The 484,655-nt window shown below is 34.0% G+C and overlaps 15 protein-coding genes, 1 long non-coding RNA gene, 1 other non-coding gene and 1 pseudogene across 42 annotated transcripts; 7 read left to right on the top strand and 11 right to left on the bottom strand.

Annotated features, from left to right (window-relative positions):
* The first annotated feature begins 812 nt into the window (after positions 1-812).
* LOC105218379 (protein takeout) lies at positions 813-7,298 on the top strand. Its single transcript, XM_011193928.3, has 5 exons — positions 813-1,165; positions 4,617-4,726; positions 6,121-6,385; positions 6,489-6,638; positions 6,702-7,298. The coding sequence occupies exons 1-5, from the start codon at positions 1,102-1,104 to the stop codon at positions 6,851-6,853; spliced, it is 741 nt and encodes a 246-aa protein (XP_011192230.1). The 5' UTR covers positions 813-1,101; the 3' UTR covers positions 6,854-7,298.
* Positions 7,299-13,173: 5,875 nt separating this feature from the next.
* Positions 13,174-347,988, bottom strand: LOC105214146 (maternal protein pumilio). 17 transcript variants are annotated; one of them, XM_054229091.1, is made up of 16 exons: positions 347,184-347,988; positions 340,696-341,859; positions 338,251-339,162; positions 317,457-317,692; positions 317,205-317,340; positions 316,945-317,063; positions 306,473-306,713; positions 306,317-306,409; positions 162,899-162,910; positions 98,594-98,641; positions 73,527-73,568; positions 36,735-37,118; positions 35,709-35,925; positions 23,968-25,218; positions 23,727-23,895; positions 13,174-23,598 (listed from the first exon to the last, which is right to left on the bottom strand). In XM_054229091.1, the coding sequence occupies exons 2-16, from the start codon at positions 340,885-340,887 to the stop codon at positions 23,094-23,096; spliced, it is 4,557 nt and encodes a 1,518-aa protein (XP_054085066.1). In that variant the 5' UTR covers positions 340,888-341,859; positions 347,184-347,988; the 3' UTR covers positions 13,174-23,093. The 17 variants fall into 17 exon arrangements, with proteins under 17 accessions (XP_054085066.1, XP_054085068.1, XP_054085072.1 ...); XM_054229093.1 differs by lacking the exon at positions 162,899-162,910; XM_054229097.1 differs by lacking the exon at positions 98,594-98,641.
* On the bottom strand, positions 65,042-248,182 carry LOC128921430 (tigger transposable element-derived protein 6-like). Its single transcript, XM_054229146.1, has 3 exons — positions 244,798-248,182; positions 244,131-244,744; positions 65,042-65,653 (listed from the first exon to the last, which is right to left on the bottom strand). Exons 1-2 carry the CDS (start codon positions 245,875-245,877, stop codon positions 244,352-244,354), a joined length of 1,473 nt encoding a protein of 490 aa, XP_054085121.1. The 5' UTR covers positions 245,878-248,182; the 3' UTR covers positions 65,042-65,653; positions 244,131-244,351.
* On the top strand, positions 70,343-70,556 carry LOC114804718 (small nucleolar RNA U3). The gene has a single exon (XR_003752851.2). It is a non-coding gene; the product is annotated as a small nucleolar RNA U3 (small nucleolar RNA).
* On the top strand, positions 114,881-124,544 carry LOC105218378 (uncharacterized). Its single transcript, XR_852061.3, has 4 exons — positions 114,881-114,914; positions 118,468-118,676; positions 119,577-120,432; positions 120,494-124,544. It is a non-coding gene; the product is annotated as an uncharacterized LOC105218378 (long non-coding RNA).
* LOC128921441 (tigger transposable element-derived protein 6-like) lies at positions 133,446-136,895 on the top strand (annotated as a pseudogene).
* A 341-nt stretch (positions 347,989-348,329) lies between the features above and the next one.
* Positions 348,330-349,392, bottom strand: LOC105214147 (chromosomal protein D1-like). The gene is made up of 2 exons (XM_011187393.3): positions 348,884-349,392; positions 348,330-348,820 (listed from the first exon to the last, which is right to left on the bottom strand). Exons 1-2 carry the CDS (start codon positions 349,203-349,205, stop codon positions 348,477-348,479), a joined length of 666 nt encoding a protein of 221 aa, XP_011185695.1. The 5' UTR covers positions 349,206-349,392; the 3' UTR covers positions 348,330-348,476.
* A 349-nt stretch (positions 349,393-349,741) lies between these two features.
* Positions 349,742-351,379, bottom strand: LOC105214149 (nucleolin-like). The gene is made up of 2 exons (XM_011187394.3): positions 350,586-351,379; positions 349,742-350,508 (listed from the first exon to the last, which is right to left on the bottom strand). The coding sequence occupies exons 1-2, from the start codon at positions 351,058-351,060 to the stop codon at positions 350,165-350,167; spliced, it is 819 nt and encodes a 272-aa protein (XP_011185696.1). The 5' UTR covers positions 351,061-351,379; the 3' UTR covers positions 349,742-350,164.
* A 4,310-nt stretch (positions 351,380-355,689) lies between these two features.
* LOC105214150 (transcription factor E2f1) lies at positions 355,690-360,869 on the bottom strand. Its single transcript, XM_054229151.1, has 4 exons — positions 360,705-360,869; positions 360,356-360,578; positions 359,394-360,287; positions 355,690-356,179 (listed from the first exon to the last, which is right to left on the bottom strand). Exons 1-4 carry the CDS (start codon positions 360,852-360,854, stop codon positions 356,067-356,069), a joined length of 1,380 nt encoding a protein of 459 aa, XP_054085126.1. The 5' UTR covers positions 360,855-360,869; the 3' UTR covers positions 355,690-356,066.
* A 1,358-nt stretch (positions 360,870-362,227) lies between these two features.
* Positions 362,228-363,732, bottom strand: LOC128919828 (transcription factor E2f1-like). The gene is made up of 3 exons (XM_054225240.1): positions 363,238-363,732; positions 362,331-363,131; positions 362,228-362,260 (listed from the first exon to the last, which is right to left on the bottom strand). The coding sequence occupies exons 1-3, from the start codon at positions 363,730-363,732 to the stop codon at positions 362,228-362,230; spliced, it is 1,329 nt and encodes a 442-aa protein (XP_054081215.1).
* A 739-nt stretch (positions 363,733-364,471) lies between these two features.
* On the bottom strand, positions 364,472-423,503 carry LOC105214145 (protein archease-like). Its single transcript, XM_011187391.3, has 6 exons — positions 423,293-423,503; positions 423,189-423,213; positions 421,213-423,119; positions 418,086-418,380; positions 402,505-402,527; positions 364,472-364,550 (listed from the first exon to the last, which is right to left on the bottom strand). Exons 1-3 carry the CDS (start codon positions 423,345-423,347, stop codon positions 422,729-422,731), a joined length of 471 nt encoding a protein of 156 aa, XP_011185693.1. The 5' UTR covers positions 423,348-423,503; the 3' UTR covers positions 364,472-364,550; positions 402,505-402,527; positions 418,086-418,380; positions 421,213-422,728.
* Positions 423,504-425,946: 2,443 nt separating this feature from the next.
* On the top strand, positions 425,947-429,687 carry LOC105214144 (uncharacterized). Its single transcript, XM_011187388.3, has 3 exons — positions 425,947-426,056; positions 428,516-428,955; positions 429,014-429,687. The coding sequence occupies exons 2-3, from the start codon at positions 428,622-428,624 to the stop codon at positions 429,586-429,588; spliced, it is 909 nt and encodes a 302-aa protein (XP_011185690.1). The 5' UTR covers positions 425,947-426,056; positions 428,516-428,621; the 3' UTR covers positions 429,589-429,687.
* Positions 429,688-429,742: 55 nt separating this feature from the next.
* Positions 429,743-435,109, bottom strand: LOC105214143 (DNA polymerase alpha catalytic subunit). The gene is made up of 9 exons (XM_011187386.3): positions 434,950-435,109; positions 434,697-434,891; positions 433,535-434,625; positions 433,288-433,473; positions 432,377-433,226; positions 431,350-432,318; positions 430,717-431,275; positions 430,187-430,659; positions 429,743-430,110 (listed from the first exon to the last, which is right to left on the bottom strand). Exons 1-9 carry the CDS (start codon positions 434,963-434,965, stop codon positions 429,899-429,901), a joined length of 4,551 nt encoding a protein of 1,516 aa, XP_011185688.1. The 5' UTR covers positions 434,966-435,109; the 3' UTR covers positions 429,743-429,898.
* Positions 435,110-435,266: 157 nt separating this feature from the next.
* On the bottom strand, positions 435,267-436,833 carry LOC105214142 (uncharacterized). The gene is made up of 2 exons (XM_011187384.3): positions 436,687-436,833; positions 435,267-436,623 (listed from the first exon to the last, which is right to left on the bottom strand). The coding sequence occupies exons 1-2, from the start codon at positions 436,712-436,714 to the stop codon at positions 435,506-435,508; spliced, it is 1,146 nt and encodes a 381-aa protein (XP_011185686.1). The 5' UTR covers positions 436,715-436,833; the 3' UTR covers positions 435,267-435,505.
* LOC105214141 (transmembrane protein 216) lies at positions 436,687-441,567 on the bottom strand. The gene is made up of 2 exons (XM_011187383.3): positions 440,908-441,567; positions 436,687-440,257 (listed from the first exon to the last, which is right to left on the bottom strand). The coding sequence occupies exons 1-2, from the start codon at positions 441,164-441,166 to the stop codon at positions 440,064-440,066; spliced, it is 453 nt and encodes a 150-aa protein (XP_011185685.1). The 5' UTR covers positions 441,167-441,567; the 3' UTR covers positions 436,687-440,063.
* On the bottom strand, positions 440,111-448,634 carry LOC105214140 (uncharacterized). Of its 9 annotated transcripts, XM_054225343.1 has the most exons (5): positions 447,803-447,943; positions 447,068-447,287; positions 445,347-446,015; positions 442,842-443,587; positions 440,111-440,257 (listed from the first exon to the last, which is right to left on the bottom strand). In XM_054225343.1, the coding sequence occupies exons 3-4, from the start codon at positions 445,561-445,563 to the stop codon at positions 443,394-443,396; spliced, it is 411 nt and encodes a 136-aa protein (XP_054081318.1). In that variant the 5' UTR covers positions 445,564-446,015; positions 447,068-447,287; positions 447,803-447,943; the 3' UTR covers positions 440,111-440,257; positions 442,842-443,393. The 9 variants fall into 9 exon arrangements, with proteins under 9 accessions (XP_054081318.1, XP_011185684.1, XP_011185675.1 ...); XM_011187382.3 differs by lacking the exons at positions 447,068-447,287; positions 447,803-447,943 and adding an exon at positions 448,249-448,634; XM_011187373.3 differs by lacking the exons at positions 447,068-447,287; positions 447,803-447,943 and adding an exon at positions 447,959-448,184.
* A 343-nt stretch (positions 448,635-448,977) lies between these two features.
* LOC105214139 (cyclin-dependent kinases regulatory subunit) lies at positions 448,978-450,029 on the top strand. The gene is made up of 2 exons (XM_011187371.3): positions 448,978-449,251; positions 449,351-450,029. Exons 1-2 carry the CDS (start codon positions 449,193-449,195, stop codon positions 449,640-449,642), a joined length of 351 nt encoding a protein of 116 aa, XP_011185673.1. The 5' UTR covers positions 448,978-449,192; the 3' UTR covers positions 449,643-450,029.
* Positions 450,030-450,397: 368 nt separating this feature from the next.
* LOC105214137 (cyclin G) lies at positions 450,398-475,040 on the top strand. 2 transcript variants are annotated; one of them, XM_011187369.3, is made up of 6 exons: positions 450,398-450,554; positions 469,676-470,640; positions 470,735-470,974; positions 471,143-471,517; positions 471,608-471,822; positions 473,179-475,040. In XM_011187369.3, exons 2-6 carry the CDS (start codon positions 469,696-469,698, stop codon positions 473,252-473,254), a joined length of 1,851 nt encoding a protein of 616 aa, XP_011185671.1. In that variant the 5' UTR covers positions 450,398-450,554; positions 469,676-469,695; the 3' UTR covers positions 473,255-475,040. The 2 variants fall into 2 exon arrangements, with proteins under 2 accessions (XP_011185671.1, XP_011185672.1); XM_011187370.3 differs by lacking the exon at positions 450,398-450,554 and adding an exon at positions 453,801-455,627.
* The last annotated feature ends 9,615 nt before the right edge of the window (positions 475,041-484,655 follow it).

The following is a 484,655-nucleotide window of genomic DNA, read 5'->3' on the forward strand; positions in this document are numbered from 1 at the left end:
CTTAAATTGAAGCTTAAACTGTCAACTATAAGAATCAAATCGAAAAAGTTCTGAATTAGTCAAACATTTTCATATAGCACAACTTTTTCATGTGGGCACTCTTACATATTAATGGAAAAGTTGTGCTATATGAAAATTTTTGACTGATTCAGAACTTTTTCGATTTGATTCTTATAGTTGACAGTTTAAGCTTCAATTTAAGCCTAATTAGAGACTTCTAGTACAGCATCACACAGCTTCAGCATAATTCTCTACACGTGATCAAAAAATGTCAAAAACAGGGTTTTTTGAGTCTTTGAGTCCATTTTGCTCAGCGATGAAAATCCTATAAGAATATCATTGTCTGATCTTTGTATCATTTTTTGTGTCGATCAGTGTTATTATTATTTATTTTTTACTCAGTACATTGCAATTAGCAAAACCATTTTAAAGAACATTTCTATGGGAACATAAAGTTAATATTTATGTATCTAAGTAATACAACAAAAAAATAAAATTTTACAAGCATACAATAAAAATACTCTCCAATCTCAATCTCTTATTGCCAACCATCCTGATTTGATGTGGGCTTTGTGCGTTCTTTTTGTAGTGTTTGATTTTTTCATCATTTTTGTTCTTTTATCAACCAGTTCGTTTACTTCGTACGCACTCGTTGTACTCGTACTCGAGTGAATACCGCTATTGTTGTTGATTCACCAAATGTACGCATGAATGTTGTGTAGCATGTGCCAACCAGGTTTGGTGGCTAGATCTAACCAAGCGAAGCGCCGCAAATCGAGTCATTGAGATCGCTGCGAAGTTTTAAATCTCGTGTCGTTTACAAGTCAACCATCAGATGAAATTCTCATCTCGCCGTGCGTTGACGTCTTCAGTTGTTGTCTTGCGAAAATTAAGTAGTAATAAAAGTAAAAAAAATATTTCTTACGAAATCTCGAAAATAACTCTGCATTAAAAAAATCGTGTTAGTTGTGTAATTTGCGCGGTGGCCTCGTAAATAACAAGTCAACTACAGATAAAACACCAAAAAGGAAGCTCAAGTTGAAGTTGAAAGGAATAATAAATATTTATTGCTGCGATATTCCCGTTATTAAACAAGTGAAGATGTGGAAATTAGTAATTTTCTTTGCTGCCATTCAATTAATTTGCGCACAAAAAAGTGAAATACGTAAGTTGTAATGTTTTTATGCAGAATACATAGTTATTTTGACCAGTTTAAGTGATTTACTAGAGGATGTTATGAGAACATGACGTACAGGTCATTTGCACTGAAGTTTTAATTATAATTATAATGTAACCTAAAAGTAAAACTAGAATGTATTCGAAATATGTGAACGATTTGAATCTTCTTCGAACTAATAATAAAAGATATATAAAAAGTGTGTCAAAAATTCTAAATTCCAAGAAGAGTTCTATCCAATTATTAAGAACCCAGTTTTGACTAAATTTTTCCCCATTCTTTAAGGCTGATATAAAAAAATTATTAATTGAAATTATTATTCCACTTTACATGTATATACTTTACATTTCTTTAAATGTATATTGAGTATAATCTGTATGTATGTGTGAGTATATATAAACACTTTTGTTTCAAGAAATAAGTACATATGTAGGTATCTACGTATTAGTGCAAAACTAGAAAATTTAGAACTGACAACTTCGAAGCGTTTTTATAAGCACATACCGAGAGCGTGCGCAGCCAAAATTGGCTATAATTCATTTGCAAGTATGTGTTAAATGTAACATTGATAAAATGGGTTTTGGAAAAATATATGTACATATACATACACATACATTAACAAAGCATATGTAAGTACATAAGTGCATGTGTTAGAGAAATACTACTTTTTATAAAAATTAAACTGAAGCAGTTTTGGGTCAACTCTTTTTGTATACTTTGGAAGCAGTATTTATCTATTAAAACGACAATTGACGTATGAAATTATTTTTAATTACTAATTGTTAATCTGTGAATATTCTTATTTTTATTTATACAAAAAGTAACTTGAATTTTCTCACCATAATTGTGGCGGTTAAAACAAAATATAATAGAAAAATATACAAGGTTACTTTTTCAAGAAACCACTGCTTGAGTCATTACAACAATAATAATTAGCCAATTATTCAATTGAATTCACTTAGCAGATACAATAAAAGATTTATTAATTTTAATTCACTTAGCAGATACAATTTTAAGAGATAAGGTGTCTTATTGTTGTATGCAATTATAAAATAAAAATAGCTAACTAGCCAGCTAATTAATAATATGACTAAATATTGATTACCATTTACTAGCGATTACTTAAAACCAAATCAATTAAGATTGGCACGAAGGACATACTATTCGAATGCAATCGCATTAAACTAACCACACTTTACTTGACCTAAACTAACCACACTTGGATCTTATTGAAAATAATACCATATTATAAATTGAAATTCGCCATAAATGAGAAAAATAATTATGGTTTCGAATACAACAACAACACAGCTTATATTCATTTCAAAGTTCATCTTAATTGAATCAAGCGAAACGGTGTAGACAAATACACAAATATAAACAAAACAAAATTTCAAGTTGAAGGTCTTTTAACGGTGACTGCTACAAAACGCCGCTAGATAAATAGGTAAACAAGGAAAAAGACACCAAAACTTAATTTATGTATTTGTACCGAAATCTACATTTATGCGGTAACACTTGAAGACCGGAAATGAAATGAATAATATATAAATTTTCGATACAATGCCGTTAAGTGATTTGTTTACCAGACGGTCGGCAACAAGCGGCTAAATGCATATATAGTATATATGCACAATTGTATATATCAAAAACACCTTAGGGAAATAGTTTCAATGCTAGTTTCATCTTGTGAGTTGAGCATGCCTCAACGCTTAGCAGCAGGCGAAGCGTTGCAAATAGTAATTAGCATAATGAATGAACAACATGGACAGATTCATAATTAGTAGACGCATTTTTGTATATACACACATACATACAATATAATTAAATACATTTGGTGGGTTACCAGCTGATTGTCTATTAACAAATACAGGCATAGTCGCATTGGACTTCAACATCTTTGATTTAGATTTGCATAATAGTACAACGAACCTTATAAATGTTGCCTATTAAGCTGGAAACTTTTATTAACGAAGTTTTATTGCGAAAAGTTCTGTCATTATTTGATCAACTTTTGGCCCACCTCTGATTATTAAATGCCTATTTACTCTACCATATACCATATAGATTACTGGCATATTTTACTCGCTGATATTCTACGAATTAAGAGACTTCCGTCAATAACCTGGAAGTCTAATACTACTTCAAAACAAGTAAGGAAGGGCTAAGTTCGGGTGTAACCAAACATTTTATACTCTCGAAATTTATTTATTTAACTTTATTTATATTATATAATACACAATTTGACCCACATATTAGTCATATATATTGCATAAAGTCCATTGAAAGTTGGAAAACATAATATTAGGTTGGAAGCACCGAGGTCCACGTGTTCGATATATGGGGCCTTAAAAACCTATGGTCCGATTTCGGTGATTTTTAGAATGGGGCTGCCACACTATAAACATAGTATTTGTGCAAAGTTCTGCACCGATATCTCCACTAGTGCTTACTTTATACATTGTAATGTAAACGATTCAGATCGTCTTCAATGTTCTGGTATATAGGAAGCAGGCGTGGTTGTGAAGCGATTTGGCCTATTTTCACAACATATCATTGGGATGTAAGGAAACTATTACGAACCAAGTTTCATTGAAATCGGTCGAGTAGTTCCTGAGATATGGTTTTTGACCCATAAGTGGGCGACGCCACGCCCATTTTCCATTTTGTAAAAAAATCTGAGTGCAGCGTCCATCTGCCATTCCTTATGTGAAATTTAGTGTTTCTGACGTTTTTCGTTAGTGAGTTAACCCACTTTTAGTAATTTTCAACCTAACCTTTGTATGGGAGGTGGGCGTGGTTATTATCCAATTTCTTTAATTTTTGGACTATATTAAGAAGTGGCTAAAAAAACGACTGCAGAAAGTTTGGTTTATATAGCTCTATTGGTTTCCAGATATGTACAAAAAATCTATTTGGGGGCGAGGCCACGCCCACTTCCCCAAAAAAATTACATCCAAATATGCCCCTTCATAATGCGATCCTTCATACCAAATTTTATGGCTTAGTTATGGCACTTTACGTGTTTTCGGTTTTCGCCATTTTGTGGGCGTGGCAGTGGTCCGATTTTGCTCATTTTCGAAATCAACCTTCCTATGGTGCCAAGAAATAAGTGTGCCAAGTTTAATCAAGATATCTTCATTTTTACTCAAGTTACAGCTTGCACGGACGGACAGACGGACAAACAGACATCCGGATTTGAACTTTACTCATCACCCTGATCACTTTGGTATATATAACCCTATATCTAACTCGTTTAGTTTTGGGTGTTACAAACAACCGTTATGTGAACACCTTTGTTGCGAGAGTATATTGAATTAAAAAGAAACAAGTCATACTGTGATTCATGCTATGTTTAATTTTAAGGTGTTTTAAATTAATTGTTGCTTTTATTAAAGTAATATAATTTAAAATTAATCGTTTTATCTTTCATTCAAAGCCGAGTATATCAAACAATGTCGTCGTGGTGATCCGCAATTACTGGAGTGCTTTAAGGGTTCTTTGGAGCATCTGAGACCGTATTTATCGCGCGGCATTCCTGAGATTGAGGTGCGTAATATGATTTTAATTTTTTGTAAAAAATATATATTTTTAATATTTGAAGTATTATATTACATTAAAGAACAAAATAATTAAGTGATAAAAATAGGTCGAGATTTAGAAATAATAAACTTCAATGCAGTGAATCCAATATTAAATTTTTGATTTTTGGACACATGTATTGTAGTTTCTGATATTTATTAGTAAAATTCCTAGAATTTTTTCGTAATTTTATTGAACTTTTCGGAAATCAATAATTCATCACTTTTGTGTCCCATTAGTTGTCAACTCAATGCGCATAAATAAATACATTCCCAGTTCCAAGTAGACATTTGGCCATTTGTATTATTGACATACAAACACAAACAACTTATTCCGCTCACCCAGTGAGGCGGAAAGGAAATTATGCAACTCTCTTGTGTGCGGAGGGAGAAATGCAACAAAAAATTACAAAATATTGTACAAACAAAGTGACTCAATAATTGTTGAATGTGGGCTAAAGCCAACAATTGTCGCCGCCTGCTCGACTGATGCACAGACGACTGCACATGGTTGCTCGGTGTTTATGGTGGCGCCGTCATCGCACTTTGATGCCTCGCTTATTTACTTTGATGTCATATTTTTGTATTTTCCACACTAAATCATCGAATTCGCACACTGCACCTTTTTTCCAGAAATCGACAAGTATTTTTGTTTGCTTTCATAATACTGGTTTTTCCAGTAACACCATTCGCGGCTGTGCAATTTTCAAGCTGCCACACTGCTGCAAGCGATACTGCTTTTGCAACATTTTTTTGCGGCATTACAGCTTTTTTTGAACACCGCAATCGGTAATGAAAATGAATTGGCACTCTAGTGGTCGAACAGGAAAATGGAAATGTACTGTGTACTTGCATATTTGTAACGGTAAATTTGTTGTTAATTAACATTTGCATTGTTTACACATGTGACGGTACCGGCATATAATTGCACATGTGCATCGGTATAAGCTGACGACTTGCGTAATATAAAAATATGAGTATGGAGTAGAGCGCAAAAGCCGGCAAAAAATTACATTTTCAATCTTTTTGAAGAAATGTGTGTATCAGATAAGTTACATAAGAATGTGGCTTGCAATTGTATTTCTTAATTTTTTTTTGCTACGAAATAATTTAAAAACTTAGAGAAGAGAACTGAACAGACAATTTAGCGTTGTCAATCATTAAATGACAGAGGAATGATTATGGATATCCTTAACTACGATTAAGTTTTCATAAGCTAAGTTCTAGTGATCACTGTTTGAGATCTGAAACGTAATCCAAAATGTTTAGATGGTTAGAATTTGTTTTTTGTTTTTGTATTGCAGTCAATCCTTTGTAGTCAAATTATAAAAATAAAGTGTCTACTTTGCTTCTCCCGTGTAGCTACCCTCCGTGGAACCCTTCAAAATGGATGCGCTTGCACTACAACTGACCGATGGACCGCAAGGCTATAAAATTACCTTGAAGAATCTCGAAGTATTGGGCGCTAGCAACTTCCAGGTGAAATCAATGAAACTGAGTGAGGGCGATGAACCGTTCAAAGCGCGCATTGCAATGCCCAAACTGAATATCGAAGCGAAATACACCAGCTCCGGTGTGCTGCTCATCATACCAGCCTCAGGTGGTGGAGACTTCCATGCCACTTTTGGTGAGAAAACGTTTTTGCATTAAAGAATTATTTAAATAATTAAAAAAAAAAAAAAACAAAAATTAATTATTTAAAATGTTCAAACAATTTATTTAATTTCCAGAGGGCGTCATCGCTGATATCACTGGCAAAGTGTCGTCTAATGAGAAGTCTGGACGTTCTTATCTGCATGTGGACTCACTCAGTTTGGTGCTAAATGTTAAGGATGTGAATATGAATATTTCGGGCGCCTTCAATAACAATCGAATTTTGCGTATGTTTTCATCAGCTGCTTTAAAATCTAGTTGAACTAATTTTTATAATTTTTTTAATACAGTTGAGGCCACAAATTTGTTCCTGCGCGAGAATTCGCGTGTCGTCTTGGAGGCCATGCAAACGCAGCTGCAAAAGAAATTGGCGCAAGAGTTTGGTAAACTCGCTAATCAACTGTTGAAGAATGTACCCAAGGATTTATTCTATGTGGATTAAAGTGTGTGTGTGATTACGTACTACGAGTATACTTGCAGTGAAATACGAAATTCAAACTAAAATTTACACCAGTTTAACAGATGTTTTACGTAAAACATCTAGTATTAGCCATTATTCGGCCTCTACATAGCACTAGCATTAAGGTGATGCTGCTCAAATTCATAATTTAGCGAAAAGCTATACAAATTATTCTCAAATTACTCACAAATTCGCATTATGCTTCCATTCTATAACTTCATATTTGCACATAATTATGGAATCGGTGATTACTATATTTTTACTGCAATTTTCTCACCTTATAACCTTCGCATCTTTTATATGTAAATAGCTTGTTTTTAAGTTGAAATATTTATAAGTTTCACGAATTTAATTTAGGTTTTTTGTAAGAAACTAAATTACATCAATATGCATTTTGAATAAACTTTTTAAAATATTTAAAATAAAACTGTGTTTCAAATATTAAATTTCCCAAATAATATACATATAAAATAAAAGTAATACTGTGAAGAGTATCATATGTAAATGTGAAATTCTGAGATTTCATACATAGGTAAGTGAACTACTGGAAATTGTTGTAGCAGTGCAGAATTGTATCTCTGTAGTGCTTAGAGGCTATTAAAAAAAAAAAACAAGAAAAAACGTTAATATACCCTTCACAGGTGCATTTCTTCTAGTAACTATGTGTTTAAGCAAATCGAAAGACGTAAGAAAAAGTAAGAAAAAAGAAGAAGACATTTTACTAATTCCTTTTAGCATGGTTGTTTGCTAGAAACATTAAGGTTATATAGTTAACCGATCTGAACAATTTCTTCAGAGATTATATTTTTACCTTTTACGTCAAATGCGAAAATTTTCCATACAAGCCATTGATGCCGATCGTTCGGTTTGTATGGCAGCTATATGCTATAGTGAACTGATCTGAACAATTTTTTCGGAGATTAAATTATTTCTATGAACAATTACTCACACCAAATTTCGTGAAGATATGTAGTAAAATGCGGAAGTTTTCCATACAAGCCCTTGATTCTGATCGTTCAGTTTGTATGGCAGCTATAAGCTATAGTGAATCGATCTGAACAATTTTTTTGGAAATTAAATTATTTCTATGAGCAATAACTCACACTAAATTTCGTGTAGTAAAATGCGGAAGTTTTCCATACCAGCCCTTGATTCTGATCGTTCAGTTCGTATGGCAGCTATATGCTATAATGAACCGATCTGAACAATTTTTTTGGAAATTAAATTATTTCTATGTGCAATAACTCACACTAAATTTCGTGAAGATATGTAGTAAAATGCGGAAGTTTTCCATACAAGCCCTTGATTCTGATCGTTCAGTTTGTATGGCAGCTATAAGCTATAGTGAATCGATCTGAACAATTTTTTTGGAAATTAAATTATTTCTATGAGCAATAACTCACACTAAATTTCGTGTAGTAAAATGCGGAAGTTTTCCATACCAGCCCTTGATTCTGATCGTTCAGTTCGTATGGCAGCTATATGCTATAATGAACCGATCTGAACAATTTTTTTGGAAATTAAATTATTTCTATGAGCAATAACTCACACTAAATTTCGTGTAGTAAAATGCGGAAGTTTTCCATACCAGCCCTTGATTCTGATCGTTCAGTTTGTATGGCAGCTATAAGCTATAGTGAATCGATCTGAACAATTTTTTTGGAAATTAAATTATTTCTATGAGCAATAACTCACACTAAATTTCGTGTAGTAAAATGCGGAAGTTTTCCATACAAGCCCTTGATGCCGATCGTTCGGTTTGTATGGCAGCTATATGCTATAGTGAACTGATCTGAACAATTTTTTCGGAGATTAAATTATTTCTATGAACAATTACTCACACCAACTTTCGTGAAGATATGTACGTATTAAAATGCGGAAGTTTTCCATACAAGCCATTGATGCCGATCGTTCGGTTTGTATGGCAGCTATATGATATAGTGGTTCCGACAAATGAGCAGCTTCTTGAAGAATAACATCTGCAAAATTTCAAAATGATATCTTAAAAACTGAAGGACTAGTTCGTATATATACAGACAGACGGACATGGCTAAATCGACTCAGTTCAACATACTGATCATTTATATATATACTTTATAGGGACTCCGACACTTCCTTCTGGGTGTTATAAACTTCGTGACAAACTTATACCCTGTTCAGGGTATAATAATTATACTAAGTTTTAGGTTTTCCAATGAAGAGTTTAATTCCTGGTGAATAACATTAAACAGTGTGTCCTTTACGGGGTGTCTTCAAAAAATAACGGGAATTTTAAAATATCAAATTGTCCAAATTTTTATTTTATTATGTATTAATTTCTTACTGTGTCTATAGTCACTATGTTAAGTCGTGTTTTTACTAGTTTTGCGATTTTCATTTATTAAAATCTAACAATTCGTTGCTTGTTCGTAAATTTTTGTCCAAAAACAATACTGTAGCAATACCTAATGCCTCCATATTCGCCAAACATGGCCGCGTGTGGTTTTTTCCTATTTCCAAAAATAAAGAGAACCTTAAAGAATCGTCGTTTTACATGCATACCAAAAATCGCTGAAAGAAGCAAAGGCTATACCAATAATTGGGTTTAGGAAGTGTTTCGACGATTGGGAAAGGCGCTGGCATAAGTGCATTATATTGAATGTGGGCTATTTTCAAGGTGATAACATTAAAGCAGACGAATGAATAATATTTTTTTTTTTTTCGAAAAATGTTTTGAATGTTTTTCGATATGTTTTGAACACATATATGTATGTATATATCTTTTAAGTGGGGGAATACGCCTTGCATTCCTAAAATGAAAAACCAGTTCAATTTCTTTTCTAATAATTTATTTTATTTTTATTAAATATTGAAATAGTTAGTTACACAAGTCATTTTGTATTCAGTTTACTTCATTTTAGTTTTTCTTTTATTTCTCCTTTTTCGGATTTTTACTGTATTTGAATTCCAAAGCGATCTACATACGTTCAAATTGAACTGATCGCCACGAACATTGCACTCGCAATTTATTTTATTTTTTAATTTCATTTTTTATTGATCGAGTATAATTTTACTTGTAGGGTATATAAATTTAGCTCTACTGTTTCACGCTTACATTTCTGTTTATCTCTGGGTTTATTTCATATTTTTAACTACCGAGTTACATACATACAATTAGTTTATGCGCATTAATTTCGCATGTTTATATATTTATATATAGGTATGTGTATATGTATGTATGTATGTATATAAGAGAGCATTAATAAGCTTATTTATTTATATATATTATATATATTTACGAGTGACTTTATTTCAGCACAAATGAGATACATACATCAGTCGAAATGTTTACCGATTGCTAGCTTGTGAAAATTATTGGAATTTATGCAATTTACTTAATTTCGCAACAATCGCAAAGTGTTTGCAATCAGTAATTACTATTCATAATTTTTGTGAAATTATTAATTTGGCTAACGTAATACTAAAATGGCATTACTAACAACATCATTGGAGATGGCGAAATAATCTAAATTAATGTTACAAATTTAAATTAAATGTGTTTTAAATTACAATATACATAAATACAATGATACAATGATACAATGATACATATGTACACACTTACGGCGGAAGTAAGTAAGCATGTTTTCACCACTACAAAATATACAATACATAATTCGTTGATGCTCTATCAACAGTTTAGGGCGTGGTTAATAAGTATGTAATTACAAAAGTTATTACGGTCTTTATCTATTTTAGTATTATTTTTTGCCCGTTTAAAATATTTTTTTAGTTAGTTTGCTTTTATTTACTTGTATTTAATATTGTATTTATTTCTGTATGAGTGTGTAGGTGTTGCAATTTAGCTTTTAATTTTTACGGAGTTTTTTTTATAATTTATTTTATATACTCTTTTTTTATTAGTGTTCTTTTATATTTCGTCATATATTTTTAATTTTCCATATAACGTAGTTTCTACTTATCGATTTTTGTTAAAAATTTACCATTTATGTAATTAAGATATTACTGTTTGCACTCCATGATGTACATGCGATATATTATTTGAAAACCTGACAACGACAGACCCCACATGGAAATTGTTAAAAACATAAACTTGTTTTCCCTATTTTTTTTTTATAAAAATTACGATAAAATGCGTACAGCTGTAACTCCCAGTGCAAAATCCATGAAATTACTATTGGAATTACAGTGATCCCCGCTTAAGTGACACCCACCACGTTTAGGTGCCTTTCCCGCTTAAGTGACTGTAATATTTAGGCCACAAATACAAAATTTTGCAAATTTTCTCCTTTAAGTGTCTTTTAATTTTTTTTTTTTGACATTGAATGCACTGAGAATTGTCAAATGGAAAACACATACACAGTTTTGTAATTTTTTATACTCTCGCAACAAATGTTGCTAAAGAGAGTATTATAGTTTTGTTCACATAACGGTTGTTTGTAACACCCAAAACTAAACGAGTTAGGTATAGGGTTATATATACCAAAGTGATCAGGGTGAAGAGTGGAGTTCAAATCCGAATGTCTGTCTGTCTGTCCGTCCGTCCGTCCGTCCGTCTGTGCAAGCTGTAACTTGAGTAAAAATTGAGATATCTTGATGAAACTTGGCACACTTATTTCTTGGCACCATAGGAAGGTTGCTTTCGAAAATTAGCAAAATCGGACCACTGCCACGCCCACAAAATGGCGAAAACCGAAAACACATAAAGTGCCATAATTAAGCCATAAATAAAGCTATGGAAATAAAATTTGGTATGAAGGATTGCACTATGAAGGGGCATATTTGGATGTAATTTTTTTGGAGAAGTGGGCGAGGTCCCGCTCCCTACTAAGTTTTTTGTACATATCTCGCAAACCAATAGAGCTATATAAACAAAACTTTCCGCAGCCGTTTTCTTTTGCCACTTTCTAATGCAGTTCAAAAATGATAGAAATCGGGTAATAACCACGCCCACCTCCCATACAAAAGTTAGGTTGAAAATTACTAAAAGTGAGTTAACTCACTAACGAAAAACGTCAGAAACACTAAATTTCACATAAGAAATGGCAGATGAAAGCTGCACTCAGATTTTTTTACAGAATGGAAAATGGGCGTGGCGTCGCCCACTTATGGGTCAAAAACCATATCTCAGGAACTACTCCACCGATTTCAATGAAACTTGGTTTGTAATAGTTTCCTTACATCCCAATGATATGTTGTGAAAATAGGCCAAATCGCTTCACAACCACGCCTACTTCCTATATACCTGAACTTTGAAGACAATCTGAATAGTTTACTTTACAATATATAAAGTAAGTACTAGTGAAGATATCGGTGCAGAACTTTGCACAAATACTATGTTAATAGTGTGGCAGCCGCATTCTAAAAATCGCCGAAATCGGACCATAGGTTTTTAAGGCCCCATATATCGAACACGAGGACCTCGGTGCTTCTAACCTAATATTATGGTTTCCAACTTTCAATGGACTTTATACAATATTTATGACGAATATGTGGGTCAAATTGTGTATTATATAATATAAATAAAGTTAAATAAATAAATTGCGAGAGTATAAAATGTTCGGTTACACCCGAACTTAGCCCTTCCTTACTTGTGACTTTCATTCTAAAGAAAAAATATTAGATCGAAGTATTTGAAAAAAGAAGCTTGAAGCTTGGTAAATAAAAATCTTGCATGTTAAGAAGGGCCACTTAAGCGGGGATTACTGTTTGTTCATTTGGAACGCTCTAATTAAGAGAAATTAAGAATTACGATAATGACTCGGCTTTAACCGAAACTAGTGGCTAGTTAATATTTGATAATCCGTAAGACATTGAAAACGCGATAATTCGCAATGAATATTGCACTTTTTTGTCTGCAGTTCTTTTAAATAGAAATAATTTTTTTGAAGTATTTACAATGCAGCCTTAATTACAAAGAAAAAAACGTTATGTGGTTGGGTATTAAAGACCTCAAAGAACAACCATTTAAAGTTTCGAATAATATATTTTTATGATCAGGACATTGATACAGTGGAACTTCTCTAACTCGAATCACCATAATGCACAAAAAAACTTCGAGTTAGAGAGACTCCGAGTTATAGAAATGTTCATTAATTTCCATTAATTTTTCAAAAAGCTGGGAAATATATATGTATTTCTACACAGTTTTATTTATTTACTTCGCATAAAGTTTTATGTACACGCGTTAAAACATGTATTTTGTAATTTTGCTTCTTCCAGTTTGCTCTTGTTTGGCTCTTGACGTCTGTATCCCATCCCTTTGTTATATGATTTATGCAATCCATAAGTGTAATACCATATTTTTAGTTCGCCTCCATACGATATAGAGGGACTCTTTTAAGGGGCACACCTAGTGTGAAATTTCAAAAAAATCGATTTTCTTTTCATATTTCGGAAGATTACACCTTTAAAAATAACATATTAAAATTCAAACTCAAATCGATATCTCAAATAGTTTTTGAGTTATAGCAATTTAAAGAGCAGCCGCGTTTTTCGCGAAACAGCATTTTCCGAATTTGCTGCAGTGATTACTCAAAAACAAATGATCCGATCACTAAAATTAAATTTTGTGTAAAATTCTACTATTTTTTTTTAAATGCTGCCATATTGTCAATTTTTGATTTTTTTTGATCGTAGGTTATTGTACAGACAATATTATTCAGTTTAACGAAATTTTTTTTTTTTTTATATTTCATCCACAGAGAAGGCCGGAATCACTGCAGTAGTGAAGGACCTTTTTTTTTGTTCTTAAAATTTTGAAATAATTGATAAAGTATTTTTTTGAATAAAAATTCCCAAAAATCACCTTTTTTTAGGCCATTACACTAGGTGTGCCACTTAAAATTCTGTCTCGATAGTAAAATTTTAAATTTTGTATTATGCCCTGGTCGAAAAGTTCAATTTATGTAAGGAAATTTGTATGAAATTTCACTTCTATTGCCAATTTAAGAGTTCGAGTTATGGAGTACTTCGAGTTATAGAAGTTCAAGTTATGGAAGGAAATTTGATTTCTAAACGCTATCGCCAATTCAAAAGTTCGAGTTATGGCGATCTTGGACTTATAGAAGTTCGAATTAAGGAAGTTCCACTGTATTTTTAAATGTTAATGAAAAAAAAAATAAATGCCCTATTGTTTTAAACGCTTTAAAGATCAAGGATTAAGAAAAAAAGCTGGCAAACATTTAGCAGTAAAATCAAATTGAATTAATGTGCCACGAGCCTCGCTAGCTGCTGTGAAAGGTCCTTTTCGTCTCTTTTTTTTTTGAGTTCACCGTCTGCTGTCAGTTGGGGATATATTTTTATTTCTTGTGTATTGTATCCATGTGGTTATTTATTTCAGTATATATAATGCCTTTATGCTAATATGTATGTATATATGTGTGTACGTTGCTTTTACGTTGTAGTTACTTATGACAAATCTTACTTATTTTTCTGCCTTACTTGTCAATGTTTTAAAAAACTGCTTTAAAATGCTTCACTTCTCTACCACGTAATGCATGCATATACCATATGCATGTACCATATATGCAGCACGCACTCTCTTTGCTCCTATGACCTTTTGCCTTCCCGTCAGGAAGCACTGAATTTGACAATTTTTACACTAAAACCTGTTTGCCATTTTTATTGTGATTTATTTCATTCAGTTTATTTGATTTATTATTTGTTTTTTTTTTTTTGTTTCTTTATTTTATTTAAGTTTCACTTATTTATGTATGTATGCATGTATGCGTCTTCAACTGTTGGGCAGTTACTCGATTACTGTAAATTTTACTTTTATATTTAATAAGTACTGATTTGTTTTAAAACCTGCGCCACTTCCCCAACTACATGTCGTTTTGAAAAATGTTGCACATTCCATAAAATCTACGAGTACAAAGTACCGTTACCACCTGGTTGCTGGTGTTTTATAAAAAATAGCTCTTCACTAACTTTGACTTTGTAGAAAAAATCGAAATGTCCTTTATGTGATATTATTATGTAAATTTACTTACTGATTATTATGTTTTCATTTTCAGCTAGACCGTTATTTATTATCATTGTTATCTATCATTTCGTCATTGTATGTACTCACATGTATGTATGTATGTTATGTATATGTATTCAGTTTGTATAATACAATTTACAAAAAGTTCGCGATTTAGTCGCGTTTGCATACAAAATATTTATGTACTCTGTATGTACATTATTGTGCACGCCTATGTACATACATATACATGATTCACATACGTTCTATATTGTATGTATGTGTAGATATACTACAATTGTAACTGGTATTGTGTTGAAACTCAGTTATATATATATCATACAACTCGCATTTTAGCTACTTCTTACAATTTATATTACATTTTATATAAAATAAATCATTGAATATACAATACATAAGTCCTGTATGTGCTCAGACAACTCTATTTTCTTCTACTTTTTTTACTCTTTTATAATGTCTTTAATAGTTTAATTTTGATTTTCCATTTGTATTTAAGTTGATTTCTTACGATTATGAAATTTATCTAAATTAATTCAATTATTTTACTGAAATGCAAAACTCGAATTCATTATTCGTATTATTTGAAAGCGATTAAATAAAATTGCATGATAAATGAACATAAAAAATATATAAAAATTTCTAAGCAATTTTGAGATCCTTAATTCAATTCGCTTCTTTTGAGGTTATGTTTTCATGTTATGAGCTACGAAAACGCTATTTTTTATAAAATGTGTATTTTTAATTTCAAATTGTTTATGTCAAAATCCGCCACGTGAATCTGATCTTATTATGTTACGTAGTATTCAACGCTGCGCCTTTCTAACTTCTCACCTCGTAATTCAAATATTTAACTGTGTTCTATGAAACGTACAGGCATCACGCGTATATATTATGGGTTATTTATACTTCAACTGATTTTAAGTTTGTAACAAAAAAAAAAAAAATAACAAAAACGTACAACGCATATCTCAAATATGGGGTGGACCCTTCATTTCAGTAAATTTAAGTTCACTCGATGAGGAGGTCAGTTTTAAATATTTTTTCCATGTGAAGCAAAAAGCACAGGGAATTTTATCAAATTTGTCGATTTGCCGATAAAGGTCTATAAAACGGTTTTACGTTCTCACTTTGTGGTAAAGCAGTTTATCGATTATTTATTTCACTTAATTAATCTTCTTAAATACATGTTGCCTAAAAAATGAACCCAAGTTAGTCATAGCGTTAATAATTAAAGCATAAGAATGTTCAATTCTGGTAAACTAACCGACAACATTGAAAAGCACGACTGCTGAAAATTGTTTCGATTCCAATTCTTAAGAGAATTCAGGAAATAAGATCGATTAGTACGAAGCACCACTCAGATCTTATGTGGCCCTGTAAATGTTTCAACATCGATCACTAGTACTGCCTAAACACAATTCCGCGAACAGCGTCTAGAAGAACTTTGCGCACCACACGAGAGAGTAACGCCAATCTATAATAAAGCAGACGTTAGATTTGGGTTACATCGTACATAACAACGATTCCTATAGTTATAGTAAAAGCTGAAAAAATCATAAAAGCTAAATCACCAATACGAAAAATACGATCCAATGGGAAACAATAAAAATTTGCAAGTTTTTTTTTTCTTTTTCTCAAATTTCTTTTAAATATATTTGTGTTTTACATAAAATTACAATTACAATTTCTTTGTTTGTATGTATGTATGTTGAAAAAAATTATAATTAATATGTATGCATGTGTAAGAATGAACAAGTTTCATGTATGTATGTATGACATTTGTAGATAGGTAATTAGGTTGTAGATTTGGTAGGTAGACGTGCGTATATGCCACACAACTAACTTATACACATAAACATAATAGTAATTTTAATAGTAATAATAATATTAATTTAATAATCATTAAAATATTTAGAAACATGAAATGCGTAAAATTAGAAATACCTACAAAAGAGGCATGGTGGTTGCATTGATTGGTTGGTTCACATAAAAGTCAAATGTTTGCTTGTTGCTTGTATCCTTAGCTAAATAAAGTTACATTAGAAGTAGTACTACAAAGTAATGACATAGTTTACATGCAAATATCTAAATGATATTTTGCTTTATACGATTGAATATTTTTTTGTAGGTGTTGTCGTGTTTATAAATATATATAAGTATATGTATGTATGTAAATAAAAAAATTGAATTAAACAGCAATGATAATCATAATGAATTGACCTTTTGTTGCTCTTAATATATTGTATGCGCATGTGTATGTACATATTGATACATAGCTAAATACATATATGTATATGCTGTTTTACACGCATTTAAAACCGCTGCATTTCGTTTTAATTTATATTTATTGATGAAAAAATCGCATTTGTATGCGTGCAGTTCTGCAGTATACAGTGTTTGTATATATATATGTACTATATAGGCGTCTAACATAATGTGTAGTTATAAACAAGCTCATTAGCTGAATGAATTCCATGAGTGTGGATAGTGGGAGAGTGGTGGTAGTGTGGATTGTGGGAGTTGTTGTTTTTTTTTTTACATTTTGCTTTTTACAAATAACACAATTTTCGCTGCCTTCGCTACAGCTTCAGTACAGCTTAAAATACAAATTTTTACAAATTTACTTGTTTACACAATTTTTCGTTTTTGTATTTTTTTTATTTTTCCATTTATTTTGGCTTTGATCATTTCGATGCAAATCAATATGAGACACAAATTACAATTTCATTTTAATTACAAAAATATGTTACAGATACAGTTAGTAAGTGAATTAGGATTGGTAGATATACATTACATTACATACAATACATTACAGTTTAGTACATTGTGGGTACTTGTTGTTGTCCTTTGTTACAAAATAGTACATTTACAAATAATTTTTAACTTCATTGTTATTTAAATATCTAAAAAATTGCATTAAAACTACTAGAAACATTAAAGAATTATTACATAAAAATGTACATACACATTTTAGAGATATCCTATTGAGTAGTTGAACCAAAAGTTGTGAAGAGTCTGCGGTCTGTTGGTTAATGTGAAATGTGAAAAATCACCACAGCGCAATTAAACACACACACTAATACAGATATTTGCAATAATTAAGTGTATAAAAATATCATTAAAAAAAATTAGAAAATATATACTTATATTAAAGAAAATTAAATACATGTTTGTGTTTAACTTTAAAAATATGAATCACACAGTGAATACGTGCCTTTATAGAATCATATGATTCGCTAAAGCAACATCTTTGCTAGATTCAGTATTCATTTTGGATATATATATAAAATATTGTAAACTTAAAATCTGTATTTATTTCATGTGCCACTGTTTGCAATGATTTTTTGTAACTTATTAATTTCGGAACGGCGCTTTCGCATTTCACTTATAACAGTAAATTAGCGCAGAAATTACATAATGCAGGTGTCATGCGTGATAATTGTTAAATGATTTTCGCAATGGATTACGCTATTGGTAATTAAAAAAAAAAAAAACAAATAAAATTAAAATTAAAAATAATTATGATTAAAAATATTGAATTTAACTGAATTGCCGCTTAGGCATTTGAATTTATTATTTTTTTTTTATTGAAAAATATGTTTATTTTCTATATTTTGCTGTTATCTACACAAAGCAAACTTTTTTATATAATTTCTGCACCTTATGCACCTTTCGTCTCTAAAAAGCTTGCTATCTGCCAGTTGTAGCTACTTGCCTAAATGTGTAACCATTTTATATACTTTGTGTGTATATAATTAAAGACTTCCGTTAAAATACAGCGTTTTGCTTGCTCGCTTGCTTGTTGGTCTACTTAAATGTGCTCAGCATTTATTTGCTGTTCTTTTTTTGTTTTTGTTTTTGTTTAATTTTCAAAGAGATTACGTTTTCTACAACTTTACTTCTTACTGTACATATTCAGCAAGTGTGTTTTCTGCTTTACATATTTTTTACAGGCTACATATGTATGTAAGTAAATACTTTATTATTTTTATTTCATATTTTGTATTTATATATACGAATTGTATAAACATATGTATGCACTACAGTTAAATATTTAAATTCTTTTACAAATACTACATATGTATACGATTTTATTTGCAATCCTTTATATAAATAAATACACACTATTATATACTCGTAATAATAACTATATGTTTAGTAGTAAGTATATTATTTATAGGTTTATAAAGTGAAAAGTATGTTTGTATGCATATTTATAAGAGAGTCACATATGTATGTGTGTGGTAAAATGTTAATGCATTAATTTTCTTTGCATTTAGTTTAAGTATTTCATATTTTAAGTTTTCATCATTTTTTTATCTTACTAATTTATAAATGTGTGTTTAGTAGTTGCTTACTACAATATGAAATCTAATCAGACATGTTGTTGCTGCAAGTTATTTTCATCTTCATTTTATTCTGATTTTAACTTTTACGCTGCTCTACTTCCATTTCGTTCGCTTTTATAACTGGTAATACTCATTTCTTGGCAAAATATTTGTATTCGGTTACCTCATTTACCGAATAAATTCAGATATAACATCTATGCTGTGTGAGGCAATTATTCGCCTACTTTTCAAAGTGCATCTCTGTAGGAATTTACGCAAATCATTTGCAACTTCGACTCATCGGACAAATTATGTCAGTACTATCGTCTGGAAATTCGGTTATTGTGCAATATAAATGATTTTAAGAAAATAAAATTTTAATTTTTGCTCATTGAATATATATAACTACTCTAAGGTGTGTCTTTTTTGAACAAATACAAAAAAAAATTCACTACTACAAAATTTCCGTTTTATGTATGTGAGCCAAGTAAGCACAAAATACAAATATTGCCTGGTGAGTAAGCGTCAAAAGCGGATTCTTTTAACCACTAAAAACATTTTTTCGTCCCTCTGCAAGTTTGATGACTCTAAATATATTTTCCATACAACACATGTTGTTTGTTTTTCAACTGTCTTCAGCCTTAAATATTAATTTGCTCAAACATTCGCTTGTTTTATGCATTGATGTTTGTATATTTTGAATTTTTTGCAATTTTGTTGTTCTTTTTTTTACAAATTTTTACATTGAACATTTTATTGTACATTTACATACAGATGTTCCATTGAGTACGCACATACAAATGTATAAACGAATTAGTCGCCAACCACGAGCACTGTCTACCGCTGCTGTGATTCTGCAATTCTTCGTATGATAAATTTGACTTACACTGTTTACAATACAATACAGTTACAGTTTTGTGTTTCACTTTAAATCAATATTTTAGCTTTTATATTGTTTTTGTTTGTTACTTCTCAACTATACATTTTATATATATTCCACGTTGCATGTGTTTTTAATTGAATATTTTGCTTTTACATTCACATTTTTGTATAATACATATTTACTTATAGGTTGGTTTTCAATACATAAATTTCATTAGTTTTATAATTTAAAAATCAACACATAATTTTTACGAGTCACTTTTGAGGAGATGTGTCGAAAAAAGAGCTTCTTGAGTTATTTATATGGTTGTTTACAATGAAAATAACGCAAACACTCTTTATTTTTTTTACAAATATTACAGAACAAAAATTTAATTATAAATTGGTTTTCAATTCGAAAAAATTTCAACTGTCTTTCGCTTCTTTAGCAACATTCTCTTTTTTCGCTTACAATTACTGCAAAAGTTTACAATTTCTTCTTTGCAATACTATCAGCAGAAACATATTTTTATTATTATTATAATACATGCATATAGACCCTCTATATGTGGGGTAAACTATGCTTGGTTTCTTCCTTTTGGCTAAAAAAAAAAATTCTTGTTTGCGTCTCGTATTAGCTGTTGCTTCACACTAAAAACTAATAATGTTACTCTTACATTTACAGTGCTTACTTACGTATTATGTACTTTATATGTATGTATTTATGTATATTAACGAACGAATACAAATTACTAAATATGTTTGTAATCATTTACGCTCAACTGCGGCAAAATGATTACGATTTTGCGCACAAAATGGTTCCGAACGTTGCAGCGGACGAACGTATACGCATATTGTGTGTATGACGATGACGATTTTCTCTGTGAACTTTGAATGTCGAAACTCGTAACACACACGAGCCAAAGCGTAAATATAGTTTGTACAAGTTTTAGTTTTCGTGTCTGTTAATACTAAAGGGCGCATTTACAAATTATTTATACTTTTTATACAAATTATTAAAATTTTTACACAATATTACATTTTTTTTTTACAAAATATTACATATTTTACAAATAATTTCAATTCAATTTAATTTTAATATGGAAACGAACTTTCAACGTATTTAGAGAAATTATGTACTTTTGTCTCTTTTAACGAAGATGTTATTTACATGCAATGATTTGTTTTGTAGACTTTTATGTTTCCTGCCATAAAAGTGCTGCCATTGATTTTTTGAAGTCTGTTGTGAAAATTAATCGTAAAAAATTGAGAATACGGTTTTTTTACTTCAACTGCTATTGAAAAATCAACATGAGCGGTTTTCTTTAGTAAACGCTATAAATGAATTTCTCATTTACATATGTATATATAGAGAATTAAGACGAATTCAATATAATATATACTAGCCGTTAACTACTTTTTTTTAACATTGAAGTAACATTTAACATCAATAAGATCTTTAAAAAGTTACGAAATCAATGATATTGACCACTTGTTGTAAATTCATCTTAATTTTGTTTCCATAAAAATTTTTGTATGAAATATTCTTTACACTACTATTTTTTGTTATGAAATTTTTACATGAATTTTTATGAACATTTTTACATGCATTTTTATACAATACATTCGAACTGCTCAGGAGAAATAACGCGCACAATATGCCTTCGAACATTTAAACTCTCGCTACTTCAACGAAGTACCCCAAATTGTGCGCAACAAGTCCTTAATGAGTTTAGTTTGGTTATTTTAATTAATTTATTATTTATATATATAAAAGTCCTTTGTTTCAAGCGCTGCTGGGAAATTATTTGTTCTTGCACAAAATGCTAGCGTTGCATGTGTTACTTTTGTTGCATTTCTTATGTGTTATGTGTTGGGTGTTTGTGTTTATGTGCTTGCATTTGCTTGCAGTTGCAAATGAACAGCTTCTAAAAAATCTACTTTTTTTAAATTTTAGCTGAAACACTAGTAATAAATTAAAGCAACGTTTTTCACTCATACATGCGCTGTCACTAACTCTACTACGTTGGCTCTTTTATGCCAGCGAGCAGTGCATGCATTGCATTGCACTTGTGACATACACACTGTATGCAATGGGACGAAACGCTGCTAGAAATTACTTTTACAAATACATAGTAGACACTTTTCTTTTTAAACTAAACTGTTTTGCATGTTATTTTTTGTGTGTGTCTTCTACAAAATTCTCAGCTTCCTTATATAGTGATTTCTTGTATATATTTGTTATGCCTTCTTTGTTTTGATTCAATTATGTGTGTGTTCTCTTATGTGATTACATTCTTTGTTTATCTCATAGCGATATCCATTTGAATGGATCTGGCATATAAGAAAGGATGTGGGCGCGTAAGCCTTAAACGAATGCGCTATTCAAGCGACAATTTTCTTTATATTCATTAAATGTTTTTTTACAAAACTTCTACTTTCTCAGTTTTTCTTAAAACATTATTGAATGTCCATTAATCATTTGCAAAACAATTTTTCTTTGCTTTTTCACTCGAGTTTTAATTACTTCAAAGCGATTTTATTACCAACTCCGTAAGGATTTTGCTTACTGCCTTTGGATAGCGGTGTGCCCGCACCTTAAATCGAGTGCCGTTTGTTTATATGTTTATTTTGTTTTCTTTTCGCATCGCTTAGGACATAAAAATTCGAGATGTCTAAACAATCGTGTTTCTCTATGCAACTGAGATTCTTGTAATTAATCTTCCTGGCTCTTTTGCAAATTTCTTTTTTCCCCGTGTTGGTTTTTAACACGGAATACTATCTCATTTCTTTTCAATATTTTTACACTTAAATTATGTGCTTTTTTGGAAAATCTACAATCTAAATAAAATCGAGAAAAATACAGCATCTTAAACCTAAGTTACACATTGAAATTATAATAAATTTCTGCTTTATACTATATAATGCTGCTACTTACTACTATAAACTAATAAAATTGTGTCCCTTCACTTCAGTATGACTCTCTATCATATTTGTTTCTTGCAAAAGCATACATTTAATTGCTTTATTTACACCATCACGCTCTTTACAACGCTACACCATTAGCGGTGGGTGGGCCAATGGGTCCCAGACCACTATTGACGGCGGTCACCACAGAGGTAGCACTGCTGCTGTTAGTCGAAACGGTGCATGACGATGCTGCTGGCGATGTCTGACCCACCGATGTGACATTAATGCCATTCTCTTGTATCATTATTGGTGTGCCGACTGTGAGACCGCTGGTCACACTGCATGTAGGCGTGGTAATAGTTAGGCCAGACGCGGTGCTGCAAGCCGATGTTGTTAAGGTGGCAATGCTGGTGGAGACGATTGTCGAGCTTGCTGCTGTTGTTGTTATTGGATTGGCTGTCTTCATGAAATACTTCTCCAGCTTGGCATTGATGTGCTTGCCATAAGTGTACTTGCGCAATGCAGCCATATGTGGGCGTATCTTATTCATGAGTTTCTTCAGTTGTGTCGGCTCCGAGACGTCGATCATTTTCTGTACCACATAGTTGGCATATTGATCCTTCATCATGACGTGCAAAGCACTAAAGGTAGCGAAAGAAAAGAAATATTTAGTATATGAAAGCATGAAGAGTATCAAATCACTTTGACAATATGACAAACCAAATTTGACGAAATAATTATAATATTAATACGAAACTTCGGCCCTTACTTGTCATTGAATGTGCAGACCTCATCGATGAGTCCAGTGCGCTCACCGCGTGTGGCATGTGTGACACACTTCTCCACCACATTCGAGGCGAATTTATGCTGTGACAATACCAAAACCTTGCCACGCACGCTGGCAATCAGTATTGACTTGTCTTCGGGCTTGCCGTGTTCTACAGAGATAAAGAAATGTGTATTTAGTATAAAATTCTAAACAATTTGAAAGCTGGAAACACCGCACTCACCCAATACATGTTGTATAACATAGTTGCCATATTGATCCTGTATGAGGTGCTCAGTGTGTTCATGCAATTCATCGAGTATAGGTTGCGTCTGCTCGGCGGTGCAATGTTCCAAAATGCGTTGTATGACCCGACAGCCATATGGGTGTGTGCTTAGCGTATATACCTGTCCCTTGAAGGCGTTTATTACGAACTGTAGCGCCGACGGATCAACGCATTCGATACACTTTTGAACCACATGATTGCCATTTTGGTCCTTGACACACTTCAATATATTGCCATCCAATTCGCGTACAATCTCTTGTTGCTGCTCTGGTGAGATGCTCTCCAGCGCTTTCTGTATGACACGACAACCATACATTTGCAAAGCCAGTTGCAAAACATGACCCTTCACCTGCATGCCCAAGGTATTCTTCTGCTCAGGTGTGCCGAATTCGAAGAACTTCTGTATGACATAGTTACCAAAAACATCGGTCATCAAGCTAAAGGCCGAACCCAAAATCTCGCTGAACACCAGCTGTTTCTCAGCAGCAGTGGCGCGTTCCAGTTTCTGCTGTATAAAGCGTGAGCCATGCTGATCCTGTGAGAACTCGACAATGTGATTGGCCAAATCGCGCAACTGCAAATTCGGATAGCGTTGATTACGGAAGTCCTCAAGTAGACGTGAACGTCCGGGTTGCGGAGCACCAGCCGCAGCGGCAGCGGCGGCGGCTGCAGCAGCAGCTGCTGCAGTTGCATTTAGGCCAACGGCAGCGGCTGCTGCATGACGTGTGGAAGCAGCGGCGGCGGCAGCAGCAGCAGCTGCAGCAGCACCACCGGGGATAGCCAATTTCGAGAAGAGTGAATTACTTGAACCGAACATATTACCGGCGGCAGCAGCGGCGGCTTGTGCTGCAGCAGCGGCTGGCGGTAGACCAACAGCACCAACTGCCATTTGCTGGCGATACTTGGTTTCAGCGCCAGGTGCACGATTTGTAACAAGACATGATTGCGGCGGTGGCGGTGTAATGGCTGTGCCAATCGGACTAGCCGAAGCTGTGGCACCCAAGGCACCATAACTGTTGGTGACAGCGCCAGGCCATTTACCGCGAGCAGCAGCAGCAGCAGCAGCAGCGGCGGCGGCAGCAGCTGCAGCGGCCTGTAGTGTGCTGCTGCTGCTATTGTTGTAATCAACTGCCGAGGGACTGAAGGCGGATGTATTGCGATCAAATGAATCGCGGCGACCAGTCAATGAGTTGGTGTTCAAGGCGAGTCCTGCGTATATGAGAGAAGGAGAGAAATGGAGAGAACAATTTAATGGTTTGTTGATTGTAAATATTGTTATATAGAAGAAATAGTATAAACTTAGTGTAATATTATATGGTATATAGTTTATATATGGCATATCCTTTGTTTATCACACATATCTGTATAAGTAGTTATTCTAAATGCAAATCGATTAGTTGGAATTGTAAAGCCAAAAATTAATTTTACATAAATACACTTAATTGCCAAACCATTAGACCGGAAAGTCGATAACTAATAATATATTTATTTGAAGGGATTGTGCGTTTCGGCACGGATATTAAGTGACATGAGTGCTTTTGTGGGTTAATTACAAATTATATGTAAATAATTATGTGTTTGCTGCGGTCTCTCTCAAAGGACTGAATTATGAATTTGAATATAATAAAGGGAGTGACTACATATGACCAGTGAGTTAAATTAAATATATATATATAATATATATATTATATTATATAATACAACGGTATCATGATGAGTGTGAAAAACTACAACATCTATAGTGGCAAAGATTAATTTAGCAATTACTTCGCACTTAAAGTAGGAAAAAACGTAAAGCGTTTTAATTGACAGCTCAAGTGACGCAAAAATGTCAATGACAGACGTGTATTATTTTCTGGAAAGTGTGTTTCAGTAGTAAAAAGTAAGGAACTATCTTCATATTACGCAAAAGTAAAAGAGGAGAACATAGTACACGCATATATAACTGAATATGTATTCTTAGTGAAATTGTAGCGTGTCTTTAAATATGCAACGATGCATTTTATGACGGCAACTGACAAGAAGTCATCAAGTCTACACTCTATGGAGGGCGAAAACAGAGCCTCCAAAGCAGTAGAATGGAGTGTCATTGCACACAAATGAATGCGCACAATTTTAAAGGGAATTATTCATGCAATTTGCGATACGGGCAATTCCGGTAGCATCAGTCTAGCGAGAGGCTGATACTGAGACAACTCCAACGTGCATACAAGAGTAGTCAAAGAGACTAATGTCGCACAGTTTGTATACATGCATGTGTAAAGGTAAACGAGAGAAAGTGAAGGTTACCAACCGTGCTCAAAGTGGTGTATGTGTCACAACAATTAAAGGCAAGTGCGCAACGGTATACATATGTAGGTGTGGGCATAGCAGGATTGTGCACTCAGAAGTATAGCAGCAGTAGTTGAGGGCAGGCAACAGGCTGCTCTGAGGATTCCAGGCTTACGTTCAAGCATAAGACGCACGTTCTGGGTTTAACATTGCATTGCTTGGGAGTTGCAATTGTTGCCTGCTGTTATGGCAATTGCCAATGCAACTCTGGGTGTCATTGTTGTTGCTACTGTTGTGTACTTTGGTTGCAATGCATTTGACACGTGTTGGTAGTAGACTTATAGCAACTGCAATTGTGAATTACAACAACAAAGATAAAGTGAAAATAGCATGTGAATGGAGAAAATAATTGAAGGAAATGCTGGTCCGTGTGATTCAAGATAAGATAGTTGTAACTGCAAAAATGAGTTCTCGCAGTAGATGAATGTGTTTTTCAGTTCAAAATATTTGAAGCATCCAGCATTTATTCACACAAGCTACACACTTAAACCGACAGGTTAATATTTTTCTCTTGATTTCGATAATATTGTCATGCTTGTATGTGCATTTGCTTATCTGTAACAAAATCTGTCTCAAAACCTATTAATACAATAAATAAAACTACAATGGTAGTTCAAATACATATTAAATATATATTAGTGACTTGTAAAGAATTCTTCCACCACCCATTCTAAGTATAACTGAACAAGAATAATGACAAATTTTACAGGTATTATTGGAACTAATTCAAACATTACCTCTAACTGCAGGCTCAAAATGGTACAAAAGTTAAAAAAAAGAAGCTACGATCAACGGTAAATGCTATGAGCAACAATGTAAATGTGTAATTCTTGAACCGTTAACATTTTTTGGCAATTATATACAACATACAAAATACATATATTAAAAAACACAGATACCAACCAACATTGAACGTAAACTGGCGTGAGACAATAACAAAAACGTGGCAGATATGATGTTGCCATGTCAAGGTTATACCGTTTAATACTGTTAAGTAGGTGTCACAATGACACCACTGCTATTTACACACACACACACAACCAATTGCATCCTCGTCTATGCGAGGTGGGAATAGTAACTGGATGAGAGGGTTTCGCAGAATATTGCGCCATTACAATACAGTGACAAGAGCTCTGTAGGGATGCAAGCGCATACATATTAAGGAAAACACCTCTACACTGGCATCATCCATTATGAAAGCAAAGACAAACAAAGAGCCAAACAACACCCTTTTGGACAACAAGTCACAAGGCATTGTCAAAAAGCACTTTATACACAGTTAATAACCGGCATACATATGTACAAGTCGCACGAAGGTATGCTTAGTCTGTTGCCATCAAGGCGCATCTAGAGGTTTAAAAATGTATATATGTTAGTTAGTCAACCATTGTTTGCATTTCACTTACATAACTACGCATGTATATAAGTGCATATACATATGTATGAAAGGAATATAGAGAAGTAGATTGCTTTGTTGAACACATTAATTTGCTGTGCATTGTCGCCGGTGTAACACTGGCAACCACCACTACAACATTTTAAAAGCGCTAGCTTGTGCGCATCAAAAAGTAAGTATAGCACGTGTTGTTTATCTTATAGTGGCATACAGGTATACCTTACGTATATTTACAGCATTGTATTTGTTATTTTTGTAAAAAGCAGCAATTACATTTGTTCATATACTTGGAAGAGACATGTGCTCGCAAACATGGCTCATTGTCAAGTGAATGCAGCACAGCGACATGCCAACGATGGGGTTGTGGATGGAAAATCGATGCAATATTGAAATGTCACGTATACGCCCCGTCCTACGTGTTCGCGTGTGTGTGTGTGTGTGTGTGTGTGTGTGTGTGTGTGTGTGTGTGTGTCTGGTGTGGTGCTTGCAGGTGTATTCATGCTCGTTGCAACAACAAGTTGATTTAAATAATAGCCAACAACTGGGGACACCATAACAAATGAGTTGCAACAACAACAGCAACAACAACAGTGAACGCTTAAAAGGGTTTATATTTGACACGATACTAAGTATACAAAAGCACACAATTGATGAGCCTTTTGTGTCGCATGTCCTTGTACTGTTTTGTGTATACCACATACATGTATGTGTATATACATACACACGTAAATATGTTTAGTATGGCACTTTAACTGTTTGTATTGTTTTAACTAACGCCTTTGTCAGCCTTTGTTAATCAATAGAGGTCGATTGTTGTTCTATTGCAATGCATTTGGTTCATTTAGTTGAATATTGAACAGAAACTTAACGAATAATATTTTTTTTAACGGCACAATTCAGTCATACTTGGTTTATGAATTACATTAAGATAATATTTCTGTTGTTGTAGTATCTTTTTATCTTTTTTTTTTTACAAATCTTATCTTTTCTCTAGTACAAATCGTTTATACTCGGCATATTATTAGTTGAATGACATTCAAAATTAGAATTTATCCGCCTTTATACCAAAACAAAATTTTTTTTGCTAAGCAAACTTTAATCAAATTCAAAAAAAGAACCTATCCTCCTTACACCAAAAGAAAAAAATTGTATTAGGTCTACAACTTTGCTTCCGTCGTTTTTTTTTTGTAAATTTAAGGATTTTTTTTATAAAAACGGTTACAAATGTCGATGTTCAAATGTCGATACGTCTCAGCCGCACTTTTCTTGGAGTTAAAAAGAAAAGCAAAATTTCCCGCAAATGTCGAGAATTCGGCTCAAAAAGTGACATTTTCAGTTGAGAATAAGTTTGGGATGCAAACAGATCTCCACAAAATTTTGTTGGTTTAATTGTTTGACACAAATGTCCAAGATCGATATAAAACGATTTAATCGATTTAATCGAACAGTGCTCGACCCTAGAGACATCTATTGGAAAACGGCGGAAGCAAAGTTGTAGACCTAATATATAACAAGCAAACTTTAAATAGATTTAAACAAAAAACTCAAAGATTTCCATCAAAAAATTCAATTGTAGTTTCTTCGTTTCTAATTATAATTTGTGTATACCGAAAGTGAATAATTTGTTGAAAAAAATTAAATTTAACTAATAATGATTTCAATTCTATACGAAGATTTCACTTATGACGACCTTAATTCTGAGTTAAGAGTTCGTTTAATACAATTTGTGGTAAAAATATAAACGAACAATCTACTTCGTTTCGCAACCATTTCAGGGCTACAATTAATTCTAATGGGTTTTTTTCGCGCCAAGTTTTATGCAAGCGCTTCACAAACCAAATTTAAAATGCAAAAAAATTAACCGTAGAAATAAATTGAAAGTAAATTATTGAAGGTTGTGCTCAATACATAAGTCAGGCATGACAAAAAGTCACGAGTTTAACCATATTACTACATAAAACCTTATTGATTTTGAGTTTTAATATTTTCTTTTATTATGAACAGTATTTGTGAAATCGCTACAAAGCGGAAGACTATAAAGTAAAAACGCATCAGCCAGCACATGTAACAGTAATGCAATGCAAGAACAGAGTATGTGTGGGTGATTGCATGTGAGGCCACCAATCCAATTAAAAGCCAAATATTGGCTTGCGCACAACGCACTGATTTATTCCGCATGGATATCAAATGCATAACGGCTTTTTCAAGCAGCGCAGGTATTCATGACTTTCGGATTGCGTAAAGCATTTTTTCATCTTTAATTATGCAAGTTAATATATTTGTTACGGTAAATAAGCAAGCAATATCTGATGATGCGCTTCATATGATGGGCATAAAAAATTTACGTTTCGCATACATAAGAAATACAATATTTATAGTGCTCGCTTATAAAATCATGCTTGTATGTAAATTTATAATTTTTTCACCAAAGAAACCTTCATGCACATGAGTGATTGAGCGAGTACTTTTCAATTTTGATTTTTTATTTTTAATTGTTTCTTCTTTTCAATTAACTTCCTGCAATGGATTTTTGAACAAACAAGCACATCACTGTGATGCTGTTATTATACGAGTGTATGCAAGCTATGTATTTATGTAAATATCCATGCATATATGTATATAACTGCAACCACGTTTTGGCCACGTTGAGCTTATTAATTTTCCATTATTATATCATGGAATTGCATTTTCCTTGTTGTTTGAGCACACTCGCTGCAGCCCTTTTTACTGTTTTATGTATGCATGCAACAGCAACAAATGTTGTATATATTTTTTTTGGTATTATCTCCACTGATGGCTATCATGTGCTCTCATATATGTTTGAAGTGTAAAAATACACACATACTCCTACTTATATATCATATATATTTATGTGCATATATTCAGGCATAAATCACACAAGGTAAATATTTGATAACAACCTCATTACTGATTACGAGTTCACCTTGTTAATGGGCTCTGCAAAAGTCATAAATTGTTATGGTTCATTACAATAAGGGATGCTTGCCAAATCCGGAGAACTTATAAAATTGGAGTTCATCATATATCTGATACATATTTGTGCTTTTAATGCTTACATACATATGTGGAGAATTAAATATACACCAAAAGTTGTAAATCAGAAAATTATATTTTCATAATCTCCACCAAGTTACATTCAGAAGCATTAAATCGAGTTTAATTACAAACTGAATACACAGCATTTAGTAGGAAGCAATTATTGAGAAATTCATATAATACTTGCCTCTGAGAATTTAATAAAAGAAAAATTAAATGGAAATCAAAGCAATACTTTCTTTATATACTTTCAGCATACGCGGTATGCAACAACAGCAACTGAAGTTTATCGTGAATTGAGTACTGATCGAACATTCCTCGTAAAAATGTTTGATTAACTGTTAATACGCTACTTTTCGCCGTAATTTTTTTAATTAATTATGCAATTGCGCAAGTCTCCACTCTTAGCAGACGATGCAACATTGTTGCATGTGCAGGAGAGTAGCACACTCATATGCACACCTGCGCGCATTATATTGAAATATTTTAAAAATAAAAATAAAAAAATAATGTATCAAAAGCGCAGCAGACCACTCGTTTCAGCTTTCATCATACCATGTGTGCGTAAATACTTGAAGTTGGAATTTCTGTCCAAAAGCGCATTAAAATTTGTTAATTAATTAATTCGCTTTTATTAATACCCCTTTACATTTATTGCATATTCTTGCCACGTTAATTGCATATGAGAGTTGCTGAGCTAGAGAAAGTATACTCTATACATGCTTCATTGCCGAGTTTATTGTTTGATAAGAAAAGAAAAATATTTTGGATTTTATGTTGGTTTTCATTTTTTTTTATATAACCAAAAATATTTATTATACAAAAAATATTATTAGGTCTACAACTTTGCTTCCGCCGTTTTCCAATAGATGTCTCTAGGGTCAAGCACTGGTCGATTAAATCGATTAAATCGTTTTATATCGATCTTGGAAATTTGTGTCAACATTAACCCAACAAAATATTTGTAGAGATCTGTTTGCATCCCAAACTTATTCTCAACTGAAAATGTCACTTTTTGAGCCGAATTCTCGACATTTGAGGGAATGTCTCTAGGGTCAAGCACTGGTCGATTAAATCGATTAAATCGTTTTATATCGATCTTGGACATTTGTGTCAACATTAACCCAACAAAATATTTGTAGAGATCTGTTTGCATCCCAAACTTATTCTCAACTGAAAATGCCACTTTTTGAGCCGAATTCTCGACATTTGCGGGAAATTTTGCTTTTCTTTTTTAATTCCAAGAAAAGAGCGGCTGAGGCTCATCGAATGCTTTCGGATACGTACGGTGGGGTTGTCCTAAGTGAAAAAAGCCTTCAATTTACAAAAAAAAAAACGGCGGAAGCAAAGTTGTAGACCTAATATATAATTATTGCTTATGTATATATGGTATTAGCCGTTAATATTCCACTCCACAGTTGCTTGGGCTTAAAACTTTTGTTTTCAAATTTATGCTACTTTTAATATTAATTTTAATTATTTTATATGCATTCATTTTTTCCTGCGTATTTCAAAATCCATGCAGAGTAAAACCAACACATTTTTCGTTCTTGCGTAAAATTGTTCAATTAAGTTTAAGTGAAAATTCAAACATTTAAAATAACTAAATTAAAACTATATGTTGCATATAAATACATATATTTTATATATCATATAAATATTTCATATAAAAAATAGAGTTGTAAATTTAAAGGTTTTGCGCTATTTTATTGAGTACCATTAATTGAATTCATCGCTTGAATTGGCATTCAAATGCCAATTAATAAACATAAAAAACTACAATTGTACACGTACATATATGCAGAAAAAAAATATATAAATTGCATTAAGTGCCACTTCAAATTATACAAATCAGTTTTGGCTGTAGTATTTTTAGTTAGTACAAAAGTTAATTTAACTTTTCAATTTAATTGTTATGCAGTAAAAATATAAGCTTCTGAGTGAAAAAGCGAAAATCGCAATAACATACATATATATACATACATACAAACAAATATACATATGTGTACATTTAGAAAATTTACAATTTATAAAAAAATATTTTTAAAATTTTTTTTTTATTTACAAAATTTTTATAACGACTTTTATATTGGAATTCTATTAGCTATCACCGCTTAGACTGTCAATTAGGCTCAACAATGTAGCCACAATTTCAAGTTATACGCATACATAGGCAGAATGCAATGCAATGTACCACCACTTATTGCACATAGTTGCAGTTTACCGCAATACCAACAGTGATTAATTAATTTTGTGTTACCTCGCAATTCAATAGGCGTATATTTGGGTTTATGCATGAACATATACATACATATATTTAATCAGTGTATTTGTGTCGATTTGATTGTGGTTTATAACTCAAATCAAAGTGCATTTTCGCTTCAAATATTAATGCGGTATTAAAGTAGCGCTTAGTTTTGGTAAAATACAATATTTTACCATTTATGCACTAAAAATAAAGCACTACATTTTATAGAATAATAAAAAATAATAATTAATATTCTATAGATTATATAGAATATATATATATATACAGCATATATATGTACAATCACGTAATATACACAAAATTTCATTAGCTGCTCAACAGAAAAGCTCTCAAATTTGAAAGCATTTCGTCCATTTTCCGCAGCACATAATAGATTTTCGAAATTTAATTGTTAATTGAATTTCAGTAGTAAATGTGGCATAATCAACAATTTATTTAGGTACTGACATGCCATTTATTAAGTGATGGCTGATATAAGTTCATGCCGGTGCTGCTACTGACAGTGGCAGTATTGATTTGGCGGCAACTTCATGATTGTAGGTAGCATAGATAAAATATATATAGATATATATGTGTGCGTGTTTTTGTAGGTATTATTTCAAGGAAATTACACTAGCAATAAATATATATTTGCTATATGTTTATAAATATTTTTGGTTCACTCTTCATTTGCATGTGTACACCTATGCTTATAGCTTTAGCTGATGAATAATTGTACAAATTTCTCATATGAAACCTAATAACTATTCTAACTGCTTTATTGCTTTTCGACATGCAGGCAATTTAGTGCAATGTCTAATAAAATACAACAACAAATATATATAAAATACACTCAGGCTAATAAATATGCAAGAAAAATAAATAATATTTGTTTAATTCTAAGCATACTGAGCACACTCAATTGATAATTCAAGAAGTATTTCTTATAAATTCTGTTACAATATAATTGAATTAAGTTTGAAGTTCGTAGGCAACTAAAGAATAAGTGGCCCTATTTAATCAATAGTTAAAGCAACATTAACTGTGCTATAATTAATAATAATTTTGCAATTATTTTCTTAATTGCCAATTAATGGCTCCATATGAAAGAAAAAGTTAAAAAAAATGATATTAAGATACCACAATATACAGTGGAACTTCCATAACTCGAACTTCTATAACTCGAAGATCTCCATAACTCGAACTTTTGAATTGGCAATAGCGTTTAGGAAACAAATTCCATACAAATTTCCTTCCATAAATCGTACTTTTCGACCAGGGCATAATACAAAATTTAAAATTGTACTATCGAGGCCAGATTTTAAACGAGTACCTCTATATTGTATAGAGGCGAACAAAAAATATGGCATTACACTTATAGATTTCATAACTCGAGTAACAAAGGCATGGCATACAGACGTTAAGAGAAAATAGCAAAGTGCAATAAACAAAATTACAAAATTCATGTTTTAATGTATGTATTTAAATAAAACATTTTGCGAAGTAAATAACTAAACCTGTGAGCAAACCTATATTTTACAGCTTTTTGAAACATTTATGATTTAAAGAAAATTTCTATAACTCGAAGGACTTTTTTGTGGATTATGGTGATTCGAGTTAGAGAATTTCCACTGTATCTATTTAAAAATATGGTTAAATAATATCAAACTGTACTTTAAAATATTATCCATATATTCTATAAATATAAGTGAGTTACAAATAGTAGAAACCATCACTTTGACTGTAAGTGTATAATTTCATAAATTTGTTGTGAACTAACTTTTCTTTTATTTAAACGATATCCGTACAAATGCATTTCTGTACATAAAATCACAATACACAAGTATTTATTTATATATAAGTACATGCAAATAACTGCATGAGTATGGTATTTGAGTTGCTAATGGTATCAGCCATATAGTTTTGCAGTTTGCTAACTGTTGTTGCATTGCAAACTGTTTCACCTTCAGCAATGTTTGCGTGCAAACAAACCATTGTAATTGTAATGTATTTATAATTTTAAACTATAAACTAGTAATAATAACTGCATATGAGGTGGTAAAATCGTTCGGATATGAGTTATAAGCACATACAACCATGTAAGTATGTATGTATGTATGCATAGAAGACTGGTGCACAACAAAATGGTGAAAGCGATGCCAATTAAATTGCTACAACAATACTAACTGCAGTTGAACACATTTAATTGAGTATTTGCAGAGGCAAATAGCATATCTTTCAATGATCTTTCATTAGACAGGTGAACTTTAGAATGTGTAATTAAAAATATAATATAATTCTGCCATTTTCAGGAAAATGTGATTGAAAGATTAATGATGCAAGCGCAAATACAATGATACATTACATTGTTCGCAATAAATGAATGCACGTAACATATTTATTAAATTTTGTAATAATATTAGAGTATCATCAAATAGGTTATAGCATAATATTAGAGTATTATCGAGTAGGTTATAGCAGTAACGAAATACGCATATGATTAGATAATTATATATATATACTTATATGTAGTTATGTGATGAAAGTATTAACAATTAACAACTATGTACATAATTACAAATTATTATTTGTTATTTTTAATTAAATATTACCAGAAACACTCAACAAAATTTAGTTAGACACATAAAAAAAAACAATTTCACTTACCTCCAACACTTGAACCATTTTGTTGTGAATACAAATTCTGTTGTGCCGTCTGCGGTTGTGGCGGATATAGTTGCGGTGGACCCTGTGGTGGTGGTGGGCCGGCGCGTGTCGCTCCCGGTGGCACCAACACCGGTGCCGGGCTAACCAGACGCATTGGTGTGCCTGTACGTGGTCCCATCACCAGCGAACCACTCTGATCGAAAAATGCCGGTATGACCTGGGTAGGCGTCGACGTCGAAGTGAATAAAAATTTTGTTGCATTTATGTTTGTTTATTGACAGCGCGTTGATGAGACGATTTTTTGGTGATGTTGTTTGTGGTGGTGTGCATTCATTCAATTATACAGTTTGTTTTTTGGTATTATTTTTGTACAAGGTTAGAATAGAATTATTTGCATTTGTTTTTTTGTTTGGTTTTCGTTGTTGTTTATGTAGGTTATGCGTTTATAGAAAATAGAAGAAAAAATATATATACTCATTTAATTCAATTCATATTATGTACAAACTCATTATGTAATAATGATATATACAAATGCTTTGCTTATATATACACATACATTTGTATTAATTGCGGTTGGTTTGGTTAAACAAAAAAATTTAGTTTCGATAATTACAGCTCGTTTGGATTTTTGTGAAATTTTACATGTAAAAGTACATTCGTTGCGATTTACAAAATAATTATGTGCAATTTGATGTCGTTAATTTTCGGTCGCGCTAACTTTACAAACAATATTTTACAATAACAAATGTACATTGTAAAATTACACAATTTAATTTTTTTTTTATTTTTTAACTTTACAATTGTACTTTACAAAGGCAAGTGTATAATTGTAAAATGACAAAAATTATGATTATAATTATTTTTTGCTTTAAGCGCGCTCTTAAATTACAGCTTTTTTAGTAAATGTTTAATTTTTTATTTATTTTATTAATACAAACACTCTGCTTTGCTGCAATAAATCTATACAACAACTACAAGCTTGTAAATATTATATAATATTCCATAATATCATATCTGGCCACTCACCTGATAGGACTGATTCTCAGCGCCCTGTTGCGATGGCGTCAACGGCCGTCGTGGCTGTGTGCCCTGCTGTGGTATCAGATTGCTCGGGTACATGCCCCACTGTACACCGTAATACTGTGGCATTTGTGCCGTTATCAAGCCCATATAGGGTGCAGCATCTTGTCCGGGATTGATGACGTAGGGCGCTGCCTGTTGCGCAGCATAGGCGGCATTCTGTTGTGCGGCCAAAAACTGCTGTGAAGCGGCCATTTGTGCCATCTGCTGTGGCTGCATTGTGCCATTGGGTGCACCGGGTGGCGCAGCCGATGTGGCAGCTGCCGCAGCAGCAGCGGCGGCCGCAGCATTTGTGGCAGCGAGTCCAGGATTCTGTGAACGGAAAAGTTGCTGCAAGGAGAGAGAGAAGAATGTTGGTGTCAGTTAAGTGCATGATACGGATATTATTCTCTATTAACCGATATAACTTTTATTTAATTGATAAAGTGTTATGCTCTAAAGTTAGTCTTATGTCGCTAATTCACGCATATAACAGTGATTTGGAGCGCATTTTTGTATTTCGAGTGTATATAAGTTGATAAACTACAATATTTATGATGTGTCTGAATTGAATACTTGATCGCCAACAGTTGGTTCGTAAATCGCGCCGCGAAGAAAATGCACGAAAGATAATTAACAAGTGTAATAGCGGCATATTGCATTTTACTTCTAGTACTGCTACTTCCAATTTTTAGTAGCGTATTTCTCAATGGCAGCGCAATATTAAATTTTCTTGCTAACTATTAAAAAAAAAAAATTATTTACAACAAACACATAATAAAAAGGCACGCATCATTGCAATTGCAAAGCAGTCGAGCAAATTTTACAAACAAATTTCATTAGCATATATGCATGAATAGCATTTCCTTAATATTTTACCATTTCGCCTACACGAAAGTAACGGGTACGGAAAGCGCGAAATTGTGAAATCGCAAAAGAAATCATATAAAGTATGCAATATGGAATTTTCAATGAAACGCAAGAAATTACTGTGAATTATTGATGATTACAAGGCGGAAGACATGAGAAACTATAGAAATATGTATGTGCGCAAAGAGACTTAATGTGAGTTGTAAGCAATCATTGGCATGAACATGCACACATACACATATTAACACATTCACATTCACAACTTAGTCTGCGAATGAATAACTATATGGAACATAAATGACAAACTTCGTCGACGTCAAGGACACGCACATGCAACATGTATACAGTTATACACTGGCAGGCAAACACTGCAATCGTATTGCTGGCATATAATCGCTTGGGTAGCATTATTCAAAGTGAATGTGGCATAAAATAACAATCAAAACCAAAAGTGAAATTGAGCGCACACTTTACACACACATACAAAACATACCACTTGGGTGTGGTATATTAAAAAGAAATCGAAAGTAACACCACAGCACTCGGGCAAATTACATAATTTTGCGCCTTGAAGTATGCCTGTGCGCGAATATAATAACCATAACAATTTATTAGCAACAGGCCAACATAAGGCGATAAAAAACATACATACCAACCGGCAAATGAAATGAACTGCGTTATGAAATTATTGAAATATGTGCCGTTGGTGTTAGGTGTGGGGAAATATGAAGCACGCTTTTGTGTTGGTACATGAAAGTACACTAAAGGGGGCACACTGAGCATGCATATTTGAAGTTTATTTTAATTAAAAATTGGAAATAATTTAAAATTATTATTTTAATAACTGTAATATTATTTTGCTATTCAATTAAAGAAATCTTAGAAAAAAATCCAGCTTGATAGGTGTTAGCCAAAAATAAGCCTACTCAACATACATATATACAGAGGTAGTCAAAATTATTTACACATCGGCGGTTTTTTTTACATGTTTCACAGAAAAAGCTTTCGCTTGTTGTTGTTGTTGTCGCAGGGTAACAAAATGCGATGTTGTTGTAAACCTTGATCTGTTCCCGAGAGAATGAAGTCGGTTTGGCTAAAATAGCTAGAAATATGGCGGAGAAATAAGCAAATGAACTGAAGACTCGGAGTAGCCAAAAGTATTTACACACAACATGAACTCTATTATCCTGTTCTTATTTAATGAACATCCGTTTGGAGGCGAGCTAAAGTGAGAAGGCGAAGCCCGCTTGTGCGGTTGTGCGTAGGGCTTGGGACCCACCACATAAAAAAAAAATCTCCCCAATGAAAACAAACACCGAGCCTCGGATGAGAAACCCCCCTTTTGATGACGACCCCTGCAAACGTACTAAGGATCATGATTTGAGGGCATGCACCTGGAATGTCCGGACTCTTAATTGGGAAGGTGCCTCTGCCCAGCTGGTTGATGTCCTCATACAACTAAAGGCTGACATCACCGCCGTCCAAGAAGTGCGATGGACGGGACAAGGACGGAAGAAGGTGGGTCCTTGTGACATCTACTACAGCGGCCATATAAAGGAGCGCAAATTTGGTGTTGGATTTGTGGTGGGAGAGAGACTCCGTCGCCGAGTCCTGGCATTCACCCCGGTGGATGAACGTCTAGCCACAATCCGCATAAAAGCGAGGTTCTTCAACATATCCCTGATTTGCGCCCACGCCCCAACGGAAGAGAAGGACGATGTGACCAAAGACGCTTTCTATGAGCGCCTAGAACGCACCTATGAGCGCTGCCCCCGCCACGATGTCAAAATCGTGCTTGGCGATTTTAACGCCAGGGTGGGTAAAGAAGGTGTCTTTGGCACAACAGTCGGAAAATTCAGCCTCCATGACGAAACATCGCCAAACGGCCTGAGGCTGATCGACTTCGCTGGGGCCCGAAATATGGTTGTCTGTAGTACCAGATTCCAGCATAAAAAAATTCATCAAGCAACGTGGCTGTCCCCTGATCGAAACACGCGCAACCAAATCGATCACGTTGTGATAGACGGAAGACATGTCTCCAGTGTTTTAGACGTGCGTACGCTCCGAGGACCAAACATTGACTCGGACCATTATCTAGTAGCAGCAAAGATACGCACTCGCCTCTGTGCAGCAAAGAACGCCCGTCAACAAACACAAGGAAGGTTCGCCGTCGAAAAGCTGCAATCACAACCGACAGCCGAACGATTTTCTACTCGACTTGCACTCCTGCTCTCTGAGAGCACTCATCAGCATCTCGATATAAGGGAGCTGTGGAACGGCATCTCAAACTCATTGCATACCGCTGCAGCCGAAACAATTGGTCTACGGCAACGCCAAAAAACCAGTTGGTACGATGAGAATTGTCGTTCCGCAGTGGAGAGAAAACAGACTGCCTACCTCGCAACGTTGCGATCGACCACAACACGTTCGGGGTGGGATAGATATCGAGAACTGAAGAGGGAAGCGAGACGCATTTGCAGACGTAAAAAGAAAGAGGCCGAAATGCGTGAGTATGAAAAGCTTGAAAAGCTGGCCGACATGGGTAATGCTCGAAAATTTTATGAAAAGATGAGGCGATTAACAGAAGGTTTCAAGACCGGAGCATTATCATGTAGGGACCGAGAAGGTAATCTGGTAGCGGATGTCCAGAGCACACTGGGATTATGGAGGGAACACTTCTCCGACCTGCTCAATGGCAGTGAAAGTACAACACCAGGAGATGGCGAACCCGATTCCCCAATCGATGACGATGGAATAGATGTTCCATTACCCGACCATGAAGAAATTCGAATAGCAATTACCCGCTTGAAGAACAACAAAGCGGCGGGGGCCGATGGATTACCGGCCGAGCTATTCAAATACGGCGGCGAAGAACTGATAAGGTGCATGCATCAGCTTCTTTGTAGAATATGGTCGGAAGAAAGCATGCCTGACGATTGGAATCTTAGTGTGCTCTGCCCAATCCATAAGAAGGGAGACCCCACAATCTGCGCCAACTACCGTGGTATAAGTCTCCTCAATATCGCATATAAGGTTTTGTCGAGCGTATTGTGTGAAAGACTAAAGCCCACCGTCAACGAACTGATTGGACCTTATCAGTGTGGCTTTAGACCTGGAAAATCCACAATGGACCAGATATTCACCATGCGCCAAATCTTGGAAAAGACCCGAGAGAGAAGAATCGATACTCACCATCTTTTTATCGATTTTAAAGCTGCCTTCGATAGCACGAAAAGGAGCTGCCTTTATGCCGCGATGTCTGAATTTGGTATCCCTGCAAAACTAATACGGCTATGTAAGCTGACGTTGAGCAACACCAAAAGCTCCGTCAGGATCGGGAAGGACCTCTCCGAGCCGTTCGATACCAAACGAGGCTTCAGACAGGGTGACTCACTATCGTGCGACTTCTTCAATCTATTGCTGGAAAAAATAATACGAGCTGCAGAACTAAATAGAGAGGGTACAATCTTCTACAAGAGTGTACAGCTCCTGGCGTATGCCGATGATATTGATATCATCGGAAGCAACAACCGCGCCGTTTGTTCTGCGTTTTCCAGACTGGATAAGGAAGCGAAGCGTATGGGTCTGGTGGTGAATGAGGACAAGACGAAATATCTCCTGTCATCAAACAAACAGTCGGCGCACTCGCGTCTTGGCTCCCACGTCACTGTTGACAGTCATAACTTTGAAGTTGTAGATAATTTCGTTTATCTGGGAACCAGCATTAACAACACCAACAATGTCAGCCTTGAAATCCAACGCAGAATCACTCTTGCCAACAGGTGCTACTTTGGACTGAGTAGGCAATTGAAAAGTAAAGTCCTCTCTCGACGAACCAAAATCAAACTCTATAAGTCGCTCATTATTCCCGTCCTGATGTATGGCGCTGAAGCGTGGACGATGACAACATCCGATGAGACGACTCTTGGGGTTTTCGAGAGAAAGGTTTTGCGCAAGATTTTTGGTCCTCTAAACATTGGCAACGGCGAATACCGCAGGCGATGGAACGATGAGCTGTACGATTTATACGACGACATTGACATAGTTCAGCGAATAAAAAGACAGCGGCTACGCTGGCTAGGTCATGTTGTACGGATGGAAGAAAACACTCCAGCTCTGAAAGTATTCGATGCAGTACCCGCTGGAGGAAGCCGCGGAAGAGGACGACCTCCACTCCGGTGGAAAGACCAAGTGCAAAGTGACCTGGCTTCACTTGGTGTTTCCAATTGGCGCCAAAAAGCAAAAAGGAGGAAAGAGTGGCGCGCTCTGGTGGATTCGGCTATAATCGCTTAAAGCGGTTCCTACGCCAAATATATATATATATATATTTAATGATAACTATAACATTTTAATGTTCAATATAAATTCCTATTCTAAGGCGATAAATTCATAATGGGTTACATTACCATTGGCGTCAATACCAGCCTGCTTTATGGTCCGAATTGATTCAACACAATTGTGCGCTAAGTTAACAGTTAATTTAGACCAAATGTCGGTAATTTCGGCGTTTTCGATTATTATATCAATTGTCCTCTGATATTTATTGAAAGACCAATCATTTTGACTAAAGTTTTTGTCAGGGCTGTGCGGAGGTCAACTTGATTTGCTTCATTTAAAACTTTTGAAGGTAAAGATCCTTCATGAAATGGAGCATTATCCTGTTGTAAAATGTAGTCAATAGTTGGAAAAGGCCGACGGACCACTACAATGGCATGGTCATGTGAATTCTGATATATCCGGATGATTTAGGGTCACTAAATTAGTACCAAATCTCCAAAACAGAAGTAAGGAAAATTTCCCCAAAGAATAAAAAAAATCAAAAATCATCACTCCCGTGCATAAAGCGTTTACTAAAGAAGCACTGGAACCAAAAATCAGCCTTATCTGTCCACGACACGCTTTAGGATGCATTTTAAAGCAAATGAGAGGCATATCGTTTTTTTGGTTTCGGAAATAAAGCTTTTTTGGTTTTGGAAGTGGTCAACTTTATGCACAACGTAAGTATTTATGTTACTATTTTTAAATGTCCTTAACAGTGTAGCATCATTGACTGTTCATGCAATATGCTCATTCGATACTGCTGCAATATTAACAGGACTAATTTTGGAATTTTGTATGATAGTTCCTACTAATCTTCCGCATTCTCTTTGAGTTATCACAGGTTTCCGCCCAATTATCTTTAAATTGTCCTTGCAATATTTCGGGTCCTCTTTTTTAATAACATTATAAACAGTATTCCATCAAATTCTATAAATTTTAACTAACTCCGAAGCCGAAACCCGAGTCTTAAACTTAGTAACAGTCTCCAATCTAGTTATAATCGATAATTCCTTTGTTTTCGACATTTTATTTACCAATTTTTATATTTTAAGGCTGAGTTAGGTAGTTAAGAATGCAATAGAATCAAATTACTACTTTTGCTCAAATCAAATCCAAGGATAAAGGCCAAATCACCGTGTGTAAATACTTTTGACTACTGCGAGTCATCGGTTAATTTGCCCATTTCCCTGTTATATGTCCAGCTATTCTCACCTCACTGGCATCATTCGCTTAGGAATAGATCAAGGTTTCCAACAACATAGCATTTTGTTACCCTGCGACAACAACAACAACAGGCGAAAGCTTTTTCTGTGAAACTTGTAAAAAAACGTCCGATGTGTAAATAATTTTGACTACCTCTGTATATTCATAATGACGAAAAATTAAATAAATAAAGTACAGTTATGAAAGTTCGCAAAATTATAATTGAATTGATATTTCATTGCTAATGATTAACAAATGTTGCCAAAGAACGTAGAAACAAGAATTTAAACTAAACTTACAGTAAGCAAAGCAAGCGCTTAGGGTGAAACAAGTAATTTCGTAGCAAAATGGAAATTGAATTTGCGAATTCACAAAAGAATTGCTACTGCCACTGGCATGCTAGCTAAGGTCATTTAGTTACATTTCAGCAACAGATGTTATAAAAGTCATGACCCAAATACAATCGTAAGTTAAGCAAAATAAAGAAATGCCAGCTTTTAAGATGAAAAATGTTTGCAGCCAGCTGTAATAGTAAGACAATGTGAAAGAAAGCGGAAACAAAATGAAGTAAAAAATAATTAGAATTTCTTGCTAACGCAAAATACTTGCAGAAATGAACAAATTTACTTTGCATACATACACACTTGGTAGCAAACTTGCAGCATTTTCAATGTAGAGTAAACAGCAAAGAAACGAAAAACTATAAAGCCGACGAAATAGCGAGGGAATTTCGCTTTTAACGCATTTGCCTGCACATAAGATGTAGAGAAACTGAAACAGACGGTTGCTTATATGTTGAATCTCGTATGGATGTGCTGTGGGTGGCATGTCACTGCATGTTGCAAGCACTTCACAGTTTACATGTTAAGTATGCTTATCTTTGAAGTATTTTTCATTTCTATACTGTAAATGTGAAGTTGTGACTAATAAGTAGCTAGTGTGACGATAAGCTATAGCTTTTGCACTAAAGTATTCCACAATTCGATTGTATATTCGCAGCTTATAACACATTGGCAAATTACGGTAACGGTGACTTTAATACGCGAAATAGTTAATAAGCTGAAGACATTACCAGCGTAAATGACACTACGTTGACACTTGAGACTCAAGCTTACAAACTAAAAATCACATTTAAACGTGTAAGCGGCGTGTATATTTTGTAAGCACTATGCTCACTTACACCATTTATAGTATAACATTTAGTTGGCATAAGTGCTTACAAAGTGTGCGCGTGCTTTCGGCGACAAAGCGCAGTCTAAATGCACACTTGCGAGAGCGCTTTCATGCACACAAGTTTAAGGACATTTTAATTGCCACATACGCGAACAAGTTTAAATAGCTCTAAACGAGCGTTTTAAAGTGCACTTAATCCGCAGCACTCATGCGCACACTTTGTGCAACTTGCAATGCAACAACGACACATGCCGCAACAGCGACTAGCGGTATAGCAGTCATATGTGAATATGCGTGTGTTGAATTAGCTCAACGTGTGGCAGGTTGCTGCCATGTGGCAATGTGAGAAATGAAGTAAAATGACACTTTTAAATGTTTGCAACAGCACTTTGCTACACCTACATATATATGTACATGCGCATGCATAAATGAAAATCTAAGTAATTGCAATTAACTGCATTTACAAAGTTCTCTTAAATGACATTTGTTGCTTACTGTCTTGAAGGCAATGTCAATGTGATGTGTTCGGCAGCTATGGTAACCAGCTGTCATTAGTCAACTATTGTTTGTTCATTCCAAGCCTACACACTCTTACCACTACTGATTGCAATGACAAGCAAAAATATCGCAAAAAAAAAGTTGATCGCAAAATGGCCAGCAGTCTAGTTAGTAGGCCAATAGATCCGTTTGACTAGTTGGAAAAATGTCAATCATAAGCCAAAACATTGCATGTAGCATTACAACATGAAAATGCTCAGCGTTTATAGCCAGAGCTTGCTATTGCCTGCATTCAAAGTCAATTTCATTATGAGTGCGTAGCAGGCAACTGTATCTCGTAGTATGAAAAGCTGCAATTCACAAGCGTTTTTTTTTTTTATCCACAACCACTTCGCAATTGCTGCCACTGTTGGTGGCCAATAACAACACAATTGTCACAATTTGCAACACAATTGCCATAGTTTGTAGAACTGATGGATGAAAAGGCAATTGTGAGTATTGGAGAAAACTTGTTTATCGAGTTTGATTTTAATTTTTTGTTGTTTCGAAATCTCTTGCTTTCTTTCAGAGGAAATTTGCCGCTTAACACACACTTTTATAAGTCACTTTTATATACAGAAAAAGTAAAAACAAAAATCAAATGCAGCAAAACCAATTATTTCTAGCACCAAAGTAAGGCAATCGAATTTGGACGTGCCATGGCAAGGCACAATTTCCAAGCAAGCATTGCACTGTAGACCATATTTGTGTAGCGTTTTGCGAATTGGAAAGCGAAGAAAAGAAAAATATGCATTTTATTGAGCAAATAATTGCAATGAAACTTGGCCAATTGCAAGCATATGGCACATGAGCAATAATAGACAAAGACAAATGTGATTATTGTAAGAGTTTGCTTCCATATAAAATAGAGAAATCGAGAGATTGGAATTTCAATATTTCATTTTTTAACAATTATTTTTAACGAAAATAATTTTTATAATTTCTCTAAAATTGAATTAAATACATATATTAAAGAGAACATGAGCTACGAATGTAGAACTGAGAAACCTGATATGTTCAATTTAATCTAATATTCTATTTGGTTTAAAAATAATTTACTAAAAATAACTAAATAAGTTAATAAAGGTAAACGATATATCAAAAAGATGTCAGAGCGCATGTATGTATATTATTAATGATGAAATAATATTAAAAATATTATATAAAATAGATAGACGCTTAATATGACACTAACTAATCAATTTAAGACTGTCTAAAAATGCCAGAAGAAATTGAGAATTTGCCTATTCATCTTACTTACTAAACTCCACGCCGTAGAAATAATATCAAAAATGATTAATAACATCAATTTATATCAAAATATATGATTAATCAAAATTGTGCACGCATTCAAAAGCATAATTTTAGATGGCATCTTTTTCATAAAAGAAAAATTACCAATTATGCGAACAAAACTGTAATTTGAGAAACATGGAAAATTCTATATCTTTTTATTAATAAAATTGCCCAATGAAATAATAATAACTAAGCATTCTCTCACTTTCTGCATTCATATATACACACACACACACAGAAAGAAACGCGCACACAAGCTATCCTGCTAAGCTCACATTACATCATCCATTGATGTGGCTAACGCCTTGTGCAACGCCCACTCCTTTATGTTACATTACTACTCATATTCCAAGCTCGAACATCTACTCATTTTCCAACTATGACGTCAGCAAGTATTCTTATTTACATTATTTCACTTTTGTTTTTGTAATGTCACAGGCAGCCAAGTTCTGTATAAGTACTGCCACCACTACCAATTAGTAGGCAAAGAGGGGCGTGCACAGCGCACAACAACGCATCAAATTGTACACTTGGGAGCTTATTAAAAATAATGAAAGTGTGGCGCGTCGTGCAATTCAAATGAAACACGGTCGCTTGGTCGCTTGAGTGGGGAAATACATACATATAGTCGCGTTGGAAGGCAAAAACGCGAGATTACGTAATGCACAGGACTAAGTGTATGAAGCCATTTCTTTGAGTGCACAAGGGAATACCAAAGCGCAACAGTTTGCTATATGAAACTGAAGGGAAGTGTGTGAAGGAGGGGAAATGTGGCACCGCAGTTTTATTGCTGTGTAGCTTCACTGTTTTGTAGTTTTGCTTTATTATTTTTTTTTGCTTTGAAAAACACTCAAACGTGTTGCTGTGTTACATTGAAGGGCAGAACTCCTCCCGCTGTGCGCACTAAATTAACTACGACGCTCGTTGGCTTTCCCCCCCTCACCGCTTAAGCATGATTTTGCCAGTAGTCTGCTGTTTGCATACTTTTTTGTAAACTTTTGCAACATTTGCATTCAGTTTGTTGTAATTTTTTTTGCTGTAATCGCATGCATGAAAATATTTATAATATAGATCACACTGTATAAACCTAAACCTAGTAAAATAGTAACCCAACATAATACATACAAAAGTAGAGCTTTTTCTCAATCAGATCCTGAGTATGACGCTTAAGAAGTCAGAAAATGATAAACATATTGAGTTTTTGTATTTGGTTACACCCTCGACGCATATTTTATCAGCATTATAAATTTCATATAAAATATATGTAATCTTGTAGTTATTTGAGTCAACATTTCTAAGTAACACCCTTTCCATTTCCTTTAAAGCGTTACATATTCAATCAAGCTCCTTAATATGAGTGATATATCGATTTATGTGCGTGAAAAATGTTGGCTATGCTTATATTTGCCTATTAAAATTTTTTTTACATTGCCTTAACAGTATCTTTACTAACGATTTCAGTGTCAAGTGACCTTGCTTTACGATATGATTGGCTTTCAGTGGGGCATATATTGTATTATTAATTACTTTTTACTAAGATTATCAAGTTTTTTTTTATAAATCGTTTGCAACAGTGACTGGTTCTTTGACTGATCTAAAGTGCAATTAAGAATTAAGAAGATAGAAAAACAATAACTAGTGTATTTAATAATGAATATATCTCAGGATTTTCATAAATACTCAAATATGTATGTCTGCTTCTTACAATGAGCAACCTTTATAGCCATAAGCCATAAAAATGTGACAGACAAAGTACAACAGTTCGCAAAACAACAAAAAAATCTTGGCGCCAATGAAAATGGTTTCCATATGGAGCACTTACAGCATATGTGATACATGGAAAAACGGCAAAAGAACAATTTAATGGAATAATTTCGAACTCAAATGACTGCGTTTGTTTCTAGCTGCACAAGGCAAGGAAAATTTCCAACAACAAAACAAAAAAAAAGGAAAACAAACACAACAAATAAACAGCCCAAAATAAACATTGTTAGCCCAGGGGGAGGCTTGCGTCGAAGAGGCGAAGTAATAGTATCGACATACATATGTATGTGTGCTAGTAGAAATTCAATTGTTAACGCAGTCGCAGTCTAATGGCCGCACATGCGGCACGTGTGTGCATATGTTGCAACAACGAAAACACAAACACAATAAAGTGCTCGTAACAACAATATTAAACAGTAAACATTTTGTGGTAAGCAAAATTAATTTAATGACACACACGCACACACATGTCTCTCTATTTGCTTGTTGTACGATACACATGTGTATGTAGGTGAGTGGTGTGTATGTGATAAACAGGGATGATGAGAAAAATGTGCTGCAAAAGTGAGGAATACTCGTGCATGCGGGCAAATCTATTTATTTATATCATACTATTGTTTACATTAAATGCAAACAAGCATGCCCGTCATGATTGATGAGCAATATTTTGGGCGATATTTGGGCTAAAGATTGACGGAGATAAGATGGTATGTGGATGGTACACAAGTTGCGAACGTATGACTAAAGTGAATTGAAAAATGTATGCAAAAAACTAAAGTCAATTCGTTATAAGTGAAACACATTTAGTCATAATCGTTGCGGAAAAATATTAATATATTTAGTGATATAATAATAACAACACACTGCACTCCCATAATAAACAAAGCAGTTATAAGGTGACCTCATTTCACTAAATGCGCCATTTTGTTATATTTAGCCCAGCTACACGCAGCTGTATGTGTATATGTGTCTATATGAAAAACAAATACATATGTGGGTAAAAGAAATTAATCGAAAGACCAGAGAGATGATCAATGGACGAAAAGTTTCCATCCGCCTTGGCACTAACAAGTAAAATAAAATATTTGCTAGTTGCCACCTCAAAAAGCGTTGTTTTGAGCAGTGTGTGCTTGAATTCGCAGTGCTGCTAGCTACCCATGAAATATGAGTAAAAGTGCAAAGTAATAGGAAACCCGTAATTGCTAGCGCCTAAAAGCAGGCAATATATTTAATTATACTCTATGGATGGATATACAAACCTACTATATAACAAATGTAAAGGCAATTTAGAAATGAATATAATATAGACAAGATACTGATATAGAACGTACGCCGAATTTAGCAATGTTTCAACACTAATTAAGAATATCAATGTTCGTCATGGCGTATGAGTAACGTTAAATATTTACAATATTCATACTGTTCTCTTTATTATTATAATATAATACATAAGCACAAACAACCGAATATTTCTTGAAGCAAAGTAATTTAAATATAGAAACTAAACAACTACTTCGTTTGGAAGTTTCCACTGCCTAATCACCAGCACAAACAATATACTTTAAAAACACTATGCCCCTCGACCCTCTAGACATACATACATATGCAACAAACGCTGCTAAACGAAAGTGAAATCAACTATTTAGTAACAAACAACAAAATAAACTTTGCTGAAACTCGAGCAGCCAAAGCAAACACCTGAAAACGTATTGACCCCATTTCTTGAGTGGACTTCTTTTGTAGAGAGCGGAAAGGAAAATCACTTTGTCATACAAATACTAACAATGCACACACATACCAACACATATATATGCACCGGCAGCGTTTCCTTCCACCATTTGCTCGGAAATCGTAGCGCCGGGTATTTACTTTAACAGTTAAGCATTACATTTAGAGGCGCATTTATTCTTAATTAAAAGCAAATTTTATTATGCCAACAAACTTGAAAGTGCTCTTGGGCATGTGAAAGGACATATTAAGTAAATATCAGATGATTTCTTTGTTTTTGTTTTCTGTGTTTTTTTTGTTTTTTTTTTTTGTTTTTGGATATAATAAAACTCGTTATAAAGAAAAACAAGAACAATAATTAAATAAAATTGCGCCCATTAACTAACCGACAAACGGCTTTGATGACCAACGCCACGAATGCGTGTCGGTATTTAATTAGAACGTATTTGATTTGGGACGCGGCGAATTGTTATGCACGCATTTTGAGGTTAAGTGTGTGAGGGAACGCCTGCGACTGTTTGGCGTTGTCATTACACTGCGTAATAAAATATTTACGTTTGTGATTAAGCCGGATAACACGGCGCATGGAATTACGTGGAATTAAAATAATGCACGAAATGATTTCAGTTTGTGGGTCGGACACAATTTTTTTTTTTTTGTTTTTGCAAATAACTTAAGTGGATAGGAAATTTACGTTTTACTTAAAATATGCCTCAACTTTTGCTCAACTCCAACATATTTCATGTTCGCGCTTCATCGAGCAAATAAAACATATTTACTTCCATTTAAACTTCATTTTTTTGCGAAAACTTACTTAAAGATACAGCCATCTTACAACTTTGGCTTTGACACGCTTGAATACCACGCTGAAATGAATTGATAGCCGAGAAAATACTTTTACACCAGAGTTGCACAAAAACTCTTGGTATTCATTGGCAACCGTCGCAGCAACTGAGACAAAAGTTGAACGGAAAAGTTTGCTAATTATTTCAATTTGTCGTAGATGTCAAAAGTGTCTCTAAGGAAACGGAAAAACTGAGAAGGCTTACGCGAAATAAAAACCTCTGCTGAAATATTGTGAAATTAGACTCAATGGAAGTCTACAAAAAAGAAAGTAGAGCTGAATTAATTGAACTTGAAAATTTGATGGCATGAATCAAAACAAGCATTTGCGCCTCAAAAGAAGAACTTACTAAGTAAAGAGATTAGACAAAAAACAAAAAATGTACATATGTAGGAAAGTTTAGTATAATTTCCATTAACAAAGCAAGCACTACAGCTAACGTTCGTTGGCCGAAAAGAGAAATAGAAACGAGACCGAAAGACGACGGATTGGCCATTCAACATTATCAGACCAAATTAACAAATATTATAAGGAAAACTGATATTTGAAGCTTAAATCATAAAGTCGGCAACTTATGGAGAGAATGCGACATGGTCAGACAACCCTCAACGGTGGCTTCAATTAAAGAGCAGAGTAGAACAAAGAATTAAGAAATCAATGAAAGCCATCAAGCCGACACAAATGTAGGCGGGTTCATTGAAATACATGAGCAGCCAACGAGGACAATAAGCCACTATGTACGAACGGACATTAAAAAGCCGAAAGCTAAATGTATGTACGCATAAAAGCCACAAAAATGTGAAACATGAAACCATAAAAATGCAATCACAAAGAATTTATGTGTGTGCGTGTATCGCATTAATTCAGAGCTACAGTAGCGTTTACAAGCATACACTTGATTATTAATGCGATATTTTTTTTTTTAGAGTAGTACAACAAATTCAGTACAGTTAGTCCTTAAGGGTCTATACAAGTGTGACATTTTCAAAAAAATCGATTTTTTTATTTTTTGCTTATTCGATGGTTTATGCTTTCAAAAATATCCTTTGACAACGGGATAACCAGCTATAGTCGAAACTTTAAATGCGTTTTTCTCGAAACGACATTTTTCAAAATTACTGAAATCATTACTCAACGATACATTGACCGATCGACTTAAATGAAACTGAGTATTCTTGAATATATTTACTATACAATGACCTACGATCTTTTTGATTGGTTGAAAATTGTCAAAATTGGCATTAAAAGAAAGACCATTTTTTTCCTATAAAACGAATGTTTTTTATTTCAGAACTACGCCATTTTGTCAATTTCTGATATTTTTCAAAAATCATAGGTCATTGTATAGGATATATATTTAACTTTAATAACCTTTTTGAATATTTTTGTTTCAGCAACTCATTCGGCCAGAATCATGTCAGCAGTTTGGGAACTTTTTTTTTGGCACCTCCTAAGACAGCATATAACTCCGTTGTTTTTCAATATTTTTGTAAAGAAAAAATTTTGAAAGGTAGCTAAAAACCATACCTTTTTATGTGCAAACAACTTCAGAACAATCGATCGAGTACTTTCTTTAAAAAAAAAATCACGAAAATCGCCTAATTTTTCATGGGTTACACTGGTGTAGCCTCTTAACAACAAGGATAACCAGGCAAGCAGCGGCACTATATTAGAAATTCTTATGGGCCATACCTTACACAGTGCACGCTTTAGTAATTATTTATCAATTTTTATTATTTCACGAATACTGAACTAAATAAAGCATTACAATCAAATCAATTATATTATTTTTATACTCTCGCAACAAAGTTGCTAAAGAGAGTATTATAGTTTTGTTCACATAACGGTTGTTTGTAACACTCAAAACTAAACGTGTTAGATATAGGGTTATATATACCAAAGTGATCAGGGTGAAGAGTGGAGTTCAAATCCGAATGTCGAAACCAAACTTTTTGCAGTCGTTTTTTTAGCTACTTCTTGATATAGACCAAAAATGAAAGAAATCGGATAATAACCATGCCCACCTCCCATACGAAGGCTAGGTTAAAGTACTAAAAGTGGGTTAACTCAATAACGAAAAACGTCAGAAACACTAAACACTTCACATAAGAAATGATGAAAGCTGCACTCAGATTTTTTTACAAAATGGAAAATGGGCGTGGCGTCGCCCACTTATGGGTCAAAAACCATACCTCAGGAACTACTCGACCGATTTCAATGAAACTTGGTTTGTAATAGTTTCCTTACATCCCAATGATATGTTGTGAAAATAGGCCAAATCGCTTCACAACCTCGCCTACTTCCTACATACCAGAACTTTGAAGGCGATCTGAATCGTTTACTTTACAATATATAAAGTAAGCACTAGTGAAGATATCGATGCAGAACTTTGCACAAATACTATGTTTATAGTGTTGCAGCCCCATTCTAAAAATCGCCGAAATCGGACCATAGGTTTTTAAGGTCCCATATATCGAACAAGAGGACCTCGGTGCTTCTAACCTAATATTAGGGTTTCCAACTTTCAATTGACTTTATACAATATATATGACGAATATGTGGGTCAAATTGTGTATTATATTATATAAATAAAGTTAAATAAATAAATTGCGAGAGTATAAAATGTTCGGTTACACCCGAACTTAGCCTTTCCTTACTTGTTTTAATTTGTTTTCTAATTATTATACGCATTTTTTTTTATAGAAAAAATTGCTAAACACACAACTACTATTGCAAACTAAAGAATCAAGAATTAGGAACTGCACGAGCAATAAGAAATTATTAAAACTAAATTTTATTTTAAAAGTTATAAAAGAGTTCGATTTCATATGAATTTATTTAATTCATGCCCATAATTCCAGCTTTTGTATATTTGATGTTATAATTGCTCATGTTTGCGCAAAGACACAAAGCGAAGGCAACAATGCTAATGACAATATTTAAAACAAAAAGAGAAATATAACCGTAATTGAACTAAATTTGTACTTGTAGTAGTGCGAAATGGCTAAAGTAGCAGTGTCACAAGGGCCTCTTCTAGGATTTCAATACCTACTAATTGAATTTGCAACCAACACAAAGTCACAAGGCACATAATGCAAATGTGTAAGCCTATATATGCTACACTAGTATACACCTGGGTGGGTGTACAAGAGAATGAAAATCAATTATTAAATAGAACGTGCACGAACAATCAACATCGAAAGACAATAAGTGCTGCATAATAATCACGGAGGACTACAGTACGCTATCCTTAAACTGGACAGCTCAATACAAATTTATATAATATTACAGAAGCATGTTGTATTTATATTTGGGTATTCTTAATTTTTATTGTTATTATTAAGAAAATGTGTAAAACTTTCTTTAATTCTATTTTACATAGTGTCAAATATAGAGTCTTTTGTTCGCTTTGCTGGCATTGTATGAAATTCAATAATGTTTTGTACTTGTTTAGAGTGGTAAAAGCACAAACAAGGCGGGCAAAGTGCAAGGAAACAAAAATACAAAGACAGCTAACAAAATATCAATATAGTTTATTGAAAAGTAAATGGTGCGCATGCACATGTACCGTTATTAAATTGTGCAGACACTATTAAGGACATGCTAGGTGCGGAGCAGCAAAGAGGTTCTTATTGAAGTGCTGCACAATATGCAGGTGAAAGGCTTGAAAACTGAATACGGTCTTGAGCATGTGTGGGTGAACTCAATTACAGATGTATGCGTGTATAAGCTAACATTACATTGCTAGCTATTTAAACACACACACATATATATATATATACGAGTATATATCTCCATATGCAATTACGGCATACGGCACTTGAAAGCGCTGTAACTTGCTGCACAATTAGTTTAGCTTCTTTGTATTTATTGTCGAACTTTGTCAGTATCTAAGGTAAACTTGCAACAGATTTCATTTAGTTTTTCTTGAATAACACATTGTGTCTGATAGAAAAGTAGTGAAATGAAGTGTGAGAAAAAAATTAAATATAAATACAAAGGGCTATTTTGTTGCGAAATTCGTTTGAACTTTTCTGTGTCAATGCACAGTACACAGTGCACGTAAAAGGACGAGCTGGACGCGCACTACATACTACACACCACGTTCGACTGTTGCAATGAGCTGTGCTTGAAGTTTTCTATATATGTATATGTAAAAGCAACAGATGTGCATGTATGCAAATGCGAAAGTGCACAAGTACACTTCATCACACAGCAACAAACAAAAGCGAAACCTTTTTGAACTTTATGCCGTATTTTTGTTTGTTTGTTGCCACTGTATCCTTTCATGCCAGCCAACCAGCCACTCATGTCGACCGCCTTCAACACTTTGGCAATGTGTCTGTGTTGCCTTATTTTTGTGCCTTTTCTGTCGCGCTGCAACTTTTTCATTGCACGCAAATATCTTTTCTATGCGAAATTGTGCAAAAACGTCATGTCCTTGTTGTTGTTGTCTAGCAGCACACATCATGCAGGCATTCACTTGCACGCCCACACAGTTGCATGCATACATACATAGATAACAGCTTTCAATATCAATGCTATCATATGCATGCATGTATGTGTGTCTACTTTGCGCTTAACCGGTCTTATATTGCTGCATTGTTGCATAACAACAGGCGCTATGGCATGAGAGAGAGAAAGCTAGAGAAATGCTGGTTTATTGTGTTGCATACTTCGTCTGTTATACATACTCGTACGTGTTGTAAAAAGAGCCAATAACGGAAAAAGTTTCCAACACATCTTTGTAGTTTGCAAAGTGTTTTTGTAAAGCCATATGTACATATATAAACGTTGTGGCTGGCTGCTGTATACACACCAACAGACAAATTGTATGTGTACGGTAATTTGTGGCGTAGAAGAATTTTCACACTATTAGAAAGTCAATTAGTTTCGGCACAAATTGCTGATGGAAGTAAAGTGTGTAATACTTAAAGCATTGGCATTGGGGCAGGTGTGGCAACTGTATGCAGCGCAAGGTAACAGTCAATTAAAAATGGTGAGCAGCAATATATGGTATGCTCAATAGATGGTAAGTGTTTCAGCAAATAATAAGGTACAGTTTTTGTCGAATTTTTAATTGGAGAAAATTGATTCTCAAGGCTGCATTCGATTTCATGCAATTAAAATTTCATTTGTTGATACGGAATGAAGTCAAGCAAAAATTGTTCTATATTGTATTGGTGTTCAAATTAATACCAAGCATTTAAGCATTCAGTACACCGATATCATATAGACAGAGTACATATAAATTTGAATAGAAAGAATATTCAGTTTTTAACATTTTTTTTGACAATTCCAATTTAAGTTTTTAAGGTGCTGCGCTGCAGAATTTTAAATAAACATTTCGTACAATTTAACGCAAATTGTAATTTCAAGCGCTATTATTTCGTTACGCTACAAAGTAGAAGTGGTGACAGGGTTATAAACACATAAAATACTAAATTATATATACTTTTATATTTTTATTTGCTTCACACTTACTTTGAAACAAACTCACAGCAACTTGTATTACAAATGCCACTCACTACAATCAAGCGCACTTGCTTATTATTACCACGTCAACCGAACAGTTGCTACCCTCACCACGAATAGTAACACAATTACAAATTGAATTCAAGTGCAAAGTAATATTGCGAACAATTTCAGCATTTCGATCAATTACGAAAGGCGACCCCACTCCAACTTGTTGTTGTTGTTGCTGTGAGTGTGTTTGACATACACAAGGACTATCAAATGGAATGCCACTTTTACACGTTGCGCTACTAGTATACACTTATGTACATTACTTTCCGAAACAGCTGACAAACATGCAATAAAAGAATTGTCGTACGGGGCGTATGAGTAATGTCAAAAGCAGGCAATGTGGCAGGTTACCGCATGAGCGTCTATCACGTCAACTTGCCTTTACCTTTACCTTTTGCGGTGCAAATACATACAGACACATACATACACCCAGTTAAATATATTATTACAATTGTACTGGTGTTGCTTTCTGCTACCTTGGTGCCTTCTGCAAAAAAATTTTATTTAATTTTTAATCTATTTGTGCGCTTGCTTAAGTGCTTTTTGTAATTGAGTTTTTAATTGGAAATATTCGATTAAAGCCTGGCGGTACAATAATACACTGGCAATTACATTATTGACATTACAAATTTGCGCGTTCGCACACACATTCATACATTTATATTAAATTTGAACTAAAAAGTGAGTGCCTTTCTTAGTGTTGCTGTTTGTTGTTTAATAGAAAAGTTAAATTGTAAGCTTAAGTCTATTTTTCGGCCATTGCTAAAATGTTTCCTTTTTGTATATAAATACACACTGAGATTCCTATTATACAAGGAGAATGTCATGCGCTTGAAGTCAAGCTAAGTAGTTGACTAATTTAATTGCCATTAGTTGGCGTTTTTTATTCATTTTCTTGTGCCATGAGCAGAAATAGCGCCTTTAACTATGCTACGGTTGCACAAACTTTATGGCAAACAATAAAAATATAATTTGGTAAATGAGTAAAATGCCACAAAATGCAGAAATAGCACTTCACAAGAAACAAAAAAATTAATAAAATAAAAATAAAACACAACAACAATGACAACAATTCAAATGTGGGTATGCTAGATCTTTTGTTGACAAGCGCAGCAGTAAAAGTGAAAATAAATAAAGTGGCAAAAATATGGCAAAGTATTAGCATAAATCAGCGACACTTTCGGTGACAACAAAACACTTCTTCTTCAGCAGGCAGCTGACAGGCTAACGCCACGGTGCGCACGCTATGCCGACGAGCGACCAAAGCAGCCAGCGAAAAGACTCGCGTGACAAAATCAACTATTTTTAAAACCGAAAAAGGAAACGAATCGTGGTTTTGTGTAATGACAAATTATGCAAGGTGCAAGGCGGAAAATAATAAAAAAAGAAAGCAATAAAAAAATCAATAAAAATATAACAAAAACCTCAAAACTAAGCGCCGCAAGATTGTAAGCACGTCAGTAAACTAGGACAACTGGCGAGCACACACACAAACAAAGCTGGTGTTACTGACAAATCAAGCGATATGCGCTGGGTGTCGTAAATTGAAGTTGACAACCGCACCGCAGTGACAAAAACAAATGCAAATGTTCTAGTACTAGCTCTCTACTGCGGTGCTTGTAAGTGCGATAAGCTAGCAACAAAGTGGCAGGAGTGGCGTTGTTGCACACTTATAAGCTACTTGCAACAAGCTGCTACACGCACGACGGTGTTTCTTTTTTTGACTGTCTTTTGCGCTATATACATAAGTAAGTATAAGTTGACACATAACGTTAGGTGAGTAATATGCAACTTAATATATGCAAAGCCGCAATCGGCACGGTGCAGGTGGGCGATAGTATCCCCACTAAGTAGAGTGGAGTTGTTGTGTTTGTGAGTCTCTTAGCTAGTTGCTGTGAGTAGAACAGGCGCGTCACAAGCAAATGACGATATAAAGTGTTTATGCCTTCGGTTCTTTAGCTTTCAAATGATTTAATGAAGAAAACAATTTGTTTTGCTTTTCTAGCATATTGTATATAAACTTTAAAATGTAAAATTTTCAATAAAATTTTAATGAAAATATAATTAAAATGAAAAAATAATAATAGCATAAAAATTCCTGAGTAGAAAAAATACAAAGAGAATATTCTTATCCTGTCATAGTATCCTCCCTCTTGTTAAGCACACCTCGCTTATTGGCCCACTGAAGTGGTTGCATGCCACAACTCTATTTGTTTTAAAGTTGTCGCGAAACTGAGTAGCAGAAAATAAAGACATAGACACGAAAACTGAAGTGTGTTGTTTATTAAATCAGACAGTTTAAAAGAGCAAGGTGCCGCACTTAACATTGTCACCAAAAGTTGGATATCTGCAAGGCCAGAGCGGCGCTCAGACTTACCTAAGTGCATAAGTATTTGTGAAGATAACAATAGGACAGCTTAATGTTATGACAATTTGGGCGTCAGTCAACAACAACAACAACAATGTCAGAAAGTATAAATGTCAAAAGGCAGTACAAGTGGTAGTCTCGCTTCGCACTGTGGCTGTGGCGAAATTTGGCCTAGGCAGCTGCCAGCCGCTTGCATGCTTTTTTCTCTATTTCACTTTAGATTTTATTCCTTTATTTTTTTTTTTTGCAAATTCACGCTTTTACAAATTGTTACCAGCATGTTAAGTGAATCAAGCGAGTTGAAAACTTTGAAACGCACTTTGGCACTTTCAGTACAAGCAGTTGTGGGCGATGCGAGGTGACAAGAGTTCAACAGCGAAAATTTCACCAGTTTCATATGATTTTTTTATGCCGCCCAATTTTAAGTTGGCCGCCATAGCATATATTTGCTTTTTTGTTTTTGTACTGTTATATATGCACCGCGCAATGTGAGAGTTGATATTCGGCACAAAAGCCGGCGCCAAAACTGTTAAAAACTTGTAAATTTTTATTGTTGTATTTTTCATTGTTCTCTCTTGTCCATTGCAGTGATTTTTTTTTTTTTTTGCTATTGTACTCTAGTAAAATGGCCTAAAGTGCAGTTTTACACCCAAAGTGTGAGCTAGACAATAGAGGAAAATGTACAAAATGTGTTGTTAAAAACTGTAGCGAATATTTTGAATGAAAAAATAAAAATATTTCGTGACTTCATGCATCAAGATCTCGGCTCACATGCGACTTTGACGACAAAACAAAAATTAAAAAGCCAAAAAAAAACTTCTAACCAAATATAGAAAATATTAACTTTGAACATTACAATTAATTTCATCAACAATTTTAGCCAAAAAAAAAATTATTTTCTAACTAACTTACAGTTTCAATGCAAATTAATGGCTACAAAAGTCAGTAAAGCTATTGAAAGAGGGACTATACACAAAACTTTACTATTAATGCATACTTTTAGGCGTCTCGATCAATGCTTTATTGCTGGAGAACATGCAGCTTACTAAGTTTTGAGCTAAAACAAAATTCATTGGAACAAAAAACGATTACAATACAACAATAACATAACTCAAAACTCAAAAGGCCTCAAGTTTTGGCATAAAACGCAAAATCACCGGAAATGCTTTTAGAGCGCACAAAATTACAAAGAGAAAAACTGACTGATTCCCAAAAATTATATGGAATAAAATGTAACGCAAAATGCTTCACGGAATTTACAAATGCCTGTCTGCTGCACGTGCGTGTGTTTGCTTGCGTGCTTCGTGTAACGGTCACGAATAAAACATGTACAGTAATGCCGCACAAAACAACTGGGAATGACCAATGAAATACGATATAGGAAATGGCATTTTCATGTTGCGGCGTCGCTTGAGTTCAGTCTAACTAGGTACATGTACGAATGTAGAATGAAATGCGTGACCAACAGCAGAAAACCAAATACTAAAAATAAATTAAAACCACCTGAAAATAAACGGTCATACCTTTAAATGGCGCGGGAATTTTAGTTTAAAGCTTTCTCTTCACATTTGTCCAAATAAATTGCAAATATATTTTATTGACATAAAAAAAAAAAACGAAAAATAAATTTTCAATTTGAATTAGTGTTAAGTAATTTCGTTGGCTGCAAAGCTTTTAACTGGTCTCTCACATACAAAAGTGCGAATATTTGCTATACGAAACACACAAACGGAAATACCATGTCACAACGCTGTTGCGGACATTTTAATTATGGCCAACACAGCTAGCTTTCATGCATAGAGGTTAGCCTCACAAAATGGCGCCGTGAATTGTTTCATAGTGTGTATGCATTGAAGTCTGCTTTTCGGCGCTGAATGTCAAGCAGCGAAAATTTCGCTTATTTAATTTTACATTTAATTTAACTTTTTCCCGTTTCTTACTTCTTTTTGAGAATATTCGAGTTTATCAGTGGCACCAAGCGCTTCAGAACCATTTCATTACAGTTACTTACAGTTTAATTGTTTACAGATAATATTTAACAGTTGTTTACGGCTGATTGAGAACACTTACCTGAAAGCAGAAAATGAGAAAAATAAAAAAAATAGTGAAAATTCATTTGAAAACGCTATTTAAATGTTATGCAGTTTTAATTTCAATGAATAAAAGCAATTTCGCACTAAAAAACTAAAGAGCGCAGGCATTCAATCAAAGATGTTTCACTTCAGTGTTCAAGAATATTAAATATGACTAGTTTAAAGCATTAGCACAGCACACTTTCATGTGATTTGTATTGTTATTTTAATTCATATATAAACATTTTCTGACAGAGTTTTATCTTTCTACATACTTATATGTTGTTGTTTCAAAAAAAAAATAAAAATTTGTAGAAAATATTATATTCCTTGACTTGGCAGTGTTTCAGGGTCGCCAGTAAAAATGCCAGTACATCATAAATGTTAGCGCAACGCCACTTTGTGGGCGTCTATTTACTGTGTATTATTAACGACGCAACGACTTCTTGGCACAACTGAAGGTCAACTATGTTTCTGTTATGCCAAAGAATAACTTTAATGCAAACTAAAAAATAAAATAAAAAATAACTTTTTCCTTGCAGTGCTTTTGCTCAAGATTACGGATAATTATAATATAAGTAATTAATTTACAAATTGTATTTTTAAATTAAAAACTGCAAAGCGTTGCATACTTCAGGGCGTTTAAAAACTTTTATTTGTGTTTTTTTCTGTAATACCGCCTTTTTATAAAACATTTAATAACAGTTTCATTTCCCTTTTGTTATTTTTTTTTTTCAGAAAATACGTGCCTTACAGCAATGCTGTCAGTTGCAGCGCGTAAATTGCTTCCAGCTCAATTTCGCCCTATCTGCTTTATCTGCTTGTTCCCAGAATGCTAAACTAGAATTATGTTCTGAGAAGTAGATAAATATGCGTTTGAATATTATGATCGTGATGACCTTCAACAACAACTGAGACAGTTGACAGCGCTTTGTGGCGCACGGCGACGCAATTTTTGCTGTCAACTTTTCGTGCAACAACGCAAATATTTCTGCCATCGCTATCGTGCGCAGCTGTTGTTTTCTTATAAATATCGCTTCGATGACTTTGATATACTTTATGCTAAAGTTTTACATTTCCCTTGAATTTTCTTTGAAATTCTTTACATTGCTGAACTATTATATTTTAAGCATTTTATTTGCCTGCTATCCTCCTTCGTGTTTACTAAACAATTCAGAAGATTTACGATTAAATCTGCTTTCAAACATATTTGGAACTCTGTAGGAATAAATGACTTTCCACAAATATAAGAAAAACTGTATTTAAAACTAGTTTATATACCACTTAGAGAAAAGCAAGCCAAATGCACTACCGCTTGTAAATACTGGTAACCATTGTTGAATATGAAATTGAGCGCTTTTGTTGGAGAGGTGATGGGGTGTGGGGGAGTGTTGCACAGTGCCACTTCAACATTTATTATTAAGTGCTATTCATGTTGCCATCGTTAAGCACGACTCCACATACACGTGCGAAAAAATCGAATTTACTTTTGAGTGCGCACAATTTTCCGATTAATAAATCTTGTATTTTTTTTTACTTTTTTCCATTTTTCTTTCTAGAAATTTTTAGTTCAACATACATATAGCATTTACTTTTACGTGACAAAGTTTGTATAAAGAGTTCTATTTATCAAAAAAAAAAAAAAAAAAAAAACAATATAGAAGCGTTGTTGCCAAAAAGAAGTCAATCCAAAAACAATTTTAGTGAAATATGCTTCAACCTACCCATTTGCAACATTTTGTACTCAACGAACATAATAAAAACAAAATTTATGATCAAGCAATCGAAAAGACAAAAACTCCACAAACGAATAGATTAACAAAACGGTAACAACAACAAAGAGAAACGTGTGCAACGGATAGAGCATAAAAGTCGACTTTTGCATATTCATAATTACAAATAACGAGAGGTAAACGGTAAAAATGCAGATGAAAGAGACTAAAGACACTAACGAGACTGTCATGCTCTTTCTTTCCACTACTTCAAGCTGCATAATTTCGGATTTATAAATATGCAACGACTACTACACGCTTACATTTTTTGTAAGAGCGTTAGTGAATTGAGAGCGAAAACAAAGGAAGGTCAAAGTGGAATGTTGAGTGAAAAAAACGGAAAGTGATTTTTTCTGGCGCTAACTAAAAGTGAAAATTAGAAAACGAGATAAAAAAGGATTGAAGAATAAAATTACGTAGAGCAAAACGATGAAAATTTTTTATATTTGCATTGAGAGTAAGGTGGGTGATAGGCTTTCAAATAAACTTTAACATGTGTAACATTATTGATTTAGAACAAGTAAGAAAAGGCTAAGTTCGGGTGCAACGGAACATTTTATACTCTCGCAATTTATTGAAGAAGTTTTAATAAGATAACACCCAAATTTACCTATAAATTCGGCACAAAGTTTAATAGAATAACGAAAATCGTCCTATATAGTGTATGAGGGCTGAGGTAATTCCTGAACCGATTTCATTCATTTTCACCAGCTAGGTACACTATATCCAAAACTATACACGCACTTAATTTCGCAAAGATATAGTATCTCACATATTAACCAATACATTTATGTAGATTAAAGCCCACCGTATTTTTGAAAAACCTATAATTAGGTACATGGGAGCTAGGAGATATTATTATCCCATTTTAATAATTTTTGGAACAGAGACACACTATTAGAAGAAAACAATTTCCTCTGAATTACATTAAATTATCTAAGAGATTTACCAATATTTTCAGTTAAAATTTACCCTTAGACGCTGAGTTCAACATGTCCGATATCTAGGGTCTTGAAAAGTTATAGTCCGTTTTCGACAATTTTTTCTCAAGTGAAGCCAGAGATGATATGTACTATTTGTGTAAAGTTTTATTCCGCTATTTTCATTGGTTCCTTATGTATACATTATAAAGTGAAGGAATCAGATGGAATTCAAAATTGAGTTATACGGGAAGTAGACGTAGTTGTGAACCGATTTCGCCCATATTCCACCCGTGTCATCAGGGTGTCAGGAAAGTATTATATACCGAATTTCATTGAAATCGGTCGAGTAGTTCCTTAGATATGGTTTTTGACCCATAAGTGGGCGATGCAACGACCATTTTCCATTCTGTAAAAAAAACTCAGTGCAGCTTCTTTCTGCTATTATTTATGTGAAATTTAGTGTTTCTGACGCTTTTCGTTAGTGAGTTAACACACTTTTAGTCATTTTCAACCTAACCTTTGTATGGGAGGTGGGCGTGGTTATTATCCGATTTCTTTCGTTTTTGGAGTGTACAAGGAAACGGCTGAAAGACACGACTGCAGAAAGTTTGGTTTATATAGCTTTATTGGTTTGCGAGTTATATACAAAAAACCTATTTGAGGGCGGGGTCACGCCCACTTTTCCAAAAAAATTACATCCAAATGTGCCCCTCCCTAATACGATCCTATGCTCCAAATTCTATTTTCATAACTTTATTTATGGCTTATTTATGACACTTTATAAGTTTTTGGTTTTCGCCATTTTGTTGGCGTGGCAATGGTCCGATCTTGCCCATTTTCGAAAGCAACCTCCTCAGGGTGCCAAGGAATACGTGTTCCAAGTTTCGTTAAGATATCTCAATTTTTACTCAAGTTATCCGTTGCACGGACAGACGGACGGACTGACGGATGGACGGACAGACAGACATCCGGATTTCATCTCGTCTCGTCATCCTGATCATTTTGATATATATAACCCTATATCTAACTCGTTTAGTTTTATGACTTACAAACAACCGTTAGGCGAACAAAACTATAATACTCTCTTTAGCAACTTTTGTTGCGAGAGTATAAAAATGTTTCATAAAAAACCATAGAGCTCAAGCGCATAAAGAAACGAGTACGCGCTTTCATTTTAGGGTAGCCTTTACAGCTGAAGCAGATTTTTAATTTCCACACTGAAGTAATTACTCTAAAAAAATGGTTAAAGATAAAATTTAGAATCATGTATTATTTAATTAATTTATTCATTTTTGCTGCTTATCACAGAGCACTTTTATTGTAACAATTACTTTTACCATAGACAACTTGTCTAACCACATTTCAGAGTACAATTGTTCTATATACATATGACACTAAATGAATTCTCAATTAAGATTTCAACAGCAATCAACAGTCACTTCAGGCCATAAAACCAAACAGTGTTGCAATGTTAAACCCACACAAAAAAAAATATATAAAATTCAAGATCGTTATTTATGCCTGAAAACACCGTACAGTTAGAGTTTATAATGGAAATATAAATAATTAAAATTTATCAGTTCGACAAAAACGATTGCATACAAATTAAAAGTAAATCAATAAATTCAAATAATAGTTGCTACAAACAAAAATTACTTTCAAATATATGTGGAAATAAATTTTAGAACAAAACAAAATTTTAGAAAAAATGTAAAATATCCACACTTACCACACATGCATGCGGTTAACATGTCGAGAGCATTGTTTTAAATTAATATGTATTTATTGTAATTAAATTCAAATGTGGAAATTTCCAATTTCATTATTTGTATTTATTTAATAAAATTTATTTAGCAACACACACACCCATACAAGCGCATTTTCGTGATTACATTTATATAATATAATATATATAGATATTGTGTTCATGTAAGGCCATCGAAAATATGGTATTGGTATGTACATATGTATGTGTGTGCTGAGCTTGTAACTAGTTGACCGTTAAATAATGACCAGTAGTCATTTTTGGTTGCTATTTGCAACAAACATTTATGCAACGCATACTAATGTAGATAACAAATGTTGTACAACAATAAAAATTCAAGAGAAAAGTCAGCACTCCCATGCTTCAGTAATTAGTTATTACCTAGTTCGATCATAATTATTACCTAGTTCTATCCATATAAAAAAAATATTTTAAATTTCACCGTTTGACACTTTCGATTTTCTATTAATCGAATACTATCCGTCATCTATTACACTATTTTACAATATTTTCCGTTCCCTAGAAACCTAACGTACAATACGAGGGCTGCTATATATATTTCTGGCCTAGGCAACACTAAGTGTTGCCAGGTGCAATCTGACATTTCCATTGGAAAGTTTGACATTTTTTAGCATAACATCACTCAGAACGTTTTGTCATTTAATCGTGAATTGTTTTATTTACAGGGAATTAAAAAATTCATCTCGGCCAAAAAATGGAATTAACTCGTGAACATTTTCGTGCGCTCATTTTTCCCAACTTTAGACGTGGATTATCGCGACAAGAGTGCATCGATGAACGAACGAATTCAATCGTGGAAGACGCTCGCTCAAAGACGAATTCTGTGAAGGTCGTCCAAAAACAGCCGTTGTGCCCGAAAACATCGATGCCGTACGTGAACTGATAATGCAAGACCGTCATGTAACATACGTTCAGATAGAGGCATGCCTATGCATTTCTCCCACCAGCATACATTCGATATTGCATGAACACCTGGACGTAAAAAAGGTTTGTTCCCGTTGGATCCCGCACAATTTGACAATCGCTCAAAAGAAGGCTCAAAAAAAGTGCTTCGAAAATTGGTTTGAGCGCATGCAAAAGTGTATAAATCTTGATGGAGAATATTTTGAAAAACAATAAAACCATTTTCGTTGATAAATATTCCTATTTTCATTATTAGGCCAGAAATATATATATAATATTCCTCAAGCTCCACGTTGACGTGCATGTCACACAACAACGAAAATTACTTGATGCCTATGAAATTGATTACTTACATTGTTATTGTAGGCGGCCAATTATAACGGGTCTATGCTCTGACCTCAATCTAACGGTGAACGTTATCGCCAAATACAAATGAACGCAATGGTCATTACAAAAATAACAATAGCAAACATGCGATTAGCAACAAATAGAGCAACTAATGCTCTCAATGCGACTGTCACCTGTGAACTGAAACAGAGCGGGCTGTACATATGCCGTCAAACTGTAATATGCACGAGCGACGTATTGCACAACTCACCGACATATAGACGATACATTGACATTTAGTCAAGTGCATGTACTAATTATCAACGAAGAGGTGTGGCACTCTATATATGTATATACATATCTAGTCGTTGTGGCTTTGTATTAAATTATAGTGGACGGTCAGGAATGGCCACAACTGATAATTCTATTATATAGTGCATACGAGCATAACCAAAACACATATTGACTACTGCATTTAGCTTTACCAAATGTAAACTCGTATTTGCATGTGTATGAGTGTGTGTGTGAGCAGCTTTCACGCTCCCACGCTCCCTTGTTCCCTTCGCGCGTTTCCATGTAATTGTGTGTAGTGTTGCAAGCAATTACATGTCATTGTCACTGTTGCTGTTGCTACAGCTGTTGCTGCTGGCATTGTTGTTGTTGTAGTTTCATTGCAAATGATGTTTAACAACAATAGCGACAACAACAAAAACAAACAACAGTACACAAAACAAGCGTGTTTGCATGATATATATTACAACAGTAACAATTGGTTGGCGAAAAAGGTCAAGTGTAATTGTAATGCCAACTCACATACAGGCTGAATAATGCATACTTTCAGGCGCATGTACGCATTTTGGAATGTCAAATAAAATATGAAATGTTAAATATTTCTTTCTTTAATACAACTTTTTGCTACAATATTTATTATTACTTTTTTGCTGTCTGTGTTGTAGTTGTTAAGCTTAAATGCTTGCAACTTGTGCTGTACACAATTTTCAAATGTCACAAACATGCATGGCATCAGAGCCATCATATTTACACATTTGTGGGTGTGTGTGTGCGTTGGTATTTCCACAGCAAATTACACAAAAATAAATAATTTGTGTATTTACTAAAATTAAATTAATTAAATAATAACCATTTAAGACAACTTATGACATTGACAAGTGTAAAACACACAGCAGGACAATTTTGAAATCAATTAATTTAAATTCCTGCAAATGATTTGAGCTTTCCAAGTGCTTTTATTTGGTAAACGTTAACTATTCTGTGAATAATTGCTAAAATATATGTATTATTTGGAAAAATATTTTCAATATTTCAAGAGCATAACATTACTAGAGTTGCAACAATAGACTTGCAATAAAATTGTGAAATATTTCAATTAAAATAATGGCTTAATTGGCTAAATTGCAGATAATTTCCAAGTATTTAATTCGAAATGGCATTTAGGATAAAATTAAAATTTGCAACAAAGTAAACTCATTTAAGGCATTTACCTAATTTAAGACAAATATTTATAAATGGAATGTATTGAAAATATAGACAATAAAATAAAAAACAGCGAGTTATAAATGCATAATTAATTTACTTTAATAGCATGAAATAGTTTTCGCCACAATATATAGAATTTAATACTGATTACAAAATTACCATTTCAATTGTCGAAAGCGTCATTTAACACATACAATTCATTAAGTATTAAGTTAAACCATGTTAATTGCATGTGTATTTCACTATCGAATTTTCTACTCAAATAACCGTCAAATAAAAAATGAGATATTAGCGTGATCCATTAGAGAGGCAAACACCAGACCATATTATGCGTTAATCGCATCAGCGATAAAAACAGCAATAACAGCATGCAATTACCAACTCATAGCAACGTTAGAACTAAAGCCAACGTCAACGGCAACTCAACAGCAAGCAAAATACATCAGCAACAGCAAAACAATCAAGCGAATTGCATGGCTGTAGCATACTTTTCAGGGCACACTCAGCTGTTACCCACCGCCTACGGAGTTACTAGCATCGTGTCGGCTGTAGAAATAGGAGACGACTTTGCATATTTTATCAGCATGATGAAAAATTGCCATATATACATGCATAGAAGCAAATGCATCAACAACAACAACAACAACAATAAAAGCTAAAAGTGATGATACGCAGTGTTCCATCATATATTGGCTGTGATGGCGTTGCCGGTGGAGTGGAGTGGCTGAAGTTTAAAAAGCAGAACAAAATTGGTTTGATGCGATAATGCAAATGAGTTGCAGATTATGCAGCTATGTACAGTTATAGACTTTGCAACAGCAGCTGGCTAACTGTGTGCGACATGCAACATATGAGTAAAGTGGTTGTACTATAAATATATGCATATATGCGAGTGTGTGTGTGTTGATGTTGAGCCGCGCCGCGTGCATCTCTCATAGCTGTTGTCGGTATTAGTTGCCACATTGCTAACGGATGTGTTGCTAACTCTGCCGCAGTTGCTATTGCTGCTGACGCATTGCTGTTGACCATAAGCCTAGCCTAGTGTGCATATAAATTTCCAACGATGCAAACAACTCATTTGCATATGCGCCAGTGGATAGTATGCGAGGCGTACGCATGATGCATCTAATATGTGCCGTACAGCATGTTGACACAAACACACACAAACACAAACAAAATGGCATGGCATGAAATGCTGTGGGAACTAAGCACAATCGTTGCGAATGAACCGAGTTTTTTGTTGTTGTTGTTGTTGCTACTGCTGCCCACTTACCAACACATATATCAACAGTCATTTTTAACCTTTCAAAGCAGATTTCAACACTACGACCATACATTATAAGCCGATCATGAAATCGGAAAATACGCTCACTGCACACACAGACACACACACATACAAACATTTAACACAACTCATTTGCGTCGTCGTGGCGGAAATGTCCGCTAATGGCGCGTAGACTATGTGCCACATATGTAAAAGTACATATAGTAAAAGTGATGAAAGGACTACACTAAGTGACTGTAAAATTGGTGGTTATAAAATCGCGGAGAAGTTCTATGCAACCCATGCATTTGTGGTTTATGTCACGAGGCAAATATTTGCGCAGAGTTGCCAGATAGAAGCATGTCTTCTATTACATTTGATAGGATTGCGGAAAACGAAAATAATTTTTTTTTACAAGTTTGTGCAAACTAATCCTTCAATCCTAATTTTTAAATCTCTTAAAAATAAATTTGAAATATTTTTGAGACTTTGTGCAAGCGCATCAATCAGCAAATTTGCGCAAACCACAAATAAATTTAAATAAATGCAAATAGCCGAACGCCACACATCCTAATTAAGGAGGACGTAACATCGTGACAACGCATTTCATTTGGCCATCACCAGTACAACGGCGGCGCTTTAAATTATCACCGTCTGTACAAGCCATTAATAGTCGTCATTGTCGTCGCTTGACACATTCTAATGTAATCTCATGAAACATCACATGGCACAGCACTCTTCACGCACAGCGAACTGCAGCTAATGCGCAAGAGCGACATCTGGCTGTTGCATGTTTTATCTACTTTGTCTCCACACACTGCAATGCACGCATATTTTATCGCACAGAATGTGTAAATTAGATACACCAATGGAGAAGGCTAAAATGTAGCCAATGTCAGTGTTGAAAATTCTAGTTTTGAACTCTTCAATAGAGAGGTACATATATTTATAGGGTGGTGAATACTAGCAAGGCATTATGTGGGAGTGTGTGCAATTAAAGTACGATAACCAGTGAATTATTATACTTCTTATATACTGAGTTATACTTCTTATAAGACTTCGGAAAATGTTGCGATAATTGTTTAACGCTTCAGTGGAGAGGGAGTAGCGTTGAACAATTAACGCGCGAGAGAGAGAGAGAGAGAGAGAGAGAGTGAATGAGAGTAAATGAGAGTAAATCAGAGAACTTAAAGCACTTGCCATGCTTATGCTATTTGAGCAATTCTTGTTTTTGTAGAACAATGTTTAAATTTTTGGTTGGTGACATTCTCACATGTGTACGCATATGTATGATTGTATGCTTGCGCATTATTTTTCTTTCGTTTCTGTTTTATTTCTTCGAATTCTCAACTATTTTGTGTGACTTTTGGTTGAAATACTCTGCGTTTTCCGTTGAAAAGTTAAGACTATACTTAACAGGATCATTTCTGTAGTCAGTCTTCATTTACTTTCTTTGCAAATCGAAAGTATTAGCACCCTTGAGGAGGAGGTATATCGGTTTATCTGACAGCGTGAGGTTTATGAACTTCATTTCTAATTTGGTCTTGTGGCATATTAGAAATGATGTTTCTTCGATGATCGCTCGGTTACAACGGATAACACGACTTCTGAGTGGTGATTTTAATGAATAAATTTGAAGGTTTTTTACAAATAATTATATATAATAATGCAGTCAATAAGTACAGTAGAGCAATTTACAATCTGGTGCAATTGGTCTTGTATATTTGCAATTGCAAATTCGCTGTATACCGGTGTAACCGGTACTCCTTGCGGGAGATTTCAATGTAAATTTCTCATTGCCAGAAGCTGAACCATTACTGGCATTCCTCAGAGAGAAATTTTCATTAGAAATTATCAATGGAAGAAATGATCCTACGACAAAAGGAGGTACGACTATTGATGCGCTATTCGCGAGAAATATATATAAAATAGATGTAAGACATTTCATATTGTATTTTAGTTATCATAATCCAATTGTAAATATTATAGATATCAATCCGTCAGAACCCAGAAATGATAATTGATTTGGACTTTGCTTTATAAAATGTACATAATAAATTTATAAAATGTGAATTTAAGAAAGTGTTAGTCACTCCACCATATTTTTGTCCTTTCCCTCTCGCTAGTTTTCTTTCTTACAAAATGATATGCATTTCTTGGAATATCACTAAGAAGTATAACTCCTTCCGCGCGTAGGGACTCCACGCACCTTTTTTTTTATTTTACATTTCAACGCATAAAAACAATAATGTCACTTTATTTACTTGGAACTTATAAAACTAATTGTATGCATGCGCATCACATACTATAATTATGCTATTTTAGTATTATTTCGTATTATTTAAGTCAATGAAATTATGGATGTTGGCTAACAAGGCTAAAATTATTTGAAAACAAAATGCGAAACGCTGTAAAATAGTGACACTTGCAGTGTTGTTGGTTTTATCTGTGCTATAACAAATTGTGTTTATATTTTAAATAATTATAATGCTAAGCACGTTAGAACAAACGAATAAATAAATACAACAAATAGTTTAATTTTATGCAAATAATTACATGACCACTCTGTGCATAGGCAATAAGTTATTGCACATTTCGAAACACATACGTTTGTTCGTTTGTTTATTCAAATTACTGACTGCCACTAAAAATTAAACGTAGTAAATTTTCGAAAATACAAACAAATATTGATTTTCGTGCAAATTTTCACTCCAGCAGTTTAGTGAATTAATAAATAATCTGTTTTACATAAAATATTTGTGCAACGTTAGTAATATTAATTGAGCTGCGTGTGGTTGTCAATGTATGCTAATGTTTTTGATTGACGGACAACATGTAGGGCGTGCCCATTGTCGGGCGAAATTAAATGCAAATTGGGAATATTGATACATGCATTTACAGCATGTTGAACCTACAGCATATAAATAGAATTTAATATTTATACGTTTTACCACTTTAATTACCAGCAATAACAAATTCCAAATAACTGCGCACACATGAGCATTAGGCAAACAAATTTTGTTATAATTCTCATTAATTTGGATTTTTGTTTTCATTAGTGGCTTTAAGCTGCAACGCAATATTTGAGTGGTTAATTTAGAAACGAGCAACTGCATTGATTTGTATACAAATTGTGTATTTATTAAATTCCTGTACTTAATTTCATTTCACTATAGTGACTATGAGTGTTTTAGGATTATTTATAATAATAAATAGTAGGTAAAAAATGTATTGAATTTTATGCAAATTTCTACATTAATATTTTCGTTTGAATATCTCTCAACAATTCTCATAAAATAAAAATAATTAAAAAACAAGTAAGGAAGGGCTAAGTTCGGGTGTAACCGAACATTTTATACTCTCGCAATTTATTTATTTAACTGCATTTATATTATATAATACACAATTTGACCTACATATTCGTCATATATATTGTATAAAGTCCATTGAAAGTTGGAAACCGTAATATTAGGTTAGAAGCACCGAGGTCGTCTTGTTCGATATATGGGGCCTTAAAAACCTATGGTCCGATTTCAGCGATTTTTAGAATGGGGCTGCAACACTATAAATGCAGTATTTATGCAAAGTTCTGCACCGATATCTTCATTAGAGCTTACTTTATATATTGTAAAGTAAACGATTCAGAACGTCTTCAAAGTTCTGGTATATAGGAAGTAGGCGTGGTTGTGAACCGATTTGACCTATTTCCACAACATATCATTGGGATGTAAGGAAACTATTACAAACCAAGTTTCATTGAAATCGGTCGAGTAGTTCCTGAGATATGGGTTTTGAACCATATGTGGGCGATGCCACGCCCATTTTTCATTTTGTAAAAAAATCTTAGTGCAGCTTCTATCTGTCATTGCTTATATGAAATTTAGTGTTTCTGACGTTTTTCCTTAGCGAGTTAACCCACTTTTAGTGATTTTCAACCTAACCTTTGTATGGGAGGTGGGCGTGGTTATTATCCGATTTCTTTCATTTTTTGACTGTATAAGGAAATGGCTAAAAGAAGCGACTGCAGAAAGTTTGGTTTATATAGCTTTATTGGTTTTCGAGTTATATATAAAAAACCAATTTGGGGGCGGGGTCACGCCCACTTTTCAAAAACAATTACATCCAAATGTGCCCCTCCCTAGTGCGATCCTGTGTTCCAAATTTTATTTTAATAACTTTATTTCTGGCTTAGTTATGACACTGTATAGGTTTTCAGTTTCCGCCATTTTATGGGCGTGGAAGTGGATCGATTTTGCCCATTTTCGAAAGCAACCTCCTCAGGGTGCCAAGGAATATGTGTTTCAAGTTTCATTAAGATATCTTAATTTTTACTCAAGTTGTCGCTTGCACGGACAGACGGACAGGCGGACAGACGGACAGACAGACAGACGGACGGACAGACATCCGGATTTCAAATCCACTTGTCATCCTGATCATTTATATATATATAACCCCATATCTAACTCTTTTATTTCTTGGTGACACAAACAACCGTTATGTGAACAAAACTATGATACTCTGTGCAACATGTTGCGAGAGTATAATAAAGTTGATAATATCATAAATAGCAAAAAGAAAAGGCTTACTTGATTCTGATTCAAAGCTAGCGTTAGCACGTCATCACTTACCTAAAGAGAAAAATAAGAAATCACAAAAAGTTAGTGTCTTGTGTCGAATATATGTATATGTTCAAAAGATTTACTAATTTAAAATATTTTGTTAAATTTAATTATTTTTACTATTTGCTATAAATTTAATTGCATAAAATATACGATTTCTATAAATTATATGTAAAAAATTATAAAAAATATCTACATTACAATTAGGAACTAAAATGGACATGCTAATTATCCTATTTGTAGTGTGAAAACGAAGACAAAACCATAGTATATTATTTCAAAAGAAAAGTAACGTAAATATGTAAGAAGAGATCCTTTCATACAACGGAAAAAACATAAAAACCAACGAAGAAGGCAGTAACACACGCACTTGAGAAAGTATGCCAGTTACTAAGAGCAAAGGACGGAAATGGTGAAAGTGAGTCCATTAAAAAGCAAAGAAAACTAAGAAGAAAGAAATTTACTTTTTCACTGTACATATGCTGCATAACCTTTCGTATTCAAAATATATTTTTATTTTCATATCTACCGCTTACTTGCTTGACGCCTTTTCAGCTAACATTTTTATTATATTATTTAACTTACATAATTTATTTATACGCGAGCATTGTTTGACCAACCCTATGACCTTGTCTTGAAGTGCAAAATTTACTACTTCCACCATTGACATGTGTCGGAAAATTATGAAAGGCTTAAAATGTTTGTGAGAGTGTAAATTACACGAAGGCGCCAGCAAGAGCACATAGCAGTTATAATGCGTCAGAAGAACTTACAAAAGTAGGAAATGCACGAGTAAAGTGCAAAGCACAGTGCGCTGTGGGGGTCTATATGAGTACTGCTGGCAGCTGCAACAAAATATAACACAAGTGCCGAACAAAACATTGCTTATTGCCACTATAGTTGCTGACATTTTCATGGTTACATAAACGTCTACAAGTGAATGTGTGCTAAATTTCTTAGCACATATTGTTGTTATATTACATATGTACATAACCTTCTTGAGTCCAGCAGTCCGGAGTAGACAGCAGCAGCTGCATAAACATCATCCACATACAATACATGGGATTTCTCTTGGCGCACTGGCCTACCATATAAACTTGTTTATTTACTATTTTTGTTGCACAAAACCCTTTCGTTAAACAACACTCCTAGCAACACTTACACCAAGTGAGGACTTCAGGAAGTGAGTATCCCAGCTAAGCCCATTTATAAGTAAAGGCTTAAGTTAGTATTCCGTACGTCGGTCGCTCGGTCGGTTGGCTACTGAGCCACTGGACTGTTGGCGCACCAAAGTTATTCGTGCGTTCTTAATATTGTGGTAATCAACAGCTTATGCAAGGCTGAGCAATAATAAGTGGCACTTTATTTTATTTGCCGCTTTTTGCAGCATGATGAGCGTAGAAGGATACGTGGAGATTTTGGGCTACTTTGTAACCAAGCAACAAACTTTTAGGCAGAGTACGAAGTACATTCGTTACTAAGATACAAATATGAGAAGCCGGAGCGGAGATCATATCAGAGGAAGCGGCAAAGAGGCGGGGAATGTAAGTGAAAAGAGAGAGAGTCGCACTTACGCTACTTGAAGCGCATGAAGGCAACAAGTAGGCAACAAATAATGCAACACATCGACAAGTAGGACTTTATATAGGTGTTGCGATATATAGATATACATGCACTTGTCGAACACTAGAAAGACAAACTTAAGAGAAGTAAAAAATTGGTAGATATACATTTAAGTTAATAAAAATGTGGTTACTGTACTAAAATGCCTGTAAAGCCGGTTTAAAGTGAAACTGGGTTACAGTGGCAGAAATATCAGACCCCCACACGCCCACAAAATCCAACTATTAAAAGCTAATGCCACCAGATGCTAACCAATCAACCTTTTTGGCACACCTTTTATGCATGTCTTCATTCAAATTCTCCAAAGACCGATATATTGGTAATCATTGTATGCTCTTGTGACAGTTTAAGAAATGGGTTAGTGCCTTCCAATGTCGCCTTCCAATGTCACTTTGGCAATTGGAGCGACCACTCAGTTAAGAAAATACCACGAGTGCCATATACATCTGCACATCATGTCCCTGCGGCCGGTTTGGGGGTTTGACGCGGGGGTTTGACCATTTTGTAAATAGGAAAACATTTTTTATTTGCATTTTTATATTTATTTTCTACGTTACAGTTCATTTTATTCACATTCAAAGTTATCGAGCATTTGTGCGATTATATTGAAGCTTTTAAAGAAATTGCACACAAAAGTGCCGTCAAACGCACAAACCGTTGCCAGCGCCAACTGTAGTGGGCGTAAAGCATTTTTTGTCAATAAGTAACGAGACAGTGTATTCTTATGCTCTACCTGTTATACAAAGTGTGGACAACCCTCATTCGCATATACACCCACCAACCAACAACACAGTGGAATGCATATGTGTGCGTTTGCACGAAAATTTCTTCTTTTATTGCACAATGTTTTGAGCTGTCAACATGACAGCTGTGCTCATATTTTATCATTGTGCGTAGTTGACAAGGGATTTTCATTCATTTGTGGCATGTCATTTGGAAAGTAAATATTGGTAATTTTCATAAGGATTTCGCCTTAGTACAGTTAGTTGATTTTGAAGAGGATTATTATAACTAAACGTATGAACAAAATAAGCAAGCAAACAAAACTGTGGAGTGGACACAACTGGCAGCTACGTTGAACGTAGTTTCACAGTCAAGGGCAGTGTGGTCTTAAGATATGAGTGTGGAGTGTAGGGATGTAGGAACAGGAAGGACAAAAATTTCAAAACAAAACAAAAACTTATATGTATGAGTGCTTTATATGAGACCCATTGATCGAAGGACAATATATACATTTCAGAGAGTATCAACATTGAGTAGTTTGGAAATTTTAGCAATTAAAAATTTAGTTAGTAGTTTTGCTAGTTAGTTTTGAATATCTTAAAAAATATATTTTAAAATTTTTTTTTTAATATTTAATTATTTTTCTACAAATATTTTTTCGTAAAAAAATTCTCAATATTCTTAATTCAACTAAATATTATTTTTAAAGTGTCAATAAGTTGTCAACTTTACTTATGCAACAACAATACCGCAAAGTAGGGGAAATATTGTAATTATATTTGTTAAGGGAAGTAAGGACAAACAACCATTAGTAGCGTGAAACCTAATAGTTGCTCAAGGCAAATATTCCGCATTGAATTAAACGCAGCAGACCGTAAGAGACCTAGATAACTGTGTATGTGTACACAACAACAACACACAGATACATACATATACCAATTTGAGTAAAAGAAAATGAAGTGTCAGGAAAATTGTAGAAAGCGGGGTGGTAGATGGTGAAACAGCAATGTGGAGTATGGAGTTAAGCCAGCAAAGTGCTGAAAACTCAAAAACATCAAAATAAGGCAGCAGTACAAAAAGCACGCCCACACCCACTCGACAATTGAGATGATGGCTTAATGCCGTTGCCGGATGCAAATAACAGAGCGTCAAAAATTACAGACAGCTCCGTTAGTAATTCAAAAATTAGCGTGTAATACTCAACTCCTTTCAACAATATCCTGCAATGTGGTCACTGTTGTTGCAAGTGCGTGAAAGTCAAGTGTATCCGACTTAAATGCTATTGGTTTGGCTTAACCGATTTTCTACAGTCACTTGGTCTAACACGAATTATGGATTATGGTGGGCTGATACCTATATTTGCGACGCTTCAGTGATGTTAATTAGTGCCTAATGAGCGTCAATTACATGAAGTGTTAATTGAGTTCAAGTTGCACAATGGTTTGAACGATATGTGGGCGCGTGTGTAAGTGCTAGATAAAGTACGGCTGCACTTATAGTTGCATACAAATGCAATTGCAGGTTAGAGGCCATACAAGTGTTGTAAATTATAATGATTGTTGTTTGTGGTGATGTTGGCAAATTTTAATGAGTTTACGCGTATGTAAGCAGTTTACTACAGTTGGACGCTTGTATGTACGTGGTTGCCATGGCAGACGTTGAGTTGGCAATGTAATTTCAACTAATTAGCGAAAAATCAGTGTATTTTAAGGTGGAGTAACGACGGCAGAAACAGCAGAAGAAATGCAAATTATATAGTCAAGAAAAGACAGTAAAGAATACTAAAGCACCACAATTCTAAAGAATACTTTTAGAGAGTGAAATAATAGTTTTGTGCATTTTATGCTGCATAGAGGTGCTCAGATATTCATTTAATATTCATTTCATATTTATTTAAAATTAAAAACTTTATTGCGCACAAAAATCGCAAGTAAACGCAACGCCAGTAACCAAGCGCACCTCTTTAGCAGACACATAGCATGAGAGCCATATGCGTAACAACGTAATGAAAGGTAAATACGTACAATTTCATTATTTAAGCTTATATATTTATTTAAATTAAATTTCCACAACTTTACAAGCTTTTCTTAGCATAACAGCAGCCAGCCAGCGCGCGTCACCGCATTCCTTTCAATCTCACCGCCGTGCCGTGAACTTTTTATTTGAAGTCCTTGCGCATACTACGCAATATATTAAATTTTTATTAAGCGCGCACTGAAGTAGCGGAAAATATTTTGTAAGTGGCTGACGGGTGCCGCCACCGCAACAAGCTAGTACAACAGCTGCAAAAGGCAGCCACCCAAGCAACATCTTGTACGTCGCCACAAGGCGAATATGCCACAACAACCACACCTGCGCCTGCGGGCACTCCCTCCCTCCTGCTTTCACACGAATTTCGTACTTTGCACAGTGCTCAGCCGCCACTCCTTGACAAGCAGGAAAAAACCACCAAAACCGCATTTCAAATTAGTTTACAGTGTACTAGAACGGGCAAAGGCAACTAAGAAAATAAAAATATAGCATGATAAAAAACAACATCAAGAAAATAAGATAACTAGAGTGAAGACAGCGTAATGAAAAGACAACGCGCAGTCGGCGGTGTGTCGTGGCAAAGCAAAATATTCAAAAGATATACAGAGGAAAGTGAAATTACTTAAAAATTCACAACGGGATTTTCTTATGTATTACAAATGTACGGCAGTAGAAGGCAAAACAGCACAAGTAAACGCAAACATATGCAGACGAATGGCTCATCAAAGTTTGGTTGATGCATACATTTAGGCGCAGCAGCATACTAGATAAAACTACGCGACTTTATGTTTTATGCAAAGGTGCTGTTTTATGCAGTACTCGTGTAAATGCAAACTACTGAACGAAGTTAGGAAGGGATAGACTGAGAGTTATGGCAGTTAGTTTATATAAATATACTCGTACATATTGGATGTTAGTTCTTGAGGTGATATAGCAGAGTTAGGTGGGAGCTTGTAGCTTAGATATAATTTTAATTTAAGCTGAATGGTCCCTAACAAATAATCACCGATTTGTCAGGAGATAGCAGGGGTTGTTTAAAATCCGTTCTATTTATAATAGAAATTTCAACAAAAAGAAATCAGTTTTAATTGCTGAATTGTTGCCATCGTAGAAAGTAAATTTTTTCTAAAATTTGACAAAAAATATATACAAAATTATTTTAAATTTTTCAAGACGCGAATGTGCCGAAGTAGCCATACATATAGCAACTGGGCTTATGAAGGAAGCGAGAAATAGCAATGTAAACCTCGAAACTGCGCCGGACAGCACAAAGCCGTTCACAACACTGCAGCAGGATTGATAAAAGCGACAGCCTTACAAAGAATAAGGAATGCCGGCAGCATATCCGCAGACACACAGAACAACTGCAACGGACAGGCGAGTATTATCAGTAGGCGGATCGCCATGAAAGCCAGCAGCAGCAGTTGCATTCCAGTTGACGAAAAACTGCAAATGCCTGAAAGCGGAAGCGGATTTTTGAGTTGCGAACCAACCAGTATTTTCGTTGTTGTTGTTTTTTTTTTTTTTTTTTTGTTTTCAAAGTTGACGTTACGCTGTTGTCTTCCGTTGTGACATCCTACTCGTAATCGTTTAGCGGTTGGTTTGTCGGTTGCCAGGATGAGCAGCTATAATTGCGCACATAATACTCCCGCACAGAGCGAATGCTGGCTGGAGCTGCGGCCGGAAGGGGAGAATAAGCGATAGACAACAAGCAGCCAAACAACAGCCTACAAGGATGCCATAAGTGGCATGAGCCGGTGTATAAAGTACAAAGTACGAAATACAAAAGGAAACGCTGTTTGGTTGTAAAAGGAAACAGGAAACAAGCGCTTGGTAAACGCGCATACATAAATCAACGAATGACAATCGCGTTACCCGCGGAATGAAGCGCCAAAAGACAAGTGTGAGTGAAAGAAATGTTGTCTACGAGACAAAGGAGTTTTACTGAATTAAAGCCTTAAGCGGTCAGAGTAATACGAAAATGCAAAAACAGTTTGAGTGAAAATATGAAACTGCGTAATGTCCACAAATTAATAAAGAAGGAAAGCATTAAGAATTATGTTTTTGTTCAGCAAAGGTTATTTAAAATGATCCAAATACTCCAATATATTATTTCAAGCAGATCTAATAATAAATAATTTCTCTTTATTTGTTTTAAATTTTTTTCTTTTTTCAAAAAAATTTTCAAAAACTAAATTTTTCGCTCACTATTGCGGTCTTGTCTACAAAACATACTTTTTCATTTAAATCTTTCCCTTGTTACGCCTTTTACAAAGTTTTTCTACCAATAAACTGGGAGAAGCTGGTAAAGAAATGAATATGAAATTCAATTTTTTTATAAAAAAAAAAAAAAACAAAACTGTAAATATCAAGCTTTATAAAAATGAAAATATAGAAAACCGCAGCGAATTGAAAAGAGAGAGGCAAGGCAATAAATCTGGCAATGAAAATGCAGACAAGGCGAGATAATTTTCTTTTTATGCCACGGACTATCCATTTTTGCAAAGTATGACAACAACAAGTTGTCTCAATAGCAGCGCAATAAGCAGGGCGTGGGCCAAACGGATAATAAGAGCAACATTTTGCGGATCTTGAGTAGCAGAAAATGACATAAATCATTAAATGAACAGCAGATGGCCGTCGCTATAATAGAGCACCACCTTCTCATGTAGCACTTGGAGTGCCCGACATTTGGACGAAGGATAGAGCCACATTGTAAATTATGGTGACGATGATTACGCGAATGCAAGTGGATGGAGCTAATGATTACGCGAACCGCAAAGCAAGCGTACAAAAGCGACAAACGACAGCAGTCAGCTGGGTAAAGGGAGTAAAGGAGCCAAGCGCTTAGCACTTGGCATACACTGTGGCGTTGGCATTGAATTGGCTGACAAGTGCTTCGACATGGCTTAACTTGCTCGCTCGCCAAAAATAAGTAGCCAGATTGGGTGGGTTAGGAATATGCGATAATAATGTGTGTTGGTGCGGGGTGTGGGGGAGTGGGAGATTATTGTCACACCAGCGACACTGTAATCATTATGCATGCTTCGATAGGCTGCTCAAGTGGAAGATTAACGCTCTTAACGGCATTGTAAGTATGAGACGACCAAAGTGGGCTTAAAATGTATTATATATTTTTATTTAATAAAAAGCTGTTGTAGATAGAGCAGTTGTTAGCGTTTTTGTATTATATATGTATAGAGTTATTAATTAAATTGAAAATATATAAATAATAATATTATTCAATGTAAGTGAAATTGTGTATTTATTATTCTATTTAAATATAAAGACACTCATCTTCAAAAATTTCAAGCTTTTCTTTGAGTAAAATGAATTTTAAGTTTTTTTTTCATAAGCTTAGCGTAACATTTTATCACAGAAAATCATAAAAAAAAAAGTTGAAAACAGAAGTCTAACCTAAAAAGTTTCTAGAAACTTAGCAGGAATTTAATTATTTACACATTAACTACATACGTATGTATAGATGTTCTTATAAATGTTGTTTACATTTATACATAAGCTGTTTTTCCATACGTTACGGCTCAATAAATACTGATTACATGGGCACAACTGAAATTTCACACAAAGCATAACTTTCTTCATATATTTCTGTACAATATATACACAGCAAACTTTAAATGTTGGAAACATATCAAATTAGGTATGGCTAACCCAAAAGTTCCGTACATCAAACAGATTATTTATCAGAAAGAAAGCATATTTTCCAAATAAAAAACTGTTAGGGTGTGTTCTTTTAATAAGGGTGCATATTTATATGTATATACGGTATAACAAGAAACTTTTCTTTAATGTTCCCTCATACCTCGCAGCAGCGGTTCAGTGTCCGCAGTGTTTTATTGACAACATACGAGATCTTATCTGCGCTTTTCTTTTTATTAAATGGCATAAAAATCAAAATGCTACAGGCGAATCCATATGCATGTAAACACATACACACAAATCGAACGGAAGAAGGTAGAGCAATGCTTTTCATGCATCGTCCACAAATTCAGCTAAGGGTTAAGAGATACGAGTAGCAGCCTACAAAAGCAGGCACAACTTAACAATACGAACAAATAACCAAACCAAGATAATAACAGTAAACAACGCAATTTCAGCAGACCTCAAGCAGTTCAGTGGTGGCAGCAAAATATGTGCATGAAAAAGAATTTCAGTTTTGTAGAGCTCACATCGCATCGCAGGCACATGAAATCTGCGCGCAACAACTGCAATCATTTGTCTACCAAAATGAAATGAAATGGTGGTTAAGCGTATTGCTTTTGTTGTGCTCCGTTGCCTAGCTGCGGGCAACTTTTAATCTAGCGGAGCGTGTAATTTTTTTACTTTTTCATTTCCATCTTCGTGTTTCTTACTCCTGTTGCTTCACAACAAATCCCCACCGCTGCTGTTAGCAACCCAAAAGGGACAGCCGCTGCTTCTTCTTCTACATTTCGCATGTTGGCAAGACGAAGCATCATTCTTAAGTTATTCGCATTTATTCGTTTCATGCTTCATTTTTGTATTTAGACGACAGTTAGATATATTTATTTGCCCACCAAAACACAGACTACACACCACTTTACGTTGCCAAAGCACCAGAGTGTGCTCATTCATGCTGTCACTTGCAGGCATTAAATGCGTAATAAGTTGTATTGTTATCAACATATACGTAGTATAAAGAAAGCAAGCAAGCCAAATCAGTTGCAATCATCTGCCGTCTGTGCTGTGATAATATTTCTGCTGTTGAATATAGTTTATCGGTGTTGTATAGCACAAGAAGCTATTAGCATTTAGGGGAATTTATGCGGAAAATACAAGTGAAATTGAACGCTGTAGAGTTGTATTATTCTAAAGCCAAGGAGAGTTCGAACGGCTCCAGTAACAGTTTAAAAGCATATTTAACATATTAAGTATTATGTAATTGTAGTTCAAAATAGTCTGAGCATCAGTAGGACGGAACGATTTAAAAATATAACAAAGAAATACAAAAGTTAGGTATGCAACTGACAGCATTGAATATGAAACTGAAATTTCTTGCAATAAAAATAAATATACTCCCACCCTGCCTCACATGATGACGCACAGTTGGCGCAACGCAGCCAAGCCGAAGTCAAGTCAGCGAAGCATAAGAAACAATCTTATGAATAATAGATTATGAATGAAATGAGGTGAAATGCTGACGTGAGTGAAAACCCTAACACACTCTTGCCGCCATTGTTTTCTATATGACACACACACACATATAGACAGACTCAAGCGTAAACAGAAACAGATACCAGAATTTACATGAATATTTATGAGCAAAAATGGCGTGGAGATTCGAGCTGCTGTTGTAAGCAGCACAAAAGGATAACACAACGGGTTGCATATTTTTATGAGGCCAAAGCGACAAGTGAACGATTTGTTCGCAATCAGCCACGACAAGACGGGGACCATAGATACGCATATAAGGTAGCAAATGAAATGAAGCTGTGCGAAAAAAGACAGGGTGTGTGTATGTGTGTGTGGCGAGGACTGCATAAAAAAGTAGATAAATAAATAAGCAGGCAAAAAGGATATGCATTAATAATAAATAAGCGCACACAAACAACTATAAAAATGCGCAGTATATGCCAAATATATATATATATATATATAACAGAATGTGAAATAACTGTGCTCATTTATGCGACTTCAGCTGTGCGTCGAGTTTAATGATCTGCAAGCGAATTTATTGAGTTTGCTAGTCTCATGTGGATTGCAGATAAAAAGCTACAAAGGTTAGGAAACATAGCATTTTGATTAATAACTCGAGATTTTCGAAGATGACCACGAAGAGTGAGAACAGTAGCTGCACAGCGACAAATTTATGAACATAATATGGGTACAAGTCAATTTTTATGTTACGTCAACGCTAGAGTGACGTCACACAATCAATATTTCTGCCAACCGTAAGAGGTATACAAACCTACATGCTTTCAAATATTCTGTATAAACAAAGTTAAGAATACTTTTGATTTCTTTTTCTTTTAATTTTCGCTTTTTTCCTTTTAAATAGAAATAATTATCTGCGCGATTCACAGTGCAAAACAAACTCATATCAATGGAGGCGAATGGTATTGTCTTAAACCCCCAGCACCACATATAATCCTTGCGGCTTACAATGGCGTATTTGCTTACGTAAGTATATGGAATGAGTGTATAAAAGAGATGTAAATATATAATATTTGCATGTAAAAATAAATATGGCAAATGTCACTTAACGTGACAGCTTTTGATAATCATAAAAAAGCGAGCACACAAACGTTGAGAGACAATAAAACCGGCACACAATAAAGATGAAAATACTCAGGATATAAGAGAGCACAATAGAAACCAAATGAGATGGGTTAGGTTGGGGAGAAAAAATTATAAGACATACAAATGGCTTGGCAACCACAACAAAGACCACATAAACCGCACAGTTAGAGGAAATGAGGAGCAAAAGGCAAATGTGGATGAAATAAAATAGATAAAAACGGCATATGTGAAAAGTCATTAAAGCATATATGGGAGAGAGAAAGGAAGGTGTTGAAAAGATAAACGTAGAAAAAAGCATAAGCATGATTTATTTATATCTCTTTTATATTTCTCATTGTGTTGAAGAAGTCTCAGAGCATACACCAAACGCTTTTTCTAAGAATTTATGCAAAAAATAGAAACTTCAAGTAGCTTAAAATACATAAACCTTACATAGACAAGTGCTTAGTTGAATGCTTTGTGCAAATACTGGCACAGCAATAAGGCTAATAACAGTTAACGGCGCTATTACGCATTTGTCTACACGCAGTTTTGAAAACGACAATTTGCCACATAACCTCAAACTCGAAAATACGCACACAAACAAGTCTGTGCAGGCATGTGTAGCCAGCAAATAACTCGTGTGGGCACCTAAGTGGAACCCCAAAACTAACCAAAAACACGTTTTCCATCAAATGAGCAACAGCCATGGTAATTTGGTGGTTGTCATTTTCAATTTACAAAAGGAATGTAGGATGATTGTAGCATACAACAAGGCGTAAAGGCGTTTACTGCAAATGCGCAGTCGAAAATTATAAATAGAAAACCACAAAATTGCGAAACGATGTCGATAATGATGACGACGACGATGATGATGTTGATGAAGTGACCACTGTGCGTGAGTGGCCACCTGCATGTTGCAATACAGAGAGAGCGAGTAAGAGTATAGATGAAGGTTGAATTTGAAACATTTCATATTAAAACAACAACACTGCAAAGCTGAATTTATGGTTGTACGATTACAAAATGACCACAATGATGCACCATTTAGTAGCCGTTAAGCTAAAAAATTCTTGGAAACGTAATTTTCAAGTCAAACATGTTGCACCCGAGGCAAAAATTCCACAAAATTGCCTACACTCTTACTACTTTCTGCCAAATGCTTGCACAGAATTACATTTACTAAAATTGATAGCAAATTTCATCTGAAGTAGTTAGCCCATCGTCATTCACTTTATTCAGCTGCAGCATAGCAGAAATGCACCAGCGGGCTCTTACCAATGAAATCAGACTAAAATGCTGATTAATGGGCTGAGAGTAAATGAGAGTAAAGCCCCATCAAGCATCATACAGTAAATTGAGTAAACTAAATATGCACAATGGTTGATGGATACGCAGGCGTTTTCTGGAATTACAATCTTACATCAAAAGCAATTCTGTGAAATTTAAACCCGCGAATGACAACGGGTCGATGCGACCTGATTGCAAGAACCTATGTTGAATTTCTGAAACTGTCACTATAGAACAACATAATTTTCAATTATTTAAATTCAATTACAATTTGCGCTGGAATTAAAATTGACACCAAAAAAGACAAACGAAGGGATGTCGTTAAGTAAAAAAAAAAAAATAAAACATTAAAACAAATGAGATGGCAAAAAAAAATCAAACTTTAGAGAGCACAAACAGCAATCAGTCCACGTTGGTGATATAGTAGTATAAAACAGTGAAAAAAAAAACAAACCACAGTTGGACACATAGCTGTTGTCATGGTGGCGAATGTGGAATGTAGCGACTGAAATTGAACGGAATTGTTGAAGCCCAAGAGTGAGGATGATTGTGAGCTATTGTTTGCTTTGTAACCATTGAACCTTATTGACTGTTAGTTGATCCTGTCTACACCAAACAACCATTCGCAGGCGCACACATACATATAGAACAGAGAAACTACGATAGATGAAGTTCTAAGGAAGAGCGAAAAGGACGGTATGCTGCAACACATGGCACAACCGCATGTGCATAAGCTTCAGCCAGGCCTGGTGACATATGCGTGGTGAAGGCAGTAAAAAATGTGTTGGAGAAGAGACCAGTCACTGCTATGCGCCTGTGAGTTTGTGTGTCTGTCGGGCGGACATGTGAACCAACATCCGGTGCAACAATGACCGCAATGAAAATGCTGCTGGAAATCGTGCATAATGAAACAAGCATTCGGAAATCATCACTTGCGGCTGGTAGGCGAAACGCTTGAACGCTCGACAGGATGTGGTAGCTGCAACGAGCACTAATGGTTTAATGGGTGAATCGTTGATGTTGAACGTGTACATAATTGTGTTGGAGGTGTTGCAGAAAACCTTGAACCGTTTGAGGTCGCTAGCTGGCGAACCAATACAGTTGGTTATTATAAAATATGGTCAATACAGCATCTACATACACAATAAGGAAACAAGTGCAAACAAGGTGTTCGTAGTAAAGGAAAAAATCAAATAAAATCAGTTCCTATGACGTAATGCTAACGGAAATAATGAGTTGACCGTGAACTTTGCTGATATTATTATGTGCAAGTTTGCCGGAAGCACTGCACTGCAATAGTGTAGCCGAGGAAATTGTAGTTTGTTACGTCCTGTGAACGCCGACGACCGGATGGTGACATTTGAAAAGTTTAAAGTTGTTTTTCTGTTATTGTATATTTACATAGAGGCGTGTTCTATGCGCCTGTCGTAGTTCAAGGTTGAAAGTAAAATTGTGGTTTCCTTATTGAAATACAAGTTTCAAAATTTAAATCCGCCTTAAAACAAAATCATGCACAAAATCGTCAAGGTGCTCAAGGAACCTCAGAAAGCCAACTGTGATTGGAACATTGTTTCTTGCTGGTCTGATAACGAATAAACACTACGAAAATATTCAAACTCTTTTAAATCTGGGTATCAAAACTTATTCGGAGAGAGCAATCAAGTACAAGTTTGTCAGTGATTCGTTAATTTTAAGTCCCTAAATAATAACAGACGTTAAGGGATCAAGATAATTCCTAACTAATTTCATAATAATATTATAATATTATGATATTATGACATAATAAGTCAAAACTATGCAAAAATGTTCCAAAAGACCACAAATGAACCTCAAAGCTTTAATACCATTTACTAAACAATATTTCCAACAGCTCAGCCGAAAAGTACTACAACTACCACCAAAACCACCGGAGGACAGTGGCAGAAGGGTTATGGTTAGTAGCTGGAAAAGGACAACGCCTCGTGCAACTAACACTAATCAAAATTGAAGTGGATGCCAGGCAAAAGTAAAACAATGCTAAACACAAAAACAAAAAAGAGGAGCACAGCGACAACCAACAGGAAGTTGTAAGCAATAAATGCCAAACAAAATGCAAGCGCAATGGGTGGGCTGACAGCACAGGACCAAACAGCTTGACAGCGCTAGCTACGCGACAGGATATACTGCAAATGCAACCATATTTATGCTACCACAATGAGAACGGATCACTCCGCACGAAATGGGTGAATGATGAGGCGAAAGGGCAAAATGATGTAAAACAAACAAACAACAATAAAAACATAAAGCTAAAACAAACAACTACAGCAGCCGAGTATTTAAAATTTCCGCCTTGCTGATGGAGACCGACATGAGCTTAGCCGACTACAACGGATATTGTCTAAGCCAAAAGCACTTGCTGCGTACCATAATGGTATGGCCGGTAGGCGAGCGGCCAAACAACACACACAAATGTACCATTTCGTATTATTTTTTTTCTATTTCTACTAACATTCAGCAATGACATGGTGTATCGAGTGATTTGGGTAATGCAAGTTTGACAATCATTCGAGCATTTAATCGCATTTTCAGAGCGCATTTGCGTCAGAACCCGATGGGGTTTGTATAAAGCGGAAGTATTTATTGCAAATACCACATACGTACACAAACACAAAAACAATGCATAGTACAACAATAGCAAATGACATGTACACTACCACAAACACATAGAGGCTTATATGCTTATATATTCCTACATATATGTACATCTATGAGTGCAGCAGGACGTATGAGAATATTTAGAGTGTACGAAGCAATAGTACTCCGCAATTATATTTAATGCCAGTTTAAATTGTTGATGAGGTTAAGGATTAAAGGGATAGAGTAAGCATCTAGAGAGAGGAAGAGTGAGACAAAGGAAAATTACAGGCTAAAAGCCGAACTTTAGAGCTAGTGAGAAAGGATACAAATGAGATAATGCATTTTGATATGACTCTGTGGTCGCTTATTAATGCTTGCGTTATTGCAATGAAGGAACAAAATGAGATGAGCAACTGAAAATGATAATGTACTCACACACATATATATATATGTACATGTGTTCACCGCATTTGGTAGGATAATGAAGTAATGCATGCAATCTAAGGCCACAACCACATAGACGTTTGTTGGACCGCATTCGGTATGCTTTCGTGAATCATATAACATTCCATACATTACAATCCTGCGCATTGAAACTTAATTCAGTTGAGTTGCGGTTAACCATGAAATACACAAACGCAACACAAGCATTGCACGGAAACGGATGTGCGGGGAATGCAAGGATGCTTGCGCTTTTAGGAACAGCATTTATATACATACACACATATTTACACTGTATACATGTATATATGTATATACGAATGGCTGCAAGCAAAAATGCCGGCAGCCATGCCTGAAACGAGACAACATACTCACCCAAACATTGTGTAGGCAAGTGATTAAAAACTATTAAACTGCAGCAGCAACAACAACAAGGTTGCAAGGCAACAGTTTATAGCGGCTAATATGCTACACTAAGGGCGCTTAGGTTAAAACTATGTACAAATATATATTTATTTTGGCATACTGCATCTCATATGTACACACAAGCAACACATGCAACTTGCTTGGTATGGCTGTACTAATCCTAATCCATTCCTGAAAATCTGTGCATACTAACCATGCCCATTGTTTGCATTGCATCATTGTTGCATGAAGCACAATTGCTACTCGAACACGCCAAACCAACTGCACTCCACTCCACTATACACTAGTTGCCAAATTATTGGAGTTTTAGCAGAAGTTGGTCCGCGCGCACAACAGCGTATACATGTTGCTATCGCATTCCATTACAGCATAACAAACTTAATGAGCACTAAAAGCGCTCACGCTGCGCGGAAGTTTGTTGAGCAAAGGTCATGCAGTTTTGTGTAGGAGATGGGTGGGAGGTGAGTACAATGAATGTGGTTGCCAAATTGTCGTTGGCATGCAACGCAACAACAAATAAACGCTTTTGCATTTAGCAGTTATTAAAATTATTACCAACAGTTAGAATGTGGTAAATTGAATTAAGTTGCCCACAGGCCATTCGGCGAATTGTGGAAATTATAATCCAATGAAGTTGAAGTGAATTTGGTTGGCAAAATTTATGAAACAACATTTTCCATTTAATGCACTTACATATGTGGCATTGTATTAATTAATAACGAAAGTTTTGTGCATTTTTACAACATTCACATTAGAATTATTAAAAACAGTTACAAGTGCTTCATGGAATGATTCCGAGTATTTTAAATGAATTTTGTAAAAAAATCTGAGTGCAGCTTCCTTCTGCTATGATTTCTGTGGAATTTAGTGTTTCTGACTTATTTCGCTAGTTAGTTAATCCAATTTAAGTAATTTTCAACCTAACCTTTGTATGGGAGGTGGGCGTGGTTATTATCCGATTTCAACTATGTATTTTCATAGTGTGTAGCACGTAGGAGAACCGACTGCAGTATGATTTATATAGCTTTATTGGTTTTCGAGATATATACAAATAAACTATTTGGGGGCGGGGCCACGCCCAACTTCCCTAAACGAATTACATCCAAATATGCCCCTTCCTAGTGCGATCCTTTATTCCAAATTTTACTTTCATAACTTTATTTATGGCTTAGTTATGACATTTTAAAGGTTTTTGGTTTTTGCCATTTTGTGGGCGTGGTAATGATCCGATTTTGCCCATTTTCGAAAGCAACCTCCTCAGAGTGCCAAGGAATACGTGTTCCAAGTTTCGTTAAGATATCTCAAGTTTTAGTCAAGTTATCCGTTGCAAGGACGGATGGACGGACAGACATACATTCGGATTTTGATTCGTCTCGTCATCCTGATCATTTCCTGATCATTGATATCTATAACCCTATATCTAACTCGTTTAGTTTTATGACTTACAAACAACCGTTATGCGAACAAAACTATAATAATCTCTTAGCAACTTTTGTTGCGAGAGTATAAAAAAGCAATTCTCGGAATGCCAATTTATTAAAATTTAGTTATTTTTCAAATTTGTATTTTTAATTTAATATCAAAAACTCATAATTTTCCTAAACATTGAACAACAACTTTAATTTAGCGCTCTCTTGTCCACTCATGCGCTATTTATTAGTTTCTAGTTTTTATTACAAAAAAAAAAGAAAGAAAAATTCTAACTAACCTTTGGCAACCACAAATTGTTTACAACAAAATAGCATACATATATGAATAAAATAGTGAAGCATCACAACTAAAAAATGCTGCCGAAATTACATTTTAACAACGCGCTAACAGAAATTACCAACACATACATACTCGTACAACCAACGAGTGTGTATAGCCGAGCCAAGGTTGTATAAAATATATACAAAACAAAAGGTCAACGCTAGTTAAAAGCGCACACAAAGTTCAAAGGGTATTTTTAGTGAGTTCGGCGAACCCCTGTAAAACAAACAACAACAACACGAACAACTGCTACAACATCAAAGTGCCTGCAGCATTACTAAAACAACGTAATGTTGTACGAAATATAGAATGACAGCTTTCACAAGGACTATGGACTGGAGTAGATGCATGTGTGTGGGGTAATGTTGTACGAAAGGCGCTGATGCGCTGTACTCCTACGTGTACTTTAAGCAGACGTGCAACGTTGCCATACTGAGTGTTGAAAGAACAAAACGCTTAGAGGGCTGAGCAAACAAAAGCGTTTGCAACAAAATACTCAACTCAACCAAACCAAACTAACGTGCAAACAATTTACAGGCAAATAACCCGAAAAACAAATCATCATTATTATCACTGAAACGGCGAGTGAATAGTGAGTGGGGGCGAGCGAAAAGCAGAGCTACTAAATGCAGAAGCGTTTATATTGTCTCACTAAAACTAAAAGCTAATGAGTGGCGCATTGTCTAACGGTTTTAAGCTTATGTGTATACAATGACACATACATACAGTGGCGACACCATGGCGTATGAGTAACATTATTTGCAAGTTGCGAATAACTTGACTTGTGCATTGTAAATTATAATTGTTGTTGTTATTTTGTTCACATGCAGCTGCTATGCTCAATGAGTGACTAAAACGTGAGGCAGGCAACTGTATGTTTGCCCGTTGCACAATTGTACATACAGGCAGAACATACAGCAATTGTTTGCGGGTGTATATTTACATGCAGCAAGAACAACAACAATTAATATGTTTTATTAAAAAAGTTATGTTGCTGCCGCTGCTTTAAAGTGCATAACAAATAAAAACGAGTAAAAAAAATACAATGAAAAGTATGAAGGCAAAGCGCTGACTAGCCACTAGAAACGGGGGTGAAAGCTTGTACATATGTAGGTATTATGTATAGACACACACATACGCACTTGCGTGCAATGTAATGCGTAAATTCTTGTATATACCATCAAGTTATATAACAATATGTTGTGAAGCAAACATAAAAGTAAAGTAAAAGCGAAGTTTGTGCGAAAATGCAGATTTAAATGAAATTTAATGAAAAATGTTTCGAAAGTGAAAGTTTGTGGGTGAGGAAGGTTGCTGAGAAGATAAGTATTTAAGTGTTCTGTTCTGAAATATGGCAGCAATAAAATGATTAAAGAGTTCAAACTGCTAAAAAAGTTTTTTGTTTTGCGTGCTTTTGATTTATAATATCTTAAAGTGAAAAAAGTTGATAGTTATTATGAAAATGATTTGTTTTTTTGTAATGAGTTTTTTTCACGCCTGTACAGTTGCCACACACTTTTTACAAAATGGAAATATTTATATGCACTTTTTTGACATAAAGTATAGGTCTTTCAGAAAAATGCCTGTTTACAAGATGCTTTACAAAATATGATATGTACGAGTATAAGTAGCTAAACATACTTCAATTTTGATACAACTCAAAATTCAAATATACCTTTTGAAGGGTAGCTATAGCGTTTTTAGGGTGAAGCAAATTGCGCATATGAAATTTCTACCTACGTGGAATGTGAAGAAATTGCTGTTGCTTTGTGCTTTTTGTTGTTACATGAAATTTTGTTTTTGGTAGCTTTATTACTACAAAGGCATGCCAGTGCAAATAGCTAGGCAAATATTTGCGTTTGAAGTAAATGAAAGTGGTGTGCCCAACACACATGTACACACACACACATACATACATACACATAAGCCGTAATTATATAAGTATACTCAAGAGTGAAGGGGCTATATAACAAGTTGCTAAAGATATTATTAAATTTTAAGTATTTTTGAGACAATTTCACATTTTAATTAAATCAAAAATCAAGTAGTAAACAACAAATTTTGAAAAAATTGTTAAACAGAGTTTCTCACTACTTTATTAAGGGGTTATATACAGTTAGAATTTTCAAAAAATCGATTTTTTTTTATTTCATTTTCTTAATGTACATATATTTAAGAATACACACAGAAAACTTCATATCGTTCCGGTGAATATTTTCAAAGTTACAAGCAAATTTGAAAAGGCGTTTCAGAGTGCTTGGAAGTACAAGGTCCGAGCGGCAGCGCGTTTTTCTCAAAATGGTGTTTTCAAAGTCGGTGACCAACATTACTCGAAAACGGCTAGACCGATTAGTCTCAAATTTTAACACGACCTTCTTAAATATATTTTTTAGTAATTAATCGAAGATTTTTTCTCTCCGATAAATATATTTTTTTTATAAACAATTTAAGGCCGAAATTTCGGTGAAGAATCGATTTTTTTTTTTAGAAACCGCCATTTTGTCAAAAAATTTTATTTTGCTTATTCCTTCGATTAATTACTAGATTTAACATCATTTTAACGAAATCTGTTTGGTTTTTTAATTTCAAATGATCCAGTTCTGAGATATAGTGGTCACCGCAAAACGTCTTTTTTGAGAGGAGCTCGTGGAGATCAGCTGTAGCTCTTTTTCAAATAAATATTTTTACTAGTACTAAGTCTTAAAATACAGTTAAAAGATCGATTTTGGATCAATAAATTAAAAAGTTTTCTCAAAAGAAATTCTGGAAAATTCACTTTTTTTCTGCCGTCTAACTGTATATAACCCCTTAAACCCGTTATACTCATTATTCAGCAAAGTAAATACTCAAATGTCAACTGTGTATGATTAACGAGCTTGAGACACCATCAAAAATAGAAATGCCTGTAACTAAAAAACAATGCAACAGCTTTACGAAGCGATGCAACACTGTTTTGCGCACAGTAGATTAAAGACACTGAAATACAATAATATTCGCAGTTTTTACTTGATTTATAACAGACATGAAGAGCGCACTCAATACTTGTCTTTTACTCTTTAGACTATAAGCAAATGCGCTGAGAAAGATGCAAATTGACGCAAAGAAACAAAGCTTAGCTCGCTCGCTAGCTCGTGACAGTACAGATGCGAAATGCAGTGACAGCAATTGAAGTGTCATACACAGTCGACGAGTGGGGGCGGAAGTGCAGTTTGTGCATGTGACATGCTAAGCGCTAGATAAGTTAGTGAGTTCTGCAATTGGCTGCTTTGCTAAAGGACGCATTTTGTGACAGACAGGAAGCTTGATTAGCTTTGCGTGGAGACATGCGCTAGACACTCATAGCGCGACGACAGAAAAATATTCCGCTGAAATACGTACAGATAGCAACGACGTTGAAGTTGCGCACACCATACACAGCCTGGTATACTTGGTGGAAGAGTGTCAGTAGTTTTGTTGTGACGGCGATACTCGTAGCTCTTTGCTTTGTCTAGCTGGCATGGTGTCAGTCAATGTCAGTCGCACTAAACGTTTAGACTGCTAACGTAATACAAAAAAAATTACTACAAATGCTAGAACTGCAAGCAGCAGCGACAGGCCAGTTTGGCTTTAAAGTATTTTCTGTTAAGCTTTTAAAGAGCTTCACAGCGCAGACAGTAGTTGTATGAAAGAGATTTGCCAGAATAGTTCAGATTGTGCACTTGTAACTCTACACTTCAGCAACGCCTCAGCGCGGCTAGTTGAAAACTAACTTGACTTGTTATCTACGGCCAACGGCAAGAGAGAGTTGGCCTTAACTGAATACTGCAGTGTTTGCGTGCAAACTTGTGTAAAAGTTAATTTAGAACAGGAAGCTTACGAAGGAAATTAAGTTTATGCGCAGCAATTGCATCTATGCATATAAATATGTATGTAGCCATTTATTTCTTATTGACTTTTACGAGTATTTTATAGTAATTATATAATAAACTATTACTTTCATATTCCTCTACATAGTGGTAAGCTAATGCACGAAAAGGTAGATATCAGATAATAAAATTGCTATTTAATTGGTTTGATAGGTGAAATTATTTAATATTAAAAAATAATAATAATTTTTGCATAATTTTAGGCGCATACACATTTTCGAAAATTACATAAAGATTTGAAACATAAAAAATATTGCTGACTTTACAGCGCAGATTCTTATAGAATCACATTTAATCTAAAAGACAATGCTGCTGTAGTGAAAAAAAAATCATAGTATACCTTAAGGCGTGTAACCATTTTTCAAAATTGCATAAAGATTTGAAACATTAAAAAATTTTGCTGACTTTACAGCGCAGACTGTTATAGAATCACATTTAATCTAAAAGATAATGCTGATGTAGTGAAAAAAAAAAAATCATTGCATACCTTAAGGCGTGTAACCAATAATTATAAAATACTATATATAGTATTGTGATTTCTCACAAAGATAATAGTTATACCAGCATTAAATTCAATTAGCGCAGCTACAAACAGATGTACGCGCGTATATTTCTATAAATAACAACAGCAACAACATACAATAGCATATTGGAAGCTTTATAGCAGCAAAGCAACATAACTTTCAATTAAATTGTGGTTTCTACCCCAACGCAACGCAACGCTAATATCCTTTAACACTTAAGCGCCGACTATGTCTGGTTAGTTTAACTGACCACCACCACCAGTATAGCGTGTACCTTGACTATACGATGCCATACCTAAACAATTATGCGCGCTCGCACCAATTAAATCCTTGAATTTATTAGCCACAGGACAATAGCAGTTACGTTCGCTTATATAGATGGGGGTGTGTAGGGTCAAAGCGTAAAATCTGGATAGTAACTAGCGAAGCTGCTGTTTTCTATTAAATAAGTACACAGACAAATATAAGAGTAACACGAAAGCAGACGCAACACACAAATTCATAGCAGCATTTTAGGGTCGTCAGCGCGGTTTAGTAAAAGGGCTGCGTAATGTTAAGTGGAAATTATGGCGGCAGACAAAGGATGCGCATAAAAACACAAAAAAAAAAAAGGAATGTGACAAAACCAGCCACACAAACACACAGCGACTAGCAACGACTGTAGCGAAAAATATCTCTACAAAGTGTAGAGAAGTGCGAGCAAAATAAGAAAAATAAGCAATGAGCAAGCGTCTACTTGTTTTGGGGTTTATGAGTAAACGTAAAAGGAAAACGGCATGTAAACAAAAGAAAGACGCAAAAACAAGACAGGGTGATCAAATGGCATTTCTGTTTTCTTTTAATTTCGTTAATGGATTAAAAGCGTCGGGCATGTTTGCGGAGGATGAGTGAGCAGAAAGTGAGGAAGCGGACGCTACACATTGTTGTTGGGTAGGAAATTTTTATAAAAAACTGAAACCAAAATAGAAAAAATTAGAGAATGTGTTAGCAAATAATTGCTTAGCAAAGAATATGCTCATATATACAAAGCGAAAAGGATATATGACAAGTGTTAAAAAGCTTCAGCACAACTGGGAAGGACTATAATTTTCAAAATTTTTTATTGTTATTCTATAAGTGATTCTGTGAATTCCAATGTTAGACGACTGAACATATTCTACGGAAGTATACATTATCGACTTACGAATCAGTACACGAGTTGATTTCTCAAAGAATTTTTTGTTTCACTGTCGTGCGTGCACTCTTCTTTCGCTGCTTCGCTTAAACCAAAATCATGCTCATTAAATACTTCACACTTTATTACGAAATAAAACAGTAGGAAAACCAATTAATACCACAATTACTGGAGTCGTAAAAGCAAGAATGGCAGAAATAAATATAAAAACCAACGCACAAAACAACAATACGAAACGCATAGAAAGAGAGAGAGAGAGAGAGGGAGTGTGGATGTGAGTAAGAGAACAAAAGCGCAATCTAACGGATATAAGCAGGAAGTATAGGAAGTAGATGGGCAGTCTGAGCAAACGGCAAAACAATGAAAGACGGAAGGAAACAAGCAGGAAAAGCCAGCGAAATAAGATAAATCTAAGACAAAGGAAATAGCCATTAGATAGGCAGTCTAGAAGAAAGTCGGCAATGAGCAGTGAAAGAAATCGGAAATATTTGACTACATACAACTAGTAAATCAATTTGCCGCTTTTGCTGTTTAAATGGCTGAAATTGAGGTGATGCGCTTTGTTGTCTTATTCGCAAAGTGATTGACTAACGATAGGGCCCCTCATGGCTTGAATATAAATTACTAAATTGCACGCGATGGAGAGCATAAAAGCAGTTAGTACACGCTGCCAAAGGAAAATAGAGAAACTGTGAGTACAGGCCTCCTTAACGGTCAGACACTGTTTGAATGGAGCAGAAAAGCATTATTTAAGGTGGGCATTTAGTCTCTTAAAAGCAAACACCCACTCACACACCAGACTACTATACTATATTTATATACTAAACTGAGCTGCATGCCATGTAAATGCCCACTTTATTTCACTTAATTTCGCACAACGCCAGTTAAACGCCTAAAAGCATTTCGCCGCACAGCCTAAAGGTAGGCAACAAAAGGTAGACTAAACAATTTCTGCCTTGCTGGCGTAATGACGCATGGAGAGCCCAACCTAGTCGAAGCATTTTTTTTTAAACAAAAACGACAACAAAACGAGTTTCTGTGCGCCCACTCTATTTATACTAAGGCCGCAAACACAGACTTTTTTCAACTGACATTCACGATGTAGTCAGCTAACCTGCCATTTGGAGCTTCATTAAATTACTAAAAAAAAAGAACAATAAAAAGAATTAGATGCGGTCGTTATGTGGGCGCGCATGACCGAGACAGCAAAAGTAGATAACCGTGTAAAGAGTGGAATGAGTAACTGCATAATATGCCGACAGTTCATAGCCAGAGCAAAAACTGTGAAAACAAGCTAGGACAGCTAGAACATAGAAGTGGCAAAAACGGGTAGGAGCACAAGAATTTAGTTGAAAGGACACGAATTTACATGCAGTATATATATGTATAAATAATGGCCAAACGTAGGCTCTAAAACAATGTTGAAAAATTTAACATTTCCGCTTTGTGAGCAACAGTGTTTTACAAGAGAAAAAAAAAGAACACTGTTTGTGTCTGCATGCCTCCTGACTTGTGAATGCCTGCGAGAAAATTGACCGTTAAAACGCAATGAAGCACCCCTTGGCATGATGACAGCAGGTAGTAGAGAATTGCAGAGTTAGCTGACGGCAATTGACAGAGCGATGAAAACAAATTTAATACGTGCAGTCCTTACCAGAAATTAATAGCTCCCTAAAGAGAAATTTTCTGGGATTAGTTGTACTTTATTATAAGTAAAAAGGAGCCATGTAAACAAAATTTATAAATGAATTTAATTAAATTTAGATGAAACAAAAATTATATAATAAATAATTAGAAAGCTTGATCGGAAGTGACATGCTGCAAGTTAATTAGTAGCAAAATAATTGGAAAAGGACTAACTCAGTGGCCACGGAGTATCTACTAGAATCTTTTTAAGTGAAGCTTTTCGAAAGCTTTCATTGGTGGAGATAATATATCAAAGAGCTTTCATTTTAAAATTACTATTATAGAAAATAAACAGTGGACTTTTTTACGTTGATTATTGTGTAAAAAGAAACTTTCCCTTTCAAAGCTAACTACTAAAAAGAGCTTTCACTGCTTTAAAGCTTAAAAGAAACTTTCGCCTTCAAAGCTATCTACCCAAAAGAGCTTTCATTAGTTTCAATGCTAAAAAATTCAACAAAAAAATTATGAAACCTTTTGACTTCACAACTTGTGTTGCAAAAATTATTAGTAATATTAAAAAACTAATAAATTAAACAACTAAATAAACATAAATAATAAATAATAAGAAATCAAAAGCATTCTTACAGCAGCATTTCCATAATCCAGACCAAGGGCAGAGCTGGTTGAACTTACCTAAAAGAAACAAAAAATACAAAATATTAGTACACATTTGCTTAAAATAAAGAACAACTTAAATTACTTAAGATAACGGTGTATAAAGTTAAAATATGTTTTATATGAAAAATTAATATGTAAAGCTAAAGGCTGCATAGTTCATGTTTATATTAATAAATGTGACGTTATTATTATATTATTATATGGGTAAGGGAACGAAAAGGTAATGGGAGATGGTAGCTAACGGTTATGTAAATTAGATTTGCTACATTTCAAGCCTACTTAAAAATCCATTAAAAATTTGCATAAATCTAAAATGTGCCAAAGAACCCCCTGCAAAAAAATAACGGTAAAATAACAATAGGAAAAATGAAGCATAGAATGTGTAGAACACGAAATCCAATCATATGCATTATGTAAATATTCCCAAATGGTGAAAGGGAGACGCAGAGTGGAAGACAGACTCGACAAAATCGAACATGTTTACATTGAATAGGTGACACCTGAAGAAAGGCGAACACGTAGCACAAATGGTGAATAGAAAAATGAAATTGCTAGTGAACAGATGGCTGCGAAAGTCTACTTACTACCGAAGATGGAAATGAAATGCATACACATGTAAGCAGAAATAATACGGATGAATGACGAAATGAAGAAATTGACAAAAGCTGTTTTTAATTTGCATCAAATCAATTTTCATAAAGTCAAATGTGGGACAACGTTATAGACAAACATGTATCCCCGTACAGCAGTAAGAGAAGGAATGCACGTATTTAAGCCTTGAAAGACAAGTTACATTTGATGCCTCAGGCCGACATATACGTCAACGAGGGAGCGTTAAGGCAAATAATGTTACATATAGAGGTGTTCAGCATATAGAAGTCGAAATGTATTTATCTGTGTGCGTATGAGTTTGGTGTTAAAATTGTTGCCTGCACTGTCATGTTGTTCGTGTTGTTTTTCCGCACGCCCTGTCACTGCTGCCGTAATATACACTTGCTCCACTCCTCACACACACACACTACTTGACAGTTAGACATGTTGCTCACAGCAATATTTGTCGACTTTTAGGCGCACCAATACACACACACAAGAAAATGAAACTCATATTCAAATCTATATCGATTTGGCGCTGCTGTTACACATATTGTTATTGATATTGCCAAGGGAGTGAGTGGGTGTGGGTGTTCGTGTATAAATGCAGTAGGTACAATAGACTCACTAAGGACATGAAGCCAGTAAGGTGTAGGGAAATGAATGGCAGCGATATAGAGACACACAGCGCAAATGTCTTTGCTGCAAGTGTATTTAGATGGCAGTCAGGCAGCCGTATCGTTGCCAATTCTATTAAATTTGTTGACGCCAATGTAGCTGAACGTTTTTCAAATATCTCATATACCTAAATGTATGAATGTTTTTGAATGAGTGACACATATGCTTACAGCTTGTTGGCGGAAGCGTGAGGCAGATATTCGAAAGTGTATGAATAGAAGAAGAATGTGCACGTATTGAGATACCTAATGATATGAGTAATTTTGCCACTGATCACATGGAAAACACTTCAACTTTTTTCTTTATAAATTAAAACAAAAAAATTAATTATGGAATTAAATACTAGAATATCATAAATATAATAAAAAAAAATATATGTATGATTAAAAAATATATAAATAAATATTTAAAAAATTAAGAAAAAAAATAAAAAAACAATAAAAAAAAATAAAGAAAAATTAAAAAAAAATATAATAAAAAATAAGTTAAAAAATGTATAAAAAATATATTAAAAAAATTTAATAAATTTTGTAAGCTCAAAAGCTGCCCTTCTGTAAAACTTAATAACTTCAACTGAATCTAAATAATAATATAATAGTATTATTTATACCAGCCACAAAAAGAAAGTGTTTGAGCTTAGATAAAATTTAGCAAGAGGAGGGACGAAGACAAACCAAAATATGATCTCTGTCTGGGGGCTAATACACATAACTTCCATTGTACTTTTGTGCAGCACTTGTCCACACTTTTCACAATTGCAACATGACTAGGCATATTTTACAAGAATTTTAGATCATTTTCAGTGTTGTTGGCATGCCAAGAACTAATACGCACTTCAAATATTTATAAGTTTATGTTTATATGTACTAAGCCTTTATGTAAGTAAATATGTATATGTACGAGTGTTTAGTAGAAAACACCGAATCACAGTGGGCTAACTTCCAAACTACACTCTACACACACTTTCGAAAAATTTTAGAGAAAAAAAATAACACGAAAATACACAAAGGACGAACACTAAAATCTTTTATGAGTACATTTTTAGTTCTCATATTTTTGCATTTTTTCTTGTACTCTCTTTTGATATTCTCTATAATATTCTGCTTGTCACATACATTTACACCACACGCGCTCTCATATGCAGCTTGTTTTGACAAGTTAGTGCGAGCACATACATACATATTATATTCACATGCATGCACGTGTGTGTGGGTGCATATTGGAATACCACCGACAATCTGAATAGTTGTCTGACAACATTGCCATTACGAAATATGACACACACAACTCTCACGCCGAGGTTATGTACGACATGCCACACAACGTCTGCGTTGGAACCTTTATTGTCATACTTGATTTGTGCTTCCATTCGTGCCACTCTATGCACGTGTGGGTGTTCAATCAAAGTATGTGGCGCGCTGCCATTATCCTGGTATGAGTAACAAGAAAATAATAAAAACAAATATAATAAAAAAACAGGTGAAAAACTAGCGCCAAACCGGTATGAAAGCATAGTAACAATACGGGCCACACCATTGTTGTTGTTGTTGTCTAACCATTTGGCAAGCGTACGCTGTCCACAAATCTTTTATGAACGAATGTCTATTTTCATATTTTAACCGTGTTCACCTGTCCCTTTTACATACACTCCACTCCACACACATACGCTCTTTTCCACTTTTGCACACAATTTGTTTGTTTGCCTCACTGGTTATGTTTCCGTTTGTTCGTGTTGCAAGAAATCCTTGCAATAACTCATACGCCACGCTGCCTTGGCTCTAGCGCAAGTGAAAGCATTGAGGTCGGCTACATATATTGCATTGCTGAGTGTTTTGCTATAACATTTTTCAACGCTTGTCTTCTCGTATATGTCGCACTCCTTTTTGCGCACCGTTAAATTCAGTTAGCGTTGCAGGTGTTGAGTTTATGGGTGTATGCCAGAGTGGTGCATTAGCCTTTTTGCGCAATAAAAATCAAAATTTTCATTTGTTATTGGCGCTTTTTGGGGGTTCTACGAACTTTGTTTTCAATTTCCTTGCATTTTTAGTGATTGCAGCTAAAAGCTATTGTTGGCTCAAGCGTAGAACCAATTTCACCATTTGCTACACCACGTATGTTGTATGAAAGTAAATTTGAAATATTTTTTCTAGTATTTTAGTGGAAATTTCATTTAAATGTGTATGGTACAGTTATCGAACTATTCCAGTACATTGTAAGCCATTGATGGATGAAATATATGAAGGGGTTTGAGCTAGTCAGGATTTTCAAAAAATCATACTTTTATTTTTTACATTTTCGTTAAGTGTAATATCTTAAAAATATTCTCTGAAAATTTGAAGTTTATCCGATAGTTATTCGATTTAGAGTTATTCGATAAATAACAAAGACTGCTTGGGCACTATAAAACGCTAGTGTGAAACTTTAAATACGTTTATCTCAAAACTATGTTTTTTAAACTGGTGACAAGTGAAACGATAACCGCTCAGTAGATTTTAATAAAATTCATACAGCTTTTAGAATACATAATAAACTCAGGCCTGATCGAAGGATTTTTTTTTTCAAAAATTTCGATTTTTTAAGAACAATTAACTGTTGATTTTTCCCGAAAATATAGAAAAAAATTTCCTAAGGCCGCCATTTTGTTAATTTTTTTATCCGATTGATTTTAGATGAATCTCCAAGGACTTATGCTTGTTACCGCAAGGACCTTGTTTTTGGAAACTGGGTCAACACAGACAGCTATAACTTTGGTACTTATACATTTCTTTTTCTTCAAATTTTCGTGACTTCAAGTCAAAACATTGTATAATATGCAATATTATTATTTTTTAAAATAACATCATTTAATAGCAAAAAAAAAGTTACTGAAAATTCTAATTTTTTCGTGTCTCTGACTACCCCTAACCACTTAATTAAGCGTAGTTCATTGGAAAACAACAAAAAAATTTTAGGTCAATTCTTATAAAATATTTACTCTTCTTAAGGAATACTAATTTATGCTGTCATATTTTTTGCCATTATCCGACACTGTTCCGTGAGAATACGTGCACATACATATATCCTATATATGCATATTTATATTTCCAACATTGCTACAGCCATAATTTTCTGTAGCCAATTAGCAAGAAGCTGCTATATACGAGCAATACAACTGCCCTTCAATAAATATTAGCGAAATGAAGAAGCTTTGTATAGTACATCAAAAATGTATTTGTTAAATTTTAATTGAACAGTTTTTAATAAGAAAAGCGAAAAATATATCACGAAATCACGAGGGACACTCATTATAAAATCAACACGAGTATTCATATTTTTGCGCGCAACTGGGTCAAGCTATAAAACACAATTCGAGCGAAATTTCGGCAGATTGCAATAATGAAAGCATACAGCGTATTATTTACGCTGTTTCAATAAGAAATATTGAGAAATATTGAATATATGTATGATTTGGGCAACACAGCTTGTGAGTGGCGGTGACAAAAATTCAAATTAATGAGGACACCAAGTCGCAAGCAATAGACAAGGCAGTTGGTCAGAGAGCACCTGCTGGTCGCTGGTCAGCGGTTGATGCACAAATATTTCGCGTTTTTTGGGTTTTAGATTTTGTTTTTTTTCTGAATATCTATTTATTATTTTTTATTTTTTTTTTTATTTCATTTTTTTCATTAATTTTGTCTACCGATCATTTGGCGGACTGACAGTTTTCCAATTAACGCGTCGTTGCCACATAAATTATTAAAGATAGACGCAATTCTATTTGGCTATTTACATGAGCAGGTATTGAAATGCAATTATTTGTGTTGGACATAGGTATATTATGTATGTATGTATGTATTAATGAAGTACGTAATTACAACAAATGTGAAATGTTGCGTTTAATTAAATATCAATTTTAATCGAACGGAAGTGGCGTGAAGTGGCAGCATCTCATTGATGGTTGTCCGTATGACTAATTTGCCAATTGAACTTGTTCACATTAATTGCACGCAAATGTGCAGAAAATAATTTATTTTTTTTTTTTTCGAAGAGAGAAACCAAATTGCGATATTATTATGTAACTGCATATAATATATATGTAAAAACAAAAATACTTATATTGTAATAAAAATTTTATAGCATAACTCAGCAACGGTTGCTGCTTGAAAATAAGCAAAAAGCAATCAAGAAGTGAAAACTTATTTTATAAATGACATTTGCCATTCTCCATTTGACGTTTGTTTAACCAGCAAAAATTGTATATTTTGCTCTTCATTTCCTTTTCATAAAATCGCAATTTCCGTTTTGCAGCAAATCAGTTTTCTTATTTTCTCAACGTTAAACCATTTTGCCGCAAACTTTTGTCTATGTGACATACAAGCACTTACAAACAGCTAGAATTGCAACGAGTACATTTGTTGTCTGTGCTGTTGTTGTTGTAGGTGTGAAATATACAGTGATGGGCATTGAAATGGCATCAGTTCTGCTTAAGGTTTGTTTCGTCGAAAAACGACCTTTTTCATGAATTTTTTTAGAAAAAATTATTGCTGTAGGTTTATTTTACTTATTATTATATGAAAGTACAGCATTTGAAGGATACTTAAAAAAAAAGTTTTATCGTCGATCTCTGCAGGTACCTCGAAAAAAAGTTGTTGTGCGGTGACCAGCCTACAGCATCACTGAATCATCCGAAACCAAAAAATCAAAATGATGTCTTTAGTTTATTAGTTTATCTTTCAATTGACGTCGAGTTTTTTTTTTTTTTTTTTTGAATTTTTAAATTTTTCAATTTTTGTTACCATTTTCAAGCCAAAATGACGATTTTAGACGAAAAAATCGACCTATTTGTTATTGTAAAATTGTTAGTAATTAAATTTGATTTTTGGAAAAACTCGACGTCATTCGAGAGCTATATATATGTAGAATATTTGTTCAAAATTTCAAAACGATCGATGCAGTAGTTTTTTCTGTAGGCTGGTCACCGACTTTAAAAATGAGATATTTGGGAAAATCGATTCAAAGTTTTGTAGCTGGAGGTACCGTTATTCAATCTGGTGTAACTTCGTTAGTTTTTCTCCGAATGACCTAAAACTTTCTTGAGATGTTGATGATTCAGAAAAAAAAAAATGAAAAACAAAAGTTGTCAAGACTTACCATCCCCTTAAAATCAATAAAACTTTTGAAATGATATATTTTCTATGTAATGTGTATTTGTGAAAGTTATACAACGATAAGCGCTTACAAATTATAATCATCACAAATTGATTACCTCGTAAATCTAAAGTACCAGGAAATTTAAAGTATCAGAATTGAGTTCTCAGAAGATTTGTATCAACTGATGGCGCATTCAGTTGTGAAGCAATTCAAACGAAATATATTATTATTACCGTTATTATTTTATGCATTTCAACTGTAACCCATAAACAATTGAAATAAATTAACAACAAACGGATGTCCTTTAATTAATTACAATACAAACAATGTAATTGTGTAAAAGTAACATTTAATACAGGAATACTGCATTCGAAGCTGACATTAATAATGGGTCACTTGAAATAAATACATATATATGTAACATTTAAGTATGCATTTGCCTTTACTGGCAATGCACAATAAATTCCAACAAATTAATTAACGCATATTGAATACAATGCAAGCGACGACAAGCAGTCATCAACACAACCGACCTGCCAAAGAGGCCGGCTAATGATTTGGCAAAAGGGTTGATAAATGCAAACAATTACAAATTTGTTGACGCCATATAAATAATAAAATGTCGCCTATCGGTTTTCAGCTGATAAATAGCGGAATTGCTGCTCAACATTTTTCAATTTGACAAATGCTGCGTTTTTATTTAATTTCTGCTGCGCATATCTATCTTGCCAATAAATATTTGAAAATATGTACAGTAAAACAATGCAACTGAAATATTTCATCATTCAGTGTTGCCAATGACAATAATGACAGATTTAATTGTGATGGATATGACAATAATTTTTTTTTAACAAAATGAAATTTTAATGAAATTATGCGATTGCATCAATAATACAATAATATGTTAAAAATATATCATAAAATTAAATACAAAGTTTTTTGTTTTTTTTTCTACAAAGAACCTATTCTAAAATTTTAAAAAATATAATATATCCACAAAACAGCAAAGCAGTAATTATTTTTAGAAGCCGCTAAACTGCGCTATCCGCATTGTCATACAATAGTTATAAAAAAGATTTGTGGTTTATAAAAAATCTGTTAAATTTTATATTTTTTATATTTTTTTCCTGATGTAAATACCACAAAAATTTGCAGACAAATGCTCATAAATTCAAAATAACACACGCTAGACACCAAAGAAAAAAATTGCGCACATTCATTCCTATTAACTAAACATTTGTAACGTAGCGCGCTTTTAGGCGCTGTCTGCCTGTCTACACGTTTATAAAGCTTAACGCTTGAGCGCTCGAAATTTATTTTATTACAAACGTTTATTTGCTGCTTTAATTTTATTAGTTTATAAGCCGACAATATACCCACTCAGCGTATTGTAGCGTTAATGGAGAATCTATATAGGATATAAGCTACGAACCATAGCATATATATGGGCGTGCGGGCATGAGAAGAGCGGTGGTACTATTCTAACAAGGTAAAAGTGTGGAGGCGCTTGTTTACATAAATGTATTTATTTTAGATTTTTCACAATTTATATGCAGCCTGTTTATGTGCTGGTCAAAAATTGATTTGAGAGCGGGAAATTGTTTTGGGAATATTGGGTTGGTTGGCTTGTGTTGTTGCTTTGTTGTTTTACATACACACATTTATGTTTTTATGTCTGCTTTTATTTACTATTGCTATTTCAAATAGGATTATCATATTAACTTTTGTTGTTTGTTAGTCTTTGCCAATAATTACAAAATACAAATTTATTTTCTATCGAAAGATTATAAAAATTGTTGATTAATATTTAACATATGTTATGAGGTGAAAATACTGCATGCCCGAGCGCATTAACACGTACATTAAATAAGATGAACCCTAAAAAATTTAATAAAATATTTGCTTTCAATACAATCGTAAATTATTTATTAGTGAAGGCAGACAAGTGAGTACAAAATAAACAACTCTGTTTTTAACTGAATTTTAACATCAGTTTTTCTATTAAGCTTTTCTTATTTTAGACAGCATTAAATATTAGAGTGCCAGAATATTGCTATTGACCTTTGATAAATAAATATTCATATACGTTGGTTTATTTATATAGTTATAAATGTACGTTGAAATTAGTTGAAATTTATTTTTACTAAAATACACTAAAGTAAAAGCTCTCACTCAAAAGTACGCAGATTTAAAAATAAGCAGATCACAATACCAAAATAGACTAAGAAATTTTAAGCTTTTAGCTACTTTTGGCCATTTTTATGTCAACACAACTGCACAGTTACCACAACTACAAGTGCCGTTGAAAAACTGAAACTACAAAATGGCACCACAGCAAAAAATTGGTGACAAATAAGGCGATGTTGCAAGAAAAATGCATAGCTGCCATAACTAAAACTGTCGTACAAACGAGTACTAGGCAACAACACATCATTTCGCCACACGCTATGCAACAATTCACACTTCATTCTGTCGCAAAAGTGCTGCCATTGTACTGGTGTGTGCTTCAATTTCTTGCCACACAATGCCGCATACCACAACTCTAACGGCAAGGCAACGCTGCACTGCCTCTTCAGTCGGTTCAACAAAAAGGTTAATTATATGCTAGTAAATGTTCATGAACACTTGCAAAGAAATTTCGACGCCCCTTCTTAGTTGTTGCTTCACGCTACGTGCACTTTACTTCATCACAATTTGTGTTGCAGGAAATTATTATATTTTACGAAATTTGTTTTTACTTTTAGTTTTTCAACGGCGACAGTTACTTTTTTTCTGTGCAGCGTAGACCTTGACGACAGTGCAAAAGCTAAAAAAAATATAAAGTGAAATGCTTTGGAGAATTAGGCGTGTTCAACGAGGCACGCAATATTTGTCATTATCGTCATGTTAAAGTTAGGTCAACTTTCACGTGCAAATTTCGTAATTTTCTTCTTGTATTTTCTGAAAGCACTTTTTGCAACGCCTCACACTAATTGGTGTGAATTCGAAAAGTTTAGCACATTTTTAGGTGCATGCATTAAATTGCAACTGCATAATTTTAGGCGCAGTAAAGCTAAAGCGACAGCACGGAAATGTGTCGGCAATTATTCCTGAGTTGTTAAACTTAATACCACCTGTTATTATAGTTTTTCATATTTATGTTGAAATTACAGACATTTTTATGATTTAAAGAATTTTTCGCAAGCACAGTTTCAGGCTTTTAACTGCAGTTGAGTTTGGCAAAAGCAAATTAGAAATGCAAACAAAAAATTGTCAGAAATGCAGGTGTAAAAATAATTCCAACAACAGTCTACACAAACACAAAATGCTAATGGTATTTGCGAAAGCTGTTTTCACCAGCGACTGATAACACACGTCCAGCAAATAAACAAACCTACGCACAAATAGCCGAAAAACAACATGAAAACCGATAGCGCAAAGGATGTTGGATCAAAATTATCCAAGCTTTGATAGCAAACAAAAAATGAGATATGAGTAAAAACGATGTTGCGAAAGCAAGCGAATCTGAAAGCAAACAAAGAATGGTCGAAGATAACGAACATTATAAAATGGAAAAAGGCAGCATGGAAAAAAATTCAAACTATATTAACAGTATATTTTGTTCCAGAAATAGCACGAAAGCACTTTAGACAGAAAATTTAAACCAAAATTTAAATAAAAATTAGAACTAATAAAAGCTGATAACTGTTCCATAAAGAAAATAAGCAAAAATCAAGTAATAATTTTGAAAAGTGGCTTCTTCGAGACGAGAAAAATATTGTAATTCACCAATTGAATTTGTTCCATTGCTTAATTCACTTTGAAAGAAAATGACAGAAAACACCGCAAATATGGATAAAGTAAATAAAAAGTAAGGAATTTTGGGCAATAAAACAATCTAAAGCTAGGGAAGTGAAACAAAAAATGGTAATTCAAACCATCCAACACTTGTATAAAAACAAATGAGTACAAACTGAATTAGCGTGAATGATGGTTGACAAAGAGAAATGCGAGTGCAGTGTAGAGAGTCATCTAAAAAGCTGTTACTTAAGTCAAATCTGGTGTAATAGATTTATGATAACAGATCGGATTGGATCAGATCGATCATTCCATCAAACAAATCAAAAATCAATAGATAAAGAAAAGCAATTTCCCTAACCATTAGTGAGAACAGCTAGTATCGCAAGCACTCTCGTTGAATAATGAACTGAAAAAAGTTCAATTTCCAACATGGCCAGCACATTTTCAATATAAACTTCTACGCAACTGTAATTATGGGGCGCCACCAAGCGTTTGCGGTAAATATATATTATAGTGACTACATAAGTATACTCGCATTACTCATGCGGACCACTTACGGTGCGCCAAAGTCATGGTAAATTGACTAGAAGCTTAATTCAATTAAAATTTGCTGTTATTGTTGGGCGAAAGCGCACTAAATAAATAATGAAGCCAGCACAAGCGCAACACAACAAAAAGAAAGAATACAAATAAAGACAAAACAAAAAAAAAAAAATCACACTACAACCAGAGCAAAAATAGCGGAACTCAATAAAAATAAGTTCAATGAAGTTAAACAGAAATAACCATTGAGCTTCATTAGGGTTAAACGAAAGCAAAGTAAGTAGAACAACAAAGTTAAAAAAAATCGCGGAGAACCGCTGTGCAAGTGTAATTGAAATAAATGTGGAAAAGAAAAAATGTGCAAAGAAATTGGAAAGGTTTGCAACAACGTTTCAGACTAAATCTTAAATAAATCAAATAAATTCTGTGCTCAGCTAACGGCAACTCCTATGTTTATTAAAAAAAAGTACAATAAGTTAGAACATTAGAAAATATGAAAAATAATAATAGCAGTAGGTGTAATAATACCTGGTGCACAGTACTTCTTTGTAGCATTAGCTCTTTCAAATAAATAGAAGAACAATCAAGCCGTTGTCTTATACAAAGCTTAAGGCATATGTGAAATGACTCGAACTGCAAATCACTGTCCGAGAAATCACTGCCTGTCCGTACTATTACAACTACAAACATGAAACACACCACAATGAATGAAAAAACAGTCTAATTGCATAATGGAACTTCATGTGTTACGGTCAACGACCAAAGACCAATGGACATACTACAGTATGTCCAGTGAATCCTCTAGTGATGTATGTTGGGCCACTGGGGAATAAAATATTGCCACATTGTGGTGTACTGTAGCGCATATGTAATGTGTAGCAAATGTGTAAACTGAAGCAAAAGGAGCAGTAGAAAGTAGAAACTTCACTCTAAGGACGCGCAAAAAAAAACATTAGAAATGGTGGAGGAGTAGTGAAACGCCAAAAATAGTATATGCTTGAATCAATACCAGAGCTAAGTAAAATGAAAATAAAGACTCATAAAAAATGCAAGTGAAAATGAAAAAGAAACGCGTTGTAGTGGCAGGAAGTAGCATAGTGATAGAAGGAAGGAAGAGCATGCTGACACACACATACATACGTACATAAATATATGACATAAGTATATATATTTTGCTGTGATTTCGTGTATACAACACCCCAAATGACCACGAACTTAAAATATTTGTTGGTGAGTTGTTATGCGCTTAAAAGCGTCGACTTGCATGTGTGTGCGTGTGTGTGCTTAGCTGTGCTTTGTTGCGGTTTCGTTTGTTCGACAAGCATTTGCGGTTTTTCGGCGGTCTGAGCATCCGTTGAGTGGCTTCCTGCTAATGACTTATATATGCGTAGTAAATGTTGTTTATACATAGAATTGTTCTGCTGATTTTGAATAATGGAAGTGTTTTATAAAGTGAAGAGTGGCCAAGATATAGATTTCTAGCAGTGTTCTTTAAACTTTGTAGCCAACACAGCAGAGTTTCATATAAAAATATATTTGTATGCAATCTACGTGATATTATTTTTATTTTTCTTAATTTGTTTTTTAGCTAGCATTGTAAACTATGAATCCCAACATAGTTAATTTAATAATTATTTACGTTTTATCATAATTATATTGCTATAATATTGAGTAATCAATTTAACATGTTGTTTTGTTGTTTTATTGTGCTACAGTATACATAAAAATTCCTATAACTGATATTTAAATTTTATTTAATATATTAAAATTCATGGAAATAAGATTGCGGTCCTCAATTCGTAAGAAACTTGTTATTGTGCTCATATTAAACTTTTCAGTGATTTTGTGCCAATTTGTTACTATTTATTGATTTTCTAAATACACCAACAGAAAATTTTTCAGAAATTTTATTTGAGAAAAAAATATTTTTTTTTTTTTGTATCTCTAACCTAATTTGAACAGTTTCATTTATAAACACAAAGTTTTCACTTGTGTCTGAATACATATCTACGTACGTATCCTCACTTATCATGGTTACAATATTTATCTAATTTTTTGAGATATTTGTATTGCCAATTGCAATATATTGCATATTAAAAACTTAATGTCAAATTGATTGCATTGAAACGTAACCTCACAAATAATAAATACATACGAATTGTTTTGCCAAAATATACATTTATTTCACATTCATAACAAATGAAGTTATCTGTGCAAGAGAGAGACAGAGAAAAGTTGCAGCAATATAAATCTATAAAATATTCAAATAAATTTCGCTTCACTCATGCACATTGCAAATGCATATTTATTTCGATATATTTTTGGGAAAATTTTAAAAACGCAATTTCCGCAACACCACACAAACACACATGCATATTTATACAAATATAGTACTTTTTCAATTTGCTTTCACTCAAACCAGCTAGAACACAAAACAGTTACCCAACAGCCGTAAAAAGCGAGGTAGAAGAAGAAATCGCTGCAATAATAAAAATCAAATCAAATGCGAAATCAATTGTATTTACATTGGGAATCGATTGAAAAACGATTCGTCGGGGCAACCGCCGAGGCAAACAAACGTTGCACAGCAAGCCTGCAACCCGCCTGCCACCACCGGCGCACAGCACTCATGGCCATGCCTAAAACTAGCTAAAGCTGTTGGCTTAGCAGCACATGGACGCGACGCGACATTGGTAGCGTTGGCACGGCGTTGACAGTTTTCGCCGTTCGTTGAGCAGCACGCGTTCACCGCTCACCGCGGGATGTGACGTTGGACTTGCTGCTGGAATAAGAGAAGAGACGGGTGTCACAGCAACGTCGCCTGAAAGGTGCAAGCCTTTTGATTTGATATCACGCGGCGCTGTGCTGTAAAAAAAAACTGATTTTTTCCTCAGCACAAAATAAAAGCTTGGTAAAAGCGCCCAACAGTGGAAAGGAGAAAGTGCGGCGTTACGCTGAAATATATTTTTTTGCCACCGTCGCTATGCAAAAATCAAAAAAAAAAATCGAAAACAAGCCAAATGCTGAATAGCCAAACACGCCAGCACCGGGTTTCTTATTGTCACAGCCGGGATTTTTTGCCTGCAAAAGAAATTCTACAACAGCGCATTGTAGAGTATTGGAAAACACTCTAGGTAACGTTAGCTGCACAATAGTCAGCGAACGCATCTCAGTTACCAAAGGCGCACTGCTTCCAAACATTTCAAATGTATTTTGCGATTTTTTGCGGAAGTTAGAGAAAAAACTACGTGCAACACTTTTCCCTATGTCACTCTTCAACAAATTTGTTTTTAATTTCCAAGTCGTTCGACACTAACATGACCAAAGTACACACGAAAAATGCTTGCAAAAAAAACCGAAATATTCGTGCTCAGCACGGTTGGTATTCACCATTTTTGCGCACAGCAAAAACAAAGACTTCTCTGCTTTCTGTCAATAAATGCTAGACCAAATAAGACAAAACAACAGAGATAGTCGACTGGCTATTAGTCCATCAACTCAACAGCCACACCGTCTGACGCCTATATATAAGCTTTAAAGTGATGGATTACAGTGTATATACAGTACATTCAAGTCAACACACATATATTCTATGTATGTATTTTACTTAGATACCAGTATATACATACGTATGTATGTATAGTCAGTGCGTCAACGTGTCATTCAGTGCGTTAACTGCCACTCTTTTGCACCGTCTCGCTGTTTTAGCGCGCAGATATCTCATAGCAAATGTTAATTCATCACAATTTCAGTGACAAGGGTTGCCACCATTGGGAGTTGCTGCACGCTTTTTTGCTGCTTTTACCCTTTTCTAAGCGCATTTTGACGATTTTTTTCGATCCCACAAAACAACAACTTAAACTCACGCCTCAACGGTTGTGCGCACAAATCTACAGCAGCATATATGGTACGTGTGTTTGTTAGCCAACAAATTTTGCCAAATTTGTCACATTTTTGAATTTTTTCCTTGTATTTCATTCGCAAATTTAATTTCAAAAATTTAAAACTTCAAAATGGAAAATTTTGGATTTTTTCGTGTTTAGTTTTAAATTTGTTGCAATGCCAGTTTTCGTACCGCTGCTTACTCCCTTTGTGCCAATAACAGGAAATTCAATTTTCTTTCGTATATATTGTCGGTTTTTTTTTGTCTTGCGTAAGGCAAAGCAAATGTCGTCGCCCAAAGCACTAATACATTGCTAGAAGTTAAAACACACATGAGCCATAGTTCCGTACATCCGGTTGAATACTTTATTAGTTGATTGAAGTAACCCAGTGAGCAAAATTCAAGGAAATTTTGAACAAGAAATAGAAAGAAAGAACAAAAAAATTAAATTATTTGCAGATCCGATCTACCAATATGGTTTTGATAAGAGTATTTTCAACAAACTTATAATATTTTTTAAATTTAAAACTAACTTCTCTTACGATTCTTGCCACTTGGCATTTTCTGGCACAGGTACACATTTCTCCAAGGAATCCTTGAATCCTTCTTGATAGTAAACAATTTTTATACCGAAAACAACTTGATGTGTGGTGCCTGCCTTTGCATATGTGTGAAAATATCGACAACAAATGATGGCGTGTTGCCGAAGTAATGTGCGCTGAGTGTTGTAGCAATGCAGTCAGCAAAGTTCCGGTTGGACATACATAAAATTGAATTTGTACAAGAGAAAAGTAAAACTTTTGGGACAAACTAAAATTACGCCTGAGTAACTGTAGAATATGTAAAGAATACGCCTACTTCAATTTGTTGTACTTTACACTTGACCCGAGCACACGATGACTACAAAAGAAATACCAAGAATTTTAAGAAATAAAATAAGTTAGATTATATGCTCAAGTGTGGGCTAAGAGCGAGCCACAGCGGGAAGAAATGTAAGGGATTTTTAACAGTTAGGTGGTTGGCAGGCATATAAGTTTTTATAATAAAAAAGAGAGTAATAAAAAATGTTTTAAATAATATGCAACTCATTTGCTGTCCAAGCCAGAAAAATACACTCAAATAATACTCAATTAAAATTCATTAGCTTGAGCACCTCATGAATTATACACACGTGTACTTAAGTACATACTTATCTGTATATAAAAATGTAAGTTCATACACATACATATATGTCTGTATGATTGAATACAGTTTGCGGCTTGAAAACATGTCTCTGTACACAAATGAATTGTTTTTATCAGCGAAATGGAAATTGCCACTTGTTCATGACTTATTTACACAATAATTTTTACCCGTTATCTACATTGCATTTATGAGCCTGTATTTGTTCGTTACTGTTTTTCGCCTCTGTAGTGCCGTCCACAATCAGTGCCACAGCGGAAATGTTACAATCCAAGTTGTTGGCCTTTATCGGCAAATGAGTGAACAAAAAAACATATTCAATTAAAAGTAACATATACATATATGTGTTTGTAAAAGGGAAAACAATAAGTTTTATCATAATTGAATTCGTCAGAATAACAAAGAGATTGCAGAAAACACAATGAGTACATGGTAAAGAATGAAAATAAGAAATAATTTAGTTGTAAAATATCTCTGAATAAAACGCATTATATTTCGAACGTAAGTTCTCATTGAAAAAGGTGTATAAATGTGTATCCTAATAATTTTCGAAATCGAAAAATCATAAATGAGGCTTGAAATATATAAAATATAATATGCTGAGCAATAATATTGATATGCTAGTGAAGACTACTGATTTTTTTATATTAGTGCTCTTGTGGAGACTTTACTGCGGCATTTATGGACCAACCACATTTTCGAAATTGTTTTTAAAACATTATAATAATAGTTTCTAAAATTGATAATCGTTGATTTAATCGTTACGTTTATTGATCAATAAAATCTAATTCGGCTTTCGAATACATAGAAAATAAGATGAACGATATTGTACTTTAGAAACATTTAACTAAAGAGCAATAATCCAATATAAGATTGGTCTAACAACCCGTTAGAATTGAAAGTTATGAAGACATAGAACCGTCTTTCAAGTGAACTGGTATATTTAGCACACTTACCGTTATATTACATCAATATTTGCGAGTAAAAACAAAGCTTGCAGTGTTAAAAAACTTACCTAAAAAGAGAAAGAAAAATGCATTGATTAGTAATTTTAAAATTATTTGTGGAAAAAACTTCTTACAAAATACCTTAAAGAACTAGGTGATCCACATTGATACTCTATTAGATCATTCATGTTTTGAAAGAAACCATATATGAAAATTAGACGAGGTTCAAAAATGATAAAAAAACAGGAACATCTTTCATCACCCAACCTTAACGCACATATTTCATATGAAATTGTGAAATAAGAACACCTTATCAGCACTGTCATCAAAAGCCATATACATATATAGCAAAACTTCATAGACTAATGGACCCACAATGTATGTAGGTGCATAACATATGGTTGGTAATGAGTGTGGTGACGAAAAATTAATTAAAAACTTGACACGTACAAACACCCATATGTGCACATTCAGATGTAGAACAAAGTGATGGTGGAACAATCATGCGGAAGGCTTGAGAATGATGAAAGAACTTACTAACTGCACTGCTGTACATGCCAAACACATTGGTGAAGGAATGGAAAAGCTAATTTGGGGGTTTGGGAATGCTTGTCATACAAACATATCGCTTTACAACAACAACAACAACAACAACAACAACGACAATAACCATTCAACAGTTGATCGAAAGCTTTTGTCAGCTATGAAATGAGCAGATAAGGAAATTACTAGAAGTGTGGACATGCCGACAAGTTAGCTGCGTGAATATAGACCGGAAAAGAGCATAAACAATGTACGTGCGGCAATGTAGGCGTGCCAGCACGTCGCCCACATTTCAATTTTCGCATAAAAATGTCTTTCACTGTGGCGTTGTCATGAAATTTGCATGAATGGTTTTAGGAATGTGATGCTGCACGCACTCCCGCTGACCGTAGTGGAGTTGAGGGGCTTCCACTTGGCTGCGGGAATCACTTAGTTTGTCACCGCAGTGGACATTTGCTGTGTACGCTGCTGTAATAAAATTAGGAATGTCGTGACAAATAACAGAACGGTTGAGTTGAGTTGGGTTGACGAGACATATAACAGAGTAAAAGCGACAGAGAGGGACAAAAAAAAAGAGAAGGATGAAACTAGGAATGTTTGTGCAAGAATGCAAGATAATAGCCGTAGGATGCTGAAAAATGAGAAACGAAGTTGAAGAAATTGTAATTTCTGTCAGCAAATGATGGAGTTACGACGTTGAAACGTGGCATGAGTATGTGAGTCTATATAATATGCATGACTTGGTAATGACAGCACGATGGAGTTGTGGACTAAATTCTTGTCAAAAAGGCATGTAAAGTGCCGTTGCGGTTGTAGTTGTAGCGCATTTTACAACTTTTCACTGAACTCGCTTGGACGGCCTAGTAAAATGCGAAGGTCTTCTTGTCGCTGCAAAGTGTGGAGAAATGCTGTAAATGACAAACTTTGAGGAATTCCGTACACAAATGACAGAGCTCTGAGAGACCAATAAGTACCAACAGGAATTCAAGGGGTATACAAACGTGCAACCCACTCCAGCACCAAATTTTAGCAGAAATGGATATGTAGAGCCAAAGACAATACATAGCTTTAATTTCTCACAAGTCGAGCCTGCAAAATACTCATATAACTGCTTTGAACATTAAATGTGCAAGCACAAACCGAGTTATAGCGTTGGGAATACGCTTGTGTGAGTAGACAATGAAGTAGCCGAAATAACTACGTTTTCTCTGCTGTCTTCCTAACTACGCCTCCCCCGCCAAAGCGTCTCAAGTATATTAAGTCATGAAATTAGAATAAGCAACGAAAACGTGCTCGGAATTTTCTGTTGATTTTTGCTGCAGCTCGAGTCAAGCTCAAGGCTGTAGACGGCAATATGGCGAGGAAGGCACGTCTTATGCGGCGTGGAGTAATGACCGAACGTACATAACTCTTAGTGGAATTAATATGAGTAAATTTGCTAATATTTGCTGTTACATCGTTTATTTGTATTCCTTTTATGATAAAATGACGAATATTTACAAGCTCTAAAGACCTAGATTCAGAATACAAAAATAAAAGTAATATTCTAGCTGCAACAACAACTCTACGGGAAATGCTTTTAACGAAGTTTAACCCGTGCAGCAGTCAGTGGGGTATGAGTGACCGAAACTGAGTCAATTTAAACGCATCCATGATTGTACTGAACTGAAGCTTATAAAAATGATGCTTACTCTAGCTTTCCACAGCTTCAATTTAATAAATATCTGCAAAAAAATTTAACAAAATTATTTTTGCCAAATTTTTATAATTATTTATGCAATTTTCTTGCTTCAAATAATTTGTAAAATAATTAATAGCATTTTAATAAATATGTATTAATCAACCATTATTTATTGCATTTGACAACATTTTTGTTGCCCCATATTAAAGCCATAATAATTATATTATTTAACATATTAATTAGACTTACATTCCAAGCAATTTCTTAACATTATCGACCGAGGTAATGCAATCTGTAATTTTTTATAGTTTCGCTTAAAATCTTTATGAAATTATTATTGGAGTTATTGGCAATATATTTTATGATTATTTGTTTGAGCTAACTTTTCGCTTTGTAAAAATATGAAATCACGTGCGCTGAATATTAAAAAATACATTTTCACGGATAATACACTTTTATAATTATAATAAAAAAATATTTTTTTTTTTTATAATTTACAAGAAAGACCATAGTGCTGCTATTCGCCTCTGCTGAGCTGCAATTTATGTTAATTTTTTTATTTTGCATGTGACATAACATAATTTTCAATATTTATGTTCGTGTTTATGTTTACAAACAGAAATTCAATAATTCAAATTCAGACAATGACACCATACATGATTAAAATTTTGCAATTACGCTGGAACACGTACTATAATCCCTAGGATAAAGCGCAAAATAGCGGAAGGAGTAGGAGAAAAAATAATAAAAATTTGAAAAAAAGAGAAACATTCGAAACATGTATAAACTCACATAAAAAAGTACCAATTTCATCAAAATTGATTTACAAAGTACTTGGCATGCGAAATTCATACGAATTTAATGAGATCTGCTTAATCTGCAGGCAGCGGGATACATTACTTACGTAATTGACATGTTCCAACTGAAAAGGAAGGTTGAGAGGTTGAACAAGAGGTGTCTATGACGATTGGAGCGTAACAAATAAAATTGGAGCGATGTAAGCAGGCAGCATATTCAGGGTGGTCCATTGTACTGAGAAAACATGTGGATGAGAATTACATAGCGTGTGTTACACGACTGCGAAATCCACAGGTATTTATACTCTGCAAAAGCTCTGTTGTGTATTGAAAACTCATTTTCGCATTGTGTGGCTACAGTTCATTTAATTCTATGCCTCAATTTCATCTACTAACACGTTGAAAACGTATCACTCACTCAGCGATTCATTAGTGCCTTAGAGACCTTTAAACGAATCAAGGCATGCATGCATAATTAATTTTTAATTTTATTGCTTTTATTTTAATTTTTTTACGATTTGAAACATATATTTGTATGCTCTGTCAGACTATCTGAAATGTACACGTGCATGATGTTTGTTTGTCTTGTCATCATTACCATTTGGCAAATTATCACAGCGACATCACATTATGCAAATTTTCGAATTGACAATCATGGCGGCCTAGGCCGACGGCAAAATTTTGAAATTGAATAATTTTTTGTGTTGCTTTTTTCGCTTAACGTACGTCGTTCGACATTTTAAGCCAATTTATTAAAATGGCAAAAAATTAATAAAAAAAAAAAAAAAATGGTTTAGCTAACGCGGCTGCGGCACTTGTGGGACCAGACAATATTGCCGTTAGGTCGTTAAAAAGTCTTTAATCATACGCTAGATGGCCGCATAAAACTACAAGTATGCCTTACATTCGTCTTCATCAGCGGCAATAAAGACAAAGCCTGTTATACAAATGAATAAACCAGTTTGGGCGCGCAATCGTACATTATTTCTACAATTTGAACTTGTTTCACAATAAATTAAAGCAAAATTGTAGCAAATGTTTAAGTATTTAAATATTTTGTATTCAAAAAAATTTTTGTATTGAAAATTTTAAATAATTTATATAAAAAAATATTTTAAAACTTGAAAAATTGATTATCGTTACTAATCTACAAACTCAATGGAAAATTTTATTTGAAAATCTTTCATAATTTCAGGTGATGATTTTCCGTTTCAACACAAGAGATTCACTAAAACTTAATGATTCATGATTACTCACAGAAAATTTAATTAAAATATCTCGAAGTTGATAAAAATTTTCTTCCGTTTAAAAGAAAATTTCTTGAGATTGACTCATCTCTTTTGAGATTGCGCTGAAGATCGCCAAATTTTGTTATTTCTACAATTCGATTTTCGCTTATTTTGGCAGAATTTAATGCGGTTTCCGTGGAAAGGTGTTTGGATAATGAAATTATTCATATTTTCGCGCTAAATTCATTATTTGAATACTATAAATCCGTTATACTTGAAAATCTTACACAAATATTTTGAGAAAAAATTAATAAAATAAAAAAATATTCCATAATTAATAATATTTTAATATACACATGCCTGCCAATTAATTGTATTACTTGGTGTTGTTGTTTTTTTTTTTTTTTTAATTTTGAGAGCTGCGCCAATTTCAGCGCCGCAAGAGTTCAGTGAAATTCCGTTAGGTCATCCACTTCTTTATGGACGCAGCACTTTTGAAACATTAATGAAATAAAAAAAATTTGCGCACAACTCCATACACTTGCGCTGTACCAAACTAACGTTATTGTTGTTGCGTGGGCAAATTGCCAAATGATTCCTCAATAACATTAAAAAATTATAAATAAATTCAATCGCATATCGTTGGCGGCAACGTCTATGAATCGACCGACTGGCTGCATGACAAATATTACAACAAAACGCAGGCAAGTATTTAACACAAGTGGCAGAGCACCGCACATTGATTGTGAAGAGGAGAGGCGCAAAGAGGACCGTAGTATAAACACACTTAACGAAATTGGTCGTACGCGTCCGACACTTAAGGTTAGCCAAATAGCACATTTATTAGAAAATTGTGGAATTTTAATTAAATTTATTTATGTAGTGTACAAAAGTGAATTGGGCGCAGCTAAGAGTAGTTTCGATTTTATACAGCAAATGCTAGTGAATTGCGTAAGCGCTGGTGTGAATGATGGGTGTTCAATGATAATTGGCGTCAGAGGTGAGAATTTAGGCAATCATATGTAGAAAGTTCTTGGAATAATACAAAATTGCAATAATTGTAATTATTTTTTAATGAAACTACGAATTTTATGGTTCTTCATAGTTTATATTTGCTTAATGCAAGCTGCGCCTGAATGTAGGCAACAGTTCAGATGTTTTTCTCTTTTTTTTACAAATCCATGATTTATTTTTGCAATTTCAAATTTATAAAGATATATTTAAATTATATTCGTGCTTGATATTGTTTTAAATTTAGTTTTGAAATATACTGCAAAAGCTTGTTTGTGAAGTAATACATTTTTCGACTGATTTTTGAAGATTTTTCTTAGATATTAACTGAAATAAACATTTCAATTTTTAATTTATTTATTTATAAGCGAAAAGCTATTTTTTTTATACTCTCGCAACAAATGTTGCTAAAGAGAGTATTATAGTTTTGTTCACATAACGGTTGTTTGTAACACCCAAAACTAAACGAGTTAGATATAGGGTTATATATACCAAAGTGATCAGGGTGAAGAGTGGAGTTCAAATCCGAATGTCTGTCTGTCCGTCCGTCCGTCTGTGCAAGCTGTAACTTGAGTAAAAATTAAGATATCTTGATGAAACTTGGCACACTTATTTCTTGGCACCATAGGAAGGTTGCTTTCGAAAATGAGCAAAATCGGACCACTGCCACGCCCACAAAATGGCGAAAACCGAAAACACATAAAGGGCCATAACTAAGCCATAAATAAAGCTATTGAAATAAAATTTGATATGAAGGATCGCACTATGAAGGGGCATATTGGGATGTAATTTTTTTGGGGAAGGGGCGTGGCCCCGCCCACTACTAAGTTTTTTGTATATATCTCGCAAACCAATAGAGCTATATAAACCAAACATTCTGCAGTCGTTTTTTTTAGACACGTCCTCATACAGTCCAAAAATTAAAGAAATCGGATCATAACCACGCCCACCTCCCATACAAAAGTTAGGTTGAAAATTACTAAAAGTGGGTTAACTCACTAAAGGAAAACGTCAGAAACACTAAATTTCACATAAGATTTGGCAGATGAAAGCTGCACTCAGATTTTTTTACAAAATGGAAAATGGGCGTGGCGTCGCCCACTTATGGGTCAAAAACCATATCTCAGGAACTACTCGACCGATTTCAATGAAACTTGGTTTGTAATAGTTTCCTTACATCCCAATGAAATGTTGTGAAAATAGGCCAAATCGCTTCACAACCACGCCTACATCCTATATACCAGAACTTTGAAGACAATCTGAATCGTTTACTTTACAATATATAAAGTAAGTACTAGTGAAGATATCGGTGCAGAACTTTGCACAAATACTACGTTTATAGTGTGGCAGCCCCATTCTAAAAATCGCCGAAATCGGACCATAGGTTTTTAAGGCCCCATATAGCGAACACGAGGACCTCGGTGCTTCTAACCTAATATTATGGTTTCCAACTTTCAATGGACTTTATACAATATATATGACGAATATGTGGGTCAAATTGTGTATTATATAATGTAAATAAAGTTAAATAAATAAATTGCGAGAGTATAAAATGTTCGGTTACACCCGAACTTAGCCCTTCCTTACTTGTTAAATATGCTTTTGTTTGAAATTTTGAGCAAATTGCATTTGCACTTAATAAATTAACTATTAATTGCCAGCAATATTTCGATAATAACAGCATTATTATGAAGGTGTTAATGTTAAATAAATATTATATTTTGAACAAAAAAAAAACGATTTAATTTCTAAACAAAAACAAAATCATAAAATATACTAAACTTATAGCGCGAATTATTCAATGTGAGCGAACGCAAAGACTTTCAAAAGATTTTCCAGCCACTGCTCACTATCGAAAACTAAGCGTGAAAACACATACAAACACATTTTTATTAATATTGCTATTGGTAAGAGAGGTAGAAATAGGTTGGCGTTGAAATATATATTAGCGCAATGGAATGTGCCCCTAGGCAACACTGGTGGCTATGGAAGTGGCAAAATGAAGTGGAGGGTTGATATAGAATGACGTACTGTGAAATTGCTCACAAAAATATATATATTACAAACTCACATGTGTGTTGCTGGTTTAAGACACATCAGTCAAACTAAGAATACATAATAATATCTGAGTTGGCAGCACTGGCTGTGCACATTCGAGTATATCTATAGCATAGTATAGGAGAGTAGTTTCTGAGCATACTATTTATTCGACACTTTCAAGTTTACTATAAAATTATCTCAATTCCTCTGATTTCATTGAATTTGAAAATAATTAGAAACCGCCCAGTGCCGCCTCACCCAACGCCCATTGTGACAGCTCTTATTATGTGATTGCCATCTGGTGTGAATAATAAATGTTGCCAACACACACACATACTCATAAATAATGATGCGCCTCTGCTAGAACGCCACATATGCCCCACATATTTTACGCACAAGCACTTGCCGCAGAAGCTGCTGGCACGAAGAGTGAGGGAGAGAGGCACGATGTCCTTACGTTGGCGGTGTTTATGCGAAATTGATGAAGATGGTATTAAGTGTCTGCGCAGAGGCAGGGTGCATGCCCGCTATGGGCTGGTGAATTGACAATGTTTGCACTTGTGAGTGGTATTATGGTCATGACTTGCATAGGCTGCAAGTGTTTTTTGGCATTGTTTTTGTTGTTAAATTACATTGCATATTGTTGCCGACGCCGCCAAAAATGCGCGCACACATTTGTGAGCAATCATAATTATCATAAATTATGACAGCTGCTAAAGAGTGGTGCTGTTGTTGTTGTTGCCAGCTTGCAGTTGGCAACGCAAGGTGCCTATGGCGGAATTCCAACGCTACACAAATATATATAGCAACAAGAGAAATACTTGCATTTGTTCGAATATTTTTCAAGCTGAATATTTGCTTTATTTCTCTTTTCTTTTTTGTACTCATGAATTCGCCTATTTTCGCCAGAAACTCTACTTGCGGCGCCGCGAATGCGTTTTGTGGCGGCAAGAATTTGTGCCATATATTTCGTTTCTAATTTAAAATTTACATTAAATGGCTAAGGAGCATGTGGAAGACGGACAAGAAAACAAATATGAAAGTTTATTTTCTGAAAAGGCACAAACACTTCACCTGCCTACGGGTCTTGTTGTTGTCAGTGCGAATTTCATATTCTTCACATCAAAACTCATTATCTATTTATTTGGATTTTAGCTAATTACATATTTTTCCTCCTTAGTCAGTTGCAACGTTTGTTTGAAAATGCATTGCATTGTTAATTTGCGGTTATATTTGATTTGATATGCAATCGCCACCACAGCTACCACTGACATTGGGGTTTGCGGTGATTAATAACAAATTGAAAGCGCTGCAACAAATAATCGGAACTGCAAATTTATACATTTTGCATGCGTGTGTGTGCGTAAGTCTTACCGCAAGTAGCAGCATATGCGTGCGTTGCGGCTACTAGAGCGATTTTCAGCTTATATTTGAGGTTTTAGTCGTTGCATTGTGTGGCAAATCTAATTGGCGACGTTCCACGTAAACCCTGAAGGCGGGATTACGTTAATTGGCTGGGAGGTGTTGTTTGGCACGGTTTGTGGTTTGAGCTTGTTATGACATTATCATTAAGCCGCTGATTAGTTAAGTGATTTATATTGTTGAAAAAACGAAACTAGTATGAGAACATACATTATTTCATAATATTGAATGCTATTTAATAGTGGTTTATTGCAGTTTAATTAAGTGTTTAATTAGCACATTATATGTAGTTAAGCGGAAATGAGTTTACACATTATAGAATTATGAAATAATAATGAAATTTAATTAGTTAAAAGAACAAAAACGGAGATAAGAACGATAAATACCATTTAGATGAAAGCATTTATATTATTATTATTTATAATTTAATTATTTTTTATTAATTGTTCTATTCAGTTTGATTCTTCTTCTTTACTGAAGGTATGCATCACTCTAGGTATGCAGTTCAATTTAACTAATTCAGTTAAAATTCTAAACAAAAAAAAAACAGTTTTACTATTTATGTTATTTCGCCGCTTAAAAATAATTGAATTTTATTTATAATGCACCATTAAATTTGTATGAAATGTATTTTGCGCGCTAATGTTGTTCTACTGAATGGAATTAATTAGGAATTTGTACTTGTAGAAAAAAAATTATAAGCATTTTAAATTGTGTAAAAATACTTTTTTAGTGTCCTACATAATTAATCACTATTAGCAAAAGAAAAAAAAAATTGTTTAAATACTATTTAAATTTAGTCTTCATGCTCAATCAACATTCATTAATACATTATTTATTAATGAACAAATTTTCATACTCATGCGTTTACTAATTTTATTAATCAATGCACGCACAGAATTTAAAATATTAAATTAAGTATTACTTAGGCATATATGTACATATGTATATCGAAATGGGACAAACAGAATTTGAAAACTAAATAAATGTGTCAGTTAGAACAAAATATGAAAAAATGCCAATTAAAAATTATTTCTCCCTTACAACTTTGCGCTCACTTGTGAAAATGCAAAACACAAAATAAAAATAAAAAAAAAGAATTAAATAAAAAAAAATTAAATTAAAAAAATATAAAAAAAAATAAAAAAAAAATAATATAAAAAATATAAAAAATTAAAAAAAAAAATAAAAAAATATAAAAAAAAAATATAAAAAAAAAAATAAAAAATAAAATTAAAAATATTTTAAAAAAAAAAATAAAAAAAAAAAAATAAAAATTAAAACTCAATAAATAATAAAATAAATGTTCCATTTCTCATTGCAAACATATCGTATTTGTAAAAGCTGCCGAATTTAGGTGCATTTAAGAAGCATGCCGCCACCGCCACCCATGGCGTCGTTGCCGAAATATGTACACCAAAAGTGTAATAAAACTTTTCTACACAAAAAAAAAAAATAAATTAAATTAAATTATGAAGACACTATATTGTCTTTACAATCAACTAAATTAGCGCCAAACCGCCGACAGACGATGCAAACGTCAGTGCACGACTCAACCATGCACCTGTCCCACATGCTTACACTTGCGCAGCAGCGCGGCCAATTGCACACTTTGACTATTTATTAAGAACTGAATGCAGACTGCCCAGTGTAAGTGTGAGTGTAAAAAATACACAAATATATGTAGCAGCTGCTATTTGTGCGCCCAGTCAGGGCTACGCTAAGGCAAGGCGTAATTCTTGCCAATTCGCGCTGCTTCGTTAGATGTGTTGAAACTCAGGTGTGACGCGTCGCCGATTGGGCGTATACACATACATACATATATATTTATTAAAATAATATTTCGTTTAAAGCACATATTTTCCAAGCCATTTTATTTATAAATATGAGGTGATCAATCAGCGAAATCATAAGTGGTGTAGTGAGACATTTTGTTTTAATCTTTTTAGCGGATTTCTTAAGCTACTAATGAGCAGTTCTGCGCAATGCCACCATGAGACAACGGAATTTGCTTGAAAATAATGCAGATGATTTTAAAATTATGATAAAAATATGCTTTATTATATTATACATTTTAAAAGCTGCAAAATTCTCTAAAGATTGGTAAATAAAATTTTTTTCGATTTAATTGACAATAATATATTTTTTTAATGAACATTTTTTTCGATTTAATTGACAATAATATATATATATTTTTTTTCAATCATCATTTTAAGCTAATTAAAAATGCTAAATTTGAATTTTCAATTTTAATTTTGCTAAATTAATTAATTACCAATTAATTTTATAATTCAATGGCTATGCACATTTCTGCAATATTTGTTTGATTTCTCCATTTCTATTACAAGTATTACCCATGCTTATTCATAGTATATATATAGTATTCTGTCAAGATATTTAATTACTTGCAAACGATAATAGAAATGCGATTTATCAAAAACAAAAACAAAAAAATCACATGCGCATCAAAAATAAGTAATTATTTAATTAGCTACAACATTGAAGACTAATCACTAGTCACTAGTCAGAAGAGATGCTGCGCGTGCTAGCATCCAAGCAGCATGTATCAACTACAACTAAAGCAAAGGGCGCAACACACAGTCACTATACATACAACAAATACATACATATTTAAGCAACTATGACTATGTTTGCGCTCGTGTGATTGGCGTATGACTATGCGGCATGAGCAAATATTAGTCGACAGCTAATAACATACAGTTACAGTTAGCTGCTGCAGTGAAGCGCGTGCGGCACACTCACTCATCCATTCATTAGTTTGCAGATAAGTACATGTACATATGTGCATAGAGAAATAAAAATAAAAAAGTTTAGCGCGCAAAGTGAGTATGATTAATTATAAACGTTCAGTTGATTTTGTTGTGCCACTTTTTCATTCCGCATACGCCCTGGCCGACCGACAGTGTGGCTGCCTGCCTGTCAACTTGCCATTGTTTCCCAGCGTTGACTGCTGCTGCATTGTGTTGTGTGCTTGTCTAATTTTTTCTGTATTTATTTGGTTTTGTATTTTTTGTGTGTAATTTTTTTATTTAATTTTTTTTTCTAAATTGTACTGAAAATGTTGAAACAATTGTTAAGACATTTTAGCAAGTTGTTAAACGTTGCACTCAATTAGGCGTGAAATTTGTGGCTATGACACATGCACTCATGTAAGTGCAATTGTTGTTGCGTGGCATTTAAACGCAGCATTTAACATTTTGGGTGGGCATAAATGTGGGAAAAATTTCAAGTATGTACTTGTATAATTGTTGTGTTACCAAATGGCTATTATTACAGGCTTAGGCAGCCATCACACAACCAAGCCAAATAAATACAATAAAAACGCTTGAAATATTTATATCTCATAAACTGCTGCAACATCAAAGTAATTATGCAGACTTGACGCCTAAAAGCATGCTGTAGAACATCAAATATTAACTTAAATTATATAATTGTACAACACCAGTAAAATAAGCTAAGCTCAGCATATTTACTATCTATAACTTGTTAAATTTTTAAAATTGCGTTTAATAGTTAGCTACCGGTCTGTGTAGACCAAATTCAACGTTTTTTATGCTTTCTGTTTATACACATGCCTTTTTGCAATTATTTTTTAGCAAACAATCTTTTCAAGCATTTTCAAACTTTTTCCTTTATTGACTTGTACGCTCATGATAAAACAGTAGCTGCATAAATCTGTTGAAAGATTTTTTAGTGCAAAAACTCGGCGTGTGAAAATGCAGAAAGTGTTAACAGCATGCTCATATACATATACTATGCAATAAGAAATATGCAACCAACTATGCTTGGCCAGGCTACTGGGAGCTCGAAAGCACAGCGCAATATGTGCATCACATACGAGTATGAAAAGAGCACTCCTTGTATATATGTATGTATGTACACAGTTCGACAAACAAGGAATAAGTTGATAAGCTCGTTGAAAAATCAGGTGAAGGTAAAGAAAAGTTTGCTGCGCAAATAATTTCTGAACAACACTGCTCTACATATGTATATATACATTTTTTTCAACATACACTGCTATTTACACTTGCAGAGATAGGATGGCTTTGCTTGTACGTAGAGAAATTTGTTTGCCTTATAAACTGTAGTAGCCCAACAGACAGCTAACTGACGTTTGAACATCAGCGCGGGGTGCGTTTGCTAAGAGCGTGTGTGTTGCTCATACCAACGACTGCATTCTGCTTTCGTTTGATGTGAGAAACGTTAGCTGATAACTTATTAAACGCATTACTGCAGCGCAAATAATAAATTAAGCATAAACCAGTCAACCAGCCAGTCTATCGCCCTTGAGCGGTAGCGCGCACAAAGTTTCACGTCACTAACTGAAGCCATTGTTAAATATTCATGCGAAAAAAATGTCGTCAAACAACGATAAGGCTTTGTTGCTGATGCGACAAATGACAAAAAAATATTTATGAAGTAAAAAATTTAGTGGATTTACCCAAAGCTACAGCACAATATTTATTTGGTAAATAAAGGTTCACCACACAACACGACAATTTTTAAGCATACACGAGCACAGTTAGCGACTGTCTGCTTGTGCTTATACAATTGAAAAGTAAATACATATATTTTAGGAAGTAAATGTGTATATGAGATTGTCGCACATAAACACACCCACAAAACTCAAAACACTGTTGTCAAATGCATATGCAAACAGCATAAAATAATAAAATTTAATTGTTATCTGTGTGAGAGCTAAGCGATAGAGCGGCAGCGTTTCATGGTCTACACGGCGTATGAGTGCCGCAACAAAATTTATGAAGAATGACGTTTGACTAAAACTAATATTGGATTGGACAATGTTGAAATGTAATAAAATAAAATAAAATATTAAATTAAATAAAATAAAATAAATTAAAATATAAAAAAATTAAATTAAATTAAATTAAATTAATTAAATAAAGTGAATAAAATACAATAAATAAAATAAATAAAATAAATAAAATAAAATAAAATAAATAAAATAAAATAAAATAAAATAAAATAAAAAAAATATAAAAAAATTAAATTAAATTAAATTAAGTTAAAACAAATTAAATTAAATTAAACTAAATTAAATTAAATTAAATTAAATTAAATTAAATATAATTAAATGAAATAAAATAAATAAAATAAAATTAAATTAAATTAAATTACAAAAATAAAATACAAAATATATAATATTAAAATAAATTAAAGAAAACTGAATTAAATTAAATTAAACTGAATTAAATTAAATTAAATAAATTAAATTAAATTAAATAAAGTAAATAAAATAAATTAAAATTAAATTAAATTAAATGAAATAAAGTAAATAAAATAAAATTAAATTAAATAAAATTAAATAAAATGAAATGAAATGAAATGAAATGAAATTAAATTAAATTAAATAAAAATTTTATAGCGGTATATTTCGTAAATTTAATTACATTAATTAATACACACGATTGCAGTGATGAAAATATGAAAAATTATTTCGAAAGCACTTGTCGAAAAACCAACGCCTACAAATTACAATAAAAAAAAAAAATGTGTACAATTTTCTTTTGAAGTCGTTGAACAATGCCGCCACTTGTGCATAAGTGCTTGACTAAATCACACTTCAGTGTTTTTTTTTTATTTCCACATTCGACATGTTTTCATTACTAAAATGCTTTTTTTTTTTTTGTTGGTGAACATTTCGAGTTTATTTGCACTTCTTTCTTTTATTTGTTGTGTTCCCGGCATACGATTTCTGCTAATTGAAGTGTTTTTTCGCACCTCAAACACATATGTTGATTATTTTTTTTTTAACTGTACATGCACGATAAGTGAAGAGTTATTATTGTGACAAACTGATACACTCATATATGTATGTATGTGTAGAGACAAATGTATGAAGTGTTCGTTTCAAAGCCGTTTATTTACTACTTAGTTAAATAAAGAATATTTGTTCAAGCATTTTAAATAAAACTATTAACACTATAGATACAGTGGGAAAATAGTTGTTTTACATAGTAAGTCGTGGGACAACGTAGAAAACAATAAAATCGGGTGTAAATCTAGACAATGTACTCATTTAGCTTTTGTGCTTAAAGCTGCGAATGTGAGAAACATAAGAGTAGAGTTGTGAATTTTTAGTTTTGAGCGACAGTTGTTTGACAAGGTTCGCCATTTAACCTACAGATATGAGTATTCCTATTTTTATTAACATTTTATGTATGTATTTTTGATACAAAGAATATCGCTCAATATTAATAGCGAAAAACATAATAAATATTTAAATTTTTTGCGTACCAAAGCAAATATAAATCGAATATCGGCACAAATATTTCAACGGAAATTTAATATAATTTCCTTTTCGTGTGTATTACTGTATACCCAATACAAACACACCCACGCACTACTCGCTTCCGTTAGATTTCACTATAAATAATTCAATTTAACAATATTGCAGGGAGTGCAAACTTGAATTTATACACACACTGACGAACTGACACCGCCATATGCGCAGCAGCATAGACGTCAAAACAGTCAGTGAAAATAGAGCGAAACGCAGTATTGTGCGTCAAATGGTAAAAAGAAAATGGGGCTTAAGGCGGCACGCATATCACATTTCCGGCTCATATCAAATTTCACTCAAATGCAAACACACACACAGTCATGTTATTGCGCGCCAGCAAACAGTCCTCAAACATTTATTAAAAAATCGCAGTGCAATATGCATTCGCTGCCAGGATATGCGAGTTCATCTACGCACACACAAACAACTTTGAATGCATTCGGGCATATTTGAGTGCAAAAGTGAGCACATATTTGCAACGAAATGTGTGTGATTTTCTACTTGTGTATGTATGTATGTGTTGACATATGCGCGCCTTCATTTCGGCACGTACAATCAAATCTGACATATGAGCATGCAACGGATTGTCAAATATTTTCCATATATGAAACGCATATTACAACAATGCGGCAAATGTAGTGACAGTGCAGCAAAGCTAGGCGGAAATCGCATAAAGTTCATAACTGTTTACACATATGTACAGTACATATGCCAGAAAGCGCATTGATAACTGCGGAAATCGCAAAAATTCTCGAAAATACTGTACGACTGTGTACATACATATGTACCATACATAACAGTCAACTCCCCAAGGCTACTAAAAGTGCCAAAACACAGAAATATGTCAGAAAAGTTCTGGAAAAACAAGTGATTAGAATTGGATTGCACATATGATGTAAATCTATATGTTTGTCGCTAACAAATGTATGGGTAATAACGGTACTGTCTCACGTCTGCGCCTGATGGCTGGCTGAGTGACAGATTGAAGCCGCAAAACAACTCGATATAAAGAAGCAATAAAGAACCGGCGGCGCAAGCCTGCAGTCAACCACATGTTTATGACGAGAAGCTACGTATGCAATCAATGCAAGCAAATTCATACAATCCAGCCACAAGCATAGCGAATACAAGTGAAGCTTGAAAGCACAGGAAATCAGTTGTCACACAATCCAGATACAAATGCAGATACAGATACAGTGACACCGCCAACGGGAGTAACAAAAACCGTGGGGCTGCTGTGAACGCAATCAAATACAATTTTGTTGCCGAATTTCAGAGCTACTGCTCTGTCTATTTATGCCGCCAGCCGACAGACGTCAGCATATCACAAACATAGCTAACCCCTCATGGGAAATCAAAAGAGATCAAAATGTCATCTTTAAGCGCCTAATGGGGGTTGGTGGTTAGTGTTGGCAGCAGCGTAGTGGGAAAGCGCATAAAAGTAGCGATTTAAATCTAATATTAGCTACTAATGTAATAAGTTAGGCTGACAAAGTAGGAAATGAGAAATATTCTACCACGTTTGCTTACTTTTCTAAAAATTTCACTGAGGAAAAATATATTTAATTGCCCATAAATTAGATCTATTCAGTTTCATTTCAATATTTTGTTAATTTTCTAAATAGAATAACTTAACAAGACAATTAGTGCAAGTGGCAATGAAATAAATTCACTATTAGTGGCATTAAAACATGCTTTTGGGTATAAATATGTACCTCATAGTAAAAAAAATAATTTTGAAATAACCATAATTCTCTCGAAAACCGCAAGAAATTACATTCGTTTAATTTAAAGTCTAAATACGCACACATGCAAGTGAGTAAGGGCATTTACATGGAATGAATTAAGTAAACCAGAACTGAACTTGTAAAGCAGCTGGAGCTCACTTTGTACGGCAATGAATGGGAATTTACGCACAGCGGCTCACCAAATGGCGGTCAGTTAAATGGGCGCGGAAATATTATTAAATTAAACATATATGTACATACATATAATATCATATCAGCAGCAAATAGTATGTAAATAACTGTAGTATGTCTGCCAAGCAGCTTACTGTGAGCATCACAAAAACACAACCATTATAAAGAGTATAAGTGCAGCAGCAACCAGTAATCACCCCGACTGGCCTCAATCTAAATGAAATTTGATTGGGTTTAATTGACTTTTATTAGGTTTTGTCACCCGCACTTATATGCTGTGCCAAGTAGAAAGATGCTTCGATGTGTGTGTTGATTTAACTAATTTCATTTGTTTTTTTTGGGTTGACCGTTGGGAACAAAGTGCAGCCAGCGCAATGGTTCAATGAAAGACGCAAATACGCGACATATGTGCATAATAATATGTAATAATCAATTTGAATGAGATACTCATGAGTAAGTGAGCAAAATGTCAACAGACACATATGCACAAGTGTATATGTACACACGTACAGTTGTATTTTTATTAAATTTCCTACGTGTCTCGCATTTCACATTAGTTGTAGTTACCCAGTGAACCACAATGGTTGGACTCGTGTCGTGACATTTCCAAAACTTAACTTTATCCAAGCTTTTCCGTTCTAAATATCTTAAGTTATCTGACATAGCCGACTGGAAGTTTGAAAATCAAATATAAGGTATATGAGAGATAGAGGAAGTATTGACCCGATTTTGCCTCTTTTTGCACAGAGCCACACTATTATAAGCATAACATCTACTCTGAATTTTTTGAGAATATGTGTTACTTTTATTTCTATATCTGGGGTCTTGAAAAGTTATAGTCCAATTTCTTATAAAAAGAATTCAGCCATGCAAAATTTTTGTATTCTCCGCAGAAATTCACACTGTAGTGAGACGATTTTGCATCTCCATTAATTAATAAGAAATGAATCACAGCATGCTTTGAATTATTCAAAACGCATACAGAGAATACACAGCTAGAACTCGAAGCTGGAGTGTTCTCAAATTAACTATTAAAGCCAAACATTACTCTTTCACACACACACACACCCTCACATGTGTTGTCATAAATTGCAATTTCAGACTGATTGCACTGTTGTTGCTCTTGACTCGACAGCGTCGTCTAGCATGCAAATGATTGATGCGCGCTTTCTTGCTGCTACGTTAAGGCAGTGATAAAAACAGCAGTGACTTAATTAAAAATTATCATAGCATCAACTGTTGTTGTGAGAAAGATAAGCAAACAAGTGCATATGAAAGAAGCGTATTTAATGAACATTAGGGTGGTAATTAAGCAGATGAATAGGAAAAAAAAAATACCGAAAAATTAAAAATTATTGACAAAAGCAAATTGAACATTGTACATTATTATTGTTTTTTTTATTTTATTTAATAAAAAAAAAATCAATACAATATGGTGTGAACTTTTCTTCGCACAACAGCGAACCAACCTATTGTACGAAGACTTGTACTATATACTGTAGATTAAGAGGTCTGTAGCAATGCCGGCATTATTAATTTTTCCCGTATGTACAAGTAGTTGTTGCTCTTCAGTTTATTGCTTTGCGAATTCAACTTGTTGTTAAGTTATGAAAAGACAACAAAAACATAAACTGAAAAGCAAATATAATTAATTTATCATCAAAATTAAAATGCAAATGTCACGTCTGCTTTATAAGATGTATAACACAATGTCTAGGCTAAATGAAATTATTTCTATATACAGTCGACTCTCGTTAATTCAAACCTGCGATAATTCGAACCTCTCTATGATTCAAAGTTTTCACGAGTTCCCTACTAAATCTCTTTATATTTCGAACTAAATCAATACATTTTCATACACTTGGTAATTCGAACGAAAAAATCATTGCTATTTAACAAAACGACGCGTTAATTCGAACTCATCAGCGTCCAACACTCGACAATTCAAAGTTGCAGCGAGAATAGGCGGAAAGATTGTAAATACATTTTGCGACAAGTTCAAACTTGTATCAAGATACACAAGCCTTTGTTTTTGAATTGGTTTGTTCAGTTATTCAGTTACTATTACTCTTTCGTTGGTATGCAGATTAAAAGTTTTAGTTATGAGTCCTAGAAAGTATAAATGTTTGACGATTGCTGAAAAGAAAAAGCTAATCGAAAAAGTAGAAGAAGGTGAGAAGAAGAGTGATGTTGCAAAAGAATTTAAGATTCCTCTGAGTACTCTCTGTGCTTTATTATTGTTGAAGACCTTGATTAAAAATTATGATGCCCGAGACATTTTTAATACTGATGAAACTGGCCTATTTTTTAAATGTTTACCGGACAAGACGCTTACTTTTAAAGATGAAAAATGTCACGGAGGAAAACATAGTAAAGAGAGGTTGACAGTTTTACTTGCAGTAAATATGGATGGATCGGAAAAACTGAAACCCTTAGTGATAGGAAAAGCAATGAAACTGCGATGTTTCAAAGGAGTGAAATCGTTTCCAACTGATTATCGTGCTAACAAAAAAGCTTGGATGACGACAGAACTGTTTAACAATTGGCTGTTAACAGTTAATGGGGACATGAAACGACAAATGCGGAAAATTTTACTATTTTTAGACAACTGCACTGTCCACAACAGTCCTCCTACATTGTCTAACGTGGAACTCTACTTCTTTCCGCCAAATACAACTTCCAAATTGTAACCATTGGACCAAGGGATTATCCATCATTTTAAGGCGTTCTATAGCAAAGAAATTGTTAAGATCGTTTTAGAATATCTCGACAAACAGCTAACTGCAAATATCACGGTTCTGACAGCTATTTTACTAATTGACAAAGCATGGAGAGCTGTAACACCCCTAACGATTCTCAACTGCTTCAAAAAATCAGGTTTCTTAAAAGAAAATCAAGAAAATCTTCCCATACTTATAGATGATGAAGAACCAACAATAGAACCATTAGTTGACATCAGCGGTGTGAGTTTTTCTGATTTTGTTCAAGTGGATGAAAATGTTGCTGTCTCAGGTTCACTAACGGATGGCGAAATTTTATCTGCGACAGACACGCAAAGTAACGATGAAGATCAGGACGATACATCGGAACCTTAGGCAGAGGTGTCAGTAAAGGAAGCAAGATCCTCATTTGATACCTTACAAAGCTTCTGTCTACAAAACGAAAGTGATGGCACTTTTTCTCTTAAAAAAAGTTATTGAGCAGTGTGAGCAGCAGAATTGTGCTTTAAAGCAAACCAGTATAACAAAATTCTTTCGAAAGAATAATTAATTCACATTACGAATACATGTATGTACATGAATGTACCTCGTAATTCTTGTCATTTTTATATTAATAAATAAAAATTAACCAACACTTAATAATTCGAAGTTTTATTATTTTCTCTCACAAATTTCGAACCATTTGATATTTCAAACACTCGATAATTCGTAATATTTCAAGAGTCCCCTCAGTTTCGAATTAACGAGAGTCGACTGTATTGTTTAATTTAATTAAATATAAAGTATTAACTTTTTGCTTAATTGAGTAGCCAAAACTTAAATGTTTAATTCACAGGTGAGACACTGTTTTAATGTTGCAAATGTGCTTAACTTTAGTAGCTCTACACTATTATAATTAACTAAGCCAGTAATTCTGAAGTTTGTTTGCAATTCAAAGCAAATTATGAACCAAATAAGAAGCAGCATGTTACTACAAACTATTATACTATATATTCAGCGCTATTATTATTTCTTACTTTATTTAAAATTTTTTATTCATAATTTCTTTATTTATTTTCATTGATATACAATTTATACGTGATTTTCTCCACTACAAAAGCTGCAGTTAGTTGCTCATCAGCACCGCATATCAACTCCATAGCTGTTACCTAAGCATGTGTTGGCATTGTTGTTGTGCACTTTGTCAGCAAATAAAGCTAATATTTACTAAACTGTACAAATGTTTACAACGATGTGCACTGATAAAATTGTACTTTTTTTTGTAAAATAAAAGAGAATTTTACAAGCAATATGTTATGACCAGTCAACTTGAAAATATTTTGCCAGTTTTATTTCATAACGAACTGTATTACATACGAGTATATGCAAACATTTCAAACAGCTGAAAAAATTGCTCATATATTCACATAGGTGGCAACTCTACGCTAAGCTGATGCATTTGTGAATTCGTGTCCGCCCATGTTTGTACACATTGTCCTCGGCATTTTTTATTGCCAGCGAGTTTAGTGCAACTGACTCCCATTCGAGCGCAATAAATTGCCGCCACAATACCCGAAACTAGCATTTATGAAATGAAGTGTGTGGAAAAAAAGCGTTAAAAAAGAATATGGCAGGGGAAAATAAAAAAAACGAGGAAGTTCAAAGCAAAAAAAAAAAGTTGCAAAAATTAAAAAAGGAGAGGCAAACAGAAAAAATAATCATGGCAATAATCCATTTAAAAGCATTTATGCTGATTGCTTTCGCGCCATTTCAGTTATTCAGAGTATTTTGTACCTACATATATATTTTTTTTTGTTTCTCATACATACATACATACACACATACGCACATGCCCATATATACTCGTATACAGCTTAAATGCCGTTTTATTAATATGTTCAATTGCGGTTGTTTGTCTGTGCACTGAGCATTGACAAATAAATTGACCTTTACAATGCGCCCTCCACCCGTCACCGAATGACTCTCGTTGATGGGCACCAATCGTTTTAATTAAATTAAGCGCGCACCAACACAGAGAAGCTGCCTTGGCAGGGATTCTAAAACGGTTGTTATAGCAAAGTATGTAGTATACAAATGATGTCATATTGGCACCCACGGAGACAGACTACAATGGATGAATTGAAAGTTATTTTTGTGTATATTTAAATCTCCCTCATAGATAAGAGGAAAGCATTTAGTTTTGGAAATGTAAATGACATGATTAGTTGATTTATTAGAACTAGGCATTAACTAAATAATCATAATAAAACTCTGAAATATTAATGTAGTAATTAGTAAGTAGGCTATACTTGTACTTAACAAGACCTCTTGTCAATATCATCAATCATTTTTTGAATATCATTTTACTAAATTAAAATGTACAACCGTTCTAGCCTTTCGCACATCCAAATTAATTCAATACATTAAGCTTATAATTGAGAAATCTGTTTTTGTCTTTCACGCAGCCAGTTACTCAATTAACGATCAGCTCGTATACACTTTTGTTTTTGCTATTCATAAGAAGTTGACAAGTTTCATCAGCTGATTGCTATTTTATCACAGCAAAATTTAAAGCCTGGACAATAACTCGCAGAATTCCATTCAACTCGATTTGTATTCGATTAATGTAGGAAAATATGATTTTTCTTGTATATGGTAAATCGATCTAAAAGACGATTTAATCGAGCAAAGGCCGGTTGAGTGATCAATTAACTTCTCTGCGAAAATGCTATTACTGAAGCCCAATGCAGTCTCTCTCTGACTTGCGCTCAATTATAATTTCTAACTGGCTACCCATTTTAATTGCTCACACAGTATTATTAGGATTTTAAAAACAGATGTTTTCTTATATTTAAGCTTTTTTGAAGTTTTCGAGAAAGTAATCGGCGCTGTTAATAAAGAATTTCATGACAATTTAGCAACTGAAACATTATTATTGAATTAACAAGTATTAAGCATGTGTTTGTTGGAACTTTGTTCAATTAAAATTAAATGAATTAACTCTGATTGCCAAGTTTTAAGATCATTATTTTTCAATATGAAAAAAAATTTTTTTTTTGTTTTGTAATGAATTGTAACTAAAACTATAAATCTCGTAGGAAAGCCTAGAAAGGGCATATGAGAACCCATCATGAAATCATTAATTTATACAAAAACAATAGTAACTGCCTGCAAGTAATTTCTATAAATTGAAATATTGAAATTAAAATCAATTTCCACTGCGTATTTGTGAATTATTTCCCCCCCCCCCCCACTAAATAACAACGCAAAACAAACAGAAAACAACAACACCTTTTGCCGCCGCGGCGTATGTGTCTATGCATAAATCGCTGAATAATCAACACCTTGATCTATTTATAAATATTATTCGCTTTTGAGAGCATTTTCATCGCTTTTATACACGTATGAAAGTATTTACGAAAGCTGAAAATTTTATTTTTAATATTTTACGTGTGCGACTTAGCACATTGTTGCTGCTGGCATTGTTGTTGTTGTTGTTGCGCTGCTTTGTTGCACCATACGTTATAATTTTTTGCGTGAAAATTTTTCATAAATTTCATTTAAACAACTGCGCTTGTTGAAATAGTACATTGCACATTTGTGTGTACATATGAACGTGTATATATGCATGTATTTATTATTTTCAGGTGTGTTTTGTTATAATTACTTTTTGTTTTTATTTGTATTATACTGCGCTGTTTTTGTTTTTATTTTTGTATGCATTTAAAAATAATCTGCCACACCTGTATATTTTCACAAGCACGAAAATTAATCCACCAGCGGCTGAATGTGCAGACAAATAGAATACTATATAACGGACTAGCAGAATAGCGTGGCAGCTAATCAAGCGGCTAATAGAGAGTGAAGTGGTCCACCGATCATCAATGACCAAATTTAAATTTGAGGTTAGAATTTGCCATCTGAAGCTTTGAATAAAATCCGCTTTAAGCGCAAAACTTTACACTATTCCTATAATTTCGTAAAAATACATAATTTCCCTGAAATTCCTTAAAAAAAAACAAAACAGAGCCAAAATTTTAGTTGGCGATTTTCAGCGAAATATTTGCATAATTTTTGTGTATATTCGCGGCGAAAATAATTATTATGAACATAAACACATACTCGGTTTTTAGAAAATGTCAGCCCTTATTCACACTATGTTGTTGGAAAATGTTGTTGATAAGCTCACTCGACACTTCGTGAACAATTTGCTTTTAGTTATATGCATTTGTTGTTTGTTCAGCAGGTGTAAAATGCAATATTTTCACACGTGCTGCACTTGAGTTTATTATATTTGCTGTTGGAATTTTGCATAATGGAGTTTCGGAAAATGCATTGAATTCTAAATAATATAGTTAGTTAGCATTTAAATGGAAAAGTGAATGATGCAGAAAGCAGATGATGTGGAAATTAATTAAAATAAATTTTATTTAATATTCGATATAATTTGAATTGATGGATTATTTCGAAGATAGATTATGGTTTTCCGAAAATATATTTTTGCTATTTTAATATTTTTCAAATAAATGCCATGTTTACGAATTAACTGATTTTTCGCAAATTTTCACTTTTTTAATTTGACCAGAAAGCGGTCTGACAATGAAATTCTCGTATGTCAGAACAGAAATTTTGCTATAGATAGTATAATTTAATTGATGCGAACTTCTTCTTTAATTTAGCGTGAGTCAGTCATATAAAAGTAAAATGTTTAATTAAATATTTGATAAATTCAGATAAATTATATATGTTCATAGTTACGATGTTGCATATATATTTTTTGCCTTCAAAGGACTTCGACCATTTCGTATTTGAGATATTCAGAACTGTGAACTTACCTGGAAAGAAAAAAATAAATTAAACATTTTAATATTGGAATTTTAGATTTCTAAATATATTTTACAATAAATAATTAATTAAATTAATAAAGTAAATATGTTTAAACATAAAAAAAAAAAAAAATTCTGCAAATTGACGCGAAAAACTATGAAGTATCGGATTGAACAGAAAAATGTGCAAAAACTGCGACAATCGATGACACTGGCATTTTGAGTTAAAAAACGAACGAAAATTTCGGTGATTTTCCATAATCTATAAGAAAAATTAGATCCCGCAGCACCGCTATAATTGTTGTAGTCGTTTAATGGTGACGTTTAATTATTTATGACAGCAGCGACTGTGACAGAAACACGACGGCAATATTCATAATTTACACGTGATCGAGGTTTCGAGGGAATTACTAACTGACAGCGGTCATAAAATCAAATGCAACAACAAAAACACGAAAAAGAAAGTGTATTATGAGTTGTCTTATAAGCGGAAAAGTGACAGTTAAAGCAATGAAGGCAAACAACAAAAAGAGGCTGCGATGGCAGCATGTCGCCAGTGGAGACGACGCGAACAGACTGCTTAGCATTAGATTATGCTTTGAGCATAGCAAATCCACAAAGTTGACATCTTTCAACTTCAATGTGTGCTTGGCTGACAGCTGACAAACAGAGCAGAGACTGCGAAAGGCGATAGAGTTTTCAAATTAACAGCGAAACGAGTAGGAAAACGAAGTGTTTGAATGATGATAAAGGAACAGCTAGCATCAGACAAGGAGCAGAGTTTTGAAATGGGTTGCATGGATTTTGCATAGATTATCTTACGAGACATTTTCATAATATTATTCATCTAACTGAAGGTAGTCAAAAAAGAGCGGACGCAGAGCAGACAGCCAATGTGCTAATATGACTGGGGTGTTGTTTATAAGTTATGCAAAACTGAATTTTCTTTTAGTACGGCTGCGGAGTTATAAAAATGTTAATGATGCATGGATGAATTTTCGATGAATATTTAATTTATAAAGAAAAATCGTGACTTCCCGGCACAGCAGCATATTTGAAATATTTGAATAGCAGCCAGCAGCAAAGTGTCAAATTATATTATGAAAATGTCAAATCAAATCAAAGGCGTTTAAACTTTGGCATAATTCTAATATTTAATGAGGAAACATAAGGCAGTGTTGTACAAAAAAAGTATTTCTAATTTGTAATAGAGAGAGAGAGAGAGAGAAATTTCTCCCAAAAATTTGTGCACACGAAGCACCAAGCACACGTTGGAATAAACAGAAATATGTACAACATTGTCGTCAGCAACATTAAAGGACCTTCCGTGCATTCAAATATAAATAACTAAAGAGGTCGCTGTATGAATAATGAAATACACATATTAAAATAGCGAGCAGTATTCTGCGAAAGTCCAAAAACGTCGGCTTTGAATCGTCAAAAGCGGTCAACTGCCAAAATGTGTACGAAAAGCCAACAATTCAGTCAGTCGGTCAGTCTGTCTGTCGCGCCATGTGACGTCGAGAGTTATGCTGGCAGCCTTTGACACCAAAAACTTGAACTCATATATATTCAGACCCCTATAGACATATGTACATGTATTTATGTATGTATGTATATGTTTGTGTATAGAATCCGTACACATATATATTTTTTAATCAAAATTCTCTTAAATAATTAATATGCAAATTACTTGACAGCAAATAACTCTTTGCCACACAGAGTCCTCAAACACATACACTGCCACACAAGCAGGAGTAAGATTGGCGATGGTGCATAGTTGTTGGTGCATACGATAGCTTGCTCTTTACATAACAAATATGGAGTAAGAGGACGCTGCGAGTGCGTTAAGTCAACACACACACACACACAAGGCAAACACGACGCGCTATGGCAAAGCAAATCCATTTTCGCGAAAGCCATTTCGACGCACGTATCCTGTCGATGATGGCGCATGGCATGACAGATAGCTTGGGTGTTACGTAAACAAGTAACTTGTTGACACAAACCAGCTGATAGCCGGAGTATTAGTGTAAACTTAAAATTAATAATACCGCTACACATGAAAGAATATTTGTATAAATAAAGAAACTTTTTGGATAACGTGTGAAGATTAAGGGGAGAAGTCTATGACTTAACTTAAAAAAAGTATTTTTTTAAATAATGTGAAAGGTGATAAAATAATTTCATTATTTTTGAAATTTAACGCAATTTTATTGAATTTTTCTAGAAAAAAATTTTTTTTTTTATTTTTCCTTTCAAAATTGCGGCTCAGCATAATTTTTTGTCTGCTGCCTTCGACGCGAGATTCCAAACTGCTCTATCTATGACTTCTCAACAATTGATAAGGAAAAAAATAAAGTGTTTTTTAAAGTGCATATTAACGGAAAGAATAAAGCTATACGATTAAAAATATATAAATTCAAAATTCGTAAAATAAGCCTTTGAAAAAAGTTAGAATTTAGAGCTTTTTTTTAATTTTTCACCACAAAACAGTATTGGGCATAATCATTGAATCCGCAGCGAATTCGATTTCGATACGATACAGATTTTCGATCGAAAATATGCATGCAATCATTGATTAAGTCGATAAACTGCTTTACCACAAAGTGAGAACGTAAAACTGTTTTATCGACCTTTATCGACAAATTTGATAAAGTGTCTGTGCTTTTTGCTTTGTTCAAAAAAAAATTAAAACTAACAATTAACTATTGTGAAATTTCTTCCATAAAAATATTTAATTCTCCTGAGGCGCTTTGAGAAAATTCTTTCGCTATCTTGAGTGGGCAACTTTATATCGCTTTTAAACATTTTTAATTTATTTTTGTTAGTCCCTTTTTGTCTCTAGTCTCTAAAATACCCATTTAAAACATGATTTAGTCCGTCATCATTAATTATTTAGATAAAAACTTCCAAAATTGTTTATTTCTTTTACATTTCCGCAACTCATTCACCAACGTATAGATGCCGACCAAAATTTTCGATTTTGCGGATTCAATAATTTCGTAATTAGCGACATCTATTAGCCGCGGAATGCATTTTTGAGTCGGTAAGTGAGTTCAATGTGTAAATTTTATTTTCGATACGGATTCAATGATTCCGACGTAAAATTTTTCGACCGAATCGAACCTTTTTTCGATCGAAACGGATTCAATGATTAGGCCCATTATATATATATGATATTTTAGGTTTATACACCCGATAAGAAATTCCTCACCAAATATCATACAAATCAAAAAATCAATTTTTTGGAAATTTTACATGGACATCCCCACTAAAGTGAAGTTCAGAGTAATAAATGAAAGAAAAAAATTAAATTTAAATTAATTAACCACAAATTTGTTCAAGTAAATTTAGTAATATGTCAATATACAGTATTTTTTAATTGCTTGAATTGCCAGCTGTTTACGCTCACATTTCACCGATCAAAAATACGCACCTAGAGGCAGCAGGCAATATTATGTAAATTGAAACACTATTGTGCATAGAATTTTGCGACGCAATTCCTAATTTGCATACGCATATAAACATACATACATTTGTATATATACATGGTCTGTCAGTGCAAAAACGTGCATGAATATTTTATTAGACTCTTAGTATATGGCATTAGTGAGCTATATATGTACATACATATGTCGCATAAAAACAGATAATAAACATGCCTATATGTATGCATAATTATTGACATGCCAATACATACATATATATATACAAAAGACATAATGAGCGATCACAAACTCGATACGGATTTGAGAGTAATGTGTTTTTAAAGGTGAATTTGTTTGTGTATGCGTGTATGCGCATAAGTAGCTTGATAGCATCCCTTTTTCGCAAGCGCATAACATAAATTCATGGAATCATTCACCTTACATATGCCTGTGCGCTTGGCTGTGTACTAAGCTGGCTTAGATAAATACACGTGTATATCAAGCACACCTGCGTGCAGACACACTAACACACACACACTGATATTACTTGTATGCTGGCTTAAAACTTTTTATGCGCTTTAACTCGTTGCCGCTAATGTTCTCGGTTTTATTGTTGTTGTTTACAAGGGTTGTGTATGCGCTGCGTATGTTACGGAGATTTGTTAGCTGGCTATCTGCATGTGTGTGTGTGTAAGGGTAAATTTGAATTTTATGAGCTGCCACTGAAAGTAGCAAGGGGGCTTCATGTTTATGCTTTAAATAATTTATAAGCTGAATTCCATAAATACATAAATAGCAGGATTTAAGGGAGTATGGTACCTCGAAACGCACGGGTATTAGAGAGGATGTCGCAGTAATCCAGCTGAATGGTGTAGAGTACGTCGTAAAATATATTCAAAACTTATTTATAGAAGATTTATATGCATATACTCGCTTATACGAGGTGTGTTCAAAAAATAACGGGAATTTTCGAAAACTAAAAAATAATTTAATTTATCCTAATTAACACTGTCGCCCTTCTTCCAATCGTTGAAACACTTCTTGAACACAATTTCTGGGAAGGCCCTATTTCAACGGTTACTCGACGTGTCTTTAAAAGACACTTTATTTTTTGGAAATATGAAAAAGAGTGAACTGATGTTATGGTTTTCGAGTGTGTTTGGATGGAATTGGATAACTCTCTATTCACTAACTTTAGACACAGTATATATAATGAAATGATATTGAATTTTTTTTTTTTTTTGTTTTTTAAATTAAAGACACCGTTAGAGCTATTATACAATATTTGGAAAAAAATCTCTTTAAACGAAATTTTAAGCCAATGCTAGTTTCGGTTTTAATTTTTTTATATTTTTATACACAGCTCTCTACTTGTCTCTAATTAAGACTACATAAGAAATCAACTCACAGAAAACAAAATGTAATTTAATTGAGAACAGCACAAATGACACAATTGAAATGAGCAAAATCCAATTTTCAACACAACAAATTGCGCTTGTTGATAATTGATTTTGTGATACTCAAGTTCCGTGGTTTACAAACATACAAACTGTTGGATATGCTCAAGAAGCGCACTGAAAGATGACATCCACAGCTGAGCCAGCCAGATAAATTAATTATACGCTTCAAGCAAAAGCAAGCAAAGAGAGCCATAATGAAATCAACATTCAAAAATTAATTGCGAAAGCGAAACGAAAAATAAGTAGTCCAGGCGAAGGACAACGTTAAATAACGACCACGTTGAATGACGAAATTCGCTAAATGGGAGAATTAATTAAGTGAAGCAGCGAAAATACCAAAATTTCATACATACATACGTACAGGCGAATGCAAGTGATTGATAGAATGCACGCATTATTAACAGGGAACATCTTCAAGTCACAGGATAACGATGCAATATCCTAAAGGATATACCATATATATACGAAACAAACGAGTAAAGCAGACCAGATTGCACTCAAATGGACGGCACTGTACACTCGCTACTGCGAGTAGAGTAAGCAGTAGTGGGCGCAATTTGATGAAGAATATGCTTGGTTCTTACGATAACGGCAGTGTGGGTGGCATGCTTTTGACAAACGAGTGACAAGATGGACGACAACAAACGAATCGAAGCTGTTGAGCTGATGGATGGATGGATGGATGGATTGGTGTGTTGTGATGATGTCCACTTGTACGGCAGATGGATAGTTGTGGAATATGTGATAAATATGCCAACGAAATGGGGTGTTTATATGCAGCGACCACAATTTTACATGGAAATAAAAGTTTAAGTGCGAAAGCAAAATCAAAAGTTGCATCTAAAAGTGGTTGATGCGAGGAGTATGCTGCATGTGGCTTAGCTTTTACCTGGCAATCATATGACAGAGTGGTCATTATTATGCCGTTGATGACAGCTGTGTGCACATATTGCTTATAAGTGGGGTTGGTTAAGCAGTTATTATCTGCGGCGGAGATGAGGGCTTGAGCATGATGAGTCAAAGTCACTTATCAAAGCGGAACTTATGATGGTGAATATGGGGTTTTCGAAATTTAAAAAAGAGTAAAGACAATAAATAATTTGTTGCCAAAACAGAGTATTATTTCCAATATTATCGATTTTATATCCGAAACATAATCAAGAAATGCCATAGAAACTCGAGTGACAACCACAGCAAGATTTACCAAACCAAACAAAAACATTCACAGTTTGGCGCTTATCTACATATTAAGAGATATTAATAACTTGAAGGAGTGCACATAGATAACAGTAGACTAAGCTACAACAAAAGTAACAGTGAACCAGTTACTCAGTCGTTAAAACTTTCCGTCAGTCAACCACCCAACGCTGCTTTTACATACCCTCAACCCCACAACCCAGTTGTCTCAAGCATGAAAGCGTCTAAAACTCATTTGCGCAGTGTTTATGATGTTAATGTGCGCTCATGCGTACTCAAGCGCCACATTGCCAGCAGGGAAGCATGGAAATAGGAAAATATTTGCAAGGATACGAAGAGGACATGCTACATGTAGCGATATTGGTGATAATTATTATTACGTTGTTGTCGCCATTAATGGGAACAACAAGTGCCAGCAGTTTATGTGGGATAACGATTTAAAATTTTTATAATAAATTGTTGTTATTGTTGTTTGGCTTCACACATATTAAAAAAAAAAAATAAATTTCAGTAACTTTGGCGTTTAATATGAAAAATATGAGCAATTTTATTTCAATCTATTTTACCGTTATTACCGCAAAGTATGCGACTAAGTGACAGGTGAAACAAAGTGTTGCACGAGAACACAACAAACACACACACACAGAAGATGACAATGGTAATATGAGCATTGAAAGACAACGTGAACAGCTTCACAAGTATACATACATACATATATACTGCACATATTTATGAAAAGGCAAAGTGCTCGCGAAAAATTGCCATGCAAAATGGCAAACACGATTTATCAAGAGGTAATAAATATTTTGAAAAATGAATTTTCAATCAACACTTTACCACAAAGAACTTTTCAATAACCAACATATTATGGCATATTGTATATACAAATGTATGTATGAGTGTGTGTACGTGCGCATAGCATAAAGTTTAAAAGCGCAATGTAAGCGTGAAAATGAAACCGCAAATTCATGCCATCCTGTACATATATGACGAAAAAGGAAGTGAGACTATGCACTGGCCACATTGTGTGGATGCCACTGCTTATATATATGTATGTGTGTGCTATTATTGTTGTTAACTGCGTGATGTGACAAGCGACAGAAATAAAAAGCAATAAAAATACACTGTAACATTATTAATCATCATCAATCAATGTCAACATGGTTGGCAACATCTTTTCGCTTGATGTCGTTAATGCAGTTATTGTCGTATTATTATTGTTGTTGCCATTGTTGTTAGGTGCACACACGTTGTTGTAGTTGTCATCAACGACGCATTTTTCATACCTTTATATGTATGTATATGCGATACAAATGGCATTAAATTGCATAAAAGTTATGGCAATATGGGCAGGAGGAAATGAAGAGACGCAAACAACCACAGTCATCAATTTAAGGAAATCTGTTTCAGTTAAAAGACATATTGATTACAGTTGCAGACAATAGTTAGATAGATAGTTATAAAAGAAAAGCAGGAGTAATAAGGCATCCCACACAGATCAAGTGAAAAATTACAATTTGTGTACCAAAAAAAATACAACATTCATGACAATTCAGCACACAGCCATAGGCGTATTGTTATAAAAAAAAAAATTAAAAAAAAAAAAATTAAAAAATTAAAATAAAAAATTAATAAAATATAAACAAGTTTTGTGTCTTTACGACTTCCCCAAATTGTTGTTTTTTACACCAGTTATTTTTGCAATTTCATTATAACAGCATGAGCAAGGGAATTAAGGTCAAGCCGAGACAGCCTATTAAACAGCTAAAAATCTGCACAGCAAAAAAAAAAAAAAAATAGAAAAAAACCTAGGCAACCGGTGGGAGATAAAAATGCCATGATGACCAAAAGATTCCAATGGATAGTGTTGGCATTGTCAACACTCTGTATGGCAAATGGTGAATGCTTCTGGTTGCTCTGCTAGTTTTATTACACTAGTTCACTACTGTTGTGAAGTGACTTTTTATACCCTGAACAGACAGGGTATATTAAGTTTGTCACGAAGTTTGTAACACCCAGAAGGAAGCGTCGGAGACCCTATAAAGTATATATAAAAATGATCAGTATGTTGAGCTGAGTCGATTTAGCCATGTCCATCTGTCTGTCCGTCTATATATATACGAACTAGTCCTTCAGTTTTTAAGATATCGTTTTGAAATTTTACAGATGTTATTTTCTCTTCAAGAAGCTGCTCATTTGTCGGAACTGCCGATATCGGACCACTATATCATATAGCTGCCATACAAACTGAACGATCGGAATCAAGGGCTTGTATGGAAAACTTCCGCATTTTACTACATATCTTCACGGTATTTGGTGTGAGTTATTGCTCATAGAAATAATTTAATCTCCGAAAAAAATTTTCAGATCGGTTTACTATAGCATATAGCTGCCATACAAACTGAACGATCGGAATCAAGGGCTTGTATGGAAAATTTTCGCATTTGACGTGGTATCTTCACGAAATTTGACATGGATTACTGCTTAAGGTAATAATATAATCTCCGAAAAAATTGTTCAGATCGGTTAACTATATAACCTTAATGTTTCTAGCAAACAACCCGGCTAAAAAGAATTAGTAAAATGTTTTCTTTAATTTACTTACTGTTTCTTTAGATTTGCTTAAACACATAGTTACTAAAAGAAATGCACCTGTGAAGGGTATATTAGCTTCGGTACAGCCGAAGTTAACGTTTTTTCTTGTTTTTAACTATCATCAGTTTACCATTCGTTTCATTATCATATCTGGCTTGGAAATGTAAAGCATGCAAGAAATAACGAAGAGAAAGCTAGGAATTCAATGTTTAGACAGCATAAAAAACTTCTTCCCATGAGATATTACAAGAAAATAATAATAAAGAAAGGAAGTTTCTGTCAAAAAGTGTTCTCGAGAGCTACTTATTACTAAATGAGAAAATAGCGGCAATAAAAATATAAATTTCTTTGGGATAAATGTGCCTAAATATTACTTTACTACCCAGACTCTCTTCTATATAATGAATATATATGCAACTCATCAATATTTTCATATCAATATTTCTGTATATATATATATTATTTATATACTAACATCTTGATATACATAATAAACAATTGAACAACCGTATTGGCCTCTTTTCTCAGATTTGCTTCTCTTCACTGCATTCTACAATCTTAAAGCGTTTTTTTATTTTTTTTCATGCTCACTACCAATACAAAAGTCAATGTTCTCCACTTACAACTTGACTTCATTCGGCTTTGTTGGCCTTTCTCTACCAACACATTCGCCAAGAACGGCGGCAAGCACAACACAGCAACAATCGACGTTGTCATTGCTGTCCATGGAAATATGTATGTATGTCACGGTTAATGGCAGCGAAAATACCGCGAATCAATGCTGCTAAGCTCACTCACCCTCTTACACTTCCCGCCTATGACCGACCCACTATATGCTATGTATTGGAGTTGGTATTGTGAGCATTTCTTTTATTGAAACTCTTTTGTGTGTTGCTGTTGCATTTTATTTGTAAATAACTTTCGTAGGTACCGTTATGTTGACCGATTATATAACGGTTTATGTACTTACATACTTTTCACAATACAAACACCGGAAGAAAGGCAACAATAATGTGAGAAGTTCGTACTGCTTATTTATGTATGTATGTATACAGACTGAAACTGGAAAAGTCAGTTGCCTGCTGCAGCGCCAAGTTAGCATAACGCCAACCAATACAACCGTTATTTTGTTATGTTGCACACAGTACTACTTGGGCAAGTTAAAGTGCGACGCGCTGCAACATGAAGTGCAAGCGTGAAATGCAAAAACTAAAAAACTACAACAACAATAAGCATATTGAAGAAAATTAATGATAATACTTGGTGCACGCCGAACCTTTTAGCGTCTGACTGTAACTGTTCGTGGCACAATTTTGGCAGCGTTTTTCGCGCAGTGCCAGTTTGTGCCGCTTTTTTTGCAATCTTATACACTGGAGTGCACTGTGTGTGTATGTATGTATTCTGTTTTCATTTCCCATTGTGCAAATTTGTGCCTTGTTGCCTTTCTACTTACCGAAGTATATTGTACTTGTTGACCGTCGCGCGTTCCCATTACGCACATTCGCGGTTCCACAGCGCTCTTTTAAGCGACTGTGCTCTGTGCGCGCTTTAAGAGCTCCACTTGCATGCACCAAGCTTTTATAAGTCGCGTCGCGTCGCTGTCACGTAATGCAAAAAGCGCAACAAAAGAGGAGATTCTGAAATTTAATTTGCATTTTGCCGCTGCGTCGACTTTCACAGCGTCTACACTACAGTTGCTGCCATTGTTTGTTGCATTTTTTTCGATTTTTTTTTAATGCAATTTAATGTTTTGTATGCGCTTGTGTTGAGAAACTAGAACACGCTGGCACTGGCGTATACTTGACTTTCAAGCGCTGCGTCTGTTTCTAGCAGCTGCTGCTGCTGCTGCTTCTTCTTCTGCTTTATCCGTGGAATTGTGCCACCGGCAATTCAAGTGGCCAAGTGGGAGAAAAAGTGCAAACTTGCACAGCAAAGTACTGTAAGGTATTACTTTTTGCACCGCTTCCAAATTAATTAATGCAATCATGTCGCGCCAGCGGTACACAAGCGGTAAGCGGATTGGTTATTAAGTAATGAAATAATTAAAAAAGGCGATTAATGCAAAAATGGAAGAAAAATAAAAGAAAACTGGATTCTCAAAAATATTCTAATCAAGTAAATTGTATAATTCAATTTAAACGAAAGCAGTCAATATTAAACGAGTTTTCACGGCGTTCGCGAGCCGGAGCAATCAGCGTTTTGGACAAAAAGTAAAGCAATAATTACCAATATTTTTGCTGAAAGCTCTTAATCAATTAGTGAAAAAAATATTAAAAAATATAAAAATAAAAAAAATAAAAAAAAATTAAAATAAAAAATAGGTCTAAAAAGCAAGCATAAACACTGCAACATCTTTTGCCGCTAATGAAGTTTTACTGTCGTGACGTCTTCGCATCCATTTAAACGGTGTTAAAAATCCATAAATTAATTATGTAAATATAAATGCGATAGTCTAAACAAATAGACACACACCCAACCAAATTTAAAAAAAAAACTCAGCCATTTGTTCATCTACTTGTTAGTGGAGCACTTACTCGAGTTTGTCAATTTTTTTATTTTTATTTTTTTTGGTATTTTTTGCGGAAGTATACCAATTTATGATTTATTTATGACTTTGCCTAAAATTGTTGTTCAGCTTTTGTGTCACATTCGCATTGCAACTGGCAGCTGACAGCGCATATTTAAATGAAGCTAAGGTTGGGCAAAGCGAAGCGCGTGGGACGACCTTGACCTAGAGTCCAGCTCGATGAAAAGCTTGTTTTGGAGGCGCGTTTAATGATTTATGCATTGCAGCAACTGTTGTTTGTTTTGTGTTTTTGCTTTGCGTATTTTCCGCAATATTTATGCCAATATGATAAAAAACTGTGAGTGATAGCAAAAAATAACGCTGGATTTTAAAAAGAATCAGAAGAAAGCTATAAATTTTTATTTTCCTGGACCAAGATAGGTATAGCTCTTTAAAGGAAAATTCCTCCGAAGGCACTGGAATAAAGCAGTTTATGAAAATAACAAGAAACAAGAAAAAACGTTAACTTCGGCTGTACCGAAGATAATATGCCCTTCACAGGTGCATTTCTTTTAGTAACTATGTGTTTAAGCAAATCTAAAGAAACAGTAAGTAAATGAAAAGAAAACATTTTACTAATTCTTTTTAGCCGGGTTGTTTGCTAGAAACATTAAGGTTATATAATTAACCGATCTGAACAATTTCTTCAGAGATTATATTATTACCTTAAGCAGATATCCATGTCAAATTTCGTGGAAATACCACGTCAAATGCGAAAATTTTCCATACAAGCCATTGATTCCGATCGTTCGGTTTGTATGGCAGCTATATGCTATAGTGAACCGATCTGAACAATTTTTTCGGAGATGAAATTATTTCTATGAACAATAACTCACACAAAATTTCGTGAAGATATGTAGTAAAATGCGGAAGTTTTCCATACAAGCCCTTGATACCGATCGTTCAGTTTGTATGGCAGTTATATGCTATAGTGAACCGATCTGAACAATTTTTTCGGAGATTTAATTATTTCTATGAGCAGCAACTCACACCAAATTTCGTGAAGATATGTAGTAAAATGCGGAAGTTTTCCATACAAGCCCTTGATACCGATCGTTCAGTTTGTATGGCAGCTATATGCTATAGTGAACCGATCTGAACAATTTTTTCGGAGATGAAATTATTTCTATGAACAATAAGTCACACCAAATTTCGTGAAGGTATGTAATAAAATGCGGAAGTTTTCCATACAAGCCATTGATTCCGATCGTTCAGTTTGTATGGCAGTTATATGCTATAGTGATCCGATCTGAACAATTTTTTTCGGAGATTTAATTATTTCTATAAGCAGCACCTCACACCAAATTTCGTGAAGATATGTAGTAAAATGCGGAAGTTTTCCATACAAGCCCTTGATTCCGATCGTTCAGTTTGTATGGCAGCTATATGAACGAACAGAGTTTCCATACTTAGTTTTCGGAGTTTTATATTATTTTTATTTATTTCCTTGGCTATTTTGCTAAATTCTTAGACTTATTAAGTCTAAGGAGTGCCATCTCGCAGCGGAGAGAAAACAGACTGCCTACCTCGCAACATTGCAAACGACCACAACACGTGCGGGATGGGATAGATACCGAGAGCTGAAGAGGGAAGCGAGACGCATTTGCAGACAAAAAAAGAAAGAGGCCGAAATGCGTGAGTACGAAGAGCTTGAGAAGCTGGCAGACAGAGGGAATGCTCGAAAATTTTATGAAAAAATGAAGCGACTTAACGAAGGTTTCAAGACCGGAGCATCCTCATGTAGAGACCAAGGTGGTAATCTGGTAACCGATGTCCAGGGCATACTGGGATTATGGAGGGAACACTTCTCCGACCTGCTGAATGGCAGTGAGAGTACAACACCAGGAGATGGCGAACCCGATCCCCCAATCGATGACGATGGAACAGATGTTCCATTACCCGACCATGAAGAAATTCGAATAGCAATTACCCGCTTGAAGAACAACAAAGCAGCGGGGGCCGATAGATTACCGGCAGAACTATTCAAATACGGCGGCGAAGAACTGATAAGGTGCATGCATCAGCTTCTTTGCAGAATATGGTCGGAAGAAAGCATGCCTGACGATTGGAATCTCAGTGTGCTCTGCCCAATCCATAAAAAGGGAGATCCCACAATCTGCGTCAATTACCGTGGGATCAGCCTCCTAAATATCGCATACAAGGTTCTATCGAGCGTATTGTGTGAAAGACTAAAGCCCACCGTCAACAAACTGATTGGACCTTATCAGTGTGGCTTTAGACCTGGAAAATCGACAATTGACCAGATATTCACCATGCGCCAAATCTTGGAAAAGACCCGAGAAAAGAGGATCGACACACACCACCTTTTTGTCGATTTTAAAGCTGCTTTCGACAGCACGAAAAAGAGTTGCCTTTACGCCGCGATGTCTGAATTTGGTATCCCCGCAAAACTAATACGGCTGTGTAAATTGACGTTGAGCAACACCAAAAGCTCCGTCATGATTGGGAAGGACCTCTCCGAGCCGTTCGATACCAAACGAGGTTTCAGACAAGGTGACTCACTATCGTGCGACTTCTTTAACCTGATGCTGGAAAAAATTATAAGAGCTGCAGAGCTAAACCGAGAAGGTACAATCTTCTACAAGAGTGTACAGCTCCTGGCGTACGCCGATGATATTGATATCATCGGTAGCAACAACCGCGCCGTTTGTTCTGCTTTTTCCCGCATGAATAAGGAGGCGAAGCGAATGGGTCTGGAGGGGAATGAGGACAAGACGAAATATCTCCTATCATCAAACAAACAGTCGGCGCATTCGCGTCTTGGCTCCCACGTCACTGTTGACAGTCATAACTTCGAGGTCGTAGATAATTTCGTATACCTGGGAACCAGCATCAACAACACGAACAATGTCAGCCTCGAAATCCAGCGCAGAATAACTCTTGCCAACAGGTGCTACTTTGGACTGAGTAGGCAATTGAACAGTAAAGTCCTCTCTCGACGAACCAAAATCAAGCTCTACAAGTCGCTTATCATTCCCGTCCTGCTTTACGTTGCAGAAGCTTGGACGATGTCAACATCAGATGAGACGACACTAGGAGTTTTCGAGAGGAAAATTTTGCGCAAGATTTATGGTCCTCAGAACATTGGCAACGGCGAATACCGCAGACGATGGAACGATGAGCTGTACGAGTTATACGACGACATTGACATACATAGTTCAGCGAATAAAAAGACAGCGGCTACGCTGGCTAGGTCATGTTGTCCGAATGGACGAAAACACTCCAGCCCTGAAAGTGTTCGATGCAGTACCCGCCGGAGGAAGCCGAGGAAGGGGAAGGCCTCCACTCCGTTGGAGGGACCAGGTGGAGAGTGACCTGGTTACACTTGGGATCTCCAACTGGCGCCGAACTGCGAAGGAGAGAGACAGGTGGCGCACTATCGTCGATTCGGCTATAACCGGCTAAACGGTTGCAACGCCAATCACATACATACATACATTAAAATACTTAAAATGCCTACGAAAGCATACAAATACTATGGTTAAAGCTCACATGTATCTTTCGAACCATTAACTAGTTTTCACTTTTTCCGAATAAAAAATGCAATAAAATTGCTTTATAACTTTTTTCGTTGTTGAAAAAAGCAATTTATTCATTCATGGTTTTTTCTACAATCGTTTCCGATTGTCATTTCACCCGCAATTGAGCGCCAATCAAGCGTATAATTACAAATCAATTAACGCATCTCGACAAAGCATTGCAACTCAATTACCTTTTAGTAACACGCTATTTTTTTATTACTTTATTTATAGTGGTTGTTGTAATTTAATTGTCGCACTTGCAAAACGATAGCTCACTTTGTAATTAATACAACAGTACACGCCCACCCACCCTATGCTATACATACATACACATTAGTACATGAATAAGTACGCACATACAAGCATACTATTTGTTTACGTCAATTTATGTAAATCGTTGAATTTAATTGTTTTTTCGCTTTTAATTGCATTTTTATTTTTATTTTTTTACTTTAACAACAACAAACAACAAATGCTGCACATACTTGTATTTACTACCGGCTTCAGGTGTCAATGATCTAACACATTGACTGACACAAATAACTATGTTTTAACGAAGTACTCGTAGACGTCAAGTGGAAGAACTTTTCAAAGCTTACAAAGCGAGCGTGTAGAAGTTGAACACTCCCACTGCCGTTGAGCGTTGTGCTCAATGAAGCGTTACACGTAAGCACTCACTCGCGTTTGTCTGTCTGTCGATGGGTTAAAGTATGCAAGTCGGTGTAATTTAACTTTAATTGTCTGCTTTCTGTCAATTATTTACATACCTACACTCGCAATGAATAATTTACTCCACAGACTGACAACAACGGCACGCTAGTCTATTGAACGCTTAAACTCGCAGTGTAATTAACTGTCAATCCAAGTGTTATGGAGTAATTAGTAATAACAGTTTACAGTTTTACAACTATTTTTAGTTTTTTTTTTTTAATAGAACGCTTAGAATTTATGCTTTAACCAGTTCATATAAAATGTATTCTTTACTGCAGCTCTTCTTTAATCGATTTCAAAATATATACTATATTATAACTTCGATTATGATAATATCAAAGCATAGAAGTCATTTCCAAAGTTATCTCCCACCTGTAAGAACACACAGTGCAGTACATTTCTCAATTCTTAATCTTAAGAACAATCTTAGACCACAAAACAAGTTAATGTCACAGTGTTTCATGAAAGCAAAGCAACAAACAATTGGATTCAGCGAAACATGACTACCAAAAAGAGGATTAATAAGAAATTCATCAGATATTTTGCTCACGAAAGTAGGTCATCTAGAAAGACCGAAAACAGTTATATCATCTCACGCTGAATCACAATGAGCAGCGTAAGAACCAATGGGTGTCAAGAAGCAAACAAGAAAGCGAGCCACGTCAAAAACGCGTTCAAATGTTAAATCTTTACGCGAACGACGATAACTGGGAAAAAACACGTTCGATAACTGTAAAGTGTAAAGTGCTGACAAATAGCGGTATTTGGTTGTAAAGAGTTGATAAATCAGAGCGTGCGTGGAATTATGTATGAATAACGGTTGAAATGCTATACATAACTGGAGATTGAATAATAATGAAACAATCCAAAGTACAAAATGAAAACAAGTCAAGAAAGAATAAAACAAAAAAGAAGAAAAAAAGAAAACAAAAAAACAAAAAAAACGAAATGTAATAATGAACATATAGTTTACTTGAAACTATAAAAACAATAAAAAGTACTTTGAGCAGCATAAATCAAACAGAAGACTACTCAAGCGCTTCTGCTTCAAGTAGGCAAATTGAGGTGCGCGCATATCGCCACCATTCATACGTATAACTGTAGTAACGGTATTATAATGTTTATTTTTAATTAACAAACCAAAGGAGGTGCGAAGCAGCAGCATAAACAAAACCAAAAGTATAAATTACGTAAGCGCTGCGCCCAAAATGTTGCTAATTAATTTGAAGTCATGATGTAATACATTGGCCGGCCGCTGTGCACTTGCTGCCACCACAACTTTTCATACTCCAAATCGCTTGATTTCATTATACCACATTAAACGCTCGAACTGCTGGAAAATATACTTTTGAAAATTACGCAAATTGTTAGCAAATTTCGTGGCAAAAGCAAATCAATATTTAATAATAACGTGGAAATTGCTCGCAACAAAAATAAGTGTTGTTGTTGAAATTATCCATTTTACAATTTTTTTATTTGTGCTTTGCAACTCTAAGTTAATACGCTTATTTCTGGCACTTCCTTTATGGTCTTCTATAGCTGTGCGCATATAATTATTATGCTTTGATTGCTACTGTTATTTACTTTTTCGGCTTCATATACTTTAGTTAGACAAAGGTTAACGCACTTGCTTACCGTAAACTCACCGCTTTTCTTTGTTATACAAATTTATATTTTTATTCGTTCTCTTTTCTATTCATTTTTTCTTTTGCTTACACTTTGAAGGCGTTTCTTGCTTTATATTGTAGGGGAGATGATATTTTTCCTTTTGTAATTTTTATTTCTTTCACTTGATATGCTTTTGTAGTTTGCTTATTGTTGTTGCCAGTTGTTTTAAAACATTTTTTATTAGTTTGTTAGCACATTTCTCCATCTCTTCAATCCCTTCACACATTTACTTTTCCTCTTTGCTCTATGCCTACAAAATCTCTGGTATAAAATATTTTATTAAAATCAAGTTAATAACCAACTTCTGCAAACTTTTTGTTGTTGTTAGCATATATTATTCTTTAGTTCCTTGACCTTTTGTTTGTAGATACATAAGCATATTTATGTGAATATATCCCACAATTTCATGGTTCTAAGCTTTACATTGTGTCTGTGCTGCTCTGAGCTCAGATATACATATGTACATACATATATGAAATTAACACTCAAAATTAAATCAAAAATTTTAAAATTAGTGATTTTGAACTATTATCGATTTCTCTGTACTCTTTTCAAACTAATTTGACTTTAATTTCTTAATAAAAATTGTATTACGTCTGTGGAATATGTTAGCCCATGCCCATATGACATTTAAATAATATTTATATATAATTTATTACTAATTTAACTAAATATACAAGATTTAGTGCTTGCACAATTATTTTACAAATTTGAGTTTTTGAAAAAAAGAATTTCAAATAAAAATTAGACAATAGAAATACAAAGAGTTTTACATATGTACGTGACAATGCATGCAATTATGACCCAATATTTCATTCGTCACTGTTAAACACATTATGTTGACAGATTTCATAGTCAAATATATTTATTTGCATGCACTTTGCTGCCTGCAGTTGTCACCCATCTCTGTCTCTCTCTCTCTCTCTGCTTCAGTTGTATTCCACAACTCAGCAATCACTTTTACAGTTAATTTTTGAACATTTGCCAAATCGTTAGTAATTTGTATGTCAATTTTTAGCGAATTTTCAACACTGCAGCAGACAACAAAACAAAAGTGGCCAAAAAATTAGCAAAAAAAAAAATAAAAATAAATAACGCTTATGACAGCACAACAGGTAAGCATAACAAAAATAAACGCTTTCTAAAAATAATACATAAATAATAATACAAAGAAAATACTTAGCTGATAGCTGACAGAAAAGCACAAAGCCAAGTATTATGCGCTTTGTGTGTTGTGACTTTGGAAAAAAACATAAAAAATAGAAAAGAAAAAAACATGAAAAATAGCAAAGAAATTAACATTATCAGCAGCATCATAATTATCGTCAATTGTGACTAATACAACATTTGTCGAACTCTCACCGTTAGTGTGTCATGTTTTTTTTTTCTTCTCTCCACAATATCACTCAACTGTTCTACATTGACATTTTCCCAATGACACGGTGCCACATGATTACTTGACACTTTCCGCCTGACAGCTAAGGTGTTTAAAGCGCATTAAGTTTGCATGAACAACACAGAGATTTGGTGGTGAAACAGCAAGATGATTATCTCGACATGTTTTTATCTATGCGCGTGAAAAACTGTGAGCATTTTACGCTTGAAACCGGTTAGAAAATGGTGACAGAAAGTTAAGCACCTACAAGTGTTGGTGCTTTCACGTATGTACATGTGAGGGGGGTGTGCGCTTTCGTTGAAAAGTGGGTTAAGCTGTGCGCCATAAAATTTATATTTACTTGGAAAACTTCAACGGTTATTAGTGATGGCAGTCGATATACCCCACTATACATACATATATATATGGTATGTGTGTGCATTTTCTTTTTACAGTCATGCGGTAAGAGTTTCATTGGTTTTTCCTTTTTTTTGGAAACTTAATTTTTATGTGCATGTGTGTGGTAAAAGTGTAAATATTGGCACTAAATTTTTAATGCTTTTGCAGAAAATATTTGAATTTAATGGCGCAGCAGTTGTGAGTGGAGATTTTATGGATATTCGCATGGTGAGCGGGAAGAGTGCTGAATTTGAATTTTTCATAAAAAAATTATGAAAGTTTCATATGTAAAACAGATGGCGGATTTTGGTTTTAAAACTTTTGAAATTTTCGAAAATAGGTTTTGTTGGTACATATGAAAGTGAGGTTGCAATTTTATGCTGTTCGAAATATACCTCAAAATATTGCTACATAAATCTAATACACACTATTCTGAATATTGTTTTATACTAAATATTTTTTCCTATAACTATTGAGATTTCTGATTGCAATCACTATATAAATATACATTTTCATACAGAAATATAGAAATAAATATCAATATTTGTGTATCTTTCGAAACGCTCTTATGGAGACTAGTTTTATTTAAATAACACTATTTTTGCGCCATTAATATTCTATTTCTGTCAATAGAGTGAACACGAAAACATGCAAGTCTCATGACATTACACTCTCCGAGGCATTCATGCCGTTGTGATTAAAAGAAACCAAATGTTTATTTGTAGAAAAATATTTTCGTAGTATACCTGTGCTGTGTATATGTGCTACGCTTTCGAAAATAGTGCTGTGAGTAATGTGGGTAAAAATGAATTTCTCGCAATTTGAATTTATGAGCTAATAAAACGGATAATATGCCGTACACCCACACAAACTTAGCATTCAAGGTAAGTAGCGTTAATATATATATTTGTATATATGTATGCTTCAACTTCATTCGCTCATAAATATGTCTGCGGGTGCAGAAGGCTTTTATAATTAGCGTTTTATTTCCACTTTAGAAAAACTTAGCAAGATCTCTGCATTGAATACCCAATGCTTGATGACATTAGTGGGATTACTAACACTATGTCAGTTGAAGCAATAAATGACGCAGTTTACTGTGTGTCAAAGTTGAGCGAGGAAACTGGATTTTACGCCGAGCCAATTTTGTTAATTCGACATAGTTGTAGTTATGGGCACCCTCAGACATAAATAAATATAATTTAAGCAAATTGTATAACTACGCACAGAGGAATATAAGATAGACGCTTTTCTCACTGGAGACAAGCGCAATATGTTAATATAAATATATCTGGTAATAAATTTGAATAAATAAATTGAGTCATAAATTCCATTAACACTCAACAGTTTGCGTAAAAGTGTTTGTGCGCTGAGATGTGTTTTAGTTTTTGATGAAATTCTGTGTCTAATAGTAGCCGAGGTCAGAGAAGAAATCACTCATAATCTAGAGACATCTTATAATCTAGAGATAACTCATAATCTAGAGATAACTCATAATCTAGAGTTCACTCATAATCTAGAGATCACATAAATATCAAAGAAGAGAGAAGAAGATCACTCATAATCTTAAAAACATGTTTCACTCGTGATCACATTTTAAATATTGGTGTAATGAATTACACCAATTTCAATGACTAAAACATTTAGTTGCCAAATATTCCTACAAGTATGAGTATTCCTTTTCTTAAATATTTGTTTTTTTTTTTTTAAATAATAGCTAATTTAAAACAACTGTCACCAGACACAATGAAGTATAATCAACATTACAAAAAACTTGTATTTGTCACAGGTAAGGCCGCACACCTTACAAAAAACGCGATCAAACGAATGGTTGTCAAGAACAACGTGACATAGTCAGCGATATAGACCAATAACAATACGAAAACCTCAACACTATTTGGAAGAACGCCTAATGAGCGGCAGAAGTACTAAAACTACAACGCAAATCTTAACATGAGCGCGACACATTCCAATGAGAAATGTCATTAAGTGACGAGCGGTGGTCGACAGAAACGAGGTGAAAACGAAGAGAAAAAAACAAAAAAAAAAAGTTAAAAAAGAACAAAAAAAACATAAAAATGGTAAAAAAAAGAAACCAAAAAAGTTGTACAAAAAAAACTTGAAAACATAAAAGAACATTGAATTTCCAAATTTCTTGTTTTCAACGCTTGTACTACAACTATTTAAGTTGGACAAACGACATGAACTGATCGGCAAGATCTAAAATGATCGCTACGCCAGATTGCGCATTTTGAAATTATAAAATTTTTCATTTTTTTCCACCGCTGTTGATGAGTCTTAAAAATACGAAGGTGAATAATTCACTTTGTTTACTTTTATCGAATACACTATTGGCGTGTTTTTCTTTTTAGTGCTGCACCATTATTAATTTGCTGCTAATTTTTCATTGTGGCCAAACGAAAAATTAGGTATTTGGTCATTTCTCAGTTGCCACGAAATGCTTGAGAAATGCATTAATCTGCGCTAAGCAATTAATAAAGTATACTGCAGTAAGTAATGTACGCAGGAAGTTTATTTTTTATATTTTTTTTTAAATCGTTTGTATACGTTTTTTGTACACTTAAGCGCTGCGGATTATCTTGTCATTCGATCTAAATACTTTTTTGTTTTTGTGTATTTCAATATATTTCTAAGCTGATTCTTTAATAGTTTCGCGTGATCTGGCTCTTGTTACCGTACAAACCAAAAGCGAGTTTTATTGAATTAGTCAAGTCGTTAAAACTCGTGGCAATTGGTAATTATGTATAGTAGAATTGTTGGAATATTCATTTGTGTGAGCATTTGAAATTTATATAAGCAAACACATTTGTATATTATTTATATATTTCGGTGCATAAATTTAAATTAGCAAAACGTTAAAGATATGCAATTAACTTAGTTCGACAGGTTTGAAAGCGAAACATTTAAATTTCCAAATAACTATTAAAAATTATTGGCTAAAAGGTCGAAGAATCACAAATAGCTTGAAGACTTTTTCAACGCTTTGTTTCTACCAGCTGCTTGTAGAAAAAAAAAATTAAAAAAAAAAGTTTAATTGGTTATTCGTTGTTTACTGCAATGTGGTACTTATATTATTCATAGATATATATAAATACTAGAAATAATAAAAAAAATAAGTTTAGAGGTATTTACTACACAGAAGAAGTTGAGTTGTTTCCGAGAAATTGTTCTGCATTTATATATTATATTTTAAGTCTGCTAGATAATTAACCGTAATATTAAAAAAAAAATATTTTCGAAACATTAATTCACATTATTCCAAAGCGCATATGTATCCTACATACCAAACTTAATAGAGCATGAAACATTGCGAAATTCTCAACGTTCTTCACACTTCATTGCCAGAAGAATATATAAATTTTCATAATTATAAACATTGCGAGAGGAAATGAAAAATAATTGGTAAACAAGAATACTTCAAAACTCACTTTACAATAGCCGATACTTCAAAACAATTATTTGCAAATATAAAACAAATTCCTGCCAAGGTATGGAAATTACGTGAATTTCAACATAAACAAATAGCAATTAGTAGCAAGAAATGTATTATATTATATAAGTATTTTCATATTAACCTGAAGTAATTGGCGCTGGGTCAGATCGACCCGAAAAGCGATAATTACGTTAGCTAAGATTTTAAGATTTAATTTTTTTAAATTTTAATATTATTTTTTTATAAATATTTGAGAGCAAATAAATACATTTCTACTTTTAGATATATATATATATATAATTATTATAAACACACATAATTAATATACTTTTTGGCAAATAACAATGAAATAATTATGTACAAAGTATATTCCATGATTTTTTGTTGTTTCAACTAATTTTTTTAAATAAATATAAATTTTGTTTTTTTTTTTTTTGTTATTTGGCAGCTCAGTGGGTTTTTTAGGGTAATTAGTGAGCTGTAGTTAATTAGTTTAGGCGATAAGTAGCAGCACGAGTACAAAAGCAACAAAATTATATTATACATTTCGCGCTCGAAAATGAGTTTGGCATGAGTGTATAAGTAATTTGAAATTTTGCTTACGATTTAGAAGTGGCATATTCAATTTTCTAATGGTTGTATACATACATTGTCACCTACCTGTAAAGATAAAGAACAAAGAAAGAAATGTGATTAGAATGAGTTACAAAAATATAATAAATTTATTAAAAAAAATAAATAAATAAAAATAATAATAATTTTATATAATAATTATAAAAAAATAATAATTTTATATAATAATTATAAAAAAATAATAATTTTATATAATAAATATAAAAAAATATATTTTTTTTATATAATAATTATTATAGAATTAAATAATAAATATAAAAAAATATGTTTTATATAATAAATATAAAAAAATATTATATACTAAACATGTGCATATAAAATATAAAAAATGTGATTTTATAATATTTGCAATTCCCCTTATTTTTTGAACAGACCTCTAAAGAGTAGTAGTAAAGTACTAAAGATAGTAATTATTTTATTGTTGTTTTTTATAAGTATTTTTTACCAAGAGCAATAAAATAATAAATCCTGCAATCAACATTCATATAAGTATATTACACAAAAATATATAATTAAATGCAATTAACTATATACATATATGAAACATAAACCAACAAACACCTTGTGTTAACAACTGCGCAACAACAAGAAAAATTTATTGTATTTAAAAAATTCAAAATCAATTAAAATTCAGTGTATACAGTGTGTATTTTTCGGCAAAGAGCAAATACAAATTTATTTTTAGTTTATGTGTATAAATCAATACAGAAATTAACCAATGCGCGCCCCCTGTTTGTTTGAACAGCACCCAAGGCGAAAAATCTCAATTTAACCCACGTATGTATATTTATAATTAATATATAAACAACATATATTTTGGTGTATGCATTCCCATACAAGCCAAATAAAATAAAACAAACAAATCAATGTAATATTGAAACATTGCGTAGTGAGTGCTCACAGCGCCGCTAAGTAAACAGTAAATTCGATTGGATTGCCAGACGAACGCATTAAAACTGCAACTGAAGGGCAGCGAAAAAAGCATGATGAGGGCACAGCAAATGTTAAAAGTTACCACAGATTATTTTTGATCTGCTGCGGATTTTATATGGAAAGTAAGGGAATTAAATAAAAATTGGACAACCGACACTCAAAGGGTTAAAGGGTCACAAGCTAACTGATTCAGGGGATTTTTTTGACAATTTTTTTTTTAATGATTGAATGAAGCAATAGCTCAAAATAAAGACTAACAAGCGAAAGTAAAAATAAAAAAGTAAAAACAGTATTAATTCACATGGATATGAAAAACACTGACTACCAAATGAAAACAGAAAAAAGGTTAACTATATAAAAGGTCAACTATATAAAAAGCAAACATAAAATGCAGAATAATGTCAGTGTACACGTCACATAGCAACCGATAATGAAAGCTCGAAATGAAAAAAAACACGATAATGATGGTTGAGGATTTCACAAAATAAAAAAGGAGAACTTTTCAAATTGAATTAAATTTCAATCAAAGAGTCATGTTGCTGAAATATTCATACAATAAATACAATTATACAACTATATAAAACATATTTTCACTCAAACGAACGACCGAACTGTTGATGCTGCACGGTTCAACAGTGCGTATACGTAATATTCGCAAAACAATTAAATTGTACACAATCACAGTGAACAGCACTATTAACAGCGAATCGTTGTCTATATTTAAAGCATGCTGCTGCAAAACACTTGAACTTCAAATACTTGACAAGGCAGCACTTCAATATACATTTGTCGCGAAAAACACGTTGATTTATTATCAGCATGTTGACTAAGACTCTCTAATGATACCACCAAAAAGATAACATAGACATACATATGTACGCTCAACAGTAACAACACACTCCATCAACAAATTGAAAATCATATTGAAGCTACAACCTGACAGAACTGAATGTCGTAAAACCGTAATACTTCCCCTGCTTCAATGTGCACGCGCGCAACCATTATGGCGTTACGTGAGTTGCTCGAGTGTTACATGGGTCTATGGTTACCCAGCTGGCGGTTTGGAAAATTGTATAGGCGCATACATAAATATATATGTATATATATATATATGTATATGCAAGTGCGCGTTTGGCATCCTGTTTTTAATGTGGAAATTTCACGTTCACGTCGCTATAAAAAATTTAAAACCCTTTTACGCATTCTCGAGCACGCACTGCTACACATGATGCGACATCGAGTGTCGAGTCGCGCTTGAAAATCGACAACGGTGTAAGGCGCTGACGTTTATAATGTTACTTCCACATACATCCCTGCCAACCAAAGGTGGTGAAAAAGCTGGTTAAACCGAAGTTTTTTAAACCCACAAAAGTGGTAAAAAAGTGGTGAGTTTGCCATAGGCCAGCATAGCTGCTTGTGAGTTTTTTAACCACTATTCCCCTCACACGTACGAATACAAAAACAAAACAACCCAAACGTGTGCGTTGGTGTTAGTAATTGAAGAAACATGAGGGGAAAGTGGTTAGGCCTGGCTGGCAGGGATAGTATATAAAAATATATTTATATAATTACTGTTGTGTACAGTAAATATGTGAAGAACAATGGCGGCGAAAGCGGGCAGTAGAGTACTATTGTAGATACATAAGTGAGTTTATGAGTGCCGAGTTTCACATCATTTAATAAGCTTCCGTTGGCGCGAAATTTAAGTATTATCGCAAGATTCTTAAAATCGTAAATACAAAACTAACAATTTTCAAAATCTGTTCAATAATTGTGATTGAAGAAAAGTATAGATAAAGTCACGCGATTATTCAAATTAAATAAAATAGTAAAATGATTGATATAATCGCAAATAAAATACAAAATATTTAACAGTTTTGTACAATTGGAAACTTTTCAGATTTTTGAAAATTCCCGTTATTTTTTGAACACACCTCATATATGCTACAGAGATATAGAGATATCTTCGACGCCATATCCAATTTGCTGAGAAGCTTGTGTTCTATGGACTTTATCTTATTATTAGAGAGATACCTTCGACGCCATATCCAATTTACTCCGCAACTTGCGTTCTGTAGGCTTTATCTGATTTTATAAGAATCTTTTTTTCTTCTACACACCATATATGACCGAATGAGCAAGTGTAACCTGTGTGTATGAAATATTGCGGCAACCACTTGACCTGTAAACGTGTCAAACGCTGGTGATTGCATACAATTTTTTTACATATTTGCTTGTGCATGAACAGTTTGACACTATTTCTAGACACAGAGTTGATTTTGTAGGCAGCTGTAAGCAGCTGTTGCAGCTCGCTATCTCTCTCTATAATTTATTTCCTTTGCTGCTGGCAATCTTTTTGATAAAATAAATAGGTTTATATATATAAAGCAGTCAACTGTAAATTTGCATTAATGAAGTTCCTTGGCCCTAAAACCATTTTTGACAGCAAAAACAAGACAGGTGCATTTTTCATTTTTTTTTTTTAATAAAATAAATGCCTAAAAACATAACAAAATTTACATAAAATAATTAAAGTGCAAAAAGCACAGCTAAAGGGTAGTTTATTTACAGCTTATGCTGAAGTGCTTGAAACATGCGAATTTTCACATATTTTCATTTGCAACTCTGTTGCTACAATTGAATTTTATTATTTCAGTTTTTTATGCTTTTTGTTTTTGGACACAAATCTGCCTTACACGTTGACAGGCGGTGGCCACAAACCATCAGATGTGGTGATTTTACATGGGCGCTGTAATCGAAAAGGAACCACACACACACACACACACATGTGCATACATACACACACGCAAAGCTATCTGCCTGCGTAAAACCACAACAAACGGTAGTTACAATGTTGTATAAATCGGTGCGCGCTGCAGTATATAAGCTGTGGAATGCGCGCACAACTCAGCTACAACAACAAGAAAGACAAAGACACATACATACATATGAGTTGAGTTGTACCTTTTTCAGGCAATTGTTGGGTTCTCTTTCCTTTTATTTTATTTTTTTTTTACTACGTTGAACTCCAACCACAACAACGCACACGCTTGCCACAACCAAAAGCAGAAAAAAACGCAATAAAAATGTAGCAGCACGCAGCGCAATGAAATTTGCATTGATGTTGCTGACAGCCTGAAACACACACACACACACATCCACAGACAGCCACACAGCTGATGTACACTGTCAAGTGACAAATATTCAAAAGAATTGCGCTAAGGGTCCTACGGTGGGCCTCCTAACGGGTGGCCGGCGGTAGTCAGTAAAATGTTGCTGTGTATGTACATATGTATTCAGCGCTTTTGTTTGCAGGACTCTATGATTTATTAATCTGCGTATGCATAAATTCTTTATTGTTCGGTACGGAGAGCAGCGCAAAGCGCCACAAATAAAATATCAGCAAAAAAAAAAAATATGTGACAAAGGCGATAAAATTGATGTCCTTTTCACTGCTTGCCGCATTGACGAATTTCCAGCGCGTTTGCTGTGCCACACAAATACTTGCATATATACGCGCTGGGAATGCGGCAGGAAACTCATTTTGATTTTTTATTTGGCCTTTTTTACAAACATACATAGTTGCTCCTTGCTCCTTGTATACTGCTGTGCAAATATGTGGCAACAGCGAATGGCATTTGAAAGCGCACACCAAAGGCCGATATCGACATGCCTGAGCTGCTGAGCAACAACAAAAAATTTTAGTCCGAGAATCACTTGCATTGGGCACTGTTGTTGCAAATGTATTATGCTATAAAAGTATGCCGGTATGTGGCACGGTTAGCGCAATTAGCGTTGGCCTGTGGGTCAAAACGCAGCGGCAGGTTTTCACGCCTTTTTTGTGCCGCATTGAACTGCTGTTGTTTTCGATCATTACGAATAAGCTACCATAGCGAATGCTTTGACTAATTAGAGCAGTTATTGTTGTTGCCGCAATGGCGACACTTCGAATGTGGCACAGTGAAGTTTTTCGTCATCACTTATTAATAGTTCACTTAAAAGCTTTATGTAAATACATTCGGGGGAAAATGTAGATTTCCATGGTAGCACAACTGTGTCTAATAGTAGATAACGCGATTTGTCGCATGTTTCACATCTAATTAGCGCATTAGTTAAAGAATTATGTAAACAGCAGTGACAGATGACAAGTGACAGGTGACAGTGAGTTGAGTCAGTAGTACTCGGTTCACGATTTGGTCCAATTATGGAATCTAACATATATTTATTTATTTCTATTAACCTTTTTAATAACTATCACCTCTCTATAAATAATAATGATGATTTTAATAAGCAGAATTTTCGAAATTCGAAAGTGAATATTGAAATTTTTGACAACTTACTTCGAAAAAAATTATTTTTACTTTTTTATTTTTGACAACTAACTTCGAAAAATTTTTTTTTTACTAATTGATTCAATAGAAATTGGATTTTTTTAAAACTCATTAATATACGATTAATATAGTATTATAACACCTTTCCTTTAAAACATATTTAGTACTCATTAGGTCCAAATTTCATTAGAAAGCTGTGTGATTGCATTTTCCTAATGACTTGAAAGGCAAACCCAAACTTTCTACAAAGGAATTCAACACTTAAATATGCAGCTAATTAACTTTTATGTTTTATTTCAAAAAGTTTTACTAAGTCGCACTACAGGACGTTAGTTGTAAGTGTATGAGTATTGGATTATTCTGGCGAAAGTTTGGATTAGTTATAGAATCCACAAAAGACATGAATTTAATACAAGAGGGTCTGTAGAGATTGGCAAGCAGCAAATTACAGTTTAAAGCGGCAGCAAATCACAATTTAAAGCCAAAACAAAAACGCCGAAAACTTTAATGCCACCACTCATTACACTGCTTCAACTGCCAACTCAAAGTACGCATACAAAGCACAGAGTGTAGTGCATAATAATGGCACATATTAAGTATTCAACATGCATAATTAATAAAGTCAATGTAATCCGTGAAGATTGCTGCCACTCATTGGGCACACAATTTGTAGTTATTTAACCTTAGAGAAGTTTCAACACTCAATATTCATGCGAACAGCATATTTCAAATGGCACATTCATACATACCAAACGCGGAGGCATAGCGGCAAGACCCTGAACGGAAAACGGCAAATGCTTGTTCATGCAAAATTTACAAACAGCACTTTCATGGGTAATGAAGTCTCAAACACAAAATTGCTTCCTTGTAAGCTTGTTCCAGCCTTACAGCTTGTGGGTAACATGCTGACACGCCTACAACAACTAACGCACACACAAATGATAGAAACATACATATGGTTGATGGGCGAACACAAGGCAGCCACCCGCTAACCGAAACTGAAACCGAAAATGATATCGGGAATTACAAGCGCATAAATTTTACAAAGCGGAAAATATGGAAAAATGATTGTAAAGTAGTTGTATGTGAGGCAAGCAAGCGAGCGAGCAGCAGCCATTCATTTATGTAGCTTTAGAATCACATTTTTGGGCGAGCAACAAAAGGGTGCTTGCGCAGCGCAGGATAGACACGATGTGGTTATGAGAATGAAGATGAAACTAACAGCACAACGATTGTAGCTGCAGGATAAAATATGTTAAAGAGACTGTCTGCCTTTGCTTCTGGCTGGATGTGGCATGCGGTGAAGCATTTAAATTTGTTCCTCAACCAACGCTGGCGCGATCCCGTACTTGCTCATTTTTGTGGGCGTGCGTGTCATATTTAAGACGACTGCACAAAGGCTTGGATTTGAACAAAGAAGCAACAGCGTTGAAGACAATGTTGGCAGTTCGACTCGTATATAATCATTGAGCGCTTGGAATTGTAGTTGATTATATTTCTTGTTGGAAATTGTTCAGTTGAAATAATTGCTTCTATGACCAATTATATCGGCTAAATCGATAATATGACTGTCTTTTTGAGAAAATTTCGAAGTAGCATTTTGAACAATTTTTTTAATTTCATCATCTATATGTATTAACGAATAAACAAAAATATTCTTATTATCTACATTCCTCAGGCATGATTTCGTGTAACTTTTTTCTATTTACAAAAATAAAGAGCACCTTTAAAGGTCATAGTTTTACAATAATACGAGAAATCGCTGAAAGAGCCAAAGATTATACCAAAAATCGAGTTTGAGAAGTGTTTCGAGGATTGGAAGACTAATAAAGAAAGACGACATCAATATTATAAAATAATTAATAAAGATTTTTTTTCAAAACCGACAATTTCCGTTATTTTCTGAACACACCTCACCGTATATCTATATTTTATTCCCATTATACCCTCATTATTTATTAAGCATCGCCATGACAGCAAATACTGTTCTCGACAGACCTTTATACAACGGTATAATTTCCCAAACCCGCATAATCAATTCTAATGTCAATTTAATTTCTTGTGTCAACAACACTATGACACGCCCTTCCTGCACCCCTGTCACTATCGACTGTATTTCACATTCAGTCACACATTTTAAGACACTTGTATAAAAATGTGCTTAACAAACCACTTCATGGGGAATCCCGCTAAATCAATCCTTTCGCTTAATTATCTACATATGCACACACTTTCCTAGGTTAAGCTATCAGGGATGAATGTGTGTGTGTGAAAAAACTAAGAGTAGCGTGAATGCAACTGCTCAGGGAGAACAGAGTGGAAAGTAATCACGTGCGACTGGCAACACGTGTCAAACACATATAACCACCAAGTGACAGGCGCATAGGGTGTTGAATGCACAGCGGAGAAAACGCGTGAGCAGCATGAAAGTTGCGGAACGATAAGAAGTGTTTGAAAAGAAATAAAAAAAAAACCCCAAAAAGGGTTCAACTTGAATGACTGCTGGATTAGTGCAACTAATTGAAAGAGTCTTACATACACAGCGCAAATAAAAACTGTGAAATAAAATAGAGGCGAATAAGATAAAACTGGATTTCTCTAAGCGTAGATTGATGAAAAAATCGGCGTATTGTAAGGAAAAAAAGGGAATATCACATTTCAAACTAACTGTCAAAGTGTATTTATGTATTTGGTAGAGTGAAAATATGTAAACCACAAATAAGAACACGGCTGCTGCATTTCTTGATTTCATGAAGATAAGTGGCAGTTTTTAGAGAAGCCATGCTAAAATAAAGGAAACAACAAACTGTCAGTGTGTGCACACATTGACAGTGACGGAGAACGCGCTAACAAGCTGAGTAGAAATTGACCATACAAAAAGACTCGAACGCTTGTCTAAGCCTGAGAAATTGATAAACTATCTGGTGGTTGACTTGCAAGATTAGCTGCTGCAGCGTATGCTTGTGTGTAGTTTCAATTTTTCAAATACACTATTGATTCACTTTATCGCTTGTCAGCGCAGTGTGCACGCTCGCCCTACCCTGCCCTTCCTGTACAAACACCCACACATCTCATGACGATTTTCTTTTGCAGTTGCTAACTTATCGCTACAATCCAACGCCATTTCAGCGGTATCGCACAAGCGAACGACGGTATATGTAGCCCCGCCCACACTTATGCAGTCTCTGATATGCTTGTTTTGCCATTTCCAGGCGGCATTACCATGTGTTGTCAACGATAGGTAATCTTTTTTTGCGGTTTACTTATAGTCATGGGTCACATGCAAGCTTTCAAATGTGGGATTTTCCTTCCGCTTGTGGCAGAGTGCTGTAGATTGTGAGTTACAAGCACAACACATAAACATATTGATTCCGATTGATATAAAAAATGTTAGAAGAAAATGGAAATATCTAAAAACGCGATATAAATATAGTTATAAATCTAAAACTCAATAGTAACACTATCCAACTTAGTGCCGTTGAAGAAATGAAGGTGTTTTTGTAGTCCTGTAGCACAACCGCATGCCAACAATGGCACATCTAACGATCAGATAACAATATTGATATGTTTCAGTTGATCCTTCAGATGTGCACAAGTTCTTATCCCCGTAGGTAAGCGCCTTTCAGCGTTGTTCAGCATATGCGACATGTTGCAATTTATCTAATGATGTTGCAGTTCTTGCGGCAGCACTTTATCTGCGCGCTGACGTCGTATTGTTCCTGTCACTCTCGAGTGATGCACATTGCTGCCCAGTGGAGATTTTAATTTTACCCTTTAATGCTGTAAAATCTTTGAAATTGTGAAACATAATAGTGAAAGCATGTGTGGGGCCGACCAAAGCATTGTTTGTAGCAACTAAACCACAATGCGCAGTGTTGTGCCTGATTTGTGTTGCCGCTGCCGACACGCCTTGCACCCGACGACCATTTGCCTACTGCAAAATGCAATTTTATTGCTGTCAAGGGAATTTAACGCTTTCATGCTTATCCGAATTGACTAAGAACAATAGCCAGCCACACAGCGCACATATGGTCGCGTCGCAGAAGCAAGTAGATATGCGCTTGTGAGCGAACCAATGTTAGTGGCTATGGCTAGTAGCATGAGTTAGCGATTTTCAGCAGCGTTATACAACAACAAGGCACAAACACGCCATGGCATGGTAAACCATTTTTTTGGTCTGAGAACTTTTATTTGTATTCTTATGTGCGCTATTTTATTTTTTTTTTTTATTTTCTAACGCTGAAGTGTCAGAAATTTACGCTCTGCTTTTCAGTGGCTTCTTTGTTTCGACATTTTTCATTTGTTTTCTTTATTCTTTTGCTTTCTGCAGCTGCATTTAACGTCTTTTGCTGTTTCACAGCGCTTTTGCTGCTTTCGTTCTGGTAATAAAACTTGAAAATTGATGGTTTTTAAGCGAATATTGACAGCGAGTGAAACGAAAGCGTAAAAGAAAACGGAATGCAAAGACAAATAAAATAAAAATGAAGTAATACACTTAAATAAATATACATAAATATACAACAGCAAAATGTGCAAGCAAAATATATGCGCTGTGTCTGCACTGCAACACAATTTGTCTTGGCGTTATGGTCAAGCTTAATGCGCTAGCGAACTAGTGTTGAAAAACTATGCTGACTTGATAGAAGTTAAAATTCAGGTTTATAAATATCTTTGGAAAATTAAAATGAATAGACAAATAAATAAATTTGTTTGTGGTAAAATGAAAATAGAAATTTATTGTTGTTGTTATTGTTGTAGTGACAAAAAAAATTTCAAAAAATTAAAGTGAAGCACAATATTTTCAAGTTGGCAAGTTCTGATGGAATGTTCCAGAACCACTCAACGTCAACTTGTTAGAATCGACTGTCGAGAGAACGCTGATAAATAGTATTTAGAACAGTTGATCAAAATGTTTACAGAAATGTTTAGTAAATATAAAATTCTAAATCATACATATGATCTCAAATCATATAATACTTTCTGATATATCAAAAACCAGTTCCAGGAATTAGCGTTAATTATTTAACTAATTAAACTGCCAGGAATGACACGGGGTCTCTCTAGATCCTACATTTTGAAGTTGGTAAGTTTCGTCAGTTCACTAATATTTTTATCAGTGACATCTACCCTAGCATTTTTATCAAAAAATTCAACCAATCGCAGACAAAGAACGTATATCGTACGTCTTTGTCGCAAAGTTGCATTTCATTTTCAAGTCGATTAAAATTCAATGGGCCTAATCATTGAATCCGTTTCGATCGAAAAATTTTACGTCGGAATCATTGAATCCGTATCGAAAATAAAATTTACGATCACATTGAACTCACTTACCGACTCGAAAAAATACATTCCGCTGCTAATAGATGTCACTAAGTACGAAATCATTGAATCCACAAAATCGAATCGATTTTGCTCGAAATCTATCCGTTGGTGAATGAGTTGCGGAAATGTAAAAGAAATAAACCATTTTGGAAGTTTTTATGTAAACAATTACTGATGACGGACTAAATCATGTTTTAAATGGGTATTTTACAGACGAGAGACAACAACGGACTAACAAAAATAAATTAAAAAAGTTTAAAAGCGATATAAAGTTACCCACTCGAAATAGCGAAAGAATTTTCTCAAAGCGCCTCAGGAGAATTAAATATTTTTATGGAAGAAATTTCTCAACAGTTAAATGTCAGTTTTAATTTTTTTTTTAATAAAGCGAAAAGCACAGACACTTTTTCAAATTTGTCGCATTTGTCGCATTTGTCGATAAAACAGTCTCGTTCTCACTTTATGGTAAGTAAAGCAGTTTATCGACGGAATCAATGATTGCATGAACATTTTCCATCGAAAATCTTTATCGTATCGAAATCGATTTCGCTGCGGATTCAATGATTAGGACCAATAACAAATGGTAAATCGATCTTAATAAGCGTTTTTATTGAGCAGAGGACGGTTAAGTGATCAATTAGCTCCTGTCTAAAAACGCTATAACATGGAACATTATTCTTTCTCTATATTCTCACAACCTTTGCTTTATCGCAGCATATCTAGCAAAGAACTCTGGAGAAACAAATATTTCATTTACTTACCCTTTATATCACATAAAACACTCTAAATTCATATCGTTATTGTCGCAATGTTAATTTCTATTTCGAATTGTGCATATTATTCTCGCTTAAGGATTTACAGAAAATTGCTTTTTATGTTTGTGACAACTGTTAATTGAATGTCTGCAAGTTGCAATTTTCAAACGGTAAGCTTTCACTGGCACAGGAAAAGCGCAAGCAATAATGGTCAGTAGTAATTAAGGGTATAGCTAGAAGCTTTATATTTCAAATAAATTAATGAAAAAACACGTACCAGTTGAGAGCACACTTCAAGCATAGCGGAGACACGGCTAACGAGCCGTGAATGTACATAAAATGTACCAGTTGACACCCTATTTTAATTGATTTTTGCAATTTCAACTTTTCCAACTCTTTTTTCTTAAAGAACGCGTTAAATTAGATTGTACGGGCTGGCAACACATTATCTTTAATTGTTTGCAAGCAGAAAGAAATCACAGAATTTTGTCAAAATATTACTAAATTCATGTTGTTATTATTATTAATGTAGTGACTAGCGCTCGCATGGCACATTGAGAGGCACTCACCGCATTAGAGTGCTGCCTACAAATTGCAATAAAACTGGAAGTATGTGCAGTGAATACCCCGAGCGCATGATAAATTTACAAGCATATGAAGGCAATGTATGCCAGCTTTTGATGTCGAGTTACTAGTTGCCGCATACTATTTCATAGTTATGTGCTTAGCGCTTATAGAATCTTGCTGTTGCGATTTGAGAACAAATTTTACTAAATAAATGTGGCATGGCTGTCAAAGTGAATTACGGCGCCTGTGTAACATAATACCCGTTATACTACATAGTACATATGTTTGCACGGCTTGCCGCTGTGGCTGTGGCTGCGGCAGTGGCGTTGGCATAAATGCAGTGGGGAAAATTCCCACGACGAGCATTCTTGCGTTGGAGCTTTTGAATAAAAACGCTACACACACGCTTATAGACATATTTAAGCTTATGAAAGCAAATAAAATTTAATAAAAATAATAAAAGCATATAAAACAACAAAAATATATGTATTAGAGAAGGAAGAAAGAAGAAATAAGAAAAAGGATAATAAAAAATCAGACAGACAGCTCAGTAATGGCAAATAAACGTAAGTATGCGAATGCCACGTACGCATGTTACGTAGTTATGTACTATGTTGTTAGTGGAACCCACTGGTTTAGAGATAAGAGATTTGCTGCAACATATGTAAAATGGATTTTCGTTATTGTTGGAAGGCATAACGTAGTATAAATATGCAGTATGTAAGCTGCCGGATTTCTGAATATGCAGCAACAATGTTGGGAGCAACGCTAAAATCCATAAGTACATACATAGTTCGGCTGGTGCAGAGAGCGTAAGAAATATTTGAATGGATGGCTTTCGATAATATAATTTGTTGAGAGCGTATTTAAGTACACATGCGGGGTTTAAAATACATATGTAGTGATAGTTACATTACTATGTTTAAAGTAAATCAATTTAAATATTTGAGGTGTGATAAAGAGGTACTATTCGAAAGACTAATAACTGTGACTCGTTTTCGTAAGCTTAATTTTTGTTATAATATAGCTACGTAATGCTATGTTATGTTATGTTACGTTAAGTAAATTTGTGTTACGGTAAGTAAATTTATGTTACGTTAAGTAAAGTTATGTATATTTTTAAATTGTTTACATTAAACTTATTTTTTTTTGCAATTTATTTTTCAAATTTTTTTCAACAAAATTTTATTTTATTTTATATAATTTCAATTAACGATTTTTTACTACGTTACGTAATGTGCTATTTGATTTTAATTATGTGATTGTATTGCATATTACACTAGCTGATATTGCCTAATTTAATATTATAATTTTTTTACAATTATTTAAATAAAATTATGACTTGATTACTACTTTTTTGCGTCAATATTTCTTATATAACGTATTTTTTTCATTCCAGTTCGTTACAAAAAAATATGTATTTCACTCATACAAAGTACAAGAAATCTCCTAAAACAATAGAGAATTCAACTGCTAACAAAACCATTAACACAATGCGCACGAACGAGTTCTAATGACTACGTGCGGTCACACACCAGCAGGAAGAAGGTTAGCCGCAGATGGTCTAACGTAAGTAACCGGCATGCGATGGCAAGGGAAAACTGCGAATATTACAAAAGCGGATTTGCTGCGGTGAGTGGTTTGTCACTGGCATCGATGACCAAAGCATAAAGCCACACACGTATGTATACGCGAATCGCAATAACACCATTGTTTCTGGCAAATGGAGGAGGAAACTAGACGAAATTTTAGTGAAATTGGCAAACTAAATGCTTGTGAATTTTTCCTTGTTACATCCTTGCCTCTCCCACCTACTTAGATGCTGCCACACTCGATTTGGCGACAGTAACAAACGTGTGCTTGCGACCACCACCATTTGGGAAGGCATAATAGTAAATTGAATCACGTGACTGACCTAGCCAAAAGTCAGAGATTATAGTAATTATCTTGCCACAGTTAAGATAAAGTTACAAACTAGCCACTGTGCACTCAGCAAGATACATAATTTAGCAGTTGCTTCCGTTGGACGGCATTTATAGCATAGGTGTAGCATAGTTTTTGGCGTCTACCCTCATGGTTGTGTAGCAATTGCAGCCAAATTTTTACACAAAGCCAGCAAAAATTAATTAAGTTGGAAGTGTGACAATAAACGACATACAACTTATGGTGGGCGAGCGTAAATAAGAGAACATTTACCGAGATATTGGCAATTTTGTAGCTAACAGATGAGTTGGCTCTATTGCCTGTTGAAGTCATCAGCAGATATTGCCAATAATGAAAGTGTGCGCATTAGATGAGCGCTTCGGTTTGATATTAATACAATGTTTTTTCGAGGAAAGTTTGGATTTCTATAAATTTTTACAAAAGGGTTTTAATTTATTAGGTCTACAACTTTGCTTCCGGCGTTTTCCAATAGATGTCTCTAGGGTCAAGCACTGGTCGATTAAATCGATTAAATCGTTTTATATCGTTCTTGGACATTTGTGGCAACATTAACACAACAAAATATTTGTAGAGATCTGTTTGCATCCCAAACTTATTTTCAACTGAAAATGTCACTTTTTGAGCAGAATTCTCGACAATTGCGGGAATGTCTCTAGGGTCAAGCACTGGTCGATTAAATCGTTTTATATCGTTTTTAAACAAAAAAGCCTTAAATTTACAAAACAAAAAAAAACGGTGGAAGCAAAGTTGTAGACCTAATATTTCTCGATTTTATTTTCCAAATGAACCACTCGAAAGTTTTCAGCGTGAAAATTCATAAGAAACACACAATGAGTGTTGAAAAATTCCAAAAATTTCCATGTTTATGTTTTTATTATTATTTTTGTTTTTTTTTCGATATTTTCCCACTTTAATTAAAGCAAAGTTGAGTGTAAAATGATGCCAGCGCGTATATATGTTTGTACAGTACAATATAAGCCATAACGCTATAGCAGCCATGCGTGCATTCAACACATGAGGGGCGCGCATTCCAAATATTTATGTATTTCATACATCAAGGCAAGTAGCTGTGTGATGCTTTGCATCGGCTTAAGGGTGGGTCATGTCGTTCGTGGTGGCAAGGTTAATAGCCACTTGACTGGCGTAGCGCTATTGATGTGTGCCACTTCTTAGCGCTAGTCGTTGACTTTGTTTGCTTACTGCGTAGGGTTCTTGTTTATTTTTTATTTTCTCTTTACAGAACAAGCTGACATACTTATATATGTATGTACTTGTGAAAATCAAATAAAGAATTTTGTAATTCGAGCGAATTTAATTTTTCTTTACGCCTTAATTCTAATTCAAATTACGAAGTATTTCTAGAAATCAAAAAATGTACGTTTTTTTCACACGACAGTGTCGCTTGAATAATGCTTCACTTTTCTTAGTCAGTCCTTTACATATATAAAATTAAATCTATCTAAGACGGCATTTGTAAAAAGTACCAAAATCTTCTATATTCTTAGTGTTCTCTGTATGTCCTACGTACAATCATTCTTATGCCTTCTCTGCTATAAATAACTTCCTGCTTTAAGTTCACTTAATGAATTACTTCTATAAGCCAAATTTGCCATGGAAACTGTGTTGGCATATAATTATGTAATAATAGAAGAAGGTAATAACAAAAACATCAAAGGGCTATCAAAATAGTGCAGCGAAGAAAAGGTGAAACGGAAGTAGTATAGGCAGAAGAGTAATAAAAAAAATAAAAAAAAATTATATGGTTCTACAATTGAGTATACCAGGAAGTACACTTTTGTGAATTAGTCTGGAGAATTTCTTTTGTAATATATACAACCTTGTCTTCAAAAACTTATTATATAATATAAAAAAAATACAACTAACTATGGATCCCCATTTTTAAGCAAAAAAAAGTTGTTTCTACATACATGTAAGCCTAGAGCATGACTTTTTATTTTAATTATGAATTTCCCAAATAATATTCTTTTCCAACGCATATCTCCACTTTATGCAACTGTTACTTGTTTATGTATTGTACTTGACTCAATGTTGAACTATTTATTTTTATACAAATAAAAAAAAAATTGTTTTAAGCCGGAACTGTATACGCAGCTGTTGTGAAGGTACGTAGCTTTTCCACCGGAACAGCTGAGCCAGCCAGTAACCAACTAACGAAGGCATTGTTAAGCCACTCAACGGTGGAAAAGTGGAATTCTTTACAATGCTACTTGCATGTTGCTTTCACCAACTTATTTGGTACACGGATTTTAGGTTTTTCCTTCGCTTTTTCTGCCTTCTTACGATACATGCCTGTTATGTCCTTAGTATAATAATGACTTTACTCAGTGAAGATATGCATATGCATGTATACGTGAGATTATTTTATTCACTTATATGATGCTAGCATATCACCTCCCCCCACTACACAGCAAGCATATGTTCTACAAATATGTATGTGGTCCACATACCACAAGTACGTGTAACTGTCACACAGCAGCCGCAGACGAGTAATGAGGAAATGACATCTGCTTTTTTATTTTTTTTCCCCCCACACCCTGCTGGGAATTGCAATAAATGACATGCGACGAAATGCACATTTGATTGTGTGCTATAAACCCACATACAACGCGTACATCAGCAGCATAGATCTACATTAGTGTGGTTATGTGACTAGATATGTTCATCTATGCATAGGTTTGCATACGGTTAATATAACTGCTCACTTGCTCATGTACAGATATATATCTTATGTGAATGCTCATATAATGCAAGAATTCTAGATATTAACAATTTTACATACATAGACAAGTACAAAGAGAGCTGCCTCTCCATGTATGCACCTAGCCTAACTTTTTTACACAACTATGAAATCTGACAATTGCAAATGAAAATACACTCACATATGCTTTTTATGTATGTCAGTAAGTATGCCATTATTGGAAAAAAAAGTTCCTTTCTGTCTTTGCTTTGCATTGAAAAGTAGGTTAAATATACTTGCAGAGCTGTCGGTGCCATTTTGATGACTTGCCGCTGCAGCGTGAGCAGCGAGTGATTGTCAGTCAAGCATTTGGTCGTCGCTGATTTCCACATTGTTGTCGTATGATATTAGAAACCATCGAATGTATGTACATAAAACACTAATATGCATTCTAATGCATTCCTTTCTCTAACACACATAGGCAATCACTTACATACACATAAGTTAATGCATACAACTACTAGCTATTTGCCGCTAATGTCATGGCTAGTTTCACCAATGCGCTCGTCTGTTTGTCAATTGCAAGCGAGCATACGCTTTTGTTGATCCTCTTTTGGTGGTATATAAGTAGTTTGTTGCAATTTTGTAGTGATTTGTACATATTTGCTACTGTAAACAGCCTTTCTTTTTTTTTATTTATACATTGAGAAAGGTAAGAGTAGCTTTGCTTGCTACTTCTGACGAGCATTTGGCAAATCCATTGTTGGCGCCATAAACTGGGGTGAAAAATTTGGTGAAAGCTTTCGAAATTTAGAATTGAGTGAGACCTTGTCAATCATTTTGAGTGAATTAATAGGAAATTTAGAAAGGAATTCGTAGAAGTAGCATGCGATGTGATTGCCATGTGTCTTCTTCCTGTGTGGCAAAGCAAAACTGTTTTACAGATAAAATTGTATAAAAAGATGAAAACGGTACGCTAAAAATTAGATATGTCTCTCTATTTTAAATTTACTAAAAATTGATCACATCTCCAACCGAAGTACGACTTAAGTTTTTGTATTATAACACAATATGTATAGCATGATGTGATATCATTCTCAGAAATCGTCAGTCACATGTCATGGATAATAAATTTTCGAAGGCAAACACTTTAAATTGAATATATTATATTATATTTATCAGTTATCGACAGTTTTTTTCAATCAATATTACGAAATCGATAACTTTAACATCACATGTGATCAGAAGTCACATGATGACAGATCACATGATTAAAAAATAATATAAAAAATACCAAAACAGTTGCAAACATTGATTTTTAAACTATTTAACTCTAATAAGCTTGAGTTTTGCTAGAAATAACCGTCCTAAAATAACTTATTGGCATGTGATATGTCAACAAGTGATGTCACAACATGTAATCATATGGTATGTAGCGTCGACAAAATTTTTTGCATACAAACGATTGCTTTTAAATATAAATTACTAAGCATTTTTTCATTGGCATAACATCACGTAATACATATAAACCTAATTTCTAACGAGCAGTTACAAAAATACCAATAAATAAATAATGAATAAAAATATTTAATAAAAATTAAAAATAAAAATTTTTGAACTTTCATTTGTGAAGCACTCTTCTAAAAGCAGTACAACATTTTTGGACTCTCCAACAACAAAAACGCATTCTAATTAAGTAAGTATGAGCAATTATTGTGAGGTTAAGAAACTCACGTAAAGACAGTAGAGAGGAAACGTCGGCACAACAAAAGGTGTGGGTAGGCAAAGGTGATTGTACTGTCGGTTTGAAATTATTCAAATTAAATTAAAATATGTATTTGTAATGCAATAACAAAAACAAACATACAAAGCGGTTTAAACAAAAAAGTAATAATATTAGCAAAACACAAAGCTTTCGTTACGTATAATGAATTGAAATGAGCTGCGGAATGGGGGTATAGATAGGCGAAAGAATGTCTACATTCAAAAATGTGTTCGAAATTGCTTTCTAATAGCTATGCTTTTAAAATGATACTGAAAATTTTAATTTAGATTTAGAATAGCACTAACTGTATGCGTTGATTTCGGCTAACATACATTTTAGTGTGTTCATATGTATTACTTAAGGGAATAGTCTCACAATTTGCCAGCAGCTGTGTGATTGTCAGTCAATTCATATGCAAATACGGAAAGTTTTGCGAGACATTTTTTGAATTTTAAATCACACAAGAAGAATGGGACAGCTTTAATTTAACAAAATTCTTTCATATATTCTAACCACTTTGACTTAAAGCTTTCACTGTTTTTGTTGCCTTTTTACATATATTTCAATATAACTAATAAATTCTCCTCCATATTTATTAGCGTCTATTGTGTGCATTGTTCTGTATTTCAGTCATACCTACCAACTGTTGAATAACGATTTTCATATTAAGAAAGAAAACAACAACAACACCACCAAAGCTATCATTAGAAATTATGGTGAGTGGTGAGCGGCAGGAACTGTATTTTCATCGCCTCTTTGATGTTGTGTTTCCGAAAATTATTACGCATACAAAAATGTAATTTGTATAATTGTATTGTATTATTCTATGTAAGCGAAAATAATTTGTTATTTTCTTCTTTCTTTCATTTCATTTCATTTTTCCCTCTATCTAGAAGCCACAGAACGTACGAAGGTTGTTGGCGAAACTTGGCTTTTACGTTGTTTGTATACCGGTGTTTGTATGTGTTGAGACACACTTAGCGTACAACAAGTTTTCAAATAAAAAATCAGGTCATTGACATTGGTAAATTGTATGTATGTTTATTGTTAGTTGGGCTGTAAGAATCGTAAAATAGTAATGGTGGAAGTATATTATAGCCGTGAGATTGGTTTTACGTTGGAGATACATATGAACTAAGTTTGTTTTTTTAATGTCTCGCTTAGAATTAAATTTCTAAGGCTATCAAAATTTTCGTCTCGAAACTTTTTATTAAGCTTCTCTTTCTTTTCCAAATACTTATGACAAAGTTTATCGAAATATGAGCGACTTTAAATCTATGAAATTAACCAATCTCTTTGCAAAAAACTGCGCTTTGAAATAGAAGTAGAAATAACAAACAATCCAATAAGTGACTTACAACATTAGTAATAATAATACCCAATTTTGGTGCGAAGAAAAGTAAATTCCAGCTAAGCGACTGAAGTAAGAACAAGGCTATCATATAGAACAAACAACCAATGCGAAAAGTCAAAAAGAAGACGAATAAAAAATGAAAAAAAAACTGTTTAAGCAAAAAAGTAAGCGCTGAAAAATCTAACAGATATTATATTAGTACTAAAACCAAACTTTTTGTAAGAAAACACTAAAAATAAAATTTTTGAAGACAAGCGCAGACGGAGCAACCAACAAGAAGTAGCACCTAACTATAAGCAAAATATCAACGCGTACGTCAATCGAAAAAAAAAGAAACGTGCTAAATTGCAAAAGAAAAACCTTTCAAACTACAGCAGTAAACTAATAGTGAGCTAAACTAAAAAGTGGAAGAAAAGTGTCGCGAAAAGCGCATTAAATGCGAGCGAAAGGATACCAAGAAAAAACTGTGTAAGAACAAGACACTCGAGCGTGAGTAAGCGCCGGCATCCGCACAGTAAGTATTTTAGTGCGCCTTTTCACGCCCGCAAATAGACTCTACACAAATTAAAGCACTCAACTCATGCACCACGTCGCTGGCTAGACAACTACGCTCCTACTGCACTCAACACCCCGAGCATACCTAATAAATAGCAAGTAGAGCGAACTGTAACTGGAAATCATTGATTTCTCGATTATTTTTTTCTTCCTTGTTTTTTCAAAAGAAGTTCGAAAGTGAAGTGCTATCCTAAGCTAATGCAGTTCTGACGACCGTGTTGACAGGCATTACAAGCAGCACTCAATACATTAGTGCGACAGGGCAAAAGAGCAGTTGGCGAAAAAAGATATACGAAACTGAGGTGATGTCACTAAGGTGAAAGAGGAGCGTTAACTAGAAAAAAAATTGTGGGCGACTGGTTGACAACAGTTGAAGGCTTTAATGGGTTTACTCGTTGGCTAGGTAACAAACAGGTAAGGCTTGAAGGCGCTTACGAAGGAGAAAATAAATTGCTAGAACATAGAGGTTTTAAAAAGATTTTAAAAATTTAAAACATTATTTTTGTATATCTGACTTTCTTGTCAAATAAGTGGATGACAGCAGCAATAGCCAATTCATTGACAGATACTGAACAGTATAAATATATATATAGTATTATAAAGAATAATAAAAGAAGACACAGACCAAACAAAGAGGCTTAACAAGTAACGGAAGAATTACTGATGACTAACAATACATTTTCGCCGCAAACGGTTAAAGACAAATTGAATGAAGCAGATCATATTATGTAAATGGATATTGAGGAATTGCATTGAAATCGAACAACTCGTTGTATTTATATATATATGTATAGTTGAAGAAAATTTCAAAGAAAAAATGGAAAATTGCATAAAAAGTAGTGCCATGTAATATGAATCAACTTTGTACTGCTTGAAGCTGAAGCACGGTAACTGCCGACCAAGTTTCAACAACTGTGGTCTGCTTGTAATAAAAAGAAATAAAGCAAAAATAACAAAAGTGCGCTAAAGTTGAGAGAGAATACAGAAAATCAATCAGTTCGAATTCAATTGAAACCGGAAAAGTTAATGAAGACAAACTGAAGACAAGCACGGCGACAAACCCCGATAGCGGAAAAATGGAGCAGTAAAATGAGCAGCACAGTTGAAGAGCTATTGAGTGACCAAACCACTTTAACACGAATGTAAATGAAATTGCAGAAGAACGAATTCAACAGAACGAGTAAGTCAAATGTCAGCTAAAAATGATAAAGCAATTGAAAAGCGAAAAAAGCATATTTGATGACGTTATACAAACATAATTTTAAAGACTTTTAAGCAAGAAACAAAGCAATTATAAAGAAAATGATACTGATATATTTCAAGAGAAGACTCTCGCACTAAGCTAAATTAATTTTCATAAAAAATACACAAAAACCTTTAGATTTAAGCTCATTAGCACTGCAACAAAGGTGAAGTTCAAAGGCGTTAAGTAAATTTAGTACGTGGCAACTGAGGCACAGAGAAAAGTACAAAAAAAAAACTTTATTGAAAATTCCTCAAAAGAAATTGGGTCAATTAAAATTTAACCTCCGCTATGCATAATGGTCATACGCCATTGACTTTATTCTCTCCCGCCTAGGCCCCTAAATATATGCAACATACTATAGTAACTAACTGACTGTCAAGTTATTAGCAGAAAAATGCGCCACTGAGGTGCAACAAAACACAGCAACCACGAAATTGGCTTGGAAAAGGTGTTCAAAACTTTTTCAATTAAACTTTTTTCGCTACTACGAACCGTTAGATGACTAGCTGATTGGTTGGACGACGCTGTAGAAAATTGGCAGACAACAGCCAGACCAACTGAGCTGCTGTAGCATGCATGAATAGGAGCAGCAACAATGTCTGTTATAGAAAAAAGAAAAGTGAACAAATTGAATTTTGATCGATAAGGAAATTTGCACGTCACACAAAGTGCCAACGCCCAGCATGGCTGCTGACTAATTTGAGACACACGAGAGGTTAGCATGTCTAGCTACGGTTGCTAAGTTTTGTAGAATGTACACAGCAGGCGGCAAATTTAGCTCATTAAAAGCGCATAAAAGTTAAGAAATTGGTTGACAGAGCAGACGTTCCAGTATAGAGAGTAAAATGAGGTGTTTAATGGAGTTGAGAATATATATGTACGTTTTTGGGTTGAGTTTAAAATATTGATTTTTTAAGTCTTTGAAGTTAACCAGCAGTTAACTCGAGTTTATGCGTGGTGTTTAAGCCACTCTCGAGTTTGATAGACAATTTTAATGCGTATAATTGCATCAATTTTCAGTTATATACAATTTCACTTAATATATGTCTCTCAGCGGTCACAGAGCGCATAAATTCGACCGTATTTCCTTAATGAAAGCGTGTGCTTTGCACAAGCAAATACATATGCTGCATTCGCATTAAGTTTCACCAACTTATTACAGAAATTACGCGACTCATACTAACCGCTGTGTGGCAGCTAGAGACGAGGACACGCCCCAACCACCGACCCACGACTCTGCAATGCACCAGTGCACCAATGCGTCGTTCCACAACAATTGCATGCAATTTAACGCAGTGGGTTGACTCATTTGTGGCAAATTACCGTATTGTATGCTACCGGCAAGCTTGCAACGTCAACTTCAAATGAAGCGAACGCGACCACGCGACCACGCGCACAATGCCAACAACAACAACAGCGAAAAATTAAGACAGCATATTGCAGTTGCCATTGAAGATGCAAATAAATGGAAGACAAGCTAAGAAAGAAGAAAAGCAAAAAGAAATTAAAATTGAAATTAAAAGATAATAATTCCATATGAATGAGCAATCAGTGCCACACATACGATATGTACATACGTCACTCATGTGTGCTGCAGCAATAATGCAACAATAACACCGATGTATGCAACGTCTTCAACGAAATGCTTGACTGCGCATTGCAACAACAACAACATCAGTAGCAACTGCAACAACACACCAATAGCAGGTCGAAGAAAAATAGAAACGCCGCAGAAATCAACGGAGCGAAGTAGCTGCTGCGGCAATAAAAACATGCAACATAATTGAATTCATGTTTGAAAATTACAATTTGCAAATGGCAAAGCAAACACAAAGAGTCAGAGTCAGCGGCAGCGGCAGCGTCAAGCAAGCAAGCGAGTAGCAAGGAAACGGCGGTGCACACGGGCACCCAACAGCTGCATGCTGAGTGTGCTGTTTATGAGCCAACTTGCCACAACATGGCAGCAGCAACAAGTGTAGCGCGGCGCACGTGCGCGCAAGACGCTGCATTTTGTTACACTTTTCAGATGCACATATACATGCGTGTGTGTGTGTGTAACTTGAAAAAAAAAAAATACAGCAGGAAATCAGTGCCACAGCACAGAAAAAAAAACAACAAAAACATAAAATGACTGCTGCAACAAATGTGAATTGTGCGCCTTTTACATTGAAAGCTTGCTGCCAATTTGCAACGCAGCAGCAGTGAAGCCACGCAATGACGATGAAGCTGAATAATGCACACGCAACGGTATATGTATGTAAGTGTGTGGATAAGTTAATGCTGCAACTCTACGCCTTGCCAATGGTACACGCCGAATTACAAATAAAAAAATTCCCGTAATTTTTTATTGCCACTCAATGATGCTGCGGCTGCTGGCTGCTGCTTTTGTTGTTGTTGGTGGTAGTGTTATTGTTGCTCTTGACTACACGGTTGCAGTGTTGCCACATTGTGGTAGCACACATATTTGATGCACGCATTCACATACATATATACAAGTATGTCAGCTATTATGCCTGTACATATGTAGATTTTCTTATTTTTGTGGCTTGTGAGTAATGCTTGTTTGTATAAGGTAAATGCTTTGCATCCCACAGTGAAGTTGCATGTACAACTGGCATCTCGCTGACATGCAAAAGCGAGTTTAGCTTATTTTTCTTTTCTACTCATTCACTAAAGTAATTAGGAAGCGAGCACACTATCTATTTGGTTAATTCATACACATTGGTATAAATGCATATACATTTTGTAATTGAGTGATAGAAGGCGTTTTTTAGAGCGAAACAAGTTCAGCAGTTCAGTTGTATTCTAGATACAGAGGCCTTCAAGCCACGACAATAATTATATAATACAGATAAATGACATTAATTGCTATATCAAACCCTTTTATCGGTCTTCTTCAAACCCTGAGAAAAATTATGTGCACAACGAACTTACCTGAAAAGAGAGGAAAAATTAAAAATATTAAATTAAATAATTCTCGAAAATTAAAATCTTTATTGTATAATTAAAATATGAAAATTTATTCGTTACTCCGTTTTTAAGGCAGTAGTTTGCTTTACAGGCTTCAAAAAATCGATTTTTTTGTTCTGTTTTAAATCTCTTACAAAACTATCCTAGAATATGTCTTTAAAATTCCACAGTCCAATTCGACATATTTTCGAAACTAGAGCCGTTTTAGTGGCCGCGCATCCAGCAGGTGCGAATGCTCAGGCAGACCTTTAAAGCACGTTTTCTCGAGTTTTCATTTTTACAAGAGTTAGTAAACGGTGCCGGCGATAGAAAAAGAATATATGTCCGATCGAAAAAAACCAAAGTGATCTAGCTCCAGTTTTAAATTATCTTCTATTTGAACTAGACAAAAGTAGTTGAAGTTGGACAAAAGTATTATTTAAACTACATGTTTTGCAAGTTAAAGTCAATTTTTTTTCTTAAAAAAGTGATTTTTTTCTAAAATTCGAAAAAAAAATTTTATAAGTTATAATAATAATTATAAAAAATTTGGTTCGACTGTTTCAGATGCATCGCACGACCTCCATCACCGGCACAGATTTACAAGTGCAGACTTCAGGCGTTCCAGAAAAATACTTACAACTTTGAAAAAATTTCAATATTTTTTAATAATAAATATTGTTTTTTAAGTCTTACAGCCGGTTTCATGAAATTTTTAATTGAAAATTAAGTTCCATTTAATTTTAATTTTAACTTTTATTTAACTTCGCACTTAAATTTCCTTCGTTTCACCATTACTAACATTTGGCATCCAAAAAATTAAAAGACAGGGATGTTAGTAAGAATAACAGCTGATTTATGTAAACAAATAAATTGTATTTCTTTGTCAAAATGGTAAACAAATGAAAATTCAGCTGATAGAAAAGCGTAACCATGGTTACATATGACACTATTTAAATAATATTTAAATGGCTAAGCGTGAGCGTATAAATAAAAATTAAATCAAATGGTGAAACTGAAATTAATTATTTTTCACTTAAATTTGTTTCGTGAAACCGGCTGTTAATATAGTACTACACTATCGTCTTAAAATTAGGTTTACCGCAATCATTTCCTTCCCTCTCAAAAAAAATTGCTTAAAAACGCTTTTTTCGGCTGCTAAAGCAGACTACTGCCTTAATAAATTTTTTGTTTTTTATATTATTTCACAATTTATATTTTATTACTTGAATTTATTTTCAATTATCAGACTCTCTATTTTTACTATTTTTTCTTTAGGAAAATTCGCTAATCTTAGTGACTTTTCACACAGAAGCTAATTGATTAATTAACCGGCCTCTGCTCGATTAAAACGCTGATTAAGTTCGATTTAGCATACAAATAAAATTCTAATTTTTCTACATTAATTTTTAATTGAATTTTAATCGACTCGAAAGGGAAATGCAACTCTCTGACAAAGACCGTATTTGTAATTTCCTTGTCTGCGAGTTGTTGTTTACGATACACTACGGTAGATGTCGCTGTTAAAAATAGCATTCAACTGATGAAACTTGCCAACTTCTTATGAAAAGCAAAAACGAAAATGTATAACAGCTGATCTGTTATCCAGTAGCCGGCAGTGCGAAGGGCAAAAACTGGTTTCTCAATTAAAATTATAATTGATCAATTAATTCGGCTGTGTGAAAAGACTATAACAGCCTTCAAAAACGACAACCGGTTTTACGCACCCAGTCAAGTCTAAGAGCTGTTGCATATGGATGTACAAAATAAATATTAAATCACATTTGACAAGCGCTTATTGAAAGCTAGGCTAATTTGTATTTTTTTTGTATGATATATTATAAATACTTCATACAAGAAGAAATTAGATTAAACGAGAAAAATCAATTTTGGGAAACAGACAGAGAGGCAGAAGTTGCTGCTGTCGATATTGACGTAGAAGTATTATGATCTTGCCAATTAAAAATAGTTATTTGATATACCCTCTCGAAAATGTGTTGTCGGGAGATTAAAGCAAAGAAACAAGAAGAAAGTAAGTAAAAAGTACAAGCAAAACTTCGAACACATTGGGTAAGTGAGTGTGAGCGCTTTTTTTAAACGTTTTGCATTTAGTGTTTGCATTGCAAACATTGTTGCAAGCAGTGCAGCTGCAACAAGTTCATAAATTATTTTTTCACTCATTCTATCAATTTTTTTTTTTTTATTTTATGATAGAATGATGAGTGCATAATAAAAACGATGAAATATGAATTACAACAGACTGTGTTCCAGTGTAAGAGAGTAGTTGGAGCGACGAGAGTAGACAAGTTTCGCAAGTCAATATATATATACCACAAGAACTGGCAGAAATCTGCGTTCAAAGTGAACACACGCACATGCAATGCAAATGAATAGCAGCCCAAAAGGCAAGTTAAGTAACTAAGTAAGCAGAAGCAAACAAGAGCAACAACTTAACAAACTCAAAGACGAAGTTAGAGCGGCGGGTCGAGTCATGGTTGGTAGTGTAGGAAGTGCACATTGAAGTCTCAAAGTCAAAGTCAATAACAAATGCAGCGCATGATTGTTGTTGTAGTGCAACAATATAACTTGCTGCAAGTAAAGGGTGTGTGCTGAGGAAGTGATTGTTCAAAATTTAAAATTTTTATTTTTCATTTTTGTAAAACTGATTTTTAGTAATCAACTCGGTACTTTGGCAACATTTATATGCTAAAATTGGAATTTTTTCAATTGAACTATATCAATATGCAACACCCTGTATGGCTAATTTCTATTGCAACTTATGTAAAGTTCATTGTCTACATGTGTTGTAATTGTTGTTATTCTGTATAAATTCATTCAAAAACTCCCGCAGCTAAACTGCAACACAATCAGCACAAAGATGATCAACATGCGCCGCAACAAATTTGCACAAATTCACATACGAAGTGCATGGTGTGGCATTCACTCATGCTTATTTCATATGTAAGTATGTACATTCCCGTTTGGAAACTAACATTGCAGATGTGTGGCAAATGCTTACAATTTTAATGATACTGAGTCTTGCCACAGTGCAAGAAACCGAATGTGACACGCTGAGTCGCAGTGTTTACACAACTATGAGACACTGCTTACCACAAGATGTTGCAATAGTTTAATTTATATTCAAATTTGATATTATATTTAATTTTCATAAGAGAGTTTAAGCGACAAAATTACGAATGTCAAAATGTATGTGTGTATTAGTGCTTCATACCTTGGTATTTGAAAAATAATAGCAGAAAAAAAGCAACTCAAAATACCGCAAATATGCGAAAATTATAGCAGAACCATCTTTCAATATTTTTCTTTCACGCAACAAAATCGCTGCTCCGCACACTCGGGCATAACAAAATGCGTTTTCGTGCGCTTTATGCACACACTCTCATGTAAATGCATTTGCCATGCGAATGCGTTTGCCACAACGCATGTTGCACAAGCAAGCAGCAAATACAACTCACTCAGTTATATTAAAAAAATATATTTATATATTAAAAATATATATATAAAATACGATGTGGCAACACTGCCGCGCGTTTGCGTGCAATAACGCATTGCAACGCTCTAGAAAGCAATTTCAAGTAGCGCAAAATTGTTGTAGCGTGCGTGTTGCATGCAGTCATAGCATTGTTGCATTAGAAACGCTATACAAACAACAGTGGCGAGCAAATAAAAATTATGAAGAAATACTTTTTGAATTTTCTTTGCATCGAATAAGGGTGGTTATAAAAAAGCATAAACCCAAACGAAACAACCACAAAAACACAAATCAAGTGAAGAATTATAAAATAACAAATATTTGCAATTTATTGCGGTGAGCGTAATAAACTACAGAAATGGCATACGAAAGGGAAATAAATAAGAAAGAAATGTGTGAAGCTAAGAAGCCGCATAATTACAACTTTTTACATGCATATTTCTTTGTTATGTAGGCATTTCTGTTTACTAATGCACCTTTGCTACTTTTTTTTTACTCTTTTTTTCAAATATTAGTTACAATTGCATTGTCTGTCTAGCAGATATATATTTATTATTTTTACAGCAAGTGACTTAGTGTGTACAGCCGAAGTTGCACTTATTGACACCAGACAGTATGCAATTTACCGACCACGCTTTGTGGTGGCGCAACCGTGTTTGTTGCAAGCAACTGTTGCACAGTGTACCCTTTAGCTATTATACAGAGGGGAACATATATCTTTATTGAGACATAAGCAGGCAAATGTTAACAGCACACCTGTTAGCAACGACTACAGACCATCAATGGACGCTTTGTCGAATCACAAAGCTCAAGAAGTTATTAAAAATTGTAATACAGTGCATGGAATATGAAATATATGATATTATAAAAGCAATTATAATCATATTATAAGAAAAATTGTGAGCGGCATGGTTTAGGACTATATGTGGAATAAAAAAATATATTATTTTTTTCTTGAAACTAAAGTGTTGCATGATGAAGCGAATAATTAGGAGCTCATAAATCGATTCGAAATTTTAATTTTATCACTTAACGGTACTGCTAACATAGAAGATTTATTGTTGTTTCGTTCATATGAAACTAAAATATAACACAAATGATATTGTTTGGCTGGTTGAAAATATTTTTTCCAATATACTTATATACAGTAGCGAACAGTGAGATCCGGACAACCATTTTATTTGTATTTAACGGGCGATTGTGATCGAACAGTGTATTTTACTGCCGAAAGGCTTATTCTTTCACATAAATACGTGTTCGGTACACGTTTTAAGGCAACTTTTAGTTTATTTTTTAAGAGTTTAATAATTTATTTTGTGCTTGTGATTCGCTGAACATTAAATATGCCGAATTTCAAAAAAAAAAATGTCCGAAATGCAAAAAAGTAACTGACAATTCGTGAAATAAGTAATAGAGTTGGCTTCAGCAAGGCCTCCGTCGGAAAATTCCTTAAAAAAATCGATAGAACCAGATCTCTTAAGAAAAAACTGGCTCTGGGGCAAAGATGAAGACAAATTCAAAGGAAAATCGAGTGATGGAACGTATTTGTTTGAGGAATCGCTTCAAAACTGCTGAGGATGTTAAAGTGAAGTTATTTCAAGATGTCGGTACAGAAATTTGCGCAAGAACCGATCGTTGAAGGCTTCAAGATGTTGATTTGAACGCTGTTCGTCCCGCCAAAAAACGACTTTGGACCTCAAAACTGCCTGGTTCAAGAACGAATGTCTTCTATGAATCGTTAAGCAGGGAGGCAGCCGAATGGTCTTGGAATGCTTTTTTTACCATAGCCTTCCACAACTAGTCCTAATAGATGGAACCGTCATCGGGTTTAAGTACCAGGAGATACTTGAGACGAATTTAATACCCTCAATAGAGGACCATTTTTCATAAGCGGATGTCCTTATTTTTTAGGATGACTCTGCGCCATGCTAGCGTGCCAATATTGTAAGTATGCATTTTTTTGTACATCTAGAGGTTATTGCTATAATTTAAATTACAAATTTTATAATTGTCCTTTCATTTTTCTTTCATGTGAAGAATTATTTATCAAAACTCGAGGTTTCGACTTTATAGTGTTCATGTAATAGTCCGGATTTCAATCAAATTGAGACATTTTCGTTTATAATGAAAACTCAGATATCATAGAAGAGACCAAAAACTTTAGCAAAATTGCATAGAATACTCTATAATGTGTAGTATAACTGTATAGCAGCAGGAACATTACAAAATCTGATAAATTCAATGGAAAAGCGGATAAAATCCGTTATAAAAAACAAAAGGAGGTTCGACAAAATACTAATTATAATGTTTTTGTAACAATTAATGTTCCCTTTAAATAATACTAAAAAAATATTTCTTTAGTGCAAAGAACAAAAAAGATATCACTGTTTATAATGTTAGCTACCAAAATGATAAAATATCTAAAATGAATTAAAATAAATGGAAGAATACGTGCAATCAACAACACTGACTTTGTTTACACTGAATACTCAATTATTCTACATATATTATTGTTTTAAAGTAAAAAGTTTAAACATTTGACTAAAATAATATGAAATAACTATTATTTTTTAGTTTTCCGGAATTCACTGTCCGCTACTGTATATTAAATTATTATTTATATCATATATTTTTAATCACAGAAATTTGTTAAAATTAAATTATATAGATTTGTTTTTTTTTAGCTTAACGGCAAGAAGACAGATATTGATTTCCAAATTTCGTTCCGCATTTATATTTGAAACCTCTCCTACTTGACATAAAATTAGCATGTGCCAATTCTAGAAAATACAAAAACAAAATCTGAAAATTCAACACAACTTCGTATCAAATATTATGTTTCATATGTGCATAATGTTATGCAACTGTCAGATAACTATTTTCAGCAGAGAAGTCATTAAAATGCGCAAAAATTAAAATCAAAAATAAATAAAATGCGATTTCGTGCATATGACGTCTAAATAATGGAATTAAGTTAAATAAAATATAACAAAAACTAAGAGTGAACAAACAAAAAAACAACGGTCGGCATATTTCTATGACCACACAACACATTCATGAATTAATTAATACATAACTGTGTAGATATGCATGATTTTATATATTTTGTAGCTATAAAAAGTTGCAACGAACTTTAGGCGATATTTCCGCATTCATGAGCAGACAATGCAAATCAGAGTAACGCGTGAATATGGCAAAAAAAAAATTAAAATAAAAAATAAATAAAAGAAAACAAAAATAAATAAAAGAAAACATAAATAAATAAAACAAATCACAACATATGAATATGTATGCATAAACAGACATATGGAAAATATTAATGAAGAGTAGCTGAAAAATATAGCAAATGCAGAAAATTAAAAAAAAAAAATAAATAAATAAAAATTAAAAAAACAAAAAAATAAATATTAAAAAAAAAAATTAAAAAAATATAAAAAATTATATAAAAAAGTATATAGAAAAAATGTATTAAAAAAAATATGCAACAATAAAAAGTGTATTATTTTATTTCATTTGCCGCTACACAAAATATTCGCTGCATGCAAATGACACACAGAGCTGTATATATAAAATTATATTTTTCTCACATGAGTGTGCCTGTGTCAAAAAAGCCGCGTAAAGTTTAAACAACAGCTGTTTGACAGCGAAAAAAAAACAGTCAAAACAATGCAAGTGAAATATTTTTACATTCCAATTGGCGAAAAATTGTCAAACTAGTTGTCAATCCGTGCTACTGATGCGTTGCTTGATATCACATAATTTTTTGTAAACTTTTTTTTAGTTTTCCAACAGCTTTCATTAGCAGCCGTTGCCTGGCGTGAAACACAAGCAGTTAACGCAAAAACGTAGAAAAATCAAATGCGAAAGTTGAAAGGTATGAAAACATTCAACAAAAAGCAGGAAAAAACTGCGCAAAATTTTTGTGGCTGGGAATTGATATGCGTTTGTATGGAATATAGTGTATTTTTGTTGATTTAAAAACTTAAATTAAGCTGTACAAGAAATAACCAATGTTGTTTCAATACAATTTTTTTTTACTTTTTTTTTTTTAATTTTGCCTTAAACCTGCACACGACACATATAATCAAAATCAGTAAGAAAGCGTTCTCAAAGCATTAAACCACAGAATTAGCGACTCAATATGACTCTCGATTAAAGTACAATTTTATATAATAAAAAAATTTACAAAAAATATTTTTTAATATTTGTATTTGGAAAAACTTATGTCTGAAGTAGTTGTGTATGTATTTAATCTTATCAAATAGGTCTGAATTCCTTCGACATGACACCTGCACAAGCCACTCAGTTAATAAATTGTGTTAGAAACACATTAAAAATCAAAGCAAACACATAAAGTTCGTAAAATAAAAGCCTACAATACAAAATGCGCGCTCATTAACATGCTGCCAATCGATAAATAAATATATCAATCGATCACTACTCCCGCCATATCAACAATAAATGCAACATGTAAGCTACTGAATGATAAGCAGCAAGTGGCGACTAGCAAACAAATATATATGAATATGTAAGCACAAAAAATACTGAAAACAAGTGAAAAAAGTAACACAAAACAATCGAAAAGAAAATCCTACCACTTAAATCTAAACAATAAAACTAGCGCACTTAAAAAGTAGTCAACAGTTATATTATGACAACTGTCCCACGCGCACACCCACCCCAGAGAGCAGGTGGTGACTAACTAGTAGCCACTCAAAAACACACAAACACAACAACAACTTATAAGGCAAATGCAAGCGTTCAGTCATTTACATAATGAAAATCACCTACAAGCTGTCAATCAACAGTGTCGGCGTTGCTACAAAACACCCACCGAACACCCATAAGAAAAAAGTAACAAAACATAAAATAAAACAAAAACAAACTTTAACAACTAAAGTTAAGTATGGCATTTGTGTGCGCCAAAACAACAACACATTAATCAACAACTCATAAATATTAACCAGAAAATGTCAAAAAGTATTGAGCGCATAAAATATGTACGAGCGAGCGAAAGAACGAACGAATTCAGCAAAACAAAGTGCTAAAAGGGAAAAATATAACAACACTTGTTGTTGTTGTACACTGTGCGAAATAAGTTTTTGCAAATTGAATTTGCACTGAAAGTGGCTGTCAACAAGCGACCACAAGCGATTTGCAAACAATTATGTTGCAGCCACAGCGTAAAGCTTTCACTGCACAAAGGTGAGTATATTATGTATGCTGAGTGCATGAGACAGCTCGTTCTCAAAATCATTTGTATGTCTGTTGGCAATACTGTAAAAAGTCATAAGGACCCTTGATTTGTTGAATAGCTCTGTCAAAACTTATTATACACTCCCAGAGAGCTATTATAAATTTTTAATACAAAAAAATTTGGAATTTTTGTAACTGTAGTATACAATAAATGAAATTTAGTCAATTTCATTAATAAAAGAATTTTGAATTCTGCTTAGGCCTTACTAGAATTATTTTAAAGCAAACACTCGCAACTGTAGCACACGAAAACGCAATTTTTGAAAGCAGAAACCTAACTCAAAAATCTATAATGTAAAAATGAAATCGCAAAACGAGAACAGCTGAAGCGATTTCGCTAATTCTTCTTCTTAAAGTGCAAGGATGGTTCTTACGGAGAGAAAAATTAAAAAATTCCTTAAAAAGTCTAAAATCCACGCTTTTCTAATCTCCCATACAAACTACTCTACAAACATAAAAATGAATTGCTGTTCGTTAGTCTCGCAAAAAGTTGAGAACGGTCACACCGATCTGGCTAATTTTAGTCTTGAAAAATTCTAGCAAGCCCAAGAAAGGTTTAGAAAGTATGAAAATATGGAAAAATTGCGAGGAAGATAATAATAAGAGAATTATATTTGAATTGACAACAAAAATACAAAATAAAAGAAAACAAAAAATAATAATATTTTGAAGGTTGTCATTCATTGTTGCTTTGTTAAAATATTTTTCTCATTTCTCAAATGTGCCGATATCCCAAAACAATTTGTAACCAATAAAGAATGGCTAAGTTCGGGTGCAATCGAACATTTCATACTCTTGCAATTTATTGCTATATTTTTTTTAAGATAACACACAATCTGACCTATATATTCGGCATCCAGTAGAAAATCATCATGGTTAAATTGCATATTCGGCCTTGAAATTACTCATTAATTGCAAATCAATGATAAACCAGTCTGCGAAGATTTTCCAGATATTCAAGAAGTCGGTGGAAGCACTGCACAGGACTTTAAAGGATTTACGCGACAACTAAAACGTTTTTGTTAGAGACATGATTCTGTTGGCAGGTGATTTACGCCAGACCCTTCCAATTATTCCTGGATCAACTGTTGCTGACGAACTAATCGCATGCCTAAATCTAATTTGTGGCGACACATAAAGAATCGCCAATTAACAACTAATATACGAGTGATTTCGAAACAATATCAAATTGCGATTGTGGAAGCAGTTGGAAATGGTAGCGTCCCAGTTGACACCTCAATGGATTAATAACATTTCAAACAGATTTCTGTCACTTCATTGATTCGAAGGAGAAGCTTATTCATCGACTTTTTTCTGACATGAAACCACAATATGATAACCATAAATGACTATTTGTGGTAAAAAAACAAAGAGCTCGGTGATCTTAATGCTACAATTTAGAATTTCCTTCCAGGAGAGTTGACAAAGCTACAAACCACTATATCCCACAGACTATTTAAAATTGCCTGGACTATCCCCACTCACTTGCAATTAAAAGAAGTGTGCGTTGACTTCAATATTTCTCGACTTTTTAATATAACAAGACTGGCTGTGAAGAAGATAATCAGTATAGTCATCGAAGCCAAATTTGAGCCAACTTTGAAATATCCTCATTTGTTACATACTTCAACATACGATTACAATTCAAATTATAACAAATTATGATGATTTACGATTAATACAGATCTACAATAATATATATTAAGAATTTTCAAATTTACCGGTTATAACTTTTTCGTCTCTATGCGTAAGAATCTTTTCTCTGTATTGAAAAATTTACTAATTTAATGTATACCTTAGCCACAAAAACGTGTGGCTGGGTCTGCTAGTATTCAATAAATAAACTCTTAAAAAAATAAATCGAACTGTTGGACTCGTGATTTTCATAAAAAAATATTTTTTTTTTTTATATAATAGACATGTAAATTTTTTTTCTGCTCTTAAAACAGCATACACCAAACCACAATTATTCAATAAAATATTTAATTTTCAATTTAATTAACACCCAAAAAAATAACAAATAAATTGAAAAAAAAACCAAAAACTTCCCACTCAACGCTACTTACAATTGTCTCCTTGAGCTCTTTGCCGCGTAGCGGTCCCAGCCATTGATGTAATCCAATATAACGTTTCTGTACCATTTTCAATGCGGGTGCACCCTGTGCATAGGGGCCGCCCAGCAGCGCTGTTGCAGTCTCCAACACGACCATATTGTTGTTGTGATTTGTCTTTTCCGTTTAGTTTTTTTTTACTGAAATTTTTATTTATTAGCACTGTTTGTGTAGTCACTAGTTGGGGGGATCTAGCGCTAATTTAGTGCTTTTGAGCTGCGCAATTTCCCAATTTCTTTCCTTTTTGTGTTGTTGTTTTTTTAGTTGTGTGCTCAAATCTATTGGAAGCGATTAGTTTATTTTTTTTTGTGTCGTATATGAATCACTGCGCTTCAGTTTGAATAAAATATATTTTTATTGGTTGATTTAAATGTTGCTGATTGCCGCTATTCGGTGTTGGCTTAACTGTATTTTACTGTATTTCATTTGTTTGATATTTTGTGTGTTAGTGTGTGTTTGCTTTTTGGTTTTGCTGCTTATCAGCCGGAAATTTATTTATGTTTGTATGCGTTTTAAATTAAAACATCCGGTTTTTGTTGCTATAGACGGTTGTTTTTGTACACAACACACTCAACACACACGCACACGCAAACGGGCAATTCAGATAAAATTGCAGTGGAATCACAATTTATTTACACTTTGGCGTGCGCAGCGGGTGGATTAAGTGGGTTTAAATTTGTTTTTTTTATTTATTTCTTTGAATTTGTCAATGCAAATACTTTTGTTGCAATTTCCAGTTTTTTTTTTTTGGTTGGGATTTTGTTTTATTAACAATGAAATTTTTAGTTTTTATCTAATGATTTATATAGTTTTGTCAAAGTTTCTTTGTTATCAACAATTTTATGCAAAATTGCGTTTAGTTCTGGATTAAAAGGTAAATTATTTTTTTTTTATTGCACTTAAGTTATGTGTATATTTTTACTGTTTACATTTATGTAATATTTTCGATCACATATAGTACATCAATATATATTTAAGTTGTTGTAATTTTTGTGATTTGTACAATTTTTTGGCAAATACTTTACATTTAAATATTTATTTTTTTTCACAATTTAATAAAATTGTAATATACATGTATATTTTTATTTGCAGTTTTTAGTGAGTAAAAAGTAAGAATTTCATTAATTATTTTTTAGTTGTTTTTTATTTAATTATTTGCTCGTGCACTTTTGCTCGACAATTTCAATTAAATTTAATCCGTTATTACACTGTGGAAAGCAAATAACGGTATTGTTATTGTTGTACGTTGACTGCCACGCGACACAGTGTCCCTTACTTCACCGTTGCTTGTCAGTTGCTATTTGCAGCAGTAATCTGCGTAAAATCCTTTTTTAATCCGCAACAAAACGCACACACATACACAACAATGAGCAAAACAATGTTTTATTGTTGCGAAACCGTTTTGCGCTGCTTCGATGGTATTTGTGCAACAAACAAATGCGACCGACACGTTTACAACAAAACTTATTTATGAATTTGCGCACGGAAAGTTATTATTGTAACAGTATTGTGTTATGTTTTTGTTGTTGTTTTCATATGCACACAATCCAATTATGAAATCCTTAAAACCAATGTAAAAGCACGTTTCGCTGTTGCAATGATTTATTGAAGTATTGTCTGATTGCACAATTCTAAAGCATACCACAAGGCGCTCAACACCTGTTCACATGACCAACAAGTGGAATTGGCATTTAAGTAGCGTTAGAGTAAAATCAAATTACCGCTATTTTTTTTTTTTTGAATATTTTCGTAGGCACTTTTATTAGTTCCCATGTGACAATAGAAAATGTAAATTTTCAATTATTCATACCACGACGTGTATATTATATGCCTGCATGGAACGGAAACCGTTTGAGTCGCCAACGTAGCACATCCGCCTTTTACCGTTATAAAGGCATAAATGTAAGCAGTTAAGCTTAGTTGCATTAATATTTATAATGAAGGTATATCTAGTAGAAAGAAAGCGTTTTACGTTTCTATATTTCGCTACTATATTTTCCTTCTATTTGGTATTAGACTTTGTAAGTATTTTTTTAAGTGCTTTTGTGACAAAGAGTTGAACTTTTTTTTTAAACATTCACCGCACAATAGAAATTTATTAACACATTACACTCACTTCAAATAAATATGATAAATCACGAATTATACTGTCGAAACAATTCTCCTCACTTCTTGTATATAATTATTTATGAAATAAATATTTTCACCAACGCTTGTTAAACAAATAAAAACACATTTGTTACTACTAATTTGAAATATTTCAACATTCACGTCAATAAAACAACGACCAATAAGCTACTACGACAGCGGCGTTGACGACAAGACGAGATGAAACGAGTTGAGACGTTAAACGTGACGATAACACTTGCTTCATACAATTGGGAAAATACGATCCACAATGTTCAAAGTTCCATCGCGAACTGAATTGAAGTCGCAAAGTCTGCGATGAAAATTGCGGCAGCCAAAAGCAGCAGCTCCTCATCGGGCATTGATTGAGTCAGTGTGTTGGGCAGGCGAAAGCCGACAATCGGTAAAAGGCAGCAACAAAAAGACAAGAACAAAACACAAATAAAACGAACGAACGACAACTAACGAACGAAACACATCGTACAGTCGAGTAATAGCAGAAGGTAAGTAGAACCATAACCGAACTCCGTATATGCAATGTTGCCACCGCGTTGAATTTAATTAAAGAGCGCAAAGCACGTTAAGAGCACAGAGTATTCAAAATAAAGAGTGAAAAAAAGAGACGAACAAGCTCGTGGTGGTAGCTAAAGCCAAAGAGTATTTAGTTTCTTTTTATAAAATATATATATATAATAATATATAATAAACCGATGTGTTTAGAACCTTTTCCGTTCGACAAGATACACCATTATTTTTTGAGTTCTAAATTCAGAGTTGTGAGTTCTAACTCTTCTCGACACACCCTCATGGCGTAAAACGAGTGTCGAAGCTCTGGCACACAATATACAGGTATATAAATGTAAACATCGCCCGTTTTCTCTACGCCGGCAAATATCTCATAGATACAATAAGACTGATTGTACTGTTAGTTTGCTCGTATAGCTCGTTTTTTTTTTGCATATATATTTCGCTTGTTGCATGTGTCCACAAGGCGGAAGCACGTTATTGCTCGAAACACAACTGCGCTCTCTCTCTCTGTTTCTCTCTCTCTGGGGTGTTCGATATTTTTGCACTCTTACATTCTGTAGCTATTTTAGGCATTGCCATTTATGATTTTTATTATCTGTGTTAACTTTTAACGCACTCTCTTAGTTATATTTGCTTGTAAACTATTACATTGTATTTCAAGCATTTTCTTTTCTTATTAGATAAAAAGTAATGGAACCACGCAAATTGAATTTATCTGAATTAACAGGTTGGTGGCGAAAGCTGTGTTGCACATGCCTTTATAGAGGACAACTGACGAATGCTTATAGTGTATACGCTACAAGATGACATTAAGATGTTAGAAATGTGTCAGTTGTTTTAGAAAACATCACGAAGAAGAACTCTATGTTATACTAGAAAAGGTAAAGTTGAATATTACTTCAGTTTTTGTTAACCCGGAAATCGATTTTTAATTTCTTTATACTAAATTTATTATCATATTATGCCTGATAAACCTTCAACAAAACCTTATTTAAGCCACACGTAAGCCTAGCACAATTGTTGCTACAATTCTTTATTCCTTTGTTGAATAAAAGCTCTTAAATGGCATAGCTACATATGTAGGACGACGGTGTACAAGTTTAAAGCCATACAAAGGACAATACGTTTCTATTGGAACTATAAATAGCTTCCTTTTCCTTCAATAAAAATCAATCCGACGAACATAAAATGACTTTCATTTAACAAAAGGCATAAAAGTGGAATCTGAGAACGTGGTCTGTACTGAAATGAAGACGGATGAAGGGAAGTAAGTGGATACGAAAATAGTGAGGCAAAAGCTAAAAGAAAAGCTTAAAGAAAACTTTAAAATATTCACAAGTTTAAAAATAATTTAAATACATTAAAGAGATATGGCATGAATCAAGCCAAAAAATTTTAAATTAAAAAAAAATATATATATTTATTGAAAGAGTAACAGAAATCAAAAAATAGCACAGAATAAGAAAATGTTACGCATTTAATTTAATTCCAAAGTTTTAATAAGTTCAAAGATGATAATTACCAATAACCAATCACATGAAATCAAGAATCTATTACACCGAGAAAAAATAGAACAAAATGAGTAACAATCAGATCATAACCCAAAAATAAGCCCTTCGAGGCATAATTTTCAACTCACAAAAATAAAAAATGAAAAAATAATTAACAGCAAATTTTATAGAAAACAACAAGAAACGGCTTGGCAGTAATGAACTTTAGCAGTATTAGACCAAAGTAAAGCCATTTCCAGAATACTGCTAGAGAGTTCAGGTTTATAAGCAACTGAGCTCAACACTTTGCGCAAAGCCAACACGTTAACCAACAGGCAACAGTTTGCCGCAAGCTGCAGAAAATTTGAAGCAAAAAGAAAAAAAGAATAAAGCAAAGAATAGAAGATTTAGAAAAGAATTTCCCAGCAATGCTATGATTTATGACCTGAAACACTAGAAAACAAGCAACAATATGTGGCACGTATAACATGCCAAGTATGGCAAACCGAGAAATGTGAAAAGCGCGAGACTGACTAGTGCTGATGAACTTCAGCATAAATAATAATATCATTACACCACAGGAAGGCATAAAGCATAAGACTAACTAGCTAGCAGAGAGAGGGAATAAAGGTGCTATACGTGTAAAGAGGCAGGCGGGAAACCAACTGGCAACCGCCGTAGCGGCCAATGTCAGTGCCACTGGAACTGGTTACAACAGCGTTCGCGCAGATAACTGTAAACGCCAGCTCGTTTTACTAGTTCCAATTAAACGGCCACGGTCAGAAAAGCGAAGAGCAATTGGTATGCACAATGCAAGTATAGTAAGATCACTAAAAGTCTATATACATATGTATACATCTCTTGCGTCCATATTTGTGCATATTTGAATGCGGAAAAACGTACAACTGGTAATGTTGCACGCTCATATAGGAGTCGTAGTGGTTGGTTGCAAGCAACATGATGACATTCACATCTTGTGTTAGCTCTGCGATTTACTATGTTTGGGCCAGTTTTGGTATGCACGTTGCAACATACTCCAAGCATGTGTTTGGTATGGCCTATCAAGCAGAAATTCTTGCAGTGACCGCATGCGGAATGTTTCTAAATTTGGTTGCAAATCCAAGACTCAACCCAAAAAAGGCAGACAAACATGCTTCGCTTGGTCTTAATAACAAAGCTAAAATGGCTTTATATGACCGACCGACCACAGTGCTAAGATGGAGTATGAGTTTTGTGAAAGACGAAGGTGGTTAGGCGGTTTTATATAAAAAATTGCTGTTGTAGATGGCGGTCAAACTTTTTAATTTAACTGTTAATCTTATTAAAAATTATACAAGTTACATAAATGGGAAGGAAAATACAGTGGAACTTCCATAACTCGTAGATCTCCATAACACGAACTTTTGTACGAGAAACGCTATTGTGTTTAGAAATCAAATATCATACAAATTTCCTTCCATAACTCAAACTTCCTTAACTCGATATTCTCCATAACTCGAACTAACGAATTGGCAATAGAAGGCAAATCTCATACAAATTTCCTTCCTAACATCGAACTTTTCGACCATGGCATAATACAAAATTTACAATTTTACTATTTGAAAGAGTCTTTCTATATAGCACTGAGGCGAACAAAAAGTATGATATTACACTTATGAATTGCATACATCATGTAATAAAAGCATGGGATACAGACGTCAAGAGCCAAACAATAGCAAAGTGCAACAAACAAAATGACATAATACATGTTTAAACGCATTTAAGGGACGGGTCTGGGTTTTCACTTTCGAAAAATCGATTTTTTTTGTTTTATCTTATTGTTTAACATTTCAAGAATGTGTTCTCAAAATTTTAATCCGATCTAAGCAATATTCTTAGTCTCGGGTCCTTTAACGCTCTAACACTAACAGCTACGGCTTTAAACGCGTTTTTCTCAAAACTACTTTTTTGAAGTCCGTGTTCACTGCCATTTGAAAACTACGATTTGTTTAAAATTTAACTAAATTTTATGGTTTTTCATTTTCGGATAATTTCCGGCCGAGTTACAGTGAACACCGCAAATTGTTTTTTTTTTTTTTTTTTTTTTTTTGTAAGACGTCCTAGGGGAAGCTCTGTCACGGGCTAATGGTTTAATATTTTTGCATGAAAAATTTACAGAACATAGTCAAAACAATGCTCAATAATGTATAGAAGGTTTGAATAAAATTGCTTAATCGATATTTGAGATAAAAAATCACAAAAAAAGTGTTTTTTGCGCTGAAACCCAGACCCCTCCCCTTAATAAAACGTTATGCGAAGTAAATAATTAAAACTGTGTATAAATCTATATTTTACAGCTTTTTGAAAAATTTGATTTATTGAAAATTTCTATAACTCGAAGCCTCTCCAACTCGAAGTTTTTTTGTGGATTATGGTGATTCGAGTTAGAGAAGTGCCACTGTAACTCCATTTCAAATAAAGACTTATACCCTGGACTACACCAAAAATTTTCACACAACCACCAGCTGTTTCTACTGTCAGCTAGGCTTAGCAGAAGTTTGCAGAATTCAGCAGAATGGCAAGCATTTCCAATAGCATTGCAGCAGATGAGATTTAAAAAGTAGAAAACATACAAGACACATAGTAGCATGCCTTAAACAGTGTAGTGCAACAAATGGTGCAACAGTTCGCATACTGAGAACTTTAAGGTTAAACGATTTCTAACGAAGTGCAACTGGCCATTACATGGAAACCATATCATGTTGGCTTATTTAGCAATATGCTAGATTTATTGCATACCACAGGCGGCAATGGTATCTAAATAAATGCATAATTGCAAGAATTTTCATTAATACGTAAAATTATAATAATTCCGAGCAGACTCAAATTGAAATTGTCATGAGAAAAATAATGAAATGCATGCAAAGAATAAATATTTATTCTGTTTGGTATATGGGTATATGTTGACAAATAAGTGCAATAAAATGAGAAAAGTTGAACAGCAATACTATTTAGCTACCTTTTGGTTCAATTATTTCGTATTTCTCCGTATTTGATACGGTTAAAAAAAAAACTATTTTTCAGGAAAATATATTATTATTTATTTAATAGAATACAAGCTTTAGGTAAATATGCAAAACGAGTTGAATTTATTTTAGTTTTCTTGTTTAATTTGGATTTTATTTATTAAAAAACTATTCATACTTGCAACAATATTGCAGTTATTGCTTTCAGTACATCAGAAATTTATTACAGAATATAGAAAATAATGAAATACTAAAAAGCTGGAGTTGAATTATATACAGTTTTCGTACCATTTTCTCAGAATATTTGCTATACAAGATAAGTCAAAATAAATAAAAAATAAATTACTAGGCCTACCACAATAAAAAAAATTGTTCTAGCATATTGTTGCTGTTATTGCAATTTTCTAATAAAATCATAGCATAGCATCAAGCACACTCTAGTTTGGATCATACATGCAGAACTTCTCCAATTACTTGGCTTAAACCAACTCTCTCACTTTAAGCAGATGTATTCCCATTTCAGCTAATACCCTTCAACACACCAATTCGGCTTTCACACCAACACCACACAACTCAGTGTGTCTTTCGACCAACACAATATACACCAGTAAGCCAGTAGAATTCCAGTCAAGCTCGCGTGTTGTTGCTGCCACTTTCCAGTCAGACTACTTTAAGTTCGTTCACATTGAAACCTCAATTCGGTCAGTTGAATAAGTTGTTAGCTGTTTCTGGTTGCATTGTTGTTGTTATTTATTTTTTGATTTTTTGCTTTTTAATGTAATCACCACATTTCGAACATAAACAGAGGTAAATGGCTTGGCCGAAACACACACACACGCAAGGCGCCCAGTTTTACTTACACATATGTGTATGTATGTAACAGCAAGATCGCGCATACGAGTGATCATCACAACAATGTACACAACCTTTCTCTCTTGCGGCTCTCTTCATTCTACCACACGCGCTCTTATGACAGTTCAAGTTCGCTCGCACGATCACCTATGAACACTATAATTAACACACTCTTCACTATCGCAGTCAGTATTTCACTTCCTCTTTGGCCGAAGTGTTTGCAGCGCTGCTTGCCGAGCCATCTGCGTTCATCTTAGCCAGATTTTTGCCGTTTTGCTAAGAGTTAGTGAACTTACCTCGGTTAACTCGCCAAGTATAGGGAAATATATATACATGGGTGTGTGAGTTCTCGTTTATTCGTGACGTTTATGTTCACAACAAGAATAACGTTCCTCGTACTTTTTATGGTTGCAGGTAATGAAATTGGCATATATAGCCTATAATCAGTTGGCGATATGGCGTGTTAAATGCTCGTATACTAACATGAAGAAGATTTAGCCATAATCTACGTTACTGCAACGGTTGTGATGTGATGGGTCAGTGATGATGGTGGTGCAGAGGCATAAAAGAATAGACGAAGAACAGCAGTGCGACAATCTCTTGATAACATTTGATTTGATTACAGTAATTTATATGGTTGCGATCATATATCGCATAAAAGGAGTATGCTTTTAAGTGTGGCTTGAAGGTAGAGATACAGATAAGAAACTGTAAATTCCTATCTGATTTTTTTTTAAATGTAGCCATAACTGAAAAAGGATACTGCAAGTTCCGTTATAAACTTCACAAATATTATCAAAAAGTATTCTTATTTCGAATTTTAACAATTTTTAAAATAATCGATATGTACGAGTAGTACCGATATTTGATCTTGATAAATAAGTTATCGATAATTTTTAATATATTTAAAGGTATTCTGTACGTGTCCCGATAACACAAGCTACGTGATAATGGGTTTAGAAATTCTTAATAAACACGAATTTAAAGTTTCTAAAAGCTATAGAAACAAGATTTAAATCTTAATATCGATAAGTTGCGTCATCTCATAAAGTTATCGATGTCGATATATTTTCGATATTCCACGGATTTCGTAATTGACAAAATTGAAATTTTTGTATACCTTTTTCAGCCATTTTTCCACCGCCTATTAAGAGCAAGACCGACGAATCGTTGTTAGAGAATAAGAAATTTAAGCCATTAAAGCGTATTACATATTTTTACATTTCTAACCAAAGATTTATCTGCTTGTCGATACAATCAAAAGCTTATTCGTGGTCATTCATCACAATTATGAAATTAGGAGTCAATCAACTTTGTCCATTAGATATTCAATAATTTGTCATTTGTGTGTGCGCTAATAACGCGCAAATGATTCTTAACGGTAAATAAATACTTAAGCAGCTTAAGTGATTAATCTTGCGGGCTATTCTAAATATGTTTTCATTAACAATGAGCGCATTTCGCGCAGACACACAGACACACATGATATTACACCACTTCAAGCATACTTTGAACATCTGCAGAAGAGCGTTTCGTTGAAATCAAAATCAAAAACAAGAATCTCTGCACGATCTCGCCACGATCATTAAGCTGTCAAGCCGTGCGCAGACGCTTTCAACCAGCCTGGCTAGTCGCTAGTTGCTGCCAGCTGGCGTAAAACGTGCGATGTCACTGACCTTTAAGACTATTCTATGCTTTGCTTTGCAAGCTGTTGGCTTTTATGCGCTCCGTGTTTTTTGCCATCTTTCTACTATTTCATATTTAGTAATTTCTTTTGCTTTCCAGCTGTTTTATTTTTAGATAGTTAAGTTCTTTCGCAGCATTAATGAAGAATCGTAAAAAGTTTAAATTTTATACGAGACTGATTCTGTAGAAATTAGTAAGTTTCTTGACACTGCTGCTTATACTAATGCCGATATTGCATGATACTTCTGGACTTACAAAAAATGAGGTGTCTAACTGTATAAAAAATTGTTTAAGGCACTACATAAACTTCACTAATAACAACTTACTAGAAATTCATTAAACACTTTATACTTGCAGCAGAATAACAGAACAAGCTTTTTCCAACACTTGCCACACAACTGTAAGCAAATCGTATCGAGCGCTTATGATCAATTGAGCGACAACCCAGCCGCATTGCGTGTGTGTGTGTGTGCAGCAGCAAATGTCAAAAATATACATACAAATGTCAATTAACTTCATTTTTCTTTCAATTAAAATGATTTTTTAATTAAATTTTGCACATTGAATGACTGAGCAATGCAAAGCGGCGACACAGCAATGGCACAATTGACAATACACTGGCTTGGTTAGCTGGCTACATGGCTGCATTGGTGGTCAGCAAAAAGGCAGTTTATAAGCATCTGTTAATGGAATTCTTTATTCGATTTGTAAAATGTGTTGCTCTTATTTTGTTTTGCCACATGCTAGACTGCGCTGCGCGGCGCACAATCAATAAATAAAACAAATGTAAAACGAAGCAAAAAAAATAAAATTCAATTGCAATGAACACAAATTGAAATGGTGTAATAAAAAATTCAATGAGAAATTCTGCTGTGGCTATCTATGGCATATGTAAATGTGCATCAGTATTGTTAAGTTCTTGTATTGATTTTCTACAACTACAAAACAGTAATAAAAAAATCGCATTGGTATTGATATAGCAATAATAGCATTAACGTATTATAAATTAATTCTGTTTTCTAATTAAATCAATTTAAAATAGCTTATTATGATAGAAAGCACCAATAGTTATATTTTAATACTTCCTCTCTCACCTTTACGGTTACTTTAATATTTGAGTACTAAATTTCCATTACATAGCGAATAGCAAAGTATAGATTTCTAAATCCGTTTGTAGTAGCAACATTTCGAACATCAACTTGCTTTGTTTCTATGAAGTTTTATGAGTCTATTATATTTCACAACAGATAGTCTCATCAGTCACTCTCATCTTAATGTAAAAGTTGTATGTTTTATTCACCTCCTCAAGTCACCGACTGTATTAAATTTCGATTGGCCAATCGCGAAACCTCATTCAAATACATTTAAGATAACCGCATCCCACATATGACATTAACTTGCGAATATCTACCGGCCATAAACAGTGAATGTCCGTCAATATGACTTCACAAAATAAATTTCTGCCTAATTTATTAATACTCAATTAATTGTTTACGATCAACATTTGTTTTTAGTAATTTATGTGATGCAAAAATAATGTATACTCCAACTTTCCTGTTTAATATTGTTTTCATATTAAAAATGAATTTACTTAAATGCCAAAATATGGAGAAAGGCAGTGTAATTTTTAATAATTTTTATTTTTTGGATTCGACTTTCAACTTCAGCTGTCATCTCATCTGAGTCATGCGATGCACGATTACGTCATTTAGTAAACGCTTTGACTAAATTTCGCATTTCAAGTATTATAATTTGAACAAGAATATTGCATGATTTCGAGCGAGAGCAATGAACGTCTACGCTAAAAGGGTCAAACCGGGCGATTACATACCGTCGAAAACAATTCGCAAAATATTGACCCACATTTTTATTACTAATACATATATTTTTTATTGCTGACAGCACTTATTAAAAATGTGTTAATCGACACATTTATCTTTTTCAACAGTAATAAATTCTCAAAATATGCACAAAAACAAAACGAACATCATTTTGAATCTGATATTTGAGAACAAGTCAAGCACCCGACTAACCGGTTCAATTCAGTTTAAGAAGGTACATTTACGAGTATATATAATGAACAATATTTGATCTTACATAGTTCTATAATGATGTCAAAATAACTTACATATATTTATATCATACAGTTTTTACTTACACAAAAGTATGGAAATTAAATTTATTATTGAAAAATTTCTTCAGTGGAGCTTACCTGCAAGGAAAATTTAAAAATATTTTAAAATTAAAAATAAAATTTACATAATTTTGGCGTAGAAATTTGTTAGTATATTTTTTACAAAAATTCTTGAAAAACTATTAAGAATGAAAGCTCACATATGAGCTTTCGATATAATTTCGTTTATGTAAAATAATACCATATTATACTTTACAAAGTGAAATAATAACCTCATTATCTATGATGTCAGAATCATATATCGAATAACACTAAGTTAAAAATAATTTACTACCAAAATGATGTAAACGAGTTCTCAGCAGTGAAAGCTCTCATTATTTTATATTTTTTTTTCAAATTTCTTTATAAAATATGGAAGTTGCTTCTGCTGTCGCTGAGGTCATAAACACTTAAATACCAATACCAATCTGTCGTAGTGAAAGCGTTTCAGAAATTTTCTTAACTATCAAAAACTTGTAACACTTTATGAAGGATTTGCCAATTACGAAGTTTTCTGCTGACACTTAATATAATAATGTACATGTGCCAAATTACAAAATGGTTTACAAATTTATTATAAATTATTAATAGTTAATCCACTGACAAGTGCAAAAATACACAAGCCCCAACAATTTCACACAATTAAGAATGCAAAAGGTTTCGAGACACATACACAATTATGCCTTGCAAAGCCATATTATACGGTACATTCAGGCAATATTAAATGTAAAAAAATTTACAATTTGTATTGGAGAGCAACGCTAAGGGAAGCCAGAGTACTCGAAACGAGCAATTACGATAAACACACATACACAGATACAATATATACAAAGTTCAGTTTAAAATATGTAGTGTGTGTATGAAAATTGTGCAATAAACGCACAAAAGTATGCTTCATTAAGAATTACCAAATATAAGCCGCACTACACGATGTTGACTGCGTGAACACTCAGAACTCACACGCAGGCCATAAAAAGGATATTAAGAATTTGTGAGGAACTGACACCCTAATCATCTGTATGATTTGACGATTATGATGGCAATAGAGATAAAGTGACATTATTTTAATATGCCTATAATATGGCGTGTGCGAAAATGGAACTTTGCATAATTTGACGACTAAAAACTCAAATGAGTCAGCGCACAAAACTTTTCACATACTATGGCAACAATGGGGCAATATTAGACATGGTTATTTAAAAAATATTAAATTGTCATTAAATATAAAAGCATTTGCTTGGTTTTTATGACAATACTTGACTACAGTATTGCATACTTTTCGGCGTTAATGAACGTAAAACTTATATTTTCGAACACCTTCATGAAAATAAAGCCTACACCAAGGCGCTCATACCGGATAGTCAATAATATAACCATTTCACATTTATTTTCCATTGGCACCCAACTTCAACACATAAAAACTTAGCGTAGCTTTTATATTTACGAGTTCCATAATTTCTTGAACCATTAAAGTAATAAAAGTGCAATATTGAAGAAGTAGAACTTTTTTGGCGGCTTTTGACAAATTGCCAACAAAACGGAAAATAACTCGAGCGCCCAATTACAAGCAACAGCTCCTAGTATACTGTTGAACGCTAGATAAATAAGTGAGTGTGAAAAATAATTTTATTTCGTCTGGCAATTTACCAGCAATAAATGTGTCATTTTCATTAGTTGCGATGACGCAAGCTGATGTCATGAAAGAAAACAGAGAGAAATGGCAATAGAGCCAGAAAAAAGGACTTGCTTTCTACAGAACACAAACATATTAATGTATAATTGTAATTTATCAACGAAATATAATTAAAACGCAGAAGTAAACGCAGAAGCGAGCTTTTGAGTTAGTATGTGTTGAAATTTGGTTAGCTTTCCAAGCATTTTCAGTTGAATTAGAAATATGTTAAATATAATTAAAACGCAGAAGTAAACGCAGAAGCGAGCTTTTGAGTTAGTATGTGTTGAAATTTGGTTAGCTTTCCAAGCATTTTCAGTTGAATTAGAAATATGTTATACACCTTTATAAGTTTTTTTTTTTAAATTAACCTCCTTTTTTATGACACCAAATGTATGCAACGCCTAACAGTATGCAATAAAAAAATATATATTCATCACATTTTACACTGATGTCCAGCATATACTTCGTTCTCTGATCGCAAACGCTCGAATGCCTTTGAATATATCATGCTTCATTAACACTTAAAAGTTTAACATGGCAAACATGAGCCCTTCGAGCGTAATAAACCTACAGTGAAAGAAATATTAAGCATTCACACTAGAGTAGTAACAGTACTGATCCAGTAGTAGTCGGATTTACTTTCACTTTATTGTGAGACTTTGCCATGAACGCAAATACTAAAACTCAATGCAAATTATTTGCAAAAATAACTTGTTGTTTCTAGTTACAGAACTGGTCCGTTAAAATATGGTTCAATAAAAGATATTTTATAATAAACTTCCTCATACTATACAAACAAATAGCTGCCAAAAAACTTTGGCAAATTTGTCAACAAATAATTTCATTTGCGCACGTTTTCTATTTCGTACTTTCTACATTTTTCGTGAGTGAGAATATTGGAATCCTCTTCAACAGACACAAACAATATTTTTAATTTTATTTTTTTATTACTCACACTAATGCGCATTTATTTATGTAGTAAGGTGACTCCTGTGCCATACGTATGTACGCCTCTCGTAGGCAAATGTGCAAAAAGTACAACCCTCTTCAGTAGGACAACCATCGTTCATCATTAATTTTCTAATAGCTGCAAGTTTGTTTGTGACTCACAGTGCAAATATTTGCACAGGCATGAGCAGAGTTGCCAAATATTTAAAATAAAAGAGACTATAATTCAAATTTATTTTTAGAAATATTTCCATGTGCTGATCGAGAATGTCACCCGTATATCGTTGTCCAGAAATTCGAGGTGTGTTCAAAAAAAACGGGAATTTTTAGATATAAAATTTGAAGTGTTTGGGGACTCAATTGTAATTTTTTTTTTATTATGTTAAGATATATGCCTTTGAAGTACTGTGTCTTCAGGACCTGCTAAGGTTGGGTGCATTTGTATGACCTTGGCGTTTGTTAGAAGCTCACACTTTGTTGCTGGTTCGAGAATTCTTGGTCAAAAACAATACGCCGGCCTCTATATTCGCCAGACATGGCTCACATTGATTTTTTCGTATTTCCAATAATAACAAGTAAGGAAGGGCTAAGTTCGGGTGTAACCGAACATTTTATACTCTCGCAATTTATTTATTTAACTTTATTTATATTATATAATACACAATTTGACCCACATATTCGTCATTTATATTGTATAAAGTCCATTGAAAGTTGGAAACCATAATATTAGGTTAGAGGCACCGAGATCCTCGTGTTCGATATATGGGGCCTTAAAAACCTACGGTCCGATTTCGGCGATTTTTAGAATGGGGCTGCCACACCATTAACATAGTATTTGTGCAAAGTTCTGCATCGATATCTTCACTAGTGCTTACTTTATATATTGTAAAGTAAACGATTCAGATCGTCTTCAAAGTTCTGGGATATAGGAAGTAGGCGTGGTTGTGAAGCGATTTGGCCGATTTTCACAACACATCATTGGGATGTAAAAAACTATTACAAACCAAGTTTTCTTGAAATCGGTCGATTAGTTCCTGAGGTATGGTTTTTGACCCATAAGTGGGCGACGCCACGCCCATTTTCCATTTTGTAAAAAAATCTGAGTGCAAAATCATCTGCCATTTCTTATGTGAAATTTAGTGTTTTTGACGTTTTTCGTTAGTGAGTTAACCCACTTTTAATAATTGTTAACCTAACTTTTGTATGGGAGGTGGGCGTGGTTATGATCCGATTTCTTTCATGTGGCTAAAAAAAAACGACTGCAGAAAGTTTGGTTTATATAGCTCTATTGGTTTGCGAGATATGTACAAAAAACTTAGTAGGGGGCGGGGCCACGCCCACTTTCCCAAAAAAATTACATCCAAAAATGCCCCTTCATAGTGCGATCCTTCATACCAAATTCTATTTCCATAGCTTTATTTATGGCTTAGTAATGGCACTTTATGTGTTTTCGGTTTTCGCCATTTTGTGGGCGTGGCAGTGGTCCGATTTTGCTCATTTTCGAAAGCAACCTTCCTATGGTGCCAGAAATAAGTGTGCCAAGTTTCATCAAGATATCTTAATTTTTACTCAAGTTACAGCTTGCACAGACGGACGGACGGACGGACAGACAGACATTCGGATTTGGAGTTCTCTTCACCCTGATCACTTTGGTATATATAACCCTATATCTAACTCGTTTAGTTTTGGGTGTTACAAACAACCGTTATGTGAACAAAACTATAATACTCTCTTTAGCAACTTTTTTTGCGAGAGTATAAAAAGAAACTTAAAGGTGGGCCTTCTTTTATAAGCATACGAGAAATCGCTGGAAGATCCAAAGGCTATTTCAAAAATCGAGTTTGAAAAGTGTTTCGACGATTGGAAGAATGGTTTTTAGGGCGACAACTTTAAAGTATACTCGTATGAAAGAATAGTGTGTTTCAAAAAATGAAAATTCTCGTTATTTTTTGAACACATCTCGTATAGTTCTTTTGAGAAATATACCAAATATTTGCTGAGTTTATGCAACAACAAACTATTTACCAAGGATAGAACTGGGTTACCAATGTAAGTAGCAGTAGATCTCAACCGGAGAAGATGCTTCTGGGAGTATTCATGCTATCTGGGAAGATGTTAAGAATCTCTACATTATCCAATTTGAATTATGCCTTAAAACTGTATTTAAATTTTAAAGAGAAATTCCAACGAAAGATATTAGTAGTACTTCGAACTATTGGCATTCCTAAAACAATGGCATTTCTTGGGCACAAGAATTTGAAAAGGCACGAAGACACAAGCGAATATTGTACAATGTACATGTTCCTGCATGTAAACAGCATTTCCTTTTGGAAAGCCACATAGCTTTAATCGCACTTGCAGAGAGTGATGTGTTTTCATATACGAGTAGTTTAACACTTTCGGCACGTAGGCATGATCATATACGTTACGTTGCCTCGCCAATGTGCGCTCGTGCGCTAAACTTGTCACATATGTACTATATACATAAGTGAGTAAACATGTGAGTGGTCGAGAGAAAAAAAAAACGACGTATAAACCAGTCAATAAGCAACAACCACAACACTTGTTACACACACCGCCGTTTAATGCCTCAAACACATATCCTTTAAAACTTAATAGCTCTTTGGTTAGTAAGAAGGACTGCTTTATTGCTTGCTTGCTTTGCTTTTGTTTTCGTCTTCTTCCATCGTATTTGGTCAATATGAAGTGTTTTCTTTGTTGTTATTGTGCTTTATAAGAATTACTGGCAAGGCGTTGCATATTGCCAATGGTTATCCTGCACTCTCGGTCAATTTAATTTCGTATAATTTGTGCGCCACAGCGATGGAGCACGTCTTCTGGGCGACATGACGTTCTGAACGCTAGCACTCAAAGGATGCGCCAGCATATGACTGAAGGTAGATATATGCATGTGAGAGCATAAACTCTTCAACATTGAATGCTGGGCGCGTGGCTGCTCGGCCAAAAAGAAATATGCTAACGTCCTTCATCACTAAAGTGAATGTACGAGTTTGTGAAGGAGCACTTTTCTTTCTTCAGGATTATCATCCCCATGTATGCTCGTTGTCGTACAGTGTCGATACTTTTATAGCCAATGGGAATTTAATATTATTTTATTGAAAAAGGATAATGGCACAACAAGCCACACAAACACCCACTACTTTATAGTGTATGGAAAAATAGTAAACTATATAGCTGACCAGCGCATAGCCGACGGACATAGCACAAAAAATGAAGAGGTGGAGTGTGTAAATAGAGAGTAAATATAAGGGTCCAGCATATGAGTGGCACATGAAGCGTATGTGATGTTTGTTGGGTGGTGTGAGCATAGAAAAGTTGATTATAAAATGATGACTTCACACTTCGTGTTGAAGTATGTGTGTGTGTATCCGTGTTGTGTAAATAATTTTGCTATCCTTTTAAGACTTAAGTATCTACATATGTATGTCTCCACTCATTTGCGCTGTCACTTGTCGCTTGCGGCAAAACGAGGCGGTTTTTGTTTTGGCAGCACAAATATTAAATGGATATACCAAGGCAAGCAAGCCAAAGAATCTACAAGTAGTGTCAAACACACACACATAGACTTAACTAAATTTTCACACATACTCTTGTATATGAAATGAGTGTGAGTGAGTGTGTGTGTGTTTATGACAAGTGTGGCGACGCCGTCGATGACAGCATAATGGCAGACAGCAGGCAGCAGGCAACAGGCGTAGGCGACGACCATGAGTATATACAATATATCTGTATGGTATGTCTCTGTGCGAACTATGCCAAATCGAGCAATGCCATTGCTCCACACTTGCTTGTCTATTACATCATGCATTTTCGTCCTTGTGCACTTGTGGCTCTTTATCCCTTTTTTATTTTATTTGTATGTGTAATTTAATACTCTCAGTATATTAAATTTTGCCACTTCATTATGTACACAGCCCCGAAGGAGTGTGATCGCCGTCTCTGAAGCATAATAAAAAGGTTCAGCTATGGAAGTGTATGTGTTGAGAAGCCAACACGCCTAAAAGTAGGCAGCTAAAATTATACTTTATTAATTGTTATGTGTAAGCGTACAACTAAGTAACGGCGTTGTAAGGAAAATTTCTTGCGGCAAATTGCTAGTCAATAATGGCAAATTGATTTGCGATGGGCCAAGGAATTTTGCAAACACTCTGATTGGATTAGTCTCGAAATTGTTTGTCAACGAATGTCTTTCTGGAGCCCTTGCCTTGAAGCTATGTTTTCATTCTGACATTCAGTAGGGTTGACTTTAAAATACTAAACTAATGGCGTGTTTTACTTAAATTTAACCAAATATGTATATGCTGTACTTGGATCTACAATTCAGATCTCGAGAAATGTAAAGCTCATAACCATACCATTTTAATATATATATAGTGACATTTATATATTTATCAATTTTCTGCGAATTCTCAACTGCAATAAATGAAGATTAAAAAATACTCAAACCATTTCGATTTAGCCACGCGTGCCAAGTGTTATGCCTAAAAATATGCTTTCTTTATTACTTCGCTCAACAGCTCAATCATGTTGATAGCTAAGCAAAAGAGATTATTAAATAAAACGAAAGCAGAAAACAAGCAAAAAGCCATAGAGAAAACCATGCACCACAAATATTACCACAGCTCAATTTGCAGGCAGAGTCGCGAGGCTGCAAATAACTTAAAGAGCGAGAAAAATTAAAACATTAAAATACCAATGTTTCAGAGAAATTTAGTCGCCAGCAACGCAACGTGACGCTTTAGCGTTATTAGAAAAAGCCAACACAAAGCGCACAAAAAACGCCATCGTGTAAGGTTGTCTAACGGACACACTTACGGCTGGCAAAACAATTTCCACTCGCCCTTTTGGTTGTATGGCCATCAACACCTCATCACGCCCGGTGGTTGCGAGCGATGGCACTCAACACCAAACAAGCCACACTCGACGCCTGACGCTCGATGCCTGATGCTGTAATGCGCACGTGACGCCATGCGCCGCCGGCGTTGAGCGCATAGCTGTCGACATTCGACATATTGGCATATGTGAGTGCCAACAAGCAGCGCTGCCAGCGAGTGTTAGCTACACTTCGGAGCCGGCTTTGAACCACCACTCGAGTGGTGATGGCGACCGAGCAAGGAAAATTGCATACGTGTTGTTGGCAGCGACGTGTGGTCCTTAGATACTCCAGCGTAAAATTAACGGTTGCGCGTTTATGCTTACCAGCTTTTGCCGATCTTTGCCCGAGGCTATGCACGCTTGTATTCGTTGCCTAGTGCAGCAGCTAAAGTGATTGGTTGGTTGTGCATGGGGCATAATTTCGTCGATGTAGTGTCTACTCATTTCGGTGCGTGCCTACTCATTACGTTTCTTTTGAAGTATTTTTGTTGCCCGTTTCTCTAATTCCGAATGATCAGTTGCTCTAATAACATAGGAATTTGAATTTGATTGTGCATGGTTAGATGACTGAGGGCAAATAAAGGCGCCACGAAGGATTTCATTTCATTTACATATACATATGTATATATTCGATCGATTTTTAAGGCCTCTATTGCGATTTCAAAGCTATGTGTTATTTATAGTAATAGAAAATATGGAGCTCTAAACCATGTCTGAACGTGAGATGGGATTTTTGTAAAGCTTCTTTCTGACGGAAATACACCGAGGAAATTGCTTGTCAGAGATAGTGGCAAAGAAGAGCTCTTCAAAATGTGAAAGCTTAATGTGGTAACGTAAAAATAAAGTTTCCTTAAAATTTTTGGGACGACCAATCCAATCAATCTAATTCAAATTAGTTCCAAAAATAGTCAGTTATTTTCAATCATACAATCTATTAAACCCCTAATCGAGACTAGACAGGAAACCTTTGTCAGAAACAACAAAAAAGCTCTAAATAAATATGAAAGCTCTATGCATATATATGAAAGCTCTATATATATGAAAGCTCTATATTTATATGAAAACTGTGTTTCACCTGATACTATGGTAGCACCAGCAAGTGATTATGAAGTATAAGATTTAAGGGTTTTTAATTCTTTAAAGCATAATTTTCAACTTCAATTCATATTTAAATCGAATATATATTTGTGTAGATATGCTTGCGGTCATAAAGCTTTTAAGCACATTTTCAGACATAATAGCATACTTTCCGGAGCGTTTATCTAACACTTTTACTAGCGAGAGCAGGCAACAAGGTAAAATAATGACGAGTTTTTGAACATTTCCCAAACAAACTCCATATCCGGCGTAAAAGCACGCAAATACCAACTTATATATGGTATGTGTGTCTCTACAGACACATACTAAAGCAAAGCTACCTTATCTTTGCAAATAATGAGTAGAGCAGCGTAAATGGAAAAAAGCTATAAAAAAGCAAAAAAAATACTATAACACATATTTACGCTAAGCATACATATATAACAGCTATAGTACACATTTTATTAGTCCGTCGATTTTACATTTTAGAAAATAGCACTTTTACCCACCATATGGCAGCGTAATGATAATAAACTCCTCAAAATAGACCACAAGCACGCATACACTTTAACAAATTGTTCTTATATCGAATGGCAACCAACACACACACTGGACCATTGCAAAGTGAAAGGAAAAAGTAAAGAACGCGCTGCGCTGTGTCTGTGTATAACTGTCAACGTATCAACAGTTTGTTCGTTCGCCTGTTGTAGTGTGAATGCACGCCAGACAGGCGACAATGAATAGATATGGGGGGCAAATCGTGGAGTTACAGACGCGTAAAAGCTCCAGTCGTCGGCGCCGTACTGGCGATAAAATGTGTTAGCGTAGGAAGGGGTGGGGCGGGACGCAAACAAGCGCATATATATGTATGTATATATGTCAATGAGGGTAGGGTAGAAATGAAAACGGAGGAGGAATAGAAAAAATATGTATGCACGCGCTCAGCGGAAGCATGTAGCAAAAGGGTATGGGAAAAAGATTGCTACGGAGGTGTTGCTGTCATAACAACAATAGCAACAGGGTCGCTTATGTGATCAGCATAACTGTCATCATTGTCAATCGACTACAACAAGAGGTAAGTGTATTGAATTGTGCATGCAATGTAAGTAGACATAACAAAACATTTGCAACAAAATAATAATATCAACTATGAGAGTCTCAAAGGTCTTACTATGACATTCATATTTCACAAAAACAGAAAAAACCAGACTTTACTAAATATTAAATCCTCCAAATCAGCTAATCTTACAACGCACAAATTGAATAAAAAATGTTAAAAAAATATTCTCCACTGATTAATTTCCCTATAGGGATGTTGGCTGAGTGCGCTGGATGTTGCGAAACGGAAACGGAAGCTCTCAACACATGCGCGGGCTCTTGGTAAGGGATGCGTAACACAGCCAGCTCCGAGAAGGACAATATTTTTGCAACATTATTTTTTATTGTACACCGCTTATCTGAAGCGGTGACGCGTGTAAGTCGTTGTCGTTGCCGTTTCGCGTTATACGGTCATTGGATCTGTACACATGTGAGCACATATAAAAAAAACCGTTTTAAAGTGAAATGCGTTATATGTATTTACAAACATGTATGAAGCATTAATTTCAGCTGCTTTAAAGCCAGACAGCATATTAAACACGCTTGACATCCTTTATGATTTGCGAAAAGTCCTAAAGCGACAGCGCCCAAAACTATGCTAAACATTTAAAAAAAATCTGTCTTGTTAAATTTTGCCCCCGACCGCAGAGCGAGGAAGACTCGTTGTGTTTGAAATTCATTGCAATTGTTTAACATAAAAAAAAATTGTCACTACAGTCGCACCAAGAGCCCCAACTTAGTATTTTTGAAACCATCAAATAAAAAAAGTAATATTTTTTTACCAAATTTTTCTCCCTTCGAGCAATTATCGTTAATTTTCGACGAATTTAATTTGATTTTCTCTTGAATTTTTCTCCCTCATACTTCACCAACTGTGCTGTGGCAATTTCGTTGCACAGCCAACCCCTCGGTTGCATATTGAATTTTAAAAGCAATTTGCTCGCAGTAATAAACTTTGCGCCACAGTGGCTTGTCATGACATGCAACAACTAGTTGTTTCGGTGAATCGTTGTAGTGGTCGCGAAATAGTGGTGGATCTGTGCTATGGCGCACTGTCACTTGGGACGCATGGCGACATAAACAGTTTTGTATGATATAAGTTGTTGCATATGTTGCTGGTGCATATATATTGTTTAAACAGAGGGGCGCGCATCTCCTCCATACTTTTTCTGCGTTTATTTTGTGTATTAAAATATGGAGTTGAGTTATTTATTTAGAGCGTAAATTAAAAAATTGGTATGCGTGTGTTTCGACGAGATAATTTTATAAAGCCGAATATTTGTGGGGAATGTCAAGCAAGTGAAACAGAAGTTCTTTAATCTAGGAGATATTTGAGTTCTTCTGCATAACAGCGGTGAATGTGCTGCTAATAGTAAAGTTTTTTGATTCACTATCTTTTAAGAATATATGCTATAAGACCTCTCCCAAGATAATGACCAAGACTATACCTAGGTAAAACACTTCTTATCTTCTCTTATCTTACAGACTTACAGGAGATGATATTTATATATACAGTGGAACTTCTCTAACTCGAATCCTCATAATAAACAAAAAAACTTCCGAGTTATAGAAATTTCATTAAAACATAAAAAAAAAAAATTTACAAAAAATTTGCAAAAAGCTGTAATATATAGATTTATGTACTGTTTTATTTATTTACTTCGCAAAATTTTTTATGAAAGAAGAAAAAAATAAATTTTTTGTAATTTTGGCCCTTGACGTCTATATCCCAAGCCTTTGTTAGATGATTTATGCAATCCATAACTGTAATATTATATTTTTTGTTCGCCTCAGTACAATATAGAGGGACTCTTTTAAAATTCTGCCTCGATAGTAAAATTTTAAATTTTGTATTATGACCATGTCGAAAAGTTCGATTTATGGAAGAAAATTTGTATGAAGTTACCTTCTATTGTCACTTCAAGAGTTCGAGTTATGGAGAACTGCGAGTTATAGAAATTCGAGTTAGGGAAGGAAATTTGTATGAAATTTAGCTTCGAAACGCCAATTCAAGTGTTCGAGTTATGGAGATCTTCGAGTTATAGAAGTTCGAGTTATGGAAGTTCCACTGTACTTATATATATATATATTTTTTTTTTTTTTGGTATTTGTATATATTTATCTACATACTGCTTATCGACATAAATGGCAGAATCAATGTGGTTTACCTGAAAATAAAAGAAAATAAATGTTTTATAAATTCATGTATTTATTTAATATTTTAAATTTTAGAAAAGAAATTCGAAAACTAACGTTGGCTAGCTTTATTACAGCCATTCTTATACATATATATAATTAACAAAGGGTTTTTATATAGCCAAATCATACAAATTATATTTTTTTTTTTCAACTTTTCAGCTATTTCACAGTTTCTTTTCTCTTCAATAGCACTACTAACTAGTTCTTACGAAACAATCAACTAAATGTCATCTCTAACAAGCCAAATGATCTGCTAATTTACACCAAGAATACTAAGTAGCTAGTAAATCTAGAAGAAGCACTTGAAGTGACAATTTCACAAGTACAATGAACTTTATAATATGGTTGATATACAGAACAATGGTGGGAAAATCAGGCGAAGCAGTTGGAAAGAAGTTAAGTAGACTTTAAGCTAGAACTGAGCACTAATACAACAGCAGAAAATAAAGCATGTGTATGAGTAACAAAGGAACCGCTTATGATGTATTAAAACCTGTCACATAAAATCATAAAAAAATAATAAAAAATAAATATTTATTGTGCCGATTTCTTTTGATTTCAATGGCGAGTAAAAGCGCAAAGGAAATGTTATAAGTCAGAAAATCATACAATTTTCCAAGCTGACATTACACACACTCAACGTAAAACAACAAAACGTGTGAGAAAGTAAAGGTGTGAGAAAAATGGATTGCGTTGAAGAAAAATTATGTGAAATACTATAAACACCTTATATGAGAAAAAAATATAAAAATTATATTTCTAGAAATAATAAAAAGCTGTTTGTATCTACCAAAGCCTCAGCAAAAACAACAACGTTATACGAACGACAATGTGAAAAGCAGTGAAGTGAAGTGTAGAAAGAAATAAGAAAATCATAAACACTTAAAGAACACTTCTTGTCACAAGTGCTCGACAATTTGTAATAAAAACAACACTTAAACTTAAACAGTAGCCAAGACGAAAGAGGAGTGAAGTGAAGAGTGTGTGTGTGTTTGGTGTGCCTGAGCAATGAGTGGATAATGCGGTTGAGAAATAAACTTGTTATTGGTAACAAACAGTGTTGATCGGCAACAAGCCACTGAGGCCGGCAGGCAAACCGAGCTGGCAAATTGACATTTATAAGTAATTCGGCAACTTGTCACTTGGCAAGGAGCCGTCGCACAAAAGGTAACACACAAACTGGTATGTGTATGTGTAGCAAGAAACTTTTGAGCCGAATGAGCAACACGCGAATGTACAACAATAAGTACAACAAGCAAAAGCCGACTGACTGACAACGGGAAAGACAAATAGAAATTCTAATAAAAATATTAACACAAAAATGCGAGCAATCAAAGCAATGACAGACGCCGACAAGCTGAAGAGACTGAATTGAAAAAAAGAAAAAATAAATACATAAATAAATACACAATACCAACAATGTAATGGAAGTATAAATATTAAATAGAAATGGTGTAAAAGAGCCCGCCAGTAAAGAAATTATATATGTGTGGGTGTGTGTAAGAGTTCATTTGTTGGTGAAAATAAGCTAAATAAAAAGCAGAAACAGCACACACCCACATATAACAAACAAAGGCTGAGTTGTAGATGGGAGCATGGCAGATAACAGGCTGTGAGCCAAAAAGTGCAGTGCGACTCTTTCACATAAGATATATTTACGTCTGATTGACGCTCACTTATGATTGTGTGACACAAATGTGACACAAAGAAAACATTTAAAGAAATAGAAAAAAAAACAAAAACAACAAAAAAACTGTGGTGACCACATCCAGTTACAAATAGTGACAAATATTGATCAACACGTTGAAGTCGAAGAGCATGAGTTTGAGAACTCTAACTTCTTCGCGCTTAACTGACGCTTGCTAGTGGGTGTTGCGCATGCACGTAGCAACAAAAAATTAAATAATAGAAATTTAAACAAAACAAAAAAAAAACGTTAACTTCGGCTGTACCGAAGCTAATATACTCTTCACATGTGCATTTCTTTTAGTAACTATGTGTTTAAGCAAATCTAAAGAAACAGTAAGTAAATTAAAGAAAACATTTTACTAATTCTTTTTAGCCGGGTTGTTTGCTAGAAACATTAAGGTTATATAGTTAACCGATCTGAACAATTTTTTCGGAGATTATATTATTACCTTAAGCAGTAATCCATGTCAAATTTCGTGAAGATACCACGTCAAATGCGAAAATTTTCCATACAAGCCATTGATTTCGATCATTCGGTTTGTATGGCAGCTATATGCTATAGTGAACCGATCTAAACATTTTTTTCGGAGATTAAATTATTTCTATAAGCAATAACTCACACCAAATTTCGTGAAGATACCACGTCAAATGCGAAAATTTTCCATACAAGCCCTTGATTCCGATAGTTCAGTTTGTATGGCAGCTATATGATATAGTGGTCCGATCTAAACATTTTCTTCGGAGATTAAATTATTTCTATGAACAATAACTCACACCAAATTTCGTGAAGATATGTAGTAAAATGCGGAAGTTTTCCATACAAGCCCTTGATTCCGATCGTTCAGTTTGTATGGCAGCTATATGATATAGTGGTCCGATATCGGTAGTTCCAACAAATGAGCCGCTTCTTGAAGAGAAAATAACATCTGCAGAATTTCAAAACGAGATCTTAAAAACTGAAGGACTAGTTCGTATATATACAGACAGACAGACAGACGGACATGGCTAAATCGATTCAGTTCAACATACTGATCATTTATATATATACTTTATAGTAGGGCTCTTAAAATTATTCGATTAACATGAAAACCAATTATTCGAATATCCGGTTTGTAACCGTTCGTACGAATATTAACCGGTTAGCACTATTTGGTTACTGTCACTATTCGAATAAATGAAAATTGTTTGCAATCCAAAAGCCTTCGATTTTCCGTATTTCAGCCACTTTATCAGAATCAGAGAAGACGTTCTCCATTGTTGGAAACATTGTGACACCACATAGAAGCTGCTTGCAAGCAACAAATGTTAACCTTTTAACATTCTTATATCAAAATAGACGTTTTATGAGAAATAATGATTTAATACATTCTCGTCCAGTTGAAATGGTTAAAAACTAGTTTGTCATTACTTAATGGTTCCCGTGAAATCATTGCTATTTTTTTTGTATTTTAAAGCGAGTTGTTTGTTAGTTTTAATGTTTCACTTTTTTCAATAAAAATAAGAAAATTAATGAACTTGCACTCCTCGAATATTGGACAACGAACGGTTAACCGAATAGTCGAAAAGGAGCGGTTAATCGAATAGTCGATGACTGACGACTATCCGAATAGTGCAAACCGAATATTATTATTCGAATAATGCCCTAGTCGATTAGTCGAATACCAAGAGCTCTACTTAAGAGCCTCCGTCGCTTCCTTCTGGGTGTTACAAACTTCGTGCCAAACTTAATATACCCTCTTCAGGGTATAAAAATTAAAATAAAAAATTAAAAAAAAAAAATAAATAAAGGAAAAACAATAAAAGGGAAAAAGAGACTGCTCAACAAAATAGTTTAAGCTTTAAAAACTAGTAGAAGTGGGAGCTCCCCAACTTAAATATAGCATATTTTTGCTGAACCAAACCAATATTGAATTACTTATATTCTTGCATTATAGCTCACTCACATAAATCTTCAAATAAAATAATATCATAAAAACCAGTTTTAATTCAAATAGAGTGACGATAATTTATGCTGAAATCAGTTTGATTGAAAGTAAATGCAATTAAATAATAATTCAGTTCAGCTAACTTCAAAAAGTTAAAAGTCTACGCCTTAATGCTCATTAGTCTGCAACTTAATACAAAAGGGACATTTGTCACACGTCTCAACTCATAGAAGAATTTATAAAACATATACTTCAAGATAGTTGTGAGCCAAACATAGCACACATGTCTGCCTTTCAAAACAATAGTAAATATTAACAAATAAAAGAAACTAAAATTATAAAAGAAAACAAACAAGAATTAGCATAACGCATATTAACAAAGTGTCTTCCAACAACATTTGTATGAGCGCTAATTTCTTTGGCACACACTTTGTCGACTATTCTTGGCGGCAGTTATGTCAGCGACTTGGATTTCTATGACACCATTGAAAATATTATTATGATTATTATTATTTCAAGTTATTTCTTGGTTATTAGTGTTATGGTAACGACTTGAGCGGCACATTAACTGCTCACTGATTCATTTGGTTCGATGTGTCAGTGTGTGTGTGAGCTTTTGCCCTTTAGCTATACGCACATTTTCTGGTCTGCTACACTTTATGTCCGCAATTTGCTGAATTTTTCTCAATGTTTATTTGAGTGTTAGTTGCTTTTGTGAAATAATTTTGTAATTTTTATTTTTGTTACATATTGCTTGAAGGCCTTAATGATATAATTATGGTAAATGTAATGCATAATTTGCTTCAGTTCTTGTTGTCTTTCATATTTTCATATTATTAAGGTTTTATAGAGGTAGAATGTTATTATTTAAGGCATGCAGGCGGAACTTTGTGCTGTAAAGAATTTTATTAATAAAAATATTTTTTTTTTAATTTAACTGAAAATTTCAATTTCTATTTTCAATTAAATACTTTAATTTGTTTGACGTCTAATTACATTAAATTTTGAGATTCCTTCCTTATCATAATTCAATTTAAAAAATTGAACACCGCGCCATCTAGCGGCAGCTTATAGCAAGCTTCGAAACTTGGCGAAAGCTCTAAGAGATGACAATACAACATTTTTTATTCCTTACTTTTACCACACTCCCGAAATTGCAATTTGATAGGTTTAGTTATTCCTTTCACGACGTGACACCAGCAATGTGCTGTCTCACTGTGAATGAGTTGCAAATGTCCACCATCGTCTATTCGACCATAAGCCGAATACAGCTTTGCATGCGACAAAAGGAAAAAAAGCGAAAGAGTTTTCGGAAGCCAATTGCTTAATGGCAGATGTGTCACTGATACCACATAGTTGGCGACTCACTGCTCAGAACGTTGAACCTCGCGGTTTGACTAGCCAACCGAGCGAGCAATTGCAGTTGGCAAACAACTTTTCAAGTTTACTAAAAGCCTAGGCATATCACGAGCTGTGGCGTTTTTGTTGTTGCCACCTTTTTTAGTTTTTTTTTTCGTACTAGAATATCACAGTGTCAAATAACTCGCTACTTTTTAGTAGAATTAGTACAAAAAAATAGTAAAATAAAATAAAATAAATAATGAAACTAAAGTAGAGATAGACGTGACATGGAGAAATGAGCCTAGAAACCTGATCTATAAGTTACACGTTCTTACCACAACTTTTTAGTTGACAAAAGGCGTTCGCAAAGTAGCTTCACAACTTTTTGAGTAGTTTATACGATTGTGTATTAATAGAATATGCAACAAGTTCTCTATTTCTACAAAGCAGCATGAGAGACGATGCTAACATGCACCATGCAGGCAAACTTGAATACCTAACTTTGCCGTCCAACTTTTAACAATTCTTCGGGATCAACAAAATGTGGGCTTATTTTTGCTGCAATGCTGTGGAACGCTATCTGTGCTCGCACACAAACTGCACTTTAGAACAAAAAGGGGTGAAAGTGGCAGTAGACAAACCAAAGCACATTAATTTGTAAAATATACAAAGTCATTGGTTTGCTTGAAAGCAAAATTCTATAATTGGCTTCACATCACCACATCCTGTAGCTCCAATTTTCCATTTTTAGTTCGATCTCACGAAAACCTTGAACGTCAATAGTCAAAAAACAAAGTTTCAAACCTGAGGTTAAAGGTTTTCCAGTTCTACAAGACTTACAACATGACATTACAAGCAGAAAGACGCTAGAGAACACCCTGTACACACATATGAATAAATCTCAGTCCCGGAAGACATGCAGGGTTTGATAGTACATCAATTATTCTCTTCTCCCACTTGTTAAGCACACATCCAATAAGGTATGCACAGTCGAAAATACTATTACTGATATTTTTATGTGAGACGACGCAAAGCAAACACCTCGCCAAACTATTTACCCTGGACGAGGTGTGAAATCACATGTAATTAATAAACCAATAACACGCAATGTAGCCATCGCTAAGGATGACCCATGGTCATCATTAAGAATACGCAGACACTGTTTCGCGAAAAGTGTGAAGAAAAGTATGAATTCTTAGCAGATCGGGTTCTGGGCATAGCATAGCATAGAAGACACGCACAAACCGGCTAAAAACCTTTGCACAATTTATTAAAAGTTCAAACAAAGTTCACTCAACTCGTGTCAATTTAATGGATACTTCAACAAAGCATAGCTTAAAAATAACCAGAAAATTTCACGGCATAGACGAACGTTAAATGGCTAAGAAGTGTGCGTGGTATTATTATTTTTTTTTTTTTGTTTTTGTTGTATGAGAAAGCAGCGGAAGCACTGAAACGGGAAGGAGGCGTGTGTTGTAGGCGAAGTGGAGCTGTTGTGTTGTTAGCCGAGCGAATGGAACTAGACACGCCACAGCACGGCGATGCTCAAGGAACGCAAACACAGCCGCCTATTTACGTACTTACGTTACCGGCAGTTTCGTGTTAATGTGTTAGAATCCGAAACTGACCACTACACAATGGGCATTCAATAATTTTGTAAGCATTTTGTTGTTGATTTTTCTAAGCGATAGCGATTTTTTTTCGGCTTGCGTGGCTTGGCGTTTAATGTGAAATTGATTAATTGAATTATTAATTTTGATAGTTCCAACATTTTCGTGGTTTCGACATGTTATTTTTACGTCAGCTTTCTTCTACTCTAATTGGTTTTTTTTTCGTTTTTTATGTCGTCGTTTGTGGGCGTTCGCAACGATTTGTCCGGTTTCGAGCCGTCCGTCAACACATTAAGTTTGCGCTTTAACATAATGGTAATCTAATTGAAACGACAGAAGGCAAGCAATCAACACAAAATGAAATCGATTATTGTTATAGTTGAAAGTGATTTGAGGTAGGCACAATATCGTTTACGCTTCGACTGAATATTTGATGGAAACACTATTGGTGCCGACTATCAATGGTTGTGTAGTACTACAACAAATACCATTGTTCTTTCAATGGATAAAAATTGATGTGTCGAAATATTTCATTTTTCTGGGAACATTGAAAACAACCTTCAACCATCAGTATTACGAAATCGAAAATCTTTGCGTACAAATATGTATATTACTTGTTTTATTGAAAAAATAATAATTACACGATTCACTGAAGATTCTTATACGGAACATATGTAATGAAGAAAGATGGAAGTTCTTTTCCTAAACAAAAAAAAAAAAAAAAAAAAACGGTATTATACTCTCTATTGGTGGGACGCAACTCAAAGGCACTGCTCTGCGTTATAATTACTGTAGTAATTATATTTCCCCAGTCTTCCCATGTGCAGAAAAAACCTGTAATTTACGCACAGTTAAGCAAAGCAGTTCAAATGTATAAAAGAAACGCCAGAAAAAGATAAAAAATGAAATTCAGCACGTACAATGACCGCAGTGGCGTAAGCTCTTACTGGAAAGAACATAGTGTTGGAAAAATTGATGATGATGATGTGCTTTATAAGCTCATTGTGTGCTTTGTTGCTTTGAAAAGCTTTTAAGGTAAATCAGAACTGTCTACATTAAACGAAAGTAATCAATCGTTTGGAAATAAATAAATGTAAAATATATAACATCCTTAAAAAAAAATATTTATAACGGAGATCTCAACACCGGGGCAGTGCGTAAAACTTGCACGCCAACTCATTACATTGCATTAGCGATTGCAGTGAAGCGTCAGTAGATAAAAGCTATCAATGAATGGTAGTACAAACAGCCTAGATATCAGTTGTCAATGTAAGTAATTACGAACATTAAGTGAGCAACAGTATAAGTAAATGAAGCATGGAAAATGCTTGAATCAAATTTTACAGAGTAAGCAAAACTTTTTACTGCTGCCAACTGTGTGCGGCATACCCCATGTAAGCGTTCATGAACTTGACATTCACTGCAACGCCTTGAACAATAATGGCTAGGATGGCTAGTAGCATGAACGCCAAGCCGAAGCAGCGAACCAGTACAAATAATAAACCAAAGAAGATCACCTGCAGCTGGAAAACAAGCAATCTGAGAAAAAAAAACAAAGCGCACCTGACAGTCGAGAGACAATGGCAAGGCAGCAAGCGCAACGTAAACTTACTCAAATGCAACGGTGACTGCCAGAGTGGGTATTCGATTGCAATGAAATCTTCACATCATACTAAACAGCGGCAACTTACGCATTCGCAGGTTAGACCGAGCTCAAATTGCTAGCATGTCATGTCGCTGTTGTTGTTGCTTACTAATAATATTACACATTCGTGACGTCTATGGCTATTGTGGACGGACACATAAGCATTGCATGAGCGAACAGACGCTTTGAGGTCATGGTGGTGAGGCAGCGGCAGCAATAGCAAAGCATTAACCGTAGTTGCAGTTTTCACTTCATATTATCTTGCACCTACTCTTTCAATGACAGTGCTTGCACACGAGGGGTGCATCATCATCATACTAAGTACATATAAAGTAGAATACAGCAGAGTGGTGAATAAGAATGGTTTGGAAAGCAATAAAATGTAATTTGCGGAAGACGATTCTGTACTTTCGTACCGTCTTCTATCATTAAGAGGAAGCGCTAGCAAGCATTTAAAAGCATTCCCTATCCATACGTGTCGCACATTTCTAGCCGAAGACGCTTTAGGGGAACAAACTATTCGTTTTGTAGAGACACCAATTCGTATAAACCAATCATTTCGAGGTTCGTTAATATCGGTACACAAATACATACATATATTAATAATCATGACTTGTTGATCTTCACGCCTGTTACATTTTCTAATAGGTTTAAATCTTTTTTTGGACTTGCTTTTGTCGTTGCTTCGCGAGCATTTCTAAATGAGCCTATAATAATTGTAATTCCGCAGACAGTTCACTTTATGAGCATTAAACATAAGAGAAGAGTGCAATGCACTCCCATAGTGATAAATGAGGCTTGTAAAAAATACGCGACTAAGAAAAACTATTACAAAACCAAGACGCATGTGTTTAAACATTGGGGAAACTAAAATTGCCAGTAAGGACTAGTCTAAAATCATCTCTACTTATTGAAAGTGTTGGCGAAAAGAAACCATAAAAACTGCAGGAAAATCAGCGAAAGTGTGAAAATTAGGCAAAATAACAATAAAATGAGGACATAACTTCACTGAAAATCCAGACAATACAGCATATTTTGAAACTAAAAGCACAATTGTGCTCACATGGAGGGCTTCTTTTATGCTCTCAATTTTCTTGTGTGCTCTCTTACTTTTACTTAGGCATATGAAGAGGCTGTGATTTGTTTTAAAAAAATTTCATTAGTTTAACCATGATTTATGGTTTTGTTAATCGCCGATTTCTTAAAGGGAATCCATTTAGTATACATTTGACACGACACTTAAAGCATGCTATCTGATTTCAGTTGGTCTGTGGTTACACAATCACTAGAGCATGAGATTGTCGCAGAAAAAACTGGCATAAGGGTATTAAAATCATAATTCACAATACTATTTATGCAACACGGTTTTTTGTGTTGTCTGCGTCAGAGTTCACCGCTGACATCCGTTTCCGTAAAAAATAGCATAAAATGTTTTTGTTAACATTTTACGTAGGTTGCATTAAACGGTTTCTGATTACAACTACATACATCTATTTGTTTCGTAATGTTTTTTCAAATGTTGTCAAGTGCGAAAAAATCGTTTGTAATTTTATAATACAACAACAAATTTTAGTTAATTGTAATGTTTGTAAATTAAAACATGTAAGGAAGGGCTAAGTTCGGGTGTAACTGAACATTTTATACTCTCGCAATTTATTTATTTAACTTTATTTATATTATATAATACACAATTTGACCCACATATTCGTCATATATATTGTATAAAGTCCATTGAAAGATGGAAACCCTAATATTAGGTTAGAAGCACCGAGGTCCTCATGTTCGATATATGGGGCCTTGAAAACCTATGGTCCAATTTCAGCGATTTTTATAAATGGGCTGCCACACTATAAATACAGTATTTGTGCAAAGTTTTGCACCGATATCTTCACTAGTGCTTACTTTATATATTGTAAAGTAAACGATTCAGATCATCTTCTAAGTTCTGGTATATAGGAAGTAGGCGTGGTTGTGAAGCGATTTGGCCTATTTTCACAACATATTATTAGGAGGTAAGGAAACTATTACAAACCAAGTTTCATTGAAATCGGTCGAGTAGTTCCTGAGGTATGGTTTTTGACCCATAAGTGGGCGACGCCACGGCCATTTTCCATTTTGTAAAAAAAATCTGAGTGCAGCTTTCATCTGCCATTTCTTATGTGAAATTTAGTGTTTCTGACGTTTTTCGTTAGTGAAATATGCCACTTCATAGTACGATCCTTCATACCAAATTTTATTTCCATGTCTTTATTTATGGCTTAGTTATGGCACTTTATGTGTTTTCGGTTTTCGCCATTTTGTGGGCGTGGCAGTGGTCCGATTTTGCTCATTTTCGAAAGCAACCTTCCTATGGTGCCAAGAAATAAGTGTGCCAAGTTTCATCAAGATATCTTAATTTTTACTCAAGTTACAGCTTGCACAGACGGACGGACGGACATTCGAATTTGAACTCCACTCTTCACCCTGATCACTTTGGTATATATAACCCTATATCTAACTCGTTTAGTTTTGGGTGTTACAAACAACCGTTATGTGAACAAAACTATAATACTCTCTTTAGCAACTTTGTTGCGAGAGTATAATTATCTTATTTCGAATTCGAAACATTTCTTACAAATTCCAAAAATCACAATGAAATAATTTTAAACAATTAAACTTGTCGCATTCCTATGAAATATTTATAGGAAGCGACTTCGATTAAGGAAGCAAATGAAGATGTGTCCTGGTCTCCATTCTATGATATTAAAATCTCTCATTCTATGAATCCATAAACATTGTGTTAATCCAAATAATTTAAACGCCAAACACATTTGTTGCAACAACGAGTCATATAAAAGTGATAAACTTCATTCTTAGATTTCATAAATCTTTTCTTCAACATAATCGAAAACTTTAAATGGCGAAATGTAATCAGTGGTTACCACTTCAAACGCTAGTATCTAGAACATACAGGTACAGCACGTAAAGGCTTGAGTAATACATCTTCTTATTCTCTTCTCTATGAAAGCACTTTGCTTTCATAATACTTAACTGTAGAGTAAATACCTTACAGCGACTTATTTTCTTAAGTTCTTATGGATTAATGGAAGAGAAGAAAGGCGGACAACAGCTGAGAGCAAGTGAGGTTAAAATGTGCAGCTTATGAAAGCTCATTGAAAGCGTTTAGTTTAACCTTTACGCTTAAGTTTATGATGACCTTCGGCGAAAAACGAAAAACTGAGGGATTTATATGATTTTTGATTATAAATGATGCTACGCCATTAAAAACCAGATAAGTAATAAGCGATTATAACACAGAATCTCACTTTTTAACTTTCTTTTTGTCTCGCACATGTTTATATATTTTTCAAAATAATAATAATGTCAATCACATTGTTAGCATTGTTTGGCCTTCATCTGAATACCAATATCTAGCTGCATACATATATAATTGCGCATTGGCATCATCGCTGAACTCGAAAGTGAATTTGAACGTGTGTACGAATAGTGGAATAAATCGATTGAACAGATTTATGTAAACCGAAGTAAGCTTGATGGCTGCTTCAATATATTATATTTATGAATGCAATCAATTTGCGTAAAACAGTATTTGCATGCTACACAGAGAAATATGAGCTAACGAAAACGCAGACAATATTTGCCAAAGACAACGGATGGTGGAATATGAAAAGCAAATTTTTATAAAAAAAATTACACTGAGACAATTTTATATTTAATTTTTAGAGAACTATAAAATAGTAATTGAACTTATGGAACACATAGTTGTGAACTCAAAAAGGGAACTTGCGATATAAGTACATATGTAAAGGCTCATCAAGAAGATTTCACCTTCCAATCATGAAAACCATTTTTATGAATAATCTTATTTCTTGCATTTCGTTGGAAAGATTTCATCGTTACTATTTATTGAAATAATTTCACAAAATTATTCAAATTTTTCGCATTGTATCACTGTGGCTACTTGAACCGCCAGTGTGTGCATTCACTTTGGAGTCAAACAGCAAACAAAGCTCCGTGAGCAATGAACGAAATTTGATCTTGTGAAATAGAGCAATACAACACAACCAACTCTAGGACAACAACAACAACAAAAAGGCATGCACATTCGTACCACAACAACAACAACAACGATATCGGTAATATTAGACGATGGACGATGATTGGCAAAGATGAACCGCTAAAGAAAGTGCTGCAAGATCATGTGGAAGGGAGCATGTAGCCGACGTTGGAGAAATGCACACAAATAAAAGTAACCGCTAGCGTTGCGAAAATGCCATTAGTAATAAACGCAAGTACAAATGCAGACGTAAGGATATCAAACGGGCGCACTAGAGCAAGTAAAAATCGCAATTTAAAGTGTGAAGGATTAAATAAATAAAAATTACAAAGGATAACAACAACATCTATAGTTGTGAGTGAGGATTTTTGGCCACAAGTGTGTGTGTGTGTGTTGTGTAATATTAGTCGTGGATCAGCAGTGTCGTATCGTAGCATGCCCGAGCGTTACGCGTGGCTGACGTTGGTGTGTGTTTTGTGCGTGCTGAAGGTGGGCTGGTGCCGCGCAGCCGATGATGATGAACAGTGAGTATAATTCAAGAAAAGTACAATCATAGATAATTTATTGCTTGCATTTTGTTCTCCTTTGCTGCCTGTAGTGTACACATCAAGGTGCGAATGCCGGAGGTGGCGCGAAAGCATAAATCACACAAACCCTCACAGCAGCACAGCCATCACAAGTACCACCACTTGCACCATCAGTATTACCATAACCTACACAAGCCGTATCACCAGCAGCAACTACACGCCCAGTATCCAAATCAGGCAGCAAAACAAGGCCGCAGAGCCGTGAGACCCACACCACTGAATCCACCAATGATGTCATACAATCACCAGGAGATGGGTGTCTACGGCGATGAGTTGACTGGTAATGGCATGTCCGAGCACCTGTTGCATTCGCCCACAGCTGCACAGCCAATACCTATCGATTTGGCGCCCAACTATGGACCGGCGCTATTTGGCAGCAGCGGTGAGGGAAGCAAAAACGAAAACATTCGACAACAGAGCAAACCCGCATCGAGCAGCATGTTGACCATGCCGGGCGGCAGCCAACAGCTCGTGCAACAGATGGAACTAATGGGTGCTTTGGCAGCCGCTGCAGCGGCGGCAGCTGGAGGCGCAAGTGTTGAAGAAGAAGATGCAAACAGCGGTGGCGGTGGTGTTAGTGAAACAAACACACTGTTGGCTGATGACTTTTTAGCCGATCTGCAAAGTACTTACGCGAACGGTAAATATCCGGCAGCCAGCTTACGGCGCAAGAAGAAATATCGTGGACCGGGACTGGCAGAAATAGGAGATGCTGCTGTAACATTCGCCTTAAACTCACCACAACACCAACAACAAAGCGTACAGCTACATCAACAACAGTTACACTTACAGCTAATGAGAGAGCAATATCAACAACAACAGCAACAGAGGCAACGCCAAAAACACCAGCAACAGTTCTATGGTGGAAATTACTTTATGCAACAGGCAAAGCCACAAGCGCAAATGTTACGGGCAACGCCAGTAATCAGTAACAACAATAACAACTACCATAATTATCATCAACATATGCATTACAAAAACAAGCAACACTACAACAATAATGACATTTATACGACCGCCACATCCGATGAAGACAACGATACCGACGCTGACGAAGTTGAAGATACCAATGAGGACGGCGAGGGTGGTATTGACGACCACCACGACGCCGACGACGACAACTTCGATGACGAGGTATCGTTGTTCTTTTCACGTCGCCCCACATTCACCAGCGCTTCATCTCCCGCCACAACACCCCACAACAGTGCTAATGACTATGACGATGACGTGCAACAGCAATTCGGTTACAATGGTCATATGAACAGCTACTTTGACGACGTTGAAGGTGACGCAAATGTAGGTGTTAATCCGGTTAGTTATCAGCCGACTACAGCCTATGGCGCATATGCGGTCCTTCCATCGACACCCGCTACAGCAACACAGCACAAAGTGCGACCGTATCGACAGTTGCAACAACAAAAACACCGTTACTCCACTACACAGTCATTTGGCATTTCAGGTCATCAGCAGTTGCAGCCTCAGCAACAACACATCACCACAGCACAACCAATTAACGTCGTCGGTCCCACTGCAAGTGACTTTGATGACCAGCAGACGCCACCGACGCAGCCGCAGCCGCAGCAACAGCATCACAAGTATCCGGTGTCACCGCGCTACAAGAAACGCAAAAACCGCATCAAAGCCAAGCTAAATCGAAATCGCATTCTGACGCAATAATTGCTTTTGCATCGGTGGCTAGCCGCTCGGAGACGACATGCATTCACACTGGTCAGTTGCATAACTTCATTTGCTACCAGTTTGCTGACTAACTACACCCCCACACAGAAATCTTCACAACTACACCTATACACAGACTGTCTTTAGCAGCTCGATCTTGTAGGCGAATTGTACTGTTAGTTATTATCAGTGTTGTGCTTTGGTAATTGCTACTGCGCACGACTATTCCCATTGACCCAATCCAATGACTATTCCCTTGCTGCACAGCTGCATATGCATATTAGTGTTGGGATGAGTAGCAGCGACAGCAATATACATTTTTAGATTGGCCAGCGTACCATAAAGCAGGTTAAGTGGATTTACGGCCAGTCGGAGTGCAATCACATTTACGGTTAAGTTAATTTATTGGCATTCCCCTTTAAAATGCAAGCAATAATAATGCCTTGGATATTTAGGTTTGAAAATAAAGTGATACCTAAACGACTGAAAAGTTCATTTTGCGGTTTTATTGATTATTGTTTTAATGACTCTGTGTTTCATGTCGGTGGAAGGACTTAAATAATATGTTTCTTCTATAGAGCAGGCGATTGACTAATAACCCTTTCGCACAATCAAATTAATTAATCAATTAAACTTTTAATTGAGAAACCAGTTTCTGCGCTTCGCACTGCCGGCTACTTGATAATCGATCAGCTGTTACAGATTTTTCTTTATGCTTTTCATAAGAAGTTAGCAAGTTTTATCAGCTAATTGCTATTTTATTATTTAAATCAAGCAAGCAGCGGTTTCCACCGTCGTGTAGCGTGAAGAACAACAATTTTGTGTTGTAAATCGATCTAAATGAGCGCTTTAATCGAACACAGCCATTTAATTGAGCTATTAGCTCCTATGCGGAAAGGTTACAAGCCCTGCTTCTCAAGTTACGAATATGTTGAAAATTTTTATTTATAAAATATTTCATTTCGTTATCAAAACAGTTAGGCATATCACAAAAAATGCCTACAAACGACTTATTTTAGAGAATTTTACTTACAGATTTTACTTGAACAGAATAGTTGTTTTTTGGACTTACCTGAAAACAAAAGAAAAAAATATTATTTTATAGAAACAACAACATTACAACTTAAAATAATAGTTTAAATTGCAAAAATAGCTAGTTATATGTAATTCGAAACAAAAATAATTAAAAAATACTGGAAGTGTGAAATTTAAAAAAAAATTGCAGTGAATTCATAGCCTTCTGCTACCTAGTGATATAATCACTTAATTAAAACATTAAACTGTTAATTGCACCCCATGGTTTTATTAGGTAACAATACGTGTGTGTATATAATGATTTTGTCACAAAAATTCAATTAAGCTCGCATTGACACAAAGATTGCAGAGAGTAGACCGCCTGTGGAGCACACCCGAGTAAAAACACGTGTATGTATAGCAAGCAAGCCAAACATATGGTTCGAGAACACATTGTAGCGGCGTCACGGGGGATCCCAGGAACAAGGATATACATTTTAATCTAACGATACATTTCAATTAATACCGTTTAGATTATGAACAAGCAATCCCATAATACACAGAACTACATATTCCTGAGAAGGCAAGGTTTAGGTTAGGTTAAGTTAAGTGGCTGTCAAATGAAGCACCTAGGCATTTGGGAGGCCCATTGTGATACCACTGGGACTGAGATCCCTCACACTATCGAGTCATCATTGAACCACCCTGTGGTCCTGATAACGTGAAAAAGTTCACACAATTTGACATGAGCAATTTCGCCCACATCCTCGAGAAAACCGCGTCCAATAGTTGCGATTCTTTTTATGTACAGAGCCTTGCATCCACAAAGAAGGGTGTAATCGTTTATTCTACTTCGTCTTCTTGGCAGCTCCAGCAGTAATCATTAGAAGGTAGCCCCAGTCTGCTGGCGTGTCTCCCAATCAGACAGTGTACCGTTAACTCCCCAACAAAGGGTTCTTGTTTCATTCCTTTTAAATTTCAATAAGCGACAAGTACGGCTCTTATTCCACTCTGGCCACGTTTGTCTGCTTACAGAGCAAGTCGTTACTTGTTTTCATTGTGATTCAGCCCTATCTACTGCAAGTTTATCGATTAAGTATTTGCAGGTTGCCAGAGGTATATAGATTCCCTCTTTAGCAGCCTCCAACTGCAGTGTGGTGCCTAATCTGGCTAGTTCATTTGCCACACAGTTCCCAGGGATGTCACGAAGGGAAGGTTTAAATAAATTAAAAATAGCTGTGCACTGTGAATCCACTTTAATATATTTAAAAAAAATAAATTATCAAAATATTTCATTTCTACAAATGTGAGTTCCAAAACAAAAAATCTGAAAATAATATCATGGAACAATGAGATAATTGACAGCAAAACAGAAAAGTTTAGCACTACTGTGAGCTGTGCAGAGAGAATTACAAAAACGAATAGATAAAAATTAACGCGTCGTACCGTCAATGTGACAGGCGTCGAAAGCTGCGAGCACTGTAACTTCTGCACTGTTGAAACAGCTGCTAATTGTATGATATGAACAACATTAAAAAAAATATTTTCCACACTGGCATGCGAAATTTTATGTCATAACATTAAGCAAGCATAATGAAAGCAATGAAAATATAGTTGTCGCGTCAAAAGTTATGCTGCGGTCTGTCGTAAAGTGCAGGCATTGTGTAGAGTCAAAGTGTGACAGTAAAATTTAGAATATTTGAGCGAAAAAAGTTTTTAATTGTAAGAAAAACATTTAAGCAAATTATAGTAAAACGCGACTAGATAGCATTTAATAATAGTACAGCAGCGAGAATATATTTAGATGGCATAAAAACTAAAGCATACTTTTGCGCGCGTAAATTTAAACTTTTTTAAATTGAATTAATTAACAACGCGCGGGTGCTGCATTATATTAGCAAAATTAATTATGCAACATGTAACTATTTAAATATGGCTTTGATATTTTTAGAATGTATGTCACTAGTACAGCACCAACTTCCAATTTTTTTATAAAGCCTACTAGTTTTTCATCTTCACCACACAACTTTAAGTAGAAGGAAAAAAAAAAAAGCTAGCAATTCTTTTTAATTAAATTCATTACAGAAAATGCAAATAAAAAAAGTAACATTATTATGCAACAAAGTCCATGCATTACGTAAACCTCTCCTTCCTTAACTGGGTTACTGGCTATGACCACGATTGACAGCGAAGACCAGCCGTTTATCACAATGCGCTCATCATTTGCACTCTTGTTTGCTGCCACACAACAGAGACCACTGCCAACTTTGGTGAAACGCACTCTCTGGAGAGTAGATACAGAATACACAGCGTAGAGCTACGAGTTTTGTGGCAAAATGGTGGGTTTGCGTGCTAATATTGGGTTGGTCAACTACTTAATAACGCTAATTAATTAAATTAATGAATTGTTTGCTCGGGCATTTTTATACGCACTCGCACAACAATTGTCATTAATCTTCGTAGGGGTGTGCGTAGTGATATTTTTACCTTTCACCGTTTCTTTTTTTTTTTTTTTGTTTTACAAACAACTTGTCCAACCAACGCACTTGCAACTCTTATATAAGTAGACCCTAAAGGGCGTTGGTATTTTTATCTATACTACACTTTAGACCAAAGTGTGGGGCAAGGAGTGTAAGGTAGCTGGTGGGCGTGGCAATAACGGTGTCAAATTAGCTACTCAGCTGTCCATTTACAATGCGGCAAACCGAAAAGGAAATATATATGTATACGAAACCCGATGGCAGGAAGCGAAGAGCTGTCACAGCAAAGCCCAAAAACAACAAATGCAGTGATGGCAATGAAAAGTATCCACAACGTTTGGCAGCAACAAATTGCAAACGGCGACAAATTATGCCAACACAGCATGACAAATTATTTTGACTGCCTGGCTCACTCAGCACAAGCGCCACCACTAACCAAAATATATGTATATACAAGAGAGTGAAGTGCGTTGTAAGCGACAACAGGATGCTGCTGTTGCAGCAGCTGTTAGTCAAGCCAAATACGCTGGCGTTGATGATGACGATGACGATGATACGGCCAATGTAAACGCGTTAATGGCAACGCAAGCCGCAGGAAGTTTTTATTAGAGCCACACATCGCGCTTGTTATTGTTATTGTGTTTGTACAAATATGCAATGCCATCATGCTGGTGCTATTGCTGACACCATTATCATGTTGCTGTATGCCACAAACACTGTGTGGTTATGTTGTCATCATCCACTATATTATGCACAACAAAAACAAAAAAAAAAAAAAAACAATTTTCACTAAAATGTCTGTGTGTGCGGCTTTTATGGTTGAGACTATGGTGTGGCGACAGCGCATTAATTTCATAAGAAAAATTAATTTCGTTACATAAACATGTATGTATGTATGTATGTATATACGCACACACACCCTCCCTCTGCGCATGTAAAATCAAAATTAAAATTCTCTACACTGCTACACTGCTGTTTTATTTTCGCAATTTCACTGGCTTACGATGTGAGGACAAAATTAATTTCCGGTTTGCAGCCAGCCAGACATTGAAAGGAGCTGTGATGCAGCCTGGAATCGCCGCTAATAGTATCGTGATGAATCCTGACGATACGTATCGAATGGCAAGCAACAGTTATCCAGCTGTTTCAAACTACAGGGTGCTGATATTAAGAGATCTAATTCAGAATTATTATCTTATTGAGAAGTAAACAATTATTGATTTTTGATGTCCTAGTAGTGGTCTAAAATACTCTTGTAGATGTATGCATTATCTGCAGTATTCAAACGATACATTGAAAACCGATCACTTTCAGCTATTGGTAGGAATGTGGTATAGTATTGCTCAGTTAACATACCTTTGCTCGAAACGTGCTGATTTAGATGGATTTACCATACAAATGAAAAATCAAATTTTTCTACGTCAATTTTTAATTGAATACAAATCGAGTTGAAACTGGAATGCAACTCTGTAAATTTGGCTTTGTTAAGTGATAAAATAGCAATCAGCTGATGAAACTTACAAACTTTTTAAGGACAGTAAAAACAACAAGTAAGGAAGGGCTAAGTTCGGGTGTAACCGAACATTTTATACTCTCGCAATTTATTGATGTAATTTTAATAAGATAACACCCAAATTTACCTATAAATTCTGCACAAAGTTTAATAGAATAACGAAAATCGTCCTATATAGTGTATGAGGGCTGAGGTAATTCCTGAACCGATTTCACTCATTTTCACCAGCTAGGTACGCTATATCCAAAACTACACACGCACTTAATTTCGCAAAGATATAGTATCTCATATATTAACCAATACATATATGTAGATTAAAGCCCACCGTATTTTTGAAAAGCCTATAATTAGGCATATGGGACCTAGGAGATGTTATTATCCGATTTTAATAATTTTTGGAACAGAGACACACTATTACATTAAATTATCTAGAGATTTACCAATATTTTCGGTTAAAATTTACCCTTAGGCGCTGAGTACAACATGTCCGATATCTGGGGTCTTGAAAAGTTATAGTCCGTTTTCGAAAATTTTTTCTCAAGTGAAGCTAGAGATGATATGTACTATTTGTGTAAAGTTTTATTCCGCCATCTTCATTGGTTCCTTATGAATACATTATAAAGTGAACGAATCAGATGGAATTCAAAATTGAGTTATATGGGAAGTAGACGTAGTTGTGAACCGATTTCGTCCATTTTTCACACGTGTCATCAGGGTGTCAAGAAAATATTATATACCGAATTTCATTGAAATCTGTTGAGTAGTTCTTGAGATATGGTTTTTGACCCATAAGTGGGCGACGCCACGCCCATTTTCCATTTTGTAAAAAAATCTCAGTGCAGCATCCTTCTGCCATTTCTTATGTAAAATTTGGTGTTTTTCGTTAGTGAGTTAACCCACTTTTAGTAATTTTCAACCTATCCTTTGTATGGGAGGTGGGCGTGGTTATTATCCGATTTCTTTCATTTTTGGACTGTATGAGGAAATGGCTAAAACAAACGACTGCTGAACGTTTGGTTTATATAGCTTTATTGGTTTGCGAGTTATATACAAAAAACCTATTTGGGGGCGGGGTCACGCCCACTTTTCCAAAAAAATTACATCCAAATGTGCCCCTCCCTAAAGGGATCCTATGTTCCAAATTTCATTTTCATAACTTTATTTATGGCTTAGTTATGACACTGTATAGGTTTTCGGTTTCCACCATTTTGTGGGCGTGGCAGTGGACCGATTTTGCCCATTTTCGAAAGCAACCTCCTCAGGGTGCCAAGGAACATGTGTTCCACGTTTCATTAAGATATCTTAATTTTTACTCAAGTCGGACAGACGGACAGGCGGACGGACAGACATCCGGATTTCAAATCCACTCGTCATCCTGATCATTTATGTATATATAACCCCATATCTAACTCTTATATTTCTTGGTGACACAAACAACGGTTATGCGAACAAAACTATTATACTCTGTGCAACAGGTTACGAGAGTATAAAAATGTATAACAGTCGTTCATTAATCGAATAGCCGGCTGTGCGAAAGGCAAAAACTGGTTTCTGAATTATAAACTTATTGTATTCAATTAATTTTGCTGTGTGAAAGACAAAAATTGGTGTCTCAATTATGTGCTTAATGTATTTTAATTAATTTGCCTGTGCGAAAGGCAAAAAATAGTTTCTCAATTATAATCTTAATGAATTAAATTAATTTGACTGTGCGAAAAGGCTATCGGGCTTAACTAGATTTTTTTTCACAGTTACGAAAATCAATTAATGCTTTCTGTACACTAGTAATACTTTTACCATTTCTTGACAAAATGTTCTCTGGTGACGTGTAATAAAAATAAATTATATAAATCAATTCCTACTTATTGGCACTTTTCATTAAGTTTAAATGCATAAGAAAAGTAGAAATTTTACTTTAACTGCTGTCAGTCCATTATCTCTTAGCGGCTTATTATTTATTTGTATGTTGGTATATTATCGAAAGCACTTAAGTTCACTCAACTGCATGTACACGTTGTGTTGCATTTGGCTTTTATGCGCAACCATAAATCCAGACGGTTTTGTTATTATTTATGCTGTTACTTTTAATTACCCACATAAATTTCAAAATCAAATTCAGCAGATAACACCCGCAAACCAATTATTTACTGCAAAATGTATTTACATTTACATATTTATTAACACAAATTTATTATGTTGCCACAACAACAGCTGCAGCTGATGTGGCAGTGGCAGTAATATTTAACCGGTACATATTTACTTTTACATATACATACAAACAAGTATATTTGTGTGCAATGCAAGTGTCACAACTGTTGCAACAACTTATGTACTGCGTAACAATCATTGCTATTGTTATCGACGTTGTGCTTGTTTTTGCTGCTGCTGTTGTTGCACAAACAAATATTATATGTATACATGGATGTTGGAGTTGTTGTTACTTTCTTATTGTATATTTTCATTTTGCTTTTAGCAATATTTTTTATGCGTAAACTTCTTAAATACCTTCACCAATAAGTTGAACAACCAAACAAATGTGTTGCAGTGTTTTTGCACTGCTGTTGCAGACATTCAATTCTATTTCGTTTTATTGTTTTCTCTCCTTTTTATTTCGTTTATTATTATTTGCATTGGTGTTGCCGATTCTAACTTTAGCATGGTTGCGCATTTATATACAGTAGATATCGGTTATATGCAATTGTTATAATGCAAAAAAAAATTTGCATACAGGCGGTAATTGCAAACAAGCGGTATTCGCTTATATGCAAAATATATGCATATACACAATCAATTCGATGTAAACAAAAAATAGCACACAAGAAATAGAATATATAAACTTATTCAGTTTTAATAAAAATTATATTTCACTTCAGTCAATTCATTTAATTTGAAAATTGTTAAGATTTACTTAAAAAATCTGTTATTTTCTTCTGGCATTTCTGTTTTTCAGAACTCTCTAGGATTAAATTTTCAATATCTTCAAAAGCCTCTAAGGGATCTATATTGTTATGACAAAAATAGTCACGCAGCGAATCTAAGCTTAGCAAGGCATTTTTCGTTGAGGGGTGTTTAATACAAGCCTCAGATTGCGCGAACACTTCCTCATCTTCAGTAGAATTTTGATTGACGGCCAATACGTCCGCAACAATATCCTCGTCCGACATGGTTCCAAAGCAGACAAGTTCATTATCGCATTGAATGTATTCATTATCGAGTGTGCACCATTCATAGTTTTCGCCTTCTGTGGCTGCAATCTCATCTGTAATGAATTGAATGTTGTCAATGCCTGCCTGAAATGAACAATTTTATTTTAAATTTGTACCATCTTTAACACGAAATTTACCTTTTTGAAACAATTACTAATTGTTTGCTGCTTAACAAGGTTCCAAGCGCGATTTGCATAATTGATACCATCCAAAATAGTGAGCGATTTCAGGAATTCAACTATAGATAAGCCCTTCTCCAACGCACAAATTTGTTTTTTTATTAGTATTTGTCGATATTCCATTTTAAAGGAGTGGATGATACCTTGATCAAGTGGCTGTATAAGGGCAGTTGTATTTGGTGGCAAAAATTCAATCGTAATGTTTGAGAATTTCTCATCTGTATTGTGGCAAGGAGCATTATCAACAATCAAACATATCTGCTTGTTATCTTTTTCAAGATTTTGATTGAGATCTATTAGAATCTTTTTCCAAATAACACTCGTCATCCAAGCACTTCTATTATTATAATATGGCAGCGGTAGCTGTTTTCCTTTAAAAGACCGTGGTTTAGCCGACTTTCCAATGCAATATGCACGTTTATACGTGCCGGTTGCATTGCATAGAAACAGAAATGTGAGGCGTTGCTTTTGAGTTTTGAATCCCTTTGGATTCTCATACTTGCCTTTGTAACTTCCATTTGGCAACGCCTTGTAGTACAGCCCGGTTTCATCGGCATTAAATATACAATCCGGCGAAAATTTTTCAATAATATGAGGCAAACGGTTAGTAGTGAAAACTTCTGCACTTGTTGCGTTATTTTCGCCAGCTTCTCCGTAAATCTTGGAGAAGTTAAGGGCATTTCGCCCGCACCAACGCTGCAACCAACTACGGTCTGGCACATAACTTTCGTTTAATTTTAACGCAAATTCCTGTGCTTTAGAAAGCAAGACAGGTCCGGTAACAATTCCATTTTGGGACCGGATTTGGTTAAACCAGGACAACAAGGTTCTGTCCAAATTCACGTGTGCGCCTTTCCTATCCCGTTTCCTATTGGGATTTGTTATGGCGCGGATTTTGTTCTCTTGGATTTGAATGCGCGATATAGTGCTTAAGCTAACTTTATATTTAGCAGCAATGGTTTTTCGGTCTTTGGAAGTCTTTAAATCGTTTAAAACCGCAATTTTTTGTTTCGCTGTTAGCACAACACGACGCGACATTGTAACAAGTGTAACACAAAATCATATGTTTGACAATCGATAAATCGATAGAATAAATTTAGTGTTTCAGTGTTGGAAAATTTGCTTAAAACAGATTAAAATTTGTACGTAACGATTCAATTTTGCTGAAATTTTTTTGCATAAATGCGATATTTGCTTATAAACGATTTGCATTCAAACAACCAAATTCATATAATAAAACGTTCTATAATGCGTTGAAATATGAAAATTTTGCATATAACCAAAATTTGCATACAAGCGGTTCGTCATATAACCGATATCTACTGTATTATATAATTTGTGTATTTATGTGCTTTTGAGAACCACTTTTGACCTCGTTGAAAACATTTGTTTAGGTTACGTATACGCCATGGTGCACACAAATGAAATTACATGCAAAATTACACAAATATTTATTTTTGTTTTAACAACTGTTTTATTATGTTACATAACTTATAAGTGCAGTTTCCAAAATTTTTTAAAGGGTTAGGGGATTTTCAAAAAATCTATTTTTTTGTTTTTGCATTTTCGTTAAGTGTAATATCTTAAAAATAGGTTCTGGAAATTTGAAGTTGATTCGATAATTACTTTTCGAGTTATTCGACAAATAACAAAAAGCGCTCGTGCACTCCAAAACGCTAGTGTGAAACTTTAAATGCGTTTATCTCAAAACTATGTTTTTTGAAATGGTGACAACTGTAACTCGATAACCGCTCAGTAGATTCATGAAATTCATACAGCTTTTAGAATACATAATAAACTCAGGCTTGCATCAAAGATTTTTTTTTTTCAAAATTTCGATTACATAAGACCAATTAACTGTTGATTTTTTCCCGAGAATCTAGAAAAAAAAATTCCAAAGGCCGCCATTTTGTTAATTTTTGAAAAAAAAAGTTTGGTTCAGAAACAGGATTATCTGTTTATAAAACTAATTTTTTTTATCGATTGATCTTAGATGAATCTCCAGGGACTTATGATTGTCACCGCAAGGACCTTTTTTGAAACTGGGTCAACACAGACAGCTATAACTTTGGAAATTAATTTTTTTTTTAATTTTCGTGACTTTAAGTCAAAAAATTGTATAATAATGCCATATTATTACATTAAAAAATTACTGAAAATTCTCAGTTTTTCGTGTCTCTGACTACCCCTAACCCCGTAACAAATATAACATTTACAAACCAATTTTTTTTATATCTAAAATATGAAATAAAATAAACAAATCAGCAGGTTCCACTAGTTTTTGAGAAGCATGTCGTATTTTTCTACAAAATATTGGTTTAGCAATCAAGTTTAGAAAAATGTAATAATTAGTCATCATTTTTTTGACAGCTGCATAGCATAACCACAACAACAGTCTAGTATGACAACACAACTTACAACCGACATCTAGTGGTGAATATGTTGCCATTATTCTTATATGGCAGACATGTGAACTTCGTATAATTAAAATTGTAAAAAATATGTATAATATGAAACCAAATCGAAGTAGCTGCCAGACAGACTTCCTCCAGACAAACAAATTGAGTGTACTGTCAGTCACTGGAGTGTTGATGAAATTGTATACGTTTTCAATTTGCATAAATTCAAAAACAAATTAAATGAAGACAAGGCATAATTGATGAAATAGAACGTGCAAAATGCAACATATTCGTTAAATATATGCTGGAGATGGTGTGCATATGTAAATATGGCCACACTGCTACATATACTACTGTACTGGACTAACAGCAGGAAACTAGAAACGACAAGCCAAAATTTTGCATTTATGTATGTATATGTAACGCTGTAGAACAATATGTGCTGTGGAAAAAGCAAACTTATTTGGAGCAAACGCGCAAATACTTCTAGGGTTCTATATATTTTGGAGTAGTGGAGTGAAGCTATGAATGTGAGAAGCTCTTTACATAGGAATACTCGTGCACTGCTATTTGTAAATCAAACTGTATGTTGTAATCTACACTTTTCAGTAAATATTGCACAGCTACAAGTAGACGAATAGAACAATTTCTTTACACATAAACATATTAATTGAATTGAGAATTGAGTTAGGTTGCTGTTATGGCTGCCAAAAGATCTATCATCGTGAGTGCGTTGGGAAGCAGGCAAAGTGTGTAAACAATTCAATTTAATTAATAGACTGACTACAGTTACATATGTACATATGTGTGTACAACTAGAAGTTTGTGCAACGAAAAGTAAAACCAGCTTTTTAGCTGTAACGCTACAAGTGCTTTGAAGTTTGCCACAATTATTAGGCAAGTTAAAGTTTTCCGGTAGTTTCACTTTGCTATTAGTATACAATTTGTGTAAAAATATATATATATATATGTATATATGTACATACATGTATGTATGTAAGCAAATAATAACGATTTCACAAATCTTTACTTAAACAATTTTTAAAGCAAAATTCACTAGTTTCACTTTGCTATTAGTATACAATTTGTGTAAAAATATATATATATGTATATATGTGCATACATGTATGTATGTAAGCAAATAATAACGATTTCACAAATCTTTACTTAAACAATTTTTAAAGCAAAATTCCATATTTTTAATCACATACATTTTAATAAATAATTCTTTTAAAGCTTTTGCAAGGGCCTTAGCATATACGTAAGGATTACAAATTCAAGTGTTGAAATCGATTTTATTGAAAATAATTACACATGAAGAAATACCGTAAAAGCTTTCAATAAGCACTCAATTCAACTTTGAAGAAAGCTATTAGAAAAGCTTAAATAAAATAATTTGTTGTGCATGAAAACAAGTATTATATGCAGGTGTTGAAGTGCATGTAATAAGAGGAATGTTAATTGATATGTGTAACTATAGAAGTGAAGCACCTAAAACAATATGTGTTAGCATACAGACAAAAATAAGCTTAATTGAATGGAGTAGCAAAATATTAAGGTTGCCAAAGATGGATTTCGAATCAAGCTGTAACTATAATTGGTTAGTATACGCAAAAATACATACAAAACAAGTAAGGAAGGGCCGAGTTCAGTTGTGACCGCATATTTTATACTCTCGCAATTTATTTATTTAATTTTATTAATATAACAAACAATTTGACTCCATATTCTGCATATATATGGTATAAAGTCCATTGAAAGTTTGATAACCATAATATTAAGTATATGGGTGATAGATGAAGTTATGACCCGAATTCACTCATTGTTGGCACGTAGACATATTATTAGAAGAAACATATTCCCTCAAAATTTCTTTAAAATATCTGAGAGACTTAACTATAATTTCGGTAAAAAATTTGTTAGTACTGAGGTCCTTATATTCGATATCTTGAAAACTTATGGACCGATTTTGACGATTTTTAGATGGGCGATGCCACTCTTTAAATACAGTATTTTTGCAAAGTTCTGTTCCGATATCTTCACTAGTACTCACTTTATATATTGTAAAGTAAACTATTCAGACCGACATCTGGTATATGGGAAGTAGGCGTGGTTGTGAACCGATTTGGTCTATTTTCACAACATATCATTGGGAAGCTAGGAAGATATTATGAACCGATATTTCATTTAAATTGGTTGAGCAGTTTCGGAGATATGGTTTTGACCCATAAGTGGGCGGAACGACGCCCATTTAAAATTTTGTATCCAATTTTGAGTGCAGTATTTCTGTACCATCTTTATAATGAAATTTAATGCTACTGATGGTTTTCCTTACTGAATTAAAGAATTTTTAATAGTTTTCAACATAACCCTTGTATGGGAGGTGGGCGCGGTTTTAAGCCGATTTTCTCCATTTTTGGACTGTACAAGGTAGTACCTAAAAGAAGCGACTCTAAAAAGTTTCCTTGATATAGCTTTAGTAGTTTGCGAGATATGTACAAAAAACTTAGTAGGGGAGCGGGGCCACGCCCAAATCCCCAAAAAAATTACATCCACATATGCTTCATAGTGCGATCCTTCATACCAAATTTTACTTCAGTAGCTTAATTTATGGCTGAGTTATAGCTTTTTATATGTTTTTGGTTTGGTGTTCTTGCTTTCATTGCGTTCAGTGCGCAAAACTTTTTATCAGTTTTATTGTTTAACTTTAAATTGTGTGATATTTAATATGTGGGTCATACTTGCAGCAAATATTTTACTCTTATTATTATTACTTTTTTGTTGTACGCTGGATGGCGTTGAGCGCTGCTGTCGTCATCATATCACAATGCAATGCAATTCATCACAACAACAATAAATAACAACAACTATAGCGCAAAATCAGCGATGATATATGTATAAAGCACATATACATATATGTATGTATGTATGTATGTATGTTTTTAGGTACATACACTGGTGGTCACATAATTAAGGACACTCCGTTTTCTTTTAAAACATTGGTTTATTTTATAATTTAAAAGCGACATATTTTTTTAAACTTAAGTTACCATATTTATTATCTTCTAAGGTATAGATTTATTGAAAATTTAACGAAAAAAATGTTTTCAATTCAACGTGCGACAAAAAAAATAATCATATATATCTATTTTGACTTGGTCAGCTAATTAAGGACACTTCAGATTTTTGGTTAGTATATTAAAAATAATACTAAAAAAATTAAAATTTGATTATAAATTAATGTTTTCAGTTAGTATTTTGTCGGATAGCCTTTTGCTTCAAGCACAGCTTTACATCTTCTAGGTACACTACCGACCAAACGATGACATCGCTCAGTTGATATGCTCTGCCATATTTATTTGATATTTTGAAATAATTCGTCAGCATTTTTGCTTGATTTTTTCCCCAAGCCTCTTTTGACATCTCCGCAGAGGTTTTCGATTGGATTTAAGTCCGGACTCTGCGCAGGCCAATCCAAAACCTTAATGTTTTCGGACGAAAGACAAGTTTTAACACTCCTAGCGGTGTGCTTCGGGTCGCTATCCTGCATAAAAACTCGACAATATATCTTTATATAAACATTGGTCCATTCTTTGAGTTATCCGTCGAATAGGACCAACACCGTACCACGAAAATGCAGCCCAAACCATACTACTGCTCCACCATGCTTAAGCGTTTTTAAAGTGTATCGAGGGTGAAATTCCTTGTTTGGCGGGCGTCGAACAAATTGTTTCCCATCTCAACCAAATAAATTAAACTTGGATTCATCGCTCCTCAGTATTTGTTTCCAAAAATCTAAGGGTTTTCCGATATGCTCCTTTGCAAATTTAATACGACTCTTTAAGTTTTTGTTTGATACGTGCGGTTTTTTTCTTGCGATACAACCACGTAGCCCATTTTCAAGAAGACGACGTCTGATGGTTCGTGTTGATACATCGTTGGTCAGTTGATCTTTTACCGTGCCAAGAATTTGCCTGGAAGTTAAAAAAGGATTCGCCTTGCAAACTCTACAAATTACACGATCGTCCTTTGAAGTAGTTTTTCTGGGCCGTTTTTTCCTTATTTTATTCGCTGTACTCCCTGTACTTCCGTAATGAATCAAAGCATTGTAAACATTGATTTTGAGCACAAAAGTTCCTTCGCTACGGCTCTAATGGACATTTTTTCCTTCACGTACTTGTAAATAATCATTTTCCTCAATTCTGGAGTACAACTCTTTTTTAGACCCACATCTAACAATTATTTTATTTGAAATTCAATATTTAGTTAATATACAAATGATTTGCACAACTTACCGCAAGTTTTTGTGTTAAAATAATAAAAATCCAATAAAAAAAATTGGTATCCTTAATTATGCGACCAAGCACCAGCACACTCAAAATACAATAAATTCATCAAACCGCCGAATTTTAGTAATAGTGTCTAAATTTGTCACTCAAACAGGTGCTACATTTTTGTGCACAGTTATAATATACCGTTGCAATTTACAGTGGGTCTCTAGGCGAAAATTTAGTGCTAAAAGCATTGAACTGAAACGCGTGCTTTACTCAACTTTATTTTGTCCCTAATTATGTGGCCACCAGTGTATATGTATATAAATCTATGTGGTCAGTGTGATTATTGCAAAAAACGCTGTGTGAAAAATACTGCAGCTTCTGACGTTGATGAGAGTGATTAAATATGATTGCTATGATAGTGATAGCGTTGCGTTTTGCAATTTTTTTCTGTTACACATACATTGTAATAATTATGAAGAACCCATTATGGTGGCATAATCGTCGTGATTGTTCACTTTTAAGCTTTAATTCCACCACAGTGACGGGTATAAAATGTGGATGATGTGTAAATAGTCTCTGCTGCGACAGTTTTCAAGGATTGAGGAAAAATATGTTTCAACTCTTCAAATTGCATGTGTTTGTATTTACTTGTTATATTACATACAATAAATTACTATATAAATAATTTAAAGTAAAATAACAACACATTTAGAGCATTCAGCTCAGGGTTTTAATTGAAAGATTTGCATTTTGAAAATATCTTTTTTTAATAATTTTTCGATTTATTTCTACGCTTAATGTTTTATGTTTCACTTTATTTTTATTTTTTTTCATTTAATCATGTAAAATTTAATGTTATTATTTCAATTAATTTTTTTATTCACTCTTTTATTTTTTATATATATTTTTTTTTAATAATTTTTATTTTATTTTTATTAAAATACTATTTTTATATATTTTTTTATACACTTTTCTAATATTTTATATTTATTAAATCATTTCTTAGCAACTTATATATATATTATAATATTACATAATAATTATGTCATATTTTATTTTATTTTTTAATTCAATAATAATATATTTTAAGATCTTAAGCATATTTCAATCGCACAAGACTCACAACCGCCGCAGCTTGACAGTTCAAGGTGTCCACAGTCTGCCCCACCTACTGTCCAACAAACACCTCTGTCCCTGCCAACTGTAACGCATATGGATTTTGATTGTGATAATCACTTGCCACAATGCCCGCAGCATGACAACTGATTACAAATTTATGCCATGTGCCATAAATATTTGTAACACATAATCATTTTACATACACACTAAAATACACATACATATGTATGTATAAGTGTCCTGTAATGTATGTAGTACATCAATGTTGCCACAGCAATTATACTGTCATTTGTTACACAAATATATTATACAACGCACGAGTATATGCTTGTAGGTCCATGGAGGGCGATATTTGCATTTATGATCACAGCAACTTGGAATATCTTAATTTTTATTATTTATGAGATGTCACTGTGGTTGAACCTAACCTATGGATTTGTACGCAACAAAGCAGTATAGCAACAGCGACGCACAAGCAACACAAACAACATAAACTAATTAGCACAAATAATTGCATATGACAAGTGTTTAGCATACTCTGGGGAGTAGAGCAATAATTGTAGTTACATACATATGTCTATATAGATATATATATATATTCAAATATGTTGTACAAACGGTATGTCATAGGCGCTTATAAAGTTAAATATTTGATAGCTTAGTGAATATTAAATAAACACTTGTATATAACAGCCAACTAGGAAGTGTATATTACGTTTAAATGAAATAGAGTGGGGAATGTTGCAAGGGATTAGCGTGGAAAACTAATTTAATGTGCCATTTTGTTGGAGCAGTCGAATAAATTTGAAATGTGGCCGAAACCGTTAAACAAATCCGTTTTCTACTTCAAACGACTTCACTTTACATCTTTGTGAAAATTTTAAATTTTATAAAATGCTCAACCGTTAGCTTTTCACTAAAACATTCAAGCAATTAACTCTTTGGCCACAGAAAATTACAGCAACACACATCCCAATAGGTCGCACAAAATGTTGCAGCTAACGCACACACGAGTCAGAGGCGGGCAAACAAAAGGCAATTTCGTGCTGATGAGATCAGACAAGACAGAAAGTAAAACCGCAATTCCACTAGTTGGGTGGACAACTTCAAGGCGCCTAGTGGCCACATATACCACCAAATACGAAGGAATCGCCGACATCTACACAAGCGCACTTTACATTCTGTGGTCTCGGCATGTCTCGCAGCTACAGATATTACAACCGCAACGGAAACGACAAACGAACTGCCTTTGTTCGCATCACGCACACACATCCAGAAAGCTAAAAGCAACAAAAATTCACACTCTATCTAGATTTGTCAAAGTGTCCTTTTCGCGGGCGTTTAACCGCAAATTCGCCGAATGCTATTTTCAAGCGCCAACAGCTGTTGCCTACCAACCAGCCAACTGTTTGCTGACTAACATCTATTGTCGACAGTTATGCTGCTGCTGTGGGGGAAATTTGAAATTTTGTCTTAAAGCAAATCGCAAATCGCTAGTGAGAACTGTCAGCGCCACACGCCAGCCGACCGCGACTTGTAACGCGGGTCCGTATTTGTGCAGGATATGCGGCTTTAGCTGTTGCTGACTGCCAGCAGTCTGGCAATCTGGCAATCTGGCCAACCAACGGTCGCATAGGCAGGCAATTTCAGACCGTGTCATCGCATAAATTAGCGCCACTTTAATCTGATTCAAATACTGTTTTGCTGAAATTTATTTCTAAAGGCTTCTGGAAAGTACATGACAAAGGGTTAAATTCGCAGATAAGACTTTAAAGCAGAGTTTAATTTTAGATTAATAAATGTGAGAGCAGGAAAAACGAAGAGAATTAAACAAAACGTGAAGTTTAAGAAATAATTTTCTTACAATTTTATACATGTATCTGACAACAAGATACCAGTATACATATGTGATATATGGCTGCTAGGGAAGAGCATAGACTCAATTTTATATGCCATTATAGTGGTAATTGTTGTTGTTGTTTAGCGTTTACCTAAACACAGCCTGAACAGGAAAGCGTAAGTTTGGCTATCGAGAGGTCTTTAGTGTGATAGTCCGCCTTCATTAGTTTCGAACAATACCGTTATAGACGTCTTTCACAACCTACACAACAAATAGTAGTGAAGTGTATTCCAGCAAAAATTCTTAGAATGTCTTCATATGTACATATTTTCAACCAAAATAATCACATAACTGTACAGAATTTCCAAAAATAATTGACATTTCAAATATCTTCTGTGCAACGGTAAATAGTTTTCATTGGAAAATATTACGAAAACCAAAACCAAATCTAAAATTGATTAAATTACCAACTAACAATTCCTTTTCCGGATGACTACAAAAATAAAGAGCCCACATACACTTCTTTATGCAGCAGCAACAACTTTCAATGAGAATTTCGTTATCAGAATAAAATTGCTCAATTGTAAATTGTTTCACTCGAAATGCTGAAAATAGCTTTAAATCCACAGAAAATTCTCAGCAACAAGCAAAGAAACCGAGCCAAGTTAAATGGGATCACTGTAAGAGACTGCTTGTGACAGAAACAATGAAGCGAATAAACTGATTCATAAGAGAATATGGTATAAACTGCAATCGGCACTAGTAACTGACCAAAAACCGATTTCTGCTGAACAGTAACGCATACTTGCGTCCTACCACAGTTGGTAGGGAAACAGAAACATTTTTCACAAATTCTACAAAATAAACGAGTGCCAGTTGCAAGCGTTTCGAGTATGCAACGATCAAGATGGGTATACTGGTGTGCGCCTTACCCACTTCCTCGAAAGCAAATGGTTTGGAATTATACAGAAACAGAAGGATTTTGCAAAGCGTACAACTTACATATTTCTGGAGAAAACAGGTTTGCAGAAATCTCCACTGTTTACAGCAAGCATTTCAAGCGAACACATATCCATTTTGTCATACCCGGAATTATATACTAATGTGCAACAGAAATTCATTGGAATGAGCATGGCTGAGAAGTTAGAACCAAAGAACTTTATCTACTACTACTATAGACATTTCAAAATAAACGTACGCTGTTAATACTTTTATAAGTAAACAGCAATATGTATGGCTTTAAAATTTGCAAAATTCCAAAAATTATGCATTTTATAGCAAAAGTTGCTCGAAAGTATTTACAGTGCTGAAGCAAGAACTTCAACATTAAGCCGTTTCTATTTCTCAAAAGACACTTTATGCGAAAGTAAAATGAGTGCTGAGCGTTTTATAATTAACGGAAAACATAAAAAGTGGCATAACAAAGATATAAATAAGGTTATAAAAAATAACTAATTTGGTACAAAGGATCGCACTAGGAAGGGGCTTATTCAGACGTAATTTTTTTGGGAAAGTGGACGTGGCCCCGCCTCTACTAAGGTTCTCGTAAACTACTAGAGCTATATCAACCAAACTTTCCAGCGTCGTTTCCTTTAGGCTCTTCCTTATACTGTCCAAAAATCGAGGAAATCGGCTTAAAACCACGCCCACCTCCCATACACATGTTATGTTTCAAACTACTAAAAACTATTTAATGCACTAAGGAAAACCACCAGAAACCTTAAGTTTCATTACAAAGATATTACAGAAGGGCTGCACTCAAATTGGAATACAAAGTTTGAAATGGGGGCGGCTCCTCCCACTTGTGGGTCAAAAACCATATTTCCGAAACTACTCGACCAATTTCAATGATATTCGGTTCGTAATATTTTCCTGGCATCCCAATCATATCTTTTGAAAGTGGACCAAATCGGTTAACAACCACGCCTTTTTTCCATATACCAAAACTTTGAAGCCAATCTGAATCGTTTACTTTATAATATATACTATTTATAGTGTGGGGTCGCCTTTTCTAAAACTCGTCGAAATTAGATAATAAGATTTCAAGGCCCCATATATACAAATTGAGGACCTCAGTACTTCTAATAATTTTTTTTACCGAAAATACAGGTAAGTCTCTCTTATATTTTGAAGAAAGTCAAAAGGCATATTATTCTTCCAATAATATGTCTCCGTACTAAAAATTTGTGAAATCGAGTCATAACTTCTCCTAGCTCCCATATACCTAATATTAGAGTTTCCAACTTTCAATCGACTTCATACCATATATAAGTATGTATAACGAATATGTGGGTCAAATTGTGTGTAACATTCATAAAATTAAATAAACAAATTGTGAGAGTATACAATTTTGGGTAACAACCGAACTTAGCCCTTTTTTACTTGTTACATTACTTTTAGTTTCTAACATCTTGCAACCCTATGAATTACTTTTTTTTTTTTTTTTGATTTTGCTAAAAGAAAGTGTGAAGGCGCATTGGTAAGGCGATTGTAACAAAGTAAATTATACATATACACATTTATATGCATATGTATATTCTCTGTTGTTATAACAAATCAAATACACATGTTCGCTGAACCTTTGAATAATATTTCGCTAACCGTTGTACGCTTTTTAGGTCAAGGCTTTTAAGCGAGTACGCAATATACAGCAAATGCAAATACATAGGCGCCATATTATTATAGATATATTTGTATATGCTTAACCCAGCATATTTAAAAGCGAGATCTCCTGAAAGGAGGAATGAATGAGTCCTCCTATTCACCTCTTTTAGGAGCAGTAAGGGAGATTTTTTAATTTTGTTCTTATATTGTGTTTTTTAAATATTTTATTTTAGTGTTGACCTCCTTTTGTCCTCTTTTAGGAGCAATAAAGGAGATTTTTTAATTTTTCGTAGCTTAAAAATCGTACTTTTGATTCAAAAATTACAATTTAACGGGAAATAATAACTGTTAATTTTTGTCTTCAAGCAATTGTTCATTTCAACTGTGTTTTTTAAAGCGTGCAGACGTAAGTGTTTTATATCTATTGAGTATTAAATATTTTAAATTGATAATTAAATGTACTCTAAAAGTCATTTAAAACGCCTAGTGAATAAAAAATTAATTAATTTATATAAAAAACGGAATAATAATACACAAAGTGAAAATGATGTGGAAAGTGTTAATGAAATTGAAAGTGATACAGGCTCTAAAGAAGTTTTTGAAGAAGTTGAAAGTGATACAGGCTCTAAAGAAGTTTTTGAAGAACATATTGCAACCGAAGAAGATTGAATTAATGATATTTCCTATTAAAAACATGAATGATTTAGCATCTACAGAGTCCTTGCTTTTGAATAAGCCTGAGGAAGAAATTGTGAGTATGATAAAATACATTTGATAAGATGTTACTAAACAGTTTGAGTTTATTATAGGTGGCGTATCTGAACCAAAAATTTTCAAAGAGACCCCTTCAAAAATTTTGCATGAAGTGATTGCGGAGTCCCTGCTCTTAAAAGTGAATTGGGATGGAGCCAAAAAAAAAAGTTGCATTGAAGAATTATGCACTTTTCAATAAATTTCTTTACGGTAATACTAATTTCAATTCATGTCATCTATTTTTTTAACAAATTTAATTTTTAGAGGCCTTAAAAGATGATTACTCATACCCTGACTTTGAGGCAAAGATCAAAAAAGCGTTTCTCAAATGTAAGGCTCAGTTCTACAGAAACACTTATAATATAAAAAAATAATAGATTTCTTGTACATTCATTTAATTAAAAAACTTTAATAAAAAATAAAATTATAAAAATTTGTTTTTGTTAAAGTAATTGCAGGTTGAAAATAATATAGGATTTATCATAGAGATCTCCTTTAGGATTAATCATAGAGATCTCCTATAGTAGTAATCATAGAGATCTCCTTTAGGATTAATCATAGAGATATCCTATAATAGTAATCATAGAGATCTCCTATAGCAATAATCATAGAGATCTCCATTAGAAGGTTAAAAGGAGTATTCGCGTTCCAATGACATGCAATGTTAAAAACGAGTATACAATTTTACGTGTATTTACACACGAGTATTAGGAGTAATAGAGTGTATAGGATATCTCCTAAAGGATTAATCAAGGAGGTCTCAAACGATCATCCTAAAATCTGTTGGGAAGTTATAGCATGCAAGATAAGTAAATAAAGTTAAGCGAAGAAAGTTGCAAGAACTCAAAAAAGAAAAAGAAAAAGAAAACTGAGTAGCAAACCCAGCTCAGCGGCGAGTTCAAGGATAAGCTGTAAAAATCGCGAGTACAACATACATTAAAATTAAACAGAATTTATATAAAATATGTGATTTGAAAAATTTTTATTTAAAATTTCGATTGAAACACCATAGATTAATTTTAAAATTTTCCAACTCGTCAGTGGTTACGAACGTTAAAACACAAGAAATAGATAGACTGGCCTAAAGACATGAGTTGGACCACAACTGTATAACAGACAGTTTTTTTTGCATCTACTGCAGAGACGTACAAATGCGCCACAGGATGCAACAATATTTTTATGTGTCAAATGTTCGCATAACGCAGAGGATGAAACGCATGAAGTATGTTGGCTGGCAATTCGTACACTATTAGTGCACTACTCATCGCTTAAGTAGCTCTTCTACTTATAACGCGACTTATCTCTCCCCCACCCCTTCTCCTTTGGCCGCTTTTAACAAACCGTAGTGCTTTTTGCTTGTAGCAATTTTAACTAGCAAATGAATTCTCGCTACAAGTTAAAAAACAAAACAGCAACTACAAGAACTAATGCAACAAAAAAAGTTAAAAACTTGTACCCCACCATCAACACACCACCCCTTACCATTAATCAACAACAACTTTCTACTTTTTTATTACACATATGAGTGGCACTTTTGCACGCCTCGAATATTATGTGGGTGTGAGTATTTGCATTTGTGTTTATGTTTGTATCCTTAGAAGTTAACTGTTTGAAGTGTTAATTTCAGCCAGTTACAAGTGTTGATGTTGAAAAAATAAAACATGAAAATGAAAGTAAAAACTTACTCAGCGGACGGAAATAGCAATTGCCAGCACTTATAGGGAATGTTAACTTCTAATTGTGGTTGGACCAAAAAAGGCATGGAAATTTTCATGAGAAAACAATACAACAAAGGAAAGAAACAAATGTAATAGGCTTTTCACACAGCCAAATTAATTTAATACATTAAAAGTATAATTGAGAAACCAGTTTTTGTCTTTCGCACAGCCGGTTACTCGATTAACGATTAGCAGTTATACATTTTTGTTTTTGCTGTTCATAAGAAGTAGGTAAATTTCATCAGCTGATTGCTATTTTATCAATAAATACAGCCAAATCCACAGTGTCGACAACAACCCGCAGAGTTGCATTCCAATTCCAACTCGATTAATCAATTAACTGTTGTGCGAAAAGGCGATTACGTGTCTACAATTAGCTAATTGACTAAATTTAGTGACCATTTGCAGATTTATTTATCCTAATCGAACCAATACGTTGTGTTTCTTCGTTCTTTGTACATATAGAAACTTTTAATTCATAAACAATAATTAACTTACGAAATTTTTCAAGTATGAGAATCTAAACAGCGCAAAAAACATACCTGTAAAGAGAGAAAGCAAAAAAAAAGATAATTAGGATATGTTACAAAGATCAAAAAATGCTGAAATTTTTTTTTTTCGTAAATGTAATGAAATCAATAACAAGGTGTTTAAATTTAAAATATGGGGCTCCTAAAATCGAATTCTGCTATTCTTCAGCAAATACGAATATATTAAACAATAACACTTGTACTCGGTCACCACGTAAAGTAGTATAATATCACATATTGTATTTTAGATTTTTTGCGCTGATCATTAATTACGAACCATTGTGTGGTAGAGTCCAATGACGGGTCAATAGCATCATTACATTTCGCAAGTAATTAACCGAAAATTTTCAGAACCTTTTTTGTCAATGCAAAAATACACATTTACACAGACATAAAAATGAAACAAAACTAAAATTCTTTTGTCAGCTTAATTAATTTAACATTGAAACTTTTTTGTTTTTGTTTTTTTTTTATTTACGCTTGTAATTAAATAGCAATATGCGGTTTCATATAAATATATGTCCAGTGTTATTATCACCGCTGCAAGGGCAAGTTGAAGGTGTGTTTGTCAGTTTTGAAGCTCGTATTGCTACATGTCATTAACGATGTGTCACAATTTTCGTTAATGTAATTTACAAAATATCATGTAATTATTGATAATTGTGTTTCACCAATATACACACACAATGCGAAATATGCGAAAGTGACAAAAATAATATAATCGAATAAACTTTATTTTCATTTTCGCGTATTAGAAATAATATTGGTACTCAAATACATATGTATCTATATATGTTTTTAGATTTTTTTTTAGACTACACAAACCTAATATGAGCACCTTACTTCTGCTGAGTTTGACATACAGTTACTCTCATCAAATTCTATAAATTGCCAGTTTCAAATACATGTCAATTTTTATACTCTCGCAACGCTATACTCTTGCTACGAGAGTATTATAGTTTTGTTCACATAACGGTTGGTTGCAAGTCATAAAACTAAACGAGTAAGATATAGGGTTATATATATCAAAATGATCAGGGTGACGAGAAAAGTTCAAATCCGGATGTCTGTCCGTCCGTCCGTGCAAGCTGTAACTTGAGTAAAAATTGAGATATCTTAATGAAACTTGGAACAAGTGGGCGTGGCCCCTCCCCCTACTAAGTTTTTTGTACATATCTCGCAAACTACTAAAGGTATATCAAGGAAACTTTCTAGAGTCGTTACTTTTAGGTACTACCTTATACAGTCAAAAATGGAGAAAATCGTATGTAACCACGCCCAACCCCCAAACAAAGGTTATGTTGAAAATTACAAAAAGTGGGTTAACTCACTAACGAAAAACGCCAGAAACACTAAATTTCACATAAGAAATGGCAGATGAAAGCTGCACTCAGATTTTTTTACAAAATGGAGAATGGGCGTGACGTCGCCCACTTATGGGTCAAAAACCATATCTCAGGAACTACTCGACCGATTTCAATGAAACTTGGTTTATAATAGTTTCCTTACATCACAATGATATGTTGTGAAAATAGGCCAAATCGCTTCACAACCACGCCTACTTCCTATATACTAGAACTTTGAAGACGATCTGAATCGTTTACTTTACAATATATAAAGTAAGTACTAGTGAAGATATCGATGCAGAACTTTGCACAAATACTACGTTTATAGTGTGGCAGCCCCATTCTAAAAATCACTGAAATCGGACCATAGGTTTTCAAGGCCCCATATATCGAACATGAGGACCTCGGTACTTCTAACCTAATATTAGGGTTTCCAACTTTCAATCGACTTTATACAATATATATGACGAATATGTGGGTCAAATTGTGTATTATATAATATTTATAAAGTTAAATAAATAAATTGCGAGAGTATAAAATGTTCGGTTACACCCGAACTTAGCCCTTCCTTACTTGTTCAATGTGTTAATATATTCAATTCCTTTATAACAGGACATGTATTTTTGTACGTTAGTATATTGTTAAGGATTCTATAACATCAATTTAGAATTTATCAACGTTTGTTGAACATATGTACGTTTCACTCCCACTAACCCTCAAAAGCCCAGCTTGATTTTAAATTGCCGTTGTGTAATCTGGCATGTACCGTATGTATACATTTCGCATTTCTTTGAATAATAAATGAATTCGAATTTAATTGCCTTTTTGAATTAAAACATGAATCGATCGAAAATTCTACTCCTGCCTGACACAAGCTACTCTCACACTTTCGAGTGGCGGAATGCATTATATAACATGCCAATATTCTTCAGTTTTCTTGAAAAAAAATTGTGTATCTTCTTTTTATATAAAATATACGGTGTTCGTGGCAGCAGGCCACCAACTCACAGCTGAGCGTATTTTTTGTCAAGCCACCGTAGTTGTTTTTTCATTACATATTGGATGCCTTTTTTGTTCCTCCTTCATTCTTCTTATTAAGTAGTATATTAGATATATTTCACAGTAATTTCCTTTCAACTTTCAACTGTGAAATTTTAAAGCTTCTTTCATGATTTGCCAGCGTTTTGTTCTCCGCACTAATTTTCATTATAAGACTGCGTTTGCTGTCAAACCCTGCTACTTCTTAAGTCGTCTGGGGTACGTCGATAGGCCAAGCAAGACAGCTGACACTGATTGATTGATTGATATTTGCATAGACATGAGTATGAATTTAATAGCAATTATGTTAGCGACAGTAATCTGAGTCCCAGAGTGCATAAGAATTCTATTTCCCTTTTATACTCGTAATTGTCTTTGTAACTTCTCATTAACATGCGATTTGAACATTTGTATTCATAATTTTCAGTCTAAATTTGAAAATGAAGACGGATTAAGATTACTTAATATAGCTAGATGGATAGTATAATCATATATTTTCTGAAAATATGTAGTTTAATTACGACACAAATCACTATAAATCATTAAGCAATATGCGGTTCCATCCACAATACAGCCAAGGCATACGTATAAGGAAGATATTTGTACTGTATTTTAATAAAATATTGACCTAAAATAAAATTTTCAATTCATAACCGCAAAAATCAGGCAATAACAATGGCGCGTTAATAAATATAAATAAAACTCATGTTAAATCGAAATATCCTTGGTATAAGCACTTAACAATATATTTTCAGTCACTATTGAAGCTCTGAATGGGTACTCGAACAATCAGAATAATCATTAAAAATGTCAAAACCAAAAATATTCGTTGCCTCAATTGATTCTTCAGTGCTGGCCATTGAAGTTTTTATAGCCTATTGGCCATGAGTAACGCAGTGAAACAATAAAGTGAGGCTATAAATATAAATATGCAGGTATATATAGTATGGTATATTTATATGTGCATTAGGGTGGGATTTAAAAAATTAAAAAATGATGTTTCAGTTTCTTTACAGACAGAAAATATTCTCCGTACGAGTAACGATATTCGGTATTAAATAAAATAAAAAAACGAATATCAAAAAAAAATTTTGATCGTAACTAAGTGTTTTGAAAACGGTTCTTATGGAAACATACGAGAGCGAGATATTTACATAATTACAATATCGCTTTTGGAATTTAAATTAAAAATTTATTAATTTTTTTAAGTCTAAATGAAGCATGTGCAACACCACTTAAGCATCTATTTAATATAAAAATGTTCTCCATGCATTCAAGAGCCAACCTAATACAGCAGTAAATTCCATGCATATTCATATAAATATATGTTCATAAATAAATCGCAATTTGTTAGCGGACTTTCTACATTCTTTTACGCTCCCACATGGAATAAATCGAATTGCTTTGTTTTTATTTTTCAGATTTCTACTGACAATCGGCCACCAACCATATTTCGAAATATGCCCACTTGAGTCACTTGAGTGCCCAAAACTATGCTATGCCAATTGCAATGAAGTGAAAACGACAAAAGCTGCAGGCCAGCCCCTGCAGCCCGCCTAACCGATATGAAGGCCAGGCTGTGTGAAAAAGCAATAGGCATTTCTATTTATTGTGGACGGAAGTGTGTATGGGTATGTGATTGTGCCAGCCTGGGTCATAACTATATATACGATTTTATTGTTGTGTTCTTGGCATTTCAACTCTCGATGATGCCAAATTCAAAGTTTGACAGCGAAGCTTAATGAAACACAATGGGATCAATTATTTTTGATTTCTGCGTGGGTAATATTTCGGCACGAAGCCAGTTAGTATATACTCTAGTGAATCGATGTTGTAGTGGGATGTTGCGTCACCCTTTTCATATTGCTTTGCCTACATTTCGGCTAAAAGACATTTATTGACCAACAAATGTGGGGACTGTTGTGGAACTCTCTCTCTCTCTCTCTCTCTCTGTCATATTGTTTACTATTTTGTGTAAGGCCTGATGTAGCGCAATGTTCGCTTTCCCTTTTTTAATAGGCATACTCGTACAATAAAAAATTTGTAACCCATTTCTACTCGGTAATTGGAAATTCACGATTATTTGTATACAGTTTGTCAATTAAATTAAACCTTATAACTAAACGTTTGACAAATCTACAATTGTTTTGAAAACTACTGAAAAAAGAACAAAAAACAAAGATTTTTTGTAGCGGTGGAGGGAAAGTGAGTTGTAGGAACAGAAATACAAAATATTTCAACAGCAAAACAGTGCATTTGATATTGATTGATGGCACTCGTGACGTTTATTTGACGTTCGACGATTTTCATACAAACACATACATGGTACATATGTATTATTTGCTTTATTTGAACTCTTACTACCTAAATGTCGAATTAATCTCAAAGGGCTCAAATTACCATTCAGTACTGAGTGTGTAGCTTTTATGCGCTTCGCTCATATTCTTATTAAAGAAATTGTGAATGACTTGTAAAATTTAATTTAAATTCTTCAAAATTAGTAAAAACAAAAAACAAAAAAAAAAAACAAAAACAAAAACAAAACAAAAAATAAAACATAAAAAAATTAATAAAAAATAATAATAAATAAAAATATTAATAAAAACCAAAAAAAAAAATATTTCCTTCATTTTTCATTTATTTAGCATTATTTCAAAGTTATTATTTCACCATCACAAAAATAATAATAATTCTCCTCGATATTTCAAAAACATAAATTTCGCCCGACGCATGGCCTCCAGCTGTCAGAAAAATTTCAAACGTTTATAAACGTATGAATTGACATGAAGCAAAATTAAAGTAATTAATGAAACAACAAAAACAATTCCATAAATACGTTTAGAAGCGAAAAAAACAACAATAAGCTGTTATACTAAAAACATTTTAAATCGCTGACAAATGACAAATGCAAATGTTGTGTATGACATAAAATAATAAAATCAATAAAAAAATGAAAAAAATACAAATTATTAATTAGTAAAATATTTAAAAACGAAGCGATTGCGTAAAAAATTTTAAATACACATTCTATCAAGCTTAAGCGAAATACCGAAATACTGAAATAAATAATAAACAAAGCGTATTTTTTCACAATGAAATAGATAAAAAAAAACAAATGTCATAGCTACACAAAGCCATTATTATTATTTCCCACACATAAAACAGCACGAAATATGGACTTTTTGCCCCTTAAATGTACAATTAAAAATTTTTATTTAAAAGTCTAATGCAACAAAGCTGCAGCAGGTGCTGAAATTCGTTTACTCACGAGTGTACTATGTATATGCAATTAAAACGCTACACAAAACAAAACAAAAACACAATTCAGAAGAGCAAAGAACAATAACAAAAATAAAGTAGAATGCTGCCAACTTATTTCCAAAAACAAAAAAAAAAAAGAATATAATTGTGGTTAAAAATGAATGACATGGTTGAATAGAAATTTTGTATAAAATTGGCATTAGTCACTAAATGAGTTGTATCGTTACAACAACAAGAGTGTATAATTAGGTTGGCAAGCTAAATGTGGTCGACCAATTATGAGCGGCATGAAAGAGGTGCCAATTCGATTATATTAAGAGATGAGTAATTTTCTCGCTAAAAATAATAAAAGCGCAATGATTTCTAATTAAAAATTTAATATTTACTAGTCGAAGTTCTTTTGGCATTTGAATCAAATAAGAGTTTGGCGGTGCAAAGCTGCAAATCCAGAATATGAACATGAATATGTTGGGTTGGATCGATTCATTGGTGATTTATAATTCAGAAAAGGTTCAGTACCCTAATGGTTCCAATTTTACAAAATGACATTTATTACAAAAATATTGTCAAAACAAGTAAGGAAGGGCTAAGTTCGGTTGTAACCGAACATTTTATACTCTCGCAATTTATTGATGTAATTTTATAAAGATAACACATTCGAACCATATATTCGGTATAAAGTTCAATAGAATAACGAAAATCATCATAAATAGTATATGGGGACTGAGGTAATTCCTATAACGATTTCACTCGTTTTCACCACCAAGATACAATGTATCGAAGACTATACGCTCACTTAATTTAATATTACTTATAATTAGATATATGGGATCTGGGGGAAGTTATGACCCGATTTTTACCATTTCAGGTACAGAGAGAAACTGTTATAAGAAAAAAATTCAGAGGGAATGAATTACCTAAAAATATCTAAGGGATTTACCTATATTTTCGGTGAAAAATTACCCACTTAGGCATTGAGTTCTTCATGTTCGATATCAGGGGCCTTGAAAAGTCATGGTTCGATTTTGACAATTTTTCCACAAGTGATGTCACTGCTTAAATACAGTATTTGTGTAATGTTTTATTCCGCTATCTTCATTTGTTCCTAATGTATATAATATGTATTATAAAGTGAACGAATCAGAAGGATTCAAAATTGAGTTATATGGGAAGTAGGCGTAGTTGTGAACCTATTTCGCCCATATTCCCCCAGTGTCATCAGGGTGTCAAGAAAATATTATGTACCGAATTTCATTGAAATCTGTCGAGTAGTTCTTGAGATATGGTTTTTGACCCATAAGTGGGCGACGCCGCGCCCATTTTCCATTTTGTAAAAAAATCTCAGTGCAGCTTCCTTCTGTCATTTCTTATGTAAAATATGGTGTTTCTGACGTTTCTCGTTAGTGAGTTAACTCACTTTTAGTCATTTTCTACCTAACCATTGTAAGGGAGGTGGGCGTGGTTATTATCCGATTTCTTTCATTTTTGGACTGTATAAGGAAACGGCTTAAAGAAACGACTGCAGAAAGCTTGCTTTATATAGCTTTATTGGTTTGCAAGATATATACAAAAAACCTTTTCCAAAAAAAATTACATTCAAATGTACCCCTCCCTAATGCGATCCTATGTTCCAAATTTTATTTTCATAACTTTATTTATGGCTTAGTTATAGCTCTTTATGTGTTTTTGGTTATCGCCATTTTGTGGACGTGGCAGTGGTTCGATTCCGCCCATCTTCGAACTTAACCTTCTTATGATGACAAGGAACACGTGTTCCAAGTTTCATTAAGATATCTCAATTTTTACTCAAGTTACAGTTTGCACGGACGGACAGACGGACAGACGGACAGACAGAAGGACGGACAGACAGACATCCGGATTTGAACTTTACTCGTCACCCCGATCACTTTGGTATATATAACCCTATATCTAACTCGTTTAGTTTTAGGAATTACAAACAACCGTTATGTGGACAAAACTATAATACTCTCTTAGCAACTTTTGTTGCGAGAGTATAAAAACAATACGTAGTGTGTTCAAAAAATAACGGGAATTGTAAAATATAAAATTTCATGATTTCGGTGAGTCCAATATCAAATTTTTTTTGTTGCTTATTATACTAATATAAATGACGTCGAAGAACGATAAAATTTTCACCTGCATTCATAACTTACAGCCTCCATATGCGCCAGACAAGACTCCGTTTAATTTTTTACTATTTCCTAAAATAAAGCATACGATAAATCGCTGAAAAAGCCAAAGGCTATCCTCAAAATTGGGTTTGGGAAGGGTTTCGACGATTGGACGAATATTTTATATGCGACAAAATTAATATAGACGAATGTATAAATATTTTTTTCAGAAAAAGAAAAATTCCCGTAATTTTTTGTACAAAGCGCATATACGAGACTTTTTCGAAACATTTCAAATATATAGGAGATCTTTAATATTTCCATGATTTACAAAAGATCGTAGCGAAATGTGCGAAAAAACCGCACAACCAAGGAAGTATGAAAAATTGTTCGCTGTTAAATTGTTGCCACCTACACACTGTCACTCCTCTCCTCTACTATATACGATACTCTGCACTCATATAGTACGCCCTATCACAGACACACATTTTCAATTTTTACGCATTGATCAACAACACAACCGTAAGGTGTGCACTCCACACAACCATGGACAGCAGCAATCAAAATACGTTTATGTGCGAAAATATAAATCATTTTACTCCACTGCAACCCTACACTACAGTTGCACCCACACACTATTATTACTCTACTGGCGGTTGCACTCGTATGCTTCGGAAATTCAAGTGGAAATGATGAAGTGCAACAACTGTCTGTCAGCACCAGTAGCCAACGCCGCACTCGTTTTCGAGTGGTCTGCACTAGCAGTCATCAATTGGATTACAGTTATGAGTATGTGTCGGATTTTTTTTTCCAAATGAAGCATTTTTACTCGTACATACACCTCTGTGGAGTTATGTGTGGCTGCCACAGGCAACAATAACATCATTGCATACACTCGCGCGGTTGCCAAATGAAAATTGCTTGCATATGCAACACATTTATCGAACGAGTAATTTGGTAGAAGTTGTCACACAACTAATTGCTTTAGAACACGTACTACGTGTGAGATACTAGACCACAACTTTAGATTACTGCGGAAATGAAGATGTTTCTGTGATTCTTCAAATTCTAAACACCATTCATATACATATGTAATGAAATTATTAATATTGAAGATAAAAAGATTTTGAGCAAGAGCATTCGCAGTTTAATAATTACTTAAGAATTTTCAGGATAAACCGTATGAGTCTTGTTTCTACTTCGAAATTATGAAGAATATATTTGTTCGAAAAAATTTGTTTGTAGCCTTTTCATACAGCCAAATTAATTGATCAATTAAAATTTTGATTGAGAAACCAGATTTTGCCCTTCACACTCGATAATCGATCAGCTGTTTTTGTATTTTGCTTTTCATAACAAGTTGATAAGTTTCATCAGTTAAATGGTATTTTTATCAGCGACATCTACCGTCGTGTAGCGTGAACAACAACTCGCAAACAAAGAACATACATATATGTGATTACAAATACGGTCTTTGTCTAGAGTTGCTTTTCATTTTCAATTCTATTAAAATTCAATAAAAAAATAATTTAATTTTGTATGGTAAATCGATCTTAATCAGCATTTTAAACGAGCAGAGGCCGGTTAATTGATCAATTAGCTCCTGTGTGAAAAGACTATTGGACCGGATACCAAACAATGACCATTTATCTTTGGCACAAACTGACGATTTTAGGAATACTACTCCATGTTAATGTCTCCAATAAGTTGTTCTGCATCTAACCTACTTTAGAACCTAACCTCGAAACTACAAATGAACTTCAGTAACTCACACATTACATATTGTACAAAGTGAAAACTTTCAAAACTAGTTTAGAAATATATATATGTATATGTATGGTAATTTATTTAAAAACAAAAACAACTAAGTAAAATATGAAAGAGACATTCAATGTTCAACCGTAAATATGACAACCGCTATTTAATAGTTATGCAGCAAGTTACAGGTGAAAGGGTTACTCGCATAAGATGAATGCCAAAAGCGTACAAAATAAACAAACAAACCAGTTAAATGCCAGAACTTCGGTGTAGAAGACTAATAAAAACCCGCACGAAAACAAATACAAAGTTCACAGCAAGTAGAGAGTGCGTCGCAGTGGCAAAAAGGTACACGTGCAACAACCAAGTGGCTATGGTAGCAAGAAAAGTTTCTGCCACCAGGTGGCAAACCAAAAGGAAGACGCGCAACGACGAAGAAACGAAGCAACGCAGGAAGGACGAGAACTTGAGACTATGAATTGCCGAGGACATTGCAGGCAGACGGTGAAAGTTAACTTGCCGAACACGTACACGACTAAACGTGTTGTTTCAGCTACCGAGAAGGCTACTAACAAGACAGGTGCTGGCACTGCCGCATGGCTGACGGACAAGAAAGGTACGAATGTACTAGATGTGTTGGCACTTTACGAAAGTAAAACAGTAAATAAAGCAATGGGTGTTAGCTGGTTAATATATTTGGGTGTGTGCGTAAGAAGTTAGCGCTTCATAAATGCGAAACGGATGTTTATTTGATGAGTGGAGTGTACACAAACAAATGTACGAAGTATGTGGACGTCATGCTATGAAGCTGCAGACACGAGCATCTTCACTTGCCCAAGTCTGCATATATTTAGTTACTACTGTTTGCCTTCAGGTGGGCGTCTGCACACACACATGCACGCATAAATCGCTTAGTTACTGCTACGTGCGCCACACAGTCATTTGCTATGTTAGGCATCTATGTGTGGAACATTGCTGCTTTGCGTGCCACTGCGTGTTCTTGTGGTTAGTTACCTGTAATAAAAAGAGTAATAAACTAATTTTCTATTATGTTAGCAGTTGGTATGTGGAAGTTTCGGCATAACGCATGCACGACTTTTTAATGGCTTGAATTACGCACACAAATATATTTGCATTTCGTAAACGTCATAGATTTGAATTTGTATAGTTTAATGGGAAGTATTGAAAAATATTTCTTCAATAGAGATTTTAGTACTCGGTTTCTTTAAATGTAACATTCGGTACAATATAATAATTTGTTTCCTATTTGCCATGATCGAAATGTTTACTTCCGACTTCGATTCCAAATAATCAAAAAAGAGGATCCCATCAAAACTATTTCAATCAAGTAGTCTGTGTTAACAGGAAACTGTCCGTTAAACAAGTAATTCACTTTCACTCCATTAAAACAGATAAATTTCTTTGGTTTCTTTAAATACATTCATTCATTTCAATTTCCACTAATAAAATTCTGTCATTTGCACCTGACACCTTGCGCGTGGTCATGCTATTGTAAGGATGATTACTTCAACACTCAATTCAATAACGTGCTAGAAATCCGCAAAGAAAGAAAGCAAAATAAATGAAGAGACGAAAAAATTGAGCTGGCCACCCGCAACCACTTCATTAAATGAAGGAGCGCTTAAGAGACTGAAAAGATAGACAGCATGATTCTTAATTGAATTTCTATTATACGCGGCGGGTAAGTAATTGTATTGTAATAGTAAATACACTAACAGTCGCTTTCACGAAACAAATTTAAGTGAAAAATAATTAATTTCAGTTCCACCATTTAAAAATTTAATTTAATAAAAAAAAATAATTTATCTAATAAAAAGAAATTTAATTAAAAAAATTGATGCGGAAAGATAGTGTAAGGATGGAACGTATGCATATTTCGACTTTTCAAATTGAAAGCAATTATTAGAAAATTACCTTATACCCCTTTCGCACAGAAGTTAATTGAACAATTAAACGGCCTTTGCTCGTTTAAATCGCTGATTTAGATCGATTTACTATACAAAATAAAAATCTGATTGACCTATATTAATTTTTAGTCAAATTTTAAAAGAGCTGAAAATGAAATGCAACTCTGCGACATAAAACGATAATAAAAAAAAACGATAAAATAAAAAAATAAATAAAAACAAAACTCAAATCATTAAATAAAAGATAAGTAATTGCTAAGTACCAAAGAGTTCAAACAAAACCAAAAACCAAAAACCAAAACATTAGAGAAAACTGAAGTCAGCATTGGTGATTTAAGAATATCTTTCAACAACACACTCAAGATTTAAATTGCTTATATACAAAGGATATAAAATTGCGAACCAAAGAGCAATTGTATGAGAACAATTTTGGTGACAAAAAGAGGTTTCATAATAAAGAAGACAAAACAAAACACAGACAAGGAGAAAGTAACTAGTTGCATGAGAATTTAAGCAATCCTAATAAAGGACGAAAATCATATTTCTCCCTTTGAGAAGGATATGCGTAAAAAATGTAAACAGTTGATTGAGAAATAGAGAATACACCGAGAGAAACAAATTTTCAAATCTCAATATTGAAGAGAAAAATTTATTGTGAATAAAGCGCTTGACTACAAATATCTTAATACTTAAGAGAGTATTATATTTGAAAAATGGTAGAAGAGTACTAAAATTGTTAAGAAATAATTATTGGAGACTTTCAACTGTTGAATCAGCGTAAAATTGTAGGATTCTAGAAGTTTTTCAAATGCATATGAAACATGCATACTTTTTAGCTTGTTACCTGAATGGAATGCTAAAACAAATTTAGTAGACAAACTTGCTGCTGAATGTGGCACATACAACACAATTAGATACTACTTGATATACCTACTATTGAAATATAGGTTACGTCATCCTTGTGTAGACTTCGTCGACGTCAACGAACGTCTTTACCGAAAAACACACCCGGCTTTTGAGCACAAGGCATACGCATGCGCGCTCTTAGTTTAATACTATCTTCTTAATACGAACGCCTTTCGTCGTATGTTCTCTTTGAGTCTTATACACGATGCATCGTTTATGGAATTTTTTTTTTTTAAACGAAAGCAAGTTCGTATAAAGCACACACCGCAGAACAAAGGACAAAGAAAACTGCTTCAACAAGTTGTTGATTGCAGCAACAAAGGATTGTTAGTGCTCCGACGCCGAATTGCTAAATATAAACACATACAACAACTACTTACTTCTATGTATACTCTAAAAAATACTCATACTTATAGAATAATACTTAGTATAAAGCAGAATTCTTATAATAGAAGAAGCCATAAAAGTTGTGGTTATTCAACGGAGTTTTCACCAAAATTGCCAAATTGTTTGTGCGGCAAACATACACATTTCTGCTGCGTGTATCCTTTCATACACCCGAATACGAACACTACTATAAGACCCACACGAACCAACAACAATTGGAATTAAAAACATTAAACATTGAGCGGATTATTTTATATTCAATTAACCCAATTTCGAGCTTGGTCGGTTGTTCGGTTAGTATGGTTGGTTTGGTGAGAGCAAAGTGGCGCAGTTGAGTGTACACACACATACACAGACTGTGATTTACAGTTCACAGCAACGTCAAGTATTCATTATTCAGTGGCTTGACCCAAGTGTCACTGTGTTACTTATTGTTTTTGTTATTGTGGTTGTGTACTGCAAAAATGTAATTGTAATTAAATGCATGCGGAATAGTCACCAATGGCCAAAGAAGAGAAAAGCTGAACTAAAGTAGAGTGCAAAACTGGGAAGCGAATACGCTTTGGTCCCTCACAGCGTGATTTTAATAGCTTTATTGCAGCAGTAGCATTTTTGTGTCTTCCATTTATTTTTAATAAATATTAAATGTTACAGTGTGTGCCTAAAAGCTTTGTATAATTACAGCAGATGCTGCAGTAGTTGATTTATCTTATATTTTTAGGCATTTTTTGAGGTGTTAAATTTTATATTTTTTCCTACTTGCAGTAATGGGCAAAATTCATACACCAAAATAAAGATTAAACTTTAATGTAGAATCTTTAATAGAAAACAGAACAGCAATTATATATCAGTTTGGCAGTTTTGCACCACTGCATAAGTACACGGACTGGTTTTAAAATTCGCCCTATGGCAACCGTCATTTTGAATTTTGAAAAAACCGACACCGGATTCGGGATCAGGGACCCCAAAAACTCCGTGCAACGAGTTTCAAGCGATTCCGATGAAATTTTCAAAAAATTCTACGCCATATTGGATCCGCCATTTTGAATTTTGATAAACCGTCACCAGATTCGGCATCAGGGACCCCAAACAACCCCGAGCAATGAGTTTCAAGCGCTTCCGATGGATTTTTCAAAAAATCCTACGTCTTATTGGACCCCCATATTGAATTTTGAAAAAAATCGACACCGGATTCGGCATCAGGGACCCCAAACAACCCCGAGCAATGAGTTTCAAGCGCTTCCGATGGATTTTTCAAAAAATCCTACGTCTTATTGGACCCCCATATTGAATTTTGGAAAAAATCGACACCGGATTCGGCATCAGGGACCCCAAACAACCCCGAGCAATGAGTTTCAAGCGCTTCCGATGGATTTTTCAAAAAATCCTACGCCATATTGGAGCCGCCATTTTGAATTTTGAAACACCGTCAGCGGATTCGTAATGCTCGACACCGAAACCACCCGAGTAGCGAGTTTCAAGCGATTCCGATGAATTTTCAAAAACGCTATCGCTTAATTGTTTTTTTGGGGTTATGTCAAACACCTGATCTAATGAGGTTAAATTGACCTCCGATTTAGATTATGCAACGCCAAAAAACCACAAAAAAATAGTGTACACATAGTAAGACCTCCAGGTCATAACTAACAAATATTTTTGTCTGTGGCTGTATATTTAATACATACTATATGGTTAAAATTTGCTAGTTTTCCACATTTCCACTCTAACAAGCTCAGAGCATCTTTGAATCTCATATGCAGACACATTTGCAAAACTAAACAGTTGAATTAGTTTCCAATTATGGTTTCTTATGCCAACAGGCAATCACTGCAGACCAATGAAGAGCACACACACCACTTAATTACAAGCTCAAACAATTATTAAGTGCAAATTTAAAGGAATGTATTATAGTACATGCATATAACAGTAAAAGGCAATAACAAGCATTTATAACAATATTAATAGCATCAAGAAAAGCAAACAGTGGCAAGTGGTGTATTGAATAAACAACAAAATGTTGCACAACAATTGTTTACCTACTTAATTAAATAATTGCGCAGTGAGATGGAAAATTATAAAGCAATAGCAGACAATAGCCACTAGCCAATACAAAGCAAATGGCAGGAATAAGAGCATTATATGCATGTTTGTGTATGGAAAATTTTGCAATACCACAAGAAAGTGTAGTTGTAGCCCGCACTGGGGACGATAACTAGTAGTGCAAGCAATGTATTTGGTCTGGACATAACACTATAGTGCAACAAGAATGGCACAACAACAACAACACTAAATACTATTTTGTATTATGCAACGCTAGCAGTTCTAGTTGGCCTTTGTTTGCTATAAATATGATTATAATTCTAATGCAAATTAAGGCACATGGAGGAGCGTTGCACAAAGGAAAGGCAGTAACCTACGACAAGTAAGGAATTTGTCAGTTAACTGAAAAGGCAACCACTATGAACGTAGGCGTTTCAGTAAAGTTATGAAGCACTTAAGCCTCAAGCGGCTAAAAATTGAATAATTACCAAGCGTGTAAACAAGTGTGCGAAATAGTAAAATTAGGCTTTGGACTAAGGAAATATAATAGTTCTATGCATGAGTGTCAAATTATAGCTAGATTATATAGATTTCAACGAGTTCACTTATGTAAGATGTATGTATATTTGTGGTTGTTTGCCAAATTTAGGTAGGCTGATTGTTGTATTATCTAATTAGGGTCATCGTTCCCTTGTTAAGCTTAGAAATTTCTCCTAATAGCCTTTTCAAACAGCCAAATTAATTGATCAATTAAAATTTTAATTGAGAAACCAGTTTTTGCCCTTCACACTGCCGGCTACTCATTTTTGTATTAGGTTTTCATAAGAAATTGGTAAGTTTCATCAGCTGATTGCTATTTTTTATTTATTTTCAGCAGCGACATCTACCGTCGTGTAGCGGCGCCGACAAAGAATGTATATATAATAAGTCTTTGTCACAGTTGCATTTCATTTTCAAGTCGATTAAGGGGTTATATACAGTTAGACGGCCGAAAAAAGTGAATTTTCCAGATTTTTTTCTGAGAAAACTTTTTAATTTATTGATCCAAAAATTTATACACATATTATGGTATCTTTTAACTGTATTTTAAGACTTAGTACTAGTAAAAATATTTATTTGAAAAAGAGCTACAGCTGATCTCCAGGAGCTCCTCTCAAAAAAGACGTTTTGCGGTGACCACTATATCTCGGAACTGGATCATCCGAAATTAAAAAACCAAACAGATTTCGTTAAAATAATGTTAAATCTAGTAATTAATCGAAGGAATAAGCAAAATAAAATTTATTGACAAAATGGCGGGTTCTCAAAAAAAATAGATTTTTCACCGAAATTTCGGCCTTAAATTGTTTATAAAAAAAAATATTTATCGGGAGAAAAAATCTACGATTAATTACTAAAAAATATATTTAAGAAGGTCGTGTTAAAATTTGAGACTAATCGGTCTAGCCGTTTTCGAGTAATGTTGGTCACCGAATTTGAAAACACCATTTTGAGAAAAACGCGTTTAAAGTTTGGACCTTGTACTTAAAAGCACTCTGAAACGCCTTTTCAAATTTTTCATTTGCTTGTAACTTTGAAAATATTCACCGGAATTTTCTGTGTGTATTCTTAAATATATGTACATTAAGAAAATGAAATAAAAAAAATAGATTTTTTGAAAATTCTAACTGTATATAACCCCTTAAAATTCAATTAAAAAATAGTGTATATTTTTATTGTGTATGGTAAATCGATCTTAAACAGCGCTTTAATCGAGCAAAAGCCAGTTAATTGATCAATTAGCGCCTGTGTGAAAAGGCTATAGAAGCCTATTGATGATTGAACTCAATTTTTACGATTTGAAGGTAAATCTGAATAGAGAAAATCTAAAAAAAAATATCAGAAAATTTCTTTAAATATATTTGTTTCAATATTTTCATTATTACTAATTAAATTAGTCTTTATATTTCACATAAAATGTCCCGTCATCTCATGTATTATTAAATGTTCGGCAAACTCTACTTAATGACAATGTAAACACGTCACTTCGGTTAGACCGCTGTCATTAGTAGTATACCCAACCGAAAGGCGACAACAAACACCAACAACTTGCAGCTTAAGATAAATCAGTTGGCCATTCAGCCATTAACTCTGATATCTAATACATGAAGTACACGCATACATAGGCATATACATAGTATATATGTACGTAAGCATATCATTTGCAGAATTCTACGCTATTAACCTGAGTGCAAACGGATCGTAATCTATTTAGCAGCTACTTAATGCACGCACTGTTTTCGACCTCAGAGATGAGAGGCAAATGAACAGCAACAACAAGTAAGCAAGTGTACAATTTCACATGCATTCTGGCATTTAATCATCGCATATCATGAAAAGAAATTAATATCAAATGAAGCGATGCAGTTTAGTGGAAAGCTTGAAGGCCAAAGGTTAAAGGTTAAAGTCTAAAGTGAAAACAATAGTTGCGGTAGGATTAATTGAGGTCGATAACTATAAAAATTGTATTTAAACTACAATATCGTGAACGCATTTCATATACTACAAAAAATATTGTATTAATTAGCAACTGTTTCGTGCGGGTGCAGTAATGGTATACTTGTTAACCAATTTCCTATGGGGTGCATATACAGTTGCTGTCATGAATTCAACCAACTCGAGCCAAATTGAATTGTATTAAGGACGTGGAGTGAACGGAAATTATATCAATTTGGTGTTTTAGGTGAATAAACACCATGTATATGTATACATATGTACATATATATATATGTGTATGTATAACTAAATATTTAGTTTAGACTGACGCCAAGTTCATTGAATGGCAACGTTAATTAGAATTGATTTATTTTGTCACATGCACTGTTGATAGGAGTCTACTGCAATAACAGTAGACAGCGCACTTATGCAGCTACACCAGCAAACCACCACACCACACATCACTTTCAGCAGCTGCCGAACACGCCGCCAATGTCAAATGCAGTTGTGAGGTGTTTTTTATGTATATGTACGTAAATACATACATATGTATATATGCATATACGAGTATCTGTGCTGAGATTGCGTTAATTTGACAACAGTTACATACATACATGGGTGGTGGTTGCGCTGTAAGGTTGCAGCTCAGCGAATTCGCATTTGATTGGCAACGACTATAAACACCAAATAGCTGTAAATGAGGCGCAAATTACAGGACCGCTATACGGCGTTGCACGAGATGAGATTAATCAAATGCGCTGCAAGGTTGCAAAGTATTGATTTTAGGTGTGAAGTAATTAGAAACAATAATAATAGCGTATGAGGCAAGTTAATTTGTAGGAAGACGACGTGAAATTTAAGAATTAATTTGAATTCTCAATAAAAAAACAAGTAAGGAAGGGCTAAGTTCGGGTGTAACCGAACATTTTATACTCTCGCAATTTATTTATTTAACTTTATTTATATTATATAATACACAATTTGACCCACATATTCGTCATATATATTGTATAAAGTCAATTGAAAGTTGGAAACCCTAATATTATGTTAGAAGCACCGAGGTTCTCATGTTCGATTAATGGGGTCTTGAAAACCTATGGTCCGATTTCGGCGATTTTTAGAATGGGGCTGCCACACTATAAAGGTAGTATTTGTGCAAAGTTCTGCATCGATATCTTCACTAGTGCTTACTTTATATATTGTAATGTAAACGATTCAGATCGTCTTCAAAGTTCTGATATATAGGAAGTAGGCGTGGTTGTGAAGCGATTTAACCTATTTTCACAACATATCATTGGGATGTAAGGAAACTATTACAAACCAAGTTTCATTGAAATCGGACGAGTAGTTCCTGAGATATGGTTTTTGACCCATAAGTGGGCGATGCCACGCCCATTTTTCATTTTGTAAAAAAATCTGAGTGCAGCTTCTATCTGCCATTTCTTATGTGAAATTTAGTGTTTCTGGCGTTTTTCGTTACTGACTTAACTCACTTTTAGTAATTTTCAACCTAACCTTTGTATGGGAGGTGGGCGTGGTTATTATCCGATTTAAACTAATTTCATGGTGTGTGGTGGGGTACGTAAGAGAACTGACTGCAGAAAGTTTGGTTTATATGACTTTATTGGTTTGCGAGATATATACAAATAACTGATTTGGAGGCGGGGCCAGGCCCACTTTCCCAAAAAAATTACATCCAAATATGCCCCTTCCTAGTGCGATCCTCTGTTCCAAATTTTACTTTTATAACTATATTTATGGCTTAGTTATGACACTTTTTGCGTTTTCGGTTATCGCCATTTTGTGGGCGTGGCAGTGGTCCGATTTTGCCCATTTTCGAAAGCAACCCGCTCCTGTCCTAAGGAACATGTGTTCCAAGTTTCATTAAGATATCTCAATTTTTACTCAAGTTATTCGTTGCACGGACGGACAGACGGACAGACAGACATTCAGATTTTAACTCGTCTCGTCACCCTGATCATTTTGATATATATAACCCTATATCTAACTCGTTTAGTTTTATGACTTACAAACAACCGTTATGTGAACAAAACTATAATACTCTCTTAGCAACTTTTGTTGCGAGAGTATAAATATCAGAACATTATCATTTTACCAAAAGTTGAATTACATTAGAGATGGTTAGGTTAGGTTAGGTTAAGGTATAGATCCCCGCAGCTGCAGAGAGTCTCACTTAGTCAGATTCGACTGTGCTTTGTAACACACGGAAAACTACTATTCCAGCCACTTCGCTGGTTCGCCCAAGATGTGCCTAACCTAAGACTGGCGAATGCTGGACATTGAAGGAGGAAGTGCTTGAATGATTCTTCTTCACTTCCCTCCAAACAACTTTGGCAACTTGCCTCTGACTTGATTTCTAGCCTCACCGCGTATGTGCTTATTGGGCAATGACCAGTAAGCACACCAATGATTGGAAAGGACCAATAAACTGCGAGCCAGAAGGTGGTGGTTGTTCTGCTGCGTTTGGCAAGCTCATTCGAAGTCAGTGTGTCCAACGCTCTAGCGTAAGTGGAACATGGACTACCCTCACGTTTCCACTCCGGCGTCAATGTTGCTAGAGTATCCTCTTTTGCAAGCTAATCCGCTTTGCAGTTTCCAGCGATTCCGAGGTGATCGGGTGCCCACACTAGTCGGATCGTGTAGTTCGAAGCTACTTATAATGATGTTAGACACTCCCTTACTATTAGAGATGGTACATCATTAATATTTTATTTCATATACATAAGACCCACAGAGAACAGTTAATTCTCTAACCTTAATTTTTTATTTACTTTAACCCATTCAACAGAAATTATATTTTATGTGTAACATAATGCTTTAACGGAAGACTCACCTAAAATTATAATTAAAAATCTGTTATAATTAATATGCAAAATTCGCGCTGAACAAAATAATTAATTAGGGATCTTAACAAAAGGCACGCACAGGGATTTCATTAATAACACACAAGCACACACGATCCAAACAGACACTCATACAGAATCAGGCAAGGGAATATTACGCAGCTGTGTACAGTGTAGCCGAAGCAGAAAGAATCGGTAATGAAAGTAAATTATGGGCGAACGCGTTCCATGTGAACTTAAGCAGAGTGCGCTGCTGCCTGTGTGGTGTGTTGGAGCGGAAACAAAAAATCACTGCAACAAATTGCGCAATAAATACAATAACAATAGAAAACGGTGTTAAAAGGGAGCACACAAAAAAAACAGAAAACAGAAAACAACAAAAACAAAAAACTAAAGGTGCACCAATGAATATGCGAAAACAACGGAACAGCGCCAAGAATTTTGCATAAAAAAGGTAAAAGCGCCAAACCAACCGGAATGAAAATATGCCCAAATAAATACAAAAACACACATAAAACAACACAAAGTTAAAATAATGAAAACAGAAACGCAAACCAGACACACAAAGGAGATCGCTGCGGGAAGTGAAGGTAGAAGGCTGAATGAAACAAGCGTAAGTGCGCCAAAGCATAATAATATAAACAATACAAGTGATATCAAAATGGAAATAAGAATAAAATATAGCAACAACAAGTAAGTGAGCAAATGCTTTCACTACAACAAATTATACAAGGTTAAACGATGCTACGCAAAGGATCAAAAACAGCAACAAACTTCGAAAATGAGAACATGCAGCCAACAAACAACAACAACAGACAACCTAAATGGAGCAGAATGGCAAAGAGTAGTGCACGAACGCAAAAAAAAATAAAAACAACAAAATATTTACACAAATTCTCGTGTAAGCACACGATTTGGGCGGTTACGTACAAACACACAACAATGGCAATAACACCAACGAATTGTAATATGAAACTGTATCGGGTAGGATGACGCTACAGAGCTACAGAGCACATATTGAGGCATCCACAATTAACAGTAAAGAATTGAATAAAAAAAGACAAGAGAGGTAGAACAGGCTGACAACAAGAGTGGCAACAATTTATACCCAACAGAAAGACACAAAGTAGCCACGACCCGGTCAGGACACAGCCACAGTTGGTGAGCAATGAGGCGAACGCAAAAACACAAAAAGAAACTTACAAACTGGTGGGGAAGTAGTGTACTTCTCCGACGTTCGAAGGAGTCCAAAGCATGCCCAAAACAGCAACAATGACAATAGCAAAAAATTGGCGATTGTGTGGGCGACTGCCAAGCCTTGCCAACAATGTTATTTTCCAAATGACTGAGAATTATTAAAGCAAATTATTGCAGCTTCATGTAACACTAACAACAGCAACAACAAGTAAGTAAAAGGAAAGCATAGTAACTACCTAGCGGTTGAAATGTTGCTTTGAGCATATTGAACAAAATACAAGCGTGTCAACAACAATTTACGTTTAACTACATGTAATGTGCAAAACGCTTACAATAACAACAAAGACAGAACATACAACAACAACAAAGACAGAACATACAGAATGTACAGTTGGAGCATAGTCAATGTAGCAACAACTTGAACAAGAGGCATGCATAAAGTTAAGGTCAAGAAAGGCAAATGGCTGCAAGAAGAAAAGCACAATGTAGCAACAAAATTTTAGTCAAACCATGAGGTTACTGGAATAGCATCAGAACAAAGCTACTTTCAAGAAAGGTATGACATTGTGTAAGGGACACTATACAAATATCTGCTTTTTCGAATTCTACACATTTAATAAAAACTGGAATGAACTTTAAACTTAAAGTTACTGTACATTTCTCTGCAAATAGTTACTTACATTTATGAATACGTCTACTAATGTTATGAAACTAAAATGTAAACTAATAAAACTTTGTTATTTCGTATGAACATAGACGATATGTGAAATAAATGTCGACGCCGCTTGACTGATTGTGACGTACACATCAACCAGCAATTATACGTCAACGAGCTATTCAGCATAAATTTATGTTGTTTTTAACATCAAAGTAGCTATACACTCTAGATATATTCATGAATGTACACAAAGAGCACACGCACAAAGCACTGTACATGGAGAAGTTGCAGTCGGTGTGTGCTAAGCGGCAAGAGTGAGAGCATAACAGACACAGGCAGACAGACACACAACCAGTCCAAACGGAAGTAGCTAGCAGGTTTTTAAGTCGGTGATGAAGCTGTAGAATGCAACAGCTGACAGACGGAGGTAGCACTCATATATGACATATAGAATATACAATGAGTCAGAAGTTAAAGTGACGCCGTTATATAGCTGTTGTTACAATACAAATAGCATTACAATAACAATAAGCAGTCCAAACAGTGGGTGGAAAACAAACGGGTGAGTGCCTGTGGCAATACAATGCAATGCATATGCAGCACGCCTTAGAGTATGCAGTAAGTTCATATGAATAAAACATCACTTGGAAACGATAAAGTTTTTAAGTCAAAACTACAATTTAATTTAACTTTGATATTCCGTTGCGGAGAAATATGTACAACACAACATGCTTGAAACTTAAGCATTCAAAGTGTTCTGTGCAACATGACGTATAGATTTGACAACTAGCGCGTTGACATTGGCACTGTCTATGGCGTCAAGTGTTATGAAATAAATTTGAAATTTTGCGTGCGTTTTTAATGGTATACACAATCAGATATGTGCATATGTTAAAGGTGTATGCGCCACTGAATATAGAATTTGTTGGCAAGAGAAATAGAAATTACATCAACAGCTGCGCTGCACATAGGTTTCTGCTAGAGCATACTGCGGCTAAAAATATAAGGAGTTGTCGCAGGACAATGACATTTGGTACATCATTGTTTTGGATTCCAATCAAGAAAAAAAAAATGAAAAAATCAAAATCACACCCCCTATTTTACGCCCACCTCCCATATAAGGTGAAACTTAATTTTTGACCTACAGCTCTGATTGTTGGTACATAGCATTTTTATGACATTATATATGTTGGTGTTAAATTTCAATAATATCCGCCCACCTCCCATATAACTAAATTCTCTTTTATCAAGTCTCTTTTAGCAACTTTTTTACATCTTCGTGACATTCTAATTTTTTTAATTTTATTTTGTACTGTATGGTGCAGTCTACAGGAGATAGACCTATTTGACCGCAATTTTCAGTCACTTGCACATTTTCGGGATAACATTTTTTTTTTCATCCAAGACAATATAATAAGGCGGGAAAATATCACTACCAATTTCCTTAGCGGAGCTGCGCAAAACCTCATATTGGTACTTAGATAATGAAGCATCGAGAATCAACGCCAGGGCCTTTTCTGGAGTGAAAGCCTTATTCATATCTGCGCTACCATGTTTTTTTGCGGCATACAAAACCATTTCTTCCGAGGTGTTTTCATAAAATTCATGCAGTTTTGTTCTCTTTGTTCGCGGCTTACTGTTTTCGAAGGCAATAGTTGGTCGTCTGCGTTTAACCATGATAGGACAGCTCGGTGCTTCTGTCTCGTTAGTAACTTCCACTACATAATCACTTGTACGCCACTGTTCATTCATTTCAAGAAATCTTGTTCTCGTACGTCTGGCTCTTTGCCATCTCTCTTTAAATTTTGTCACAAAAAATTTTTTTTTTAAATGTTTCAAATTTCGCAACATCCAGTGGTGTCATGTTTCTATTATTAGTCGCAATAATTTCAACAACTATGTCAATATCACTATTGGTATCCATTAAAAGTTCACATATTCCTAAATAAGAACCTCTAATCACTTTCACACTTCGCAAATTAATGTAATTTGATCAATATTGTTGTTCAACAATATTCAATATTACGGTAAAAATATCAAAAAAATGTTAAGAAATCAGTGCCAAAAACAATTGCATTCAAAGGCAAACGTTTATAAAGTATCGTTTAGCTGAGACTTCAGGCTTTAATTCGGTATATGTATGTCGACAGCGGTAGACAGCGCTAAAAAGATGCACCACTTTGAATTTGTAGAACATTGAAATTTTGACGTCCAAATTATGTTGTTCCACAAAATTGTTTATGCATTATTTTTTTCAATGGATTTTGATGCAAATTTTTTCTTTGATACATATTATAAATGAAAAATAATAATAAAGTTGAATTTCAATAGTTGTTTTATTGTATCAATGATTTGACTTTTGAGTAAATTTTTTGCTAATTTTGATGTTCTCCACATTTACCAACTTTGGGCAATTCTGGACAAAAAACTAATGCAGATAGAAACCTAATACTTTGGGAAAATAATGTATAGATAGTTGGTAACAAACTGTGAAATTTTCATTCAAATCAGACAACATGCCATTTTTGAATTTCAGCCACGAAAATCCCTATGTGCGCTGTGTGGCTTGTTGCAAATGTACTGAGGACACACATATTTTACAACAATAGAATAAATATATTTGTTTTCTTTTACTAACGCATTGCTCTGTGATATAACAAACCGATATCGGTATACTACAAGTAACTCTACAGGTGGTTGAAAAAAGCGAAATTTTTAAAACCTAGTAGATATGCTATCAAGCAAAGAAAATACATGGAAACAGAACACAATGAGTTAATAATAGTGAAAAATATAATTAAGCTATTTTTTCCTGACAATTTCCACAGTACATAACCTCTGCTGTCATATGCAATTTCAAGTGAAAGCATTTCGCTTACACTTTCTATGAACAAATGTATTGTTCCATTTAAGCATTTAATTAATTTAATACAATTTCAGCGTTGTTTAGCGATAAGATAACGTACACGCACAGCAAGCTAAATGAAATAGGCAAGTGATGTGTTTGTGTCTCGCAAAGGACACATTATCGTGACACAAAAGGTAAAAAGATAATAATAGAAATGGAAAAAGACATGACACGCGCAATGTTGAGTGGTTGACTTGCATACGTGTATTTTAGCCGCACCCTACGCAAGGCGCTGGAGCTCAGCACAGTGACAAAAACGCATTTTTATAAAAAAAACGTATTACAGTTTATTTGTTTAATTGCTTTTAACTAAATATTTCAATTAGCAAAAACAAATTAGCTGATAAACGCACATTTATATGCAGTACCATACATATAAGTTGCGTATACGCCATGTAGGCATGCAAGAAAATTATACAGGTTGCTCATACGACACGCTGCACAGGCTGCATAAGTAAAGGGTGATTTTTTAAGAGCTTGATAACTTTTTAAAAAAAAAAAACGCATAAAATTTGCTTTTTGAAGATAATTTCATTTAAATGTTGACCGCGGCTGCGTCTTAGGTGGTCCATTCGGAAAGTCCAATTTTGGGCAACTTTTTCGAGCATTTCGGCCGGAATAGCCCGAATTTCTTCGGAAATGTTGTCTTCCAAAGCTGGAATAGTTGCTGGCTTATTTCTGTAGACTTTAGACTTGACGTAGCCCCACAAAAAATAGTCTAAAGGCGTTAAATCGCATGATCTTGGTGGCCAACTTACGGGTCCATTTCTTGAGATGAATTGTTCTCCGAAGTTTTCCCTCAAAATGGCCATAGAATCGCGAGCCGTGTGGCATGTAGCGCCATCTTGTTGAAACCACATGTCAACCAAGTTCAGTTCTTCCATTTTTGGCAACAAAAAGTTTGTTAGCATCGAACGGTAGCGATCGCCATTCACCGTAACGTTGCGTCCAACAGCATCTTTGAAAAAATACGGTCCAATGATTCCACCAGCGTACAAACCACACCAAACAGTGCATTTTTCGGGATGCATGGGCAGTTCTTGAACGGCTTCTGGTTGCTCTTCACCCCAAATGCGGCAATTTTGCTTATTTACGTAGCCATTCAACCAGAAATGAGCCTCATCGCTGAACAAAATTTGTCGATAAAAAAGCGGATTTTCTGCCAACTTTTCTAGGGCCCATTCACTGAAAATTCGACGTTGTGGCAGATCGTTCGGCTTCAGTTCTTGCACGAGCTGTATTTTATACGGTTTTACACCAAGATCTTTGCGTAAAATCTTCCATGTGGTCGAATAACACAAACCCAATTGCTGCGAACGGCGACGAATCGACATTTCACGGTCTTCAGCCACACTCTCAGAAACAGACGCAATATTCTCTTCTGTACGCACTGTACGCATTCGTGTGGTTGGTTTAATGTCCAATAAAGTAAACTGAGTGCGAAACTTGGTCACAATCGCATTAATTGTTTGCTCACTTGGTCGATTATGTAGACCATAAATCGGACGTAAAGCGCGAAACACATTTCGAACCGAACACTGATTTTGGTAATAAAATTCAATGATTTGCAAGCGTTGCTCGTTAGTAAGTCTATTCATGATGAAATGTCAAAGCATACTGAGCATCTTTCTCTTTGACACCATGTCTGAAATCCCACGTGATCTGTCAAATACTAATGCATGAAAATCCTAACCTCAAAAAAATCACCCGTTATATCTATATAAATTTTTATATTAAAACATATTTATAATGAGCTAAAGTCATTTTCTGTAATATTTCCTCCAACGCCTTAGAGTATGCAACAGTGTTTTCATTTTATTATTTAATTAAGCGACACGACGCCGGTGACACACTACGGCCAGCACTACCAATGAAATGCATGTAGTATTGCTATTACATTAAAAGCAGGGGACAGAGTAGAGTGCACATAACTTCGAACAACAACAACAACAAAAGAAAGAAACAAACAAACACACACACTATATTTAATTTTACGTTACACGACACACAACACAAGTGCTAACGGTAAGTAAGTGTAGGAGAAACTATGAACAAAGTTGTGTGTGTGTACGCTGGACTATGTTCGCCTGTGGGCGTTGTTTTGTGTTTACGGTTAATGATGTCAGAATGTTAATTAAAGGCAAATTATTTACAAATCCCTTGTGCATTTACCTTGGACGGAGCTATGAAGCGACAGCGTGCCGGTAGTATATAGAGTGGCATTTACGTGTGGTTTTTGTGAATTTCGCGCACACAATTTTCATATACAAAAATACAGACATACATGGCTCTAACAACAACAAAAGCAATCACAAAATACATAGTGAGTGATACTCGTGAAAGCATAAAAAATAATAGTAAAACGTAGCACAAAAAGAAATTGCGAAAAAATTTCATGGGAAAATTTCCTGAAAAAGTAAAACACAAAAAAAAACTGTTTCAGCGTAGTAGATATGCTAAGTGCAACTGGGCGCTCAGCGCTCAGTATGAAAAAGGCAACAAGTGAACTGTTGCGCCGATATTGAGTGAACTCGCCAGTGCTAGTGAATATTGTATATTTATATGAACGATTATATATGTAGCGCAGTTTTTCACCATTGTCGGTATTTTTTAATTCACACAAATAGTTACCGTAGCCCATGTACGAAGAATATGTGTGAATATCCATACTTCCCGACCGACTGCTTAATTACTTCGCATATGACGACAGGGCTTATTGATTAATAAGATAAATACAGAAAAGAGTAGAAAAATTGCAGACACTTTGCATTTTAATATTTTTGATTTTATATATTTCGTTAGAAGTAGTGTTAGTCCTTTTTGTATGTAACACTTGCAGGCATTAAGATGTTTATTTTCCATTATTTGAGGTCCTTATTCAACACATTTTTAATGAATCTACATATTTTTGCAAAATACTTTTCCCCAACACTATGCATTAATTAAAACTACCACACACACACACGCACACCTATACCAACTTATCCATAACCTAACAAAGTTACTACCAAAACATATAACAACCAACTACACTCAGTTGTAACGCTCACAAGCTCCCGTATAATCTTTTGTTGTTGTTTCTCTTACGCTGTTATCGTCGCGTTACTCGCTCCCGACTGAAGAGTTGAATGCGGGCGAGAAAAATCGGCGTAATGAAAATAGCATAAAACGGCAAGCGAGAAGAGAGCGCAACGAACAATTTTTTTCTCGCAAAAAACAAAAAAAACAACAACAACAACAGAACAGCCAGTGTATCTACAAACTCAACGGAACAAGTGAGTGGCGAATATGAAAGCGTCGTCATCAACGCCGCCAACATTACCATACCAACAACAATTGATAAGGTATACACTTCGTGTTGCTATTTCTTTCGCCTGTTGCACTTGCTGCTGGCATCCACTGCCGCCTTGCTCAACCGGTTAGCGGTGCCATGCTGTTGCTGCTGCTTGTCACCTGCCTTGCGTTTATCAATGCACGGAGAGTTGCTGCTGCTTGCTGTCGTTTTTGGTCGCCTGTTACTGCTGTTAATCACGAGGTTGGTTAAAAGCTGTTGCTCATCAGCCGCACGGTTAACCGAGTTTAATGACGTTTTTTTTGAACAAGTCAATGTAGAGGTAACGAAAGGTGAGGCAACAGATATGAAGTATTTGAGCTAATGAAACGGCAATGATTAACAGCACTTAATTGTAAAGATTCGCTGGCTTCATTTCACTCTCATAACTAGGCACATACAAACATATGCATGTATGTAAGAAATTCACTCTATCGCGATTAACAACTCGCCTACCGATGAAATCCCACAATTCACTACCGTACTCCTCACTTATATCCCTACTTAACTACAATAGCAACAAAATAAAATAATCACCCAGCTTAATGCTTGCAGCATTTGAATCAGTTGAGTTGAGTTGAGTAGCTGTCTTTTGCAGTGATTCATTTATAAGTCAGCAATTTCGGACATTTTTTTCGTTCGTTTTTCTTTCTTTTTACCACCTAAAACTTTGTTCTTAACGCTCAGCTACATAAAATTCTTTTAAGAACAATTACTAACTTTCTTTATTTGCTTCAGCAAAAACTGCGTCAAAACTTTTATTTTCACAAAGTTTTTGATAGTTCCCCATCTCTCACTCTCTCTTTCTCTCTCGAAGCTAAGCAGCCAGGTGCATACATACATATAAACCCAAATAGTTAATTATATTATTACTCTTTAATATTGTATTTAATCCAAAATCTCAGCAAAAAATTTTATTTGCTTCTATCAATGTAGGAAGTCTTATAAAAAATCATATTTCATCTCTAGTCAATTGATACTAATTATAAAGGAAGATATGATTTTTCGAGAAACATATACAGTTATTCAGATCTGAAAATGTTTGTATGCTGTTCTCAATTAAGCATATAAGCACACAACACAAGTAATAGCCTTTTAGCACCGGATTTAATTGATCAATTAACCGGTCTTTGCTCGATTAAAGCCCAGAATGTAGTGAGAGAGATAGATCGATTTACAATACAAAAGAAATTACTATATTAATTTTTAATCGAATACAAATCGAGTTGAAACTGGAATAGAACTCCGCGCAATAAATTTGATTGAGGTTATTGATAAAATAGCTATCAGCTGATGAAACTAATGAACAATAAAAAAAATTTATAACAGCTTATCGTTAATTGAGTAGCCGGCTGTGCGAAAAATCAGAGCAAAACTGGCTTCTCAATTATAAACTTAATGTACTAAATTTATTTGACGGTGCGAAAAGGCTAATAAGAAGGTAAGTAAGTTCACAGTGTAAAATATCAAATAATTAAAAACTTACATGAATTTATAATTGTATAAACATGAATAGAGAACATAATATAGACAATCGGATTGCAAATGCATTAAGTTTACCTGAAAAAGAAAATAAATGCCATTAATATTATGTAGTAAATGGAATAGGAAGTAAAACGATATGAAAATGATAATCATGTGATTTACAATAGACACAATTTGATGAAATTACAAATATTAATAATTTATAAATTAAACTCGCTGCAAATGAGAGTAAACTCACAATATGAGAGCATAGAACGTACTATTTCAATCAATTATTAATTATACAATTTATAAGGCTCAATAATCATTTGTCAAACTTATATATATCTATCTATAATTATGCTTATGTTATAATATTAAAACATATCAAATATTGAAATTTCTATTTCAAATAAATAATGAAAATGAAGCGGATTTTGGTTGCAAATCTAATTTCCCATTGCAATGATAAAACTTTCAGCAAAATCGAATTATTGCCGACATTTATGAAAAATTTATGGCAGTGCATAGATAAAATTGCAACAGCGTGAAATATGAAAATATGACGTATTGGGCGCAATTGAGATTGCTGGGTGTGTGGGGGACACACGACGTAGAACGCAGCTATTGACTGTGGCCATTTAATGCATTTGCTGCACATTAATCGCTTTTGACCAAAAGTAATCGCGTCAAATTTATAGCTGTTTCTGGCTAAAATATAAATTTTGGCTTTTTCACTCAGCCAATGTACAATTGCACAGGTGCCATCCATACGCGTACCGACGATCGGGTATGTGCTGGGTATTTATTCATTACGAGGCATGTATATATATATTTTAAGTTGACATGCAGTTTATATGCTTCAATGGTTTATGGCATGTCCGAAATATGACTAATTAACGCTAATAACATGCTAAATTTGATGGCGTGTAATTGAGGGGGTTGAGTGAATGAAAATTTGTGTATGTGTGTGATTTTCTATTTCCGTAATTTGTTCGACACATTATGCAAGTGACGAAATTAATGATTTTCGGCCAGCAACAAAGTGCTTGACATACAGACAACCACAATTCGGAAGTTGTGTTCAAAATGTATCAGATTCCTATGTTGAATTATACATTGAGGTATTTAAATTTTTTTTTTCATTCCACAATATTTTTATTAAAAAAAAAAAACTAAATATAAAATTGTTGATTTTTATTTAATTAACTAGCTGAATCCGCAGTCGTTGCACTGCGTGAAATTATTTGTTTTGAAAACAAAGTTGAATTTGTATAGTGTTGGAAAACATTTATTTGCGATTTTTCTAATTTTTTTTTTTTTTCAATGTAACGCAGCATAATAAACAACATTTTTTGTTTTCTGTTCCGGTGCGTAAATGTACAGAGAAGATGATTTTTCAACTCGTGAATGGAATTTATGCCACACACCTCCAGCGACTGTATTTGAGACCCGTTGATTGTCATCCCAAATGCAGGTAGGTAGGTAGGAGTGCTGCCCTGTTTTAGTTCGGGCTCAATTAGCACTATCTGTGCCATTTTGATGCACTAGTCGTTGACCTTTTATTTTATTTTTATTTGCTATCTTCTTTAAGCTTCTCGTTCAAACCACTTTGTGGTTTCGATGAAGCTACTTATATCCATTATGCTTTTTGTAGACATCCATTCGAGGTTTGATGCTTGATGGATTCCCAGTGTTCTGTGACGGATCTGCGATAGGGCTGGGCATTCACAGAGGAAGTGGAAAATTGTTTCTTTATGTAGGGCATACCCATGTGCATGTTATTGTAGGGCATACCCATTTTCGACGCATGTTCTCCAAATGGCCAGTGCCCTGTAATGGTAGCAGTTAGTCTGAAAATATTGTTTCTTGACTTATTTAATAAGTCGTTGGTTCTCTTCATGTCATATTTTGGCCATATCTGTTTGGTTATTTTGCATTTTGTTGTATTTTCCCATCTGTTATTTGCTAATTGTTGAAATTCTAAATTAAGCTCTCTTCTGATCGAGCCTAGCGGGCTTGGTATTAATTCGGCTTCCGATTCGTTCAGACAAGCCCCTGTCTTTGCCAGCTCGTCTGCTTTTTCGTTGCCGAAAATGTTCCTGTGGCCGGGAACCCATACCAAGTCTAGGATGAGCAAATACAAGTCTCATTGGAAACTAAATACGTTTGAACTGAAATGGCAAATCGTTGGAACTCAAAGAAATGCGTTGAATCAAGCATTCTGCCCCCTTGTAAGTCCCTTTAAACAATGCTTGCAACTATTACATTATTCGATAGCTGCTTGAAGATTGCGAAGCATAATAAATGACAAAGCATTATAATGACAGAGAATTTAGAAATTTCACTGGATAATTCACAGCTTCGTCTTCATTTTCAACATGATCGATCGATGTGTATGAACACAAATATCCCGGAAGTTGACTTTAAGTCGTATAGATTATGTCATCGACATCGGTATTTTTGGCTGTTAAAAATCTGCGTGCACTCAACCAATCGTAGTTACGATAAATTGGGCTAATGTTCAGATGGATATCAAACCATCAGAAGTATTAACCGGAATTTGCCCAGTTCTTTGCAGATCTTCTGCGGTACTATCCTGTTGCAGGAACACACGCATATCCATGGTCAATCATATGGTTTTCATGCGTTCAATTCCACCGCCGCTGTTGATTTCAAAATAACAGAATGTGTTTGTCAATAACAGTACCATTACGCCACCAAAGCGACGATTATTTATCCATAGATCTTTCATTGTTCTGTCAAGTGCTTCTAGAAAATTGCGCTCATCTCATAGATGTTTCATAGATTTGCATATTTAACTGAAGCTACAGTGTCGAATGTGCCGTTCTTCCAACTTCAAGTAGAGTTGCTGCAATTCCAGTAGATGCGAGAGCCAACGTAATGCCATTTTGAGTATTGTTGCCAAAATCCCGTTTTTTACACATTTACCACTGTTTCTTCGCTCCTATTGGTCTATGATGCTATATAGCCTATAGCCTTCCTCGATAAATGGACTATCCAACACAAAAAGAATTATTCAATTCGAACCAGTAGTTTTGGAGATTAGCGCGTTCAAACAAACAAACAAACAAACTCTTCAGCTTTATAATATTAGTATAGATTTTCTCTAAAAATACATATTTCATTTGCTGTAAAATTTAAAAAATTTTAATGCGATTTTTCTTTGCCATTTCTGTTTAGCCAAGCTTCATTTGAGTTATTCTAAAGTATTATACAATACATTGTACCAAATAGAGGCCAAGTTTTCTGAAACCATTTATACACTTTTGCTGAAGTTTTGTGTTATTTTTATACAATAGTTTAATAAGCTAATAAGCTAATAAAAAGTATAATTTCATAAAGAATTTAATATCCTTAACATTCCCTGCCGTGCAACCCCCAAAATAATATCGCAATTCGTGCTGCACACATGCAATTCACTTGTCACGCCTAAAAGCATACGTGAGTAGGCACATGCAGTCAAGTAGCTGACAAAGTTAATAGCATTCACGATACTCTATTAGCGCTACACATACAAAAAATTTACAAAAAATATACCAAAAAAATTGGAGAAGAGAACACTTGGCTCCCTTTTTGCAATATCAAAAAGCTTTTATCGCCAACTAATAGTCTTTGGTAATGCAATTAAGTAATTCTCCAACGCCCTCTATGGTGTTAATGCCATCAAGCAGAGCCAATATCCAACGAATACATACATATATAATGTACGAAAAATAGACATAGCAAAAAATTTGAAATTTGAAACTATGGAAAGCAATCACAACATGTCACTTGTCGAAGGCGACTATTGAGGATTACTACTGATGTAGTGAAGCAATCAGCGCCTGTGGAAGATGACATTATAGGACAATATAGTGCCAATAGATAAAGACGCTGCCATTTACAATACAACATGCGTTACACTAAGTAATCTTATAATCTATTTATAAAGTAATTTACCATTCACGCAAGCCACTAACATAGTGTAGAACATCGAGAAGCCAAAATGGCATATATTAATATTTAAAAATTAGACGCGTATATATTTCAAACTACACAAATTAAACAAAAAAAAAAAAACAAAACTTAGCTTCTCAATAGCACAGCTTTCAACACGCCAAACTTTGACTTTCCAAACAACTTAAACTTTCAACGCCCGAAGCCAAGCAAGCCAAGCGTTGTGCGAGTTGTTTGAGGCTAACTAACAAAGAAAAGAAATGGCTAGCAAGTGCAAAACTCGACAGGATGCAACTGCAATCAGCATGTGTGTGTGTAAACATAACATGAAGTTTTTGAAACTCCTTTGTTGTTGTTGTTTAGCTATGAGACGCAAGTAGCCGGTTGAAGTTTTCACACAATTTCCAAATTAAATGTGGATGAAGAGTGGGTGAGTATGTTAAACGCATTTTACCACAAATACATCCTTTTTTTTATAAGCCACCAAGAATAACAGAGGAAAATCAGAATCAAGTTGGCGAAACGGCACACACAGTAATTGAGGCAACGAAGCAACAAAAGAACAGGCAGCAATTCGATATGAAAACTGTGGTTGTCTGGTTTGTGCAAAAAATAAAAGGATACTAAATTAAATGAAATAAGCAAAGTTACATGCTTTCCGCACAGCCAAAAAAATTTAGTACAATAAGATTATAATTGAGGAACAGGTTTTTGGCTTTCGCACAGCCGACGCCGCGATTAACGATCAACTGTGATACATTCTTGTTTTTTCTGTGTATAAGAGGCTAAGTTTCTTCAGCTGGACAACAACACGCAGAGTTGCATTCCAATTCCAACTCGATTTGTATTCGATTAAGAATTAATGTAGTTAATTAAGATTTATTTCGTATGGAAAATCACTCTAAATCAGTGCTTTAATCGAGCAAAAGTCGGTTAATTATTAATTAACTTCTTTGTGGAAAGGCTATTAATTTTAAAAGAGATCTAGAAAATTCAACAAATCGCTTTGTGACTATATAAAATAATGAAGTGTAACTTATCTAGGGAATAATTTAGAAATATGGGTTCTGTGAAAGCTTTCGGAAAAACATTGGGCCTAATCATTGAATCCGTTTCGATCGAAAAATGGTTCGATTCGATCGAACAATTTTACGTCGGAATCATTGAATCCGTATCGAAAATAAAATTTACGATCACATTGAACTCACTTACCGACTCGTAAAAATACACTCCGCGACTAATAGATGTCGCTAAGTACGAAATCATTGAATCCACAAAATCGAATCGATTTTGCTCGAAATCTATCCGTTGGTGAATGAGTTGCGGAAATGTAAAAGAAATAAACCATTTGGAAGTTTTTATGTAAACAATTACACATTACGGACTAATTTATATTTTATATGGGTATTTTAGGGACAAGAGATAAAAACAGACTAGCAAAAATAAATTAAAGATGTTTTAAAGCGATATAAAGTTGCCCTCTCGAAATAGCGAAAGAATTTTCTCAAAGAGCCTCAAGCGAATTAAATATTTTTTTGGAAGAAATTTCACAGTAGTTAAAGGTCAGTTTAAATTTTTTTGAACAAAGCAAAAAGCACAGACACTTTATCAAATTTGTCGCATTTGTCGATAAAGGTCGATAAAACAGTTCTACGCTCTTATCGACGACGGATTCAATGATTGCACGCACATTTTCGATCGAAAATCTGTATCGTATCGAAATCGAATTCGCTGCGGATTCAATGATTAGGCCCATTTAGTTGCAAAAATAAAATAAAATCTCTGCCGACAAATACCTGCATGGATTTTAACAAACCTAATCATGATCATGAGTCAGGTTTGGTAAGCAATGATAGTTAGCTACTGGGCTATGCGGGTAATCAGCAATTCCTTCGAGCACCTCAATTCATTTTATATGTAAGTCTTCTAGATTATTAAACCACAACGCTTATTTAATAAATATTCAACTTTATTTGCACTTGATGCACTCTATACATATGTTTGTAAGTGCATAAAGCACTTCAGATAAAAATTCACATTTTATGCTTTCATACGAGCGCATTTATCCTCATGGAAAATGTAGTAGGTGGTAAGCTTTTAAGCGGCAAAAACTTATTAAACTTTATTGCAGCACTTCTTAAAATGGATTATTTCAAGAATGCGAATGAAGATGAAAGAAACGTGATCAATTAAGGAGAGATTAGGTGATTGTTGCGGTGAGCGCCAGGTGTATACTTGCAGACACCGAAGAAATAATGGATCACAGTTTGATATTTAAGAGGTGGTTTCAGGAAATTTTAATGGATTGATTTAAAATAATAAGAATTGTTTAAAAAAAATTAATTTACTGGGAAAATTTTATTTTTTTTATTAAATATTCATTAAGACTTCTCTCTTCGTGAACTAACAGCGATTCCGTTGATTAAAAATATAGTAGACGGTATTAAGACTGCAAGCTAATGAAAAATTAAAACAAAAGCCGAGTGTAATGCGTCCTTTTAAGCCTAAATACTCATAATTGAAAGCAGACCTACTGAGAACAATAGCAGCTTATGACTTGTGAATGAATATTGAGTAATAGCAACACCTTAGGCAAGCGTATGCTTCCAACGTATAAAAGGACTTATTAGAGATAATGTCACCAAAAAAGAATAAAAATCATTAAACAAACGAGAAAAGTCTGAAGCGTTGAAATCTAACACAATATTAAAGAAAGAAAAAAAAGACAAAGAGTATAATATGCGCATAAACGTGTAAAGCATAATGCAGAATAAGCACCGCCTTATGAATTCCATATTTTTCTTATTTCAGCAAGTGTCACATTTTGTGAAAGTCCCAACGTTTTTTGATGGAAAACCACAAACAACAGTTGAGGTAAAGAATTATCGCGAATATGTCACTTGTCACATTCAAGTCAAATATCAGGCAGCATAATGACTACGCTAACGATGACAACAATAACAATAGTTGGCAGCGAGAACAAAAAGTAGATAAACGCACAAGGACAATGGGCGCAAGCGCAAGCGAAAGGCAACTGGGCATATAGAGCCAAATGACGCCATTGTGCGGTAGCTTATACAAAATGGGGCTCATGAAAAGCGTACTCCACCAATATTTGATAAGCAAATAATGGCACACTTTCCTTTTTTTTTGTATTTTCAGAGTAGCCAAAGGCAAGTGAAATACGTTAGCGCTTCGGTGGTATTAATTTACGTTTGAAAAGAAATTTTAGTACGAATGCAAATGAAAAGAGCAATAAGCACCTCTAATGATTCACATTTGTTTCCAAACGCAGCCACCTACTTAGTACTGCTATATAGACTAGAGTGCACGTGTTGTCTGTGTTATACTGACTAAGCGTTTGTGAGATTAGCTACAAATTAGCATGTATTTCATGGATTTTTTTTTCTTTTAATTCAAGTGATTACTTAGGTGCTCATAATCGGTAGACTAAGATATAATGTGTTGCTTAGATTGATGAAAGCAATGTGGAATAGTATGAATGTAGAAAGTAAACATTTTAAAAATAAATCCGGTACCTAAACTAAAATGCATAAAAACACATACAAATCATATTTTTGTTCTTTGTACTAGTTTCACTTTGTCTATAGTGATTTCATATGATCCATGTTTCTAAATTTACTAGTCGAAACTGCTATAAACAAGCCATGGTAAAAAGAAAAATATATATCGTCCTCTTAAATGGTAGTTGTCATTTCTACCAAACATTGCACTTCAATTTAACACGCCCCAGCAACTCAACCCAACCAACTATCAGCACGTCATTCTATAGCATTGTAGCGTTATTTTAATAAAAAATTTGCATGTGACACGCAAACTAAAACACTACCTTTATATTAAAAATAAAATTAAAACTTTTTTCATGTCTATATGTCTAGAATGAAACAAATCTGTGCGCTAAAATTGTGTTGTTTTCGCTACATTTAGCGTTGAACGAACGGACACGAAATTTCACTTGCCATAACACATCCTCGCACATAAAAACATACCGGCTAAGAAAATTGAGACAGTACAAAAATTAAATAATTTCAAAATATTTTTTTAAATATATATATTTTTTTATTTTAAAAATATTCCTAAAAAATATATATATATATTTAATTTTAAAAATGTAGAATAGAATTTTAATTTTAAAAATATATATATATTTTTTTAATGTTTAAAATATATTTTTTAAATTTTAATTATATAATTTTTTTTTTCAATTTTAAAAATATTTTTTTTTAATATTTCAAATTTTTTTTTAATATTTCTATTTCTATATTTAAATATTATTTTTTTAATGTTTAAAATGTATTTTTTTTTTAGTTTTAAATATATAATTTTTTTTTTTAATTTTAAAAATATTTTTTTTTTTAATATTTCAAAAAACTATTTTTTTAATATTTTAATTTTTTTTAATATTTTAATTTTTTTTTAATATTTTAATTTTTTTTTCTATATTTAAAATTTTATTTTTTTAATGTTTAAAATATATTTTTTTAATTTTAATTATATATTTTTTTTTTCAATTTTAAAAATATTTTTTTTAATATTTCAAAAAACTATTTTTTTTAATATTTTAATTTTATTTTTAATATTTTAATTTTTTTTAATATTTTAATTTTTTTTTAATTTTAATTTAATTACAAAAATTTCCTACTAATAATAGTGTGCTTGCGAAAAATAAAAGTTAAAATTTTTCTATTTCATGACAAAATTTCCTACAGGATATTACACATAGCAGTAAAGCTAATAAAATGTGGCTACATGCAATCCCTGAAGGATACTGTTGCAATGTTACGAGTATATGTTAGCCTGCTAGTTGTGTGTCAGCGAAAGTTTCAATGCCATTTTGACACTTAAACAATTTGTTGGTCTACAATATTTAAACGGATATTTAATTTTATTTTCAGGCTGCATTTCATTTTATACATTCGTTCTGTTAAAGCGCTCGTTTTAGTACAATTGATATTACTAGGTTGAAGTTTCAAACGTGATTTTATGTCAAAAAAGTATAGTATGGTATAGTCAACTATAGTAGTCTTATATAGTAGAGTAGTCTAGTATAATATAGTAGGCTAGTATAGGATAGTAGTCTAGTATAATATAGTAGGCTAGTATAGTAAGAAGTCTAATATAGTAGAGTAGTCTAGTATAATATAGTAGGCTAGTATAGTATAAAAAGTCTAGTATAGTATAAAAGGAATATTTTCTTTATGAATTAGTTTTTGGGTGGTTGTTGCGCTATATTTTTCTTACAATATTAATATTCGAGGGAAATTTATTTAACCCTTCTGCTATGTTTGGGTCAATTTGACCCAATTTTCAGTAAAACTCGTCGAAATTCGCGTGTTAGTCTAGTCGTATTGTATTGATTCTTCTTCTATTTGTTAACTGCAGTAAAAGGAATAGATAAATATGAAAATTAAAATAATATCTGTTTTTTATGTTGCTGGAGGATGCCAAATGTAATTTCATTACACTTATTACGTTGTTGGGTCAATTTGACCCACCTAGTATTTTGAAACATTTTGCCGTTTATTATTACATCACTCGATCAAAAACGCCGACAAAGAAAACTAGTTATCGGAAATCGAGTATATTTTGCACAGTTCTATGCTCTGCCAGAAATGAATCCACCAAAAAACGACAGCGATGTTTATTCTGTCATCATACAAAAAATTCCAACAAATATTCAGCTGTTTGTAGTACGTGCTAAAAATTTGTTTGCAAGGAACACAGCAGCTTAGTTTGTGAAAAGTGCCGTTCAAACATATGTACATATCTCAAATATTTTCTACAATTAACATACACTTAACTTGATTCAAATAAAAAAATATGAACTCTTTCAATAAAATAGTGTTATTAGTGGAGTTTTTACAAGTGGGTCAAATTGACCCAAAACACTATATGTGTAATTTATTCCTAACATAGCAGAAGGGTTAAGAAATCTAAACGAAGTTCACAATTCATACATAATACCCGATTTCCACCATTCAGCACAAAATTTACATGTAAATTACTGAAACGAAATGTTCAACTATTTGGTCTGTCATTTGCAGGTGTTTATAGCTTCATTATACCGAGTCACAGCCGCTAAAATATTTTAATTAATTTGAATTTGAATTGTCTGTGACATCAGCTGATTCATTTGACTACCGCGCGACACCGTTCGCCTCAATCCCTCAAGTACTTCGCGACTCTTCTGTTAGTTTTCGGTTACAATTTACCCATTTTCTTTTGTTTATTTACACACAAATTTCTGCACTAAAAACTTTTTAATGAAGCAATTATTGGTGCCGCTGGCAGCTTGACAGGTAGCAGCTCTTTCAGCCAACAGTGGGAAGCTGGAAGATAGCGACGGATAGGTGGCTGGAGCTTTGTACTCTGTGCTTAACCCGATTCCAAGTAAATACAAATTAAAATACTTTTCGAGAAAATGCAAAATGACGCTTTTTGTCAGCAAACTGCAAATTAATGGGTGCAGTTCGCAACTTGTCTATTGTATATACATGTGTAGATATGTCTGTATGTAATTACTATAAATAACAGAAAACTATTAAATGCAGCATCGTTTTGTTTGACTTTTTAATTTTCAACTTAATATAAATATGACATATTTGCATAACGAAATAATGAAAATATGCAAAATTGTAATGCAATACCCAATTACAAGAGTTAATCCCGTGATGATTCCATTTTCAACTATTTTTTGGGCCACGTGCATTTGCCAATTTTATGGATTAATGTTTTTATAAGCCAATTTATGCTCTGTTAAACAAAAATCATAAAAATCCGTTCATTCTGTGTTAACTGTGGCAGCACAAGTACCGTTGTACTTGACGAAAAATAAAAGTGCACCGCAATCCAAAACAAAAGCAAAAGCAATGCAACTCGAATGAGTTGCAACAAACAACAGCAACATTGACTGGATTTTGTAATAACAGTAGTGTTTTTGTGTCAATAATTTTTTTCCAATGCATTTTTTATAATTCGGACGAAATGTTGTTGCAATGTTTGGTGTTAATGTAACAACGATTCAATACGCGCAAGCGCGTCCAATTACAAGCTTGACTCCATGCCGCGGTGACTGGAGTAGAAAAATTTTATATTTTTTATAAACTAGAATTTCTACATTATGTACGTATGTACAATTATATAATAAAGCGAAACTTATAATTAAAACAGTCATTACATTTCAACAAATAAATGTACAAATAATGCGCTTAGTTTGTAATCACAAAATTTTTGACAGAAATTTGTTGGATTTCAAAATAGAATATATGTATGTACTAGCAGACCCTGCCACACGTTTTTGTGGCTAAGGTATACATTAAATTAGGAAAGCTTACAATACAGAGAAAAAATTCTTACGCATAAAGACGAAAACGTTATAGGCGATAAATTTTAAAATGATTGATAGACATTATTGTAGATCTGTATTAAGCGTAAATTATCATAATTTGTAAAACATTGATTTTTTCTTTATGTTTAGAAAGTAACAAATGACCAAATTTCATAGTTGGCTTTATCTTGGCTTTGGTGACGATATTGATTACCTTCTTCACAGCCAGTCTTGTTCTTTTGCAAAGTTTGATGTTGATTTATGTTACGCAGCATGATGACAACTCACACTACTTTTAATTGCAAGTGAGAGGGGATAGTCCAGCAATTTAAAATAGTCTGTGGGATAATTGAATACGTCATCCTGGTTTGTAGCTGTGTCAACTCTCCTTTAACGAAATTCTAATTGTCGCATTAAGATCAAAGAGATCCTTGTTTTTTTACCATCAATATAGGTCATTCAATCAGCCATTTATGTTTATTATATTAAGGTTTCATGTCAGGGAAAACACGATGAATAAGCTCCTCTTTCGAGGCCATGAAGTGACAGAAACCCGTTAAAAATGTTATTAATCCATCGAGGTGTCAACTGTGTCGCTACCATTTTCAACTATTTCTACAATCGCAGTATGACATTGTTGGAAAAACACTCGTATGTTTTTCGTTAATTGGCGATTATTTATGTGTCGCCACAAATTAGATGATTTTAGGAATGTGATTAGTTCATCAGCAACAGTTGATCCAGGAATAGTCTGGCGAAAATCACCTGCCAACAGAATCATGGCTTCACCAAAAATATTTTCGTTGTCGCGTAAATCTTTTAAATTCCTGTGCAGTACCTCCAGCGACTTGAATATCTGGCAAATCTTCTTTATAGCTCTGTTTTTTGGCGATTTTGCAGACTGGTGTTTCGTTGATTTGCAATTTAGGAGTAATTTCAAGGCCGAATTGCTGTTTGTCTGCCTACTAACAGGTGCCAAGTTGCCCCTATTCCCATTATAACTGGGCGTAGAAAATGAGTGAAATCGGTATAAAATGTTCGGTTGCCTTTCCCTACTTGTTACAAATTGTTTTGGGCTATCGACACAGCCTTATACAATTGAACAATGAAAAAAATATTTTAACAAAGCAACAATGACAACTTTCAAAATACAGTATACTCTCGAAAAGTAAATCGATTGGTATTTTGGGTAATTCACTTTTTCGAATAATTTACTTTTCCAAATATATACATAAATTATCTGTTTTTATAATATTAAATGCATTTTTAAACTTAAAAAATTCATTCATTTATTTGCTTCAAACATATGGATTTACATGAAAAACATATTTACATTTACATACATACATATGTATTTACTATGAAGAGAAAAAATCTTGAATATTCTTTTGTTTTTTTTTTTTTTTGCAATATATTTTCTGACCATTTTTGTACGACAATTCAAAAAGTCAGACACCTGATTTGCATCGTTTTCATTTTTAAACCAGTGGATCAAGTAGGAGAGTTTATTTACTAAAAAGACGCGATAAACAAGAGAGTAGTGTTTTTGCAACATCGTAAAAAACGCTGCTTGCTTCGTTTCGAATTTTTTATCACACTCTCTGAAAAGTAAATTAAAAAATTAAAAAAATTTACTTTTTCGAGGTGCATGTGTAATCTTAAAGGTGATTAACTTTTCCGCGATTATTTACTTTCTGAGAATTTACTTTTCGAGAGAATACTGTATTATTATTATTTTTTTTTTATAATTTTGTTGACAATTCAAATAAAATCATCTTCTTGTTATCTTCCTCACAATTTTTCGATATATACTTACTTTCTAATCCTTTCCTGGCCTTCCATAAATATTTCAAAACTAAAATTAGCCAGATCGGTTTGGCCCTTCTCGACTTTTTTCGAGACTAACGACACAAATTGTTTGTATGGGTGTTTAGAAAATTGTTGATTTAAGACTTTCAGACAATTTTTCTAAATTTTCTCTCCGTAAGAACCATCCCGGTACCTCTAAAAACATTCTAAACAAAGAATTTGCGAAATCGGTTCAGCGGTTCTCGAGTTATGCGCTTAGCAACACATTTGCGATTCATTTTTATATTATAGAAGATATATATGTATATGGTGTTGAGCATTACAATGGATATACTGGTATGGAAAGTGCTAATATTTGTATTAACGCTATTTTTCTGCATAACTAACTACGATTACAAAGAGCTTCGAGTACAAAAAGAACAAACAAAAGTTTTTGAGAATTTCAGATGTTCATAAAATTCTGCCATAATAACTACTAAACCTGAAGAAATTGTATGCAATATTAAATATATTGATTCTGTTATAGTAATATCAAATACCAGTTTCAGATTCGGAAGACACATTTTTTTTTTTTTTTTTTTTTGATAACCTTCAATTTTTTCATTTTCATTTGTCTCTTCTTGTTATATTACAAGCTCTTTATTGTTCGTGAACAATAACAGCACAATATTATTGACTGCCGATTCCAATATGAAAGGCAATGCATTTACTATGCGATATATGAGAAGTTTTCTTGTAAGCAAATATGGAGTTGCCTTGAAAATCACGGTTACAACTTATCTTATGACTACTGTATGCTATAAAAATATATAAGTAGACAGTTGTGTGTGGAAAATATTCTTGAAATAAATGTAAGAAATTTAACCTAAAATCAAACGCCACAAATATTGCTGATGCATACATAAGCTTTGTAACAAAGACTAGAAAATAGCATCACTATGCAGGGAATGAAAAATATTTTAAAATGAAAAACAAAAAGTGAAGAAATCTAAATAATATTGGGATTATTATTTATGAAAAACCTAACAGAGAGAAATTCGGTTCGGTTTGGTTATAAAAGGTTTGAGAGTTGTCAACATTTTATATGAAAAATGTTAATTAATGGAAAATGAATGGTCATGGCAGAAAGCTAGACGACGGAAATATGAATTAATATAAAAAAAATATTTATTTAAAAAAAAAATATATTTATTTTCAAAAAAAAAAATATTTATTTTCAAAAAAAAATATTTATATTAAAAAAAAAATATTTATTTTCAAAACAAAAAAATATTTATTTTCAAAAAAAAATATTTATTTTCAAAAAAAATATTTATTTTCAAAAAAAAATATTTATTTTCAAAAAAAATATTTATTTTCAAAAAAAAAAAATTTATTTTCAAACAAAAAATATTTATTTTCAAAAAAAATTTATTTTCAAAAAAAAATATTTATTTTCAAAAAAAAAAATATTTATTTTCAAACAAAAAATATTTATTTTCAAAAAAAATTTATTTTCAAAAAAAAATATTTATTTTCAAAAAAAAAATATTTATTTTCAAACAAAAAATATTTATTTTCAAAAAAAAAAATATTAAAAAATTAGAAAATATAAAAAAGAAAAAACCAATTAAATAAAAAAAGACATTTTAAAAAAAGATGAAACTATAAAAAAGAAAAAAAACAATTAAAAGAAAAGAAAATATTAAAAAAATACTATGTCACCCTATCATTTGAGCATTTTCACACTGCCTTTCCTGAAACCACTTAAATGTGTTTAGTAAGAAAATAAAAAGCTGTTTACAAGCATTCTATAAATTTGCACAAAATACATTTTTGGCTAAAATACTTTCCAGCACTTATTCTTACTTTCATTCACTTTTACTGAGCATTTTACACTACTCTAACCGCAGTGTACACATATTTTCATTTAACAAACCAAAGAGCTCAACTTAAATTGCCAACTAATCCTAAAACCTTTTGGTTTGCATTGCTTGCATATGTGCGAGGTGATATACATACATAGATAAACATATATATTACGAACACTTTACAGTTGCTGTGAAATGTGTGAAATCACAGACGTAGCTAGTTCGGTAGTTTCTTTTGGGGTATAACACTAATACTAACATAGACGTACCCGCATGTAAATGTTAGCAGTAAAATGCGGTCAGCACTGCTTTAAAATACTTCTACTAACACTTAAACACTACGTTGTTTACACATTTATACATACATATGTAACTATGAAGCCTGTGAAACTGGATAAACTTTTGCCAGAGCACGTGGCTTCTGTAAGCATCGGTTCTCTTCACAAATGTGTATTTTTATCGTAGTAATTGAGGTTAAATTTGGTAATCAATAAAAAAAAATAAAGTTATATGATTTTTGAACTATTTCAAGAATCAGAATCAAAATTTCTGAGCCTTCCTAATATAATACAAACATATATATATGCGAAAAATCGTATAAAGAACATTTTATTGTCACTTCAGCAAATCGCAACCGACTATCATCCACCATTTATTAAACTAAATTTATGAGTGTCTGGAAGTGAAAGCGGCAAACTGTTGCATACTATAAGGCGCCAGACGTTCATGTGTGTGTGTGTGTGTGTGCGTGTAGTGGCATAACTGTTGGTGAGCAGGCCCAAACACTTTCACGCTTGCTGCTTCGATAAATTGGCATAAAAGAGAAAATATTGCCAACCATACAAGCATTTGGGAGTCAAAACCGAACAAATGTGGCAAGCAACAGTCGGGAATACACTGCCAAGATCACAATGAAGCGATAGCAACGAAAACTGCCTGAGGCAGAAGAGCAGCAGACAGCAGAGTAGAATGGTGATGCATGGATACTCAATGCAAAATATTGATTTTCAATTTGTACCAATGAAAAAGTAGCTAACAAGCCTTGGCAGACGGCGCAAAACGATGCAATTTGGTACTGTATGCAGCAAATGCAAGCTGAAATTTGGCAAATGAACAACAATGCAGTGCCCAAAAGCCATAAAAATGGCAGATCAGTATAGAGATGAAACTAGAAAACAATACCAAGCTAATGTTGTACGCCATATGCATACATACACATATATGAGCTGTGTATTCGTCCAATGTCCGGAAATGTTACATATTTCAAACGTAGGTATTGATTAAGAAGCATTGAAGTGCAATTTTGCGGCTAATAAATACGATTTGCTTTGACAATAAATTGGACGCAACAACAAGGCAAAAAAAAAAATTGAGAGAGCGATTCGTCGGTAGTAAAGGAGTGTGGGAGTGGGACATTAATGCATAAACTAAACTTTGCTAATGCGAATGGGGCACCGGCAAATATGAAGTCCACCTACTAAAACTACAGTGAAATAGTGCTTTCATTACATATGTAAATCACCAATACAAAATATAACAGCACACATGTATGTATTATATATTGTAGAACCGCTCACCTGTACATCAAAATTTGGTGGTTGTTGCTGCAATAGATTTCCAGAAGATTCCATTTGATTTGGTCCTTGTGCCTGATGGTTCATCATGGGGCTCTGAAACATGTCAAATAAAATTAAATACACTAATTAGAGATATTGTATTATAATAGTTCATACCTGTGCCATTTGCATGCCACCGACGCCGTTCATTACAGGCGGTTGTAATTGACCCATTTGCATTTGATGTGGCGGATATGAGTTCATTTGTGTACCCGGTCCACCTTGATGATCCATCGAATTGAGCATGTGATTGAATGGATGTGTGGGGAAGCCACCATGTTGTGTGGGATCGAGTAGTGTGGGTGGGCGTGGCAGCGTTTCTTCAGCTGGCGAGGGCTGACGGGAGCCAGGCGTGCGACTGTAAAATAAATAAAAAAACACATATATATTAAATACATATACAAATAAATATATAACATCTTAAATAATTGATTTTGGAAATTGTTACTTATTTTTATGTCTCTGTAGGTATGTCAATATTAAATTTTTAATATTTATTAGTTTTCAAAAATCGTATACACTAGTATAATAGTAAACAAAATTCAATATTAACTAATGAAATAAGAGAGTGGACTGCAATAGTTTGTAAGCCACTGCACTTCACTACTGCTAATAACAGTTTGAGTGCTTTCGAATCAGCATACCGAAAAACATATAGCATTGTCACACACCACATTTGCTACATTGGTGACTTTGCTTAGCGGAAGTACTAAAATATGTGGAACCATCAAATTTGGGACAATCCACTTTTTGTTCGTTGGAACAAAATTACCAAACTGTGCTGTGGAATGCAAATATTGGTTGATAGCTAGCTAGCTATACATAGTAGGGTCACGCACCATTTTCTTTAGTAATGTTTGGTTCGACGGAGTGTAACTCAAACTGTGCGGTGTTGGTTGTATGTTGGATATTGCTCAATAAAATCAAATTCAATATATAAAAAAAATAATAAAAATTATAAAAAAATAATAAAAATTATAAAAAAAATAATAAAAATTATAAAAAAAATAATAAAAATTATAAAGAAATAATAGAAATTATAAAAAAAATAATAAAAATTATAAAAAAAATAATAAAAATTATAAAAAAAAAATAAAAAATAAAATTTCATTAAAAAAATGAAATAAAAATTAAAAAAAGAAATTATATAAAAGTGCACATGCATATCACTTACACACCTACTAATTTGTTGCAATCAAGAAAATAATTAACTCAATTATGTCAATTGAAACGCATTCTGCATGATATTTCAAATAATTGTGCACCCAATTAACTCGATACGACATCATTAAACGGCTTTTAATATTGAGCAAATAAAACAAGTGATGAAAATGAATGTCACTGTGTCAACAACAAAATTGCAGCAAAGCACGCGTTAGATCACTGAATTAAATGAATGAACTGCCAAGTAATCGTGCAATGACTATGCACACATACAACAACACCAACAAAAACAAATCGGGGAATATCATTAATAAATTTTATAAAACGCTAGGTCAGTTACTGCAGTGTAAATTTATACATATGTACATATATAGTAGAGAATTTAGAAGCAATTTAGTAGAAGCAATTAAAAGCAATATGAAATAATAGATTTGTTAAATTTTTTGATAGAGAAAAATGAAATGATAAGATTTGATTGATAATTTATTTAAAAGTCCAGTGAGCAAACGAGTCTATAGAAAATATATAAAAATTAATTTTCTGCCGAAAAACAGCGTCAGGAATAAAAACAAGAATACTTGCTGCTTATGGTTATGACTGTTGGAACTCAATATGTGTTCATATAGTGACAGTTTAGTAGGTTTAAGTCACAATGAAGACACAATTTTCTTTTAAAATGTTGCTAAAACAAAATTTCATACAAGAGATAGCACAAGCAGAAAAATTACTTAATTTTAGATAGAGACTAGAGGACTCGCTCTTTAAACATCATATAGACTTTACCAAAGGCAAACGAGCGCGAGACATTCGAGTTACACGAGCCAGAAAATGTCTTCTTATAACAATGGGCTTTAGAAAAATTCCTTTCAGCAGTTTTTCAATACGATTTTTTTGGCAGCTTAAACAAACAATGTCATGAAAAAACTAACTGTAACAAAATCAAACATTTACGATAGACAGTGTTTCCAAGCGCATGTGCACCAACTTAGTAGCTGCGCACAAACGAAAGACTTAAGAAACAAACTTGCTTCAGCTTCAAAATGATTTTGATCATAAAACTTAGTTTAAATACAAAAAAGTGCGTTGCCAGTTGTTGCATATTTTCATATGCCTCATAAAAAATAATAAAAATACACAAACTCAAAAGCTGTCTAAGTAAGCACATTTGCTGTGACTAAGCGCACAAAGTTCATGAAATACGTTCGTTGCTGTCTGTCACATTCGTTCTTTTGCGCCATTGCCATTTATTTTGGCCAAAGCCAAATTACATATACCAGAAATAAGCTTAATTGGTATATATACACATGTGCTTATACATACATACAAACATATGTATGTATATGTGCGCACATGGCAAATATCTCGGCTTCAGCCGCCGCATTGCGTTCGCTTCGGCGCTTCTATTGTTCGTGCGCCTTCCTTCGTTTTCTACTACTTCTGCTCCAGCTGCGCTCGTTCGGTCAACTTCCCGCCTTTTTTTTGCTCTCAAGTTGAACACGTTTTCCGCTGCGGCCGCCGAACGCCTCTCGTACGTAATTTTCTACCTTCCCTAGTACTGGTGTTGCTTTTGCATTTACTTTGCTTTGTCTTTCAACTGTGGCTTTGCCTTCGCTCGGCAATGTTTTCGTTGTTAGGTCATTAACACACAAAAGCTGCAGCGCCAACTACTAAAAGCTTGAAACAGCTGCTGTTGCTGTGGCGGCTGCTCGTGTGTGCGGGGAGTCGTGTGTGCGGGGAGTCGTGTATGCGGGGAGTCGTGTGTGTGTGTGTTAGTGTGTTATGTGGCCAGCAGCCGGCAAAATACAAAAACGTGTTGTTGGCGGGGCGTGAGTCAGTCAGTGACACAACATCATCAACTCGCTGGCAGCTGCCTGCTGTTGACTGCGTACATAAATAGATACATACATACACATGTGAATAGCGTTATATACATATGCGACAATTAAATTATTTGCATTTTTCTTATTGTTATTATTGTTGTTGTATGCATTGTAATTGATTACGACGCGTGATTTGCACGGTTGTGCACTTAAAGTATTATGCACATTTACCGTTAATGTAATCGTTTTTGTTGTTTCAATGTGTTATAATACGTACGCCATTGTATATTAATATCTTCAATTGATCTACTTTTTAATTGATATTGATTGAAGATAATCAGCATTTGTAACAGTACTATGAGCGCATAAAGTACTTGCATTAATTAACTGTTATTAACGGATGTAATGCTTTATCACTAAAGCTTAAGTGTAGTTAAATATAAATTTTTAAATGTGGCATCACCATATTATGCAATAATATTTCAAAATGTACAATGTGATAAAAAAAAATATAAAATTAAAAAATATATATATAAAAATTAAAAGAAATGAAAAAATATTAAAATATGTAACAAATACCCCAGCCAAATAATAATATGTGCATTTCTGCTTTTGTTTATATTTCTTATTCACTGTTATTTTTTGGATTTCGGTAAATGTGGAATAAAAGGTTGATATCTTACCGTTACTATGCAACGAAAATTGTTTCATACTTCACTCGTTCGTTGTACAGTTACATTAAGAATGTGCTTGTGAATTGGGTATTGCATAGTAAATATTTATACATATGTGCAAAATCAGTTTAGCGGATCTTTTTTACTTTTTTTAGTGTCGCAGCAAAAACTTTTTTTGCTAAAATTTGTTTTCAAAATTATTGTAGGTGCATTAACTTAATGGATTATTAAAAATTTGATTACATTTATTTAACTGTAAGCCTAAAATGCCTCGTGGTACTAGTTTATCAGCCGAGGAACAAGTAATAATCATAGGAATGCATGAAAGCGGTTCCAAAATGGCTCTAGACCAAAGCGACATCGGAACTGTATCTCAAAATTTCTTAAAAACCCCACTAATTATGGTATAGTGCGACGCAGCGGACGAAAAACAACATTGATGAGCGGTGCGAAAGGATGATTCGACGGCTAGTAGTTGCGGACTTGATACGCAGCGATCAAATATGGACCTAATTAAGACAGAAAATCACAATAAATATAATTTTTTTAAATATACATAAAAATCAGTTTCTGAAACACACCCCCATGGCACCTAAACCAACGCTAAAGAAAGACACAATAAAGCACATTTGAGGTTTACAAATAAATACCAATTCTGTGCCGATGAGTGATAGAATACAGTCTTTAGTGACGAAAAAAAATTAAATTTTGTCGGCCCAGGTGCAAGAAATATTGGGGAGATTCGCACTAGGAACGACGGTCCTACTTCAAGCGATGTTTTGGAAGCGGTACCTTGATTTCATGGGCTGCTGTGGAAAGCTATCTACATGTTTTATATTCACTCAAATGAATGCTAATATCAATGTAGATCTTTTGGACAGCGAGTTAATAAAATTTGCTGGCAATATTTATGGCATATAACTGGACATATCGAAAGAATAATGCTTCAATCCACACGAAGAACATCTTTAACGACCGGAAAATTCCGGTATTACAATGTGCAGTATTGAGTTCGAACCTAAATCCTATTGAGGATCTCTGGGGGAACCTCTCTGCTCCTGTTTTCCAAAACGGAAAGCAGTTTGAGACACTACGTCACCTTAAATTAGCCATAAAGCAATTTGCACATATTTACATAACTATTCCACAGTCAGTCAGTAGTTAATTCTCTGATTAAGCGGCTTAATTTAGTTTTAAAATATAAGGACAATTCTACTGACTATTAAAATAAACATTTCTTTCAGTTAAACTCAAATGTATAGTCTTTACTGGTAAAAATAGTAAAGTGCACATATAAATATTTACTATTAGGCTAAACTTCAATTCTGTTTTATAGTTTAAAAAATATTTTTAAATTTGTTAATTTTTTGTTTTTTATATCGTATACATTAATAATAACAAACCTGCATACTCAGAAATATTTGCAAATTTTGTAATTTTTAATTTTTTTTGCAAAAGTTCATGCACATATAATTATTTGAATGAGGTATAAAAAATTCAAATAAATACAAAAAAATATAAAAATATAAACAATGTAAACGAGTTATTACATTACAGACTACTCGTATTATCGTGTTCCAACTGTAATTTCATTTATTTCTTTTTGACTTTTTCCTTATTGTTATTTATCTTATTGGATACTGAAAAGTAAACAGCTGCAAATATGAACAGTTACTTTTTTAACTTTCATTGCGTGGGTATCGACGGCACATTAATTGAGATTTTGATGGGAATCATTAAAAATGTGACACTTAAACAATTATTGGAAATAATTTTAAGCACTTCGCTGATTGTTTATATGAGTCCAAATTTAGAGTGCACAAATTTTAGAGTGTTTGTAAAAGCTCCAACACAGCGAAAAGGCTCATAACATAAGTCCTGGAAGAGAACCAGGTGAAATCATCTCATCACTTTCTTTTGGAATGTGACGCCTTTGCGAGATAAAGACAATGATTTCTTGGATCTCACTTTTTTTTGAACAACCGCGCGAACTAGCGGATATAAAAGTGAAAAATTCCCGGTGATTCGTAGTAGGTTCAGCGCGCTTTGTCAAATCTTAATATTTAATCAAGGTGGTCACAAAGGACTGTCTCTCATGGTGTGTGTCCTTCCTTCTGGGGAGCAGTCAACAAACTAAAATATTAGTTTTGGTTTTGTCGACCTTCACTTTGCCAATTGTTTGACAAAACTTCATATCAAACACTTCTTAAGGTCAGGTGAACTCTACTTGACTTATAGATTTGTCTGAGAACCACATTCCGACCTTGGAAGCTTTCTCACCACTACAATTTAATGTCACATGTGAACAGACTGTTTTTAGCTTAAACAAAAATAGTTATTAGTAGATTTTATGTCTTCCAAAACAGATTCAGCAGACTTTTGCTGGTATTTCACACACTCTTTCAACTTGAAGTGATTAATCGAAGATAGTTCAATGACTAAATGCCACATTTTGTATTTAATCTTGGTAATTATAATAATAATGAGTCAATTAACTCGTAAAACCTTCGCTCATAACCAAATCTGTTCTTCCAAACTGCAAATATAAAAACATACCCTCGTATAGCAATTAAAGGTTTGAAAGCAAAGCGTTAATGGAATGCGTAAAAAACTCGTATTTATGAATTTTTATGATTTAAAAGTTATTCACCTAAAAAACTGCCAAAAAGTAAAATAAAAATTTTAAAACAAACAAAGCTTCCTTCACATTCCTCTTTCTTCATAACAGAAGAACCAACAAATTTAAATGACTACTCATAGCAATGAAGAGATTTGTTTTAGTGTGTAAGCACTGAACTAAAATCAAGGTTTTGCGAAGTTAGACGCACCGCAGAAAAAAAAACAGCAACAGCAATCAAGTAATCAAATGTGGTCGGGTAAACGAAATATTAACCTTCAAAAAAATTCAAAGTAGACAAACGAAATAAATATAAACAAACATACATACAAAATAAAATTAAAACAACGCTTAGGATATGATGAGGCACCTACAACAGACGCAAAACAACAATGCGCCCTACAATTGTAGCTTATGAAAGCGCCCAACGAAATTAGCTTGTAAGCAGCTGTATTCAATGCAAGAAAATAAAAGTTTCCAAAATATTACAACAAAGGAGTGCTGGTTTCACTTTTTCTTGGTAAGCCATTACCAACGCAACGAGAAAAAGCAGCGGCGTGTATATCGAGAAAAAAATTAGTGAAAGAGCTCTGATCTTCGGTGGCTTACTTTAGTTGCAGCAACTATTGAGGCACAAATGTTATATATACAAGCACACACACTGCCTACTGTTGTGGAAAGGCGGCCGGCACAAGGCGTACTGGCCCATAAAGTAATACGCATACACCTACTTTATGAACAAGCTTACAAAGTGAGGAGATAAAAAATTCAAGTAAATTTGAAGTCGAAATTCAAAAGGAGGGCAAATGAATAATTCAAAAAGGGTCCTTACAAATTTGCATTAGGGTGGTACTCAAAAAATTTAAATAAAATTTTAATTTTTCGTTTGGAGAAAAGTGATCTCTGTGACTACTTTTATAATCAGGTGTTTGTACTACATTTAAGAATTTTAATATTCAATATAAAAATCAAAAATAAAAAAAAAATAAAATAAAAAAAAAATTTAAAAGTTTTTTTTTTAATTAAAAAAGTTATATTAAAATAAAAATTATTGAATTAAAAATCGATTAGCAAATGATTTTTAAATTATATCGAATAAATATATTTACATATACAAAGCAATTATATAAAATAAATATGTAATTAAAAAGGTTGTGCCGCTTATGTAGTCACACCGTTAACCATTAATACGACAACTGTGAGTGAGCGCAGCATGACCAACTGCATATTTGAGTTGTGGAAGCGGCGAACCGGCTCCGAAATTACATTTTTGGCATTGAATTGTGCAGACAACAATAAAGTAGCGGGGTGTTTAACTGGATGGATAGCCCACTCGGCTGGCAACATTAAGCTTGTGACAATTAGTATGCCGACTTTAGTGTTAAAACTCGTTTGTCGGCCAAGTGCATATGTAACTGTGGCAAAGTACAAATTATTGCGTAAATAATAAAATATAGAGATTGTATAATGCGAACAATTTGCATATAAATAGAGTAAATTAAATTTCATATTTTGTATTATTTTGCATACAAAAGCCGCACTTATTATTTATAGACTCGACTCTGTGATGTGTTTGCAACATATTTTGTTATGCGCACATCACAACAACACACTGCATGCTGCTGAGCTGACTATGTAATTGCAAACTAGCATGTTGCATGCAACGTGAAATTCTTATTTCAGTGTGTTTAGTACTATATATGCAACACAGTTCTCTAGAGCTTCGCAGCGCGTCTCTAAAGTAATGCAGCAAAATGGCGCTACTGTGGCATAAGCCGACTGGAAAATACTTATACAACAAATACTTATACTTTAAACTGCTTGCTGCACAGCTCCACATCTTCGCTACAACTGAAATTACTTAACGTAACTCTTCTGTAGGGAATAAATACTCTTTTATGCACTTGTAGAATATAGAATGCCCATTGTAATAGTGTTCTACAAGAACAGGTTACAATTACACCTGAAGAAATAAATGCGCACACGCAACTGCAACGCATGAACGTTGAATAAACATGATATATATGTGCTATAACCGGATATGGGAACATGGACCTGGCAGTATTCCTCATAATAATTTATGAAATACTTATGACGCTACAACAACAACAACGCTCTGAGAATATTTTAAAACGGCTTTACAATAGTCACCTGAAATTAAGGTACTTCGGTTTCCTTTTTAAGCAAATTGTGCAAACGCTTAACGTTACCTTGAAATAAATGACCTCATGAACTCGGCTGCTGATTTGAAAGTTTCATAATTTTGGTTGCCATAATGACTTCTTGGATGTTCTAACGATCAGATCAAGAATGATCTTGGTCAAAACATTTTTCCATGCTAATTGAATGAATTTCCCAAAAGCTTATGCTTTTATATAGTAATGATTATGTTTGAACGATTTCATTAAACGAACTATGCGAACTTGCTGGATTTGACATTAGCCGCATAATAAAATTTGTGATAGCCTCAAAGCTTTTCGGCGATACGTAAGAGTCTTCTTTGCGATCCATACCTAGGAATCTTCTGACATCACAACAGACTGGCAATTTTAGCCGTCCAAATGGGATCGCCTTTTTACCCTAACCTATGATTCCATAAAATTTTACATCATGACCGGCAAGTTCCGAGCACAATCACGCCATGTCAGACCAAGATCAGTCAAGTTTGCAGATATCTATAATTATTGGCATTTTTATGCATATAAAAAGACATGGCAATGAGAAACTGACTAATTAAATTAGTATGTGTAGCATTCACGTTGAAAAACTGCTGGAAAAATAATGTAATATGTATGGCAAAACAAAATAGCACAAAAGCAACAAAGAATGCGCAACAAACCAGCAAAAAACATGGCATTTAAATCACAAGCAATAACAAGAGTTATACGCAACAAACAGGCCGACGCCGTCGCTCCGTTCAGCTTCTAGCCCGGTTGCAGCACTTACTTTGCACTTGCAACGTTACTAAAAATCTTTTACTCTCGTCGTTACTTCATTGTTTCTGCAGTAAAACATTAGCCGAGGGTAAATGTACGCGGTGGCTTCAGTTGGGCGCTGCAACCTCTGGTAAAACTGGTTCGTTGCATGACCGCTTGTCTGACTGACTCAATCACGAAATGCGCTAGTTGGTGGCGCATGCGGTGGGCTGTGGCATTGAACAACAGTAAGACGGCCGTCTGCTGCTTTGACTCAACAAATGCCAGGAGAGAACGTGTCTGAAGTTGTCTTTGAAGTTGTTGCAAAATGTGGTTCGCTATCTGTCTAGTGTCTGGTGGCGAGAGGCAGTGCCAAGAACCTTGAAGAAACCAGTTGGCAATTCTAATGTCAATGCCATTGCAATACGCTGCGGTGTTCCGGTCGACCGAGCAGCAGCTAGGCAATGTGCAATTCTAGTAGAGTAGGCAGTGCCAAGCTGTGTAAGAAGTCAGGCAGACAAGACCGCCGCTTTGAAGACGCTGCTGCAGCTGCCATGACTGCAACAACAGCATTTACCATGAAAAATATAACAACAATTAACTGTACAAGAAAATACTCCACAACGTAAACAATGACGTTGAGGGAAATCTGGCCGTAGCCAACTCATTGTCTCTGCGGTTTAAAACTCCGATAGTAAGGTTGACAGACAACAGACTGTTTGTCAGTTGAGCAGAGTGAGAGACTACTTCAATGAAGCATATGTAGCATGTGTTGTTGTAATTGCTGATATATACAAAAAAATGGAAATTTATTCTCTTGAAAGTATTTAAAGTCCCGTTGCAGTTTATTTGTTAAAAGCCAACTTATTATTAAATTCTGCTTCCACTATAAATTGGAGTTTATTATACTCCTGTATTTATTGGTATTACAGTATAACTAAAATACGATGGCAACCGAAATGCTTATAACCAACCATTAATTTATCAGACAGCATGTAAATTGTATTACTAAATAATATGTATGCAAGTTCATATTGCATTACTTCCTGACGCTCTTAAGTGGCTCACGTGTATAGGAAACCGCAGAAACAAACAAAGGTAACCGCAGAAACTAGTATTTATTGTCGGTTGTCTGATAAATGTGAGCTGTTGTGGCCTTGGTGGCTTTTATTTGCCAATACGGATGATCTTGATAAATGAAATGGAGTATTGATAAATTCGGAAATATTATTGTTACAAGAAAACTGCTGAAGTAACAACAAACACAAATATTCGTCTGAATATGAATATTATTTACGATTTTATCGTTGACTTTATTATAATTTTTTTTTCAAAAATACTGCCTATTCCTATGTAAAATTTATATATTATATATATGTAAATAAGTCTCAGTACTCACTTAAATCCTTTGTCATCATCGATGCCATTGGCTACGCCATTAGTATTTGTTACTTGGTCGTCTTTCTTTAGGCCGTTTGTGTCAAACGGAGAATTGGCCTTTTCTTTGTCATCGTGAGACTAAAAAAAGTACACAAAAAGATTAAAAGATTAGTTCGAGTGAAAAAATATGATATTAAATGAAGCTATCCAAAAATATTATAATGAAAAAATATTATTATTATCATAGTGATACTCAATAATAATTTTCCCAAAACTCACCTTATCATTATCATCAAATTTCAGACTTCGCAAACGTGGTTCGAGGCTGGATAGTGGACTTTCCTTATTTGTCGGTGAACCGCCCAGCACATATTCGACCATTTTAACACCCAAACCGCTTGTGGAGTCACGTGGACTGCAAAAGTTAGATTTAATAAATATTTGTAGGTTATTCATTAAATAATGGAATAAAATCTAAAGAAATAATATTCTATATGCCAAATAATTTCAATTTTTTTTCACTTCGCTTACCTCAAAATGCCTGCATTGCTGTTCGCATTCGTTTCTGGTGCTTGCGGAAAAGTGCGTGGCCGCGGTGGTGCCAATATATTTTCGCCCTGTGTGGACCATGTTGAGTCTTTCCAAACTGGATGATCGCCAACACCAGGGATGTGTAGTGGATTTAGTGGACCACCAGTTACGCCACCTGAAGTGTTGCCTCTGCCATCGGATTTTTCCCATAATTTTTTGGCAGTGGATGTGGTGATCTGCAATAAAAAATTAAAATAAGTTTAATTTAATTTTTTTATTTTTTTTAACATATGTATGGAATAAACCGAAATAATAAATATACATGTATCAATTTAAAAAAGTAATAGCTAAATACTATCCCTAGCATCAATTTTATTAAAATCCTTTAACATGAAGAAGACAAATTGCGGTTTATATTTGCGTTAAAAATAAATAATAAATGTTTGATCAAACACTCCAAACCTCATTTTAAGTTAGAAAGAAAAATATTAGTCGCTTTTGCGGACTTTTATTTCGATAATTCGTTATTGTAATACGGATATCGCGAAAGTCTCCATAAAGTCGTAGACTTTGGAAGCACCAATTTATATTATTAATCATCAAACGTAAATACAAAAATATATATGTATGAATTGTTTTTATACACTGAATAATAATAAGAGTGAGCTTCCATGTTTGTTTAAAGCCACTTTTGTGGTGCATTGCAACCGGTAGTGTTATCAAGAGCAATAAATTGTAAGTCAAATAAGGAAAACGAGAGAAATAAACACAAACAAAAAACATAAAGAAATTCTGCGCATGCGCGAGAAAACCTAACCGACTGTCTAGCACTGAGTGTGACAGTCGAGACGAAATTCTGTTTAGTTTTTAAACACTCCTCCGAAGCAACTAAGAAGTTGAGGTTGAACAAAAGCAAAACAGCGGTCAGTCACTTATTTGCGGTTACACCAGTCTAGTGATTGTTGGAATAAACAAATGTTTCAAGATTGCAACGACACATTTTAAGAATCAAGGTAATTGCTACGAAAGTATTTTTAATAAAATTTATATTAAAAACACTTTAGAGTTTTAAATATTTCTTTTGTACCAGAAATGCTTCATCAATGCAACTCAGCGCATGAATGTTAGACATGCACGCGACCTAGTCGTGGAAGACAACCGCTAAATATAATGAATGTACATACATAAGTAAGCGTATAAGTACAACACAAACGACGAGTCTCATGTGTCATATACTAAGTCGATTCACTTTGATAAATTCTCTAATTGCAATTAATGTCAATAAAACCATCAACACATCAACACATCAAAACAACAGCAATAACAATGTAACACATAGTTGGAGCAAAAGTGAACATGCGCACAAACAAACATACAGATATTCGTAAGTATGTATATGAGTATGAGAAAGCAGCAGTTAGATAACAAGAGGACTTGTATGAATTGTGACGGATTTGCCAATCAATGAATGAGTAGAAATATTTTTTAATCAATATTAATCATTAATTTTGGCAATACATATTTAATATTGACAATAATAGCATTGAACAAACATAAACAATAAATGCAAATCAATATATTTTAATGGATTCTTCTCTTAAATAAATAAAATATATACCCATGTACATATTAGAAAAATATAATAATAAATTTACGAATTTTATAAATAAGTTAAGCTTTATGAGCCACTGATCCAACAATAATACGAACAACCAGAATTGTAACAAAAGCTGATACATCATAGAACATGCCTGCAGTCAGCTGCTAAAATATTTAGTAAGTAAGAATAGTGACAGCAAAAGGGAAGCGATCCAAAGGCAAGCACTGCAACGTTGAAAGGTTTCAATTGAAGTTGACTGATGTAAGAAAAATAGAAATAAAATATCTCGTGGACGTGAAAATGCAAGAATGTTAGCAAGTACCACTGGGAGATTCTCGCAGAATGAGACTAAACATGTTAGTCGAGAGAAAGAAAAATGGACAACAAAAAAATATTGCTGAGAATTCAGCGGGGATTAAGATAGGAAATAAAACAGGAAAATGGAAGATATATAGATAGAATAAGAGAACAGCAAAACCATATTTGAACATTTTTATAATGCTTGTTTCATTGTTTTATTGTATTACATTCATAATTCATGTAGCAGACAATACAAAACGGAATGTCAAGTAAACTTCTAGCAGAGCAGCAGCAGAGACAGGTGTACTGGGAAATGTACAAAATTATACAACTGAGCAAACGAAAATCGAGAGATTGATTATAAGGCAAAATGTTGCTAGTCGATTTATAAACCAACAAATGTTCAAGTGAACACTAAATGCTTTCTTATAAAAATCGAGCTTGCCGAAATAACTTGGTGTTTCTACGTCATCATGAATCTGTGTCAAGTTTAACGCTATGCTCCTTAAAAGTCGCACTCAATTAAAACACTATAAATCGCTGATCCGAAAAAGACGAAACAGGCAAGACACACAAAAAAACAACAAAAATGCCGCACCCAATTTGGCAACAAGAAACTGCTGAATTGGCGAATAGACGAAAGCAGCTGTAAGCGTGACTAGTAAAAGCTGGGGAACTGCATGCTATTTGGAGGAAATATGTGATGGTTGTGTTCAAAAAGTTTGAAGTTTAAAGTCAATTAAATAAATAAAAAATATGATGCATACGAGCTGTATTCAAAAAATAAAGGGAATTTTAAAATTTAAAACAATGGGGTTATAGAATTCAATTGTCAAAAAAAAAATTGTATTATTATATGTTGATAAACATGCCCCTGAAGTATGATAACATTTTCAGCTGTTTTCATTGCTCACTTTGTCTGTAGCAACCGCTACGGTTAGACATTTGTTTATGAGCTTGGCGGCTTCGTTGCTTGTTCGTCAATTCTTAGTCAAAAACAATATGGGAACAATGCCCCATGCCCCAGCCTTTATATTCTTGACTTTTTCCTATTTCCAAGAATAAAGAAAACCTTAAAGTGTCGTCCTTATACAAGCAAACGAGAAATCGCTGATTCAACCAAGGGAAATCCCAAAAATTTAGTTTGAAAAGTGTTTCGACAATTCGAAGAAGCGCTGACCGAAGTGCATAGTATCATATGGGAATTATTTTAAAATAACCGTTATTTTTTGAACACATCTCATTCATTATTCGTGAGAAAAGCATTGTGATAGAAGTATAGAGAATTTTTCACACATCGAATTGTGCATTATGTAATATCACAAATGGTTTTACACTTCCCAAATGAAAGTTTGAAAAAATAGCAACACACACAAGGCGTGCCACTAAATCGACAAGTGTAATTTTGAAATACTTATTTTCCAATAATATTTGAATGCCTCAAACAGTTGATTCATTATTGATGAGGCTGTAGAACAGCTGACCTAATTTTGAACATGCTATCCTAGGCTGCAACGGTAAACGTTATTGAACAGAGAAGAAAAAGAATTTTCTCATTTCTACGTGGATAACAATTAAAAAAATCAAATTTCAACTGTCAATGAGCGCCATTTGCTGTTTAACTATTCATAACGAAAGCGCGTCGGTAATATCAGTGTGCGCGGGTCGCAAGGAAATAATAAAAATCTGCAGTGATACGCTTCTGAGCAAATCTTATATGAATGTAATCGAAGCGCATTCGTGCAGAAGTGGAGCAAACGTTGCACTTAATTTGGCTAATGGCATAGTGAATGCAGTTAAGTCCATTTAGTTTAATCAAATTAGTTGAATCGATCTCGAAAAATGTTACTCAGATTTATTTACTTTTTCACTTTGGAAAGCCCAAAAGTCAAGAAGCCTCCAGTCGACTCCAACCTGCCTATAAGAGCCTTGGGCGGAAACTGGGCACGAAGTGACGAGGATAAGGCAAATTGTTTTGCAAATCACCTAGAAAAGGTATTTCAACCTAATTGCCCAAAGAACAGCTTTAAGCTGCCATTCATCTCCAATAGCGCTAACGAGTCGCTTGGGTCTATTCAAACGTCATCTTCTGAAATTATTAAAATCATAAAAGAGCTGAATCCAAAAATGCTAATTGAGTTACCAAATATTGCTTTAATAGTGCTCTCCTTGCTCTTTAACGCTATTTTCAGTTTCGGGTACTATCCAATTTCATGGAAAAAGTCGGAGATCATCATGATAGAGAAACCAGGTAAAGACTTGACACAGCCGTCTTCATAGAGACCAATCAGTCTTCTACCCTGTCTTTCTAAAACATTTGAAAAAGTGTTACTATCAAAGATGTCTCCTTTCCTCCATGAAAATAATGTAATACCAACGCACCAATTCGGTTTTTGTGCAAAACATGGCACTGTAGAACAAGTAAATAGAATTACTAACGAAATCAGAGGGGCGTTCGAGTATAGAAAGTACTGTTCTGCTATATTTCTAGATGTGGCTCAGGCGTTCGATAAAGTGTGGCATGACGGGCTTTTATATAAGATTAAAAAAAGCTTACCTCTCGAAATGCATAAAACCTTGGAGTCTTATTTAAAAATAAAAAGTTTACTGTCAAAGTAGGAGACTTCATATCTGAAGAACGACCAATAAGAGCTGGTGTACCTCAGGGCAGGGTTTTAGGGCCAACTCTATACATAATATATACAGCAGACCTTCCAACAGCTAGTAATGTTTCGACATCAACTTTTGCGGATGACACAGCATTAGTGAGCCGAAACAAATGCCCAATTATAGCATCAAAAGTATTAGGAGAGCATTTGATTTTTGTCGTAGAATGGCTGGCGTATCAATGTAAATGAACAAAAGTGCAAGCATTTTACATTTTCCCTAAGACCAAAAACGTGCCCGGCAGTTAAAATGAACAATATTTTATTACCCCAAACGACTGAAGTAACATATCTTGGTATTCACTTGGATAGAAGGCTCACGTGGAGAGAACACATATCGAGCAAAATAACCTGCATGAAGATAAGAACAGCAAATTTAAATTGGCTTTTAAATAAAAATTTAAAACTTAGTCTAGACAGCAAAGTTCTATTATATAACGCGGTCATAAAGCCGATTTGGATGTACGGCATCCAACTATGGGGTACGACCTGTGCAACCAATATCGATATAATTCAGAGATTCCAATCAAAAATGCTTAGAACAATCACGTGCTCATCATGGTAAAGAAAGAAGTAGAGAACAGCAGAAATAAATATTTATCCAAACTCCGAGATCACCCAAACCCATTGGCTAATCCTTTATAACATTCTTGTAATCAATCTCGTCTAAAAAGAAGAGATATGCCAGCACACTGAGTAGCAACGTTTCACCAAAACAACTCAATCAATTGGTTGAGCTTGTTTAGTTTTAATTAGAATTAAGATTTTATAACTTATTGTTGCTTCAAAGAGCAGATTCAATAAATAAAGAAATATATGAAAAAAAGATTTATTTAGGTTAATTTCATTGACGAAAAGTGACAGCTGATTTTTTTAATTAGTAATATTCAATTCCATTCTGTAACAGAGAACGATTTATTTTTTATTAAACATCTAATGAGTACATTTACTCGAAATATGTTCAAACTTGACTACAGTCGAATTCATTAAAAATAAAATTTTAATATCATCGAAAAATCAAAAGAGCATATCCTATTATATCACTCACACGTTTTTTTTTCTTTTTCTTTTTAATGGACTGGTAATTTCATAACGTTTGATTTAATTACACATGTCAGTACTGTCTATTATAATATAATTATTATAGATTTATAGTTATTGCCTCAGTAATTTTCTTTATAAAGTCATAAAGAAATAAATTTAAACTATTGATAAATATATAATAGTTTTATTATAAACAATAATGAAAATTTATCATATTTTTACAGTATTGAAACAAAAATGAAAAATTTATATTTTATATGAATGTATTACATAAGAGGAGTATAACTTTCAAATGCAAACAATAAGATAAAATATATACAAACATATGAAATTCAATAAATTATCCTTCAGGTATACTCAACCCACTCAACAATAGTGACTGAATAAAATAATGTTCTCATTTCGAAAACATTTGTTATACTCTGAAAAGACAGGGTATATTAAGTTTGTCACGATGTTTGTAATACCCAGAAGGAAGCGTCGGAAACCCTATAAAGTATATACACTGGTGGCCACAAAATAAAGTTGAGTAAAGCACGCGTTTCAGTTCAATGTTTTTAGCACTAAATTTTCGCCTAGAGACCCACTGTAAATTGCAACGGTATATTATAACTGTGCTCAAAAATGTAGCACGTGTTTGAGTGACAAATTTAGACACTTTTACTAAAATTCGGCGGTTTGATGAATTTATTGTATTTTGAGTGTGCTGGTGCTTGGTCACATAATTAAGGACACCAATTTTTTTATTGGATTTTTATTTTTTAACACAAAAACTTGCGGTAAGTTGTGTAAATCATTTGTATATTAACTAAATATTCAATTTCAAATAAAATAATTGTTAGATATGGGTCGAAAAAAGAGTTGTACTCCAGAATTGAGGAAAATGATTATTTACAAGTACGTGAAGGAAAAAATGTCCATTAGAGCCGTAGCGAAGGAACTTTTGTGCTCAAAATCAATGGTTTACAATGCTTTGATTCATTTGGGAAGTACAGGAAGTACAGCGAATAAAATAAGGAAAAAACGGCCCAGAAAAACTACTTCAAAGGACGATCGTGTAATTTGTAGAGTTTGCAAGGCGAATCCTTTTTTAACTTCCAGGCAAATTCTTGGCACGGTAAAGGATCAACTGACCAACGATGTATCAACACGAACCATCAGACGTCGTCTTCTTGAAAATGGGCTACGTGGTTGTATCGCAAGAAAAAAACCGCACGTATCAAACAAAAACTTAAAGAGTCGTATTAAATTTGCAAAAGAGCATATCGGAAAACCCTTAGATTTTTGGAAACAAATACTGTGGAGCGATGAATTTTATTTAATTTATTTGGTTCAGATGGGAAACAATTTGTTCGACGCCCGCCAAGCAAGGAATTTCACCCTCGATACACTTTAAAAACGGTTAAGCATGGTGGAGGCAGTATTATGGTTTGGGCTGCATTTTCGTGGTACGGTGTAGGTCCTATTCGACGGATAACTCAAAGAATGGACCAATATTTATATAAAGATATATTGTCGAGTACAATGAAGCCATTTGTAGAGGAATACATGCCTGAACCATACATTTTTATGCAGGATAACGACCCCAAGCACACTGCTAGGAGTGTTAAAACTTGGCTTTCGTCCGAGAACATTAAGGTTTTGGATTGGCCTGCCCAGAGTCCGGACTTAAATCCAATCGAAAACCTCTGCGGAGATGTCAAAAGAGGCTTGGGGAAAAAATCAAGCAAAAATGCTGACGAATTATTTCAAAATTTCAAAGAAATATGGCAGAGCATATCAACTGAGCGATGTCAGCGTTTGGTCGGTAGTCTACCTAGAAGGTGTAAAGCTGTGCTTGAAGCAAAAGGCTATCCGACAAAATACTAACTGAAAACATTAATTTATAATCAAATTTTACTTTTTTTAGTATTATTTTTAATATACTAACCAAAAATCTGAAGTGTCCTTAATTAGTTGACCAAGTCAAAATAGATATATTAGATTATTTTTTTGTCGCATGTTGAATTGAAAACATTTTTTTCGTTAAATTTTCAATAAATCTATACCTTAGAAGATAATAAATATGGTAACTTAAGTTTAAAAAAATATGTCGCTTTTAAATTATAAAATAAACCAATGTTTTAAAAGAAAACGGAGTGTCCTTAATTATGTGACCACCAGTGTATATAAATGATCAGTATGTTGAGCTGAGTCGATTTAGCCAAGTCCGTCTGTCTGTCCGTTAAGATATCGTTTTGAAATTTTGCAAATGTTATTTTCTCTTCAAGAAGCTGCTCATTTGTCGGAACTGCCGATATCGGACCACTATATCATATAGCTGTCATACAAACTGAACGAACGGAATCAAGGGCTTGTATGGATAACTTCCGCAATTTACTACATATCTTCACGAAAGTTGGTGTGAGTTATTGTTCATAGAAATAATTTAATCTCCGAAAAAATTGTTCAGATCGGTTCACTATAGCATATAGCTGCCAGTAGAGTAAGTTTTTTACTTACTGTTTCTTACGTCTTTAGATTTGCTTAAACACATAATTACTAAAAGAAATGCACCTGTGAAGGGTATATTAGCTTCGGTACAGCCATACCTCTCGACAAGATAGTTCTTGCAACATTTTGTTCAAATTTAAAAAAAAAACTTCGTGTATATTTGACAAGCGACTTCTGTTGAATTTTTAAAATGGTAATTTCAGTTGATAAAGCAATTTCGAAAACTCAAGTAGCTAGCGACGAATCGATTAAAACCACACAGCCAAAATGGTAACAAAGCAAAATGGTGGTATGAACGCCGGTGGCATAACCAGCCAATTTACATTGTGAGCATTCCTTAGCGCACATTCCGGATTAAGCTGGTATAAGTTTTATACGATATATATATATATATGTACATACTAAGTAAGTATCATTGTGGTTATGAACTTTACGTATTTTGTGTCTTTCTTTGTTGAACAGCTACCAACCTTATGCGCTAACTTTTGGTGCATATAAATTTTTAATGTCTTATCGGTTGAAAAACTGTCGACTCAGCTGAGTTGACGCGACATCGTGCTGAGCACGGCATGCAGAGCGGGCAAAGGAGGACAGAAGTATATGAGGGCGGGAAAGTCATGCAGACTGCCGAATTAAGGATACACAAAATTTCTTTATGCCTTTTAGTTTAAGGTACTAATACTCAAACGGTGCCTTTAGTAATTTTGCTTTAAAAATGCTGAACATTTATATTTCGAAAGGTGTGGTGTCATAGATCTGTATTGAAAACTGCATAGCAACAACAATATATCGTAAAATATATGAACTATCTGCCGTGTATGTGAATTGATAGTACAAAGTGTAGTGCATTTAAAAACCAAATAAACGAAGCGTATATTGCCACCAAATATCTACTAGCTATTTACCAGTTGTCCCACAGCCGTGTGAAAAATATACCACATTCAAGTCCATACCCATTGTAGTATGTACTCATAAACCAGTAACCAGTAAAAATAATTTGGGTGGTAAGTTGTGTTTCGTGTGGGTTTGAAAATCAAAATGAAAAATGTGGTGTGTGAATATGAAAATGAGGTGATAATAAAAAATAAAAAAAAATTAATAAAAATTAAAAAATAATAATAAATTAAAAAAAAAATATATAAAAAATATAAAAAATACAAAGAAAACATAAAAATAAAATTAAAAAAAAATTTAAAATAATAAAAAACAAAAAAAATATAAAAAAATATAAAAAAAATACAAAGAAGACATAAAAATAAAATTAAAAAAATGTTAAAATAAAAAAATTTAAAAAATATGGAAAATAAAAAATAATTAAAAAAATATGAAAAATTAAATACAATCATAAAAAATTAAATTAAAAAAAAAATTTAAAAAAAAAATTTAAAAAAAATAGAAAAAAATTAAATTAAAATTAAATTAAATTAAAAATTAGTCTATTAAGTTAATAATTATTACTGTAAGTAGTAATCGTCTCTCATTTATTTCAGATTCGATGATACAAAATGGTTGGCCAACAAGAGTAATGAATGTTAATTCAATAAGAATTAAATAAACTAATCATTCCCATATAAATATTTTCGATGGTTTTAAGTGCGTATGCAGTAGATAATTTATAAATTGGCGTAAGTCAACTTATTTATAGCGATTTTGTGTTTTGTATGCTGTGTCGAATAAATTAAGAACAAAAACAATTGTGTTTCGCTTAAAACCAGTTTAATGTAAAACAAAAAAAATACACATGTATATGAGAAATAAAATTAATTTCAGTCCAAATGTATATCCATGCCAAAAAAAAATAAAAAAAAAACAGCGTAAACCTGTTCAAACAAGCAAATCGACGACGTCATAGATTGCCGCCAGCTCCAATGCGCCGCCAACAAATGAACCCGTTTGTCAGCCGTATCGCTAGACGTCGGACGACTTGGCTAGGCTGGGCCGTCCCGCCAATCGACAATTTGTGCGTTGTGACTATGCTATCGCGCTGCTGTCCTTGACTGAGACACAGAAAAATTCGCAGCTATTGTCAGTGAGAGTAGGCCCGAATAAATGTGTTTGTATATCTATATAAATACACACATATATATATATAAATATATATGTATGTATGCTAATAGTTTATTTTATTTGATTATTTATTGCTTTGTCGTCTTTATTTCTTTTATTTTTTTATCAACGCAGTGTAGTTGGGTGTGCGGTTGATTTGGTTGCCGCAACTCTCACGGCCGCTGTGGCGTATGATGAATGCAGCCGAATAGCGTTGAGATCGGTGAGTAGCGGCGGGTATTGTACTCGCACGCACAAAACTCGCACGACGCGCACACATACATACACGCATATGCAATGAATAGCGTAATAAGCTGACTGTTGACTAACTAAAAAAAACATTGTTCGTTAAAAAAAAAAAGAAAAGAAAAAACTTAAAAAAAATGTGGTAATTGCGAAAATACTCGCACGCTAAGTAAATGACAACAACGCAAAATCGTGCGTGTCTCGCACTTCACTTTGGTATTGTAAAAATTTCAACGATTTCATCGCTAAATACTTTCCGATGTTTTAGTTTGCCAATTTTGTGATTTTCTCTAATTCTTCTGTTTTGTTCAATTGCTTTTGCTGTTGTGACACAACGGATGTACAATATATTGGAGTGTAGAAAATTACGCATGTAAATATTATTCTATGATCTTTTAGCTTTTTCACTGCCAAAACCAAATTTAATTGTATTATTTGTTGCTGCTCACATATAAATTGTTCAATTTACTCTTTCCCATGTTATAGATGGTATTATGATTTTTTTCTGAGAATATTGAGAATATTGTCAAAACCTCAGCTTAAGACTCATTTTTCAATGATATGATAACCAACGCCTCAATCTCAATACAATATCTCAATCTACTACTGTACGAGAATTTAACTGAATGTAAATCACCACGACTCTGAAGAATTCTATAAAACTTGCGTCAATACGCAACCTTTTCTAAACCAAGAAATTGTAAAGTTCAAGCAGTGGTCGTACTTCTTCTCATTTTCTTTAAGCTTTTAGCCTTAACTTTTCGAAATGCGATTGTAAATTGATAAGCCGCATGTCGTCGCCTTGCTATTGACAGCAGTGAAGACAGCAAGCAAAAGTGAGTTTGGTAACTTTTGGCTTCCGAACAGAAATAAAACTCAGTCGAAAACGAATATAGTATAGTAGTACATATGTATAGTAGTACATATGTATAGAAGTACATATGTATAGTAGTACATATGTATAGTAGTACATATGTATAGTAGTACATATGTATGTATGTAAATCCATATTTATGGCATTTGATATAAAAAGTTCGCCAACTGTCAGCGCGCTCTGTCGTGAGTTGAGTTGAGTTGGCTGGGCGTTATTGCCGGCTGTTGAACGTGTTTATTGCATATTGGAATTGGAATATATGGATATGAATTACTTTTATTGCTTTTCAATAGCTTGTAACACTGTCATATACTATATAAAGGGAAACATTACGTTTCGAAATATTTCTTAATACTAGCATTCACATTTTTTTCAATTCAAATTTTAGAAAATATTTACAAACTCGTAGCGTTCGTTATAGAAAATATTGAATGATATATGTATATAAATCTGTGTCTGAGCACACAAGAAAAAAATATGGCAATCAATTATTTATATATTCAGCAAACGTTAAAATACATATTGTTAAATCGTGGCTTCCATGTCTCTATAGTCTCAATGACATCGATATATACTCCACATAGGACTTATAGAGAGTGTTGAAGAAGTTAGTAGGCGAACATAAATAAAAATTAAAGAACATATATAAAATGTATAAAAAAATCCAACAAAAAATTCTGGTCAACCACAACTGTTAACCTCATCTATTAATAGGTACAAAAATATATCAACAGTGCATAATAATATATACTGTTATACAATATCCGATAGAAATGGAAGGTAAACGCTTTAAAAACAAATGTTCACAAATTTTTTGTGAGTCATTTAAGTCGTTGCAAATTAAGGTGCTTAGGAAGAAGGCAATAAGATAAAATAGTAATGTTCGTTATGTGCAATGTTGGCATTCTTGAAATTAACTGGACACAGCCACGCAAATAATTCATGTGAAGAGAAAAGTGTTTGTAGAGAAATCATGTACATACATATGTCCAAGCCCCTACCATTGCGAGGTTCCATTGGAACATTATTGGAAGAGTGTCTGTGTGTCACACATTTGTTCACTTAATCCATCAACAACAATGTATTGCAAAACGAGAGTTGTATTGATTTCGAAAATAGAAATGAACGAAAGAAATGAAAAGACAAGAGGAAATTTACAGTGAATAGGTGCAAAGACCCCGCTTAGGGAAGTTCTAATGACCCAGCAAAGATGGGGTGGTGGTGGTGCAGCAAAGGAAGCCGGCATTCAACCAATCACTATAAATTACTAAGCTAACACAAGAATTGAGGTGTGCACCACACGCTCACAGTCGTTGGTAAAGTCATGTGCATAGCGCAACATCAGTCTGCTTCCATTGAGAGGGAACAAAGTTATATGTAGTATGAGTGGCAAACTCATGGAAAAGTACGAACAAGTGCATGTGCTTTTAAATTTGTACTAGGTATTCTTTCCTTATGTCTGATTGTATGCATATCTACGGGTATGCAGTATGTGTGTGTTAGTTCTACACGCAAACGTGACATGTATGCGATAGAACTCAAGCTTACTTTCTAACATTCACACAACATACGCAAGCATTCTTACGCAGTCTATGCCTGACGTGTAGGAAAGCTGATATCACTCGGGAATATTACTTATAAATTTGTAAATGTATGTTTGACAATTGGACGCTCCAAATTCAGGGAATTTTAAATTTTGCAATTCCTGTTATTTTTTAAACACATAAAATATAGAAAAAATTCTTTAAGTTCCGAATAAAAGTTGTCAATAGTTGGTGGCTCTTGAACCGTATCATTGAATTTTCCTACCGAGCATATCCAAGTCGGTTATATTTGTATGTATTAAGTATGCCGGTGCTGATGTTAGTTAAACTGTTGAGGTGGGTAATGGTGACATGTTATTACTTTGTTTAATGCTTAGTTAAACTGTAGCCATTTCGAGCTGGCGTACAATACAAGTCCTACAAAAGGGTTGCCCGCGCTGTTCACATGTCTAGCTACAAAGTATATATACATATATGTACATATGTACGTATGATGATATGAAGACATTGCATCTTATACATAATAGATCCATGCGTGCCTACAAGTATGCACATTGCTGTTGCTTACTACTTTTTAACAAACATAGAAATCGATATTCTTTTAATTATACAAAAGCATGAGAAAATGATGGTAAATGTGTCCAATCGGTACATAGATTTATATTTGATATTTTCGCCAATGGTAGTATCGGCATTTAAGGCCTTAGAAGAAAATATATAAAAATAATAAATCGACAGCACATTACAAATAAAAAAAACTTCAACGTCAAGCATCACAATGCTCGAAATAAAGTTTAAATTCGCATAGGGATGTTAAAGTAAAGTTGACAAACCGGTTACCAAAAACAATTGAGTTGTGCGCAGCTTATTGTGCGAAACATAATGTAAATATACATACATACATACATACACATAGTATATAATCTTCTGAATTATGTTCGCTATATAAATATTATTTAGTTGGTTCACTGACTGACCAACATTCTGGTACGCTTGATTAGCTCACTATTTTCTGGTTGGAAGCTAAATATGAATGAATAGTGTAACTCTTGATTTGCCTATCCCTAAAATATGTTAAATTTCCCCTTTGCACAGGCATCAGAAAAAGGCTGTTTAACAACCCTATATTATTTCACAGCCGCTTCACTTTTACCACCGGCATTCTACACAAACAGTATGGACAATTTTAAATTAAAATAAATACTTTCCGGTTTCAATTAGACGAAATGGGGGAACAATGGATGTTTGACAGTTATAAACACAGATACATATGTATAGATGTTATGAGTATATAATCATATATAAACATGTGAACAAATTCTACGCTAAAGTGGTGAACTTAATTCGAACCCACTCTTCAATCCATTTTTCAGCGCATATTTCAATCTGATGCAATAAGTTAATTAAGAAAAGTTTAGTCGCATATCTCAATATTTTTTTCGAACAAAACATTATGATCTGTAACGATTCCCTAGCCTCCATATTCGCGAGACATGACTCCGTATAACTTTTTTCTTAAAAAAAAAAAGTTAATAGAACCTTAGAGGGCCCTAGTTTTACAAGCAAACAAGAAATCGCTGAAATAGCCAAAGGCTATCACAAAATTGAGTTTGAGAAATGATTTAACGATCGGAAGAAGCGCTGTCATATCGAACGGGGACTATTTTAAAAACAACAACAATAATGTCGACTAATAAAATATTTTTTTAAAGGAAAAATCTCCTTATTTTTTCAACAGACCACGTATGTCCAAAACACTTTAAATATTACTTTCTTCAAAGATGTTCTCTTCAGAAAAATCATGAAACTATAATATTACTTCAATTTTAAGAAATTTTGATAATGTTAAGATCGTCGACAGGAAACATATTCGAATCAATTCAAGGTATCATAGTCTTCATGCGAATCGAATTAATGCTGAACGTTTTACAAAATTATCTTTTTAATTCCTAATATCACACACTTGATTTTCATCAAAAATTCCATAAACACATTATTTACCATCTCTTGTGAGAGCGCAACATCCTCGGCGTTGCGAGCGTCGAACATAAATTCATGAAGTAATTTCATCATGGGTAACGAGTTTGGTTAGCGCCTTAAAATTATTAAATTTCGTTGATAATTTTTTATTTAAACACTTTTATGTACAATTTTAATTTTCAAGATTAGATTGAAAATATTTTAATTTAACTTCACTTTGGTGACAGTGGGTGGCAGATGAAATATTCATGTAAACCGCACTGAACTCGACGTGGTTGATAAATTCACATTCAACTAAAATAATAAATGAAAATATTAAAATGTTAACTAAAATTCTAAGATATTTTCATTGGACACAAATTATTTATTGTTAAGCATTTCACTAATTTATTAATACATTTTTTGCATCACTAATCACAATTTACTAATTCACTTTTATTCAATATTATTTATGCCACCATGCATATGTATATTGAATTTAATAAAAACCACGCTCAGCTGATTCAACTTAGGTGAACACTTGAGAGTTAATTTTTTCACTTTTCACACTTGTTTTGGAACTGTGGCACAGCAGCTGATTTAGAAACAGATTTTACCAATCGGTAAACAAACTAAATCACATGGCACAATTGCAGGGGGAAAATAACGAAATTTTACAACTGAAGAACACGCACTCCCTACACACTACACATATGCACACACAATCGAAGTAGTAACCAACAGTTACTAAGGAATCGGCAAGTATCAATACTTCACAGAGATACAAGAGTCCTGCAGCAGGCTGATTTGCTGATTGAACTCATTTGTGCGTGTGTGATGGAAAGCATTTTTTAGTGAGCCTTTTCTGATTTTTTTTTGTTAGTGTTACATGTAGAGAATAAACAAAAAGTAACACAAAATATATTTTCACATATCAACACTTGGTTATTTTCTTTTTCATAATATTTTCACACTCTATTTTTCATTTTCCAAAAAGGCTTAAACGTTCTCTTTCACACACACACGCGCAAAATTCGTTTTTTTTTCAACACATTGAACCCTCGCAAGTAAATTCAGGAAAAAAAAAAATACCGATCTGTTCGAGTCATTCAAATCGGCAACAAAACTACGCCAAAGACTAAGTTGATGCGAAAATTTAGCGGAATTATGATTGCAGGCAGACGCTAACAAAACAAGACTGAGACCAGCTGGCGAACTGCCAAATCGCCGGTATGCGTTTCCACATGTACAAGTGAGTGTGGTGAGCAGAAAGCCGGATTCGTTGAGTCAAAGAGTGCGGGTAGAGAGTGTATCTGAATAATACAATAGAAAACATACAATAATAATAAGTGTGAGCATTAGAAAAATACACAAGCAGACGGAAACGAGTAATGTGCGTAACAAAATCGCGAGCATCTACTATACAGCTATTCACAGTGTGAGAGACGGATCCACAGCGAAAAACTTGTTTATTGTAATTTCGATAAATCAACCGCTAAATCAAACACGTGTGGAAATAAGTTTACGTATAGGTATGATTCCAACGGAGTGAGCGAACAAAACAAACGAGAAATTAAAATAAAAAATAAAATAAAAGCTAATGATTAAGTAATATAAACGATAAAACATTTATACATTTAATAATAGTTGCAATAACAGCTATCTAAAGCGCACTGCAATCAGAGAAGTGTTTGAAGAGATCTAAGTAGGCTTGTAAGCTGCGACCCACAGATCTTTAAAGACAGTAGAAGTAACATTATTCGGGGAAAATTGTATCTGAGTTGCGCATTATTTTGGAACACTTTCGATTATTTGAAAACTTTTAACAAAAGACTTATTTTTTTTTCTCAGTTGAATTGCTTTTTTTTCATATTTTGAGTTGTGCTAACGATCACTTGAAGCCTAAAGCATAAATAAATAGCCAACAGTACTACCAACATTGAAAACTAGCTATACAACCACTGCAAAAAAACGGAATAGATATACTACAACAAATATAATAATTGAAATGAAGAACTGCCTACTCCATACAAAACGCGCTTTCGCAACGGCTGTATATTGGAACATCGCTTAAACGTGTATAACAAGTTTAGAAAACGTAAGAAGAATGAGCAATATAAACGGCAGCAATAAATAAGAATCATCAGAGTTCGTTGTACCGATTGGCGTGACGTCTTTCAATAAATGAAGCTGTCAAGTAATTATTTCTACCAACAAATGCCGCCAACTAAAATTGCTTTGCTGTGAAAATTAGTAGAAACGAAGCGTAAGTTTCACGAGTACTGTCGTTTAAATACAAATTCAAGTAGTCAGTATTCACCTTTTTTATCGTAGCATGACGATAACCTTGAAATAATTCTGTGAATTATTTTTTGTACGCCATGAACTTGAAAATTTTGGTGAAATCTTTTTTTAGGCTATTGTTGAAAACTTTGTTTTGTATTTCGTATGCTCGAACATTTGTATGAACACATAATGTTCAAATGGAGAGCAATTTAATAAATAGAATATTGTTGACAGCCTGAAACCATACATATGCAAGGCGTATTTTCAGAAAGCCAATAAGTTTAGTTTTTGTATATAATTATATATAAGCGGGATATACACGCTTTATTCCGGGTTAGACGGGAATGTGTTACATAAGCGATCAGGGGGACAATGAAGTGCTGGGTTTTTGAATAATTTCCATTTTTTATCACTGTAAATTTTTATTCAGGAGATACAAAGAAAGAATGGAATTTAATATAGGTTTTATATATGTATTTATATGTATACATATATATATTTATTATTAAGTCTTGACAGCTATAGGTTAGCCTAATTTCCAATTTCGGTCGGAATCGATCGGCAGGATCGTGAAGTACTAAAGGTATTTTTTCTACAAGCGTTACAATTTTTATAAAAGGTAAAACAGATACTCAAAATATTATAATAACTGGCAAAGCTATCATTTTAGCCAAAATAGAGGTTCAATTAATGGTCAATTTAAAATAGAATGAAACTCACAAATTATAAATGGAGGCTACCATATTGGAGTTGCAGCAGATAATAATATAATACAATTTTTTTTATACAAATGTTTAGAATAACAAAATGACCGATTCATAAACGATCTATCAACATAATGATATAATCACTAAGCATTTACCCTTATTTAATGTTACAAATAATTTGCAGAGCAATTAACTGACAATTTAATTGAAGTAATTGCCGGCAATGCTGGATTGGCAACTAGAAAAAAAAGATATAGAAATATAAAACAAATAGCAAAACACGAAGTTGAAAATGTAAAAAGCAACAGAGCAAGAGTCAACAGGGGGTCGGCTACGAGCATAACGTAACGATGAGAGAGAGAGAGAGAGTTAAATATTTTTCCTTTACTTTTTGGATATGCGAATTGTGTGGAGCCAGCTATCCATAGTATGAAAAAAGGGGGGTAGCAGCACAGAGGCGACTGGTTAGCAAGATATTAATGAGGCGCGATCGTGATTTTCTCACAGATCGGCCGCGCCGAGGCATAAACGAACGAGTAACGAATATATTTGAATAAAATGCAAATATCAGCGCTAATACAAAGTTTGAGTGCTGCGCTGGGACCTAGGGCACTAAATATATTTGTATAAAGTCCCAGAGAAAATGAGCATATTGATTTTTGTTTACTACCTTTGCGCTCTGAGTGGGAAACATGTACACATGCATACGAATGTATTTTGAAAATAATAAATAATAGCATGAAATCAGCAATAGCAACAACACAAAGTCAATGAAATACACAGCAAAGTGCAAAAATGGATATCTTGACAGCGCAAATACATACAAAAGATGGAAATAATCGAACACAGAACACGTGCCAATACTATTAATTTATGATTTTTTTTTCAGATTAATTGAAGAAAATATAGACATGAAAAAGGCATGATAAATAAGTACACGAAGATTGAAGAAACCAAGTTAGAAGAAGACATATTAATTTAAAAAATGTTTGCACATTTGAAATTTCAACTTTACATAACTCTCAGCTGTTTATCGAACAGAAATAATGCGAGAAGTGCATGCTAACTATTAATCAGCGTCATATAAAATGTAAATAAATAAACAATTAAACGTGTTGTTTTGCAGTAAATGCCGGCCGGCATAACCCGATCTCTTCAAATGATTACTTACCGGCGAAATGCCGGCCAAACATCGTGCACTCGCACAAAACATGTGAATAAGCATGCAGGCGGCTACAAGTGCATTTGAACGAATGTGGTTTAAGCAAGCATGGTCAGATTTTCTACGTGTAAAAATACATGCATACATACATATGTATAAGCATATTGCGTTTACAAAGACTCAAATTTCAGAAGCTAATAACCAACCATATTGCAGCGCTCACTTAAGTATAAGTAAGTTTCATAAAATATACAAAAAATCGACCAATATATTTATAATATTCACTTTAAATAATAGTTTTTACGAATTAACTCTCGGTTTTGAACAGTTCTAATTTAATAACCTTTCCCTCATCTGATATCTTCGGACAATAGATTCGGCAGAATAAGCAATATAGTAGTATTTTCTAATTTAATGAGTATATATAATATAGAAAAAGAACCAGCTAGCGTAGGGTAAAAACTATAAACACGCACATCACTTGGTACAAACTCTTTTTGTACCTTCTATAGCCAGCAACAAAAGTGCAGCGGAAGACATTGGAATATTTCAGTTGCAGTATATGAACACTAGCTCATTGAAATACCTGCATACATATGTATATACTCGTATATATCCATCGTCTATAGAAGGCTTTAAAATGCGAAATTACAACTGGAATGTGAATTAAGCAAATATGGGCATATGCTGATGTGGATGACAGTGGCAAAAAGAACAAACTTGACGCTAAAAAGCATGTGGCAGAATGTCGTGTAGGGACGAACATCGACACTACAAAGAAACGTGACCAGAAAAGAATAACGAAAAGATGGAATGACTTTAACTCACAGAAGGAGAGGAACAGGTTCAAATAGCAGAAAGTTACTTGAAGAATTCTACAATGCAACAACAACAACAACAACACATGTTAGACTGATATGTTCATATTCGTTTCTATATTTATGTGAGGCAAAAGCAAATGTTTCATCTGTATGTTTGCAACATACATATGTATGTGCCATGTAGAAAGCGTGTACTGGTGTGTTGTTTCAGTTGTTATTGCTGCTGCTGCCGATGTTTCTGCCAATTCATATGTGGCTCATATTGCAAATGTAACACCACAACAACACTACTTAAATGGAAAATAGTTACACCTAATCGTACAGTGGAATTGGTTGAAGTCGGTGTTGTCTTATCGTATCCATCTGAATGTAACAAGAATGTAAATCTAATACCAAATTATAGAAGACCAAGACACCATAAATGAATTTAAAATCAATCAATAATGAATGTTTAATATGATATTTTGTTATTCTTTCAATAAATCGAGATTGTTAGATTCATAACTAAGGTTAATTATAACGATAAACAAGCGAATAACTATTTCACAAGAATTATTCAGCTATAATATCAATTTTATTTTCTAATTCATTAAGTAAAGTTGTTACTTGAAGTTTAAAAACGGAAATACGATTAAATTCAATATAATCCAATATCAGTATATCCAATATTTTAGATATGAGATATGAAAGCATATTGAACTTGACTTATGACTACGATTAAAAGCAGCAGAAGCTTCTGAAAATCAATTGCAGTACTTTCGTCGCTCATAAATTTTCTTATCGGCTATCGTGAATATAATAGTGTAGATAGGCCCACATGTGCGCACACTAAAATTATATAACGGGAGCACTTAAGCTATAGATATCACCATATATTCACCGTTTGTTTATACACACATATATGGTGATGATTAATTCTATCTCTGGTTCTATATTATAACTTTACAATAATTAGTTGAATGCAATGTAAATGTGAATGATAAAATGCAATATGTTAAACTAAACTAAAAATCAAAGTCAATAATAAAAAATGTTTAATAACTCACCGCTGCTGCATTACGATTTGCGGCAGCAGCAGCCGCGGCAGCATTATTCATAAAAGGATTTTGAGGTAACATGCCCATGGCGGCGGCAGCAGCGGCCGCAGCAGCATTTGGTGGCTGACCACCGAAGTACACTAACTCGCCAGGTCCGCCCGGTGGACCGGGTGGTCCCGGTGGCTTTGGCACACCATTCATGCCCACACCTGGGTGTACTCCTGGATCGTACATATTGCAGTTCCCTGCTTGCATGCCGGCTGCCATTTGCATGTGCGGTGGCTGCATGCTTGCTGCAATAGCGGCTGCTGCTGCAGCAGCTGCAGGATTATTCATGGCATGATTGAGTAAATTTGAACCGAATTGTTGATGGGATGCCATTTGAGAGGGATGTGGCGGCCCATGTTGCTGTTGATGCGGATGCTGCTGTTGCTGTTGTTGATGTTGTTGCTGCTGTTGTTGTTGTTGTGAGTGGGAGAGGGGCATATGTTGGCCACCGTTACCACCATGTTGCTGATGCTGTTGCTGCGCATTTTGTTGATGTGCTGGGTGTGGCGGTTGTTGTTGTTGCTGGTGCTGCTGCTGCTGTTGTTGCTGTTGCTGCTGGTGTTGATGTTGCTGTTGTGCGGCAACAACCTGTGACATCATATGATTGTGCTTGGCCACAGCAGCAGTGTGCATTGCCGCCATACCAGCGGCGGCTGCAGCTGCACTGCCACCACCCACGCCCATCTGACCAACGCCCATCTGAGATGGTCCACCCATCGATGGATGCATACCACCATTCGTACCGATACCACCGATGTTGGCGCCCATGCCGATGGGACCAATGGTGCCCGGTCCGCCGCCTGGCAGTGCACCAGGTGTCACATTGCCCGGATTCATTTGCGGCGGTGGATTATACTTCCATTTATCGGGGTTCTACAATAGAAACATATAAAAAAATATTATTAACAAGACTATGCTGTTGCAGAAAGAACTACTAACATAATTCTTAAAAAAAAAAAATCGACTCACCACCTCCAACAGACTCTACAAGGAACAAGTTTTTACAACACAAAATCACTAATTTTCATTGAGAAGTAATTGTTGTTAGCGATTGTGAAAAGGATGAAGTCACTGACAAGGATTCTTTAGTAAACGCAATGAACAAGGATTAAAATAGGACCAAGTTTATTCTTAAATAAATCGTGGAAACTGCAAAGTGCGTATAAAGCATTTCAAAAGTATTTCATAATTAAAAAATGTTTTCTAAAGTCCGATGACTCCTTATGACCACAATAACTTTAACAAAGTTGAAAACAAAATCTGTGGCCAACAAAAGAGGGAAAGACGCCAACTTACACGAATACATATATGAAAGAATGAAATGTATATTGGAAGTGCAGAACTAAATAAGAGAATAAGGTGGACGTTTTTACTTCATTTGGCGCCATTGTGCCTTAGGTGCTGTGAATCAAAGCAGCAGAGTTGCTTTCGTATATTACTATTTGTCGAGACGGCGACGAACATGCAAACAACATATATATGTACGTATGTATTTCGCTGCTCTCATCGGAGCTCCAACGAATGGGTGATTATAGTCAGGCTGATTTAGTTTTGATGTCGTGTTCTTTGGATATCTTCTCACCAAGATGCATTGTTGCATAAAGCACCAGCAGAGACGGCTCATTGCTCATTTGCGAAGAAAATTATAAAAGTGAATAAGCATAATAAGTATGTAGCTCACTCCCTACGAAGTAGCCCCCAACACAATTAAATCCCGAATGGCGTCAAATAAGGGAAAAAGTAAAACTGTCTATATTGCAGGTTGCTTAATCGTAAATACCGGCACAGAACATATGCACGTACATATATAGATATTTAAGCATTTTTATAAGTATACACATAAATGATCATTACGTACTAATATAATTCTAGAAGTATGTAAATATGGTTATCAAAAAAAATACTTTTTTACATATTTTATTTTTAAGCCCATTTCTGGTACTCTAAGTTATATGAATTTCCTTTTGTTTTTATTTAATTTTTTGCATATATTTTCTGGCACCTTTCCAGGCGTTGCGATATGTTGTGAGAATAGATAACAAAAATACACGCATTTGCTTTTGTGACCGATTTTTTATCTTTCATGTCTAAATTATTGACTACTCTCGCTTTCTACTTATTTAGTCACAATTGTGTTCAGTCTTTCTGTGATAATTACAAAAAACAATTTGTCCGCTCCTTTATGGTAGAAACATTTCTAAAAAATATGCATAAGTAATCCAATACATTTATAGACTACGCGAAGTTTTATGTGAACTACCGTTTGAAATTTAAAGGTTAATCAATACTTCTTTTGGTAAATGGAACTTAAGGATCTTAAGTAGATACATAAAGAAACATATTTTTTTAAAGAGCAAATAATAAAAAAAAAAATAAAAATTAATGAATTTTGTTCAATATACTCACGTCAATGGGATGTTCATCACCGCAAGCCCAGCGTTTCTGCGCAAATTGTACAGCATATTCAGCAGCAGCCATGTCATGCATCGATGTTCCGGGCGGTTGAAATATAAAGCCGCCAGCTGCCTCTTCCTGCACGCGCGGTATACTTTGATCGCCGCGCCCATTACGATCATCGTTGCCACCCAATAACTTCATATGTTGTTGCTGGTGATGAGATTGCTGTTGTTGTTGTTGCAGTTGTGATTGCGGCGTTGCCGGCAGTGGCGGTGTTAGCAGAAAATTAGGTTGCGATTGCGTTTGCTGTTGTTGCTGCTGGTGATGCGGCAATAGTGGCGGGAAAGGATGATGAAAGCCACCACCGAATGGTGTATGCAGATTAGGATGATGATGTTGTTGTTGCTGCGGTGGTTGTTGTTGCTGTTGAAAGGATTGTTGCAGTAGATGATGCTGATGGTGCGGATGATGATGGGGCGATAGCGTTGGCGGTGCAACCGTGGATATAGAAATCGTGGGCGTTGGTAACAGCTCTATTTTGACGGCTTTTACTTAACACAAACACAAAAGCAATATCAAAATATGTGCAAAGGTGTTGATTTGCGATAGACGACTAGAATATTTGGTTATTTTATTTTTGATTTGCTCTTTACAAAGTGGCTTCTTTAACAGATTTTTTTTACACGGAATCAAAAAATTTAAATGCTGTTATACTTGTATAACTGATGCTAACGACCTTATACACTATTTTTTACACTTTCTCCACACATTTAATTGAAACGAAAATATTTATATTAAACGTTAGGGATACACTCTTTTATATCCGTGAAATTGCAACGTATACTTAAAGTTGATTCTTGAATTCTCCTTGTGAAATTACAGCACACCGTTAAAATACTTTGATATTGAGATTTATAATTTACAAATGCTTGAAAAGCTTTTATACACCACTTATTTAAATTTCACTTTTACTTTGCTTTATACAGAAGCGGATGCTAAAATTGCCAATAACACTACACTTAATATATGTTTACAAGTGATCCGATTATATATATATATATATATATATTTACACACAAATATTTTACAAATACTTTTTCACGATTTATACACAATTGAGATCCCTTTTTTATGTGACCGTAGACAATAACAAATAGCGACAAGACATGTACACTGCAATGAGAAGATAATAAGGAAGTTATATTAGTATTTTAATATATCATGTTATAAAAACCAAACTGTAATACAAATTGGCAAATATGAATATTTGTTATGGATACAATTCACTAAGCAAATATATAATTTATTGCAATTATAATTGATATTTAAAACACCGGAAACAGTTTCTCACGGTTATTTTTAAAAACCTTCATTCCATTTCCACTCATAATTAAATTCTGTTACAAAACTCCTAATCTAACCCACGGCTAATTATACATAGAAATGTATTTAACTAATATAAGTATATGTTTGTCCTTTGAAATAAAAACTTAGATTTTTTAATGAAATGGGTAAGGCTATATATTAAGATTTTCAGAATAAATATTGATACCGTGCTATGAATTGAATTTAAAAAAAATTTTTCAAATAATGTGAGAAAATTATTCGATTAATCACTGTATAGTTAGAAATTGCAAACCAAAAATATTAATATTTCATTTAAATTTAGAACACAACACAGGAAAACTTCATGGAATAATAAAACGGCAAAGAAGGCGATTAATAAAGCTAAATGAACGTATCCTACCATTGATGCATTAGAATAAAGAACATTCAGAATATGTTATAGACAACAGTAATATGTATTATATGTTTATATGTATGCAAGTATAATATGTATAAAGAAGTATGCACATTTATTCACTTATGTAGATATGGGCACATGTTCAAATGTATATTCGCAAACACAGCCGTTTAGAAGACTATAGAAAAGTGCATATCTTCTCACAAAAACAAAAAAAACATTTAAATCGTAAAAATATATTTAAAAAAATAGTTCTTATTAATTAAATAGAGTTAAGTTCATTCATTAAATAGGCTTATTCCACAAAATATTCCCTATACGACGAATTTGCATTGTAATTGTAGAAAAATTGAAACCAAAAGAAATGTACAGTCAGAGTCATTAATATTCGGTTTTAGTTTTGTTTTAAGCTAATGCCCCCTATATTTTTAAATAAAAGTACTAAATGCGTTAATTTTTTTTAGAAAATTAAAGAATGATGAATGTACTTATTATTTACTACTTTTTTGGGGTATTTGAATCACGTTGTAAAACACAACGATGTAATTTTTACAGCTACCTAAAAATACGACGTGTCATTATTATTCGGTTTTTCCCCGCGATTGGAATTCACAATTGTAAAAACTAAGCTGAAAGTGGTTTTATGGAAAAATTTGTTTGAGGTATTATAAATAAACATTAATTATGCACTAGAAAGGTTTCAAATAGTTTGATTTCGAACAGAAAATTGCAATGGGACGGAAAGGAAAAAATTCTACTTTGGAGCAAATCAAGTTGGTAATTTTTCATCATAAGAATGGAGAAACCTATAAAAAAATTGCAGAAATGACCAATATGAAAGTCAATACAGTAGGAGACATTGTTCGGCGTTACAAAAATGAAGGAAGAGAATATTTGTTGAAACAAACTGGTAAGCCAAAGAAGCTCAGTGAGAGATAGTTTAAGGCAGTGGTGCGAAAAATTAAGATTAATCCATGTTTAAGTGCACCAAAAATTGCCACTGAGATTGCGGAAGAATTTGGTAAAGAGGTTTCGTCGTCTACCATTCGAAGAACTCTTAATGCCAGGGGGTATAATGGCCGCGTTGCTCGACGTAAGCCTTTGGTCCAGCTAAAAAACAGACAAGCACGTATAAAATTCGCCAAAGACCATATTTCTAAACCAACGATTTGGTGGAATGACGTTATATTTGCTGATGAGAGTAAATTCAACGTATTTGGCTCGGATGGACGTGTAAAAGTATGGCGAAAACCTAACGAAGAGCTACAACCGCAAAATTTGAGGCCTACCGTAAAGCATGGCAATGGTCACGTTATGGTGTGGGGGTGTATGGGAGTAAACGGGGTCGGGAAACTAGTTTTTATAGATGGGATAATGAACAAAGAGTCGTATCTTAATATCCTAAAAAACAATTTAAAAAGTAGCGCAGAAAAACTCGGTATTTTAGAGTCATTCAAATTTTATCAAGATAACGACCCGAAACATAAATCTCGGTTAGTACAAGAGTGGCTACTTTATAATTGCCCCAAAGTACTCCATCCCCCCCCCCAATCACCGTACATTAATCCCATCGAAAATATGTGGGATGAATTGGATCGTCAAATTCGCAAACATACGATTTCGTCAGTCACCGACCTGAAGATTAGGCTGCAACAGGAATGGGATAAAATTTCGCCGGCTTACACTGCTAAAATTGTTGAAAATATGCCAAATCGTTTGAATGAGGTGCTGAAACAAAAGGGATATCCCACCAAATACTAATGTTTTTTGGTTTTAATTTTTCGAATAATTTTGTGCCTTAAATACCAAAAAACCGAATATTAATGAAGGCTCGTTTTATGTGTACCTGAAGTTATTTGCTTTTTTTCTTCTTAAGAATGGAATTCTGTATTATTTTTTTTATGTATATTATTTACTGTTGATTTGATCTACATAATAAAAAAAAAACAAAACCAAATTTTAATTTTTTTTTTTTAATTTTTGGAATAGTTTGAATAGACGAGTATGACAACACTGAATATTAATGACTCTGACTGTACATTATATAAATATATTTATGAATGAGACGTATGGTGGGTGTAGCTTTTGTTTGCCCTTGATAACAAGAACATATTTCCATTATATTTTATGTACAAAATGATTCCATTCCAGTTGCTTAGTTTCCAAGCTTCTAAGGAATCTGAATTTAAATAAATTACCATAAATCAAAATAGACATAACATAAGTACGTTATAAAGATTCTCTCATTATTATTTCAATAAAACTTTTTACTATTTGCAACTATTATTTTCCTTTATATAAAACGCCTTTCCTAATTTACAGTTCATTTACATAGAAAGCGAATTGATTAAAGCACCGTAAATTTTAAGAACGAAATGTGAAATGAAAGAAGTCAATGTACAAAAATAAAGAACTAGCTTGCATTATAAAAGGGCGAAAAGTACACGTACATGAAACATAGAAGAAACAAATTCAGAGAAAAACATGAAACATGGAAAAGATTCCAACAAAATCTTATATACCAATATGCGTATACAAAGCCAAAAGCAAAAACGCGAAGAATAGAGTAAAATAACAGAAGGCTATTTGTTGAAAGGGCGAAAATACTCCTGCAGCAGCCGGCTTTAACACTGACATTACAGCGCTCGGTGAGCGCCACTAAAAATCAATCGAAGAAACTAAATTCTACCAATACAGTTCCTACAACAGAAACGCTAATAATATGTATTGCTTCTCGGTGCTGAGGCGGTTTCCTATCTTTTGTTATTGTATGCTTTTACCGTAGAGATGGAAAACGAGAGCTTCTGACCAAGGAAACAACGATTTAATACATGTATGTAGAAATCGAAGAAGCACAAAAGTGTAGTTATGTACGTATGAACAAAACACAGATGGGATAACGCTCCCTTTAAGCAGTGGAGAGGTGAAAGAATATAAAACGTTTGTATAACTTTGTAGAGCACTTATTCATTAATTTTAGTTCCTTTACATTATTTTTTACTTATTCAATATTTAGTCGATATTTACATATGCCGCTTATATTGAATTTTTACCTTATTTTTTCACATGCACGGCTCAACGCTCTTATTTGTTTGGTCAAAGGATTTCGGAAGGCATATGTATGAGTCTTTGCGAGTGTGTAGGTACATTTAAAATCATCCACTTCATAGGTAATCGGCCGTGTATTTCTGATGCTCGGTTCAACCGCGTGTTGTTTGCTCGTTATTTCGCAACTTGTAGTTACAAATATATACCCTTCAAATTTTTAAAATTCACACACAAAACTTTACACCACAAACGTACATATAATTATATTTATATATATTTGTGTTTATTTTGATTTTTCATTTTTCGATACACAATTCATAACTCACAAGAAACACATTTGTTTGTTGATAAATTTTGCACTTGTAAAAACTACACAAAATTACTGACGCTCGTTATTTTGGTTGCAGTCCGGGTACGACAATGGCAAACAAGAACGAACGACTGACAATGCAGCAAAGCGGCGTTTTTTTATCGGTTTAGTTTTTTTTTATTACTATTATACCCTTTATTTATTTACACGTTTTCTATCATATTCACACACGACACATAATAATACAATAAAATCTGATGTAAAAAACTATTGCGTTTATTCTTGATTTTTAGGCGTTTTTGCATTAATTACAAATTATTTACACAGGATGAAATTGAACTCGTCGCGAGAACACACACAAATTGTTTCTGTTTCACTCTGTCTTTGGAAGTGCGTTTCGTTGCGACAGCAGAAAAGCAATGTTGAGGTCGTGTTTCACTCATTCGTTGTTTTGTTCGCTCGTTTTTCCATTAACTAGCTTCGGCAATGATAATCCATTTCTCACTTTTATTGAAATTCCTTTTTGTGTGCTCAATTCTCTCTTTATTTTTGCATACACTTTCCGCATTATCCTCTACTCGCTCGAAACTACCCAACACTGGCATACATTAAAATCAATTCTAGTCATTAGTTGAAAGACTTACTTATTTTAGCTGGCCCATAAAACACTCAGCATTAAAAAAAATGAAATTTATATATATATATATATCTATCTTTTGGGATAGGTAGGAATAGTTTAAGAATTTTAATATACTCGCCCATTTCAATGCGGACTGCTAGCGTCTTCTTCTATGTCATTCTTCTTTGCTCAATTTATTCTTTGGTTATAGAAATACACTCAATCTTCTCTTTAGCCCTTTCTTGAATACTTCGCTTTTACTATTTATTTTTGTTGTTGCAAAGCGTACACAACACTAATAAATGAGCGCACATGAGACAGGCATAACAAACACAAACTTTGCCAAACACCGACAAAATTGAAAACAAATAACAAAAATATATGCACAAGAAAGAGGCACACAGAAAGAGGAAGTTATAAAATGTTAGCGTTTAAAAATAAAAAAAATAATTTTTTTTACAAATAAAATTGCAGTTTCATAAAAATAATAAAGAATATGTACAAATCTGTATATACATAATAGTGAAAGATATACTTATGTACTGTACATTTTTTGTACATTTTACAGAATCTTATCATTTTTATATTGTTACATTTATTTTTGCTGAATTCACCTCAAAATATTTATTTACATAATATCTATATACTGTATATATACTTATCTTCATACATATAATTTAGAGGATTAAAGTATAACTTTATTTGAAAATAAATTTTAGTTCAAATATATTTTGTTTTATATTGGCATGCCTATGAAGGCTTGCAACTATACTTACCATTTAGTTCAGTTCTCCTTCCAATTCATGTGTTTTTCATTGATGTTTATTGCTTGATAGAACTATGGCTGGAACATACAGGTGACACTAGATAACACTGATTGAATTAGTTACATACTTGTTTGAAGTTTTATTTGTTTTGAATATTTGAAACACACACTTTTTTGACTTTACTCCACAGGAGGGTTTTTAAACTAATCCTCTTTAACTTTATACTGTATTATACGATCATATATGTAGATATGTACACAGATTTTGTGGATGTGAACGAAAATGTCCAGTTTTGCTCCTGATAATCGCTTTGACTTGTATTTAACTTTTCACTTACTTCGTTTTTAGAAGTTCTGGCTATTATAACTTTGTAAATATTCTTGTAGAACTTGTAACAAACCACTTCAGCACACTTCTCAAAATCAATTTCAATATATTACATTGCCTTTAAATATAATTATGTTCGGCGTTATGGATATGGTCTTTTCTTATAATTTAGTTCTTATTGATATTTGCAAAGAAACGCGACAGCGAGAGCGACAGCAACAACACATTGCTTGCTGCTAGCACTGAGTATACAACACACAACACTCAAGACGTACAGAAAATTACAAATTACAAATTCACAATTTTTGTGTACAGAATCATATATAATTTGTACAAAATATTTAATTACTTTATCAGTGAATAGTGAAATATTTGCAAGAATACACAAATGTTAATACTCTACTATACAAGAATACAAGAATTTTCCGCAGCGGCGTGAAAAGTTCTACTCGTGTTGCGAAAATTCTTTATTACTCAAATTGCAAACACTCTGTGTTTCTTTGTTTGGTAAAGCTGCTACCTATTTGCAATTCATATAATGTTAATATTAAGCACTGTAAATATTGCCAGATTTGTAAAGTCATTTGGTAGTGAAATATTCTTAAATAAATTTGAAAGTGCTCAAGGGTTTATTTTAATAGTCCATATTTTTTAATGTTGCGGTCAAAACTTTATTTATTAAAAAACTATATATGTAGATACATTCTTACATAAGACTAAGTTTTGATGAAGAAATTTTAATATATGTACAAACTTGTCAGACTTGAAAAAGATCAAATCTCAAACTTAAATAATTCTCCTCAAAATTTAATAACAACTTTACACAAATCGTAGGAAAATAAAAATTCAAAGATATTTTAATAACAGCATTTGGCTTATTAATTTTTTTTTCACAAATTAGCACGCATATATGGAAAAATCGAATGGTAGTTTATGAAAAGTATTTCTATAAAAAAAGTCTATACAGAAGTTTCTTTATACTATATGTTTATCATTTACATCTACATCCCCATTCCCACGTTGATATTCTTCTGAAGTATCTTCTATTTTCTGCGTAGTTTTATTTTCGCTCTTAGGACGTCCTCTTGGTTTTCCCGTTGGTTTGTAGGGAATTCCACCTTTGCTTGGTCGTCCACGTTTCTTCATTGGTTGATTATCGTTACTTTGATTTACTTTTACTGTAGCGTTTGTTCTTGATTCTAATTTCTTTGGGCGCCCTTGACCTCGACCAGTCCGCACAATATTTAAATTTACAGCACCTGTAGAAGGTCTTCCAACTGGCCGACGTTCCTCAAATTCTGGTTTTTCATCACAATATGCTGCAAAAAGAGAAATAAATTACTTTATATACGAATATATTGGGGTTTAATATCAGTTCTTACAATTCTCACTGTCGCTACATGGTTTCTCCTTTCTCGGACGACCACGTCGTTCAACTCTACCGACTGACTTTAATTGGTGACTTTGAAAAGGTTTTTTTACAACTTTGCTACTCGCGACAATACCATGCAATTCTGTTGACAGATTTGGCACTTTCGGCCGCCCACGTCCTTTCCCAGTTGCAACGATTGGATGTGTAATTTTCAGTTTACCAAGTTTACGCGGTCTTCCTCGACGTGGCGCCATCTTGTCAATAAGACTGCCCGTATTATTGTCGAAATTTAACAAGTTGTTTTGTTGATTTTTGGCAGAACTCCTTTGCATATTGTTTGACTGAACCAAATGTATTGAAGAATAATTGCAAACTTAAAGTAGTTAAACACGTTTCAAATAAACATTTTGTTTATTTTAAAGTGAATAAATATTAAGAAACGTAAATCTTATTTTATGTGAAACACAATTATTTTGTCGGTTATTTATCAATCATATGCTCACACTTTGGATAGTGATGCCACGGTTTAAAGAAACGTTTTCTAAAAAAAGTCGTTTACAAAATTCGTTCGTGACCAAAGTTAATACAGTTTGTAACTATTTTTTACTTTTAATAAAAATATTGAAAAATTTCATCTAAATTTTGGTTGCACATTCAAAGTTTATTTAAAAACGTTTACATCACACAATCAAAAACCAATGTATTTTGTTTATTGAAATATGGAAGTATAATTAGTTACACACAAAGTTTTAAGTGTACCGGGATTAAACAATATGAATAAATTTAAAAACGCGTTAATACAGATAAGGATCAGTCTCTTGTTTCTAAATAATGCTTTATATTGGTGATGTATCCAACTACAATGTACAATTTATATTAATGTAAAATAATGCAAAATTGCATTTTATATATATTTAGTTTTATAATGGTTATACATTAATGCATTTTCTCAAGTAAACTAACCCATATAAACCATACATAATTTTGTCAAAATGATTGTGTGCTAAACTAACCCCAAAAACCATTAATGTTTCACAAATTCCCACTATACTGATTTAGAAGAATTTGTTTAATACAATTTTTCCCAACGACTAACATGTAAAAATACTTGCCGATAACTGTACTCAAAAAATTACAAATCAAACTTATTTCTATTGTTATTCTTGTTTAATAAATGCATATGAAGAGATGTATATTATTTTTGTTTGTATGTGTGTAATGATCTGCTTAATATAACTACCGAAACATTTGCGTTTCCTGCAATTTTAATCTATAATTCGCCGTACCGGCTTTAAGCGGCAGATTCTTCACCGTCTGCTAAATCATCCTCTTCGTTGCTATTTGCACCCGTGTCTTCTTCAGTATCATCTTTGTTTTTGGATTTCTTGTGATCATCTTCTGACGACTCCATATCATCATCGTCATCTTTGTCTTGTGAATCATCCGCGGAATCAACTTCTTTAGCTGGTTTACGACCCGGTCTTCCTGGAGTGGATTTTTTAGAGCCTGCAGGTCGACCACGTTTTTTCGGCACTCCCCCATTAGCGGCAGCCGTTGCTGGCCGTTTTGCAGCAACTGCTGCTACCTTTTTCCCACGACCTCGTCCAGTAACAACGCGTTTATCATCTCCAGATTCTATTTATGAAAATGTTTAAATAGCAAATATCATAAAAAACATTTTGATATTTTTATTTTTATAGTAAACCACATACCATCATCCTCATCCTCACTCACGGCCTTTTTTGGTCTACCAACTTTCTTTGGTGACTTTGGCTTACGACCGGGTTTTTTTCCACTGCGTTTGTAGTCACTCTGCTCATCCTCTTCATCGTCTTCTTCGGCAACATCTTCATCTTCTTCCTCTGAAGCTTGTGGTTGCTTCTTTGGACGACCACGACCTTTTCCTGGTGCACTTCCCACAGACTTCGGTGGACGACCTCGACCGCCATTAGCGGCTACCGGCGCTTCATCTTCGGAAACCGGTTCAGCGACGCTCTTTTTGCCGCTCGAATTTTTAGCCGGTCTACCACGGCCGCGACCAGTTGGCGCCTTCTTCACCTTATCTGGATTGGAGGGACGACCGCGTTTCTTCGGAATGGTAGTACTGCTATTATTTCCAGTTGAAACAATTGCACCTTCATCTTCACTTTCAACTTCATCGTGGACGCGCTTCTTTACATCTTCCATTTTTTCGATATAATTTGCGTTCTCTCCTTTTGTTCTATTCGCCTTACAACCGCCGCCGTTCAAATGTGTATGTATGCGTGCGTGACTGATTTTTCAATGCAAATACTTGCTCTCAAAAATGTTTGATTAAGCCAACTATATAACATATAATTAAATAATTGCACAAAACTACCGATAATTGTTAATTTACACAAGCCAGTATACAATTTAAATTTGCTCTTTTTGTGTTTCGGGCAATTTTCGATTAATTAATAGATCACACGAAGCTTGGCGTCGGTTCTATTTGTTACCTTTTTCAAAATGAGCACAGAAAGAAAACTACAAAGAAAAAGGGATGGCGTCAGGGTTCACTAAGTAATGCGCAAAAACGAGAACGGAGCAGAAAAAGGTTTTTGCTGAAAATGTTTGCAAATAAAACTTTTATTTAAAAAAAATTGTAATTTTTCCAATTTATGTTCCGTAGATATTTTTAAAGATTTTAAAATTAATTATATTTCTAAAGAGTAAAACAATGGAAAATATATATTTTTGGTTGCAACACTTTTATATATTGGTACTCGTGTTGCAATTTTTTGCATGGCGAGGAATACGGTTAGTTTGAAAATATTAGCAAAGTGCTGCCCATCTAAGCTTGGCTTGCTTAACTCTTGTGTCGCATATGAATTTTGTTTGTAGAATAACAAATATTAGATTAAAATGTATGAAATTCTTTACTGGCATATTGCAAAAGTACATGAGTTAAATTAACAACATGTTTAACTTAGAATTCTAACTTTTACTAATTTTTGGAGTTCAGATATAGATGGCGCTGTTAACAGGTATGTGGGGTATTTTTGATTATCGTGGTTTTCTTTGAAATGTTTTTTGTATTTTTTTATAAATGAATGTAAACTATTGAAAGTGGATATGTGGCTATTAGAAAAAGTTTTAATATTTAAGTTGAAAGTTGGTATGGAAATGAGATTCTGCGAAGAAGTAGTTACCGAATACAATATGGCGGCTTCACCTTGTGCACAGACGGAAAGAAATAATGGTTAATTTCAATCTATTTTTTTGTCTGTTTTTTTTTTAACCAAAATATTTCTAGAAATATTCTTCATTATCTTTACTTTAATATCCTAAAGCGAGTAATTAAATACACATTCTTTGTTTTTATTATATATGTACGATTTATTTTTTCGACATTGCGTTTTATATTATTTTTTACTAGTTTTCTAGATTTCTTGGAAAGAAAATTACATTTACATATATGCATTTATTTTTAATTTAAGTTTGTATTTGTCGTTTGCTTTTTATAGACTTTAAAAGTGTTACTTTACTAAAAAAATAATAAGAATGATATTTATAATACACATATGTTTGTAGTGATAAGAGCATAACAAATTATTAATTTATATTTATAAGTTTTTTTTATACAAATATGTATTTAGGTTTATATTTCCCCAGGTTTATTGGTGTAGTATTATAATATTTTCGCTTTTTATTTTTTTGCCTATAATTCGTTCTTTTCTTCTAATTCTATATCTTCGTACATGCGTTTTTCGTACCAACGGCAAATCAGTCAGAAATACATATATTTATATACATTTATGCGAGTTCTAATATTTGTGGTGATTTTAAATTAGCATTAATGTTTCTAACATTTGTAATTTGTGTAATTTTTATCTAACATATTTTATAAAGCATAAATAAAATGGAAAATTAAGGCATTAAAAAAAAAGAAATTATGTGAAGATTTGTAAGTAGATAACATGGAAATCGCACTTTGGAAACAAAAATTGCATGAAGATTGTTTGAACTAAGTTCTAAGAAAAGGCGATTAAAAATATTATGGCGAAATAAAAAATTTTACATATATATATACATACAAAATATAGATAAAAAGTATTTATTGAAGTAAAGGCTATGAAAAAGATATAAACACTTCTTTCGATATTTACCAGCCTAACTTCATGAAGAATATCTCGTTAAGGATACTATCGGAGCACGTATGCACCAAAGGAACCAAGTATGCAAAATACTTGTGAAGTAAAAATTTATTTCCACCAAAATTTTAGAATAACAAACGACAATAAAGTGCCAAAAGTATGAATAATTGAAAAATATAAACCGATGAAGGTGAAACAAGCTTCTGAAACGGTTGGATTCAATACTGGGTTTGCGTTATCTCCCTGCTTTTTTACTTCGTTTATAGTACAAATTTTCATTACAAAACATTTAAAGAGAAGCTTCCAATAAAAAAAAAAATATATAACGGGTGATTTTTTTGAGGTTAGGATTTTCATGCATTAGTATTTGACAGATCACGTGGGATTTCAGACATGGTGTCAAAGAGAAAGATGCTCAGTATGCTTTGACATTTCATCATGAATAGACTTACTAACGAGCAACGCTTGCAAATCATTGAATTTTATTACCAAAATCAGTGTTCGGTGTTCCGCTTTTTTATCGACAAATTTTGTTCAGCGATGAGGCTCATTTCTGGTTGAATGGCTACGTAAATAAGCAAAATTGCCGCATTTGGGGTGAAGAGCAACCAGAAGCCGTTCAAGAACTGCCCATGCATCCCGAAAAATGCACTGTTTGGTGTGGTTTGTACGCTGGTGGAATCATTGGACCGTATTTTTTCAAAGATGCTGTTGGACGCAACGTTACGGTGAATGGCGATCGCTATCGTTCGATGCTAACAAACTTTTTGTTGCCAAAAATGGAAGAACTGAACTTGGTTGACATGTGGTTTCAACAAGATGGCGCTACATGCCACACAGCTCGCGATTCTATGGCCATTTTGAGGGAAAACTTCGGAGAACAATTCATCTCAAGAAATGGACCCGTAAGTTGGCCACCAAGATCATGCGATTTAACGCCTTTAGACTATTTTTTGTGGGGCTACGTCAAGTCTAAAGTCTACAGAAATAAGCCAGCAACTATTCCAGCTTTGGAAGACAACATTTCCGAAGAAATTCGGGCTATTCCGGCCGAAATGCTCGAAAAAGTTGCCCAAAATTGGACTTTCCGAATGGACCACCTAAGACGCAGCCGCGGTCAACATTTAAATGAAATTATCTTCAAAAAGTAAATGTCATGAACCAATCTAACGTTTCAAATAAAGAACCGATGAGATTTTGCAAATTTTATGCGTTTTTTTTTTAAAAAAAGTTATCAAGCTCTTAAAAAATCACCCTTTATATATTAAAAATATGTAATATTTTGTTTAACCGAAGTTGTCAGTTTTGAGTGTCGAATTTGAAATGAAATAAACAAAATTGGAATATCAAACAGTTAATGCAGAATGATAAAGTAAAGTGAAAAAATATAATTTTGTAGATTCTATGTTTAGGAGTATAAATGTTAATATTAATCAATAGTTTAAGAAAATGGCTCAAGAACTAGCTTTTCAAAATGAAATTTACAAATTTTGTTATATTAAATTATTTTGAGTGAAACTGAATAGAAGCCAAAACAAAATACAAGTTTTATAAAAACAAAAATATGAATATATAACATTTTTAATATTTTCACATTCTTTCTTTCTTTATGAAATATTTTATTTTTCTTTAAACAATTTCACATTCAACAGAAATTTAATAATGAGTAAAATAATATGTAAATATAATTGTCTTTGCATTAGTTTGACACAACTGCGTTTAGTTCATACAGTTGTACCAATTTTTTTTTAGTGTACTTCAGATGACAAGCGTAAGTAAACATTTTCTTATCCATATTGTTAACATAGCAGTAGGTTTTCAACTTATAAACGACCACTCTTTGTATTAATTGGAATCATTGAACGAATTTATAATGAGTTTTTATTAACGTTAAGTATGCAATGCCAAAAACGTAAACCCGTAGAAGGAAGCGTATTAATTATATTGTTGTATGCAGTTGAAGCTCGTACTTTTAAAGTGGCTTGGATATGCTTGCTTAACGATAACTTTTTCAGATCTCACCTATTTTTCACAAACATATTCAGCTTTATAAAAGTCACATAAATTAATTTTTTGCGTTACCAGCGTACAATTTGTATAAATTCCTTTACATTTAGACTGAATTTTAGAATTTAAATGAAATGATTTTTAATAGAAAATACGCAGTTACAATATTGGAGAGAACCAAATAAAGTGTACAAAAATTGCATATAAATTTACACATTTGCTAGATAAATGTTAATTTGCCCTCCCTGGTTTCCTGAATTATAATTTATCTGCTGTTCTGTTGATTTTATTTTATAGGCTTTCTTTTCTATTTTTTATTACTTGAATTTATTAATTGATTTCTTTATTAGCTCTGCACACTGTTTTCCATTTATATATTCTTGTTTTTTGGTTTTCAGGGCTATAAAAGTGGTATTATGTGCTGCTGTTGTATGTGTGCGCGAATTGTGTACTTGTTACATACATTATTCATTGATAATCGAAATCATTAATAACTGTTGCAATATGTATGAATATTAAAGTATATATGTATGTACTCGCATATAATAAATTAATAATTTCAAACAAAATTAATTAATTGTCTAAGTTTTGTATGCGCTCCGCATTTTCACTCAAACAATCTTAAAACCCTTTTTTGTTTGATTTCATTGATTTCAAACGCTAATTTATTTTACACATATTAAATTCTGAGGTGTGAGTTTTCGCATTTGTTTTTGTTTTACTGCAGTTTTCTGTATGTATGTATTAACAATTCTTATTAACTATATATGTATATATAAAGTATGTATGTATTTATATAAAGAATATATTTATAAAATTAAATTAATAATAATAATAATTAATAATAATAATAATAATAATAGTAGTAATAATAATATTACTTCAATTTCCATTCAATAGCATACAGAAGTTGTTAATATAATTTATTAATTTTTTTTTGCAGTTTTTATTGGTGGTTGTGATTACACATATACATACATTGATTTTATTTTAACTTGCTTAAACAACTATTTATGTATTAATATATATATATATTTTTTTAATTTCTTCAATTTATTTATATTTAAAATTTTAGGCAAAGTCATTAAATAACTCGATAAGACCCTCCGTTTGGTCCAGTGAGAAGTTGTAGTCGACATCGAGCGGTGGTTCGATGGGTAGGAACGGTGGCAGATCATCAAAGTCTATATGGTGTTTGTGATTGCACAGGCACACAGGCAGAAAATGATATGAAAGTACGAAAAAGAAGAAAATGTTCTTTAATAAGCTGCACAAAATTTTTATTTCTAGGTGAATTAATTGCAACAGTTAAATTATTAAACAATTAATTAAATAATTATGTATTTTTTAAATATATAAAAATAATAAAATGAAAATATAAAATTTAGTTTGTTAGAAGTTTAGTAAAATTATTATAATTACAATTTTTAAATTTTTTATACGTATTAGGTTACTTTATAAATAATGTGACCGATTGTTAAAGTTTCCTACATATTTACTTTTATGTTATTAGGTCTACAACTTTGCTTCCGCCGTTTTCCAATTGATGTCTCTACGGTCAAGCACTGATCGATTAAATCGTTTTATATCGATCTTGGACATTTGTGTCAACATTAACCCAACAAAATTTTGTAGAGATCTGTTTGCATCAGGGACCGTAACTCTTATGACTTTTATCAAAAAAATCAAAAAATAAGAGTTATTTTTGATTTTTATATAATTAGATCAAAAATAAAAATTATTTTTGATTTTTATATATTTAGATAAAAAATAAAAGTTATTTTTGATTTTTATTTTTTTAGATCAAAAATAAAAGTTATTTTTGATTTTTATTTTTTTAGATCCAAAAATAAGAATTATTTTTGATTTTTATATTTTTAAATCAATAATAAAAATCAATTTAAAATTTTTATTTATCTATTTATGCCGTATGTATTACAATATGCTGCATTATTCCAATTTTTATATGTCACAAATTTTGAATTGATTTTTATTATGGATTTAAAAATAGAAAAATTAAAAATAATTCTTATTTTTTGATCTAAAAAAATTAAAATCAAAAATAACTTTTATTTTTGATCTAAAAAAATAAAAATCAAAAATAACTTTTATTTGTGATCTAAATATATAAAAATCAAAATTTAAAAATCATACAATATTTCGCATATAGTTCACCCAAAAATCATGATGGTGTAATCAAAACTTTTCTACGATGTTCCTTTATGTATGATTTTTTTTATTAAAAATTGTAAAATAACTCTTATTTCCGGTCCCTGGTTTGCATCCCAAACTTATGCTCAACTGAAAATGTCACTTTTTGAGCCGAATTCTCGACATTTGGGGGACATTTTGCTTATATTTTTTAATTCCAAGAAAAGTACGGCTGAGGCTCATCGAATGCTTTCGGATACGTACGGTGAGACTGTCCTAAGTGAAAAAACCTTAAATTTACAAAAAAAGCGGCGAAAGTTGTAGACCTAATAATGATGTATAACGCTTACGAATAAATAAAACAAAAAACGATTTCCTTTGAAATGAAAAAAAAAGAAATAATTGAGGTTAAAAATTAGTGGATTTCATAAATTACTATACTAAGCACCAGCTGTGCCTGCTTATCATTTATATTTAATAATATATTCATATTTCTTAATTAATGCATATAATTGTTTTGAAATTCACGCCAGAGCTGAATCTCATGGTGCTACAAAATTTCAAATACAATACGTTTACCTTGTCATGGTATGCAATGCAGAACCACGAGAATTCAGTTCCAAAATGAATTTTTTTACGAATATTTTGCAAATATTGGGTAACTTGAACTCGATGTTTTGAAAAATAATTGCATTGATGATTTATCACTTATTTTATAGAATATACAGTTTTCTATGTTTTATTATGCTTTACTTTTTTATTGTTTGTAATAAATAATTTTATAGTAAAAAATATGTATTTCAAAGTTCTAAAATAATTGAACATAAGAGTGTAGATTTTTAAGAACTGAAGAAGTTAAAACAATAACACCTACTTTCTTAAAAATCAAACAAAGGCAAATATACATATACAGAAATTTAAATATTACTTTTCATACGAAAAAAGGAAAATTCATCAAAATAAAATAGTTATAAATTTGAGATGCTAGGCAGACTTTAATCAAATGAAAGATGCAGAGATGGTCTTTAGCCAAAATTATTAGTTTTATACACACTTTGAAAACGGTTGCTTTAATTTATTTTTTCTAGACCTTATTTATTAGCAATTTATCTAATACACATGCTAACGGACGCGTATGTTAAATATTTGTTGATTTTGAAGATATTTCGCTTGTAATTTTTTGGAATCATTGTTAACTATAGAATTGTATACTTCAAATTGAGGACTGAATTCTCGTTCTGTGCTTTTAAAATAAATAAAAAATAAAAAATAAAAAAATTTAATAAAAAGTAAAGCTATAGTAAATAACAAAATATAACGAAAAATAATTCACTGAATATGACACCAAATTAATCACTTTTATTTTACATATATATATTTATGTTTTATATTCCAAATTTATTAATGTGTTTATGTATGTATGTAGGATGTATGAAAAAAAAAATATTTTGAATGCTAATATTTTCTATGAGCTTTTGTTGTAAGTGTACGCAAGTTTTGTGTAGCTTAAAATGTTATTATCTAGTACAACCGAAGCAGGAAATTTTCCGCTACAATGTATTATCGTTGTATTAATTTTTTGTTTTCGTTATATTTACAGTTGTATTTTTAGTTAATTTTATTATTAATTTATTATATAAAATGTAGGTAAATTTTGCTTGTTTTTACATTGGTTGCTGTCAATCGTAGCAAATCCTTATATTTTTGTATTTCAATCGATGGAACGTAAATTTCAGGCTCGTTGTTGAACTTTGAAAAGCGCTCAGCAAGAACTCAGACTGTGATGCGAAATGATATCTGATGGTGAAACGCAAATCACAGCCAGAGCTCCCGTCAAGAGTTTTTCTCGTTAAATGATGAATGACGCTGACTATATGTATGCAGGCGAAGTTTATGTAGTGCAGTTAAAGAGCGGTAAGAAACTCATATTTTCGATAAATAGAGATTATTTATGTACCACATTTATAAATTTTGCGTTTGTTATTATTATTGCAGTAAATAGAGCGTGTTAGTATGTATGTGTGAGAGACAATAAAATTTAAGGATTAAATTAAATACTAAATAGAAGCCAACCAAATTTAAATCTACATTTGAATGTTTTGAAAACCTCCCGCAAATTCATTTGTTATTTATAAATATTGCAAACAATAGAAAAACTACAGCCACAACTTAAAAAATAAAAGCAAACAACAATTACAACAACTACATGATAATTTAAGGCTATGAAAAAGTGAAATCTTTGCTTACAGTTCTGCACGCCTGACAATGGCGGTGGACTCAATAGGTTCAACGAATTCGAAATGAGTGCGTTCCGGACGCCTGCTCCGCCATTCGAATCGACCATGTGCGCCAAATGTGAGTCCAAGCGGCCGATATCGCCACCATCGCTAGAGGAATGCCGACTGTTGTTTATCGCGCTACCGGCACCAAACATAGAGGGCGTATGCGTAATTGATGACGACACAGCAGACGATGTAATTGCAGCGGTTTCATCGGCACCTCCACGTCTATTCACTGATGATGGTACCGTTTCTGAAGAGCGCATAACCGTGTTTGCTGTCGCTGCGGCCGTAGCCGTCGCCGCTACAGCCACTGCTGCTTCCGCTGCTGTTTTATGCTCTTCAATTGCACTATTCACCATGGATACATCGGTTTTAAGACCTGCCTTCCTATTGTTACTACAACTATTAAGCGTATGGTTTGTTGAATCACTACTCTGTTGCTGTTGCTGTTGCCTTTGACTACCGGCACCACCGTACGCGGTGGCCACCTTACGTTTGCCAAACATCTCACAATCGAAATCTTGCTCGTAAATGCGTTCAGCTTCGGCTTGCGTCAACACGGGCCGCGTTAGAGTCGGTTGCATATTGTAGTCGTTGCCATCATGCGCAACCGCATGGCTGCTGGACTGTTGCTGCGGCTGTTGTGTATGATAGTTGCCAACGATATCACAATTATAATCGGTTGCTCCATCGACACCAGCACCATTGGCCGGACCAGCAGCGTTTTGACGTGCGGCATCCTCAATCGATTTATTGAGATTTCGTTGTGCTGAACGTACGACGGGTGCGGCACTGTCCGGATATGTATTGCCCGTGGACGTGGATGTTGAAACGTTGGACGCAGAGAGCGGTGGTAGACCTGTGCAAAATTAACACGGTATTTAGAAATACAAACAATTAGAGTACGTATAATGGTGATTTAGTTACCTAGGCGCATTCGTTTGTCGTCATCGAGACTTTGTGTCAACCGGCTGATATCATTAAATAGGGGATCGTTGAATTGATGCGGCTGTTGACGGTATGGCGGGGCGGCAGGTGATGAGAATGTTGGCGAATTTTCGGGTGAATTGTCGTGACATAGGAATACGTTAATCTCGCCATTATTCTCGGCCTTAACGTAGATCTCACGTGGGCAAAGTGTGTCAGGTAACTGTAAAAAGAGAGAATTATCGATAAATATATTAACAAAAGACGATAATTTTGTAATCAAATTTGAAATAAGCTTAAATATTTTTATTGAAACAGGCAGCAATTTCCAGTGATTTATTTCCCATACCACAGTTCGCAACAAAGTGACGGCTACGAAAATAGTCGGCGCTATTTCAAGTCTACACGCGCGAATTTTAGCACGCTGCAAACGACTACTTGAATGCGGACATTTGCTGCGCTGCTTTCCTAAGAATACATTGACTGTCTGGTTCAGCATATATATATACACATTTCTATATGTCTATAATTTTAGACGAATGAACGGCCGATCGACGCTCTACGTTCGACAAGCGACGTGCATCTACAGTGGCGTAGTATGTCTAATTGAAATTAGAGGGGGTTATGCTATGATTTAGATTCAAAAATTTAAATAGAGAAATTGATAAATATCAGAAATTTCCATTTCATAAAAATGAGAAACAAAGTGATATTTCTGTATTATGCACCCGATATATTTGTATTAAACAGACAAAATGACCCATGTTGAAATACGCTTTTTAGCCAAATTCATACAATTGGAACATTTATGTATATACATACATAGACTGTTATGTGTGGGTACCAACGTGTTGGTATATTTTTAGAAATGATTGCTGTTTTTTCATTGCGCTAAAGCAACTAATTCTCGCTACCGGCAAGAGACGCTGTCCGTTCGCGTTGATTTTATTTAATTTCATTTGTGGTACGATTTGTACTTTTGGCCGCCATTTCTTTATATCTCTGACTATGTTGCAATAACTCGTGTGCCACACGAGTTTCCCACACTAGTACACTAGTGGCTGAGATTGTATTTTTTTGTAGTATGTCTGCGCGCTGTGAAGCAACTTAATCGAGGAAAACTTTTACTTCGAATTCGACAACAACTTTTAATTTCTTTTAATATTCATATGTATGTATATAGTAAGACACACAATTGAATGTTTTGCCATCAGAAAATCACGCCGCTAATGAAATTCAAATTGATTTTGTTTCAGGCGTTCGTATCGTTTCAGACGTATTTGAATATTAAAACTCCTATAAATAGCACAAGCGAATCAACGAAAGGTATGCAGACAATAATGTCGTGCAGCAAAATGTGTCGCTCTCACTTTTTAAACAAATAAATAAATTAACTAAATATATGTAGGTGTATGTATGAGCGACAATTGGAACACAATTTGGCAAAAATATTGAAATCTACATTTTCATTTCAGTATCAATTAAATTTATATGGTTTAATTTTCAGAAGGATTTAAAAAATTTGAGTATTTAAAAAAATAAATTTATAAAATTAGAAAAAAATTAAACTTTTTAAGAAAAAAATAAAACGTGAACGCCAGTGCGTATGAGTAACTAATAGAGTTTATAAATATATTCTATAATTTGCCCATTAACGTCAATAAAAAGTAGTAACAAAGTTTAAAATATAAATTCTCGCCGACTGCATTAAATTCGCTTTGAAAGTTAAGCAAAATCAAATAGGTTATAGTAGATATTATTAATATCTTAAAAAAAATAATTTTATCTGGCGTACCGGGCGTATAAGTAACTTTTAATTATAGTTAATTAAATTAACTTCATTATTACCACAATATTTTTAAATAATTTTCCTCACGGTATTAGAGTTATTTGTGTTCTTTGTATCTCGGGAATATGTTTTTACAATTTATTATTTTTATAACATTTTAACGCCTCTACTATTGCAAACACTTACCACAAGTTTGGCTTCTGGTGGCGCTTTAATGACAATTATTATCTGATCTTTAAACAGATCGACACTCTTCAAATCGGTATGCGTCACATAGGCCAATTGATTGTTATTCGAAATCTCACTACTCAGTTCTTCGCGTATCTGATCAATCAGCGTATTCAACTGATTCTCCTTTTGCTCGAGTCTTTCATTCTCCAATTGCATGTCACGCGTACGATCCGAACTCACCAGCGAGTTGCCACACTTCCATTGTATGTTATTTTTCGACTTCTTCTCCAGTATGCCAATACCCTCTAGCACATTCGTAATGTCGTAGATGCGTCGCTTTTGTACCAACAATTTGGCTGACGCATCATTGAGGTCAACAACGCCATCGGGTGAGCCTTGCAGTAAATCGACGAATTTTTTCGTTAATATACCCAGAGAGGTGTCAGCACGATTGCCTTCAGGTGTGCGCTTCGAGGCGGGTAATGAAGAGGCGGATGAGGGTGTGCCCGATTTGTATGCAATTGACGATGAGGTCGACGAGGCAGACGATGGCGGGCGTTGTGGTTGCGGTGAGGGCGCAGCGAATTGTAACGTTGAACCTGTCCCCGACAGTGCAACACGTTGCGTTTGCGAGTTGGTGCGCACCAACACTTGTTGTTTGGTGGATTTATGTTGGAATTGTTGTGAGCGCGGCGGTTGCTGTTGCACCACCACCACATTGCTGGAAAACTCATCGGACGCGTATTGATGTTTGGCTTGTTTCTTGGGATGGCTGCTTTGTTCGGAAATAGGTGTGGGATTACGTCGTTTCACTTGCTACACACGCAACGGAAAAAATAAAATACATGCATAAGTAAATTAATATAACTATATACTATATGTATGTATGTATGTATGTGGACCGTATGAGGCACACACTCACTTTGTAGTACTCCGTTATGTGTGGCGTGGAATCAGATGGATTCCTGCTCGCCACCGTGGACGTGTATTTGCCGGTGAAATGAGTTGTCGCCGTTGTTGCTGATGACGAGGCTGACGACGATGTCGACGGTGTCTGCTTAATCGTCACACCATAGCCATGATCCAGCAGATGCGTTGCAGTATGCGCTGACGCTGCACTGCTAATCACTTGTGTCTTTTGTTGCCGCTGATGTTGTTCACCGCCCTGCATCATAATGGATACAGGTGATGATGAGCCGGAGGATGAGGACGCCACAAATGACGTATTGGAATTTCGTTTCGTGTTGCCACTTTTGCCACTGGTGCTGACCATGTCGTAGGAGAGTTGCCGCACGGCCGATTTAATAACCATTTGCGATGTACCATTATTGTTGTTGGTACTGCCGCTGTTATTACTGTTGTAGGCCGTACTCGCTGCTGATGTTGTGGGCGCTGAAGCTATAAAATATTTGGGCATTTTTGCGCGCTTTGTTTGTGAGCTTGTTTGTCTCACTGTTGCTCGGCTATTAAGTAAGCACAAATGTTAGAGTGTATGTGTTTGGCGTTCGAAACGTTACGACACCTTGATTACTGGATTACGTGTTGATTGTGGAACTTGGTTGCGGGGTCTCTGCGACTGTGGTGCGCTTACGCCTGCAACTATGCATTAACTTTAAACTAAAATTTTACTTTGCTCTTTTCATGTAAAATCGCTGCTTTATTTTGCTTAGTTTTAGAAACTCTTTACTTATAAAAATATATATCTGTAGACTATATATAGGTTTTTTAAACGTGTTATTCACTTTTCCCAAGTTGTGTGCTCTCCTCTTCCCTTTCTTTTTTTTCTTCTTCACTAATTTTGGCTTTGTTGGCTTATTGTACGTACTTTTCGACGTTTAGCTTTCTACTTTTTTTCATTCGCTCAGTGCTCAATTCAGTTTGTAGTTGTAGTTGTATTGCTGTACAATGCGCATTTCTCTGGTAGCTTATTTACTTAGTCTTACTATTTCCGTTTGCTTCACAATCACCGTTTGTTTTTCACTACTTCGATTCTCGTATCGAAAAAAGAGAGCTTTGCATTTATTTGATTACTAATTAAAAACTTGTTTCTTTTTGTTTTTTTTTTTGTTGTTTTTGATTTAGTACTTTCTGGTTCCGTGGTTTCTTGCTATTCCTTTGAGTTCTTTTAGTTATACTAGTTGTTTTGTGGTTGTTGCTGTTGTTGCAGTTGATAACTTTTTTATTGTACTTAAAATTTTCTTATTCTCTAAATTAGCACCTAAGGATTCTTTTCATCTGAAATGAAAGAAATGAAAAATGTGAGCATTAGTAAAGATTTAAAATGAAATAGAAAGATATAGTGGTTTTGTACGTAATGTTCAGAGAAGATAAATGACACAAACATATACTTCATAACAAATATCAGTAATAAATTTCGAGAACCCTTACATTGCGTATTTAAAATTAGTGAAATGAATTCCAGCAGTTATCATACCCAATATAATCTTACGTCTTTTACGCATGTAGTTACATCTATACACACATTACCCGCTCGTTTTTAATTATTTGTGAATATATATACATTATTCCAATTTCCAATTTTATTTCCATGTCGAAATCTGCAATATTTGTTTATGATTTTGCAATGAAACACAAGAAAGACGCCATAATATGGTATATAAAAAATATAGTAGTGAATGTGTTGAAACAACAACAACGTTAATTTAACGATGTGAACTACCAAAAGCAAGCTGTGCTCATAAAATCAAAAGGCAAGAGGAAGTGGAGACAAATAACAAAAACAAAAATCAAATAACAAACACAAGAGAAGGTAGAGAACGCAAAAGTCACTAGACTACGACTCGAAGTCAGCAGTTATTGGTTTTAAAATATTACACTACTACTCCACTTTATGTGTAGCAGAGGTCAGCCAACTCGGGCAGTCAGTTAGTTAAGACAATGGGGAGTGAGTAATGCATGAGCACATATGAGTGTATGTATGTACCTATGTATATGTATATAGAATCGCAGGCTTGTACCATTAGATTGGTGAGTCGCTAGGCGAAGGTGGAGTTGGCGGGCGACAGCTAAGCGCTATCGTTCGCATGTTAATTAACAGGAAGGAAAGTATGAAATTTAGTCTTCGTTATGCCCTTTGTAGAAATAAAGAATATGCAGAAATTGCTAATTTAAAAATAAAAAAAAAATTAAATAAATAAAAAATAAAAAAGTAAAAAAAATATTTAAATAAAATTTATGTGGACATTTGATTTGTATACAGTTTGCGGCGTGGAAGCAACCAACAGTTGGTTGAATGCTTTGGGCGGGAAATCATGAAAAAATATCACTGTATAATTGAAAACCAGTTGGATGGAAAAAACTGCTTTTCGCATTAAGTTGATTAATTAATAGCTGTGTTTAACTATCTAGCAGCAAACTAGAGCTAGAGTTGAAAAGTTTAGAAAAAATCCCAAAATATATTGTGTTCTAGTTTTTTTGCGCGCCTTTTTGTTAGTTTAACCTTAATATTATGCTATGTTCTATGAAAGCAAACCAGCTTGTTGCTTAGAGAACAGCAATCATTTAAACACAACTTTAAATATATATAAATTTGTTTATATCACAAAATATGAAATAAAATTAAAAATGTGTGTCGACAAAGTCAGCGCACATAAAACACAAGCATACAACTCTTCAAACAAAGCAGCAAAAACGCCTGCGACCTCATTCCCAAAGCACAAATGTCTTACTTTTCTACAACTCACCAATTTCCTATTTTTTTATTTTTTTTTTATTAATTTATGTTTGATTTCAGTTTTTATACAATTCCCAGCTGCTCTTCAATTCCCAATGCACGGTATGTTTCTACGATTGTGTGTACACCTAGGCATATTTATTTACGCGCATTTGTCACTTCAGCTTGACTTTGAATATAACGTTACTTTTTTATAAAACGCTAGTTTTTGTTGTACATACTTTTTTCCTATTTTTGCTCTTATTGTCTTTCATATTTTTCATGCTCCTCGCCAACTATTTATTAGCATATTTTTCTAGAATTCGAGTTTATTGACATCTTGCTGAGCAAACAAGAAGTAGAAGAAGAAGCATAAATGCCGAAGTGATAGGAACAAAAAAATAGTTGTTGGTTTGAAAACAAGCGTCGCTTAAGCTTAATGGCATTGGTTAGACACAAAAAAATGCTGAACTCAGTAAATTAGTAATGCTCAAGCTTTAACCAAAAAAAAAAAGTTTAAATTTAATAAATATTTAGTGTATAGTGTGTGACAGGAAGAACGTTGAAAAATAGTCGTAACGTTAGCGTAGAATGACGCGAATATTATATTGTTCGTTGTATATACATATGTACATATATGCGTGAGCACCTTTAGAAATGTGCATGTATGCGTCAAGTAACTGTCAAGTGCTTTTGAGGCACCAATAATTTCTTAATATGGTTTTAAACTGTTCAAAAAAGACTACTTTGGTGAATACCGTCCAGGCTTAAATGACAATAAGCAAAACGTCTTTCTCTCTTCCGGTTATTTTTGAACACACCTCTTATATGAAAATATCCAACATATGAACAACAAACTATTTAAATTTATTTCTTCTCTTAATAATTAATGTCTAAATAAGTAATAAATTTATAAGAAGTAAAAAAAAAACAAAAAGCAAAAGGTCTAAGCAAAGTTATTAACACATATTAGTTTTGTATATATCAATAACTAGGGAAGCAGTTTATTAGATTCTCAAAATATATGCGAAAGTTGTATATAATGAAGAAATTACGTCATATTCTGTGCCTATACTGTGCACCTATTTTTTTTTATCTTAGAGTAATCCTTGTAGAGAAACTATATGAAGAGCTGTGAGATTAAATTAAATATTAACGGATTTTAGCCTTGACTGAAACTTATGAATCATCAAACAGTTCTTTATAAATACAAAAAATGCTGATAGTTCTTTATAAATACAAAAAATGCTGATAATTCCTCTCAACAACATTAATAAGCCATAAATATGCAAAAAATAATGACCAAAAACGCTGGGAGCGCTAAACGAAGCAATGTGATAAGTCTAATCAGTATACATACTTACATACAAACAAACAGAATTGCTCGACCACCCGTCGTCACTGAATAAGTGCAACTGAATTTGTATGTACCATACTCGCATATGCCAAAGAACTGACAACTTGCGAGCAAAGTTAAATAGAAACGGCAAACATTCTTTTACCAATTAGCAAAAGTAGTAACGAACGAAGTCAGAAATTAGCGAATTACAAAAGCTATGTACACCAAAGTGCATTACATTCTGAGTCGTCTGGGTTATATGTGTGTATGTGGCTTAAATCAAACACCAAAAACAATTATTAGCTGCCAAACAAGAACTTGAAAACAGCTGATGTGCAAGCCACAAGACATACATACATATGTATGTTTGCACATAAGCATATTAAGTAACTGTAAGAAGTATTTTGGAAAAGAATTCGCTGACGCTGGCGAAATTAAAACGGCTTTAGCAGACGGGAAAGCACACATTCTACATAAGACTAAATGAGCCGCTCTGCTCCGATTCCACACGGCAATGGTTGGATGAAGCGATCGCGTAAACTTCGCTTGGTTGCGTATGCGCTTGCAGCCATAAGCCATAAGGGAGCGGATGAGCCAACGGTAACTGCTTTCGCATGAATGAAATATTAGGCAAAAGCATGCTGAAATCCGATACGAGAGCCAAACATACAATACACTGGTACACTGGTGCTCAGTGATTTGGGATTCCTCCGTTTAGGCGGCGATCAGCAATGACACACATACATACATACATATATAGTAAAAATATTTTAATATGAGGGCTTTTCGGTACAGCAGTAAACCAAAACCTTTTTCCAAGCATCATATTCAATTTAGTGAAGTCGCATACCAGAGTTGTGTGGTCACAACAGCACTCGTTAAATAACGAAAACCACAAGCAGAATGTATACTAAAATAAAACATGTTTTTTGCTTTTTCTTAAGCTTAACTGGTTGAAATATGTTGGTTTTTCATTTCACTGTTGTTGTTTTTCAACATTGTGTATAGAATTTCACGTAAGGTTTTTAATTTCATATGATACGCTTGTTATTGCCTGATATAGTATAGTTATGCACTTTCTCAATTAACGGGTGATTTTTTTGAGGTTAGGATTTTCATGCATTAGTATTTGACAGATCACGTGGGATTTCAGACATTGTGTCAAAGAGAAAGATGCTCAGTATGCTTTGACATTTCATCATGAATAGACTTACTAACGAGCAACGCTTGCAAATCATTGAATTTTATTACCAAAATCAGTGTTCGGTGTTCCGCTTTTTTATCGACAAATTTTGTTCAGCGATGAGGCTCATTTCTGGTTGAATGGCTACGTAAATAAGCAAAATTGCCGCATTTGGGGTGAAGAGCAACCAGAAGCCGTTCAAGAACTGCCCATGCATCCCGAAAAATGCACTGTTTGGTGTGGTTTGTACGCTGGTGGAATCATTGGACCGTATTTTTTCAAAGATGCTGTTGGACGCAACGTTACGGTGAATGGCGATCGCTATCGTTCGATGCTAACAAACTTTTTGTTGCCAAAAATGGAAGAACTGAACTTGGTTGACATGTGGTTTCAACAAGATGGCGCTACATGCCACACAGCTCGCGATTCTATGGCCATTTTGAGGGAAAACTTCGGAGAACAATTCATCTCAAGAAATGGACCCGTAAGTTGGCCACCAAGATCATGCGATTTAACGCCTTTAGACTATTTTTTGTGGGGCTACGTCAAGTCTAAAGTCTACAGAAATAAGCCAGCAACTATTCCAGCTTTGGAAGACAACATTTCCGAAGAAATTCGGGCTATTCCGGCCGAAATGCTCGAAAAAGTTGCCCAAAATTGGACTTTCCGAATGGACCACCTAAGACGCAGCCGCGGTCAACATTTAAATGAAATTATCTTCAAAAAGTAAATGTCATGAACAAATCTAACGTTTCAAATAAAGAACCGATGAGATTTTGCAAATTTTATGCGTTTTTTTTTTTTTAAAAAGTTATCAAGCTCTTAAAAAATCACCCTTTATAAGAGCAACAAAGAAATTAATAAAATTAAAAAAATGCCTGCAGTTTTTATTTTGCTTCATAGTAATTGTGAAGAGGTAAACAACAGAATATATACAGTGATGTGCGATGAAATAGAGCTAGCACTATAATAATTTGAAATCAATGAATTTCAATAATTTTTTTTTTTTTGGAGAAATTCGGTATTGGGCGCTTGCCTTGATCAGAATTGCATAAATTAACTTTGGTTTCATTTGACCAAAGAATGTTTCGCCACTTACTAGCAGACCAATCCACACGATCTCTGGCACATTTTAGCAGTGTTTTACATTCACTTTGGTCAGAAACTGCACTTTCCGAAACTTTAGTTTTCAACTTCTTTTTGATCGAACGGTTGAAGCATACACGCCCAACTGCTGCTTCTTAAGGGCAGATGAGTTAACAAAGGGATATTTTTTCACCTCACACAGGATTTTGGATTTTTTACACCTATTTTCGAATTTTTGTTACAATACGATCAATTTCCCTTTGCTTTTTAATTTGTATACTCAAATTTTTATCAGTTTTCGGCATACAGGACTGTGCTTGGATCTTCCCATTTTTATATCTAATTTTTATGAAACATCAAATGTATAAAATTAAAACCATTTACGCACGTTTTGTTGCAAATTTTATCCGATTAAAGTTTTTCGCTTCGCACTATGTATAATTTTATCATTTGGCTATATTTATATATAATATTATTATATAAAGCACACGTCGTTGCACAGTCAAGAGCACACCTTCACTGATTTGCAAAAACCGAAGGCGCAATTGAATTCAGAATTATATGTAAACTATTCATAGATGATGTGATTATGGAGCTACAGTTTGTTTATAGAATATTGGGTTCACAAAAAATTTTGAAATGAAGTAACATCATCAGCGTTTGAGTGGCTTTATTTTATCGGACAACACCGTATATGCATATATACACATAAATATTAATTTTGCAGTAAAGTGGCAGAACTCTTAAACAAATTTTATTTTTATTGTATTTAAAGGCACTAAAATACTGAGCCATACGATTAGATTGCTTTTCGTAGTTAGGGCGATTTGTAATTACAGTTTATGTAATATTATCGCTTTTTATTTTATGAAATGAAAATATTATTTTTTCAATTTGATAATTTATGTTTCATAATTTGAAAAACAAACACATTAGGGCAAAATATGTGGCGACACGGTTTATCTAGAGTAAACACATACAAACATACTCGTATATACGAACAGTATATGCATGTATGTATGTATGTACATAATGTAATCTAAATGTATGTGCGTGTATGAGTAAGACAAATAGGGGTAAATGGCGGCCAATTGTAATGCGGTGATTTACTTACATTTACAAAAATAACACACACACACAGCTTGCATACATACAAAAAAGCTTAACAAATGTAATTCGTATGAACTAGAGTGCTATAAAATGGCAGCGTTGGCTAAAGAAAATGCAAAGTGTTCAAGTGAAAAAAGCGTTGAAGACACGCAAGGCAAAGTGTAGATCGTAAGCAAGGCTAAGCAGTTACATACATACATACGTATGTATGTATATGTATACAACAGCCTTAATAAGCCGTTAATAAGCTAATTACTCTATATAATTCTGAAGGGTGCATAATCAATTAAATAATTTTATTCTTCTATAAAAACCACTTAAAAAAACGCAAAAAAAAAAGAATTACTACATTTTAATAAAGAACATGAGAAAATGCAATTGCTGAACGTTGAACTTGATTGGCACAAAACCCTATGCATATGTACTCAAACATAAAACATCGCATGTAGCAAATACATACATACATTTTAAGCGATTAAACCGTTTTAAATTATTGAAGCACGACCTGCTGGTAGAGTGAGTAAACGGAGTTTATAGTAAAACGAAGTTAGTGATTTAGCCGGAAGTGTTTATATTTGAACTGGAAAAAGAAACGGAATAAAATGGAACACATTCTTACAGAAAGGGAATAATAATGCACTCACAGGATATTTGTTGCTGAGAAATTCACAATATCTGAGATTCACTAAATTTCAATTAATTTTGGAATTTTGTGTTCAAATAATAACAGCTATTTTTGATGTCATGTCTGATTTTGAAATTCCCGTTATTTTTAGAACACACCTCATATATGCAATTTATTCAAAATATGAACCACAAACTATTTAAATTTATGTTCTTTCTCATAATAATTGATGGGTGAGTAAGTAACAAATTTATAAGATGTTACAAAATATATAATTTATAAATAAGTGGTTAGAAACATTTAAAATCATTTTATTTCTTTATTTTGCGGTGAAAAACATATTCATTTGATGTGAAATGAATATTGTATATTATATTCGAAATCAGTGTTGGTTTTGTGTACTGAAGTTGATAACGTATTTGGTTTTTGTCAGAGAATTGTTTTGATAAAAAATCCACTTGTGTTTGAGATAAGAAATAAATACATATGTACGTAGGTATGCATTATTTGATCAAATATTGCTTGTATATACATATGTATACCGCAGGGGAAAAAACTGAAACAAATACTAGGTGTTTATATTTAATTTATTATCAATAAAGGAATTAATATTTTGTGAAAAAAAAACATAAAATATCTTCATTGTGGTATTTCTACATATATACTAATACATAGAGCTGCTCGCCACTTATGACAATCTTCACAATAATTTCACTTTCTTTTTCATTATAAAATACGGCATTTTGTATATTTCTGCGCAAATGCGTTTGCTGCGACGCCTATTTTCAATGAGCTCTCTTCCTTTTCCGAATATTTTTAAGAGCACAAATACAACAATAACTATTCAAGCGCGTCAATAAGTAGTTAATATAATTAAAAATAATAATAATAAATACAATAACACAAACAACAATCCCAAATAGTACATTTTTATAAATACATACATACATATTATTGTGAGCGTGTGCAAGCTGTTGTGGCGAAAAGAGGCGACAACAACAAAAACAGCGAGCTACTCAGTCAAGAGCAAAGTGGAGCGACGAGACGCGCCAAAAAGTAGCAGTATACAAATATAACAAAATATAAACAACAACCTTTAAATGAGTTTGGAGAATAAGGTTGGATGAACGTAGCATAGCGCGCTGTTGGCGGGATGTAAAAAGCTGCTAAATTACAACTAAAACAACAAACGCACACCATCACACACACAGCCACATGTATGAGAATATGTATGTACATATGTCTGTAAGTGTACTATAAACACAGTAAATATAACGTTTGATGAAAAACGTGTTTGCGCGCTTCAACGACAGCGAGTCAAGTGTTGCCCGCGATAAGTCACACACACATAAATAGCGGCTCAGAGAGCAATAGGCAGCAAATGTTGGAGAGACAATTTTTCCCCCATATCTCCACAAAAGTCACTTTGGAGAGCGCCAGAGTGGCGCAAAAGCCAAATGAGTAGCACCGAACAGTGACGAGAGCAAGCAAATGCGCCGCTGAGCGCTGCTGAGCGCTCCCAAAAAAGGGGGTTGAGGTACTTCATGTTTGTTGTAGAATCATTAAAACCGGCGGCTGGGAAAACATTTTGTTGCAGTGTGAGAGCGTATTTTAATTTAAGCGCCAATGAGTGTTAGTGGCGCTGGTTGGTACGCTGTGGGAGTATCGCGAGTCATACAACGAAGCACGATGAGTATGTGGAGCTTGTTATTGGCAAACACTCCCACCACTCCCAACAACAGAGCTACACAGCTGATTTGCTTTTTCATTCAATAAAAAAATACAACAACAACAATAACATAGGATGTGCGGCGAAAGCGTCAAGTTAGACAAAAAAAAGAAGAAGGTTAAAGCGTATTTTATATGCTACGTTTGTGCTTACATGCTTACATGTACATATGTATGTACATAGATGTTTGATGTATATGTATACCGTATGTAAAGCATGCGCAAGCTCTCTTCAAAGCCACGCAAGAATAAAAAAAAAGTTGTAAGCCGGCTTCTTTGGATTTGCCTCTTAGCACGTTGTTATTGTTCGTGTATTTGCTTTGTTTTTTTTTTTTTTTTGTTTTTAAGTAAATGTATATATAGCTATGTATATGTATAAGTATAAAATTTATCTGCTTATAAAACAAAGTGACAAAAAGCATTTGTGCGTAGAAGGCATTTGTGGAAGGTGTGTTGTTTATAATACGCCTAATTTTTGATGTGTGCTTCGTCATATGTAAATACACACATACAAATGTTTAAAAAAATCTTTAAATTTTGAATAATAATAACATAATGAAATATATGTATGTGTATAAATATATTTAAATATGGCTAATAGAAATGTGTAAAATATGGAAAAAAATGCTAAATTAAACAGTCTAAAATAGATGCCAAATTCTGAAAAGCAAACATATTTCTCTTTCTAAAGTGCGGAAGTGATCTTTTTTTTTTTGCTTCAGAGTCAGCTAAACTTTAGAGCAACTTAATTTTCTTCAATACATTTGATTGACTAAGAAATCGACTAACCTTAACTGCTTAATATATGTTGGAGAAAAATATGCATTTCTTTATCGGTATATATATATATATATATATATGTACACACAATGATGCTGACATTATATACACATATGCTTCTATATATAGAATGCATATACATACATGTATGTATATACAGAAGTAGTTCAACAGTCATAATTTGTGAGCAGCCTTTTTATCGCCACGAACAGCAATAATAAGAGACACATTAAAAATGAAAAAAATGCAAGTTATATTATAGTATGTATCGTTTGTACATATATAGTATGTGAGTATGCATACAATGTGAAGAAAAACCCCAAGAATATCGCCAACACAATAACACAAATTTTTATGCAGGAATTATCAGCAAATTCATTATCCAAACTAAAAATATCAATCACATGAAGCAGCACTTTGAGCGGCAACACTTTTACTGCATTAGCGTTTTGTGGTTAGTACAAGTGATCGAATACAAAATAATCTCTTTATAAACTTTAAATAAATACGAATGAGTGTGTATAATACCAAACAATACTAGGCACCTTTGATAAGCGTTTAGCCAAAAAAAATATGAAAAATATAGAGAACACAATAATTTTAAGTCGCTTTCGCATATTTACAACTTTTCACAAACAAAAATATTATTTTGATTATTATCAAAGGAATACGTAGTTCAAATACAACTTAGTACGTTAAATAATATGGATTTTTGAAAACAATTCGTTTATTAAACATTTTATAGTACAAATACATTCTTTTTAATTATTGAACAATAATAATGATTTGTATTAAAATCAATAAAAAAGTACGAACTTGTGTACCTATGTAATTACAAGTATATATACTTATATATATACATTTACTATAATACATATGTACGATATATAAAAGGTAAATATGCTTACTAATCGTAGGTGAGCTGGCGCGAATGAGTGAGCAACAAATGCAAAAATACTACGGCTATATGAAGAAGTCGCACAACAAAATAACAAACTGCCCGAGTAGCAGGCAAAATAAAATTATAAAACTACAAAAACAATAAATTCATATATGTACGTACATACTTAAGTTAAGAGATACCCCGTACAATGACAAAAGTGGAATGAATAAATAGCGAATAAAATGTATGAAGGAAAAATTATGGGGCCAACAAGGGCGGCGTTGGTATTCATACGAACGTCAGCCAGCCTGTGTTGTACTTACTGCGGTAATTAAATATTTATATAAATACATTCGTTCACATATATATGTATGCGAAAAACTTGCTAGTTTATACATACATATATTCATCTAATAAAATCAAAATTTAATTAGTTAAAAGGAAGTAAGTGCTAACGCTGTTTAATATTAGCGCTGAAAGTGATACAATTTGGGCAACTGAATAAATATTGATGAAGATATTAACAAATAATTTGCAATAATGCCTCATATTATGATAGAATATTTACTATTTGTCATAAATAATAGAATAGTAAAACTCAAGATACCTTAGACCTAACCACACTTTAACAAAATACATATGCTTTTGAGGCCGCTTTCCTTGCACTAAATGAAATATTTATGCAATTGGAATACATAATGCTTACAGATACATACAACATAAATATGTGTTAGTGATTTGTATTATTTTTAAGCGTTTATAGATATTTAGAATACATTTTGTGTTAACGCAAGCGGTTATCGACGGAATAGGTGATAGCTTTGGTTTGGGGGAATTACGTTTCAATACGTTTATGGTCCTACAGTCAGCTACGTGTAGTTTATAGCGTAAAAAATGAGTATGTGAATAAACCAGTGAATGAGTTGAAGAAGCAATATTCGTTTACAGTGCTTTATTCAGCAGCCATTCTAAAGCTGAAACGTCATAAACACCTGACTGTCAAGTAGATAGTTTCACTCTTAAGAATTAATACTCGGAAAGCATTTCTCAAAATAATAAAAATTTGTATTTCTAATTTGAAAATTACAGTAGACACGCCGATCGTGAGAACAATGCTGACATGACCCGATTTGGCGGGTCACAAGCTTAAGTATATGCAGTAATTAGTACAGCAGCATATAAATAAGAAGCTAAGAATTTGATAAAAGTAAAAAATAAGCTACTCGACTCAGTCGCGAGGCGTCAAAGTGGGGCACATAGAAACGCTTGAGTGAGCAGAGTAGTGCTACAATGAACTTCTTATGCTCGCTTCCCGGCAATTATTTTTAGTGTATGTGGGTTTTTCAGCATGTGCATAAACACATAGACATATTTATATATATAATCCGTTAAATGTATGTGTTATGCCATGCACGGGAGTAAAATGAATGCGTTAGAAAAATTAGCAAACAGCGGCGAAGTGGCGTAGAAATTAGCGTCAATACTTGAATAAGTATGTCGCATATGCACAAATATTCGCATATATATATATATATATATATATATATACATATATATGTATGTACATAAGTAAGTAGCTAGGTGAGTTATTTTATTGTTGTTGTTGCATATAAGGTTTTTTATAATAGAGAGCTTAGGTTCATAAGTAGGTAGTAGCAATGAGCGGTACAACAATAACTGCAAAACAAAACGCGAAGTAACAGCGTTAGAGTTGCCGGCCACATTGTAGCTTTAAGGCACAAAAGTAAAAAAAAAAATAAAAAAAAAATAAAAAATAAAAAGAAAAAAGAAAATTAAAAAAATTAAAAAAAAATTATATGTACTTACATACATATGTAGAGTAAAACATATTTGCAGCAGCAATGGAATATGCGTATTTGTGTCACTTGCAAATTACACCAATAACAATTGCTAAAGCAAAGCAAATCATTTGAAGGTAAAGCAATTGAAACAAACCAAATTGGAAGGTGAAAAATTATTGCGAAATGCGAAGTGAATGGTGAAGGAACGAAACCTACAACTACCTACTTACGAAAACTAATTTTGGACATGCTTTTGGCTGCCAGTCGATTGTTTTTGCAATTTGTTAATTTTTTAACAACAAAAAAATCTCGTTTGGTAAAAATTTTGTTGTGTAGCACTTTTATGTAGACAGCGTGTGAGAGTGTGTTGCCAAAAATATCACCATATGTACCTATGTATGTATGTATGTATGCACTTAGCTATTTTGAGCTGACTGTCAATGCCATCATCTTCATCGTTTTTCTACCGCACATCAGTAATAGTGAAATGCCAAGCACGCCGCGCGAACACCTCATTTTTTTAGCTTGCTCCAATAAATGTGGAACAGCCAACAGCAGCTGATAAAATATTTTTAATATCGTTGGGAGCTGACGTTATTTAATTTATATTTCTTTGTATATGTATGTACAATCATACTGCGGTATATATGCATGGATACACATTTGAAGTGTTTGTTTAACTTACGAATGTGTACGTAACTGTTGGAGCCATAAGAGCAAACATAAAATATATGAGTATGCACTTAAGTTTTACATTTATTTGGCTTAAAGGCAAATAATTAGAAACTTGTATAAATTATAAAAAATAATTAAATATATGCAAACACTTATATTAGATATATTTCTTTTCTAGACAGCTGTTTTTTATGGTCCAACCATTATGCAGATTTTCGCTTTCTCTTTAACACAAAATTTGCAAAATTTGTTTTATACACGCTTTCACGCATTAAAACTGCAGTATTTATTATTCACATATTAATCACCAAAATACATTTGTAAAAGGACTTTGAAAATACCATAAAATCACCGGTTAATCAGCTATGTAAAAGTGCAAAACTGGATTCTTACACGCGCACATACACGTATATAAGTTTATTTAAAATATGCATATGTGTCCACGATTATTTTTAACTTCTTTCACAATAAAATACTTTTACCAAACGAGTTTTGCCTTTCTATTCAATATAGGAATACACTAATTCAACTGTGTATTAAAGTGGGTTCATTTTGGCATACCTTTTTTGCTGCTAATATTTAACTTTTTGCTTGCTATTTGACTTTGCTTCACTTTCCTACACCGACCGGCACACACACACACGCGTTAATGTTGAATCTTGTTTTCGCATATTCTACGTAATTTGTATTTCTTCGACAAATTCCATTTTTCCACTTCACTTTGTTCATGCTTTATTGCAGCACGCGTTAGCCACTCTATCACATTCAGTCACTCGTTTATTTGGCTCGTTTGCGCAAGCACTTTGTTATAATAAATATTATTTGCGAATGAAATATGAATCAGTGATTCGTTATCGCGTTTTTTTTTATTTTCAAAGTTTCGATTAGAGTTTAAATTTGATTTAAATACATTGGTGGCAAAAAAATATATTTTAGTTTTTATATTTTTAACCGCGGTATTATCGAAATAATTTCAAGTACCATGAGAGTTTACAGTAATTTTCACAGTAACACTTTTATATAACATTTTAGCTGCAAATTATAATTACGACTCTTCAGCGCCTTAAAGTATGCTTAGTTTAACATATAAAACGTGTAACTAGTTCAAGGTCCTATGTAATATAATAATGAGTAGTTATACCGGCTTTAAATTTCGACTTCAACTGTTGGGAATTGGCGCTAACTTTGGAAATGAAGCAATGATTGACTTGTTAAGTTGTATTTTAAAAAAAATTTTCTGGAATTCAAAATCATTAATTTAAACAAAATAAAAACACTTTTAGCTTTTAAATATTAATATTAATTCAAAAGTGAGTTGATTAAAACAATTTGAATACTTTAATGCTGATACGCATACTAGCCACTCAGTTAACACTGTATAGTTTAATCTTTGACGTAAATACTTTACGGCACTCTAAATTTAGCATCAGAACCTCTGAATGAATATATTTATTATTGATTAAATATAAAATTATCACTAATTATTTTAAATTTATAAGACGCATTGTGGAAGTGGCATTCACAATTTTTAAGAAGAAAAGCGCGAATATACAAATGTCAACCTGTCAATATTATTGCAGCAATTTTAATTTCCATATATTTTTTTTATCAGCACTTCCCGCACGAAACCAATTAAGAAACAAAATCATTTCAATCACTTTCACACAACGGCGCATAAGTATTTTACACCATTTGCTACGTTTTCGATAATGCCGAGTAATGCGCGAGCGTGACGTCAGCCTCGTAGACATATTTGAACGGCATTACAAATGTTAATAAATACGAAAAGATAATGGCCGCAAGAAATATTCACTTAACACAGCTTTTGAAAAACTTTCATCCACTCGTAGACACCACTTTAGTCTCTTACCTTTCTACGTTCTACGGCACTATGTGCATTCTTTGCTGCTGCTGCTTATAGCACTTGACTGTTTGCCTCGATGGCGGTTTTGATGCCTCCAACAATATGTATGTGCGTATTTGAGTGTGGATATATATACATATATGTGTGTGTAATATCCGCGTAAGTGTGTTGAGTTGTAAGACAGTTGATTTGTAGAAGGTGGCCCCCCCTTCTTTCGCGTTTTGCCAACGTGGTTGAATTACACAAATTTTATACATATATACAACGAAATTTCGTGAGTATTTCGGCGGAATAGAAAGTATGGAAGAGGAGTAGAATATAAAGATTTTCTAAATCTTTGTGCACTCTATTTTTGCTATTCTACTGCGCGTTCATCGGCCACCGAAAACTTGAGTCACTTTATTTTACTTTCACGTAGCTGAAGATGAGCAAAAGCGCGGGCGTTGCCACACCGATGATAACGCGATGGCGCATTTCCTTAAAATCAATGTAAAATATTTGCAATTTATTTTACGAATATAAAAGACAACAATTGTGCCATGACGGCTGACTCAATGTGAGGAGAAAGAGATACAACAATGGTGGCGACGAAACGGCCGACAAAGCACATACACGCGCACAAACAAAGTATAAACGTAAAATGAACAGAATTAATACGGTGACGACGATAACAAAGTATTAGAGTATATCACAGTTTGTTGCCGGACGCTTTAAGTTCCAAGCGGGATAGGCAGTAGATGGTTGAGTAAGGGGGCACAGCTGTCAGATTGCAGCGGGGTAGTTGTGTGATTTGGTATGACTTGATAGTGTTACGAGGGTCACTCAGCCAGCCAGTCAGCCCTACTTTAGCACGAGTATAAAAGAAAAACCGATTGGCATACACGGTAAGGCGTTTTTTGTTTTTGTTACAGTTGTTTTTGTCATCTACCACCCTTTACAATACAATCGACAATGGCGGCTTCAAAGTATTGGCTAATTTTTGCAATTTTCACTTCGTGGATGCTGAATTTGGTGCGCTTTGCTTGTGTCACTGCTAATGCTATACGAAATCACTTTGTCAAATGCAAAAACAGCAACACGGAATTCGATTTTCGCCCGATGACAAGGCCGCAAAAGATATGTGCTGAATAATTATTTTATTTTTATGACTTTCCCATTTGCGCTTTGATACTCATATTTTGTACGCTGCCTGAGTGTGTGCGTTTCTGTATGTTGTAGAGCATGCTCGGGTATGTTCGAATATAGACAGGTAGCCCGTATGTGGATTTGCTACTATGAATTGCTGTTGGCTGACAATTGAATACTGAATTCAACAGTGCGGCTGAGCTGCGGCGAACGAGTGACTTCGCTTCAGAGTTCCGGCGATTTCAATACAGCAAAAACGTTGGTAGACGGCTAATAGAAGAAGACAGCAACCGACCGCGGCGACCTCCAGTAACAAGCGGGCCGCATTCTTTGTTAGGGTAAGGCGTGGGTGACCACAGTATCTGGTTATTGGTCCGCTATTTATTAGCATATAATTTCAGTTTGCAATTATAATTTTTCATTTGACTATTTCACAATAGTATTTATTGTTGCGGTTTCCAAGTATTTACGTACATATACACCAATTTAGACTACAATTCTTTAGACTCTTTTATTTATGCTTTTCGTTGGTTTTGTTGTTTCATTTGTAATTTGTACATTTTAATATTATGTGAAAAATATCTCGAATATTTCAAGTAGTGCGTAGCGATGTTTGGCGTTTCGTTTATTCTTTGAAGCACTATTCATACAAAAAAAACCGCCTGACCAGATAACAAAAACAGTATACTCGTACGTACAATGTTAAAATGATTTACATACATACATATATACGATACATATGTACACCAAAGCCGAACAACCAACAGCGCGTCTCTAAATACAAACAGCAATGACGACGGATGTCTACTTCGACACGGACACGGACACGAGAACGACTCCGACGCCAGACAACACAACCAACAATCAGAGCGACATGCGAGACACTGAAATAGTCTAGTTGGGCGCGTGAGTATCAAAGTATTATAACCATACTCTCAACGGAGATTCATCGCGGAAATGGACTGCCGGTAACTCTCCGACGCCTCGACACTCGCTCTCATAAATGTATGAATGAATGAGTTCTCTTCACACATTGCTCCATTGCTACTCCTGGTTCTTTGGCTACGTTTGGAATACCGACGACTGCAGCTAGATGACTCCTAGCGCCTTGTACATAGAAATGCACGTACAACTGTTTTCATCACTTTTTTATATAAAGACCATGCGTTTGCTAAGCATTTCGCATATGCTCTCTTGATTTGGGCACTCGTCTGGTCTCGTAAATAGCTGAAGCGAGTCATTAGGTGGCGGCGAACATAGCCGACATTCAAGTAACTAGTAAGCAATGTTCGCTGCACAGTGATACGATAATTGTAAGAAATATTGGATTTAAATTATACTTCGTGAATTATGAATGCATAAAATTCAAAGTATTAACGTTATAATCGACAATTTGAGGACTTGAAATTGGTTAAGTTGAAGTAGTTTTACTTTGCGCTTCCACGTTCGAGTTGTCAATATGCTGACGCGAGCGTAGCTATTCAACACATTGTGCACACGCAGCCATCAATACATTTCGTTTAGTTTATCACAGCCATTGCAGTCACGACAGCGACCCCACCAATGCAATGCCAGAATCAGCAATATTTGCTGATATACATATATAAATATATGAAAAATATATTTAAGAAGCTATCAAAACACCCATAACTGTTGGCTGCTGGCGATATGCAATTTAAATAATAATGCGAAGATAGCAAACACTTCGGCGCTGCTGATTTTGGAGCGAAGCACTTGCAGCCAACCACTACATATTGGCGGCCGAAATCGTGTACCGCCCTAAAATGCTCGTAGAAGCGTAAAAGACAGGGTGAAGAAAACGAACAAGTCAGCAGCACTCAAATACGCAATATGGCGACGTAAAATGCTCATAAATCAATCCAAAAAAAATAAATAATGACAATAAATGCTGATATGTTTACCTGGAGCGCACTTTATTAAGCGTGCTGAGCCAGCTCTCGCTTACACCTTTTCAAAAGGCACTTCAGAATTTGAAATTTTTATTCTTAAATAGTCAGGACCGGTGAACCCGGCCAGTGAGCCAGTGAATACGGTACTAAACGTATGCGTCACTGCAGAAATTTTTGTGAGTCCCGAAAGAAGGCAAAACACTTCAAAAGCTGGCAGAGACGAACCGAATAAAGAGAAACAAAACAGCCACCAATTGCACGAAGTAATTGTCATAGCGGATGGAGGGCATTTCAAAAGCTGGTTGTTACATACACTTTAACTTTTAACTCTATTGTCAACATCAGCAAATGTGAGGTTTAACATTTACTGAACGATCGAAGCTTCATACATAGGCAGCACAACAAAAATTTGTAGCCAAACTTTAGACAATATGAAGTGTTATAATTATAATACATTTGCTGTGAAATCACGAAGAAAGTGTTGGAAAACCGATTTGCAATAAAGCAATATATTACATTCGTTAAGTAAAACTATAAATTCCTAATAATTGTAATATTGGTGTGTCTCCCACCAAACCAACCACTCGCCTGTGAGCGATGAGTTAGTGCAGTAGTACAAGCGCAAATATAGCGAGCGATAGAAATTATGAGTACAAAATTTGTTTTGAATTCAACTCTCGCACACACAGAGCACACGAAGTCAACGTGAACACCCTGTCGCGTTCGAATATAGAATATAGTATATAGTTTTCCAAGTGAAACTCAGAGCAAGAGCTGAGAGAGCGGCGACTAAACTCGTTTGCCAAGTGGCCACACATTATTTATGGATGCTAGATAACAGTACACATATGTGTGTCTGTGCACCACCGGTGCTGTATGTGTGTACGTGCGCCGGTTACCAACACATAGCACTCTTCACACACACACACACACACACTAACACCCGAACACATATAGACAGCCAATGAAGTTGAGGTGAAAACAAAACCAAAACGGAAGTGACGTCGCTGATTGCTCTTCTGGTATTTAGCGAGGCATGTTGTTTTTGCTGTTATCGCAGTGTCTTCATTCATTTTTCTTTTCAGTCTCCCCCTTCCCCACTGCTGGCGTAAACTTAGCTATTATTGTTGCTATTATAGTCATTCGTCGTAACATTTCGCAAAAATGTAAACAACTTGACAGTTGCAGCCAAGTCGATTATGTGTCGATAGCAGACGAGTGTTGCCAGCTAATGTGAATTAATGTCAAAAAGGTTTTGAATGGGGCGACCTCATTTAAAGGAGGACTCCTCACCCGCTCAACGCTCTGTATATGTGAGGGTGTTTGAATATTACATGGGTGCAGGTTTTTCATACGTATACGAAGACATTTGTTTTGTAAATCGTTAGGTTTATTTGTAGTTGAATATGTAAATTCGGCAATAAGATTTTTTAAATGAAAATGAGTTTTTCATTAGATATCTTATGATGATATCAATAATAGATTATTAATTAATAATTTCTGAAAGTAATTATGTTATTTATTATTTTAAAATATTTATTTATATTGCCAAAGCTAATAGAAAATTTTGTATACCCTCCGTTCTTGAGATAACAATCGAAATGATTGATAAATCTAAACAGAATTTTCTATTCGAATCAATTTAGTTAGATTTCGAATGTTTGAAATATTATATTACAGTAACGAATTTCAAACATAAACCATGTGCTGAAACCGACACATCCTTAAACAAGTGATACGAAAACGTCTGTGAGTCTCACGTGTATTACTTTTTGCTGCCTCGCTTGGATACAAGTGTAACAAGTGTTAATTTACTTGTAACGCAAGTATTTGAAAGAAATCCATGCAGAAGGCACAGTATTGACTTCTCACCAAAGTGGGAAAAAATCATAGAAATGTCTACAACAAATACAATAAACATTAAGTGGATATGCGTACGCCACCAAAGGATCGTGGGAAGTTTCTGGCAACAATCATAATATTCTTAAATCATAACAGATAAAAAAAAATAAAAATAAAAAATATACATGCAACATAGCATAAAAAACGAAAAAACGAAAAAAATGTACATTCAGAATAAGATGGAAAAAACACAAATGAGTCGAGAGATAGATTTTTTAGCACATATTCTTGCTCCTCGCACTCACAATGCTATTCATGGCATAATGGCAAACAAGATGTAGTGAAAAACTTGAACTGTCACTGAGACTGAGGCTGCAGCTTCACACTGCTATGAGACGACTCGTCTACTGGCAATAAATGACTAAGCATCTGGGGGGTTTGGGTGCTGAATGTGCAATTCTGCGTAGCAAATATGTATTCTAATTGATGGAAGCAGTCATGAAAGGATGCGAAAGACAGAAAAAAATCATAGAGCCGCAGAAGATAAAGCAAGCAAAAAAAAAATGTCAATGCAAAAAAATTTTACTCACGCTGTCAAAATCAGGGGGTCTCAGACTACGTATAAACAATGTCATACACAGGGAAAAAATCAATGTACGCCACAAGAAAAAACTGAAAAAAAACTGTTTGAGTGCGTATAACAAAATCTGAGAAAAAATCGAAAGGCTTGTGAAAAAAGTAGTCAAAATTGAAATTTCACACATACGACGGCGTTGCAACGCCGAAAAAGGGGTGAGCTTGGGTTGAAACACTTTTACTGCTGGTCGTCATAATGCTGGTGGGGATGATGATGCCACCACAGTCAGTGTGCGATGTTGTTGCGCTATTATAATTGTTGTCGGTATGTTAAACGTATAGTGGTAATCGACATGTTCACATGCCACTTACGCACACATACTCAGGCATATATATATATTCATAAGTGTATGTGTGTAATATGCATATCGCCAGCAGTCTAGTGTATGTATGATGATAGCACGCATGTGGTTTTGTAGCTTCCATGGTAGATACAATAGTTTGCTGAGGTGCATTTGGAATAAAAGAGGCATGGAGGTAAGAATAAATGCATCTATAGACGCTTGGTTCATGTTTTTATGACTCAAGTGCTATGTTACACTTTTGAAATGATTATTATGCACATGTCGCAAGCGTTGGCAAAGTCGCAATTTGAAAATAATCAAAGAAATTGCCATGCTCACTCTTGATACACACCTTAATGTTATGCTTTTACAATGAAAACTATTTGTAGAACGACTTCAATGATAAACAGGTGAGCGGTTATGCCTAACTAATTAGAATTTGTATATATTCAATGGCTAAACTTTATTTTTTGAAATTGTTGTTTTCAAAGATTGAGGCTAGTTTAATCAATGGGAATTTATATTCAAATACATTTCTTTAATTTAAGCTAATTGACCGACTAGTTCTCGAGTTCATAAGGGTCGCGCAGTTACAAGATAACAAATATTGAGTGCCAAATTGAAACATGCCACAGAAGATTACCATGCGAAAGATTGTGGAGATGTTTTAAATTTCAGAAAATGACAGGATTATATTTACCAATAATAATCAATATCCCAAATCCCTCATGTCAAGATTGGATATAAGTTATATAGTTTTTACATTAGTTTCTTGATCTTCAACAATAAAGCTTAACAAATCCATTGCATATCGGAAGAAAAGACTATTTTGAAATAAAAATTAAAAAAATCAAGATATATGTACATATGTATGTATACGTATGTCTCTCTGTCAGCTTTAAGTATTAAAGTTTTGGTGACAGCTTTTAGATCTATTACAATTTAGCAGCCGCAGTATAAATATTTAAAGCTTAGGAAAATGTATATAAAAATATTCTGGACGAGGGTAGCGTAAGCAAATATTATTTTATTAGAATACATAAATATTTTATTAATAATTTCGTATTTTTATATATTCATTTATATGCATTCTTGAAGAGAAAAACAATAGAATAATGGAGAAAAATAAAATTGAATTGAAATGGCAATTATTATTTGCATTAGAAGATAAACTAGTAAATGTGTTAAAAAAATATGGACGAACAAACGATTGTGAGCGCACTCGTTCACAAGCCAGCAAAATGTTCATATAAATAAGCGACTACGGTCTCGTCGTCGTTGCGGTCGTGGCCGCCGTCACGAATACGAATTTGTGAAACAGTGTGAATGGTGGAACAAAATATCAACAACAATGTATGTATGTATGCATGAATTATTCCCGCCATTTTGTAGACCAAATACAAATAGGAGTTGTTGCTGCTGCTGTTTTACGTGTTTTGTTATTGTGTGCACGCAAAATGACAGCCGGCGCAGCGACGTCAAAGCAATGTCAACGTTTTCTGTTTGAACGCAACAAAATAAAAGTAGCAAAAACCGATGCTGAATATTGGTAAAGGTAATGCTGTCAATTGTGATAAAGATTAGCACCTATTTATTATCATGCATATATACATATATGTATATGTATATACCTCGGCTAAATTATAAACAGTTTGCAAGTATTTAGTAATTGTAAGGTTTAGTATTGTTATACATTTTAATCTCTAAGGTATACTCAGTGTGCAAAACAGTGTAATTAAGAATTTGCTGTTGGAAAAAAAACACAATAAAAAAACTGATTTGAAACGTGTTTATCATTCCAAAATAATTGTTAAAAATCATAGTTTTAATTAAATTCCTTACTTCATTTATGTATATTAGTTAAATTTTATTGATATAAATTGTTGTAATTTTGTTTAGTTATACATTTCGAGCATTCGCACACAAAGCTATACTGAACGCCTAAAAGTATGCTTCTGATTCTGATTTTGTAAGGTGTAAAATTGTCAGGAGTGGGCATAGATTTTTTATATTATCCTAAACATTCTGTATAGTTTAGCATATATCATGATATTAATCAATAAAAATAGTTTTCATAAATTTTATTTACAACTACACTAATTACTTATAATAAAGTTAACGAACCAATTTCTGAGTTAGAATTAGAAAAAATAAAATTTATTCCAAATTCATATTATATCGAAGGTCAAGACCTTATAAATTGTTAGTGTTAAAGTGTAACAAATTATTATGGATATTTTATAAATATTTAATATTAATGCTTAGCATTAGATAGCTCACAACATTCTATTGACTTTCTTAATGCAAATGTACATGTCTGAATTCAAAATAAACCCAATATTTATATAATATATATTAAATGATTACTTAAAACTCACAAGTCTTCCGTGTGACGTTGAATTCCAATTTGCTTTGTATTTGTTTGTTGTTTTTTGGCGTTTGCAATACTTTTGGTCTGTTGCATTAAAAGCATGTATGTATGTGTGTAGTTGGTGTAGTAACGGTTAATGTATTGATACTGTTGTTGTTGTGCTGTGGTCAATATGGCGGCGACAGCCGGGATTATTGTTTCACAAATCGAAAATGTTATCAACAATTTATGGCAAACACTGGCAATACACATGCATGTAGGTGTGTGTGTATTTATGCATGGGCGTATATGTCATTTGGTAGATTTAACTCAATAAAAAATTAACGATAACACAATTAACAAATAATATAACAAATTCAATTTTAACTTTTCAATTTTCAACTCCAAAACACATGGCAACTACAAACGAAATGTTGCATCTCAATATTTTCAACTTTTGTCATAAACATTAAAACAAAAAGAAATTTAAACAAACTAAATTTAGTGCGCGAAATGTGTAAAACAATAACAATAACAAATGCACATGTTCCAACGTTCTAAATGTTTAACATTTTATTGCCACAGCATTATGTATGTATGTATGTATGGTCGCACATGGATGCTCAAAGCGCTTTTCCTTTCAGCGTTTGTTGTAAATCGCGCTTTGGCGGTGGGTGTGGTGTTGACGGTCGGTGCCTTTCTTTTGCGCTTTTTCGCACGTAAATTTACGCATCTACACCACAAACAACAACAACACATTTCCTGTGACGCCTTTAGCGCACAATATACTATCAACGCTCGTTGTAAGCGTTGCAAGCGCTGCAATTTGTGACAAACGCTCTTGCAGCTTGCTTACGCCGTCATGTCAGCCAGCCAGCCAAGTACTAGTCAGTCCATACGCGATGTTGGCTTTCGAAGTTGCATTTTCAATTAATTTTGAATATAATTTTGTTGGCTCTTTTGAGGGAATTATTTAGTCAAAATAATGTTAAATAAGAATTTTGTTGTTGTAATTTTGCACTTTTTCCCAAATATAATTTAAACGAAACTTTTAATTTTCTCCATGCATTTTGTTTGAATTTAATTTGTGTGTTTTAAGGCTGACTTTCGGCGCTTCGACGGACGCGCACGACAAGGTAATTGTTTTGCTTGCGTTTTCAATGAGAAACTAAACTATTGTAAAACCTCGGTGTTGCATTTTGACTGCTGCTACCAGTCAGCCAGCAGGCATTCCAGTGCGGACAGACATACGCACTCGTGCATTTGGCTAGGAGGGATGAAAGAACGCTGTCTCGCCGACACGAGAGGGACAAGGGAGGATTGCAATCAGCAGGAGGTATTCTCACTTGAAGCCAGACAATTGTTGTTATGTCTACAACTGCAAGGCAGGATGCAAAGCTGTGTGTACGAGCGGCGAAGGTATTGAGAGAGAGAGAGTCCACATACACGTACGTATATTTTAAGCGCAGAGAGCGAGAAAAATGGAAATTAAATTGGGAAATATTTATGAATGCGCCGGCAATGCAATGCACAACAACGACAGTAACAAAAAACATATGCATCTAACAAGAAAATGAGTAGTTATGCAACCGGCTTGCGGTTGTGAAATACCAAGTACGCAAACTGAGAGCTTTCAAGAATAAGCTGGTAAACTCGAATATTTTTAGCACTTTCAGTAAACCTTATCAGTTGTCGAACCTCCGCTTTCACAAATTAAGGTTAGTTTGAAGAGAGATATGCAGAAATCTGCAGTCTGTTAAGTTAGAGATAAGCTAAGAACATAGCAAATTAAGGACTATTTAGATTGTTATACAATCAGTGGATCACATTGAAAACTTTTTTGGAGAAAGAATTTACTTGATATAACTTTACACGAACATGCAACAACAGAAAGTCGAATATAAATAAATTAGCTATTGTTATATTTTTTTTATGCATATAAACACCCTCGGTTTTTTCCCGTCTCTTGTATAGTACTCTTTAGCCTTCTTTTCTGAAATAACATACCAAAGAGAATGAGCGCATAAGAGCGAAGGGCTCGATCGTGCAGGAATGCAGCATGACAACGATAAACAAGTAGAGAATCGGATCGTATTATTTCACCTCAGGTTCGATAATGTTCAAAATTTATAAGCACAGAAGAATATAAACTTGAATAAAAGCGGTGCACAATTTTGGAGATATATTATACAAAAAACGGGGGACAATGAAATTAAAAATCTATTGCAGTTAAATATAAAAGAATATTTATTACAATATTTCTGATAAATACAACAGAGATTGTACTTCTGCGATAGCTTGCTGGGGAGTGAAAGAGGCATGTAAAAAGCAATTTATATTGCAAGAGAAAGGAGAACTAGTGGGAAAAAATACAGGAGGAAAGTAAGTAAATTTAAATAAAATTTAATGAAGAGCGAAATAAAACACGTTTTAAGCTTAAGAAGCTTAAGGGATGCTTATGAGAAATGTGTCGAAACAGAGGTTAATTAACTATGTGAAACCCTTAAAGTGTACTCATACGCCTAACAATTATTAGACTGATTTTCAATAAATACATACATCTATAGGTATGCATTATGTTTTCCTTTTTGTCTCATACTCAAGCTTTAGTCCACGGGCTCATCAAGTGATGACAATTACTAGTTGGTCTCTAGCGACACAACAGCAACAACAATGCAGAGGACAACCGCGCCTGCTGCGGTCAGTCTAAAGAGAAATGTCATCAAAGCGAATTTGCCCCGCATTGTGTGGCATGTTTGTACATACATATGAACATCCTTGGGTATATCTGTCAGCATTTGTTGCATATACATATGCCCGGAACGTGGCGTCTACGTTGCAATGCAGTTAAAGGCAAGTCAGTGGTCGCTAATACGCATGTCATGCAGGTATAGCAACAATTATATGCAATTTTTACTCATTGCATACCATCAAACATATGTACATACATGTGTAGTGTGTGCTTGGGAGCAGTCAAAACAGGTGATAATTATTTGCAACACGTTTCGCATGCGAATATTGAGCTATGAATAGGCAAAATACCAGTAAAGAACGGAAGCAAGGTGAGTTGAGGAATAGAGTAAACAGGCTTTCTTCTATAAAAACAGGCGTTCTTCTATAAATAAAAGAAAGCTTGGAAATAGTATAATTTATATGCAAATTGATTGAATATATTGCAAAATAAAAATGATAAATTAAAAAAAAGCTTAAACTGAACAAATTTTTTGTGTCATATTTTATCGTACGTTACACATTTATGTAATCAATATCTTCACTATTATGTTATACGCGATACATTTGTTTAGAAACTTAAAATATAGTAGTTTGTGGGTTATCTATTTAGCATCGAAGAGATGAGTGTAGCTGTAAAAGTAGTCGGTATTTTGTTCCACTCTTCTTATAAGAAGTGACACATACGAAATTGTATGTTTTTAAAGATTATTTTTTATATAATCGCTTAAGTATTCAATGGGATTGAAGTCCGAGCCTTGTGGAAAGGTGTGAAGCTGTTTCGCGTATTATATAGCATCCATTCGCGAACCAAATATGCAGTATGCTTTGGATCGTTATGTTTTTTTTAAACATAAGAATCAGTTAAGCCCATTTTTTTCAACTGACTGCTTTAAATTTTGCTTCAAAATTTCAAAATATTGTTCATTGTCAATTTTTTTCTAATAAAGATTAACTTTCCAACTCCAGAAACTGTCATACATCCCCTAACAATCAAGTTTCTTAAACCATATTTAACAGTACTTCGCAAATTTTTAGTTTTCACTAAATTTTTTATGGTCCATCATCGCCGAAAAGATTAAATATGCTTTCGTCTGTGAAAAGTACAGTCTGTCAAATGTCAATACCCTTCCTCAAGCGCTGATTTGCGAAAGTTATGCGTTTTTGACTGTTCGATTCAGATATAGACGGTGTTCGTCTCGCTGTTGGTGAATATAACCATTACGCCGTAATGTTTTCTGAATTGTATACTTGCTCAACCATATTTCTGAAGCTCTTTCCATTTCACTGCCTATTTCTGAACAGCTCAAACAAAATTTTTTTCGTACCTTATCCCTAATTATGTCTATCATTAAGTGTTCGCGCGCCTCTCGATCCATTTTTTTATTCTTTATTATTATTTTTATAAACGAATCTAGCATGTGCTGTATTGTAAACTTATATTTAGAAGTAGTTTTTTCAATTTCGCTCATTGATTTTGCTTCTTTTTGTTATTATATCATAATTTCTCTAAGATCTGAGGAAGTTTCATATTTTTTTTCTATTGTTGTCAAAATAGGAAATAACCACTGGTCCACTTCACAGCACGTGATAAACTGATTCCACTTCTGATGTTGAAGCTATTTTCTTTTAAAATGATAATAAGAAACTCTTAAAAGTAACGATTAACAATGCCGTATGATAAATTATGACGCAGCAACTTTGAACATTAAGCCAATTTTTTAGTTTTTACATTTATTTTGCAAATAATTTTTGCAACTGGAATATGAAATATATTTTGTTTTTATTTTGATCAGTTCATAGAAGAACTTTTTTCATTTAAATGGATTAAAAACGGAAAATTTTATTTTAGAGTGCCGTACGATGAAATATGATGCTGACTGTATGTACATACATACATCTGCAAATTCATATTTAGTTGTAAACACAAGAGAGCATTTATGAAATTAGGAAAAAATATCACAAATATACTTATAATATATTATAAATATAATATATTTTTGTTATTGACTACAAAGAAGTTAAGATCTAAGAACAATGAAATATTTCGAGTTAATATCAATAGAATTTTTTCAAATTTTATTTTTAGAGTTTGCACGATTGGGACCTCTCTAAACAGAAACCAAAATAATAGTGAATCAATTGCGAAACATTGCCTCAACAAATTTCAAAGTGAAATGTATAATACTTATAACAATGCAAAATCCATTCAAAATTCATTTACACTTCTCATTATTAATTTTAATATATTACCTAGTTGGAAAGCAATCAAATCCTTTAAATGTAAATATTTCCCACGCAACAGAAAAAAGGAAAAAAAGGAAAAGTGTTTTCTCGATTTATATCCCTTCGTTTTTTTACTTCTTATCTTCAACAATCGATGACGATGGAATAGATGTTCCATTACCCGACCATGAAGAAATTCGAATAGCAATTACCCGCTTGAAGAACAACAAAGCGGCGGGGGCCGATGGATTACCGGCCGAGCTATTCAAATACGGCGGCGAAGAACTGATAAGGTGCATGCATCAGCTTCTTTGTAGAATATGGTCGGAAGAAAGCATGCCTGACGATTGGAATCTTAGTGTGCTCTGCCCAATCCATAAGAAGGGAGACCCCACAATCTGCGCCAACTACCGTGGTATAAGTCTCCTCAATATCGCATATAAGGTTTTGTCGAGCGTATTGTGTGAAAGACTAAAGCCCACCGTCAACGAACTGATTGGACCTTATCAGTGTGGCTTTAGGCCTGGAAAATCTACAATGGACCAGATATTCACCATGCGCCAAATCTTGGAAAAGACCCGAGAGAGAAGAATCGATACCCACCATCTTTTTATCGATTTTAAAGCTGCCTTCGATAGCACGAAAAGGAGCTGCCTTTATGCCGCGATGTCTGAATTTGGTATCCCTGCAAAACTAATACGGCTATGTAAGCTGACGTTGAGCAACACCAAAAGCTCCGTCAGGATCGGGAAGGACCTCTCCGAGCCGTTCGATACCAAACGAGGCTTCAGACAGGGTGACTCACTATCGTGCGACTTCTTCAATCTATTGCTGGAAAAAATAATACGAGCTGCAGAACTAAATAGAGAGGGTACAATCTTCTACAAGAGTGTACAGCTCCTGGCGTATGCCGATGATATTGATATCATCGGAAGCAACAACCGCGCCGTTTGTTCTGCGTTTTCCAGACTAGATAAAGAAGCGAAGCGTATGGGTCTGGTGGTGAATGAGGACAAGACGAAATATCTCCTGTCATCAAACAAACAGTCAGCGCACTCGCGTCTTGGCTCCCACGTCACTGTTGACAGTCATAACTTTGAAGTTGTAGATAATTTCGTTTATCTGGGAACCAGCATTAACAACACCAACAATGTCAGCCTTGAAATCCAACGCAGAATCACTCTTGCCAACAGGTGCTACTTTGGACTGAGTAGGCAATTGAAAAGTAAAGTCCTCTCTCGACGAACCAAAATCAAACTCTATAAGTCGCTCATTATTCCCGTCCTGATGTATGGCGCTGAAGCGTGGACGATGACAACATCCGATGAGACGACTCTTGGGGTTTTCGAGAGAAAGGTTTTGCGCAAGATTTATGGTCCTCTAAACATTGGCAACGGCGAATACCGCAGACGATGGAACGATGAGCTGTACGATTTATACGACGACATTGACATAGTTCAGCGAATAAAAAGACAGCGGCTACGCTGGCTAGGTCATGTTGTACGGATGGAAGAAAACACTCCAGCTCTGAAAGTATTTGATGCAGTACCCGCTGGAGGAAGCCGCGGAAGAGGACGACCTCCACTCCGGTGGAAAGACCAAGTGCAAAGTGACCTGGCTTCACTTGGTGTTTCCAGTTGGCGCCAAAAAGCAAAAAGGAGGAATGAGTGGCGCGCTCTGGTGGATTCGGCTATAATCGCTTAAAGCGGTTCCTGCGCCAAATATATATATATATATATCTTCAACAAAGCGAAAATACCGATATCACTTCATTCGTTTTCCATTCACATGCACTTCAAGTGCTGTTTTTACTGCGCTATATTGAGAGGCCTTCCAAGAATTTTGTAAAAATAGCAACAAAAATATGAAAATCAAAATTTTATAATACATACGCATCCATACATAACGGCAAAGGACAGTAGATGTGGAAAGATCATTCATTTATGTATGTGAAATCAAATCCTTTCGGTCGATGACTCTTGGGTAGTTTGTACTCATATGCAAACAATTATTTGCTTACAGAATATTTAGTAATCCCATGGACGCTTTTGTAAGACGATTTCAAACAAACAAGTTGTTTCGGTTCATACTAATGATTTGTTGAACCTTCAATACAATTCAGTAAATAAAATTTAAGCAGACGTCATATTACAGAGTTTCTAAAGAACCACAAGACCGCACAGTGGGCATTTCCTTAAATGCAGGGTTGAAAGCGAAATGTAAGCTTTTGTAATGAAATTTAAATAAACGGTGCCACCAACACTGCTTAACCTAATCCGTGGCATTTATAATGACATATGCGAAATAAAAGGGATAAATTCATAAGCAATGAAACCAAAGACACGAAAGACTGCAGTTTTCACAGCGCAATTAAAACGCAAGACTTACATAAAATCGTACAAATGTGAAGCAAATATGCATGCCACACGCTAAACTAACTCACCGCTGAATGCGCCTGCAACTAAGGGGTGTAGTCCGCAATCAAGGCGCAGCGCAGCGCACGATGTCGTGCAGGATGTTCGTGGTGTTCGTGTACGAGTACAACTACTCGTCTGACTGCATGCTATATAATGAGTGTGGTCACGAAGGATTTCTGTAGAAATCCTTATTTACAGTCAAAGGTCGCGCAATATGCTCGGCACACATTATTATTAACGAGTGTGTATTATACATTAAAATGGTTTGTTTAAAACCAAAGCAGACATCTACAGGAACACAGTCACAATGCAATGGACTAACGTGGAAAACCCACGACATTTGACAAAACTCACTGTCGAGTCGCTAAAGACGCTAGGACAAAGCTACGGTTGCCTTTGTATTTATGTCCATATGGCTGTGCATACAGCTGTCGTTGTTTGCATTCCACGGCATACTGTTGCTTACTGTTGTCATTTGCTTGATGGCAGCGTAAACTGGTCATACATAGCCTTTTTGTTGACTTACCAAATCAAACGAACTGATGTTTTCCGAACGTTTTCGAGTATTTACAAAATATCGTAAACGTCAAGTCGTAACTGGGAACAAGTATCGTTGTTGCATCGCATATGATATTTATTATTTCTTATTATCACATCCTCCGTCATCAAGCTGGAACTCAATCTAGCTAATTCTACCTTGTATTTAATTCCGAAACATTAAAGCATAATTTAATGTTATACGTAACAATTGACGGACACTAATTTTGATTGTAGAAAATATTGATTTTATCATTTTGTAACCAAAGGACTATGTCCTTGATTGTTTGCAAAGATTACTATGTTGGTACTCCAGTTTAGTTACTTTCGGCAAATTTTTAAAGCCTAATCACATCATTTTTCGAATATCTTTCACAAGTGTTTTGAAGTGACTGGTTTTGAAGTATCAAATAAATTGTTTTCTATAAAAACAACTTAAATATTAACAGTTAACTAACATTGTATGTATGTGATTGGCGTTCAACCGTTTAACCGGTTATAGCCGAATCGATGAGAGCGCGCCACTCCTCTCTTTCCTTCGCAGTTCGGCGCCGGTTCGAGATTCCAAGTGTAACTAGGTCGCTTTCCACCTAGTCCCTCCAACGGAGTGGAGGCCTTCCCCTTCCTCGGCTTCCACCGGCGGGTACTGCATCGAACACTTTCAGGGCTGGAGCGTTTACGTCCATTCGTACAAAATGACCTAGCCAGCATAGCCGCTAGCTAACATTGACATTACTTATTAAGAATTTAAATAGAAATTAGAAAAACAACAAAAAATAATTGTATAACCATAAAAACCTTGTGTAAAATCTGACTACAACTAATCTACATTCGAAACCAAGCTAGTGCTGAATCGAATTCAAAACAGAATTGATTTAGTTTTTAAGGGGGTATTCTGGTCTCGGATTTTGAAAAAAAACCGATTTTTTTTGCATATTTTGAAAGTTTAGACTTTCAAAAATATGACCTTGGAAGGATTTTTCAAAATTCGACTTATTTTTGGGGATACAGCCGATTTTTGACGTGGCGTCCGAGCCAGCCGAGCGGTCTTCTAAACTTTAAAGGCGTTTTTCTCAAAACTAATTTTTTTGAGGTGGTTGACATGATATCTCAAGTTCTACTGAACCGATTCCTTTGAAATTTGGTATACATCTTCTTTATACATTGCTCTATCGTGTCTGCCGTGGATTTCCAAAAATTCAAATTAAATTTAAATTCAAAAAGATCGAAAAAATCTTACTAATGAATAATGTTCTTGTTTTTTGTGTTTTAGATCTTTACAAGGGATTGAAATCACGTCAACCAGGACGCACCGTTTTTTTTTTTAAGTCCCACTCCACCGGCCCGTATCTCGATGAATTTTGTTTTTTTTCTTGCAATTTTTTTATAAATATTATTAAAATGGCAATAAAAAACATAAAAAAAATGGATAGTAAAAATGTTTTTCATTTTTTTTATCTTAGTTTAAAAACTGCGTAAAGTTCATGCGTCTAGACCAGAATACCCCCTTAAACAACCAAATTTAACTGGATTGCAACAAGAGCTCAAAAACATTAGCTAGTTTCTTCATGCCTACAATCATACATACATATATGTATGTATATGAATGATATATTTAAACCTAATAATAATGGAAAATACAACAATAAATTCTTGCAACAAAACTAACATCACTGTTACCTGATACCGGTTTCTAAATTTGGGATACAAATAACATCCGTCCTGAAGATTACTTGTTTGGCATTCTACTGCCAAGCCAGCAATCACAGCGCTACTATGGCTCGAAGTTAAATAACAGCAACAGTTTACAGAAAGTGAAGAAGATCTACTAAATAATGTATGTATGTTTGGAGAAATGCAGAGAACCAAATAATCGACGCACACACAACAGATACACAAAGTTGAAGAGCAAAAAGTATACCGACTATTTACTTGGGATGTGTACTTCCAAGAATTGAGCGATCAGTAAATCTTTGGCCAAACGGCAAGCCATAAAGCAAAGATGGAGCACACAAGCGTCGTCAAAGACAACAGCAACGATGAGCAAGAGCCAGCGGAGCAGCAAAAGTGAAACCAAGTTATTTATAAGGACATACAAAACAAAATACCAAAAAATGATACTGATAGCAATGGAGGCGAAATACAAATGTTTAGATATATACACATATGTACATATAGATAATATGCAAATGTCGTAGTGTACTGAAATGTTGTGGTACGCGTATGTAGACGCTTCGATGGTACCATGAATGGAATGAGAAGATCATTGAAAATCCTAGCAAAACAACTAAAGCATTTAATATTGGCACAAGCAGATAATTGGAGCATTTTTGTTTGCTTGAGAGCCACAAGATTTGCTTGGAGTACAGGATATCTTCAGACAAATATATGAATATCTGTGATAAGGCCACAAATGAGTATAGGGAGCGCAGCACAGACTAAATAAAAATATAAATAAATTAAAAAATACACGCGCAAAATGAACAAACAGGAAGTTTTATTTGACGCAGGAAATACAAATTTGCTAAATTATAATATGAATGATACGGGAAGTCACACGCTGATCCCTGATTAGCGAGGAAGGTTCTCACAAATGCTTTGCGAGTCTGAGAAACGCGGCACATCTTCGCGGAACATTGGTCCTCTTGGTACGTAAAAGGCGTAACTCCATTACATTCTCTTTACTTCCGATTGCAACAGATTCGTAATCGATTTCCACGCGTGTGAAAAGTTATCCCAATTAATTGTGGGGTTTGCCAATGCTGATTACATGTCATAGCGCAAAAAATACATTTCTCTAAATCAGAGCAGAAAATTAAATGAGTATCATGATGTCTTATGAACTTAAGAAAAGGGAAAATTAATTCAACTGCGCTGAAAAGCAGCAGCTGCAAGCGTGCAAGTATCCCAAAGACAGTCTGTTGCATGAGAAAGAAAACAAAAGCTGCCAAGGAAAATTTTACCTCAGCGACTTAAAGTAGAGCACAAAATTACACTAACAAAAAGTAGGAAAAAAATATGTAAAGCACCTAAGAAAGCAAAAAATAACACACCTGGATATACGCCGGCTGGTTGACTGCTTGTCTGCTGTTACCGTTATACCATATTGCATGGGTGACACGCAACAAGAAACACCCCTAACCAATGCAGCCACACATGTACCGTAAGTGTTTGCGTTAGACATAAATATCCTTGCAATTTCACTTCGTATTTCCTGCAAACAGTAGCCTCGCACTACTTCGGCATGCCGCTATGCGCACTGTGTGCTGTCGAAGTGTGCTCATTGCCAATTGTTGCTTGCTGTTTCTCGGGGCGCACATGCTCAATAAATGCTCAATATTCCTCAATTGTTATAAACCGAAAATTTCAATGAGTCCAAAGACATGAACACGACAGATTGCAAGAAGGCAAATCGGTAACGTTCGCAGCAGTGCCAAAAAAGTATGCGAAACTCAAGCACTTGGAGAGAAAAACAAAAAAAATAACAGAAAAACGAAAATTGAAATGCACGACTCGAAACGAAACGAAAATGCATTGCTAATGGCTACCAACCGTGCCAAAGCCATTGGCATTGCACTCTGCAAGGGTGCTAATGTCTGGCGCATACTGCAGACATATGTACATACATATATCCAAGGTTACATACATATTTAGTATCCCTATAAGAAAATGTGAAGACACAGATTAATATTTTTTTCTTGAACATTTCATCCATAATTCGAAATAGCCATGAAAATCGGTCACTCAGAAATGCGCTCTAGTTCTATTTCCTTAAAAAATTATTGAAAATATCAAAAACAAATTTAACTTTGGCAGTAGTTAAGCTAAGGAATAGGTTAATGGAGATCCATTGAACCAAAATCGCTGTTATGATTTGGATTTTCAACCTGCCCTCTAGCCGTTATTACTTGAGCACCCAGGTCACTGAAATTAAAATAGCAGAAGTAGGTGTGGGGATATACTGCCCTGAACTAGGTATAAGACAGCCTTTTAAGCTGCCGGATCACAGCAGTATATTTCAAGCGGAGGTGTTTGCAATTGGGAAAGGTTGCACTAAAGTCAACATATGTATATGTAAACTGTCCCGTTGAAATCAAGGCAATATCCTCTTTCTGCATAGGCAGCAGTGGATGTCGCCAAAAACAAACTTGGTAAGGCTGTGATGCAGAACCGCAAAAGATATGTGTAAAGTGGTAGGTCACAAGTACACGAAATTCCTATTAACGCTCGATAGAAGGAAATGTCGGAATACTCACTGATCACAGTCTGGTGGCGGCGCACGCCCACAAGATGGGACTGACAGATCGCGAAGACTGCAGGGCCAAGGTACCAGAGAAACAATGGAGCATCTCTTGCGTGCTTGTCCTGCATTGTCAAGGCAACGGTTTCAGTATTTGGTGGCTTCGCAGTACGATAATCTGAAAGAGATATCGTTAGTGAAACCACATAACCTTCACGTCAAGCGCAGGCATCTTAAAGTATGACTAAACTCCTCATTGACTACGTGACGACACTTTATCTAGTAACATGAGCCGGTTATGGGTGGCTTTCTGCCAGACTAGCCTAACCTAAACTGGACCAAAAGCTGTAAAATCGAAATTTAAGAAACAAATTTTATGAGCGAGTGGTTTCAAAAATTCAGCTGTTTATTTCAAACCATTTACGCTTCACGACAGATGCATTTATTATTACTATGTGATATTTCAAGAAAAATATGGAAGACCTTGAATCTATTGACATGTTTCAAATACCAATTCAGTTTATAAAAGTATGTGCAAGTGTGTGAACTTTGTTGAACTTTTATTTTTTTTTAGTAATTAGCTTTGTTCAAGAAAACAAGTTGAATTAAGTCAACATGGCAATACCCAAATGCTAGTTCACACATTACGAATACGAGCGTGTGCATAAGCCTGTGAAGTGTTTTAAAGCTAATAATTGCGAGAAGGTCTACAAATGTAACTGCGACAGGAAAGTTCTTCACCTATCTATCTATATACATATGAACATATTGCTAAAATAAAAAAAGTATTCAGTCAAGCAAAGAAACAGACAGATAGACAGTCAGTCAGTCAGACAGACAGACAACAATCCAACCAACCCTTGAAAATGCTTTGACGAACTTGAATATGGCAAAAAGGGAATGACCCGTAAGCGATAAATATATGGGTTCACAGTGTAAATATGTTTGCATGTATTTATATAGCTACACAGATATTGAACGGTTGAAAATAGGGAAGCACTGAACGACGCTGTGGCGAGTATTTGTAGAAAGAGGGCAGTGAACGACGAAATTTAAAAAAGATATGTGTATGGACGTATGTGTGTACACCTTTATGGATATGCGGTAGCGGCTCGTGTGTACGCGATTTTCGTCTGGTGGAACACCTTAGTTTATATATATTTGTATGTATGTATGTAACACAGCAAACGACGTATGGCTATCGGCGAATAAATGGGGTGTGCTGCTTGTAAAATTTGTAAATTACAACAACATACTCATACATACATATGAGGTAAGTATGGAATGGAATATGTAGAATACCACGCACTAATTAAGGACACAAACAGTACTTCCCCTATCGAATGTAGCATGCAAGCGCATACGCATGTACGTTAGTATGTAATATTTGGGTTGCGCATGCGCAAACAGCAGATGTGACATTTTCGTATGCGCATATGCCGTTCGACTGTTGCATTGGTATTTAACATTTAGCTATCGGTTGCATAAGGCTTTATTGTTATTTTTACCTCTATTTGCCATGCCACGATGCTGGCGAGAACTAAACATTTTAACTGAAGTGAGAGTAGTGACAAAACTGGGCTATGAACTTATCTATCTGTATATGTATGTAAGCAAGTAAGTAGTTGCACACCTTTTTTAGAAACCGTGCGGATTAGGTCCAGTTTACTAAAAATTGTGCTTATAATTTAAGTTGTCAAAAAGGATCGATGTTTTGACAGGCGCATTTGAATGTAGTGGAAGCCATATACATACATACTTATATACATTTGTAATAAAAAATCAGTTATGTTCATACGACATGTGAAAGGATTAAGGCTCAGAGCATAATCAATTGAACCCGTTTACTGTCGTTGTAATGCAATTAACAGAAAATGTATGTATGTATGGTATAAAAAACTAAGCGATCACAAGATTAGAAAGGGTTGCACAAATTGTTAGATGGTTGCTAGGGTTCCTGCGTATTCTAAGTCTTCAATTACATGCATAAGAGATTAGATCCAGAGCGCGAAGGCGTAGTAATCGCTTAGAGCAATAAAGAGAAACCCTCTGTTGAAAGGTTAGGCAAACAAATTAATCCGTCGACAAGCGTAGCTAATTCACAGGATCGACGAAATATGCCTGAAGGCTATGATTAAATATACTAAAACTAATTACGATAATTAAAACAAAAATTATCCTTTGGAGACTATGACCGAAGTTATTTAATGCGATCTAGTCTATATTAGAACCTTGAAGTAAATATTTAAAATGATAAAATTTAAAAATATAAGGGCAGTGAGGGTGACTAATTTTGTGTAAGACTCTGAACAATACAGAAGAAATCTCAACCAATCTACAGATTAATGTACATTTCTTTTGATGACAGCCAATCTTCAATTTCTTAAACCACTGTAAATAGATTTACATGGAAAATCCGGGTTTTTATTTATCCATATTTAAATAGGGCGCCTTCCTAAAACACTGTGTCGATCAAAATACCGATAACAACCCTTTTATACAACTTTTGACCGGGTCGCAAATAGATCACACGTTCTCTTTCCTTGTATATTCCTGTATTGAGGGCATGCAAGATATACTCGTATGCATTTGGGTGCGTGTTCACGAAGCTCATGTGTCAAGTTGAAATGTCAAATGCATAAAAACATGCTTCGCATTTTCCAATTTTAATTCAGGATTTTCACATGACCATATGCCAAATGATGTGTTTTCACAGCAGTACGTCCCCTTCGAAAGGCCATAAAAACACATAAATGAAGGAAGTTTAAATGGTATTTAAAAAGTCGTAAAATTCTTTGTGAGCGATTGGACAATTGAAAAAAGGAAACAACAAACTTATTAACAACTTTACAGCGGTCAATGTTATGGAAATATTTACAATATTAAAACTAAAGCAGGCAACAACAAGCGCGGGAAAAGCAAGTATCTTTAGTTTCAGGTTTTGTCAAAAAAATATAAGCAAAAAAATTTTATATATAGACTGCATTTGAAATAATAAGGATTAAAATGAGTTTCTGCAAGAGTTTTGGTGCTTTTAATTGTAAAATTGTGTAAGTAATTCGTTATGTAACATTTAAGATATATTCCATATTTTATGCAATTAATATGAAGAAATAGTAGTTTAATATATGAATTGGTACTTACAAAAAATTTAACAGCTCACGGTTCTGAAAAGAGGGGAAATAATACAAAAATTAGTAAAGGATTTATGTATGTATATAAATAAATATTGATTAAATTTTATTATACTAAGAAAATTTTTTTTTTTTTTTATTCCTAAAGTACTTTTCCTATCAGTTAAATATATGTCCAGTTCTATAATGAATTTAACTTATTTTTTTGCAAGAAGCCGTTGTTGTTATAATTTGTAAGCTAGGATAGAATTTTCATATTTTACCACTTCATTTTTTTAACCACCTTCTTCAAAGCTATTTCCCGACACTCATAAGTTTTTGTTCTTTTCCACATTTTTTTACAAACCATTCGCATTGTAGCTCCCATTATCCTGAACTTTGCTTACGGGCGATGTCGTTAAATATACCACCATCGCGTAGGGTTTTATAATTTTTTTTTAGGATAATATTTAACCACTGTAAATACATTTGCCTTTCCTATTTCTTCTTCTACTATATATACACGCGTCGGCCCACTAATATTGTTGGCAATTATTATTATTATTATCGGTCAACGTTTGAGCGTCTTTTCTTACGTTCGCTTATACTCCTTCGTTGTACACTTGTGGTCGCAAATACCCAGAGAATGTTTTCGTAGAATTTCTAAGTTGTAGGTCTTCACTGGACTTACTACAATGCATTGGTCAGATTTTTTCGTATTTGTATATTCGTTTCTCATACAACTTTTAACTATATGTATGTATACATACGTACTTATGTAGGCTTATTTTAACGGTTAGGTAGCTAGAAGTTAAATTTCAGCTCAAGCGAAAAAATCTTGGGAAGTTTTGTAGTAACTTTTTAAGAAAAAAAAATAATTTTCAGTTTTTAAGTACTATTACATAAAATATAAATTTAATTTAAATAAACCCTTCAAGACCGTACAAACATCGAATTACTGAAAATATTAACCATCCTTAAACGAATATTTTCTTGATGTCTTAATCGATTCACTCGAGTTATTGAACACACAGCTTGCCTTCTTATGCTAATATGAATATTTTCAAGCATAATTTCAATAATTTCATGTTATGGTAGTTAAAAGATGATGTTTTGACTTTTACGATCTCAAGACCCTCTAATTTAAGTATTTTCCCTGAAACACATTTGATTAACTAAGTACAGAAAATATGAAAATTATCCACTATTAATGTGTGTCAGACAGAATAAAATACCCTATACATCGCAGCATGGCTTTGAGAAAACATCTAGTAAAAAAGTTTTCTCGCAGGGTACACCAGCGTGCATAATTGATTGCCAACATATATTGTGTAGTGTTTGTATTTGTGGTTAACTTGTCGAATTGAAAAACTTCTTTTGCGGTTTACGTTTTGAATTCATTACTAATGAAAGAGGGGGTCAGTTCTTTACAAACCACAAATGCCTTAGTTTTGAATATTCTGTTGAAGTGTCCATATTAATGCGAATTTTTAATTTTTATGTTATATGTCTTTATTTTTAAAAATACTTTAATTTCCCTTCCTTTGCTTCTGAGGTGGTCTCTCAGAACAAGAGTTTTAAAAATGCATTTTTAGCAGGTGAGGAAAATATTGCGCAAGATTTATGGTCCTCAAAACATTGGCAACGACGAATACCGCAGACGATGGAACGATGAGCTGTACGAGTTATACGACGACATTGACATAGTTCAGCGAATAAAAAGACAGCGGCTACGCTGGCTAGGTCATGTTGTCCGACTCCTTCTTTGAAAGTGTTCGATGCAGTACCCGCCGGAGGAAGCCGAGGAAGGGGAAGGCCTCCACTCCGTTGGAGGGACCAGGTGGAGAGCGACTTGGTTACACTTGGGATATCCAACTGGCGCCGAACTGCGAAGGAAATATAGAAGTGGCGCGCTATCATCGATTCGGCAACAACCGGCTAAACGGTTCAACACCAATCACATACATAAACTTTTATGCCCGGTTTCACAGTCAGTGCTTAGGTTGTTCTTAAGATAAAACAGAAATATTGCGTTTTACAGTTCATACTTAAGTTCTGCTTAAGTACTGAAAATGGGAGACTTAAGCAGTGCTTAAGTAACTGCTGATTTTTGTTTTGAATATTGACTTATTTGTCAAAAAAATAAAATAAAAATTATTTGCTGAAAAAATTTTTGGAATTTCTTGTATTCAATGACGGTTATATGCTTTCCTGCGAGTTGCAATAGGTGTCCTTTTATTGTTTCCATCCATTTCCCAGTTTCTAAATTTATTCGTCGCAAAGTTATTTTTCATCAACAATAATTTCAATTTGTCAGATGGTATTTGTAAACAAATGTTTTTCATTGTGCTGCCATATATCATAATAGAATTTTATAGAAAATAAGCATCGACTGTGAAACACTACTCAGTTAACAACAAGGCTTAGCTAAGATTTTATTTGGGCACAATTTAAGTACGAACTGTGAAACCGGGCATTAGAGTAATTTTTTTTTTTGTGCTGAGGAAATATTATATTATATGAATTATAAGTATATATATTACGCATATAAACACTTTTAAAGCCTGTCGGTCCAGCCTTGGGGATGCGCTAACAACCGGCGTATTTTGCCCATTCACTGCATTATTTGCAATTCATTAATTCTTTGCAAGAAAGAGACAGTGATTTCAAATCATCAACCGACCGGCACAAAACCAATAACACCTTCACAGCATCTTCAGTTGCCGGCAACAACAAACCCCAATGCGGTGGATGTACGTATCCCTATCTGTTGTACATACATATATAATGCACAGCTATATTGAAAAGCTATTGGGGACAACACCAACAATGACTTACAACGGCTACAGTATCCACTGTGCAAACGATAATAAAAAACAACAACAATTATAGTTCAAAACCGACTGCAATAGCGTCAATGCTGACTTCCTGAGGATTTTCATTGCAGTCGGCATGCAGACAATTGAGGCGAGCGTGGCAGCAGCCGACAGTGTAATGAAAGCAAAACGAAGCGTTGATTGCCAGACCAGCAGACGGAAGAACACGACGTGCAACTCATACGTATGGAACGTATTTACGGACGGACATAAAAACAGAGAGAGAAATGCAGACGGCACACTGACAGTCTGGCAGTCATTCAGGCAAATGCTTCGTGGGGGTAATAATATAGTAAAAGCTTAGCCAATATACGAGCAATGTGCATCCCAATGTTGAGGTACTTGAATGACATTGTTGTGGTTGTTGTTTATGTGTCAGTTGATGGTGGTGCTGATGAGGATCGTTTTTGCTGCTGCTGCTGTTGTTGTCATTGCAGCAATGCAACATTTTAGAATTGACTTCGGTGAAATATTTATTACCGATATTGTTGTTGCTGTTTGTTGTAGTCGTACAACTAGTTGGTTACTGTGCTATGGCAATCGTTGCTTTCTGCTCCAAGTATGTAGTTGTTGTAGCTATTGTCGGCATCGATTGTTGTCTCATAACATCAAGTAATAAAATTATGAAAAGCTAGACACATTAAGGAGCAAATACATATCAACAAATATAATAAAATAACAAAAACTATAAGAAATACAAAAAATTAGCAAAGAATGCGTTGCGAAATCCCATGCGCTTGACGGGGTCTACTGTTACGTTCAACAGCATCAGCTGAAAGTGAGGAACACACTCTCGTTCAACCTGTCTCCGCGCCACTTTTGTCAAGAATTATGGATACAAATAAATTAACACGTTGACTGCCAAGGCCATTTTCTGAAAACTGTCCTGTGTTACTAAAAACTCTATTTCTAGATCATTGGTATCATCAAAAATCAAAAATGATGTTTTTTAAGGAGAAAAAGGACCTACGAGTTATCTCGTAGTTGGCGTCTGGGAAAGAACGCTACGAATTATCTCGTAGTAGGTAGGCACTTCTGTCCAGCCTGTCCAGAGAAGCCAGCCCTTTGTGTGGAAAATTGTTTTAAAAACTACCACAAACAATAATATATTGCTTTATTTATTGTATTTGAGTTAATTTTTCCATTATATTGAATGAATTTTTCGATAAATTTTTTTTTTTAAATAGAAGCCATTTATCGATACTAACACTATTATAATACGGTTTTACTCGTAGCTACACAAAAAGTGGTAGTTTTAGGTAGTACGAGATAACTCGTAGTTCGCTTCCTGGAAGGGAAATCATACTACGAGTTATCTCGTAGTTGGCAGTCAACGTGTTAATATGTACTGTGTATGTGTATGTTTGTACATATGGGTGCCGCACATGTATGGCAGGCGAATGAACGGAAAATGGCAATTGCTACATGTGGCAGCGAATACGCAATACACAACAACACAAATTGGAGAACCTACAGTCAATAGAGCGCCAACAGCAGAGTTGGAACAATAAACGTGGTGAGAGTTATGTAAAGCAGCAGGCATCGACTCACACGCAAAAAGGACCACTGAGCGCGACAGAGAGGTGGCAAAATAAAAACTATGAATGGAATTTGTATTTTTTTTACTTCCACTCACTCACTATCTGATGTTTACTTAAGACCCACTTTTTGCTTTGTTAGGTTAGGAAGCTGTCGAGCAACTTTAAAATTCTGCACAAGCGCTTGCAATGCCTCGCAAGCAGTGTTGCCAGTGTTGTATGAGAAACTGTATTAAAACGATGGATATTTCCGGCCCGGCTTGGACATTCGACATAGGTATACTGGGGATATGTCCATCGAGAATTATTACGGAGTTTTAACTGAAAGGCTATACGACGTGTAACACAACGGTTTTATATTTATACTCCTAATATAAAGCTCCACTCACAGAGATGAATTTTATTTCAATGGGTGATATTTTAATCAATATTCCAAAATTTCATAAAATTTATATTTTGATCGAAACAAATTCCTCCACAAATTCCTCCACTTTTCAAAGGCTTCAAATAAAATATGTAATTTGTCTAATCTTCTGAGTAATAGATACTGATGCATACATGAAATAATCAATAATTGAAATGCTTAATATGAGTTGTAATGTTTTATTGTTATATGGTTAAGATCTTAGTATTATAGTATTATAATATTGTATAGAATTAAATTAAAATTAAACGCATTAGAGTTCATCGCAATTGTTTTCAAATATGTCTAAAGGGGACTATGGTGCAGCTTACAGTATTATTATAATTTTTTAAATGCTAAAATATATATTTATAAAAATCGGGCAACCTGAAATTGGCATTGCAAACACTCTCTTTTATCTGTTGCTCATTGTCACATATACCGGCATACATATGTATGTATGTATGTATATATGATAAAATGCACCGGCAGTTTAGTCTGCCAATTACGAGAGAATTACCAACAACAATCGTCCAAAACATATTTAAAATCAAATTCTGTTGCTTGTGTTAAGTTCACAACGGGACGAAGACGCATCTATTGTTGTTGTGGCTTCATTTGCGCAGTACTATAATGACTGTGGCGTTGCAAGTGCACGCGTTCAGTTGGCGAAACAGGATTTATGATAAAGAAAAAGTCATCTCCATATCTCTGTGTTATACAATTTTGCATATTTGTTGTAATATTAAATGCGCCGATGCAATTTTTATACTCTCGCAACAAAAGTTGCTAAAGAAAGTATTATAGTTTGACCACATAACGGTTGTTTGTAAGTCCTAAAACTAAACGAGTTAGATATAGGGTTATATATACCAAAGTGATCAGGGTGACGAGTAAAGTTCAAATCCGGATGGATGTCTGTCTGTCCGTCCGTCAGTCCGTCCGTCTGTCCGTCTGTCCGTCCGTGCAAGCTGTAACTTGAGTAAAAATTGAGATATCTTAATGAAACTTGGAACACGTGTTCCTTGGCACCATAAGAAGGTTAAGTTCGAAGATGGGCGGAATCGGACCACTGCCACGCCCACAAAATGGCGATAACCAAAAACACATAAAGAGCTATAAATAAGCCATAAATAAAGTTAAGAAAATAAAATTTGGGACATAGGATCGCATTAGGGAGGGGTACATTTGAATGTAATTTTTTTTTAAGTGGGCGTGACCCCGCCCCACATATGTTTTTTGTATATATCTTGTAAACCAATAAAGCTATATAAACCAAACTTTCTGCAGTTGTTTTTTTTAGCCATTTCCTTATACAGTCCAATCGGAAAATCGGATAATAACCACGCTCACCTCCCATACAAAAGTTAGGTTGAAAATTACTAAAAGTGCGTTAACTCACTAACGAAAAACGTCAGAAACACAAAATTTCACAGAAATGATAGCAGAAGGAAGCTGCACTCAGATATTTATACAAAATGGAAAATGGGCGTGGCATCGCCCACTTATGGGTCAAAAAAAATATCTCAGGAACTACTCGACAGATTTCAATGAAATTCGGTATATAATATTTTATTGACACCCTGATGACATGTGTGAAAAATGGATGAAATCGGTTCACAACCACGACTACTTTCTTTATAACTCAATTTTGAATTCCATCTGAATCCTTCACTTTATAAAAATTGTCGAAAACGGACTATAACTTTTCAAGGCCCTAGATATCGAACATGTTGAACTCAGCGTCTAAGGTTAAATTTTAACCGAAAATATGGGTAAATCTCTCAGCTAATTTAATGTAATTCAGAGGAAATTGTTTTCTTCCAATAGTATGTCTCTGTTCCAAAAATTATTAAAATCGGGTCACAACATCACCTAGCTCCCATATACATAATTATAGGTTTTTCAAAAATATCATCCCCTAGCTCCCACATACCTAATTATAGGTTTTTAAAAAATATGGTGGGCTTTAATCTGCATATATGTATTGGTTAATATGTGATATATCTTAGCAAAATTAAGTAAGCGTATAGTATTGGATATAGTGTTCCTTGCTGGTGAAATTGAATGAAATCGGTTCAAGAATTAACTCAGCCCTCATTTCTATATATGACGATTTTCGTTATTCTATTAGACTTTATGCCGAATTTATGGGTAAATTTGTGCGTTATCTTAATAAAATTTCTTCAATAAATTGCTAGAGTATAAAATATTCGGTTACACCCGAACTTAGCCTTTTCTTACTTGTTTTTCGTATATTTTAATTGTGTTATGCATTTTTCTGTGCTTAATATTGCAATATACAAGACCACGGCTGGCTTGTAGGTAGAGTTATGGAACTCTTGAGCAGCATTATCCTCCTCTTCCTCGCTGTTCGGCTAATGTTCTCCTTCATCGACTCACTATCGCTTCATTTCTCGTTTGCTTTCCAAGTGCGCTTTTTCTACTCCCATTGTAGTTTCGTTATTTCTGTGTTGGAGGCTGCCACAATTGTTGCTGCACGTATGTTTCAGACTTGTCAGTGGGATTCTTTCTTCCAATGCGTCGTCGCCCTCGCCACATTGTTTCATTTTTCGTATACATACATGTATATTGCGTCGCATTTGCTGGTACCTTAACTTTGACTTTTTCTATTTCGTTGTACTGAGAGTAAATGTTTGGCCGTGCTTTATGGCGGCTCCCGCCGTTTCTAGGGTGCAAAGAATTTTTATTTCATTCACTTTTTACTTCACTTGTTTGTATATCTGGCATGACCAGCCAATGCCTAAGAAAATTTCTATTTTTATGCGAAAATCGTTAAGCAGTCATACATAAATGCAAACTTAATTTGAGCTCAACTTCAACATCATGTGCATTCCACGAAGTATGGCTGCGGATGTGGCATAACGGAATTGTTTGAAAAATATTTCTCATAACAATCCATTAACATATCAGAAGAAGATCTAAAACTTAAATCCAACCGATCAATGTCGATTGTGTGACCTAGGCGCCGTAGAGACCATATACTCCTTGACTGTTCGGCGATCGCGAGTAAAAGCAGTAATTGAGGCTCTGTTTCCTCAAAGAGACAATATCACGTTCGTCAGCCTTGGAACACTGTTAAGCTTTCTTAACGCGACATAGTTAGATGGTATATTGTTATAATAGGAGAGGGCAGATATACTATAGGTCGCTGTGCATTCTTAAATCCTTAATCTAATCTAACCTAAGCGGGTTTTATAGGCGAAACTAAGAAACAACCGCGCGTTATTGTGGACTCAGCCTCATTTACACCTTCAGTTATTTACAAAGAATTAAAATAATGTATAAATAAGAACAAATATGGATGTTAACATCTGCGATACATAAAATTTTAATGTGCAAAGCAAATATACGTAAATATCTAATAATCACAACAAATAATAAATTAATAAACGACAAGTGTGAGAAAGTTCGCCCGCCCGATTTAGATGCTGGAATTGACCGCCCCTTCAGATGTTCTGCCTGCTATTGACATGGGAACACGAGCAAATTAAAACGAATAAAAGGTGGAATTGTGTAAATATGAAATGAGAAAAATCAACACTTTGAGTAAGCATTCAGCCCGAACTGAAAAACGGAATTTGCGCTCCCATGGTTGGGGGCATTCAAATGCGCAGGATGTGAGTATAGCAATAAGAATAAATAGAAATCATCACGTACAAAGGATAATGACCGAAGAAGGAAACAAACCAGCACAAGCAAGCGAGGCTAGTACGAGTAATTACAAGAGGGAAAAAAAGAGTTATTTGATTTCTGTTTCAAGTGAGCATTTTGTGTAGAGCACATGCAAATGTTTCACAGATTTCAGCTGGTGGTGCATGGTTTACTGTTTAAGAGCCTGTGTGTTTGTGTAGATAAACAAAATTCCTGGAATTTTCGCAACAACTTTTGTGTGTGCGGGCGCTTTACAAGGGGCGGAAGAGGCGACAACACAAGTAGAATCGTCTACACTCTCACAAATACGTATATACATATATTGAGTACAACACATTAGCCTGCAGCTTTCGACTTGCTTTGTCCCAGCCCATGTCTGGCTGCCTCAATGCCCCTTCGCATGCTTTCCTGCAGCGAGTTGCAATTATTTTACTACAATTTATTTTGTTTTTGCGCGACAACGACGCTGACTCTGCGGTGGCATTGTGTGAAATGCTCTCAATGGATTTACTGCGACCGCGACTCAGCAGCAAACAATGAGGATGCAAACTAGCAGGCAATAAGTGGCGACTTATTTGAATTTTTAGTGCAATTCACGTTGTATTGAAGAAACCTGTGTCAGTCGAAAATATCTAATATTCCATATATTTGCAATAAATAACTCTCAGATTAGTAGGTTGTGGTTTTAGTTCAAACGAACTCTATTAAAACCTATTTAGAAATAGGGGCATCACTATGGCCACGTGTAACATAAGAATTAATTGTGACCTTAGAGCTTTTTGTTCTTATTTAAATCGCATTTGATCTTTTTTAAGGTTTATATGATTATGAGGTTTCACTCAAGCAAAGTACAAATTCAATGATAATAGCCGAAGCGAGGGATTTTTTCTCATTTATAGATTTCATTAACATTTTATTTTTTAACAATGCAGTTCCTAAGGATCTTAGTTCATTTTTTCCCCTTTTCATCTCTTCCAAATGCCAAAAAAAAATTATAACCATAAGCAATTTCATTCACAATTTATTGAAATCAAAATTATGGTTCATAAAGAGAGCATTTGCAAAATTTATTGTTTTTCATGTTGTTTTTTCTTTGTTTGCTAGCACTGTATCTCTTTGAGATATATAGTTACGCTTGAAATACACATTACAGTTGCATATGCCTGCCAATTTAATGACCTCTGGACCTTTCTCAAGATTTTGCATTTAACAAGCAGCTGCTTTCTAATACAAAAAATAAAATTTTTTTCCGATTTTCCAAATTTTGGGCATGATTTTATGCATACCCTTCTCGTAACCATTCCATCTTACAACCGACTCAATGCAATTTCGTAACCTTCATAAATTTGTCTGATTATGAAACAAAACGTCAACACGCACACACTTTATATGCCGTTTAAATCACTTTGTCTTGCATTTTCGCATGATGCCTAACATTACAGCATCGCCACCCTCCACACACATATTGATTACTTTCACCTTTCTACAAAATATATTAAAAATTGTCTTGCGTGAGTACAGTTGCGTACCAGAACAAAGTAAAGGAAGATCTTACGATACGTATGTAAGTATTTCAATTATTGCTGTACAGTTGTATGGCGTCAAATGTTTCTATTGCTCCACACCTGCCCGTTTATCCATAATTTAGTTTGTTTCATTGTAAACTCTACCTATGTTTCCATCACTGGCGCTGTTGCTACTCGTGTAAGTGATCCACCCTTCTGGTTTTCTGTTTTTCCTATTTACGTTTAGTACTCGGTTTGTGGCACTAGTTGTCTGTCACTGTTCACTAGCAAACATCTGCTTGGCTTGTGGTTAGTTGTGCTCGCATGCTTTTTCTTGTGTGCATTGCTTATCCTTCTCATATGCCTCGCTTTGGACGTACATTGTACATCCTTGACTGCTGTTAAGGACTGGTTTGTTTGGCTAAAGTCTTCGTTTAGTAGTGTGGATGCTTGTTGATGCTGTTGCTAGGAGAATTATTAATCTTTTACTCTCTACTGCGGCAGGTGTTATTCTCAATTAGGCGAGTAATTAGTGGCAAATTATATTAACGTTTCATTGCCTTTCAATATTTTTCACTTTGTATTACCGCTGATCAATTGATTTGGGTAAGTAACTTATATGCGTAATCTTTATTACATTTGTCACATATTTTAATGTTTCTCAACTCGCGCAATCAATTTTTCGCCTCTTTGAAAACAAGCAAATTGCTGCAGTAACCAAATATGAATTTGAAAAGAAGATTACACATAAAATCATAGAATTAGTGATATAGATTATATGCACATATTCTTCTATATTCCACAGATATACTTCTCAAAGGCCAACAACTGTGCAACTTTTGCTCTAAATGTGCCATATTGGTGAGTATTATATGAATTGAGATGGAGTTAATCTAAATAAGTAGCAACATGTTTGCAAAACTCGATTTTTTTTTACAAAAAAAAACTCTCACTGATTAGAGTTCGTCAGCGTGTTAGAGTTAGTGATGAGCGATATTTCACTACCGGTGATTTTTTCACTGTGATTGAAAAATCTCATAGCAACTGTGATCAATTTTTGTAAATATCAGTGATTAGCAGTTCAGTAATTTGAGTTCGATCACAGTAGCTATAGAGATGTTCAGTGTTTTTGTTTGATCACAGTACATATACGAGTTCAGTAATTCTAATTCGATCACTGTAACAGTAGTAGTTCAGTGATTCTAATTCGATCACTGTAGCAATAGCAGTTCGAAAAGTAACAATCACTGTTCAGTAGCAATCACAGTTCAGTAGCAATACCAGTTCGAAAGTATCAACCACTGTTCAGTACCAATATCAGTTCCAAAGTAGCAATCACTGTTCAGTACCAATATCAGTTCGAAAGTAGCAATCACTGTTCAGTACCAATATCAGTTCGAAATTAGCAATCACTGTTCAGTACCAATATCAGTTCGAAAGTAGCAATCACTGTTCAGTACCAATATCAGTTCGAAAGTAGCAATCACAGTTCAGTACCAATATCAGTTCGAAAGTAGCAATCACTGTTCAGTACCAATATCAGTTCGAAAGTAGCAATCACTGTTCAGTACCAATATCAGTTCGAAAGTAGTAATCACTGTTCAGTACCAATATCAGTTCGAAAGTAGCAATCACAGTTCAGTACCAATATCAGTTCGAAAGTAGCAATCACTGTTCAGTACCAATATCAGTTCGAAAGTAGTAATCACTGTTCAGTACCAATATCAGTTCGAAAGTAGCAATCACTGTTCAGTACCAATATCAGTTCGAAAGTAGCAATCACTGTTCAGTGATCACAGTAGAAATTTTAGTTGTGATTTTGATAATTTTGGGTACGGTGATTACAAAAGCAGTTAAATGTACCTAAAATTAATTAATTGTGATTACAAAAGCAGGTAAATTTTGGATATTGTTAAAATTAATAAAAATGTAAATGTAAAAAATTAAAAAAAAAAATGTGGAGTATAAATTCTCATAAATTCGTTGTTTTTTTTTGTTGTGATCGCAATAGCAATATAAAATCACAGTGATTTAAAAATAGCAATCACTGAAATCATAGTGATTCAAAAATAGCAATATCGCTCATCACTAGTTAGAGGAGACATTGAGGCAAGCTTCCAATGCAAAATATGTGAACCCATAAATTATAATTGCACATAATATGAAATCTATTTAAAATTTTAGAAAAAATATGCTATAACTTCGAAATATACACACACTATATATACATGTATATATGAATATAATAAGCAAAAGGGAAAAATACAAGAATCTTATTCTTAAATAGGACAATCGAGTGGCTGTGTCTGACCCATATGAGCTGTGGCGCGTCAAGTGACAGTATGTCAGCAAAGTCGACGCCTATTTAGAATAAACACTTGCAATGTTGGAGGAGACCGAAACCGTAGCCAGCAGGAAGGACGCATCCAATGAAGAAATCATACACGCTCTGGCACAGATATAAAAACATAATAAAAATAACAAATAAAGCTATTTTGTGGCACACGGACACAAGCGTTGTCTTTCATGCAATGAGTATATTGCCTAGAAAATCTCCATACAATCGATAGAGGTAGCAAAACAAGGCACATACGATGCTGTGGATTTGTGCGTGGTGATAGAGGTCAAACGGCGTGTTGCTTAAAATGGGCACAGAAACAATCAAAAAGGCTACGCCAACGTAGGGAGACGCTCAGTAATGTGTAGCTACGTCAGATCGCAGCGTCCACAGCAGCATTCCAAGTCCAATTCCAAGCGATAAAAATAGCATTAATCGCATAATCTTATTTAACTCGTTTCAGGCATTGCTTTTGTGCTAGTGTATTTTTGATTTCTTTTTGTTCTTACTCCGCTTTTCACTTTGTTCTTTCGGTTTTTTTAACACAAAGACAGGAGGAAGTATTATTATTTGTATTTAATATTTTAAAATATTTGTCATAATAAAAGTGTTTGTTAATTTAATCAATTAATCGTACGAAACACACACTATGGAAATACGTATACATAAATATATGTACATACAGTAAAAGTACAAATGAAAATATTTCAACAACAGCATTGAGCAGAGTGGAATGCAACAAGCGATTGTGTGAAAATTTTATTGTTCTAAAATCTTACGATTTATGTAGTATATTCAATTGCGAAAAATTAACGGTGTGTAGACACGATTCGCACATGATGATTATTTTCCAGAACCAGTTTCGCAACACTGGAACAACGAGCGTTATACCATAAGAGTTCAATGACATTAATGATGCTCAATTATGGCCACATACCTTTGCCGCTGAGGCGAACAGATTGAACGCTTTTCAGTTGTTCGATGACGAAAGCTAGCATTTCGTTCAATGTCACGTGAATTAGTGCAAAAGTTGTGTGTTTCAGTTATTACAACATAAAACATGACAATAACGGAACATTTTATGCCCCCAAAATGACATCAATCAGAAACATAAAAAGTTCGAAAATTAAGCCACATGCTAAACTAAAAACTTTCAAAAGGGGAATATTTTTGAAAAGTAGACAGTTCAATAGCTTACATACTTAATAGAAACAGTTACGTTGGTTTGTATGTGAATCGGTATAGGAATTGGACAATGAGTTTGACACTACCTCTCAGCATTCGGAGGCAACAAATACTTATGTATATGCGGAACTGCAAGAATTTATTATGGACTGCATGTGAACTTAGCCCTTCCTAACTGGTTTAAGTGTCGTTTTAGTTAACTCATTTAATGAAAGATTGCAATTGCCATACTTAAGTAGTAAATATGAGTATACATTCATGTACACACGTGTATGTACCTATGTATTTCACAAACAATAAAATTGTCGACCGTCTTTGGATGATTACAGAAAGTGGAAGACGACTAAGATAACACGTTTACCCAAAACAGAGTCAAAATAAATTAAAAACCATAGCGAACCAAGCAGACACGGCAAGCCTAAAAACAATTATACGTACATGCATAGGTACATCGGTATTACAGCAACAGCAACGGCAATGGCAACGCCATCAAATAGCTTAACTGGCTAATATTACGACATGCAGTGCAGCAACAACAAACAACAGCAATAAGTTCTCGAATGAATTAACGAAATCAAGTCTGCAAGGCGAAGTAACAAAGCTGATGACGCTGGAAGACGAGCTGGGTATATGTATATACATATATATGCATGTATGTATGTGTAGAATTGAAGTGGAGACGAATGTTATGGTATTATCAAAGCTACGAAAAGCGATGACGAGGTAGAAAACCGAGATCACCGACGAGGCCGAGGCCGGGAAAAATGCTGCCCACTGCTGACCAATGAGCAAAATCGTAGTTATGCATAAACGCAACACACATGTACATACATACACACGCGTATGTATGGACGGGTCATCAAACTGTGACGTCGCGGAAACATAAAGAAGCAAAAAACAATAAAAACTAAATAAATGAAGTAATTTAGAATTAAACTAAATGTGTGAAGGAACAGAACAAGTTCTAATTGGAAAAACACAAAAAGAACAACAAGAAGGAATGAGCAACAAATATAAATGTCTTAAGAAGCAGCTGTGCAAAAATTATATGACTTGCGAGTTGGGAAAAAAATAAATATGGATATGTTTATTTTAGAATGTAGCACACTTCCTTGACCTGACCTCTGGAGTACATTAATTGTTCGCATTGGAGTCATTTATTTAATAATATTTGTATACTAAATATACATAATAATTATATCTGAATTTCAATAAATTAATTCTGCAAGCAGTATGCGAATACGCTAATAAATTTTCCAACAAGTTTCAATTGCAAACAAGTCTGTTGCTACGATCATTAAGGAATGCTGTCAGACAGCATACGCTTGTTGGCTACCTTTTTCTATATATCTTTTGAAAGTTTACGTACTCACTTTATGATAAAAAATATTGAAATTTTTTTAATCATTTTGAAACCAAGCAAAATGTAATACAAATAAAGTACAAACTTTTTGAGTCAACAATTTTTTAAACACCTTTTTTTTGTTTTTTTTTCGATCCTGAAAGCTTCTGGTGTTTTAGAAGACGCTCTTCGTCTGCAATATCTGCTAAAACTCCAATCATGAGAAAATAGTTAATGAATTCATCATGAATGACGAAAGTTATGAACAACAAGATGGCAGATTTTTACAACCTTTAATGGTTTTTCATAAGATTGCGATACTCTAACGGTGTTTATAGGTCATGTACTTAAATTCTACCGATACATTCTAAACAAATGCATTTAATTTTTCTGTCGCATTTCAAAGAAATTATTAGAGACACTGACTTTTAAAATTAAGTGATATCTTCTGCATGCAATTCCTTCATAAATCCGCTCATTCTTTACTATTTATTAGAAAATTATACATACGAAGTAAGTGGTATTGTTCAATTTAATACATATGATATATATCAGAAAAAATAAAATAAAATTTAAAAATACAAATGTACTCAAATGTATTTATATAGTCGGAGCTTCTAACAATCTCAGAAGAAACTTTGCCAATATGTTTTCCATAATAATTACGCAGTGCAATAAATTGTTTATATAAATATATATTATGTAGTTACATAAGTATAAGAAGTATTTATGATAGTGATTTAAAATTACCTTGCATTAATTGTAATCCAATATTAAATTTTCCATTTACTGCTTCAGACTCGTGATAATTTTAGTCTTCTTTTAATGTTAGCATAAATCCTTTTTATTATATTTCCTTTTTATTGTTCAAGATCTTGAACTGAATGTCTAATATTTATTCAAATTGCTTTAAATTTCAAAAAGCAAATAGCCACATTAATATGCTTGTATTTAAGTAATGAGCAGTTAATGTTTATTATTAGCACTATTATATTATTTTAAATTTCGTACATTGCGATATTTTTGTTTGTTTTTTCTTCTTAACCTTCATTATGTTTTATGTGTGAAAATATATTCATAAGAATATGTTTTAAAACATAATTCAAATATCTTTAATGTGATAAATTAAGCCCATTTTACGATATATACCCAATGATTTTCGTGTGTATATGTGCATAAAATGGATTATATAGAAAGGTTTGATTGAAAACTCCAGACATTTGTTATTTATAAATATTCCAAAACCTATATACTTATTCTAATGAATATTTGGTTAACCCGGTTTGAATAACTTTGAAAAAGAAATTCCAAAAATGCTCCAAATATTCTTTAAAACTATGATATACAAAATATTTTGAAACATTTCTACTAATTCAAAATATATGGATTTCAAAATAATTGTAATGAACGGCAATATGTGGGACAAAATTGAAGAATTTTCGCACTTTCAAAATAAAACGTGAAATTGAAATTTCTTGTACGTAGAAATACCTGAAAAATACTAAATATGAATGCAAAACAAAAAAAACTGTGTGAGGCAATCAAGACGTCTACATCGACGTCGGCAGCGAAGGTAGCAGCGAAACCAGCAACATAACACAATGTGGTAACAGCGCAGCTCCGACTACATTGACTGCAGAAAACGACGACGATAAGTAGACAAACGACCAGCTATAATGGATGATGATTCTGATTCGATTTCGATCCATTCGCTTATTTCTTTTTTTCATTATAATATCATATTCGTGATTTTGCTGTGTACGCTTTTGAATTGGTTCACTATGTCCCTGATATTTCAACTCTTTTCATTTTATAGTTCCGTAAGAGTTTTTTGCAAATCAAAAGAATTGAACCTATTGTAGCTGTGGTTTTGAATTTTCGGGGTTTTCTTACTGGATATAGAATGAGGTGTAGTGGCACGTCAGCTGCACACATGTGACAACGCGGCAAAAATAAAACAAAAAAGTTTTTAAAACAGAAAACTGTTCAAGATTGCCTTAATTGTTCAACAATATCTTATTTACTATTACATTCACGAACAGCTTTAATATTAATGTATAATCACTTTACGGTGCAAATACATCTCCCACTCCGCGATATGTTGCAAGCACAACAAATCAATGATATTTTTACGTGTCACAAATGTGCATGCCCCTGGAGCACCAGCATTTAAAGCTAACAAATATGTGGGTGCCGCCACGTGTGTCACAAACATATATACATACATATGAAGATATATATGTGGTTTAACACAAATATCTCTCTAAGAACACAACGCATTTACTTATGAATTTATTTAGTGCACATTTGTTCTTAAAGTGCGAAATTCCTCTTTTATAGGATGGTGCACTTCGGCTGTATTCGGTGGCGTTTTACTAGTTAGAATCTTGCTGACTGGCTTTGCAATGATGAACTGTGAAAATGTCGTCACCAGCTGATGCTAACTGCGATAACAGACGACGTTGTACTTTTTGGTTGGTTAGAGTTGTATGAGTACAATAAGAGTGACGCTTGGCGAGTCGCGAAATTACTTATACTCAACATTTCCAGACTTAAATGACACTAAGTCATAGGAATTTAGCCGGTAAATTCGGTACTGGAATCAGTATGTCGAAAACGAAAACCGAAATATAAAGCGTCGGCCGCCAACTGAAAGGCAATAAGTACCAACTACAGTGCGTAGTCAGCAACACCCGTTCCTCCCAGCGAGGTTGCAATCGACGATTCAGTGCCACACACCCCTATGTATAACCACGTCCAGCTTGTTTGTGCACATATACACCAAGGAACGTAACTCAGTTTCTTTGTTGGCGCATTTCTACAGACATATTTAAAGAGGATTTGTAGCAATCCCAAACCATAAATTTCCAGGGTTTACTTTTACACCACTTGTTACACGATTTTTATGTAATTATTAGAATTAATTTAAAGTATAGTCATTATTTTCACTACTTAATCGTTTACAATTTTGTTATTTTTGATATGGTTATGAATTTCAACTGCGTTTTCACTGCAAACGAATAAAATCCACCGAATTCGTTTCGTGGCTGTTTGGTTGTTTCTCTTCCACTTTGTGGACTTACCGTTCACTCACTTCTCCACTCAACATTTTGTATTTTACGTACCATACACGTTGATGTTGGCGTCGACGTCGAAATCGAACAACCGATGCTTCGGTCGTTAGGTGTTTTTGCTTTTTGTTTTTTAAATTGCTGTTGGGTTGGTAGAGAAATATAACGAAAATTTGGAATTCCACATAGCACTAAAGCGAGTTGCCAGCCGCTGACATTCTCAGACTACACTTGCAAAGTACCAACAAAACCTAAAACCACCAACAACTACCATCAAAAATCGTACGAAATAATTTTCGTTCGTTCATCGGTGTTGTTGGTGGCTCTGTTCATTTTTCGCGTTTCGCTTTCGTCCGTCCAACACTTCTCGTTCTTTTACAAAATTTTCCTCGTGCCTACACTGCCCCAACTATTCAGTTCGACACTTTGCACGTTTTAACCTTTTACGATTGCTTTTTCGACTTTAAAACCCTGACTATATTCTAAGTAATTCCATTTTATTGTATATAACTTATATTATAGGTATGTACCATAAAAATTACGTGGAAATTTCTGATCTGATTGGTCTATATATACCGACTTGAAGGTGGTGGCGACAAGAGCTGTGTCTTATAATCGAATTTGCATGCACTTGGTACCCAGTGGAAAAAGCACAAATAATTTATGTACTCCTTAAATGCGAAAAACCTCACTGCACACTTCCTGACTTTCTTAATATTCTTTACTTTACTTTAAGTTTTTTTTTTAGCACAATTCACATACCACGCTGCCACCACACTAGTGCTGCTGTTTCAAATGTCACTTACTTTGCTCGGTCTCTGCTGCTGCTGTTGTTGCCCCGTTGATATTGCTGCTTTTACGGATATCTCTACTTGCGATGAATTTTCGAAAAGCCGCAACAACAAATAATTCGTTTTTGTTGTCACTCGTGTTGTTGTTTACATTTTGACACTTGTCAAATGTAAATCGCTGTCGCAAAAGTAGCTGCGGATGTTTCATTCATTTAATTTATTTCTCAAAACGGTGTGAGCGTGATAGAAGACGAACATTCACCGGTTGCATCGCCTTTGGTGAGCATGTGCTGAAAAGAGTGCCCCAATGGTATGTTTGAGTGGCATTAGTGAAACAACACCGGCCACGAACCGGGCGTAGAACAGCTGTGGTTCTCTACAGCTGGGAACAACGAATACATGTGCAATGTGATAATAAGCATAATTAAAAAAAAAAAACAATCTCGCTAATAGATTTGTGCATAAACGTAATTTCACCTATTAAAACAATTAAATTTTTAGTGTTGTGGTAGCATTGATCTTCCAAGGAGATGGACTTAGACCTACAGCTGTAAAATTATACGCCAATAAAACAGAAAAGGTATCTCATTACCTTTAATTTAAAAAATACCTTTTATTGATGTTTAATGCAATTTTAATTTGAAAAATATGTTATCTGTTTTTCAACGGATTCTTGTTGAAACTTTATTTGTTGTTTTGTAATTATTATTAGTTACTAATTTATAATATAACTTGAGCAAATTTCTGCCGAGACTGTCAAAAGATACCTAGTGCACAAATGTAAATATTTACGAATATATCACCAAAAGACAGGTTGCGATAATGACAACAATCAGCTGTAACATGCGTGTGAGAAAGAAAGCAACATAATAGTAATAGATTCTCAAGTTGCAGAGGAATTTTAGAGCATGGAAAATCTCTTCAGAATAAGAAAATGAAAACGAACATAAATTTTAAATAATTTTAATAACTTGATTTTATTAAAGAAAGAAAAATGTATATATGCTATTTGCAAGTAGAAAGAATATTGTTTTTAATTATTAGACGTAAGTTTCATGTGTAGTCTCATCCTACAATGTTTAACTTTAATTACATTTACACATTAAAAGTATAAAAATTTAAGAAAATATTTTAGATAAAATAGAATAATATAATATAAGAACAGAAATTATATATAGGTGTAAATATGAATTCATCAATTTAATAAAAGTATATAGATTGACATACATATATATAAATTACGATAAAAACAATCCTTTACAAGGTTATTAAAAGTTCAATGATCTTCAAAATTCTATACAAATATGAACACATTTGTATATGCTCCTTTTACTATATGATTGAAAAAATAGTTTGAAAAAAAAAACCAAAATTTCGCAGACATTGCACTGTGGGAAGACGCATTTCATCCCTTACAATTTTCTTTTGTGCATTCAAATACCTTTTGAAATATGTATGCATTTTAATTAATAACACGCGGATCACGCCGAACTTTTTATAAAATTATAATGGTTTGTATTTGCTCACACCATCAAATATCGATTATAACAAAAACTTCATAGTGACTTCGTTCGGGTTCCTGTATCACTTGCATCGCAGAGTAGGTGATGGCTTTGACTTCGGTACCTTGCGGATGTTTTCCAATTTCAAAAGGTTCGCCATAGCAGCGGCATTCTATTTCAAATGTTTCCAAATCGAATTTGGTAATTTCTAATTTTTTGCAGATTAAAAAAGGCTCGGCGGAGAAAAGAAAGAGCAACTCGTCCAAAAAGTGGAATAATAGACTTTCTACATCATCGCCTTTAGCTTCGATTTGAAAACACTGTTCCACGGACACATAGTCTAGTTCAGTCATATAGCCGAACATGGCCATACCACATTGTTCAAAAGCTTCCAGTAATGTAGACCCCCAAGCGTGTAGCCTACAAAGAACACAAAGATTGTTATGATACGTGAGCAAGAAAAACATTAACAAATATGTATTCACTTACTGTACATCGGCGGTGTGATCTAAATCTATAATAAAAATAAACGCAAATGTAAATTTGAGCCCATATACAAAAAGTAGCAAACAAGTTGTTGTTCTGATCCTTACATTCGTATTTAGTTTCAGGCAGTAAAAAGTTTTCTTTACTGAATTCGACTTCCATTTTATGTAGTTGTATAGTCACTTGTAATTTTCCTTAAATGTGAATATTAAGTTAAATATTAACTTTTTAATAAAACTAATTTCTTGCTAATGGCATATTAGTCACCGGCGTGCTTTTTGTTTTGGTTAAATCAGCTGTTCGACTAGTGAAGTGTCATATATGACGCTATGGTAATAGATGAAATATAAAGTGTTGTAAAAGGTTGTTTTGTGAACTCATGTTGTCATGAGGAAAAATCTGCTTGGATTATATTTCGGTAAAACATATATCCAGTTCCGGATCGGTATATAAATAAATATGTATGGAATATCTGCGCGAAGGAAGTTACTTAACGAAATATTTTTGAGAGTTTCATATAACGCAATGTTATATATAAAACCGAAATATTTATACATTAATCTAAATATGTCTAACTTAAATATTTGGTACAAATCCCCAAAGACGCATCAGTCCTTTATTAATTTTCAAATTGGAATACATACAAAATTTCAAATTGGTATATTTGTATTCCTGCATAAAGATTATTTTTGTTTTTATTTCGACAACTTCCTGACAAAAGTGATTCTTTGCTGGATTGGAAAGCTGACTTTGTTTATAGCGTTATAGGTGTTGCTCTGTTTTGCTTGAATATATTTAAGCATTAGAAATTTCACGACTATATTACTTTATACTAGGAATTCTGATTATAAACAAAAAATTGACGATTAAATAATATATACATAGAATTAGAAATGTTTATTATATATTTTAATAAATATATGTATAATGGGAAATCAATACTTACATATGTGCTTTATAATTACATAAATCGATGCACATATTCACTCACCACCTTGATTAGAGAACGAAGATCTATATATCTTTATTTGACATATTTTTTCAACTACAACTGTAATTTGTACTACGGCTGCATGACTTGACGCTTCGCACATGCTAACCCATTAAAAGCGGTTGACGGTAATGTAGTAACTTGATTGCATGCACAAGACCAGTTTTGCCAATGATAAACTACAAGTAGTCATCGTAGTTGTGGTATTAACTACCATTTAATGTGTAATGAGTTCAGATCTCAGGCAAGAATTCGAAAAAAAATGCCTAAAAGCAATTGTGCCTTAGTAGAGAATAATAAATATTTGTTTGTATTTATGATAATTAAATAATTTTTATAAAAATCCTTCAATCTTTAAGCGCTACTTGAACGCACAAATTAGCGGAGAAACGCGGCCAAACTTCTAGCAGTACTGTAAGCAGCAATTATATGTAGCCGCATACTAACTGCATTTCCTTAATGCATACCAGTTCGTATAAAAGAAGAATTACAAATTATTTTTAATGTTGGCGTTTAAAAAGTACTTATTTTCATTTAAATTTTTTTATTTCATTTTATTTTATTTAAAATGTTTTTTTTATTTTAAAATGTAAGAAGATTAGTCTTAAATATAATAAATAATAGCCTTTAAGTAGACAATTAGAGTATAATGATTACACAGCTTTACTTTTCCGCTTTAGAATTCATACTAAACCAAGCTGCAGTCGACTGAACTTGGGCTGTAAACAAAAGACTTTTGAAACGAACTTGAAATAAACGAATATTTCCCACAATGCGTTAGCAGTCGGTGCTTCATCGTTTTGGATTGTTGTTGTTGGTTGTCACTAGTATTATAATTAAATTAAAATATTGTAAACATTTTGAATGCTGAGTAGGAAGTGGACTGTATGAAAAATTAGACTAATTTTGTCAAAAAACATTTTAAATTGAATACAATTTAATTTGAGTATTAATATATTATAAATCAAATGGATTAGAAAGTAAATATATTTTTTATATACAAAATATTATTATTGCTGCTATTGTTATTGTAACAATTTATAGTCAAAAACATTTTGTTCGCAAACTAGTTGCAGAGTTTAGGTCACAACAAACCGTTTTCCAGCAATTATTTCCAGCTTAAGCGCGCTGTACTTGACAACTTTTAACTGAATTCGAACTATTGCTATTGTTGTTGTCAACCAAAATGATGTTCAATGACATTGAAATGCGTTCGTAGATCCAACGGTGTACATAGTTTGCTGTGCCGGTCATAATTTGTATGCGTAACTGTGGCTCGCAACAATATGAATCAAGAAATCAAGTTGATATAAATACTTACATATTTAACTAGCATACATACTTACATTGTATTAATGTGTATATTTCAAACGTTTGGTGATGCATAATTTTACAGAAAATACAAAACGTGAGAATAAATAAACTATTTGTTTAAGTAAATAGTTCATTGAATATTTTTTTTTGTTACATTTGAATGTAAATAATACTTTTTACCAACTTCAGAATTATGAAAGACCCTAAATTACATTGATTACCAACCTTCTCTTGTTCTAAGATATGCAATTTGCATATACCGTGTGCATCTGCTGTCCAATTACTATTATCATTGTCATTTTTTATTATTTCTCTAATGAAGTATTATGTTTTATTGTTATTATGCTTTAAACCTTTTTTTTTTGTTGGTTTTGTTTTGCAATTCTTTTTTTACATTTTCTTCTCTCGCTGAGTTTTTCGTCAATTTACAATATTTTTTGGCGCTTATGCAGTTGAATTGAACCAAACTTACGTTCAGTAGTCAGTTGAGCGTCGTACAAACCGTTTTCGCTTTTAGCGCATGTGCCAATGATTTTTGGATAAAGCATACGGGAATAGTACAACGGGTATGCCAAGTTGGGAAAATTGTTTGCTTATTCTTTAGTGTGTTTATGTGTACAACTAGTTTGATGTTATTGCAGCTTTTCTTTGAAAGGCAATTAAGTATTGTGAAGTGAGGCGAACTCTTACAAATCCATATATATAATACATATTGGCATAACTTCTCAGTAATAATTGCGAATTGTGAAACATAAATTATTACTTTTTTTGTTACGCAAATGAAATATATTTATGAGTACAGTTATTTGCGAGTGCATGTTTTCGAATGTTTGTAATGCATTTTATGCGGCGTGTCTACTATTGAGTATAGTTATGATTCTTTTTACTTTGGTAAATGGAACTAAGTTGAGTTTAGATTTTTTCAAAATTTTAATATTTTTTTAATTATTGTTTAATTTTACACAGTATTTGTCGAACCAAACTTTAAAACCCTTTTCTAAAATAATTTTTTTATCAAAATTCCAGATTCCGATAAGAATTTAAATGATAATAGATCATGTACGATAATGTTAAAAAATAACGGATATTTAAAAAATATTCTGGTGTTTGGATTAACAGAAACTAAGGTTATACGTGTTTTTATGAGCTTGCCGATTTTCGTTTGCTAAAAGCTCACACTTCACTGCTTGTTCGTGAATTCTTATCCAAAAACAATACATTTCCCATTTTGTAAAAAAATCTGAGTGCAGCTTCCATCTTACATTGTATGTGATTGGCATTGAACCGTTTAGCCGGTTATAGCCGAATCGATGAGAGCGCGCAAACTCGTCTCTTTCATTCGCAGTTCGGCGCCAGTTAGAGATCCCAAGTGTAACCAGATCGCTCTCCACCTGGTCCCTCCAACGGAGTGGAGGCCTTCCCCTTCCTCGGCTTCCTCCGTCGGGTACTGCATCGAACACTTTCAGAGCTGGAGTGTTTTCGTCCATTCAACATGACCTAGCCAGCGTAGCCGCTGTCTTTTTATTCGCTGAACTATGTCAATGTCGTCGTATAGCTCGTACAGCTCATCGTTCCATCGTCTGCGGTATTCGCGGTTGCCAATGTTCTGAGGACCATAAATCTTGCGTAAAATTTTCCTATCGAAAACTCCTAGTGTCGTCTCATCTGATGTTGACACCGCCCAAGCTTCTGCACCATAAAGCAGGACGGGAATGATAAGCGACTTGTAGAGTTTGATTTTGGTTTGCCTACTCAGTCCAAAGTAGCACCTGTTGGCTGACATTGTTGGTGTTGTTGATACTGGTTCCCAGGTATACGAAATTATCTACGACCTCGAAGTTATGACTGTCAACAGTGACGTGGGAACCAAGACGCGAATGCGCCGACTGTTTGCTTGATGACAGGAGATATTTCGTCTTGTCCTCATTCACCTCCAGACCCATACGCTTCGCCTCCTTATCCATGCGGGACAAAGCAGAACAAACGGCGCGGTTGTTGCTTCCGATGATATCAATATCATCGGCGTATGCCAGCAGCTGTACACTCTTATAGAAGATTGTACCTTCTCTATTTAGCTCTGCAGCTCGTATTATTTTTTTTCCAGCATCAAGTTAAAGAAGTCGCACGATAGTGGGGATACCAAATTCAGACATCGCGGCGTAAAGTCAGCTTCTTTTTGTGCTGTCGAAAGCAGCTTTAAAATCGACAAAAAGGTGGTGTCAGACATTTTAATAATATCGACTCTTTGTTGGATCGTATATATTTTCATGATGGAATGGCAAACCTTACTGAAGAGAAATGTCGAAAAAGCGTGAAAAATGTGGCGTCTTTTGTAGCGTCCGTTTTGAAAAACCCTTTATATTTCCAACCGACTAGTTGTCCTTTCGTCCGAAGAAAAGTAAAAATAAAATATCTAGCAAATATGGAACTAAAGCAAAAGAAAGCATATTTTTTTTTGGATCCTGGGAAAAATATTTTCATAAGTCATGATAAACAGCAAGTATTTCAATAGTTACGAATATGCAATCGTGGTAGTTTGAAATCTCACTTGAACTCAACACTGCTGGAGCTGTAAGATAACGCAATCGACATTTTCGCGCTAAGTTTTTTTAAGCTTTAAGTGGTTGTTGAAGAAAAAAATTTAGCAAATTGTTCATAGCTCCCCACAAGCATACAAATAAATCAAGCGGACTGTTGCAAGATAAAAAGTGCTTGTGCATACGCTTGAACTGCTTATACGCATTACCGATTTTTTACACACCACTACTGTTGCCGCTGCCACTTAACGTTGGTGCGCATGTGCACTTGTGTGGCATTGCAAAAGCGATTGCATTGTAAATAAAAGATTATTTCTCAATCTCTCTGTGGTTGTCTTAATTTAAGCTAATTATTAAATTAAACAAACTTAGAAATAAGAGTACGTGTAACTGTTGTCTTAAAAATTATTAAAATATTTTAATTAAGTAGCATTTAAATATTTATTTCGATCACTTTAATTTTATACACGTCTATGACTCGTTTGCAGCTTCCAAAAGTACGGCAAAAGAGTACTTAACATTGTAGCGGGCATTAAATAGCGCAAGACGCTAATTACATTTAATAGAAAAACCGTGGCAACGCAATTATATTCAATGGCCAACAACAACAACGGCAATAGACAAAACAACAATTATAGCCGCATCAGCAGCAGCCGTTTGAGCAGAGTGACCGCTGCGCATGCGCAACCTGACTTGCGTATCAGACGCATTTCCCTACTTGCGATGATATCAAAGCTGCTGCTGCAATGCAGCTTAACGGTGATTGTAATCAGTTGCGTGACAACAAATCTCGGCGTCGCGGCACAAGGTCAGATCACAGTAGATGATGACTTTGCACGTCTTATGGGCAAGTGTAAGACTGACAGTGCCGAATTTGATGACTGCATGAAAGATGTATTCAATGATTTGCGTGCATATTTTCCAACTGGTAAGGTTAACACTAATAATAATAATAGAAAATAACTATATAGATTTCACAACTACAGGTGTTCCGGCTTACAACATTAAGCCTTTCGATCCACATCGTTCGCCCTTCGTGGAGTTGCGCCGTGGCGATCAGAACAACTTCGGTGGTTTCAAATTAATATTGCGCAATATTTCCGAATATGGTTGGTCACGTTCGGAAGTTACGCGATATCGCACGGACTTTGCGAATAAGCGCATCATCTATGCGCAGTATTTCCCGGAAAAGAGCTTGGACGGCTGGTATGAGTTCTCGGGTAAAATACTCGGTACACCCATCAAGAGAAGTGGCTTTTGGAATATGACACTATACGATTACAGCCAGACGACGAGTGTGCGTCGTTTGGGCGCGCCCGGTGCTCTGCTGAAGGTGCATGTGGAGATCGATCGTATTGGTGGTTTGAAAATGCATGTCGGCAATGCATTGGCGGAGGGACGTGAACGGCTGGACAACTTTGCTGATGGCGTTATAAATAGTATGTGGCCTATTGGCTTTCCCGTTATCAAGCCACTCATAAATGAGCTGGTGAGCAGCGCATTTACGGACATTTTTAATGAATCGTTTCGGAAATTTCCAATAACGAAATTTTTAAGTTGATGTCTTGAAAATCTGCAGAATATTTGTTATTGTAATTATTGTTATTACATTTATATACTGTTTGTTGGTGTGTTCCTAACTATAAGTTCATCTGAATAACGTTGGGTTTAAGCTTGTATAAATACAAATTAGTTTTAACAAAATAAATAGAATATTTAAGAAATCGATTTCGTTCTTTACTTTTCAAAGCAAACATTTGGGTGTACAATAGTTGCTTTCTAAAAAATATTTATATCATAATTACACTTATAAAGCTAAACTAAAAATGTCTGACTATAGTTACACTCCAACTGTTGAATTTTTTGAGCTTTTAATTATCACCCAGGCTTGTGGCCACTTGCATTTCCGGTTGCGGAAGCTCAATTTTCTTATGCGAAATTTCATCACTCTGCTCAAGTGGTTTGAAATAGCTGAACAATTTTCCCAATGATATTGTGCAGAATGCAGATTTTTCTAGTTGCTGATTTACAGTATCGAAGAGCATCTGATAAGCAGCCTCCGTTTCTGGCGTGAGCGGCACATCTATGAAGTTATAATTTTTATGCAAATTAGTGAAATTTATATTTTATTTTAAACAATATTGTAAGGAAATGCTTACGTTTGTGTTGATACTTGCTCAAATCGAACATGTATTGGAAATAGCTCAGTTGCTGGTATAAATTCCGCTCCGAATACTGACGCACCAACGAACCGGTCTTACAAAACGGGCATATGGGCCGATTGCCCGCTGTTACATGCGTATAAAAGCGTGTATTTTGATTGCATGACGGATCGTCGCAAACCAGCCAATTCTGATAGAAACGTTTGAGGTACGATCGTATGCTGAGCAAAAGGCGATTGCGTATAGCCACTATATATTGATATGGTGCACTACTACACTCAGTGTTCACACATTTCTGCAGTACTGCGTCATGCGAATTGGTGGCGTTCGGCCGGAAGGCGGTGGCCACAATATTTTCGGACTTACAGGCAATGCAAATGAATTTGAATTTATCGCATTCACGATATTTTTGTAAAGTAGTCTTCACTAGCGATTCGCCAGTGGTATCCTCAATGCGCTCTTGATGTGCTCTAAATGTAAAAAAAAATTAAATTTAATTATATATTAACATATATTGCTAACACTACCTCTGTGCCGCCGCTCTGAATTTGCTGGGGTCTAAGCCCAGCGATTCGGCCACACGACTGGCATCGGTGCCCTCCAAAACATCCACCATACGTGTGACTACCGGATGTATCTGATGCGCCAGATAATATTGCTTGTCCAACTTCAACGTTTCGCTTGACTTCACCTCATCCAAGTGATAACCGCGCTGTGTAGCCGGATTGTTTGTGCCATCTTCGCATATCACATAGTCCACCATGTCACCTTTTTTATAGCGCCGATTGCGTGTGGTGTTCATGCGTAATGCTACTTGCACATGCGGTTGTGAGATGGCATTGTTGAATTCCGTAGGTGCTTTGGAGAGCTGCTTTGTTATGATATACATGGGTAATGGCACAGCATCCGATTCCACTTGGCCGCGTATCTTTTCGAGGTGTGAATGCACTGCATCCAATTTCTCATCGAGTTGTTTCTCAGCAAGAATTTCATCGAGCACAATACGACCAACCATTATAGCTAGTTGTGACCAATCGCGGCGTACGATGTCAAGACCTTTCTGTTCTTGCACTTTTTTCAATACACCTGCCAGTATATTATGTTGTTGTTAATTTCACGAAATCACTTTTAACATTTGTTTCTCAATATTTTTTACTCACCACTTTTTGTGTCTTTCTCCACCTTCATAGCCGCATATTTCTTCTTTTTTAGCAGCAACAAACAACTGAATACGCCATCGATACCCAATTCAACTTGCCTATACATTTTATTCACACTCTGCTTGATGCCATTGCCAATTGTGAACACTTGGTCATAGTCCAATATGTTCGTATTCACCATTATTGAATCGGTATCGCCATAAACCACTTCGTAGTTCATCTTCTGCACCAAACTCTTTGTGTTCATAAGTATCTCACGGCCCTTGTGCGTTACCAGCGCAGCCAGATGCTGTGCGGCAAAGCGCGAGTGCCCTGCACCTAGGCAGCCGTACATTGCATTGGCAGTGATTTTCAAGGCCCACTGACGTATGTCGTATTGTTTAAGCAACTCGGGTGCAACATCTGGTTTTGCCATTAGTTTTTTCACTTCACGACGTGACTGCACCAAACGTCGCAATTGCTGTGGCAGAATGCCAAGTTCGACATTTGAATCGGGTAATTGCGGCAAATCATCACTGTTGTACGGTTGTTGTACAGTGGTAAAGCATATATTATACTCTTGAATAATGCTGGGATAAAGCGAATTGAAGTCCATCAGAAGTATGTATTTATCATATAGGCCTGCTATAGGATCCAACACCATACCGCCCGAGTAGGCTGCCTTCTTTCGTCCACTGCTTGCTGTCGGCGCTGTGGTATCATTTCCTTCACCATCAATTATAGTGGTGTTGTTTTCGCTCCATTCACGCTTCTTCTTATCGGGTACTATATAGTTCTTCTCTGTGAATGCGTGTAGCAGTAAAAACTCAATACGTTCTGAGCGTCCGGCCTGTAATGTGCGTGTCATGGTGTTGCCACAAATATTGGTTATTTGCAAAGCCAATGGCAAAAGGTCCAGTTTATACATCATGCGAAGTACATAAGAAGCGTCTTGCATAGTTAGTGTTATTAATTTCAATACACCATCGCCTGGAAGAGTAGAGATGTGATAAGTGTTTAAAGTTACTTTATTATTAATTAATCTTACCCGTCTCAAATAATTGTAGCAAGTCTTCATCGTTGACATCCATACGTTCGTTCTCCTTAATTTCCAACACGGCTTGGCACAATGTCTGCAGATCATAAGAGCGCGCTTTAATTTTCTCTTCAGATGCGGTTCTTTTCACATCGCACACCATACGACCCGCGAAGAATTCGAGCCACCTGCGCCCGCTGCCGTGTGCAGACAAGCGTACACGGCCTAAACGGGACCATTGCGGCACTTTGAGCGTCGCTATGCGATCGGTAATCACATCTAACTGACAATCGATGGCATCGAATGTGACAATTAAATCGGCATCAACTTGTTGATACATCGCTAGGAACCACATTAGAAGGGCTCGTTCATTGTCATGCTTCACCACGTTAATAGCTTTGAATTTTGCTAACTTAGCGTTAAGATCGAATGGCCAAACAGCCATTACAGGGCGTGTAATACCACACATGCTCCTATTGAAAGCAGGCTGTGGCGCGCGTCGATCGATATGAAAGCGATTGTGTACTAGCATAGAAATCATACAGATTTCATTTTTAAGCGTCTTGGGATTAAGCGCCGTACGTACGTTTAATGTGAGTAGTGTAAGTGGTGGTGGTGGTGCGGGTTTAGGTTCTTCAGTGTGTATGATGGTCTTTGGATCGTTAACGGTGACATCGGAATTGCACCAACTTATTTGCACAGGATTTTTTATGAACTGTTTCAGTGTTAGCCAGCAGGGGCCTTTAATTTTTCGGTCCAACAGAAAACGTTCTAGGGCCGTGGTGTTGGCACCAAAGATATGTGCAATTGAATTATACTTTTTCTTTAAATTTGGTGGAGGTTTTTTGCCATCGTAATGTATCTGTAAAACATACGGTCTATTTAAGAAATATTCATTAAAAAGAAGAAATATTAATCATTACCTCCATATAATCACAAACTTGTGGCACATCAATGCCAATAGAATGATTGCCAAAATTTTTTGTAACTTTTCGAGATCTAAATCCATCCAACTTTAGTTCTACGGAAATTTCATCATCGAATTCCTTATACATGTCGCTTAATTGAACAAGTTTGTCTGTAGGTTCCTTAGTAATTGGATCAAGTAACTAAAAAGAAAAAGAAATTGTTAACTTAACGCGCTCAATATTTGTTTCTTTCAACACTTACGTATTTTCTTGGTAAAAGATACAGTACGCGATCTATCTTTCCAACTCGCACACAAATTGATTTGTTTTCTGGTGTGCGACCAAACAGAAATACTTCGCCGGGACATTTAATGCCATCTTCCCAAGCTTCCCAATACCAAAATTTAATTGTGTCTTCTTTACCCGTCGTACTCGTTGGCGAACCACTGTCACAATTGGAAGTTTCCTCCTCAAAATTGTCCATTTGACATATCTGCTCCCAGTTACTCAATAAATTTTGTAAGTCATCAGCATCTTTCACAGGCGCTGCCTTCGATTGTAAATTTTTTTTTGGCGAAATTTGTTTAGCATTGGTTACGTCATCTTTAACTTTCCCAAGCTGATTATTGTTGTCTTGCAAACAACTGAAGTCGATATCATCATCGGGAAATTCATTTTCAACTGCTGGTGTTTCGACTGCACTGCTTGTCGTTTCAGCTGGCTTTTCAGATATATTTTTTACCGCCTTTTCAGCTGAAACCGTATCAATTTCTTTAACGTACTCCATTTCTTTCTGCTGTTTTACTGCATCGGTCTTTTCCGTACGTTCTTTCGATTTCTCCACTATCTTTTTATTGGCTATTGTGGGTTTTGGTTTGAGAATACTGTCCAATAATTCATCGTCGCTTGTTTTCTCAGTGCTTTTTGCCGTTTCCGACATTTTTATATTGTTTATAAAACTATTCATGTAATCATTAGCGACTGTTGCGTCAGATTTCCTTGATGATTTGCCTAAAATTCTAGCTGGTGCTATATGTTTTACTGGCTTTACCTCTGTCTCTGCAGTCTCTTGAGCATTCTTTGATGTAGAACTTTTGGGCTTATCGTGTAATTCGCCTAAAATATCTGCCAATATATTATCTTCAGCCAAAGATGTCATTGGCGTTTTCTTGGGCACAGCATTACTGAAGAGATTACGTATCGAACCCTTCCCCTTCACTGGCTTGTTAGTGTCGCGAGGACGTTTCCTGCTGTTCTTCTTGCTTTTGTCTTTTTTTTCTTCAACTTCATCTCCCGAATAGTCATCCTCATCTTCGAAAAAATCACGCCCATCTTCAGCATATCCCGTGCCATCTACAGATTTTGCAAATATTTAATTATTAATTGAAACGATATCATTGAATGCACATGCACATTATGCTCACCTTCCTCAATCCAATCATCGCCGTATTTTTCCCTTGCACGCTTCGCATACTCACGTTCATCGACCACTTCATATACATCATCCACTTCCTCTTCCACTTCGTATTTGTGCTTATTGCCTTTCAATTGTTTCAAACGCTCCAAAGCAGCGAATCGACCTGCTTTGTCCACGCGTTGCCGTTTTGCCCTAGGTTCACCTGGCAGAAAACAATTATTTACACAACATTCTTCTTAGCAATTTATCACTTGTATTACTTGGAGAATCAGCCATTATGTTCAGGGTTTGTTAAAAAGTTAATATAATTTGTACAAATATAGCCGGTCAATTGAAATAAAAATAATTTACAATTAGCTGAGCATACAAAAATATACAGAAAATATGACAACTTTAAAACCAATGGCGGGAAAAACAAAACAAAGAGCGCTGCTAACACAGAGATGTATTTTATTTTGGGTTGGGGTGGGTTAGCACTATAATTTGGCAGGCAAGTATAAAAAAGTAGTGCGCGCTTAAAAACGGAAAATTAATTTATACTGAAACTTTAGCAGAGCTAACTAATAAAAATGCATGCTCAACTTTGTTGTTGTATGAATTATTTATTTTAAAAGGAAATTTAAATTATAGATTTGGTATATAAAATAAAATTTGCTACAATAGTAACATACTTTAATTTTGTATCTTTACTTTTTTGTTATTCATGTGAAATAAGTGTATTTTGCAATTTAACGTTGATTTACTTTTTTGCTTAGAATCTTTATTTCCTTTACTGGTCGCACTTTTCCGGTTTGAAGTGATGCATCGCGCATAACCTCACAATATGTCAACGATTTTATCATCGTTGAGCTGTCTTATTTGTGACGTTTTGAATTCGATCTCTTTTTCGAAGAGTATTTGTTCGCGCAACATCTCATCACGTTCGCGTTGTAATTTTACTTCTAGTAATTCCAAACGTTTTTGTTCCACTGCAATGCGATAATGGTGAAGTTCCTGTTGCCGCTGACGGAAGCCACTTGGATTTTGAGTAGATTTTGGCTTGCCAGTTTCCTTTGGTATTTCTGCTACCGTTAGTTCTAAACAGTTTTGTTGGTTGAGTGCACTTGTTGCGCGTTTATGAGCCGTTTTAATAGTCTGCAACTGTTCATTATTTCGTTCAGGTTTTTGCGTCGATCTTGTAGTGTTTTTGATGATGCAAGTCTGCTGTGTGCCATCCATTTTATCCTTAGTCATGGCACAACAATAATCCGCATCGAAGTCTGGTGTTTCGCCAATTTCATGGTCAGCCAGAAATACAAAATCTGAAAATGAGGGATTATTTCTTGATATTGGAGTCGTTTCAAATGAGTTATCGGTTGCTTCCTCAACACATTCATCCGAGTTCTCCTGTGATTTAGTTTCATCATAATTGTATGTATCATCTTTGAATGTCTCTGATTTGATTTCACTTTCTTCAATTGTATTCACTACCGGTTCTTCCACTATAGCTTCTTGTTCAACTGGCAAGCAGTATACTTCCAACTCGATGGCTTCCTTCGGTGATTCCTGGAATGCTGCAGTTAAATTCTCACATGAAGGTTTCGGTGTATCTGTGGTGTTGTATGTGCACAATTCTTCTTTGGAGCAATCATAAAGTTTTCTCAAATTAGGCACATCATCATCATCAGCTGCTTCTTCTTCGTCACTATGCTGGTGGGCTGTCAAAGCGGCAATCATACGATTCCAATGTTTTTTCTTTGATATCGCACCGGTGTTACGAGGATAATTTTTATCCATTTTGGCATATCGATAATTTACCACAACTGTACGGTAAGTTTCTTTCTCGGATGAAGGCAACCATTTAGTCTTCTGTGCGTTCGGTTCGTTGGAACTAGTAGTCGCATTCGGTTTGTTTTCCAAATGAGAGACGTAACTGCGATCTTTGTTTTCTTCTTCTAAAAAATTTACATTAAATTGGTGCTCAAATTCGTTTTGTGTAAATATTGTAAGATTATTACCATTGCTTTCACTATTTTTGCAGTACATGTTGTGCGAAATTTTTAGTAAGCTTAGTTAATTTAATTTTTTTTGTTGTTTTTTTTTTTTTAATTTTGAATTTTTTGCTAACAAAAATACTGATTGTTCATAATTTAGATTTGCTGAAGTTTGAATAAAAAGTAAAATGAGAAAATAGTGGAGTATTTGAAAACAATTTCAATACACAGTTTAAAAAACAGCAATTGATAGTTGCTTCAAATAAAAGTTGTTTGAAATACAAATATTACTCCCCATATGTTTTAACAAATCTCATAGACATAAGAAGAAAGTTCAATCTCAACTCCGCTCGCGCATTACATAAATAATAAATATTAGCATACATACATACTTACTTGTGTGCTTCGTTATTTCCAAAAGCAAGCAAACCATTTTAAATTATTTGAATAAAATCAGATCAGTTTGTATTTGAATTTGTAAAGGGTCCTTATTTTATTTCAACTCACACACTCCGTTATACATTATATGGTTAATCATATATACATAAATATGTATAATTGAATAAAAAATAGGTTGCAATTACGAGTATGTGCATTATATAGGTAATGCATTGGTTTGTATGCCTTATACATATGTACATACATATATAATGTAAATAAGTAACTAGTGAACAGATTGCGATTGTTGGATTAATGTTTTTCGTCTGTGCGTCCGTGAGTGAGTCCCTTGTTGTCGATTTAAATTGTTCGGTTCCTTTGCATGAATTTGCATATTGCAATCTACAATTTATTATGTAAGTATGTTTGCATAATATTTATGTTGACATTACATTGAGGTTCATTACATAAATAACAAAAATATAAACACTGGTATATAAATCACTAAAATTCACTAGTTTGACCGTATAATTTCATTAAATTTATCTTAATAATTGTATCTAAAAATTGTATGCCAATACATATATAATTTTTGTGTTCTTTATTTGTTCTTTATAGCGTTATCAGTTTCATTAAAATGTACACTGCTCAGTTAGGTCTTAAAATTTACATTATCATTAAGATTTGTGTTTACCGGTTTGTGGCTTATTTTTCATGACTTCAGCTTAAAGTAAATAAGGCTCTTATTGCTATTAAAATTGAATATTATTCTTTAGTTTTGCTTTTATAAATTAAGTATTCTTCAGTTTCACAATAGTTTCGCATGCACAAAATCAAAGTTGTTGTAAGTGCATACATACAAACATGTGTTGTTTTTATGATTCATAAATATGAAGTAAATTGTTTGTGTTTTAATAAATTTACAATTATTATAATTAAAGAAATCTTGTAATCTAATAATTTTATTTATTATAATGTTTTTCTATATTTCATAGACACTTTTTGGTTATTGGCTATTTTCTATACTTGTATTGCTATTTTTGTTTTATTTTCGTAAAAACCATATGAGTGAACTTGAAAATTTTACAATATAATTTTATAAAACAATAACACTTTATATAGTAACCAATGTTTGCAATCACATTTCTTAGCGGTTTGATTTTGTTACAATTTTATTAGCTTTTAAAATTTGTATATAACCATATTTAAATAAGTCACATGTGGTATATAGTTTTTTATTTGGAAAAGTATATTTTTAATTACTTGCCAATTTATGCATTATTTTATTATAAATATTTGAAGAATACCTAGTTCTGTCAAAAAACATCGCAAACTTTAACATTGGCACAAGAGTTGTCAACCGTAAGAATCGTTCTAACGGGGGAACAATACTTCGAAATTATTATAAAAACTATTTTTGTAATGTTTTTTATAAAAAAAAAAAAACGGAAAATACAAATTATGTAAATTCAAAGATTTGTCGTGTATATATGTATAGCTAATTATGTATGTATTGTACATATTGTGATCTATAAAAAATGAAAATTCGATACACTTGAATGCGTATAAGTATAAAAGTATGTGTCCATATGAATGTAAGGACAGATGTTATTGCAGTAGAGTTTTCGAAATGTCCTGCGTGCAGGTAAAGCTTTCTTAGTAATTATCAGAAATGTTATGAATGTCCATATATGAACATATATACAATATATAAATACATTGAAAGTGGAAGTCTAATCTGTACATACGTACATATATGTATATATGCAACGTATGCTTGTATATTATAAAGCAAATTTTAAAAATGAATTTCAAACACATTATGTATGCAGGTTTTCAAGTAAGGCAGTTCTATGTCCAGAACTTCAACAATATTTTCACACTTTATTTTCCAATATCCAATATCCAATATCATTAAAAATTAAAAAAAAAGTTTTTTTTTTCGAAATTTGTTACAATTGTATGCATGTACTTACCCAACGCAATCGAAAAGTGCATACATAAAGTATTAATTCTGTAATATTTTCCTCAAGTGACTGAATACCTATAACTATAGCTTTGGTTATAGATAATAAGTAAATAAATATACATTTGTACATATGTATATAACGATTTTCTATATGCGCGACACATATATGCTATTTAGGATTTTATGTACATATGTATATATAAGTTTATATGGCCATTTACTATTTATATATTTTTTTATGCATTCCTGTCTGTATAGTTTCGAGAATTTGTCTAGTCCTTAATAATCTAATTGTATAGTTATGTAGCTATATATTCGCTTATCCTTAGGACATTTACATACAAATATATAATGTGAATATTGTTCAAATAATTACACAATAACGTACATGTATATACAAATGTATGTACATATCATCCACATACATTAATGTCTTCGCATAAGTTTGAATTTAATCTAGTTTTTATTTAAGTTGAAATTTCGCAGATTGTACGCTTGTTCCCCAGCATTGTGTAGTACAATTTGATATATGTATATACATAAATCGTGTGAAGATTGTTAGTTGTTTTATTGGTTTTTGTTAACGGTTTTCATGTGCATAAACTTTGTACGGCAACAATAATTCAGCCACATACAAGTGTACTGCTACTATACTAATTTATTTTTTGTTTGTTAACTTACAAACTTACCAGTGTTGTTTTGTTTTTTTTTTTTTGGTTTTGCATGTTTGTATGTATTATAAAAAGGTATATTCAAAAGTCTGAAAATTATTTTATTTATATACCCATCAAATTCTTCGACTTTAATACATATTTCGCATTTTCAATTTGTGTGATTTAAACTTACATTCAAAATTCTTTCTCAAATATTTTATTGCTATGATTTGTGTTTTATTTTCATTTAATTACTTAATTTTACAAATTCTTGAATACCACTGAAAATTGTTCACATTTACAAATTTTTATCTTAATTATCTTGTTTTGTTACATTATTATTTATTTTTTCATTTTCATTTATTATTTATATATTTTCATTTATTATGAATTTGCTAGTTCTATTCGAAAGCTACTGGACGACATAGTGAAAAAACAAAAAGTATTGCATACCAAATTTCGGTCAGATATAAACCGATCATTAAAGTACAAAGTACGTATTCCAGACGTAGTTTATATTCTTGTAGCAGCAATATGTAGGAGACACCGAAAAAGCATGGAGCTATTAGGAAAACCGATAAAACAACTTGCCAACCTGTAAAGAGAAATACATTTAATGCATGGTAGTTTATAAAATTTTAATGCAAATTGAACAAAAATCTGTCATTTATAATACAAAAGTAATTAGAAAACTATAAAAAAATTTGGGTTAAATCGTTTGCCATTTGTCAATTGATATCCACTTATCTATCTCTGTTTGAACCTAAATGCATAAATAACAGTGAGTTAGCCAGTAAACTATTAATATTTCACCAAAACTATCCTAGTGATTTGAAGCCAAGTTGAACTACGTCACAGCATAAGTTAAAAAAGTTCGTTATCCTTCTTTATAACTTTACATTGAGTTCTACTCTGATTGAGATTAGAGAGAGAATAACTTAGATGTAAATAAAATTCATGAAATCATACAGTAAAATCACATAATATATACAGTTGAACTTCCCTAACTCGAATCCCATAATCCACAAAAAAACTCCGAATTAAAGAGACCTCCGATTTACGATAGGAGATTTCTATGAAATTTGACTTCTATTGACAATTAAAGAGTTCCAGTTATGGAACTTCAACTGTATTTGATCTCTGTGTATTAAAAATGAACTCATTAACTACTAATTAATAAGCATGATTTGTGATAGGATTCACAGTGTTTTGCTTTTATTTTCTTTCTATAAAAAAATTGCATACTTTTTTCAGCCAGCGAGCCCTTGCGTCCGAGTATGATGCGTATAGTCTCTAAAATGCATAAACCAATCACGAAACCCGAATCGCGTGCCAAAACGTGAGTCGGATATGTTAGATTGATGGCCTTCAACAGGCCCATACTCAGTTCACAGCAGGCGAACATGCCAAAGTAGAAGGAATTCAAGTAGATGAGCACTTCGTAGCCAAGACTAGGATTGGCTTTCTTCGGCACATGAATCGGTGGCTTCTTTGGCGGTGGCATTTACAAGTTGTAGTTAGAACTTTATAATGAACGCTTTTGCTAACACTTCTGCACCATAAGGTTGTGTGTGCACTTAGCCCATTTTCATTTTCGCCATAATTCACATTTGTTAAAAAATTCAAATTACACTAAGTTATTAGCTAGTTTTATATTTTCAAAACAATTTTTAGTTTTCTTTACGAAAATAGCACTGCAGCTAAACAGCGTGTCTTGTGCCGTTTGTGACCAATAATTCAAAACTTTTGCTTCTGGGTAATCGAAATGCGTCGCGTAGTCACGCCCGTACAGTGTACTTTTGTCTCGACGCGTATTTTTAGACTGACCACGACGGTAGTATGTTTGCGCTGCACAGATCGTTAGCAGTGCAATTGATGGTACCTTTGGCTATGCACTGGTACTGTAACAGTAGCGCCCGTTGATGAGAATGTCGCCTTATAAAAATTCACAATAAGTATGTGGACGACACATACATTAGAGCAACAGATATTAGAGGATTACCATTGTTTCTTCGTATGCATTGTGTTTGTAAGTGTACTTGCATTCGGGATTTTGGCACACATTTGTTGGGAACGTCATCAAGGACGTTCATTTACCCTACGGTCACGTGAATTTTGCTCCATACAACTATCGTAGTGAGTATCTTAGGTGGTCGGAGGATGTAAGATAAAACCAAACAATAAACAACTGTTGAAGATTTTTGATTTTTGAGTTATCCGAATGTAATATGTATTCTAAATATGAGTGTATCTCAGAATCAAAGCTTTTTACAATGCATTATATTTTTTAATGTATAACTAAATTCGTTAGTGAAAAATGTATTTATTTCTTGGAAACAATGAAGTTATTGTAATCTTAACTAATTCTAGGCTTCTCATATATTTCTATTTTAAATTACTTAAGGAAATTGTAAATCTGATTTTCAGCAAATTTATTGAAACTAAAACGTATAATTTATTGATTTTCTGGTTTAGAACGTATTTTTCGTTTTTGATTGTTGTGTTTATAGATTTATTAAGCCCCCGGAATAATATATTATATATAGCATTATTTATACGCTTTTCTATACATATACATATAGTATATGTAAAACTGTAAGCTTTTGTATAAATATATATATGTATGTATGTGTGTGTCTATGCACGCTACGTCTTGCGTATGGAGTCATAAAATCTTTAGTTTATTGCAATTTCTCGCTACCAAAAGGCACAGCTGCAGACGAGTGCATCTGTTGCTTATGCACCTAATTAAGATAATTATTACACCTCACACTCACATACTTGTGCGTTCATTACCTTCCTACGTGCTGTTTTGTTTTGATTTTGTTTAATGTAGAGGTTTTCCTCTTTTTCCGCTGACGGCTAGCTGTGGCGCTGATTGCTATTTTTAATATATCTGTGGCAAATTTAGTAGTGCATATAGAATCTTAAAATCTGCACAAGTTAGCGCCAAACTAGCTATCGAATGCTATCCATTCAATTCAGTTTGTGTGTTTTGGGTTTCGTGACATGTCGCGTACGGTAATCAGGCGCATCGATTTCACGACTTTCGACTTTCTCTCGAAGTATTCGAGAACATGTAGTGCAAAAAGCAAATAAAAAACTTAAGTGTTGAAATCTATAAAACCTTAACGAATTTTTTAGTTGCAGAAGTGCAGAAAAATGTGTGAAAGACTCACCTGGTATAGTATAAAGTATATAGTACAACACTTTTAAAGATGAGCACTATGTTTGTAACACCATATATCAATTTCGACGTCAAATGCTGTTTTTTCGCTACAAGTGTCTAGCAATTGGTCCATAAAAGATAGTTTTGGTTTCAGGTCAGCTTTATGTTTCGCTGCATAAATATGAAAGATGCCCTAAATTCTGGCTGTTGTGTTGGCTTCTCAGTTTCTTGTATGCTTTTCCACTTTTTAGAACATTGAAATTCATTTTTTTTTAGATTTGCAGAAAAATTCATTACTGTTATCTTGCTACTCTGACCATAAAATTTGCAGTTGATCGAATGATTTTTGTCTCAAAAGTACACTGAATTTTCACTTTCGTTCGTTATGTGTTTTCGTTTTCGGTGTAAAAAAAAAACGGGGCTTATTTTACATATACGCCTTTAATCTTGCTTGATTAGTATCATTACCAGTATGATTAACATTGGTTGTTCGTGTAGCATTTTATACGTGAAATTGGTCCATGTGGGTCTTCATAAGTTTTATATAAATTCTTATCGACTGCTAGGTATACGTAACATCTCCACACATGGTGCAAATGAAGACACCGGCATACACTAGTTCAGCACCTTGGAGGGCTATCATTAAGGCACTCAGAATCAATTCGAGTTTGAGAACGTCGGTTTGAAAAATACATAAATAGATAACAAGAGCAAGACTGGGCAGTGTTAATATAACGGATGCTGTTGCTTGCCAGCCTACAAAGAGAGATGAAAAATAGATTCATAAATTTCATTCAGTCGTAAATTTATATGTACATATGTATGTTAGTATATTATTATGAAATATTCATATTTGCTCATAAAATCAAATTAACTTTTTTTTTAATATTTCATCTTATCTTATTGTAAACAAATATGTGTACCTATGTACATATGTACATATGTTCGTATGAATGTTAGTTAAATACATAACGATTAAGGTTTATGGTGTGCTGTCATCAGTGGCGAACGCAGGAAAAAAATTTGGTGGGGGTTTTAGGTAAAAAGACAATGTTTCATTATTTTATTTACAAATTGAAGTCTAATATTCTTTTATTTTGGGCCATAACACTTTAAATCTCTTCCTCCGTCACGTCTATATCTCTATGGATATTCAAGAGAGCCATTCCGTTCAGGCGTGTTTCTCCAGTTTTATTTCTTAAATAAGTTTTAAGCCTGCGAAGTGAGGAAAACGAGCGTTCACTTGAAGCGACTGATATAGGGATTGTTGCTCCAATCTTTAAAAAACGATGCACTGTTTTGAAAATTTTCATTTGAAAAACAAATAATAAGTAAAGTTGTGTATCTAATTCAGACCAGTTTTTTCTGGTTGTTTTTATTAAAAATGTAGACATTTTAGTTAAGGCACTCAAGTATTTTTTTGCAAATAGCATAATTTTTTTTATTTAAATTTATTTCACAACAGTTTGCTCATGGAACGAAAACTGAAAGTCATAATAAATGAGTTTTTAGTTTTCCTGTGTTATGATTAACAATAAACTCTAAAAAAAAATTCACTATTCAGTTCAGAACTAATTTTCAAAAGAAGTCCATTTTCGACTCACAATTCCCCTTGAATCTAAATAAATCCAGTTCAGCAGCCACAGAGTTATAAGGCAAGCTCATTATTTTGAAGCAAATTAAAAAAATGTCTCTGTCCAATTTATATTTTTCTGGGTTTTTTAATTGGCCTTCATTCCCACAACTTTTTAATACTATCCAGATACAATAGGTTTGTTTTTAGTTTAACATTTTCATAGTTTCAAAAAATTAAATTCTATCAGCAGAAAAGTATCAAAATAGGCCGTTTGTGAACAAAAAAGTATCAAATTACAAAATTTAGAAAAAAAAGTATCAAAAAAGATACAATTGTATCAAAACGGCAACGCTGTTAGTGACTAATGTATTCATTTATTTTACATATTCATACACCGTCGGCAGAAAGATTGCTTTGAAAACAACAAATTACAATTTTTCAAATGACTATGTAGAATTAAATTCTATTATTTAAAAATTCAATTACTTTGGGGGGTGAAAAAATTCTGAAAATTCGCTGCAGAGCAACTGTAACGAAAATCGCAGTAGAACGACTTTTAAAATAGTGTTTTGCGGTTAATGTTCATACGAACGGCTACAAACCGGATATAATAGGTTATTAAAATAATTTTATTCAAATAATTTTGAGAGCCTTAATGCATATGTATGTACCATACTGAAACACTGTGAAACTAAACGTCCTACGAGTTTGAAGCTACTATCGAAAACGTTTAGAATAACAGATCCACACTCGTTGGTGTGTTATCGATTACACTGTAATGCAACAGTTTCAAAATTTCCGACTGGGTTTAAGGCTATGAGCCATGTTTTGTTTACAGTGTATGCGTATAAACAATGGGAAGTACAAGCACACATACATACATATGTACACAAAGTGCTAAAAATTTAATCGAAGTGTTAAACATTTACTAGTACATACCTCTATCGCTTAAACTGCTCTTCCGACCTAATACAATTCGTATTGTTTCTACAATGCACAATGCGAGTAATATGCACCCTTCTCGCGTAAACTCTTGAGCAGTATAATTTAATCCGATTGCCTTCAGTACACAGACACCAATTTCAAATATGGCGTACATTCCAAAGTAAAAAGAATTCAAATACATGAGGATTTCGTAAATGAGACTGGCATTCATTTTAATAAGAGTACGTCACCGCGTTTGGAGCCGAATGATTGTGTAGTTTCCTGGGCGGGTTAGTTGTTTGCTTGATAAAGTTGATTGGCTAAAACGTTTTGCAAACTCGTCAATGTACGTACGCCTAACCTCTGTTGTTGTGTCTTTTTGTGTTTATTCCTTGGCGGCGGGCTGACGGCAATAGTGTAGATGGCTGAGTTGGCGGCTGGCTGCTGAGACAGCTAATGATGGTTTATGTGCTTTTGGCTTTGCTAGGATATGAACCGGTTGGTCGGCTGTTGATTGTTGGAACATTAGTTGATTTGGCTCTGTTGCTTGTAAGTTATATGTATGTATGTTGAGCTCTCTTTTTCTGAGCATACACTCACACACACTATAACTGCTATGTAGGTTTATGTAGTGTCTTGTTCACAGTGTAGGCATGTTTTCAGACAAATCCTTTGGTGAATTACCTAAATTAATAATAACGTTAAAGTCCTGTGTGCGAAAACAAAAAATGTTTCTTGTTTTTCATGAGTTATATTTGCACATACACATACGATGACACGTTATAGTCACATTTGACCATAAATCAATCCAATGATGACCTAGAAATCGAACACTAAACGACCGGTATATCAAAATGGATAAGCTTTACGATGTTGGTATACAAAAGAGAGTTTAAAATTTACTTCATTTCGACCATTTGACTTTTAAGTAGTTTAGAACTGTAGAAATTTGTAACGGTGTATCTTCCTATCTGTCCTCAAGGATCGCGGTGTATTTTGTTTTAATGCGTTATTGGTTATGAGAACGGTAGATTTAGTTTATTTGAAGCAAAGGCTTAAACGTGGATTAAAAGACGGTCGTATGTGTATGTGCAGTCAACAAACGCCAATGTTTAATTTGTTTATCGTTAACGATTTCTCTACTGTTTGTTCTCATTTTGTTACTGCCGCAATTGTATTTTCACATTTTTACTTGTCCGTATGTTTAGATATTTGTTTGTTATACATTTGTTTTCAGCCGATTTTATTAACTATAGATACAACGCCCTCAATTCTTGTAAACATATAATACAGTACATCCGTGTGAGAGCAAACCAAGAGCTTTCATTTTCTTTTATGACATTTTCCTTTTTCTTTCAAACCACATACGCTATTTTATAGTTAGTTTAGTTATTTGTAGTAAACGTAACTTTCTAATTTCTCGATAATCTTTCGACTTATTTATTTATTTGCTTACTTTACTCTCTTCGCAATTACTTAATTTATTTCATAAAATATTTAAAGCATAAAGAATAAATTCGGCACGAAAATCAAAAGAAAACGCATATAAACGAAAATTATGGCGAACGAAATGACCCAAAAGCTCCAAGGAAAGCAAAAGTATGCTCATGTCGTCGAAGATGCAAACAAAGCAGAAGTAAATGATAAAGCGACTTCGGCCTTAACGAAATGAAAGAAAATTTAGTACTTAAAGAGATTGTTGTTTCTGACGAACTAATCACATTTTCAGCACTTACAGTATGTATTTCTAACCACAAACATATGTATGTATTTACATATGTATATGTAGCTACATTAATGTTATTAAGATGCACCGGATTTTAACTGTTATCCATTCAATTAAGACTATAATAACACTAGCATATTCAGCATGCTGTTTCTAGTTTGCATAATATAGTGTTTTTCGCGTTCAGCGTTTTTCAACAGACATTATTTAGGAATGCACTTCCGTAAGTGCTAACAAGAATTGAAATTACTTAAAAAGATATGTATATACATATATATTTGGGGGTTTGGTTACAATGATAATTTTGCATAACTAGTATCATTGAAATAATTGTTCTCTATATATGTATGTACATACATAGGTGCATGTACACACATATATAGCATGTGTCAATTTCTTTGCTATATGTTGTTTTTCGTATAATGGCTTGACACTTTTAGAATATTTTGTGGGTTTTAATGTTTTCACTGCTCTTTAAATTTGCACAATTTTTATTAAAATATTCTTTCAATTGTATTTACGCCCTATATGGTATTTACATTTATTAGATCACTGAATTTTCAACATTATGAACACGAGTTTTATCTATTTTTGTACACTGTTCCACTTTTTTACAAATTTCCAGTTATAAAAGGCTTTGAAATGGAACACATCCAAATGAAGTTTGCCAAATAACAGATTTATTTGACTTTTCACCGCTATATATAGATGCATATATAATTTTCTATTTTTTAATTTTAAATACTTCTGATGTGATTATTTGTCCAGTATTTGTATTTTCATTTTTTCGCTGTGATAATTTTTCCTGCTGCGCGTACACTATTTCTCCGTGCCTTATACGCGCTCGTCTGTATATGTTCTACTTTGACAGCCTGTCTGCCTTGCTGCCTTTTTACTTAACCCAATATTTCCATGCGTAGCCATACGTGTGTATAAATGTATGTACGAATTCGTACGTATTATTAAATATAGATGAGTGTGTACTCTTTACACGAGCATATGTACACAGTAGTTTGTTTAAGAGTATCGCTTTTTGCACTGAATGAAATTGTAAAGCATAATTGTTGGTGTGTGGAGCGAACTATAATAAAAAACAACTTAAAGTTCATTTATTTCCCGTCCCATCAGCGTTTCCACCTGAACAACTCTCACCATCCACCCACAACTCGCTCGTTTGCTTTCACTACTTACTCCTTACGTATTCAGGAGAGAACGAATACTCGTTGTAGTCAATATTACATATGTATTTAGTTGGTAGGTCATTTTATACGGTGATTTTGCTGTTATTCCATACTTTGTTGCTGTTTACTCTTTAAATTAGTTCCATAAAAATTCCTTCCTTTGTTTGACGTTTTGACTCAGTTCGTATTTTCCTTGGGATTTTTCTTTCGTCCGTTTCCAATAGATTTTCATAATTATGATCTACACAGATGGGCAAAATTTGGGATTTAATCCTATACATACATCTGTATGTATAACAGTAAACTCGTAATACCTTTGTCAAAGGAAAATAATTCGAACTCCGTTTCCGTTTCTCCATTTTCTTTTGCATATTGGGCATACTGATAACAGAGAACCTATAAAATACAGAAACTAAACTTTGCTAATGCTTTAATTCTCAAATTAATTATCATAACTTGAAATTAAGCACAATTATTATAACATATAAACGTAATTATTATTTTATAGATAATATTGACTACTCTTACAACCCAATCGTTTCACTTTTACGACATATGTATATTAGTGCTACACAGTTCATGGTCATTAGGTTATATGTAATATTAGAGACATATTTATTATTTTCGTTAAAAAATTTAAAAATACAAATTAAATTCAAATATGTAAGTAAGAAATATTTAAATGTTAATTTATTAAAATTACTTTAATTACAATAGAAAGTAACATTTGTATAGTGTGCAATACACAAAAGCCTACTGTTTATAGCAGCTCTGTTTCGCACCACCGTGACTTTCACTTGTAGAAGAAGAAGCACTGACGTATGGACATTTCTAAACATTCTACGTAAAAACAAAGGACGCAATTTACTATTTGGACTAAGTTTGAATTTGTATGTAAATTAATTACATTATATTTCAGTGGTGTAAAATAGTTTAGGATATTTAAGAAATACAATGCCTGCAGATCAAATACAGTACTCGGAAAAGTACTTCGATACCATTTACGAATACAGGTTTGTTTGTTGAATCGCATTGCTTTGGTTGAATTTATGGCGTTTCACCTTTTCACAATATCATATAACATATTTTATTTATATTTTTTATTTATTTAGACATGTAATTCTTCCCCCGGATTTAACAAAGCTGGTACCGAAGTCTCACTTAATGAGTGAAACTGAATGGCGAAATTTAGGTGTGCAGCAAAGTCCTGGTTGGGTACACTACATGATACACGCGCCTGAACCTCATGTAATACTGTTCCGAAGACCGCGGACTGATATCCCCGAAACAGGGGCGAATATTAACTCCAACAATTCCGTTGCCATAAAAAATGCAAATAAAGAACCACCTGCAGCCCAACAGAAGCAAATAAACCCTAACAATAATGTATCAGTACATGGATAATAATAATATGTTTCTCTATAACATAATAAGGTTGGACGGTGCAAGACACCTCATTCAAAATATTAGTAATTGTAAGATTTTTTTTATAATTTTTTTATTTTAAATTTTAAACGTTTGTGAAAAAATGGAATCATCCATTAAAAATGCATGAATTACTCAGCGTTACAAATCAAATAATTATATTTAATTTACTGTAAATGTATTACACATTGATCTGTGAAAAGACTACCTAAATGTTGACATTGTTTTACACAAAAGAAATATAATCAAGCATACATATATAATATGGAACAAAAAAAAGCAAATTAAAAATTCAATTAGCGTTAAGGTTTTATTACTGCGATGGAATAAAATATTGTCTTTTGTATAAGACATAATGAAACAGTTTGTGTTTTGTTTTTCTTTTCAAATTTAAAGCACATTTACCCTAACTAAATTACGCTTTTCAAATCGATGGATGATGTGATAATGTGAACAAAAAAAATTTTAAATTTTACAGCGCCATCTAAGAGTGAGGAATTTCTTCGTTTTTAACGAAAAGCATATTTAATAAGATTAATATACACATTTACCATTTCCAGAGAAAGTTAATAATAACTACAAAATTTTGAAATATTTTAAAATACTTGGTTAAATAATTTATTGTACGAGAAATGACGAAAAAATTTACACGAGAGGCGCTGAGATTTAGTAAATACATGAACCTTTTTCGAACTCGATTAAAGTGACAGATTTTGACATTTCGAACAGCAGCCAACCTCGCTGCACGGCGATATGGTGCCAATTGTCAAGATAGAAAAATCGAAAATTTTCCATGTCACAATTCTTGTTCGATTCGTGTTGAAATATTTTTCTTCTGTCCGGGACAAATAAAAAAGAGCAAAAACTGACTCAACTTGCAGAAGCATCCGGGTAAGTAATTAGTTAATCCTATTCTTAAACATGTTAAATGATATTGAGCACAGATTTTGCGGATTAAACGGAGTAAATCTGCGAGAAAACTAAATTTGCATGAATGACATGCTTCAAGTGTTAACTATGTATTATAAGTGACCGGTAAATTTATGAAATCCAATAAGAATAGAAAGGTATGCAGCATAGAGTAAATGACGAGGACATGGGTGTGATCTAATAGATATTTTACACATCTGATAGGAATTTATCTTATATGTGATAATACTACAGGCAATTGGAAATGAAGATACGTCATTTGTCGTATTTATATCTACGCAGTATTTTTTTATCAGTGTGTGTGTGTGAATAAAGCAGTGGTTGATCGTGAAAGCCCAGCGAATAAGTGCGGAAGTGCGAGACGAGCACATAGCAACGGGTCGTTTCAGTGCTTTAAAAATGATAAAAAGTTAACTGCAGATGCGTTTTGTTAAGGTGCCCTGTTAAAGAGTACTACAATAAAAATAGTATATGCCAAATTTCATTCTATATTGTATTAAAAGAATTCGTTTGTTGAGAGGAATTGTTTCATTTAGCTTTCTCCATATTTTATGCGTTACACGTGCTAAATGATGACTAAAAATAACACTAACAAAAACAATTTTGCCGTTATTTCGCAATTTCATTTACTTTGCAACCGTTCTATGTTTATACATAGTATATTGGTTATTCAGCAACTTCTTGAACGCATATTATCGGTACTGTAAGAAAAGGCGTATTTTTGTTAATTAAATAATAAAAAAATGCTGTAATTTTTAGTATTTTTTTGTGATCTGTTGAATTTCATTGTACAATGAAATAAAAGTTTACGCAAGTGTATTTTCATTTGCACTGTTCACCCTGTGTCAACCAGTGTTTGTTTACATTTTAGCAGCAGAAAGTATGCAAGTAAAATGTACAAAGCTGATCACTTTAAAAATTCATAGTGATTTTTTTGTTTTAAGTTTAATAAGTTTTTAAGAGAGAAATTAATTATAATATGCATAAATTTTAGTAAAACAGATTTAAAGTTAAATGTTTATTCATGTTAGTTATATGGATTCACGTTTAAATTGGGAATGTCAACGTATACGACTATTCGATATAAATTTCTATTTATCACTCCTGAAATGAATACCAACAGATCTTATCTCTTTTCCTTTGAATGTGTAAAATACTTTTGTATATATAAACATATATATATACGTCGAAATGTTATGAACTATTTTTCGTCCCACAATTTTTTCACCGAATACAATTAATCAAATTAAGTAAAGACGTTTGAAATTGTCAATTTAACAATAGAACTCAATATGAATACATCATATGTAGATTTATGTACGTGTACGTCAATTTATGTACATAAATACAATACTATAAAGGTGGTCTGAAGCGATTGAAGATAGTGCTTGCCATTACTTTTGTTTTCTCCTGTGACCTCTTTTCAAATGTTTGAAGCCTTTTAATCTTCTCAGTTCCCCAATATGAACTAATTTAATTATTATTCATTGAATGCAGATATGAATAAATAGATATGTAAATATGTATAAATACTTTTACATAAACTACAAATGAATCTATTGGAAAAATAGGGTTATTATTGAAACTGCTGGGCTTATCACTCTAAAATTGGCAGCAACTTATGCTTTCATGTTATAGTAAAATAATATTTGAATTAATCTTTATGTATTTGCTCAAATCGGCTTTTGTTTTGACTTGTAGTGTTTTCTTTGTATAAGCGTTCTTATCGCTCTCAGACAGTTAAATCTGTCTATAGTTAGATCAGTATTATCGATGATTGCTTTTGTTTCAATAAGTTAGCTAAAACTACTAGTTAGTTTAGTGCCGTATATCGCTGAATATATGTATGTATGTACATACATAATTGAATCCAGTAATATCAGGACAATGTAAAGGGTGATTTTTTAAGAGCTTGATAACTTTTTAAAAAAAAAAAAACGCATAAATCTCATCGGTTCTTTATTTGAAACGTTAGATTGGTTCATGACATTTACTTTTTGAAGATAATTTCATTTAAATGTTGACCGCGGCTGCGTCTTAGGTGGTCCATTCGGAAAGTCCAATTTTGGGCAACGTTTTCGAGCATTTCGGCCGGAATAGCCCGAATTTCTTCGGAAATGTTGTCTTCCAAAGCTGGAATAGTTGCTGGCTTATTTCTGTAGACTTTAGACTTGACGTAGCCCCACAAAAAATAGTCTAAAGGCGTTAAATCGCATGATCTTGGTGGCCAACTTACGGGTCCATTTCTTGACATGAATTGTTCTCCGAAGTTTTCCCTCAAAATGGCCATAGAATCGCGAGCTGTGTGGCATGTAGCGCCATCTTGTTGAAACCACATGTCAACCAAGTTCAGTTCTTCCATTTTTGGCAACAAAAAGTTTGTTAGCATCGAACGATAGCGATCGCCATTCACCGTAACGTTGCGTCCAACAGCATCTTTGAAAAAATACGGTCCAATGATTCCACCAGCGTACAAACCACACCAAACAGTGCATTTTTCGGGATGCATGGGCAGTTCTTGAACGGCTTCTGGTTGCTCTTCACCCCAAATGCGGCAATTTTGCTTATTTACGTAGCCATTCAACCAGAAATGAGCCTCATCGCTGAACAAAATTTGTCGATAAACACATTTCGAACCGAACACTGATTTTGGTAATAAAATTCAATGATTTGCAAGCGTTGCTCGTTAGTAAGTCTATTCATGATGAAATGTCAAAGCATACTGAGCATCTTTCTCTTTGACACCATGTCTGAAATCCCACGTGATCTGTCAAATACTAATGCATGAAAATCCTAACCTCAAAAAAATCACCCGTTACTTATGTCATTTTTACTACCTATTCCCTGCTACCTGACAAAATCATGCACATAAATACATACACAGACATATGTAGCTGGGTTTGCTTGACCTGGAAGGTTGTAAATTAACTTCTTATGGGCTTCGATCTAGAAATTTAATTTTATATGATCGTTTTCGGAAATTGAGTTCATACTTAGATTAATGAATACAGCCAAAGTTTCACATTGTTAATAATGACAACTCTCTTATCTATCAATAAATTTATAGTTTATACACGAAAAGCTTCTTTTCAATTAATAAAGAGACGTATAGTAAAAAGGGCATATAAATATAGAAATTTGCATCAAATTATTTAGGCGATAATTTTCGTATGAGATGTACATGAATACTTTAATTGATATACATACATACATATGTATAAATAAATATTTAAACATATATTATCGTATGTATGTATCACATATTTATTTAATGTCTATTACATTGAGTCCACTTGCATATCAACAATAAATTTAGTAAGTGTTTAGTATGTTCCATTGTCATTGTGTTCCGTTGTTTGGGGAACCGAAACATTGGCATAATAAACAAGCAAAGAGAAAAGGGCAGCCATGTTTATTTCGTTTCATTCCGTACCGTACCGTTTCACACCCATTCCACCTTGACAAATACCAGCACAGATATGCGCAGAGTAGGCGACTACAAACGCAGAACTTGCAATTGTATTGTACATGGTTAGTATGTGGGATGGCTGAAACAATTGTTAATATTGTTGTGTGTGTGTGTGTGTGTGTGTGTGTGTTATTTTCCCTGTCTGTACACCAACAGTCAATTCTGGCTATGTACAGTTGTTTTTGTAGCTTTGCTGTTGTACACTGTAGTCTCATGAATACATATAAATGTGCATATGTATGTGTGGTGTCTACCCAAATGTTTGTACAATGGATTTCACTTTGCGTCGTGAAACCTCGGTAAAGTCGTATACCAAAAGTTTCTATATATGCCTACAACTCAGTGTTGCCACAGTTAATAACGTTAGTAATGCAGTGAAATATTTTTTTAATTTTGGACTGGGCTCCAAAATTACAATGCTTCAGTGACTTTTACCACAACTAAAGAAAGCTCAACTAATCGATAAATAGAAATAATTTCAATAATCTTAATTTCACCAATATGACCGTTATGTTTAGTGTAATCTAGCGAAATTCAAAGTGGTCGAGAACTGACATTAAAACAATATTGGCAATGCATATTTTGAATCATTAAGTCGTCTAAGTAAATTAAAACTCTTTTGATAAAATCATTTACTCTTTATTGTATTATTTCCAACGGAATGGCAGCACACAAATACGAGCACTGGTTTCAACGCACCCGACTGGCCTTTGTTTGTGTATAGTCCATGGCCAGATGATTTCGTTTTCAGTTCGTTCGGTGCGAAATTAATTCGTGACTTACTGCAGCTATGCGTCTCAGTGTAGGCTCTGACTCAAGCTGTTTTAGTTTATGTTTGACAACAATTGAATAAAGTACCAACAGTTTTTTTTTTGTACTCTGCATGTAGTTAATGTATACATATATGTGTAACGTGAAATCAAACTGAGGCAAAGTGTCTAAGCATTTAACAAAATAAAATAGCTAAATAACAGTAATGTTTTTAAACAATAAAATGTTTTAAACAACCAAAATACCTAACGCCTTGTACACAATGGAAATGACTTTGTAAATTTGTGCATTCATTGGTAAAAATGAGCGAGTTGTAATGAAAAATCGATAACTCCAAAAAACTTTATTGTGTTGTAAGAAAATAAGTTGTTGTAAAACGACAGAAATAAAATAAACAACCAAAATGTCTTCGTGAAGCAAGAAAATTCAAAATTCTTTGTTTCACCAACCATATTGAAAGAACTGAAAGGTGAAGGAAATTTTCCGCAAAATTACAAACACCAAGAAAATATTCTTTTAAAAAACAATTGCATTTCGTCACTCGTATTTTTTGCGAAAGTTGAAATTTTTGTGATAACTTTGTAAAAGTACAAATTAGTGGTAGAAAAATAAAACAGAGAGCTCTTAGACTAATACTAAACGTAAATTAAATGTTAAGTAACACAAACAACGTTACATTAAGTACCAACAAGTTTTTTTTAGTGCAATAGCGAAATTTTTTCTACACATTTAAATAAAAGCTTAACTCTGATACAACATTCCTGCGCAACATAAACCAAAATGGCTGTCAAAATGTAAGCATACACAAGTGAACAATATTTTATTTACTACTATTACCTACATACATATATTTTGTTAAAAGTGCAAAGCTCAAAAATTTGTGTCTCCGAATCGGTTAGTCTCTTTAACTTATGTAGCTGTATTTCTGCTACATATATTTCTTCAAGAAACTTCTGTACATTTGAAAAAAAATTTGCATAACGAATTGTAGCTTTTAACGGGGCATATCTATTTGTGTATCTGTGTTTTCTGCACACATACATAGGTATTTTACTTGTGCCGTTTGAAATTATTTTTAAATTGCAATAAAGGGATTCAAACTAACTCTAAATTTAATAAAATTCTATTGATAATATTAACAAAAAGAAAAAATGAAGAGAAACAATGTAGAAGCGCTGCTAATGGCAAAAGTTTCTACACAATACAATCTCTTATGCTGGTATTTGTGGGTGAGGAGGAAGTGCGGTGCACTAGTATTGTAACAGTGTATTTATTGTATGTGTGCGTGCGCACTTTGGCATTTGATTGTATTGTATTTGTTCCAGCTGCCAGTGCGTTCACACAGCTGAGCTTCAGTAAAAATACATTAAAAGCTATGATGTTCAATATGTAGTTGTGCGTATTTGTTGAGTTGAAAAAAAATATATATATTTTGTACTTTCATTAAAATTTGCGATATTTCGTTGACTGATGTTAGTTGTGCCTTATTTATTTTTTACATTAAAGAATTCCTAACTTTGCAGACATTTTCCAATATTTTTTCAGTCTCAGCCTGCCTATGTTTCTATCTTTAAATGCTAGATTGCTATTAGAAAAAAAGCTTTAATAATTTTTTTATTTTACATAATTGGCTGATAAATTTCCAGACAAATTCACTGCTATAAGCTTTCGAATTTCAGCAAGTAAATTTTATTTTATTCAAGGTGACTTTTCGTATGTTTCAAAAAATTTGTAGTTCAAATTTTTATGCAGTCAGAATACTTTTTGTTAAATAAGATCGAACTGCACACAAAATAATATTATTTATAAGCATTTTTATTTAACAATATTTTGCAAGTAACTAAAAAATGTCAATTTTATGATTCTTTTTTGAATTTCACTCTCCTACGTTTCATGCAAAATCACCACTACGAGTGCGAACAGCTGCTTTTAATCTCATTATGTTCCGCTACAACAGTTTATTTCCCATTTTGTTCTCCCATCGTATTTCTTTGTCTGATTTACTCTTTTCATCCAGTTTCTTACCAGCTGTTTCAGCTGCCTTCTGCTTCCACCGTTGCTGTTTGCAGCGTCCTATACATCTATAAACTGTGTAATTTTTTAATGTTGTGTTGAATTTTTGTTTTCATAGTCTTTGTTTATATTTATTTTATTATAGTATATATATACGCGTGCGCTACTTAAGCATACACACGCACACACAGACAAAACATAAAATCTAAAATATACACAACTAAAGAAAAAAGTTTATTCAAGTTTCGTATTAGAATTGCGTCAGCCAATCTCTAAACACAGTCAGTTGTATGTATGTTATTTCTACATATCAACATATCTACTTATATATATATGTATGTATATATATGTACATATATGCACCTACACACCCTTCAGTTTGTTCATAGAACTTTTTATTTTGTTAGATTTAGCTTTAAGCTCTTTATATTCGTTGAACGAAAAAAAGTGTGGTTAGATTGAATTATTTGTGATATTGTAAACGTATTCTATAGTTTTGATAAGACCTCTACTATGTACTTAATATATATATGTTATACATATATGTTAAATACATAAATATGTAAGTAACTATATGAGTACTCTATACTCATTGTTGTAATACTGTAATATAACATAAGTTTGACCCATATTACACGCGATTCGTAACTTTATTATCACTACTTCAATATGTTAACGAACTTGGTCACGAGTTTGTGCATGTGTCGCTTGATAAGCTGTACTAGCATATCTCGTGAGTATTTCAATTATATTTGAAGGTTATTTTGGTTTTATAAATATGTTTATTTTTTACTTTGTCAATATTTGTTTACCTCCGCGCATAAATATAATACGTTGTATCTTCAATTCTGTATTTATGCACAATTTTAATGATTTGACTTTATAATTTATTTCACCTCTTAGAGGTTATTAATTTGTGCATTTCTGTTTTGCTCTACTCTTTATCAAGCCACTAATTGTTTTTTCATATTTTATTATGCGTTTATGTTTGTTTACCCACTTGCTAGATTTGCTAACAAAAATTTGTTTCATAACAAAAATCAAATATGTGTGTGTTAAATATTTCGCAAAATGACGAAAAAATCATTTTATATACTTCTTGTTTTTCAATCTGCATCTTGATTAAGGTTATTTGACGCCACAGAAGAAGCAACTGAGCTTATATGAAATATCAAAATATGTATTCTCATCATGAAATAAATATTTTTGTGTTTATTTTGGTATTATAGTCGAAATATATAATTAAAATGTTAATTGCACTTTGAGAGCGGAGCAACTTTGCTGTACATTTTATTTCATACATATCTTCTCGATTTCGACATTATTTATATTTCAACTCGGCATACTGTATTTACTAGCTAAAAGTCAACTCAGTTTCATTGCTTATAAATAAATTTTGTTTATTGTTTATAAACATGTTTTGCGCTTGCTTCATGTTTATAAATAAACAGATGCTAGTCTAAACAATGCCTTGACTGCAATTTGGGTTAAAGTCTTCATCCTTTTAACTAATTGTAAACATACATATGTACATGTATACATGAAACTCAAGCAGGCAACCAATGAACTGCAGTTTAGTTTTGTACTTCGTAAACTAAGCGATGACGCCAATTACTCAGCGTATATGTAAACAAAACAGCCTTGGCAACAGTCATAAAACTACTTGGCGTCGCCGTTATTACACATTTTGCTTAACTTCTGTCGCCATCATTTGTCTGTGGCAATTAAATATTCTCCAATTTCTAAGTCATAAATATTTACCACAAGTATTTTTGGCTGAACACACTGCTGCTGCTTATGACGAAATGCAACTGTTACAAGTGACTCGTTACTGTTGGCATAAAGCAATTTTCGAGTGTTTGAATTGTTTATGTGATTTTAACACAATATTGTGTAAATAGCAATATTGACGGCGACACTCCGTCAAACAATACAAAGTAGAGTTCGTCATTTTCCACCGACAAATTTGTTTAACAAAACTCATTTGTTTGCCCATAAAAGTGAAATTTTCGCATAATGGGTCGGCGTTTATTTCATCAAAATGTTGCTTTTTTACTACAGGTTATTTCATCAGCAATTACATTGCTTGCCTTCAACATTCCTGTTTCTACCTTATGTACATACAGATGTAATGTGTTGGTTGATAAAGAGATTTTGTTAACTTCATTGCATTTTTTCATGCAGCCTGTGTGTTTTCGTGCAACTGAGTTTTCAGTTTCTGAGCAGCTGACAGGTCATAGAAATTGTCACGTCTGTTTAAATAATTCAAATTTCGCAGCCGTCATTTTGCATAAGTCAAGTGGAGTGTGTGGCAGCGCTTGTCACTTGAGGCGCATTTGATGTTTTTTTATTTTATAATATTTTTTTTTTCAACTCGTTTATATATGACACCACTATCGGCTGACCAGTCGAGTGGAAAGCAATGCCAAAACGCCTGCTGTTGTCAAGTGTCCATACTCGTATATGCTACACAAAGGAGTTAGAATGTAGTACATCGTAGCTTTAGAAAAATTTACCATATTGTGCGCTCATTGACTCATTCGTGCTCATAAATATCGATATACAGATTTCTAAAAATAAAATCTTTATAAGGCTTGGCTTTAATACTGTTAACACCATATTTTTATATTTTTTTCGAAAAATTTCCTTTGGTTTCGCTTTTATGGTGTTTCACAATCAACCCCTAATTGAAGCTCTGGTTATTTTAATGACTTTTCTACGCGTAACTTGTTTTATTTAACACACCTTTGCTTTTAAAATAGAGACAATTGAAGCCATTGAACAAAAGCCGGCGGACGTTTGTGTCGTTGTTTCTATACATATATATATATATGCACACTTCAGTGCAACCCTCTTTCGACACGCGTCCACTCTTATACTCATATAGGTTTCACCCTATTGATGAAATCCTGCCTATGCTGTTGGTGGTATTTTTAATTAGAAGTCACGGACTCCCAGCAGTACTGAATTATGTCATAGTCGGAACTTCTTATGCAACAGAAAAACGCATATTCATATGTCTCATAAAATTTGTTTCCAGTTTTTGCCAGTTTTCTTCTACGAAAATTTGATAAGTTACTTATTGGATCGCCACTTATGCCTATTTGATCAGCTGATTTGAAAAGCTGATGATTCTGTCAGCAGTGTGTTGAAAAGTAATAACAAACACAATATCATTTAGTTGTTGACAATTTTCCAAATTTTTCGAAAAAAAGGCTGAAGAGGAGAATAGCAATAGCAAAGGAGTTTGTATGAAAAATAAATAGAAAGATAAAAAAATAACACAAACAATATATTACTTTGCATTTACGTCAATCGATCACACAGCCTTACAATATATTGCTTAATTTTTAGCTACTAAAAGTAAAAACGAAAACAAATAAACATTTGCGTCATGGATACATACAAGAATATTTTAATCTATGAAATGAATTTTCACATATTTATACATATACAAATATTTCTAGTGTGTTTTTGTTGGGTTCCCTGTACATTATGACTTATGTCAGCCAAAAAACACAAACAATTGGTATATAACAATTAGTAAATAATACAAAAGTTCCAGAGCAAAAGCAGTCAGGTTCGATAATCACTCGTGATCCCAAAGCACTCAGCACTGGGCGGTTGTTTATCAATATTTACTTCAGGTAGATAAATCCGCAATATGTTCACTAACGATGACAAGTCGGTTCAGTTGTTTACACCAAATGCAGCGCTGACTTTAAATTAATTCAATACTGATATAAGTAACATTTGTTTTATCTTGCATTTTGTTTTGCAAAATTTCGTTATTTTAACCTTGAAGCTTAGACTTAGTCTATGCAGTTCGAGTGTGTGCTTTATGCACGCCAAAGTTCATTGCCTTCAGCAAGTTGTACTGGCTTCAAACATTATCTAACTGTTAAATTGGTATAGCAAAAAAAAATAATAATTAACTGTGCAAATATTTGCCTAAGCGATTTTGGCGATATTAGCATTGCAATCAAATCAATAAATGAGCTGATGCAATGCACTCATTTAAGCGTATATATTTAACTGATTTGTAACTTGTGAAGCAGTACATATATTTTGAGTGTGTGAAATTAAATGTTAATTTGTTCTAACAAGAATTTCATTAAATTCGATAAATGCAATTTTATTATCACGTGATATTTATTTTTTCTAATTGTTGCAACACAACTTTATTGTTTACTTAACCACTTAGACTTCGTAACGCTATTCGCATCTAGTACAACGTTATTTGTACTTGCCTCCCCGTTTATTGCTTAACCAATGAAGTGTTATGCGCACATTCAAGTAAATTTAATTTAATTTAATTGATAATTCCATACGGTCGGGTAGAAGGCTAACAGATATACACACAAGTGTACTATATACTACAATATAGGAGTATTTTTAGACCCAGACATCGACGAGGTGCTTCTCTATGCGTTATGTATAGTATAAGCTGTTGTGGGTTCTATTATAGCACAATCACTGCCTGGCAAATTTGCAGTTCGTTTGTTATTATGCACAACTAGTTCGAATTTGTTTTTTTTTTTTTATAAATAAGAATTTGTATGTGCGAGCAGTTCTAGTACAATTGTACTCGTTTATTTGTTTGGCTTTGAGTCCAGCTGATTGTTTAGTGTGCAATTCATGAAGGTTTTAATTTAGACTAAATTAAATGTTAAATATTCAGTTTAATTCATATGTTTTATACTCGCAGTTTGCATAGTTAATGTGTTTGTTTCGAATCGAACTTAATGCTGGCATTGTGTGTTAATTAAAAATATATGTATGCTTTACATTAGCTGATTTGCGGAATTAGGGCATTGCAAGTTTAAACGTATAAATTTATTTTAATTTTTAGTCGAATTCATTATGCAATGTTTGGTTTCTTTAGAAGGCAGAATGCTAAGTATAAATCATGCTACATAATCAAAAAAAGTCATTGAACTAAATTGTTCTAAAAAACTTTAATACGAATTGTTTTATATTTAAAGCATACTATTTATTTATATATTTTTATATATAACAGCTCGTTTCTGAGTCACTATGGTAGGCGTTTAACTGTCTGCCAATATTGGGTGATTTTTCTCCAGATATTTATTAATAATTTCTAACTCGTTCATATTTTTTAATATTTTATGACGTCAAACTAACTAACGCCATTGATTTGCGCTTGTTAAGCTTTCTACTAAAGCAACTAGGTACATATGTACATATAGCTTATATGATTACAAGCGCATATCATCTTTATCGCTATCATATTATATTGCGTTGTTTATTTAACAAGCGTTTGCTAAATAATAATAAAATCTAGAAGGAAAAAAACTAACTTTATCAAGCGCACGAGCATTGACGTGTTAAGTGCGCGCAAATAAACAACAAACTTGTGCCAAAGCACAACATTCGATACGCGTTTCGACCAGACTGTCTGGCAGTGCATAGTCTAAATTAAGTTAGTTAGTTAACTGCATTTAATGAACTTGTTTTTGTTGGATTTAGGGGTGCTTTTTTACAGCGCCGTTTCTACTTACATTTACAAGCTGATGTTCATTTGCCTTTAAATCGGTCATATTTAGAATAACTGAAGGAAAGTTTTAATGCCTTTAAGGAGTCATGTCGACTATGTATGTCACCCTAATCCGCTCAGGTATTAATACTTCCCATACACTGGATGTACAATGAACAACTGGTTGGGTTTCTATTGCACGAAGTTGACACATAATCGCTTGGTGGTAATTTAATGAGCTGAGCGCATGACAGTTGCACAATGATAAACTGTTCAGCCCTACATCCTGAATTTATTTTTGTATTTCGAAATTGAATATCAGTTTTTTTGTAACTCATTGTATCAGCTGTGCCTGAAAATTCGTATCCTTATTAAAGGGTTGATTTAGGTGGCAGAGTCAATTTGTTTTTTCTTTTCTCAAATATTTATACACTTAAGAGTGTTCGGGATGCCCATGCTATGACTTGCTTCTAACTAATTAGTTTATTGACTGCTTATCTGGCGTCAAATATTTTTGCTCGTTTGTTGAACTTTTCACTGTCAAAAAGCATTGCTGAAGATGAAGAAGATTATTGCATTTGTATAATACATAAAATAAAATGTTGCACCCTTGGCAAAAGGCGATTGAATTTAAAATGTTTTCAATTTTTATTTTTATTTTTAAAATATAATTACTATGCTTCCTTATTGTAATACAAAAAGTCATATCGTTTCAGCCTGTTAGTAATGATGACCTTCAAAACTGAAGAAAAAGTCAAAATATTCGAAAACCACAAAACCAAAAGAAAACCAAAATTGTTGCATTGTTAGGGAACATGCTAGAAATAAGGCAAAAAAGAAACGGTAACAGCAAAACGAGCTAACTGGTTGGAAGTCAAAGTCACGAACACCAAAAAATGAAGAATGCGAAACGAGCAAAATTGTTAAATTCGTTTTTTGCTTTATCGACTGATCGTTGCCATTAGTATGACTTGCAATTTAACGCGCTCAACTGCGGAATAGATTGTAGACACTGTAGACAATTAGACAATTATTAATAGATTATTGTTTTATAATTCAAAGTACAATATTTTTCAAATGCAGTGCAGAACTATTCCCATTGGCGTAACTCGGTAGTATAGTTTTTTGTTTGAAAAACACATAATAAACAAAAAGTTTCTCTTTTTTTTTAAATGTTGATTTCACTGTTTTTTTGCTTTGATTTCCTTGCCTTATTTAATCACAAACGCAAGCGCGTGTGTATTGTTTATTTCCGTCATACATAAGCTCGACTTCCAAAAATGGTCATCTCCTCACTTTGACAATATGAATTGTGTACTATTGTCAAAGTCGACCGAAAATGCATTAATTTCCCCGCTTTGGTTACATGTTTGAAAAATATGAAGCCATTGTTTTCGTTTTTATTAAAAAACTTTATTCACTTGCGTTCTCTAATCAGAAACAAACTTTCTTATTGAATTTTTGGAGTGTACAACTTGTGAAATAAGCGTCTTGAAGTCACTCTCTTTAACTTTTTTGGAAAGCCTACGTAGCCAAGTTTTGAGTGAATCTCTCAAATTGTTTGTTGTTGTTTTCTGATGCTATAGAAATTCACATATCACGTCATGCTATAAATATATTTGTCTATCTATTTATTTTAAGATTTTTGTGCCCAAAGTAAAATAAGCAAATAGTAAGCAAAGACGTAGATTAAAAACCGAAAGAGTTGACCGTTAGACGAAGCAAAGAAAAACATTTGCTTATTTATTATAAGCTTAGTTGTCCGCCTGAGTAATACCTAGTTGTTGGCGTCATCTATCCAACTTTTTTAGCCAATTTTATAATGTATATGTACACATATGCCTATTTCTTTATGAATTTACTACTTTCTTCTTCAAACATGTATATTTTGAGTATTTTTTTAATCACCGTTATTCGTAAGCCCCATCAGAAAGCTAGCGAAAGAGTACAGCTTTGCTAAAGGTGTGTCCATTCTGTCGTTCCCAAAGCAACAGTATATTCAGCTTTGCAATTCCATTTTGTAGTGTTATTCTTCATCAACAGCTGTATTAACATCTCGTTTGCAAGTTATCACCATGAATTTTTGTTTTCTCTTCATATTTGTTCTTCGTTATGCTTGGGCAGTAATTTTCCATTAAATTGTGACGCTGAATAACCCCAATTTATATACAGATATGTGTATATTTATTAAATGTTTGCAAAAAATTATGCTTACATCCGTTTTGTAGAGTTGGTGTACGAAATTAATCTTCGGATATTGTCAAAAATTATGAAATGCATTTTATGGTGTTCTTTAAATAAAATCGCAGGCATACCGCTTGCTTAAGTATAACTTAAAATTAAATTTAATTGTGCTGTAGTCTGATAATTTTAATTATTTTGTGTTTGGCATTGAAACTATGCAGCTATTCAAAATCACTCGTTATGGAAGTAAGCAACGTACACTTACTCCTAATGACTTGTTATACAATTGCTTCAAAATTAATTAAGAAATTGATATGCTGCTCATAGTTACAAATAACAAAGCGTTTTTTTTTTCATTTTTGCTAATTCGCCTTTACAATTGCTGTCAAACTGTAACTGCTGTTAATGCCGTTCCGTATTTCAATCAGTCGGTACGGCAGTGCGTTGAACTGTTTTAGCAACTATGTGCAGTGTTGTCGCAAAAACCTTTTTATCTGCTATCCTTCAGCTGGGAATTTTGACGTTTCGAAAAAATCATAACATATACGCATAATAAATAGCACGCACTTTAATTTGCGTACATAAATTCATACAAATTTGTACGCAGACATACATACATATGTATATGTATAAGTTTTGAAATTCAATTTGCCAACAAGTGTTGTGGTGCGACCTTGAATTTATTGTTGTTTATTTGCGAGTTTGGTTTATTTTATAATAACAACTTCTTGCTCAAGTATAATATTCTTTTATTCATGACTAATTTCGTTTGTGGCTAAATATTGCGGAAGCTCAAAACATGTTACCAATGATTGGGCAGCATATTTGGAAAAAATCTCGCGTGATTCAACATTTATTTATATTGAATTACAGTATGACGTGTTTCTGGTTTCCGTCAAATGATGATTAAAATTTTGGTGACTTATACACAAGTTTCGGAAACTCTACTAAAACACCATGATTATTTATTGTGCGCTTAGCAAATTGCATATCAAATTTTAAAGAAACAGGTAGCGTTGAAAACCGATTTGAATGCCATTTAAATGCAGCACAACTAGCAATATTGTTTAACCTTTGCTTTCAAAGTCACTGTACTCAGTGTGCTGGTTGTTGCACTCACGCTGGAGTTATAAACAAAGGTCGCTTTTTGCCTTTGGTGGTTTAAATTTTTTGTTGCTCAAATACATTTTAAATGTGCTGAACGACAACATGTTTGGAATTTAAATATTTTGCATTTGTTTGTAATTACATTTGCTTACCGTGCATTGTACTCTTAATTATTTTTATGCTTTAAAAACACCTGTGTACATTCAGTTTTTGGCTTCACATTTTTTTAACATATACATTTTAATTACTGCCAAGATGTTTAAAATAAACTCGTTTTATAGGTTGTCTTATATTGCACAAAATACTTATTGCGTCTGGATAAAATTAGTTTTGAAAATAAATTACAAATGTTAAAATCGTTTATATTTTCGAACACATCCACTTGCTAACATTCAGTGTTAACAAAATTATTTAAATAACATTCGGAAATTATATTTATTTCACGTTCGTGTTTTTGGTCATAAATCGCAGTTAACTGTAACCTCGCACGTTTATGGAGTCAGCTCTGCAGCGAAGAAAACCTTCTCACTAGTTTATTTATTATATGAACCAGTTTTCGAAAAGCCTTTATTATAAATTCTGAATTTTGAATTTCTGTTTTCTGTTGATTAAATGTATTAAAATCTATATTTAGTTACAAATGTAGATTTCAGTAGTCAATGTCATTTACAGTCGCATGTAAATTTTGTAAAACTTGTTTTTAAAGAAACTGTACTTACATGTTTAAAAATAGCAACAGAAAGAATACATACATACATATCTCGTATTTTTGTACTGAAGACAATAAGTACCATAGCTATTTGCGGTTTCTTGAAATCTATAAATATTTACCATAAATATTCACACTACTCTGATTCATTTCCTATATTAGTTATTGGTTTTTACCAATAACTATAAATCGGAAATTGGAATTTCATTTTATTTGTTTGTCTTGGATGTGCGTATGCTTTGTACTAAATTATGAATTTTATGATTCAATCAATTTCTCTTATGTTTATATTTAATTGAATATGAAATATTGAGCAATCTCAGCTTGCTGATGTCTACATTGCATACATAGGTATGTACATTTATCTGCACACAAGTACGTTTGTACAGTTGCATGCGTACGTGCCTTCATTTGCATTTCATGATTTATATTTTCTCCTAGTATTTATACAACCTTATTGGCCTGCTTACGCTGTCTGTCTTTTCAACTCTATATACATACGCCCATATATACGCTTACACAACAACTAGTGTGTGTGTTGATCCGTCAATTGTTGTTTGGATATTGAAACTATCTTTTAAACTATTCGTCTGTAATTGAATTGAAGTGTTTTGAAGCGCAAGAAGTGTTTAAATAATGAAATAGAAAAATATGGTGTGATTAAAAAAGCAAAACAGTTGTAAATATTTCAACATTGACGAGCGGAGAGTTTTAGTAACGCTTGCGCTACTACAAATTATTTTGCCACTTGCGGTTCAATACAGTACGTGCCACATCACGGGGAAGTGTGTTATGCACGTACGCACGACTCAGATTGTGGTGCGTATGTATGTATGTATGCTAATCGAATTTGTAAGTGCATGCGTGTATGCAGGCGCTCCAGATCGCACTTAACATCTCATTCAACAGCACTATTATCAGCTGTGGCCAGCTGCCTGCTGTTTGTGGAGCGCTGATGTTGTGCTATGTTGCACTTTGCCACAACATCATGTTAGATAAATTACAGCGTGTGATTGTGTGCCGCTTGCATACAATATCAAAGCACTATTTTCAATTGCATAGTTGCTTTTTATCCATCTGCAGTGTAATTTATTTTTATAACAACTAACAGCCATACATTCATCTGGCATCTGTTGCCTAAAAACAACCATACAAAAGTTCAATAAACGGTTGCTAGGCGAAAACTAGTATTCGTTCGTTCAAAGGCAGCTGTGTCACGCCTAATGATTTTCACACCTTTGAACTTTGACACGGATCACTTTGTGGCGGTTTCTGCTTTATATATTTCATATTTCGTCTTCCGCTTGTCTACTTATTTTTTGTTATTTTTTTGATACTTTCTTAATTGATTTGGCCTGTGTGTCTCGGTGATATTTCAGTATTATTTTTTTTAACTTCTTAAATAAATATAAAAAAAGTACTTGTCACACCCTAAGTTGCCTATGTCATTGCCATGTATTGCATATTCTTGAAAATAGTATAGTTTGTAAACAAATTACTTTACATTTGAACAAATTAGTGTTTATTTTTAGTGTTTTATTAAAAGCTGAAAAATAGAACTAGTTCGCAAACAACAATAGCAGCGAATAATATGTATATTCAGGGTCACAAAAAAGAAACATCAATTTTGTAAAAATAATTGTCAACAGCCCTTTAGCTTTTATATTTAATTTTTCGTAGCGATTTCCTTTAAGTTTGTTCACCTTTAAACATATATTTTTGTGTCAACTAATTTGCTTTTAAGAGTTTATATTTAGGGAGGGCTATTTTAATTTATATAATATAATCAGTTTATTGTATTTTTGAAGTTACGTGTTATTGTGTATGATGAAGTATTTTATATATATTTTGTATTTTTATTATAATTTTGTATTTTTACTTATTTCTTCATACTATTGTGTGAAAAACAATAAATTATTTATTGTTATATTTTAAGTATTACACTGATTTATACTGAAATATTCTTTTTTAATTTTAATACAGTATTTCATAAAGGAATTAAATTATATTCTCTTTTGAAACACACATTTCAGTTGTATTACTACATCACATTATATATTTATATATATTTATATATATAATCAAACAACAGTCTTTTTTCCAGCATGAATTATATTTTGCACCTTACTTTCACAAACTTATTAAATTAATTATAAAATTTAATCAAATTATTTTCTCTTCAATCATTTCCCTCCATACAGAACGTAAGTTTTCTAGATAAAAAGGATATACAAGTATATAAAGAGAAATCGAGAAGCTAGTGACTACCAGTCTTCTCTGACGCATATTTTTCTAAAATTTTGTACAAGAATCACAGCTATTCAAGTACATAAATTGTGTTTAACAAACACACACACACACTTAAATAAATTATTAATAAATAAAAGCTTTAAAGCACAAGTGTTTATTATCGTAAAAAAGCTGCGAAGCTCACATAATAAACCTAACTGTGCTTTTCGTATCTACTTTAATACTGATCAAAGTGATTAATATTTACTTTGTCAAATCATTATTAAAGGGACATATTTTTAATTAAATATAATTTCAAAAATCTTTGAGGGTTTTGTTTGTTTGTTGCTTGCAAATTGTCTATTTTCCTCCATCTAAAAAATTGAGGAAAGGAATTGTACGAAGGTCCTTTGTACGCAAAAGTAGTTCAGCAGCCAGCATTTTGATTTATTCTCAGTGCACGCATAAGCTCCACAAGTCATTGTGACCAGTGTGTACGACACAAGTAGCAAGCGATAAATTTTATTTTCGGTCGGTAAGAATAACTAAATTGTGCTGTTTTGCATTCAGTTGCAAAGTTGTAAACCACATTACCACATATCACCAAAAGAGAGAGAGCGGAGAGCGAGCGGAAGTTCTATTTCGTTTAATTTTTTTGACGAAAGTGGTTTTTGTGGCGCATTTTAGTTTCTTACTTTTTGGTTTTCTTGGAGAATTTGTATTGTTGCAAGCAAGCGAATTAGTTTTCGTCTGCAAAGTGTGGAAATTCGAAAGAGAGAAATTTTTAAGCTATAGATTGAGAGAGTCCACTCATTGAGAAGACGAGAAATCGCTTTTGTGGTGCTACTCGCTGATATCGCTAAATTCACCTACCACAGAAAAGGTAGTGTAAGCTTAAAAAATTAATCCAACTCAAATTCTCCACTTGTGGCTGAAAATAGAATCAAACAAATTTTTTGTTGTTGGCCTATTACCAAAACAATCTACGACAAAAGAAGAAGAGACGCGCATTTTTGAGCATTGCAATTTTACAAAACACCAAGCATTTGTAACGTTAATTTCAATCTCTTAAACCAAACAACAAATTCAATTCACAAAACTAGGTACTAGGCCAGCCCTCACAATGTCTGTCCCTGTACGCTACTCTGCTGCCGCCAATTACGCCGTCGTTGATAGTGGTTTGTCAAATACTCTACAACAAGAAGAGCAATACCACCAATTCCAACAGCAACAGCAACAACAACAGCACCAGCAGTTGTATTGCCAATTTGTCGCCAACGCCAACGCTAACGTCAACAACATCAATTTGAGTTTGGGCGAGTGCAATAACTTCGTGAACGGCAATATAAACGGTTTTGACGTGCAGCAGCAGTTGATGCAGCAGCGGTCATCGATGTCGTCGTCGGTTTCGCCAATAACTGGATTACCCGCCAACATCAACCATCACCAACATCATCATCATCATCATCAGCAATCTTCACCATTAAACATGGACAATATGAATATCAATAATATTGATGTTCTGCAGGAGGAGGAAGAGGCTCACCAATTGCATTATCATCAACATCATTACGATGATCAGTCGGCATGCGAGCAATCGGAATTGCCGTCAAACGGTATGATGGGCGGCGAGACAGTGGCGGAAGCTATGAACTCAACGATGTTGGCGGCAGCAGTAGCGAATGGAAGCGGTAGTGCAGCAATGCATACTGTGGATGTAGATGTGGATGAGTGGAGGATGTCTGACGAGGGCCGGTATGGGACACCGGGTGCTGCTGGCTTGGAATATCAAAAATATGAGCTAGAACAACAACAACATACACCTGCTAACATGATGAACCAACCACTAGAGTCTTCGTTAATGGATAATGAGAATAGGAATATGAAGATGAACAACAATGCTAATAGCAGCACTACCAACAGCGATGCCAATGATGCCCCAAATTCGCAGAAGAAGGAGAATGAATTATTCGGTTTGCCATCCGAAGAGCTGTATCGCATGTTGAACGAATACAATGTGTTGCAGGATAAATACCACACTGTATTGCTAATGCCGAGAGAATCCAAGGTAAATATAGATAAATATAAAATCATAATTATATTTCCCACCCATAAAATATTATTCTATGTATTTGCTAAATTGATTTTGCTCTCCTCTACAGCGTGAAGTGACGGCCGGTGGACGTGATGGCTCCGCGTATGTTTTACGTTGCCTTAAAATGTGGTATGAGCTGCCCTCCGATGTGCTATTCTCAGCAATGAGCCTTGTGGATCGCTTCCTGGATCGCATGGCTGTGAAGCCGAAGCATATGGCCTGCATGAGTGTGGCCTCATTTCACTTGGCTATCAGGCAGCTAGGATTGAAACCAATACCCGCGGAAGAATTAGTAACTATTTCACAGGTAAGATGGTGCAGAGCCAGTGACACAAAATGTGTAATTATTTATTAACAATTAAAGCAGTTTTGCAAAAAAAACGTAGATGTAAAAACCTCATAATGTGGTGCGAAATGTTATCAAGAATTATGTGGCATAAATATTAATTTATTCTTTATGTTTTCCTTTGTATAGTGTGGTTGCACAGCTGGCGATTTGGAGCGTATGGCTGGTGTTATCGCCAATAAATTGGGTGTACAAATGGGCACCACCCCGGTCACTGCCGTCACCATCCTGCGCGTTTTTTATGCCCTTTTCCGTAATCTGGCAAAGGAGGTATGCGATGAATTCTATGAATTCTATCAACGTATGATCAAGTTGGAGGATCTGGAAAATCGTTTGGAGAATCTGCTGTGCGATGTCAAGACCACAGTTATAGCACCATCAACATTGGCATTAATACTGATGTGTCTACATTTGGATTTCCACATTAAGGCGTCCTACAAACGCGAACGCCCCGAATTGAAACCCGTATTCGAGTATATACTTTTCCTGCAGCAATATTTGCGGGTGAGTTTTTGCAGCGTTATGCCGGCAAAAAAGAGAAATGCGTATTTGTATGTATATTTGCTAATTAAATATTTTTTTTTAACAATTTAGATTCCCGATCGCGTATTTAGCAGTGGTTTCTCCGTTGTAGCTGAGATACTCTCTCACTACAATGGTCAAAACAAGCAGCCCTACAAGCAACGCTTAGTTTGGAAATTGTCCAGCCGCACACTGAAAGTATTGCGTCCAACCAATCGTTTTTCAACCGATCTAACCACCATCGATGAAGGCCAAACGAATGTCATGGATGAAGGCTGTCGTTCAAGGTGAGTTTGAACACACTTATTTACACCCATATTTAGCCAAAAAGAGCTAAAATATAAAAAAAATATATAGAAAGTAGTGTCAACATGCATTTACTTAATGAAAGCGTTTTGTTGCTGAATTAATCTTGATCGAAGTGATTTTTGTTCCCAAAATTCTCCACTATTGTAATCAGTTATATAATTTTTGTCTTTTCAACATTTCGAACATACATACATACATATATGTATACCTATTTAAGTACGTAAGAGTTAGTTCTCTAATAACAACATTTTGTTCTTCATTTTTATACCTCTCTCCATTCGTGAGCAATATTTAAAAAACAAGTTGATTTAAAAATCTGTTCACATATCTCTTCGATTATATAAACAAATGACATTTTCAGGAATACGTTAACTATAAAAAAAGCTTTTGCACGCTCATTGTTTATCGTTGCTGGCGCGTGTAGCTTCGCCTTAGCATATTTATGTCTAAAAGTACAAGAACAAAACATGCAAATCTATAGAGTCAACAAGTTTTATTTACATACATCCATACATATGTATGTAGAAACGAAAATATTTACGTAAATATTTTTGAGTTGGGTACTTCACATATACATATGTACATACATATATGCTGTATTGCTTGTGCGTAGACATCCGCTGTACCCGAAATATTTATATACGCACATACAAATACTTATTATAGAGTTTAGTTGTTGTTTCATATGTTATTTTTCAATTTTATTTTTCATTATCTGGCAGCTATACACACTCATGTACTTTGCTTTATTGCTTTTTCCTAGCAAAGAGATAAAATATAGAAGGTGTGTGCAAAAAAAAAATGAAGAAAATAACACAAACAAATTGGAAAGTAATAATAATAAACTTGTATTAGAGAACATTTCTAGAAATTTTGTTGTTCAGACAGCTTTTCCTAGTATTATTTTGGCAGGTACTTCAGGTGACGTAAAACTACAACAACTTCGAGTGTTTACTTAAAATTGTTTTTCTTTTAAAATTTACGTAGGTGTTTAGAATTTGTTAAAGCTTCGTATACGTAATAAATAATAAAAGAAAAGTTATATAGGCGCTATAGCAAAGCAGTTCATTGCACCTAAATTGGTCATGTGAAAGAATTTAAACAAAATGGTCTGATGTTTTACTCGAAATAATCTCAAAAATAAAGCTTATCAATTGTTTATCAAAAAAAAGCTTGAATGTTATTGTTTATTAATATTATTGCTATATAGTATTGCTATGACAAAAGGCTGTAAATAAATTATTTTTTTTTTTTTTGAAAATTTTAATTTGATTTTTAATTTATTTTATAAACTTATTCTTATAAAGTTAACAATTTGAATTTTCCTTTTACAGAACTGAAAGCATTAGCTCCGAGGAGGAGGAGGACTGGCCCACATCACCCATTATTCCGATCTTTGAACAGTGTTAGTACAGTACACACACGCATAACAGGATGCGATCAGAACATCAGATTTTTGCTTACGAACTCAACAAATAACTGCGGGATATTCTTTTTGGGTTAGATCGTTTGAGTAGAGGCGTACGCAAAAAAAAAAAAAAAACAAAAAAGAAAAAACAGAAAAGCAAAACAAATTGTTTCACAAGGAGGCGCAATGTTGTTGAACGAATTGCAATTGAAGATTACAATGTATGGCAATACGAAGTTGAAAAGCTCGAGAGCAGCAACATAAGATAGTAAAACAACAACACCAACCAACATATCCTGCATAAAAACAAGAAACAACAGACATTTTGTTTTTTGACAATATTTTGTTTTGGAAACAGTAATCAAATCCGTAAGCGAGGAATCAGCAGTTTTTAGCAAAAACAACAACAAAAGCTATCAAAATAATATTTTTTTTAACAATAACACCAAGCTCCCCACTCTGCGATGTGTGTATATTTTGCTATGCATCATAATTACGAAATAATTCTTATTTGTTTTAGTATATGTATGTATGTACGTACTGTAGAAGATTGATGATTAGAGAGGAAAAACAAAAGCAAATAATATATGGGTTAGAAGGCGGCGCATATGTATGACCATGGCCAGTCAGACAGTTAGGAAGGTGCGTATATATAAGGAAGATGTTTAATTCTATTTCGAAACTTAAGGAAAAACATGAAACCAAACAAAAAAATTTAAAAACTTAAATATTAAAAAAAAAAAATCAAAAAAAAAAAAACAAAAAACATAATAAATGTTGCGGACCATCATACCAAGGATTGATGCCGTTCCGACGCATTTTCTTCGAGGAACAGTAGAAGTGAGTAGTGAAAAATTCTTGGCAGAATACAAATTCACAGCAAAACCTTCGAAAATAATTCGTTTTTAACGAATCGATTAAAATAACACCTTAAACAATTGCTAAGTATTTTAGCTGCGCGCACCATGCTAAACGTTTTGCGCATGCGCGCACAGCTGAAATGCTTACAAATTGCTGTTGATGATGAGATGATGAGATGAGCAGGTGTCCTACTCCAACGTGGCACTGCATTTGGGTTCGCTCACACAAAAAATTATCCAAAACATTTATAAAGAAAACATAAAGTTTATCAACAAAAAAAAAACCCCAAAACAAAAGATTTATTTACTTGTAATTAATAATTACGAAACATTACTACAAACTACAATCAATATCAATTCTGTCATGTTAAACCGTTTGTTTGTATTCTTCTTAGTTTATAATAATTCGTTTAATTATTTCTGTTAAAAACAAAAGAAAAAAAAAACAAAAAAACTAATATACAAAGTTTAAAATTAAAAAAAATTAAATTAAAATAGACAAAAACATATGCAATTAGATTATATAAAAGGCAAAAATAAAATAAAAAACTTAAATATATCCACTACAATAACTAATAGTAAATACTGTAATGTTATCTTTGTATACAATGAAAATATCACAACAAAATCATTAAATACGCAAACGATATGATGCAATTAAAAATCACCGTTTTATTCCAAATTTTCTTTAGTTCTATTTATCGTAACACCAAATTTGTAGTAAGAAGAAAAACGAAAAAACAAAATGAAAAAAACAACAAAAAATTTAAAAAGTACAAAAATAATTTATTTTTAATTTGAAAAAAAAAACTGTATGTTAATTTGTGCAAAATTCTCAAAAAATTGTAAATTTAAACTTGATTAAGACGCGCTAAGTTTTAAGTTTATAAGCTGATTGACTAATGCGGTTTAGTTAAAATTAAAACGATTAAACAGTTAAATCAAAACATAAATTGTGTTAAATATGTTATGAAAAGTGAAATGAAACTGTACTGCCTTGTTTTTGTAACAAATTACAAATTTTTAGAATGCCACATAATTGACACAATTTATGTGATAACAATAATTTTGTTGTAATTAGTAGCAAGCATTTTGATAATTTCGAAACTTTGACGACTTTCGAACAATCGTAAAGATATGCAAAACACAGTTGGCTAAACACACAAATACCACGACGTAATGCTATAAAATGATAAACAGTTTTTTGGCAAATACATAATCATTGACTTCAAACGTCAATTGCTTATCATTTCGAGAAATCACTTTCGATTGAAATGTGAATGCGGATACCCGAAATGAATAATTACAAAATCTTTTTCGAGCCGAAGTGAGGTGTACCGAATGCACACTCTCTTCGGCTCAGGCACAATGTGCCACAGCCTTCTTTCATAAGTGGCCTAGAAAAATGTTGCCGCAGCCGACAATTTTCGCCTTAGTTGGCTCATTTTAGCCAACAAAAGCAGGTGAACACAATGCGAGACATTGTTTTTTTATTTGCGCCACTCAGTGTGCGCGCACAGAGTTGCGGAATTGAGCGAGCGAGGAAGCGTGTGAGTTATACTTAGTCAAAAAAGACTGCAGTTTTCGAAGTGAAATGAGATCAGCGAAAGCCACATTTAATCACTACATTTAACATTTTAGGAAGATGCACGTTGTTTGTGTGGATTTGCCTATTTCTTTCTTTTGTTTCTTTTCTTTTCATGCTCAGACTTGCTTGTGACTTTCACGTGTTTTCCTCGAATTAAATTCAATGGAGTGATCTATTTTTTTTATTTTAATTCTTTATTTTTTGTTTACAAACTTTTTTGTATACAAAGTATTTTTTTAGAATGTCTTTTTTGTTAATAATTTTATTGCTTATATTTAAGATTTATGAACAAACAAACACAAAAAAATTAATGCGAGTAAGCAAGCAAACATTTGCAACTTGTAACAAGTTGTTGTTTAAATTTTCGAAAATTCGTTTTCGCTACAGCAAACTTATTTTAAGCTTTCCAAATTTGATATTTGCCAAAAAGCAACAACAAAGTATAGTTTAAGACAATACTTTCATTGATCGTTTGTAAAATTTATTTTGCAAATACAAAAGCAAAAGGCGAAATTAACAAAATGTACGCAGCTTTCCCTTTTTTTCTTAAAAATTTTTATTATTATACTATGTTAAAACACTTTTAAACTTTTAAGCTATGTTAATCATAATAACTTTTACTTAAATGAAATTATGATGCATACAAACTAAGAGAATATACACTAAAGTGGAAACTAAAAAGTATTGCAATCCGGACGCCGGACCTGTTATAAAACTACATTAAGGCAGCGAACAACAAAAACATACAACTCATAATATGCGTGTAGTGTGTGCTCAGAAAGAGCAAGCGAAGGATTAATTCAAGTGTATTCAAATTTAAGAAATCACTAAGTTGTTTGCCAAACTATTTTTTGAAATATTTCGAATGATTTTATTTTAATTTATTTCTATTTTTGCATAGTTTTAATTAATTAAAATGTTTTTTTTTTGTTTGAGAAATCGCAGGCTGTTAAATAAAAAAATATATACAAATGTTGCTAAGCCTGCGCATGAGCATTTTGTAAGCAAGCATAACAACAATTGGAAATGTTCAACTTTTTTCTTCAATTTAAAATTGTGTATGAATGAAAATAAATGTGTGTGGTTGGCATTTTAGCGAGTCATTTTTGATTTCGCCAAAATACAATTCCAAATGCCAACACAAATTAAACTTAAAAAATATAAATTGATTTTCATTCGCGGCAAAAGTGCTAAGGTGTTAGAAAATTTCGATATCTTCCAGCTCATGGCACGACTGCAGTGACGCAAGTGTGTTCTTGTCACAGCTAAGTTTTCCTTTATGTAGGTACGCTTTGTAGAGATTGATGACTGAGTGGCTTGTACATGCGCTCTGTGTCCGACTGCGTGAGATTTCATGTTCGTCCGTCTGCTGCCAGCAACCAAAGTGAGTACATGTAATTCGTTGGCAAGTACACTAAGTAAGTAGCGTGCGCCGAACCTGACACGAATATACATACCAAACACACACACATACAGAGTTATAGAACTTTTTCAATTTACAAATATTAAAAATATAAAAAAAAAATATTTCTGGAAATTCTTAAAAGGCTGCTAACATACATATATTAAGAGCATTCATAATGAAACCTATTTGCGATACACATTTCTATAATGAAGTATCTAAAGAGAATGACTTGTCCTGTCTTCTTAAGTGTTGTACGATTTTCGAATTTATTATTAATATTTAATTATTTATTAATAATATTACATATAGGAGAAAAAAGCATTTCCGAAGCGTTGTTATTTTGTATTGTCTTTTTTATGGAAATTCACTTTGAAATTCCTTAAATTATTTAAAAACTAAATTATAAAGAAAATTCTATTTATTAAATATAAAAATTGATCAATAGTATTTTTGTTCGCGCAAAAAAAAATACACATTGGCAATGTTTAATGTTAAAAATGGTGATATTAAAACGTAAATAAGCACCAACCGAATCATCAAATACCATCTTAAAAATATGTAATAATTTGTAGTTGAAGTATAAGTATTGAAAGCATTTTAAATCGAATATATATAGCTTTTGTAATTGGTTTATACACGCATACCAACAATATTAACATATAAAACTTTGTCAAAATGTAGCAAAATCTTTTCTCGTAGTCATACATACATACAAACATGTGTATATAAATATAAGAACGAAATGACTTTACTCCTGGCCTTAATTGCCACACAATTAGTGAAATTATATAGAAAAGTGTAGTTTTTTAAATACGTAAACTATTAGCTATGTATATGAGCCAGCCTACAGCAAGTAGAAAATGCAAGTATTCAAATGCCACACATTGAAAATGTGTTGAATTTTAAGTGCGTAATTTATTTATGAAAATTATTCTTTCACTTTTTGATATTTCATATGCGACCATTTGGTGGTGTCTAGTAAGGATTACACAAAAAAATCATATTTTTTTGCATTGCATCGACATCTTCATACAGTGACTGCTTGACATCTTAAACTCACATATCTCTCTATGTTTATAAGAATTCTGTTAGAAAACCAATGTTTTTCAAAATGTATTTTGTTGCAATATTTATCATGTCATAGATTTTTGTTGCAAATCATTGACTTTCCGCAAACATTCACAAGTAAATATAAAATAAAATAATTATTTATCAAGCTGCTGGCTGTCTCTTCAAAAAATTTATGAAATCAAATCACACATTAAAAGTAATAACAACAACAACACATTTTGAATGTGTATCTCCTTGATAATTTCAATGAAATGTGATCATTTATTTATTATGTATGTATATGTAGTAACGTGGTATGGTTAGCAAAGTGTGTTTGTATTTGTGTGTTTTACTTATTGTCGAAAATGATAAGTAAATATGATAATGATAATGATACAAATTGAAATTACATTTTAAATAAATTCGGCTTGTAAGCGCAAAGAGAACAAAACAAATCATTTTAGACTTATGAAATATATATTAACTTTAACTAAGAAGAATTCTTTAGTATTTATAATATACATACATACATACATACATATTTATTCCAAATGCGACTTTGTTAAATTAAGTTTTATGTTTTTTAATTAAGTAATAATAATAAAAAAATTAAAATTAAAAAAAATATATATACAATTTGTGTACATACATACATAAACATACATATGTATATATACAACATAAAATGATGAAATAAAAATGTAATGCAAATATTTTACCAAATAAACTGCAAAGAAATTCATAAGCAAAAAAAATATTTCAGCAATGTTGTGTTGATCTCACTGCTTTAGGGTATTACTGGTACGATTTATTGAAAACATCAGGTAAATGATCTTGAGAAATTTGCAATTCTGTATACTAGGTATAATAGGCAATGCACTATGGGGAATTTGCCAGATTTCATGGTATTTAGTCATTTTATCAAAGTTTAAATATTTGAGTTTTTTTTTCATGTAAACATATTAAAAACACATGGCTCCATATGACTCCATACCAAAAATGTTAATTAACAGTGCACTGTTAAGGCTATGCACTGTTAAAGTCAGCTGTTGCAGCCCAAAAGCAAGTGGTTGAGAAGAGGCAGTTTTTGGTTAGCTATTTTGAAAGTGCGATACTTAAAGGTTAAACAAGTTATTAATTCAATTTATGATGGAAAATAATCATACTGGTTTGTATTATATGTTGTGAGTACTAATATTTTGATATGTGCCTGTCTTACTAATATTTAGCCAATTTTAAAACAGGTCTAAAGGGTAATTTTTTGGAAAAAAAAATTAACTTTATGTAGACTTACAAAAAATACATATCCTTGTAACAGTGTAAGTCCAGTATATGTCGCAGAGCCATTAATGATGAATAAAATGCAATTTGTCTCAATGTGCACAAATGCGCACAATCTGCGTAATTTCGTTTTTTGTCAGGTATCTTCGAGTTTTCGAACGCGGAGCTTTTTGAAGTATGGCGTAAAGAGACGGAGAACTCAAACCAAGAAAGATCAATTCTTGATTTTCTTTCGAGCAAAATAAGTAGAAACATTGATGTTGTAAAACACAACAACTATTTGAAAAAGGAAAGCAGTTTATTTTGCCTAAATATAAATGGTAAATGGAAGATATGCAAGAGAAACAAAAAATATTTTGAGATGAAGTAAGCAAATTGGCTGCGAAGTGCAATAAAACTTTGTTTCTCTGAATCGAATCAAATCGAGAAACGTCAAATTGGACGCCCGAAATTGGCTTATTCGGTTAAAGGAGAAGAAACACAGAGGAAAGAAGCTGCAGCTCTATCTAAATCACACGGATGCAACGTCTCCTTGTTAAATCAAACAGCCATTAAAGCTGCCCGATCTCAGGGCATTGATCTTTCTGTTGTCCTTAATACTCTTGCAATTAGTCCGGAAAAGGCAAATACAATACTTCCCGTTGGATATTTCGGAGAAGAAGCGTCGGAAGCACGCAACAAAATTTATATAGCAGATAGACTGCATCACGCACGGAAGCATAGTCGTGTTAATAATTTCATGGATGTTTTCAACAGAGCCTTAGATACTTCTGATCCTGTCATTTCTTCAACAAACCTTATGAAGCGAATTCGGAAGCATAAAAGTATGGAACTCCTTCCGAAGTTTTAAGCCTTTTATTGTGCAATTTTGAAGGCCAGGATCAAATTGAGGAAATTGGAGATGAAATTGACGATTTTTATTTTATGTCTGACGAAGACCTTGAGAATGAAAATATTTTATAAACTTATTATTGTATTATTTGGTTGTCCCTTTATCAACTTTTCTATATGAAATAAAAAAAATTGTTTCTCGTCCTGGGAGGGCGGAACCACGCCCATTTATACAACTAACAGAGTCCATATCAATAATAAAAAAAAACCGTTTTGAAAAATCTTATTTATTTAAAAAGTTGTTGATTAATTTATCCAAATGGGAGGGCGGGACCACGCCCATTTTACCAAAAACTATTTCCAACGTTCTCCATAAGACTAACACAAAAAACCGTTTCAAAAAATCTTATTCAGTTTAAAAGTTAATAAATAATATATCGTCAGGGAAGGGGCGGAGCCACGCCCATTTTTCTAAAAACATTCCTATCGGTGTCTATAACAATAATAAAAAAACTGTTTCGAAAAATCTTACTTAGTTTAAAAGTTATTAATTAATACCATGAAATTGGCCAAATTCCCCATAGTGCAATGGCACTGAATGATAATAAATAAAAAGTGTAAATGGCTACTCAGTTACCTGAAGTACGCTAAAATTCGCAGCTCCCTTCGTGGCGGTAGCAGCCGCTAAGTTTAGTCTTATGAACTTGGCGATTTTCGTTACGCTCACACTTCGATGTTGGTTTGTGAATCCTTGTCCCAAAATAATAATACTGAAACGATACTCCAGCCTCCATAAGTGTCAAACATGGTTCCGTGCGAATTTTGACAATTTTAAAGAATAAAGATAATCTTAAAGGGCTGTAATTTTACAAGCATATGAAAAATCGCTGAAGGAGCCATAGGCTATCCCAAATATCGACTTTGAAAAGTGTTTCGACGTTTGGAAAAAGTGTTGGTATAAACGCTTAATATCGAATGAGGATTATTTTAAATACAACAAAATTAATGTAGACGAATAAATAAATATTTTCCTAAAAAAAAAAATTCCCGTTATTTTTTGAACACACCTCGTACATTCAGTAACGACCAAAACGACTGTTTTCCATTAACGGAATATTATTGAGTTTTAAAAAATGCTTACTATACAAAAAAGAACGACTTCACTTTCATCTGTTCATAATATGTATATACATATTTCGTCTATTTTCTAATTTTAATGAGAAGACTCTAACACACGCACTATTATTATTTTGAACACAACTGTAAATACATAAATTGATCCTCGTACTTCATATACACAAAATATTGCATTCATTACCTTTGGTTTAAGTTAGATTGCTTAAATCTCGATATCTTTACACTCTTTTCAGAGCATTAAGGGATTCCAAGGATTTCGTCGGGGGAAAACGTCCTAATTCCAATAGTTTTTTGTGTAATATAAATAATTAAATATTTCGTATCAACTTTTTCTTGCTTCATGGCCTATTTGTGTTATTGAATTTCTCATTTCGCATGTGACACTCTTAAATTGAGATTGAAGGATTTGCCCTTTACTTAACTCGCTAAGTAGTTAATTAAGCTAAGCATAAGAAATTGAGTTAGAGTTTACTTGTGTTGACTCACCTGTATCATAACAGTAGGCTGTGTTAAATTATGTTGCAGTTTTGTGCCTTGATTAATAGCATACTATTAGGCTCTAAAGATTCACATACGTTTCACTTTTTTAATTTTTATTATTTCTTTAAGTTTGTTTTATCTAACGCTAATCTTGAAATGCTCGATTTAAATCAAATTTTAGTATGCCATTTAACACAATTAAGGTTTTTTAATATAAATAATATCAAAAAATAAATTTAATGAAAACAAGTAAGGAAAAGCTAAGTTCGGGTGTAATCGAACATTTTATACTCTCGCAATTTATTGAAGAAATTTTATTAAGATAACATACAAATTAACCCATAAATTCGGCATAAAGTTTAATAGAATAACGAAAATCGTTATATATAGTATGTGAGGGCTGAGGTAATTCCTGAACCGATTCATTCATTTTCACCAGCAAGGTACACTATATTCAAGACTATACGATCACTTAATTTTGCTAAGATAACTCACATATTAACCAATACATATATGCGGAATAAAGCTCACCGTATTTTTGAAAAACCTATAATTAGGTATATGGGAGCTAGGAGAAGATACTTTTGAAAAACCTACAATGAGGTATATGGAGATGTTATGACCCGATTTTAATAATTTTTGCAACAGAGACACACTATTAGAAGAAAACAATATAAAGAAAGTAGTCGTGGTTGTGAACCGATTTCGCCCATGTTTTGTCTGTGTTATCAGGGTGTCAAGAAAATATTATATACCGAATTTCATTCGAATAGGTCGAGTAGTTCCTGAGATATAGTTTTTGACCCATAAGTGGGCGATACCACACCCATTTTCCGTTTTGTAAAAAAATCTGAGTATAGCTACTTTCTGCTATTTCTTCTGCACAATTTAGTGTTTCTGACGTTTTTCCTTAGTTAGTTAACCCACTTTTAGTAATTTTCAACCTAACCTTTGTATAGGAGGTAAGCGTGGTTATTATCCGATTTCAACAATTTTCATGGTGTGTGGTGGGGTACGTAAGAGAACCGACTGCTTGGTTTATATAGCTTTATTGGTTTGCGAGTTAAATACAAATAACCGATTTGTGGGCGGGGCCACGCCCACTTACCCAAAAAATTACATCCAAATATACCCCAAAGTGCCTTCATATTGTTCAAGATAAAGAAAAAGACGGGTTAATATAAACAAATACATGAATTGTTTACTATTTTATTGCCAAAGAAGGGTATGTCAAATACTTAGTTCACTTTGTTGAATACACTTTGGAATAAATGTTAAAATGGACAATCGTTTTGATTTAAGTATGTAATATCCATACATATATATATGTACTACAACGACGGTAATCTCGTTGATTCATATCAAATCCAATTCATTGGAATATCCCATTAGACAATATATTGAATTATTTTTACTATTTACTTGTTGTTGCATAGAAATTTTATACATAAAATTCTTCTGCATTCCATTTAATAAATTTTAAATTGAAACATTTTTTAATGTGTAATATTTGCCAGAAAATAGATTAATGTATAGGAAACGCCTCAAGGTATGTATGTATATAAAATTGTTTTGGGAAAATTTGTTTGGGAAATCTTCTATAACTGGATGTCGCTAATGTCGGTGTACCAAATATATTAATTCCTGTTTGTTCCAACAAAATATACTTTGTTTAAACCTTAATATATCATACAGGACAACGTCTGTCGGGCCGGTCGTACTTACCATCCACCATCATTCCTTGTTCAGCATAGTTACAAGCAAACTGTTTTCAGTTGTAGGGTTGAAATGTTGCAAATTCATCCCTATCGCCCTTATACGTAGGCGTAACACAATCTGCCTTCCCGGCTAACAAAGTTTCAACCCCCATTCGGACGTGTAGGCTTTACTGATCGGGCAAGTGATTGAATTATTTCCGATTTCCGTGCGCTTGCATCAATATATACATACACTCATACAAACATGTGCTTTAATCAACAGATGAACTTAGTTATATCAACCAAATAACAGCATTCAACCACTTGCCTATACGAGCATATCAGCCTACATGTCAAATTGGTGGTTGAAACTTTGTTAGCCTAGAAACATATTGTGTTCGGTTTACGATTATGTTACGCCTACGTATAAGGGAGATATCGATGAATTTGCATCATTTCAACCCTTCTATTGGAAACAATTTGCTTGAAACTATGTCGAACAAGTAAGGACGAGCTAAGTGCGGCTGTAACCGCACATATTTACATTTGTGATATGTGGGGTCTTGAAAAGTTATAGTCCAATTTTGACAATATTTTAGGGGAACGAAGTCACACAACCAATAAAATATTTATTATATGTTATCTTAATAAAATTAAAAAAAAAAAATAAATACCGAGGATATAAAATGTTCGGTTTCAGCCGTACTTAGACATTCCTTACTTGTTCGGCATCCTTATCGCCCTTACAAGCACTTCAGCCTACATGTCAAAATGGTGGTTGAAGCTTTGAAAGCAGATTGTGTTCGGTTTACGATTATGTTACGCCTACGTATAAGGGAGATATCGATGAATTTGCATCATTTCAACCCTTCTATTGGAAACAATTTACATGAAACTATGTCGAACAAGTAAGGAAGAGCTAAGTGCGGCTGTAACCCCATTTCACACATTTCTGCTACCAAGATATAGTATATCTAATATTAATTGTTTATTTAATTCTGTTGAGGTATATCACATATTAACTAATACAAACGGTATAAACTCCACGGAGTGTTTGAGAAAACTTGGGAGCTG

This window comes from Zeugodacus cucurbitae, chromosome 2 (assembly GCF_028554725.1).
Source record: "Zeugodacus cucurbitae isolate PBARC_wt_2022May chromosome 2, idZeuCucr1.2, whole genome shotgun sequence".
NCBI classification, from domain to species: Eukaryota; Metazoa; Arthropoda; class Insecta; order Diptera; family Tephritidae; genus Zeugodacus; species Zeugodacus cucurbitae.

Bases quoted from the DNA above. Each gene is read 5' to 3' on its own strand.
- LOC105214137 (XM_011187369.3), top strand. From the start codon at position 469,696: ATGTCTGTCCCTGTACGCTACTCTGCTGCCGCCAATTACGCCGTCGTT. The intron at 470,641-470,734 runs GTAAATATAGAT...TCTCCTCTACAG, and splicing joins TAATGCCGAGAGAATCCAAG to CGTGAAGTGACGGCCGGTGG. The intron at 470,975-471,142 runs GTAAGATGGTGC...TCCTTTGTATAG, and splicing joins AATTAGTAACTATTTCACAG to TGTGGTTGCACAGCTGGCGA.
- LOC128919828 (XM_054225240.1), bottom strand. From the start codon at position 363,732: ATGCCCAAATATTTTATAGCTTCAGCGCCCACAACATCAGCAGCGAGT. The intron at 363,132-363,237 runs GTGAGTGTGTGC...TTGCGTGTGTAG, and splicing joins ACATAACGGAGTACTACAAA to CAAGTGAAACGACGTAATCC. The intron at 362,261-362,330 runs GTAAGTGTTTGC...CATATTCCCGAG, and splicing joins CACCAGAAGCCAAACTTGTG to ATACAAAGAACACAAATAAC.
- LOC105214140 (XM_011187382.3), bottom strand. From the start codon at position 445,563: ATGAATGCCAGTCTCATTTACGAAATCCTCATGTATTTGAATTCTTTT. The intron at 443,588-445,346 runs GTATGTACTAGT...CTCTCTTTGTAG, and splicing joins GAGCAGTTTAAGCGATAGAG to GCTGGCAAGCAACAGCATCC.
- LOC105214139 (XM_011187371.3), top strand. From the start codon at position 449,193: ATGCCTGCAGATCAAATACAGTACTCGGAAAAGTACTTCGATACCATT. The intron at 449,252-449,350 runs GTTTGTTTGTTG...TTATTTATTTAG, and splicing joins GATACCATTTACGAATACAG to ACATGTAATTCTTCCCCCGG.
- LOC105214149 (XM_011187394.3), bottom strand. From the start codon at position 351,060: ATGGAAGATGTAAAGAAGCGCGTCCACGATGAAGTTGAAAGTGAAGAT. The intron at 350,509-350,585 runs GTATGTGGTTTA...TTTCATAAATAG, and splicing joins GAGTGAGGATGAGGATGATG to AATCTGGAGATGATAAACGC.
- LOC128921430 (XM_054229146.1), bottom strand. From the start codon at position 245,877: ATGTCGCGTCGTGTTGTGCTAACAGCGAAACAAAAAATTGCGGTTTTA. The intron at 244,745-244,797 runs GTAAATTTCGTG...TGTTCATTTCAG, and splicing joins TTAGTAATTGTTTCAAAAAG to GCAGGCATTGACAACATTCA.
- LOC105218379 (XM_011193928.3), top strand. From the start codon at position 1,102: ATGTGGAAATTAGTAATTTTCTTTGCTGCCATTCAATTAATTTGCGCA. The intron at 6,386-6,488 runs GTGAGAAAACGT...TTTAATTTCCAG, and splicing joins AGACTTCCATGCCACTTTTG to AGGGCGTCATCGCTGATATC. The intron at 6,639-6,701 runs GTATGTTTTCAT...TTTTTAATACAG, and splicing joins CAATAACAATCGAATTTTGC to TTGAGGCCACAAATTTGTTC.
- LOC105214147 (XM_011187393.3), bottom strand. From the start codon at position 349,205: ATGCAAAGGAGTTCTGCCAAAAATCAACAAAACAACTTGTTAAATTTC. The intron at 348,821-348,883 runs GTAAGAACTGAT...CTCTTTTTGCAG, and splicing joins ATGTAGCGACAGTGAGAATT to CATATTGTGATGAAAAACCA.
- LOC105214145 (XM_011187391.3), bottom strand. From the start codon at position 423,347: ATGGAAGTCGAATTCAGTAAAGAAAACTTTTTACTGCCTGAAACTAAA. The intron at 423,214-423,292 runs GTAAGGATCAGA...TTTTTATTATAG, and splicing joins GCCTGAAACTAAATACGAAT to ATTTAGATCACACCGCCGAT. The intron at 423,120-423,188 runs GTAAGTGAATAC...TGTTCTTTGTAG, and splicing joins GATCACACCGCCGATGTACA to GCTACACGCTTGGGGGTCTA.
- LOC105214150 (XM_054229151.1), bottom strand. From the start codon at position 360,854: ATGCTGAACCAGACAGTCAATGTATTCTTAGGAAAGCAGCGCAGCAAA. The intron at 360,579-360,704 runs GTATGGGAAATA...CTCTTTTTACAG, and splicing joins TCACTTTGTTGCGAACTGTG to TTACCTGACACACTTTGCCC. The intron at 360,288-360,355 runs GTAACTAAATCA...AATTTTGCACAG, and splicing joins CGACAAACGAATGCGCCTAG to GTCTACCACCGCTCTCTGCG.
- LOC105214146 (XM_054229091.1), bottom strand. From the start codon at position 340,887: ATGAAGTTATTGGGTGGCAACGATGATCGTAATGGGCGCGGCGATCAA. The intron at 317,341-317,456 runs GTAAGCGAAGTG...TAACTTTTGCAG, and splicing joins AGCAATGCAGGCATTTTGAG to TCCACGTGACTCCACAAGCG. The intron at 23,599-23,726 runs GTAAGGGCCGAA...CGCTACCTTTAG, and splicing joins GTCTGCACATTCAATGACAA to TGCTTTGCACGTCATGATGA.
- LOC105214143 (XM_011187386.3), bottom strand. The intron at 433,227-433,287 runs GTAATGATTAAT...TATGTTTTACAG, and splicing joins AAGTTTGTGATTATATGGAG to ATACATTACGATGGCAAAAA. The intron at 432,319-432,376 runs GTAAGATTAATT...CTACTCTTCCAG, and splicing joins GCTACAATTATTTGAGACGG to GCGATGGTGTATTGAAATTA.
- LOC105214142 (XM_011187384.3), bottom strand. From the start codon at position 436,714: ATGTACTGCAAAAATAGTGAAAGCAATG. The intron at 436,624-436,686 runs GTAATAATCTTA...TAAATTTTTTAG, and splicing joins CAAAAATAGTGAAAGCAATG to AAGAAGAAAACAAAGATCGC.
- LOC105214144 (XM_011187388.3), top strand. From the start codon at position 428,622: ATGGCCAACAACAACAACGGCAATAGACAAAACAACAATTATAGCCGC. The intron at 428,956-429,013 runs GTAAGGTTAACA...TCACAACTACAG, and splicing joins GCGTGCATATTTTCCAACTG to GTGTTCCGGCTTACAACATT.
- LOC105214141 (XM_011187383.3), bottom strand. From the start codon at position 441,166: ATGCCACCGCCAAAGAAGCCACCGATTCATGTGCCGAAGAAAGCCAAT. The intron at 440,258-440,907 runs GTATGCAATTTT...TTCTCTTTACAG, and splicing joins GGGCTCGCTGGCTGAAAAAA to GTTGGCAAGTTGTTTTATCG.